Below are 576,716 nucleotides of genomic sequence, written 5' to 3'. Positions count from 1 at the left end.
CTTTATTTTAGTGCAAAAATTTTTAAACCCATGCGTAATTTTTCATAAAAGGTATTTTCCATGAACTTTTCAAGTATCCCTCTATATACATAATTCAACTTTTTTTTACCAAAATAAACTTACTAATATCATTGCCGTGAGTTTTTGAAGGCAATCTTATTTTCCCCCTACTTCTAAATTGTCTGTATGAAAATTTTGTATTGCACTGTACTTGACATTCTCCAAGGTCCATGATACTGACATTGTAAAAGCATTGCAACAGAGTGTTTAAGATTCATAATTTGGGCCTGGTGTGGTAGCTTAGTGGTTAAAGTCCTCACTTTGCACAATCTGGGATCCTGTATGGCTGCTGGTTCGTGTCCCGGTGACAGAAGATCTTCCTCTGTCTCTCCTCTTCTGTATGTCTGACTTTCCAATAAAAATAAATACATCTTTTTAAAAATGATTCACAATTTTCTTTCCAGGTGGTTACTGAGAAATTTTGTACCTGTGATGTGTTTTCACTAAGGATTTCTTTCAATCTGAGTTTTTAGGTTTTGCCCCTTGGTATCTTACATATTGAATATTTTTCAGTAGAAATTGAATTCATTCCTTTAAAGTGTTGCACTGTTTTCAGGAGAAATCAAAAATAACCTTTTAACTTCTTTATGAAAGCTCAGTAATTTTGCCACCTGTTCTCTCATTTAGGTAGCGTTTTCACAAATTTTTTCAAATATGGTTAGACACTAACATAGAGGCGCTAAATTCCTCCAGGAACTGCTTCCAAGAAGCCGCCTGTTATTTTCATGTACTTATTAAAATGAAAGAAAACAGCCAACATCTGATGCTGCTTTATCCATCACTAAAATTATGCAAGCATTCTACTTACCTGGAATACAGCACAAGCAATCAAAAGAAAAAGCCTCCAGTATCACACAATTGTCAGGTTGCATTCCCTAGAGTTGGCTGATGAACATTAGACAAGACTGGACACAGTAAGAATTCATCTGTGACTCAGAGGGAAGAGAAAATACAGCTAGAACTACCCACTCCTTACTCCATTACCAAGTGAGACAAAGGCCTTCCTCCTTGATTTCAGACTTGTTGAAAGGGGCAAAAAAGTAAAGACTGAAATATATATATCTTAAGTAGCCCCATTTCAATTTAGGAATAGAAAGCAAATCAGACGCTAAGACTTCCTCTCTGATCTTGAAGTTTCCAATTAATGATAAACTTGAATTAATTTATAGACATGTAAAGTAAAATAACGAAAAACCAACCTCTAACATAAATGTAACATGGAAAACATGTGAACTGTAATGGCTGAATCACAAGAATAAGCTTCAGTTCCTTCGAAGATTCTTTCATACAATGGAAGATCATTGAAAGAGTAGAACAAGCTGCATTTAGAAGGTAGTGAGTTCTCCATTATGAGAAGTGTGGCAACAGACTGATCAAGCCCAGCCAAGGACTGGTTGAGTACATTGTTACCAATCCCTCATCTCTCTCTCTCTCTGAATTGCTGTGAATATATCATACCATTTCCAGTAAGAATACATAAAGTATTAGAACATACAGGTACAAAATAACTGTACCTAGAGAATTGATCACTCATGACAAGGCATGCAGACTCAGCCTCCCAGGCCACTTCTTTTGCCCATTGGTCGGTGGGGCGTTTTCGGAATGAACCAGAAAATGGAAGTGCTTTTTATTTCTCTCTCTCTCTAGTAAATATACACTGTTAAAAAGACAAATAACAATAACTATGAATGTTTTGAAGATTTCTCCTGTGGTTGGGTTAGTACTGAAAACATTTCTTGAGAACACAAACTACGACTTCAACAGGAGAGGGAAAGCAAGATTAAGGATAAGACTTTCACTTCTTAATGTGGCCACTTCAGAATGTTTTAAATTATTCTTGAGAAACATAACTTTTGAGGCTTTTTTGGGAAAGTCTTCATGAGTTATCAACTTACCGCTTTTGCTTTCAGGGTTTTCTGATTGGCAGACACCAAGGGCACAACAAGTGATCAGATTAAGAAACTGCATGCATCGCTCAATAAAACTGTTATTGCCCGGGACTGAAAGTATCAATGCAGAAACAAAAATCACAGACACACAAAAACTTACTTTATCTTTTCTTTAAATTTAAAAAAAAATTTTTAAAGATTTCTTTATTTCTTTGTTTTTAGCTAGATAGATACACAAAGAGGAGGAGAGACAGAGAAGGAGATCTTCTCTCCCATAATTCACTCCCCAAGCGGCCACAACAGCTGGGACTGAGCTGATCCAAAGCCAGGAGCAGGTCTCCCACGTGGGTGCAGGGTCGCAAGGCTTTGGACCATCTTTGACTGCTTTCCCAGGCCACAATCAGGGAGCTGGATGGAAGCAGGGCAGCCGGATAGGAACCTGCACTCATATGGGATCCTAACACATTTAAGGTGAGGACTTAAGGCGCCAAGCTACTATTCCGGACCCAAAACTTATTTATCTGAAAAAACTGCCTTGTGGGCCCGGCGTAGTGGCCTAGCGGCTGAAGTCCTCACCTGGAACATTCCGGAATCCCATATTGGTGCCGGTTCTAATCTCGGCAGCCCCAGTTCCAATCCAGCTCCCTGCTTGTGGCCTGGGAAAACAGTCGAGGACGGCCCAACACCTTAGGACCCTGCACCTGCGTGAAAACCTTGGAGGAAGTTCTTGTGCCTGCTTGGAGAGTGAATCACCAGACGGAAGCTCTTTGTCTCTCCTCCTTTCTGTATATCTGACTTTGCAATAAAAATAAATAAATCTTTAAAAAAAAAGACTGCCTTGTTTATATTTTCAGTGAATAATTGTTTTATGGCTTTTATGAATGTATTCCTGAACATTAGAATACAAAAAAAGAGAGAGGAAAACTGAGATTCAAGGTTAATGTAAGTGAACAGTTAAGTCAGATGAACAGCGTGGCATCAAGTGGCACCATGTTGCAAACATCATAAAAAGAATCCATCTGTAATGGTTAACATCAGTGCAGGTTTCCAGTTTCTATTGCATTGCTTGCCTACTCTTGTTGTGTGTCAAAAACATTTATGGCAACTATGTCAGCCTCCCTTGGTGACTCACAAGACATTATATAATGTGCTGATCAAGCAATATGACACTACGTGTTTGCTTGAAATTAACACTTATCTTATAGTATTAAAAAACAGTCTTTTCCACTACAGTTTAAATTTGGCTTTAAAACTCGTTATGAAAAAAGGGAAGATTCAATACAGTTTAATTAAATATTTAGTATGGGCTCAGACTTTCTTCATTCTCTGTAGTGAGTCAAAACAATCTAGTATAGGGGTGGGTATTTGGTGCAAAGGTTAAGCTGACCGTTTGGACATCTTTATGTCATATCCAGGGGTCTGGTACAGCTTCTTAATGGTGTTCATCTTGGGAGGCAGCAGGCAATGGTTCAAGTCTTTGGGTCTCTGCAATCTATGCGGGAAACCTCGGGGAAGTTCTAGGCTCAAGTCTTAGGCCAGCCCAGCATGGACTATGGAGAAAATTTAGAGAGTGAATCAGCAGGTTGAAGATTACTCTGCTTTCAGAAATGCAAATAATTATAATTTTTTAAAAAGCATCAAATGTCATCATTTGAATGAGTACTTACTCTTTATAACAGTGAATGGTATGCTGCCATGATGTGGATTTCTCACTGCAGAATATTTTTCAATCTCTCATGGTTTTGCATTTGAAGGATTCACAGTCAACATGCCCCTTCTGACCAATTACAAGGTGTACTAGACATTATAAATGCTAGCAATTCGTGATTCCAGGAGCTAAACTTCTACAATATAAATTAAATTGCATGCTTTCCATTTTTAAATCTCACCCTGTCATGGGTCAGATTTCCCTAGCCCTTTGCAGGTTTTCAGGACCATACATAAAACTGCAGCATAAAAACTCCTGACTCTAGGCCATCCTCTTCTAATGAGGATTCTAACAGCAGGGTGCAGGTGCAGACAAGCTGCTCACCACAGGTTTCCCGTGTAGACAGTGGGGCCCTTTGCAGTCACTTCCATTTTGATGGTACCATCGGTACTGACACTCTTGCAGAAGGTTTTATTTTGTTTTATTCTTTTTTTTTCACTTTTGAGTTAAGGTTTGGGGGGTAAATTTTTTTTATTCTCATTTCCGTTCTTTGCTTTAATTGATTTCTTTTCTTTCTATGAAAAAGCACTCTGAATCCTCTGTGTAAATTTTCTGAATTTTTATTTTTCTTCTTTCTTCATTGGGGATTTGATGATCTCTCTCCTGTTCTATCCTTATGTCCTGGGATGCACTGTCTAGATAATTTGTTTTATACTAAGACAGGTTCTCAGTAAAGATCTTTTCCCCAGGCTCATGTTGTGGGACTTTGAGCTGACTATGAATTTGCTTAGATAAACATGTCAATCTTGTGTTAAAAATTAGAGACCTGCTTTATAACCATGTATGCATCTCAGTGACAGATGTAAAAATGAAGCCTATTTTGTCATTCCCCGGTTATAAAACTTTTCACTGGAAACCTACAATATTGATAGTGTCCACCTTCAGATGCCAGCTCTATTAGCATAGCCTATCTCACCTAATTTTCCTACCATCTCTCCAGAGTAATTATGTCATCTCCAGCAAACAGATAATAAAACCTGAGACAAGGGTACTCACATAACTTACCAGGTTCACACAGCTTATAACAGGCACAACTGGGATTTAATCTGAGAGCTCCTAAATCATAGCCTACTACTTATTTTTCTTACCATGTTTTTCATATTCTGCCACACATTTAAATGGAATAAGTAGATGGAAATTCAGTTTCTTCCTGGCTCTGTCAATCCGTGAAGTTTTATGCTGACCTTAACTCCTCTATGCCTCGGCTTTTCTATCAATAAATTTTTTGTCACTTATCGGAAATATGTTTAAAGAGTATGAAATCTGGCTTGGTGATAGCCATTGAAATGAACTGCCTGTGCCTCTAACGTAAAAAGAACCAGAATAAATCTAATGAGAATTAATCAATAAATTTTAGGAAGAACTTGACTGTGTTATTTTTTTTTTCCTAGGAGCCTATGTGGGGTATTGGAAATGCACTTACAGCAGGCAAGAAGTTACATGCAGCTCTAAAAGCAGGTGACATAATTAGCGCAGAAAGTGGATCTGATGGAGACAGGCCCATTTCAAGTGTTTCAAAGCAACTGTGTAATTAACACCGAATGGCTACCATAGATCAAGTTATCACTGACAAAAAAAAAAAAATTTCACAAAGAAGGCTATCTTCTCATCTATATTAAATCTTGATGAGAACAGTAGCAGGAAGAACCAGTATAACTGGTGAAATCTTTCTCCAGGATAGGAATATGTAATTCCATCATCTGCCACATTCCATCCATAGAGAGTCTGGACAAATTTTTTAACAGGCACTTGTTACACGAAAGAAATCTAGCAGTAGTAATTGATTTGGAAATCTACCAAATCTGAGTAGATCTTAAATATCTAGCCATATGACACAGATAAACTGTAGTAATATTGATACTGGTTCGGCTAATCATCCCTCCTCCCTCCCTGTCACCTGCTATCTTCTTTTCAAAGAGAGGCAGAAACAGCTAGAGACCAAATTTATTTTTAAAATATCTTATTACATAATAAATAATCCCCTTTATTCCTGAAAACTTTCCAATACTTATTCTAGAATTACATGGCAAAATATCCTTACGTTCTCTGGAATGTTGGTCAGCCCAACCCAATATATAACACAGATACATCACAAAATTATTCAGCAGATTGTATGAGCAACTTAATGAATAGTTTCCCTATCATTTGAAATGCAATATTCAGTGCCTTTCCTATGATGCAGCAAAATAGAATAATGAAAAATGAGAGATTTGATATGGATGACTTCATCAGAAACCAAAAAAAAAAATAAAAAGCCAGGTCTCAAAACAAACAAATCAAAGCTATTGTCTAATTGAATAATAATTAATGAAAATGCTTTAATTATTAATCCCACAAAAATCCTATCTAATACTCACCCACTTCTACGTTGTGATGGGTGACAGTCTGGTGTTCCCTGTCATACAGAGTAACATTAATTGGCAATTCACATCATTTTTTATCTGCCATATTATTTATTATCTCTCTCTATGTACTTTTGAGACCTAAAATAAACATGTCGAGCATCCAGTGCAATTACCTTGCAGAGGTTTGTTTTTTATTGGATTCTCTCTAGTAGGTTTTAGCATATAGCCATCACTTCTGTGATACAAATAACATGTAAAAATAAACATTTCAGAATCATGATTGTGCTTCACTGATTTCAGTGGCTTTCTCTATTTTAGACAGATTTGTGCCCCAAAACAAAGACACTCATAGTGGTAGGTTAGTTAAGACTTTGGAGAAAGTGTGATTTTTTTTTCTCACCCCATGAAATTTGTCTTACAAGAAACATTTCCTCTTGATTTTATTTTTCTGAGTGACAGAGCAGAAATCAACTTGAGAGAATAGAAAGGATTACTTACTTTATTTTCTCTTGAGTTCCAGAGCAATTTTGCCAACATGTGCAGCATCACGAAACAGATCAAAGAGCTCCTCATGGGTATAAAGATTGCAAAGTTCTAACTCTCTAAGTTCTTAGAGATTTGTAACCACTACTAGCAGTTTGGGGACTCTACAAAATCCTACAATAAAGGTAATTATGGTGCCCAACTTTTTCTGAATGCAGTTGATCACTGAATGCTTTCATGCTTAACATTGACTATGAACATAATTTGGAGATTTTATTGTTACTTAAAAATGATATGTGAAATATAAAGAAAAAGATTGATCTCCAAAGTAAGCCAAAATTTACTATGAAGAATTTGAGTGTCAAATTAGAGAAGGAAAAAACAATAAAGGAAAACAACTCAGATTTGATAAAACATTAGAAGTTACATAATTTTTCTCAGCAGCATAGCTTTCCCATATAAAAATAAAATTCCTGAAGGGGGAAAAAATACACTGTCAAGTTCACATGAACGCAAACAGCCTAGAGTAAAAGTCACTATGGAAGAGATCTCTGTCTGCCATACCTGTGGTTATTGGTAGAAAAAGATTTGACAATTATCTAAGGAATTCTTATTTAAAGACAACATACTTGGTATACTTGATGATCTATCATTTACTAAAGTTCCATCACCTTATATAGTTGAGATGTGGAATAGCTAATTTTTTTTTTTAGTATTTTTACCATTTTACAGCTCAACAAGGAATTGAAAGTCTGCTCTGTCTTAAGTACACCAGTACATGCTCCTGACCAGCTACTTCTCTCTCTTTGCTGCTGGGAGAGTTTGCTCTTCTCTTACCGCCCAGTTCAATGTTCCTCACACAGAATGGATTAAAGACCATCCTTGCTCATCCTCAGAGCCCTCAGCAGGGAGTAAACTATATTGGTGGTTCTGCTCAGGTAGACTTTATGTCCAGCTCTTCCAACTGGATTGTCATCGGATTCCTTAAAATCTTACAATGAATTCCCACCTTTGCCCATAATTATTATAGCTGATTCATGCCGTGAACCTGAATCTTTGCTACAAGCAGAGTGTATGCCATACAAATAAGTGCAGGATAGTAAAAGTTTAGGGTCTAGAATTATGGTTCATGTTAGAGCAGGTCCAGAGATAAGGCTTATATGATTCTTAGATGCTGAAGCCCTGAATGAGGGTTCCTTCAATAATAACCTGTAAGGAAATGGGTTCAGACTATTGATAATGGCAAAGCCTGGAGGTGGGAACACTGAGATATCTGTAAAGATGCATGGCCCAATGAAAAAGAGCCCACAGTTCTGTATACAGTACTAACCTAGAAACTTTTGGTGATGCCTGCCACTGTGAACCCAGACCTGAAAAAAAAGAGAGAGAAGTATGTAGATGAACCAGATCAGTACCAGATAACTGCAGATCCAGGATATAGGATTTGGTTTTTAAGTTATCTTGTTTTTCATTATTAGTTTTCACATTACTCTTGGGCATGTGGTCAGATGAGTTATCCCCGTGTACTGCCATTTACGTCATCAATAATCGGCAGTTGTTAGGAACACGTTGTGTTCATTCTGCATTAAAGCATTTCAAGGGTGCATTCCTCGTTAAAATTACTTTTTGTGAGGTCGAAATTTCCAAAAAGAATAGAAAAGGGAAGAGAAGAAGAAACGGAGGGAGAAAGTTGGAGAGTGATAGGAGAGAGAGGAAAGGAGAAGAAAAGCTATTGGGCTGTATGGCCTGCTGCTGCTCCGGTGAGGCCTGGGTTTATAGTCCTGGACTTGTTTGCGTGTCAGGACTAGTGAGTGTCCGCTATCCAATGTCTATTGTCTATATGCCACAGCAGCCTATTAATGACTTTAAATTAATCCATTCCTTCATGATGAAGTATATAAAAAAGTATATAAAAGTATAAAAAGAGTGTTCCAATTTAATCTTTTAAGCGTTTTGTGGAAATGCTAGTTATAAAATTCTTAGAAGTTTATGCATAAGAAAGAAGAAATTTCTGAGTTTTCACATTTCTTAGTATGAAACTTCTCTATAAATTAGAGGGATAAAAGGAAACTGGAAGCAGCAGTGCTGGCCATCAATCTGCCACATTTTTTTATTTGCTCCTACTGTCTGGTTATTATATTATGCTGGGGATAACACTTCAGCTTTTTCCTGTGAACATGTTCTGTTGAAAGTGTGACCAAAAAAGGGTACTGTTCTAAAAGAGCCCAAAGTTTATGTGAAAACTTTAACCTACTTATAATTTTGGTTGTTCACACTGAGTTCAAGAACAATAACTTCATTATTTTTTTCAGTAGTGCAGTCCATTTGGGCTCCTACTGTGCTTATCATTGGTTTGCTAAACTAGAATTTTAATTTCTTTTCCTCTCTGATCATCACAGGAACATCTATGATTCTTTTGAAAGAAGAATCCCAGACCATTGGCTAAGGAGCCAAATAGTTAGCTGATACCCTTATGCTACCATCTGCTTCCAAGCATTCTCAGTATTTTCTGCATATTGTCAAGCAAAATGCTTTCCAGCTTGGCTTTCTATAGGCGTCCCTTTCTCCTCATGGCTATTTGCTGCTGGCTGCTGGGTTCTCAGAGGCATATGGAATTGTTTCATTGTTCTCCAATGGTAAGAGATGACTTCTATCACCTGATTTAGCTCTCATGGTCTGAACAGAATGTGTTCTGGCCTCACTTTCTTTAGTTTATTATTTTGCTAAATGACAATACTTTAGTTATAATAACAAATAAATCAATTCAAATGCAAGGATTTGAAGTTGAGGAAAATTCATATATTTCCTAACTTTGGAAAAGCATGAAGAAGATTGAACTATACTACCGCCTTCTTTCATCCTATAGAGATGTAATAGCTATGTACCCTATGCCAGTCAGTGTGGCAGACACTCAAGATAGATGAGTGAGTAAAGCAGACATGCTGTCTGACCTCATGAAGCTCACAGCCTCATTATCCCCTCTTGAGTCATCGACCTCAATTTGGACACTGTACTTGATGGCTTAAGCTCTCATTTCTTTTTTCCTTGAAAATCTTGCAAAATAAACCACCTAAATTAGATGGATTTCTTTATCATATTGTCTTAAGAAAAATAACTATCATAATCATAATAGATTATGTAAACTGTGAATACTTCGACATGTGTCTCACTGATCAGCCCAAAGGAGCTTTGATTCTCACTAAACAATAAGTGTTTCTTACAATAAGGATTAAAAAAGAAAAGTGGGCTTTTCAATTCTAACAATAAATCATTGAGCTAGGAAAGCAAAGGAAATATTGCTCTTATTTTTACCTGTTAATGAGTCTATACATTTTCTTTCCACTTAAAAAAAAGTTTAATCATGAAGTTGGACATAAGAGGTGATTGATCCTAATTCTAGGCAAATTTTCTGTATTTTTTTCTAGCAGATAATCACATTCTAAAAGCAGTTCCATTCTTCCCATACTCTCACATATTGTCTTGATTTTCATCCCCATGGATAGGCCTGCATAACACTGGACCTTCAAAGTTACATTTTAAAGCCAATTTTACAGGGATGGTTTATGAATACCTGTCATAGACAGAGTCACTTCTTGGTACATAATAGCTAAAGATGCTTTTTTGTGCTTTGACCTACAGGGAATTACTGCTAAATATCATACAGTATTAGAAATAGAAACAGCTTGATAATCAACATACCTATTAACTTTACAGAAATAAGACTTTCAGTAAAGTTCTCTGGTTTTATAAAGACAAATTGAGATAACTACAAATGGTAAACCTTGGTTAAAGTGAAGAAGGAGAAATAAAAACGATGTTAAATGAAAGTACCAGGAGCTTTAGGGGAACCATTCTCTGGGAAAGGCACTGATATTCCCTCTTTTTAAAGGATATTTGCGTTCTCCTCACCTATATTAGAACTTGGAAAATCAATGCTTTTAATATTAGGAAACAAAAAAAAGAAGTTGACAAATAAAGGATCAGTTAAAATGTGATCTGATCAGAGCTTAATACACCCTGTTGACAGCAGTAGGTGGTCCCCAAATGCCCACTGAATGTACATGTGAATCCCAGGAGCAGCTGCAAGTGTGATGGATGTACCAACTTAGCCCCTAAAACAGTGAGCTTGAAGTATACATGTGGGAATGTGAACTAACCAATGGAGTTTATGGTGGAGCATACAAAGATCTCAGCTCTAGTTATATATTCACGATTATGACTCATGGTGTTGAACACACTACTAACATTTATGTCTTAGTAACTTTGGTGAAAGACTAGAGTTTTTTTAATCCTAATATGAATGGATGACTAAACAATAGGTGAACCTCTGTTTGTGTGTGTGTGGCATTAGTATAAAGAGAAACACAAATGTTCTTAGTGAACTTGTATCAAGCACTATAAAGGATGAAAAAACTAGGCAGAAGTGGTGATGGCATCCAAAAGTAGAATAGATGACAAACTTTCAAAATGTTTTCTGGGCCTGGCACAATAGCCCAGTGGCTAAATCCTCAGCTTACACATTCCAGGATCCCATACGGTCACTGGTTCACGTCCCAGCTACTCCACTTCCCATCCAACTCCCTGCTCATGGCCCGGGGAAGCAGTAGAAGATGGCCCAAGTCCATGGGACACACACACGGAGACCGAGAAGAAAATCCTGTTTCCAGGCTTCAGATCAGCTTATCTCCAGCTATTGGAGAGTGATCCAGCAGACAGAAGACTTTACTTTCTGTATTTCCTTCTCTCTCTAAATCTACTTTTCCAGTAAAATACATCTTCAAAAATTTTTCTTTAGCCATTCTACAGATTAACCCTGTCTTCACAAAGACAATGTCCTAAGATAATCAGAACCTGAGACAAGATTAAAAAATAAGTGAAAATATAAATTAATTCTTTGAGCTATTTTATAATTTCTTTTAAAACAAGACCTGACTCATTTCATCAGAAGTTTAATTTTTTGTGTTTCATCCGTATAATGGTTTGAATCCCAAAGAAATAAGCCTTAGTATCCCTCAGCAGTATATACCTAGGGCTAACCCAGTGCATTCCCTATAGTTAAAAAACACTCAAATATTTACTTCAACCAGTAAATAAATGGCATAATTTCTTATCAAGCTTTGAAATAAATATAAGTGATAGCATGATGAGGTAACGTACCATATGAACTCTAACAAAGCCTAGCTACTTGATGGCCTTGGGATTCTCCATAAGCATGAATTTGGAGAAGTCCTGCTGAAGATATTTTCAGAGATGACAAATGCTAACAAGTTTAAAAAAAAAAAAGAAATCATGTCCTCGCCTTGAATGCGCCAAGATCCATTATGGGCACCAGTTCTAATCATGGTGGCCCCATTTCACATCCAGCTCCCTGCTTGTGGCCTAGGAAAGCAGTCAAGGACAGCCCAAACCTTGAGACCCTGCACCCATGTGGGAGACCTGGAAGAAGCTCCTGGCTCCTGGCTCCTGGCTTCAGATCAGCTCAGCTCTGGCCATTGCGGCCACTTAGGAAGTGATTCATGGTTTGGAAGATATGCCTGTCTCTCCTCCTCTCTCTATATCTGATTTCCCAATAAAATAAATAAATCTGTTAAAAAAAAGTAATCATAATGTATCTGACTTCTAGTATTAGAACTATCTTTAATGGTAGAACACATAAGGTAAAATGTGACACAATATTTCATATTTCTATTGCCACATGGAAAGTTTTATTCATGGCTTAAATTCATATGAATGGTGTACTTTTGCTGTATCAATGCCTTGTTTTTGTTTTAAAAACATTAATCCACTATAAGAAAAAAATGCATGAAAGAATCCCATCAAATTCTCCTTCACTTTAAAAAAGAATATTTTGATATTTTGAGTCAGTTCAAAGCCCCAGTCTTACTGGGGCCAACTGTCATTTCGCTTCCTAAATTTTTGTTGCAAGGATTTGCTCCCTCTACTGGTACAGAAAATGCTGATTTTTGGGTTCCATTTATTCTGCTAAACATTAAGCTTTGGAAAGAGTAGTCCTGTTAGAGGAATCATTTGCTTTCCTAATAAAATTTTGCTTATACTTGGCATGACCTTCAGCAAAGGATTTTCCCATGAATTTCTGGATATTTCCAGGCATTCTTCAAGATCAACATACACAAAGAGTAAAATATTTACAGAATGAAAGTTTTCTTTCTTGACTTCCTTTAATGGTCTAATTGGTTGACTTGTTCTTGCTACATGTTTTGCTTCCTTGAATTCATTTCTATTCCTATCTGTGTATACTTTATGCAGTGGAAGATTTTACTTTTTCCCACTTAATAGTCTCACCATTGTCAGTATTCAGCTACAGCCCTCTGTAGGCTCTAGAACATGACCCTACTTCATAAGTGCTACAGTTGAAAGCCTCTGTTGAACACTGATCTAGGAGTCAACTTTAGCTTCCAGTCACATGAGTAAGAAATCTCAGGCACTGAATTGCACTAGCCTCCTCAGATGACTGTTCCATTAGCCAGTCTCAAGTGCAGTAAAACCATCTAGCTGGACCTAGGAAACACTCAGTCATGGAAAGAATATAATAGTTGTTGCATCAGATCATTACGCTTTCAGCTGATACTTATGCCCCCACAGGTCACTGAAGAGTGTCTCTAGTGGAAGATCTGAATCATCCCATCTTTTTCTCTTCCCCTTTTCTCATCATTGTTTTGTTAAATTTCTCTTCGCAATTCTTCTAGCCTATATTGTGACTCTGTTTCATTCCAAACAAGTTGAGACCCCTAGTGAAAAATGTATGTATGATTTTTGACATTTTTGTTCAAGATACTAGATTTATAAGTACATCTTTATCAAAGATAATATGCTTACTAAATAGCTCAAGTAATTCTGTTTGTATTTTTGGAAGTTCAAGAACAAAATCATGGTTATCACCTCGCTAGTTATGATTCTTAATAGATTGGTATTATTAGTTACCGTGTTCATGGATATATCAAGTTTTATGGATTCAATTTCAAAATTTAACTTTTTCCTTAAGTGAAGCTGATTTTTCAGAATTCATGCTCCTCCTGCGACATTAAAGCACTGCTTGATCCTTTTCTGACTTCTTTTGCTCCTCATAGCCTTTTTTCTACGCTGCTCTCTGAAAGGAGGCAGAGTTGCTTGGTTTCATTCCCACAATTTCAATGATCTAAGGTGCCTAATGAGTAGTCTGCATCCTAGCTGTTGGATAACTTACACAATGGGCTCGGCTCATTACCCTCAGCAGCTCAAGTGGTTCATTTCCCATTACTTCCTTGTCAATGATATTAAATATGCCTTTTCGGGAACACTTTTAGCTCTGCGTTTGCATGAGTTTAACACAATCAAAGATGATTTTCTTCAACTAAGGTATGAATCAGATCAACATTTTTTTCTTCACAAATAGATTTAGATAGTCTGATACTGCAATTTCAACTTCCATATCGTTCTGTCCCTTCTCACAACAAATTCATTTATAATCTGTTGATTTCTTTTGGGGGGGTATAAACTTTTCATAAAATACTAACATTTTCACTATTCTTCCACTGAAGATTCATTGCAAATTTGCTATTTTTTCATGCTTCAATTTTGGTAAAATTTAGATTACTCTGAAGGAACTCTAGAAATTTTTGTCTTGTCCTTCTTGTGCTTCAAACTAGACCCTATTCAAACACGTTAGCAAGATTTACTATGAGCTTATTGTGGTGTGTGGACATTGTTAAATCTATGCATAGTTTTTCTCATAACACTGATCCTCCATGCACTCTTTTGAGTGCCCCTCATATTCGGTTATTGTGAAAGATTGGGCAGAGGGAAAAATTAAGAAGATCCAATTTAAAGATGAATAGGAGAAGTTTGTGAAAGGCTCAAAAATGTTCACTGAGTAGTTGATTTAAAGTTTCAGTGATGAAAAAATATATTTGTCTGAATACACCAATGTGAGCCAGTGGATTGTGGAAAGATTTCACTGGACTTGGTGTGGCGAGATCGGCAGTAATTCAGAACTGTTGAACTATGGAAATCTCTTGAGTAGGACCCTCAGAGCATGTCCTACATTGGGGTCCCTGGTGTGGTGTCGAGTGGCTGTCTTCCACCCCAGAGTGCAGAAGCATTTGGAAGACTGGGTGTGGCGGTGTGGCTTCTCTCCTTCTCTCCCCACTTCCCCCAGATACAGGAAGGAAAAAAAGAGAATGTGGAAATAGTGATTTCACCCACCTTCCTGTAGCTCTTGACCCTTATTACCCTAATCAACTATGTAGAAATCATCAAAAATAAAAATAATTAATTAACAAAAATAGCTATATATAAAAATATTCAGTATGTAAATGACATTTTAAGAACAAACCTTTGTGATGGGCATAGTGGCACAGAAAGTTAAGCTACCACTTGGGAAAGACTGCATCTCATACTGGAGTACCTGCAAACCATATTGGAGTCCAAGAATCTTGGTTGCTCACTACAAATCCATCTTCCTGCTAATGTGTGTCTGAGGAGGTAGTGGATGGTGGCTCAGTGCTTGAGTTTCTAGCACTCATGTGGGAAATCCAGTCATATGTCTAGGTTCCTGGATTTAACGGGGCCAGGCCTGCAACCCTGGCTAGTGCAGGCATTTGAGGAGTAAATCAGTAAATGGAAGATGCCTCTTCTCTCTCTCTCCCAGTGTGTGTGTGTGTGTGTAACTCCGCCTTTCTAATAAGAACATTTTTAAAACTAGGCATAAGTGAATACAGTGAGGAAAAACCTGCCGCTGGAGTCAATAACTAGTAAAGAGTCAATAAAGAAAGGGCTCCTACGTGGTGCGTGCCTGAGTAGTACGGATAGGAAGTCATGATTAGTCTCAGTGAACATGATGAATTCAGGACCACAGGTAATGAATGCTATACAAAGAGAATAAGTAGAAGTGTTTAAACATCTTCTCAGCTTACCGCAGAAATAGGCTCTGCTTTATCTATATAAAGAGAGCTAAACGTAGGTAGAAGTGAGATAGTAAGACAATGATTTTGAGATTTTTGTTGAGTAAATGAATGCAAAAATTTTAAATGCTGTCTCTGATCTCCAAAGGCATTTACAATCAAGCTTGTTTGTAAAAATGAATCCTCTTCCTGGTGCCTCCCCCTGAGCTGCTGTACGGACAACTGAATTGGAGAATCAGTTCTTTTTGGCACTTTTCCATGCTATCCAGCTGCTCACCACAATGCCAAGACTCTAAAAGATAAAAGAAAATGAATATTCCATCCAAACTCATATGCCTCATTTCTTAGCACACTCTCTATCCTGAATCACAGTCATGCTGAGGGTGACTGTGTAATGATGAATGCCTCTCTCCATCTAAACTTCCATTTTTCTCTTATAAGCCTCACTGTGTTCCTAGTGACGCTATAGAATGAAAAGTATCTCCTAAACAGAAACATATCACTTCCCTAGTCTTATCCTTAGTTGTGCTGCTCTGATAAAAGTAAAAAGCATCTCATAATCCTTTCAATCCCTTCTTTCTCATAAATGGATTTTTCGGATGCTACAGTTTTAAGATATCTGAAGTGAGGGTTGTCTCAGTGCAAAGCATTGCCAGAAAAGGGATGTCAATGATTCTCTAATAAGAAACTTTGTCGTCTTTAAATGAATATCTGTTTTTAAAATACTTTTACTAGATCTATTAAAAAGAAAACTTATTTTTAGTTTTGAAAGGCAGAAGGAGGGAGATAGGGGAGAGATATCTTTAATTTGTTGGTTCACTTCCCGGAAAGCTAGAACAGAGAGATCTGGATTAGCTGTGGCCAAAAGACAGGATTTCCACCTCCCACTGCCTTCCCAGGTACATTAGCAAGAAACCAGATGAGAAGCAGAAGAGCGGGACTCCAACTGGCACTCTTATGAGGTGTTGCAAATATTGCAAGTATCAGCTTAATATTCTGTGCTGCAGCACCACAGCAAGAAATGTCATAATTTTGTAGTTGTTTCTTAGTCCCATTTATTCAGTGACTGAAAAGTCTTATGGCAAACAGTAAGAACACAAATTCCCTTCCTTAGGGCAGAACCTGGGTTTGGCCTCCCGATGGCTCTATGCTCAAAGAAAGGGGTCAGTATCAACAAGGTGGTCCTTGATTAGTCTGAGCCAACAGAATCATGGAAATTAGATTTTACTCCCCAGTAATTACCTTAGAAAGGGCCTCGGCATTGAATTCTGGAGAATGAGAGTCAAAATGTTGTGAACCATAACTTTTGAAAAATTTATTTTCTCTTAAAAAAATGAAATAACAAAAACATCCTCTTTCTTGTCTAGTGATGCTACTTGGTGACAATGTGGTTGTTGAAACTTTTCGGCCACCTTAAGACAAGATACTGAAGGAAAGCAAAACTTGCCTGGTAAGAATAAAATTGATTGAAGGTGTGTAAACAGTCTTACCTCAGGCCTGCTTGTTACATGAAATTAGACATTGTCTTTATTTTTATGACCTTGAGCTAAGATTTTCATTATTGTAGCCATAAGCTTACCAGCTGACCCAGGATATCTCCACATCCATTGAAGTCCAAAGGGTAAGTTAAAAATCAAATTTTGACTTCCCAACATTTTTCATGGACATGAAGTGTTGAAGTGCTGAAGAAACCTGAGAAAAACAGGTCAAAGGAGGCTCATTGGAAGTCCTAGCCAATGTCACATTGAAAGCTGGTTGAGGAAAAAAAATGCAAACCAAGTAATTCCAGAATATTCTTGGCTTCTCACAAAAAAAGAAGGTTCAGTTGATGTGAATATATTTCTAATTAACAGGAAAGTAACTTTTGGAAAAAACAAAGCCTCTTTCTATTTTTCCTGTTTCAATACCATCCAGAGAAACAGCAGCTTCACCTCCAACCCTCTCTCCAAGTCGACAATGTTTAGCTGCTTTCCACTACAGATTAGATTCCTTTTAATACATCTCTTTCTTTCCCCTATAAGTGCATCTTGTCAGCTTCAAGAATAATTCACTAATCCTTGCCTTTTCCAGGGCTGCGACTTTTGTTTATACTTGCTTTCAGAGTCTATGGCAAAAAACAAGAACTGCTTCGGCAAAATCAGATTTCTGTTAGGACCAGGAGCGCAAAGCCGTGAACGCTCACACCTCATGTTTGCTATTTTTTGTTCAAAACTTCACAGCTACCAACTGTGGGAAACGGCAGGACAAATGACCTGGTTTCTTCAATAAATAATTGCAAGAGGAGAGAGAGAATAAAAAGACAGAGATAAAGAGTAATTTACTGAGAAAGAAAGAACAAAGAAAACTATCAAGAAATAATCACGCACTGACCCTATCTGGGTGTTGACTTTGTCCCTTCCCTCAAAATACACTCATATTTATGGCACTTGAGATAACTGGAGATGAGATCACTGACTAGAAATTGAATGACATGGGGAAAACATTGTTAATTTTGTTTATGGCAGTAGAATTGTGGTTATATTTTTAGAGATTTATTAGCTTTTAGATATTAATTACTAAAGTATATACAAGCTTGTCTATATATATTTTCTTCACCCTAATATGGGGATATTAGGAATAGACACCAAGGCACCATTGCTGAAGCTGGGAAATGATAACATGATGTTTCATTCTACTGCTGCCTTTTCCTGTTAGGGGTTGATTTTCTCTAGAAGGGAAAAAAAAAGAAAAAACGATAGAAGGAGGGAGGGAGACTTGAAGGAAAAAAATGAAAGGAAAAAGAGGAAATATATTTGAGAAACTAAAAAAATCTGAACAGTACCATGCTTGATGAACCTGATAATATACTGCTATTGGGTGACTTGGCAAGGACTACTCCATTGAAAGAGTAATCCTGGAGGGCTTCAGAGAGTCTGAAATGAGCCATCCATAAAGGTGATTTGTAGTTCCTGTGCTGTACCTTGTAGGCATTAGAATCTGTGTTTAAAGACCACCGCACGATACCTGCAAAGATTCTAAAAAGCACTATGACGCTTGCCAACACCTGAACGCACTCAGCACATACACTCCTGTTCAGTGCGTTCCTTACTTGTGCCTCGCCGACATTACTGCTTGCAAGAAGATGGTGAAGGCAAGCAGAGCGTTTAGCTGCATCTGCAAGAATTTCATTGCAGTCAGTAAAAGTAGCTTCATAAACCTGAAACTGCCCATCACAATGTGTGTATTCAAGTTTTTAGCTCTCTTCATATTCAATATGACCCTTGTATAAGGAGCAGGCCACATGCCAAATTACATTTTGATATCTCATTTGAAATTGTCTCAGAAATTGTAAGATAATTTTTTGTTCATTACGACTCAGTCTTTTATGAAAGATCTTAAATTTAGCTTCTAATATCTTCAAAGCATGTAATCAGCTTTATTAATCTGAATGTTATAACTTCATTTCTAATAGTTCTGAAATAAATTCTTTTTATAATTCATTTTCATTTATACATCACATTACCATACTCCAGCCCTGCAAAACTGATGGTGGACTTTGTTGCTTAAACTTGAATAAGTCTGAGATTCAAAACAAATACATTTTTCTTTAATTTAAAATTCTTCTTGTACAAGTTCCTCTGTCAGTAAACAAACAAATGAAGTTTCTTACTTATTCTGCTTTGTTATTCTGAACATGTTAGAAGTTCAGCACAAACAATAACATATTCAATATCGGGAAATATGTTATTTAAAATCCTATAATACAAAAAGGTTGATGTATGCTACAATATCATGGGGAAAATCATCATGTACACAATGGAAAGCAGAATCTTATATGTAGGACACTTGTCTTTTTTCTTCTTCCTCTAATAAGTGCATCTCTTTTTATTTGGTGAACTCTCCAAATATAAATCTTGGTAGGAAAGAAGAGTCCAAGGTCCACTAAAAAATCCAGGTTCTATGCTTTCCTGAGACAGGGACTGTGTAAACATATGATTCAGGCCCAATCAAATGCACCTGCTAAAATGGACTCTGCAGCTAATGACATCAAAACTTAGGAACACTGGAAAATTATTCCTGTTGCAGCAGCAGCAACAAGAACAGCATCCTGTGTCCAGGCATAGGATAAGTACTGTTACCATGGTGACAACCAGTGCCAAGTGCCCTTCACAGTGTGGGTGTAATCATGTCTAGTGATGCTAATATATGGTAGTCTTCTCACTGGGCTGATTCTAAGAAGCCAGATTAAATTTTTAAATTCTGGTTATATAAATACTTTTTTGTACTTTGTCAATTTTCTGAAAGAATTCCTTTTTTCTACAATAGCTTTTTTTCAAGACATCCAGCATCTAAATAAATTATTTTTATAGCTTAATTCTGCCAAAACTGGCCTATACAGTTGGTAAGGAAGGACTGGGAACTTACTGAAAGTTTTTCTGGAAATGCTTGTATCACAGAATCTACAAAAAGTCTAGGAGGCAAAAGTCTTCAGTCACTTGTAAGGAACAAAAATTGGTAGCCAGTGCCCTGTTATGGAAGACTATTTACCAGAATTATCCCCAAGCCTGCTTTGAATGAAGTATCCCTAAGTATCATATTTCTGTGCTCTGTCACCAGTGGCCTATGATGAACATGAGGTATTGATGAATGTAAGGAAAGGTTCTTTCCATGTCTTTGCTATTTTAAATTGTGCTGCTGCAATTACAGAGATGCAGGTCACTTTCTCATATGCAGATGTTATTTTCTTTGGATATATCTCCAGTAGGTAGAGTCATATGGTAGATCAATTTTCACTTCTCTTAGGACTCTCCATGCTAACTTCCTTAGTGGCTGAACTAGCCTACACTCCCACCAACAGTGCAATAGGAAGTTTTTCTCCCTACATCCATGCCAGTAGGTGTTATTAGTAGATTTACAATTGCAATCCAATCTCCTTGGAATTTGGTGGAACCTCAGTGTGGTTTTTTAATTATTATTATTATTAATTACATTGCATTATGTGACAGTTTGGGTGACTTTTCTAAGAAATGTTTACCAATGTCCACAAATTGTATAGTATTCCCTATATTTTCCTCTAGTACTTTGATGGTTTTAGTTACAGATTTAGATCCTTGATCCACTTGGAGCTGATTTTTGCATAAGGTGAGGGATGACGGTCGTGCCGCTTACTTTTGTAGGCTTCCTATCCAGTTGTCTCAATAGCATTTGAATAAACCAGGGTTTTCCCTGGGTTATTGTCAGTTTTCTTGTCAAAGATTACCAGATGCACATGGGTGGGCTCACTTCTAGGGTTTCCGATCTGCTCCATTGATCTTCCTCTCTGCTTCTGTATCAGTGCTAGACTGCTCTGATTACCATTGCCCTGCAGTGTGACTTGAGATCTTGAATTGTGCTTCCTCCAGCTCTTTTTTCTCCAAGATAGCTTTGACTATTCGTCATCTCCTGTGTTTCCAGATGAATTTTTGTATCATCTTTTCACACTCTGAGATAAGTGTTGTTGGGATTTTGATTGGAATCACATTGAATCTGCATATTATTTTGATAACATGGATATTTTGATGCTGTTGATTCTACTAATCCAAACATAGTCTATTTCTCTATCTGTTTTAATGTACTCTTATTTTCTTTTTTTTTTTTAATGTTTTGTAGTTTTCATCATGGGGTCTTCTATGTCTTTGGTTGTTTATTCCAAGAAATTTAAGGTTCTTCTCCTCTAGTTAAAAGAAATTGTTCTTTCAAGTTCTTTCACAACCATGCAGTCATTTGTGTCTACTAGAATCATCTTTTATGGTCATTAATTTTGTAACCTGCTACTTTGCCAAGTTCTCTTTTGATTTCTAGCATTCTCTTCATGACTCTTTTGGTTCTCCTTTACATAGATTCATGGCATCTGCAAGCAAGAATAATTTGACTTCCTCCTTTCAGATTTGAATTCTTTTAATTTATTTTTTTTGCCCAATAGATCTATCAAGGACTTGGACCAAAGGAAACAGACTGGGCAGAGATTAAACAGAGCAAAACCGTAGCTTCAGGAAAAGTTTACCCAACTCTGTGGCAAGGCCTGAAGTTCACACAGAGCTTCAGGGCTATGTCCCAGTTGGGAGAGGGATTGTATCACTACTCAGTGTGATCAGGTGATCTTCTTCAACTGAGGCTATCCTTCCAAGGAACTGAGAGTTGAGGTCTGTACTGCAATAGTCCCATAATCTGGGTGAACAATTTCTTCATTGTATGTTCTGTGCAGTACATCAGAATATCTACTCATCATGGGAACAGGGAAAAATAAAATGCAGTCAGTTGTTCTTGTATGGGCATTTCCACTATGGACATTGTTGAAAAAAAAATGGAAGACCAAAGAAATCACATGTGGGAGAAGTATTGCAGAGTCAGTTGAGTAATTATCATGAGTTTTCAGGGGTTATTATTTGCACAGGATACTGACAAGTCTTTAAGCAACAGTATTTTCATCAGGGCAATAGCATAAGGGGAAATTACCCGAGTATTATTGAAGCCATGAAAGACTCCAGACTCTGAATCTAGATGAACATGAGAAGAGAACATGTAAAGCAGTGATACAGCAGTGGCCAAAGTCCAACACAAAGAAAAACAACATGCTCAGTGCACTGTAAATCATTTGATGTTGAATGTTTTTATGCATCAAAAATAAGGGCATAGAAGATAAAAAAAATTATAAATATATTCCCTGTGCACTGTAACAAATCAGGAAGTATTAAATACTGTGAAAGTCACATTCAGTCAGTGTATATCTTTTGGAAGATGTAGGTGATTGATGCAAAACAGCCTGACCTCAAAGAAAGAATTCTCAATAGATGTTGAATTTGTTTGTTGGCTTGTTTTCATCCATAATGTCAAGTTGCTTGAAATTGTCCTTTCTTTTTTGTCTTTATTTTATTATATTCAACATCTAATCCCCAAAGCGCTCAGTTAAGAAGGAAACAGTGCTACATAATTTCTAGGATGCTTACTCTTTTCTGAGGTTCAACTTATGATCTGTCCCTTCTTGACCTGTACTAGTGTCCCCAGGCCATCTTTTTAATACTGTTTTTGCAGTGGCAGGCAAGATGTTGAACTCCCCTTATTAATCATTCTGTTGCTAGCTAATGTGTCTGCTCAGATTCACAGGAGTGCACAAGCTGGTCACAGTGGTGATGCCATGACTTTCTGCAAATAATTTTGGGCTCCCTAGGAAGGCATTGCATGACTTTGCATACCATCTGCTGATCCATCTGTGTCTTATTCTGGATCCTAAATAAAACCAATAGTCCCTACTAACTTATAACTTGTGTCATTATTCAACAAATATTTAATGAGTGCATACTATGTGAAAGATAACCTGTAAGTAACACAGAAGAGAGAAATCTGCCAACCACTGACTAAAAAAATTCCACCAATGATAGAGATATACATGCAGGAAGAATGTACTCAAATGTTACGATGTTTACCTGTGCATAAACATTTCATTTAGCCTTTCAAATGGCTGGAAAAGTGGTAGGATTACAAGTGAATATAAGAAGCAATCAATGATAGTGATGTGGTGTTTTGTTTTTTCTCAGTTTATTATCCTGGTCATAAAATGACTAGAGGGGGCACTGCTTCAGCTTGTAGAGTGTTGCCTATTACTCATCTGTGAATGAGCAGACACCCAGGGTGAAAAAGATTAATGGGCTTGGTAGGGGGGGAGTGAGAATTGAGCAATTCTTCTCATTGATATTATTATACATTCTCTGAACCCCCATGTGTTAGGATGTGTTTAAGTCAAAGGAAAGGTTCTGCAATATGTAAAAATAGAGCAATGGAAAGAAAGCTGCTCTTAATGCATTCATTACCATAAAAAATTATATTTGCAATTTTCATGTTTATATCATTTTATATTCATAAAGCACTTATAAGGTGCCAAACACTGGCAGAGATTAAATCATTTAATCTGTCAAGAGAACTTTTTGATGTAACTATTTGTATCACCATGTGCATGAGATAACTGAGGCCCAGAGAGTGATTCAGCAACATAGTGACTGGGAAATCCAGCAGGAAACAGATTGACTATTCAACAATAATAATTTTCTCAAGTTGGAAATAAGAAAGACAAAAGGAACTTATAGGGGATTGTGAAGTGTATGAAAAGGACACACAAATGATGTTGATATGGATGTGCATATAGAAGGAGTCACACTATGACATGTAGATCGAAAGGCAAAGGGAAGGGTGCGTATTAGAAACAGTGAAGGCGTAAAGGATGAAAGCATGAATTGAAGAAATTGACCCCAAAGGAATGTAAATACCTGCACAACCACCTGGATTATGGAAGTATATACAAGAAACAAATACCCCAGCCTCTCCATCTCTCTTTCCATTTTCCAGTGTCCTGCAGATACTCCTATGAATCATTCTCACTCCATGCTAGATGCAAGGGAGCTGAGGTGATGCACCAGGAAAGTTCAGCAAAGAGAACAATAGGAGGTGGGGTGCAGGTGGAGATTTAACACCCTAATAACTTGCCCAACTTCACCCAGCTAGTAAGAGGCAATGCCGATGGATTCTGAAGCTACAAAGGTCACTTGGTTTCCAACGTGACAAATAATTTCCCACAAGTTATGGGAATAACTACTCCAGAAATTACACATTCTATAGAGCAGAATGCATTTTTAAATGATATCCTTTTAAAATCAAATACTTGTCTCATGAAAAAGAAATTTTATGAATCAGAGCTAGTCAAAGATTATCTGGATAGGCACTAAAATCCTTTCATGAAAGTACTCAAATCTGATAGACAATCCATGTGTATTAGATGAGTCACTGTATGATTTTATGACCGTTTCCTAGGGCCTGAATCTTTGTCCCCAAATTTCACATGTTGAAGTATGAACTCCATTTCAATAGGATCAGGAGATGAAGCCCTTGTGACGTGATTAGACCCTGACAGTGGGGCTCACTAACAGGATTTGCTCTTGTTGAGAAGAAACTCGAAAGGCCCCATGACACTTTTACTACATAAGGACAAAATCAGAAGATTATGAGCCAGAAAGTGAACCTTCACCAGATGCTGGACCTGCCAGCACCATGATTTTGGATGTCCCAGCATCTAGTATTGTGAAAAATTAATTTTTGTTGCATATAAACTTCCCAGTTGGTGACATTGTGCTACAGCAGCCAAAATGGACCAAGATGACCATTACCAGGGTTGTGAATGAGAAAAGTTCTTATAGTTATGAGATTTATTTAAAAATTAATGAACTGTGAAGATTTTCACAATATTCTGGATTCTGTAAGTATTCAATGAGTTCCTTAAACTTCTGAAGGAATTAGCTATTCAGGATGATAAACCCATTGTATGACAAGTGTTACGTTCCCAGGAGGAAGAATCTTGAAGGATCATGTCTCAGTCTGGAATGCTTTCAGCTACCGGAGACAGAACAGTCTGGGCAGAAATAATTTAACAAATAGGTGGTGTTTGCAAGGTGCTGCTATCTTTGCTCTTCCCCAGAGCTCTTGTTCATGGCTGTGTATCAGCTGCTGTAGCTCCATTGGCAGCCTTCATTACCACTCCTGCAAAAGGAGAATGTGTCAATGCCGGTTTCAGAAAAGCAAAGATTTTTCAGGAATGTCCTCACATGACTCTGGTTCCGTGTCTGGCACCAAGAAAGAGACCAGGAGAGGACTCAGTGGAGGTAGGGCAGCCAATCACAGATGTGTGTGCCACAGCTTCTCAAGCACTGTCAGTTAAGGATGAGCCTCCCTTGCAAAATGCTTGCATCTGCTGGTAGAGACAACCAGTTCCCTCCTGATAGGTTCAGTTTCAGGTTGAGTCCCTGTGGGTATGCTATGCTGTTTAACGCTCCTTCCAGAGATTAGGACCCAGGGAGAAATAGCTCAGAACCATCTCTGTGACAAGTGTATGTGGGACATTTCTTTGTATGAGTCTTGAAGGTGGTTGCAGCACTTTAAATTAAGCTTTTCAGATTAGTTTTAGAAGATGGAATTAATGAAGCTAAAACAATCCGAAAAATACTATTATCATTGGTTTGAAGGGACAATTATGAGTGCTTTTTTTAAACTGAAAACTGGTGACATTTAATAATATTGACTTATTCAAAAGGCATACTGAAGAAAACAAAAGAGGAAAAAGGGAAGAGGGAGAGAGAGACAGATACTCCAATTAGCTGTTACAATCTCAGAAAGATTGAGGCTATTTCACCCCACCAAACCAGGAACCTGTAACTCCAACTGGGTCCCCTATACGGGTGTCAGGAACCCAAGGACTTGGACCATTTTCCAGTGCTTTCTAGGGAGCTGGATCAGAAACCGAGCATTTGGAATTCAAACAGGCTCTCCCATATCATGTGCCAGTGTGGAAAGAAGCCATATAACCTGCTGGACCATAATGTAGCATTTGTAACATGGTAGCATTTGTAACAAGGCTTTCAATGTGGATTTTACCAGTTCTTGTGACAGGGAGGTTACTATCTCATAATTTTAGATCACTGGTTTTTTTTTTTTAACAACCTCTATTTTTTTTTAATATTGAGCTGAAGGCAGAAGTTTCTTAAATTATTGCTCTTAAAACATATATTTTTAAAAAGCTGAGTTGCAAATCAGGAGGGAAGGGAGAAGGAAACAAGAGAGGAGAGAGGAGAGGAGAGAGAGAGAGAGAGATCCTATTCACTGATTTGTTCCCCAAATGGCGGCAACTGTCAGAATCACTATTCAGGTCTCCTGCATGAGTGGCAGGGACACAAGTACTTGAAATATCTTCTGTTGCTACCTAGGGTGTGCATCTGCAGGAAGCTGGACTACAAGCAGAGCTGGGACTTGAGCCACTGCTGTCTGATACGGGATAAGTGTGGCCCAGCAGTCCCTTCACATGCTGCACCACAATATTTGCCTCGCCTTCCATTTGTATACTGCTGTTTTGTGGCACAAAATTACATTAATTTTTCATGTGAGTTGTTACTCAATTACTTTTAGGTCTATTGCAGAGCCCTGCGGCCTGACTCCAAAAATTTTCCTTAAGGTTGACTGAATCAATTAATTATTTGATGCCTTCAGTGTTCATAGTGTTGTGGTCTAGGTTTGGACTAAATATTTGTTTCCTAGGTTCTCATCTCTTACTTAAAAAGCATTTTAGGCACAGGCACCCATATGACTTAAATAAAGTTGTGAAGTTTATTCAGAGGGTAAGGAATGCAAACATGTGGCCATATTCAGGGTAAGGGAGTCAGAAAGGCAAAGTGTAACAATGATTGCTATCTCCTGCCCCTCAGAATCCTTGGGTGGAAGCCAGAGAGCAAATAGCTGTGTAAGAGACCAAGAGCCCCAGAGCCCAAGCAATTGAAGCCTGCTACAGGAGAGAGAGCCAGAAAGCGGGAGCCCCATTCCCAACACAAGTTTTAGGGGGGTTGGGATAGGAGTGATTGTATAGCAATGCAACACCCCACCTCCATCAGGTTCCAGATAATGATAGGGGTAGTTTGATTCACAGGTGGACAATAAGGAATACATAAGTGGGGGAGGTAAGACTTCCAAATTCATTATTCTGAACTAGCTACACCTCAGGACATATCAAAAGCACTTAGAGACAATTTCTGTAGGTGTTGTCAAACTCTTTACATAATCATTTTTCCCCCACATCCAGCTTGCTTATACTTAATGATCAAGGCATACAGAGCAGATTAAAACAAAAGAACAGATAGCTGAGAGAGTAAACAGGCTTTTTTTGTCAACATCTTTAGGGAGGAAGTTATTAAAAGTTTTCTCACTCCCAGATTGCTTTTTGAAGTGTTCAGGTTTGGAAGTGTATGAGTAAACATTGGAAAGTATCCAGTCTATTTTGGAAATTATAAACTAACTAAACGTAGTTAAATCTGTGAGACCAGATGGCAGCTACCTGAAAATTTTAAATTAATCCAAGGATAAAATTGTTGAACTGTGAGCCAGGAGGTAAAAACCTTTCTTTACAAGTACAATGATGTTAGAGGATGCGGGTTTGCCAATGAGATCTTAAACATGAGAAGAGTCTCGCAGGAGACTATGAAATTGCAACCATGGCCTTATTGTAAGAGGTTGGACTACTGCACCTGTTAAAATTTCTAATCTAACTTGATTTGTGAAAAAGATGTCATGCTGGTCTAAGGAATCCACGGGGATCAAAACAATTCCTTTTACTGACATTGAGATCCTGCTGTGTGTCAGGCATTAGATAGGTACCTGGAGAAACAATACATTTCAAAATATCCCTAAACTCATAGACCTCTTCCTAAAATCTGGGAGAAAAGGAGATGAAAGCAAATTGACACAGCTGTCCTCAGAAATGCACAAAATACCCGGATTTGCGTTTGTATTTCATGTCACAGTTACGCCTCAAAGTGGCAAGATCAGGATGCAATAGTGTGTACAGTTGCCTATCACGTAACCATGGACAATGTAAAGCCAGTCGAAATTGAAGAGGAAGGCAGACATACTTGGGAAATAAGAATAAGCATTCTGTTGAAAACAGAAGACTTTTGAGGGGAAAAAAATGGAGTAGTAACGGGTTATCATGCACTGGCAGTAGTGATCGGCTTCAAGGGACTGAGGTGGTAGGATAAGGAAAGAATAAAAGGCTAATATCTAGATTTCTGTCTTCAATCTGCCTACAAGGGCTGGAGATGTTTCCAAGGTCATTGGACTATTTACTTCAATCACAGTGTCAACTATACAGTCACAGGAAACATTTATAAAGAGAGCTCTCAAGAGTTAACAAGCCAATTATGTGAGAAGCCGTAACTCCATTAGCTGTGTCTAATGAAGGAAAAGTGTATATAACATCTTTTCAGAATGCAAGAACAAAGTGTATCTAAAAATTAAAATTAAAATTAAAAAAATAGGAGCAAACATTTGACAAAGGAGTGAGGAGCCCACTTGGGATAGCCGCCTGCTCTATCTGAGCGGGTTCAGTTGCCTGCTCCATCTGAGCGGGTTCAGTTGCCTGCTCCATTCTGTCCCATTTCCAGCATCCCACCAATGCTGCCTGGACTCCATCCTGAGACACAGCAGCACTTGGGTCCCTGCCACACCCACATGAGACTCAAATAATATTCCATGCTCCTGGTTTTGGCTTAGAACATCTCAAGCTGTTTTTAGCATTTGAAGTGAACCAAAAAAATGAAAGACCTCTCTCTCTCTCTCTTTTCCATTTCTGCCTTTCAAACACACAAAAAAGGTAAATACATGAAAAATTTTAAAAATGAAAAATTGGGAATACATCTGTCCAGGAGAGTGAGGGCTGGTTGCAAACATGAGCAGCACTGATATTCAAGCTGGTCTGTTTCACCTGCTCACTGAGCAGCTGAAAGATAGGTGGTGCTCAGGCACTCGAACAATACACAAGATGCTGATATGATTTTTTTTTCGTTTGTTGCGAAGTTGCTCCTGTTGATGGCTTGCAAATATTGTTGGCTAAAGGAGATCATTCACGCAGTAAGATGCTTTCCTCCTTTCAGTCCATTTTGCATAGATCGATGAGCATTTTAAGTGACAAGAATTTTAAAACCTTGCATATTTATTGCAATAATGAGGAAGATTATGGAAAGCTGAGAGCTGCTTTGAATTGTGATTTTAAAATCTTCTATGGAGAAAGAGAGAGAGGGGGTAAAGGGGAGGAACAGAGAGAGGGAGTGGGAGAGAGAATAAAAAGACATAAAGGTATAGACAATGAATTGAATATTGTGGAAATGAAGATGCTTTTGCTCTGATACTGCAATTTTTTTCATTAAAGATTTATTTACTTTTACAGGAAAGGCAGATTTGTGGAGAGAAGGAGAGAAGCAGAGAAAAATCTGTCTGCTGGTTCACTTCCCAAATAGCCGCAACAACCAGAGTCGAACCGATCCGAAGCCAGGAGACAGGAGCTCCTTCTGGGTCTCCTACATGGGTACAGGGCCCTGAGGCTTTGGGCCATCCTCTACTGCTTTCCCAGGCCACAAGCAGGAAGCTGGACTGAAGTAGAGCAGCTGGGACATAAACCAACACCCATATTGGCATCCCAGAGTGTGCAAGGCAAGGACTTGGCCAGTGAGTCATTAGCCGGGCCCCTGATGCTGCAATTTTAAAGATTAAAAAAAAGAATCCAAATATTTTAGCACTATGAAAAAGTCACAGTAGTTTACACCATGAAACTCTTTATACTTCTTTTAAAAAGTCTCATACTAGGGCCTAGCGGCATGGTCTAGTGGCTAAAGTCCTCGCCTTGAACGCACCTGGATCCCATATGGGCACCGGTTCTAAACCCGACAGCTCCACTTCCCATCCAACTCCCTGCTTGTGACCTGGGACAGCAGTCGAGGATGGCCCAAAGCTTTGGGATCCTGCACCCGCGTGGGAGACCTGGAAAGAAGTTCCTGGTACCCAGCTTCAGATCGGCGCAGCACCGGCCGTTGCGCTCACTTGGGGAGTGAATCATCGGATGGAAGATCTTCCTCTCTGTCTCCTCTCTCTGTATATCTGACTTTGTAATAAGAATAAAATAAATCTTTAAAAAAGTCTCATACTAATTCTAGATGCCATTTTTCATTTTTCATTCCACATTTGTTATAATAAAGGGATAGAATAAATAAATCCAAGAATTGGAATAAATGTCATGGCTATTCTATCTCATGGCTTGTTATGCTTTTCCTTTGCATTACTTGCCACAACTGAATGCAGTAGCTATTCATGAAACTTGAATCCATGTCTCATGTACTGACCCTGAAGCTCCAGGGTGCTATATACTTCTTCACTGCCATTCTTAGTACCCATCACACTGTCTTGACATATTGCAGGTCCTCAAATACTGGTGAATGAATGCATAGTAGTGAAAATGTTAGGAGCAGTAGTATCTTTGGTGAAGGGATGGAGAGTCAAGGGTGATATGCAGGAAAAATATGGGGCCCAGGTCTAAATTTAAGGATCAGTGAAGAATGGAATTCCGTGCAACATAAAGAGTACTTGTTATAGTTATGACTTTCAAGCATAAAGTAAAATTGACTACACACGTAGTTCTTTTTTAATCAAATATAAATCATATTAAGCCATGTTTTCACTTTTTAGCTGCCAAGTGTAGCGTGCATCTTTCGTATTCTTGGTGCTGTGATGTTTGTGTAGCATTTCCTGGTAGGATGACTCGAGAATGTTCATTTTGTGGTCCTTTATTGAGATGCTCATTTTGATATGTGCACTTCTCTGCGTCTGTTCTACTTCAATGCAAGTTGTAGTTTCAAAATGTTGATGAAATTTGATTAACATATACCTACTTACAGCTATTTCTTTGCAAAACTCTGGCTTTAGGAACAGGAAAGAAATTGAGTTCAACTTTGAATTGTACAAACTAGAAGTGATGATGATAATTTCTTTTTATATTTCAATATGTTTATTTTTCTCAGTACCTAAGAAAATGCTGAACTTACACTGTGAAGTTTCTTCCAGCTCCAACAGTGAATCATCTTTCCTTCCAGATGGTTCACTGGGAAGAACAGGGCTAACATAGCCAAGAGACACAGGAAGCACAATACCCAGGGCCCACGTTGCCTTTAGGGACTCACGTGGTATTTAAATCCCTTTAAATCAGATGAGGAAAATAAAGAGTGGGTAAAATAAAATGTTTTCATGCATATTTTCACATTTATATAACAAAATATTCACTTACTTGCTTTATGATAGTTGAAAATATGTATTTTTACTATTTCTTATGTATAAGCGAACTTATACAGGGAAAAGTTTTTGTTGCCCACAAACCTGTAATATGGTTCTTGGGAATCTAATCAAGCAAGTAGGTCAAGTCCATGGCATTTGAGAAAGTTTCAGTCTGGCAGAGGTGGACACTGCATCTCCCCCGTGTCAGGTCACGCATCAATTTAGGCTGTAGTACCAGCTGCTTTTCCTTTTGTGTAGCCATATGTCAGTCTTTTTAAGGGGTAAATTTCAGTAAAGACTATTCTTTCTACTTCACTAAAATCTTCAAAGTCTTCTCAGAGTTCTCAGGATGATACCATAGCAGACACTCAGAAAATATACTAGTCACAGTTCTCATTTTAATGTATTTCATGAATAATTTTTCCTGTTTCTGGGTCTCAAATTTTTCCTTGTTAGTTAAGTAGAATACATTGGGGATTATAGAAAAATTGACTTCAACGACATAGCATTCCTTGTACATTAATTGTTAAAGTTGTGACTGGACTTCCTCTTCTTTCTGTATTTCTCCCTCTCTCTTCTTCTTCATCCCTCTTTCCTCTCTTTCATCTTGTCCTGATTTCAACCAATGAGTGGTAGGTAGTTGGGACTGATGCAGTACGTAGTGCGCTAGGCCTCAGTGGTAGAAACCCACATGCGTGGCAGTTCAAGTCCAGTTGCTCTACCTCTGATCCAGCTCCCTGTTTATACCCTGGGAAAGCAGTGGAGTAAGGCTCAAGTCTTTGGGCCCTTACAGCCACATGAGAGACCTAAAGAAGATCCCGGTTCCTGACTCCTGACTTCAGATTGGCTCAGCTCTGTCCATTGCAAATATTTGAAGAGTGAACCAGTGGATGGAGGATCCCCTCTGTCTTTCTCTCTCTGTGTCTCTAATTCCTCCTATAACTCTGCATTTCAAATGATGATGATGATGATGATGATTATCATCATCATAGAAAGGCATTTGGGCCAAAACAAAAGTAACAAATGAAAGAAAAGGAAGCAAGTATAGTTTCCAGTTTGGAAATTATAAACCACAATAATCATTATTGACAGATATTCCTCATCCAATAGCCAGGTAACCTTCATTAATATTTATGATTCTTGGTGTATTACAGCAACAGTAATTAAGTCCAAAGGAATAGGACGTTGCCAACATTTTATTCATGTCTTTTTCTAATGATCTGCTAGAAGGAGAACCAATCAGAAATCCAGGGAGTTTGGGCTCAATCAAAGATAAGAGAGCTACTTTGGAAACGTGCAGTTACTCAATGGCTGATAAGTTAGCAATGCATGCCATGGCTGAGAGAGAGTCATTCGCTGTGAACCATCTTAAATATCCTAAAATAACTGTATGATATCTTAAGACTTGAAGACAATGCTAAGAACATAAGAGGTCTGTGTGTCTGGCTGATAAATATTGGCAAAAGGATTTGGAATAAATTGGTGAAAAAATTAAGACATAATGCATAACAAAATTAACTCCAATAAGTGTCATTACTGCTATTTAATAAGCAATTACTATAGAGATGGAGCTTTAAAGGTTGACTTAGATAATAGTTTCTTTTTCATATAACATAGATATGCCATTTTGCTGTAAAATGCAAGCTGTATATTTTTTACTTTAACCTGATTTTGGACCGTAAAATTTTCAAATGTGAACATACATTTAGATATTTATAGTATACCCATACTTGTGAATATCTCCAAACTTAGAATCACAGCTAAGCCTACAATCAGATCATACCACACATTGAAATATACATTAGTATTATTATCTATTTCATAACTATTATCTACTTCCCCCTCAGTTGTTTTAATTACCGTAAGCTTTTGTGGATACTAACAAGTACTGACCCTGGGGTGGGTGGGAGACTGGGTGGGGCTTCTCCCTTAAAATCCCCTTTTACATCAGATATATTAAGGAAACAATAAGGAACTAATTGTCTTGCCCATCTTCCTGTAGCGCTTGAACCTTTTTACCCTAATTATGTCAAGACTGTCAACAAATAAATAAAAAAAAAAAAAGTACTAACTTTCTCCCAAGTCCCAATGCATTTCCTGAATTTGGCTGCATATTTTTTGCCTATTGGGATCAGTTTTAATCCTGTGAATCAGATTTTAATTAAAATAAATTACTTTGACTGTAGGCTTTCTGATATTTTGGGTTGCATAATTTTAATTATTCATATTAAGTAAAGAGCTGAGTTGAGTGAAAACTGGAAGTGAAAATAGATACTTATCTTGAACAAAGTGGAAATATAAAGATCAGGGAGAAATCAGGGGTAACCAAAGCAAAAGAGAGTTGGTTAATTTTACTTTCAATAAAAAAGCATGTTTTTTTACTAGAATGAAAATTTGGACACATCTTTCTTTGAAAAAATTGACAGAAACAAAGTGAATATTTCTGCTCCCCTCCAATTTTAATATGTACTAAAAATATAATGCATAAGCAGCATTTAGTGATGTAATCTAATGTAAAGGGTGGAAAAGGAACAACTGAACTCAGATGTTCTGGAAGCCTGGTGATGGGTGTTTGACTGTATTAAGTAGATAGTCTTTTGGTAAGATGCAAGCTTCCTGGCCCAGTGCCGGCTTCTTTACCACTGGTGGAACTTAATGAAGTCAAATGACTGAGTTGCACTGGAGGTGTAAACAGAAAGCAGAAATCTGAAAGAGACAATAAACTATGAAAAATCCAAAGAGGTAGATTTGTTTACAGCAGTCACTACAGTGATGTCATTGTGAGGCATGTAGTACTTCATCCAAAATATCCATGTCTCCTGCTGAGCTTCCAATCATCTGAAAAAGGAAAAGAAAAAAAAAAAGATGAATTCCAGACGTCACAACTTTCTTTCCCTGCTTCATCAAAGTTACACAGTTCTCCGTGCAACTAGGATGAGTTAGCTATGGGCTCTTTTGACCCGAATGGAAGTATTGTGCAAATACAAACAGTAAATTTCACATATTTATAGACAGCAAAGAGAAAAGCGGTTGACTTATTAAATGTATTAGTCTTTCATTCCAATTTTAAAGGCTAATGCTAAAGAAAAATTATTATCATTTATCCTCTTAAGCCTAATCAGTATAGTGGGAAGAATAAGTAGCCCAATTTTCTTCTCTCCACATATGCACTATTAAGACTTTCTGGAAAGATGTTTGTTCTATTGTTAGAGTCCAGCTATTTTGGATTAAAATGTATAATAATCTCCAAGCCTTTGAGATACAAGTCCAGAGAAAACTCTAATTCCGTAGTAAAAGGGTTAACTTACACTAACAGAGAAGTTAAAGAAGTGTGGGTTCAGAGTTTATGGGTTGGGTATTTATTCCTCAATACAGAGCACTACAGATGTTCCCTTCAATGGGTTTACCTCTGACTTAGCATAGAGCTACAGGAAGCAGGAATTTGCTTCAATGTGTAATGCAGATGCAAAGTAAGGTGTTAACACAACATGAAACGGAAGCCTCCTGAGCTCCCCTACCCCACTTCCACTGTAAGTATAAAATGTACTGGGACCCAGAAAGGGTGACTGAAGTTGCAGCTGGGACCTGGGGGTTAAAGCAATGGGGTAATTCATCCAGATGACTTGCACTTTACATCACCAAATTGTTCAGTATGAAGATGGATAAGTCCATCAAGTGTCTTGCAGATACTGGAAGCGAAATGAGCTTGTGCCTAGTATACTTATCTAGGATCTGGTATTATTTATAATATTAATATAGCTTTTTAAGCCTTGATTAAATGAGGTCACTGATCATAATGCATTCTTCATTTTTCTGACTTTGGTTAATTTTTGAGTAGGTAATGCGTTCATACCTTTTCAAATTAAACTTAATAAAAAGATTGTACAGTAGAGCTCTCCCTTTGTCCCTGTGTTTCCCAGCCATCCAGCTGCTGTTTTGAACCACATTTCAAGGCTACTGGGCATTATCAGTTTTTCATATATCCCACCAAATATATGTAAGAGAAAATGAGATATAAATAAGAAAATGCTCATTTTTATCAACTCTTTTTGCATATATACTATTACTATATTCGCATGATTCAGAACTTTGTTTTAATAACACAGATACCTTTAAAATTACTCTGATTCAATTCATAAACATTGCTATTTTTAAATATCTGCATATTGTTGTTACACAAGTGTACTATCCTGTACTTAATTAATTTCACATATTGACTGACATTTGAGCTGCTTTCCGTCTTTTCTTATTAAGTGATAACAGTTCAAGTAAAATTCTTTACATTGTGTGTGAGGTGGTACAATTATAAAATAAATTTTTAGAAATAGAAGCGCCAAAACATTGTATAAATACACTGTGGTTTAAATTACTATTGTTATATCATATGCCATACAAGTTATAACAGTTTGCATTTCTTCCACCATTGAAACCATGTAATTAAATGTTTTGCTGCTCTTACTTATATAAAAAAGTAGAATGTTAGTTGGACTATGATTTACATTCCTCTTATTACAAATGAGGTTGAGTGTCTTTTTTGTATACATATGATATATATGTATTTCCATACTGTTGTGTTATTCCAGTAAAAAATAAATTTATGGTGGAGCATAAGAGGTGACTTGGGCCACCTGTTTTCTATTAAAGTGCCTGAATTCAGGTCCCAGCGTCCCTTCCCACCAGCTAACTCACACCCTGAGTGACAACAGTAATAGCTCAAATGTATGGGTCCTTGATACCAGATGGAATACATGTTCTGAATTACTGTATCCTTGCTTTCACTTATCCACAAAGTTATCCTGGGCACTCTAAGATTGAACCAGTAAAGAGATGTTCCCTCTCGTGTGTACTCTCTGTCTAACAAGTTGTTAATATCTTAGAAAGAACAAGCAGAAGAATAAAAGTTGGTTTCATGAACTTGAATTGCAAAGCAGTGTTTTGAAATAAATCATGATATGTAATTTACAAGTACAAATGTAAAGAATAATCAACAATAGCTACACAGCTAACAAGACATTCCCAGCAAGACTGTGCCATTAGTTGTAGAACATGATTTTTCATTTTTTAATACCTACAGAAGAGTGCACAAGTTATTATACATTTTGATGAATTATCATCAATGAAACACATCAGTGTAGCCACAATTTAGGTCAAGAAATACAATGACTACCATCCCTGAAAGCTTCCTCTGGATCCCTTTCAATTTCTAGCTTCTTCTATCTCTGCAAAGATAAGCTGACTTTTTCTTTCAAAAACAAATACATTGATTACTTTTACTTGGTTTTGAACTTTAGAAATCTACCATGATTCCTTTGTTCCTAGTTTCTTTGGCTCAATTTTACATTTGTTAGTTACCTTAATAGTGTCTCAAGTTTTCAAAGTTTGCTTATTTCACATTAAGATATAATTTTATCAACAGCATCTCAAATATTTATAAAGGTATGGTGAGAGTGGTGCAAAAGCCACTTGTGAGCTTAAGGATTTCCAGTTCATCTTTGCTCTTCCAAACAGTAACCATTCTACTTGACAGCATTAAGTTTATGTATGAGATTCTTTTTACAAGTGTTATTTTTATATTATTTGAAAGGCAGACACACACACACACACACACACAGTGAGAGAGTGAAAGAGAATTCTTCAAATGTCTGCACAGCCAACTAGACCAGGTGAAAGCTTTTATTCAACACATGAGTCAGCAACTTAATTAAGGCATGTAGTGTCACATCAGCCACTCTGAGAAGGCCACACGCTTAAGTTATAGTTGCCCCAATTAATAGTGTAACTTTTATAACTCAAGGAAAATGCTGCTGTTCAAAATGAAGTAATAGCATTTGAAACAAAGAGTTGGGAGCCAGAAATAGCACCATTTAGGTCAATGGATTGAGAAAACCTGAACCTACTTTAGTTTGTGAATCTTGCTTAATCTGTGTCATATGTTAATATTTAATGCAGAAGCCATTAAGGTGAATGTTAAATGAGAACAACAACAAAATAAATACATTAGACAAATTAATAGTCATTTAAAACATATGATTGAAAGATTCCAAACAGGGGAAAGCACTCTTGGCTAGTAACATGCATCCTTGCTTTGATTGGCCTGGGTGCCTGTTTTCAGCTATCTTCTGCTACTGAGCCAGACAAATGCCACCCCATCTCCAAAATATGTGGAATATACCATGATCTTTGGGTCATTTCTACTCAAATGAACTGTGAGAGGATTGAGCTTTTGTCGTGTGACTTAACTATTCTTTCTCTTTGAACATATGGGATTGGTAAACCGTCATTAAAAGGATTTGCCACATATAACCTTTCCCAAATTTTCCCTGGGAAGTAGTTTACATAATTCATAGCACAGGAAATACAACAAAGTAATAGCTTATCTTTTCCTCAATGTTCTGATCATTTTTGCTTGTATCTATTTTGTCTTCTATGTACTAAAGAATGAAAGACTACCTATCAGTGCCTCAATTGCAAGGGGAAAAAGAGTCAGTGACTGTTGTATGGTCAGCTTCCACTGTGTTATATAAGTGTTCTTAAACATTTAAGTGTGTTTCTTATTCACATTTTTGTTGCCTAGAAATCAGCTCGGTCTCTGCCTCCATATGTATGCCCCGTGGAATGGCCCACAATAAGAAAATTCCATATTGGCATCATGCCATTCTCAGAGTGAAAAGAAAACTGCCATTTCTGAACCTTGTAATGGCTCATGAATTTTCTACTCAAATGTGGCATATATCCCTATGCTCACAATTCATTGACTGACATGAATCGTGCCAAACTTGGCAGTCAGAGAGCAAGCAGAATAGCAAGAGTACCAAGAACAAGCTCATGAACAAAGTCTGGACAGACTCACCTGCATTAGATACAAAAAACACCTTATCTCAGGAGGAAGACACTGTGATAGGAACGCATCCAATATCCATGATCTGATGTGGGTATGTTTTGATGGGATTCTGATTTAAATTTTAAAATAGCTTAAGGAGAATGAGATCACAGGAAGAATCCTAAGAAAACAGGGGAAAAATTAATTTATTGCATTTTTATTTGAATAGAAAATAAACAGATTGTTGATTTCCTTTTTTTCCCTTAAGGTTTTCCTCGTTTCTTGTAAGAATAACTTGCCAATTTATTTGGACTCTCAACAAACCAAATACTTCTCAAGTGGGAAAAAAATTCTCTCATATATTATTCCCTTTAGGAATAGTTTCATATTTACAATTTTTGTGATTTACTCATAAAATTACAACTTCCAATGGGAGAAACTCTTTTCTTCTTGTATTTGGTTCCATCTCCCTTGGAAAGGACTCACTAACATGGCTCTTGTGGCCTGTCATGAATCACCTAATATCAGAGACAAAGGAAAGGTCATAGTCGTTCATAGCCTTTCCCATGGAACCATGTCAGTAGCAAGAAAGCGGAACCTTCATCAGGAGCCATGCGGACCAGTCTGTAGATGAATGACCCACCAGCTGCAGTCTTTGCCTTTGGAGCAGGGCACTGACCTTCATCTTGAATCTTGACTATTAGATTTTATTTGACACTGTACTTAACTGGGCTGCCTGGGGTAGTATAAACAATGTCAGAAGTAACTACTGGAGTTTTAGTTCCACTGTTGGGACTGTTGGAATAAGATGATCCATCCAAGTCAGTGATAAATAATTGCTGAAACTACCCCTGAGCAGTTAATGTATTGAGATAATGTAAGAAGTCATGCAAATGGTGCAACATAATCCTTTATGCCTTCAATCAGCAAGTATTTATTTTTTTTTAAGATTTATTTTATCTTGATTGGAAAGTCAGATATAGAGAGAGGAGAAGAGACAGAGAAAGATCATGATTCACTCCCAAGCAGCTGCAATGGCTGTAGCTGAGCGGTTCCAAAGCCAGCCCAGATCCTCTTCCGGGTCTCCCATGTGGATGTAGAATCCCCAGGCCTGGGCCATCCTCTACTGCTTTCCAGGCCACAAGCAGGGAGCTGGGTGGGAAGTGGGGCCACCAGGACACGAACTGGCTCCCATTTGGGGTCCCAGCGAGTTCAAGTCAAGGACTTTAGCAAATAGGCTACTGCGCCATGCTGTGTTTATTGGGAATTTTAACATGTCCAACAGTGAGCTAAATTAATTATGCCTGTGAATATACAGAGGTGATCTCATTTTAATGTTCATTACTCTAAGATCAATGCATTGTATTCATTTTGAAAATCTAAAACTAAATCTTGGAGAAGTGGGTGTGAACTCTTGTTTAGACATTGGAACAACTTTTAAATATTTCAAATTGAAAAAGACCAAGTGTCATAAAAATGTTTGTTACATAATTTCACTTAATGATTTGTACTTCAGATGTATTCTAAGGGAAAAACACACAAAAGATACTTATTGTACCATTATTTTTTTTAAAATGCAGGCAATGTGACTGCCCACAAATGAGAAAATGGTTAAGAAAAATGTATCAATTAAATAAGTATTGTGCATATATCAAAATTTTGTATATGTCAATATGGAAAAAATTTTATAACAGCTTGCAAAATCAGAGTATAGACAGTTCAAACCACTATGACTATTATTAAAATTTAAGCTATAAGACTTTTAAAATAATCATGTGTATCATACTGTTACTTATTATCCCCTTTTGGAGAACATCAAGCTGGATAATATGACCATCCTGCTATCTTAAAGTTTCAACATTGCTTTGATTACCATTTCAATGAACAATGAAGAGAAAGGGTTGTACACACAGAGGAAGATTCTATGCAGCAAGCCTCATGCATCTATTCTGATCCCATTCCAAATGATTGTTACTAGGGAATTTAACCAGGGACTAGTATTGTGGCATGGTGGATAAAGCTATCACCTGCGACACTGGCATCCCATAGAGACACCAGCCTTGGCTGCCCCATTTCTGATCTGCTTCCAGGCTAATGACCTGGGAAAAGCTGTAGAAGATGGCTCACATACTTGATCTCCTATACTCACACGGGAGATCTGGATTAAGCCCTTGGTGTTAGCCTGGTCTACTTCTGGTTGTTGCGGCCATTTGGGGAAGTGAATCAGCAGATGAAGATAGATCAGTCTCCCTCCCTAACCTTCTCTCTCCTTGTAACTCTGACTTGCAAATAAACAAAAAAAAAATCTTTCTTAAAAAGAGCTTGACCATATCATTTGTAAAGAGAGCCCTGAATTATGTGTTCAGTGTTTTACTAGGAAGAAGAGAAAATTATTTATAAGGTATAAGAAAAGGTTATGTTAATTTTAAAAGGCGTGGTAAACATGTCAATACTAGCAACAGTAACGCTAGTTCTTACAAACCCTCGTCCTGAAGACAGCAGACACAGAAAAGCAGCCGCAGCTGAAGGATCAGGCTGTGCGTGCAACACCTAGCCGTTGATGGCAGACACTATTAACAATCGATAGGATGGCAAGAGAAGTCAAAAGAATGAAATCCTAAATCCCAAGGCAGGCACTTGGCACAGTAGTTTAGACACTGTTTTGCAGCAGCATCACATTGTGGAGTGCCTCAGTGCGGGTCACAGCTCCTCCCCTGTCTGCACCTGCCTACTAAGGCAAACCCTGGAAAGCAGCAGTTCTGAATGAGTGGCTGAGTCCTTCCTCCCCCTGCAGGAAATCTGGATCGAGTTTCCCTTTACTGTCCTTTGACCTGTCCCACACCTGACTATTGTGGGTATTACGAAACGAACCAGTGAATGAAAGATCTCGCTGTGTGTCTCAGCCTTTCAAATATAATACTTTTCAGAAAGAGTTCTCTTTTAAAGAAAATCACGTTTTCTTTTTTTATTTTAAGATTTATTTATTTTTATTACAAAGTCAGATATACAGAAAGGAGGAGAGACAGAGAAGATCTTCCATCTGATGATTCACTCCCCAAGTGACCGCAACAGCTGGAGCTGAGCCAACCTAAAGCCAGGAGCCAGGAACCTCCTCCAGGTCTCCCACATGGGTGCAGGATCCCAAGGCTTTGGGCTGTCCACTGCTTTCCCAGGTCACAAGCAGGGAGCTAGATGGGAAGTGGAGCTGCTGGGATTAGAACTGGCACCCATACGGGATCCAGGCACATTCAAGGCGAAGACTTAAGTTGCTAGGCCACGCCACCGGGCCCGAAAATCACATTTTCCATCTGCCTTCTAATTCAATCCTAGTATTGTCCCAATAGCAAACAAACAAACAAACAAACAAACAAACAAAACCAGAGTAGCTCATTGGTAAAAGTAATCAAGTCCGTCTCTACACACAGAGAATGTTGAATAACAGCAATGAGAATCAGGAGGGGCAGAGATTGTAACATACTGAGGTTCTATAACTTTCTCCTTGACACCTAGCCTATATGTGGGAAGGTAGGGAATTAGACTTGGACAGGTTACCAACAGCCACCTCACATTTAGCCATAATGTTCTGCAGAATTGCCTTTCAAAATTTGACTTTATTAATAGAACTTTAAAATTTGCAAATGATTTATCTTCTTATCCTTAAAGTAGATCAAGATATCCTGATAGTAACAATTTCCTCCCTCTCTGTTAAAGCTTTCAGCTTTCTTATATGAAACAGAAGTTGAGCTAAAAGTGGGAACAGTAAAATTTGTATAGATTTTGGTGTACAAGCAAGTGAACTCTATTAATTGTTTTATATGACTAATTAAAATGGTAGCAAAATAGTAAAATGATTTTCACACTATGAAAGTTACTTGTTTCTGTGTGAATGTGTGCATGTGTGTTTGATAAGGGTATGGAATTAACTGCCAAACCAATGTATCTTTAAAATCAAATGAAACAGAGACCTCTTGAAATGCAACAATAAGAAAATAAGACAGATACGCAGAAGATGTGAGCAGGAAGCTCAGCAAAGAGAATATACAGACGGCAAAGATGAAAAGATGATCGACATCATATGTTTATCAGACAATCCAAGACATTTGAAAAGTTCAGCAGTAAAATGCTTCTGTACACCCGGTGTTAACTGCCAAAATGGTGACAGCACCAAATGCCGGTGAGAAGCTTTAACAATAGGAATTCTCATTCATTTCTGATGAGAATTCAAATTCAAACAAAAAGGCAATTTGGCAGTTTCTTACAAAATTAAATATATTCTTAACATATGATAAAGCAATTGTTCTACTTTGTATGTATCCTAAAGAGTTGAAACTGAGGATAAAATGCACACTAACACCCTGTTGGCAGGATGTAAACTAACCACCATGAAAGACAGTGTGGAATGTTCTCAGAGATTTGAAAATAGGTTCATACCAAATGTCCCAACCATTCAGCTGATCTGAAGCTGCGAGCCAGGAACTTCTTCCAAGTCTCCCATGCCTGCAAAGGGTCCCAAGGCTTTGGGACATTCTCGACTGCTTTCCCATGCCAAAAGCAGGGAGCTGGATGGGAAGCGGAGCAGCAGAGATATGAACTGGCACCCATATGTGATCCCAGCACATACAGGGCAAAAATTTGACCACTGAACATTGCACCAACACCCATCCCACCCCACTTCTTTCTGATACGCCTGTGGGTGAAAAAGGAAGAACCAAATTCCTGGATCCCTACCATATGTGTGAGATAACAGGATGCATTCCTACCTTCAGGCTTTTGGCGGATCCTACCCCAGCCATTGTAAGCATGTGGGGAATGAGTCAGCTAGTAGATGGATTTCTCTCTCTCTTTCTATTTCTTTCTTGCTCTCACGGTCTCTCTAAATGCAGGACCAAATTACCACCCATTCATATTAGCCCTGAATGTAAATGGTGTAAACTCATCAATCAAGCATCATAAATTAGTAGACTGGATTAAGAAACAAAACCCATCTATTTGATGCCCACAGGAGATATATTTCACCAACAAAGATCAGCAGAAACTATATCTCATGGATTTTTATTTTTTTTGATAGTTTCATCGCTTCAAAACACTTTCTTCTGATTAAATAATTAAATGACTCATAGATGATACAGTAGCATCATTTTCTTCAAGAAGGTTCTTGACTTTCTTTTTCATTTCTTCAGTGACACATTAGTCATTCAGGAGCATGTTATTTAACATCATGATGTTACTAACTTATTTTTTCTTCCTGTTGTTGGTTTTCTTTGTGGCTTTTCATTTAAGGAGGTGTATAATAACTGTAATGGAGACTATCATATCCAGATATGAGGATACAATGTAGTATGCATCTCTACTTCCAGACTAAAGATGGACTCCCAATGAAACTGTGTACTATATTTTGACAATATAATCCTGGACTCTCTGCCATTGTCCATGTCCACAATGATGGACATATGAATGTGTATGAAGAACCATACTATAGTAATAATACAGGGGAACCCAGTAAGGGGGGAGGTAATTCGGGAGGGGATAAGGGAAATCCCAGGGCCTATGGAACTATTCATAAACTGTATCATAAACATAGTAAAAAGAAGTAAAATTTAAAAAAATAATAGCAAATAAGTCAAGATAAAAAGTCAAACTCACTTTATAGAAACTGAGTAGAAGAGTAGCCTTGCATTTCCTAGAGAACACAGGAAACAGGAAGATATTAAACTGATAAGAACAGATACTACACTTGATCCTAGCCAAAAGGCTGAGAAGCGATTAAGGAAGATATTAATCAAATAGTATGAGACTTCCACTTTAAGATTAATGATTCCTGGGCCCGGTGCAGTAGCCTAGTGGCTAAAGTCCTTGCATTGCACGTGCCTGGATCCCATATAGATGGCAGTTCATATCATGGCAGCCCCGCTTCCCATCCAACTCCCTGCTTGTGGTCTGCCATGGAGGTCGACCCAAAGCCTTGGGACCCTGCGCCCGCGTGGGAGACTGGAGGAGGTTCCTGACTCCTGCTTTGGGTGGGTCAAGTTCCAGTGGTTGCAGCCCCTTGGGGAGCGAACCAGCAGATGGAGGATCTTTCTCTGTCTCTCCTCCTCCCTGTACATCTGACTTCCAATATAAAATAATTAAAATAATTTTTAAAAAAGAGTAATGATTTCTGGAGACATATGGCATGGTGATTATAGTTGATGATGTGGAGCATTTTGGGAATCTGCTAACAGTGTAAGATCACAAGTTTTTTCTCCAAAAAGAAAAAATAATCGCAACTCTGTAGTGATTGATTTATTAATTAGTTTAATTGTGGCAGAATTCCACAATGTGTATGCTCGACAAAATATAACGTTGTAGCCTTTAAATGTATACACTTTTTATTTGTAGTAAAACTAGAATGGGTGTCTGATACAGTAGCCTAGTGGCTGGAATCCTTATCTTGCATGTGCCGGCATCCCATATATGGTTGCCGTTCTTGTCCTGGCAGCTGTGCTTGCCTTCCAACTCCCTACCTGTGGCCTGGGAAAGCAGAATAGGATGACCCGAGGCCTTGAGACCCAACACCAACATGGGAGATCCAGAGGAGACTCCTGACTCCTGGCTTCAGATAAGCTCAGCTCTGGCAATTGCAGCTACTTGGGCGGTAAACCAGTGGATGGAAAATCTTTCTTTTTGTGTCTCCTTCTTTCTGTAAATGTGCCTTTCCAATAAAAAATAAATAAAAATCTTTTTAAAAAACTAGAATGGGGAAAAATGTGGAATTTCATCTTTATTGCCATAGGAATATTCCTGGTATAAAATATTCATCACAATGATAGCTGTTTGAATCTTGAATGTTTGTAGGTAGAAACCAAAATACTACTCCAACCTTCAGAAAGTCTTTTTTTATATAAATAAAATAAATAATTTTCTACTTATGAGAGAAGGAAGAAATTATGTTAAATTGACAAAATGACAATTTTTGAACTCACAAAAATATTCACTAATAAAATTGTCATTAAATTAAATATGTACATATGTATAAATATATGGATAAGTGAAGTGTTTGGTGGGTTACCCTGAAAGTACAATTATCTAGCAGCAGCAATGCATTTGTAAAAATACTGGAATTATTCAGAGTTTTTGTAACGAACCATATCCACTCATATTTTATTTGGTAAATATACTAAGTTCAGTGTAAAAGCTTAAAGTGTCACTTTACTCCATTATTGGAGATGGGAATTTAAATGTTTTTGCTTCTTAGATAGAACACTGTTAACTTCTGCTGAACTTCAGTGGTGGTGATGTTACTGCATTACCTTTGTGATTTAAAACATGTTGCATACAAAGTATGTTGTGAAGTGATATTTGTAGGTCATTTTGAAAATTTCACCTCACTCCAAAAATTTTTGTTACTTTGGATTCTAAAACTGGTAGAGTTTTACAAGACTCTTTTTAAATTAACTGGGGCTATTAGAATATGAAATTTTGATAATTTTTTTAATTGGAACTTCTCGGGGACAACAAATCAGAAAATACAACGGATGAATCTGGAGGCACAGATTGTACCTACTTACTGTTGGATCAATACATGCTAACAGAAATTAAATCAGCACATTGCCATTTACAGTTCATGCTACCCCCACTTCTGAGAGACCCTATCATGGTCCTTTCCCCATTGTGGTCTGAGGAGTAATATTCCTAAGATATTCATGATCAAAATGCTTGACAGGGAAGTTACACTAATGCTACACAGGAAATCCATTCTCCCTGGCATTTAACGCACACACACCCCTGGCTTAGTTGAGGCTCCAAAAGGTGCTGAAGACGATTTTTGGCTTTGTAAATGCCTGATATATTTTAAGCTGATACAACAGAAAGGGTTTTTTTTCCTGAGAGAGAATGTATTGATTTACTTCAGATTTCAAAATCCAGGGAATAAACTTTGCAGAAACTTTTTGTATAGGGTTTAACTTGAAAACTAGAACATGAACATTGTAAAAGGTAAGCAGTAATAAATGAGGGTTTTAATAATAATATTAACATTTTACTTAAAACCATTTACTTAGGCATTTGCATACATTGATATTTAAAAATGTAGTCTTTCGGAAATAAAATAAGTCTAAATATGTGAAATCATGCAAGTGATTCTAATAAGGAATATTTTGGGCCATTATTAAAAATTAATCACTATTATACTGTGTTATTCAGTTTGTGGAGGCCCCATGTGCAATTTATGGAAAATACAGATTTCACAATGTGTGTTTGTACACATGCGAAGCAGCAGCTGCAGTATGGAAGAGCATTTTCTCTGTGGTGTCAGTGTTGCTAGATCCTATTTATTCTCATCAAGCTTTGGATAGCTTTTCACACTACTGTCAAAACATATTGCGTAGGCAATAGTATCTGAGCGGAATGAGCAAACATTTTCCAACCTATCCTAATCTTTCATCATCCTAGGACCAAATGAATTTGACCTGAACTTTCACATTCTGTTCCAGTCTCCTTTTGTGTAACGTCCATCAGCTCTACACACACAAGCAGACTTAGAAATGACATTTTGCTGCCCACAGTGACTCAAGTGAAGGAGAAAGGTAAGATATTCTACATTTAAGAACCTGTCATAAAAATACTTTCATAAAGGTCAACAAATATTTTTATTTAACTGTGCATAATTGGGCAATTAATCTAGATGAAGGCAGAAAAAAGCCTGCAGAAGTCAATGGGACCAGGATTAAGGCTTTAGGCAATGGCATTTGAAGATCTTTGTGAATAAATAGCCCATATCCAGCCGATGAAACACTGGATCATATTAATTGAGTTGTAGACATGGGCCAAAGAAGTCAACAACAAGGGAAATGTCAGGATTATTGAGTTTGTGGTGAGATTGCTTTTTTGTGTGTTTTTTTCTTTGTAAAACACAACACAGAGACTGTGGAGATAGAGAGACAGGCAAGTGAGTGGCAGAGATGGTGATGGTTGCTTCCCCGGCTATCCGGAACAGCCAAACATGGAAGCCAGGAACTCAGTCTAGATTTGTCCTACTTGAACCTTTTCCTGCTGCTTCAAATAGCAAACGTAACAAGAAGTTAGGATTGAGAGCGGAACGAGGACTTGAACCCAGGCACTGTGACATCCCAGGCAGCACCTTAGACCCGTAGGACAAGCACCTTCCTGGGGTACACAGTCACATCCTGCTTCTTCCAAGTGAACAAGCAGATCTTTTCTCCAAAATTTAGTATTTCTTAGAAATTCCTTTCCAATTGGTTTGCTGTTCTTGTTCAAAAAGGAGGAAAAGGAGGAGAAAGAAAAGGGAGAACAGATGAAAGAAGATGAGAAAGAGGGAGAGGAAAAGGGAAGCAGAGGTTTTCCTTTTCATAATGAAGTAACAATAATAGATTCAAGTTTAGTGTCTATACAGTATGACCCACAAAGAAACAGTATTTCTTCTACAGAAGCCGTAAGGAAGTGGAAACTTACAAAACCCTAGGAAACCTTTCCTCAGATCTTAATTGTCTGAATGAAGTCCAGTGACCTACAAGGAGGACATTTATATCAGATCCCTTAGAGCTGAGGAAGCTCCCTGTGAAGTTCATGATAGCTATTGATGGGCTGTAGGAGGATCAAAATACAGCACTCTTAGGAAAGAACGCAGAAGGAAAAAGATCTGCAACCTGTATTTTCCTTACAATGTAATTTTTAAAGTTATCTTTGTTTTACAAATCAACATTTCATTTAATTTGAATTTATTTTTGTTCCTTTTTGATTTTTTAAAGAGATTAAATCTTTCAAGGCTATGCAAAGAGACCCCACTTGGGTTTATTTGCATTTTCTAAAACATACATGAGAGGAAGGCATGGGGCACAGTGGGTTCAGTTGCTACCGTCATCCTACTGTGCTAATTACTCTGGCTACTCAAGGAACACCTCTTTCTGTTCTGTTTCTGCTGGGACTGACGCTGTCCCTGGGCACTGAAGGTTGTCACAGGATGTCTACAACCTTGGTCAATCGAAGAAGCACGTTCATCAGGTTTTAGTAATTGACTTAAACTTAGGCAGGAAACATAGACAATCCCAAACAGAAAAGTCCCAGAACCTAAAGCAAGGCACACCCCGCAGCCAATGTGGTCACATCCTAAGGAGCTAGGTGGATCTACAGAAGACAGCACAGCGTGCAGCTTTCTGTGAGCCTCGTCATGTTATTGCAGCAATTGAATCTGCTGATTTCTGAGACAAACGTGTTTCTAGGCCTTGTGTATTACCATTCTTAGTGTAGATTTGAACTTCTGAATCTTGCCACAGTCTAACCAATTAACTTTTGCCCTGCTTAACTTTGAAAGTAAAAGTTGAATTCCATTGATCTCTTGGGATTTCTTTATTTCTCTAATTTTCCCCAACAACCCTCTGTGCTTTTTTGAACAAGAGTGAGCCATAAAGGTGGAAATAGAGTACTGTCTCCTACATGAAGATCTTCTAGATTTTCCTCTGCTAGAAATAATCTCCTTTTCCTTTAAGTTCCCATGACACTTCATTCCACCAACACGGAAGTTTTTATTTGCTTGCCAATATTTTTGCTTTTCTCTACACAGTAAATGGTGCCTTTAAAATCCCAAGAAACATTCTTTTTTAATTTATTTTGCATATTCAAGATATACAATGTGCTGTTATGAGACACATATGTAGTGAAAGTTACTATGGTGAAACAAATCAACATTCATCATGTCACATAGTTATCTTTTTGCTTATTACACATGCTTATTACACATGCATCACTAATTTCATTAACAACCCATCGACAACATGAAGCATGCTAATTATGAAAACTCTAATGCTTATCAGAAGTGAATTAGAACTAAAGTGGATATAGTAGTCATCTTTGGACTTGTTTTTCTCAGTGCAACAATAGTTATCCCTTAACTTGCCATCCAAATCTAAAGACACAGAAACTTACAAAGTTGAAGAACAGAATCCTGTGTTTTTTAAAATTCATATGTGATTGAGTTTTCATTGTGGGACTACAGCAATTTCAGTGGCTGGTTGCATTTGAACAAGAGAGGAATGAGCCCAATAAGTGCAGAAATTGAGTAGCACAATACTAACCTTAAATATTATTATCTCCTTATTTCTGACTTCAAAAGACCTTCCTCAGTTACTGTATCCCTTTGGGGAGCACAGTTTTGAATTCTCCCAGATGTCACTCCTAGGAAGTCAAGCATGGCCAGGGCAAGCACATGGCAATGTCAGGGTCAAGGCTCACAGGGAGTGGCAAAGAGCAGATGATAATTTGGAACTCAGATGGGAAATACTATCATGTATCATAGTTAGGTTATGAGCAAAAGTCAAATTCAATATATGTTGGAAATCTAGAGCTAACAATACTATATGCTAATAAATCAGTTAAGAGAATTAGATCTTATGTTAAGTACTCTTATCCTTAAAAACATAAATTAAAAATGAATAGCACAAGTAAATTACATGCCTATTATATAGTATATAACTATACTATCTTTAAAAAGGCTTTTTCAAAGCTGTTCAGTAATTGCCTTGTGATATCTCTTACATACAAGAATTCAAAAAACAGGAGCTAAATGTTAATGTACATTTTCTATGCACTTTCAATCTAGAGACATATCTATAGTTTGACACCTTTAAATATAACTCATCAACTACTTTTGTTTTATCTTCAAGGAAATACTGAAAAACTTCATAAAGATGCACTTTCCTGGTCATGGGTCCTGCTATGTTCTGGAAGGATCCCTTGTGTTCCCTACCACAGTCTGGAGGACTGGATTCCATGATTTTCCTCATTCTGTTAATGAGGAAACTGAAACACAGTAGTTGTCACACCTACAACATCACTAGTTGAGGCAGACAAGTGAAAATAAGAACTGGAATTTGAGTATTTTCATATAAAAACCCTGATGTCCAAGAAGGCAATTTCTACTTTTCGGTTTTAGCTCAAAATGGTAATGCATAATTCACTATGCCATTAGTGCATACTATTTTTGTCTTTCAAGATCCTGAAAACAGAAATTTTTAAGAATCAATGTCCATTTCTAACTGATAACCAGGAGTTGTAAGAAAGCAAACTGCGAGCAAATAAGTAGGAAGAAAACTTTGTGTTTCCTTCCAGTAAGAGAGGAGTGTGACTATTTGTATATTCCCACTTTTTCTTCCTCTACATTTTTTTCTCTGATATATTGAAAAGAGAGCCTGGGAATGATGTATGAAGTTGGACTGTATTAATCAAACTAACTGATAAGTAAATAAATCTGAAATTTATTAAATGAGGCATACTCAGAGAAGAAAAAAAATGAGCTAAGCATTTTAAAGAGACACCTGTGCTCCTTTATTCATTATACCATTACTCACAATAACCAGAATATGGAATCAACTTAACTATCTAGCAATGGATGAATGGGTACAGAAAGGTGATATATATTTGGAAATATGATATATAATACAATATGATTCAGCCATGGAAAAATTGAAATCCTGACATTTGCAACAAAATGGATGGAAATGGAGCTTATTGTGTTAAGTAAAATAGGCCAAGCACATGTTCTGTTTTATACAGGAAGTTTAGAAACTTCTATCAGAATGTAACTAGTGACTAGACTCAGAAAGGTAGGGGTGGGGGATGAAAGGACTTAGATAATAGAAACCAAAACCTGGGTAGGATTAAGACAATCTAGTGTTCTACATCACCATAGGACAGTACTTCCTCACGCTGTATGCTATCCAATATGAAGAACTAGACAAGAGGCACGTGTAGCCTCTGAACATAGAGATGAGGAAATGCAAATGCTAATGACCTGATTTGATCAGTTTACGCTGTATACATCTGTAGAAAGATTGCAGTGCATAAAATGTGTAAGTATTACATGAGAATCCAAAAATAAAGGAAAGAAAAAAGGAAGAAAGGAGGAAAGGAAGGGAAGGAAAGAAAGTTGAAGGAAGTGAGGGGGGCTCACAAAACCATTAAATGAGGATGAAACTTAATGAGACAACTACTCTTTTGATTTCTGATATGACTCTTGTTTTTGAACATGGTATCTCTTGAGAAACTTCTGAAAACGCAAAGATTTTGTTGCTATAATTCAAAACTGTAACTTAGGGTATTTATTCTCTCCCAAACACAATAGAAGTGGATGGTGTTCTGCTGCCTTTATGTAGAGATGTTGAGTCATCTCTTGTCGTCTATCCGACAAAAACCTTTCACACATCTGTCTACCTGACATTTCAAATTTCTAATTTGCTTTGTGAGAAAAACAAAAAACTCTTCTGACATACTGAGTAAACTGTGTGGGAAGGAAGAAATCTGTCTGCTCCCATTTGTAAGAAAGGACAGAAGAGGGTAATTAATTACATGGGAAAGGATTAAAAACACAGAGAAAAGGAAAATAAAACGATGGTGAAAGCATTTAAAGACAATGAAAGGAGATGACAACGAAACTCACACCACCAATTTACTTTTTTAAAGGTTTTTTTTTTGTTTTTGTTTTTGTTTTTTTACTGGAAAGTAAGATATACAGAGAAGAGACAGAGAGGAAGATCTTCTGTCCAATGATTCACTCCCCAAGTGGAAGCAACAGCCAGGACTATGCCAGGCCGAAGGTAGGAGCCTGTAGCATCCTTCGGGCATCCCACACGGGTGCAGCGTCCCAAGGCTTTGGGCTGTCCTCAACTGGTTTTTGAGGCCACAAGCAGTAAGCAGGATGGGAAGCGGGGCTGCTGGGATTAGAATCGGTGACCATATGGGATCCCGGCACATGCAAGGCGAGGACTTTAGCCACTAGGCTACTGCGCCAGGCCTGCATCACCAATTTATAGCTAAAATATACACATTGGTCCTGCGTGGCTTACTGTTATTTTGGATGGGTGGGCTAATTTCCCAACTGGATTGTGACTTCTTTTCAACTCCAGCACCTATTGCATAGCTTTACTCTGCACTGACTGCCGAAGATCCTTGGCTGTCTACACATCCTAAAGAACAAAATGAATATTTGAAAAAATTTCCAAGGACAAGGCCTCTTTCTGCATTTTGTGAAATTCTTTGCTAAAAAGGGAATCATCCCACAAGGAAATGGAAAAGCTGCAATTGCTAAGAGGGAGGTGAGGAAAGCAGAGAGACAGAATTGGCTATCGCCTAGGAAGCAGAGGAAATCTATACATCCTATAAATAGCAGAATCCCAGGAAAAGAGCAAAGTTTCCTGTGTGCTGGATAGCAAGATTTGAGTGATGCATTGGCCTTCCAGGACTGTGTCTTCCTGGACACCAGCCAGTTGAGCAGCGAGCAGAGAGGGTCAATGGCAGGTGCATCCTACATACTTGCTTTTATTCATTTAACAGTCTGGTTCTGTAGGACTCAGTTTGGGGGGAATGAGACATGATCGTCTATGAGTTTTCCACTCTTCCATGATCTGGGTAGAAACATATGCAGAGTCAAAGTCATCACTACTTCACATTTCAAGTTAGGCCTTTCGTGATATCAAAGGAACAATATTTCTATGATACAGTTTGTTTTCTATTCTCTGAAAGTATAAAAAGGGGGTGTGCAGAGCAGAGGCATAGCTGGCAGTCCTCTGCCTGTGGGGCCTGGCATCCCATATGACAGAGGTTAGGGTTTCAACTGCTCCACTTCGATCCCGCCCCCTACTTACAGCCTGGGAAAACAAATGCTTGGAAGACCTGGGAGAGGCTCCTGGCTCCTGACTTCTGACTGGCCCAGCTCTAGCTGTTGTGGATATTTGGGGAGTGAAATGGAGGACGAAAGATCTCTCTCCATCTCGTTCTTCCTCTCTCTCAAGTAAAAATAAATCTCTTTTTTAAAAAATATAAAACAAAATATAAAATAAACATGACATAATGTCACCATCTAAAAATCACCCCTTCTGACATTCTAGTTTTAACTCCTTCTGTTAGCCTTCTAGAAGCTCAAAAATTTTCAACAAATTCTCTTTTATGGAAAAATAGAACATTTACATAATCTTAATCACTACGGTCTTTTTTATCTTCCATGTAAGAAATTCTTGTTATATCTTTGTAACCATGTATAACATATTAGCTTTAATTTCTCAGAATGCAATTTCTGAGAAAATTTTTTTCCAGTAGCCATTCTTCTGTTCCAAGAGTTGGATTAAATAGTCTCTGTTAACCACTTAAACTGTTAGTTCATAAACTCTCAGTAAGTTGTAGCTGATATTAACATAATTCAATGATAAACTACTCTAACTTTAATTATGTGAAAGAATTACCTATGTGGTGACAAATCTTTGATTCTGTGTGATCCATTTGCAGACTTCATCTAATGATGACTAGAGGTCAAGTATGTATTCATAACCAAAAGGCAGCGAATTCATAAACCAATGTCAAATTGGAGAAATGATATCTAGAAGAGGAGCAAATCTTTTCATTTGACCGAGAACATTGAGATGAAATCTAGCTTACTTCCTACTTAGTGGTATGGTTAATGCTGTATCTAAGATGCATTGTTTCTAAGATCAATAAAAGACAAGGGTATCTATTATGTTACTTCTATTCATTACTGCATTGCAATTGCCAGTATAACATAGAAAAGAAAAATTTAAAAAAAAAATGAATACTGGAATGAAAAATGAAAGTAACTGTATAAAGTATTTCATAGATTGATATACATGCACACTATTCCATGTAGAAAACCCTTAGTAATCTATGAGAAAGGCACTAGAACGAATAAGTTCATTTCTGATAAATAAAACAGTATTCTTTGCATTAGCAAATAATTGAAAATGAAATTAAGATAACGGTACTGTTTAAAATAACACCAGAAAACATAAGATCTTGTGACATTGACATACACTGGATGTAAAAGATATAAATCATGAATAGAAAAATGAAAAAATACAACATTCTATTGGCAAGGAAGAAAGAATCTGATTATTTCTTGGTTGATTATTTCTGTGGTTCAAATAATTGTTCTCTGCTAGCCACGTGGGAGAGCCAGGATTGTGACTTTGGCCTGGCCAGTCGCACCTGGCTATTGTGAGCTGCTCATTCCCTCTCTCCCTCCCTCCCTCATGCACTCTCTTTCTCTCTAATTCCTTCTTTCAAATATAAATACATACATTTTAGTATCTATGCAGTGTTTGCCATTTTTTGGAGGAGAGTGTATAGACCTACCCACTGATTGAGTGTATAGACCTACCCACTGATTGAACGCTTGAAGGGTTTTGTTTTACTGTTGGCATTTTCCTTTTATGCCAGGGTACAATATTTGTAACAACCTCAGAGACTGAATATCAGTTGCTTAGTGACACCTATTGCCTTCACCAAGGGACCAGAGTATTAAGCACAGGTTGGGATTGCAGAACCATTGAGCCCCCATGTCCCTGACGCATCACAATTTCCACTGTACCACATTGGTGATTTTGGTTAGAATTTACAAAGCAGTAATCTCCAGGAAATACTTTCCTCTTGCCCAATAAATAGTAATCCCAGTAAATAACTGTTAGGTTCTTTGGAGGTAGATAACAGATCAAGGATCTTCTGTAATGCAGCATTTCTCTCTTAATGTAAGAGACTCCAGTAAACTATCCCAGGTCTGGGAAATTGAGAGGGGATCATGTATTTTAAGTAGATCTAAGGTTAACACAACTAAAGCTGCCTTGGTTGTTTAAACAAGACCCTAAAACTGTGTAGTTTCCCAGTACTAAGGGCCCTATGAGCCATCAGCTACAACCAAAGTTGTCTGCAGGTCAACTTTGTAATAAATTTATGTCAGCCACGTCACTTATTATGATGATAATTGTACACATCTTGATTCAAACAGTTAAGCCTCCTGCATTCTAGTAACCCTACATTCCAATTCAGTTCTAGAAGTCATATCAATAACTCAATCTTCCACCTTAATTTATGGGCAGAGGACAGTCATTGCAATAATTAGGATATGTATTATTATTTTATTTGAGGCACAGAGACAGAAAGAGGGAACTGCTACTGGCTGATTCATTCCCAAATTGTCCTCTGTGACTAAGGCTGGGTCAGGTTGACATCAGAAAGTAGGAACTTAACTCAGCTAAACTATGTTGGTGGCAGAGACCCAACAACTGGAGCCAACCGCTTCCCAAAGCATTCACATTATTGGGTAGCTAAAAGCAGAAGCCAGAGCTAGAGATTGTATTTAAGTATTCCAATACAGGACTCAGACATCTTAAATGGCTTCTGAACTGTTTTGACAACTGCTGGCACCTACAATTACTGTTTTGAGGGGGAAAAAAAGAAGAATTTTGGTTCTTTGCACAGACCAATAGTTACAGAGTGGGTGAGCCCATCATTTCAGATAATGCTATGCCAACATTCCTAACCCCATAATTCCTGATTTCTTTTATACCACACCAAGGAATTTCTAGCATCTTCATTCAGCAGCATAGTTCATCTCACATTTGACATTTACACTAAGACCGAGGGAACAAATTACCAGAACCTTTTCCAACTATTACAGTTAGTACATTGTAAAAGTAAGTAGGTTCCATATTGAGTAACACTATATAACATCATGTCCCTCTTTTCCTTGCTGATCTACCAACTTTGAATTTGTCCATTCATATGTATCCCCCTGCTTCTTACTGATAAAATTTATAAATAATCAAATATTGTTGGTCTTTAGGAATGTGTTAACTTAGGAATTGCTCCTCACCTCCTTGGCATATCGGAATTTCACTCACATTATAGGGTTTGAGGTCCAGTACTTGGTATGGATGAATTGAAGAATACTCGCAATCTATGAAGGCAACCTACCTCACAGAAGGTAATGAGTAGTCAGGCAAACAGAAAAGGGTATTTGCACAAACAAGGTTCAGGAGATTTCTAAGTTCAGGAACTATGGAAGAATGTAAATTAGTCCCCAAATCTCATATATGCTATCATTTCTACCCTCTGATTTTACATTTTCCCAATCTGGTCCTTTCCTTTTCAGGTTAAAAAATTCACATGACATTGTAACTCTGATTCTTAAGATTAGGTTCTACACAGAATGTTTCACTAAGTATATCCAAGTAGCTAGGCGCAAGATACAAACATTTTTACTATAACGATGATAGAGCCTCTGCTTTTCTCTGACCTTTTCAGAGGCTAAGAAACTCTACCTACAATACAGTATACACAGTTAGCACACTGTGTATTCTTACATTTTCCATTCCCATCAGACGGTGCCATGGCAACAGCTATCTGGACCACCAATGTATTTTCATCAGACGCTTCACTTCAGTTACTGACAAGTAATAATTCAAGCACCCCGCAGGTGACAATGTAGGTAACTCTTTCAAAATGACTATTGTGGACTTGTAGTATCTCATTCCCACTGGCCCAAGCACGTAAACTAACAGATTCCTTCCCTTCCTGGCATGCAGCACTCCTGGGCTCAAATAACTGATAAGCCATATCTGATAGAATAAACCACTCACCATTTTATGCAGAAATTATTCAGTGTTAATGCTTACAAAAATCATTAAGAAGACGTGTGACAGGAAGCTACACAATGGGCCTTTGGAAACAACTTTCCGAACTGCACAAAAATGGACCTTCTTGGGGAACCATTTTCTCTACCACAAGGATGTGAGGTTTTGCTTAGCTTGGTGCCACTGTGGCTATTACTGGGTATTGTCAGCACACAATCAGACCCCTGCTCTGGAAAGCAGGACATTATGAGACATTGCTGCACCTGCAATTAATGTTTCACTAAGTCTCATGTCAAATGCTTCCAGGTATGCCCAGTCCAAATTGATCACTACAAGAAATAGCAACTCCTTGAGGGGATATGTTGATCTTGATGAGACATTACATGCTATGTAAGTGCATGGAAACATTTCATGGACCCAAAATCTGTAAAGGGTTACACATCAAAAATATACATGCAAAATTTATAAAAGCTCAGAGAAGTGCTTCTGATGATCAAACTTTAGGTTGTACTTAGAACTCCAGCTGTAATGAAGCTTGGTAAAAGTAGTTTTTTAGCCTGTAACTTCTGTCTACCACAAAACCTCTTGTAAGATGTCTGGACACATGATGAGCTGACCATCCGGAGCAGTATCTATCAGGTTGCAAAAAGACATGCTATAGTGCCAGGCACACAGTAAGTGATCAACACAGGCTGTGCTTGTTTTTGCACCTCTGTTTAAGCACAAATCCCTTGGACTAGTTTTGTTCATCTAAACTGGATTAAACTCCATGGCTAAATACTCCCAAAACTGCAACAATTTTTAAATACCCACCTCAATTGTAATTATACTCTAAAATGCCCATCTTTCATAATGTACTTGCAAGACCCATGAAAGCATGAATAAAATATCACTAGGGTAGTTAGCTAATAACAGGTGCACAACAAATTATGATTAAAAATGGAACAGGTCTGCCTAAAAACATATTATTGTCTTTTGAACGAATGAAACAAAATTCCTATGCTTTCTGGTTTCCTAAGACGTTATTAAACTAATAATGTACATGGTTAAGAAAAGCTATTCTAAAAGCAATCGTGCTTCTTTGTATCTTCCTACTTCTATCTGAAAAATCAGAATATCTAAAAGAATGTTTATAATTTATTTTGTGCAGTACATGTAAAATATTCCAAATCTCAGTCCTTGACTACATTAAATTAACAGAATGCCATCTGATTTGGGATCTTTAGCTATTGCTTGAATATTGTATCAAGATAATAGACTATTAGGGCAGATTTTCCATGGTTTCAGTTTGACTTTTGAACTGCAGTTTGGGCTGATTTTATTAGCACTGTTTTGTAAGGCAGTATGGTCAATACAAAGGGAAACTTGAGAAACGTGACAGTCAAAAATGTGTATTTGGCCTTTAGAATCCAAATGATACTTTGGATAAGAGTCTTTGCTGGAATCCCAGCCTTCATCATTTATTGTCTTCAAAAAGAAATCATATTTCATAAATCTAAGGCAATATTAAGAAATCATAAATAATGACTATCAATTTTGTGAGTTTTAAAATGTGGACTACTTCATTTTAGATTTGATGAAAGACAGCACTCAGTCCAATGACCCATGGCTTTTTAATCTCTGATATTCACTAACTGAAGTTTTGCATAGCTCACAGGTATCTCCTCCCATCCTTTTCTACTGTTCTCATTCTCTGTAAATGATGAAATGTGTGAAGGGGCTAGGTTTCTGACAGATGATCCTGCTGCTGCTTATTAACTGATGCTAGATGGGCACATAATCTAAGCTGGTTGGTTCATGATTTTATTCCCTGGGATTTTATCCCCCACATTTTAAAGCATGTTTAAAAAAAGGACAAAACTTTGGAATAACTTCATATAAAATTTATCAACATAGTAGTTCTTGTGTATTCTTAGTTTTCCCCATAATTAATACCTTACATTTGTCACAACTAAGGAATTGTCAATGGTATATGATCATTCATTAAACTGCAGATTTCACCGCCCCAACATACTTTTTAAAATGCTTTTTGTTCCAAGATTCTATCCGGGGGTACTTGTTGGGCTTTTGGGGGTCTCATTTGTCTCCTTTAATCTACAAAATGTCTTGGTCATCACTTGCCTTTATAACTTTGTCATTAATGAAGAGTACTAGCCAGGTATTTTAGATCATTCTTCAATTTAGGTTTGCTGATATTTTTCTCAAGTTTGGGATAGGATTTTATGCTTTTAGATAAAAATTCCACATAGGGAAAGACCCTTCTCATCATATCATAAAACGGGTAAGCAATATCCGTAATCTGATCTTGCATCATTTCAATGAGTCTACTATTCCCCACTATTGAGTTGCTACTTTTTCCTTTTCATACCCTAATTCTTTGGAAGCAAGTCTCCATGTCTCTGGGAACTTTAAAACCAAAAGAAATGTAATAGATTCAGTCTTTAATTAATGTATGGCTCCCTAGATTATGCAGGCTCTTGAGAAAATCTGTCTAAAAGGTGGGAAACTACAGCTAATATAAACTTGCTGACGTGAAGAGAAGTTGTGACATCTTTTCTACTTTCCAAATCTCAGAGAAGCCCCTGAACTTTTTGTAGGTTATATGTTGCACTGCCCTGTACCAGAAAAATCTCCCTTTTCATCCAAGAATCTTCTGGTTGGATTTCTTTATGGACAACTAAAATTATGTTAAATAACATACTACTTCACCCAGGTACTATGAGAATTAGACAGAAGTATTCAAAAAGGAGTGCTTGCAAAGAGGTACTAGGAAACAGTCACTACTTTATCATGGATTTCTACAGATTATATGATATATTTGAATGCATTGTGAAAATAAATCAATGGCTGAGAATCAAATCACACAGTAAAAATATTTGTAATCATGGCACTGGACTCAAAGAAGAGAGAAATGTTCCAGCTTTGTCAAGACCTAGATGCTTGTTCAATAACTAAATCATGTCTGTGTTAGAGGCAAGAAAAGAGCAGCCTGATATTTAAAGTGCATAATTATTTACATTCTTCTTCTCTGGGGAAATGACCATCAGAGCTAAGTCTTTTAGTCAAGAAGCATCTTTGATTTACAAATACTGTGAGCATCCCTAATGTCCCATGACTATTACCTAGAGCAGTGTTAGCCTTAAAGTGCAGGCACAGGGAAAAATGAACATTTATACCTTTAGTCCATATTACGAGTTGATCTGTTATGACATTTATCTAAAGCCACGGAATGAAAGAAAACACTTGAGAATTAGTAAATTGGAATCACTCCCACTTAATTCTCTGTTTATTTTCCCCACAGGAAAGTATAAGCTATCAAGAAGATAAACTCTGGGTAGCTATTGAATAAAGCTGTCTTGATATTTTCTTTTCTCTTGAAGAACTCACTTATGAACTAATTCAGATTTCCAACTTAGTGAAAGTTTTATAAAAGATAGGGGCTCTCCATATGTAACAGAAACAGAATATGGTTAGAATGTTCCTACCATTATCTAAGCATAAGAGATGGTTGGTGGTATGGCACATATCATAGTGAAGGAATTAAAGTTGGGGAGTTTGATAGGATAAACTAAGAGAGGCAACAGGGAACTACATAGACACGGGGTTTGCATGTTCTGCTGCCTGCAGGATCAGTCCTCTTCATCTTTGGCTTCACTCTTTGAAGCCAAGTGACTTAGTGCTTACCCCATGAATTCTTTTGTACAGGGAATCATCCCCCTTCCTCTTCTAATCCCTTAGTGCTTTAGATACAGATACACACAAATACAAATTTACTATAGCCTCAATTCTTGTTTACGTGCTTTTCAGTGAGGGAGGAAGAGTAAATATGGAGATGAACTAAAACAAAAGAGAGGAATGTGAGAAAGGAACAGAGTTAACAATGGAAGTGAGATACAAGAAGCTATAAAAAAAATCTGATATAGATTAAGAAGGTGGAGTTTTGTTGAAGTAAGGGAAGAGTTCCTAGAAGATGCTATGCAAAGGAATCAATGAGGAAGAACATTAAGGAAAAGATTCTGGATTTGATGATTTTGACACAACTATAAATGCAGCTTAAGTGGAATGATTGATAGGTTTCATTTATTCATAAGCAAATGTTAAAGAAGACAGTAAATTAATTGCATGAGATCTAAGAGTAAAAAGAAAAATGAGCTAATTATTTAAATACTCTATCAGAGATGCTTATGAAAGAAATAGCACAGTAGCTATAAGGACCATCTGTTCTGCTTTAGAGGTAAAAGGTGAAAATCGTACTTTCATTATCTAATGACTTACATAATGAGAATAGGTCTTTTGAAATTATGATCATAGGAGATATCATTTTTGTGTAGAGAAAGGTTATGAACCAGACTTCACCTGGCTTGACAACTCATTAGGTACCTTTAATGAATAGTACCACCTTGGAAATAACTGAGGCCCAGAAATAAAGATAAAAATACAACAGAGACAGGACTGCTATACTTAGGCAGGAAAATCAAAGCATCTACACCTAAAAAGAGAAGAAATAATCTTTTCAAAGCATCATTATTCTTTTGCTCCTTTCTGAATACCTCGAACCAACAGCTGTCCCACCAGCCTTGCTCTCCTTTTTGTCTAGAAGGAAAACAGGACACTCTATGAATGTAGAGAATATATTTCTATCTTGTCAGATTCTCCTATTTCTTCTTCTGCTAACTGGATACTTTCTCTCCTTCTGAGACTCTTTTTCCCCAAGGAGGATAGGGCAAGGATTTTCCTCTGAGCCAGATCTGTCAGTCTGAGTGCTTCAAACACTGTTCTGTTCACTGGAGCAAGAGGCTTGATTTCTTTGTCAAAAGACATCAAGATTGCAAACTTTGTCATCTGTGTCGAGCTGGAACTGCACCATGGACAAAAAGCTAACAGGGAAAGCAAAGCTAAGAGTAAGAGAGAGACGGGGTAGGGGGAGTGGACCACATTGTTCCTGATGCTGCAAGCCTGAGAAGAGCCTAAAACTTCTCAGATGCTGCAAGCCTGAGAAGAGCCTAAAACTTCTCAGACTCCTGAATTCTGTGGACGGATGAATGCACTGTTGCTGAATTCTGTGGATGGATGAAAGTTAATTACAATTTCTGTCCACCTCGTCCTAAGAGCCTTGAATACAATATGCTTCTGAACTCCTTTATATACAAAACCAACATTTCCCTGAAATCAACATTTTTTCCTATTCCACAATTATGCATGGTATGCACGGAGTAGCATAAAGGTATTCAAAGGATCACATCACATTAGACGGTTACTGAGAAAGCAAGGACAAAAACAGGCTGCTGACAAGAAGGGCTATTCCTCCTTTCATTATGGACAGAAAGGAATAGGTCAGCAGGGTGGTGATGATACCCTAAAGAAACTTTATTTTGATCTTTCCAATGTGTCACATATGGAAATTTTGAAACTGGTGTTTTCCTGGTAATTGAGTCAGCTCTTAGGTCACATTTGAAGCCCCTCCCCCCTTTTAAAGTTCTGATGGTCTACTTGGTGACAGGTGAGATCAGAGGGAGGCAACACAGTAGGAAGAGTACTGAGTCAAATACCCACATACATTCTTACGCAATGCACTGCACACATTCTCAGTCATTTGTTTCTGAGTGAATACAACATACCTTCAACAGAACACCTAAGCTGTGAAGACTCAAAGCAATTTACAGGGGAAATACTGCAGAATGACATCATGACCAACTTTCCTCGATGACTGACGCTCCACTGAATACTTCCTAACCTTGAGCCTTTGCCGCAGGGATGGAGCTATCGATACAGAGGACTGGGCTATGGGTAACCTATGGAAATTTCTAGTCTGCAAGACCTGGAGTTGAAAGCAATATTATTGCAGGCAAGAGGGGAGCATCTCTGAACTTCAAACCCCCATTTTTCAGAAGAGAATAAATAATGATTCTTTCGCGGAATGATTGTAAGGAGTAAGACTGGAGTTAGGAAATGTCCATACTTCTCTCTCTCACTTTGCAGGGGACATAAAAAATAAGTAATCAGGAATCAAAGCAAAAGGTGGGAAAATTAACGATGGGAAACAGCTGACTTACCAGTGAGGCAAGAAGATCATTAAATACTTGGACTTAAAACAGGTGTAGGATGCCAGAGTGAGGGGTGCCGGCCAGGCCCGGAGAGCAACCAGAGACCAACCCCCGGGAGGACAAGCTTTAAGAACAGGTAAATTCCGCTTCTGGCCTCAGAATCTAAGGGTTTCTAGCTTTCATGCCTCTTTTTTTGGAGGGGGGAGGCGGTGGTAGGGAGAGAAGCAGGTGCAATCAGAAACCAAACTGGAGAGGTAAGGAATGCAGGTAGAACATCCGAGAAGTTAGAGTTCGGGTCATGGGAGCAAGAGACTCCTCAAGGTCAAGATGGGTGTCAAGAAAAACGTGAAATCCTGCGGAACAAGAAATCGAGGACTCCTTGAGAATTCTGAACCTTACACGCTCCTCGCGGAGCCCTGTACAGCCTGACCACAGCGGTGCCTGGCGCCCTCTCTAGATGGTGAGAGGGGCCCTCCATCCACCACCACCCACCAAAAAATCAAACAAACAAAACAAGGACCGTGGCCCCATCCTTCCCCCCCTTCAAATCTGTAGCGGAAAAGAGCTGTTTCTTTTTTCTTTCCATTTCCCAGCCCAACTTTCCACGGATTCCTTCTGCGAAAACCAGAAATGAGGGGGTTCTCCGGAAGGCAGCGCACCCGAAATCCGGGCGGCCCCGGCGACTTGGGCAGGTGAGTGTTTGGAGGGGACGGGGTAACGCTGTTTCCCGGAGAGGAGGCCCTGCTCCCCGGGTGCCCTGCTCCACAGCCCGAGCCCTTGCCAGTGGAGACGCCGGCGGGCTGGGGCCGCGCCTTAAGCCCCGGTGGCTTCCGCGGGAACTATTTTTAGAGGCGCGCGCGCCCTGAGCACCCACCCCCCTCGCCAAGCGGCCGGCGTGGTCGCCTCCAGCTCGCGGCTCCTGCCGGTCTCCCCCCCACGCCGTCGCCCGCCCTTGGTAGCGTCCACGCGGGCAGGTCTGGGCACTGAGCATGTCTGGAAGCGCTCGGCGGCCCCGGCGGCGGCGGCGGGGGCAGAGCCCGGCTGCGTCAGGCTGAGCCCAGTCAGCGCGCGGCCGCCGGAGCGCAGCGGCCGCCGGAGCGCAGCGCTCGCGCCGCCCAGCCCCGCCGAGAGGGGCGCACTCGCCGCCGCGGGCCCCGCCGCCGCCGCTCACCGCTCACCGCAGCCCCCTCCTGGCGACCCGCAAGTAAGTTTGTGAGGCTTGTTGGGCGGTGGGGCCAGCGCCGGGCGCCCGGGGCTGGCAGCTCCGAGAGCAGGCTGGAGTGTGTCCTCCGTGCCGGTGCCGGTGCCTCTGCGAGCCGCTCGGCCAGCGAAGAGAGCAGGTGGCTGCTGGGATGCTACCTCAGGGGCGACGGGCAAAGCAGAAGGGCAGAAGTGGCTCGGGCCGGGGCCGCCAGGGCGGACTTGTCGGGGAGAGGGGCGAGGAGCGTGGGACCGGCAGGTGTGGGATGGGGAGGCTGGTGTTGGGGCGCGCCAGCCTGACTGGGCACAGCCGCAGAGGAGAAGGAAGTGGGCTGTCCCGGGGGGGTGCTGGGGTCGGAGGGAAGCGGAGAGAGAGCGCGCGGCTTGGGGGAACGGAGCGGAGGGTGAGCGCGTCCGGGCTAGAGCGGCCGGATGGAAGATGGATGGAAAGTGGGGCGCGGGGGAAAGCGGATTTAACGAGAGCCTAGGGAGCCGGTGGGAGGAACCGTGGGCTCCGGCTGCGCGCCAGGATTCGGATAATTTTGGGGGGAACCACACAAGAGTAGGGAGCTGTCATGACGGAGACAGGCTGCCCTGGATCAGTTTTTGGAGGGAATACGTGAGGGCACATGTTGAGAGCCGGCTGCGGAGAGCAAGGATGTTTGGAAAGTGACCTGTAAGGGCCGCTGGAAAAATCGCTGAGGGATTTGGGTGCAGGGGGAAAGGGGAGGGAGAGATGGGCAGGGATCAGCCGAGGCTCGGGGCTGCTGCTTGCTGCCCAAAGGCTCAGGGAAGGCTGCCCGTGAATGCTCCTGAATGGTGATGGAGAAGCAACGCTCGCTGTCTGAAGGGGTTCCCTGTGGGTTTAGGCGCCTCGTCCTTCGCCTACCTGACTGGCACGCACCTCGACTCTCTGGGGGCTATACCCTAGGCGGTTGGGGGCACAGACCTGGCAGCGGGGAAGGTCATTGTTGACCTGGGGTCCGCCGCAGTCAGGCTCCTACTAAGTGGTTTTCCAGCACCCCGGGGTGCCCCGTGAGGTGTGAATGTGTGTACTGGCGCCGGGCCGGGGTCGGCGGAGGGCGCGTCCTAGGCCCGGGAGACCCGCAGGGTGTCCTCCGAGGTGCGGCGCTGGGGTGGGACGCTGGGCGAAGTGGGCTGCGCACAACTCACGGCGGGGTGAGTGCGCGTGGCCGGCCGGGGCGCGCGGCGCGCTGCGGTCTGGCTCCGTGACAGGCCCACGGGCGCCGTGGGAGGGGATTAAGGCAAACGTGCTCTCCTACGCGTCTTCTGCCTCCTTTCCCCAGAGTCACATTCTTGGCTCCTCCAATGACGCTCCTCGCCAGCCTGTCTCCCGAAGGGCCCCTTACACCCCAAACCTGGTGCCAGTTTTCCGGTTCCGCGCTCGGAGGACACGGCCTTTTGCGGCTGCTCCCACCACCGACTCGCTCCGAAGGCAGGGAATCCTCGGAGTCCCGCCGCTTAGAGGGGCTCGGGAATCCCCCGTCCTTCACAGAGGTGTAGCTCCGGGGGTCCGCGGCTCGTGCTGCTGCCCCTACAGGTGACGCGGGGATGTTGCTGCTAGCCCTGGGAAGCGCAATGGCTCCAAAATGCCTGTGAGGTCTACAGATGAGGCAGGGGGCAGCACTTCATGGTTCCCGGGAGGGGTCCTCCCCTGTAAATAGAACTTACGGTAACATAAATAAGTGAAAACATTTTTTCTCATGCAAAAACGCCTCGGCGACGGACCCAGATCTTGGCCACAGAGACAGGGAAGGCAGAAGCTTCTGCAAAGCACAGAGTCCTGAGTGGAGAGGAGGGGTTGTCACTGTGGCCTGTGGCAGACTCCGTCCTGTTTGCCGAGTTCTCCCACTGGTGCAACATTGTAAGAAAGGTATTACCAGGCGCGGGCGATGAGGATGAAGGCAATGATGGAAACATCAAACCATCTGTGGAAGGCCCCAAACACTGAGAGCTGTGATGGCCGTCTGCTGCCTGGGACGTGTTGTGCAGGGCCACAGGCAGTGGGGGGAGGGGGGGAGGACTCAGATAAAGGAATGCGAGACAGCTGTGAAGAAGTGTTGGAGAGCGTTACAGGCTGCTTTGTATGAGTAATTCACTGTCTAGGGACTCAGCAGAGAAGACAGCAAGCTTCTAGTGGCCAGGACATGTCCTTTTATTCCATGGACGGTACCTGGCCCAGGTTCACGGACACTGTTGAAGACACACCCTTTGGCATCAATCCCTTGTTAGAAGGACATCTGTGAGATCTGCACAAGAAAGCTTTTGCACTCATTATCTGCTTCCATGCTTATGATTGTATACATTTATTATAGTGCATGAACAGGTGAAATAAAGATCATTTTAGCCATGTAGCCTCTTGCCAGGAGACCACATTCAAGTAAAACTTAGCTAGATGTGTTTGCCTGCATTGTTTTATTTGAGGGCTAGGGTGGAGGAGGGGTGGGCAAAATGCTTGGCGTGTTGGAAAAGGCAGATTTTAGGAACCTGGAGATTTTACGTGTGTGTACGGATGAAGGCTTCATTTATGCTCTGCCACATCTAATGTGAAATGAGAAAATCCATCACTCCCTACCTTCTGTATTTGAAATGCAAAGGTTTGTGCACTTGGGCTGGTTTCTAGTGCCTCAGTAAAAGCTTATCTTGACAATAATGTTTCCGGGGAACTGTTCCCCAAGCCTAGGTAAGACTTAGAAAGTGTCAGGGAATCTTTGCTGCCCTAAGGTAAAGGTATTACAGAAAGGATGGTTTAGTGGCTTGATGTGGGGGATTGAGAGATGTCAGTGAACCTGGAAGAAGAAAAATCACTTCCTTTGACCAGGGAATGGGTAATCCATGGAGAGCCCTTGAGCAGCGGTTGTGAGGCATAGCTCATTTGGCTTCTCAGGGGGTACACAGGCAAAACCTGGCACCTGCTGGATTGTCACAACATTGGAAAGGGGTGCTGCCGGAAGTCCTGTGGGCGGCGGGGTCAGGGGTGCTGTCAGATACAAGGACATGGACATTCCACCCCCTGATTATCTGTCTCCAAATGTCAGTATGACTGATGTTGAAAGAAACTCACTTTCAGCAAAGTCTTGCTTAGAACTGACAGTGAACCCCTAGTAGAGTACTTTCAGATATCCTAATTGGCTCTCCTCCTTGGGCATCACAAGGAGCTAATATGAAGACTGTCTTTGCAAAATGGTCCCGCATTTAGAAGCACCTGTTTTAAGGAAAGTGAAACTCCTTACTTTTAGTAGCACTGTTTTTCATCCTTTAAAATTTTCTACAGTATACGAGGAATCTGTAAATATCAGGTTCTGTGCATGGACATATGCAAATTAAGTAAACATTTTTCTAAACACATGAATATTCTACAGTACTGTTTGCTGGATGTTTGGCAGTTGCATTTTTTAAATAGAAAATGTTGATGTTTTAAAATTACTAAGATTACAACTTAAAAGTTCTTCCTTGAGCAAAGAATTGAACAGAATCACAGAAAAATGTTGGACAAGCATGCATTAGAAGCCTACCCAAACATCATAAAATAAAATCTAACTATTTGTAGACATCTATGCAGAAAAGCAAGAACCCTGTATAATTTTCACATATTTGGTTTCCATGTTAAATCTGCAACAGGACATATATTGAGAAGCAACAAGCCTTTCAGCTAGTAGCACAATACCTTGCCTGGGAAGGATAAACAATAGCATGCACTCATTACTGTAAGAAGACCTGGGGAGTGTTCTAACGTTACCAGCATGCAGGAACTCGGAGCACTCACCAGCAAAAGCTTGGTCCTGGGACAGGAGGTCTGAAGGAACAAAGGGCATTTGGTGGATGATGCTGCCCAGTTCTCGCTGCCCCTCAGTTTTTAATCTGTTGGTTCATTTCAGAGTCGGTTCCAAAGGGCTCCTCGTGAGGGCTGCTTGCTTCCTCTCTTGGCATCCACACTCCTTCCACTGTCAGCCCTTTGTGTCCTCGGGGATCTCTGGGGTGCTCAGCCACCTCTCACGCCACCTCTCACACTCCTGTGTATGCAAACACAAAGAGCTCTTTCCTGCCTCCAGGTAGAATGGAGATCTGTGTCTGGTGGAAGAAAGCAGTGGGTAGGGCCCTGGTTTGAAACAAAATCCATCTTGTTTTTTTCCCTCTCTTGTATGTATACCGAATTGTTTCCTTCAATTGTAGGCTCAGCCATATACTTTTGTCTTAGAAAGGCTTCCTGTTTCCCCAGGGAAATGTGAAAGAAGTGAGGAAAATAGGAGTGGGGTGTGAGCGGCACTGCTTTTGATGGAGAGCAGCTATCACTGGTCTGGGGGAAAGCTCTAGGAGTATGATTTGTAGCATGATAATCAGATTTGTAAATTCAATAAGTGCTTTGTAAATTCATCAGGAAGAGGTTCTGTTCCAGGCCCTGGAACTCTTGCATTTGCAGTGCCCAGCTGCCTCATGCATTTGCAACCAATTTGCAAAACCAAGTTCCTGCAGAGTAACATATGAGATTTTCTGTATGTCTCTAAAATTCTAAATATTAAGTGGGTATGTATTTTCCTTGATTTTGAGCAGCTTCAGAGGTATGCCATGATTCCTGAAAAAACTGCAAAACCCATTTGGTGGAATGCAGAAGACAGAAGAAGCCATCCAATGGAGATGTTTATGTGGATTTCCTTTGTAGACTTCACAGGGAGGGAGGGAGAAATTTGAGGGGAAAAGCATGAGAGTCCCTGTCTACCTTTTCCTTTCTTTAGGAAGCAGTTTCGGATTTTGTTTGGTGTCTGCGCTGGGAGAGGTGATTTCCTTCTCTGCAGGCTTTTGCTGAATGGATTTGTGCCCTCTGTGTTTCTGATAGCCCCAGTGTTAGCAGACTGTGGCTGCAGCTGCACCGGTGAGTCCAGAAGAGCAGTCCTGTCTGAATGATGTATGCAGCAGAGGCTGTGAACACACATTTTCAGAAACGGCGTTCCATGTCACAGTGCTGATGAGACCGTCCTCACAGCTGTAGGCCTGACCATTTGTATGCTTTGGGTACTATCAGTGTATGAGTATGTAAGAGTATATTTATTGATGGTGTAAAGGAATAGTATCAGCATACACCGCATCACTTTTACATGTATAAGTGAATTTACAATTCTGATGTGTCAGTTATGGTCCTACCTAAAGGAAGAGTTATGTGAGGGGAGAACTTTATTATTGTGTGTTGCCTTTGGTACCTTCATTGAGAGCAGCAGCACATGCTCACACACACGCTCAGTCATACACAGAGGAGGAAAGAGCTCAAGATGTTTAAAGTTTTGCTTTAGCAAAGGTGAAAAACGTTTCACTTTTTAAATTTCACTTTAGCTTATCATTGTTAAGAGTGAGCAATGGCAATGAATAATAAAAGCAGCCTTGCCTGTGGAAGGTTTTGTTTATAAGTGCATATTCATTTTAAGAAACAGATAGCCTGGAACATTTCCTGAGGCTCTCAGCCTGCATTTTAAATAGTTTGTCTCTTCTGACTCTGAAATATTCATTCTGTCATGTTGTTTGGAATCTGAATCCTGGATTAAGATGGCTGATAAAGTCCCTTCTGATTTTTTTTTAAAGATTTATTTATTTTATTACAGTCAGATATACAGAGAGGAGGAGAGACAGAGAGGAAGATCTTCCGTCCGATGATTCACTCCCCAAGTGAGCCGCAGTGGCCGGTACTGCGCCGATCCGAAGCCAGGAACCAGGAACCTCTTCCGGGTCTCCCACATGGGTGCAGGGTCCCAATGCATTGGGCCATCCTCAACTGCTTTCCCAGGCCACAAGCAGGGAGCTGGATGGGAAGTGGAGCTGCCGGGATTAGAACCGGCACCCATATGGGATCCCGGGGCGTTCAAGGCGAGAACTTTAGCCGCTAGGCCACGGCGCCGGGCCCCAGTCCCTTCTGATTTGGTGATTTTCAATTGTGTCTCTTCTCCACAAAGTAAGAGATACATGGGAGGTGTAGTTGGAAGTGTTGGCAGTAGCTCATGTACACATAGGAACTTCTGTCTGACCTTGGTCTGGGACTTGATGAACTAAGCCCAGATCCCAGCCTTCCAGATGCTGAATTTCAACAGCAGTGTTGTGACCAGGTTTAATAACTGCGTCATGTATTTAGAAAGGACTTACTGAGGAGCCAGAGTGGTAGGCACTCATTAGCAAGGGAATGGCACAGTTTGGGTAGGATCAAGAGTTTGGCAGTCAGATCTGCCCCTCCTACTCAGCAGTTGTGACTTTTGACAAGTTTTCTAGCTTCAAGGGGCATGATTTCCCTTACACATAAAGTGGCGATGATGACTTTTGCTGTGCTGTTGGTGATAGGATTGCAGGACATTTTTGAGCAGTCGCACCTGCTGCCTGTGTATCCTTTTGCAGCTAGGATTTGAATGGTTGCTGCCAGGAGAAGGAAATCAGAAAGGGGACAGAGTCTAAAGGACCATTTCTGTGCAAAATAAAGTGGAAAAGATTCAAAGGTTGATCACAGGTTTGGATCACAGCCGTTAGGAAGTGAGGGAGAACGTTTTCCGCTTCTGACAGCAAGGATTTGTGACTTGGGATTGTGTGGTGATTTGCCTGAGCTTTATAGCAGTCACTACATCCTTGCAACCAAGTCTTCCCCTTTTCAGTCTCCATATATACGTTTTCCTTTTGGTGAGTGCACATTTTTTCTTTCTTTTGTGAAGTTGTATTTGTTTATTTGGAAGGCAGTGCCTCTGGGTGAGGGGAGAGAAAAGAGGGGACAATGTATTTTTTTCCCCCATTGGTTCAATTCTCTAATGCCCACAACCACCAGGGATGGGCTAAGTCAGAAACAGGAGCCAGGAAATCTGCACTGGTGGCCCGGGGCCCAAGCACTTAGTCACCCACTGAGCCTAAGTATGTTAGCAGGAAGCTCGATAGAAAATGAGGCAGCTGTAACTCGCAGCAGCACTCCATATAGAATGTCTGTTTTGTAATAGAAAGCTTAAACCACTGCACCACAATGCCAGGCTGGGGCACACATATCTTTTGATTTCTTGATCATGTCTGTATTTTTTTCTACTTACTTAAAAATACAATAAAATATTCAGTCCAACAAATTCTCTTTTCTGCTGTGTTCCAGGTCTTCTACACTCAAAAATGGTAACCCAGTGGGTTTCAATTTGCGTTTGTGTAGGAGTTCAACTCAGGTGCTTACCTTCAAGAACAAAATGGTTGAGGGTCTTTTTACTGTTTCCTGGGCAGGATGAACATTAACTAGGTTTTTCATAAAGATAAGTACAGTAAAGATGACTTAAAACAAGCCCAATGTTGATTATGATATCTAAAGAGGATATGTTATTATCAGAAAACTGAGGTTTTCTTTTGTTGATATTTCTGTTGTTAATAGTACTTTTTATCAGTTCAGTGTTGTTGCATTGTGGTTTCTTGGGGAGTTCCAGATTTAATAGAAAGTGTAAGACTCTATGCATTCTATGTTAGAAATACTTTGTTAGCTACAAAGCATATAATATATGTTGTCTTGTTTGTAATTTATGGTACCCAATACATAATCAATTAAAATAATGAAACACTTGCAATTAGAAATTAGAACAGATGGCCACTTTGAAAGAACATTCCCTCTAGCATTAGATAAATTTGAATTGAAGTCGCCATTCTCCACTTACTTACTGTGAAAACTTGGGCAAATTCCTTGATTTTCCACTTTGTCCTGCCACTTGAGAATCATAATGTCCAGATTACAAGATGATTTCTTTGATTATAAAGTAGGCTAAGCCCTTCCATTTTGTAACAAGGTGCCTGGTACCCTTCTTTGTCCTTCTCTGTGATTTCACTGTACATTAGTGTACACACTTGAAAGTAATCATTTATGCCTGAATAAGTTCAGATTCTATTGCTGTCATGAGTCAGACAACCAGGAGCCAGTGTTGTGGTGTATTGGGTTAAACCACTGCCTTCATTGCCAGCATACCATACGGGTACCAGTTAAAGTCCTGGCTGCTACACTACTCATCCAGCTCCTGGATGGAATGCTAATGCATCTTGGAAAGTAGTGTAAGATGGCCCAAGCCTTTAGGTCTCTATACCTACCTGTGATTCTCAATTGAAGCTCCTGCCTCCAGGCTTCAGCATGACCCAATCCCAGCTATAGCAACCAGGTGGGGGTGAACCACTCAGTGGAACACCTCTTACTCTATCTCTCCTCTCTTTAAAAGAAATAAACTATGCTAAAAAAAAAAAAAAGAATCAGAAAACCTGATCTCAAGTAGCTTGAGGGAAGATAGACTTAGAATCTTGCCATTGAATGGAGGGAGTGGAGCCCCTCTAGTTTCAGATAGGCCCTGAAGTCACAGATGAAGCTGGTTCTGACTGGTTTCTTGCCTTCCTGCTGTAGTGTTTTAGCTCTGCCTTCTAAGAGATGCCTCCATTTGTGATAGGCTCTCTTCTCAAGTTCTGAGATGCTTGCCTAAGGCTTGCAGAGATTCATACCCCTGGTTCAAATCTAGTGAAGAGGAAGTTCTCTTTCCAAACCCCTTAGAGAGGGAAAGGGAAGCTGTACTTTCTAGAAATCTGAACAAACATCACATATTTTACTGGCTTTCATCAGATGATCATCTCATTGCTCCTCCATTCACAATGTCCAGAAGACACTGATTGGGGAGGAGTATTTTGTCATGAAAAAGTGATACATTTTTAGAATATGAGGGGCAGCCAACTAATAAGGATTCCTATAGCACTTGCTTTCCTGTTTCGCTCCAAAGAAAAATCTTGAAAGTCACAGCTTTTTATTGTATCTGCATCATTGTTAAAATACAGAGGATCCTGGGTCCAGTGTGGTGTCCTAGCGGCTAAAGTCCTTGCCTTGAACTCGCTGGGATCCCATATGGGTGTGAGTTCTAATCCTGGTGGCCCCACTTCCCACCCAGCTCCCTGCTTGTGGCCTGGGAAAGCAGTCTAGGACGGCCCAAAGCCTTGGGACCCTGCACCTTCATGAGAGACCTGCAAGAAGTTCCTGGCTCCTGGCTTTGGACCAGCTCAGCTCCAGCCATTGCGGTCACTTGGGGCGTGAACCAACAGACAGAAGATCTTCCTCTCTGTCTCTCCTCCTTTCTGTATATATGCCTTTCCAATAAAAATAAATAAATCTTAAGAATAAAGAACAGAGAGTTCTTTTCTTTCTTCATTCCTTCTTTTCTTTCTGATTTCTTTATTTTTATTAGAATGGCAGATCAGATTTACTGAGAGAAGGAAAGGCAAAGAGAAAGGTCTTCCATCCTCTGGTTCACTTTCCAAAATGGCTGTAATGGTCAGCTGAAACAATCTGAAGCCAGGAGCCAGGAACTTCTTCTGGGTCTCCTGTGTGGGTGCAGGATCCCAGGGCTTTGGGCCACGCTCTTCTGCTTTCCCAGACTACATATAGAGAGCTGAAAGGGAAGTGGAGCAGCTAGGACACAAACTGGTGCCCGATTGGGCTTCTGGCACTTGCAAGGTGAAGATTTAGCCAGTGAGCCATCACAGAAGGTCCAGAGAATGCTGTTCATACCATTCATTATTAAATGTTTTCCTGGTGATTGGCCGAGATCACTGAAAGCCACCTGAGCAAGCTCTTTCTCCTCAGCACATATCAGAGGGCTAGCTGGTAGGACCTAGAATTCATGCCTAGCTGCAAATAAATGTTTGCCAAACAAACAATTTAATGCATTTTATTGCATTAGATACTTGGTTTTAGAGTTAATATTTTCTACAAAAAAAGGGAAAGGACCTCAAACTAGTCATGAAGTCATTCTCTCACGTGCAGTGATTTATCTCTTGAAGCACCACATGGATTCTAAGTCTACATACCAAACGGAAACGCACAGTGTGGCTACTAAGATGTATGTAACACCACTGCTTAGTGTCTACAAACATGGCTTCCTAAGAAAATATTCTGGAAGTTTTAGATGTTTTCAAAAGTCCAACACTTGTCCATCGGGGCTGTTACAGCAGAAGTCTCTTTAATGCACTCAGTTCCTAAGACAAAGTGTGGTCTCACGTTTCAAATTAATTATTAATATATTAAGAATTTTTTCTCATGTGTTTTTAACTCTTTGCATAGATCATCATGGTAAGATGTCACAAGCACGTATCCCACATTTAGCTAGATGTTGAGAGCTGTGGTCAATTGCTTTGAGCAGGAAAAAAAAATCTGCTTTTTTCATTCATCCAAATGATTTATTAACCTAAATAAATATCGGGTAATTATTAAAAAGTGAGAAATAAAGATAATTGTGCCTTTTAAAACTGTTGATGTGTTTATTTGAGATGGAGAGATTCCAACTGCTGTTCACTCCCCAAAAGCCCACGGCCTGGGAACCAAGAACCCGATCCTGGTGTCTCACACTTTGGCAGGGATGCAGTAACTTGTTCTTTAGAGTCACAGGAAATGAGTCAGCCATTGGATACACCGGTGTCCTTAGTGTCAGAACGTCATCTTAACCGCTAGGGTAGAAGCCCTTTCCTCTGTATTTCCTAAATTAGCTATTGGGTTACTATAAAATATAATCTACTTCTGATCTCTCATTCTAACAACAGTGCTTCACCTTGCTATGGCCAGATACTCCTCTCCAGCCACTGTCTCCTGGCCATTGTGACTGGTGGAGAAAGGGGGGTGGTCCCATAAGAATTGGAGTTCCTGTAGCCCTGCAAAGTTAAAAAAAAGAAAAACAGCATAGATCAGAAGGTCATTCATTGCTTGTTGCCTGTTTTCCAGTACTTATATTCTTAAGGACAAGAAAGTTGAAAGAAGCTCTTATAGTTCTTAATAACCTGAATTATGAAATGGTCCAACAACAGCAACAACAACAAAAATAACCCACAACTATTTGGACCTGATGAAAGTATTCAGTAAGTTTTAGAAGAAACTAGTGACAGATTATTCTAACATACCCTGTTTGGCATAGCTACTAAGGTCCCGAATCAGAATCTATCGTGGGACAGAAAGAAGCGTAGATGATACTGGAAGGCCCCTAAACCAATGTCCACTACACAGATGCAAGCTACAGAATTAGTTTCTATAGCTATAAATTACCAAGGAAAAGAGATAATAAAAGAAAACAAAACACTTTGTGTTTCTACTTTAAGCATTTGATGACTTCTGTAAGCAAATATATGACCTTTTCCCTACCTTGAACTTAAGTTGATCGGAGAATGAAGAATCTTTAAAATTCATTCAGTGCATGCCATCTAAAACTGTGATTCATAGACATGCATAAAATTCAGAGAACATAACTTACATATTGTTAGTAACCTTTAATGGAAATGTTTCATTAATTATGTGGCTGCAACACAAATCACAGGAGGAGTATTGGCAGTACCTGTGACTTTGTCACCAAAAAAAAAAATCGCAGATAATATTTTACAGTTTGTGGGTGTTTTAGAGGTGGGATGTCAGCACAAGCTCCCATCTCATGATTATTTCTCAAGTGCCTGTGATGACTGGGCTTCACTAAGTCCAATGGCACAAGGTAGGAGACTCGGAGCCCGTGTTTCATGATGGTGGCAGCAATCCGTTGACTTGAGCCAGTACCACTGGCTTCCATCGTTAGCATGAAGAGGAAATTAGAGTTAGCAGCTAGAACGGAATGTTGAATCTCGACATTCTGATATGGAGTGTAGACATGTTGACTGCTAGCTTCAGTTCTTGCTGTCTCCTTGTAAATCTGAAAAATCATATGTTCATCCTGACTTTGGAAGGATGGTAATTATTAAACCTGCTGTTAGATTTTTATTTCAAATTTTTAAAAAGAGATACATTTAGTGTTCTAAAAATTCATTCTTTTAAAATTTGGTAACTGAATTTCATTGCACTTAGTTGCCTTTGAAGTGTTGTGGATCTCACACATAGAAGGGGTCATAGCACTAAGAGAGATAAAGAAACTAAGATTTTCCTTTGGTTTCTCATTACAAATTCACATGGCTTGACCTAGAAAGACAGAACTATTCAATGTGTTGCAACTGACTGCATGTGCATTTGGTCCATGGCCAGATACCAGAGGTGCTGTTCCAGCAGAGACTTCGTATCCAGCAGTTTTGATGGTGCTTGCAACAGGAATGTTTCTCAGACTCTTTAGCTTTTGTCTGGACTCAACGCAGTCTTAGCCATGGCAACTTTCCTATCAGTGGACTTAGGTTTGAGCAGCACAGCAATTATGGCTCTGGATCTTTGGCATTGTAAGGAACGACTCGAACAGCAGTTCAAAGAGTGATCCCACCATCCTGGACCCAGTGTCACTTCACCTTGAATACCTGCTTATCCAGAACTACCTTAAATCCACTGGGTCTTGGTCCCCTTAAGGCCCCTTAAGCTTACTTAAGTAAGCTTCCTGACTTGTAGGTTTAAACCATGCTCTGCAACATTCCCTGTACTTTGAGGCCCCCCATACCTGATGGTCCCTGTTCCACCATTCCCCTGAGGCATTTATCCCTGGTGTCCACCCACAGCCACATGTACCAGTCCCTAACCCTGCACTGTCAGTACTCACCTCTAGGCAATAAAGGTGCCTTTCCCCTTTGTTCTCTTTCTGTTTGTCTCTGCAATCTCTGGTCTCTGCTTTCCCATCTCTTTTGTTCTCGTCTCTCCTCTCTCCCCTCTTCATTCATTCTCTGATCCTGCTTCCCCTGTGGCCCCAGCTGCCCTTCCCATCAAAATAAAGGCCTTTAATGTTGCTTGCTTATACTGTGTCAGGGGTCTTGGGTTTGTGGCGATAAAAGCCAACAGGCACCCTAGGTGGGCAGGCTCTTTAAAAGTCTCCTGAGTTGTCTGTGATTCCAAAGGAAATGAGTGTCAGTTTTCAGAGCCCATGGATCAGGGATTTTTCCATCCATTTTTTTTAACTTAGTTGCCTGGCAGTCTAAGTGTGATTTAAATGACTGCATCTCATGCCAGTTTATCTGTACTTTTTACTTATGATAAAGGCTGTCACACTAGAGTGAATCATTGAAGTGACTTAAGTGCCAGTCATGGTAGTCATCATATAGGGACTCACTTGGACCTTGGAGGAGTGAAGAGATTGTATGGGGGGAGAGGGAAGGAGTTGTGCTTTACAGCTAAAACCTATCCATTCTAATGGTAATCCTAAATGTCTCAAGAAGACTGCTGGTTACACAGCTGGGAAGGGGTTGCTAGGAAGCTCAGCAGCAGAGAGACCCTAGGGCTGCAGTCAAGATTAGAAATGGGAAGTTCCACCCTGATCAACTATGTAAACATCATCTAAAAAAAATAAATGTACATTGTTTGCGATGGTACATGAATAAATCCACTTCAATATAAAAAAGTGCGAAGTAGATTAACACATATGAAGAGATTAAGATGATCAGAGGCTGGCACAAGGGTGAGGGTGACACCAAGGACCTTCTTGGGGAGGTTAAAGAGTTTTGGTCTTTGAAACAGAAAGTGACTTGATCCATGGCTCTTAGTTGGGGGGTATAGGTAACCATATTTTCTTAGATAATAGAAAGCATTAAACAAAAATACCTTATAAAAATCCTTTACTTAAAGGAGGTAGACATAATACTTTACCACAACACATATGCTATTACAAATATGCCTTCTGCTTTGGATTGCAATATTTGGGTTTCAGGGCCAAGATCAAATGACTTGTCTTACCTCTCTCCCTCCCTCCCTTCCTTTCTTTTTGAGAATCTTAGTAGAGGAAATTCTAAACCACTTGCCATTGTCACTTACCTTTGAGGATTTCTTTGTAATGTTTCCAGTATAAAAAGCTACTTTCATTATCTTCAGTATTTATATAATGAAGGCCATTAAAATTCAAATATTTGCTTGATATTTTACTTGGCATCATTTTGTGTTCATTTGGATTTTGTTGTAAAAGGCTAGAGATGTTATTGCTGTAATTGAATCAACCGACTTGCACAGAATGTTTGGGGAGATGGTAATTTCAGATATTTCAATTTTATAGAAAACCTTTGAATTCTCATTTAATTAGCAAACAGAGGCCACAGTGATATAGGACACTGGAGTATGGATGGCCCACTCTGAACTTTTATTAAGTGTTGTGATTTTTGATCATTTGAGTAAAAACTTTGAGTAAAATACTTTTCATTTCCTTTTGTAGTTTTGGAGATAGCAAATTTTATTTATAAAATAATAGAGTAGACAAGACTCATTTTTTGTATTAGTTACCAGTGGATGCTAATTACTTACCAATTTTTTCTATTATTGTCAGGTAGAGTCAGTTTATGTGTAGATACTATGGGCACCTTAACAAATACATTTCATTTTAATGCTGCAAAGAAGTGCCTTTGTGTCCCCACATGTGCAATTTCTAAAGAGTTTGGCGTGAAGCTAAGGTAGTGTATGTGGAAACAGCTCATCTCTACCTTTTCTTAATGGAGCTTGATATTAATTCTTAGGTACTTAATATCTATGAAGCAAAAGACAGCAGGATACTTAGTGATTCTGCATTGTGAAGAGCTCAGAAAAGACCTTAAGATGGAGATTTGTAGGAGATGACAGAGTAGTTGTAGAGGATGGCTTTTCTGTGTGGAGTTCATCTTCATACAGAATGTGCACACACACTTCAGGGTCAAGCCATCATATTCAAGGCCTTCATCTCCAATGGACTCTAAGAAAATACTTATTTGAGTAAGCATCTTCAGTCTGTGCAACATTGAGTAGAATGCTTTTCTCCCTACCCCCTATCCATTTTTTCTGTCCCATAGATGGTGCAAGGCAGACCTCTCTGCTTTGCCGCTGTTCACCTAGTGGTGAGCTTGTGACCTAGCCAAAGTATTCTCACATTTAGCTGTAGTGATTTATCCAAGGCTAGATATGCGATCTAACATGGGAAAATTATGGGAATACTGCCTGTGATGTTGACAGCATACTGACAAGGTGCTTTTCCTTGTGGGGCTTCCAAAGCCATTAGGATTAATGTTTAGAGCCTCTGATGGCCTTCTTTGTTATTAAATGGAGGAAGCTTCCCCAATGTGCAGTTAGTTCAAGCAAAACCAAAACAAGAAGAGGAAAAGCACACTGAAGCTTACTGATCCAGTTCACCAGAACTAGTACAGTTTCTGAATATAACACTGCATGAATCCTTTGTTTCCTGCTTCTACACGAGCTAATTTCATTTAGGGTTTGTTTTCTGTCAGTGAAAGGGATTGAAGCATAAACACGACATCTAAACTGTCCTTCCACTGAGGTGGCATGGAGGTGAATGCACGATCTTATCTGGAATGCACATGATAGATGAGAAAGTTTCTGTTTCCCTGTGCCAGAGTTCGTCAGAGATGTCAAAGAATGTGGTGGCTGTCTCTTCTCTTTGCCATTTTCTTCAGGAAGTATTTAATGTTCTATAAACTATATTCTCAAGAAGGAAAATCCTAGTTTTCTCTGTATTCAACTGGCCAAATTCTGGTTGCAGCCATGCAGTTGTTTCTCATGTATTTACTTTAAGCATGTGGCTTTCTAGAATCTGTTGCTCACCAAGTAAGGTATTACAGTCCCAATGATGGCATCTAACATGAATGACAAGATTAGAAGGACAAGTGATAAAAATGATAAAAGACTAATTATCTTGTGGATCCTTTTTTTCTAGTAATTCAGCAATAAAAGCCGTTTAGGTTTTCATTCGGACATTGAATAGCTAGAAAATGTGAGTCAGTCATTTTGGATCCGGAATTCTGCACAACTTCATTCTATTTGGTCTCCTAGGTATCAGGTTCTTACAGACATTTCCTTTTAAAGACAGAAGAAAAGGTGCACCGTATAACAACGAAGATGAAGATTTCAAGTGCACTGTGCATCAAAGAAAAAGGGCACGAAAGCAGTGGAAATATACAGTAGTCTGTCTTAATCTCTGGAGATACATCCGTGATTCCCAGTGATGCCTGCATCACTAGATAGCACCAAGCCCTATGAATACTGTGTTATGTCCTACACATTTCTGCCCATTATAAAATTTAACTTAGAAATTAGCCACAGTAAAATATTAACAATCACTGACAGTGAAATAAAATACTTACAGCGATATAATCTAATTAGAACTGTGTGAACATGGTTTCTATATTTCTGAAGTAGTCATTTACTATTTACAGATCATGATTGACTTCAGATAATGGAAATCACAACTAATGAAACCATGATAGGAAGGCTGATGATAATGACATTCAGTACAGGTTTGTCTCAATGGCCTGTTTTTTGTGATATCTTATGCGTGGATACATGAAATAGTCCCAAATTATACTTAGTCATGGCTAAAAGGAGGTAGGGATGCTGATAACACTATAAAAACTAACTTTATTTTACATTGATGCTTATCTCATGGATAAAAATTTCTTCTAAGATGGGTTACCAGATTAGCCCTTTAGCAAAAAATAGAAACTGGCATCTAAGCTATAAGAGGTACTCTGACCTTTTGCAATTTCATCACCTGAGACATTGCCTTTCCTGGTACGTTCTGAGAGGTCTCTGTTACTTCACTTCTGTTTGAAGGGGAAAATGCAGTAACACCAAGTTTTTAGAAGATTTCACAGAATATATTTTTTATTATCCATTGTGCTGATATAATGGGAAATACAGGTCTCTGTTTCTTCGGAATTGTAACAGGGAATGTATCCCTTAAATAAATCCTGTGTAAGAGGAAATAGCACAAACACTGTTGTGTTGCATTTAGGAAATTGATAGCTTAATCAACTAAGGCCTTGGTGGTAAGACAAAGGACAATCCCTCCCCCCCAACAATAACAACAACAACAAATCAAACAGTTCTAATCCTGGCATTCATGAGGTATTGTTTAGTAAGCAGAATTAGTATGCACTTTTACAGGGGCAGTTTTCCTCTAAATTTTTTTTTTTTAAGACTTATTTATTATGTTATTGGAAAGGCAGATGTACAGAGAGGAGGAGAGACAGAGAGGAAGATCTTCCGTCCGATGATTCACTCCCCAAGTTGCTGCAATGGCCGGTGCAGCACCAATTCGAAGCCAGGAGCCAGGAACTTCTTTCTGGGTCTCCCATGTGGGTGCAGGGTCCCAAGGCTTTGGGCCGTCCTCAACTGCTTTCCCAGGCCACAAGCAGGGAGCTGGATGGGAAAGTGGAGCTGCTGGGATTAGAACCGGCGCCCATATGGGATCCTGGCACGTTCAAGGTGAGGACTTTAACCATTACACTATCGCGCTGGACCCAAGTGTTTGTATCTTTTAAAATTTCTGTTTCTACAACCCTGTGTATCTTACAGAACAGAGCCCCTCTTAGTTAGCCCAGTCAGGTGGAATCTTCCCAGTCCAATGTAAGAGGTGGTTGGGGTCCACGCTTAATGTTTAGTGGTGGAGCTTCTGGTGCTTTAGATCTGTTTCTTACTAAAATTTTTATGCCATCCTGTTGCTTTGGCCACAGCCATGTGGAATACAGAGACTGCTAGCTGACATCTGTAGCTTCAACCCAGTACCGTGGGCCATTCATACAGATGGAGTTCCTGGGCGATGGGCAGTTACATATGCGGGGTGACTTGGGTTAGAGGAGGTGAGTGCTTCCTTAGACTGTGAAATTCAGGAGAGAGTGAGGCCTGTAGCTCTAATATATGAACATGGCACTTAGCAGATTGCTCGTATTATGCCTGAGTGTTCATTGCTAGTTACAGTGCAGACTTGGATACAAAGAAGACAGTATTATGATGCAGAACAACATGAACTATGGGTAAGAAATATGTGGTGATAAAAAGTGAAAGTCCAGGCATTCCCTGAATACTAGCATGAATGAAGCTTTATTCAGAGTTGAGGTAATAGAGTGCTTAATCAATTTACATTTTTGCATAATATAGCTTAGATTACTGCATAATTACCTGGCTGTCATTTTCATTCTGTTTCAAAAATTTCCAATATGTATACTCGTTCTTTGCTATTGGTGAAAGTGAAGTGACTAAAGCATTGAACAAACAGGTAGTTTAAATTTGTTTTTCATATTTTTTGATTGAAATAAAAGTATAATAATCTGTACCAGAATTAGCTACGTGCTATTGTAAGTAATACATATTTTATAATGAAAAGAGTAAAACTAGATTAATATATATTTTGTACATTATTTTTCAAATGAAAAGTAGAGATTGCTAGTTGGTGTCAAGTAAAATGATTACATACAAAAATATTTATCCATTGTAGTAGTTGCAATACTTTCATATGCTTTCAGCCCCTTCAATTAAGTTAATAACTTTAATATGTATGTAAATCACTTTTGCCATAAATTTTGTTATCTTAATATTTCTTTATAGTCTTCAAAATGTATTTTATGAAAAGATAACCAAAATGTATTTTATGAGAAAATAACCAAAATGTTTATATGTATTATTATTATTTTTTTAAGATTTAATTTTTCATTGCAAAGTCAGATATACAGAGAGGAGGGGAGACAGAGAGGAAGATCTTCCGTCCGATGATTCACTCCCCAAGTGAGCCGCAACGGGCTGGTGCTATGCCGATCCGAAGCCGGGAACCAGGAACTTCTTTCCGGGTCTCCCATGTGGGTGCAGGAACCTCTTCCGGGTCTCCCACGCAGGTGCAAGGTCCCAAAGCTTTGGGCCGTCCTCGACTGCTTTCCCAGGCCACAAGCAGAGAGCTGGATGGGAAGTGGAGCTGCCGGGATTAGAACCGGCGCCCATATGGGATCCTGGCACGTTCAAGGTGAGGACTTTAGCTGCTAGGCCACGCCACTGGGCCCTATGTATTATAATTTTAGATCTAAGATGGGTTCAAGTACTCCTATTCTGAGAGTCACATTTAGCAAATAATGACTTCTAAGTGTTACCAGCTCTGTTTAAGGAAAAGTTTCAGTTAAATATGTTTATATTAAGTTAGGAAGTAGTTATAAAGATTTAAGGCTTTTCCCATAGTACTTTCATAATAGGAAATGTGAATTTTAAGTAACATGTTCATGAGAAACATTAGATTTAAGTTAAATTTAATTATTTGTTAGTTGTGCAAATGGATAATTTCCTATAAATAGCTATTTTTAAAAATATTCCCAAAAATATTGCAGTGTCTTATGCTGTGACTGGTCATCATATTTATTAAGCTACAGTGTACTGCTCAATTTCTATATTTTCACTTCATCACCACTTGTATAACTGTATGACTTGCTTCATATTGTAAAGTGTAATTGAGATAGAGGGCATTTTATTTATTTTTTAATTTTAAATTTATTTTTATTTTATTTGAAAGGCAGAGAGACAGTATGCAAAAGTTGGAAAGAGGAGAGAAATAATAATAATCTGAGCAGAAAGAAATGCAACTGAAAAAAATATAAAAAAATCAATGACAAAAACCTGAGATTTTAAGAGGATAAATAGATACTGCTTTAGCCAGACTAATAAGGGAAAAATATGATTCAGAAATACAAAGGATCAAAAAAAGTGCTGTGACCATGTAGATATTCACAGATTGGGAAAATGGAGACATTCCTGAATATATATAGCCACTAAGATTAAATCAAGAAAACATAGAAAATCTAAACACACATTCTGACTTTACTGAATTCTACTCAGCGTTTAAAGAGGGACTAACTCCAATTATTTCAAGCTATCTTAGAATATTGAAGAGGATGGAACTGTTCCCGACTCTGTTTGCTCTTTTGGAGAGTATCACTCTGATATCGAAGCTAAAGACTCGACACAAGTGGAAGACAGAGTTGATGTGCAGTATTACAGAAATCCCCAATAGAGTGTTAGCAAACCAAACCCAACATTCCATCTCTAGCCTGTGGGATTTATCCCAGAGATACAAATGTGATTCAACATGTGATAATCAGTAAATGTTTGGTAATCACACAAACAGAATTAAAAGCTAAAACCGTAGGATCACCTCTTTAAATGCAGAGCAATTATTTGATAAGCTTCAGTATCCCTTCTTTGTCCCACCCATGCCGCAATGTTGACAAATACTGACATGCTCTTCACTGTTTCTGCGTGCTTTACACCAAGTAACTATTTCTTTTCATTAGCTCTCATTCATATTGCCTATTCTTATTATTAAATTTTCCAAGTTTCTCTGCTCTGGTAAGTCAGTTCTCGCTTATAATTCTGCTTTACAAAAATCATAAAATTCAGCCTCCCATGCCTCTTATTCCTACTATTATATTCTGTTCTGTTCTCATTATTTTTCCGAGTTTATGTCATTTTAAAAAACCTTTTTTTTTATTGTGTGTGGGTGAAGCAGTGAGAAGAGTACTTGTTTATTTAGGAGTCATAAGATTTTAAAGACTGGATTTCATGTAATTTTTGTATATTTTCAAACTAAATCTGTTCTGTAAGTACATCTCCCATTCTACCAACCTTTTTTCCCCCTATAGTTAACAACAAAGCATTAGCAAGCTCTGTTCTGATAATATTAGAACAAATAGCTGAACTCAGTGTCAGCCCAGCCTAGGGCTAGATTCACTTTTAGTGTGAGATCAGGTTTAGTAAAAAATGGTGAGTAGGCGCCACAGAACAAACCAGACTAGCAGAGCAATTTTGTTCTCCTATTGGAAACTTCCCAAAAGAATATTTGTGTATTTGTGTTTGTGCACAATGCGAGTTACATGGGAAATTACATCTCAATGCTTGACATGTTCATTGATCTTAAAAAATGCACAGAGCAATGGACTTTCAGTGCAGCTCTGGGATGCCTGCATCCCACATCAGAGTGCCTGTGTTTGCATTAATAGAACAGATGATGACTCATGTTGAATCCGTCTCACCCATGTGGGAGACCTGTATTGAATTTCCAGTGCTGCCTTCAGTCTGGCTTAGCCACAGCCGATGCAGGCATTTGAAGAGTAAACCAGTGGATGGACTGACTATCTTTTTTCGTCTTTCTTTCCTTGCCTTTCAAATTAAGTAAAAAATAATTTTTTTAAATTGAAAAGCTCATTGAAAATGGAATTAGATGACTTTTTTGGTATAGGGCATTTCCAAATATATAGAGTCTTCAAAAAGTTAATGGAAAATGCATATTATGAAAAAAACTATACATGAATTTCAAAAATACTTTGCACCAAAATAGATTTGTTTTATTTATTTTTTCCATAAACTGATCAAAGTACACTGCTAATATTTACTAAACATCTAGTATGATTTAAGTACTGTTCTAGGCATTAGGGACACAGCAGAAATCAATGCTTGGAGGATTCCCGCTTGTGTTATAATTAACTGTAGACTGAACCCACGATGTTTGACAGAGATGCCTGAGGTTCTTTGCAATTGTATATTAACATGATGCCAACAATAGAACATACACTTGTTATGAAAAGTCAAGAGCTACAAACCATCACACATTGGAGATGCTGAGTGTATCAGCTGTGCTTTGCTGTGTAATAAATTATCCTGCAATTTTTATAGCCTAAAGTTTTTATAAACTTACCATCTACTGTCTTTTAAATATTCATGTAAGCCACACCTTTTTCCAAATTCATGTTTTGAAACCCCAACCCCTAAGCTAATGGTGTTTGGAGAAGGAGCCTTTGGGAAGTGACCAGAACATGAGAACGTCACTTTCAAGATTGTTTTAGTGATGTTATAAAAGAAGCTCAGCAGAGATCGACTATCCTGTTGGCTGTCTGAGCACACAAGAATGTGTTTTTCTATGCAGAAATAGGCTCTCATGAGACACTGACTGCTGGTGCCTTGAACTTCCCAAACCCAAGAACAATGAGAAAAACCTGTCTGTTTTACAAGCTCCCCATTTTAAGGAATTCTACTGTAACTGCCGAGATGGACCAAAGTCATTATCTCACACAAATTATCTTGATGCTTTTGACTTGAAGTCTTTACAGTGTTCTCTCTGCTTCCAAGGCAAGACTATAGTTATCTCAGTTCTTGGTTTGAGATGGCTTCCAGGACAGCAAGAAGCCTTGGTTTTTCTCCATTGGGGCCTCTCTGTGTCCCGAGTGTCCCCACGCCATGTTGGCTGGCTTCCACCAGTATGAGTAAGTCAAGAATATAAGACAGAAACCATGATTCCATCTCTGACCAAGCCGCAGATGACACATTCCTTTATTTCCTCAGCATCTTACTAGTTAGAGAGATCTACTAGCTCCATCATTATGGGAGAGGAGATACCGCAGCGTGGCATCTCAGAGACAAAAATGAATAAGGGTCATACTTGTAGTTGGCTACCATATTGGCTTTCTACTCAGGTTCAGGTTCCTTCACTTCTTAAGTTTTTCATCTCCAGATTTGAATGATTCAGATTGGTGCACTCAGATGCATTAAATGTTAAGGTGTCACTTGTGAGGAACCAAAATAACACCTGTTTTTTTAAAGCTGTTTATGAAGATCATATTGACCACCAGCTTACGTAGTTGGTTGGTGATTATGAGCTTTGTTGTAAGATAAATAGAACTGTATAAATGGGTCCAATTTAAATTTTCCCATCAAAGGCAAGTCTGGAGTAGTTTCTGCTGGGACATTGCGTCTCATATTAAAACACTGAGTTCGGTTCCTAGTTGCTGACTCCAAATTCCTGCTAATGCTGTCTCTGCAAGGCAGTGGTGAGAGCTCTGGAGCTGGATTCCTGCCACCCATGTGGGAGACTGGAACAAGTTCCCATCTCATAGCATCCATACTGGCCCAGCCCTGGCCCGTTGGAGATATCAGGAGAGTAAACCAGTAGGTGGGAGCTTTCTTTGTCTTGCTTCCTCTTGAAGTTTTAATAATGGAAGTAATAACCAATAATATGTAAATAAAGAATACCCTTAATGTGTTTTTGCTTGGTGCTCCATCTTAGTAGACCAATCAATCAGAGTGCAACAGAATAGCATATGGTGGAAGGGCCAGTCTTATGAACTTCAGAGGCTGTTTCATTCACAAAAGTGATCAATAAGCGCATTGGACCTTTATACAACAGTGTGATACTTAGAGGCATATAGAGGATGGTGATTTTTTTTTCTCCTTGCCTATTATACATTTTTTTTAAAAACTGTAGTAGTTCAGTAGAAACAGTGCCTTGTGAAATATCACTTCGTGAAAATGGAATACTAGCCTCTTCTGTCAGGAAATATTACTGTGAGAATTATTGTGACTCTTTCCAGGATTATGAAACATAAGGTTCAGTTTTGGACCTTTTCAAACTCCCTACCTGTGTACCTGATCTTTCTAGAGATGGTTGAAATTTTAATTATAAATCTTCTGAAAGCCAACATAATTAGAGTACAGTGTATTCTGTATTCCAGTAGGCTCTGGAAGCATGCAAATGAGGGAGGCTATTTTCTATGATCATTTGATTTTTCATTTTGGTATCTTGAATTTAATGAGATTTCTCTTATTTGGTGAACAGTAAGTGAACATTCTGTTCCACTGTGGAAGGATTTTTTCTTTTAATAAGCACAATTGTCAATTGCAAGAGGTATGTTATTATTTTGTAAGAGAAGAAACTCCCAATTTAACATAGACTTTCCCCCCTTACCTTTGGCTAGGGCCAATGTCAAAAATGTCAATACATTTTTTGTGCAGCAAAAATGTATTGCCAAAAGTAAACAAAAACATTTTTAAGGCACTAAAGCAGTTCATTCAGGTAAGAAGTACAAAACTCATTGTCATATGCTGTTCTCATTTAATAACCCTTAACATTAATTTTGCTGAAACTTTACCTTGTACTTTCATTTCTCTGTGAAGGAGTTTTTGGGAAACTGCAGAGTTCAATAATACCAGTGTTTTTACTAGAGATTGAAGAACAGTCTGTTTTTACTGTCCTTGCAGAGGAGATTCAAGAGAACTTTTGAATGAAACTGTGTTTCCATGGGAATCATTTTAACAGGCATCATGTAGCAAAAAATAATGAGTTGTTTTACAAATCTGTGAAAATGTCAATCTGCAGACAGAATTGGCCATGGCAGGGCATCACAGCAAGGATCACAGGATCAGCAAGTATCACTGAAAGAGAATAGTTATTATGAATTCCAAAGTGCAAGGAAACTTTTGTTTCCTCTGTAAGTGATGTGAGGTCGTTTTATGCAGACCAGATTCTGCAGTTTATCTTTGGTCTGTTTCTCATTCATTGCAACCTGAAGTTCACCTTTGTTTTTGATGTTGTCTTCAAGGAGCAATCTCTAAAAGGTGAATGTTATTGACCACTCTGTGATTTTCACTGGTGCTGCTCCAGTTCTTAAGAGAAGGCCATATCTGATTTGTTAATTGATGGTGAAGCTGAGTATAGTATGCCTATTTCTAAAATTGGGTTTAATTACTTCCATATATAAGACATTGAGTGCAGTTTGCTCACTGCCTATACTGATGTTAAATGTGTTGAGAATGAAAATTGCCTTTTATAGGCCATGTACCTTCATAGCATTTAAAACATTTATGGAATGAATCGTTTGGGCTTACTCTGTGCCATGCTGTGGGCTAAGAGCTTAGTGAACATGAATTCATAAATGAGGATGACATTGTGGCTTAAAGAGGCTTGGTAATTGGTCCAGAATTCCATGGCTAGGAACACAGGGAGGCAAGGACACAACTCATTTCATTCTGTATTCAAACAAGTACCTAACTTCTTCTTGGCAAGTTAGACTAAGATAAAATACTTACAATCTATTGCTGAGTCTCCTTGGAAAAAAATATTCTGATTTATATGAAAACATAAATGTGTCTTGCTTGAATTCCCGGAACAGTGGTATTAGTAGAACAGAATTTTATCTCTGAGGTGATAATGGTTTTAATAGTAAGTATTCCTGAAAAATTACATTGAGATGATACAAAAAAGCTCATGTCTAAGAAAACTGTTTTTGGACATATGAATATATATATTTGTCAGATTTTTTTGTTTTTCATAAACTTTTCAAGTTAGCATTTCTTAGAGAGGCATTATGGTGAAATTAGTCCTGTAACTTTTGACTTTAGTTCTGCCACCTATTAGATACCTTGTGATCAAGTTTTATTATTTAAAATAAAGATTCATTTAATTATTTGAATCACTTCTTGGCCTTTTGTATTTATTTATTTGAAAGGCAGAGTTACAGAAAAGTAGCAGCAGAAACAGGGAGACAAAGAAATCTATCCACTGGGTCATTGGCCATATGCCTCAAAGACCATGCCTGGGACAGGTTAGGCAGGAGCCAGTAGCCAAGAACTTCTTCTGGATTTTCTGAGTTCAGAGGCCCAAGTACTTGAGCCTTCTGTTGTTTTCCCAAGGTATGTTAGCAGGGAGCTAAATCAGAAGTGAAGCAGCTGGAACTTGAACTGGCACTCGTAAGAGATGCCAGTTTTTGCAAGTAATAGTTTTACCCGTTTGGTACCTTAGCTTCTTGAAAGTTGGATTTTCTTCTGTTTAAAATGGGTAAGGTAATTAAATGACGTTTTCCTAACCAATAAGTTTGTTGTTGGATATCTGTAAAAACTGTCTAAAAATACATGAAGTTTATCTTTATTGATTTTGGAACTCAGATTTTTACTCATTTAATTTTCAGAAATACTCAGAAAAATATTCAGAAAATATTGCTAATTCAGTATGAGTTGATGTCATCTTAGAATCAAAGAAGCATAGTACAAACATAATAGGTAATGTAGTGAAGAAAAGTGCTGACATCTAACAAATGTGAACTGTTTTTTTCTCCATTTCATACACTAATTTTTATTTTTGTCCATGTAGTAAAGAGTGGAGAGGACTCTGATTTCATATGCCAGAAAGGTCATGTCCACTTAGATTCATAACCAGCTCTTAATTTCAGAAAGAATAAATCAAAGTGAGCCAAATTGGAAACAAAAATCATGCACAGTATATAAGGAAAGAAAAACTGTGTTTGTATATTAAATTTATCCATGACACCATTTAAATAAGAATCAAGAAGTGTAATTCTTCCAAAGCCTCTAGAGAGGCAATTTGTCTTGAATGCTTTGTATAATCTTGTAATATTTTTTGTCAAAAACTGTAGTTAATAAAATAATACATTCATATCACTGATGTGAGTCAATGTTGATATCATAAATAAATAAAAAATATGAATGTTGGAGAAATGTAGACACCTGTATTATGGGATTCTATCCTAATGCAGACCTCTCAATTGCTTTGGTTATACCATCGTTGATTTATGAAATACAGAATTTGAACTCTCCCCCGCCCCCTTTTTTTTGCATTGTGAGAAGTACCCAATCTGGGGCATACAAATAGAGAATCAAGTGGCCCAGTATAAGATATCTGAAAAATAACAGCATAATCCTGCTTTAAGGATGCAATCAGTCTTTACTGAAAAGAATCTACAATGACATCTTGGACAATCTTGGCACATTGTATTTTGCTTCAGTCTGCCATCTTCTTACCTTCTAGAACATTTACCCACTTACAGTATTCTTAAAAGTTTCTTCAAAGGAAGATAAACGCCTTTATAATATTGTACCACAGCCTTGTTTCTTCTTTTTTTGCATTCCTGTAAAGATTCAGTTCTATCTTCAAAACTCAAGTAAAACGTTAGGCTGGGAAAGGCTCGTGGCTTTGTGTATTTGTCTTCTCTTTGAAAAGACACAGTAACATTTTTACCTGAAAATTTGCCACCAAGTTAGCATTGTGCCTTGGAATCTGTTAATATTAAAATTTGTGGTAAAAAACATGATCAAGAAAAAATTTTAATCCACACACACACACACACACACACACACGTGAGCATTGTGAATTTCAGATCTAGTTTTGACTCTTCATTATGCTTGTAATGCATGTTTGCTTACGGTGTGACCTTAATATGAATTTCCTCTGGCTTATGCCCCAGGTGACTTCTCTGTGAGTCACCATTGGAGCAATTCAGCCAAAAAAAGCCCCAGCCTTCCTCTCCCATCGCACAGCACAGTGCTTCCGGATGTTTCCTATTTTGAGCAGCTGTAGGATCGAACTGACACAGCAGGGTGCCTCAGAATAACTTTCTGTAGGAGAGTGCTCTCTCATTCTCTTTTTTCATCTTTTCTAACTACATTCCCAAAAAGTAGTTGATGATTTTGCACGGTTCTTCTAAAAATTAAAATTTAGAAAATATGCATTTTTTTGTTGTTTTGTCTTCAGCCACCAGAAAGTGCATGAAGATTTCAAAACTCCCTCTCCTCCATAATGGAAAAAGCATGAACTAAGAAAGCAAATAAATGTACTATGTGAAGAATAATGCTAAATGTAAAATAGAAAATTAATGTATCGCAAACCACCATGATTGGGTATTGTGAATACATAACTGAACTCTCGTCTCCTCTCTATTATGTTTAGTGATCATCTGTGATGCTTATCTTGTTCCAGAAATTCAGCCTGGCCAATGATGGTGATAAAACAGATATGTTTTAAAAAGACATAAGTGCCGTTGTTATTTTAGTATAAACACAGAAATGAAGTGCATGTTATAATTGATTACTGCTTTTTCTTTGCCGCTGGCACTCAGAACTGATGAACTAAAATCTGAGAGAGAATGTGCTTTAACAAACTAGAGTGTATATATTGTCAGTATCATTTGCTTTACCTTTGACTAAATGACTAAATCTTTAACAAGGTGCTTAATTTCTCTGTGCGTGTTGATGGCCATGCAGAATTCTGGCTGGCTGGCCAGTTCTGCTACCCTTTCACCCTGTTTGCTCCTGTGTGCTGAGCCTGAGTTCATAACTCCAGTAGCTTATATATACAGTAGAGTAATTTACAGAGTTCTGCTACAATGACTATAATCTCAACATGTGGGCTTCATAAAAAGCCCCTTCTAAATTAACTTAGCTGAAGTATATTGGACTGCTTTTCTGGCATTGCTTGCTTCACAGAGTTTTTTTTTTATTAATTATTTTGCATTATGTGACAGTTTCATAGGCTTTGGGAATCCCCCCACCCCTCCCCACGCCCCTCCCCCCTGGTGGATTCCTCCACCTTGATGCAGTATTACAGTTCAAATTCAATCAAGATTCTTTCCTTGCAAACATATACCAAACATAGAGTCCAATAAGTAGCTTCATAGAGTTTTATTTCTGGAAGACCTTCCAGCACAAGTAAATTGGGGTTGGTGTCTATTGCAAGAGCTTCCTCTTGAGAAAAGCACAGAGGAGTAAGCTGACTAGTTGTCCCTCGGGAGCCAGAGATCAAGCTGAAAACCGAGTTTCTGGTGACTGTAGAAAACCACATTCTGCTGTAGGCAGCCCATTTTAGCCCAGTTCTTGGCCAGAGTTAAACGGAAAAGGGAAGGCAGTTCAGAGAAGAGGAGTGGCCTTCCAGAGACAAAACTTCTGGTCTAGGTCTGGGTAAGGAAACAAAGCCCATTTCTCCCATCTTGAAGTGAAACAATTAAAGCTGTTTCCATCTGTAAAAGAAAATCCAACTCTAAGGGAATTTTCAAAAGCCCTTTTCTGTGAAATATGACAGTTTGCAGAAGCCATTTTTCCTTCATTTACCGTTTTAATGAGGAAACTTTTCTTCTCTGCAAAAATTGCATTGAAACGCAGCTGCCGTCATTTTCCCCCAGGCAGCAGCATTCTGAAGAAATACTGGAGTGAAAAAGTCCCTGAAGATAAATGGGTTTGTCACTAGCCTTGAGTAGGAATAATAAAGGTGATCCTCTATTTTTTGTATTGTTTCTGTGAGTTGGCTGGGTAGCCAACATTAAAAATCAGCAAACCTTGTTAAGAATAGTTGCAAATCAACAGTATGGGGGCTGCTGTAGAGGGGGGTGCTAGTTAAGAGTCTAGCAATGGGATCTTGTGGATGTTGATTATTACTATTTTTAAAATGTATTTCTAAGCTTGAGGCAATTTGAGAGGTAACTTTTTTGTGACCTGAAATGAAGCTGAGAAGTTCAGTCAGGTAAGCTATCAGACATGCCTGTGTGTATCTGTACCTCTTGGTCAGAAACTGCCATTCATGCTGGAGCAATAGTAACTGTTATTAACATGTAATGGTGCAATCACATCACACATCATGTAGGAAGACTTCCTACAATCCTCCCTCTGGAGTTGCACCGCTGTGCCCAATTGTCCCTTCAAAATATTCTCACCCACACCTCATGGAACTGACACCTTTGTTTCCTCTCTCTCGAGATTGTGCTTGTCTCAGCTGGTATCCACTCTGCTTGGAGACATTGTTGAGTTTCAGGTTTCTCTTGAGTGTTTCTTTTTATTTGTTATTACCTCTGGTCAGTCTGCAAAGATGAGATAGCAGAAATGTTTCTCATAATGGCAGGAGTGGGAATGGCTATGGAAACTTACACTTTCACATTTTGGTGTTGGTCCATAATTCCTTGTCTTTTCTACAAGAGAACTAATGGAATATGTCTTTGTATTTAGGATTCAGCAATTTTCTGTGTTTATACTGTCTCTCTTTTTTAAAAAATATTCTTCATTAATAGAATACATTCCATGTACTTCATAGACGCAAAACTAAGGCTACTCCTCATGCCATAAAATAATCTTGGAACAAGTGTGAATCTCTGTGCTTGTAATTTTAGTTCTCTTTCTTCTTGTTTCCCATTCCTCCCACCTTTTCTTTCTGTTTCCCCGTCTGTCTCATCATTCTGACTCCTAACAACAATTTTTATTTGCGTATAGCTCTTTAGTATGTGCTGCTGAACTGAGCATGCGCATAGCTTTTAACAGCTGGACATTGATTGACATAAATTAGGTGTCAGGAAGATGAATAGATAGTACTTTTGTGATGACAATATGTTTTGTGAGTTGGGGATTCAGTTACAATAAGTAATAGGTTAAAATAATAGTTTTTTTTAAGCTAAAATGGCCTTGAAAAGCATATCCTTCATATACAGCTTTGTGAAGAATTTTTATGTGTCAGTAAGACATTTGATATTAAATATTTGTATATTAAATATTATGAGTTTACCACGTTTCAAAAAATAATAGCTTTTATGTTCTAACTTTTGGACCAGTTGTATTTCTACTGTAATCGATGCTTTTTTTTCCAGTGAGAATGGATGTCTATGAATGCCAAGAACAAGTGTTCCAAATTGTGGGAGAAAGAAGTAAGGGGAAGAAGTTAGAGGAGATGTTGACTTTAGGATGAGACTTTAGTAGGATAGAGAAAAACTTGGAGTGGTCAGATATCCTTATATGTTCTTTAATACAAAGAGGAAGCTTTCTTCCAATTCATAAATATTTCTAAGACTGTTTTGGAGACATCTTGAGTGAGTAGTAAGAAGATATTAGAGATATTACAATGTAGACTCCCTTTCTGATTGAAGCTTTCCCTTAGATTCTATTCCAAAATGCCTTTTAATTGTTGTAAGAAAGCATTTTTACTTCCACTTATAATGAGGTATATTACAAAATGATGAGTGGTGAAGTTGGAAAACAATTGCCTCTTTTATGGGGAACAAACACACATCTATCTATTGTGTTTAATATTGGAAAATTTAATATCAGCCTTGAGAAAGCCCCTAGTGTATTCTTTGAAAAACCAATTTGTTGTAACATCTCTTCCTACAACTTGTCTCCATAACACAGTAATATGAAACCTCAGCAGTAACAGAATGTTTTTGTGAAAGAACAGTATATGATTCCAAGATGAAGTGTAAACTGAGACTGGTTATTCTTGAATTAGCTCTGCCGTTTCCTTTCCTCACCCTGAAAGCAGTGTTGTTTTATTTGTGTTGAATATTGAAATTCAGTGTATTTTTTTAATTGACAAGAAGATTCTGTACAAACGGGAAAGAGAGAGGTTTTAGAAGTCACTGCCAATCTGTTCAGTGCAACTTGGGTTTGTCCTTGGGTTCTAGGATGTTTCCTTCTTTTAAGAGCACCTAGTGCGCTGTGTGAACATCCACCACCCGCTTCCCTAGATGCTGAGCTTACACCTGTTGAATATTCACCACCTGCCAATTACTCAAAGTGTTTCACTGTGTATTTTCATATTTACTGCTCAGGTCTAGGTTGGATTTTAAATGTTTGCAGATGCAGAGGTCTGTGCTACAGCTATTCATCTCTGCAGATGTAGTGCAAAATAAGCCAGAGGACATTGTGTGTTATGGTGAAATGTAATCATGCACCCATAGGATAAAGAATTAGAAGCTGTATGTGGGTATGGACGAGCCATGGCTGGGCTGAAACATCCAACAACAAGAACCAGAATGGGGTGAAAGCCAGCCAGGAAAAGCCACTGTTCCTGCTAGGACAGGAGGTGAACTGGGTAGGGCTGGCTCAAGGACCCCCTGGCATGCGCAAAATCTGGCATTGGGAGGGGTTCTGATGGAGGAGCCTGGGCAACTCCTCTGGCAGGACACAGTCCCTGCAGGTAAGCGCAAGAAGCATGATAGGAAACAGCCCAGAATAGGCCATGGAAAGTTTCCCACTGGCACACATTCAGCATGGGTCAGGAGCAGACCAGGCTGAATCAGTTCATGTTACCCACTGGCAAATCCGATCACCAGAACAGAGTGTGGGTTGAGCTAGGTTTGGTCGCGACAAAACCAGTACACATTATGGAATGCCAGGGCGTGGTTGCCTGTACTGGATATGAATGCAGCATCCAACCAGCACATGTGAGATCCAGGAAGGGAGGGGCAGAACCGGCAGGGGGATTAAGGGGCTGGTCCCCTCGCTGGACAGCTACTCCCAATGGAGAGTGTGGGCTTGGATAGAGACAGACCAGATTAAGCAAGGCTACATCACCTGTGCACTGCATGTGGATTAGACCAGGGAAAAGCCAGGCTGGGCTGATTATTCCTGCTGGTGCAAGCATAAATTAGAGTGGGTGAGGGATGTTTGGGCATAGCCGCAGAAGCTGGCACTGGGGACTAATTCTGTCAAATCACAGAACCACATAAAGAGTGCATAAACCGGGACAGAGAGACCTGAGAGGAAAAAAGTGGGTTCCCCCTTCTTGGGTCACTATTCCCGTGGGAGGGCATGAAAACTAGGACTGGAGCTGGGATGGCTAGATAGAGAGGCACTCAACAACACCCGTGAGGGCTGGATGGTTGAGTTGGTTAGATAGAACTAAGCTTTAATACTCATTGACAAGTACAAGAGCCAAATGGGATGGGGGACAGACTGGTCTTCTGCTACACATACTGGCAAACCAGGGTGGGGGTGGGCCTGGTGGGGGTTATTGTGGGTCGCCCCAACTAGGCTGCAGCTCCCACTGGTTGATGTAAGGGCCGAACCAGACTGGACTGCAACACCCATTGGTTCCAGTGCAACTCGGGACCGAAAACAGAACCAACCCAGCAATTGCAACCACCAGCTGATCGGGGTGATGGACTGTGCCGGGCCCTGTGCTTGCTAGAACATACAAGAAACTAGTCTGGGAATACCTCAAAGTTTCTTTGGAGATCTCCCCAATCAAACTGCTGGACTCAGAACTCTAATCAAGAAAAGACAGAAGACAGAGCAGATCAATCATTCATCTCAGCTATATGTTGGCAGCGAAATATGGGGCAAACGGAGACTTTATAATGGACCATATCAATCAGTGGACGACCTCATCGAGCGAAACTGGCAGCGATTAACACCACTCGAGCACATATCTCAGAGCATGCCCCACATCCGGGACTCGGGTGGGCGGGAAACCGGGTGGGGCTTCTCCCTCAATATCCCCCTTTACCTCAGATACATGATGGAAACAATATGGACATAATAGTATTACCCACTTCCCTATCACCCTGAACCTTTTTTTTTTTCTTTTCTTTTTCTTTCTTTAACTGTAATTAACTATGTAAAGATTGTCAATAATAAAATAGATTAAAAAAAAAAAGAAGTATACGGCCTGGCACAATGGTTCAATGACAAAATCCTCACCTTGCATGTGCCGGAATTTCATATGGGTGCTAGTTTGTGTCCTGGCTGCTCCACTTCCCATCCGGCTCCCTGCTAGTGGCCTGGGAAAGCAGCAGATAATGGCTCCAAGTTTTGCGTCCCCTGGAAGAAGCTCCTGCCTCCTGGCTCCTGACTTTGGATTGGCTCAGCTGAGGCTGTTGCTGCCATTTGAGGGGTGAATCAACAGAGGGAAGATCTTTGTCTCTGTAACTGCTTCTCTCTGCAAATCTGCCTTTCCAAGACAAAGAAATAAATCTTTATAAAAAGTGTTAGAAATATGCTCCTTTTTAAAATTTGAGGTCTTATGTTCTTTCTGAAATTCTGCTAACAGTGTGCCCCCTTGAAGTGTAGGAAATTTGTGTCACTTAACAAAGAGATGCTTTTCTCATTTATTAAGTAGGTAGCAGACCCTTTCGGGAGAAGAGAACAGTAATGAAAGACAAATGAGGTAGAGCATCTTGGGAATACTTTTAAATGTGTATTATTTCACAGAGATCTCTTCTGCCAATAGTAAAGTACCCATATTGTTTGCTCAACTCTCATGAATGATCATGTAATATTGTCTGCCTACAGTGTAAAGAAAGATTGTTTGCTTTTGGTAATACTCCCCATGAATATCCAAAATTTCTCTTTGGAAATAATCTGTACATGTTTTCCTTTGTGTACTTTTCTTCCAGGGGATCTACTATTCCTTAGAGGCATGTGGTCAGGAGCCCCAGGGGTGGAATGAGATTTCCTGAATTTTGATTCTCAACTCTGCTATCCACCTTTTTCAAGTGACTTAACTCCTCTCTGCTTCATTTCTACAGTCGTTTGATGAGCACAATAATAGACACTATGACGTAGGGTGGCTGTGAAGATGATACGAGCTAGTTCATGAAAGCCCTCACTGTGTACTTTATCTAGTCCACTCAGACACACAGTATACTTCCATCTTCACTACTGTTACTAACACAAATCATTCCTCGAGCCAATCCCAAATTTTCTGATCACCTTTATTTATTTATTATTAATTACATTGTTTTATGTGACACAGTTTTATAGGTACTGGGATTCCCCCTACCTCTCCCCAAACCCTCCCCCACAAGGTGGATTCCTCCACCTTGTTGCATTACCACAGTTCAAGTTCAGTTGAGATTCTTTCATTGCAAGCATTTACCAAACATAGAGTCCAGCATCTTTTTGTCGAGATAAGTTCAACGGCTTGTTGGGGAGACCATCTCTGGTCTGAAGGTAGAGCTGGCAGAGTATCATCCCGATCAATTAAAAGCCCTAACATAACATCAGCCACAATTTATAACATTATGGAATTAATTGACATAGTATTGAGTAACCAATATGTTAAAAAAATGCAAGTTCTTAACCACACACTGTAACTTCTTCATTAACATTTCAGTTTTAGTTTATATACAACTGGGTTCTATACACCTTAAAATGGCTACAGATTTCTATTCAGCTGTCTCGTCGATCACTTTATCACCTTTATTTTTCTTGACTGGCATTTTCCAGTGTGGCCCGAATGCTTTAGGAAGATACCCACAAAAACAACACCTGAAAATATGTTTTCACATATATTTTGAGCAAATATACATAATTATTTTAATCTTAAATGTCCTTTATAAAAAGTGTAATACTTTTGAAACGATATTAGGTAAAATTCTGTTTAAAAGTGTATCCACAGAATAATATACTGAGATGATGTTATCTGTGCAGTTCATTTTTGTGGCTTATGAAATAACATTTGTGCATGTGTACAACCACCAGTCACCATCAGTGTTGCTGAGCTGTTAGATCCTGGCTTAGCAATTGCCTAATGTCAGTCACGTTCCTATCTTTGTAATAGGTTTGGATGTACATTTGACTACGATGACAGATACTTACATATTTAGTGGAGATGTATAATCTTGGAGCTTATCAAAAGTGCATTTTGCTGGCACATGTCTTCTTGTGTCTTTCATCTTCCAAGGAGCATTCTCCAGGCAAACCAGTCCTCCTAATAGAAACATGCTCCTGGAGTGTTAAAGTGAAAAATGACAATCAGGAGTGTTGTTTTACACTCGTTGGGCAATGTGATTGTGTTTAAATGGAGCTTAAATGTTAATATTGCCTGCAGTTCAATTTCAGTAACACATGGAAAAGGCTAAGATGGAACATATATTGAAAAAAAGTATTATTTTGTAGGCTACATTTTACCCCTGGTGATACAAGTTGATTCTTTCACCAGATGGTGAAAATAGAAAAGGAATAGGGTCATTGATCTTTATTTTTGATTGAAGAATTTTTTTAGCCTAAGTCATAGTTTCAGGTTTCTCCTTCATATTTATCACTTTGATCATTTTCATAGGGGTCATCAATATTTCTTGGATTTCTTCTGTGTAACGCATTTCCACTATTTGTGTGGCTATTTGTGTTGAGGGAAAAGGCTCAATTCAGAGAATATCAGAAATTTGTGTTGTGAAAAAGATACACAGGTGCAATATATAAAAGTTTCACCAGTTCGAATAATTAAGCATTCTGTATAGAGGTTTTCTCTTTTATCTGACCAGTTGATTATTTTAAAATATGCTATGTTCAGTCTGATTGCAAACCTCACCTGGATTATCCCATTTGCTCACTGTTTATACTCCGGCAGAGTTTTTCAACGGCAAACTAACTACTCTATGGAGAATAAAAATCTAGTGAGAAACTTTATGTCTTTTAAAAAAATTATATTTTGAACCAACCAAGAAGAGGTTAATTCTTGTACCTTCTCTTTGATTTCATTTTAATTTCAAAAGTAATTTCATGCTTTTAAAATTTTAAATTACTATAAGAGTTTTAAACTTTCTATCTTTAATTCTACCATTATCTATTATCTGCCATGCTAATTCCTTTTCTGATTAATTGGAAGTACAACAGGCACGACACAGAAATAGCAGAGGTCAGAATGCTTACCAGATGAGATTCTGATACAATGCATAATTCATGAAAGACATTCACACATGTGTTCCATCATCCTCTTTTGAATTGTGCCTTTCTAAATGCAGCTCCTCACATTGTTTTAAATGTTGTTGAAAATTTTCAGATTCCTGTCTTTTTACTTTGAAGAAAAAAATCTCTTTTCATCTGCTTGATCACTGGCTTCCTTTATAAAACATTCTTCTAAAATGGAAACTTCTAAGATGTCTACTTCAAGGTTATGTGATAGCTATTTATTCAGTGCTAAAGAAATTATGAACACCAGCTTGTCATTTGCACTGATTTAATAGTAAACAAAGTATAAATTTACTTTATGCAATATACCTATTTTCAAAGTGTGTTCTATGAATTTTCCGCTGCAAACACCAGAAAGCCAACTCTAATTAGCTTGTTCTAAAAATGAATGGGTAACCTGAAGTATCCCTGGTTGATTCAAACTTAGTGAATTCAGAGATTGAAGCAGTTGCCAACATGTTTCTCTTACATTTGCAAACTTGATTTCAGCATCATAGTGAGGTAACACAACAAAATTGGTCTACTGTGTTTCAAGCTGACATGATCTCATAGCTAACAATCCTGGAGAAGATACCATGACTCTCTTCCTAAGATTTAGTTTCCTTAGAATGACTGTAGCCATATGTAGCCATATACATAATTGTGGATATACATTGTTCCAAATGTGTGGAGCAAATATGTCATGAGTACCGGGTGGAGGCAGGAGAGGTAAATGGCATGTATAGGTGGTAGGAGCTTCTTAAACTGAAGATGCAAGATGAAAACAACAACAAAACCCCTCAGTAAATGTCTTTTTAAATGCCAGATGTTAGTGACAACTAACAGTTCCTCAAGTTAGTGGCTTTCAGTTTCAACACTTCTAGGTAGTATTCTAAATCTCTAATAACCATGAGCTAGAATGTAGCTCTTCTGGAGAGGTGGGAGAATGCTTTGCTCCCTTACAGTTCTGTCTCTTCAGTGATTCATGACTTGAGAAATCTGTATAAATTGCAATAAAGTATATATTGAGTGTGTGTTCTATTGCGTACCATTCTTTTAGATTTATTTGATGATTTTAAAATAGTTGATTAGGGTGAAAAGGGTCAAGGACTACAGGAGAGTAGGTGAGATCACCATTTCCACATTTTCTTTTTTTCCTTCCTGATTCTGCAGGAAGGGGTTGGGCAGATACAGGTGTATGTATAGTGTATACTGAGTGTGTATGTTCTAATGTGTACCATTCCCAGGGTATTGACGTTCCAGGAGTTGAAGTACAAATTGTATCGATACTGTTGACTGTTGATTGCTATCTGAATCACTGAATTGGGTGCTGATGTTAGTGTTAGGTACCTTTTGACTTACTGAGATGTGGGTGATATATCATTTGTTTGTTGGTTTCACAGTAAAGGGAAAGAATATGATGACATTTATTTTTTTTAAAGATTTACTTATTTTTATTGCAAAGGCAGATATACAGAGAGGAGGAGAGACGGGAAGATCTTCCACCCGATGATTCACTCCCCAAGTAACTCAACGACCGGTGCTGCGCTGATCCGAAGCCAGGAGCTAGAAACTTCCTCCAGGTCTCCCATGTGGGTGCAGGATCCTAAAGCTTTGGGCTTTCCTTAGCTGTTTCCCCAGGCCACAAGCAGGGAGCTGGATGGGAAGCATGGCTGGCAGGATTAGAACCAGCACCCATATGGGATCCTGGTGCGTTCAAGGCAAGGACTTTAGCCACTAGACCACCGCAGTGAGCCCAATATTTATTTATTTTTATTCTTGTTCAGTAAGATTTTGCTTTGGACTTAAAGAAAATTAATTTAAAAAATTAGAAATGGACAAAGCAGATACAGATTTTCTCTAGGAAATATTGGTAATCTGTGGAACATGGCACTTCTGGGTTTGGGTTCTTTTGAACAAGTTGTACTTCAATGTCAGCCTGCTTTGTAGGCTTTAAAATCCGAACAGCAAGACAGTTTTGTTTTGAAGAGAAGAATGAAAGACCAAAATAAATAAATAAGTAAAAGACTTGTTGATATGGAAGAGTGTCAGAACAAGATTCTTCATCACCTCCCATCATTTTAGATCAAGGCATTCAGTGGCTTACAGAGATTATCACAAGCACATTTTAAATTCACAGACATTATTTAGAATTTCTGTAATTGAGTTAATGCTCCAAGAGCTCCATAGTCATTAGAATAATTGTAATTGAATTAATGCTCCAATAGTTCCATTGCCCAAATTCACAGCTTCATCAGCTCTCGCCTGGATTGCAGCTTTTGTCCCATGGTTATCTTGCCTATTCACAGCATGTCCCTTCACTCTGGGTCCAAGCCCACCATTCTGAAACAACACTAATTTGCTTCTTAAATGTGTGATACCTTCCTAACTACAGGAAAAAAATTAGTACTTAAGACTTTGTGATAGGATTCGGCTCTGGAGGCTACAGACTTCTTACTTATTGTTGAATGGCATACAAATATGGTTGTTATTCTATATCTGGATACTTCTCTGTATTTTTTTCATCTTTACTGGAAAGATAAAATAATAATTGCCTTTTTATACTTTTTATAGGAACCCAATGAGGGAAAAATGCATGTGCCTTAATTATAGCATTGCACTCGATAAATCAACATCGGCCACATTGACTTCTTCTTTCCTAGCTGGGTCCCTGGACACTTCCTTAGATACACGTCTTGAAGCAAGGAAAGCTTCTTGCTGCCTGTGTTTCCATTTTCTGGCAGACATGCTTGCTTTTTTACATGCTGCTTCCTCTTCTTCCCACAACAGACTGAAGAATTCATAGGTTACTGATTTTATCTTACTTGAATTTCTTTGTAGTGGTAGACACCTAGTTGAAGATTTGCAACAAATACTGTTGAATGAGGATCAGTGTTTGTTTCTCGAATTGGTTTCTTAGTGTGTTTAGTTCAGCCTCGTAGTAGAGTAAAATAGAAATCATGTAGGAAGAAATTGTTTTACCCAAGGTTCATGAGCATCCCCTCATTTCATTTCCAGAACACATGTTTTAGACTGGGTAATGTGATTTATTGGCAGACTTTTAAAATTTTCTCTAGACAAACTTTTAACTAAAGGTTGTATTAGACACTACAGAGAAGAAAATATGATCCATAATGGGATTATTAGAGAAAAGTCTCATGTTAAAAGTTTCTCTGGACATTTTTTTTTCATTGTTTTTCACTAGTGTATAGGGTTAATAGCCTTTGGTGGTGTTAAGTCCTCCTTGGGGCATGGTGTGTTAGTCTAGTGGTTGAAGTCCTTGCCTTGCATGTTCTGGATCCCATATGGGTGCCGGTTCTAATACTGATAGCCCCACTTCCCATCCAGCTCCCTGCTTGTGGCCTGGGAAAGCGGTTGAGGACGGCCTAAAGTCTTGGGACCCTGCACCCGCGTGGGAGACTTGGAAGAGGCTCCTGGCTTTGGATCAGCTCAGCTACAGCCGTTGCGGCCACTTGACTAATGAATCATTGGAAGGAAGATCTTCCTCTCTGTCTCTCCTCTCTGTATATCTGCTTTCCAATAAAAATAATAAATAAAAAAAATCTAAAAAATATCCTCTTTGATTATGGTTTTTGTTTGTAAGAGGTCATATTTTCTTAATTGCTGAGGTTCAACCTGAACCACCGGAAGAGCAGGTGTGTAATGCCTGTCACTAACGTCTCTGTAAGTGCAAGTCCCTGTTAGGCTATCAGCCACACCATGGTAGGAAGAGCTTATACCACTCTCATACTGATGCATGTTTAAACAGTCAACCAGGGTGATTCTGACCATAAAAACTTACATTAGAAGCAACTCTTCTAAACTGTTGAATTTATCTGGACAGTAAGATGCTGGACTGTATGCATGGTACATGCTTGCAATGAAGGAATCATGACAGGATTTGAACTGTAATACTGCAATAAAGTGGAGTAATTCACCATTCAGGGAGGTACAGGGAGGGGTTGGGGGAGCCCCAGAGCCTATGAAACTGTCATAAAATGAAATGTGAAAAAAAAGCAGCAGCAGCAGCTCTTCTACAAGAATGTGACTGTTTCTTGGCAACTTCTAAAGGGCTCAAAACAAATGATTCCTCTCTGAGCTTTGCAAGTCAGTCTTGAAAAATGGCTACCAGATTGTTTTTTTAAAAGGCTAGTCAGTTGGATAGAATTATGATGTCCTTAGAACAACCAATGTTCATTATAAATATCTTGGATTTTGAAGTTACTCTATTTACATGTTATAGTCATTTTGTATTGGATTGGTGAAGAAATGACTGTCTTGTTCAATATCTATTTTTACTTTATTTGCATATCAATCCTTAAGTAAACAAATTTCTCATCCAGTGACAAAACAGTAATGTAGATATGTCTAATATCAGCAAAACATTTAAAATTAACTTCATGCAAAAATGATTGGATATTTTATGCAGTAATGTATAAATGTATAATCTCAACAGAACATTTAAAATTAACTTCTTGCAAAGTTGATTAAAATGAAATGTTTTAAAAATTGCTTTATATACTTTTAATTAAAATTGTTTGCCATTGGTAATTTGTTGTTGAAAACATGCAGATTCTTATAACTTCTTTGCACATTGTTGCAGTGCTTTAGAGATGACTTTGAAATAAATAATATTTTAAATAGATTTTATATTAACTTCATAATAAAAGTATGGTAAATATAGTTTTGAAATTATTGTGATGAACCCCACAAGGAAGTGCTCTAAATGTGGTTTTCTTTTTTTTTTTTAAAGATTTATTCATTTTATTACAGCCAGATATACACAGAGGAGGAGAGACAGAGAGGAAGATCTTCTGTCCGATGATTCACTCCCCAAGTGAGCCACAACGGGCGGATGCTGCGCTGATCCGAAGCCGGGAACCAGGAACCTCTTCCGGGTCTCCCACGCGGGTGCAGGGTCCCAAAGCATTGGGCGGTCCTCAACTGCTTTCCCAGGCCACAAGCAGGGAGCTGGATGGGAAGTGGAGCTGCCGGGATTAGAACCGGCGTCCATGTGGGATCCCGGGGCTTTCAAGGCGAGGACTTTAGCCACTAGGCCACGGCGCCGGGCCCTCTAAAGGTGGTTTTCACAGTTTTTGTTCATCCATTCTTGCTGGTAGCAGAAAGCACACATAGGTTAAGTGCTTGCTTTGCAAACCCTCTGCTGCGTTTCTCAGGAAGATCGTAATCTAAGTAGATCTATCTCTGTCTCCCCCAATATTCTCGCATGCACTAGTTTCTTATTTTCATAAGATAAGGAAATTTATGAACTCAAAGTACGCATTAAAATTAGACAAATGTTAGAACAGGTCAAGGAAAAATTAGGCTAACATAATAAATAGCTTCGGAATTATAGCTCTATACATACTGGTTTAAGAAGATCTGCCATATTCTTTTTAGCTTGAATTTTCTTCTAGTTGAGTCTACAGTCTGTTAATATTATAGAAGAAAAGCTGACATTTCAGATTTATTATTTGTAGTTAAGAAACTTACTGCAATTTAATATTTCAACTCATTAAGACTTACAAAATAGCTTTTTCCATTCCCTAAACAACTTGTTGGTAGGAAGCTGCATTGAATTATTAGCACAAAAACTGACTAAAGCAAAAAATTTGATGTGGGTCCTTATAACTGAGGCTGAAGCCAACCATGTGATTCTGCATTGTTTATATTCATTTTGATGACAGTTTCAATTTTTAATAAAATATAATGTACAGTGAAATATAGTATATTTTCAAAAACTATGCAACCTAAACTATTCCATTTAGACTTTTTCATCACTCCAAAAATGAAACATCATGGTCATTAGTAACCATTCTCTGTTTTTCCTGCTTCCAGCCCCTGATCACCTTAATTAACCTCAATTCTGTCTTCATGCATTTACCCATGATGGCCATTTCCTATAAATGTTACTGCATTGTAAAATCTGAAGATTTCTGTGGCTGACTTCTTTCTTTTCCTTGCATGGCTTCAAGGTTCATCCATGCTGTAACATGGATCACTTCCTCAATTCTTTCTGCACTGAATAATTTATTTTACTGCTTGAGTGTACTCCATGTTGGTTGAACATCAGCTGATAGACTGTGTATATCTTTTTTGTCTACTATAAAGACATTGTCATAAACATTCGTATATAGATTCTTTCTGTGAACATCTGCTTTGAGTACTTAATACCTGAGAGCAAAATTACTGGGTCCTAAGATAGCTCCTTTTTGAAATTTTTGAGGAATTGCCAAAATGGTTATAATAGTTATGCAATTCTGCATTTTTGTACTATAACTCACATTTCTTAACATTTTATCTAACATTTTTTGGTTCAAGTTTTACTTGTTATTCTTTTTAAAAATTATTGAGCTGCAAGGGTTCTTTATGAGCATGATGGATACTAGATTCAAGTATAAACTTATCTGTTAATTTACTTGAAAACCAGAGTTACAGAGAGTGGGAGGGAGACAGGGAGTCAGGGGGTTCATTCCCCAGATGCGTGCAAAGGCCAGAGCAGGTTCAGGTGCAGTTCAGAAGCAGGGGCCTCTTGGTCTCCCATGTGGCCGACAGGCGTCCAAGCATTCAGGCCATGTGTGTCTGCCTGTACCAAGCCGTGAACAAGAAGGAGGATCAGAAGTTGAGTAGCTGGGCCTATTGGCATGCTGTTGTTACAAATGGCAGCTTTATATGTTGCACTACAATACTGGCCCTATTTTCAGATTTTATTTTTTAATATGGAAGTAATTTTAGTTTTAGAATCAAATTTCTTTTTCTTTGTTTCTATTTTCCTCACTTTGACATTTTAAATACAGATTTGTGCCTAAGTTCTTATTGATGTATTGAAATAAAATTATGTCAGCTAGCCTTTGCTAAATTAAAGAAGTTTATTGTCTTCGCTCTAAAAAGGCTCATTACTTTCATAAACACTGGGCTCCTTGAAGAGTTGAAATGTTGACATAAACCAATGCCTTATGCCATTATTAAGTCATTTAGGCAGTGAGGCTAATTCAGACTTTGTTAGGCAAATGTCTGTTACACAGTAGAGACAGTGTGTTATAAACTCTTAATAAGCATAAGCTATTATATATTTTGCAAATATAACTTTAACATCAGGTAGTTATGCTTAGTTTTCTAATTAGGAAATATCTGAACTATAAAGCATGATGTGAAATATTTATTTGTATGACTAGCTCATGTGTGCAAATATAATTCATGAATATTCTTGTTTCCAAATGAGATTTTAATTGTGCTTTTTAAAGGCCAAACATTTCCATGTTACAGCATCTTTAATGAATCAAATTTGTTTGAAAGAAATTATTATGTGATTATAATTATATACTCTGCTGTGCACTGCATGCAATGTGGACTTACTAAGAAAATGAACTAAGAGCTTGTAGTTTTAATATAAATTATGAAGCCAACACTAACTGATAAATGCATAGTAAAGACAGAGAAGTCAGTAAGTATGCGAAATTTTATGAAATATTTTCTCTGATGTGCCATTATCAGATGCTATAGTTCATCTTTATAGTTGCACAAAATAGACTGAATTTGTGCTTCTTCGGTGGTTATTCCTAGGTCCACAAACACTGCAGTCACCACTCTGGGGTTTAATTCAAGCCTCTAAGCTATCAGTGTTGTCATGCCATACATGTAGAACACACTTACTGTGCAAGAACCTCTTAGATAGCTGTTGATCTCACTTTAAAAATGGTTTAAGCATTGTCATAATTTGCTATGTAATGATTCGCATTTCCCATAGTTCCAAACACAGATGTTTGTGAATGTGTATTGTTTCCTTCAGTGTCTGAAGAAAAAAATAAGATATCATCCTGAAAGAGTGACATTATCAAGTCTCACTTGGAGTTTCAATTTTGCATATGTTGAAATATAAACTGAATTCCATGTTACACTGACTTTAAGTTTTAGCTTACTCCTTAACATTGTGCATAGTAGAGGCATAAAATTATGTTTAAAAAGACAGAAGTAATTTGGCTTTTTATAAGCATTGAAGAGAATAAATTTTGAACTCTTCCAAGGGAAATCTCAGAGTATTCATTGTAAGTTTAATTATATCTAAAATGATTTGCAAGTATAATTCATGAACTGTCATATACTAAATAATCCATGAAAGTTGCAGTTCTCTAAAACACATCTTGTGGTTCTTGATATCTGTTCAAACGTTTACCATTTGATGAGATAATATGTATTTGGCTTTTATCACATCATTTCTATCAGTCTCTAATTTATCAGATCTTAATCTGATAAGCTAGTAAATATTCCCTATTAGTCACAAAAACTCTTGTTTTTCATCAAATGGAAGAATTTGTTCTCACCAGAAGAAAAAGTGTGCATATAGTACCTAAACAAGAAAGTTGTGCGTTTTTTTTTTCTGGTTTCCTCTTAAGTGTTCATCTCTTCTTAAAGAGGGGATTCACATTTCATTTTACTCATGATGAGAAGTTATATATTTTTGTTTTCTCACTAAAAATTCAGTTGGAATAGTGTCTTTTGATACTAGTTCCTCATTGTACGTGGGATTTTTTACCTGTTTGCCCTGATTCCTTTTAATGGTAGCTCTGATTTTTGTATTATAATTATTAGCAGCAGTCGACTGATGGGTTGTGATTGAAGCAGCTGTCAGCTGGGGGAAAAAAGGAAAACTTCCAATTTAAATAGATTGTAATAATGACTTGCCAACTAAAGTCACCAGGAAGCACTTAAATTGTCTTTCTTTCATTCGGTCTCAGAAAATAAAGGTATGAGTAACAATATAGTGTACCAAATTAAGATATTTGCTGAATATCCTACTTTTATTTTTGACATGACACTTCAAAATACACTAATATCTTAGGAAACAGTTGAAGTTATTCCCTTTTAATATTCTAACTAATATCTTCTATTTAGATAGGCCTTCCATGATCACTACATCTAAAACAATAGCCTTCATCCTGCTCTTGCTTATTTTTCATCCTGGAATTTATTGTTCCATGACTTCATGTGCCTCTTTATTTGTGTTGTTTTTGTCCCTCATTAGAATATAATTTATATGGTGACAATGCCTTTTTGTTTCATGATATATTCTTGACATGTACAAGGATGTCTTTCATATAACAGACACCTGAATATGAAAAATGCAGAACCGCCAAAGAACACAGTAGTGTCAATGGCTTAAGTTGATACTACCAACTGCAATTTTAGTAATCACAAACTTTCCTCTTTAAACCTCTGAATTATTCAACATTTACTGATATTTTCATAACATTTACAGCAAATCTTACGGCAGTCTCAAATATACACTAGGTAAAGTTGCATTATTCATAAAGCAAAGATAAGCAAATATGCAATGTATGAAGATATTAACTGATAAACAGTAGCTTAGATACCTGACACAAGAACATTAAAAATGCTGAAGAATGTTGCTACTTGGTTTTATCTTAACATTTCTTTTGTCCTTCCTTCTTTTTCTTCCTCCCTCTCTTCCCTCTTCCCTCCCTCCTTCCCTCCCTCGCTTCCCTCCCTCGCTTCCTCCCTTCTTCCCTCCCTCGCTTGCTTGTTTCCTTCCTTCCTTCAAGGAGAGTGAAACTGTTATTGTGGCACAGTGGACAAATCTGCCTGCTGCCTGTGATTTCAACATCCTACTTGGGTACTGGCTCAAGTCTTGGATGTTCTACTTCTGATCCAGCTCCCTGTAGCAGTAGGTGGCCCAAGCATTTGGACCGCTGCCACCAGCATAGGCCATACAGTCTCTAGCTTCTGAATGGCCCAGCTCTGGCCACTGTGACTACTCTAGAGAGTGAACCATAGAATGGAAGATCTGTCTCTCCACCTCTCTCTTCCTGTTTCTGTCTGTTCAACTCTGTTTTTTTTTTTTTTAAGATTTTATTATTATTGGAAAGCTGGATATACAGAGAGGAGGAGAGAGAGAGGAAGATCTTCCATCCGATGATTCACTCCCCAAATGAGCCACAACGGGCTGGTGCAGTGCCGATCCGAAGCCAGGAACCAGGAACCTCTTCCAGGTCTCCCACGCGAGTGCAGGTCCCAAAGCTTTGGGCCGTCCTCAACTGCTTTCCCAGGCCACAAGCAGGGAGCTGGATGGGAAGTGGAGCTGCCGGGATTAGAACCGGCATCCATATGGGATCCCGGGGCTTTCAAGGCGAGGACTTTAGCCGCTAGGCCACGGCGCTGGGCCCTCAACTCTGCTTTTGAAAGAGAAGCATGCCACCTTCCCCCCCCGCCCCATTCCTTTACTTAAATATATATCTCTTGGCTAAGTCGGCTCTTTTCCAGATAAATTATTCAGAATATCTCAAATGTGAAAAAAGGCCACAAATATGATATGTGAATGGACTTTAAGAATTACCTACATTTTTTGTTTCCTTTTTTATTCTGCTAGAATATCTGACTATCTACAACAAAAGTAAAAGGCACTGAAACAGGATAGAATATATGCTAGAGAAACAAATGTAAATCAATCAATAAATGAATAACACTTATAGACTGATTGCAAAGTTATCAGGGAAGATAGGAACATTAGATCTCTCTCTCTCTCTCTCTCTCACACACACACACACACACACACACATACACACACAAGAAATACCCTCCTATTTGTTTCTCATACTTGTTTCCCCCAAAACTGTGCTATCCTTTGAAAACACTGTTGATTTTTATCATTCAGCAAATGATCTCACTTCCTACCTCTCAAAGATATTGAGGGTTGTGATTTCCTGCTGTCTTAAGTACCACAGTGTCCCATTTCTGCACTATTTATCTCTCGGAAGAACTTTCCCTTTTTCTGTCCTATGCACATTCTTTCACCTACATGTTGAGGTGAACTGTTCACTGCAAGAACTTCCTCGCCTCCTTGTGCATTTTTGTTTGTCAGCTATTTCCCCCTTAGTTGTTCCTTTTCCCACCTTTTGTATCCCAGGTGTGGGTTATTTTCATAGTATATCTATTATGTCAAGCCCAGCTCACACCAGTTTGGCTCCAGGGAGCTTGCCTGGCACATCTCTTTGCATCTTTGCTTTTTGTGAAATCACATTGGTGAGTTGGAATTGCCTTCACAATGCTGGGTTATTTACATGAGAGAAATTGGAGATGGCTTTAAATTAGTTTCTCCTTTCCATGATACAATGCTGGCTGTTAACAGTGTACAAGCAAGCATTGCTATAGTCTTGAAAAGAGTGGTTCACTGTAAATTTTTTAGCTTCTTCACACCAGATCTGGAAAAGTAGACATCTGCTCTTGCCTTTACTGAAAAGTGTTGTGTTAACAGGGGAAAATGCTCCTTATTACCCAACCTCTTGACCACAGGTGATGCTGTGGATCTCTTGCTCTTTGAAAACCTCTGAATCATCAATCTGTATTGCATTGTCATCTCAATTTTCTCACTTCCTAGAAGAGAAAGAGTAGAAGAGTCAAAAAGAGAAGAGGCGAGATCTTTCATATACTGGCTCACTCCCAAATGGCTGCAAAAGCCAGGTCTGAAAAGCTAGGTCTACAAAGCCAAAAGCCAGAAACTCAATCATGGTCTTCCTAGGAGTGTCAGGGCTCCAAGTACTTGGGACATCTTTTGGAGAGTCCCCAGGTATGGTAGCAGCAACTATAATTGAAAGTAAAACACGTGATTTGAAATGATCCTCTGCTGTGGAATGCCCGTGATAGTTTAAATGTTATGTTCCAATATTGTCCTCATGACTATGGTTTGTGAATGTTACTTTGTGTTACTAAAGCATAATGTAGTATATTTGAAACATTAATGACATTACTGATACCGTGAATACATAATCAACAAAGCCATGCAGATATTACTAACAGCATTCTGTATCCTGAAAATCTGAAGATGAAATAGGTTGTTAAAGAAATTGGATTTAACCAGCAACTCCTTGATGCTGAAAATATGTAAAACCCATACAAAAGTTTAGGAAAAAATTGAAATGGAATTATTGCTCTCAAGGATATAAGATCCAGATAAAATAAGTGAATAGATGACTGGATTTCCTTTGTTTTTTAATTTAAAAAAAAAAGATTTACTTATGCTTATTGGAAAGGCAGATCTACAGAGAGAAGGAGAGATGGAGACAGTGGATCTTCCATCTGCTGATCCACAGCTCAAGTGGCCGCAATGCCCTGAGCAGAACTGGAGCCAGGAACCAGGCGCTTTCTCCAGGTCTCCCACACAGGTGCAGTGTCCCAAGGCTTTGGGCTGTCCTCAGCTGCTTTCCCAGGTGACAAGCAAGGAATTGGATGGGAAGTGGGACGGCCAGGACATGAACCAGCATCCACATGGGATCCCGGCATGTGCAAGGCGAGGACTTTAGCCACTAGGCTATCATGCCAAGTCCTGTTTTTAGTACTTTTTAAAAGATTAATTTGTTTGAAAGGTTGAGTTACAGAGACAGGTAGAATGAGAAAGAGAAGAGAGAGGGAGAGAGAAAGAGAGTGAAAATAGGAAACTCCTTCCATCTGTTGCTTCATTTTGTAAGTGGCTGCAGTGACCAAGGCTGGCCAGTCTGAAGCCAGGAGTCAGGAACTTCTGTGGGTCTCATACGGATGGCAGAGCACAAATACTTGGGCCATCTAGGGAGCGGAATCTAAAGTGAAACCAGTGTAACACTAAGATGCATGCATTGCAGGTGGCAGCTTAACTTGCTATGCCACAACGCCAGCCCGAGTTTCTGCTTTTATTTATTTATTTAATTTATTTTTAATAAAAGATCTACAAATAAATAGCTGGCAAAATAGATATTTCAGATAATGTTGTTATGGCCAAAAGAAGGAATGGAAATTCCTGGACATGAAAACTTAGAGATCAAACTGATAATTGTGAAACATACTTACAAGGATGTGTTCAGTTCATTCAGAGGAAAGTCAGAGATAAACTTTGTGGCAAGAGAGGTGCGATCCAGAGTTGGCCTGGGCTGTGCAGTGAGGGTTTGAAGCAATGATGAAAGGCCTTTTAAAAAGAGAGAAGACGACAAGCTCTTTTTAATCTCTGTGTTGTATTCCCGAATACTTTGTGTTCATAGGATAGTTTTCCTCACACAAGTTAGTTTTGCACATTGACATGCTCGTATTTTGGTATTACAGAAATATTCATTAAGCCTATTTTTTAAACACAATAATGCTTACTTTAAATCAATCTTCTCATTGTTTCTTTCATTTGTGGTTAGGAGAAAGGCTCCAAGTATTCTCCAAACATGGAAATGTTTATGATCGAACTCTAAGGATTTTAAACTACCCAAAGACTCTTTTCATTATTTTTTATAATTAGGCTATTGGTTTGTTTCAAAAATATTGAAAATGACCTTCAGATACTCTAAAAATGACTGAAAAATGCTCATAACAAAATATAGTACGAACTTTCATATGGGTGGTGGTAATAGGAATATAAAGAGGCAGTTACTTCAAGTTAGCTGAATGGACAATAAACATATCGTGAGAATACAAGATCTGGTCAGTGTTTCTAAATAATTGGGGAAATTTGGGGGAAATAGAGATACAAGATAAAGATAGAAATTTGAGGATTATATATTAAGAAAATCAAATTAGACCTTTGAAATATATCACAGTATGGGGTGTTGATGCTGGATGAGTGGGGAGTAATGATGGTTAGGAAGTTTGAGCAATTCAGCACTCTGGAAAGGCTGAAAGAAAAAAGAGGACACAGTGTGGTCGTGTAGAAGTTATTAATGTTACCAGTGATAAGTTGGCCAGTTGAGGTAGAAATCAGAAAATAGAAGTAAGAATTGAAGAGAAAGGTGATTGTGATACAATAAAATGTGTGGTGTTTGTCAGTGTGTGGAAATGGATGAAAGGAATAGTTTGAAGTCATAGTTGAGGTGAGGAAGTGTTCTACAGAATCAAAGCCACAAAGGGAGAAGGACCAGTAAACAGAAATGTGGGTTTGTATTAGGGGTCAGGTGAAACTTGGAGAGTTGTTATGGTGGTTCTCACATCAAGGAAGAAATTTCTATCAGATAATTAAAACACTATCTCACATGGCCTGGAGAAAATAACTCGAACTGATTTAGTGTGATCTTTGCTTGAAGTGATGATGAATTTAGAATTTACTGTAAGATCCATAGCAATTTATATTTCTGGCTGTGGTAAATACTTGCTGCAATTTTCACATAAGGGATATTCCTAAAGCAGATGCTTGGGATAATCACAAATATAACCCAGGCACTGTAAAAAATGTTTTTGACCAATTACTGTTATGCTCAATTGAATATTAATACCTCCCATGAAATGGTTTTAATACAAGGAAAATGACAGCTGCTCTGCAATGAAAGGACACTTAAAGCTTTGCATTAGCTTGTCTCCAGGGTTACCATCTGTGCCCATCTGAAGTTGCAATGTGTGGGATTTCTCCACCTGTGCAAAGTCTGTATTTTCAGGGTAGATATCAATAGGGTATAAAGTACTTGCGCAATTATTGTGATTGTACTCATGCTGACCTTAATCATTAGATTGTTCTAGAGAGATACATTTCTGGATATTATTAGAAATATTGTGTGATGATTGCAAAAATAGCTTCAGTGTTAGTATTGGTCGATCCTACTTTGCAGATACAAACTAAAACATTTTGAATTTACATATTGTAGTCATCATCCATATTTTTAATGAAATTGAAAAGCAAGACAATTGAAAAATGCAATTATTTCTAATTTGGAATTCCCATAATTAATATATTAGTTTCAAGTAAATATAAAATATTAGTTTAAAAATATAGATATTTTTGGGCCCAGCATGATGGCTCAATTGGGTTACATCCTCACCTTGCAAACTCCAGGATCCCATTTGGGATTTGTGTCAGTTGCTCCACTTGCCTTCCAGCTCCCTGTGTATGGCTTGGGAAAGTGATGGAAAATGGTCCAATGTTTTAGGGCTCTGAACCTGTGTGGGGATCTGGAGGAAGCTCCTGGCTCCTGGCTTTATATCTGCTCAGCTCCAGCTGTTGCAGTCATTTGGGGGAATGAACCACTAATTGTAAAATCTTTCTGTATCTCTCCTTCAATCTGATCTGCCTTTCCAATAAAAATAAATCTTAAAAATTATAGATATTTTAGAAGTTTAAAACCCATGAAATGGTAAAAAATCAAAGACATCAGAGTTTTATGTTTTAAAGGGAAAAGAGGCAGTTGTTTTAGCTCAAAATTTTATAATGGAACAAAGGACAATAGCAAAGGGATGGAAATAACCCATATGCCCATGGAAAGAGGAATGGATAAAGGAACTGTGGTACATCTACTCCAAGGATTACTTCTCAGCTGTTAAGAACAATGAAATTCTACCATATGCAACAAGATAGTCCCATAATAAAGACCATTATGCTCAGTGAAATAAGCCAATCCCCAAAGGACAAATATTATGTGCTCTCTCTGATATAAGACAAATTTGATGCAAAATACAAAACAAATACATATATAGGTAAAAATAAGTATATACATATATTCTTACAGATGAAGTGTATAATGGAAACTAACAGACTGGGAATAGTCAATATGTTGCAGTATGCATCTCTACTCCTAAATAAAAGAAGGACTCCCAATGAAACTGTGAAATATACCTTGAGAAAATGATACTAGATTTTTTTACCATTGCTGTATCTGCAATTCCATGATATACTTAAATAGCAGAATGTTGGGCTTGTGACTGTTGCTGTAGGACTATACTATTGTAATGGGATGGGGAGAAGTAATGGGACGGGGTAAGAAAGGTGAGAGAGCAAGAGGGAATGGAGGGTGGTATCCAAGTATCCCTCTACCTATGAAACAAGATCATGGAAAACAGTGAAAATATAGTTTATGAAAGGGTTTATGTTTCTTTATTTCAGAGTTTTTTTCTGATTTTTTCTAAAACACATTTTCTCTGTCCCAGTCTTGGTACTAGGTCTTAGGTTAACGAAGCTGGTTGTCTTGAAGAAACATAGACTGTAGAGAACACGAAACAGCATAGATGACTTAGACCACTCTGCCTTCACATTTTAGGACCATTTTACTATATGCTCGAGGAATTGGTTTGCTTGGCCTGTCTGCAGGGCAGCGGTAGACATGTGTTCCTTCTAGTTCATTGTCAAGCAGGACAATGTAAACTACCTCTGCATTTATCTATACCTGGAGAGTTCTTGGGAGTTTATATAGATGCTGTAGAGTTTAGGTAGAATATGCAGGATTTGTGACCTTGGCAAACTTAGTTTGTTTTGAAAAGCATCATATAGGAAGAATGTTTAGCATATATCTTAATATTCAATGTATTTTCATTGTTAAATTAGATATAGAAAGAAAATTCAAGATAAGATAAGTCAGAACCTAGCTTGCCTGGAATAGGAAGTCTAGGTTGAAAATGCATATGGGATTAGCTCTAGGGAAGCCAAAAAGCAAGGAAGAGACCTTTGATTTGATATGATAATATAAAGAAATCCACCCAATGCAAAACTCAAAGATGCAAACATCTCCTTGATTATCTGTTTTCTTATATATATTTTTTAATGCTTGTCATAAAATGTCCTTTTCTTGCCTAATGTTTTTGATCTGTCACTTTATGGTGATTATCTATTGTAGTAGTTCCCGCAGCAGGGTTCAAGTATGAGTGTTCCATCCAACACACCATTGGTCTAGCCTAGTTTGAAATTATGCTATAATGTTTAGTGTCCTCTTCAGATCAAGACTCTCTATTCTCCAGGAAGAAATTTAATTTCCTGTGTGCACTCAGTACTCAATGGAGCCTATGATCAAAACCTTTAATCTTAACTTCTTTTCTTTTTCTTTCCATTAACCCTTTATTACTCTCTTAAACACAAAATACTTAAAACCCATATTTATTATTAAGGTTACTTCATCAGTATTTGTGGAATTTTCAGATTTCAAATTTGTGGAATTTTGGGGCACAAAAGGAGCCTCTGTGAATTTGAAGTGTACTAGGTTATGAAAATACTTGTTTTGATTAAGTAAAATAGCCTTATAGAAGTTCTTCGATGCACTATGCTAATAATACTAAGTAGCAAAGTGACTGCAAAAAAATTACCTGGTGAGAGGGTAGCATTTCTTTCTTTTTTTAAAGATTTATTTATTTTTATTGGAAAGTCAGATATACATTGAGGAGGAAAGACAGAAAGGAAGATCTTCTGTCTGTGGATTCACTCCCCAAGTGGCCGCAACAGTGGGAGATGAGCTGATCTGAAGTCAGGAGCCTGGAGCTTCTTCCGGGTCTCCCCTGTGGGTTCAGGGTCCCAAGGCGTTGGACTATCCTTGGCTATTTTCCCAGGCTAGAGGCAGAGAGCTAGATGGAAGTGGAGCTGCTGGAATATGAACTGATGCCCATATGGGATCCCTGTATGTGCAAGGTGAGGACTTTAGCCACTAGGTCACCGCCCTGGACTTGAGAGTGTACCATTTCTTTCAACTATATTTGAACCCTAAAATCTTTATTGGTGAATAAAATGATTGAAATAATAATTTTGGTAAATTATCATTGAATAATCCATCACTTGGTTTAACAGTATTATCTTTTTAATTAAAAAGTTAAATGAATGGTCCTTTTTAAAGTTCATATGTGATTTTTAAATATTTTGCGAGAAGTGTGACCTAAAGAAAACATTTTTGTTGTGCTTATGACTTACAGTCTTGAGTGGGCACTCAGAGAAGTCGGATCACTGCAGATATTTTGGAAGTTGTCCTCTGCCGCTCTGGTGACAGAAGGGCAGATGGTGGCTCTTAGCAATGTTAAGACTTTGACTGAAGGCTGTGCATTCATACTCAAGCGTGGAGAGTAATGTCAAAATTTGTGTATAGAGTGTTAATCATCACACTGAACACACATTTAAAGTTGTCGGAAGATACTAAAGATGCTTTTTCTGGAGATTAGTGATAATCAGTTATTTAGATGCCATTTGAAAGACTAGCAAGCAAACTGCTGAGGGATCTGAAAAACTCATATTCCAAAAATGTCAATTATCAGACTTTTTGTGTTCAAATTAGTAAATTCTATTCAATTTCTGGTTGGTGCATGGTCTATTGTTTCAATTTTTTTTATTAAAGCAAATGGTTTTAAATTTGTCAATAAAAATAAAAGGTAATGAAGCAAGCATTTTGGTGCACTGAGTTAAGCTGTCACATGGGACACCTGTGTCGCATGTTGGAGAGTTTGAATGCTGACTATTTTGCTTCCGATCCGTCTCCCTGCTAAGGTACCTGAGAAACAACAAATGTTGGCTCCTTATTTGAGCTCCTGTCACCCATGTGGGAGAACCAGATGCAGTTTCTGGCTCCTAGCTTGCTGGTGGTTCTGCCTGTCACAGCCATCTGGGAAGTGAGCCAATTCTCTATGTTCTTCTGCCTTTAAAATATGTAAATGTTTTTGGTGAATGGAGCCAATGGACATTGGGAGGGCGGCATCATCCTTGGATCGGTGGAATCGGCAGCATTTCAGAACTATTCAAACCACTTGGAAAGAACCCTCGGAATATGTACACATTGGGACTCTGGGTTGATATGAGATGGTGGTTCCTCATCTCTGGGTACTAGGATGTGTGGAAAATCGCGCGTGATATTCCCCTTTGTTTCTCCCCTTACCCCAGTAACAACAAGAAGAAATAGCAAATTTGAAAGCAATGAATTCACTAAATTTTCCCTAAACCTTATCCTTCCCACCCTGATCAGCCATTTAATCATTATTTTTAAAATAATAAATTATTAAAAATGAATAAGTTAAGCCCTTTAAAAATTTAAAAAATAAAAAAAACAGAATAGATGGCAGAATAACTATTGTAATCAATATGGAAAGTCACTGTTGTTTGTGTTTGAATATTTGCTTGTAACAAACATCCAGGTATAAATTTGGAAAAATGTAAACCTCTAATATGTATCTTGATTTAAGCTTATATTAATATATGTGTATCAAGTTCCAAGTTGCTAGTTATTAGAGGCAAGGGACATAGAGGACAGATCATTGAAGCACTTTATGAAATTAAGGACTATAAACAATACTTTGTCAAAGAAAAATTGTACCACATGAAGTTAACAGACAAAAAATTAATACTACTGCAATAGAGGAGAGAAACCACTCTACTCCGCTAAAACAAAGTAGAAGGGTTTTTAAACACTGGGGTATGCCAAGTAGTAAATACTGAAGGACCTTGTGGAGTGATGTTGACCAGTGCGATTGGAATGACTATGCTTGGAAACTTGCATTTATTGGTCAAGCTCCTTTTCTCCAACAAGCTGGAGGATATGAGTTGTGTCTCCTTACTTAGTTACATCTCAAAGAAGTTGCTCCATTTCTAGTTTAAAAACTTGACTAGGGACTAAGGGAAGGTTTGCATTCAAAGGGGCAGAGGAAGAATTTACAATGGCAAGTTTCTTAAAGTAAATGGTCTTAATATAGGGAGTTCAGAGACCCATTGAGCTGAGGGGAACAGTAAAGCAATCTTGGTTTGCCTTTCACTCACAGTATTGACACAACAGGTGCAGGTGGTGTGATCAAAGTTCCTGGGATCAAATTTGCTGCTGTGCTAATTTTACACATTCAAGAAGTAAACATTTTGAGATTTAATTATTGTTTATGGTTTTAGTCTGTACTTGTGTGAAGAACAGTTTTTTTTTCCTAGTTACCACCTGCTAAAGTCTTTATGTAGTGGAGGATTAAGTTGCAGCAGCAGACATGGGCCAGCATTGTGACATAGAAAGCCTCTGCCTGCAATGCTGGCATCCCATATGGTAGCAGATTTGTTTTTCTGGTGCTAAACTTCTGGTGTGGCTCTCTGCTCATGTGTTTTGGAAAGCAGCAGAAGATGACCCATGCATTTGGGCCCCTGTGCACATGTGGGAGAATCAATGAAGTTCTTGAGTCCTGACCTCAGCCTGGTCCACCCTTGACTGAAGCCACCATTTGGAGAGTGAACCAGCAGATAAAAGAGCATACTCTGTATGCCGTTCCTGGTCTTTCTGTAACTGCTGTATAAATAGATGAAATTTATAAAACCTAAAAATATTCAATAAAAAGTAAGACGGCAAATCTGCAATTGTGGTCTTTAATTTTACATTTTTCTTACTCTAAAAAGAATGTGGGGAGAATTTTTAAGTGTCTACATAATTTTTAAATGTACACATAATAAATGTGTGTATGAGAACATGTATTTGTCCATGAGTATGTTTATCAGAAACAGCAAGCTAAAAGATAAAGTTGTCAAAAAGAGATGTCACAAATTTATTTCGGAGCTTTCCACTTAAGTCCCAGGAACAAAATACGTGTAATAAATTACAATAATACTCCTTGGATAAAATCAAATCAGAATTTTTTTTAATGATTTTTCTGGTGTTAAAACCTAGGCAGTTTTGTTCTTTGAGTGTTCATAAAAGACTATCTTTGTGTTGGTGAATATTCTGCTAAAGCTAATAGCTGATTTTTTATGTCTTTTTCCTTTTTGTTTGTTCATTGATTCTCTCCTTTAGTGACATCTTTCAGTGCAAATTCTTGGTGAAATTCCAAAGTGTCATTCAGTAAAAGCAGTTAGGTTAGGAATCAAAATAATGATATCTTGTTACAGAATGACCAGAGACAGAATTAAGTACATTTAGAATAATGAATTGCATCAGATAATATTTGTTGCTTTTTGTTGTTGTTCTAATAATTAAGTCACTGGTAAGAATTAGGCAATGCAGATTATAAAAGTTTGAAGTGAACTGGTTAGTATAAGTTGGCATGTCCATATCCTTGATAGATGTTAATCTATGTACTTTAGAAACTAGTCAAGGAAAGAAGAGAAGGCCTGTTTTAGCATGTAAGCACATGTAAGAGCATGGAATTTCATAGCTACTTACTTCACTGACAGTCTAAAATATTCTAGTGTAAGGGACTACCAAAATTAAAATAGAAACAGAAGGTTAGAGGAAAAGAGAGAGGAAGGGGACAGAATGAATAAAACTCTTATGTGCTGCTTCATTACCACCCAGATGCCTGCAACAAACAGTGCTGGGTTGGTTTGGGCTGGACTCAGACTGAATGTGGAAGCTGGGGGCACAATACATGTCTCCTACATGAGTAACAGGAACCCAATTACTGACATAGCTACTGTATCCCAAGATCTTCCTTATCAGGAAGTTGTAAGTCAGGAGCTGGCACCAAAAGTCAAATCCCAATCTCTGATGTGGAACATGGATGATTTTAACCCCATATGCCAAATGTTCTCCCAGGAATTTGTTTTTATAACTATATGGTATGGGTTAATCAGGATCTTTGCTGTAAACATCACAGGTACAAAAATTAAGTTAGGGAACCTATAAACTTATGAGGAAAAATGGTGGCTCTAATAACACATTTTGTTCTTTCCTTGTATTTTATGCTTTAGGAAATGAGCATTTTATTAATCTTTCAATTCATTTTAAAGATATTCACTCAATCATGTAATTGGTTTAATGTTGTCTTTTTGGGATATGTCCTATATTTAAGGAACATGATTTTTCATTTTATGTCTTTTAGCATGATAAAGCTATTGACCTGAATGAAGGGAATCCGTGATAAGGTGTATAGAACAGGTTTTAAGGATTAACTCATATTTCTTTTGCTTACAGGTCATCTTAAACCCTGAGTACCTGAGTGTTTAGTGAATCATTCCAGTTGCAAAGCTGAGATTGCCAGGGGTCCTTACTACTTGACCTACGGATTTCCTACTTTGAAATTAATAGAAGTCTTCTCTACACACTGCTGAGATGTCTGTATCTAATCTGTCTTGGTGAGTGAATGACTTCCTGAACTAAAATGCCAGTACATGCTTATCATGAGCAACATTCTGTGAAAGAGTTGTGTCGCCGAAACTTGGGCAAAGGGGGAACTTTAGAAATCTGGTTTACAGAGATTATTGCCTTGTGTTAGGATAAGGAAGGCAAACTGGAATTAAAAGCTGGGCACTGTCATGGCTATGGGATCCAGGGCCTCTGGAAAGGATTCACACTGTATCCCAGCAACATTCAATAACTGTCTATGCAACACATCAACAGAGGACTTGGTATGAAATGTCTTTTAATGATTCCTTTCTATTGGTGTCTTCCCAGGCACAGGAGTAACAAACTTTGAGTGTGGTTGTAAAGGTGGAGTAGAAATGTGCTTGTCAGTAGTTATTTCCTGCAGGGTTTGCATTTCAGCAAATCTACCTAAATTTAATAGAATGGAATTCAAATAAAGAAGTGAAAACTTTTTAATGGAACATATCTCTAGGTAGTTGGTGTATTCTGAATATGTGTTGATTTTCAGTTCATGTTTAAAAGCTGTTTGTAATTTTAAAATAAGCAGGGCATACAGTTGGTTTCTTTTTCTGGAAAATAGTAAACTTTCCTATGGCAATGAAAAATATTATTATAGGGTTGATTTTGAAGCCATCTCTTGAACTTTTAATTTTTTATGTAAGTGCTGTTGATTCAAATTTACAATATTCAGTGGGTGAATGTAAGGAAAATCTGATAGTTTAAGATTGTACTACATTTTGTGTCAAATATATAGATAACACCAGATTTAAGAGTTGCTTTCTGGTTTGTCTGGTGGTATAGAATCTGTGTGTCTGAAATCTGTAAGAATTCTGTCCACATCACAAGTTCAATTTTTACAGACATGATTCTTGAATGTTTTCACCCACCAATACTCTTGAATCTGGCTGAAACAATTGTTTCACATTAGATTTCCATGCAAGCACCTCATATTTCATTTTGCTTGTGTCATCCCACCTTTAGTTCTATGGTGTTTGATATATTCATTCTTCCTTGTGGCATTTGAGCTCCCTTGGTGCTTCTATAGAAATAGAAAAGAAAGTAAATCTAAGATATGCAAAGCAAGCCAAGTGATTTTTGTCGCTCATACTTCATAAATCATTAGCTGTCTTTTTTTCTTGCTTACCCTGGAATCATTCTGTGCTTGCTAACATGGTCTTAGCCATATGCCGAGGAGCAGTATCATGTACACATTTGAATAGGGCTGCATAATAACTCATCCGTCTCATTAGGAATTCCTGAGACACATTAACTCACTAATGTTTTTATTATGACCCATGATCTGGCTCTCTATTTTGAATTCAGAAACCAAGATGTGAAAATATTAACTGACACTGAGGGCCAACTTGACTGACAGCTCCATCATTCATCTAAGATAAAGCATGGAGGCTTTGTCCGTCCCGACCAGTGTGTTCTGTGATTGTAGTGGGAAACTGCATGGGAAACTAAGTAGGCAGTTTGGCTGATGAACACTTAACTCTAAGCAGGAGAGTTCCTTGCTTCCATTAATGCTCATTGGAATTAGGCGTGCCTTGCAGGACATAGCTGTCAGTAAGATATGCATCTGCCATCACCAACGTCTATCTCCCTGGGCAATTTCATCATTGGTAGGAGCAGGGTGACACTCTCTGGGTTTGTCTCTGTGACTCTTCTGAGTTCTTTTTCTGTCAGGCTGTTCTCTGCTTGGCTTTCTTGTTAATGTTAGTATTGAGTTGAGAGTCAGTACTTAACTTCAGTCTGTGGACAGTTTGGTCTGTTTACCATCTTGTTGACTCAGTGACCTCTTTGCCCGAGACCCACAGCTTCAAAGGACAATTTAATGAACATTTTACATATTAAAAAAACACAAAAGTTTAAAAATGTATAATTTTTGTAACATGCAAGTTAAATTATTATTGAAATAATGTTTATATTTAACTCATAACAATCACTTTTAATAACACTGCACTGATGTTAAGTGACATAACCCTCATGGTAACATGAACAGGAATGAAGGATTATTATTTACTTTTTCATAAATGATGAAAATGAGGCACAGAATATCAAATAACTTACCCAACATGACACAGCCGCTCCATAACAGATTTCACAGGTGAACACAGGCCGTCTGGCTCAATGAGAGCCTTGATTCCTAAACTATCTGTGTCAAACTTGACGCTTGCTCTGTGCCTGAAGCCTGGAGGAAGGTGTGGTGGCTCTCATTGCCCACTGCAGTGGTTCATTCCCTCCTATAGAGGGTAAGCGCCTAAGAAACACTGACTTGAGTTTAGCTCATGCAGTTTTCCCAAAAGTCAACAAAATATTTGACTTTGATTTTTGACAGATTGGAAGCATAATAAAGCCTGAATTTGAGTTATTGATATATTGACCAAGTTTGTAAATAGTAAAGTATCTTTATTGAATATACTCATAGTTTTATGTCTTCTTATGAGTATTGAGTCTTCTAATAACACAATATTGTAATAAAAGGTGCAAACTAATTGCTTTCATTATTCAAAAGCTTTGATCTTAGAATACATCTTAGAAAAGATGCAAAATTAGAAACCTAGAAATTGCATTGTCAAACTTTTTATAAAAATGAAAACAATTTATATCATTTTGACATTTTCTTAAGTTTATTTATTTAGTTAGAAAGTCAAAGCTGCAGAGAAGAGAGAGAGGGAGAGACATGCAGAGAGATAGATCTTTACTCATCTCCTGGCTTACTCTGTAGATGGCAGCAACAGTCAGTGTTGGGCCAGTCTGAAGTTAGGAGCCAGGAAATTCTTCCAAGTCCTATATGTGGATGGCAAGAGCTTAGGGCATTTTCTGATGCCTTCCTAGGTCATTAACAGGGAACTGGATTGGAGGTAGAACATCCAGAGCTTGAGCCAGTGCCCTCATGGGATGCCTGCTTCCATAGCAGTGCAACTTACTATGCCACAATGCCAGCTTCTGGCATCTGCATTTAACAGGAGGAAACTGTGGAGAGACAGATGCTATCAATTTATTTTGAATAAGGAAGAGTGAAATCAGGATCTTCTTTCAAAAGTTTTCTTCATCACTATTCTGCAAAACATTTGTTCTTTTTATACTGTGTTAAATTGCTGACTCTCAGGAACAAGGCTGATGTACTACTATTTTCAGCAGCAAAGGAAGTAAGAAACTTGAACTGTCTATTATTACAGCAATCAGAATGCAAAGGGAAGGATGTGGACCAGGAAAAAAATATAAAAGAATTATAAAGCAAGTTTTTATTTATAGTAGCAGCGAAAATTCAAAGTTGTCAACAGTCTTTTACTATAGAAGTAGAAAAAATAGAAAGGCTGAACACAATTAAAAACTGATATTCCCAACTGACAAAAAGATATCTCTTTATGATAACATCAGTTTATTTATCAAGATAGTGTTTACAGTGATGGAGTTATTTGTACATACAAGGGCCATTAATTTATGTTAATGAATTTTGTATCCATCTACACTGTCAAACTCTCTTATCAGTCCCTGTAGTCTATTGAGTCTTTCAGTTCTGCTATGTAGAGAATCATGTCATCCGCAGACAGAGATAACTTAAATTTCTCATTTCCTATTTGAACTCCTTTAATTTCTTTTTTCTTGCCTAATCGCTCTGGTAAGGATTTCCAATACTGTGTCGATAGCAGTGCTAACACTGGACGTCCTTATCTGGCCTTAGTGGAAAGGCTTCCAGTCATTTCCCATTTTGTACGATGCTGGCATTTGTTTTTTTCGTATATTCGTATATTCTTTGATTGTGTTGTGAAATCTTCCTTATATGCCTACCTTGCTTGGAGTTTTTAGCATAAAGTTTTGTTCAATTTTATCAGTGGCTTCTTTGCATTTATTGAGATGGTCATATGGTTTTTCTTTTTCAATTTGTTGATGTGGTATATCACATTTATCGATTTGTGTATGTTAAACCATCCTTGTGTGCCAGGGATAAATCCCACATGGTCTGGGTGAATGGTCTGTATAATGTACTGCTGAATCTGTTGCTCGTATTTTGTTGAAGATTTTTGTGTCTGTTCATCAGGGATATAGCTTTGTAGTTCTTATTCCGTGTTGTGTCTCTATCTGGCTTGGTATTAATGTGATGTTGGTTTCACAGAAAAAAGTTTATAAAGATAGCCTCCCATTCTGTTGTTTTGAATAGCTTGTGGAAGATTGAGGTACATTCTTGAAACATTTGGTAGAATTCAGCAGTGAAGCCACCTGGTACACGGCTGTATTTTAGAAGTAGCTTTTTTTATATATAATTCACACATTCAGGGAAAGCATCCTGGATGTTTTTTCTTTATGTCTGCCTTTTCCTTGAGGACTGGAATAATTAGCAAAGCAAATTCTTATTTTTATTCTTAATCACTGGTGCCAATAGACATAAACTACCTCTAAGAGGAGATTGTTTGCTGAGCTTTGCTTTGCTTCAAAGGTGGCTTTCAGTCTGAGGCTTTCAGGTTCTGTTCTCACAGGGACTAATTAGTCTCAAATCTGCACTTGTGACCTTTTTCTTCTGCCTTCCTAAACTCACCATTGTTCATAAGTCATTAGAAAGTTGATGAATCATTATCAACCAATAACCAGTTTGGAGAAAAAAGTGTGCTTAGTAAAATCAAGAGAATTGCGGAAATTGGAAATGGGTGACCCAAATCTTTGAATGTCATCCAGGTTAGAGAGCAGAAGTGCTTTTCTTTAGAGTGCATCCTTGTATCATTCTCCTGGGATTCATAATTTACTCTCTTGGGAAAGCAGTACAATGATTAATTACACTACAATTTCCTTAATGGTAGAAACTCTAACAGGCAGTATGTTCAAACTCTTACATCTAGTTTTATGAAACACCAGTTTCAGATTAAACAGTTATGATAAATACTAATAACCTGCCTGTAATTCAGTTGTTAAAATAGCTGCAAAAGCCAAAGTGTGGTGTTTTCAACATGATGAAATAAAATTGCCTTTAAAAAAATAAGTAAAGACATGTGTTTGAAAGGCAGAATTACTCAGAGATCAGTCATTTGCTGGTTCATTCCCCAAATGGCTGTAACATCCAGGACTGGCCCAGGTGGAAGTAAGGAATTGGGAATTCTACTTGAAAATGCCACATGTATGTAGGGGTACAAGTAATTGAAACATTTGCCATTTCTTTCCTAGGGTCATTGCAGGAAGCCAGATTAAAAATTAGAGCAACCAGGATTCACACTGACACTTGTGGGAGGTCAGAGTGACAAACACCAGTTTAACTCACTGTACTATAGCACCAACCATTAAGAGTGACTCTCTCAAGTCTTAAACACCATAATTTGCTGTTCATGTATAAAATTATCAGCTATTAAGCTATCCTGGTTTATAGCTATATCTCCTTTTTGTTTATAAGTTATTAGACTTTATTTTTACTCTTTTTTATTTTCTTTTTAAAATTTTTAATAGATTTCAACTTGGTTTAAAGACTTTCAGTTTACTTAAGAGGGGGGCAACCACTTTGCAATATGGTTGGATCATAACTGCAACAATTCAGTCCGTTTGTTTATTCTTGGTATTATTTTTCACTTTTGACAGTAGCTTCATTGTCAAGCATTTCGAGGATAATTTAGAGTTAGTTTTGGCATGAACAGTAATTTTAAAGTATACCTGTACAAAGGGAGAGATAAGCTAATATCATATAATTGTATCTAGCTTGACAATATATTGCATTTATTTAAATTATAAATATTTTAATATTTATACTCATCTGTAATTTTATTAAACAAATTATTTTAAGATCTATTTTTTCTGTTTGTACTACGAGAAACTGAGGTGGGTGCTTTGGAGGGAAGGAGGATGAGACAAAGAAAGAAAGATTTTCCATATGTTGGTTTACTCCCCAAGAGGCCAAAGCTGCCAGGGTTAGGCCTGGCAAAAGCCAAGATTCAGGAACTCTCCTGTGGGTGGCTGGGATCCAAGTACTTAGGCCATCTTATGCTGCCTTCCTAAGAAAATTAGTAGATAGTTGAATAAGAATTAGATCAACCAGGTCTTAAACTGGCACTGACAAGTGATATTGGGATTTAAGTGACTATAATGGGCTGTGTTCAATGCTGTAGCCAGAATGATGAATGAAGTTGAAGTCTCTCTTCTCCTGAAGCTCAAGTTGAATATAAACCAATGATCCAATGTTATCGTGTAGGTTGCATTTTTTTTTAATAATCAAGGTATGTAAGTATGATGGTAGAGGCTGGAGAATCCTTTGAAAAGACCTCCCACAACAGGCTGTTATATGGAGAGGGAATGAGCTACATAGTTCTTCAAGGAAACCATTTAAGATAAACAAACAGGAAGATGCAAAGGCCCTGCAATTATGATGTACCTGATAGTGTTGAAGAACCATCAAGGGAGTCAGGAAGTAGAAAACAGCCAATATAGAAGGAGAAACTAACAAAAAATGAGCTTTAGGCAGACACAAGGACCCATACTACTTAAAAGAACAGCTGAACTGTGTTCAAAATGTGATGGAAAACTTTGCCTTCAGTAGGTGCAATTTCATGTAAGTTTTTTTTTTATTAAAAATCAGTGAATGAAAGAATTGTTCAGTGTAGATCTCATTTCTAAATGCAAAAGAGCTTCTCTGTGATGATCTATGCTTATGAAAATAATTTATGTTTAAAATAAAAAAAATATTTGCTGGACATGGTCAGTAAGGTACCAAAATGAAAGATAAAAACATCGGTAAACTTGTGCACTGTAACTCGAGTTCAGGGCACTGATTAGTATGGCTGTTTTCCCCGGTACTAGTTTTCCACTTCTAGTTTCCTTCTAATGCAGATCCTTACAGCACTGATGGTTCAGGCAATTGAGGTTCTGCCAGATAAATGGGAGACTTGGATTAAGTCCTTAACTTGAGTCCATGTGGCATCTTGAGAATGAACAAGAGGATGGAGGAACATATGCTCTCTTGCTGCCTCCTTCGAGCCCACACAGAAAAAATTTTAGAAAATATAGTAAAATGATTTTGTTGCTAATACAGCCATTTTCTGTTACCAACTCTAAAAGCCATCAACTCTGAATAATTAAGTACATAATATAAAAGAGTTTTTAGAAACATTTTTCTTACATTAAACATTTTCACAGTAGATAAATTAGTGTTTTATAAACTGGAAATTGAGAATATGTTATCACTATCTAACTTGCATGTTATGTTTATTTTCAATTTTTCTTCCCACATTAAGCTTAAAACTAATTTTAATATGTAAACACAGTCACTAAACAAGCAACTGCCTACTATTTTTCAGTCATTTAGCATGTTTTGGTTTAAATGAGGAGTCAGGTGGAATGCATCATCTGTGTAAGTGATATCACATGTTGTGGAGAGAATGCTGTTATAAAATTACTAAGTGTCCGTTTTGGAAAAATTTACCCTTCTAAGATGATGACCTTTTAGGTTTTCTGTGAAGGTACTGGTTAATGGTACTGGCTATCAATGGAATTTAGAGTAGTTTCTTTTTATGTGTTAGCAAAACAGAAATTGGAAACAGCATTGATGCCCACCTCTTTCTCATCTTGGTATATATTTATATGTATGTGTTTCATTGGATCATAGGCGCTGCAATCCAAAGTATGAATTATTAATGCAATTTGATTCAGATAAATTCAAAAATCATCCATATAGATCTGCTACTTTTGTTTGGCAGTGAGTATTAGTTCAATATTTTGAGAGGACTTAAATATGACTGAATTGCCTAAAATCGGATAAAATTATCTTATAAGCATAGGAATGTGCAACCTGTTAAAGTCATTGTGAGTCAGTGACCATCTTGGGAGGCACAGCTAGTTTAGTCTTCCTGTGGATCTCTATTGTGATGACTCGAAAGTATCTCCATAGCTTACAACTAAATCTTTCCTTCTGCTGCTTTGCAGTCATTTAACATTTATGCAATTTGTTTTCTCTTTTTCAATAACTAAAATTAAAGTTCCTCTACTGAAGATTTCAGACAAAATCTCCTCATCCACTCTCCTCTTCTTTCTTGCCAGGTTACTGTTCAATACTGTTAAATTTGTTATGTCCAAATAATAAGAAACTTTTTTTCATTAGTAACTAGGCTTGAACCTATGAATGTGTTTTAATTCCCCCAAAATTTGGAAAGCTAAATTCTTTCATATTCATTCTTGAAAAGGTTATGTGGATAATAATATGATGAGTTGAAATGAGAAGTTGTAGATATGAAGTTGAATTTAGGTGAAAGTTTGCCTTTGACATACATCTTTTTAAGTAAAATGATGGGTGATTTTTAGTTACTGAGTACTCAGAAGACAGAGTGACTGCTACTGGGCAGATGAATTCCCGGAGAACTGGGCCCATCATCCTCTCTGTTCCCATTGTGAGCTCAGGCTACAAGCTGAGGTTCTGAGATATCCACCATGTTTCCTCACTGGTACATTTCACTGAGGAGGGATAAGTATCATTTCAAATTGGTTTTAGCTTTCTTTTTTTTTTTTTTTAAAGATTTATTCATTTTATTACAGCCAGATACACACAGAGGAGGAGAGACAGAGAGGAAGATCCTCTGTCCGATGTTTCACTCCCCAAGTGAGCTGCAACGGGCCAGTACGCGCCGATTCGAAGCTGGGAACCTGGAACCTCCTCCAGGTCTCCCACGCGGGCGCAGTGTCCCAATGCATTGGGCCTTCCTCATCTGCCCTCCCAGGCCACCAGCAGGGAGCCGGACGGGAAGTGGAGCTGCCGGGATTAGAACCGGCGCCCATATGGGATCCCGGGGCTTTCAAGGTGAGGACTTTAGCCGCTAGGCCATGCCGCCGGGCCCGGTTTTAGCTTTCTGAAAACTATCTTCATAGACTTTTGCTTTAAGAGACAATAAGTTTTACTTCAAGATTTGAGCTGCCTCTCTTAACCACTCTTTGGATTTGCAATACTGATACAAAGTGCTTTCCTAATTATGACAAAAGAAGTTGAAATTCGAGATAAGTAATGTCCCCGCATACATTTTCTTTTAGCTGTTTTCCATGATTGTTTTATAGAACTATGAAATTCTGTGACAGCACATAATTTGCACAGGATTAGGCTCATTGAAATTTTGATGATTTCTTTTCAAACCGTAATATTTCTTAACAATGTTTTTATGAAAACCTAACTAGAAATTTGAAGATTACAAAGGTGATAGTATGAAACAGTTTTAAAAGCATATGTTAATTTGCTTGTATTATAAAAATATTCACAATGCATGAATTCCAAATTTTCATTAGATCTGTAAGAGAAAACAGTTTTCTGAAAGTGATACTTGATATTTCCTGTATGTTTTCTAATTCAGATTTCAATAATTTGAATAATACATCAGATATATACATTGCTTTGTGTATCTGGAAATTTTTGAATGTGATCAGTTGAAAGTCAAAAATTGACCACAGCCTGTATGAGAAACTATAGGAAAGTTCAGCTTCCCAGGTTAAGGACTAGGTCATTCTACATAATCGTAGTTCCAGGTCCTGAGAACAGTTACTTTTCAGGTACAGATTATTTCACATTCACCAGTGATACTGGTCTTATTCTCAACCAAGCAGTAGAACAGGAAGTGCATATATAGAGAGAGTCAGTTGAGGATTTAAAAAAAAGTAGGGACAAGAAGGGAGGTGATTTGGTTGCTGATGGACTATTTCATGCCTTTTGTATTAGGACTGCTGTAACTGAGGAGCTTTGTGGTTCTATTTCCAGCTGCAGATTAGAGCAGTGGCTCATTTGGGTTGAAGTGGAAACTGTCCTGATATCCAAGGAAATAAGAACAATTCTGTTCGCATTCTGTCCTCTTTATTTTTCACCCCTACCCTTTGGGAAAATTTGCTCTGATCTTCATTTTATAAATATCTTTTGGCCTTTTCTCATCATCATAAATTGTTGCCTGACTTTGAAAGGCATTTACCTAAAACTGTGAAAATTTTCAAGATTGAAGCCATGAGATTGCATTGGTTCTTACAAAGTCTGCATTCTGCATTCATGGATCAGTCAGTGACAAATCATCTGTTATCAGCCATAAAAATGATATCAGGCTAATATTGCAAAATTAGAAAATAAAGATGTTTGTTAAAGATTGCCAATTTTCTTTCTGTAATTTGATATCTTTGTAACTTTTGGTGTTAAATTGGTTATTTTATGACACGATAGCATGATCATTATTGTGTCAGATGAAGAAGTGCATTTGCATTTGAGAATTAGATGTTTTATTCTAATTTCCAAATTGTGGTTTCATAAATCTTGAGATTGGGAACCATTGGTTTAATAATGAGACCATGGTCTCTCACCGTAAGTCTACCAAGTGGTAATTCAGTCTTATAATTAAAGGCTACCTATTATGCTTTTGAAACTTTTCTTAGTTTATGCATATGTCCTACACTAGAATTAAGTCTCCTATTCTCATTACTATTATAAAATTGTATCAAGAGATTTATATATGCTACATTAATGAAATATTGTTTCAAATGACTTTAAAAGTATTGATATATTTATCTGTATTAATAAATTTGCCAGGAATTTGATTTAAGGCAACCTTTATGCACAATACAAGATTTTTTCTCTATCTATACACATAAACATGTATATATGTATATGTGTATATGCATAGATATGAGTATGTATGTGTCTCTGTAGAGATATAAACATGCATATACATATATACACATGTGTATACATATATTCATCTAGAGGAAATGTATAAAAAGGTAGCATAAGTCAACATCCAGTGTTTGCTTAGTGTCCAGTGTAATATTGGGTTGTATGGAGCTTAGAATGTGTTGTAAGAACTGGAGTCCATTGGTATGCAGTGGTATTGCCCTTCTTTCCTTGCCCAGGAGCAAGATTTTGTTGATGTTTCTTCTAATTTTCTGGCATTGGTTCAAGCTCTGTTTGTGACCTTTGGATTCTTCTGCCACCACTGACAAAATCTAGCTGTGTATTTTAAACTAAAGAGTTGGTCTATATAGTGTACTGTTGATTCTGTCTTATATAATTCGATGCTTTTGATCCAATGTTCTTCTACAATAGCAATTCTGATGTACTATATGACTTATGTAACAGAATTTGGTTTTGATTATAATTAGGTCTGAGTCAATCCAAAGTTAACCATATGTGTTTTCACAAGAAAACTAAGTAGGTGGGTATAGAATCATGACCAGTTTTATGGCATAGTTTCTTTGATGGCAGAACCAGCAGAACTTGAAAACACAGAGACTCCTCCCTATCCTCACTGTATCACAAATTCTGGAGTCAATCTGTCTACTATTGAGTGTTTCTGACATACACTCAAGTTTGAGAATGTGTAAAATTATTATTCAGAATCTACATTTATAATGTTTGACTACCATTAATAATAACTTCAGACATCACTGATATGCAAAAAATCTTTCTGAAAATATGCTCATAGTTACAATTGTTTTTAGAAGTTGTTCCTTAAGAGGGAAAGAACACTCAGAATTTATGATCATGTTTTTGTTGTTTTTTTTCTGGTATTTTGAAATTAGTGTATAGACAGTGGGCCAAATTTTTGGTAAGCAAGTTAAAAAGCAAAATGTTTATTGTTACGATGATTACAGACCTCATAGAAATATGGGTAGTGGGATTTTAGCATAGCAGTTAAAATTCAAGCTTCTCACAGCAGAACACTTCAGTTTCATACCTGGTTCTGGCTTTTGACTTGTAAGCTTCCTGCCAATGTGAACTCTGGGTAACCCTGATGATGGCTCAGATAACTAGGCTCCTACCCCCTATGCGGGAGACTCAGACTGCGTTCCTAGGACCCAGACTTAACCTCAGCCCCACCTTAATCATTGTGGACATTCTGAGCATAAACATGTATATGGGAGTGAGTGCTCTCTCTCTCTTTACCTCCCTCCCTCTCTTCTTCTCCATCTCTTAACTATTCCTTAACTCTCAAATAAACAGCTAAATACATTTTAAGGGAAATGTGTGCTGCTAAAAGTCATGCTTACTCATCTAGCTCTTGTGTGTATTTCAGTGAAACCATTTTATTGAGATACAATGCATATTGTATACAGTTCACTAAGTTGAAACTTAGAGTTATTTAGCTTCTAGTATATTCACAGTGTTTTATATCTGTTACCACAATAAATTTAGGACACTTTCAGTCTCTAAAAACAAACCTACCCTTTGGCAGTTGATTTCATGCCAGTCATCTACCCATTCTTCGACCTAGGCAATTACTAATACACATTTTGGTTGTTTTGCACAAATTGCATCAGGAAGTAAATGGCCTTTTAACACAATATTTTTGAGGTGCACACATCTCTATGTTTGAATATAATTTGTCATCTTGGAAAATCAGGTTGGAATTTGCTTCTCAATGAAACAGTATTGCAATGTGGTGGAGCCTTTAACATGTAACTCATAGTATTAATGTCTTTCTCTTAGTCTGGGTTAATTCTCATGGTACTAAGTTTGGTTCCTACCCTGGTAGGACTGGTTTAGTTACCATGAGAGCATGTTATGTAAAAACAAGCTACCCTTGTGCTTTTTTTTTGTATTACCACTTGCTCTGATTTTCTTTTTTTTTTCTGAAAGATTGATTTATTTTCATTGGAAAGGCAATTTTTACAGAAGGAGAGATAGAGAGAAAGATCTTCCATCCACTGGTCCACTCCCCAAATGGCCGCAATGGCCAGAACTGAGCCAGTCCAAAGCCAGGAGCAAAGAGGCTCTTCCAAGTCTCCCACATCAGCAACGGGTCCCAAGGCTTTGGGCTATCCCCTACTATCCTTCCAGGCCTTGAACAGGGAACTGGATGGGAAGCAGAGTAGAAGGGACACAAACTGGCTCTCACATGGGATTCTGGCATGTGCAAGATGAGGATTTCGCCACTGAGCCATTTTGCTGGGCCCTTTTCTGCTTTTCTGCTATACCATAACACAATATGAAAGAAGTCTTCAGAAGCTTCTGGCTTGCTTCTGGATTTATAAACCAAATAAACCTCTTTTGTAGTAACTATTCAGTTTCAGTTATTATGCTATAGAAACATAAAATGGACTATGACATTAATGTTATAACTTTTTCAGTGCCTCATTTCTTTATTTCCAAGTCCTATCCCTTTGAGTAGAGAGCCCACATTCACTTTTCCCATTTATCAGTTGATAGACATTTGGGGTGTTTCTGCATTTGGACTGTATAATTACTGCATTTGCAGAAACTGGCATGCAAATTTTGTTGGATGTTTTCATTTCTTCAGTTCCACATGCTTAAGAATGAAATCATTGGTTATATGAGAACATTTTTGAGGAACTTTCGGGATGTTCTGCAAAGTACCTGAAGTATTTCACATTCTTGTTTGCTGTGTTGGAGTGTTCCGACTTCTCCATTTCTTCTGTGGTATTCTTTCTTGTCTGATTATACCCATCCTACTTTGAGCCAGCATCTCATTGTGACTTTAATTTGTACTGCCCTGACAATGAATGATGTTCAGCATTTTTTTCATCTACTCATTGACAATATTTTGAAGACATGCCATTTTCCATATTTTAATTAGAATATCATCTTTTTCATTACTGAATTATTGATGCTATTTGTATATTCTAGCTACAATCTTTACCAATAGAAACATAAAGGCTTGAGATTCCGTAAGGGTGGTCAGACTTCCTTCTGTTGAAGTTCCTCAGTGTTTTTTAGAGGTATTTATTAACCCTCACATGAACCTGTTGCCTCAAAGAGTTTTTTTAATGCTCTGTTATACTTCCACTCACAATATGTTTATCTGAAGTTTTGGTCAAATCATCAAGGTTAATTTGTTGATTAAGAAATGTTTTTTGTTGCAGAATACTTTGAATTTTTTGAACTTCTAACATTTTGAATTTTGGGTTAGGCTTTTTGTTTAAGAATGACTTGACTGTCCTTACAGTTCAGTATTTCTGTGACTTTATGCCTGCAGACTAAAAGAGGAATGATTACAAATTTTAATCTTAGCTAAATGTAACAACGTTAGTAAATAACAACCTAAACATTTCTTTCAAGACTATGAACTTCCCTCAGCTAATTTTTATTTTTTGCTTTTATGGTTGATTTATGAAGTTATGTTATTGATGTGAGCTCAAAACATGTATCTGGAGAATACATGCATGACAATCAGGAGCCTGAATTTTTAGTTCTGTCTCTGCAGTCCTATATTCTTAGTGAAGTCACGTCTCAACACTGTTTCAAATTCTTTGAAAAACCTAAGTAGTGAAATGAAGCATTATCAGTTTGTAAGTCTTCATGTTGTTTAGCAGAACATTGTTTATTACAAATCTAAATCCCTACTTAAGGAACATTCGCATAGTTTGCTTCCTATCCGTGTATTCCTTCAGCTCTTACTGTAACACTGATCCAGAGCTGCTTGCCAAGCAGCCCCAGTCACATCACTTGAGCAACATTTATACATTTGCTAGATCTGCAAATTACAATGAGGTTTTTTTTGTTGTTTAATTTAAATTTAAATTTTTTAATTTTTATTTTTAGGGAGGGGGCTGACTGTTGGGTTGCTTTTTATGTCATGCACTCAGCTGAATAGATTTCTGCTTGTGTCCTGGGAGGTGAGTATTCAGAACTTAAGGAAGAGGAAACTAAGATAGAGAAAAATAGTCTGGTATTTTGTTTTAAAGATTTATTTATTTTTATTACAAAGTCAGATATATAGAGAGGAGGAGAGACAGAGAGGAAGATCTTCCATCCAATGGTTCATTCCCCAAGTGACCACAACGGCCGGTGCTGTGCCAATCCGAAGCCAGGAACCAGGAACCTCTTCCAGGTTTCCCACGTGGGTGCAGGGTCCCAAGTCCTTGGGCCATCCTCGACTGCTTTCCCAGGCCACAAGCAGGGAGCTGGATGGGAAGTGGAGCTGCTGGGACTAGAACCAGCGCCCATATGGGATCCCCGGGTGTTCAAGGCGAGGACTTTAGCCACTAGGCCACGCTGCCAGGCCCTAGTCTGGTATTCTTGACAGCAGCATCCAAAGTTTATCTGTTAGGTATTCTATTTTTTTAACATCTACACCAACTCAAGAAGAATAGTAGTGGTCTCATGTGGAACAAAGAACTTTAATGCTCTTTAACAGTTTTTTCCCTGACTGCCTGGGTGTGTATTGTGAGGAGGCAGAGACTTGAAGAATATAGTGAAGCAAAGATTGGTAATTATGTCTCTGGAGAACATGTTCATTTTACTTCAAGATGTCTATTTTAATGGAAAACATGTTTCCCCATTGTTAATAATAAATGATCATAAACCAGTTGGCATCCCTCGAGTTGCTTGTGTAATGAGGCAAGAACACTGTTTAATTGGTTTATAGTGTAAAACATGTTCTTAAATTTCTCTTTGTAAAATCTCCATGCATTTTTACCTGGTTAACATCACTGGTTTCTGTACCTCTGAATTTATTTTTAGCATCTATAATGGGAGATCATGTGGTAGCTTAGAAAGCTATTAGCAGTGACACATAACATATCCTCTCGGCAGTTACAGACTGTACTACAGTGGAGCATTATTTATAAACCAGATATAAGCCCTTATCACTGCATCACGTGAAATACTGCAGTATGAAGTAACAAAGGCAATGTTCATACGTTTCATTTGTATGATATTATCTTGTACACATTTGATACAAACAGAAGTAGCATACTATTGTTTTCTTTATAAAGTTTAGAAGTTCACATATTTGGCTAAACAATATGAAGATGAACAGTACCAAAACTCAGGCTTCACACAGGTCTCTGATGGGAAAGACAAATATATAATTGGGTTTTCTTTTTTTTTTTGAGATTTATTTACTTTTTATTGGAAAGTCAGATATACAGAAAGGAGGAGAGACAGAGAGGAAGATCTTCCGTCCGATGATTCACTCCCCAAGAGGCTGCAATGGCTGGAGCTGAGCCAATCAGAAGCCAAGAGCCATGAGCTCTTCTGGGTCTCCCATGTGGGTGCAGGGTCCCAAGGCTTTGGGTTATCCTCGACTGCTTTCCCAGGCCACAAGCAGGGAGCTGGATGGAAAGCAGGGCTGCCGGGGTTACAACAGGCGCCCATATGGGAACCCGGCACGTTCAAGGTGAGGACTTTAACCATTACGTTATCGTGCCGGGCCCTATAATTGGGTTTTCAATACTGTGCCATGAGAATCACCCTTATTTTATTCATCCTATTTATCTGAAGTGTTTGAAACTATACATCACACAAGCTAAATCAGGGCTGCCTCTAAGCGCAGTTCTTTTATCATGCAGAACTTAGGACTTTAAAAAAAATCAACTATAAAGTTGTAGAATGGGAGGAATGTGGAATAGTATCTGCTCTTCATGAAAAGATTTGAGGAATTTATTATAATAATTTGAAAGGCAGATAGGCATGATACACATGCACACAGAGTGAGAGTGTGTGTGTGTATCAGAGAGAGAGAGAGAGAGGGAGAAATCTGTTAGTTAATCCCCCACATGTCTACAGCAGCGAGGGCTGGGCAAGGTTGAAACCCAAATCCTAATCTCAGTTTGAGTTTCCTGTATGGTTAACAGAAATTCAGCTGCTTGAACTATCACCTGCTGCCTCCAGAGATGCTCATTAGTAGGATACTTTAATCAGGAACAGAAATGAAACTCAAACCCAAGCATTCTAATTTGGGGTGCAAGTGTCCCAAGGAAGATCTTACCCGCTGCACAAGGTTCCAATTCCATTCACAAGGATTTATTTGTCCTTCAGTGAATCAAAGGCTAATTTTTGATGAGCCCCATGAATGTTGTGATCGGTACTTCCTGTGGAAGTGTGGAGCAAGAGCAAATGGGCAAGAATTCAGACTCATGTTCCTGCTGTTAGAGTACAGGCTGGTGCTCACTTATAATTTCCACACTGTGTTGTGGGCCTAGTACAATAGCCAAGAGGCTAAATCCTCACCTTGCATGCTCCAGGATCTCATATGGGTACCAGTTCATATCCCGGCTGCTCTACTTTCCATCAAGCTCCCTCCACAGGCTTGGATGTTTCCAATTGTTTATGTACTGAAAGTTGTCCAAAGCTTTTTTTATATCTTTAAATTCTTGATTCAAAACCATGTGAAAGATTGTTGTTTCTCATACTATTTCTAGCCTGGAGTCCCAAGTATGGGAAAAATTGAGGGTTTTAGTCAGAATTGAAACCAAACTTCCTAGAGCAGAGGTATGCACCTGCTTCAGAAAAGAAAGGTGACTTAAAGCTTTCAATTCTCTCCATGAGCTGGCAGTTACTGTCTGTGACAATTTTTACCCAGTTTCTGACAGATTAATGACAGGGTCCTTTCAAGTCCTTAAAAGAAATATTACAAATGAAAGTTTACATAAAGCCTAGAGGGAGAAATTCCCTTTGACGTTTTGAAAATATCGGATGTTCCATTTGTTGCAGTTCACTTAAGCGGTCTTTGGTAAGGAAGCATACAGATCTTAGCACAGTTTATATACTTTTATTAAAAACCACCTATTTGTCGCTCTATAATGCCGAATTATGTCAATGTAACATTTATTGAGCACTCACTATATAGTAAGTAATGGCCCATGCACTTTAGATTGTCATGCACTTAATCTTCACAGCAAATGAATTCTCAGAATGAGTGCCCATGTCCAAGAAATGACTGTACAGAAAGATTAGCTTGCTAAGCTCACACAGGTCGTGTCTAGACATGACCTCAACTCTGGTCATCTTTCCGCAGGACCTGAACAAGAAAGCTGTTCTCAGACAGCATCTCTTTCCCCAGGTTGCTGTCTAAAAGTGAAGCAAAGTTGTTAGCTGTGTGATGAGTGATGGGACTCTACTCGCATTGTAGACTTCATGCTAGAGGCTAGAAAACCAAAAGCACTTCTTCAAGACTCCTTTTCTGCTAGATCTTTCACTACACTCTGGGTTCTGCCTAACATAATTGGTCAGCTGGGATATGGAGCTATGGAACATGGGCTTTAGGGCTTCCCAGACTCTCATTTTATTTTGGAGCTGCTGGTAGAAAACAGTATTAGCAGCAGCAATATTTCCCCTAGAATATTCTTGTATTGTGGATGGGAGATTCTGTAGCTATTCTGCAAGAGCATTATTTCTATTCAAGGTAGCCAGATTATACTCCCTTCAAAGAAGATCTTTGGTTGATACAGAGAGATTTGTCTAAACATCATTAGTATCTGTTCTAGAATTTCAGAGTCAGACTAGAAAGCCCTTCAGAATTGCCTGTCTTATTTTCAGGTAGGAGACCAGAATGATGCAGAGACAAGATACTTCACACCTTTGGCTGTAGATGTTACTAACCCTCTCCTCCCTGGCTGAGTCATCGTATATAAGGCATTGCATTTTGGGGAGAAAATGTGTATTTTGCGAAATTTAGTAAACATTGTCTTGAAGAATACCAAAACTTGACCAATTAAAGAGGGCCCAAGTAGTCTATATGTTAATAACAGTAGTTCTAGAGAAACAGTATTGAAACAGGAGTCATCTCTTGCTTGTCTTTATTTTCCTATTCCTACCCTTTCCATTCCCTAGAAAAGGAGAAGGTGAAAATCATTCTGTGTCTTGTAGGGAGCTGAGGACACGGGGGGAGGTGTCTCTGGAGGGCCACCATTGCTGAGAAAAGCAGAATGTGTGATTGTGAATCTATGTTTGCCTGGGGAGACTGGAGAAGAGGTTGGAGGGAGGGAGGCAGAGAGCCTTCAGCAAGAGACTGATGATGTTGAGCAGATTTGAAAACATATTTAATGTTAATATGAAATTAATAAATTGGATGCCTGGGGATGCAGAGAGACAGAAAGAATAATCGTGAAACTCCTTCAGTAATCCAACAATAACCAATAAACATTGAAATATAATAAAATATAAAGCTGAAAATTGAAAAGGCAGGAATTTGTTAAAGGCACATATAGGTCAAGTTAAGGAACTGTTATAGAAGTAGACACAACTAAATGAGATGGGAATGTACATGTGCCATGCATCAGATATAAGAATGAAGACATTTAAGCTACCAAATTTGTATGTGATGTATAATTTCAAGGACAATGTTATGAATAGATGGCATTTAGAAAGAGAAACAGTTTGTTCTTTTATGGAGTTTTGTCATTGAAATAACCAGGACCAAACAGTTTAAAGCTACTGGGAATTCCATAGCAGCTATATCTCTCCTTCTAGACATCATTACATTTTTCAGTTTTCAAATGCAGGAGAGACCATGCTTTGCTTCTTGTAGGTTTAGGAAAGGAATTCATTCGTTTGGAAATATCGGTTTCTTCTCTGAGTTTATTAATCTGGCTTTTACTTCTGCCTTTATTTTACTCATAAATCTTTATAAATGTGACACTGTAAAGAAATTGAAATGCTTAAGTTGGTGATAGAACACCCTAAAGATCAAGAACAGAGCTCAAAATAACTTTCTTATCCCTGAAGGAAAATTTTAAGTATTAAAACAAAAGCACTTGAAATCTAGGGTTGCATCTCTCCCATAATTAATTTGAAGTAGACTAATGAAGGATACATGCTATAAGCCAGTCATGCAAGTGTACTCAATTTTCTAAGTAATAAAATTCCTCAGGTGCTTCTTTTGTTCCAACACTTGAGTGGCATGCATCACTTCAGGGCTGAGCTTATTCCTTACGGGGCCCTAAATCCATTCACAACAACACGTTATTTATCTCAAGGTAATGTATTTCCTAATCTTAGCCATCTAAGAGCACATTAACGAGCAGGAATCAAGATTAAAATTCTCTTACATCCCTAAAAATATATATAGCAGTGTCTCCTTCCTGCAGCCCATTTGCTTTCCATGGGCAACCCCCTCAGACAAATATTATCTTATTGTAGAGATAATATTAGAAATGTTAGACTTTCAGAGCACAATGATTAGAAGCAACAAATTACAAGGCGGGGAAAGATTTATAGCAGCCATTCAAATGAGTTAATTAAGGATAAAATCTAGGAGTTTTCTTCTTCCAATGGACGGACATAAATATAACCTTTATCTCCCCAGTCTTGGAAAATTCTTTGGAGTCCTAGATATAAATACAATATATTTTTTTAACCCTGCAGTAAGTACTGGATGATATCCCAACCCTATGCCAGTGTTCTGTAGTCATTGAAAGACCCACTCGCCTTGGCCTTGGCTGTTATACTGTATATTAGCCCATTTTTTTTTTCCCACAGGAATTTGAATCAGTTGAGTTTTACCACCACAGTGTCTAAGAAATTCTACCATTTTCCTTTGCTATACCTTTGAAGTTCATAGATTCTTTCGATGATTTAGGCCAGTGTGAGAACCTGGAAAGGTGGTATTGCAACATTCTTTCGTTTTCAGCTAGTTGTGCTCTGCCCAGTGAATGCTTTGTTCTCCTCCACCTCAGGAGAGCCTGTTTGTGAGATACCATCACAACTAAGAGGCCTCACAATTCGCTTTAAAGCCGTTCTGCCCATGCTAGGAATGGAAGTGATTATTTAACAGCCTCTAAAATCACAGCTCAGGGATGGACCTTTGGCACACAGATTAAGTTGTTGTTTGGATTGCCACGTCTTAGTGCCTGGTTTGAATCTCAACTGCTGTGCTTCAGGTCCTGCTTCCTGCTAGTGGACCTTGGGGGAAGCAGTGGTGATAGTTCAAGCTTCTGACTACTCCAGGGTTCCTGACACCTGCACTGGCATCTTGGCTGGAGTTCTAGATTCTTGGTTTGGTTCTGGCTCAGCGCTGACTGTTGTGGACATTTGGAGACTAAACTGGTGGTTGAAAGATTTTCTTTCCTTTAAAAAAAACAGGAAGAAAGAAAAACTATAGAGAAAATAAAATTGGATCCCATTGGCTTTGACCTTAGCATAGATTCTTTTCCACTCTCAAATTCTTAATAGAAAATTAAGAGGCGTAGCCATTCAAAATCTTTCATAAGCAGCTTTCCAAGCCTCCAAATCTCATTATATTCTTTATGTATAAAGTATGGTTCCCAACTTTATACACAGAGAAACTGATTAACAGAGGTTAAGCGTTTTCCTCAAGATTGCATGACTCATATTGATTGTACATATTGGGTATGTCTGTTTTATTGAGGTTTTTAATCATAATGACATGTGCAGAATAAGTAATTCAGCCAAATGCCCTTTGAAAAACAAGTAATTAGCTTACCAACAATACTAGTAATAAAATATTTATGATATCTATTCCAGATAACCTAATTTCCTCCATAAATTATTATATACAAAATCACTTACAAGAGTCTCAAATGCAGTTTAGTCTTAATAAATGATCCATAAGAATTTTCAGTGACTAGTCTGTTACAGGTCCGGATACATGCTTATTTTTCATGAATGTTGCCTTATATCAGAGAGAACATATATATGATATTTGTCCTGTTGGGTTTGGTTTATTTCACTGAGCATAACAATCTCCATTTGAGACCAGTTTGTTGCAAATGGTAGAATTTCATTCTTTGTTTGGGTGAGTAGTATTCTATGCAGTAGATGTACCAGGTTTTTTTTTTTTTTATCCATCCCTCTTTTGATGGGTATTTGGGTTGTTTCCATGTCTTTGCTGTTGTGGACTGTGTTGCTGTAAATATAGGGATGCAGGTCACTTTCTCATATCTAGGTTTCAGTTCCTTTGGATATGTGGGATAACTGGGTCATATGGTAGATCAACTTTCAGTTGTCTTAGCACTGTACATACTGACTTCCATAGTGACTGCACTAGCTTACACTACCACCAACAGTGGACTAGAGTACCTTTCACCTCATATCCATACCTGCTCATGTTGTTAATGGATTTCTATTATTGATATCTATTCTAGATTATGGATATCAGTTATAGATTTTTATTTTTTTATGTGTCTGTTAGCCATTTGAATTTGTTCTTTTAAAACATGTCTGTTAGTTTCCTTTGCCTATTTCTTCACGGGGTTGTTTGTTTTGCTGCCACTGAGTTCCTGAAGCTCTTTATAAATCTTGGATATCAGTTATGTAGTATGCAACTATTTTCTCCCATTCTGTTGGTTGCCTCTTCATTTTGTCAATTGATTACTTTGCTGTACAGAGGTTTCTTGGTTTGTTTATTTTGGCTTTGACTGTGCTTTTGGTGGCTTTTCTCTAAGCTTTTATCAATGTCTGTGTGTTATAGAGTGTTTCATATGTCTTCCTCTAATACTTAGATGGTTTCTGGGGACATATTTAGGAACTTGATCTGCTTAGAGCTGATTTATTTCTAAGGTGGCATGTTAGAGTCTTGTTATTACTTCTGCATGCTGATTTCAATTATCCCAACAGCATTTGTTGTAAAGAGACCAGTCTTTTTCCCAGTGTTATTTTCAGCTCTTTTGTCGAAGATTAGTTGGCTGTACATGGAGTCACTTCTGGAGTTTGTATTCTGTTTCGTTGATCTTTTCTGTTTCTGCACCATACGAAACTCTTTAATTACCAGTGCCCTGAGGTATTTCTTGAGGTCTGGAATTGTGATTCCTCCAGTTTATGTTAGCCATTCTTCTTTTGTGGACCTAGCTTTGGAAGTAATATAGGAATATGGATGATATAAATTCTAAGATTTGTTTTAAACTAAACATAACTAAAGAAAGTGAATTGAAGTATGAAAAATTGGCAAGTATTAAAATGTGTGGATTTGTATTATATTATGCTTCTATTCTTTTATATATGTATATAATGTGTCACTTTCAGTACTTAAAATTTTTCAGGAGGTGTAGGTATTATATTTGCAAAAATAGTTTACCATTTTAATCTATACTGATTCGGTCAGGGTTAATATATTGTATTGGTAGGAATCCTCATAGATGATGTTATATATGGTAACATATATAAATAATAAACTGTTAAAAAGACACCAGTGTTGAAGAGCAGGATAGTCTTTGATTGAGTTGAGGGAGCAATGTTCTCCTTCGTAAAATGTTATTTAAGTTATGAACATGTAACATTAGCATGATCTCTATTAATAATGATATTTTAAATCTGTTACCCTTTAGTTTTTCATGTAATACAATAAATGTTATTTTAATTCATACAGATTGATTTCCTACAAAGTAAGAATGTGTACATTCACTTGAGATTTCGAAGTATAATTTTAAATTTTTCATAAGTGTTTTATTACTCATCATAATTGCTTTCTTTTTAGTACTTTTGCAAACACTTTTTGTGGCCAAAGCAATATATTTACGAATAAAAATTTTAGATGTGGGAATATTTTAATTGTATGAGCTATCATGTAATTGTAATAGGGTGATATTTAATCATACAGTGGGTACTTAACAACATGCTAATCAATATTTCCATTTCATTGAAATGGCTTTGTTATAGGAGGCTGGGAGCTGCTTTCTGTGTCTGTTCATACAATATGTATTAGGTTATCACGAACTGTATTCCCCTCACTCTGCTGTGTAACAAGGGACACTTACTCCTTTGTTCAAACTCTGGTTTGGTACATGTTGTTCAGAGCCCTATATTCTACCCATCTTCCCAAACTGTAGTAATCACCATTCTGTGTTCAAGTTCAGATTGTTTAGGTTAAAATAGATATCTTAGTTATATCTTAGGTTAAAATTTCTTATTGTGCCTATTATTTAAAAACAAAGAAAATTTTAAATAAGACAAAAGGTAACTACAAATATATAATCCAGAAATATTAATTTAAAAATTCTCACATTTTTCCCTGGCACTAACTCTGGAAAACAGGGAGAGCCTTGGCAGGTCTCTCAGTCTCAATGAACAGTTCTTGCGCCAAGCATCGCCTACGCAAGGTAGAGCTTGCGCATAGTCAGCAAAACCTGGGAAATGAGCACGAATGTACTTGAATCTTGAATGATTGTTTTATAGAATGCTATGTTCCCAGTGATATCTTAGGAGTTTTAAGTAACAGATGTCAAACACCAGTGGTACATGTAAGTGACTTTGCTCCATTGGAGAGAGCTTGTGATATGGAGCAGAATTCTTGGCTTATGTAGATCTTTATGTGAGACTGGAAGATGATCCCATTCACTTTAATGGAAGGCAATGGAAGAAGATTGGGCGGGAGGATGGATTCAGGAGTGTAATTTCGAAACTGTTAAAATAGAAGTGCCTTTAATGCATGTACATATATAGATGTCAAGTTGGCAGTTGGTGTGTATATACATTGAGCTGAATTGACAAAGAGAGGAGGGTTTTGGTTTTTTTTTTTTCCTAGTGAAGTGCAAAGTAAGCTAGGCCAAAGAAGTAGATTTAAGTATAAATATTGCTAGAAAGTAAGATTATTTTGGAATTTCACTCTGAAGAATTAAATAAAGCTTTCATGTAGTACCAAATATGTAAAACATATAGCTTAGGGTCAGTGAGGATGTCACCGATTTATCACCATTTAAAATGATAACAGTGGGAACTCAAAGAGCCTACAGAATGAGATTGTCACATTTTTTCCTATAATGTAGCTCCAATTCTATACCAGATTGGTGTATTATAGGTGACTGTATTAGAAAAATAGACACAAATGGGAGAGTAATTTTCTAGGAAGCATAAATCTGTGAATATTATTGTTTAGACTTGGAGCAACCACATAATAGATATACCAACTCAAAAAAATTATTTTCAATAAAAACTGTGTTGTTACTGTGCAGAAGCCTCTGTAGATCCTACATGGGGAGTAAGGAGGACCTAACCATTTACCCCAAGCCTACATATTCACTAATCTTCCTTTCTGAGTCACAGTTTCCATATGGTTTCTGTTTCTATCTTAGTAAGTTAATTAACCATGATATTTTCATTGCTAAAGCCCATATCTTTAATTAATCTTGCAAAAATATGAGTAACAGAAATTTGTAGAAACCACATGGATGACTATTAACTTATCCTTATTAGTCAAGAAATAACTCAACACATATTTTCTAATGATGAATTAAGAATATCATCTTTGCATATCATAAACTACTTGAGATAGTTATTTGATAATTAGTTTATTGTAACATACCTGGAGCTGAGTAATACAAAACATAGTTAAGAATCATAATCTAATCATCTGATGATTAATATCTTTGTATTTTTAATTAATATGCATAATGAAAAATTACAATTCACATATCACATCTTATTTTTAAGAATCTTGTGTGGGGATCTGGTGCAGTGGCTCAAAGGCTAAATCCTCATCTCATAAGCCCGGGATCCCATATAGGTGCTGGTTGCTGTCCTGGCTGCTCCGCTTCCCATTGAGCTCCCAGCTTATGGACTCAAAACCCTGGTTTCTGCAACAGGGTGGGGGACCTGGAAGAAGCTCCTGGCATGTGGCTTTGGATTGGCTCAGTTCTGGCTGTTGTGGCCTTTGGTGAGTGAACTGGCAGATGGAAGATCTTTCTCTCTCCTCCTCCCAATAAATCTGATCTGCCTTTCCAATAAAAATAAAATCAGTCTGACATAAAGAGAGCCTATGTGAAAGTCATTCCATTGCTATGACAAACAGTAGATGGAAAAGCCGTATTGAATCTAAATCTTTTAAAATCTTCATTTAATAGTGCTTAATAATTATATGAATTCTCTAATAATCTCCTTTTCATGTTCCCGAGGGTATTCAACAGTAAAGAAATATGAACTATAGGATGAATTTGAAATAGCTATAATCAGATTTATTATAGTAAAGAATACCTTATAGATTAAAAATGCAAGTTTCCAGCAAACTAGTTAATTTTTTATGTATATGCATATATAATTCTATAATGAGTTTGATATATTGCTAGAATTAAATTTTAAGCATTTGTTATAACTTTAATATGCAATACTCAAGAAATAATATTCTTATATACTCATCTGCAATTAGAAACACATGAAATTATTAATCAAGAAAAGAGCAATACTTCTACATTCTTTATATAATTGTAACAATTTGAGTTAAATATATTTAAGACTGATTAACTTATTTGAAAGTGAGAGTTAGAGAGAGACATCTTGCATTTGCTGATTCACTCCTCAAATGATCACGTTGCAGAACTGTGCCAAGTCAGAGCCAGGAGCCAGGAGCTTCCTCTAAGTCTCCTATGTAATGTCGGGGCCCCAAGTTCTTCGGCCATTTTCTACAGCTTTTCTCAAGCCACTAGCAGGGAGTTGCACTGGAAGTGGAGCAGCCAGGACAAAAACTTGCAACCACTGAGGTGGCCTGTGAACAGCTTTACCAGGTACACCATAATGCCTGCCTCAAATGCTATGTGAATGATATTACAATACTGTGAATCTCAGTGGAAGCAATTGCCAGTGAGGTGTTGCACCTACTAAAAATATAGTCAGTTTTCCTGTCTCTTTGATGCATATAGTATTTGCATAAATGTCCCAGTGTTCCTTATTGTGTTCTGGCCAAAATTAAATAAACAAAGTTAGTAAAAAGAATATGGAAAATATAAAATAATCTATTTTAAAAATTGCATTTAGCGATATAACTATACCAAAAGCAATGCTAACATTTCTTTGTCATTATCACATGTAGTTGCCATAGGTTTACATGGCTAGGCATAACTGCAATAAAAGTGAAAAGTTGTAGCTCAGTTTAAACCTGATGCTCTCTGCCTCTTTCAATGTATAAATTTTAAGGATTTATTATTTATTGGAAAGGCAGATTTATTTTTATTTCTGTATTTTTATTGGAAAGCAGATTTACAGAGAGGAGAGTCAAAGAGGAAGATCTTTCATCTGATGATTGACTCCCTAAGTGGCCAGAGCTGAGCCCATCCTAAGCCAGGAGCCAGGAACCTCCTCTGGATTTCCCACATGGGTGCAGGGTCCTAAGGCTTTGGGCCATCCTTGACCACTTTCCCAGGATACAAGCAAGGAGCTGGATGGGAAGTGGGGCAGCCAGGACTAGAACCAGCACCCACATAGGATCCCAGTACATGCAAGATGAAGACTCCAGCTACCAGGCCACCTCACCTGGCCCTCAATGTATAGTTTTTAAACCCAGCACCAAAAAAAAAAAAAAAAAAAAAAAAAGATACTCTAGCAGTTGATGTGAAAAATTACTAAGTATTATTTGAAATAAAACTTCCCTACCTCAACAGAAGCTTTTCTGAAGTGTAAGACACCTAGACTTTTACTAGAAACCTTTTGACCAGAATAATTCAGAATCACATAGGCAAGGGGATTCTGGGAAATGTGATTCTCTCATAATCAAGTGAATATGATACAGTCTAATAGATATCTCTAGTATTTCCATGCTATAAATGAAGAACTGGATACAAAAATTCAAATAAATTACTCAGGGTCAGTACACAACCAATTAACCACAGCCAGGTTTGAATTTAGACAGACTAAATCCAGATTTTAGTTTTGAACTCCTGTGCTTTGGTGTAGGGCAAAATAGCATTCTGTAGCAAATCTTCCTGCAGTTTTCTTAGTTTCATGGCTTCTTGTTTCTGCTTCATCAAAGACAGTTCATCACCATGCAGCAGTAAAATGAAGTAAGAAAATGATTTGTGTCCCTTCCTTTTTATTTTTGCCAAACCCTTTATTTAGTTTAGCATATGGTATAAATAATCTTTCCCTTTAAAAACTCACTTTTTTCCCCTGAATCAGCTCTTATCATTCTTTCGATTATTTGCAGTGCTTTTATACTGTGTCTTTTCATGGTTGCCTGTATTGCAGTATTTTAATATCACTCCAATTTCTGTTCTTTGTATACTTGTTTATTCATACATCACCAAAGCATGTATATTCTACATTGCCCAACATAAGATAATACACTTAAATAAGGAAAATTATATATCATCACCAAACTGTACCCCATAGATATTCAAAAGTATTTTAATTAAATGTCAAATCTTCGTTTTACCAGTAAAAGAAATGAATTTGAATGACTGGAAAATTAGTTCATCTTGAATAATAATACTGTGTATATATGTATCACAGAGCTATCAATTTCAAATACACCTGTTTTTTATCATTTTGTTTTTGTGATTACGCTCTTAAAAATACCCACAAATGAAATAAAATAGAATGAACATTTTGGACTGGAAGACTCCCAATGTAAATCTAACACTGCCAAATAAAAATATGCGTTTTAATCCATTTCATCTCTTTCCAAGAGTTTTCAAGTATTTACAAAAACATTTTTAAATCTTTGTTTTTAGATTAACATAAGTGTGTCTTGTTATCTGATTTTATAGACAAATTTGGAAAATTACTTTAGTTACTGAAATTCTGGATTATAACATCCAACTTAAACTGCTAAATAAATAGTACTTATACTTGATGTGTTGCAAAATGAAAATTTTGTAACAAATTATCTCCAAAACAAGATTCTATTCTGAAGAAAGCATAGAGACAGAACATCTATTGTGAAGTGTAAATAAGGCATGCTCACTCAAAAATATCATAAATCCATTGAGTGGATTATAGCAAGTATAGCTAAGTGTGTATGTGTCTGTGGGAATTAGATACCTCTGAATTTAATTTACCTGGTTCAGTAACTGCCAATTGAAAATTTGAGTGTTTGGATGTGATGTAGATAGTAAATTAAACAAAATAGAAAATTAAAGGGAAACATTTTCAAAAGTTGTACTTGATGCTGTGTAGCAAATTTTCTCCAAAATTCCTTTGTCATCGATTTGCCAAAAATGATCCTTCCAAGCCCCTAGCTGTTCAGTCAAATCATTGATCACATAGCCTTTGAATGCTTACATAATTGTGTATCTGGATGCTTTCCTTGCAAGGAAAATGAACAACTGGATGGACTAGTCAAAGGCATGCTCATAGGAAGGATTTCCCTTTACAGTCTCCTGTGGGAATGTCCGAGAAAGGAATTGTGCTCCTTCCGTGTCTAACTACATCTGTATAAAATTGTGCATGACTCTTTCCTTCCTAGATCAACTGATGGGTCAAAACTCCTTATACTGTCGTAGGTGTTAAGAAAGAGGTACAGAGCAGAGAGGAAACAGGTTACAAACTCATAGCCAAAACTGAATTTATTATTAAAGAGAAATATATCCATCAGAGGTGGTCCATTACCAGCATGTAGATGGGTCAAACACATGGCAGCAACTCAGTCTTTCCAGGCATACCCTTATATAGCATAGGGAGCTTAGGTGGAGCTGGAGAAGTCAGAGCTGAGGTGTCTTCTGAGGTCATGTCAAACTGAGCATGTCTCTTTCTCCTGAGGGCTGAGTGGTTAGAAAGCAATGCAGAGGGTGGGATGAGGAACAGCACAGTGCAGAGGTTAGTGCTGGGCTAATAGTTGCAGTCTGGAACTACCGAGGAGCTGTGAGGGCTGCAGATGGCATCCTTGCTGCATCAGTAGGTGCTGTCCCAATTGCTTTCTACTATTGTATGACAATACAACAGGGAGTAATTTATCTTCAACAGATTTTATTTTCAGCCAACAGTTCTAGAGGCTGAGAAGTTCAAGAGCATAGAGCAGTGGTTTCTAGTGTTACTAGCAAGCTTATAGGTTCTTTCCTTAGCTTAGTATGTAAGTAAAAATCCAGGGTTGGGTTTCAGAGAAGTTCATTTGCAAAGTGAACAGGGTAACAAAGAAAAAGAAGGCACCTCCTGCAGAGATCCTAGAGATGAGGTGTCTCCTGAAAGGAGAGAGAGACACTGAGGTTTTATGAAGGGTCTTGGGATAGTAAGTGTTCCCTGACCCTTCCTTGTCTGGGCGGGTGCGTGTAGGGAAGACATTCCCCATTAGTTGTCTCTCAACCAATTAGGAAATGGATGGGCAATTACAGTTTCCATACCATCCAATTGAAGGTGTGGCCAAAGATTTTAGGGGGCTTGGACTGACTTAGTAGGTAGCTTCCTTACTGCATCACACAGGGTGGAACATATCTCCTAGGTAGAAAGCAGGAAGGGGCACATGGTCAGTCTGCCAGTTTATGATTCCTCCCTTCTTCCTCACTTGAAATAATTAAATTTTAAAAATATGCATATATATGTATATGATTTAAGGGGTAGAGTAACATAAAGGGTAGCGGGTGTGTACAGAGAAGGAGAGGGAGAAAGAGAGAGAGAGATTCCATCGGCTGGTTTACTCCGTGAGTGGCTGAAATGGCCAAGCTGACCCAGGTCAAAGCCAGTAACCTGAAACTCCATCTGAGTCTCCCATATAGGTGGTAGGAGACCAGGTGTTTGGACCACCATCTGCTGTTTCCCCAGGAATGTTAGCAGGAAACTGTATCAGAAGTACAGTATCTGTATCTAGCAGCCAGGACTCAAGCTAGACCTCTAATGTGGCAGCTTAATTTACTGAACACACCAGCCCCATCTCTCCCCCTGCTATAAGCAGGGCCCCATCCTCATAATGTCTTCTAACACTAACCATCTCCCAAAGGCTTTACCTTCAAAAACCATCAACATATAAATTTGGGGATTAAGTTTCTAACAAATGAACTTGGGTAAGAGGTGGACATTCAGCACCAATCACGTATAGTCCAGTTCTTTTGATAATAAAGCACTGCTGTGCGAGCCTTCATGGCTCTGTGAGTCAAACAGCAGTCGATTCATGATGTGCAGCTTGTGATCATGTGATAACTTAGTGACCCACGCTTAAGCAGCCAGTCTCTGCTAAGATCCAAAAGGAGGCCAAGAGCTGTTTCTCCAAAGAAAATTATTTACCAAGGATAATGGCTGGCTGAACTCTAAAATCCTAATGGATTAGGCTGTATTTCAACTAGAGGAGTCTGATAAAGGCCTAGCAGCTTTTTGGGCCATTGGGTAAATTGGTTTGAACAGTACATCCAAGTGAGGAATGTGTTACCTTAACAAATCCAAAGAGACCAGCCAAGCATGTGCCCTTTGGGTTGGTTGTAAGAGAATCCAGTGCCACACCACTGGGCCCCTAGAAATTTCACTAAAGAAGGACCCTGACTCTGTTAATCTTATTTTTTCATCCTCTAGCGTACACATAATAAGTCTAAAGTAGCTGATATATACATATATATATATATATTTTGCTCACTTAGTCCACCCAACCTTAACATCATCACTGTAATCAACTAATATAACCTCTTAGTAAAGAAAAAGTCAGTCAAGATTTCCGTGAACTAAATCATGACATTTGGAGAATGGATATACCTCAGAGGAAGGATAGCAAACAAATGTATATGTCATATCTTTACAAAATTAAAAACATATAAACCTTTCTAGTGAGCCTTACTGGCAGGGGTAGAAGAAGGAAATTTTTCTGGTCAGTGGCTCCATGTCAGGTACTAGGGTGTCAGGTGATTCCTCAGACAATGAAATCATATCTGGCATAATAGTTGCACGTGGAGCCGCCACCTGGTTGAGCTTACAATAATCCACTGTCATCCTCCAAGAACCATCTGTCTGTTACATAGGCCAAAACATGAGTCTGATGAGGGTCTGATAGAAATAATTACCTCTGAAACCTTCAACTTCTGATTGGCTGTATTCATTCTGCAGTGTCTCCAGGAAAGATATGCTGTTTTTAGCTTATAATTTTTCTAGTGGAGGTAGTTTTACTGGCTTCCACTTGGCCTGTTTACAATATTTGCCCTGATTCTACCAATCAAGCAACTGATATGAGAATTCTAACAGCCACAGTTTTGCATTCTGGAGCTGGGAAGATAACCGCTCAGTGTACTCAAAGACTGTGGCCACAGTGAGACAGAACTGAACTAAAACATCGCCAATCACCTAACCTCCAGCCCCCTCCCTCCAAAACGAATGTTAAATATTTGGGAATCTGTCACTTTAGAGCTAATCTCCAAGGAATCCCTGAAAGGTATCATTGTCTTCCTTGCAATGCACACCTATTGTGAGGAGTGATTCCGACATCCCCCTTTGGACCCAGCGCAGCTTCCTGCTTCCCCTTTCCACTGCTTGTGAAATCCGCACCGTTCCAGTTACCCACCAATGAGATGTAACCTCATGGCATCTTACCTGAGAACCCCGCCTCCCAGTCTCTCGCGGTCCTTCCATATAGTCCTCATCCATATACCTGTTTCAGATAATTTCAATCACCAGTCCCTTGGGGCTTGCCCGTAGCCCCTCCTCCCTACCAGTTCCTCGTCCCCCACCCCCCCACACACCATCCAGACTCACCTGAGTTAGATAAACGAGCCTCCACGTGTGCTGCCCTCTCTTCTCTTCCCCCTTCTCCTTTGCTCTTTTTCCTCTCCATCTGGTTTTCCCCTGTCCTCCTCCATCTTGACCCCATGGCAGGAGAAGTGTCCCTTCTAGTTTTCTCCCCCTCCACCCCTGCTCCGTTGCTACCCTGCTGGAATAAACGACCTTCTCATCGCATCTGGTATTTCGGTTCATGGTAACTAATTGTGAAAAGAGGACTTGGCTGAGGGAAATTAGGTGCACGTAAGAGCTGTATTAAAAACCCAACACCTCTCCTAGTGAAAAGCCAGAGGTCCCTCTGGAGAACTTTGGGGGAAGATGAACTTCTCAGTGGTGTGCTTGTTTCCTTCTTCAAGAGAACATGGAATTCCCTTTCATGTAGGGGATTCCAAAACTGTATACTGGCTCAGGTTGGTGAATTTATTATCTTTATGTCAGTTGTTTTTTCACCTGATGGAGACTTTCTGCTTATACAAACCAAGTAAGAACTTTGGCGTCTTTCTATCCATTTTTCTTCTTTCAACACCACAACCAGCTAGTGCCACAAGTTCTACCAGTTAGACCATTTGATGGTTTTGACTCTGATGTTAAAAAAACCCCATTAACCTTGGCTTTGGCTCCTGCAACCTTATCATACAAACAGTCCTGTGATTGGTCATTTGCAGGCCTCAGATCAGGGATAGCTGGGGGTAATATTCAAAGGTTTGAGAACCACAGAACTGAGATTGTAGATTTCATTCCAAGATTGAAGACCTGAAAACTAAAGGATTAGTATTCCAGCTCAAGTAGACAGTACTGATTCACTGTTTTTCCATCTCTGTGTTCCAATCAAACCCCTAAAGGTTGGATGATACCCAGCCAGAATGGCAGGCATATCAACTTTACTCAGTTCCTACATTCAAATGTTAATCCATTTTGGGCATGCTCTTATTATGTAACCAGAAAAAACATTTAGCCTGTTGGCTCTGTTTCCTCTGGCCAAAATCAAGTTGATACCACTATAAGAATGTTGATGTGTTGAAAACAAGAAAGAATTTCATTATTATAAAAACAAAAGTTAAACTAATTCCTGTACTTTTTTTGGATGAATTGAAGGAGAAGTTTGTCCTATTGTACCCCATGTGAAAACAAGATTTTGTTTCTTGAAAAATGTATTTATTTTACTTGAGTTACAGGGACAAATATAGAGAGAGATAGGTCTTTGATTCACTGGCTCATTCCCCAAATAGTCAGAACAGCCAGAGCTGGGCTGATTCAAAACCAGGAGCTAGGAATTTCTGGTTCTGAGACCCACGGCCTTAGGCCATCCTCCAGTGCCTTCCCAGGCTATTAACAGGGAGCTGGATGGAAGTGGAGCACCCAGAACTCACAGTGGCACAACTTTGGGATGCTGGCACTGCAGGTGGAAGACTAGCTTGCTATGCCACAGCATGGCCCCAAGGTTTTGTTTCTTAAAGTGAAGTTCTCGATTATGAGATAGTCATGATAATTGATAAAATAATGTCAATGAAAAAAATTATTGAGTGTTTTATATGTAGAGACAGTATGTCAAACATTCACAATAATAGTATGAAACATCTAATATTATCCCATTCTATACATGAGATAACTTAGGTTTAGGGAGGTTATTAGTGCTACTCAGTCGATGGCAAAGCAGAGATTTTAAATGTGGCTTATTTCCAGAACTTGAAGTTTAAACTACATGTTATCCTGCTAGTTCAAAAACACAGATAAAACAGGTGGAAAAAACATTAGACACGATTTTTCATATCCCCTCATCAACCAAGTTGAAAATGACTTTAATGCTTATCCCATGAAGAAATAAAATTTGATTTGTCTTGGATCTGGTAAAGTTGTGCTGCTTGCCTCAATCAATATAAACTAGCACAAATGATGTTGTATACGTTCAGAATCTAGATCACAAGAGTTTTTGCACGCTAACACTCATTTGGGACCCCATCCACTCACAGATACTTTGCTAAAGTATGAGAGAACATATGATCTAGTTCTGAATCACTCCAGTTGTCACAGCCATGTTTTTATCAATCTCTACTTTACTTATTTGTGTGTGTATATATAATTATATATATATAATTACATTTTTTTTAAAGATTTATTCATTTTATTACAGCCAGATATACACAGAGGAGGAGAGACAGAGAGGAAGATCCTTCGTCCGATGATTCACTCCCCAAGTGAGCCGCAACGGGCTGGTGCGCACCGATCCGAAGCTGGGAACCTGGAACCTCCTCTGGGTCTCCCACGCGGGTGCAGGATCCCAATGCATTGGGCTGTCCTCAACTGCCCTCCCAGGCCACAAGCAGGGAGCTGGATGGGAAGTGGAGCTGCCGGGATTAGAACCGGTGCCCATATGGGATCCCGGGGCTTTCAAGGCGAGGACTTTAGCCGCTAGGCCACGCCGCCGGGCCGTATAATTACATTTTAAACGGCATCTTTGTCTACACAAAAATATGAAAAATGACATTTATAGCTCCTTTTTTCATCATTGCCCAAACATTGACTCACTCAAGATGTTTTTTACTAAATAAATCGATTAAAAAATAGCAGTACGCCTAGATAATGGATTTTTACTCAATGGCAAAAATAAATAAGCTGATGCATTAAAAATCACTGACATTCTTCAAATACATATTGCTGAGTGAAAGAACCTGATTGAAAAGCAACATAATTGTATGATTCCAGCAACAGGACATCATGGAGGTGGAATAAAAGGAGAAAATAGAAGAGTCAGTGATGACCAAGGATTGGGAAGATAGAGAAATGAATAGGTGGGTCACTGAATATCTTTAGGACAGTGATACTACTCTCTATATTAAACTATTGGTGGATATATGTTATTGTTGAATTGTCCAGATGTGTTGAATGTATACACCAAAGTGAACCCAACTTTAAGTGTGAACTTTGGGTGATACTGATGTACTCATGTGGGTCCATTAATTTTAACAAGTGTGCCAGGGTCGTGGGAGGCGTTTGGTGGGGAGAGGGTGTGTATAGGAGCAGGAAGTGTACTAGAACTCTGTAGTTTTTGTTTAGCTGTCAATCAAACATTCTTTTAAAAATAGGATCTGCTTTTAAAAGTACTTGAAAAACATGATTTTAGGTATTCCAGTTGTCCCCCCATCTTTGCAGAGAGATTTTAGGATTTTTGAATTGCATTAATGTTACAAGTGTGCATCTATGATAGGCTAATACATGACAAGGTTATAACTCTTTGAAACTAACACCATCCTGAGAACTTTGAGTCACTGTCAGTGAAATAGTGTGAGATGTGTCTAAAGGGTGACTGATTTCGCCTTTGAGTCTGAATAATTTTGCCCAGAGGTCCATGAAAACTGAGGGTGAATTTCTAATAAGCTTGCAGTACCTAACTTATTAGAACTTCTGTTTGATTAGTCTTCACTGAAAATCAATATAACATGAAGGGTATCCATTTTAATGAGCAGAGAGACTACTTTGAGAAAGAAGAAAAAATTATCAAAGAGACTTCTTCGTTTGAAGGGGCATTGAAGGTCATGCATTAATTGAACACCTTCGTTTCACAGACACAGGCACCAAAATCCCTGAAAGTTAGATTTCTTATCCTGGATCATGTAACTAGTCAGTGATTGATCCAGCACTCATATCTATTACATTATAAAATCTGTCTACAGTACAAATTATGCAAAAGGTGCTATGGAAGAAGAGCAAGACAAAGCATCCTTGTGCAGTGTGGATGGTGGTTCCCAGGATTGCCAGTACTGACCTTGAATGTGCTTAATACGAGCTCCCAATCAAATGTATTGACGAGAAAAGGGGTCTGTTTTGCCAGAAAATTCTTTTTCACTCTTTGAAACTCAACTGAAGTATTAAGTTCTGTGAGAATCCCTCACCAGTGTCTCCAGGTAGTACTGAACAATGCGCTTGCCATCCTGTGTGCTGTCCATCAGTTACCACTGAGACTCTGAACCAAGGGCTTAGACTGCTGCTCAGCAGCCACACAGAAATGTCTGATTGGTGAGACTTGAGTTTGAGGTGATATCTAGTGAGTTGAGACCAGTGATGCTGGAGAATGTCTTGTAATACACAGGAAAGCTTACCTAAGCAGGAATCAGTAAATATCAAGAATGCTGCCCTTGAGAAATCTAAGTACAGTTTTGGCATTGTTTGAGATGCTTGCTGAGGACACAGATAACTCTTCCCTTTGGAATAGTTCTTTTTGGTTCTTTTATAATAATCAGCATTGTTTTTTAGGGTGTCAAGAATATGAATTCATTCAAAACTTGTTTTTCACTGCCTTTTTAATTTTTAAAATCTAAAATTGTATTCAAAACTATTCAGAGATGACTCAACGACATCAGTTCTTTATTTCTCTCTGCCCCCTCCTTCTTCGTGTTCTCGGCTCTGCTGGAGGCCAGCTCCAGCTGAGTTCAGAACTTGAGAAGGGGGGTGAGGAGTCGGCAAAAAGAGACACGAACACAGTCACTTGGTGCCTTCTTGTAACAACTCAAGAAGCTGTCCTTTTTTATTTACCCAGCCACATCACAAGCTTCTACACAAACATTTTATTGTTCTATTTTTTACCTCATGACTAAGGGAGCATGCATAGACATTTGGTCATTCTGTTTGTACTTTATGGCTAGCAGGTGCCCAATAAAGATAATTTTGCAAAATACTATATTCATATTCTTCAAAGCAAGCCATTGTTCATTCTTCAGTAGTAGCCACAGAGCGATAACCAGGACTCTAAGGCCAAGGCACATGCAATTACCTGCTAATCAGTAATACATTCTTACTACATTTCTAGTTCTACAATTTACCCATCACTTAAGGGGAAAAATATGTCACAGGGGAAAAAAAAGAAGATCCAAGACAAACGCTGCGATCATTACACCCCCTTACAACTACAAGTTCTACAACCCCATAAACAATCAAATAATTAAAAGCATATCTCCATAATATTAATAAAAGCATCCTTAATTCCTATATTCAAAAATTATAAAAGTGACCAAACCAGATACATTTTCTATGCTACAAAGAAATTGCAAAGACAGGCTAGCCTTTAAGATCATAGTGACTATATTTATCGCCATAGCAGTTTCAGCTCATACTCCTATCAGTTTCATTAATTTTTAAGATACTTATCAAGCCATTTCCCAGAAGGCATGCTACATGTCTGAGCCAGATGCCAGGGTACTGGGAAGGAACACAATAAGGTGTCCAGAAACAGCATGGGCTTAATTGTGCTCCTGTGCGCAAATTATTAAAGGCCCACTCATCAAGACATGATCAACAACATTAACTGCCACACTTACATTGGTTGCAAAAACCATCTCAAAAGGGCAAACAACGCTCAGTGATTACAGAATTCTTAGCAGGGTGGTTGAGTATACATGCAAAAGAGGATGAGACTGCATCAAGGTGGTTGCAAAGACTTCTGCCAGGCCCTGCCATACAGCTGGAAGCTCCTTGCAGCTGGCCAACAGGGGAGCTGTTCTGTTCACACCTTCACGTTATCTACACACACTGCATGGACCCCAGCAGGGCTCTTATTTTATGATTTTAGAGACATGGGTTTTCAGTCCAAGGGAGACTGTAGGTGATCTTTCTGTTCCTTTATCTCCCCTAACTATTGTCTCACCGTTGGCATGTTCCCTGAACATGTGGCCATGTTCTCTAATGCTAGCTATGTAATAGTAGAATGCTTTGCATGTTATTTCAGTGTTTCTAGTCCCAAAGCAAGATACACACAATTGTTAATATTACTTACCTGAGGAAAACAGTAGTCACAGTAGGATGATCTCATTTGCTTCTTGGAAGAGAAGCTAATTTTATGGTGGGATGTTTGTGGGAGTTTGAGGGTGGTGGGCCAGTTGTTCGCTGTCTAGCAGTGAGGGAATTGGTGCACAAAGCCAAGAATCGTGCACATGGACTACTGACTGGTCAACAGCGAAAGTTTATAAACAGCAAAAGACTTTTAAAGACTGAGGGCCATATAGGTATAAGGAAGAAGGGTCTGAAGTAGGATGTGGTTTATGTGCTAGTATGCAAAGGGGGGAGGGAGCCATCAATCAATAGGCAATGTGTTCATTTAGCAGGCTCCCAGTGACTGAACAGAATACATGAGAAGCGCCTCTCCTTGATCTGAGATCCTGTGCCCATGCTTTTCCATTTCAGCTGCCTCAGGACTTTTGCCCTGAGTTCCCAGAGCTTTCTCACAGGATTACAGTTGGTTGTGGTTTTACGCTGGTGAGGTTTCCCACCTCAGTTGACCCAAATCAGTTATCCTCATATGCAGAAAAATTAACTTTGTACTCAGTGGGCAAAACTAATGAAATTAGGGAAGTATGAACATAGAAATTGAAACATTTCTACTAACTTTACATAAGGTCCAAAGGATTGATATTCATTGGAATTAATTCAGTACTCCTGGAGAATTCTTAAAAATATCTGTGATTCACTAATTACCTTTATAGGATGTGATAATAAACTTTCACTATAATGGTTGGACTTACTGATATAAAACAAATTAAATTGGTTTTCTTTCCTTGGAATGGAAATGTTATCACATGGTCTTAGTTTATTGGATGAAAATTTATTTTTTAAATACATCATAAAGTTTGCATCTTAGAAAACCATCTTCTACTTTGACTTTTGTGAATTCCTTTTTTAATGTGTGAAAAATGCACACACACGCACACAGAAACACATACATTGACCACAGAGGTTTAATTTTTTTTAAAGATTTATCTATTTTTTGTTGGATTTATGGAAATAAGGAGAAACACACAAAAGACCTTCCATCTTGTTACTAACTCCCCAAACAGCTGCTGTGGCTGCAGCTGAGCTGATCTGAAGCCAGGAGCCAGGAGCTTCTTCTGGGTATCCCATGCAGGTGTAGGTTCCCAAGGACTTGGGCCATCCTCTTTTGCTTTCCCAGGCTATAAGCAGGGAGCACTATGGAAAGTAGAGCAGCCAGCACATTAACTGGTGCCCTATGGGATCCTGGTACTTTTAAGGGGAACCAGAATGTCAGGCCCAAGACAGAGGTTTTAAAGTTTGAGGTTTCCATTTTGTGGCAGGGGCCATGAGCCATCCACATGGGAACTTTAAAACTCTAATAGAAAATGGCAATCCAATAACTGACAGTTTCTAGGCAACTTCTCATTATTTCAACAACAATCTGAGGATAATAAAGATGGAAAAGTTTTGAGTCTGTCTTTGCATGGGCTTGATTCATTTCTGGGATGTAAAGTCTGTATACACACAAATGTTTCTGAAGATTGAATTAAAGCTTTCTTATCTCCCTAAGAATGGTTTGAACTTTTATATTCCTTATGTTAATGAAAAAATGTGAGGAAGAGACTTATCCACCGACTTGCAATTAGAATCAAATCGAATGATTGTGATTTATTTTGGTATGTGGAATACTGGTAGACATTTGCTATTCATGATTGATTAGTAGAAGATAGGATTCACAAGTCAATAAATCAACTCATTGATACAAAAACAATCTGAGACATTTTTTGAAACGATTCCTAACTCTTCAAGAAGGGAATACCTCTTTGAACATGAAGATAATTCCCTGGTAATATCTGTGAACAGGTACTGAGCCAAAAGGAAACCCAAGTGTTTGTAAATACAGTGAAGAGATTTTCAAAAGCCATAATGTGACTAAACTAGCATAGGATGTGTCTCAAAAAGTGGAAAAAAAATACCCTCTTTCTATGGATAACTCATTGAAATGGGCCAACAGGGAATTATGTGAGTATAGAATGTGACTAAAATCAGTATCTCAGGGGACCTGAGATTTTTATTTATTATTTTTGCTGAGATAAGTTATCTGTTTTTTTAAATTTCTGATGAGTAGATATTGTATTAAATTCTTCTCAGAATCCATCTGTTTCTGTTTGTGGTTTCATATGTATCTACTAGAAGTGATTAATTTGCCTAAAACATTTATTCATCCACCTGTGCATCTTTTTCTTGATGAAATAGATTATAACAAGTTTCCCCCCAGTACCTGTATGTTAGGTGCTAAGATTTGAACAACTACTCCCGACAGTATTATTCTCCTCCCTGCCTCCGATATAATTGATCATATAAATAAATGGCGAACTGTTTATGTGATAACCACTACAAAGGAAAAGAGTATTACTAGTTGAAAATGATTTATATGGGAGCTTCTCCCAGAGTAAGAGAAACAGACAGATTCTGTAGGGAACTGAACTTGAAACGTGCATGTGGACAAAGTCTCTGCTTTGGAAATTTTTGATACCTTCAAGGCATGAAGCTGATGTGAAAGAAATCTTGTTGGTAAACAGAAAAAAAGTCTTGTTGGGAAGAGGGTACTATGATCTGAGGCAGGTCCAGTTAATGTCCAGTATTTTAGGCCAAGTTAAACATTCTGGTCTTTATTTAAAGGACACTCATCATATACTTACAAATAGCCAAGTAATATTGTGACACTGGACTCTGAAAGGTGCAGAAGTGAGGGAGACGTAGGTGGTTCCTTCTAAAGGCCTCCAGAATCAGAAAGGAGGCAACCCCACTCCTGTGAGGCTTGAGGAAGGAAGGAATCTCTGCGTTCTCTCCAAGAAACCACAGAGAGCCTATAGCTGATGCTCAGTCGATTTATGTCATCTGCATATTTTTAAAAATTCTCATATTGTGATGCTAAGGCTTTTTTTGCATGATTTTTTTTTTCATCTCAGAACTTGTCCATTTATATAATTCAGGGAGTTTAAGCTTTAAGCTAATCTTGCTTTTAATCCTTATGGTTAAATCATACCTTTGTAGGATCAGGCTTTTGGTGCAATGGGAAAAATGTAACTTTTTTTTGTCCTGCAATTCACATTAATTCTCACAACCAGCTGCATTCTTCATTGACACACGAGCCAAGTGATCCACCGTTAAGCGTTGAAGATGTGACTTTAGATGCCTGCATCTCATATTGTGATTTGTATGATTCATAATGGCTCGAGTCTCAGCTCCTGTGTTTCCAGTCTGACTTCCTGCTAATTTGCATCTTGTGAGGCACAAGATGATGGTGCCTGCCAACACAGTTTGAATTCCACAGTCCTGGTTTCAACTTTGGCTGATGGAGGTACTTAGGGAATAAACCCTGTTGCTCTTACTTTTGTTCTCTTTCTCTCTCTCTCTAGCATAAGGAAAAATTTTAAAAAAATCAAAATAATACAAAAGTATACCCTCTTAGATACAGTCATGCAAGTAATCTCCGTGTTCCAGGCAGAGTACGGCTGTGCCACTAAGAAGTACTTTCCCCATGATATCACAGTGTAGCAGTGAAGGAATGGCACTCCTGTGAGTGAGATGGACAAGGGACCAGTCATGATTCTGCTACTCACTCGGATTATGATGCTTTAATTTGTTCTGTTTTACAGCAATAAAATGCAAAGTAAAGCAGAACCATTTTTGCAGATTTCAAAGTCTGACTGTGAAATTATTTATGTAGTCTTCAGTACTACTTTCCTGACACAGCATAATATTAAACACTCTAAGTATTACCTGTATTTTGTTGTTGCTTCTGTTGAGACAATTACTGTGAGCTACTAGTAATGTGAAATAAGAGTCTTATGTTCTGTTTTTCTGTCAGTTTTTCACTCTTGTCTGTATCAGACTACCCCAGACTTTTTATGTCTCAGGTAATTTTGGTGTTCATATCAGGTGGCACTAAATCAATCTCCAGCTTCCCGGCAGGCATGTCCTTCAGATACTGCTATGTGACACTGTGTCCTGGAAGGAAAGTGAACCACAATGTATCTCTCAAAATGAGCTGTACCCCAACCTTGGAAACAATTTCCAAATCTCTTTAAAATTGTCACCATATATAAGAGTGTGCAAACTTACATGTTAAAGCCAAATAGACGTTTGGGTGGCAAGTAATTCCTGCAAAAATGTTCTTATCACTTTATAACCTAACTCATGTTGGCATGAAGTTTCTGGTATAAGTGAGGTACATGGGAAGTCATGAAATAGAAATGCAGTTACTCATTATAACTTGTGCTATTCTCCAAGCGATTTTTGTGAATACTATGCACAGCTTCATTGCTTGCCAGTGAATAGATTTGGTGATTATGGCTGATATGAAACATTTTTGGGGTTAAAAAAATGAGGAAAAACTTGTTTGAGATAAGACTCAGTTTTGCTTTCATTTTTTCTTAGAGATCTTCTTGGCATGTTGTATTTCTCAGTTAGGCATTCTGATTTTAATAATATATTTTTTAAGTTTTTGCTTTGGCTTCAACCTTCACTGCTTTTGAAAATCTGGGAAGTCTCAGGCCAAGGTGTTTATTCATCGCACATATGTGTGTTCTGACACTGGAAATCATACTGTCTCATCTACTTACTCCTCTCACAATGAACTGTGTTTTCAGAGTCACTGCAGTTTCTAAAATATAGGTGCTAAAATACATTAAATTAAAAACAAAGTCTGCCTAACCTTTTTGAAGACTCTAAAATCTTAGGCCAGGAAAATCAGTTGCAGGGGTACAAATTAGAAATCAGGGAGTCAACTTATTCCTTTTTCAAGTGGCTTGATCATTCATAGAGAAGAACAGAGACTCAACTAGGAGAGTGTTAGTTCTCCTAAGAGAAGGCCAAACACTGTGGCATGCTGGCTAAGCTGTTGCGTGTTACACTGGCAACCCACATGGACACTGGTTTGTATCCCAGCTCTTCTACTTTTGATGTAGCTCCCTGCTTAGATGCCTGAGAAGGCAGTGGAGGATGACCCCTACGTTCTAGGGCACCATCCCTACATGAGTAACCTGAAGAATTTCCTGTCCTAACAGCTGGATTCAGCCAGGCCCAGTGCAGAGCACTGTTGCCATTTGAGGAATGAAGGAGCCAATGGAAGACTGTCTCTCTCTCCTTCTCCCTCAGCCTCCCTTTCCTTCTTTCTCTTTCTCTCCTTCTCCCTGTAACTCTGACTTTAAAACACATACATAAGTTATGTGACTTAAAAAATTAAAGGTACATAATTAGATTTTGTTTTCAGTTGAAAGGTAGAAAGAGGCACACATCTTCCATTCCCAAATAGCTGTAACAACTGGGGCCAGAGGGGCAGAGCAAATATCCTTCAATGCAATCCCAGTCTGCCAGGTGACGGCAGTGACCCAAGTACTTGGGCATCACCTGTTGCCTCCCTGAGTGCACATTAGCAGCAATCCAGAACTGGATGTGGAATGCCAGTACAGAATGTATGTATTGCTAGCAGCATCATAACTTCTGTGTTGATGTCCTGCCTGATAATTGGTTTTAATTTACCTCCATATAATCTGAAACATATTATTTGTATTGGAAAGGCAGATATACAGAGAGAAAGAGAAACAGAAAGAAAGATCTGTCTGCTGGTTCACTCCCAAAGTCGCCGCAATGGCTGGAGCCGAGGTGATCTGCAGCCAGGAGCCAGCAGCCAGAAGCTACTTCCAAGTTTTCCATGTGAGTCCCAAGGCTTTCGGCAGTGCTTGACTGCTTTCCCTGGCTACAAGCAGGGAGACGGAATGGAAGTGGAGACACCTGGACATGATCCCATATGGGATCTTGGCGAATGCAAGGCAAGGACTTGAGCCACTAGGCTACTGCACCAGGCCCAAACATGATTTAAGATTAATTTATTTGAACCAGAATTGCAGAGAGGGAGTGACTGAAACAGAAATGGAAAGATGGGGAGAGAGAGAAAGTTAGCACTCTTCCATATGCTTATTTACTCCCCAAATGGCTAAAATAGCCAGAGCTGTGCAAATCCAAAGCCAAAGCCCTAGACCAAAAGCCAAAAGGACTCTATCCACATCTTCCACTGCTTTCCCAGGTGCATTAGTGGACAACAATATCAGCAGGGGAGCTTCCTCTGACCGGCACTGATGGGATTCTGGTACAATATCCAGTTGCTTAATTCACTCTACTACAACACTGGCCCCTTGAATATAATTACATACATCCTGGTTTCAAGCAGATTTAATTCTCAGTGCACACATTGATTACCATTCTGTAAGTACCAAAATAGAATTAAAATATAGCTATGTTGTATACATCTTAAATTTGCTATCTAATTTGATGTCTTTACCGTTCAGTAGTGTTTTTCTTGATGTAGATTGTTTTGGAAGGCAGCTATGCTCACCACTATACCACCAACGCAACCAATGTAGATTGTTTTGGGTATAAATAAAGGGTTGTGTTAAATTCCTCTCCTTGGTATACTGATTGGTGATATTTGAGTCTTTGTTTTCTTGGTATTAATGATATCTTAGTGTTTGGTTTGTAAATGTCCTATCAAAGGCATGTTACTGGTGAACAGAGCTAGTATATCAGGGCCGATGCTGTGGTTCAACAGGCTAATCCTTTACCTTCGAGTGCTAGCATTACAGTGGGGAGCATGTTCATGTCCCGCTGCACTACCTCTGATCCAGCTCCCTGCTTGTGGCCTGGGAGAGCAGCAGAGCATGGCCCAAGTTTTTGGGTCCCTGTACCCACACGGGAGACCTGGAAGAGGCAACTGGATCTTAACTTGGATCAGCTCAGCATTGGCTGTGGTGGCCACTTGGGCAGTGAACCTGTAGATTGAAGATAGTTTACTGTCTGTCTCTCCTCTCTTTAAAAAAAAATCTGTTTAAAAAAATTTTTTAAGGAATTAGTGTTTTTATGTATGGGTAACAGAGCATGTGTAACTCCCAGGGATAGATTTAAAATGTTTTTCTCCACATGTCATTTAGAGAGGGGAAAAAATACCAAATTGGAGAGCTGCAGTAAAGGAAAGTCAGTTTTAGGTTGATTTTCTACTATGTAGCTGCCATTATGCCAGGATCATTATTGGGATCTCAGGTAACATGCTCAATGTCATGCAACAAATGCAAGATACATCTAGAATGCCAAACCGAATCTGTCTTGCCCAAAGTGATATTCTTAGTCTTGTATCACATTCATTAAGAGAAATTGTGCTTTGGGGATACATCTAGAAAGCTTTTAAGCTTTGCTCATATGAATGGAAGTATGGGAAAGAGATGTCAACAGTGAGGATCAGATGGAATCTTCTAATGAGAAGCATTTTAATAAAGAAGAGGTATCAGAAAGTGTATTTGTGAAACATCAAATAGTTTAGTTTGACCAGACTAGAACAATCTTTGGAAAAATGGTAAGAATACAAACTCAGAAGAAAGATTAGCAACATAGTGTAAAGGACTTTGAATGCCAAGGAGTGTGGACTTAATTAGGAAGGCAGCAGGCAGCCACTGAGGATTTTGTGTGGAGGAGCAATATGATTACAGCTGACAGCAGTCTTAATGAGACTTAATAAATAGTGTGGTTTATAACCTTAGGCCAACTGCTGAGTAGAAGCCAAAAGCTGTGCTGCCGAATTAGCAAACCAATTAGGGAGGGGGTGGTGATAGCCTGAATTTAATCTGAATGCTTTACATTGGAGTAGAAACTACTGAAAGTGCGAACAAATGTGAAATGGCAGGTGACTTCTCTGTTTGGAATCAGATTTGGTCATTGAAGTCTACAGTGAGACACTATAAAAATGCCTCAGTGGTGCCATAATTTCTTGTCAGCATTTAAAAAGCTCTCTTTCTTTTAAGTATTCAGTGCATTTTCATGACTTTTCTGCAAGCCTTAAATCTATTGCCATCTGTCTTATTACTTGTAGTAATGATTTGCCATCTTTTATTGGCATTAACATGCTTTGCCAAAAGGAAATACTTTATAAGGTTATCTGCAGTTTGGCTTAACAGCTGATGTTGACTAAAAGGCAATACTCAGATTTCAGTTCAAACTACCATGATGATTTGTTTTTAAAATTTAGAATAAGTTGCATAAGACTCTTTTAATTTATTTGATCATTTGTTTATTTGAAGATATTCATAATGTATGTATGAGGGTGGGGAGAGAGCAGATATCAATATGTGCATGTAGAGAAATAACCATGTTTTCATCCTGATTTCCCTTCTGGGGAACAACTCTTGGCAAACAAATAAGTTAGATAATGAATTTTCTTATCAAATACATTCTTTTTAATGCACGATGGTAATTAGTTCTGCTTTTACTCTTAACACTTCCATAGCCAGAAATTCTTTTCTGTATGTCTGTATTCCAATGTTGTTTTGAACATATGCATCTTTTTTCATTATGTTTTTGTAAACTGTATTCCTCTGTATGTCACTGGAAGACATGTTGATACGTTTCGTGCATAGCATAGCATTCTGGCTCATCGTGCACTCCAAGTTGTTATTCCATACAATTGAAGTTTTCTCTTTTGAACATTCTTGCTTGGCTTTCATCTACTCAACAGGCTCTGAAAATGTAATATTATTTTTGTGGTTCAATGCACTATATCCTTGTATCCTAAAAAGCGTATAGAAAAAAAAAAGAACAGATAATTGCAATATAAAATGTACAAGTGTGACTGGTGTAAGTACAGGGTAGTGGCTGACTCGGGTTTAGAGAATGGCTAATTAGAAGGGATGGCCTTTTCACTGAGCTGTAATATGGCAATAAGGGAGAATGTAAAGATAGTATAGCAAAAGAGAAAGTTAATAATAGCACAGATATGAGCCTGAGTGTTTGGAAGAATAGTGGGATTAGATTGGTACTAATTTAATACAATAGAGGACTGGTGGGTAATAAAACTGGGCCTAGATCTTAGCGTTATTTTTATATAAACCATGTGTAGCTAAGACTTCTATATTGTAGTTTACAGCATTTAAAGTGAATTATGTCATAAATTGTTGATAAAGGGGTTCATATTGTGTTCTACAAAGGCATTAGAACATTACAATTTAATTTGGATTTCCCTGTGCTTTTTCAGTCTTTCCTGGTATCTCATATTTAAGGTTTGAGTTGTCAGTTTTTACTCTGCCTTGTACAGAACAAATTAAGTCTCACTCAAGATCCTGTGGTAAAAGTTTCAGAAATAGTTGCAAAATCAAAGGAACTGGATAATTTATGTAATCCTATCATTTACAAGCCCAAACCGAAAGTAGAGGTTGCTGAGGACAAAGCGAAAGCTAATAGTGAACACAATGGACCAGTGGATGCACAGAGTGGAACTGATACTAAGCCAGAGGCAACTAAAGATAGCACACAGCATCCTAAGTCTTGTGGGGACATGGAAGTGGACTGAGTCTTCATTTTACCTTTACAAATAGTGCAAGTAACCCCAGGGTCCATTCTTTTACATCTGGTACACATAATAGTTGTTCAGTTGTTCTTAATCACTTTGTCATTTGGTTTTTTGGAGTAGTTTTGAAAAGTGTTTTGAGTGCACTTCTGTTCATTTCCATGGCTGTTTATGTGAAGCTTTAGCCACATTTAGATTTACAAATCCACTTAAGATTTCCTGGTATGTTTTACATCAAACATGCAAGTTTGAAATGTAATTGGCAACAATCTGATTTATTTAAAACCTCTACTTGGATAAAAACTTTGTTGCTTTATTTAGGAAAGACTACCCTATTGCACTATTGTTGCACAAATGTAGATTTAGTTGCATCGTTACTTTGAAAGAAATCCAAACTGATGTGGTTTCTGAAAAGCCACTGAGGCACTGATTTTTTTCTAGTTATTGTATTGTTATAATTTAAATATTAAATAAGAGGTTCCTCCACAAAAAAAGGCCTTTAGCCACTAGGCTACTGCATTGGGCACAAAATTTCCATAATTTAATAAGCCAGATAAACTTTACTTTCCCCAGAATTTCTTCCTGTGCACTTTTCCAGAATTTTTCTGTTAACCAAATGGGATCAAGCTGTCTTAGTTTGTCATCTGCTTTTGCTAAACTATATTGTAGGTATTTTCCATCTTACTGAATGTTCTTCAGAAACATTTTATTTTTATTTACATAAGGGGAACAGGTTTTATGCATGCCATAGGTATAGTTGCAAAAACATAACTGCATTCAAAATCATTACTTTATTAACTACATAGTAAGTAGAAATAAACCTTTGATTGTATGTTGCATTGTGTATTTGGCTAGTTCTCTTCATCACACTCAGATTGGTTCTAATTTGCCACTATTTGGAGAACATTGATATAGAAACCTTATAAGCTCCAACAATTGTTTCTTCAGTGTAAACCCATAACAGCAGAGATGAGGGACAAAGGAGTCTGCAAACATTGCAGTTTGCTGTTATTTTTATACACTTGTCCTCTTGCCAGGTCTTACTTCCAATAGCAACTTTATGATCCTTACTTTCTCAGACTCTTCTGTCGATTCCTATGGCTTAATATTCTTTTTTCTCAACTTGATGAATTGTTTTAAATTACAAATTATTTTAATTTGTATCTTATTGGAGAGAATGATAGTTTTTCTTATTTTATCCATTCCCTTTTTTCCTATTTAATCAACAGGTATTTCTTTAAAGTATTCTTAAGGTTGTTATTTTTAGGTTATTTGAACTATTTGTTTTATCTTAGACTAAAAGGTAATTAGAATTCCAGTTTGATATTAATCCCTAACCTGAATATAGCCAGGTCTTTGTGGATTACAGTTGTTCAGAACATTACATCTGTATTCTCCACGTAGAGACTTTCTTCATGTTGTTATTCCCAAGTATGGATAATGACTATTTATGTATTACTGATTTTGTATTTGCATGATGAGTAATCTGGAGATATATCAAAGGAAATGACAAGATGGTGTCTTGAGCATCCGCACCCATGGGTTGCTCTTTTAGGGGTTGGAGATCTGCACTGGGATAATGCCTTGGGACAACCCTTTGAGGAAATAGAGGGGAAGTTCTGCCTTTCATTCAGACCCTTAGCTACCTCACGTATTTTTAACGTTAGATGATTTGGTTTTGAACATTACTATTCACTTTGATCTAAACTTGTAAGAACCGTTACTGCTTTTTTGTTAGACTATGCTTTGTGTAAGTTTAAGAGTCACCACTTAATAAGGATAATATTAATAATAATAATCCTGATGGAATCAGTAAGTCCCCATCATTATTGGTTTTTTTTTTAATTTTATTATTTTTTCTCCATTAATTACAATGTATTATGTGACACAATTCATAGGTACTGGGATTCTCCCCCCTTCACCCCAAACCGCCCCCCCCCCCGCCGGTGGATTCTTCCATCCTGTTGCATAGCCACAGCTCAAGTTGTTCTGGGATTCCCTCATTGCAAGCATACACCATACATAGAGTCCAGCGTCCCATTGACCACATTCAACGACCTCTTAGGGAGGCCCTCTCAGGTCTGAGGGCAGAGCCAGCAGAGCATCACCTCGATCAACTAGAAGCTCCAACATATCATCAGCAACAATCCAGGTACGATGAGACTGGTGCAGAGTCCACTGATTGACATAGTCCATCTTAGAGTTTCCCCTTGTCCAGTTTTCCGCTGCAAACTTATAGCTGAGGTGGTTGATTGATCTACTCCATCTTCCATCTTTTCTTGGTTAATGTTTTGATTCCTCCATTTTGTTCAGGGGAATCCCCGAAGAAACTCTGGGTGTTCCCAGTCCAGGCTCCTACATGCACTACTAGTAAGCACAGTGCCCACCACAGTCCATCACCCCATCAGCTGGTGGTTGCAACTGCTGGGTTGGTTCTATTCTCAGCCCCGACCTCCACTGGAACCAATGAGTACTGCATCCCATCCTGGTTCTGGCCATCACACACTCATGCTTCACTTAAACCAATGGGAGGTGTGCTGGTTGGGTGCTGCATTCCTGACCAGCACAGGCAGCCTTGCCTTGGCATTTTGTATTGTATACCTTTTTTTTTTTTTTTTTAATCGCAACCGAACCTGGCCAGACCCCTGCACAGCTCCAGCGCACAGACTTGCCAATGAATAACGCAAGCTAACTCAGCCCGGTTCGCCCCCACCCTGAGCCAATATATGCAAGTGGGTTACTTTCCAACGCCTCTTCTGGGTTGTTAACCTCCTTGCTTCCTGCGTTTATTTGTAGGGTCAGTGTCCTGTCAGAGAAACTTTTCAGGTTCCTCCACCAGACCCGTTCCTGGTGTCAGGCTTCACGCATATCAGCAGTTCCTTGGGCCAGCTCCGCTCTTCAACCCATTCTGGTTCCTGCTGTTGGAAGTTGGAGCCCAGCCACAGCTCGTTCATACCCACATATAGCTCTTACGTGGCTCAGTTGAGGTTGAAACCTAGCCGAGTCCGTCCCACGTCTGCCTTGGTCCTCCAGAGCACCAAACTGTGCTGCGGTCTAAACTGGCACTGTGCGTCAAGTCCCAATCCATATTTATGCCAAAGGACTACAACTGTGACCCGATCAGAATTCAGCCCCCAACCAGTTCCTGCATTCCTTAGTGATAGACTCCACCCAGCCAAGGCTTCCCCCAAGCTCCACAACCAGGCGTGTTCCCAGCCAGTATTAAGTATACCAGTAGTTGGTTTTATCTCTTTCATTTTCTAGGATGACAAGAGGGATAGTACCCTAATCCACAATAACGTGTTTAGGTTAACTAGCTTCTTTCCATTGCATTTGTTTCCTATAATAAGTCCTTTTGCTCAGAACTGTTGTCCCCTGATTGTCTAAAAACAACTGAGCTGAACCAAGACTAATGAGGAAGGTGAAACAAACATAGAACACCTGTGTGTTCTTAGTATCATTGCTGTTGTGCCCAAAGAGGACAGTTGGCGTGGGCCTTTTATTCTAATTCATTCACTAATGTTGGGTGGGGTACTCTCTGATAAGAGATACAAGTGCAGCCTTCTCAGAAAGGAGCATGCAAGGAATAGCCAAGGATTTGGAACAGACCGAACAAACAGGAGTAGGAGCTGAAATCAGAGACAAGGGAAAGGACTGAAAGACAAACTGCTGAGAGGTACTTCCTTATGCTCGGTGTATGGGCTGTCAAGTCAGATGCCTGGGGTTGCGATTTGTCTGTGAAATCATCTCTGCCTCATTTCCTCTGTAATTATATGGGATGTTAGTGATCTCTCTCTAAGTTTTTATAATGTAAAATGTGTTGATGCATCTAAGGTACTTACATCTACTTACAATGCTTCTTCAAAGTGATCTTTTAAAATGCTTGAATTAAAGATCATGCCGGAATCTACAGTGACCTTGCGTTTTAGAAAATACTGCCATATGCATAATGACTTTTTTCTCTCCTTCAGGAAATAGGGCTGTAGAGATGTGTCACTGTGTTTGGTTTCTTCTGGAGCACCCGAGCAAATGGATAAAAGTCACATTCTTTCCATTACATTCCCAGAATAGTTCCTCAAATTATTTCTGCAAAGTTGCCTGGTTTCATAGAAGGAGTCCATAAATACACATACTATTACTATCAGTTTTGTGACTTACAAGTTGATAAGAAAACTGGATTTAGAATTAATATAGGAGGAAATTCGTTAGAAATACTTGGGAGCAGTGGAGAAGGCAATTTAACTGAGCAGAGGACTGTCCCACATGGGATAGTCACATCCCATCATGAGCTCCTGGGTTTGGGTCCTGGCTTCACTCTGGATTCCAGCTTCCTGTTGACACTCACCTTCGGAGGCGGCAGATGGTGAAGCAGCTAGTTTGATTCCTGTCACCCATGTGGGAAACTTGGATTGAATTCGCAGTTTCTGGCCTTTCGCCTGTCTCAGCCCCTGCTGTCATAGGCATTTGGGAAGTGCATCCGCAGATGGGCGATCCATGTCTTTCTATCTCACTGCCTTTCAAATAAACATTTGAGAAAAGAACTGTCTTAGAATTTTCCACCATTTCTCCCTCTAGTAGCAAATTGCCTCATTAGAGATTTCTTCCTTTTGATTTTAGTTCTGTGACATGGCTCCACCTTTTGTGGTCTGATTCGTGACTGTACCTCTTGAAGGCAAATAAGAAATTGCAGAACAGTTTCCCTGAGGACTTGGATAAGCAGGGTTGTGGCTTTGTGTGGCGTGGGTCCGGTTCAGCCGCTGTGCTGGGTTACTGGTTCAGAGCAGGGCAGAGAGCGCTGCGCTGTGGAAGGACCCAGCTCCACTGTGGGGAGCGCATCCATCCCAGTCCCTTGCTCTGGTTTGATCTGATTGTTGATTGTTGTTCCTTTCTTCCTGTAAATATTAACCAGTGAATCTGAATGTTCTTAATTCTCCTTTTATCGCTATGGACAGTACTTATTTATTGGGGTACTGTGAAGACAATGTTCTGAAAGACTATTCCTCTTACCAAGTTGGATAAATGTGTCAGATTGAAGGACAGTGATAAATCAGTGTACAGTGTCTCAGTATGGAATAAACAGTGAGGCACCTGGGAGCATATGATCTTTTTTTTTTTTTAAAGATTTATTTGTTTTATTGGAAAGGCGGATATACATAGAGGAGGAGAGACAGAGAGGAAGATCTTCCGTCCGATGATTCACTCCCCAAGTGCCCGCAACAGCCGATGCACGCCAATCTGAAGCCAGGAACCAGGAACCTCTTCCAGGTCTCCCACGCGGGTGCAGGGTCCCAATGCATTGGGCCATCCTCGACTGCTTTCCCAGGCCACAAGCAGGGAGCTGGATGGGAAGTGGAGCTGCTGGGATTAGAACCGGCGCCCATATGGGATCCCGGTGCGTTCAGGGCGAGGACTTTAGCCACTAGGCCACGCCGCCGGGCCCAAGCATATGATCTTAGTTTGTGGACAGCAGATGAAGTTTTCCTACTTGGTTTTAGTGATGAAAATTTTCACATCTGCAAAAGCCAAAGGGTTATTTGGCTGCAAATTTTCCTCAGCACTGTTCAAATAAAACTTCTGTAATGACAGAAACGTTCTACAAGTGCATCATCCCAGACTGAGGAACCAAATTTTTAGATTTTACTAGTTTTAATTAATCTAAAATATAATGACTGTGAATGACTAGTGGCTACCATATGGTACAGCGTATTGTAAACAAGTGCAAAGCATATTTTTCTCGTATGAGAGTAATCTAGGAGTAGGAAAAATGGAGATCCTATAGGTGCATAAAGATGCAGTAAAGAAATGAACTCCCGCTGTGGTCTCGCTCAGCATCCCTAGTGTTTACCTTTCATCCTCCTGGCTGGAAGTGACTGCGTTCTGAAGTATCCCTTTTGCATTCTCCATCGAAAGAAGGAGGTAGGGGAAAAGATAGGACTTCTTTTCAGAAAACTGCTTGTGTTACATGGCCACCCCATCTGCAAGAAAGACTGAGAGTTCAAGACTAGGTCATGTTAACTTCTGCAGAGAAGGCAAGAGGAAGAGGTAGCAATGGATGTGGAGTCTACTAGACTAGAGTTTTGTCAATGTTTAATTCTCCTATGAAATTCTAGGATCATGGACCTGGAATTGTCAGTATTTCTTTTCAGAGGTCTAGGTGAGAGACTGTATTAGACATTAGACTTGGTCTTCAGAATTGGATACAGTTAGATATAAGAAAAGAGTGTCATTAGTTTGGTGAATACAGAGCAGAGCAGTGCATTTTAAGGAAATTGACTAATGGCCTAATAACTGGATAATGTTAAGGGTTTTTTGTTAAGTATTTGAATAATTTAGCATACTATAGGAAATAAGGAGCTTAGAATTAGATATTCAAAATGCAAATATCAATTTGTGAAAGCATTTTATGATTATGGGATGTGTGGGAAATATGGCATAATATAACATGTGGCCACAGCTTGTCCTCAATCCTGAAAGCACATTCAAAACCTATTTTGAGGCTGTTGTTATGGTTTAATGCATTCAGCTGTCAGTTCTGTTGCCGGTATCCCATACATGCAATGGTCTGTGTCCTGGCTGCTCTAGTTATGATCCAACTGTCTGCTAAGGAGTCTGAGAAAGATGGCTCAAGTGTTTGGGCCTTTGCTACCCATATGGGGAACATACCCAAATGAGGCTGTTGGCTCGTGGCTTCACCATGATCCAGCCCTGGCCATTGCGGCTTTTGGGGGAATAAATCAATGAATCAAAGATTTCTCAGTATTTCCCCCTCTGTCTCAGTATCTCTACTTTTCAATAAGTAAATTTTTGAAAGCTAAACAAAATAAAACGCCAAGCCTGAATCGCAGAGTGTGAGAAGTTCTTTCCTAAAACTTCATAAGCAGCCTGATGCCAAGTCAAGTTTTAGATCCAGAATTGACCGAGATAAGAAGCCAAGACTTTGGAGTCACCCAGTTCCAGGGTTGCATTCTGCTACTTGTACTCACTCTGGTCTTTCTGTGACCTATACCCACCGTCTGTCCCCTTGCTTGCAATGCTTTAACAGCGGCTGCCCCATAACACTGTCCCCAGCCTCTCGTCTCCTTACTTGGCCCCGCCACAGCAGAGAGTACAGCTGCATGAGATGATGAACTCCTCAAGTTAGCAGCTTTTAATTGTCTTTAGTTCCCCTCAGACCATCTGCCACACTTCACACATGTTAACTGTATTAGTTACTCTGTGGCATAGCTTTATAAATCTCGTGTTTTGAAGGAATATTAGTAAAATAGACTTGTTTAGTTTTTCCCCTCTTCAAAGATGGTTGCCATTTTTCAGATTTCTTGGGGGTTTTTCAGTTTTGATAAGAAAATGCAATTATGAAATTTAGGTAGAGTCTATAAATATCTTCCAGTATTATTTAGAATACATAAAGCTTATGTGTATTCAGCATAAATATCTTTCCAGTAATCTTGTTTATTTTTCTCTTTGGATTAATGATTATGTTTCAAATGAATATAAATATAAGCTAAGAATAGAAAGATTTCACTATTTTTATTTGTGTATGTGTGCATCTAGAAATTTTTATTTATACAAATAACTTAATGTATTTCATTCTTTTTAAACAGTTTTTTTTTCCTGAAACTGTTATACCTTGGAAAATGAATGCATTTTCCACACTTCCAAATGCGTGTTACGAAAAGTTGAAAGGAATGTTACATGTTAAAGCAAAACTAGCTTAGTTTGCTTAGCCTTAAAAGGGATAAACTGAGATGATGTTAGCTGGCATTTTACAAATACAGTTGTGGATGGTACAGATGGAAATAAAGGTTATGTTTATTCTGTGCTTTCTTCACCTCTAGATTGAGTTCTTTACCTATCTGATTTCATTTCTGAGCTGAATGCAGGAATATTTATTACCATATTCCAAATGCTTTGATTTTAACATCTGCCTCAGGAAGAAAAGTTTTTTAATTTTATATTCCTAAGAATAAAGATTTTGGGCCCAGTGTGGTAGCCTAGCAGCTAATGTTCTCACCTTGCATGTGCCAGGATCCCATATAGGCACCGGTTCTAATACTGGCGTCCCCACTTCCCATCCAACTTCCTTGTTGTGGCCTGGGAAAGCAGTCAAGGATGGCCCAAAGCCTTGGGTCCGAGCACCCATGTGGAAAACCTGGAAGAAGTTGCTGGCTCCTGGGTTCGAATTGGCTCAGCTCTGGCCATTTTGGCCACTTGGGGAGAGAATCAGTGGATAAAGCATCTTCCTCTGTTTCTCCTCCTCTCTGTATATCTAATTTCCCAATAAATTTTTTTAATAAAAGAATATAGATTTAATTTACCTAACTTCCTCCTCTTCTGAATACCTGTGAGGTATAAAAACATTGGCATCCCTTTATTGAAACAAAGTTGCTACTTTATAGAAATCATAAAACTGTGAGAACTAATAGAGGGTCATAGTGCTTCCAATGTGGTGGGGCTGGTGTTTCAGCTTATCTTCCTGTTGTGGTCTTCCAATTGATGGAGCAAACAGTAAAACCTTGATAGGAATGCTATGCTCTGACTACTAGTGGATTTCAAAGATTTCCTGAAACTTCCTCACCTTAGAGGAAAATAATTTTGAAGTTTCCTCAGTAATTTCCTATAGATATAAAGGAATAATCTAGTTTAGAGATCTTGTCATGTACGAGACGTTTTCCATAATGGTAAGCTATGTTTCTAAATCAGAAAAAAAACCCAACATGACTATTGTATCTTTTTTTTTTTTTAAAGATTTATTTTTATTATTGGAAAGTCAGATATACAGAGAGGAGGAGAGACAGAGAGGAAGATCTTCCGTCCGATGATTCACTCCCCAAGTGAGCCGCAACGGGCTGGTGCTATGCCGATCCGAAGCCGGGAACCAGGAACCTCCTCCAGGTCTCCCACGCGGGTGCAGGGTCCCAAAGCCTTGGGCCGTCCTCGACTGCTTTCCCAGGCCACAAGCAGGGAGCTGGATGGGAAGTGGAGCTGCTGGGATTAGAACCGGCGCCCATATGGGATCCCAGGGCTTTCAAGGCGAGGACTTTAGCCACTAGGCCACGCCGCCGGGCCCGACTATTGTATCTTATAGACTGGATTAATGTGTCTCTGAATAGGTAAGTTAGATTGTATGGTAAATTAAATCCTTTGCTACTCCTCTCATGTCACAGTGTTTCCTCTTCCCTGTTTCAAGGCTGGTCTTTGCATCACCAAAGGTGTACAGCAGGAGTGATGTTCTGGGGCTTCAGAGGCTGGCTGACACAAGCTGTTGGATCCCATCTATTCCAAAGCCAATGTGCTGTCAGGAAGTCCAACTGTGCTAAGCCACCTTCAGAGTTCCTGGCACCAGACTTCTATGCCATTCCAGCTCAAACTCCAGATGAGATGTGTCAGAGATTGGCTCTCCCAACTCATGTAAATGTCAGTCCCTGTCCCCCAAAATCATGATATTGAAAGACGCAGATGTCTGCCCTGGCAGTGAAGCTGCCATTTGCAATGCCTATATTTCATGTTGGAGTGCCGGAGTTGAAACCTCAGCTCTATTCCTAAATCCAGCATCCTGCTAATGCACAAGAGACTGCAGATGGCACTTCAAGTAGTTAGATCTGTACTATTTGTGTGGAAGACTTGGATTAGGATGCTGGCTGCTAGCTTGGACATGGCCCAGTCCCAGTTGGTGTGAATATTTGGGAAGTGAACCAACAGATGGAAGATCTCTTTCTCTCTCCTTTCCTTCAAATAAATAAAACTGATTAAGAATAAGTTTTAATCATGAGATTTAGAGATAATGATGGTGATGATAAATTAGTGTTTCCATCTACTTGCTGTGTTCTAGCCCAGGGCTCTGTGTTCTAGTCTGTGTTCTTCACATCCCTGTACCTGTCCACTCCTCATGGACATGTGCTATTTGATTAAATTTATGGTTATAGCTATAGGAATAAAAGGAATGAGTTATATTACTCTTATAATACCGCAAAGCTAGGATTAATTACAAATAACTATGTCATCATACTTCATTTTCCATAATATTCCTGATACAAAATGACACACATAATACATAATACATGAAAAAAATATATATTTACACACACAAACACACACAGATGCTCCTCCAGAATATATTTTCTTGGGAATTTTGTTTTGATTTTCGTGGTTCCAACAGCACTGACATCAGCATCTGGCATGAGTAGGCATTCAAGAAATGTATTTTGCATAAATAAAAAAGAATAAATTATACACAGAAAAATCACAAATATTATTCATTACTTATAATTCTTTTCTGATCATGTGAAGACTAGAATATTACAAATACCATGAAATAAACAAACATTAAAATAAAATATGTTAAAATTATGTTCACATCAAAGATTTTGTTCTAAAGGAGATAAAATATTGGGAGAAAGTAGAATTTGTACATCTTTTTGCTGTTTCCCTTTCCTGTGTCCTAGAGGCAAAAACAGCTTATGTTTGATTTGTGTCTCCTTATTTGGGTATTTTCTGACTGTCCTTTCAAAATTCATAATTCCAGTCTTCTGTCACCATATTGTGTTATTTTCCTACTCCAGTCCATATCATATTTTACCAAGATTGCTACAATTTCTTTCAAACTCTTCTCTGTTTACTTTCCCACAGCATCAATTCAGCATAGTCCATCTCTTCTCTGCCAACAGCAAGGTTGATCCTTCAAAAACGCACATTAGATTAGCTAAGTTCTTTCCTTTTGCCCCTTCAGTGGCCTCTGTCACTCAGGTAAAATGAAAACAAAGTGTTTTCTGTGTTCAGCAAGGTTCTATAGGGTCCACCAAGCAGCCACCATTCTTGCTTATCCTCTCTTGCTCCAGACACTTCCGGTGTGCTGTTACAGCTTTCCAAGCGCATGTCCATCCCTCTGGATCTTCGCATTTGCACATCCTTCTCCTTGCTTTACCCTCCTACCTGTCTCTTTTGGCTTGCTCGCTTCATACTCTGGATCTTGTTCAAAAATCACCTACTGAAAGGCATACAGAAACTAACCAAACTATATCTGAACAGCCTCCAGCAATTACCATGCTTTATTTTTCTCCCAAAAAATCTTAACAGCATGCTATGTATATATGCATTTATATAACATATATTTGTTGTTTGTTGTTTGTTCGTTCACTATTTTATCAAGCATTTTGTAGTTCAGGGAACTGTAATTTTTTTGTCTAGACTTTGACAATGTCTGACATAAAGAAGGCACTCCCAAAATATATGTTGAGTGAAGAAATATAGTAATAAATGTTCTGGCTTTTTGAAATGGCATACTAATTACAACATAGTATTATGTTTTATGGCAGCATACTTTTATCAACAGTGCTTTCAAAATATATTCAAATTGAGATAAATCTGTACCTTAACAAGGAACCCTCAAAGTTTTCGTGAAAATGCTGTTCTTAAAACACTTTGTATACATTTCATATGAAGTTTTACATCACAATAATTGTCTTTTCATTTTATTTCCCCTTAACTTTTTGCAGTGCCTTTCAGCATCTCTTTCTTTGTTGATCTAACATTCTCCTATTTATATACTTTAGTTACTTGTAGCTTTTAACTTTACTAAGGAATGCTGGAAGGAACATTGTTTTAAATATGCTGTTTTGACTTGAAATCAGAGGAACACTGGCCATCCCTTCAGTTGGCTGCTCAGTCTTTCTTTTACTCTTTGACATGTGGTCTTATCCACTCTGTGGCTTTTAAACTCAGCAGTCCGGGTCTGATGACCATGCTTCAAGAGGCATGTTTCTTCATCTTCACTGTCAAAGGCATATGTTTTAGTGGTTCATGCAAATTTGAAGGATATGGATGACTCTAGTCATGCCTGCAGCAAAAGGATCATCTCCCTGTCTTCATCTTATTTGCTTATTACTTATTTAATTATTTTGAAAGCAGAGAGAGAGAGAGAACCCCCAAATGAGTGTTTCTATCTATTTACTCACTTCCAAATGCCAACAACAACCAAAGCAGGGAAATCAAGAGCTCCATGCAGGTCTCCTACATGGGCAGCAGGGACACAGCTACCTGGACCATACCTCTATTACCTACCAAGGTCTGTATTAGCAGGAACCTGGAGTAAGGAGTCACGATTAGGACTTGAATCCAGGGACTCCAGTTTAGTACAGGGGCATCTAAAGTCTCTGCCAAATGACTGACCCTCCCTCCATTTTATGTTTTCTTCTCTATGGACAGCCTTCACTGCTAGAGCAGGGTTATTTCTCTCCCTACATTTCCTACACGTTTTGAGAATTGAGTGTTATTTTGACAATGTAGGTTGGTCCTCAACCATATGACTGCTGTGGGTCAGAGAAATGGTAATCAGTGCATCTGCCAGGATGGAAGTGACTCATTGCATCTGCTCCCAAAACAAAGGGGGATGACCACTAGTTGAGATACCTGTTACACAGTAGAGAGTAAGTGGCAAAATTAGAAAGACTTACAAATCTCCAAAATGCCTTTTTATAATCTTTACACTATTTTCATCTTCATATAAAAGTCTTAAACTCCCATTGTAAATAATTTCTCAAGTTTCTGATCTTCTATGAAAACAGTCATTTTGTTAAGCAAATTGTATTTAAAAGCATTAGCATACTTGTGGTCTAGTAACAAAAATTGTAACTATTAACATACAGGGTCATGTGAATTCTAAACATGCAAAACTAAATACTAAAGTGTAATTATTTAATGTATCCTTCGTAGCATAGTTCTTGCGCTAGTCTTTATTCATATCTAAAATAAAGGGTAGGTGTCATAGAATGAAATTTCACCTTACATTTATATTGAGACTGTGCTAATATTTTCTGCCTTTCTCACCAGAATAGTTACTCTTTATTAGCACTTAATAAACTTGTTTTGTTATCTTTAATCCTTTGCTTAAAAAACAATATTTTGTCCTTGGGAGAAATGAAGACCAGTGAAAACAGAAAGAAACCGTAGACAACAGTGGAAATCAGGTATATTGGGAATTCAGAAACCAGGAATAAGATCTCATGTTAATAACTCCCTGAATGAGAGTTTTAATGAAGTTCTAAGTTTTTGAGGTTATCTCCAATACCCTCTTACACAACCACTTTGGTGGCTTTTTTCATACTAAGTGAAATAGAATTTTTAAGAATGACCAGTAAAACTATAAGATGCTGGACTCTATGCTTGGCATATGCTTGCTAAGAGGGAATCTCAACTGAACTTGAACTATGGTTATGCAACAGGGTGGTGGAACCCACCATGGGGGGAGGGTGTGGGGATGTGGGGGGAGAATCCCAGTTCCTATGAAATTACAACACAATGTAATTAATGAATAAATTTAATTAAAAAAAAAGAATTAATGAGATGAAAAAAAAAAGAATGACCAGTAAAACAAAACTAATTCACTCAGACAAATTGAATTTTGAATCTATGCCAAGATAACTAAGGTAGACACAATAAAGATTATATGATGGCTGCCAAGGAAATTTATTAATTCTCTAAATTGTATTGATTACCTAATATATGCATGGTATCGTATTGGGAACTAGAGTTATAAAGATGCAAAGTCCTCCAGGCTTTTACTCTAATTAGAGAGATGTGGGCATAGAGAAAAAGAAATAAATACAGGAGATAGCACTTATAATGTACCACATATTATGGCAGAAGTGTGATTTATGTACTCAAATTCCAGTGAGCTGCTCAGATTTCTAGGGACTGTTCACACATATATTGTGAGCTGTATCTGAATATCAACACAGAATTAAATGTAGAAGATTTGAACAACGAGCTAGGCTATTGACCGATGGTATCCAGAATAGTCTTGTAATAGCAAGAAATGGGAAATCCTCTAATAATCAGAGAAATGATTATATTTTATATATTATAAGATTATTCAAAATAAAATCCACTACTTTGTATTTACATGTGCTATTAATGAAAAACACACATTGAATTTTCCCAGATTTAATATGGAAAAATAGAACACATCTCATTAATAATTTTTATATTGAATAGTAGGCACTAATAGTTTTAGTATATTGGATTAAGTTAAACATGATGGAAGTCATTGCTTCTTTAAAGATTTACTTATTTCTGTTTGAAAGGCTGAGTTTTAGAGAGAGAAGGAGAGATGGAGAGAAGGTCTTCCATCTGTAGGTTCACTCCCCAAATGGCTGCAGTAACCATTGTTGAGCTGATCCTGGCTGGGAACCAGGAGCTGCTTCTGGGTCTCCCACTTGGGTGTGGGGGCACAAGGACTTAGGCCATACCCCACCCCATTCTTTATAAGACTGTAAGCAGAAAGCTGGATCAGAAGTGGAGCAGCCAGGATAAGAACCAGTACCCGTAAGGGATGATAGTGCCACAGGGAGTAGGATTAGTGTGCTTTGCCACTGCAAGGGCCCCAATAACAAAGTCTTCAGAATCAGTAACTTGAAAACCTAAAGCTCCAATTGCTGATTTTTCCAGTTGCTTCAGGATCTGATATTGCGACCTGTAAGATGTCAATAAAATAGTGCTGTTCTGCTGAATTCATTCTGTGTATTTAACTAAGTGCTGTGAAGTATTTAAACGTAGTTAGGTCACACTCAGTGTTCAATAAATGATAGCAGCATGTTTAATGTATGTTAAGCATGTTAAGGCAAAGATGCAACTTGGGCCACATGGCTTGTTTAGGGCACTACTCATGTGTCCTTAACTTACTATAGGACTTTTAGGACCAGTTATTTAACCTCTTTGTTCTTCAGTTCTCCTTTATATGTGAGTTAGGTTTAATAAGAATCACACCCCATTGTTGCTGAGATCATTAAATGATGTTTGAACGATGCTGAGATTACTGCCTGGAACAAAATAATGGAACATAATAGTTGTATTGCTTTTTTGTTATTGTTAGTATTCAGAAGATATTTGACATTTAGAAGTTGTGTGTATGTTTTTGTTTGTTAGTACTACAGTCAATATTTTCTCATCCTACAAAATTTCTTATATTGAAAACCTCAAATCCACAGATGATGTCATTAGAGGCAGCATTTTGGGGGATCATTACGTTTAGTTCAGCTTACAGTGGAGCACCTTGGGGCCGACATGGTAGTCTAGAGGCTAGATCCTTGCCTTACATGCACTGGGATACATGTGGGCACCAGTTCATGTCCTGGCTGCTCCACTTTCCTCCCAGCTTCCTGCTTATGGCCTGGGAAGGCAGTGCAGGATGGTCTAAAGCCTTGGGACCCTGCGCCCTGGGGGAAGCGCCTATCTCCTGGCATCAGATGGGCTCAGCTCTAGCTGTTGCAGCCGCTTGGGGAGTGAACCAGCGGATGGAATATCTTTCTGTTTGTCCTTCTCTCTGAAAAATTGACTTTCCAATAAACATCAATAAATATTAAAAAAAAAAAAAACTGGAGCCCATGATTGAATTTGTGTTCTTATTGGAGGTTCAATGGCAAATGGTCTTTTTTTTTTTTTAATTCAGACATCCTAAGTTGTTGTGCTTTCTGAATTCATTCCTTCTTGACATTTCCCATACAGTTAATCATATTTGTGTTGACCTTTAGAGTTCACTACCCACCTACACCCCGGGTGTCATTTTACATTTGTGGAGTGTTTTTCTTTTAAATATTCACTTATTTTTATTTGAAATACACATTTTACACAGAGAGAAGGAGAAACACACACAAAGAAAGATCTTCCGTGTGCTGGTACACTCCCCGAATGGCTGCAGTGATTGGGGATAGGTCAGGCTGAAGCTAGGTACCAGGAACTTCTTCCCCTTCTTTCATATGGGTGCAGAGCCCAGGGTCCTGGGTCATCTTTTGCTGTTTTCCCTGGTACATGAACAGGCCACTGGATCAAAAGTGGTACAGCTGGAACTTGAATGGATGCCATTATGGGATGCGAGCACCACAGGCACAGGCCTAACCAACTATGCCATGATGCCAGCCCCCCACTTTGTGTTTTTTATTTTAAGGTTCATTTGTTTATTTCAAAGGTAAAGTTACAGAGTGACAGAAAGGGAGAACTGAGAGAGAGGGAGAGAGAGAGAAAGAAAGATCAATTTTCATCTACTGGCTCATTTCCCAGATGGACACAAAAACTGGGCCAGGCTGAAGAAAAACCAGTGACTTTAACCAGGTTTCCCATGTGGGTTAAGGGTCCATTTTATGATGCTTTTTCAGACCTTAATAGGGAGCTGGATTGGAAGTGGAGTATCCAGGACACAAACACGTGTTCACATGGGATGCCAGTGTCGCAAACCATGGCATTACCTGTTTTACCATAATGCCATTCCTCCAATGTAGGAGTTTTATCTTACAGCACCCCCCTTGAAAGTGAACAAATCACCTGTTTCCTCTTGTCGAATTCAGTCAACAAAATCTCTAGTGAAACTAAGATTTCTTTTCCTGTTCACTGGAAACACTATTGATTTTAATAATGGAGAAATTTTATGATCTACTTCAACAGTTGGAATAGTTCAATCATAATAATAAAATTGCTTATTTATTATTTGATTAATCCAAATGATAATCTAATATGAATATGCAACCACTGTTTATTAATGAGCTTGGTTAATAAATTTCTTTTTGCAACTTTTGTTTGAATTTTTTAGAAAGAAACTATTATCTGAAAAATTCTGATTCAAAATGTGGATAAAAATATATGTGCTTGTATGCACTCACACATATTTATATACATACATACATATATATAAAGATAGATCGCCCATTTACTAGCATTAGTAAAGTTTGATATGTCACAGTGTTTTAAGAACAAATAAAAAGTCCTTTGGCTTTAGGAATTAGAGAAGAGTTCTTTTTCTAGTGTTTTTAAATCCTTTGTCTAATGAGTCTACCAGCAGATCTATTTATTCATAGGGAATTAAATGGAAACTACTGAAATAGTCCTGATAATTTCTACTTGTTTTCCTGTTATTAATTATCCTTGTAATGTAGTAGAGTACATGGCCACATTCATCTCATCTGTTTTATTTTCAGTGTTCACCCCATGCCTGGTGACCAGTTTTTAGTCATTGAGAATGCTTATTAGATACAAAATATCCAAGACAGATGAACTCTGAGTCATTCATTAAAATAAGCCAGTGTCAAGGTGAAAAATACCAGGAAGCTTAACTGCTGGTCTGTGCAAGTCTGCCTTGGCAGTAACAGTTCCCGCATAGCACCGAGGCAAGCTGTCTAGTACCCATAGTTTGGGAACTGCTTGTCATTTAGTGGGTCAAGTTTCAGGGCAGTTCCCCAGATGCTCCACCTTCAGGAAAAAGCAATCTGTCTTTTATGTTCATTGTGCAACTCTTTTTGTTTTGTTTTGTTTTTTAAGATTTATTTACATTACTTGAAAGTCAAGAGTTACAGAAAGAAACAAAGAGGATAGAGATTTTTCATCTGCTTGTTCAATCCCCAAATGCTTGCAGCGGTCAGAGGTGGCCTGATCCAAAGCTGGAAGCCAGAAGCTTCTTCAGGGTCCCCACCTGAGTGCAGGGCTCCAAGGATTTAGATCATCATCTGCTGCCTTGCCAGGCCCCCAGTAGGGAGTTTGATCGAAAGTGAAGCAGACAGGATACGAACTGGTGCTCGCATGGGTTGCGGCTACCACAAGTGGAGTGTTGCTGTGCTATGCATCACACTGGCCCCCATTCTGCAACTCTTACTCAGCATAGGGCAACATCCTTGATTTCTATCCATGTGCATCTTCTATTGCCTTTTTAAAATATTTAGTTTACTTTACTTAAGGTACACTTAATCAGATTCTGTGTGAATAAAAAAATGGTATGGAAGTAAAAAACATCCACAGCAGTTAGTTCACAGCTTGGCCGGATCCAGACTGTAAAGCTTTGAGAAGAATTTCTGAGGCTGGTTAGCCCTTTTTACTTCTCCTAAAGTGCAGGAAGAATGAAGAAGAAGAGTTTCAAGAGAGGAATTTAGATTGAGCTGGACGTTCTGCCCTAGAAGAAAACCTGTCTTAATTTCTTGAGGGGAAAAAGCACTGGTTTGCAGCGGCATTAACAAAATCTGGCTCCTAGCATCTTTTTCAAACCATATTTGTAGAAAGAAGCAAACAGAGATCTTTCCTTTACTGGCCTGTGAAATAGCCACTGGCTTCGTGACATTTGTTTCTCCTAGGCAGGCATATGAATGAGAGTGAGAAACGTGTGATGAGTGGTGGGTTGTGTTCTTGTCACTGTTATCCTCAATAAATGTGCCAAGACAAACACAGTTTGGCAAAACCCAGCAAGGCGCTCAAAGGTGACTGCCTTCCAAGTTTGCTTATAGTATAGGAAAATTGCTGTAACTCATTTCTACTTCTTTTCACAAGTTAATTTGTGAAAATACACTGAGGCATTTTTCTGACTTTTCTGAATCCATACAAGGAGCTTCCCAAGTTATGAAATTTGTGCAATGACTCTGGTGGAAGAAATCTAAATAATACTTTAACCTAGCCTCAGTATGTCCTATAAAAGACACATGTTTTGCTGGTACTGTTTCCATTTGGGACAGTTCACAGCTGAAGGACATGCTTTATGTATTTGGCATCATACTTTGGTTCATATTTCCTATTTTGAATGTACATTTAAATTGAATTTTTTTTCTTTGCAGACAATTTAAACTTTCCGAGGTTATTAATATGCTTTTAATACTGAGGCTCTTCTCCTGATTATGATTTCACAAGAATTCACTAAATCTACCTTATTTACACACTCTTCAGTGATAGTTAGAAGAGTGCTTGTTGATATGAAGGGCTGTAGTGAAATTAGCATAAGAAGTAAAGAGAAATATAATAAAGTGCTAAAAAAGTTTGGCTTTGGAATTTTAGAGGGCAAAATTTATGTGACATCTCTGCTTATACTAGTGTTTGAACTTAGGGAAGTCCCTTCAACCTTGGAGATTTTCTGTTCTTCTGATAGACAGAAATTTCAATAGAACTTGAACTATCTCTTAGGCCACTGGGAAATTGAGTAATACATATGCAGTACTCACCACAGTGCCCAGCACAGAATAAAAACAAAATGAATTACACTGTCACTGATGTCAATATCAATGTTTTTGTGTTCTATAGTGGTTAAAATCTGATAAGGATACTGTGTCTAAATTGCTTCTGTTTTCTTTACAACATATGAAGAAAAATGTATTTCAAAAAGCATCTTGCTTATATATCCATATGAGGAGCAGTTGCATTCAATCCTGCATTTGGTGGTGCTCAGTGAGCAGCATATTCTTCAGGAAGTATAACAGCTGTTTGTGTGAGGTTTGGCGTTTTGGATTTTTTTGAATGTTTGAACGCTTGCGTTGTGCTGGACAGCCTGGCTCCCGGTGGAGGTGGTGGGCGGAGCTGGGGAGACATCATGTTCAAGGTTCACAGGTAACAGAACACTCACCAGATGCTACCCGGCTCCCGCACAGCTATAAAGTTGCCTGCTTGCCTGTGCAGAAATGACGAGAGACGAAAACAGCTCAGGGTAGGTGAATCTACCAGCTTCCTCGAGTTCCTGCTTTCTCTGTTATGAAGTCGATGTTTCCTAGACCCATTAGGAAATCCAACAATGAATGCTGTGCAAGTGAGGAATAAAAGTGTTGTGTTTAATAGGCAAAATAGATGGCTTTCTACTGCTAGTTTCTTTCTGGTGAGATAAGGTAATGAACAAGACAGGCTGCCAAAGGCATATGTATTGAAGAAGGGGAAAACCCTGGTGATGTGTTTAATTTCCCTCATTTATTTGATCTGATTCCTTTCAAAACCACACTTCTGTGTAATTTTTAAATATTTTTCCTAATTTTGCCTCAGCACTGCCTGTCATTCATGAAAACCTTATTGTGTGGTTTAAATGGTTTTAGGTGGCATGGAGAGATTCATAATTTGTATTCTTGATTAAAAGTACAGTATGCACTTACATACTTCATTATGTTGTATACAGCTTCAATATGTTATTTAAAATAGTTTCAGAATGATTGCTTGAACTGTACTTGAGCCAAGCTGTGCATATTATTCTGATAAAAAGTTTTTCTAGCACTTAGTATATTAAAGTAGCAGTAGTATGCGTCTAACAACTGAGTATCCATTGGCTTTGCACAGTGACATGAATATGCTTCGCTGGCAGTTGTAGCTACTGTTTTATTTAGAACATTAGATACAGCAGAGGTGCAGAAAACCTCATCAACTCACTTCTGGAGGCAAGCTTCTCTTTCTTATTCATTCTTATTCTTTGTGATGATAATATTGCATTCTCTGTCTATTGTAAGATCCAGGCAATACCATTGATACTTTTCAATATCATTAAGTTTTCAAGGTATCTTACAACATTGTCTTTCATAAATACAGCGAATTTTCTTCCAGTGTGGAGTTTATAGGTGAAAAAGTAGGAAAGGGCATAAATTTTGAACTTTGAGTAGATTATTTAATTAGTACTCAGCCAACTGACTTGCATCTTGAAAGCCAAAAAAACACAATTATTTGAAAAACCCAGTTGAAAAAAAACATAGATTTTTTTTTACTGACAATAATACGTTGATATTTTAGGAATTGCAGATCTCTAGTTAAGAGAGCTAGCTTATGTTGCCCATCTCATTTTCCATGTTCCATCACTTTTTTTGTTTGTTTGATAATTAAACGAACAAACCCTTGAAGTTCTCTTCTTTCTTTCATCAATATTTAAATGAGGAATGTCATCCAAAGCTCTGAGCCAAGAGCAGGTGGCTATGCAGTGTGTTTCGGTCATCGAACCAGTAAATTTACCTGGGAACCATAACAAATAAAAGAACAACAACAACCCCTCTATGTTGGGAGCATTTCCACAAGCTTGTCAGTGGCAGATATTTGGCCTGACAGTTGGGAAATTGCTTGGGACACCAGTACCCCTGCTCTGAGTGCTTGGGTTCCAGTGAAGGGTGAGCCCAGATGGGTGCTCTGCCACCCATAGGGGAGGCCTGGAGACCTGAGCTCCCAGATCCTGAAATTGGCCTGCTTGATCCTGGCTACTGAAGGCATTTATGAACCAACAGATTTGAGATGACGCTGTCTCTGTCAAATGAAGACATATTTTATATGTGTTTTATGAAGTACATTCATATAGAATTAAAAGTAAGCTTTTGAAATCTTCATGCAAGAGTCATCCAAAATCAAGTTACGGACAAAGCTGTTCTATTCTGAATTTCTGAGTATTATACTAAAATAAGCTTCTTAACCTTTTTAGATTATTCATTTGAAAGAGTGACAGAGAGGGAGGAACAAAGAGAGATGCCATCAGCTAGTTCACTCCCCAAATGTCAGCAAAAACTGAGTGCTGGGCCAGGCCAAACTGAAGACACAGGAGCTCCAAACATGTCTCTAACATGGTGGCAGCAACCGAGTACGTGAGCCATCACCTGCGAGTACCTGCAAGTGTAGAAGCAGGAAGCTGGATTAGATGTGGGGTAGCTGGGACTTAGCAGGGACTTCAACATGGGCTACAAGCATTCCGAACAGCACCTCAGCACACTGCACCCAATGACTGCCCCAAGTTGACCTTTAATTTCAGTTTTCACATATGTTTTCAAATACCCTTGTTTAGCTCCACTAAAAACTGACATTATTTAGTATAGGCCACACACTATTCTGTATGCTTAATTTTATTTATTTTTTTTTAGAGATTTATTTATTTTTATGGGAAAGTCAGATAGGAGGAGAGACAGGGAGGAAGATCTTTCATCTGCTGATTCACTCCCCAAATGGACAAAATTGCTAGAGCTGAACTGAACTGAAGCCAGGAGCCAGGAGTTCTTCTGGGTCTCTCACATGGGTGCAGGGACCCAAGGCTTTGGGCCATCCTTGACTACTTACCCAGGCCACAAGCAGAGACCTGGATGCTAAGTGGGCTGCCGGAATATGAACTGGTGTCCATATGGGATCCTGGTGTGCGCAAGGCAAGGACTTTTGCTGCTGGACTACTGTGCCTGGCCCTGCTCTTAATTTTATTAACACAGTTACCACAACTGCTCCATTGTAACAGGCTAGAGAGGTATAAAAAGAATGAATGATGCTATCTGTTGTGGTACATCGGATTAAGCTGCTGCTTATGATGCCAGTAGCCATATTGGAGTATTGGATTGGTTTCCACCTGCTTCCAGTCCAGCTTCTGCTAATGCTCCTGTGAGGCAGGAGATGATGGCGCAAATACTAAGGGCCCTGCCACCCACCAATATGGATGACTCAGAAGGGGTTCCTGGCCTTGGGCCTGACCCAGCCCTGGTTGTTGCAGCCATCTGGGGAGTCAGTCAATGTAAGACCAATGTTCTTTCTCTCTGCCTACTTCTGCCATTAAGAAGAGCAAATGAATGTTCTAGCTTCACAGAGTTCCTAAGTGGTAGCAGTAGAGACCATTGTAAGTTAATTAGATATTTCAAATATTAAAATAAATGCAATGCAAGGTTAATTCTGAAATTCTCCTGACATTTTCTTCATTAGACTTCTGATTTATGAATTACGTGTCTGTTGATGGCAGTATAATGAAATAAAATGTACAAAGGAAAATTTCATGGTGCCATACCACTTTTCTAAAATTGCTCTTCTGTAAGTAGAGAGTATCTTTCCATCTCTCAATATTTTTCTTTATGTTTATCCAGTGAACGAATGTATATAGTCTCATACTGATGTGCATTTGTATGCATACATCTTTGTAAACTAAGGAAAATTAGGCTGGAGACTTTACTGTGAAACCTTGCATGTGAAACCAGATGACAGGTCAGAGCAGTTGCTCGAGACCAGCATTTGTAACTCAGTTTTGTATTGCTGTATGACATCTCATATGACAAATGAACCATATGTTTTTCATGTTATGGTGGATGCTAAGAAAAACAAATGGTCAATTGTTTATGTGAAATAGACATCTGGTAGAATAGAGTGAAATGAGCTAGGTGCTTCTTACCAAAGCTATGATTTGATAATGAAGATATTCATCATAACACTGCAATCTCTTATTGATTATTTGGTTAACATTATAGCTGCCTACATCTCGAGTACTTGCGCATTTCCAAAGTTGCTCCACTTCATCTCAGAGAGCATGGTTGATCCTTTTCATGCGTGTCTGTGTTCTCTCTGGGTTAGAGTCACATCAGAAGATCTTAGGAATTATGAAAGTGTTAAATGAATATAAAATGTTAATGTCATGCTGATGCGAGGAGAAATCCCATCGAATCATTGCAGTGGATTAGAAAGAAAAACAGGCCTTAATAAGAAGAGGCAATTTTTAAAAGGTGAGACAGCTCAGAAATAACACATTGCCTAGAATAATCTGTCTGCAAATGTGGTTTCCATGGCTGGTGCAGCTGAAGATCACTGTACTCAGAAGCAGCAAGTGCTACATTTCTTTGAGGGCCAGCCCAGCAGCCTGTAAAACCACTTAGGAGCTGCTTGAGAATAGAAGTATTGCTTAAATGCTTCCATGTCTCAGTGTTACTGAGTCCTGAAAGAGGTAGTTTGTTGTAGTTGTTTTAAATCAAAGCAAACCCTCAATAAGGTTAGGACTTCCCTCTGTGCTTCAGAAAAGTAATTCATTTCCTTATTTGTTAAGAGCAAATAGTTCATCAATTCCCTGATGTTCCCTGCTTCTCAAACTGAAGCACATTTGCTATTTTGACCACTGCTGTGAGCACTCAAGTGCAATCGACATTTAGGACTGTTTCCAGCATGAATCAGGAAACCAAAAAAAAGTATATCTTATTCTCTGTGTTCCTATGGAACTCATCAACCTTGGAGGTATGGAACCTAATTCTGTTCAGAATTCCCATGGCTGAAAGAAATACCGCATTTGCTCATTCATTCATGGTTTAATGCCAAGCAACAGGTCCAAAATGATTGCAACAATGCTATCATCTGAGAATATGATTGTTCAGGTTTAATGTATTTGTTTATTGTCTTCTTTAGAATGCATGCATATACACACACCTGCTGATTCTGATGTGCATCTATAGCTTATTCATGCCCATAAATTTTGCCTGCAAAAATTACTGTAGAATACACATTAGAGTATTCATATTTAATACATGGATTGAAAAAAAATAAATTTAAGGATTTGCTCTTATAGCTTTGGCAGTTTAAGAAATTTTGTATCATCATAAACACTCACCTCAAAGCCAGTTCTGTTTCAAATCACATAGTATAATGATTATTATTGATTCAAAACAGCAGGGCTTTTTAAACTTTTCTTTCAAGAAAAGATCTGAAGATGTTGAGTTATGTGGATGGGCAAAATTAATAAAGAGACTAAGAAGCATTGCATTATTTTGTACAGTATAAAGTGTTGATTGCCCTCTAGCTCTCATATTTGTTGAGATGACCAATAACATTTTAAATGTTGTACACATCTCTAGTTTAATTTAGATATATATATTTGTTTAGCTTTTGCTTTTTGCAAGCTCCTTAATGTCTAGTAATAATATTAAGAAAGAAAGTAAACATGACTCTTGCCCTCTGGAGTTTTTTTATAGGTTGGTGGGAGACTGAGAGTTATGGAAATGAATAGTAAGTATGGTAGAGAACTGAGTTGTTCAAACAAGGTGCTTTCTCAACCCTTCGGGTTTTTATTGTTTCCTTATGCAAAGACCTGTTGGCAACGCCCGCGTTGCCACGTACCCCGAGCCGAACGGAGGGACTAGGGTTACAACAAAGACAACGCAGAGAGACAACACAAGGCAACATGCAGTACACCGAATGCCGATCGATGACAGATTGATTTTTATTGCAACTCCAGGCTTTCTTTTATACTCTCCCTGGCTCCTCCCAGTGTTTATCCAGTCCTCAAGTGGCCACCCTAAATCCTCTAGTTCCTCCCAGTAGTGGCCACCCTAAATCCCTTGAGTTCCTCCCAGTAGTGGCCGCCCTAAATCCCTTGAGTTCCTCCCAGTGTTTATCCAATCCTCTAGTGGCCACCCTAAATCCCTTGAGTTCCTCTCAGGGTTTATCCAATCCCTTGGCAGATAACTTGACAAATAGGAAGCAGGAACTTGCGGTTAAGCCAGTGGCTAGATGTATCAGGCCAAAATTGCTCATCCTGTTTCCCTCTGAGAAACAAGCTAAGCTGTGGAGTTAATCCTTGGGAGACCGGGGCCTGCATGAGACCATACTGGCTTTCATCACAAACCACTATTGTGCATAAATAAAAAGGAAATTTTAAATGAGATGGCTACGGTTACACAATTATAGTATCCGTTATGTCACAAAGGAGCATTAGGGTTGAAGCATTTGATAGAATCATTTTATTCTAAGCTACTGACACCTATTTAACAAATGTTGATGTGCATGAGTAACCATATCAAAACTGCTACCTGCCCACCTATCCACCTGAGTTTAGAGGTGTTAAAATGTTTAAACAAGAGGTAAAGTGCATAACACAATTGGTTAAGTGGCTTAATATAGTCATAGAATGGATGCATGCTATTTTTAACCCAATTCCAAAATATCTGTCTATTCTCCCTTTTCATCCCTTAATTCTTTATATCCTTATTTCAAACTTTGAGCTTTTCTGAACTGGAGATTATTTTCCAATTATGTATTTCTGCTTTTTAAAAGGAAAGATTTATTTATTTAAAGTGTTATGGGAGGGAGGAGGGAACAGGATAGAGAGAATGAAGGAAAGAGAGAGAGGGAAAGAGAGATTTCTTTCATCCGCAGGCTTACTCCTCAAATGGCTACAATGCTCGGGTCTAGAATTAGTCAAAGCCAGGAGCCAGGTGCCTCATCCGGGCCACCAGTGAGGATGGCAAAGGCACAGGTACTCAGGGTGCTGTCTGACACATATTAGAGGGAACTGAACTGGATGTAGAGCAACTAGGACTCAAACTAATGTTCATACAGGAGGCTGGCATCAAAAGTGATGGCTTAACCTGTCCACTGGTGCACTCAGCTTTGTGCCCTCGCATTCATATATATTTACTGCAAGGAGTATTCTCTTTTTCTCTGTCCTCGAGTTAACATTAACTGAATTATATTTCATTATATATAAGTGATACATTTTTTAATCTATGATAGAATGTTATTAAGCCATAAAAGAATGAAATCATGGTGTTTACAGCCAAAAGGATGGAAATGGAGTTTCTGTGAAGACTAAAAAATTTGTTGATCTGAACACAGCATAGTGATCATTAGAATCTAGGAAGATGTGGGAAGAAAAAATGGGGCTAGGTTAGATGTAGGACACCACAGCACAGTTATTCAGCAGGACTATGTCCTGATGTTTCATAGGATACTAAAGTAATTGTAGTTCAAAATATTCTATTATAAAAATTGCGAGACACGGGTTCATATGCTCTGAACAGAAGAAAAGGTAAGGAAATGGAAGTACTCATTACCTCGTACATTTGTGTTGAAACATTGTGATGTACTATATTAGGATATATAATCTTTACATGTTGTAGGCTTTTATATGCTTTCAAATTTCATCTTCCAACATTCCTCACTTCACTTTGATGTTCTTGGCTTCTTCCTTTTGGGTACCCTGTGTGCTTTTACAGTAATTAGAAAAGTTTTCACATTTTTTCACAATTACATGGCCAAATATCCGTATGGTATACTTTTCTCTGTACCCTTGCTGTCTGCACAAGGCTATTATTTAATAAAGTTTAACTACAATACAGTTTAATATATGGCCTTTGTCTGTCTGGCTATGAAGTGATATGGAGTGAAATAGCATTATCCCAAAGTTGCCATTGGAAGGATTCACATTACTGCTTTGGTATAACTGATGTTCTTGGTCAAGCATCACACAAAAAAAGAATTTGCAATTTTGGTTTAATCAGAATTTTTAAGTTACGTATTGATTAAGACCAAAACATTACAAAGCAAACAAACCTCCAATAATGTAATTTCATTGTACTGTATGGCATTTTGAAAATATTTATTTGAAAGACAAAGTGAGAGAGGTGGACAGACAGATCTTCCATCTGCTGCATCTCTCCCCAAATGACTACAATGGCCTGTGCAATGGCCAGAGGCTTAGAATTCCACCTGGGCTCCCACAAGGGGGCAGGAGCCGTATTAGGCCATTATTTGTTGGCTTCCAAGACAGATTAGCAGGAGGCTGCATCAGTGGCTGGGAAACCAGTATTCAGTCCAGTGCTATGATATGGAATGCCACCGTTGATAGCCACAGCTTAATCCACTTCACCACGATGGCAGCCCATACAATATTTTGCTAAATAAAATGTTTAAGCTAAATCTACTCAAATTAGAGCCTGAAACAAAACTCAAACAAAATTTCATAGCAGGAATTTTAAAGTTTCATGTAAAATTTTGGGTTACTACCAAACTCAAATACCAATCCTTTCTAGATGTCTTCTCGTTTCATTTACAAGTGTCAGAATCAGGAATCTCTATCTGAATTCCTAATGGTGACATGATTCAGTCAGTTGATAGATGTCAGTATGAGTCTCCATGTTATTGATGAAGAAACAGGAAAAGGCCCTGTGGAACAGTGGGAATGGTGACACTACCTGGTTCTACCTGTCCCAAGTACTTTACTGCTGGATAGAAATACACTCTCCTGAGGCCACACCCACAGTTCCCATTGCTTGGATTCTGAATCATTTTTACAGACATAAGAAATTTGACAATGCGTTTTTAGACTAGAATCCACTGAATTTGGTACCACACAAGTTACACTGTTTTCCTGGTGAACCGAGACCTCAGTTCTTGTAGGGATGTTTGGCTTATGATAGTCAATGCTGTTTAATCCCGTAATTCAGAATACTGGAAGATATTTCCTGCAATGTTTTCATTTCTAATTTTTTAGTAGTTGCTGGAAGATATTTCCTGCAATATTTTCGTTTCTAAATTTTTTACTAGTAAATTCTGTAAACTTGATGACATTTCACTTCAATATGCACACACACACACAAGTGTACTTTATATACAGATAGAGTTAAACAGATAATCTTGAGCTCTATACTTTCCAGAGGAAATGATCTGTGATATAGAATTAAGCAGAAAAATTTTTAACTGCTTGTGACTCACTACAAGCACTTAGAAAAGAGAAATGTGCATCATCATGGGTCACCCAGAGGATGAAGACGGGGCTGGAAATAGAATTCATTCTTTCCTCCTTACTTCCTTTGACAATTCCAATCTATTCATTCATCCGTATGGCCAGACCACAGTATGGCTGTTTCCTGAACAAATTTTTGTTCAAGAATTCTGGGCTTGTTTTAGACTATTCAGCAGAAACAGACTAAACATTATTTATCAGATATTGGAGTTTAAAAATCAAATAATTGAGTTTGACTATATCTAGATCCATTGTCCAGTTTTCTCATTGATAGTTATATTGTAAATTATTTAATAACATGAATAAATTTAAAGGAAATAGAGAAAATGAATCTATCTTCAAGAGCTAATACGTTTTTTCTCCATCATGATTTTCTCCACATTATTTCTTGGCCATTTGTGCAGCCTCTACAACTTTCACTCATGGCAAACAACATAACATTAAGTCAGGAAGCTGTGTGTTTAGCTCTAGTTCATCTCTCTAACCAGCCTTTCTTTCATTTGGACCCTTACTTTAGTCCCAGTTCATCTAAGGCAACACAGATGAGTAGAGCTTAAGGAATCCAAAACTAAATAAATGAATATGTGTGTGTATGTGATATTTCTGTAAAATTCATTTATACTATTTGTTGTGGTTTGAATTAGAAAGGTAGCATCAAATTGCTTAGCTAAGTGACTGAGATATCTGCTGGCATCATGTATAGACCATTTTCATTGATTATTTTTTTTAGTCTTTTTAAACTAGAGTTTACTCATGTAATATCAAGTTGTCTATTAAAGACATGTACTAAATATCTCCTGTGGGCCAATCACTGCATTAGGCACTACTCCTCGCTATTGAACAAAATATTTCCTTCTTTGTGTCTTGCTCATGACACTGTTAAACTAAGCTTCTCCCTCACTCTCCCCATCTATGAAAGATCTCTATTTTCTGTCCTATACAGAAATATTTCACTAATGTGAAGATTCGCCCCAAACTTGAGAAACCCAGAATAGAATGTATGTTTCTGCTGTTAAGTTTATTCTGTCATCTCTTATTTGTACTGGCTAGTTGTTTGCTATTGCTCCCACTTGTAGTCATGCATTTCCTATTTCACTAATGTAATAGGAGGCACTCCTTGAGTGATTCTGAAGGCTGGTGGGAGATAATGTAATGGTTTGACCCTCATTGTTCATTCACCGTGTGTCACAAACCAGTGAATGCTGCAATCAAGCACAGGAGGTACCTTCATTGGCATCTCTTTTCCTCAGGGTGTGGAATTGACTATCGATATTAATTAGTTATATTTACTTGTTTATTTATTCATTCATGCCTTTTTAAGAAGGTAAAATTTTGAGTTTCTGCTGTATGTTTTACCAGGAATGATGAACTGAGACTCAGGAATCTAGAGCCTAAACAAATTGCTATATGAGCATTTTTGTGTTTATGTATATGCGTACTTTGTAAATTGTAACTATATTAAATGTTTTATGCATAAAAGGCATTATAAAACTGGCTTCTGATCAAGTGGAATAAGATGCAGTAGTAGGTAAAGCCGAGATGGTTCTAGCCTTATAGATTCCAGTCTGTCCCTTGCTAGTCAGCTTGAATTTTCTTTGACATCATTGTTCCAACTCAACGCCTTTATTACTTCTTTTAGAGTGACCCAAAAGTACAGATTGCCTGGAATCTCTTTATGTTTTACAATACTTTACAAAGACTTTCTTTACACTGAGACTGCCCAGTCTCTCAAAAATTGTCCTCTTCATCCAAAGCACAGTGTTAGATGACTTCATTATCTTTTTATGTGTGATTAGGGATCCACTTGACCCTATATTATGCTGCCAGCTGTCTGGATGCTGTAGAGAACACAATGCAGTAGATTCTGAAGAGAAACAAAAAGCCTGTGTTCTGTTTCCTACTGTGCCATTGCCTGGTATTTTGGAAATATCTCCACCAAGTAGAACAGTAGGGTTACCTGTAGCCTCAATTTCAGAAGCAGCTCTTATACTGACCAAAGCATAGGGATGACATTGTGGTACAGCAAATTAAGCAGCTGCTTGTGACACGAGTATTAAATATCAGATTGTTGTGTTCAAGGTCCAAGGCCTGGCTGCTTTGCCTTTCATCTGGCTCCTTGTTGGTACCTTGCACCCCTGTGAGAGACCTGGAAGAAGTTTCTGGATCCTGGCTTTGGATCAGCACAGTACAGGCCATTGTGGTCACTTGGGGAGTGAATCATCGGACGCAAGATCTTCCTCTCTGTCTCTCCTCTTCTCTGTAGATCTGACTTGGCAATAAAAAATAAAATAAATCTTAAAAAAAAAAAAGTAGTGTTCCAGAAGAGGCAACAAATGATAGCCAAAGTGCTTGGGCCTCTGCCAACCATGTGAAGGTTCCAGATGGAATTCCTGGCTCCTAGCCTTGGCCTGACCCATCCTAGGGCCCTGTGGTCCTTTGGGGTTTGAATACATGAATGAAAACTCTTACCTTGTCTTTTATTTGTCCTACCTTATTTTTAGCAGTTCTGAAAATTGCCACATTCCTGAGCCTCATTCCTGGGTAAACCAGATCCACTACTAATAAAACAATATGTATATTATTATGTTAAGAAACAGTTTAATTGCAAGTCAGAATTCTGGAAAATTTCAAAGTTCTGGGAATATTTTCATAATAGAGCTACTTAAGGAAAATACTGTGTGTAAAGTAGCCTTATCTATGCTCAGAACATGCCAACCATCTACACTGATCTATAGGTTACTGGCAAAGTCTTGCATATTAAGTCAAAATATGTTTCATAGATATTCAATGTTTATTATATCTGCATATCAGTTACACAGGAAGTTTTATAAAAAACTAATAAGTGCATATATTAATCCACATCCATATTAGTTATAGATTTTATATTTACATACACTAAAATCATTAGGAAGAGTTGAATGTAAAGAATGTTTATACTGAAGGCAAAAACAATATGGAACTTACAATCAAGACCCATGTATTTGTGAATTTATCTAAGAGAACGCAATTCATCCTGTGTAGCCTCCTGTGTAAATTGGAGCCAGAGGTTTGAGATTATGGGAATAAATTTGAGTTTACCATAAGAAAATTCAATCTAGCCTACATTAAGGAAATTCCTTTGAAGATGCTTACTTCCTATGCCTTAGAAGTATTTAAATATAAAATGGGATTTTTAGAAAGAAGTTAAGCCTTGGGTGCATGGTTTAAATACATGACATTGAAAGTTATTTTAAACCTGAAATCTTCTTCAGGTTGCTTGTTGACTCTGAATCTGTTCACTTGTAAAGAGACAATAGTAATAATACCTGTCTTTCCCCTTACAGGTTTTGCAGTTCAGAATAGAATTGTACAAGTAAAGTGTTACAAAAATATAAGGACTGATTATTTTGGTTGTGCCAGAGGAAGTTACTCATTAATGAGTATGAGTCAGATCTGACTAATAGCACAGTTATTCATTAGCATCTGTAAGATACATCTAAATTAAAATACCTAAAGATATATGAACATGCAAGAGGGTGTTTGAGAAAGCTCATGGGATACGAAATTAAAGATAAGTTTATTTTGGTGCAAAAAGAACTCATACACATGAGTTTTCCAAAATTAATAAAACATGTATATTTTATGCATTTTTAAAAACTGTATGAATTGTGATATTATTGACTTATTTTTATTGGGGGCTGTTCTTTGACCTATTTGATATGGTTCATATAAAAGTCATGAGGAAAAGAATAACCTATTCCAGAAAATTCTGCTTCTGTAAGTAATTTAGCAGATTTTTGGTTAAGCAATATGGAGTAATATTTCCCAGGTAAAGGGTCGCATTCCTAAGATTATCTTTATTAAACTTGAAAGGTGACAAGATTTTCCTGATCACTATGTTTTGGGCAACATATATAATTATGAAGGAGACACTGTGTTTTTGTCTTCATCACTGTGTCCACACTGAATGTATTGTATTTCACCCCTGTTTTCATTCATTATGTATTCATGTATTGTTCAATTCCTGCAGTGAATTCTGGAAAAGTACATTACTTCTCTGAATAAATGGCAAATGCAATACAAGACCTTGGATAAACTATTTAAAAGTCTAATAAGAGTCTCTGAAGAATGAGTCTCCGTCAGCACAAACGTTATCACAGTGGGAACATTTCCTGGTTTTCCTAGCATCATCATTTATTTTGTTGTACCCAAATTAATTAATAGATTTAAAAGTCAACAAACTCTGCCCTCTGGATACTGTGTCACAAACAGGAAGACCTGCCAAGGAGCACTGCTTCTGGATTTAGAAGACCTAGTGCTGATATTGCTAATTGTGTGACCTTGGGTGATGCGCCGACCTCTCTGTGCCGGAGGCTCAGTGGTGATCCAGTCTATGCCAGGATCAATGTGACAGTAGGGAAAAGCACATTTTAGCATTACTATATTTCAGCACTAAGTCCCACCACCTTCATTCCTTCCAAAAACAGAATTGGACATTTTTGTAATTTTTTTTGTTATTTATACGTTTCCTGTCATTGATTATTTCCCATTTGTAAATGAACGATTTCAAATTCAGAGAGTTTAAAATGATTTACCAATTTTAGTAAATGATGGAACCAGAAGTCATTTCCAGTCTTCTAAATGAGTACCTGTTTTCTTTAACTCATATTTCATTCAATTTAAGAAAACAAATTAGCAAGTCAAAAGAGTCTAACAGAAAAAACAAACAAACCTGGGAATAGAGGCTGGTGGTTAACCTTGGTAACACCTGATTCCTTACTTACATTACTCCTCCACAGTAACTTCAACTGTAGTAGTTTCTAAGTGGAAAGGGATTTAGTAAAGAAGAGGTTTGGTAAATGTATTTTGAATTTATTTCACAGAATCGACCTCCGTTTTTTCCCAGTCAAGTAGCAATTGAAAGCAATATACCTCAACACTTTAATAATCACTTCCTTTTCCCTGCCACCCAAATGCAGAGCGTTCTTAGACATGTTTTCCTAAACTCCCTCTCCCAATGAAACTTTAATGCCACAAATATATTGGATATGGGTTCATTTTCCAAGGTCCTTTAGAGGTCATAAGATATTGTGGTAATTTTTTTTCATCCTAGGAACTATTTTTGCATGACAAGAATGCCTGATGAAACCTTGACAGCCTACCTTTGCTTACAGAAGGGGTGTAAGGTTGAAAACAGCACAAGGCCAGTGGTCTGCCTTGGCTCAAATCATGGTTCATCCACTGCTGAGCTTTATGACTTTGCTGAGGACTCACCTTATCTTTGCAAGAACAGAAGCAGCTGTGTTTTGTTATTCCTATAAAGTACTGAGGGAAACACTGGCAAGTAGAAAAATCATAAATAGATGACTTCTACAATTATACAGGCCCAGTTTAACACTAGAAAAATCTGAGCTCTAAGTCTGATTCATCTGGGTAATACAGAAAGAGTTATTGCTTGGGGCTTAGTTTACTAATTGATACATAATTGATTTCTTTCAAAACCACAGGTCCTCCTATTTATTGATTATAATTACCAGGCCTGATCTGTTTATCTTCACACATAAGATAACTTACCTTTTGATTCTGTAACATATATGTTGATTTTACTTGAACATGCTTAATTCTCAAAATCCCTGATTAACCTATTTACTTGAGCCCAGAATCTTCCAAAATAAAGTGATATATCCCATAAATATTTCAAATATTTGAGATTGTAATAGCAATTTCTGATTTTAAAGCATTTTCTGTTCATCAGACAATTTTGTGATATAGATTTAGTTATTCCTGTGTTGTGATTTTAAAGCTAATGGTATAGAGATTATAGAAATAGAAAGGAAATATTAAGAATATTGTTTAACAGAAATTATACCATCTCTAGCCACATTTTATATGGAAGAAAGTAGCAAAGAAGATGGAATTCATTTTCAGTGGCAGCTTACATGCAACCATAATATAATTTGATCATGTTTTTGATTTTTCTTTTGTAGTTAAAATGTTAAGGCTCAAGTTACATAATTTAAATTTTTTGGACTTTGATTATTTATGTCTTATACATTTCTCTTACAAGAATGTAATTTAGTTTGTACTTATTGTTTGATTCCATACTCCCTACTTTTTATAGAGCTTTTATAAAAGCTTCAGAAGTAGTTTACTTTTAAAGGAAAGAGGTTTATTTTTGCTTACAGATTTAGAGATTGAAGCCCAAGATCAGGCAACCCTGTGGCCTGGCATCTGATACAAGTTTTATATGACTTAGTGCATAAGCAGAGAGGCTCACACGTCAAGCCAGGAAGCAGAGACAGACAGGGGCATACTTGTTTATATCTCTGTGGTCCCAGCTTAGGAGACCACCATGATCCAATCATGGAAACTGCACTCTTCACTTAGTCCAGTCTAATAACTCCCCAAAGACAGTACCTTCAGATAGCTAAAATAGATTATTCTCCACCTTCCCAATGCGATTAAACTAAGACTTTGTGGAGTGATCATCTGCACAAAATGAGGAACTAAATAATCTTCAAATAATAGAGGTATGTTCCAAGGCTAACTGTTTCTTACACTTGTTTATTGTAGAAATGCTAAAACAAGAGTGATATTCAAGACCACACCAAAAATATCATAAAGTTTGTTGATAATACTAAATTAGGTAAGATCAAGCTTAGTAATAAATGAAGTGGTATAATGAATTTGTACATCTCATGGTGGAAAGTAAGTTTACACAATGACATGAGTGAGGTGAGGAAATCAGTCAAATATTGAAGATAGTGGGAACAGGAAGAAAAATGCTTGATCTATTTCTGAGACACAAAAAGACCACAGTGTCTGCAGTGGAATAAATAGGTGTACGAGTGGTAGAAATGAAGGTCCGAGAAGTCATATGCTTGGGGAATCATCTGTGATTGACCTAGAGATCCTTACAGCTTTATCTATTCTATGGAGAGTAAATTGAAGAAGCTTTCAATAGAGAAGGACATGATCTGTAAGTTCAAATTTATTCCATATAAACCTATCAAAAATAGAAACATTTTATGGAGTATGTATCAAAGACCAGAAACCACTCAGAAAAAAAATTAATGAAGCATGTTTTGCAAGTTATTTCTGCAGTTTGGATATATAGCTCAGTGCTGGTGGCAGATTGGGTGTGGGTGTGAATAAAAGAGAGGACTCAAGGATAAGTCCAAGTATTTTGGCCAGAACTGAAAGAATAGAATTGTCATCAACTGAAACGAGAAAGACTTTGAATAGAATAGTGTGCTGAAAATATTTGGCCTGATTTAGATAAATATGTATCAGTCCTTATCTAACAGGAGAGGCCAAAAGGCTTCTGAGGTTTCAGAAGAAGTCTCATATATGAAGAATGTAATATTTTAGAAATTAAATGAATGGAGGCTATGGAAGAAGAGTAAGTGATAAACTGTGTTATCCACTGCACATGGGGTAAACAGAGTGGGAACCTTATCCACTGCACATGGGGTAAACAGAGTGGGAACCTTATCCACTGCACATGGGATAAACAGAGTGGGAACCTTATCCACTGCACATGGGATAAACAAAGTGGGAACCCAGAATGGAATGTTAGATTTAACAAGGCCACTCGTGACCCTGAAGTGAGCAGATCTGGTGGTACAATGGAAGTGAAATCTTGGTCAGAATGGATTTGAGAGAGAGAGTAGAAGAGAATTGAAGATAATGCATATGAGTAAGCTTTCAATGTGTGTTCTGCAGAGGAGGCTCAGAAATGGGGAAGGAGCTAGCTAGTACAGTACAAACAGAGTACTTAAGAAGCAAAGAACAGTAGGTTTGAATTTACTTATTTTTATTATTTGAGAGGGAGAAAGAAAGATAAGGGAGAGAGAAAGGGTAAGAGCGAATCCATTTTTTTTTCCATTCACTGGTTCACTACCCAAATTCCCACAGTAGGTGTTTCCAGGTTGAGCCAAAGCAAGGAACCAAGAAAGAACCAAGAACTCAATCTGTGTTTCCACATGGATGGATTTGGGACCCAAGACCCAAGTATCTGTGTCATTACGTGATGCCCTACTGGATGTTTGTTAGCAGGAAGCTGAATCAGAAGAGCTGGAACTCTAAGTCAGGTTGTCTGCTACGGAATGTTGGCTTTCCAGGCAGAGTCTTTAACTATTGCACCACATCCTGTTACCTCAAGACAACATGTTTACATGCTAATGATCATCAAGTAAAAAAAAAAAAAAAAGATTGATGGTGGTAAATTGAGAGGAGAAATTATTGGAGTAGTTGATTTGAGTGGATAAAAGGAAATAAGGTCAAACATAAAGGCAAATGATTAATAGTTTCAATATTAATAATCAGCAATAATGATTTGAAAAGCATATTTTATAATAAGTTGTTAGGAAAATTCTCATCAGTCTGCTCCAAGACTTGCTCTGAGAACAGCACACTGCTTGCAGACTTCAAGCTGGCCTTCTCAACCTGCCTCTGCCCGGCAAGTGCAATTGTTGCTCTCTGATCCTGGTGTCTCTTTCCGGCTCCATCTCCTTCAAATCTCCTTCCTGCACACACAGGTAATGGATTTTCCAATTAATCTTTCTTGCTTGATGTATTGGAGCAATAGATTAGTTTACTCCTTTACCATAGACCTGGTGCTAAAGCTACAACCAATTGACATTCTGGATTATTCCCGATGCTGAAGGTCTTCAGGGTCTCACACAGATAAGGACAACACCAAGCTAGTGCCTGTGACTTTAAATTAAAGGATCTGGGCCCGGCAGCGTGGCCTAGTAGCTAAAGTCCTCGCCTTGAAAGCCCTGGGATCCCATATGGGCACTGTTTCTAATCCCGGCAGCTCCACTTCCCATCCAGCTCCCTGCTTGTGGCCTGGGAAAGCAGTCGAGGACGGCCCAAAGCTTTGGGACCCTGCACCCGTGTGGGAGACCCGGAAGAGGTTCCAGGTTCCCGGCATTGGATTGGCGTGCATCGGCCCGTTGTGGTCACTTGGGGAGTGAATCATCAGATGGAAGATCTTCCTCTCTGTCTCTCCTCCTCTCTGTATATCCGGCTTTCCAATAATAATAAATCTTTAAAAAAAAATTAAAGGATCTTTTTGCTGTTTTTAAATTTTTTGTGAAGAAAATTCCAAAAGACAAATTCCAAAAATATTTGAAGGAGCAACAGCTTGACTGAGATAATATTTTAAACATTTTATTTATTTGAGAGAGAGAGGGAAGACACAGTTACACTCACATACTAGGCAGGAGCAGGGGGAATGAAGGCAGAGCTCATCCATCCACTGGTTTACTTACCAAATGGCTGCAACTGCCAAGGGTGGGACAGGCAGAAGCGAAGATCTAGGAGCCTCATCTAGACTCCCAAGTTGGTGAAAGGCCCAACTCTGTGAGCCATCCTATGATGCTTTTCCAAGGCCATTTTCGGGGAACTGGTTCAGAAGGAGAACTGCAAGGACTCAAATAGATGCCTACGTGGAATGACAGCTTTGTTTTCAGTATCTTAACTTATTACGCCACAGCATTGTCCCCAAGGAAATGTTCGTGGTTATGACAATTCAAGAAACTTTTAGAATTACAGAAAATAAAAAATATAGGTCATTACTATATGCCTTTCACTCAGCCTCACTTAATATCCTGCTTTGACATACTTCAGTTGCTGAAACAAAACTTGGCAGAGATGTAATTATCTTAGCCTTGCTACAGACCCCACTGATGTTTCATCAGTTGTTCTGGTACAGGTGCCAGTTTAGGATCCACACTACATTTTGTTGTTATGAATTGCTACTATCACCCTCTATATAAGTATCAGGTAACAGTATCGTTACTTTTTGTACAAAGGCATCCTGGTTTAGATATTCGAAGAAGTAGTCTCCTGTACACTCTGAGTCTATGCAGGAAGAAACAGCATTCAAATATACTCCAAAATAACTATATCATTACTTTTCAAAAGTAATCAAGTCAGTAACCATCTCTAGTATTTAGAGAGATGGTCATCAATTTAGGTTGACTCAGCTTACTTTTCAACTTTACAATAACATGAACAAGATATTCATGAAATGGACATATTCTTTAAGTGTTACCCTATACTTTGAGTTTTGAGTTTTATTCCCTTGCTAGCTGTTTTTGGTAAACTCTCTCGTGATGTGAGTATGAAAATGAACCTCAACTTCCAATCATAGCCTGAGCCGTACAGTGTGCTGTGTTGCTAAGTTGGATGCTCAGTGTATTGGGTGTTATCAAGTGTGGTTCCAATGCATGGCGTGTTTATAATGATGCCACGGCATGTAAACTAAAGAACATCATCTATAATCTTACACACCATGTTTTGAACAATATTGACTGGTACTTGTCCTTATTTTAAATCTTCTGATGATTTCATATTCACAAAATACAAAATAGTTAGTAGTGCAAATATTTAAGAAGTACACAATAAAAATATCCTGATAGTTACCCTGGGAAATATCAGAAAATTCATGGCATCTTGTACCTAAAGTACTATACAACTGGACTCAGGTGACAAAGTATAAATAGTTTGTTCACCATTGACTTAGTTAACCAAATGTACATGCATAAACTTCAAATGAAATGCATATGAAAGTAATGTATTAAAAGAAGTATGCTATCATTTAGGGTTTTTAAAAAATTCTTTATTTTTTCATGATTCAGTTCCTTAGGCTTAGAGATTTACCCTTCCACCCTTGTAAGCCCTATATTGTAACAATATAATTTTCACTTATATTGTAACAATAGTTTTGTCCCTTAACAGCAGCCGCAAGTCCATCATTCTGCTGTTGAAGTGTATCCTGACATTGTAGGTATAAAGAGTGGTAAAAAGTCTAGCATTTTATTACCAAGATGTATTTCACAGTTTCATTAGGAGTTCATCTTTTATTTAGCAGTAGAGACACATGTTGCAGAGTATCTTCATTTCATGGCACACTGGCCTCCGTTGTGCAGATTCTCTAGATAAATATATGTATATATATGCTTACCTATATATATATATATATATATATATATATATATATTAATCTTGTATTTTGCATGAAGCTTGACTTACATGAGAGAGAACATATGGTATTTGTCCTTTTGGAATTGGCTTATTTCATTGAGCATAATGGTCTCTAATTGGGACCATTTGGTTGCAAATAGGATTTCATTCTTTTTAGTGGTTGAGTAATATTCCATAGAGTAGATTTACCATGGTTTCTTTATCCACTACTCTTTTCATGGGCATCTAGGTTGTTTTAATGTCTTTGCTAATGTGGATTGTGATGCTGTGAATTAGGAATTACAGGTAACTTTCTCATATGCAAATTTCATTTCCTTTGGATGTATTCCCAGAAGTGGGATAACTGGGTCATACTTTAGATCAATTTCCAGGTCTCTTACCACTCTCCATACTGACTTCCATAGTGGTTGTACTAGCCTACAGTTCCACCAGCAATGAAGGAGTGTATCTTTCTCCCCACATCCGTGCCAGCAGGTGTTGTTAGTAGAGTTCTGAATCTCACTGGAGTTAGTAGAACCTCAGTGTCATTTTTATTTGCATTTCTCTGATAAATAAGGAGCTCGAACATTTTTTCATATGTCTATTAACCATTTAGATTTGAAAAATGTGTTTTGAGTTCCTTTGCCTATATCTTCACAGGGTTGTTTGTTTTGCTGCTGTTGAGTTCTGAAGTGCTTTGTAAATACTATCATTTAGTTTTAAACCACCATATCAGTTCAGATTCTTTATTACTTAATATCTGCTTTGTCAATGAGTATTACTTGTGAACTTTATATATGTTTATGGTTTAGTTCTTGAAATAACACTTCTTAAATTTGTTTTGTGATCAAAGACTTAAAGTCTCTACTAAATAAACAGTTCAACAAACATAAAACAGCTGTCATCTATAAACACTAATCAATTAAGAAAATATTCATTTCAGTCTTCATGAGAGCAAAGCAGGAACAGTCACACTTGTCTCTGTTTTGTTAGTTTTAGGAAAAATGGAAAATAAGAATCACTTTCCCAGAAGCAGTAGTACGTATCTTCCCACATCTTGTTTGGTCTGATTACATTGCATGACCATTTCTGAACCAATAGCCCTGGCCAAAGAAACCAATAGAAACATCGGCTGCTAAGTCTCAGACCTTGGATTTCACTCTTGAGTCAGTTTTCACTGGAGCCATGTGACTCAGAGTGGGGAGAAGTTGTGCGTCTGAAAGATGTAGGCCTGCAGGTAGGGAAAGGAGAGTCAGTGTGTTCTGCATTGTAAAACAACAGGTAATTTGCTATAATGCTCAAATATGGTTAATTCTTGGGTGATGGAAGGCTCTTTAGCATATTAGACGAATTTACAGCTATTGTAAACAACTTAGTATCCTGATATCCAAATTTTTCTTTTAATATCATTTTTTAGGAATCTGTCCTTATTAAAGCAGAGAAGACAGCATTCTCATTCCATATAATCTTTTTGGACCACTAAATTCTTTCAGCCGTTGTTCTTTAACCTATGTTCAGAAGATCTTGTGTGTTTTGTTCGTTTGCTTGTTTTTTTATTTCTAACAATAAACCATGTTGCTGCTAAACCAAGGCAAGCAATATATATATATATTTCAATGCAAGCCAAATTATACATCACTGGCATGTGCTATAAAATATGCTTTTCACTCTTTTTTGTTCAGTTTTTCATGAAGAGATTGACAAAGAAGGCTATGCAGATTTTATTTATACAATTTGAAAAATTAGAGGAAACTGTGCATGGGTTAAGTGGGTTTTTGGTTGGAAGCTCATGTTAATTGAAATGACCATTTGGGCTTTCTTCCAGCCTTAAGGAAAGATGGAATTTAATGCCACAGCACAAATAAGCTGCTGCCACTACTGGGCACCTGGTAAATGCCTTTTGATGATGGTGATTAAATAAAGGTCAGAGAATATCACTGCACCCTAATGGTAGTATTCACGCAACATCAGCCTTTCGCCTGGGGCTTTTGAAAATACTAGTTGAAAAGAGGTTTTTTTTAATGTGCTTTGTTTTGGCAGCAAATGCTCATTAAGCAGCTCAGAGTTGCTGCAGAAAAATAAAACATATGTTAAGATTCTGAGTACTAGATTGTAGGTTTAAAAGAAAACTAAATGTAACCTTTTGTTACGCAAAATAATAAATCCCTGAGATAACCATAATGCCTTTCTTTGTACACAAAGTGTGTGTCTTTTCTATTTTATAGACGGTTCTAAAAACAGTCATGTGACATGACCAAAAATATTGGGAAAAAGAAAACATTTTTAATAATACAAAATTTAAAAGTGTATACTTTCTTGTGGAAAGCATAGAGATTTCTTTTTTTTTTTTTAAAGATTTATTCATTTTATTACAGCCAGATATACACAGAGGAGGAGAGACAGAGAGGAAGATCTTCCGTCCGATGATTCACTCCCCAAGTGAGCTGCAACGGGCCAGTGCTGCGCTGATCCGATGCCGGGAACCTGGAACCTCTTCCAGGTCTCCCACGCGGGTGCAGGGTCCCAATGCATTGAGCCGTCCTCGACTGCTTTCCCAGGCCACAAGCAGGGAGCTGGATGGGAAGTGGAGCTGCCGGGATTAGAAACAGTGCCCATATGGGATCCCGGGGCTTTCAAGGCTAGGACTTTAGCCGCTAGGCCACGCCACCGGGCCCAAGCATAGAGATTTCTAAAGTAATTTTATTTTCCAGTTTTCACGTGGCAAACTTGGGTAGTATAAAGAAAAGTGTTATAGTATTTTTAAAGCAATAAGTTATTCAAATTCCTCCTTTACATTTTTTGTGTAAGGTCTCATCAGCGAAAAAGTTTCAGTTCTTCAATACTCTATTAAGAAAAAGAGAAAGAGAAGCTCCTGTTGCCTTACCTTTTTAGCCTATGTCTTTCTCTGCCCCATATGCCATTACCTACAACTGTCAGTGGAAGGCAGAAGTCTATCCAATTTAAAATAAAACATTTGATTATTTAGTGGTAGAAGTACTATATCATGACCTTAGTAAGACATCTGTTTCATGTGAATTTCAAGACAATACACACTTAAAATCAACAGCATGTGGATAGGAAAGATTTTTTTTTCTATTTACTAGATAAGTTTTTAATCCCATGTGCCAGAAAATAAATGTAATTCTAAATGTGTGCTGTGAAAGGCATGAGATTCTCAGCACCTGATTATACACAGCAGCATGTAATTCATTGTATAGGTTTCATTGACTTCGGAGGATTTAATGACAATTTAAATAAGTGCATTTTAATGAGATTCCCTCTATACATTCAAATTTTAGAAATGTTTCTTTAGATTAAAATGGTTTAGAAAAGAAATTCTGGAGGCGGATTACCCAGGCCTGATGTGTCAGTTTTCACACTCACAGCTGTGTCGGGGACAGATAAACCTTACTGACATTCCCCCTTGGACTTCTGGCTGTCTCTGCGCGACCTTTTAGCTCAGGGTGATTTACACAAAGCTGGCAGCTCCAAAAGAAAAAGAAGAGTATTCTATGATTGTGAAAATTGTGTTAATTCAAAAATATGTGTCCACAAGGGAGGCCAATTCATTCTATTTAGGTTTTGTCTATGGCTCATTTTGCACCGTATCACAGAAATAACTAGTTGAGATAGATACTCCATCATTTGCAAAGTTGAAAATAGTTCCTGTCTGATCCTTTATACAAAGTTATTCCCTACTCCTGACATAATTCTAAAGTACTAAAAATTTCTCTGTTTCCTCAATTATAAAATCAAGCAGCTAGACATGCATGCTGCATTGCATTTGCACATCTGGACATGATAGTCTCCATTAAAGTCATCGTACATCTCCTAAATGAAAAGCCGCGAAACAAACATGCTACTGAATGAGCAATCTGTTGTTGAAATAATGAAAAAGAAAATTAAAAACCTTCTTGAAGAAAACAGTGGTATCCTACTTCCAAATCAAAGATGGACTCCTAATGAAACTCTTAAATATAAATTGACAGTGGGATTCTGTGCCACAGCCCATACCTTCAATAACAGAATGATTGACTTATGACTGTTTATGAAGGACTATACTATTGTAATAATATAAGGGAAATCAGTTGGTAAGGAGATTTGGGGAGTGGAGGAAGGGAAATCACAAAACAATAAAATAAAATAAATTTTAAATTGTAAATAATAAATAAAGTACAACAAATAAATTAGAAGCTGTCCTACAGAACTGCAGGAAAGAAAATGTATAATGTAATGGTTTACAAATGTAGGTGCTGGAACTAAATTTGTGAGTTTAAGTCTTGTTCAGTTATTTAATAGATTTTGGCCTAAACAAATTGCAAAAACCTCTCTACACGTTAGTTTGTAAAATAATGGAAGTAAAGCTCTTGTGCCTACTTCTAAGGGTTTCTGTGATATTAGAAGCACAGATAAAAAAATATGAAATAGTGTCTGGCTTTACTGGATTGTTCTTAAAATAAATAGGAAAATTTAGGTGGCTCTTAAGACATCTCATCATTACCTGCTGTTAACATTGTTATTTTTGTACCAATGTAAATTAAATCTTTGCCAAGTAAGAATTGAGTGTGGTTAAATGACCCCTAGTAAATCATTAAAATATGTAAGTACTATGATATTGCTGCTTTAACGTTGGATGACAACCTACTGAAACACCACCGATTTACAGCTATTGTATAACTATTCAAGTTACACTGAGAACTTTTAACATTTACTTTAGTGTAACATTTCAATCCATATACACAACGTAGTCTAGCCATTGATTAGGTGCATTTCTAATAAGATTATGCTGCTATATTATTATTCTCATAGAAGGATGTCATGATACATAGTGAATAAAAGTGAAATAAATTCAAAAATTCTTTCATATAATTGATATAATAAAAGCATTGATGGCACTAGCTTCAACTCACAAAAAGTGGTTATTGACTGGCATGAACAATCTTAAATGACCAGTTATGGGAACAGGAGTATTACTGAGACAGTCAATTTGTATCATTATTTCACAAAATGCAGTATCCTTGACTTGTTTTTATTTTGATGCTCTTAAAATTTTTATTTTGTATTGCTTTATTGAAAGGTAAAGTTTCATCCCCACACGCAGAGGGAGAGGCAGAAATAGTCCATCAGCTGTTTTACTCCCCAAATTACCACAGTGGTCAGGATTGGGCTAGGCTGAACCCAGGAGCCTGAATTCCATCTGGGTTTCCCTCTGGATAACAGAGGATAGCAGGGACCCAAGTACCTGGGCCATTGTCTGTTGCCTTCTCAGGTGCATAAATTAGGAGCTGAGTGGGTAGCAGAGCAACCAGGGCTCAAACTAATGCTCCTGTGTGGGAAGCCAGGATTGCTGACATCAACACAACACATACACTTGTAAATAAAATGCAAGCTTCTGGCCAAACTGCTATGAATTCAGAGTTGTTGAAGTGCAGGTAGATACCTTTTTACTGTGTTGTATGTTTTAGACCGCCTCAAATCTCCGAAGTTGGCATTTAACAAAAAGAAAAATACATTTAATTTACTTTATGAAAAAAACAGTAAAAGGGCAATAAAAATACCTCGTGGTTGAATTTTTTTTGTGTCTGAACTCTAAGAAAATGCTTAGTGGAAAATACACATTTTTGGAAAAAAAGATACAATATGAGAATTGGTTCGAAGAAATGCTTATGTTAAATAGACACATCCAGAGAAAGAATTATGTTAGGATAAGGAATAGGTAGGAATGACAGAGGCAAGTATTATAGTCTAGAATGTTGAGCTGCTGTTCACAATGTTGGCATCCCATGTGAGCACTGATTTAGGATCTGGCTGCTCCGGTTCCTTTCTGGCTCTCTGATGATACACCTGGAAAAGCACCAATGTCCACTGTGCTTGTGCCTTGCATCCAGGTGGGAAACTCACAGAAAATTCCTGGTCCCTGGTGTTGGCATGGCCCAGTCTTGGCCATTGTGGCTATTTGCGGTTAGATGATCTCTCTCTCATTTGTGTGTGTGTGTGTGTGTGTGTGTGTGTGAGAGAGAGAGAGAGAGAGAGACACGGGGGGAGATAAAGAAGGAGGGGGAGAGAGAAACAGAGAGAGGGAGAAAGAAAGAAGAAAGTCTCTTCTCTCTGAAACCTTGCCTTCCCAATAAACAGAAAAAGTCTTTAAAAATAAACTAAATCCACTTATAGTGCTACAGCAGGGCATAAATCTGGAAGACATTATTGCATTATCTGCACTATTGTAATTCATCTGAAATGTGCCGCATATAACTTACGTGACCATTATTTTCTTTGCACAAACATAAAGGAATATAGTTTAAAATATTTGTGTTTATCATTTGAGAGACAGCCAATTAATTAACATAAAATTTACATAAAGCAGCCTTTGCATCCAAGTTGAAGATATCATTACATGACTCACCTGTCATAAACGTACTCAGTATTCACACTGTGATGCTTTAAAAATTCACAGCCATTCCTGAACTGAAAGCTGTATTTGGAATGCAATGATTTGGATTCCAGACTTTACTCACCTAAGGATTAGAGTTTTTAACTTTATTTGAAGAAAAGACTTGAGAAGTTTACTTCAGAATGTAATGGAATGGCATCATTATCAAAAATCAAAGAGTGATACTTGCTGGCAAGCATGTGGAGCGAAGGGCACCCCAATACATTGTTGGTTGGCATGTGAACTATTACAGTCGTGTGGAAGACAATATTGGGATTCCTTACACATCTAAAAATAGATCTACCAGGTGACCCAGCCATCCAAGTCCTAGGAATGTACCCAAATGAAATGAAATCAATGTATGAAAGAGTTATCTGTACCCACATGTTTATTACAGCTCAATTCCAATAGCTTAAGATGTAGAATCAACCCCGATGTCCATCAGCTGACAACTAGATATAGAAAACGTGATATATGGCATGGAATACTACTCAGCCATAAACAAGAATGAAATTATGCCTTCTGAGACCAACTGGATGCCGCTGGAAACTATTATAGTCAGAGATATCAGCCAGTCAAATATATGCTTTTCCTGATTAATAATAACCTATATAAAGAGTAAAAAAATGCAATGTGTATGAAAAAAATTGACATTTTACTTTAATTATTGTTTACAGCCCTTGTTTATATGGTCAAGGAATGAATTATTGAATTCATTGCTTAGGGCAGGGCTAAGCTAGTGATTATTAAATAGACAAAGTATGTCATTGCAAAAATTAAAAGTAAGAAAGAAATGAGGAGGGCAGGTGGGAGCAAGGGTGGATGGGGAAGTAGGTTGTAAAATATCATTATGCTCTTAAATCCATATATATGTGAAACTCATGAAGTTTGTTCACCTTGTGTAAAGTTTAAATTTAAAAAGAAAAATAGTTTGGGCGTATTTACAGAGCGGTGTTTTTGGTTGTGTATTGGACTAGTTTAGGTAGGTAAAAGCTGTAGGTTGATTTGCTTTGATTCTTTTAGATATAATAAACTATATGAACATTTCATTCACAGATCATTTGAATAATAACATTGCCTCATTTCTTTGTCTCCTCTTTTGTGTCATGAACTAAAAACTAAGTATTTGGAAGCTGTATGCTATTCAAAGAAAATTCCAAATACTCATTCAGGAAATAGATGTGGAAAAACAGGTCATGCATCTGGCATTTTGTGTTCCCTCTGCCAATTACTTTGTATACTTCCAGGTGGCTTAGGTTTTTCTGAACCTTAAATTATTCACTTAAATAATATTTTTTATAAAAATACCTGTCATGCCTTTCTCACAAGGGGTTGAGTGGATCAAACTATTTAATATATGTGAGAAACTGCTTAGACCAGTGAAGTGTTGTATGAATTCAATGAAAGGAATATATTGAACACATTTTGGATAAATTGAGGTGACAGTTATTGTTTAAAAACTGCTTGACTTTGGGTCTCCGAGTGAGATAAATTGCTATTTCTGAATTATGGATAATCCTCTAAAGCATTTTGGAGCAGTTTTCCAAGCAAGTGAAGATAACCAATTCTTGCCTAGAATTAAGTATAATTAGGTGTATGCCAATGGCCTTTCATCTTTGAAAGGCAAGGAGTTTGGCAAAATATGCTTAGTTTTCAAAGTCGTAAACAGCAGACATTTGTGATGTATTATACCTTTCCTGTTAAAAACTGGATAGTGAATGGATCTTGAAGGCCATATACTGAATCAATATGATGTGATTCTCTCTATCTCCTTAATTTTATATTTTAGAAAGCTTATAGAGCATTTTATTATAGACTTTCTAACAGGGAGACCCTGAATACCAGAAATAACACATAACCAGATACAGAAAGTTTTCAATACTGATGTTCTTTAAATACAAAGTTTCCTGAACTAAAATGGATTACTTTGGTAGCTATAGTAAGAATATAATAGTCACTGCATTGTAACACAAAAGTATTTAAAATTGAGAAAAAATATGAAATTTCCAGGGGGCTGGGAAACAAATGTAAATTCTTAAGATGACACAGTAGAAAAATTAATTAAACCCACTATAGCTATTGAGAAGAAAAAAATAAATCGTATTCAACATGAAGCAACTCAATTTTACCTCATCATTTTGAAACTTTATCAAAAATTTGGGAAAATAGGTCTAAAATGTGACTCACTGGGTTAGTGTTTTTGTTTTTATCAAGTCAGCACTTGTGGGTCAGAATTATGATTAACTATACATTTTATGCTTATTTTATTCTTCCTTATTAGAAACATGCATATGAATTAAGTGTAGTTTAAGTAAGTACTTTTAATTTTCCTGTATATTTGTGATATTGTTGGTATTTTGTTTGCAGACCATGTAAGAAAAGAAATTTGAGATACTTTGACCAGAAAAATGCAGATAGGAGAATGAAAACACAAAAACCACATAGAGTTTTATGGTTCCCTTCCTGCATTTATTAAGCATTTTCTGGAAACCATATCTGGAGCTGAAATTATGTTGACTTCATTTTCGTGTACCATAAATAATTAATAGGGAAAGGTCCAAGAATTCATAAAGGACTTGGAGTATGCAGCATTAGGCTGCACTCACGTTCTTGGTAGTACTGCATCTGGGTGAAAAAAGCCTTAGAGATGGGAGTGTGCTGTGTGCATTGTCTGTGCCCCAATACTGCCTGGATGACAAGAACAAGTATTAGGAATCAAAATTCTCGCGTGAGATACAGCAAAGCAAGGCTTTTAGCAGTAAGTGGATAGCATGTTGAGAAACCGTGGAGATATTGGGAAGAACAAGAATTAGGAATCACTGTTAGGAATTAGGGACATTATCTACAGACATACCACCCTGAATGCGCCTGATCTTGTCTGATCTCAGAAGCTAAGCAGGGTCGGGCCTGGTTAGTACTTGGATGGGAGATATTAGGGCCATTGAGGAGGTTACATAGGTTCCGTGAAGCACTGTTGCTCCAGGATGTATTGGGATGGAAATACTTCTCCAGTTTACACTATAGTATCCAACATACTTCATGGCACATCATGCACAATTAACACATATATTTTCATCTTTTCCTAGATTTATACAACTATATTGATGATATGGTTTCATGCATTTCAGATATATATGGGCTTAAAAATGGCAAAGAAAATATGAAGAGTATCTGTGGTCTTACTGTGAAGTTTGTCTTGTTCACTCATTTAGTTTCACTTCATTAAGTACCTGTGCTTGCTTCACTTTTCCCCAGCCTTTCTTGTATAAGTGGAGGCTTTACACTGTTATCGTGTGAGGTCATTTAAATCAGTTCTTTCCACAGTGAGTGGAAATTATCTTGGAAGATATCATTTACTTAACATGTAGTTGCTTGGACTTTATATTACTAGGAAGATAAAATAATCAAGTTTATGTAACTGAATACTCAAAAGTGCTTTAAAGTATATTGAATCATTTCAAGGTTACTTAGTCATCTGATCCATAAATGACAACGTGGCATCACTGGGTGAGGACAGTGCTGGAAACCTGGAACGCCATACCAATTTCTCACACAGGTGCCAGGGATTAAGCTACTTCAGCCATCACTTGCTATGTCCCTCAATCTACACAAACCTAGAATCAGGAGACAAAACCTGAACCAAAATCAAGATTCTCTCTTATGGGGGCAGGAATAGACAAAATCTGAGCTTTATGCCCGATTCTCCCCTAAGGGTTACCTGCAACCCAAGCACTTGAGCCATCATGTGCAGCCTCTCAGGATGTACATTAACAGGAAAATGAAATCAGAATCAGAGCCAGTCCTCAACTCAGTCCAGTTTGGGATAAGGACATGCAAAACAGCATCTTAATCCCGTTGCCAAGTGCCCTCTCCTTCCTGATAATTTTTGCAGTATTTCAGCAATGTCTGTAGTGAAATATATGTATGTGATTAAGCACCTGAAACTGCAGGAAATAGGCTCATTTTGTTTATATTAGGAGTTTTTTATATTTCTTATTGGTAAATTTTACATCCCTGTTTAACTTATCTAAATAAAATAATATTTTTTAAAAATTTATTTATTTTTATTGGTAGGATAAACTACAGAGAAAGAGAGGCAGGGAAAAAGATACTCTGTCTGTTGGTTCAATCCCTAATTTGCCTCAGTAACTGGAGCTGCGCGGATCCAAAGCCAGGATCCAGGAGCTAAGAGCTTCTTCCAGGTCTCCCACATACATACAGGATCGCAAGGCTTTGGGTCATCCTCAGGTAGTTTCCCAGGTCGTAAGCAGGGAGCTGGATGGGAAGTGGAGCAACTGGAACACGAACTAGTGCCCATAGGGGTGAATTAGCCGATTGAGTTACAGTGCTAGGCCCAGAATCAGAATTTTCTTCTTGTCTTTCTGTCATATAGGAAGAAATGAATTTGTTGATTTCCAGTAAGCTTTTAATTTCCAAATAATCAATGCAAATGCAAATTTTCCTATTGAAATGACCAGATGATTGTTATTATCCTATAATAAATTATGCAACTTACAAGAATAGTCTTCGATGTCAAATAATTTTAACTTTAAATTCTTTTTAAAAATATTTATTTCTTTAATTGGAAAGACAAATTTACAGAGAGAAAGAGCTTCCATATACAGGCTCACTCCTCAAATGGCTGCAATGGCTGGAGCTCAGCCAAAGCAAAACTGGGAGCCAGGAGTTCTGGGTCTCCCCTGTGGAGCATGGTCCCAAGTCGTTGGTTTATCTTCCTCATGAGCAGGAAGCTGGATTGAAAGTGGAGCAGCTGATTCACACACTGGTGCCCATATGGGTTGCCAGTGTTTACAGGTATAGATTTAGTCAGTTCGGTCATTGCGCTGGCCCCTTAACCAAAAATTCTTAAAGTTCAAATAATCATTTAACTTTGTATAAATTGTTAAATATCTCAAATGCTTATTGTGAATCCTTCCTTGGGTATCAACTTAGGGTACCTCTGTTGTGCTATGTGACTTGGCACAAGCAGGATGAGCCCTAGGAGACTCTCCCTTCCCCAACTGTAGCCCCTCTCTGAGTGCGAATTTGTGCAGTTTCCTAAAAAGCACATCGTGCGAGTTTTTGCCAAAGAGATATTTCCTCTAGTAATTGTAAATGCATGCCAAAATATGAACATTTTATGTTGTATTTCTGATGTAGTTTGTGTATGACAGGCAGTAGACACACTTATTGGCAGGTTGAATTTGACTTTTTGAAGACTGATATTGATATGTTTTGAGTATTAAGTTGTGAGATATAGACAAAACACATATTGTATAGACATGAAAAATATTATGACATGCTTTAAATAGCAGCAATTTTTAAATGTCTGGATTACTAATGATCATCAGATTGTCTTCTATATTTATGTTTAGTTAGACAAAAGATACTTGCCTTTTACTGACTTGAATTACTTGCTTTGTTTCTCTGAGTTATCAGTCTTACAGACTGAATATCCTTTGCAGCAACATACTTTCCTCAGCTTCTACATATTTTTTTCCTGTAAGTAAGGTGATCATAGGAAACAGTTGAAGGAAAGTAAGGGAACTGGTAATAATTATATCGCAGGCCCACTGGCTTAAAGTGGATTGTCGCAAACAAATTAGAATGCAAAATCATTCATCCGTAGCTCTGATTTCATTAAATACAACAAGTACTTACTGTGTATTGTTGCAAGCAACACATCAGGCTTCAAGCTGCAGAAATAGAAAAAGGGAATATAATTTCCTTTCACTAGCCTTCTCCCTCACTACCAATCAGTAGTGTTCTCCTTTGGTGGATTTGTTTGCATTGACACAGTGCACTAACTTTATAAAACTTGAAAAACGCAAGTGAAGGAGAACAGAAGAAATTACCAGTATCATGGGAGAGACTTAAAGTGCTGTGAAAGTACTGTGCATCTTCTGAAAGGAGAGGGCAGTATCTAAGCCAGGTGTTCATTAGAATGAGCCTTGGGAAGTTGTTGGGAGGACTGCGATGGGAATGCTGCAGAGAAGAATGCTGAAGCAGTATCCCTGGCTGAGAGCAGTGCTTATCATCTTTCACTTTGGCTAGAAGAGAAGAGTAAGTTGGAGTTGGTGTGGATTTGACTTGCCTGTTAAGGAGGCCGCATGTGGAGTCAATGTCGCATGGCATTATATAGGAGGGTTTGTTTTTTATGGTTAAACAAGTTCTAGTGACTGTCCGCTTTGCTTGTCCTGCGGGTTTCCCCTGCTTTTACAATGACAGGTGTTGTCTCAATCCAGAGTATTGCTTATTTCTCTCCAGTCATTTCCTTTCTGCTGCTCAGATGCTGTGCTCAGTGTGTGGGCACCCTGATTTTCCTGATTCCTCCCAGCTACTCTCTGGGAGGAGTTTGCCGCTAGCCTTCCTGTCTTGTCTTTCCATTTCCTTCCCACACTCAATTAACTTCCGTTTACCCATTTTTGTGAGTAATTTTTCCCCAGATTCTTAGTGGATGGTTTTTACCCATTTTCATGAGTACTTTTTCCTCCGTTTCTTAGTGGATGGTTTAATTTCAGCAGAGCTAAAAATATGTGTGTGTAGACAAGCATTCTGTTGCATACACACAAATGCTCACCAGTGGGAGTTGCAGGCCATCAGAGAGGTGCCCACAGTTTCCATCCGGGGCCCACTCCCAGGTGGTTCTGCTATGCAGCTTGGTAGGATTTGCCCCCAGTCCCAGCACTTGCAAGCCACCTGTGCTTGTAAGATTTATATACTTTTATTGGAAAATCAGATTTACAGAGAAAAGGAGAGATAAAGATCTTCCATCCACTGGTTCATTCCCCAAGTTGCCACATATACATACTCATACACGAAGTGTAAGTGTGCTGTTTTAACTAAACTCTCAAGCAACTTTATTCACCCACATTTCAACTTCTCTGGGATAGAATTCCTTAAGAAAAAGTGTGTTTATTTTCATCTGCTTGAAAGGCAGAAAGTGTGTGTGTGTGTGTGTGTGTGTGTATATGTGTGTGTGTGTGTGAGAGAGAGAGAGAGAGAGAGAGAGAGAGAAAGAGAGAGTGATTTCTTATACTCGTTCATTCCCCAAATGTCCACAACAATCATGTCTGGTTCAGGCCATATAAGGAGCACAGAACTCCACCCACACCCGCCACTGGAGGTTTCAAGCACTTCAGCTGTCATTTGTTGCTTCTCAGGATGCAATAGCAGAAATTTGGTTCAACGTTGGAGTAGCCAGGATTCCAATAGGTACTCTGATATGAAATGCGAGTATTGCAATTGTATACTTACTTAACCTACTGTGTTACCATCCCTGAGATAAAAACATTTTATATTAGTTTATTTTTATTTCAAAGGGAAGATTTACAGAGAAAAGTAGAGAAGAGAGAGTGAGAGAAAGAGAGCTTCCATCCACTGGTTCACTCCCCAAACAGTTGCAACAACCAGATCTGAAGCCAGGAGCCAGGATTTTATCCCAGGTCTCCCACATTGGTGCAGACACTCATGGCTTGAGCCATCCTCAACTGGTTTCTAAGCCAATAAACAGGGAGCTAGATCAGAAGTAGAGCAGCTAGGACACAAACTGGCACCTATATGGGATGCCAGTGCCACAGGTGGAGGATTAGCCTGCTAATGCACCACATAGGCCCAGTAAAGACATTTTGAACTAACATAGACAAGTAACATAATATGGTATATTTTCTTCTCATCCCCTGTCTAAAAGCTTGTAATGGAACTAATCACATTTTAGAAGCAGGAAGATATTGGTAGTATGAAAATGCCTGTTTTCAATCTGAAAGCCAGTCAAATTTAGCTGAATGAATGCGTTTTATTTATTTTTAAAAATTTAATTAATTAATTAATTCATAAAACACATTTATAGAGAGGAGTAACATACACAGAGAGAGAGATATCTCCCATCTGCTAATTCATTACCCAAATTGCCACAACACCTGAGCTGAGCTAACCGGGAGCCAGGAGCTTCTTGAGAGTCTTCCCTACCAATGGGTGCAGGGTCCCAAGGCTTGAGCCATCCTCCACTGCTTTCCCAGGCCATAAGCCAGGAGCTAGATGGGAAGTGGAGCAGCAAGGACAGGAACCATGCCAATATGGGATGCTGGTGCTTGCAGATAGAGAATTAGCCTGTTAAGCCACTGCATCAGCTATGTGTCATACTTTATATACTCTTACACTATGAGGAACAGCTGTATGGCAATTAAAAGTGCCAGCCCCAGCAGCACCCTGACTGCTCCAAACATTGTGATGTCAAGTAAGTGAGCCATCCTCAGTGCCCCATTCCTTGTCTACAAAATGTACCTTAAAATGATGTGTTTGCTGGGAAGGGATTTCTTTGCAAAGTTTACAGGTCAATGGATAGCACATACAAAGGTATACATATGTACTTATCATGTTACCTCCAGATTAAACAATGGGATAGCAAGTGAAAAAGAGGCAAAGTGTTATACAATTTTGACTATATTTTATGAGATCTAGCAGAAGTTGTCAAATATTTGAGGTTCACATATATCTTGGATCCTCTAGGCTAAAAATCAACATTTGTCATCTTGTTTAGTTAACTAGGTCTAAGTTCAGATAGTCAGTTATCTATATGATGCCCATCAGATGTCAGCATGTTTACCTTGAAAATTAAAACTTCTTCTGGCCGAAGTGCCTTGGAACATGATTTGTAATGATGGGGGCACTCACCTGTTCATATCTCAGTTTCTGACAATGTAATTAATTAAACATTTAGCAAATGTTATGTGCTAACTCATGATGTTCCCTTGTCTGCAACCATTTTTTTTTTTACCTTTTTATGCTAGAATTGGCTCAGAAAGTCCTCACAGGGAAATTTAAAACAGGAAAGCCAGGAGTTCAGGTAGCTATTATTTGTGTCTAACAGGCTCAAAGAATGTGAAGCAAAACAAGAGTAAGACTCGGTTCCCGTCTGCGTTTAGTGTGTCAATCACAGTTGCATTAAAGTGTGAGAATGGCTGTGCTTGTGACTCCCCAAGCTCCTTGGAAGGTATGCCTGGTAGAAGGTACCTGCAGAATCATGTGTATAAAATTACATGTGCCTTATGCTTACTGTTCAACTCGCTAGACTCCAGAAAGAACAATGGAGATTTACTCTTTTTCGGATTTTAAATCATCACCTATGGATATTTTGGTAAATGCAGAAAGCTGTTTTTTTTTTTTTGGTAAAAGAAATATTAACTCCTTTAGGATTATAATTTTTGCCTTACTTAGTAAGGCTTATCAAATTGTTTAGCTAATGTGCTAACAAACTTCATCAGCTCAGAATAATAAAAGATTCCTGCTTTCTGGGGAATCTCATCAATAGCTTTTAAGGTATACACTACGGTTGAAGAGAATTTTTTTACAAGACTTAATTTTTTTAAAAGAATTTATTTTTATTACAAAGTCAGATATACAGAGAGGAGAGACAGAGAGGAAGATCCTCCTTCCGATGATTCACTCCCCAAGTGAGTGCAACAGCCGGTGCTGCACCAATCCAAAGCCAGGAACCTGGAACCTCTTCTGGGCCTCCCATGCAGGTGCAGGGTCCCAATGCATTGGGCCGTCCTCAACTGCTTTCCCAGGCCACAAGCAGGGAGCTGGATGGAAAGTGGAGCCGCCGGGATTAGAACTGGTGCCCCTATGGGATCCTGGGGCTTTCAAGGCGAGGACTTTAGCCGCTAGGCCACGCCGCCAGGCCCAAGATTTAATTTTTTTTTAAGGCAGATATACAGAAAGGAGAGACAAAGGTCTTCTTTCTGCTGATTTATTGCCCAATTGGCCACAGTGGCCTGACCTAAACCATTCCAAAGCCAGGAGCTAGGAACTTCTTCCAGGTCTCCCATGTGGATGCAGGGTCACATGGCCTTGAGCCAGCCTCTGCTGCTTTCCAGGCCACAAGCAGGGAGCTGAATGGGAAGTGGAAAAGCCAAAATATGAACCTGTGTCCATACGGAATCCCAGTGCACAAAAGGCAAAAATTTAGCCACTGGGCTATTGTACTGGACCCGTTGAAGAGAATTTAAAAAAATGCATCAAAGTGAACCAGCATGATGGTTCAGCTGGTTAATCTTCCACATACAAGCACCAACATCACAAATGGATGTTAGTTCATGTCCCAGCTGCTCCACTTCTGATCCAGCTCCCGGTTTATGGTTGAGTAATGCAGCAGATGACCAAAAACCTTTAGGCAGTGCACCCATTTGAGAAATCTGGAAGAAGCTCCTGGTTCCTAGTTTCAGATCAGCTCAGCTTTGGCCTTTGCAACCATTTGAGAAGTGAACCAGCAAATGAAAGATCATTCTTTATCTCTATCTTTGTAAATCTGCATTTCTTATACAAATAAACACATTTTCAAAAATTGCTTTAAAGCCTTTTCACCTTCTGGAAGCTTTGGTTATATTGTCTGTTGCAAAAGGACGGGATACATGCTGAGAAGTGTGTCGTTCATTGGTTTCATTGGTTTCATTGTTCTGTGCAAGTATCATTGTGCCCTTATACAAGCCTAAATGATTAAAACTGTCTAGCATATGGAAGAATTTCAGAATCGTCATGGAAAATGGAATTTAAAAGATGATGCAAATTTTCCAAAAGCTTTCTGAAGCCCCCTCTTTTATGGTAATGCCTATCCCTTTTTTACTACAGTGAAACAAATGGATTGAAATTCATTAAAACATCTGATGAGATATTGCATTCAGCATGTACCGAACAAGGAATGCATGAACCTGCTATTGGCGTAACTTTGCATAACTATTTACAGTGAATCTGGTTACTGCAGGGACTTCAATTTTTATTTGTTTTCATAATTTTGTTTGAAAGAGAGACAGGCAAGGCAGAGATAAAGAAAGTGGAGAGAGATCTTCGATCAGCTGGCCCACTACCACAAGTGCATGGGACAGCAGAGGTAGGCTAGATCAAAGGTTTGAGTCAGGAACTTCACCTGGGTGTGCCTGTAGGCTGCACAGCCATCCTCTGCTGCCTCACGGGCTGCACATTACCAGCTGGAGCAGAAGCAGAAGACTGGGGACTCTCTGATATGAGATGTGGGCATCCCAAGGAGCAATTTAAACAGTGGACCATATGCTCACCCCAGTGAAATTGTTATGGGTAGAAATAAACCCTAAAATAAAGGGAAACCAATAACATAGTAACTTGTTATCAAGTATTACATCCTATATGCAATTTGGTGTGCTGTACTTTTATATGACTAAAGCCATATTAAGGATTTTTTATTTTTAAATGTTTTGTATCTTAAGTTTTATTAGATTTTAACAAATTTAGTGTAGTTTGTAGATGCGATTCTAATATGATAATATTCCCTCTTCTCCTCCCTCTACATTACACACTTGTTCTATAATGTTATAACAGCTAATATGTCATTAGACCATGGAATATTTCAGCTTCATTATAATCTTATGGGGGAAAATCCTCCATTATATATGCAATCAATCATTAACTAAATGGTTATTATGCTGCAAAGATCTTAGGTAGAATGAACCTTTGGGATGTGTGCCTTTTGAGCTAGTTTTAAAAATAAATCTAGAAGTAGGAAGAAAAAATCTTTCTAAATGCATAGTTAATTGCATTCTTACATGCTGTAGCTGCAGATACAGATGTGGTTGGTGGGGACCTTTGGGATAAGAGATGTTATTCCTACATGTACATTACTTTACAGGTTACATTCAGGAAAAAGAGCCACTCAAGCCTTCAGATCCGATTGCCTTGGCATGCAGAGCATAGCACGTCATCGCCATTGGGATCTGTGTGTGTTTTTCTCACATCCACGCACTCCTCTGCTCACTGCAGGTGTGTTTTTCATCCCCCTTCAGATTCCTTGAGTACCCTCCATTCTGCTTGTACCCTCCTCTTCTCATTTTGCACAGATATCCAAGAACAGAGTCTGTAGACATCCTGGAACAGATCTCCTTAGGGAGCCTGCTTAAAATTCACTCCCACAGAATCAGAACCTCTGGGATGGTAAGCCAAAAGTCAGCAGTGATGAACAGCCAGTGTGCTCGTTAGGTTAACGGAACTTGGGGAAATTCCGAGGCACATCCCACCTGTTTGGGACTCTGTACATGTGATTGCTCTGCTCCCCTCCTGAGATGTCACTATCTTTCTGACTCAGGCTCGGTTCCTCTGAGGCTTTCAGCAGGTCTGACTGTATGTCAACATCTTTTTTTTTCTTCTTCCATTCTATGTAGAAGTTTACAGTCCCTGTCAGAGAGGAGATGGAAATAAAAAATTAATAAGGCAGTTGAGAATAAAGAATAATTGTTACATTTCCAGACCAATTCTATAAAGCAGTATATGATTACCTAAAGAACACATTCTTTGTATACTGTTCTCTGCACCTGTTAACAAACTCCAACTTGCTTAGATCAAATGTTTGTGTGATTCTGAAAAAAGTACTCAACCATGGCAAACCTTGATTCTGTATAAAAAGAGAGACAGAAGTGTTGATGCCTACTTTAAATAGTGATTATGAGAGTAGTATCAGATAATGTTTGACGAAATATAGATATCTGAAAATTGTGAACACTGACTCATTTTTTATTATTAGTCCTATTTTACAGATGAGGCACCTAAAGGTAGAGAAATGAAGGGAGCAGGTTGTGGCTTGTAAATCACAGGACCAGGCGACCTTCCACTCCCGACTGCTCCATGCTGCAGCCTCCCTTCCCTACAAAACAGTTTTATGTTCTCTAGAAGACGAGGAATCTGAAGCACCAGTTCTTTGAACAGTAGGGTTCTTTCCGTTCCTCCCTCCCTCCTTTGGTCCTTTCCTCTCTCCTGCTCCCCCTTCCTTCCCTTCTGTCTCCCTCTGTCCCTCCCTCCTACCTTTTCTTTGCCCCTCCCTGTCTGTCTCTGTCTCTCAGTGCTCACTGAAAACTCATTTAACAATGGCTTGTCCCTGTTTAAAGCTTCTATGTGTTTGGTGCTGTTTCCCTTCGCTAGGTAAGTATGTACTGTGGATATGGCATGAGCCCTGAAAACAGTAGAGTGTCATTATAGCCCAGATTCAGATGTCTGTAATTCACAAGCCTCTGCAGCTTTCATCAATCTCCTGCTGTACAACCCTGCATTTATGGTATGCAACAACTTAAAGATGTTCAATGTAACGCAATCAATTTTGAAAATTTACCATTTTCTACTACATGGTTGCTTACAATACTGCATCTCAACATAAATATGCAAAAAATCACATGGGAACTTAATACAATGCAGAGTCTAGTCAATAGGTCTAGGAAAGAACTTGGACTACATTTCTTTTTTTAAGAAATTGAATTTTTCTTTAGTTTTGTTTATGCAAAGTTTCTTTATTTTATTATGAGTGATAAGCTCGTAAATACTTTTATCTTGATGTTCGCAAGGTCCAAATTAAGCATAGAAACATAAAAATCCTTTTTATGTACTATTGAAGAACTTATAGCTGTTATAATTGTTCTCCCAGAGTATACAGCCATTTGTCTTTTTATTCCAAATAGTAATTGCATCCTCACAAATTATTACATAGATATATTCCTAACATTGGGATACTAATATTATATTATAGTGCCTTTCTCAGCTTACACATATTCTACACTTAGAGCTCTGCTGAGTAGTTTGGGACTTGTGTTTAGTACTATAGGTTACTTACAACTCCATATCTGTCCAGAGAACTTTATACGGTGTACATGGAGTGACTACTTCATTATATTAGTTTCTCTACCAATAAAGACATTTCCCAGTTTGTTTAACCATACATCACTTATAAATTATTTTATTTATAATTGTATATGTCTCTAAAATGTCTGCAGCCCATTCATGAACATTTTATTTTATGAAATTAGATGTTCCTTTTTAAGCTTATTTGCATAAAGTGAACAAATTTCACAGCACATATTTAGAGACATAGTGATACATGCCAACCCACCATTCCTCTTGCTTGTATTCCCCACCCACTCTCCTCCTTTCTTATTTGTGTTTTCAATTTTTACAATGGTATGCTTTAATTTCACTTCAAAATCACAGGCTTAACACTCCATAGGGAAAATGGTTCAACACATAGCAAGTAGGAAAAAATTCTACCATCCAGGAGTATAGACATAGGATGTAAACAACAAACAAATCCCAAGATGTCATTCTCACTCATATAGATGACATTTTTTTGGTACTCTGTGCATTAGTTGCCACAGATAAGGGAAAGATATGATGTTTGTCTTTTTTGATCTAAGCATAATGATTTCCAGTAGCATCCATTTTGTTGCAAAAGACAGAATTTTATTCTTTTTACGGATGAGTTGTATTCCATAGTGTAAATATGCTGCATATTCTTTATCTGTTCATCCATTGATGGGCATCAGGATTGATTACCTATTATAACTTTTGTGAATTGAATTGCAGTAAATATGGATGTACAAATATCTCTTATATGCTGATTTCGTTTCGCTTGGGTAAATTCCCAGGAGAGAGAATTTAAATAAAAACCTAAATTGTAGTTTTTATCTGCCTTTCCCTGATGGCTAATGAACAATTTTTTCATGTGTCTGTTAGCCATTTGTATTTCAGCCTTTGAAAATTTTTCATGTTCTTTCACGATTTCTTAATGGGATTGTTTGTTCTTTTTGTGTTCAGTTTCTTGAGCTCTTTATAGATCCGGGACGTTAATCATCTGTCTTTTGTATAATTTGCAAGTATTATTCCCATCCATTGGCTGCCTCTACTTGTTGATATTTTCCTTGGCAGTGCAGAAATTTCCTCACTTGACGTAATTGCACGTACCTATCATGTCTGTGCCTCTTGGGACTTTCCAACAAGTCTCAGACTACACCTATGTCTTGCATGGTTTCCTCCATATTTTTCCTCTAGTAATTTGATGGTATCAGGTCATCCAATTTTTTTTATCTATGTAGGGTTGATTTTTGTATAAGGTGTATGATAGGAATCTTGTTGCATACATTTGCACATGTAAGTCCAATTTTCCCAGTACCATTTGTTGAAGAAACTTTCTTCCTGGATATTTTTCAAGGTTTATATTCAAAAATTAGCTGATTGTAGTTATGTGGGTTAATTTCTGGGGTTTTTATTCTGTTCCCTTGATCTTAATATTTGTTTTTGCACCAGTACCATGTTGCTTTGTTTACAGTTGCCCTGTGGTATGTCTTGAAATCTGATATTGTGATACATCCAGTTTTGTTTTTTGTTTGTTTACAATTGCTTTAGTTATCTGGGGCCTCTTGTGTTTATATATGAATTTTAGATTTTTTCTAAATCTGAGAAGAATGTCATAGGTATTTGATTGGGATTGCATTGAATCTTTTTTTCCTAACTTTACTTATTTATTTATTTATTTATTTATTTAGATTACATTTCATTTTGTGATACAGTTTCATAGGCTCTGGGATTCCCGAACCCCTCCCCGTGCCCTCCTCCCATGGTGGATTCCTCCACCTTGTTGCAGTATTACAGTTCAAATTCAGTCAAGATTCTTTCATTGCAAGCATATACCAAGCATAGAGTCCAGCATCTTATTGTCCAGATAAATTCAATGGTTTCTTGGGAAGACTACCTCTGGTCTGAAGGCAGAGCTGGCAGAATATCATCCCGATCAATTAAAAGCCCCAACATAACATCAACAATTTATGTTATAGAGTTCATTGACATGGTATTGAGTAACCAATATGTTAAAAAAAAATGCAGGTTCTTAACCACATCCTGTGACTACTTCATTGACATTTCAATTTTAGTTTATAAACAACCGGCTTCTATCCACCTTACAATGGATATAGGGAACTATTCAGCTGTCTCGTGTCTGTTTTCATTTTAGTATTTCGCAGTTTATAGTTTTGAAGCATAATTTTTACTGAACTTGGCAGATATTATGGTAGTCCAAGCTGGTTTATAACTCTAACAAGGCATATATCAACAGTTGAGATGTAGAACAGTTTTAGGAGGGGTGTGCAGAGAAATCTCCAATGCCTTAGTGGGGAGTAACTTATCTTTGTGTCCTACCTGGTAAGGTATATGTGAGTCCACGCCAACTGTTTCCTGTCTGGCCCCAAGCTTTCCTTATTGTTCTCTGTCTGTCTATTCTAATTTTTTAAAATTTTATTTATTTATGTATTTATTTATTTATTTATTTATTTATATGCATGTATGTATTTATTTTTTAGGAGGGTGGCTCTGGTGCAACCCTGATGGTTCCTGCAGGAGAGGGTGGGGTTCCAACGTTGGAGCTAAGTAAGGACCAGAGAAAGCTCCTCTCCTGAGTCCCGAAGGAGATTGCATTGAATCTTTAAATTGCTGATGGTAGTATAGACGTTTTGATGATATTAAGTCTACCAATCCATGAACACTGAGCATTTTTCCATTTTAGGGGTGTCTTCTTACACTTCTTTCTTTAATACTTCGTGATTTTCATCATAGAGATACCTCACATACTTGTAGAACAATTGTGAAGATATCCATCTTTTCTGCACATGGTTCCTTTGGATAGTTTGGTGAAAATTCCAAAGAAAGTCATTATTTTAAAATTAGTTTATCAGAATCTTTTAAATTAATATTCAATATCTTATACATTTTTGTTAATTCGTATAATAGCAAGGTATGGTGTAAGATCTTACAATTTTATTTGATGTGGTAAGGAACACACATTTTAACTTGAAAACAATCTAAAAATATCTCTTTTTTAATCCATTAAAGACACAGATATTACTAATACTACTGTAATCAAGTGATGGAGATAGAATTTCCATAGTGTTACTCTGACGTTAGACAGCCGGGATAGTTCACCCCAACATGTGCAGCCAGCGTATCCAGTGAAGCCATTACCTGTATAAAGTGCACTAATCAGCCCCTAATGCAGGGCATTTTAGAAGAAAGCTATCGTAAATGTTCTTGCTGATGATAAAATGAACCCTTCTATACTTTAACACTGACAGAGTTGGCATACTGACTTAGAAAAGCCAGAGTCGTGTCATCTTTCTCAATTTGCGTTAAGACTCAGTGAATGCAGAAATCTAAGTCATTGGCACTTATCTTGTCCTTTTTGGTTGTGACAGGCAATATTTTCCGTTTAGAAAATTTAGACACATTTAGCTGACTTCTTTTCTACAATTTTCTCTGGCTGTTTTGCTATTATCTAACACTTTTTTCGAAGGGTATTGATTTAATGATGAGAAAGTAGTGATAGTAAAAGTTGAATTAATATTTGATGTGTAACAAAGCCTTAACTTATCTAAAGTAAAGGTTTTATTGCTTGACACTATTGGAAGTATCTGCTGGGATATAGCCCTAAGCTACCATAAATGTGCATTTTATGAAGACTGAAATATACAATTTAGATATCATATTTGTATCTGGTAAGCCTGATGCTTTTTTCAGTTGCATTACATTGAGCCAGAAGGTGATTAAACTCTCTCCCTGGGGTAAAAGGTTTCTGTAGATTTTTGTTGGTGATATTTCCATTGCATGTTAGTGAGTGAAGACAGCCGTGAGTTAGCAGAGACTGCTTTACCACATTACACAATATGGATGTTGAATTTCTGCCTGCTTTGCAGCCCTATTTTCCTATTATTACTCTGTATATTCATTGCCTGGGAAACTCATTTGTAGGATTAATTAGTGTATTTTTAACAGAGCTGAAATGTCCTGGTTCACCTCTGACTTTTGTGTATTTTACTTTTGTTTTCTCATTGTAATTTCATACTGGAAATTTGCTGAGTGTTGTTCTTAAGCAATAACCATTCGAAGCGCTTATGGAGACTTTTAGATATGTGTGTGTATCATTTGCTGTGATTTCATTTTGTAATATTATAATAAATTATGCTTGTTAGAGGGGCTAGCCTCTAACTGTTAGATCTAATTGTTAGATGTGGCAAACTAATCCCTCACTGGTGGCACTAGCACCCATATAAATACCAGTTCTTGCCCTGGTCCCACTGTTCCAGCTCTCTGCCTGTGGCCTGGGAAAGCATGGAGGATGGATCAGGTGCTTGGGCGCCTGTTCCCACGTGGGGAGACCTGAAGGAAGTTCCTCACTCTGAGCTCTGGATCAGCTCAGCTTGACTCTGGCCATTGTGGTTATTTGGGGAGTGAATCCATCGGTGGGAAAATATCTGTCTCTGCTTTCCTCTGTAGAACTGTCTTTCAAATAAAAATAAATATATCTTTAAAAAATATAATTGTATAATTGTTAGAAAACAAAGCAATTCTTTGAACATCATGTATCAGCATTTATTTATAGCATGTTTTTCACAGGTCATTTTACATTTTCGTGCCTAGGTATAGTTTACCTGTAGTGTTACTTTAAACATAAATTCCCACATATTCTATCTTATAAAAATGAGAAAGTTAACTTACATTCGATGAAAACGTACAGAGGAACATTATTTATTTGTAGAATAGTAAAAATATTTTACTAATAAAATATTTTTCACAAAACAATTATAGCCCCTCTATATTTTAGTTTCATTCAAGCAACTTTTATGTGAAATCTCAAATTACTTAAAGCATAACATGAGCCATAAAATATAGTTTGTAATTTAATTTAAAATTTATATTGAAATTATAATTTATCTCATTTTCCACTCTACTAATATATTCAAACATTCATGTACCTGAGAGGAATTGTTCGTATATGTAAAACCTTTGCCTGCATTGCCAGCATCCCATGTGGATGCTGATCCATGTCCTGGCTGCTCTGCTTCCAGTCCAACTCTCTGCATTTGTCTGGTAAAGGCAGCAGATGACAACCCAATGCCTGAGCTCTTGTAACCCAGATGGGAAATCTAGAAGCAGCTCCGGGCTCCTGCGTTGACCCTGGCCAGCCCAGTCATTGCAGTCTTGTGGGAGAATGATATTTCTTTCTCTCTCTCTCTCTCTTTCTCTAACTCTGAATTTCAAATAAATAAATAAATAAATATAATTTTAATTGATATTTTATATATTAGAAGGTAATAGTAGAATGAGAAAAACAAAGATCTGTCCGCTGACTGGTTCAGTTTCCAAATGGCCACAGCAGCCTGATCTGGGTTAAAGCAATGTCAGGAACCAGAAACTCCATCCTTTGTCCCATGTGGGTTCAGTGTACAAGTAATTGAAAACCACCTTTTTACTCTCCCGAGTACGTTAAGAAGAGGATGAATAAAAAGTAAATCAGTCAAGGCTCCAACATGCACCCATGTGGTTGTTAGTATTGTGGGTGGCAGCTGACCTTGCTTCACTGCAATAACAGTGCCTCGATCAATACCTGAGTGTGTGTGTGTGTGTGTGTGTGTGTGTGTGTGTGTGTGAATTAAGTAATGTGTTTTGAAGTTGATTGCACTAAATCACTTGGAAAACTTTGAAAGTAATCATTGGGATTGACTTTTAGTCTGACATGATTTTATCTACAATTACTTTACTTCATCGTCTTATAAGAAACTATCTAATGCAGATTTCTACTTCTTTAGCTAAAGATTAAGGAGACATTTTTAAAGCACAGAATATTCTGTTTGCTCTTACAATTATAATTTTGCTAGGATGTGATTAACTGTTCACAATTTCCTTTGCTTTGAGTTGATATTTACTTTCATGGAAAATATTATTTTTCAAGGGTTTTCTGGAAGATGTGTCAAGCAAGGTCATTCTGTGGTGGGGAAGAAAAGAGTATATGTTTAATATAAAATAGGTTCATTTTTATCTCTTTTGACTCCCGTGTTTTATAGAGTATTTTTTATTATTTTATGTTGTCAGCAAAAAATATAATAAAACTGATCCTACTTCATATGTCTGCAGGTTTCTCCAGAAACTTAGGTGATGCTTGGGTTGTTCTGTGCTAGAAAGGTAGAAGCATGCAGGAGACCCACTACTCCTGTCTGCAGGGTTGCCACCACGCTTGATTCTTTGAATCCATGAAAAAGAATTATTCCAGCTTTTCTCTTCTTTCTTGATTTAGTATATGTGGTAGAAAATGGAATTGTACTTTCCCTAATCCTGACTTGTTTGTTGCTGCTTAAGCAGTGACTTGGCAATTGGAAGTTATTTTGTGAGTAATAAAGCAGGGATCTTTTTTGCCTGTGATGTTAAGCAATGAACACTAAATATTTAGTCACTGAGCTTCAATCTCCTTATTCTGACAAAAGCCAATGACCCAGGAATCATAAGTACCAACTGCTGCCTGAAATGCTGTATGAATTATTGTGTTACAAGTTGCACAGTACACAGACTACTGAAGTGATCTCTTGAGGAATCACCAAGGAGATAAAATAAGTCTAGTTATCAAGGTGAAATATAGAATGTGCTAATCAAAATGTTATTCAAAATATCGCGCTTTGGGTCCAGTGCTGTAGCCTAGTGGCTAAACTCCTCACCTTGCATGTGCCTGGATCCCACATGGGCACCGGTTCTAACCCCAGTAGCTCTGCTTCCCATCCAGCTCCCTGCTTGTGGCCTGGGAAAGCAGTGGAGGACAGCCCAAAGCCTTGGGACCCTGCACCACATGGAGAACACAGAGGAGGCTCCTGGCTCCTAAGTTTTTAGATTGGTGCAGTTCTGGTCATTGTAACCACTTGGGGAGTGAATCATCGGATGGAAGATCTTCCTCTCTGTATATATGACTTTGCAATAAAAATAAATAAATATTTAAAAATATCATGCCTCTCCCTGTGTGTTAAAATCCTCCACTGGGAAACTGTCATAGTAAAATAATAAAAAGTATTTTCTTCTTATTTTACATGGAAGAAAGTATCTTGATGTGAAAGAAATAGCTGTATTATCCAAAAGTTCTAATCTAGGCATTAAGGATACTCCTCTGAACAAAGCAGGCAGCAGGCAAGTTTCCAATATAGCCAGCATCGTTGGTGGAGGAGTTAGGGGTCACAGATGATTCGTAAGAGGATGTATTAAGAAATGTGATCTGAATCAAACACAATTGAAATATTTTAGATGGGGGTTGATTGCTTAAGTTGGGTGATTAGTGAAGGCTTTGGGAGACAGACTTGAGTTATAAGAACAAGGAGCCAAATACAAATGATTAACAACGGTGAATCTGTCCGGGAAGCTTTCTTTACAAAAGCCTGGAGGCCAGTACAATTTCCAGGAACAGAAAGGTAAATTGAACAGAACTAAGATGATGAGGAGACACAGTGAGATGAAGCCAGGGAAAGAAATCGCATTGAATCCCGCAGGTTCGAGGGAGAGGCGTGGAATCTACCCAGGAAGATAAGAATTCCAAAGGCACTAACATAATTTCAATGATAGATTTTTGAAAATGAATTAATGAGAAGGAAGAATAGAAGCGGTACGAAGAAGGCCACAGTGGCATCCCAAGAAGGCAATAATGTGAGTTTTTCCAGTGTGATTTCTTGGACATTCTTTTGAGGAGACTCCATTAGCCTTGCTCTGAAATGTCTCTTGCCTCTGTAGAATAAAACTCATTCTATCTCTGTTCTGCTTGTTTCAGTACAGGAAGTGGAGAAAGGAATACTTTATCTTTGAGACTTCCCTTAAAGCACGTAGTTCTTGGGGCTGTCAGTATCCCTTTGTCCACATAAAGATCATTTTGAAGCACCCAGGTTCCTGTGACCAAATTTTCTTTGCTTAGAGTATGATCGTTAAGCTATAGTAAGAACCGTACAGACACAAAGATGAACTTAAAATGATTAAGGAACTCTTAGTTGCCAGGTACGGTTCCATAGGCGTAGGAACTTCCCATTCCAATCCTCTTTCCCTCTCCCCACTATTTCCCCTCATTTTATTACAATAACATAGTCCTTCAGCAATCAGCACAAGTCCATCATTCTACTATTTAAGTACATCGTAACTTTGTCAGTATAGAATCATTGTTTTTTGAACATGCTTTGGGAAACCAACGTGGGGAATTGTATCTGGCAATACAGGCATGTCCAGTTTCCTAAGTGTGTAACCTGTCAGCCTCATGAGACCTCTGCCTAAAAAGGCTTTCACTTGATTTAATTTGTTTGCTGCACTTCATTAAATCCTTAATAATCTTGTAATAAGACATCTTGTAGTTTCATTTTGCACCAAGTACCACAAATTATATAGGCACTCCCCAACACAAGGTTCAAAAAGCTGTTGAAATTGACATCGATTAAAGCACATAGAGGTAGACACAAGAGAGGAATGGATTTGATTAAAATGTTTCTCTAAAGAGCATGTTCCTCCTGTGTATTTGAGATTATCTGGTCCAGGGGTTCTCAGTAACCTGTGTGCATGCCCACCTGATACTTCCTGTTAATGGCAAATTTAAAATGGTAATGATGATGTCCTTAGTTTCTTATAAAGCTAAATGTATTCCATTCATGAACTGGTATTTAACGTAGCCATTAAAATGTCTTCTCCCATGTCAACGTGCTGGATTTGATTCCTGCCTCAGGGTGCTGACTCTGGCAGCCTGCTGTTGCAGTCTCTGGAGGCAGTGGTAATGGCCCATGTAGCTCTATCCCTAAGACCCACATGGGAAAGCCAGACCGAGTTCCAGACTCCTGCCTCTGCCTGGCCCAGTCCTAGCCTTTTTCAGGCATTTGGGGAATGAACCAGAAGGTGGAAGCTCTATCTCCTCATCTCCCTACTTTCCAAAACAACACTAAATTTATTCTAATTTATTTTAAAATTTTGTTTGTTGGTTTTATTTAAAAGGCAGAGCATTAGAGAGAAGAGGATAGTTGCCTCCCTTGCCTTAGTTCACACCCCAAGTGCCCGCGATAAGCCAGGGCTGGAAAAGACTGATGCTACAATTCAGAAACTTCTGCTGGGTCTGCAACACGGATAAAAGGGACACTAGTACTTGAACCCCCCTCCCGCTCCCTGGGTATGCATCAACAGCAAGCTGGCATGGAGAGCCGACCTGGGATTTGAACACAGCATCCAGTTTGGGATGCAGGTACATCAGGTGCTGAGACAGATATATATTTATATTATCTATAAAATGTATTTTATATATGTTTATATTACGTATAATATATATTTTATATATAATATAGAATCCTTTTAAATTATATACAATAATATATATTATATAATACATTATTCTATTTTATATATTACATATACATTATATATTATTATATTATAAATTATTACAACATATGATTATAATACAACACATGTAATATCATATATGTTATAATTGTATATTCTATTATATATAATATATGATATAGTATAATAATATAGTATATAATATAAAAGGATATTATATATAATGGTATATATAATTTTAAAGTAGGATTATATATATATATGTAAACAAATAAATGAATGCTTTGTCCTCCCCTTGCCTCCTGCTTTACCCTCACCTGTGTTTTCTAATCTTGGTCTCCTTTTTCTCAATTTTATTATCCCTAATAGCAATGATTTACCATTCATGAACATCAGAGCCCAATTTCTTGCAATTGGGTCATCATAAATAACCTCATGACTATGAGGACTTCTAATATGCCAAATTAGAAGAGAGAGAGAGAGAGAGAAGGGTCCTAGCGTACCGCCTCAGTAGCTAAATCCTTGCCTTGAACGTGTCAGGATCCTGTGAACACCTATTCATGTCCCTTCTGCTCTGCTTCTCATATAGCTCCCTGCTCATCCAGCTCCCTGCTTGTGATCTAGGAAGGCAGTGGAGGATGACTCAAAGCACTAGGACCCTGTACCCATTTAGCAGACCCAGAGGAAACTCCTGGCTCCTGGTTTCAGAGTGGCTCAGAGTGGCTCAGCTCTGGCCGCTGCAGCTGTTTGAGGAGGGAACCAGCAGACGGAAGGTCTTCGGCTCTCCTTCTGTTTGTAAATCTGCCTTTGCAATAATCAAATAAATAAATAAATACATAAATAATTGAGAGAAAGAGAACTATGATCTTCCAATAGCCAGAGCACTCAGAATATTTTAATACTTTTTCTTACAAATCTATCCCCTTTCATGCCCTTGAAAGCAAACAATCATTTTCTTCTTTTTTTTTTTCCCAGCATGTAGCATAGGGCATTGGATTCAAACACTGTTAATGAATGTATAATAGGAAAACAAACAACTAAATAAAAGCTTTTTAACTTGAAGTAATCCTATAGTGAAGAGACATCTCCCATCTTTACTTTCCTTGAATGATAATATTAAGGTTAATAATTGTACATTGTATCTGGTACAGAAAGCCAAAATTAGATATTTCTCTCTGTTTCAACAGAAACTGAGAAGGCACCCCATGTATCAAAGGGAAGCATGGGTTTTGCCAAAGCAAAAGTTGAAAAGCTGATGGTCAGGAGCTGAATTTTTTGATCCATGATTGATTCTCCCATCCAAGTACTAACCAGGCCTGCCCTGCTTAGCTTCTGAGATCAGACGAGATAGGGCGTGTTTAGGGTTGGTATGGCCGTAGACCATAACTGATTCTCACTTTGAGTCAGCCTAACAGTTTGGAAATTAAAATGGGATTTTTTGGAGATAGCTGTTCTGTCCTAACATGGTTGGGGTTTGGGGTTTTCTTGACCTTGGATAGGTAAGCACTTTCTTGGGATAACATTGGGAGCTTGGGGAAAACCATGGGTTAGACTTTGAGTCAAACCTGAGAAGTAAAGGGTAGACACTACAGCTGCCTGGGAGATCCCAGGCAGTGTGCTGAGTGCTGAGGGACCAAGTAGACTTGTTTGCTGTTGGCAAGATGTGGACATAGGGGAAGGAAATAGTATCAAACCTCTCATTCATGAGGGAAGAACGTAACAGTCTATAGTCTACTGCAGCTCTTTGGAGGTTGGGTAAGGCTCTCTTAGTTACTAGTGTGAGGAGTTGCTTTCACCCAAAAAGAATTCACAGCTAAGATTTTTTCAAAGGAGGAGGCTACAAAAAAAGCTGGAAATGTCCACCTTGAGCCAGAATGAATAAACTAAAAACACATGCCATCAAGTAGTATCTAGGAAGTAAACCAGTATACCTTCAACATACTAGGGACCCAGAAATATTTGGTAAACCCAAACATATGCAATCTTGTTTAGCATGCATCTCAGAAAAACTATTAGCACCGTACACAATGGAGAATCTTGATATTCAGATAGTTTCCCTTGTAATTTTACTCACTTTTTAGAATGGTGATCTTTTCATTTTTCCACAGTTACAGTTAAGTGGAAGCTAGCACAGCATCCTTGAACCTGCCATCACTGTCAAGTTAGGCTATAAGGTAACTAAAGCCGACCTCCTGGGTTGTGGTTTACCAGGTTAGTCTCTATATTGGCTGAAAGCAGACTGTTTTCCATGCCACAACACCAGCCCCTACATCATTTTATTTTTATTATTATTTTTTTAATCTGAGAAACATAGATAGAAATAAAAAGAGGCCTCCCAAGTGCTTATTCTCTCTACAAATGCCTCCCAAAGCCAGGATTAGGTCTAGACTGAAGTCACAGCCAACATCTGCGAACAATCTGTTTCCAAGTGGATGTCAGGAACCCGAGCCATCACTGCTGTATACTAAAATTTCATCAGCAGGAAGCTAAAGTCAGGATCCTGAGCTGGACATTGTGGGAAATAAAGATACTAACTTCTATGGAAAATAAATATTTTTTCCCCAGAATTTCTTTTTTATTCTTTTCTGAATGAATATACTATCTGTACATATACATATGTGCATACACACAAAACACACACATACATATATTTCTATCAATCTTTCATGTAATTAAAAATTTATGTATATATTTTCCTTTAACCTATTTTTTCGGTGTTATTGATGTATAGTGTTTGCTTTTCTGTATTCACTCTTCATTGATTTTTTTTTCTCCTAGTGTAATTTACCACCTACAGAAGTATAAGATCTAGAAAATGCAGGAGTCAAATGCTCATTAGCACAATGCCAATAAATCAACACATATTTAATAAGCTGTTCCATCTCCAGTCTGTTTATTAGGCCATGCATTCAACAATGATTTTCAGATTTTGAAATTGATCTAGTTCACTGATCAAAAAGACAGCTCTATTTTCACATAATTATTATATCTTTTAGCATAGAAACATGCATAATTGCAAAAGATTTCAGACATTGTGGTTGAGTCAAACTACACATGAAAGAAGATGGAAAAGTAAACAGAATCTCACACTGTGTAAGTCTTCTGTATGAAGATAATACCAAGTTATGAGAAAAAAATGATCATTTGATCTTTCATGTAGTTATTATTCTTGTGTCCACATATTGTACAGATAGTATGTTAAATATATGAAGCAATGGTACTTCCAGCTCCGTTGAGTGTATCGGAAAATGACATAGGGGCAGGTGCTCAACCTGGAAGTTGAGATGCCACTTAGTATATCCCACTCCAGAGCGCCTGGGTTTGACATCTAGCCATTCTCATTCACTGCTAGTGCAGACTTTTAAAGGCAGCAGTGGGATTCAGTTAGTTAACTGCTGCCACTAGTGTGGGGCCTTGGATTGAGTACGCAGCTTCTGGCTGTGGCATCCAATTATTTTGGGAATCTGGTATATGAAAAGATAATCTCTCTCTCTCTCTCTCTCTCTTGCTCTTCCTCTCACTCTCTCCCTCTTTCCTTCTCCCTCTCCCTCAATTTTTCTCCATTTCTCTGTGTGCACACCTCTGAGATCAATGTTTTATGCGTGAGAAACAGCGCAGAGAAGAATGAAGATAAAGCAAATATACGGTTTCATTAGACTTTGTGGTAAGCAGCATCTAAGTCAGATACTGAAAAATAAGAGGGTGGAAGGGGGCTGGAGCAGAGATGAGAAACAACCCTCATTGACTTGGAAGAGATGGATTCTTTCAGCAGTTGTAGCAGATGAGATACAAACAATAACTTAAAAGACATTCTAGTAAGAGGGTGCAACACATGCACAAACTGTGAAAGGGAAAAAAAAATACTTGATGTTTGGTGGAACCTAGAAGGATATCAGGGACATTGGAGGTGGACATATGAAAGGAAGTAGGAGGGGCTTGCCGTATAACCTAATGGCTAAATTCTCACTTTGCATCTGCCGGATCCCATATTGGCACCGGTTCTAATCCCAGCTGCTCCATTTACCATCCAGTTTCCTGCTTGTAGCCTGGAAAAGTAGGAGAGGATGGCCCAAAGGTTTGGGACCGTGCACCTGCATGGGAGACCTGGAAGAAGCTCCTGGCTCCTGGCTTTGGATCAGCTCAGCTTTGACAAGACAGAAGGTCTTTCTCTCCGCATCTTCTTGTCTCTGTAAATCTGACTTTTCAAATATATATATAAAAGGAAGTGGGATATGGACAGAGGCAGGTTTTTATGGATTATAGAGAGAAGGTAAAATCATTCAAATGCATTTGGAAGACCTTCATTTCTGTGGAGAAGAATGACCCCTTTGCTTTATATTTAAGAATGCTTGTTAGGGCTGTTTCAAGAAAGCAGATAGGAAAGAGTCAAAATTCTGAGAGAACAAAAAGAAGGCCTTATTCCAGGGAAATAATGGTTAAGGAGATTGTGGTGGAGAGGGAGAGATTTAAGATATAATTTTGGGCAGAATATAACTCTTTGATAAATTACAAGAAGAGAATATTGTAAAGGAAAGGATCAAATATAACTTCCAGGCTCCTGGCTTGGGTAACTGTGTGGGTGTTGGTGGCATTTACAGAGACGGAGAAGATTGGAAATAGAATTAGAGCCAAGAATTGGAACTGAGAAGCTGCTTAGAGATATGTTGAGATTAAGCTGTGCCACATGTAATGCACAGTATCTTATAGCTAGTTGAATATTTAAGTTTTATTTCTGAGGGAATTTGAGTTTGGGGAGTTTTCAGCTTATAGATTTATTTCCCAAAGGAAGTGAATGAGACCATCCAGGGGAGACAGTGAACGTGGAACAGGAGGCCCAACTCCATTAGACCCTTACATTCTAAAAATGTTTTGAAAAGTTTAGAAGCTGAATAGAAAAAAGAGACACCTTTGAAAAACTAACAGAAAGGTAACACTAGATTTGTGTAGCAAATCTAAGAGTTTAGAATATTTCAAGATAGACTAGGCAGTTTACAAAGATGCTTGAGTACTGAAATATATCATACTGAATAATACATGCTGATGTGTTAGCACTTTCAAAAAGATTATTAGAGTACTATTTTAGAAGCACTTTAAAAATGTATGAAAAATAGAGAAATTAAATAATTTACAGATTTAAAGGAGCAAATGTTGGACCTAGTCATTCTTATGGTCAAAAACATCCTTTTCAATCGACAATGTAATCAAAAATGCAATGTAAGATCTAAAAATTGACAACAAAATCACACTTTCGTTTTAGGATATTTAGGATCATTTAAGGAGGGTTGTATATGTAATAATAGAATAGTTTAGTTTAAACGGTCAGGATATATGTGACTAAATCCAGTGATTTTTTTTTTCACCCAATTTCTGAATTAATATGTAAATGGGTCTAAGTTTTCTATACTAACACCACCACACCCCCCTTTTTCTCACCGCTTCATAGGGGAAATTAAGGTAGGAGATTGCTGTATGACATTATTTTAACTATAAATCACTTGGGTTTAGCCCAAACCATTGCCTGCAGAAACAATCTTTTTTTTTTTGAAGATTTATTTATTTTTATTACAAAGTCAGATATACAGAGAGGAGGAGAGACAGAGAGGAAGATCTTCCGCCCGACGATTCACTCCCCAAGTGCAACAGCTGGTGCTGTGCTAATCCGAAGCCAGGAGCCAGGAACTTCCAGGTCTCCCACATGGGTGCAGGGTCCCAAGGCTTTGGGCTGTACTCCACGAAGAGGCTCCTGACTTGTGGCTTTGGATTGGCTCAGCTCCGGCCGTTGCACTCACTTGGGGAGTGAATCATCGGACGCAAGATCTTCCTCTCTGTCTCTCCTCCTCTCTGTATATCTGACTTTCCAATAAAAATAAACCCTTAAACAATAAATAAATAAAAATAAAAATAGGTTCCTTTAATCAGCAATGTTGTATAGAAGCCTGAATCCTTAAAATAATATTACGTATTATGGTTTCTTCTTAAAACAGTTAAACAGAATGTGATCAATGTAGCAATAGCAGGTTACAAATTATCTTATCAAAGGTAATGAAATTAATTTTCAATTCTTTGAATTATTGCGGAATACTATTTAATATTTACAAGAATTTGACTTCCAAATCCTTCAAGTCCTAATCTTTGGGTTTACGTAATGCATTTCTACTTTCAGGCTTTTCCAACTGAGAAGCTTTGAAGTTCTAAGGCAAAAACTGAAATAAATTGGAAATTTGTGTGATTTCAAAGTGAATGCTTACAATATAATTGCATGATCAGAAAGCACATGGAAGGGGAAATCCATGAAGTTTTACTACTTTTAAATCAGTGCATTAGAACATTATGGTTAAAAGGTAGTATGTAAAACTCACAACAATTACTCCAGTAACGGTATGTATTTTCAGTCAATATAATTGAGTTGTCTTTTAATTTCATTGTTAAAAGCAGTAGATTATGAACTTGAACCTCGCAGTTTGATTGGAGTTCCTGTCATATCTGTTCTACTCTATCACTAAGGAAAAATTTTCAAAATGGTATCAAACCTGCACAATCTTCATTTTTAAATGATGAAACTTGACATCTGTATAAGGAATCAAGATATTGATTCAGTTTATTATGGGATTACCGATGTAGTGAAACAAGTAACTTGTCTCCATTAGGCTCCAGCACAAATTACTCTTAAGGGATAGGTCAAAGCTATATTATATGGATGCACTAAATTAATCATGACATTTGCTACCTGTGTATCCGAAGTCTAAATCTGATCATTGCTTTTGTATGTGGACTTCCTTACCATTTGTATCTCTTGAAATATCTTCCATGACGAAACTGTTTAAGCATTCCTTCCACAATTTGTTTACCAGTGGCTATTATATAGGGTTAAAACTGTGAAAATTAATGTAGTGATTAAGTTGATCCAGTGTTAAGAACTTTTATTAGAAAATGCTTCTTGAATTTTGGACTTGTGACTGTTGTTGAAGGGCTAAACTGTTGTAATAATATAAGGGAAAACAGGTTGAGGTGGTGGAGAAATGGGGAGAGAGGAGGGAGAGGTGGAGAAGAGAATTCCTATACTTATAAGACCATATCATAAAATATAATATAAATAACAACAGAGCTTCTCTCCGGGCAGGTGTTGTTGCATCTTGAGCAAGCTACTGCTTGCAAACACCTGCCTCCCATTTGGATCCTTGCAGAATGGAGTTCCAGGCTCCTGAGTTTCAAATGGCCCAGCATTTAAGTCTTTAAGAAAAAATAAATCCAGAAAACACTTCTTTGAAATACTCTCTTTCTGCAGTTAAGTGTTAGAAATACAAATTCCCTGTCAGAAAAAAAATATAAAACAGGTAAATTAAAATAATAATATATTTTTTGTTGCTTTATAAGTTGCTCACAACTAGGATTGGAAGGGTTAAATTTCAAGTTGGAAAAGAATAGCACTGGGTTGTGAATAAAGTAGCTGATGAATTTAAGAACTTGAACATCTTCTCTATGAAAGATCAGCTAAAAATGTTGACTTTTTTGTCAGGCTTCATTAAACTCTGGGTTTAGGATTTAACTTCTAATACTTCTGGCATAAAATTAGGTATAAGAGAATGAATCTTTGCTTGCTTCTGTGTGAGTCTTATTACTTGCACTGGCCTTAAATTTTATGAAGTTGTATTCAGTTATGTTTAACAAGAACTTGTTTTTATTTTTCTAGAATTTCTAGCCAAATATTTCCACATTATCATTATACCCCTGCCTTAATTCTTGAATTTTCTGTTATCTGAATTTCTAAGTTAGGAATATTTAAATTTCTTAGAATGAATGCAGGGTTTAAAATAGGCCTTCTTATAATAAGCTATCTAGTTTAGGTGTCCCATTAGGTATTCTAACACAAATTTGCTTTCCCAGAGTATACTTTGGTTGAGCATTTGGTATCCATTTGGAATTGTGAAAGAAAATTGTGTAATTCCTAATTCCATATTAATGAGACTCTCCTTAATTCTCCTGCTTGGGAGCATGAACAATAGCATGGCCACTGCAGTTACAGAGTGCTCTAGAGCTGGCATGTATTATAATCCAAGGGATTATTTTCCTGCTCTAATGTGTTAGTCTCTAATTTATCATTTCTTTTATGATGGAACCTCTGGATATGCTTGGTTTTCTCTGGTTTTGTGGTTTACTTTTAGCTGCTGTTATTTTTGGTCATGTCATGTATAAATTTTGCTAAGTGAAGTTTTTAAGGCATTTCCTCTGAAAAGCTTCCTTTTTTTATGACTCTAGACTTTTCAAACTTTGGCAGCAGCCACAGTATCCAACTTGGAAAAGCTGCATTCTCAGCAGCTTTACTGCTTTAAATAATATCCTTGCGCTAGCTCTTTCAGGAAGACAGCTTCTGTAACAGCGTTGAATGTGCTAACCACAGAGGGTCTTCTTGCTGGCAAGGACTGCTGTGCTGAGCCTTTATAGTGCAGCCAGTCACTTGCATCCATGCAGATAGATGAGTAGGTGATGGATGGTAATATGAGAGATGATAAATAGACATATTGAATATACCCACCTGCATATATTTGAAAATATACAACAAAAGAATAAGACAAAATTTATATAGCACTTATAGCACTCTAGATGTTTGGTTTTTTTATATATATATAATTCAGCAAACTTCTTTCATGGAAAAAAAGAAGTATTACACTAACAACACATTTTATTGGTACAGTAGTCAAATAGCAGGACCACCACTATTATGCGTAAGATCTAGATGGCCCAGATCCTGTCCCTCAAGCCACAATGCTAGTCAGTGTAAGAGATGAAATTTATTTCTTTCTCTAATTCTAAAAGGCAACCTCTACATAAAAATGTCCTGATTATTTTCCAGCTTCCATAGTTTTTAGGTATTTCTCATCACTTAACCTCAGTGGAATACTCTATAAGCAGAGGTAGTGACATGCACAAATCAAGCAGCAGTGTAGCAGGTGGCTCTGTATGTGATGCTTTATTTAAAAAAAAAAAGAAAAAGAAAGGCCTAATGTAGTAACTTAGTGGCTAAAGTCCTCACTTTGAATGTACTAGGATCCCATATAGCCACTGGTTTGTGTCCCAGCTGTTCCACTTCCCATCCAGCTCTGTGCCAGTGGCCTGGGAAGGCAGTAGAGGATGGCCTAAAGCTTTGGGGCCCTGTACCAACGTGGGAGACCCAGAAGACACTCCTGGATCTTAGCTTCAGCTCAGCTCAGCTCAGCTCCAGCAGTTACAGCTGCTTGGGGAGTGAACCAGCAGATGGTAGATCATTCTCTCTGTATTACCTACATTCTGTGTATCTGCCTTTCCATTAAAAATAAATACATCTTTGGGGACCTGGCACGATAGCCTAGCAGTTAAAGTCCTCACCTTGAATGCGCCGGGATCCCATATGGGCGCCAGTTCTAATCCTGGTGGCCCTGCTTCCCATCCAGCTCCCTGCCTGTGGCCCGGGAATGCAGTCCAAGATCACCCAAAGCCTTGGGACCCTGCACCCGTGTGGAAGAGCTGGAAGAGCTCCTGACTCCATTGTGGCCGCTTGGGGAGTGAACCATTGGACGGAAGATCTTCCACTCTGTCTCTCCTCCTCTCTGTGTATCTGACTTTGTAATAAACATAAATAAATCTTTAAAAAAAATACATCTTTTTTTAAAAAAAATAAAAAGCTCAGTGATTGTTCATGTTTGCTTTTGTTTAATGCAAAAAGATAAATGACAATCGGGCAGACATGTCATGCAGCAATTAAGATGGTATTTGTTATACCCATATCTCATTTCTAAATACCTTGGTTCACATTTTCTGTCTATTCCCAATTCCATGTGCAGCCTGGAAGGCTGTGGGTCATGGTTTACACGATTGGATTTTTGCCTCCCATAGGGGAGATCCAGGCTGTTTCCTGCTGCTGGCTTTAGCCTGTCTTAGTCCTAGCTGTTGCATTCATTTGGGGAGCATACCTGTGAGCGGAAAATGCTGTATCTGTCTCATTCTGCCCTTGAACTAGAGAAATTTCTTTTAGAGTGTTTGATAGAAAACTTACCTTATGTCAACTTGGCCCTGTATAGTTTTCAAATAATTATTCAGTCCTGTAAATTTCACTGAATAGATATTATTAATCAACATTTTACAGATGTAAAAATTGAGTCATGAGAGGTTACAGAGTTTTCTCAGGACTGGACAGTAAGTAAATGCCAGACTAAGAATTCAGTGCTGAGTTGTCTGACCCCCAGGGACGCCGTGTTAGGACCCATGCTATTTTACTCAAACTACAAGGCCAAATATATGGAAATATGGTTTCCACATCATGATTTCATGTTTTCTTAAAATCCTAAAGCCTAGAGAATATTCTCACTGTTCTATATTGGATTTGCTTAACTGTTGCTTCTATTGCCACCAGCATCCTAGGGTCATAGTGAGTAGTAGATGTTTCATTTTTTTCCAAAGAGCTACAGGACTCAAGAACATGTTCAGTTAGTTATACCGCAGGCATAGTTGGAATTCCATTTCATGGGAGAGGTCATTCAATTAAGAAAAACTTAATTTTTCTTATGCATTTGAATCATTGCAGAATATACTTTAGGCTCAAGATTGAGTTACACCATGCAATATTTAGACAAGATAAAAAAATCTGTTAAAGGTAAAGATCTTAATAGGCATGAAGAGATGTAAAAAATTACTTAGGTTACACTTGGAGGGAAGATGATAGAATGATAGAGAGAGGTAGAAAATATACACCTTACAATGTGAGAGAAGAAGACTAGTAACTACCAATGACAGCTATTAAACTGAAGCTAAGTATGAAGAATTTTAAAGTGTTCTCTGTAGTAAAAGCTACTGAAAAAAAAATAGACAGTTGTAGTAAGGATTGTGCCTGAATTCCAGGTAAGAATACAGGTTAGAATTGTGGCTGTTCTGCTTCCAACTCAGCTTACAGCCTATACGACCTATTTGGCAACAGAGAATGGCCCGAGTGCTTGAATCACCACCACCGTCATCCAGATGTGTCAGCTCCTGACTTGAGCCTGGCCCGGGCCGGGCTGTGGTTGCCATTTCTGAAGTGAACCGTTGAAAAGAGAGGCCTGTTGCTTGCTTGCTCTCAGTCTCTTACATCTCTTGCATGATGTCACTGGTTTTCTTCCTCTATCTCACTCTGCCTTTCAAGTGAGTGAAAATAATTAAATCATCACTTAGGAAACACACGTGGGCAATTGACCGCATGTTTAGGAGAGCTCCTCTGGGGTGGGCACCCACAGCCATTCACATCCTGCTGACCCAATTCGAGAGCTTTCAAATGTCAGGTTAACTCTCATTTGAGCTAAGATATGCATGAATTCTATTCAGTTATTCTGAAAGTGAGAACACGATTTCTTGTGGTTCTAGAAAAGTAGAAATGAATTATGTCATGGTTACCAAGTCATTCTGAGTTAATCAGTTGGCATCAGAAGATTTCTGCCAGTTCTGCTTTGTCCCAGTGCTTGTGACTGCTGAGCCTCCTGAGTTTTCTCACTTCTTGGAAAACTGTTCAGAATGGCCTCATATTTATAGAGTAGAAAGGTCAGAGAGCCTCCTCATACTTTCTTGACAATTCTTGTTCTGTGGCCTTGAGGTCTCTGGTCTCCCCCTGAAATTTGAGTTCCCCAGTAGAGAGAGAGAGAATGAGAGAGAGCGAGAGAGAGAGAGCGAGAGAGAGAGAGCGCATGTGTCTCTCTGATGAATATGTTTTTTTCTGGAAGATTTGGACATATGCCATATTACACACCACACAAAGGACTGCCATTCAACTGGTCCTTTTGAAGTCCTCTAGTTTCCCTGCCAAATCCCACATTTCAGAGTGAGTGACACCTCCTTTGAAACAGCAGTCTCTCTGACCTTAGTGTTTATCTAACAAAGGGAAAGCCGCAAAGTATCCTGAGTCTCTGATAGAATTTCTTCAATGTCTGGGAATTTTGAAAAAACAAAACTTTACTGTATCCTTACATACAAGTGTTGTAGTTTTCATATTTAAAAGTGTTCTTTATAGGTGCTGTGCTAGACATTTCCATTCAGAATGTTCACTTGACCCTCCGAATGCTTCTGTATAATAATTCCCATTTTTATGGGTAAGTATTGGAACAACATACAACCTGGTTATCATGCTGAAAGAAGCTGTTGCAATACAGGTAGAGAGGAACTGGAGAGTTGTTTCCTCAAAAGTGAAAGAACAAGAAAAAGCAAGAATTATGAACCTGACAGTGTGCTTCAGGAGCCATGTCAAGAGGCAGGCTGCATTTATTCACTTCTTATTCTCTACCCACGACATTAGCACGCATTTTCCTTTGCAAACTCAAGGCACGTTAAACAAAGACAATTTCAGTGCCTATTAAGGGATTACTTTTTGTCAGTGAGTGTAATGTTGCAATTATTATCACAGGATATTTTATCTTATACACACCTACATACTCCATTATGCTGTATTTACATTTGTTTAACACATTTGAGAACATTAAGAATTTAGGAAGGCTTCCTCATTTATAAAATTTGGAAATTAAAGGTAGCATTTAACAGATTTCCTTGACAACCACAATAGTCTTTTTAGAATTGTTACGAAGTAGTTCAATTTCCCACACAATTCTGCTATCTAAGAATGTGTAGTAAGAAATCGCGTCTTAAGCAAGGCAGAAAACCAGCCAGCAGGAGTGCTCAGGACTTCAGCAACAACAAGGACAGTTGGATAAACATCAGGTCTTGGTTGTGAAGTAGTCAGGTGGGGAAGGGATCAGCAGAAAGGAAAATACTCAAAGCAGTTTTCTGTTTGTCTTAAAACAGTGTTGTGTCCTTCACTCATGCCACGGAAGCCATAAGTGGCTGTAGCATACACATTCTAAAGGGATGCAAAACTCTGCCATCTATAAACTGTGTTGTGTGTCTGTACCTAGAATTTTACCAAGTATAAGCCACCCTATATGCCAAGAAGAGACCTCAGTAACTCATCCATTCTATAATAGGACAACAAAAAAATATAGTTTCTAGCAACAACAACAAAAAAATCCTCTGTGAATCTGAGGAAAAACTTCACATTTACAATGTTTATGATGATCTTAATTATGGCTGAAGAAAAGTTTGCCTTCTGCAAAATTTGATATCTTTCTGTTAAGTTTTTTGTCTTCTGAATCACACCTCTGAAAACAAATTGCTTTATATTGAAATTGAAGTTTAATTGAAATAAAGACTGTAAGACAGACTATAGAAGACACCTTTTTCTTGGCCAAAAGTGGTTGAATATTGGTGATTTCATAGGATTCAGGATAACAGCACAGTCCATGTCTATACACATCTCCATGCACTGTTCTCGAAAACTTTGTTAAAAATATATATATACACTTACATATATGTATATATATACACACACACACATATATATGAGTGTCTTTATATGTATTCTCTTACCTGAAACTTCTTTCCTTTTTTAAAGATTGAATTATGTGATTTGAAAGGTAGAATTACAGGCAAGGAAGGGGGTGGAATTGGGGAGGGAGATTGAAACTAAGAGAGAGAGACAGAAAAAGATCTACCATCTGCTAGTTCACTTACCACAGGATTGGTCCAGGTTGCAACTAGGAACCACAGATCCCATCTTAGCTACCCATGTGGGTGGTAAGAACTTGAGCCGTCTTCTGCTATTTGCCCAACATTGGGCTGGATAGGAAATGAAGCATCTGGAACTCAGGTTGGTGCTAATGTGGAATGTTCGAATCATAGGCGGCAATTTAACGTCCTATGCCACGATGCCACTCCCTGAAACTTATTTCTTGTTGTTTTTTAAACTGACAAGTAAAAATAATATTTATTTACTACATACAACCTGATGTTTGGAAATGTATGTGCATTCCTGAATTGCTCTATTTAGGTAATTAATGCATGTATTATAGTTTTATTTTCTACTGCAAAAACACTCCACTCAACAATGTTAAGTTTTTAAAATGTAGTATTTTGCTGTTTGCTGTTATATATTCTATATGTATGTAGATAAGTATATATGTGTGTATGTATATGTGTATATGTATAATATTGCATATTATGCAATCCATCTCTTGAGCTTACTGAGCTCCTTTACTCCTGTCTAACTGGAGTTTTGTTTCTTTTGACCATTATCTCCCCAGTACCTTCTTTCCCCTCCTCCCTGGGAACTGTCATTCTATCCTCTGGTGCTGTGAGTTGAGCTTTTTTAGTTTCCATATCTAAGTGAAGTACGGAGTGTTTGTCTTTCTATGCTAGATTATTTCAATTAACATAATGCTCATATTGTTGCAAATGACAGACTTTCCCTCTGTTTTACTGGCTGCACACTATCCTATTGCATATATATATATATAGAATTTTTTTCTTAATCCATTCTGATTTCCCTAATGTCTTCATTGCATATGGTACTCCTATCACTTTAAGCTCCTGTCCTTCAACACCTGAGAATGGTGTGATTGTGAAGACCATATTAAGAACAAGTAGTTATTACTGTAAAAGGCAAGCTTGTATTTCCTCAAGTTTGTGATATCCTTGGACAAATGTTCTTGAATTCTTGGAGGACATTTCAAGAAGCATGCTTAATTTGGAGATGTATTCTTCAACTTCATCTCAGCAAAGCCATTCATGTGGTGACTCCTTTACCTGAATCCTCTCTGATCCCAGTCTTTAATGACCTTGAAACTGTGTGATCAACCCTACCCCAACACCATTCTCCAAACATTGTCTCCTGCTTCTCTTCCCCTGCCTTTTTCTGCTGCAGCCATAGAGGCTGCCTTGCTCCTCTAATACGGTAAACAGACACTCGATTTGCTAAAAATATTAGTCCTTCAGATATGTTCCTGGCTGTCTCCTTCAGTTTCTTCTCAAAAGCAAGATGGTCCAAGAGCCATACTTGCTTTCCCTACATGACATTATACATATATGTGCACGTGCACACACACATATGTGTGTATGTGTATGTATGTGTTTATAAATATATTTATTTGCTTGAATTTCTGCATATATTCCTCCATGTTCTATCCACTATACTCCAATTTTGCCACTGGTTTGTTTGCTTGTTACGTGTCTCCCTTCACACAAGGATTGCTCCATAATGGCTAGGGTTTTGTGGGTTATGTTCACTGTGTATCAACTAGTAGCAGAACTAGTTAGTCAGAAAACATTTTCAAAATTTCAGAAATCTCCACATTGTGTCATCAGTGTAACACCTTTTCCATGGTTACCTTACCTACATTTTTAATATCATAAATAGTTTCATCAATATTTGAACTTTATATAATCAGGGCGTATTGCTCTTTGATGCTTGATTGTGTTTGATTAAAATGATATTGATGAAAGTCATTCATGCTGTTGCAAGTAATTTTATTTTTATTGCTGTATGAATATGACATTATATTCAACTGTTAATAGATACTTGGGTTGTTTTCCATTTTGTGTTACAAATATTCTGTGAACATGATTGAATGTGTCTAGTATTGCTAGACTCTTTTCCAATTGTTTCGCTGATGTACACTCCCACTAACAATGTAGGAGAAATCCAGTTGCCCTTTGTTATATTAATTGATGTCATGTTTTAGGTGTGCTGGTGAGTGTGCTATGAGTGCCATGTGCTTTAGTTTTGTATTTCTAATGACTAATGCTGTTGAGCATCGAAAGTTCATTTCAGTGTATCTTTTGGCAGTTTGAATAAAGTGTGTATATTTTATGAATAGTAAGTGTACAGCATAGGTGCTGTGTGGATAAGCTGAAAGCAGTTAGGTGATACAGTGCTAAGACTTAGCAGACTCAGCTTTCATAATGAATGTTTTTTTTTTTTAATTCATATGATAGTCCTCTTGTAACATTTGGCTCTGGAAACAGTTCAGTAGATGATTCCTGACGATTAAGCCAGAGGAAGCCCTTTTGCCAGGTCATGTGAGGCTGCCAAGATTCATGTAATGGGAAGCTTTTCAGAAGAGGCTACATTTATGCTGGTCCTATTGGCTGACCAGGACCTGAAACCGGGACAGAAAGTGGAAGCCAAAGTACTAGCAAACCATGAATAAAGTGTGGAAGTGTGAAGATGTTTGAAATTTTTAGGAAACTGGGCCTGGAGAGGAGATAAAGTCCTTGCCTTGAACACGCCGGGATCCCATATGGGCACCGGTTCTAATCCCGGCAGCCCCACTTCCCATCCAACTTCCTGCTTGTGGCCTGGGAAAGCAGTTGAGGACAGCCCAATGCTTTGGGATCCTGCACCCATGTGGGAGACCTGCAGGAAGTTCCTGGCTCCTGGTTTCTGATCGGCACAGCACCGGCCATTGCAGTCACTTGGAGAGTGAATCATCGGATGGAAGATCTTCCTCTCTGTCTCCCCTCTTCTCTGTATATTTGACTTTGCAATAAAAATAAGTTTTGTTTTAAAAATTTGCAGTTGTGAGTACTACACATAATCTAATTTTTTTAATCCACTTTGCTTTCTATGGGAATTTGAGGCTTGAAAACTGACATTTAATGTTCACTTCCAGAAATACCAAGAGCCAATAGAGGCTCATTTAGAGTTTAATTGCAATAGTTGTGTATCTTGAAATGTTGGAAGTTAGCTTGTATTGTGACCAATGTTGATTCTACCAAAAGCATACATGAGTGAGGAAAATATCAAATGACAGCTTTTTTACTTTCTGGGTTAGCTATGATGCCTGCTGTCTGTGACATACCAGTGAACAACATATTGTGTTGTCTTGGAGAAAGCAGAGAGAAATAACTTGAACTGTATAACTTTTACAGTTAATATTGTGATCCATTAAAAAGGAAAATAAGAGCAACTTCCATTTGAAATAGGATAATTTTGTTATCCTTTTTTGAGCTGTAATTATTTTTTTAAAATGGAATTTTTCAGAATGAAGAGTAGTCAAATTGATTTTCTTTGTCTGGCACCACATTTCAGTCTGCTATTAGATAAATTCCTTTATCACTTTACATTTTAATATGTGTCATGAGACGCTGCCAGAAGAATTTTTTCTAACTCACTTCAGAAATATTTCAAATATTTACTTGACAGTACGATGGGGAAAGCCTCTAATTTCTGGATACACTTGGTTCTGTTTCAATGCCAGATTGAACTTGGCTGTTGAAGGAACGATTCTGATGGAAATACTCAGAACTAATTTGCCTTTCGAGTCAGTGCTCACAGCATGCGGTATTCTTTACCTGTAGGTTGAAGAAAAAGTCCCAGTCTGTGGAAATCACTGCTCCTGGCTTCAATCCTTTGGCTGGCGCAGGAAAGCAGACACAAGCCAGTAAGCCCCCTGCACCCAAGACCCCCATCATTGAAGAAGAGCAGAACAACACAGCCAATCCCCAGAAGCACCCATCCCGGAGGAGCGAGCTGAAGAGGTTCTACACCATTGGTGAGCAACACTTGTTTCTTGATAGTGACTGGCTGAAATCTACCTTTACGCCATGATGAATCCGTGGTTGTGCTGGTTCAGGGCTCCCCGTGTCCTTTCATGTGTACGGTTTTCTGATAGTTTACTCGATGTTTTCTTACCCAATCTGAAAACAAAGATGGAAAAATACTGAGGCTCTTCAGCAAAGTTAAATAAGAAGGCTAAGGACCTTGTTTCTATATTCTAGACTAAATATATACATACACACACATACACACACACACACATATATGTATATATATAGGTTTTCCAGTCTTTGAGATTATGTGCAAGTATTTTTATTTTAACCATTCTTTAGCCGGTGCCATTTGCTTTATTACTTTTTATTCTTTCCATGTTTCCTCCAGGCTCCCAGGCCTCTGACCCTGTTCTGTCAGATTAAGACTGTGGTTGATGTCAGCTTGTAACAAACCCACAAAACAAGCAGAAAGTTATTACTTCCTGAGGGAAGACAAATGACACACTGTGGTCTGATTTGGTTTTTTTACATTGCATAACTTTGGAGAAGTTGAAACATCTCTAGAATCAAGAGTCCTTTTTGTTCCACATAGAATAAAATGGTATGATTTTAAACTCAAATTGGAGAGTTTTAAGCAGTCAGACTTTACAAATTGAATTACTAACTTTTGTGTAGTAATATTTGTCCAGCAGGTATGTCTTTGGGTGAATTCTTTTCAAATATTAGTGGCAATTTTCAATATCATTGGTCTATTTAAGACAGTTATTAAATATGTCGTGTATCACAGAAGATGATGAATAGAGAAGAAAAATATGTCCAAGTAGGGATGACTACTTTGATTATGCATTTTCTCTCATATTTGGAAGGATTTGGTCATGTTTAAAGTCATAACAACAGACCCTGTGACCTAGTGCGACATTTGCATTTGGATCAGAGGATCATGTGACGTCCTGGCTCCTAGATTCCAACATGGGTTGTTTGTTTTAAGATGATTGGAATCGTTATCAAATGTTTTTGTGTCCAAATCTAGAAATGATACTACAGGATCAATTGTACTTCTGGTTCCCATACAATTTTCTGTGAGACATTTTCCATTCATTTTCTAATGTTGGTTTGAAATATTTCCTTCAAACTTGGGCAGTTGCTTCTATGTAGATTTAATGCTATTTCAGAATTTAGATGTTAGACTGTTTTTCTTCTTTTCTTTTCTTTTCTTCCTTTTCCTTCCTTCCTTCATTCCTCCCTTCCTTTCTTCCTACTCCTCATCCTTTATCCATGCTGAGTTTTATTCCATCTGGATTAAGATGTTTAAGTTCTTTTTCTGCATAGTCCCGTTGAGTCTGTCTATAATCAGGCAATAGGAATCTGTATAAGATGGTGTAGTCAAGTGAATATTTCCATCTTAAAATAACTGTCACTCTAACTAGGAATGTTCTGTTCTCTTTCGTCTTTTCTAACTTTTTTTCTAAGTTTTATTGCTTTATTACTTTAGTAACTAGCTATGAAAACATAATATTTTGGCTTCAGAAAATAAAAACGATCCTTTGAACTCAATGCTCCTTAAAAAAGAGAGATTAAGAAAGAAAGACTGGCCAGTATAGCTACAGGTAATAGCACTAAGCCTAGAAGATAGAAATGTAAAGGGGGGAGTTTAGATGGCAGAAAGATAAAACTTGGATCATTTTAATTGCATCACTATTTGATCCATAACTAAGGCAAAGCACATGTTAATTTAAGCGAGATATCTGGATTACCTTATTTGCTATGCTTATTTACTATTACTTATTACTATACTATACTAATTTGGTCCTATAAATTTGTTTAACAATCAGAAATGTCGATGATAAATAAAATAATAGAATGTTCCACTTACTGCTGATTTCTCCCCATTTACTGGTAATTTCATGTGCAAATTATGCTACTGTCTTTTGTCTCAGTTCATCCTCACATGTTAGACTTTATGGGTGAGGAGTAGCAACCCAGATAGCAATGAACTATTGACAAGAAACTGCAAATGAAATGGAGTCTCAGTGTCGCTATAAGGATTTCATCTGCCTCTGTGCAAGGGTGAGCTGCAAGAATATCCGTGGACATAGAGCAAAGAACATTTACATGCAATTTCTAGACAATCCCATAGAGAAAAATTATGCCGATCAGACCATCCACCAGCTAAGTGCTTTAATGAAAGAACTTTCAATCTGTTAATTTAGCATTCACACTATAAAACCAGGACGCCCTCCCATGGCAAAGTAGAGTACTACATATACATGTAGCAATGGTGTTTAGTATTATAGGATTTTTTACTGTACTCAAAGGCAAGCAACCATTCTGGAGCTTAAAGATTTTTCAGGTAAAAATTACAGAAATCAAAAAACCTGTAAAACATTGAAATGTTCCTGAGATGCTCCAGTAGCTTCTCTAGTACTTTCTTTTTAATGTCACAACTATCCTGAATGAAATTACACGTAGCTCCAACTCATTCTTGAGAGAACTCTAGGAAGTAGAATTTACATCTTCCTGGTAGAGATATAAGGGCAAGTCATTAATTACTTCTCATAATAGCAAATTGCTAAACCTGTTATGGAACAAAAAATGGCACAGCATAAATTCATTATTTTTCATACATAAATAATAGATCTTAGAATTATAATAAAATTTCACTAATATGGAATAAATAGAGGAAAATCTAATCTCTATTGTGGAGAAATGTACAAACCTTCAGATGAACTGAGAATAATGACTGTATTAAGACTGTTGCTCAGGAAAGAGTTTGTCCTGCTCTGCTTCTGCCATTGACTTGCATAATTTCTCTGCTATCATTTGACCTTATTTTTTATATATATATATCTCTATAGTGAAAGACGTAGGCCAAATCAGTGTCTTTGAGTTTCTGATCACAAACTCGGCTGTTTCAAACAGCGCCCATCACTAGCTCCCAGTGCTGTGGGTCAGCTGCATTCCCTGCCCCGGTTATCACAAGGCTGAAACCAGCATGCTGGCTTTCATCTGCGTTTCCACCAGAGGGAGGTATGCTCCTGAACACGTTTTTTTGGCAGTTGTTGGTTGCTTGCAGTTGTAAGACTGAGCGCCACTTTGCCTTCCTGGCCATCAGCTGGGGACCACTCCGCTCCCAGAGGCCATGCTTTCCTGATCATTTGGTCTCCTCTTTCCTCAAACCAGGAGTTTCCACAGCAAACACTGATTTTTATTAGCATTTCTGACTTCCTTTTCTGCAACCAGCCAACTGCTATCTGCCCTGTAAGGGATGTATGCATTTAGCTCAAGCTCTCCCATGTCATTGTCCTGCATTGAGGCACACATAACCTAACTACAGGAATAAATCGCATTACGTTTGCAGTACAGGGGATTTTACAGGTATACTCTAGGGAGGTGAACAATCTAGAATCATGTTAAAATCCTGCCATATGCATTTCACCCCACCACTTGCTCTAGACACATTCCGCTACAATTGTATCACAAACAAAATACTCTAAAATATTTGACTTTTTTCTGTTTTTCTTCTAATGTATTTACTTTTTGAAACGTAATATGAAGTTAATTGATTTCGTACTCCATTACTGAGTTGCAACCAACAGTTGGAAAAATCACTGGACTAGTTACTTGAAGTCTTTCTGATAGGTAAACTTCTATTTTTCATTTAAAATACGATTAATCAGAACTAGAAGAGCAAAACATTAACTTAATAGGTAACACTAACAGATAAATAAGTGAAAATGGAGTAGAATTTTTCTTATTCCAATTTCTACTTGTGCTGGATAAAACTCCATGAGTTTGGTCATCTTCCTGTTCTCTGCAACACCATGGACAAGGCAGAAAGGCTTTCACTGTCACACGGGTAACCTTCTCAGAGGCTTAGGGACAAGGCCCATATACATGGGACTTGGCAGCTGGTTCATGTCTGAATGATCCTTCAGAGTCCTATCAAAAGCCAAGCTCTCTCCCCATCAGATGCTCAGCTTCTCAAGGGAAAAGCCGTCTGCTTGCCTGTTGTCATCTGCTGTGTGCTCCCCTAAATCAGTCTCAGCCTTGTATCTTATTACAGTTAATGTCGTGGTAGCACTTGCTATCGTACGACATCATCTTTGATTACTCATTTAATGTTATTTTACATAATATTTTCCAGTTACTTAGATGAATGAATTCTGGGCTCATTTACCAGGTATCTACCAGTATCCGTCAAAACTTTTCCATGTTCTAAAATAGTGTTGTTGAAAATCTATTCATTCATTTGCTAGGTATTTACAGAATGCCTTCTACATCTAGGCCTTGCTGAAAATGTTCTGTATGCTATGAATGCAGCAAGAATAATTCCAGACTCTGGGTGCATAAATTCTGATAGGGAGACAGACAACAAGTGATATAGTATTTCATGCACTATCAAAACTTTAAGGTTTTTTTTAAAAAATTAGGAGAGCAGTGATTGGGAACTTACTCATGTCACCTTAACACATATACAATTTTTATGAACGTTCAGGCAGATGAATTCTCTCAATTCTGAGAAATCAATTGTGCTGGTTTCAATTACAGGACATTAGTTGTATTAATAATAGATGTGTTGGAGTGTTGTTTTTCGCTTTCCTTGGAATGGAATTAACTTATTAAAAGACTAATAGAGTTTTTTTTTTAATCAAACCATTAACCAGTTTCTTTTGCAGGACTCGAAGTGTCCCTTCATCTCCCATTCCTCCCACCAGGCTGCAACCACTGCCAAGAGAAAACAGCTCCTAGAAGCCGTAGAGAGCAATGCCCCATTCCTTTATATATAACAAAAGGGAGGAATGTAAGGAGTTATTTGGATATCTCGCCCTGGACCCGGAGCCATTTCTTCTTCCTCACAGGTCATGAAGTTCCCGCCAGCCTAGCCATCCACCAATCAGATGTAACCTGGCATTCCACCTGAGAATCCCACCCCCAATCTTCCTGCCCCTTCCCCAACTCCGCCCACTCGCCAATCATCCCTAGGCATTCACCTGCAGGCACCAATCCCCTGCCCTCAATCCCTCACAATCCCCACCCCCCACACCTGGCAGACAAAAAGGGCCCCCAGGTGGGGCTCTGTCTCTGTCCTCTCCCCTTCTTTCCTGATCTTCACCACCTCTACCCTGTTCCTGCCCCGTTGGAATAAACCCCCTAAGATAAAAAAAAAAAAAGACTAATAGAATTGATATCTGCAACATGAAGAAGAAAATGATTGGGGGGAAATTTTAATGGCCCTCATGCTTTCTTTGTGTTTTAAGGGGAAATATCCAGCTGTTTTTCATTTTAAACAAAGCAACAGTGAGACATGAATTAAGCTAAAGCAAAGAATACTGAAATTAAATATCATGAATGATTTAACAGAATTTTGGAAATGTTACAGGGAAAGTAATTTTTGCAGTTTTGTTCATTTGTTTGCTTTTGAGTGGTTTTACTGTCAGTTTCCCTAGTAGGAAGATCAGCTGTCGAAGATCTTAAGCGGTTTTGTTTTGTTTTTTTTATCGATGCTGTGAAAGCTGGAGTAAAGGCATTCGGTGGGTATTTACTGAGCTCTGTCTCTTATTCACAAAGGCATAGCAAATCGAAAAGACTGGCCTCAGGAATCTGGTGTCCTAGTTGGACCTCCTAATTGCCCCTGCTAGTCAGGTGATCATAAACAAGATAGTAGAAATTGCAAAAATGAGTGTCTCTACTTACAAAAAGAGGTAAAACTGGTGCTTCCTGAAAGGGTTGTTGTGAAACAAGAGGTGATGTTTGTAAAGTGTCTAGAACTTGCAAGTTGTCCATAAACATGAGTGTGCATGTTTTCGTCAAAGATGCCATGTCATTGAGGTCCCGGGGAGTCTTTCTTCCTGCAGCTGATGTGAAGCAGTTCTGCTGTTTTCATCTCCATGGGTCTGGTCGCCTTTTCTCCTGTCACGAGCCCTGCATTGGCTGCTCTTCACCACGAGAGAAGGTCGCCATTCTCTAACCTCTCATGCCCTTTTCGTAGATCCTGTGCTGCCCATGCCCCAGCTCTGTCACAGAAGCGGGTTCTACAATCCAGCCATGCCAGCTTCCTGTGTTTTCCCATAGGTGCCATACCACATGCTGGATCATAGATTTCCTTTATGCTTTCCCTTGACCTAGGAAGGTACCACAACTACAGCACTGAGCTTTCTAAACAGCTATTCACTTGTCAGAGTTCAATCTAAACTTTTCTTGCCATACCTTCTTCAAATGTGACCAGCATGAGTAGATTTCAAATAATCTTAATGTATAAATTATCAGTGTTTAAGTGACCAACAAATATCCTTTGAATGGTATGAATGCTTATGATAATCCTATAATGAAAATCACGCTGCCATGCTATGTTCATTGTATAGCACTCTATGAAATTACATCTGTAAAGGTTGAATTTTTTATTCATAACCAGGGGTGTAAATAGTGGCAAAGCCAACTGAAATATCTAGATAGACCTCAAGAGTAAATGTTTGGTGTTACCAACCAAGACACTATGTTTTACCCTGAAATACCAGAGTCCAGCTCCATGTACCAGATCCTCACTTGAGCTTCCTAATGCAGACCTGTGAGACGGCGAGGATGGCTCCATTGGTTGGGTTTCTACCACCCAAATGGGAGAGTTGGACTGTGTTCAGGGCTCTGGACCTTGGTCCACGTCCATCCCAAACTATTACAACCATTTAGTGAGTGAACCAAAGGATGGGATCGTGTTTTCATTTTGTCTCAGTCAATGTCTACCTTGATTTTGCCCATTTTCCCTCTTTTGTTCCTTCCTCATTCCTCCTTTCCTTGCCTACTTCCCTTGCTCCTTAGGATAAAATGATGCCCTTTATTTGATATTAATTTGGTAATGTTTACATAAGATTTTTTAAAAAAAATACTGTCACTTGTCAAAATAGTGAGGTGAGAAAAGATCCTAAAATATCAGTTTGCAGTTTTGTTAGTCTATAAAGTTGAAATCCAATGATCTTGTTTTTCCCCTGCCTTCGGATAGAATATTTTCAACACTCCCAAATGGAATGCAGTTAATTACACATTTATGTCGTACTTCCCCAGGCTGCTTTGAAAGAGACAGCCTATAGAATTAGGTTTTCCCTGGGAATTCTTCTCAGTAGTTGGCCAAATCAAAACAGTAATAACTAGTTTGCAAACTCTAAAAAAAGAAATACAGGATGCGTATTTAACTGCCTTTTAATTGCAGTACACCAGGCATTTTAAAATATAATACCATAATTTATATGCCTCTCATTTTGGAACCAGGCTTTTTAATTATAAGAATAAGAAGATCAATGCTAAAAATGAAAATACTGTAAAAGGAGGTTAAAAGAGAAAGGGGAAAAAAAGACTTGCTGGAGTTGGCATAATCTGCAGCATGAAAGTAGGTCACCATGGCACTGGAACCTTCTCCAGAAACAGAAAGAATCTCTGTCTAAGCAAGGAGGAAGTCTTTGAGAGTTAATCAGTAGAGCTATCATATTAGTCACTATCTGTAAGAATAGTAGCTAAAAAGGATAAAAAGGATAATAGGTGCTATTCTAATTTATTTTTGTTTTGAATTAAGCTTTTTCTGACAGTTTGATGTCTTTTGATATTTTCTGGGTAAAAAAATGTGTAAGGAAAATTCTTTCATAGCTGAGATTCATTGTTATACATGGGAGCTAGATTTCTGTAAACAGATATGGGCTTTTCCACAGATTTTAAAGAGTGATAAAGATGTAAGAATGCACAATGCTTAATCTTTGTTAAATCTGAAGGTATTAAGAATCCAGGCTCACTTTTTGATTATTTGTAAGCTAGACAGATTTTAAGATCCATATACTTTTTTTAAAGATGTATTTTTTTCTTATTGCAAAGTCTGATATATATTGAGAGAGGAGGAGAGACAGAGAAAGATATTCCGTCCATTGATTCACTCCCCAAGTGACCGCAACAGCCGGTGCTGTGCTGATCCGAAGCCAGGAGCCAGGAGCTCTTGCAGGTCTCCCACACGGGTGCAGGGTCCCAAAGCTTTGGGCCATCCTCGATTGCTTTCCCAGGCCACAAGCCAGGGAGCTGGATGGGAAGTGGGGACACTGGGATTAGAACTGGCGCCCATAAGGGATCCTGGCATGTTCAAGCTGAGGACTTTAGCCACTAGGCCACCATGCCACCATGCTAGGGCCAACATCCATAAACTTTCATGGCAGCCTATGAGATTCCATGTTTTTATGTACAGATGTGGTGGAGGAATGTTTGAATATGTTTCAAAGTTGTGTCATTTTTTAGTTTTATCAGTTAAAACCTACTTTGAAATTTGGCATCAAGGAAAATCCACAACATAAACTCCTTTTTAACTTTAAAATAAATCTATAAGCTTTACTTATTTCAAGGGAATTGGATCTTTTAAATTCATCGTTTATATAATTTTTAGCTACATTTTACCAAACAGCAGGAAGTATGCTTGTATGATGTCCACATACAGTGAGAGTGCTTCTAACGTGCTAGAATAGCTTGCCCAATCTGATTTTACAGAATTAGTGCCATATTTTGCAGATTTGCTTCATTCTTTTTTTGCTGTAATTCTGTGATTGTTGTCTGTCAGAAGCAATCAACCCAGGATCAAGAAACAGAGCTTAATCGTAACTGTGAGAAATGGATTAAGAAGTGTGAATCCCCCTGAGGTTTCCCTGAGTAAATTGTGTTTGTATTGTGCTAGAGTTGCAGCATAATGGTCTTATACCTTATCAAAAACAAATTATACCTGTCAGTTTACGTAATGACTTCTTAACTGCCTAATTAAGCTTCTTCTAAATTAAATTACAGAATACTAAAAATGGACATTGTTCATGATTGAGAAACAATCACAATGTGATTTTAAATGTTCTCAATTCATATTTTTAAAAACTTCCTTCAGCACTAGTGATGTTAACACTTGTCGGCCAACACTTGTAGGAATGTTCCATTTCACTGAATGATGAATAAGGGGAAAAAATGACACTAATTCAAATTGTATCGTCGTCTAGACAGATCAGCAGGCAAGTTACATTAGAGTCATCTATGAAGGAAAGATCTTTGTGAAATTGAAATGAAAATGTGTTTTCAGTATGCAAAGGATATTAGGTTCAACAAGTTAGCTCAACAAACAACTCTGTAGTAGACAAAATACTGAGAGAAATTACTGTGCTATTTTTTTAAGATTTATTTATTTATATTAGAAAAGCAGATATACAAAGAGGAGGAGATACAGACGAAGATCTTCTGTTCACTGATTCACTCCCCAAGTGGCTGTAATGGCCATAGCTGAGCCGATCCAAAGCCAGGAGTCAGGAACTTCTTCTGGGTCTCCCATGCAGGTGCAGGGTCCCAAAGCTTTGGTCCATCCTCTACTGCTTTCCCAGTCCATGGGCAGGGAGCTGGATGAGAAGCAGGGCTGCCCACTGAGATCCCGGCATGTGCAAGGCAAGGACTTTAGCTGCTAGACTACCGTTCTGGGCCCTAATATGCTGTTTTTAAAGGAACAGTATCGGAGAATCAAGATGGCGGAATAGGGTAAGGACACATTTAAATGGATGGAAAAACATTTAATCAGGATGAAGCAGAGAGGACACATTCCAGGAAATAGGAGAGGACAGAGCAACAGCAGAGGGACACCCGGAGACTGACAGTCACAGGAAAGCAGTGGACACAACGGTGTGGTGTTGCAGTGACTGATACTCCAGCAGCATTCAGCTCATGGCAATCTGAACTCTGCCAGCAGCTGGAACTCCACCAGCAACCAGGTGGAAAGGGACTTTCACTGGGAGTTTGGGAGGTAAACCTGCCCGTAAATAGTGCTAGCCTCTAGATGGTTTCCATCAGTGTACAAGCTACAGTGACTTTTAGTAGTAAGGCTATGAATTTGCAGCCTCTCTAATATCAGGATCACTGACAACTCAGTCATTTCTAAATAGAAAAATTGTAAGTCATTGCTAAAGGACAGGTTGAGATGGGGCTGCAGAAGCATAGAGAGGATTGCATATGTGCTCATGGGCATTGTTAGGGATTATAACAAGCAAGTGAATACTAGAAAACAGAATAAATACAGCAATGTACCCACTGTCTAAAAAAAACAGGTGGTGTTGTGTCACTCAGAGAAAAGAATTTAGAAACTTGAAATGACAGAGCATCAGAGACAAAAACCTAGCAATGCTTAGAGACATTCTGTGCTACTCAGATTTACAGACCATCCATTTCAAACCAAATTCACAAAGGACCCTTTAGTAGCAGAAGCATCAGTGACCACAAAAATTCAAAGTAACAAAATTCCTGATCTCTGCAAAGCATTGTCACAGTCAATTCCACATGCTGTGGCACAATATAAACCAGTTGGCTTACACAGCAGATTTTTTTTTCTCATGCTTCCCAAGGCTGAGATGTCCAAGAACAAGGTGTACAAAGACCTGGGCTCTGGTGAGGCCTCGTCCTCTGGTGAGGGTTTGCACATGGCTGTATTCTCTCTGGGAGGGCATAAGCCACTCTCATATTTTTTATAAGGGTATAATTCCATACATGAGGGCTCCTCCTTTTACCTGTGATAACTCCCAAAGGGTCACACCTCCCTCGGTACATTAGTTTCAATCTGGAGGAGAAGCGGAAGGGCACATTTAGTTTGTAGCAGCCATTTGCTAGACAGTACAGGAACAAGTAACATAAAGCCACTTTTAATTAGGAGCTGGTTTCTAATACAACTGAGCAAAAACTGAGAAGGTACAGTGATTCCAATGCAATGTAAGGTGTGGGAAGGTTGCCATGTATCAGAGAGAAGATATGGTATTTGTCCTTTTGGAATTGGCTTATTTTCCTGAGCATACTGGTCTCTAGTTGAAACCATTTTGGCAGTATGAGATTCAAGTGACCACAGCAAGGTGTAAAATGCCATGGAAGTTTAAAAGAGTTCATCGGCAATTTAGGAAGAATAAAATAGCTTTGAAATAAAGAACTATTTATGGTAGGCCTTTAACTCTAGGAAGTGATTTGACAACAGTTAGGCATTTTGGTAATCATAATTGAATCCCAGGAGTAGATTTCCACAGGGATGGTAAAGTTTAAAATAGAGGTTTGACAAGCAATTCATTTCAGGGAGGAAAACACTTTTGTGTCTTAAAGTTTAGAGATCAGAAAAGAAACCTGATGAGTGAGAGGAGGGAGAGAAAGAGAAGCATGACTAGGGAAATTGATGGGTACTAGAAATTATAATACCACCTTCCTGCCCCTCCCATCCCTCACTCTGAATTTCAGCACTATTTTCACAAATCACGAATTTTTAGCTGTTTTTTGATTTCCTATTCAAACTGATTTTTAAAAACTAAATTCCATTTTGCTGACTCAAATGGGCAGAAATAAGATAGTGAGTTCCCCACTGACCTAAGGATCACGACAGAGAATCCTGCAAAGGGGGGAGAACACTCAGAAATCAGCTGACTGAAACCATTTCTACATTTACTGTTAACCATGTGCCCTTGGACCTGGGTCACAATGCCGTCAGTGGTTGAAAACTTCTTGGCTAATTTGACTTGGCTTGGGAATTTTTATGTGTGTATGTAAATGTGTGTACATACTCTAGTAAAAATAAAATAGAATTCTATAATGCATAGATTTTATGCTCTGATGAATTATGAACTTATAATGGTCTTTGGATAAAAACAAAAATAACCTCATTAAATTTATCATTATAGAATTTGTTAGGCCTGGCACCATAGTCTAGTGGCTTAAGTCCTAACCTTGCACACGCCAGGATCCCATACGGGCACCAGTTCGTATCCTGGCTGCTTCACTTACCACCCAGCTCCCTGTTTGTGGCCTGGGAAAGCAGTTGAGGATGACCCAAAGCCTTGGGACCCATTACCCACGTGGGAAACCCAGAAGAAGCTCCAGGCTCCTGGCTTCACATCAGCTCAGCTCCAGCTGTTACGGCCACTTGGGGAATAAATCGGTGGATAGAAGATCTTTCTCTCTGTCTCTCCTCCTCACTGTATATCTGATATTCCAATAGAAATAAATACATCTTTTAAAAGAAAAAAAGAAAAGAAACAGGTGGGCATTTGGCTTGGCAGTTGAAATTCTAGTATTCAGTATTCCATGCTGGACTACTTAGGTTCAACTGTGGACTCTGCTTCTGACTTCAGCATCCTCCAAACGCATACCCCTGGAGGCAGCAGCTGATGGTGCAAATCTTGTGTTCCAGTCCTCCATGGGATAGACTTGGACTGACTTCTCAACTTCTAGCTAAAGAAGGGTCCAGGCCCCAGCCACTGTGGGCATTAGAAGAGTGAACCAATGGATAGGAATCATCTCTTTCTGACTCTGTGAATCTTTCTGTCTCTGTTTCTGTCTCCCTCCCCCTGAAATCCACTTTGAAGACTAATTTGTTTATTTGAATGTTAGAACTATAGAGGGAAGGCATGAGATGGGAAGAGAGATTGAGAATGAGTAAATGAGTGAGAGTTAGCAGGGGGTCTTCCATCTGCTGGTTCACTCCTTAGATCACTGCAGTGTCAGGAATGAGCAAGGCTGAAGCCAGGAGCTTCGTCTGGGTCTCTAACATGGGTAGCAGGAACCCGGGCACTTGGGGCATTTTCAACTGCTTTTGCCAGGATTGTTACCAGGGAACTGGACTGCAAGAGCAGTAGGAAGGACTTGAACTGTACCCATAAGGAATGCTAGTATCGTAGGTGGTGATGTAAACCACTATATCGTAATACCAGCCCTTCCTCAAATAATTTTTTAAATAAACAAATATGAAAGAATATGGATAAGGGTGCTTTATAATAAATGCCTCCAGATTATGCTTATTCCAGGTTAGAAGTTGAACCTGCTGATCTTAATCCTAGCATCAGTCAACATTTTTGGTTTTGGTTGTTTTTTTTGTTTTTTGTTTATTCCTTCTATTTGATTTTTAATTTCATGGTATAGTTTCATAGGCTCTGGGATTTCTTCTGCCCCCTCCCCAAATTCCCTCCTCCTCAACTTACTTCCCCCATATTATTACAATAGTACAGTACTTCATAAGCAGTCATAAGTCCATCATTCTGCTTTAAGTTTGTCCTGACACTATTGGTACAGACAATGGCCGACAGTCCAGCACCCTATTATCAAGACATATACAAATCTAACAGCCAGCAGGTGCCAGCCAAATCAGTCAATGAGTTTTAAACACCAGGTGGTTTCACATTAGCAGGTTACGAAGCTAATGTTTCACATTTACAGGCTATTGGCTAGTATTTTTAAAACATAAGAAATAAAAAGAAATAGAAATGATTAAAATAAAATAGAAAATAGAGCACTTCAAAAGTTTTTGAGGGCCCAGCATGACAGCCTAGTGGCTAAAGTCCTTGCCTTGCACACATGAGGATTCTATATGGATGCCAGTTCATGTCCCGAAAGTCCCACTTGCAATCCAGCTCCCTGCCTGTAGCCTGGGAAAGTAGTTGAGGACGGCCCAAAGCCTTGGGACCCTGCACCTGAGTGGGAGACCCGGAAGAAGTTCCTGGTTCCTATCTTAGGGTCAGTACAGCTCTGTTCATTTGCAGGCACTTGGGGAGTGATTCACTGGATGGACGATCTTCCTCTCTGTCTCTCCTCAACTCTGTATATCTGACTCACTAATAAAAATAAATTTCCCAGAAATGCTTTTATAAAACTGAATTAAAGTGATATTCATTTTGGTATAAAACGTAAAATTTAAAAACCTTTCTTTTTTGATAGTACACACACATATACATTAACTTCAATTTTTTGTATCAACATTATCTTAATTCCAGTTCATGAAGCTTATAGGGTCTTAACTGCTCACTACCTCCTCACCTTCCCATTTTCCTACAAACCACAAAGAAGCATGCAAAGCTCCGTACTGTACCAAGGAAATGACTCTTGCTGGGGTGGCTTCATTCTGCATCCATAAAGAAGAAATTGTGTTGGGAAGATATATTCTTTTCTTATTAAAATGTGAGGAGGCTATGTGAGTTTTATGGTTATTTGAGTAACTAAGTAGTCTATTAATGACTTGTACTAAAATTCTATTACAAATTTTACAGCCAATAAGATGTAACCAAATAAACATCGTTTGTTCAGCAAAAAAATAAATAAATATTTCTTTAAAAATTATCAATTAATTTATAGAACTAAGCAGTCAGATCTGCTATGAGTTCTTTAAGAATTAGTCATGCCAAATAGCTGCACTCCTTAACAAATGACTTATTATCTGTTGAAAAGAGTTACAGAAAGAAGGAGAGAAAGAGATCTTATATTCACTGCAACACTCCCCAAATGGCCTTAACAGCCAGAGCTGAGCAGATATGAAGCCAGGTGCCAGGAGCTTTGTTGGGGTGTCCAGCATGGGTAGAGGGGTCTAACAACCTGAGCCGTTCTCCACTACTTTCCCAGGCTATGAGCTGATTCAGAAGTAGAGCAGCCAGCATACAAACTGGTGTCCAAATGGGATGTCAGTGTTGCTGACGGAGGTTTAGTCAACTATGGCACAGTGCCAGCCCTAAAATATTCTGTTAATTCCATTTTCCATGAATGTTGTAAGGTAGCAGTGTAAGTTAGCTACAGTTTATTCCCATTTTAGCTTTATTTATGCCTCCTTTGCTCTATTGTTAATGCCCCACTGATCATAAGTTGCCATTCCCTCCACCCTCGCAGGGGTAAGGATCAGGATAGGATTCAAAAACAACCTATGTATTTATGAAAAAAGAGAATAAACCACATATTGGTGAATTGCTTTATTTTACAAAGTGACTTTCCTGAGATAATGAAATTATCATGGTTGCATTGTTTTTTTCTACATGAAGCTGTTTGAAGAAAATGGTAAGAAATTCAGTTATCTAATCTTCCAGGAATATAAAAGAGTTAACAGGAAAAAATGCAGGTATGTAGAAAATAACCATAAACTATTATGATATATGGAAAAATTCAATGAGAAACATGAAGAAATATTGTTTTTTTGAAAGCCAGTAGAAAAATGTAAGTTTACGGGCCCGACACGGTGGCCTAGTGGCTAAAATCCTCACCTTGAACACATCAGGATCCCTCATGGGCGCCGGTTCTAATCCCGGCAGCTCCACTTCCCATCCAGCTCCCTGCTTGTGGCCTGGAAAAGCAGTTGAGGACAGCCCAAAGCTTTGGGACCCTGCACCCGTGTGGGAGACCTGGAAGAGGTTCCTGATTCCCAGCCTCGGATTGGCGCAGCACTGGCCGTTGTGGTCACTTGGGGAGTGAATCATTGGATGGAAGATCTTCCTCTCTATATATCTGACTTCGTAATAAAAATAAATAAATCTTTAAAAACAAAAGACAGAAAAATGTAAGTTTAAATGTAGTTTGCAATCTCACATTGAACAGTGAACTGAAAGACTGATATAGTTCTAATGTATTAGTGTACTGTATAGGGACTCAATAAAATGGAAAGAAATTGTTTTGTGTAAGAGTGTTGAGTCTGTGGTAAATGTATTAACTATTATTGCTTTCTCATTTTCTGTGAAGATGAAGATATTTGGATTTGATTTTTAACTTGGGAATATAGAGGGTAGGTTGTTTGTGTTATAAAATGTGCCCATTTCTAGCGGCTTAAAACCAGCTGAAGGCAAAGAATTGCTTGTCTAAACATCCAATCACAGAATCCTTCCCCCTTACTGGAGTACACCACAAATCAAAGATAACCCAGACAGCATTCATGAATATATTAAAACAACATAAAGCAACCATCCTAATGTCAGAATAGATTACAGCTGCCTCAAACTCACAAACATTAAAAACAACAATAGAGAAGCATTTTCTAAGCTTTGTGCTGTGATCTCCTGCTGAGAATTGGAACAGCATAAATCAAAACAGTGTTCCTTGAGGTAAATGAAATTCTGTTGTCACAACTGTGACTGCAAATCCTCTGGATCCACCTATGTTTGCACAACAACAGACGACAAAAGAAAAGAAAAAAAAATTTTCAAAGTGTTTTGGAAATCCCTTTGGAAATTCCTTTTGTTTCTGTAACATAATTTCCAGGAAGGTAGGAGTCATGTTTTTGTTTATTGTTGTCTCCAGCAAGTCACTTAGGGTTAGACACACAGGAATCACTCAATAAACATATGATCAGTTTGTGAATTAACATTGAGTGTTACCAAATATGGATGAACACAGTTGGGAAGGTGCTGAATTTTAAAATTGATGATGTTTTATTTCTGGACATGCTATCGGATTCTTTTATTCTAATGTCATAATGTCTGTTTTTTAAACAAATTGCTACAATAGAATACCATAGTTAGAAATTTATTTCTTACAGTTCTGGAGGCTGTAAGTCTGACTTTAAGGCACTAGGAGACGTGATGTTTTGTGAGGGCAGCTTTCTAATGCATGCCCAAGAGTCTTCCAACTCTAAACTTACGTGTGAAAAGGATAGAAGAGCCCTCAAGAATCCGTTTTCTAAAGATATTAATTCTGTTCCTATGAACTAATCATCTTCCAAGGGCCTCACCTAAAAAGCCATCACATCAGGAATTAGTTTTCAACTTTTGTGTTTGAGGGAATTAAAAATAATCCTCGTGGCTATTTTTGAAGAACATACCTGAGCAACTGTCAGCTAGAATAAAAATAACTCATGATTTAAATTCTCACTGTTTTTCTGAAACCATTCTAAGGAGCTTTTCATGTATATCAAATTTGGCTCTTACAATAATGTGCTGTGTTAGTTATCATTATCACTCCTGTATTGCATATTAGAAAACTATGCCTTAGCTAAGTTAAATATTTACCCAAAGCCCAAACACTGGAACTGGAACTCAGGAACCTGTACTGTTCTATCTGGCTTCATACTGAACAGGTCGTCACCAAGCATCCATTCCTGGATAATCCAATCTCTCTCTCTCTCTCTCTCTCTCTGTTTGTTCCCCAACAGAGGCTTAAAGGACAGGAAGTTGTTGCTAACAAGAAACTCAGTGTAAACCAGAAAAAAAACACCAACACTCAGAGTCATCATATGTTCATGCACCAACATTCCATCTGATTCCGTCTAAATGGATTTCTCCCATTTGGAGCGCACCTACAATGGAAGCAATACCGCTGTCTAGAACATTTGACAGTCCAAACCAGGTGTTGACCAGGAAGTGCAGAAAACAAACATTGTCACATTGAAGCATTCATTTGCTTCATTATCCTCTTCTCTTTTAATCCTCAACTAATTCATAACCTATCAAAGTTCTAAGAGTTAACTCAAATGCTTCCTGTTCTCTGAAACTTCCCAGTCCCCAAATCTTTGCTTGCTCTATGCTCCCATTCTTCATGTAGCTTTGTTTACTTGAGCATTTCATTGGAGTAATAGAATGCAAATGGTTCACCTTTAAGAGCAATCAGGTTTTAAAATAAGTAAGTTAATCTGGAAAATTCACTCATCCTAAACCATTACATTCATTTTAGGATATAGTCAATTAAAGCTAGTATTCCAAACAGCCAGCTCTATAGGGTTCAATCATTGCTTTGATTAGGAAATATTTCTTATGGAAATTAGCAAAATTAATTGAAGCGTAATGATTAACAAAAGAAGTGAGCCACAGAAACATCCCTCAAACATCCTATTTACTTTGAATTCAAGTAAAACTATGCAAGTGTTTAGTTTTAGTTGCTTTAACATTTGTTTTACATTTTTGCTTGTGTAGGCAGTATGAAGCAGATAATTGCCCTTGGTGGTAACAGCTCAGCTGATGGTGCTGAGATCCTCTGAGTTAGGAATCTTACAGAGAGAAGAATGAGAAGGACTTATTCTTGATTTTCTTTTCTCTTACACTAGCTAAGATTTTAAGCAAATTTTATTTACTTATTTATTTTTATTATTGATTACATTGCAATTATGTGACATAGTTTTATAGGCACTGGAATTCCCCCTCCCCCATCTCTCCCCCAACCCAAGCAGATTTTATTTTAAGAGTCGGGGAATCAGCATTTATTTGCACTAAGGGAGCTAAGGCAATCACTGATACTAGAGCAATACTTGTTTGAGAACAGGCAGGATTTACCTATATTGTCTGAAGCAGTGAAGCTTGACCTCTGGAGAAACTTGCTTTCTCCTTTTGTGTTTGTCCTGCCCAAGTGCATGACAGAAAGTCTTGATGAACCTGAGATGGGGGACTGAATGGCATTTTCTTTTATTAGTCTTCTAAACTCAGTTTTATGTATGCCAAAATTGTCTATTTGGGCAGCTAGATATGTTTTCTATTCTTAGGCAGAATTATGTGGCTCTCGGGCCTAAACTATTTATTGATATATTTTAAAATGAAGCAGATTTCATTGTCTCAAGCCTCTGGACATCAGGAAACTTGAGACGCTGAGGCATCCTGATGGTGTTTGGTAAATTCAGCTGTTGATTGGCCAGATAACTTTGTGAAAAAGTACAAATAAGTACAAATAAGAGCATTCTTGGTGTCTTCCTGAAAGAACTGTATTGGAATTTATAGACCATAAGGGCCTCAAACAGGGTCATCATCTGAACCTAGCTACGTATATAACATTGGTGTGTGAAAGGCACGAGTTGTTGGATCCAAGAGGAACAGAAGAAAAAGCAGTTAAGGTGCTATTTCTATGTAACTTGGAATGATGGTGACATAGGGAGCTGAAAGTGAATGGAGTAGGTGTAGAAATATGAGGTAGGGACAATAGAGGGACAGAGGAATTTATCTAGTTCATGATTTCCCAGTTCATAAAGGATCGAGGAGAGAGAATACTTGTGTTTAACATTTCTAAGCTTCTAGCGTACCTGGGTAGCCCTGCAGAGTTTTTAATCTTGTACTAAAGATCAGTGTCAGGATGTCATTAGAGTTCCTTTATAAAATACTAAAGATGAGTATCTGCCTCAGTAATCAATTTTGACTGATTTTATTCCAAAGGGTATCTCCTCAATCAGCATATTGTGTTTTGTGTTTTCTTCTTGGGCTTTACATCCTCATGCAAACATGAATGGAGTTAGAACAGAAGCCTAACATCACTACCTTGCTGCGGACATGACTGAGGCCAGGCTCACTGTGGGCCATCTCCTCACCCATTGCAGATCCTAAGAACCTCTCACTTGGGAATCCTGCCTTCTTCATTAAGAGCTCATTAGAAGACACCCCTGCAGAGGCAGCAATTATCCCCATCCTTCAATGGCAACCTCTCCCGTGATTGATGATCTGTAAATCTTTTGAAAGGAACATCTAGAAGCTCACCTTTGGTTGATTCACTTCCTTCCTTGATTGAGTAGGAAAGCACGATGGTCCCAACCTTGTTTTTCTCAACAGCAGTAGTTTTTATTGAGGAAGCAGTATTATATAGTTCCTCTTGTAGGGATGTTTCCTAGAAAATTTAATATTATTTTTTTAAGTTGACTTATTTTTCTTCTAAAAATGTTTAAGGTTTATTTATTTGTTTGGAAAGGCAGAGTTCAGAGAGAGAGAAAGACAGAGCAGAGATTGTCAATCTGTTGGTTCAGTCACCAGACAGTGTTGATGGCCATTGCTGGGCCAAGTCAAAACAGGAACCTGGAAGTGCATCCGGGTCTTCCACATTGGTGGAGAGTCCCAAGCACTTGGATCATTTTCTGCTGCTTTCCCAGACACAGTAGCAGAGAACTGTATCAGAAGCTCTGCGTTCAGGATTCAGACAAGTGCTACAATATCGGATGCTGGGATTGCAGACAGCAGCTTAACCAGTTGTACCACAAGGCTTATCCAGACTATTCTTTTTAAAAAACTGTTATTTATTTATTTGTGTGTTTGTTTGTTTTGTGAGACAAATAGCAAGAACTCCTATCCACTGCTTTGCTCCCGCACATTCCCTCATCAGGAGGGACTGAAGCAAGGAACTGAAAACTCAATCCAATTTGCCTATGCGTGCAGCAGGAGCTTAACTGCTAGAGCTGCTTCACTGCCTCCCAAGGTCTACATTAACAGGAAACTGGAGACCAGAGCTAGGAACTGAACATAGGTAATGTGCTGTGGGACACAGGAATCCAAACCAGTATTTTAAAGAGAGGGAGAGAGAGGTGGTAGGGGTGAGGAGAGGAGAGGAAGGGAGGGGATGTGAGGAAAGGGAAAAGAGTGGATAGGAGGAAAGAGAAAGGAAGAGAGGAAGAGATGTCTTATCATTTAACTCACTTTCTAAATGGCCACACCAGCCAGGAATTGAACTGGTACTCTGGTATGAGATGCTGGTGTTGTAAATGGTATCTTAACCCATTGCACCAGTTACTAACCATATTGTTAAAAACATTTACTATGAAACATAGCCATAACTACAGTGATCCTTTGATTGTGCCTGCCAGAGTTCTCTTGGTTAGTTGATACTGGAAAATAGAAATAACACTAAGAGAAGATGTGGAAAGGCATAAGAAGAGATTAAACATGTAAATTTTCAGGCCCCTTATGCTTGACTGTGGATAGAATCTGGAAAGTAATTCAGTGAGATGGCGTCACGAAGTTGTTATTTGCTTCCTGTGCTTTCATTGAAGTGTCTGGATGTTGGCAATTCCAGGAAGAAAAAGAAACTAAGACCTTCTAACTTTGAAGAGCACACATCCTTTATAGTTCAATCCATGCTACTTCTTCAATTTCAGAAGGCATAGGCCTCAATGATGACCGTGTGAGTTGGTATCATAGGACAGGATCTGTGTTTAGACTCTGCCTCGGCCTGTATTAACTCAGTCAGCTGAGTGGAAGTTGTTTTGTTTTGTTTTGTTTTGTTTTGTTTTGTTTTGTTTTGTTTTGTGTTATCTCTTGGCCTCATTTGCTTCATCTGTAAAAGAGAATAGAAAAATCTGTAACTCATAAAGTGTTGTAACTAAGTAATATCATGTATAAAAGGCTGAGCCTGGTTGGAAATTAGTGCCCTTAGAAATCGAAAAGTGAGTGGGTGTTTTGGTATAATTTTTAAGATATGCCACTTATGAGACCCACATCCATTATCAGAGTGCTTGGATTAAAATCCTAACTCAGCTCTCAATTTCAGCTGCTTGCCGATGTGCACCCTGAGAGTCATCACGGTAATGGATTAGGTAGCTGATTCCCTCCTGGCCTGGTGGGAGACTCACCTTGAGTTCAGTGCTTCCAGCCTCAGTCTGGTCCAGCCATGGCCATTGTCAGCAAATGGAGAATCAACCAGCAGATAGTAGACCTCTTCCTGTCAGCCTCTCTCTGTCAAATAAAATTAAGGGGGAAAAAAAGCACACACACAAAAAAAGGATTGAAAATTTTTCTTCAGCAAAAGCTTAAAAGAAACTCCTTTTCTTATGCAAGGTGACCATCTGATGCTAAACCTGTGCTTTACATAATCTCTGCTCCCTGATTATGTAATATCTGCTGACACTGCTTCACAGTCACTCTCCCTCATGTATGCCTCGCTGCTGAATGTTCCAACTCACAGTGTTTCCTAACAGCGACTCTGAGCCTTCATTCCATTGTTCCAGGCTGTTGCTTCTTGTTCACATCATCTGAGCCTGAACAATTCCCTTCCCTCTTAATGTTGCAACCTTGAAAATATTGCAGAAATCTGAGCAGATGCCCACCTGCAGTTTTTCTTGTTTCCTGAAACTCTTATATGAATAGAATGCTTTCCTTTTCCTGTAACGCACAGTGCACTAACTCTAATTCCTTTTCCTCTCTTACTATTTGCTCTAATTGTAGTCAATGAAACATTTTCTTTATTTAGCCTTCCAATTAATTAAGTTTTTTTCTAATAAGAGACATGACCCATTACCTGAAAAAAATGATCATTAAGATTTAATGAAATCTTTCCTAATAGTACTTAAAACCTTCCCTTTCTTAATTTTTTGCTCTCTTTAATAAGGTAGTTGAAGTGTGAAAAATAATTCTATACGGAGCAATAAGTTAATGCCATATTAAAATGAAGTTTTAGTGATATAAATCATGCAGCTTTTGGTTGGATTATCCAGAGAGACTGTGGCTCTAACCTCACGCTCTCGTAACTGGTGACAGTAATTGACAGTCAGCTCATTTGAGTGGCATTTCCTCTGCATGTTTATCTGAATCTCAGGATTTTATTTCCAAAAATTAGCAGAAGCACAATAAAACCACTGAGCTATGGAGGTCTGGTTTTGTTTTACTTTTTATTTTCGACTGGAAATAAGCTTATGGGAAGGCAGCTCCAGAGTGAAGCAAATCTTCCTGACTTCCACTTGTTGACTTCATTACATAGGATTCTTTAGCAGCAGAGAGAAATATTGTGACTCAGCATTCAGCCTGTCTCTGCAGGCAAGAGTGGATGAGCTTAGCTAAAATTTAGCAAGAAAAGGCTCTTACATAAGCCTTCACCAAGAGTTGCTGGCCTATGCAGTGATCAAATGGTACTTACATTTGTTATATAAATTTCTTTGAAGTGGGATCTTTATTCTAATTGACTTCTTGCTTTGCTTGTTTTGTTAAAAGAAGGTACTGCATGTATATAATGAAGGAAAAATCAATAAAGAATAATTTAAGCATAACTATCTCAAACTGAATTGAAAATTGAAGACATCAGCAGATTAAAGTATATTGCATGGTACTACAGTTGTTCACCTTGATGATGGGAATTCATATTCAACTGTCTTTAGATTTTGGCTTACCACTGGTAATCTCTTTGTTACTATTTTGGAGAAGTCATCTCACTTCTGTAAACTTTCATTTGCTAATTTGTGGAGTATGAATAGTATCCACTTGATAGAGTTACTGGGAGAATCACGAGAGAGATGAACGCCTGATGTTCATACATGCACTTTCGAAAAGTTTCTCCCTCAAGGATGGCATTGTGGTTCATCAAGCTAGACTGGTTTGAGTCCCTGATCATCTCCTTTCAACTGAATTCCCTGTTAATGTATCAGTAGATGGTGTGGGTACTGGGGCTCCTGCCTTTGGGTGAGAGACCTGTTTATAGCTCCTGGCTCCTGACTTTGTTGGCACAGTCCTGCCAATTGCAGCCAGATAGAGAACAAACATGGAGAACAAACCATGGAGAACAAACTTCCCTTACTCAGGTGCCACTGTAACTGCCTTTCAAATAAAGAAGTAAATCTCTTACAAGAAAAATTTACCTTATTGAGGAGGTTCCTGAGAAACAAAAACACATATACCCTTTATATCAGTGAGCTATGGCTGTAAAACTAGTTGAACCCACAACTAGTAACATTTAAAATATAGTAGCTTTTAAGTTTGTAATTTATTTTAGGTTTATCTGGGTAATCACTGAATTTCATCTCGGCTCCCTCATGTTTCTTATGCTTCTATTGTTGACTCAGTCAAGAAGTTTTAATTGATATTCATATATCTAACTCCTATTCAAAGGTGAGGTTCAAAATATTTACCATGCACTTTGGCAGAGGTATGGACCAATCAAGTGCAGCCTTCCTGAAATACTGAATTACCAGCCCGACTGCCCCAGTCAGGAGATTGTCAATGTTTAAAACACTACTGGATTATCTGAAGAGCAACATGAAAGATCCTGAAAACATGGGAGAAGGAGAAAGAGAGAGAAGCGATTAGGGCTGCTGCATAGGCTAGTTCAAAAGTATTTCTGATACACATAGGTGGGATGTTACCCCTGTCCCATCCATACTATATATGGGATATAATCATCTTCCAGTCCAAGTTGTCCCAGGTCTCATATATTTCACCCTTCAATTAGCATTGGTGTCCTGTACATATTCACACTAAGGACATTGCCTTCCACCCATGTGTCTTTCTATCCTACATGCCACATTTTTTCCTATAATATGTCAAAAGCAAACAGAAGTCGAATAAACACTTTCAGGGTGGATATCCTTAATTGGAGAAAAGATGACAGTGTGGTATCATAGGGTGAGAAATTTCTAAACCTTTATGTTTACTTCTATATTATAAATTTCATTTTGGGGCCCGGCGCAGTACCTAGTGTCTAAAGTCCTTGCCTTGAACATGCCGAGATCCCATATGGGCACTGGTTCTAATCCTGGCGGCCCCACTCCCATCCAGCTCCCTGCTTGTGGCCTGGGAAAGCAGTCAAGGATGGCCCAAAGCCTTGGGACCCTGCACCCATGTGGGAGACCTAAAGAAGCTCCTGTCTCCTGGCTTCAGATTGGCGTAACTCTGGCTGTTGCAGTCATTTGGGGAGTAAATTATTGGACAGAAGATCTTCCTCTCTGTCTCTCCTCTCTCTCTCTCTCTCTCTCTCTCTCTCTCTCTCTATATATATATATATATATATATATATATATGTCACTTTGTTATCTGCCTTTCCAATAAAAATAAGTAAGTCTTTAAAAAAAAGCTTGCAAATTCCATTTTGGATTTATTTTTCTGTACTTGCATTTCATTATAAACCATGCATACTCTGACTATTTGTTTAGGTGTTTCCTCAAGCAGCATCCTATTTAAGCTCAGGAGTTCTACCTCCAATGCAAACACTAGGGCATGAGTACAATTTGGCCCTACTCCTTGAAACTTGTCGATAAAGATGTTTCTTATATATTCAGAGACTTCATCATGGTGAATGTGACCCTGTACATGTTTTTTAGTCTTTCAGAATATTTATGTTTCTATCTTAAATGAGAAAATTGTACCACATGATATACAGAATCTTTTTTGAATCCAAAAATCTGAGTTTTTAGATCATGGGGCTTCTATCTTGTTTTATTTTACCCTGCCAAGTACATAATAGATAAAGAACTTGATTTGAAATTCAGGTATGATTCAGAATCTTGTTTCCTCACTAGCTAAACATGAACTTCATACGGTTTTCCAAGCTTCTCCAAGCATAAAAAAGGGAGAAAAACCTTCCTGGCATTATGCTAAGTAAATAAATAGGTATCGAAAGTGCCAAAATCAACTTAACTGCTGATCTTAGAACCCCAACCATGAAGAGACTATCAGCCAGTGGATTCTTAATAGGATTCATTGCGATTGGAACTGAGATTGGCAGCAATCCAGAACTGAAGAACTATCAAAACTGTATAGCAGGACCCTCAGAGCGCGCCTCCCATTGGGGATCTGGGATGGGTGGGAGGTTGGGTGGGGTTTTCCCTTTGTTTTTTTTCCCTGACCCCAGATACAGGGTAAAATGATATTGATGTGGAAACAATGGTATTACCCACTTTCAAAAAAAAAAAAAAAAAAAAAGATGTTAGTTAAAAAAAAAAAAGAAAGTGCCAAAATCTTTCACTTGTGAAGGATTCAATAAATTTTATTCTTTTTCTTATATTACATTATTTTTAACATTTACTGTACCTTTTCCAGGAAAGCTTCTGGTGTTTGGTCACCACAGAGAAGTTACAGTCTGAGACAAAGTACTGAGATGATAAAATAGAGGAGGTGGTGGAGCAGCTGAGCTGTGAGGGATCAGGTTTCCATCCTGACCTGTCTTAGTGAAAAAAGATCTGTGGCATCTCTTGAAACCGACCGTCTTCCCGGGCACTTTCATTATTGTCCCTGATGTCTAGCAGTAGCCTTACTTCTGTAAATGAAGTCTATATGAGTCAAGAAAATGTGACTTGATAAACAAGAAACCTTATTTCATAGCTCCTTTTCACCAACTTTTCCACTATTGCTACATGTTGTATATATCCCGATTTAAACATTAACAATGTAACCATTTTGTTTATTACATGAAAGAATGAAGAATATGATCAAAGAGAAGATATTGCACATAAACCTGTTATCCAGAGAAATATTTTTGCATGACTTGCCATATTTTATAACTATATGTAAACATTATACAACACATTTGCAAGTTTATACCGTATGTTCTAACATAAGCCCCAAAGGACACGCTCCACGCAGGCTGGCAGGTCCTTTGTACACTGCTGTTGTTTTAACATCTAAAGAGCTCATCCTAAAGACTTATTTTAACCTAAAATATCCTACAGACATATATTTCTGTGTGAATAAAGATGATTTTACAGCATTGTTTTTAGTGATTATTTGGGTATTATTAGCAGTGGATTGATCCTCTTTTATTGGACTCGTCAGGTTTTTTGTATGGCTTTTTTCCCCTAAAATAGGGCTAATATTTTTGCAAGTGAACTTATCCCCTTTTTCTGTCTGCTTTATTCTTAGTGGCTTTCTTCAAAGAATTTTTTTTTAAAGATTTGTTTATTTTTATTGAAAGGCAGATGTACAGAGAGAAGGCGTTATAGAGAGAAAGAGTTTCCCTCTGCTGGTTCACTCCCCAGGTGGCCACAAAAGCTGGAGCTGAGCCCTCCAAACCCAGGAACCAGGAGCTTCTTCCAGACCTCCCACATGGGAGGGTCCCAAGGTGTTGGGCTGTCCTCTGCTGCTTTCCCAGACCACAAGCAGGGAGCTGCAAGAGAAGTGGAACAGCCGGGACATGAACCCGTGGCCATGTGGAATCCTAGTGGATGCAAGCCAAGGATTTAGTAACTAAATCCTTAAAATTCTTAAAGTTCTTAAAAGTATAATTGGCAAAATCAGATGGTCTGTTCACAGCTTAAAGAATTGTGTTTTGCCAAAATTCTTTCCAGAAGATTATGTTAATTCAGTCTGACTGCATAGTTCCTTGAATTCTCAAAGATATTAAGACCTGGTAGGAATAACTACAGTGTTGTTAAAATAATATAAAATGAGTTCAGTTTTACTTTAAGAACAACACGAAAATTCCTATAAACATTCCATTGGCATTCATATCAATACTCTAACGTTCTACATTCTTCATTACAATAATTTACAGCACATCATTTTTACATTTGGACACTTTGACAATACCCATTTTAATTAATGCTAAAATGCTATGAAGTCTATAAATGCTGTAAACTTTTATGAGACACATAGCCATTTGGTGTTTTCTCCTTATGGAATTAAAATGTTAAATGTCTGTGCAGGAGCTGCTTTCCAAGGTAATTCAATTATTATTTATATCTCTAGGTGTGAATGCTTTGAAATAACCAGAGCACCTTCTCCCGAATGTGGCCTTACATAATCTGCACAGCCTCCGCATTTATGCCGGTGCACTACATCGTGTGGCTTTGGTGGTTTGTTCCGCGTTTGTCCCTTGGCTCTGACTCTTGCTCACATTGTTATTACTCATTCTTATGCGAGCAATAAGTCTGACATTGTCCGGTAGTGCTTCCTGTATTCTCTGACTTTGTCAGTCAGGAAAATCATTAACTCTGTTTCTACGGTGTCTCCATTTCCAGACTTCAGATTTTTTTTTTCACTAAAAATACTCTGGATTACATAGTTTTGAACATCCACAGAATACCTTCTGTATTGCATAGAGTTCAAATTGATATGATCAGTTTGTACTTAACAATAGCTTTAGGCATGATTTTGATGTTTTTTCAAAATAGCCAACCTGAGCAATTAACAAGGAGGTTAAATGATAGTGTGGACAGTGGAGACTGGCAAGAGAAGGGCTTATGTTTTAAAAAGTGAAAGCGTTAAACAGGATGTTTAAAGAAACAATGGGAAACTTGAACTTCCTTGTACACTAGGGAGAGCTGATATAAAAGTAAATAAAGGATCTGGTCTCTGCTGCAGTGGAAGGAGATTATTATGGAGAAGAAAGTTACCAAAAATCAAGTGAGAAGTTACAGCTGGAAAGCAGAAGAATGATGGAGAATCATGCTTTAACAATAAAGATGGATTGGAATCATGGGGCTTCTGACTAGCTTACAATCATGGGGATGAAGTCTGAAAATAACTCTTTGATAAAGGATCATTTGATGCATATGGTGCCTGCTAAGCATAAAGATCAAAGGAGGATAGTTACTATTTGTCAGATTGTTCAAAATACCAGACTCTCTTTTTTTTTTTTTACGAGTTAGTGATATCTGCCTTATTTTGAAGACATTGAAATTATCTCAAAGTGACCTGGAATATGGTCAGTGTTTTCACAACAAAACTTTAATTCTTGAGATATTATACAAATTTAGTAAGTCAGAGAGTAGTTGTGTTTTGAAATATACAATAAAATTCATCTCTCCACTAACCTGTTTTTATGTGTTTAGAACTTATTACCTAAGGCAATTTGTGTAACAGAAGGAGCCTCAGAAGGAGATTCATGTTCCAGCAGGTGGAGTAACTGCTGAGACACTGGGGAATCTTTCTCTGTGTGCCTTGTGCCCATATCTGTTATACTTTCTCAATTTTGTGGAAGTGAAACAAAGTATTAAGTGCTTGACTCAAGGAAGGTCAAGTATTAATGTAGATTTCTTACCCCATCATAGTTCAATGCAATCCAAAAAAGGTCTTCAGTGGATTACAAAATGAAATATATGGTAAGAATGGTGTATTAACTAAACAGACAAGGTTTAGGAGAGGGTAATAGTATTATCAGAAAAATGAGATTGAATTCATGTTAGATTTAAGCCCTGAATTTATCTCAAATTTTTTGCTGTCTCTGTCAGGATGCTTATTAAAAGCCTCAGGAAACCAATCTTAAACCGATATAAACAAAAAATTCACAAGCTTCCAAAAAGGAAACTTCCTTGAGATGTGGCCTGCTTTAGGTATCAAAATGATGTAAGAAGGCTCCATTTTCATGGTCTCTCCTTTTATCGGCTGTAATTTTTTTGGTGCTAATTCTTCTCTGCAGACTCCTTACTCTTGGTCTAAAGGTATTAAAGTAGCTAACAGTTGAGCAATGGGTGAAGCTCCTGTTTGAGACACTTGATTGGAGTCACTGCTACTCCACTTGCAATTCAGATTCCTGCCACCCATGTTGGAGATCCAGATGTAGTCCCTGGCATCTGGGCTCATTCATGACTGTTAGAGACATTTGAGGAGTGACCCAGGGAAGGATGGATGATATCTCTCTCTCTCACCCCTTCTCTCTCTCTCTCTCTTCTTCTTTATCTTTCTCTTCCCTCTTTCTCTTCATTCCTGTCTGCCTCTTCAATACGTAAGATCTTAATGATATATAAATGAAGTAACTGTCATAAAAAGTTAAGAAATTTAATTTCATACATGATAACATCATTGTTTATCAAAGAAGAGTGTAAGTTTTCCTTCTGCAAACAAAAATCATGATTTCAGGTCTATATGAATCCATTTTGAGCACTTGACCATTCTAACCCTATAATGCAAGTGATATGGAGTCATTCCAGTAAGCTTAACCCTGAATCATTGATTCCAATTTTAATTTGGAGGCCAACTCAGCTACTCTTGGAATACATGGGATTCATTGGAGAGTGGCGGAGCTGTCACATGAGTGAGAGTTACTGCCAAGAATAAGGGGAAATCTGTATTTTGGGTAGCCCAAAAGACAGATAGCCACCAGAGAAGCTGCAACTGATTAGGAAATTCCATCTCAGACAGCTATAACAAATACTTAGACTATATTATTAAACTACATAAATTTATTTTCCCACAGTCTGGAAACTGGAAATCAGAGATAAGCACAAGCAGGTTGTGCTGGAATTTCTCTTCCTGGCTTGACAGCCACATCCTCACCATCTCTTAACAGAGAGAGATCAGAGAGATCTGGTAGCTCTGGTACCGGTCATGAGGACCTACCTTACCCTCATGACTGCTTAAACCTCACTGTCTCCCTAAGGTTGCTTAACTAAATACTCTCAGACAGGGGCTTAGGGCTATAACATAGATCTACTTAGTACGATTCAGTAAATTGCATTTTATCCCTGATTCTCCCAAATTCATGTCCTTCCACATGGGAAATACATTTTATTTCACCCCTGACATACTGTTACATCTTACTCCAACATAAACTTGGAAGTCTAATGTCTCCTTTAAGACAAGGGTGAGATTCAAAGTACAACTCATTCAGTGGCAAAATTGCTCCCCAGTTGTTCAAGTGCAGGAATAGACAAGTTCTGTCCTTCCAAAATAAATGGTTGCAGGCATGGGATAGACATTCCCTCCATAAAAAGGGGAAATAAGAAAGAAGGAAGAAGAGATGGGTACCAAGCTGTTGAAAAACTCAGCGAGACAAATAGCATTAGGCTTTAAGCTTTGAGAAAATGCTCTGGTGTGATGCTTTTCCTTCCTTGTGCAGTGATATGGAGAGCTCATCTCCACAGCTCTACTTGGTTGCTCTGCCTGTTTGCTGAACTATTGTTTGTCCGGAGTCTCTCTGCTGGCCTCCACTGTCTGAAACTCAGAAGGAAGCAGCGTTGCTCACTGGGTCTAGGACAGGAGATGGCAGCCCTCAGGTGAAAACTCCTTCTTAAGAAAAAAACAAAATAGTTCTAAGTTCATGTCTTGTAGAATTCAAGAGGTCTGGACAATGTTTTTCAATTAGCTTATATCCATCTCTCCAATGCAATCCATTAGTCTGTGCTGATACAGTCCTGTTTCTATTCCTGGCCTCTGATAGGATGGCTAATTAAATCACACCCTTAATCAAGTGGTGCTGAGCCACCTCCTTATGATTTTTCAAATCTATAATGCCTCCTTCCTTTTTTGCTTAACAATTCCTTCTTCATTTTGTCTCTCTCTTCTCACATTGCACTATAGGCAGTATTAAAGAATCAGATCACACCAAGCCCCACAGTATTCTCTTGAGCAATGTCTGCTAAATACTCCATGCCATCTCTTTTAAGTTCTTTCTTTCACGGAAGTCTAGAAAACAATTTAGCCACGTTATCTGCTTCTGTATAGCAAGTGCTGCCGTTCTTGTAGCTTCAGTGCCTGTTCCTTATTTGTGTCTGAAAAATCATCAGAGATATACTTAACACCTTATTTCTACTATGCATATTAAAATTCGTCAAGCCTATGGCTGTTGCCCATTTTTAAAACCACTTCCACATGTTTAAGAATGTGCTTTACAGGAGGCCCTTTTTCTTACTAGCAAAATTTGGCAATAGATTGAGCTTCTCTAGAAAGAACAAAAGCAGTAAGGTATAGAGGTTGTGCAAATAGGTATATAGATTATGTATATATACATAAATACATGCATGTATTTATATATATATGTATATATTCGTATCTGTGCGTGTGTGTTGTGGGGGGAGGGAATGGGTAGATTTTTATAAGCAATTGACTTAGGCAATTGTGGAAGCTGAGATATCCCAAAATCTTTATTCTCAACAATTTGAACACCCAAGTTGCCTATCTGTCTTTCCATTCCAAGTCTGAAGATGTGGGAATTAGGGGTTAGATGATGTTAATTATATTCCTGAATTCAAATTTCCATACCCAAGAAATGTGGATGTTTCAGTCTAAATTTGTAGTCTAGTAAAGGTCACTCTCCTGCCCAAATCATAGGTTAAATTTATTCTGCTTGAGCCTTTTTGTTCTTTTCAAGGGTTCAGTTGAAGGGTTGAGGACTAATAGGTTAGGAGAGGCAACATGCCTTCTAAATCTTCCAATCAGAATATTAATTTTATCAAAACCTCACATTCTCTGCAAAAAGAAACTCCCGACACTGTCCCAGTAAAGAAATTCTTTGAATCTTCTGCATCCATTGAGTCTCAGCCATATGCAATATAATAAGCGATTCTGAGTTTGAGGGAAAAAAAAAAGGCATTCATTCTTAGAAAAACCTTGGATGGCTTTGGGGCCATCTGGTTTCAATGGCATCACACTTTGCACTCTTGAGTAACTATATTAATTGGCTTATATAATAATAGCTATTTAAGTGTTGAGAAATGGCTACTGAATATGGTGATTTTAGTTTGGTAATTAGTGATGAACTAATCTAAGAGTAATCAACTGAATCCAGCTGCATCAGACAGATAGAAGCAGTCATAGGATACTAATTTGGCTGCTAAAATAAGAGCCGAAAAGTTTATTTTTGTCCCCCATAACGGTCTGAGGGTGAGTTGCCTTTTGAGTACTTTTTGTAATGGAAATTTTTCTTTATTGAGAAGCATAAGACTTGTGCAGAACAAATAAAACCAATTTCCAAGAAAGGGAAAAAATCAAAATTCATAATAATAATAATAATGAAAGTTCATACTCTCTGAACCCAAAGTAGAAACCAGAGAATATATTTGGATAATAGAAAAATTCTGTATGATTCTTTAATTGACCTTTTGATACAACATGACCTATTAACTTTGCAGTTTGTGGTTCTTGTTATGAAGACCTATAGGACAGAGCGATGCCATCTTCAGACCTTGAGCTGTGCTCCAGCAGGGATTAATGGCTCGTGGATTTTTTTTCATGTCTACGTGGTAGCAGCTGCAACTGCACCCTCCCTCTGGGTAGCTTCTGTCCTGGTCCCCTGGGCTTGCAGAAGCTCCTGCATTCACCTTGGAGCAGCCAGACTCAGGGGGACTCCAGCTTGTGCCGCAGGTTGGATGCATGTCAGGTTTGAGAAGATCGTTCCTGGGGGATTACTGCAGCTAGCTTGGAGACAGTCAGGGCTGCTGCCCCTGTTCTTGGGTGGTAGGCGAGGATGCCTGCAGAGTCTAGGGCAGGTCAACAGCTATGGACACACCAGGCACACAGTGAACTTAGATATTTCAGTCAAAGAAACATTCAGTTTAAGGACACACACCAAGTGTGTATGTACACACTCCCTCTTCCATCTCTCCATTAGCCATGTTTCCCCTTAGTAACAGTTACACATTCAACTTTTTGCTATTTAAATGTACCATAGCATGGTACTTACAGGCGAAGGTAGAAGAGTCTAGTATCATGCTATAAAGGTATATTTAAATGTCTCGTTAGAAATCCTCCTTCTATTTGGGAGTAGAGATGCATCCTGTAACATATCTTTACTTCCCGTATACTAGTCTTATACTAGTCTCCATTTTACAGTTCATCTATGGAAATGTATGTATATACTTGATTGTCTGTATCTTTATTTTGTACTTTGCTAAAGGCTGTCTTAGAGAGAACATATGATATTTGCCCCTGCTGGACTGGCTTATTTGAGTAAGTATAATGGTCTCCAGTTAGGACTATTTTGTTGCAAATGTAGGGTTTTGTTCTTTTTTGTGGCTGAGTAGCATTCCATGGAGCAGAAGTACCATGGTTTCCTTATCCATCCATCTGTTAATGGGCGTCTGGGTTGTTTTCATGACTTCATCAATATGGATTATGCTGCTATAAGCATACATTTGCAGATTGCTTTCTTGTAGGTAGATTTCATTTCAATTGGATATATTCCAAGGGATAGGATAGCTGGTTCATATTGTAGATCAGTTCTCATTTTTTGTACTGACTTCCATAGTGGCTATATAGTCTACACTCCCAAGAGTGGCTTAGGGTACCTTTCCCCCACATCTTCACCAGCAGTTGTTCCTTGTTGATTTCCATATGTAAACCCTTTCCACTGGAGTTAGGTGGAACCTGAGTGTGTTTTCAGTTCGCGTTTCCCTAATAGTTCAGGAACCTGCACATTTTTTCATGTGTTTATTAACTATTTGCATTTGAAGCACTGGGTTTTTTTTCCTATTTTTAATGTATAAATTAGCAACCCTTTATTCTTATCACCAAGTTAAACTTATCTCTATTTGCTCCTAATTTATTTTTTGTTTTTACTTTAAATTGTAGTCAGCATAATAGATTAGACAAAATAATAGGAACACAATAAATCATCAGCTTCTCAGAATATGTATTTTTAAAACTAGAAGGCATTGAATTATTGAAAGAAATGGCATTTCATGTATGGTACCAAAACTGATGTAGTTTTCTCAAAGACTAAATTCTCATGTAAAAGCATATTAATGTTTAATCTAGACAAAATCTTAACGTATTTGATGATATTATTTCCAAGTCCATTAAAGATTTCAAAACAACAAATTGTAAAAGAGTAGCAGAGTAAAAACAAATAATCGTAATAGCAAGAAGTTATTTACAGCACAAACAAGATATTCTATATTTCAAAACTGTCATGTCTCCAAAACAATGTTAAACTATGACTCTTCTGTTCAATGACTATTAAGTGCCTCTATATTATTTTTAGTAGGATTTTTTAAAAGATTTATTTATTTTTTTACAGATTAATTTATTTTTATTGCAAAGTCAGGTATAAAGAGAGGAGGACAGACAGAGAGGAAGCTCTTCCGTCTGCAGATTCACTCCCCAAGTGGTTACAATAGCTGGAGCTGAGCCAATTGGAAGTCAGGAACCTGGAGCCTCTTCCAGGCCATCCTTGATTACTTTCCCGGGCCACAAGCAGGGAGCTGGATGGGAAGCAGGGCTGCCGGGATTAAAACTGGTGCCCATTAGGGATGCTGGCTCGTTCAAGGCAAGAATTTAGCTGCTAGGCTACCGTGCCGGGCCCTAGTAGGGGTTTTAATATAATAGAATTATAACTTTTTTATTGATATATTAGAAGGCTACAATTTTGCGAATAAAATTTGAACATAATTTTTAAAGATTGAAAAATAATTTTTCTGGAGGTTATTGTGCTAAAATATTATTTGTTTTCCTTGAGGCCAGGAAGACTTTTCTCTTTTTCTTCTACATTGTTTAATTCTCTTGAATGACTGTATCATACCTTAGTAAATACCTACATTTACGATTTTAGGGTAATAATCTAAAAATTTGAGACATCAGACTTGTAAATACTAGTAATGTAAAACAACACAATAATGTGTGCTTATAATAATTTTTTTAAGATTTATTTATTTATTACAAAGTGAGATATACAGAGAGGAGGAGAGACAAAGAGGAAGATCTTCCATCCGATGATTCACTCCCCAAGTGAGCCGCTACAGCCGGTGGTGTGCCGATCCGATGCCGGGAACCAGGAACCTCCTCCAGGTCTCCCACGTGGGTGCAGGGTCCCAAAGCTTTGGGCCAGCCTCAACTGCTTTCCCAGGCCACAAGCAGGGAGCTGGATGGGAAGTGGAGCTGCCGGGATTAGAACTGGTGCCCATATGGGATCCCGGGGTGCATCAAGGTGAGGACTTTAGCCACTAGGCCACGGCGCCAGGCCCGCTTATAATAGTAATTATCAAATTAATCAACTAAAAGTCCTATTTGTGTCCAAATGCTTTGCTGCAGGAGACCTAAGAAATTTATAATATGTTTGAAGATTTATTTTATCCAGACCAAAGATATGTATCTTTGTTCTGCATGTGTAACGTAAATGATGAAAATGATTGGTCAAAATGCATAATTCGGGCTGATTTCTTCAATCTTTGGGGAGTCAGTAATCCACTGAGGATATCTCTTAGATATTAATTAAGTTATTTGTTCTATAAATTAACACTCATTATGTTGTTCATTCCTAATGACCTTAAGCAGGAAATTATTAACTTCAGAAATTAAGCCTGATTGCATATTTAGAAAGAATGTCCGTGGTATTGAAATAGTATTTAAAATGAGAGTTCAGGCCTGTATAATCACATTTTAACTAAAATGGTACTTACAGGCGGTGTTGTGCCATAGAAACTTAATCTGCCTTTTGGGGTACCTGCATCTCATTTAGGTGTGCTAGTTCAGGTCCTAGCTAGTCCTCTTCGGAGCCAGTTTCCGCTGATGCGCCTGGAGGTAGCAGATGATGGCTCCGGGGCTTTGATTCCTGCCACCCACATGGAAACCGTGGTGAAGTTCAGAGCTCTTCGCTTCAGCTGGCCTAGCTCTGCCAGGGGCAGGCTTTGGGGAAATCTCATTCTCACCCTCTCTCCATCTTCTTCTCTCTCCCTTATACACATATCACGCTACCTTTTCAAGGGGGTGAGAACAAACATTCAAAAAAGCATTTTAAAATGTTCATGTATACTCATTTTTCAGGTAAGAATGGCATATTTATACAAATTGTTTTTGTAGCATTTTCTCATTGGGGATTTTTTTTCCTTACTATTTTGGGAAAATATCAATTTTTACTTTGAAAAATTCATAGTATTTTCAAGAGAGTTATGAAGCTTATGAAATATTCTGAATGAGGACACCAGAGAAAAGCTGTGGAATGGAAAAGCTGGACCAGCGCTTAACGTGTGCTTGTAGTTACTTCTGCACCCTTTGCAGCAACCTTCCTCTGCGCTGTGAACCAGGGTTCATCCCAGCAGCCAACACGGAGTTCATGCTGTGCTGTAACACGTGTGGAACCAGTCTCGCTGCTCCCTGCTCTTCAGAGGCAACAGCCCTGGCTGCTTCCTAGAGGTCTGAATTGTGACTTCACAGAGTCAGGGGTGTCACATTTTGCGAATCAAAATAGAGGACAACTAGCAACCCAATAAATTTTGAATTTCAGATAAACAGGGATAATCATTTTTGCAAGTATTTTCCAGACTTAACATATTTGGCTGTGCCCTATATTGTATCACAGCCCTCTGCAAGGGCCTTTCTTTAAGTGTCTGTGTTTAATTCCCTTTGCTCTACAGCCCCTCAGTTAGCAACTGCTTCCTGCAGCAATTACTGTCTTTATAAAAGCTTAGTTTTTTTAACTCAATATTTAAACCATTCTTTCTGTTCTGTTCTGTCTCGTGACTGAACTGACAGCATCATTTCCTGAAGCAGAAATATCAGGATTAATCATTTTCCTACCTGTTAATGTTCCCATGAATAAGTTAACATGGATACTTACTTGATACTCTGATAAAAGCTGTCTGAATTTTATTTTGAAAAGAAACTACTCACAGTTTATATGACTCAGTGACAGCAGTCACACTGCATTCTCCCCATGCATAGCATACCTTTATCATCATTTTTTTAAAGAGATTTTATTTATTTCTACTGGAAAGTCAGAAATAGAAGAAAAAGAGAGAGGAAGATCTATCTGCTGATTCATTCCCCAAGTGACCACAATGGCCAGAGCTGAGCAGATCCGATGCCAGGAGCCTGGGGCTTCCTCTGGTTTTCCCACACAGGGTCCCAAGGCTTTCCTCTACTGTTTTCCCAAGCCACAAGCAGGGAGCTGGATGGAAATTGGAGCCACCAGAACACGAATCAGCACCGTGGAATCCTGGCACATGCAAAGTGTGGATTAAGCCACTAGGTTGTCATGCTGGGCTCTTTTATCATCATTTTAAAGGGATTAATTTGCTACGGGTACTACATTTTCAGGCATGCGTCACTGTAACAATGCAACAAGAAGACAGTACAAAAAACAACTTAAGAACTAATAAAATAGATCAATTATTACTTTGTAAAAGATTCATTTCACTCTCTTATTTGTGTTATACCTGTACACTCTTCATACTAAATTGATTAATTAACAAAATACCTGATGCACTTGTTCTGTATCCATCATGTCTAGGGTTTTTTTTTTTTTAATTTTCCCAACTGCTCTCTAGCCTGTCCTTGCCGCATCTGAATTTAGCCACTTTGACCTTGATTAACACCTAGATAATCTCTCCCCCGCCATCTCTCTCCCTCACAATTGAAAACACTCCTGAAATAAATGTCACCTGCTTTATTGCTTACTTGGACTGACCTCTGTAGCTCCTGAAATTCTTGACTCCCTCCTCATTTGCCTGTCTGTAGCAATGACTATGTTGATTGCAGGATTTTTGGATTAGGTCCGAGTTCCTGGTTTGCCCCAGGCTAGATTTCTGGCTTTCTGCTTGCTTTTGTTGTAATGCCCTATTTATGGTTGTGGTTGGCTATAGAGTAACCATTCGAAACTTAACTCTTCCTGTCTGAAATCCTGTAATTGCTAGGCCTTGACACTTGAAAATGCTTACTCTTGATTTATGTCAAACTTCTGGTTCTCCTGTTTGTCCTTTCATCCTGCTTGAGGCCTTGGGCTAACCCTGGCCTGGCTGCCTCTCAATCCTGCCTGAATAAATGAGTTTGCTATTTCTAGCATTAAAAAAAAAAAAGCATAGGCCAAAGTGGAAGAAGTGGGTAACTTCTTCTGTGTTTCTGATTGTCTGTGAGTACTCATGAAAGCGTGTGATAAAGTTTTGCAACTAAGTTTGCTGCCTGTGGAGTCAGATGTACTCCACTCAAATCATGGCTCAATCATTGATTAGTTGTGTGACATTAGACAAGTTTCTTCATCTTCTCTGACCTCTTTTCTACATTATAATGTGAATAGAACATATCTGTCTTAAGATTATTGAAAGCACTAAGATAGATAAACCATGCATATATCTTGAAAGTATATAGCACACAAGATACTCAAATTTCTACCATTGTTTTTATTGTTTCTTAGGTGTGATATCTTATGATCTTGTTAACACATAAAATTGAATTTCCTGTCTAAATATCCGTTTTCCCCAATTTACCAGTCATTATTGGAGAATTATTGAGTAGGTCTAATTTCACTTACCCAACTATTACTGCTCAATCTTTATGCTATTCTTGTTTCCATAAATTCAAAAAGGAGAAGAATCATCAGCAATAATAACACAGTTTGGATTTTTGTTTAAGTCTCTGTTTTAAAGGGTCAAAGATTATGAGAACTGAGAAGAAATGGCAATTTGTATGGAGATCTTAAAACAGGCTACTCAAAGCCAGGCTGTTAGGTTAGACAGTTACCAGTGTAGCTGAGTATGTACTTTGGATCCTTTAATGAAGCATACAAACAGGGATGAATTAAAGAGACATTTCCAGTCACAGTAGGAAGCTTTCGTGTGATTACCTCATGTGCTTTGCCCTTGTACAGCTCTGCAAGGAATAGTTGCTAATAGTACATCCTGTAATTTATATTTTTTATTTTAAAAATGGTTTATTCAAAATGCAGAAAGGAAGATTCTGAAACAGACTGAGTGATCTGTCTGCTGGGTCACTCTACAAACATGTGCAACAATAAAAGCTAAGGCAGGCTGAAGCCAAGTGGTGTACACTCAGAACTTCTGCTGCAAAGTTGGTAGGGACCGGAGGAGTGGAGCCATCCTCTGCTGCCTCTCAGGGAGCACATTAACCAGAAGCTGCATTGAGAGCAGAGGAGCCGGCCTCAGCCCGGATGTGGCTGTCTCACACAGAAGCTTAACCACTCTGCCAAACACCAGCCTGTGAATACTCAGCTCTGAATCTGGCCATCCACGCTCAAGTGACTCTAAAGAATTGATTAGTTAAATGTGTATAGTTTTATGTGCCAAGCCTGTTTACTATTTATCACTCTGAACTTCCCTTTAAGGCTAGTATGGAAACTAATTTAACTTCCTATGTGAAGAAAGTGAGCCAAAAAGTAACATTTACACCTGTGCACAGGATAACAAAGCAAGGAATCAGCAGTAGATCTACCTCTAATATCACTATCTCAATTCCTTTAATGACCTGTCCAATTACTGCAGTATAATGTCAAGCCTCTCATGCTGCTTTACAAGGTGTCATAGTATTAAAAAAAACTTGTTAAAAAACAGAAAGGAAACAAGTAAACTACAAAAGCAAGATAATTATGAAATCTGATTTTACAGAAACACTAAAGCAGTTTGATTTTGTTTTCCTTACTCCAAATATTGAGAATAATAGCTCTCGCTTCAGCTGTATCTTCAAAACAAAACAAAAGGAAAGAGGATTTGTGTGCCTCTTCTGTCACAGTGTTGGGGGAACTCCGCAAGGTAAACTAACTCCTGTTTCACTAAAAGCATTTAGCAAGAGAAAGAAAGTTGAAAGGTTTAAGCATGTTTGGGAACTTGATCCAGTTCACACATATGCTAAGCAGGGGAGCCAGATGTAAACTCAGATAGGTTTTCTTCTGTTGCTGTGTTTTTTTTTAAAGACTTGTTCATTTATTTTGCAAGTCAGACTTAGAAAGATCTGTCTGCTTGTCTAATCCCTAGAGGGATGCAACAGTCATCAATAGGCCACGCTCAAGTCAGGAGCCCCAGGAGCTTTATCTGGCTATCCCACGTGGGTGGCAGGTGCCCACACACTTGGACCATCTTCTGTTGTTTTTCTCAGGCCATTAGCATGGATCTGGATTGGAACTGGAGCATCCAGGTTACAAACTGGTACCAACCTGGGATGCAGACATCTCAGACAAGGACATTACCCATTATGTTACATATTCTTTTATTATTCAAAGTTTTTTTTTTTTATTTGAAATGCTGACTTCACAGAGAGAAAAGCAAAGACAAAAAGAGGAAGATATTTCATCCACTAGTTCACTCCCCAAATGGCCACAATGGCCAGAGTTCAGCTGATGCAAACCAGAAGCCAGGATCTTCTTCTGGGTCTCCCGCATGGATGCAGGGCCCCAAGGCTTTGAGCCACCCTCTGCTGCTATTCCAGGCCACGAGCAGGGAGCTGGATGGGAAGTGGAGCAGCTGGGACAGGAACCAGCACCCATATGGGATATTGATGCCACAGGACAGAGGATTAGCTTGCGATAGCACCATGCTGACCCCTACGGTATATATTCTTGATTTAAAACTATTTAAAGTTCACAATTTGCTCAGTTCTTCAATTTCATGAAGTCTGGGTTGAAGTTCCAAAACAACTTTCCCTGGTCTCATAGCAACAACCCAAATGCTATTGTCAGCCTAGGCCCACAGCAGGCACATTTGCATTCAGATTGACCACACACTTCCAGCCAGCTGCATAGAATCAGTATTCAGGATGTAAGCTAGAACGGTTAGGCCGATGGCCAGCATTTTCTTCCTCTATGTGTGACTTGGACTGGCAGCTGTGACTAAATACCCAGAACTATAAGTTCAAAAGTAATTCAAATGAGTATCTGTTCAAGCGTTATACGTTTTTTAAAGCTTTTTAGTCAATTTTAAGTGCCAAAATTAGTATTGTTCACTCTGTTAAGTACATTTGTTGTAAAACGGGTATTCCAAATTTTGTCATTTTGTAAATCTGAAACTGTATCCATTAATCACAACTCCTTTTTCTGCCTCCCCACAAACCTTTCTTAACATCAGTATAGTTATTGTTTGTATTCATTTGGCTACTTCAGTTACTTCATGAAAGTGGCATCAGTGTTGTCCCAGTGACTAGCGTTTTTCGCTTAACATGGCCTCAAGGTTTACTCCTATTGTAGAGTATGAGAGGATTTCTTTTATGTTTCTTTTTAAACTATGTATTTGCTCTCATTTGGGTTTCAAAAGCAGAGAGATCCTCTCTCTGCTTATTCACTCCCCAGATGTCTGTAAGAGTCATTGTTGGGCTAGACTGAAGTCAGGGGCCAGGAACTCAGTCCCATCTGTGATGCAGGTGTCAGGGTCCCACATTCCTGAGCAGTTACCTGCTGCATTCCAGGGTACAATTGTCAAAGTAGAGTAGCCAGAACTTGATCTGGGCACTCCAATTTGGGATGGATACATCCAAAGTATCACCTTAACTGCTCTATCAAGTGCCCATCCCATTCATTCATTCACTTTTAGATTTAAATGACATCTTATATAAATATTGCATGTTCATCCAGTGGTGTCCATTTGGGTTGATTTTACCTGTTGGCTATTGTGATTTGTGCTATGTAAGTATGAATATACAAATATGTCCTTGAGACCCTGCTTGAAACTCATGCAGCTGATTACGTAGAAGTGGAATTATGGGAAACTATGACAATTGTTTTTCATTTCCTAAGGAATTGCCATGTTGTTTTCAAGAATGATGGCATGTCTTATAGTCTCTTAACAGTGTACAAGGGTTGCGATTTCCACACAGCCTCATCAATGTTATTATCTGCAAAACAGTGTATCTTTTTCATTTCTTCTGGATGAAGAGGCTTGTTTTTTATTTTAGAAAGCCTGGTATGACTTCAGCTTATATTTGGGGAGGAAAAATGCAAAGCTAACACATCTAAGTGTTCTCCAGCTCTTTAACTAGTTTTAATGTCAGAAGCTAAGTATTTGCCTGAACATTCCTTGCGTAAATGAATAACTTGCTCTTTCGAACCCAAAACACAAACTGTTTTCTTGATTCATTTGGTTACCACTGTTTCACCCAGAACTGAAAAGCTTGTTGAAGTGAGTTAGAGAGAGACGAACGGGAAGGTATACACTTCTCATTTTGACAGTTTGCTAAAGGTGGAGAAAGAAAATGATGTTGTCCAAAGATGCTCTATTGTAAGAGGTTTATAAATTAGGATGGAAGCAAACCCAGTGAAATAGCATGGATATTTGAAAAGGGACTTGACGGCTCACTGCTGTAGAAGGCTGAATTCCCAAGAAGTGTGTCCAGTATCCACAAAGCTGAGAAGTAAGTGTCTGAAATCGTGCGTTTCTACTTTTTTGTATTTCTCAGTTCTTGAAATGTCAATCATTTGTTGGGGGAAAGCAGAGTACTCCTTCTGAAATTTGAAAAAAATTAACAAACAGTGGAGTACTATGATAATAAAAGTATGTTGTATATTTGTTCAGTGACCATTCTATGGAGTATCAGAAATATCTACCCCTTAGCTTTGAGAAAATAGTGATATGTGTACTGCTCATAATATTTGAATCTGAGGTATGAGCTTAAAAATCTTAAGAACATTGATCTTATTTCTATTCATATCATTTGGTGTTTTTGCCTCTATTTCCCATTTCACTGGAAAGTTATAGAAGCCAATCTTTTAATTCTAAACATAAGAGCATATGAATGAAATAAAATTATGAGACATTTAATGTCACATTTATATATGAAAACAACATGGAAATTATCAAAGAATTGGTCATATGGCAAAAAATCAGAACATTTAGCATCTCTAGCAAGTTATAGATAAATTTTCTAAAGTCACCTGATGGTAAACATAATGGGCCAATAAAACAAGAATTTTTAAGGAGCATATCTGTGTATACTGATAAATATTATTCAAAAACTTAACGGTGACCACTTTGAGAGAAATAAATATAACAAAGACCTTTTAAGTCAAACAAGATTATATAGAAGTATGTAAGAGTTAAATAAACTAAAAACCAAGTACTTTTTCTATGTGGTAGCCAAAAAGAGCAATTCTAAAAACAACAAGCTTTTTATTCTCATACTCATTCTGTGTTTTAACTAGCTATCACAATAAATAAAGGAGGAATGTCCCTGTTGTTGTACAGCCTAATGTTACTTCATCTTGGTTGTAGATTTCAACAATGGAGAACAGAAAATAACAGCAGTGCTTTTATATATATCAGTGGAGGAGCTGTTTGACCTAATAGTCAGGTTGCCCGTTAGGAGCACTTCAGAGTGCCTGGGGTCCCTTCCCACCCCCAGTTCCCCGAGTCCAGCTTCCTGCTACCAGAAGGCACTGGGAGGCCACAGTGATGGTTCTAGTAGTTGGGTTCCTTCTCCTCAAGTGGGAAAGCTAGACTGAGTCCCTGGTCGAGGCATTCCGGAGGATATTTCTCTTTCTTACTATCTCCCCCTCTCTCTTTCTCTCTTCTTTTCAAATAATTATTTTAATTCTTTTACAAAAATAAATAAAGCATTTCAACTTATCTTTTGCTTATGTTAAATTGGCGAATTCCTTATTCAAATTGTGAATAGAGATTAGAAATTAGAAGAAAGACGCATTTTGTAAAATAGTAAATAGAAACATTAAGCAACTGAGGTATTATATTTCCTGTTTTTAGAAAATGGCCACTAAACTCAAGTCTATCCCTTGGCCAACATACTTACTTTATACAAGAATAGCTGATTCATAGTATGACAAGTTTTTGGATAAGTCTGTGAACTTACATTTCATTGAAGTAACTTTTTAAATAGAAAATTGGGAAGGACAAGAGAATAGACTATTAGCTTTTCTATGGCACTATTTCATAATAGCTAAGAGTGATAAAGTCTAGCCAAGTATGATAGACCTGCCCTCTTTTCTTGGCGAAGATTCATTTTCCAATGAAATGAAGTGGAAGCATTGTCTTCTGGAGATGGCCAACCGAGGGCCAGCAGGGCACTTCGCTCTCCGTGTCCTGATAATTGTTTCACATGTGGACACACTTGATCTATGGTTTTAGGTAGAATTATGTCAGAGGACCATCAGCTACAGATAGTCTCTTTTGATAGGGAAAACACCTTCTTCCGGCCATCTCTGACTCCGAACTAATGGCCTTCTTATCAATCCTGATGAGGGTCAAGTTGGAAACACATTAAATTGATCACTTTCTTCAAAAAATTCTGTTTCAGCCTCTTTCCTTTCAATTTGCTTATGGATTTTAGGAAACTAAGAGACTAGTTCAGTCACAACCAGTGTTACAGTCTTTTAGAAACAATGTAAAATGCAGAAATATTTGTCCCCACACTAGTTTTCTGTTTTGAGATCCCAAGCCAAAACTAAAAAAAAAAGTTCTTATATCCATAGATTTTTGGACTTCTCTGATATAATCGTGCCATTTTAAATGGTTTCTATGTATTAAGTTTTTATTTGGAAGAATGAATAATCTGTTTTAGAAATGACTGTAAAGGTATGTAAATATGTAACTTTCATAAGCTAGCTATTAATTATAAAGCACAGTGTTTTAAAATTTGAGAAATACCCATAAGTCTGTGTGTGCTTATTGAAAATATAATCACTCGAGTTCATTAACACACAAACTAAACATTTATTTCTTCTGGAAAATAATGCAGTATGTCTTCAAAATTCTATTTTTTAACAGAATTATTAACAATAAGATTATTTCCCATAAGAATTGCACTAAAATTATAAAACAATCATTAGATTAAAATAAAAGCACTTTCATAAAGGTGCATTTTAAAATTTTTTCTATAACATATAGTTTTTTGGTGCTCTACCAATATGTGAAATTAAACAAGAAAGAAAAAATATTGATTCCAGGAAATGGAGAATGACCACAAGAAGTAAGTGACAGTGAGACCACTGTGCCGGAGGATAGCTGAGGCTGGAGCCGATCAGAGCAGAGTCCAAAGTGCTTGTCACTGCGGAGTGGGGACTGCAAGAGGTACTTTCTCTTATCAACATTCCGGGGAGACTAGCTATTTGCTTTCCTTAGACCTTGTGAAACTTACAAAAACTTAAAAATGAACTTGTGAATAATGATAACCAAATAGTTACATTACCTAGAAAATCAGTGCGTCTGTGTAAATTCAACTTGAACAGCATTCACTTGTTCACATTCTCTGAACTCTTCCTTGGTCACTTGCTTGCTTGCTTACTTTGCTTGATTGTATTTTCTTGGGGTTAACAGTTACCCATTCCTCTTTCAGTATTATACACTATTTCACTAGCCACCTTTTGACTATGTTAATTCAACTGAATTCCTTGTGGACCTCAAATGTCAGCAGAAGGCAAAAAAAAAAAAAAAAAAGAAAGAATAAATGTGATATAGCAAATTAGTAAATTGTATAGCAAACTGGGAGTTAAGAGTTATGAAGAAAACCTGCCAGACAGGAGCTGTGTTGCAATTTCCTTTAATAATAGTAAAGGTTGGCCTCCTTGAGAAGATAGCAAAGGTAAACAGAGACTTGAAGGGAGTAAGCAGTTGGCCTTGCAAATAGCTGGGCAAATAAAACTCCAGGAAGAAGGGAGGGAAGATCTTGAGGCAAGACTTCAGTTTGCAGGTTTCAGAAATATTTAAATAACTGTGATGAGAAGCAAGTGTATAAGAGAACAAATGGGAGGTGATTTTCGAAAGGTAATGACAAATTTGATAAATAAACTAACTTTATGTAAAGTGGAGACTGAAAGGTGAAGAGAATTTGCAAATTTGCTGAGAATTCAGGAGTTTATTTCTGAGCACATTAAGTTTCAAATGTCTTTTAGCTTTTCCACCATGGAAATATGAAAGAATGACTGTATTAATCTGAAGTTTGGAAGAAAATCTGTTCTGGAAATATGAATTTTAAGAGTCTTCAGCATATAGGTGATTAGAACAATCATGGAAAAGCTTCCTGAAGGTTAAAACGTTGGCAGACAACTGAGCAAAGTGGTTCCAGTGTTGAGAACAAGAGATGGGGGAAAAAAAGAGACGTAACATGAGTAGAGTAAGAAAAAAAGCCACATCATTCTTCTGTCCTGAAAGCCAGTGAGGAGAGCAACAGTGTGTAGCAATAGTGTGTTCAATGAGACATGAGATGGCCATTGGATTTATCAAGAGCAAGTCAGTGTCCCAGGGGCCTTGAAACCAAATGGAATGAATGTGGGAGACAGAGCAGGAGGAAGGATTTGAAGTGTCAGAGAAAAAAAATTGCCAGGAGTTGCTTTCTGAAGAGAAAAGAATATTTATTCAGGGAGCCAGTTAAGAAGTCCTTAGGAAGAGCAAAAACAATAGTATATTTTATGTAATCCAGTAACGAGCTGGAAATTTGGTGATATGAAAGAGATTGGAGAGTTTTAGAAGGATTCTCTTTGAGTAGGTGAGAGAAAGTAGGCTTAATTAAGCCAAAAGGGAGTCAGTGGGTGCAGGGGCTGCTAGGTACTATGTCTGGAAGTCTGAACTCCTTTGAATGCTTCACTTTTTCCACTAAATTGTGAAGCAAGGTGATTAACAGTGAAGGGCGAGTTTATTAAGGCTTTTAGGAGAGAGGCTGGTGGTGTGAAATTGTTGTGCCAGATTTTGAAATCCCCAGATAATCAGCAAGTCTGAAGTCGGAGCTAGGGCATTAAGGTGGCTTATTCAGGTTAACCTAGGTCTCCCAGCCACGCTGGGCTGGGGGAGGGCAAAAAAAGGAGAGAGCGTGAGCCAGAGAGCCCGAGCCAGAGCCGGAGTGCAAGAGCCCCCCAGTTGTTATACATTTTAGGCTATTAATTAATTTTTATAAAAGATTTATTTTTATTACAAAGTCAGATATACACAGAGGAGGAGAGACAGAGAGGAAGATCTTCCGTCCGATGATTCACTCCCCAAGTGACCACAACGGCCATGTTGTGCCGATCCGATGCCGGGAACCAGGAACCTCTTCCAGGTCTCCCACCGGGTGCAGGGTCCCAATGCTTTGGGCCGTCCTCGACTGCTTTCCCAGGCCACAGCAGGGAGCTGGATGGGAAGTGGAGCTGCCGGGATTAGAACCAGCACCCAAATGGGATCCTGGGGCGTTCAAGGCGAGGACTTTAGCCACTAGGCCATGGCGCTGGGCCCTAGGCTATTAATTATATAGTCATGATTTAGTAGGCTTCTATTGGTGGATTTGAAGCAAGCAACTTTCAAAAGGTACAAATCGATGAGCTATAGGGTGGTGAATCTGATCAAACACCAGGTACCTCCTTCCTGAGTGGTCTGCCTACGTGACCTGCCAGGTGTCCTGCCAGGTGTCACGTAGACTATCAGGCCTGAGGTTCACACAACCCCCAGCCAAGCCATTAAGGCAGGAATTACAAAAGGCAGAAAACATCTAGGTTCTTCAAAATCATCATCTAGGAGAACAGAAGAGTGAAGGAAGTGGAAAAATACAGTACAAATGCCAGGCAACATGTCGCATGTAAGAGTCACTGGAAACTCCCACTCCCAGAGACCAGGTGGTTATTTTTGTAAATGCAGAGAAACATTACCTTTCATAGTTCTTTTATGATGGACTTTAAATAAAGAATACCTCAGGTAATATTCTGCTAGCTGCTACTGTGTCCAGATGAGAGTACCTGCTTCGCTTTTCCCTTCTTGAAACCTTTCTGCACGTGTGTGTTTGTGTGTGTGTGTGTGTGTGTGTGTGTGTGTGTGTTCCCTCTCCTTGGCATGTCAGATGATATTTGAATGCTGAGTCTATTCCTGTTGACCAGGGGGAAACTGGAACTAGAATTCTGAGAACAGAGAGGGAACGATTCAAATTTAGGTAAGAAATTTCTGACAATGAGAGGCCCGTGAATGGAAGACCAGTTGAATCATGTTCTAAACAGAAACAGAAAAGAATACACGACAGTGTGAAAACTCTCAAACTAGCTTGGGCTTTCTTGTAATGTAACTGCTCGTTAATGGCTTAACTGAATACTGAACCTCATTTTAAGTGAAATACTTTTTTTAAGCAAGGAGGAACATATTCCTGTTTTATTTTCCATTGATTTACAAGAAATTAATATTATCTCTCATTTCCTTTTAACTCAAGAAATGTCTTGTAACTTGACATATAATAAGTAGAATATTTATATCAGGGCTGCATATTCCTAAGATGATCATTCATTGTCTCACTGTTTGGTGTTTTAACGTGCAGCCCATAGTGTAGATATGAGAGTTGAATCGTGTAATTGTAGATAAGTTACTTGATAACACTTATTCTAAACACAGCTAGTGAATGAAGCAGAGCTAGGAGCTAAAACTGTTAGTACCAGCACCACAGTCCTTCCAGTTCTTGTGACTCCCGTGACACATATGCTCCAGTATGGATAAATTCAGAGTAACAATGAGCTTTCCTTGATCCTTGAATTTAAAATTCCAGTTTTTTTGCAGCAGGAAAAATCCTTTTGCAATTCACTTCCCTGAATACTCCAGTTCTCTCCTTATCTCAAAGAATGTGAGGACTCCTGGAGTGAAAGGCCATCTGGGCATTTTCTCGACACACTGCCGCCCCCTGCTGCCTGATGCTGTGCATAATTCTCCTTCACATTTTCTCTTAAAAAAAAAAAAAAAGATAAAATAAAATAGAATAACAAAATAGTAAATCTCATGCCACCAGGATAAGAATGAGACCCTGAAAATGAGCAAGAAGACTAACCTGTGGCAGATTTAAAATTAACATACTAAAAATTTCCTCCGGCTTGACCATGTTTCTTCTTCCCAATTAAAAGTTGACACATCTTATTGTGTGCCTCAGGATAGAGAAGTGAAAGTTTGATCTCTGCCTCTATATAACTCATGTGTTCTCATGTGAGTAAATGGCCAACAAATAAGAAAAATACCAACACATAAAATAATTCAAGATGTTCAAGATGATAATAGATACTTCCCATAGTAACAATGGTAACTAATATTTATAGTGCCCTGTTGGAGATAAAATTAAAGCAACTATTTAAGATGCGTCATTAAAGCAACTATTTAAGATGCGTCTGTGGCTGGTTTTATTTGATCTGCACAGTGACTTGCAGGAGACTACTTCACTGTGCAGATAGACAGCTTGGCTTGCAGCAATGGGACCAAGACGTGGAACAAATCCACTTCTAGCCCAGAAGAACTTTGGGCAGACTTCTCTCAGAATATGGGACTGAAGTGAAGAGAAGTCAAACTTTTGAAGATAAAAGGGAACAACACGCATGGAAGAGCCGACGTGGAGGCGAATTTGGAGTATGAAGGTGCAGGTGAAAGGGGGCTGCAGGGACCTGTGTGAGCAAGGCTCGCAGGGATGAGTTCAGTGTAGGAGCTTGGGCTTCATTCTACATTATGAGAGTTAGGCAAGGAAGCATTTTTCATCCGGGAAATGCCCTGATTTATAATACAAGCTCACTCTGGATATTGAAAGAAAAATGTATTGTTGGTAAGGACAGCTAGCTGGGAGAAGGATAACTTACGACCCACCTAAATCTCCTCCTGGGGAAACCTACCATTCCTGCTTCTGCAGCTGTTCCTCTGACCACCGCCCAGGCCTGGCTGCTGGCTGAGGCTTTCTTCCCCTTCCACGTCCTTCTCAGAGTGACTCACCTCAATGAGCACTCCGTACAAATCCCCTGCGCATGGTGAGTAACTCCCTTAATCACCTCCTGGGACATCAGATGCCATTTGAGACTTCCTTCACTTTTCTCCCTAATGTGACTAAAGATAAGACTGAATGTACAGCTAACTGAATCACCATGCCTTAAGCTTGATCCTTAGAGAACCTAGAATCTCGCATCATGTGGTTCACGATAGTTTTTTGATACCTTATTTTAGAAAAATGTGAAGACCAACTCTTGTGTTTCTGCGTGTAAGCCTGGCTTGGTTTCTAAGCTTTTTTTTTTTTTTTTTCTTTCAGCAAGAAAAGGTGCTTTTGAGTTTTCTCCGTTTTTTTTGATTGACTGTATCCTCTTAAAACTTTTGGGGAATTTTCCTAAATCCTCTTGTGTCCTTTATATTAGTTTTATCTGGCCCAGAACTTTGCAGGAAAATAAAACTTCTTCTTTGTCCCATGGAAGCAGTAACAAAGCTGTAATGGAATGATAAAATGACCCTCAGTATTGTCTCTATAAGCTTTGGAAGTCCATGAAAATAATGAGGATGATCACCAGCTTTTCATTTCGTAATTGAAAATGTGTATGATATAAAAGACATATGTTTAGCTAATGGTTACAGAGCCCCAGCTACAGTATTTGCACAAATTAAATCCACAAAGAAAGGTAAATTACACAAAAGAAACCCAGGGTCCACAAAGTCATTGCCCTCTCTCCGCACTTTGTTCTCATCCTAACATGATTCCATTATTTATCATTGTTATTTGAAAGTCAGAGAGTCCTAGAGAGACAGCGCTCTCCCATCCACTGGTTCACTCCTCATTTCCCCTTAGTAGCTGCAACGAGGACAGCCGAATCCAGGAGCTGGGAACCTAATGCGGATGTGCTGCGTGGACGGCAGGGTGCCATCTCCCGGAGCCAGCACCCACAGCCTCCTGAGGCACACTTTCCCAGAGAGCTGGATTGTAGAACAGAGTCAGAACTTCAGTCCAGGCCCTTACCTGGGATGCAGGTGTTGTAAGGGACTTCTTAACCTCTGCAGCAAACACTGCATCATAGCTTTCATCTTGAAGTGCTAGCTCTCTAGCCATCACATGTCCCGAATACGTTCACTCAACGTGTCTCTGCTCATCAACCTCAAATATATCTCTTCAAACAATCCCCTACTCATCATTAGTGATGTCTTTTGGCTGAGCTCTCTTCCCCCTGTGCCTGAAACAGATCTAGAAAGTTCTCCCTCTGAAATAGTTCCATTTGCTTTCTCCTTTCCTCTTTCTCTTCCACTTCATGATTTCATTGCCTCTCACCTGGACTTCCTGGTAATCCTTGACTCCTCTTTCCATTGCCCTTCATTTTTATCCACTGCTGGGACAGTGTAGCTCAGATTTATCAAAGGAGAGCACTGTGTTTAAGGCCTTTGTAGGCATAAAGGAAGTCTATGGTTGATCTCATTTAGTGGTCTACACAGCCATGAGAACACTAACCTTCTTCTTCATGGTATTCGAATTTGTCAAGTGGAAAAAATAAGAGTGCATATTTTCATATGAATATCATGAGAATACAATAGATTGTACTGACCAAGGATTTAGCAAAATGGTGAGTGTCCATATTTAACTGCTAACTATTGTCTCAGGCAGGGATGACCCATCCTGTTGACATGTTCCCACACTGTAGTGTCCTGTGTTCTACCATACCACAGGTTAGCACTTTGAGGACTTTTGTTGAGCTGGTTGATGATATTTTTGAAAGAGTCTCTAAATGCCCAGAGGAAGTAAACTGTATTGTTGATCCTTTAATTTTTTTCCTCTTACTGAATGCTTAAAGGTCACATGAGTCTGAGAAATGACTTTTTGTGTGTCCCCAGGAAAGTGTATCTCTAAAAGAGATACATCAGTACTTCTTGTCAACTTGTAGATTAATTCAAGGTTAAATTAGTTCATCATGCATTTCATTTGGCAGCGTGGAAAAAATGCTCTTCAAGCCAGAAAGCTGGGGTAGTCCGCCTTGTTGTATGCAGCAAGTACAGGGACACCAGTCCCCAGGGAAGCCTTGGGGAGCTTTCCACACCTCCACCTCCAGCGACTGCTTTTGTCTGCTCTTTTATTTTAAGAACTGTATTGTTTAGTACAGAACTAGGGATCCTGTTGGGAAACCTTCTAATGATCTCACCCGCTTTTCTGCTTTGGTGTGAATGAATTTAAGATCTCTTCTAGGAGCAAGTTTAGTTGAAAAGAGCAAAAACAAAATAATACCAGCCTAGAGTAAAGGGTGGAATTTGGAACCCAATGATACTAGCAACAATTCCCTGGTTAATATTGCTGCCAAAAGTCAGAACTGACCAGTGCAGTAGGCACGGATGAACCAAACCGACCTCTTCTGCACTGAAAAAAGCTCAGCCTTCATGCCATCCCCAGTTCCTGCATGGGGAAGCAAGTTGGCCACGGGGAGCTGCTGCCACTGAAATCCTGTTTAACTCCAGTGAGACACTGCTCTGCCAAAACACCTGTTTGTACTTGCTGCCTTTTACAGTGAAGTTAGGATTAAGGATTTTTATGAAAATCTCCCTTTGTTAAATATTAGTAATTAATTTTTACAAGTTTTAAACTTAGAGAAACAGTTAACCTGTCTATGTGGTCAGACATGACTCGTGGAACACCATTGTGCAAGCTTTGTATGAATATTAAAACAGGAGCATATGTTTGGCATGATGGTTCAGATGGCACTTGGGATGCCCCCATTCCATATCAGAGTGCCCAGTTTAAGTCTCACCTCCTTCATTCCCAGTTCAGCTTCCTGCTAATGCACCCCCTGCAAGGCAGCAGAGTGTAAATTACATGCTAGAATGCATGCTACTCAGGTGGGAGATCCAAATAAGCCTGGCAGATGTGGTTTTTGGGGAGTGCAGCACAAGATGGAGGAAAACTGTCCATCCTGCTGTACTCCACCCCTACTGCTTTCAAATACAATGAAAATAAACACATAAAAATTTTAAATATAATCATAACAGACCCTTTATCCCTATACTCCAAAAAAGGAACTTGCACAGAAATAGCTTTTTGGCTTGCTGGCAAACAAAGTTGCATAGTTACATTCTCTGTTTAAATAGAGACATCAGTTCTCCTTGAAAATATCACAACTATACCTCATGGGGAAAAAGTAGTAGCAGTAGCAACATTTATCTTGTTTTTATGTTCAGTTTTACTATCATACAATAAAGGTGAAAATGGCTTTTTTTTTTCTCCCTGTAAAACATCCCAAAGGCTTAATAGGAATGAGGCGTATCCAATAAAGGTAGCAAATAAAACTAGAGCAGTTATCAAGTTTTCAGTAATGTAGAAATCAAAATTCATTACATGCTTACACATTAGATTTTTTTTTGAAACAGAATCCATGACATCTCCCACAGTAGGCTGTTAAGAATCCAAGCCAGAGGAGGCTGGTTCATAAGCATTATAGAAAATAAAATGTGTTGAACAAGGATTCAAGCATTTTAAAACATGCATTCTAAGTTGTTTTTTCTCCTGATTTTTATTTAAGATTTCCAAAAATTTTTGCAAGCTTCCTACCACCTTCTCTTCCTTCTATTCATCTTATCCAGAAGCATTATTTATTGAACATCTATCTGCTAGCACCAAGCATCAGTCTTGGTAACCAGGATCCATTAGTTAATCTCACCTCCCAAAGGGCCTATATTCTAGAACCAAAAGTACAATACAGTTCTTGGTAACAGCGCAGAAATGGTTAGGTGATAAGAGATGTAATTATATATGTAAGTAAGAAGGTCTAATTGGATCTCAGTTCTTTAAGAAAAGGTATACAGAGAGGAGCTTCGTGGTTTCTAAGAGAATCCCACTCAGTAGAATAAATGTTCCTTCCCATTTATCAATGCAACATTATTAGCACATGGTGTTTAGTGTACTATATTATGTATCTTTAAAGCAAAAAGTCATTTGTTGCAATCCTGAGTCCCAGTGTGACTGTGATAGGAATTGCTTTTGAGAGACAATTAAGTCATGGGGCAGAGCCCTCATGAATGGTATTAATGCCCTTATAAAAGAGACCCAAAAGACCGCCTTCACCCATCGCCCTATATGAATTAAGAACAAGAATGGATCTGTGAGGATGCATGTCTTGGCGGGACACATCTCTTGGCACCTGGATCTTGGAAGTATCAGCTTCCAAAACTACTAGGAGTAAATTACTGTGCTTTGTAAGATATCAGGTCTGTGATATTTAGTTCTAGACTCTGGGTAGATAAAATCAGGAAAACAAATTTAATATCAAACATTCTACAAGGTGAATCTCTTTAAAATGTATGGTTTTAGTGTTTTTAATCCAACGAAAGAAAAATATTAAAGCATTTATATTTTATACTATGGTATACAAAGCTCTTCTAATAGAGATTTATGTAATATTCGTTATAACTCATTGAAAAAGAATTATTTCTATATTGCAGGTGATGAAATGAAGTCTATAAATTTGCTTACTTTGTTTTTAAGACTTATCCATTTATTTGAAAGAGTTACAGAGAGAGGAAAAGACAAAGCTCTTTCCCTGTATTGCTGCCACTGCAGGTGCTGGAAAGGCCAAAGTCAGCAGCTTCTTCAGGTCTCCCATGTGGGTGGCAGGGTCCCAAACTCTTGGGTCATCTTTTGTTGCTTCAGTCAGCCCACTAACAGGGAGCTGGACCAGAAGAGGAGCAGCTGGACATGAACCAGCAAGCACAGGAGCAGATAAGCCACAACACTGGCCGCAAAGTGTTCTCGATTGTAACAGTTAACTCAGAACATCATGACTCAAAGGGGAATGGTAAAGGTCATGGATACCATATGGTCCGGTTGGCCTATCACATATGTTTGGCACAGGCTATAACATCATTGCCCAGTTGTTTCAATTTTTATTCAGAGTCAAACTAGAACTTTGGAGACTCCTTATCAGGGATGATCTCTTGCTGGCATAACTGTGGCTGATTTCTGGCTTCGTGTAGAAGAAAAAAATAGAGCATTTGGTTTAGAAAACTTGACTATTGGGCGTGACACGATAGTCTAGTGGCTAAATCCTCACCTTGTATTTGTTGGGATCCTATATAGGCGAGAGTTTGTGTACTGGCAGCTCCACTTCCCATCCAGCTCCCTGCTTGTGGCCTGGGAAAGCAGTAGAGGATAGCTAAAAGCCTTGGGGCCCTGCACCTACATTGGGAGACCCAGAAGAAGATACTGGCTTCAGATTGGTTCAGCTCTGGGTATTACAGTCACCTGGGGAATGAACCAGTAGATGGAAGATCTTTCTCTCTGTCTCTCCTCTCTGTATATCTGCCTTTCCAATACAATAATAAATTAAATAAATACTTTTTAAAAACTAACACTTGACTATTAACACCAATATATAAGGTTTTGTTATGGTCTTCTTCCCCACATTTTTCTCTTGGTTTTCTTAATCCCACAAGGTCCATTTTACATGTGAGGCATGAGAACCTGAGAAAAATCAAATGTTCCTCCTAGCTCACTTACTTACCGTATATTACTGTTTTAAATTGCAAAGTGGGAAATTGCCATAGAGATTGTCTCTTGTTTTGGAGAAAATTACAAGCAGGTAAGAGGGGACTTCACAGTAACCTTCAGTGGCCTCGCTTCATAGGCCTTGTTTCATTGAAGGCGACTAGTTGAGAGATGGATTAGAGGACAGAGGGACCTTTCTCATCTACCATAGATGGTTTTCATCGATCCCAGTGTGTTTATCACTGGAAGAGGAAAAATCTAGCACCCTTTTTGTCAAATACCAATTCAACATATGAACTAGCAAATATTTGGGGGTAGGATACAAAGTGTCTCAACTGCATTAATTGTGCAGAGAAAAAATGGTAACTCAGTGATCCTAAGTCAAATCAAACACCTAGCCTGATTTCAATACTTACATGATTAAAAAGAGATTTCTTACTTCATAGCTTTTATTTTCAATGTCAGACTAAGTTAATTTATTTTTCAATCAGATTCTTTAAATTTCTTTTGTTGCTTGTATGTGTGTGTTGGATTGTTATCAATGTTCTTAGTGGGAAAGGTCAAGTTAATATTTTGTTAAGAGATTAAAATCTTCAAAGTGAGCCCAAGCTTAAGTAATGAGATTTTGATTTCACCGGCTACCAGATCAAGAAGGAAAGGTAGAGAAAGGATTTGTAAATTATACAGAGATTATTATTGTTAGTGTACCTATCACTCCAGTATAACTTTTAACATAACATCTTGTCTTCTGCATTGTGGTGTTGGAAAAGACCACTGAGTCCAAGAATAACCAATCCATACACTTGTTTGGGGTCAGCAGATACCATGAATGAGTCTGTCATTTTTAAATAAAGAGTAGTAGAAACCATGGATTTTTAGAAGCAAATTTATTATCTAAAGATATTCATATTAACTTGAAAACATATTTTTTGCCTTCTAAACCCATCTACAAATTATGGGTAGCCCTTGGCTCCCCAGATTTCTACTCACACAGGTCAACGCTGCCTCAACTGCAATTTCTTCCAACCTCTGATCCAGGGTTCTGATCCTTTGTCTAACAGTCATTCCAATAGTCCTTCAATTTCTGTTTCAATAATTTGAGTAACAGGAATTCAACTTTTGGAAATGCCAAGAGCTTTTGGTGATAGAAATCATTATCTCTTTTGTGCTTTAGGGAAAAAAGATAACAGATTAATAAATTTTAATGACAAGTTGCTTTCCATCAATAGGAGTCTGGTGGGTATCTTTTTCTTTTAAATCATTTTCATCAGAACGCAATAACAAAAGCAAGACAATTAAACATTCTCTGAAGGAAATAGAGGTTAGAGAGGCACGCAGGTAGGAGGCAGTTCATGCAAAGATTTCCAAGTACTAGGAGTTTGGAAATTTAAAAAAAAATATGAAAGAATTTTAAGCAGAAGAATGACAAGGTCTTAGAGGACTGCTTTCACAGGGAGAACACGAACATATATTCAGAGGAGAAGATCCAGAACGCATCAAAAAGGAAAATGCAGTATGCAAGGTGCCATCGCCAGAGACAAGTATGATATAGGATGAGAAGTCCAGCAGTCAGAATTCTAATTAAGACTGTCATAACAGAATACCATGAATTAGATGACTTAAGCCAACAAACATTCATCTCTCCTATTATTAGAACTTATAAGCTCAAGGTCAGAATAGAAATAGCTCCAATGCTGCTAAGGACACTTTTCCTTGTTTTCAGATGATTGTTTTTTCCTTCTATTCTTTCATAGAGAAAACTGGTCCCCTCACCTAATACACTATAAGGTCACTGAACTCATCATGAGGTACTTCTTGTGACGTAATATAAATTTAACTACCCTGCAAAGTCCCACTTACCCAATATCAGCCTGTTGAAGTTTTCGACTTAGGAATTTTGAGGAGACACAGACATGAAGTCCATAACAGCTTCCCAAGATAGCCATAATCCAGCATGTGAGTGTATAATTTCAAAAAGTTAACAGAAAAATGAACCTGAAAGATAAATTTATCTTGGTAGAAAAATGAAGTCTTTCTATGGCCTTCTTGAGGACCCCTGGTATATATATTTTTTCAAATATTTTTGGTCAAAATGCATTTCTTTTTTTTTTAAAGATTTATTTATTTTTTTTATTGCAAAGTCAGATATACAGAGAGGAGGAGAGAAAGAGAGGAAGATCTTCTGTCTGATGATTCACTCCCCAAGTGAGCCGCAACGGCCAGTGCTGCGCCGATCCAGAGCCAGGAACCAGGAACCTCTTCCAGGTCTCCCACGTGGGTGCAGAGTCCCAAAGCATTGGGCCGTCCTCGACTGCTCTCCCAGGCCACAAGCAGGGAGCTGGATGGGAAGTGGAGCTGCCGGGACTAGAACCGGTGCCCATATATTATCCCGGGGCATTGAAGGCGAGGACTTTAGCCGCTAGGCCATGGCGCCGGGCCCAAAATGCATTTCTTTTTAAAATCTATTTTCTGCTTTCTGTTGGAAGACCTCTTACATACTCCCTGTGTACTCCTCCTCTTGTACGTGGGATATAATATGAATCTGAATATGAAGGTAAAGATCCATCATTCTCCTGAGTAAGTCATCTGACGTGGGAGTGACAAAGGTGGAGGGGTTTGGAAATTAACCAGTTAAGACCCATAATTGAGTATATCTTAAGCTATTCGAAGGGGATTACAGTTCTACTTCATGGGCTGATTCAATCAAGGGAGCCCATTTTCAAGGGCCTGGTGGTCAGACATTTCAAAGCAGCAAATGTGCTCTCCTTTTGGCAGGAAGGAGGCGATTACAAGTGCAGAAAGGCCCGATTGGGTCAAGAAACAGTAAACAGATCCAGTACTGTGATTCCCCCTGTTAAGTGTCTGTTCTTCAGAGTGGTTCTGGCTATTCGTGGTTTTTTGTGTTTCCAGATGAATCTGTGTATCATTTTTTCCAGTTCGATGAAGAATGCTGTGGGTAATTTGATTGGGATTGCATTGAATGTATATATTGCTTTTGGTAGTATAGACATTTTGATGATATTAATTTTGCCTATCCAGGAGCATGGGATGTTGTTCCATCTTTCGAGGTCTTGTTCTATTTGTTTTTTGAGTGTTATGTAATTTTCTTCATAAAGGTCATCTACGCTTTTGGTTAAATTTATTCCCAGATATTTCATGCTTTTCTCTGTTATTTTGAATGGTAGCTTGTTGGTTAGATCTTCTTCCATCTTGCGGCCATTTGCATACACCATGGCTATTGATTTTTGTTCATTAATTTTGTATCCTGCCACTCTGCCAGATTCTCGTATGAGTTCTAGGAGTCTTTGTATTGAGTTTTTTGGTTCTTCTATGTAGAGAATCATACAAAATTATACTTCAACACAACAAATGGCTAAATACTAAAATGAAATAGACATGAGACAGCTGAATGGTACCCAGTGGCCTTTTCGGGGTATATAGCAGCCGGTCCGGTCCTATATATAAACTAAAATTGAGATGTCAATGAGCTAATCATAGGTTGTGGTTAGGACTTGTTTTTTTGTTATTTTGTTCTTTTTTTTTTTTCTTTAACATACTGGTTACTCAAAACTATGTCAATTCCATAATATTGCAAATTGCTGTTGATGTTATATTGGGACTCTTAATTGACTGTGATGATATTATACCAGCTCTGACTTCGGACCAGAAATGGTCTCCCCAAGAAACTGTTCAACCCATCTGGACAATAAGTAGCTGGACTCCATGCTTAATATATGTTTGCAAGGAAAGAATCTTGATTGAATTTGAACTGTAATGCTGCATCAAGGTGGAGGAATCCACCAGGGGGGAGGGGAGGGAGAGGGGGAGGGGGATTCCCAAAGCCTATGAAACTGTCATATAATACTAAATATTAATTAAAAATAAAATTAAAAAAAAAAAAGAAACAGTAAACAGCACAGAGTTGCTGAGAACCTCAGTCCTACAACCAAAACAAAAATGGCGAATCATGCCAGCCAGTGATTGCAGAAGAGATTCAAATGAGACTGTGGCCTGAGTCAACACATTTCAGCCGTGTGAGGCCCCAGAATCTAACACAACTCTAACTTCACGCCTGAACCACACACATGGGGCATAATAAACTGTGAGGTTGTAATTCTTGTTTCTAAGCCACTAAGTGTATGGGAATCTGTTACACAGCAATAGAAATCTCATGCAGGTGAAATGATGGGGACCTCTCTGTGAAACTGACTCAAAAGGACCACAGTGAGAGTCAATGTCATGGTCCAGGCAAAAGATCATAGTGACTTGGAGCAGGACCCTGACAGTAATGATGGAAAGGAATAGGCGGGTGGTAGATACATGTTGGTGTGATATAGCTGGCAAATTGAGTTTAAAAGATTAAAGAGAATATTAAAAGAATAGCAGAAAATTTTTGGCCTATGGGTTAAATGTCACAAGATGGTATAAAGATTTTAAATACTGTGTTTTATCAAAGCATTTCCACTCTACATATGTATGTATATCATATCATATATAATTTCTACTATTTAATAAGGCCCATTTCCCTATTACTGGATGGTTAAACATTCTTTTCAATTTTTAGCCTTATGAATATTGTCCTAGTCAGTATTCTTATTCTTGAGACATTTTATGAGACTGTATCATATTACCCTGCAGAAAGTTGATCTACATTAATATTGTTTCCATATTTGTGAAAATACTTTGTTTTCATCACTGGGTACTATTAATAGCATATTTTCAATTAAAGGTTTAAAAAACCCTTATCTATTTATTAATGAATGTATCATAATCCTTATATGAGGGTGTGCTTGGGATTCTTGTTTTTGCTTGCCAGGCCTGACCTTTCTCACTATATCTGAAAAATGTATGACCAAATCAGGATCTGTCATTAGCAAACACCATGCAGAGAGAACGATGGCATGGAATCAAGCTTTCTCTATACAACACGGGCATCCCTTTTGATACCTCCTGAAATTACACATGGAGACTTCTAAATGTTCATAGAAAGATTAAGTACGAAGCTATAAGGGTAGCACAATGACAGGCTAATCTCTGTGGCACCAATATTCTATACCCTGCTTCAAGTCCAGGCTGTTTCACTTCTGATCTAGCTCTCTGCTTAGGACCTGGGAAAGCAGTGGGAGATGGTCCGAGTACTTAGGACCCTGCACACACCTGCGAGACCTGGAAGACGCTCCTACCTCCCAGCTGTGAATCAGCTAAGCTCTGATGGTTACAGGAGTTGGAGAGTGAACAGTGAATGAAAGGCCTTCTATCTTTCCTTCTCTCATGTAAAATACGCTTTTCAAATAAAAATAAATAAATAAATTTTAAAACACATGTAAGTTTTCTTTGGTGTAAAAGTATTTTTGAAATCTATGCATAATTTTTATAACATTCATTTCCCATAAACTTTCTGAAGGCCTCTCATACTTCAGACTAGAAAGCTTTGATGCTTTTCCCTAATCTGAAAGCATCTTTCCTTCAATGAGGAAAGTGTTTACCCTTTTCCCTCTCTTTTTATGTACTTTCAAAGTGTTGTATTGTAGTTGATCCTATCACTCTTTTTGAGGTAAGCTTAGAAAGTAAAAAGCTTGATGACTAGACAACTGTAAGTGTGTTCATGGCCTGAGAGGTTGTATTATCAATAATTCCCTCTGACTGGTGGTGAGTGATTATTTTTTGTTCTTATAACTTTTCAGTATTTACGCAAAACATGTACTTTTAAATATATAATTCTCTCTAAAAAGAAATATTTAAAAAGAGCTCTCAATTTTATATTTAAAAAAACACTTTAATATATCTTAAAAAGCACTTCATTGAAATTGCTTTAAAAATCAAGAACAAACAGAAGTCACCTAAACATGAACAGAAATCAAATGGAAAAGATTTGAAAAGGCTGAGCGGGCAGCGTACTAACAGTATGCAGTACCAGTTGTCTTGCAGTCAGTTGTGCTTCTGTACAAACCCTAACCACCCTCCAAATGTGTTTTCAAATACACTCTAATGTTTCAGCAAAAACAAGGTCTAGAAGACAGTGACTCTTGTGGTTCAAAGGATAGGCCATGATGCTATGACGTCAGAACTTTGGCTTTCAGAGGAACAGAAAACTGTGTCAGCCCACCATGAAGCACATAGACCAGATGTTAATTGGCATTTGTAAACCACATTACAAGGCCCACAGGCTTTTCTCTATCAGGAATAATAATGTCTACTTTTTGAATGCTTCCTATATGCTGAGTCATTTGCCACATGTTTCCCATGGGCTGGCTATTTAAAGATGCATTTCTGTTTTCAAATCACTCAATTGTTAAGTAGGTATTTGAAGAGTTAGCTTCCCCAAAGTGATATTCAAAGAGTTAGCTTCCCAAAAGATACCCCTTAATAAACAGTAAGGTGTCTAACTCCTAATTCGTCCTCTTGACTACCACTCATAATCCTTGGTCTGTCTTTCTGGCTGTATTCCCTTTAATAGAGACAAATATAATCTTTCCCCTACCCCTAAGCCTAGCTGTTGTTGGCTCGGAATCGAATGTTCCTACCTCTCTGCTTTTAACATCTCTGTTGCTCTGCTTTAAACAGCCTGGTGAATGAAAGACCTTATTTGCTAGCTGTCTTGGCTTCAAGCTGAAAAAGTCCATTTCCTTCCTTTTGACTTATTTTTTTCTTTTTAAAACTATTTATTTATTTTATTTGAAAGTCAGAGTTACAGAGGGAGGGGGAGAAAAAGAGAAAGAGTGAGATAGATATCATCCATCTCTGCTGGTTCACTCCTCAAATAGTCACACTGGCTTGGGATGAGTCAGAAGGAAGCCAGGAGTCGGGAGCTTTGTTTAGGTCTCTCAGGAGGGTAGCAGGGCTCCAAACACTTGGACCATCATCTGCTGTTTTCCCCAGGTCATTAGTAAGGAACTAGGTGAAAAGTGGAGAAGCCACTTTCTTTTTAATACTATTAAAATTACTTTTATGGATTTAACTTTCTTTTCTCTTAATGGAACTACTAAGAAAACTAGACTTACACATGTGAGTTGCATTACATTTCTAATGTATGGTGATTATTTGACATCTTGTAAGAGGATCTAGTGCCTAAATAGGGACCTACTTACCTAGGCCAGTCATTATGTCCTCAGATGCCCTCCAGAAACTTACCATCAGAAGTTGGTAAAAGTTCTTAAAAAAAAAAAAAGGAAAAAGGAAAAAACTAAAAATTCATGAATTAGCAAACCTCTAGGTGCAAATCATTTGAACTCATTTTTTTGTATTTTTTTTCATTGTTAATATTTTGCATGATGCGGTATTACTGGTACTGGGATTTCCCCCTCCACCTCCTCTTTCTCCTTCCCCACCCCCACTTTGCCCAAATTATTACCATAGTTTCAGCAATAGTCACAAGTCAGACATTCTGTTTTGAAGTCTACCATGACAGTGTAACTATTGGCAATGGGGGAAAATCTAGTATCATATTGTCAAGCTATGTTTAACAATTGTATTGGGAATTTGCCTTTTATTCAGGAATAGAGATGCATACTGCAATGAACCTGCAATTCCCAATATGCTACTCTCCATTATACAGTTCATCTATGAGAATATGATGTTTATACACGTTAACCTATGTATCTGTTTTGCATTTTGCATGCATGTTGCCTTATATCCAAGAAAGCATCTGATGTTATTTTGGGATTGGCTTATTTCACTGAGCCTATTGGTCTCCAGTTGGGACCACTTTGTTGCAAGTGGTAGAATTTCATTATTTTTAAAGGCAGACTAATATTCCATGGAGTAGATGTACCATGATTTCTTTATCTATTCCCCTTTTGACAGGCATTAGCATTGTTCCATGTCTTCATTATTGTGAATTATGCTGCTGTTAATATAGGGTGGCAGGTCACTTTTCATAGCAGGTTTCACTTTCTTTGTATATATTCCCAGGAATGGAATGATGCCTGGGTTACACAATACATCAGTTTTCAGCTGCCTGAGCATTAACTGCCATAGTTGCTGCAGCAGCACAGCCCTACTAACAATGGAGTAGGGTAACTTTTTCCTCACATCCATGTATGACCTCAATATGGTTTTTTTTATTTTTAAAGATTTATTTTTTTATTACAAAGTCAGATATACAAAGACGAGGAGAGACAGAGAGGAAGATCTTTCATCTGATGATTCACTCCCCAAGTGAGTGCAACGGCTGGTGTGCGCCGATCCGATGCCAGGAGCCAGAAACCTGCTCCAGTTCTCCCACACAGGTGCAGGATCCCAAAGCATTGGGCCTTCCTCAACTGCTTTCCCAGGCCACAAGCAGGGAGCTGGATGGGAAGTGGAGCTGCCGGGATTAGAACCGGCGCCCATATGGGATCCCGGCGTGTTCAAGGTGAGGACTTTAGCTACTAGGCCACGGCGCCGGGCTCTCAATATGGTTTTTATTTACATTTCCCTAATAACTAAGAGGCCTAAGCATTTTTTTCATGTGTCTATTAGCCATTTGAATATATTCTTTTGGAAAATGTCAGTTCATTTCCTTCGCCCATTCTGTCACAGGTTTGTTTTGCTGTCATTATTTCTGAAGCTCTTTGTAAATCCTGTTAATTGCTGTCCTAACTGTAGTAGTATGCCAAGATTTTCTCTCATTCTATTGGTTGCTTCTTGGCTTTGTTGATCATTTCCTTTGGTATACAGAACTTTTTGTTAGCACATCTAAACACAATTTTTAGCACATCTAAAACAATGTTATAAATGTGACATGCTAAATAAGGTTAAAGATGGGTAGGGGAGAAGGTGACTGCAAACATGAAGAAGCCATTCCCAATATCAGACACCACTATAACCAGGAATTTACTGATCATTCCCAGCAGCAGGGGAGTTCTTTCTCAGACTCACACCTTTTGGCATGTTGCTGAACCTTTTGCAAATGGTGTTTTAGCTTCCATCCAGCTTGTAACTCACCCCAAAAGTCCTCAATCTGAGCAAGTTGTACAACTCTTTATCTCTGAATCACCCTCCGACCTCAATCCAGGATCTTATAATATCTTAAAATTTTAATAGCTTGGGTTTGGTGATGTCATACAGTGGGCTAACCCATTGCCTGTGATGTAACCATCCTTTATGGGCTCATGTTCAAGTTCAGGCTGTTCTACATCCAATCCAGCTTTCTGCTGATAATGTGCCTGGGACAGCAGATGACCCAAGTGCTTGGGCAACTTTACCCTCCTTGGAGACCCAGGTAGAGGCTTCCTGGCTTTTGCTGGGGTTGAGAAATGGCCATTTCAGGAATGAACCAGTGAATGGGAAGATTGCCTCCCCTCCCCCCCCCCGTAACCCTCCTTTACAAGTAAATAAATAAATAGATAGATTTTCTAAAATTTTTATTTTGAATGTTGAATTATGTGGTACAATTTTGTATAGGCTGGGATTCCCCTCCAAACTTCCACCCCCATCAGATTTTTCCCATTTTGTTACAATAGTGTAGTCCTTCATGAGGAATCATAATTCTGTCAGTCTCTCTTTTTCTCTGTGTCTCTCCTTCTTTCTGTAAATCTGCCTTTCCAATAAAAATAATAAATCTTTTTAAAAATATCAATAGCTAAAATACTCTGGAAAATGCCTTCCACTCAGTAGCTCCATTTTTCACAAGGACTGGGTAGAGATAGGAAATTATGAATTTATTTCTTTAGCGTCTCATGAATCAAAGAATCCTGTGCTAATATCCTCAACAACTATCCCATATTAGCATTCTCCAGAGGGATAGAATCAATAGGGTGAAAAGATAAAGATAAAAAGATAGAAAGAAATGTATTGTAGAAACTGTGTATATAATACATAGTATATATGTATAAAATATATAATTAGATTTCATGGTATTTGAGTAGGTTATAGAGGACTAGACAAAAACATAGAGTGCTACTTACAGATTTATTTCAGGAAAATCACTTACATGATTGTGGGAGTTTGCAAGTTCAAAATCCATAGGGCTGACATGCTGCTGGAAGCTCAGGTAAGAGCATTGCAGTCTTATGTTCAGATTCCACAAAGTAAGCAAGACAGACTAGAACCTCAAATCAGCATGTCTGTGTTTCAGTCGTGAGAATTCCTTCTTCAGGAAATCTCGGCCTTTCCCAGCCTTCTACTCATTGGGCACCAACTATTTACATTATGAAGAAGAATCAGCTCTACTCAAAATCCAGTAATTTAATGGCTATTCACACATCCTAAACGTTATCATGTCAGCTTCTATTTATTTTCATCTTATTTGAGAGGCAGAGAAACAGAGACAGAGTGACAGACTGAGTTCTTCAGTGTGCTGATTCACTCTAAATGCCTGCAACAGTCATGGCTGGGCCAGAGCAAAGCCGGAAGCCTGGACTCAAGCCAGGTCTCCTACACAAGTGGCAGGAGCCCGTATCTTTGAATCATTATGTGCTGCCTCCCAGAATGTGCATTATCAAGAGGATGGATTATAAATGGAGAAACCAGTACCTGAGCCCAGCACCCTGGTAAGGAGCGTGACTGACAGCCACCGTGCCAAATACCTGCGACCATAGAAACACCTAGTCTGGGGTTTGACCAACATCAAAAAAGCCTAGCCAAGTTGATCAAGTTAACTGTCACACCACAGCTGTTAGAGTTTATAAAATGGGCCAACCACAGCCACGATCCACCTTCCCAGTATGCTTAGAAATTACTGAAAAGCCTGTGTTTCGTGAAAATAGTCTTTACTCTCAGAAAAAAAAAATTACTTCCTATTTAGGCTTCTTTTCCTCTATTTGCAATACCATCATACTTAACAGATCTAAGGTGAGGCCTCCTCTAATGGCAACTTTGTAAGAACCTTCCACCACCCTAGAGAGATTCTGGCCTTACTGCCTTTAGTAGGAAAATAAGAAGCATTCATGTTGTTGTGGTGGCTCCTGAGAAGAAAGTCTCCTTGGATATAATGATGATGGCTGCTTAGTACAATAGAGGTGGACAATGCTTAGTTGAAAAATCCCAGTGCTGCTATCATTGGACAAAAACTGCATAGTGATGGACAAAATTTTCCTCTTTTCTTTGTCATTGTCTGTCAATTGTCAGCCAATTTTTCAGAACTTTAGCTGTCCAGCATGGTATTTTTTTTTAATGGTATTGTTAGTTTTTGTCAAAACAATTTGAATCACAAAAAATTAAACTTGATCTAATAAAACCTCAGAAAAGTACAGATGGAAACTCTTGGGCCAGAAGCCACATAGACATTCCTATCTAACTTCCTTACTATAGGACTAGGTACTAGAAAGTAGGAAGTCAAATTTTCCTCTACTTTCTGCTTCCCCAATGTCTTTGCCTTTCACAGTTCTCAATAGATCTTTTTATCCTCCAGTCTCCAGACAGGGTGGCTCCTCATCTGTTGGCTTATGTGTGGCTTTTACTTTTATACTTGAGCCAGCCTCCAATTTTACATGGCTTTAAGTTCCAGAATCTACTGCCTGATCTCAATTTTAGAGAGTATCTCGTTGACCCAAAATATCTTTCCATAGTATAGTAGTCATTGGGTAAGGGTCAGATGAGATCTCATCATGCAGTCAGCTCTGAGGACAAAGTCGTGGAGGACCAAGTGCCAGGATGGTTCTGATTATGGAGAAAAGGAGATACAGAAAGATCCTCTGTCTGCTGGTTCACATCCCAAATGGCCACAATGGTCAGCGCTGAGCCAATCCAAAGCCAGGAGCTTCTTCAGGCTCTCCTATGTGGGTGCAGGGTCCCAAGGGTTTGGGCCATCCTCTTTTGGTTTTCCAGGCCATAAGCAGGGAGCTAGATGGGAAGTGGAACAGAGAGGACATAAATTGGCATCCATATGGGATCCTGGCACTTGCAAGCTGAGAATTTTAGCCATTGTGCCCGGCCCCAAGTTATCTTATTAAGGTTAAGTTAATACTCTTACCTGAGTTTTAGACAACTAATACGGTTGTTTAAATGTTTATTCATTTATTTTCACCTGCTTGAAAGGAAGATTGACCAAATGAAAGGGGAGGTGAGTAGGGAGTCTGAGGTGGAGTATCTTACCTCCCAAAGGCTGCAACAGCTATGACTGAACGCAGCCAAAGCATGAATTCCAGAGCTCCATCTCAATAGTCTGCTATGAGTGGCAGAGTCCGTACATTCTGTCTCCCAGGAGATGTTAGTAGGAAGCTAAATGTAAAATGGAATGGTCTTAGGGCTTTTGCTAGGTACAGACTATTGACCTGCCCTTGCAATGCTGAAATCCACAACAGAGCTCCAGCTTAAATCCTGGATGCCTTGCTTTCAATCCAGCTTCTTGCTGCTACTGCTGGAAAGCTGCCTGGGAACCTGTGATGCATCTAGGAGACCAAGATGGAGTTTGTACTCGTGGATCCTACCTGACCCAACCCTGGCTGTTGTGGCCATTTGGGGAGCATACCAGTAGATGGAAGATCTCTCTCTCTCCCTCCCTCTCTCTCTCTCTCTCTCTCTCATACACACACACACACACACACACACACTGTGCCTTACAGATATATGTGTGTATCATATATAGATAGATAGATATGTATTTTATATAAACACAAAATATATATAAAGTTGAATGGCCATTCTGACAGGTGGTGCTGGCTTTCCAAACCATAGTTTAGCCCATTGTGCCACAACCACCACCCCGTCAAATTAGTTTCAAAAACCAACATGTTTGAACTCTGATTTTGTGAGTTTTTTGCTCCATAGTGTATCATCTGTCTATAAGATTTGGTGTGATTCATAGTCATGCACTGCTGAGTTATTTGAAAAGCAGAGGCTGTTAATAGCCAACAGCTAAAGAACAGGAAAATGTGTCTATATAAAGACAAGACTATTGCTATTAATGCATAGTATAAAACCTGTTTCCTATCTTAATGTCATCTTTTAGTAGAAAATAAAAAAATGACATGTATTGGATAAATCAATAATTTATGTGAATTTTATAAATATCACCACCACATATTCCCTTTCTATCATATATAGTCTCATTGATATTCTCCCAATTAGAAAAGATATTAGATATACCTTGAAAAATTTTTAACTCTTTCACTTGACTTCTGTGCATAAATGCAGACAATTTATACAGTAACAAAACCGTTGCTTTACTAAGCTTTTATGATTTTAGACATCAAGCAAAAAAGGAAAGAGGAACTGTTTTATTGATAAAATTTTCCAGTACATAACTGCTTAACAAATGGTTGTATAGCTGTTTGCAGTAACATGGAAGATATATCTAATTTCGACAGTTGTTATATAACCTTTCCTGTTCTCGTAAAGTTTGCAAGAAGTTTATATAACACGCCTGAAGATCCTTCTCGAGGAAGCATTTGAGAAATTATTTAGCTGGTTATCTACCAGGAAAGTTTGTGTGTTTGTGTGGGCCTTTGGTGCCTGTGCACGTGTGCAATTCACACATTTGTTTTTGCAGAGAGTTAGAAAGCCCAGATGTTATCTACTGCGAGGAAAATGTCCCATCAAATAATCAGAGGCCAGTTCAATTCTTACACAATACTCTCTTCAACTTAGCTCTCTTAACATCTCAGAAGTTGAAGGAGGTGATGTCCTCGGACTTCTAATTTGCACTGGGTAATATTATTCCTGTGGGCAGAAGAGCTGTGAGGAAAAGAATCTACTAGGAAAGACAAGTATTTTTTAGCAGAGTTTTTTGCTGTGTAAATTTACAAAAACCAACATTCTGTACTTATAGTTTTTTTAAGGGAATTATTTGTCAAATTGAAACTGTAAGACTTAAAACACAAGCATAGAATATGATTGGCCTCCTGAGTGGCAAATTTTTATAATGTTTATTTCTTTGAAAGTCAGAGATACAAGGAGGGAAAAGAGACAGAGAAGTAAGAGAAGGAATGAGAATTACCCATCCTCTGATCCATGCCCCTCTCCCTGTCAGATGACTTCAATGGCCAGGGCTGGACCAGGAAGAAACTAATCCTTGGAAGTTAGTCTGGGCCTCTCATTAGTAGCAGGATCCCAACACTTGGGCCGTCGTCTGCTGATTGCCCAGGTGCATTAGCAAAGGAGCTGAATTGCAATGAAGCAGCTAGAACTCAAACCAGTGCTTATGGGGCGGCGGGACGGAGGCGGGGAGGGTTCATACTGAGTGTCAATGTAGCAGATAGGGGCTGCACTATGTGACAGTGCTGGCCCCTGATTAGCTTTGTGACTAAGGCCTATTTGTACCTATTAGATTTCCTGTTTCCTCTGGAACGAGTCCCCATGCCCAGTGGTCTGCATAGATGATGTCAACCCATTTCGAAAGGGAAGGAACCTGGAGAGAAATAGCTTGAAGCTGAAGAAAGATATTGCTTTTTTAAAAACTGAAATTGGATAATTACTGATACTTTTTTAGTTTAAAACAACAAACACTAAGCTTCATGGAATGGAAGTTAATTATCTGTATACCAATTGAGAGAATCTGATACAAAGTCACTAGTCATACTAACAAGCGGACCATCATACTATTTTTATTAGGCTTGATTCTCGTCCCATTAAGTCATGATGCCAGTGTCTTCAGATGAGAAGTATGTTAAGGAATTTTCCAAGAAAGATGAGATAAAGCTCCCCTCATAGGAGGAAGCAGATTAAGCTGCTGTTTGAGCCACCCACATCCTAGGAACTATGCTTCCAATTCAGGAAGCCACTGCCATGGTCACTAGGGTCACTACCGTCCATCAAGGTGGGTGAGGTTGTTCACTTCTGACTTCAGCCTGCCCCCAACCATGGTCATTGTTGGCATTTGGAGAATGAATCAGCAGATGGAATATTTTTTCTGTCTCTACCTTTCAAATAAATAAACACATGCTGTTATTGAATTATTTTGTAAGAATTTGGAGTGAGAGACAATACGGGTTTTTTTTAAGATTTATTTATTTTTATTGGAAAGTTAGTTACACAGAGAGGAGGAGAGACAGAGAGGAAGATGTTCTGTCTGCTGAACCACACACAAAGTGACCGCAATGGCCAGAGCTGAGCTGATCCATAGCCAGGAGTCAGAATGGTGTGTGGTCTCCCATGAGGGTACCGGGTCCCAAGGCTTTGGGCCGTCTGCTACTGTTTTCCCAGGCCACAAGCAGGTTGCTGGATTGGAAAGTGGAGCCACCAGAACAAAAACCAGGACCAATAAGGGATCCTGGTACATGCAAGGCAAGAGTTTAGCTGCTGGTCTACTGTTTTGGGCCCAAGACAATAGTTTTTAAAAGCATGGTGTTTGATATGAGACCATATATATGACATCTAAGTTTTCATTTTTTTCCCTGAAGATTTATTTTTTTAATTTGGCATTTGGAGTTACAGAGAGAGGGAGAAACAGACAGAAAGATAGGGAGAGAAAAATAGAGACGCAGAAACTTTGCATCTGCTGATTCACTCCCCCAGATGGCCTCAGTGGTCAGCACTGGACTAAGCTTTTCTCAGGCCATTAGCAGGGAGCTGGGTCAGAAGTAAGCAAGCAGGCCATGAACTTGTGCATATATGGAATGCAAGCATTGAGAACAGCAGCTTTTACCCCCTATGCTACAGTGCTAACCCCTAAACCTCCATTTTCTTTCCAGAACATGGGGCTGATAATAGATCCTGCCTCCTATATGTTATGCAGTGTTCGCTATGTATTATAGTTTCCTATTGCAATTCTAACCAATTACCAAAATGTTAATGGCTTCAAACACCACAAATTTAATGTCTGGAAGTTCCAGCAATTCAAACACTAAATAAAAAGCATCTCACAAGGCTAAAGTCAAGGGGGCAGTAGAGCTGCATTCCCTCCCTGGGGTGCTAGGGAAGACTCCATTTTGTTGTTTTCTAACTTCTTGATTCCTAATCATAAACCAACTTCAAAGCCAACAATGGCCAGTCAAGTTTTTCTCCTAAGTCATGCCTGTCACTCTCACTCTCTGCCTCTTATAGGAACCTTTCAAATTATAACACACCCATTGATAACACAGGATAATTTCTTGTCTCAAGGTCAAATGATTAGCAAACTTGATTTTTCCTTGCCAAGTGAAACAGCATTGCCGAGGTCTAGGAATTAGGCTTAGGGTACTTGTAGAAGTCATTATTCTGCCAACTATGTCAGAGTACTTGCCATTAAGCAAACACTCAAGGAAGGATTTCTGTTCCTAACCAGAGGGTGAAAGAACCCTTTTCTAAATGCCTTGTGTTGTTAGGTAAGAAAATAGCAATGAACCAGTGTTCCAGAGACCAAACAAGCAAGAAGAGCCTGAGCACATTGCATTTCAACACCTTTTACAAACAGTGTTTTGGGCACTTTGCCTATAAAGCTGAACAGTAATCAGCAGGGTTTTTTCATCTGACCCAAATACACATGTTCTGAAACTTTCCTGTTCTCTTTTTATAAAAACCTTTGTGTGTGTGTGTGTTTTACAGCTATGGTTTATGTTAAACTAACACCTTAAACGTGGGACTTTATTGCTACCATTTCTATCAAGGTTTAAGCACCATGTGTCCAGCTTGGAGCTAGGCACCTTCCCTCTAATCTTCCCTGTGTCTCTGAAAACAGTTCCAGAATTCAGATGGCTGTTTTTGACTCAAAGCTATCCTTTTCTCTCTTCCGGTTGCCAGGACAGCAGCAACTTCTGCCATGCACATATGAACATTAGGAGTCACCTGTTTTTTGTATTCCGTGTTACTCTCATAGAGCCTCTCAAATAGTCTTCCTTATGGTGCTATTCAAGTTCAAGTTTTCTGTGCCCTTGGCTGGACCACAGACATAGCCTTCCAGCTGTCACCTGCTTTCCTTCCTTCTCTGAGCCTGGGAAAGCTCTGGGCTTGGCTTTCCATTTATTCTGCCTTACATCAGTCCTGTATTAAATCAGTCCTTGTCAGCCTGCTGAAGGATGCAGGGAACTATTTTTAAGTACCCACCATATGCCAGACATTGTGCTTAGACATTTGGCATATGGTATCCCATTTAATCCTAACCGAATGTCCTGGCAGGTAGATGTTATTTCTCCTTTTTCACTAGTGAGGCAACTGGGGCATACAGAGCTTTATGTAACTCAGCCAAAGCGGCATGGGAAATGGGAAACAGGGATTCAATTTCAGATGTATCTGATTTCAAAGACCCTAGTTTTACCACTCCATTAATCCTCCATTATCTGACCTTATTTTTAAGGTGCCCATTTTATAAAGGCTTGCTTAAGTTAATTTACTCATCTTCCAGAAACTTAATGACAAACATATCGTGCTTTAGCCATTGGTCATGTCTATGGGCAGCTGTAAACTGCAATAACTCCTATTTTGTATCACAAATTTAGTATTTGTTAAACCTCTCCCTTTGAGGTGGCTTGCAGATTAAAACAGGCATATCTCTCATACTGAAAAGAAAAGAAGGAACAGTTGAGGAAAGCAAGTAATTTTTGCAGATGTGAGTGATTTTGAGCCACAATAAATTACAGTCCTTGTGAAAGTAAATAATTCTGACAAATCAGTTCATTTTGCTATTAGAAATCAAGTCCCAGGACCCAGTGACAAGCCAAAACATGCTTTACTTCTTTGACCAAAACACCCACAGAGTAATAGAAACCAGTTTAGCAACTTTACAAGTGAGTGCAAAGGCATTCCTATAAAGCTTGTTATTGTGCTTCTTTGGTCTTGTTAGACTTGGAATGCTGATGGGTTTATATTGTCTTATTCTGAACTTTAAGTGGAAAAATCATGAATGTAGTTCTAGCTCATTTAGTTCATTCATTACATTTTCTCATTATTCCTATTTTTTTCATTATGTAAATTTATTTGAGAAGCAGAGAGAAAAAGAGATTATGAGAGAAAGGCAAACACAGCGAAGCCCTTCCCAAAGATTCATGGCCAAAATGCCCATAGTGACTCGGGAGGCCAGGGCTGGAACCAATACCTGGGAATATAATTTAGCTACTCCATTTGAGTGACAGGTATCCAAAAGAGGCATCATTCCTGCCTCCTGGGTCTGCAGTGATGGGAGCCTGTGGTCAGGAGCTAGGACAGAGTCAAGCTCAGCACTCCAGTGTCCCACATGGGCATTATAGTTGCTGAACTAAATGTCCACACCTAGTATTCTCATTTTGATGTTACTCAAAGGTGATATAAATTATAATGTTCACTTTATGTAACAGACTTTGTCCTGTCCCTGTAAACTTGATCTTTTCTAAAAAAACCTCTCAAGCAGAGTATTCAGAATACTGTCTGAAGTCCATAGTCAAAACTGGAAAGCAGTTAATATATTGCATTAAAGTATTATCCCAGGGTAGAATATAATGTAGTTGAAAGTTTACTGTAATTATCTAAGTGAATATTCACATTCATAGGAATTAGACATCTGTGTGTTTGTGGGAAAAGGGGCATCATGCTTGTAATTTACAATAAAATGGCTCAGCAAATGTATACAGTGTGTATGTAAACAGGTATGTGTATGTGAGAGCAAGAGAGAGATTAGATATAATGCAAATGTAAAGCAAATGGATTAAAATATTCACAGTTTAATACATGCAAAGTGTTAAGTGTGAAAGGGTCTTCAAGCAATTTGCAGAAAATTTGGACTGTGAAAAAATGACATGGGATTCAACTTTGCATTAAAATAGCTTTTAATTCCATTTTCCATGAATCCTCTAGAGTATACTCCTTCTAAGCAGGATCAGTTTTAATTTATGCATAGATACACTCAAATCTAAATTTCTATGGGATGATTAGCAGAAACTCCACAACTGTACATCTTGATGTTTCCCGGGTGTATTCCATAGGTATTCAATAATCAGCCTCTCTGAAATCGGTATTATAAATCTCCTCTTCAAAGATTTTATTTGTGAGAGAGAGGGAGAATTGAAGAATGGAGGGGGAAAGGGAGGGTTGGAAGGGAAGAAGGGAGGGAGGGAGAGAGGGATCACCAGCGAGTCTGCTTCTGATGGTTTATCCTCAGATTTCCTTATTGGCTACGGCTGGGGCTGGGCCAGGGTCAAGACCAGAGCCAGAACCAGTCTGTGCAGATCTCCCATGTGGTAGTAGGATCCCAGTAACTTAACACATCATCACTACCTCCCAAAGTCTACATCAGTGGGCAGATGTGGGACCTTTAACTGATGTATTACCTTGGGACCAAGTACTCATCCCACTGTCTCTTTAAATCAGAGTTTCCTCCATGTTCGCTAGGACCCAACAGGGTTGTTTTCCTTCCTGAGGTCCTGATAATATAACCATAATCAATCAAGAAATCCCAGCTCTTTTTACTTTGTACAATGTCATTGTTTCAGCTCTTTCAATCCATAATACAATTATTTATCCTCATATACTGAAGTGGTGCTCTGCATTCAGGGTATATCCCCCTCCATTTCCTCCTGCTTCCTATAGGGTAGTTAGATTCTATTGTTCAAGTCTCGTTATTTTAATACTCTATTAAAAGCTAAAGTATGTACCTGTTGCCCTCAGGTTAAAATCTAAATCATCAGTATAATTCACAAGGCACAGGAAGACCCAGGTTCTTGCCTGTTTTTCAGTTTTATCTCTCTTCTCTCTTTACTCTGTACATCTTATCCTTTCTTGTACCATATTACATTCAAGCTGGAAATCTTGAGTTGCCATTTCACTGAGCTCCACACCTTTACCCACACTAGTCTGTACACCTTGAGGTTTTCTTTCTCCTACCCCAAACTGCTTTTTCAGCATATAACCATGTTTATCTGATTTATTTTTCCTATTAAACTTAATTTAGATGATATGCTTTTAAGAAACATTCATGACATCCTAAATCCTAAGCAAATCAATAATTAAAAACAAATTTAAGATAAAACAGTACAAACTTAAGATAACATTCATGACATCCTAAATCATAAGCAAATCAATAATTAGAAACATTTAACATAAAACATTACAAACCTAACATAAAATAATACATCTGCAAACTAGCAAAACGCTTGTAATACTTTAATTCAGTCCATAAGGTGTTTACTGAACACGTTACATACCCATCAACTTCTAGTTAGCTCATTGAACAGATATATATTGATTTTCTTCAATGAATGCAAGAATTTCTGGATGCTGAGACTACTGCGATGAACATTCTTAGCGCTTAACTCTAGTGGGTATATGTAATCACCAACAAAATGTTTAGTATTCACTAGTGATAAATGGCATGAAGGGTGTACTCCCATAGATATGATAGTGAGAGAAAACTCTCCTAAGGAAGACGAATGTGACCAGGAACCTAAATAAAACAAGAGAAAAAAACCAGACCAGCATCTTAGAGTAGCTGATTGTGAGAAAGGGAGAATGTTTTCAGAGAATCACAAAAGCGTCACTGTGTGTGTTAAGTTTCATGAGCAGGAGAGTACTGAGACAAAGAAAACTGTTGGCCAGAATCTATAGAAAAGAGCGGTAAGTCTACTCTGTTAGGTCTAATCTAGTCAGTTGTGTTTGTTATTTTGTTTCTGAATTGAGAACACGAACTGCATTTTGTACAAAAGAATGATTATTGAGGACCAAGGCAACAGAAAAGAGAACATTCTTCGTTTAAAGTTGACATTCTCAAGATTCCTGAGTCAGAATTGGATGAACCTTGGACAACTGGGGTGTAACCTCAGAAACACAGAAGGGGCAGGCACAGTAGCATATCAGGCCAGTTCTCTGCACACAGTGCAGGCATCCCATAGGGGCACTGGTTCCTTTCCCAGCTGCTCCCTATTTGGTCCAACTCCCTGCTTGTGGCCTGGGGAAGCAGCAAAGGATGATTCAAGTCCCTAGGTCCCTGCACCCGTGTGGGAGACCCAGAAGAAGCTCCTGGCTCCTTGCTGCAGATTAGCTCAGTTCTGACTGTTGTCATTGGGGAATGAACCAACTGATGGAAAATCTCTCTCTCTCTCTCCTTCTTCCTATAAAATCTACCTTTCAAATGAAAATAGATAAATCTTTAAGAAAGGAAAGAAGGAAGGAAGGAAGGAAGGAAGGAAGGAAGGAAGGAAGGAAGGAAGGAAGGAAGGAAGAAAAAAGACAGCAACAAGTGAATCAGAACACTTGTTACATGTAATCCCCTGCTGTTTGCCAACCCCATTCATTCTTGACTGTTCCAGTATCTTTATTGTTTTTCAATTGTTACGTAATGATGGAGAGTATTTCTGCATTTCAAGTACATGAGAAACTTGCCACAAAATGAAATGTTATTTAAAAATAAATAATAAATCCAGGTTGTTTCACTTATTTGCAGCCAGACATATATACCTGCATAGAGTGAACACATGTAAAAGAAATAAAAGTCAGTCTACCTGTTAAGAGAACTCCTAGTTTTAAGGATGACCTTTATGACTGAAGGATCCCTACCTATATTCCACAATTGTGTCTATTCCATGGTCTTCTTTTATTAGAAATTATTCCATTGTTTTCACCTTCTTTATAATACATATATATATAGCTATATATGTGCATATATGTATACATATAATCTTTAATGCATTTATTTGTATGGGGAATAGTTCATATATTTCATACATACAGATTTAATTTCATATTAATACTTCCCACATTATGCTCCTTTTCCCTTCCCTCACTACACCTTCTTTCTTGTTTTTATTTTCATTTTTGCAGTGAAATATTTTCAATTTACTGTATAATCTGAATCCGTCATTAAATAAAAAATCAGAGGGGGGTGTGTGTGTATGTGTGTGTGTGTATTCTGCAGTTTCTTTTCCCAGTCATCAATTGGTGAATATTTGGATTGATTACATGTTTAGCTATTGAAAATTGAGCTACTATAAGCTTGGGAGTATTGGAATCTATCTCATTTATTGACTTCATTTCCTTTGGGTAAATTCATAGGGTAGATCTATGTTCAGATTTCTAAGGAAATTCCTTACTTTTTTCCATAATGGTTTTACTAGTTTACAACCCCACCAACAGTGTATTAGGGTACTCCTTTCTCTGCATCTTCATTGGCATTTGTTAGTTTTTTTTTAATGTTGGATGATAGGCATTCTAAGAAGTAAAACCCATGCAGTTTTAATCTGTACTTCTCAGAAAGTTAGTGGTCCTAAGAATCTTTTCATGTGTCTGTGATCATTTTTATCTAATCCTTGGAACAATGGCAGTTTATATCCTTGGCCCATTTCTTAACAACTTTGTGTTCTTCGTTTCATTGTTGAGTTTTTTGAGGTCAGTCATAATTCTGGGTATTAGTCCTTTGTCAGATGAATAGTTTGTGTACATTTTCTCTCACTGTCCATTGCCTCTTCCATTTGTTGATTGTTTTGGTTCTTTGTAGTAGCTGCTAGCTTGATGCTATCCAGGTTGTTTATTTCTGCATATATTGACCATGTTTCTGGGGCCTGGGGTCTTATTCAAAAAGTCCTTGCCTATACAGCTTTACAGTGTTTTCTTTATATTTTTCTCTAGCAGTTTCAGGTCTTGGGCTTAGATCCTGGTCCACTGTGAATTGGTTTTTTATTGAGTGTCAGGATATTTCAAACTTTTGCATGTGGACACCCAATTTTCCCAACACTATTTACTAAAAAGGTTGTCCTTTCTCTGAGGAGAGATTTTAGTTCATTCATCAAAGATGAGATGATTGTAGAAGTGCGGAGTAATTTCTGGAATCTCCAATATATTCCATTAGTTCACATGTCTATTTTTATGCCAGTATCAGTGGGTTTTGATAGTAACTGCTGTTTAATAGGTATGGAAATCTGGTTTTATGATGTCTCCAGCATTGTTTTTATTGTTTAGGATTATTTTTAGCTATTCTTGGTCTCTTGTTTACCTATATGAAATATAAAATCATTTTTCCCTAGGCTGAAGGAGAATATCTCTGGTGGTTTAATTAGGGTCACATTGAATCTGTAATTGTTTTGGGTAGAATCAATATTTTAACAAAATTAATTCCAATTTGTGGACATGAAAGATTATTCCATTTTATGTGTGTCAACATTTACGAGTACTTACACTATGTCATGTGCTATTGTAAGTATCTTAAATATGTTAAATGGTTTAATACAACAATTTTAGGAGGCAAGAAATCTTAAAGTTCTGATTTCATAGGCGACAAAAATGAAAACAGGTTGGTTAAGTAGTTTACTTTGATGACTCGAAAGTAGAGTGCCAGAGATTTTAACTCAGATGGGCCATCTCCAGAGTCCTGCTCACACTCTATAGTACTTGCTCTCAGAAAAGCAATAGCCAGGGAAAGCAGGCACGTGTACTACTTAGCACACATTGCTGAGACATGTAACAGAAGGGCAGAAGTTGATGGAAGACAGGCTCCCTCCCTAATGAGGCATTCTTTCAAAGGGGAAAAAATATTGACCTTTAAGAGACATTTTTCTCTAATTAGAAAGAATGTTCAGAAGGAGTAAAAGAGAAGTAAATAGGGAGTAAACTGGCCAGGTGACTGGCTCTCCATTCTAACTCCTGTGTTTATTCTAGGCTTATCACAAATACATAGTTTACTTAGCAGGCAACATGAATTTTTATTATGTGCTACTTGCTCTGACTTCATGAGAGCTTTTTTACGGAAGCTAAACTTATAGAAATTTTGTTAGGTACTTATTTTCCATAAAACCCAGTATACTTGGTATGTCCTAGAAATATCAGCCAATGACAATTACTATTGTAAGCAGCTCAAAATTTTAAGAATCACTCTTAAATACCTAATGCATTCCCACAAAACCTCCAAAAGGAGTTAAAATCTTGATAAGCGAGATCTCTTATGAAAAAAAAAAAAGTTAAATGTTTTGAGGGAAGGTTATTTTCCCCTTGAGTTTTGGGGAAGTTTGTTTGAGAACTGACACTGGGCACCACTCAGTGTCTTGGATGTGTTTGGCTCTACATTCGGCAGTTTACCCTACATAGAAGGTGTTCTTTTTGGACTTTTGTAAAGTATGCTTTGATGAAATATAATAGAAGTAAATTCCACATCTCAGGTGAAGACTGCACTCATAAAATTGTATGGTTATGTTCAGAAAGTACTTTTATAATCCTACCTGCCAAAAATTACTATGTATAATTAGGAGGGATTGGAATTCTGACATTGACTAAGTCTTAGGCTTTTCACTATACATACTTTTATTTTTTCTACAAAGTCTTTCCACCATCTTAGAAAAGAAAAATCAACCTTAATAAAGCTCTAATTATGGAACCAAGATTTATCAACTTGGTTGATAAATCAACTTTGTGATAAGTCAACAAACCTGGACGTTTAAATTCACATTAGGGGCATCATCTTGTGTAACAGCTGATCCTGCTTGGCATGTCTGCCTTCACCATCAGAGTGCTGGGATTCCATTCTGTGACTCTCCTACCAATTCCAGTTTCTTGCTAATGCACACCCTGGGAAGCAGCTGGTGATGGCTCCAGCCCTTTGGTCCCTGCCATGCGTGGATGAGACCCAGACTTATTTCCTGACGCCCTGCATTAACCTGACCCAGGCCAAGCTGTTTGCAGGTATGTGAGGAATTAACCAAAAGATGGAAGATCTCTATCATTTGTCTGCCTTTGTCCCTTAGCTTTTCAAATAAATAAGGTTAATAATTTAATAGTCACATTACTATAAATTCACCATTCTACATGGTGTGATATCTGATATGACAGAATGAAAATAAAAGACAAATTAAATGAGAATGAAGTAAGCAACTTAGCTGGGAAAAGAATCTAAAATAAAAATTTGAGGAGCTGTTAGAGGCAGTAGTGTTCGTGATCAAAGCATTAAAACTTAAAGACTCTTACCAGCCTGCATCTTAAAATGACAGACAACCAGTATTTAGCTGGAATACAGTGTTCATTAGAAACTAATGAACAATTCTGAGCTTAAAGGCTGGATATGGTCTTACAAAATCTTGAAAGAACTAAAATTAGTTGACTAGTACTCCAAAACCAGTGCCAGTCAGATTCCTAATGAGAACAAATAAGACAAATGACAAAGTGTTAGGAAATATGGAGATATGGCACACGTATCAATAAATTGATACAGATATTTACTTATTTTTAGATAACCATCACATGACCAGCTCATACATATGTTTAATATGTGTCCCATGAGGGGACAAATTGCAGCTCTTATATTCAGACACAGTGCAAATATAGATTGTATTGCCATCATGGAAGATATAAGTAAGCATAAGTCCCTCCTTTGCAATTTCTGTAAATGCTTGAAACTATATGTGTTTATATTTTGTTTGGAATATTATTTGATTGTGTGAGTTTTCTTCCGGCAACATGAAATGTTGCTTTAAAATTTTCAGTTCTTTCCTGCTTTCTCAGGTGTTGTATAGTTAATGCTGAATTATTTGAGGATGGGCATTATGATAGGAGTAGATTCCTCTTTGCCATAATAGGGGAAAAAAGAAAGAAAAAAACGTGAGTGAAATATAACTTGATAGTGCAGTTGGAGGTTCTGGAACAAAAGTTCTCTTTGGATTCTGAAAATGGTTAGCAATACTTAAATATCTGTAAAAGTACAAAACAATAATTTGATATGTCCCCAGCTATGAAATGCACTTCCTATTGATGGCACTAGGAGCAGATAATGGAGATTGGGTAAAATATTACTTTATAATGAGAAACCATACAGAAGTTAGACACTATGCATTCTGTCGTCTCATTCCATGAGTCTTTACAGTGCCGTCTTAGTAAGATAGCATGCAGAACCAGCTGGCACTGTTTCCAAAATGCTCCGTGAGCCAAGAACAACTTTACAGTCACAGAGCAGGGCACAGAAACCTCTGAATCTTGCAAGCCACCACCAGGGGTCAGGGACTGGGCGGGAGGCTAGGGCACTCTCCCAGAAAGGAAGTGTTGTGTTACCCTGTGGGGAGGGGAGGGGAGTGCATGCAAACCGAAATTCCTGTCGGTCTCCTCTGGAGAGCAGCGTATTGCAGCCTGAGCAGGGTTTGAAGGGAAGATCTCAGGAATGTTCTGCCCCCGGAAAGGTATGTGTGAGTGTGCTCAGCTTTAAACAAGTCATTTTGAAAAGCCAGATAAGCCAGACTTTACAGGGCTTGCTTTGTTTTATATTTTCAAAATCCAAATTAGCTGTGTGGAGCTATGACAATGCTGGTGGAAGTTCTGCAGTGACTGCCTCTAGAAAAAAGGAGGGTTTGGTGGCAGAGGGAGGTCAGTAGGACATCAACTCTCAATACTAAATCTCAGTAGAATTTTTTTTTACCTATGTTTTGCTGTGGATGTTGCTGCTGGTTTGATTGTATAAGAAGGTATTCCCCAAAATATATTGAGGCAGGGTAATTTTAAGTTTCTTTTCAAATGTCCAGTAGCCAATTGTAACAAGCCATTAGAGACTTTTCAGTCATTCATAGGTAAACAATTGTTAGTAAGGTTTCCATATCGCCTTACCTTGTCTTTATCTGCAAATGTGTGCCTAATAGGGGAATAACAGGTCAAGTCACATGGTCTCATTTTTATCACAACTGTAGTGTGGATTTCAAAGAGTGGTAGTACATGGCATTTAGGCACTTCTAGCCACCTCGCCATCCTCCTAAAAATTTACTTGAATGTATTTGCATTTCATATTGCATTTTTCTGCGTGCTCCAGAGAAATGAGAAGGAAGGTAGATGGGAGGATTTGTGTTTTTCTTTTTAAACTTTTGATCAAATAAGCCCAAATAGCATTATCATTGATGGATCCACTGATTCTTTTAAATGGAGGGGATAAAGATATAAAAGCAACTGAAGCATGTACGTAACCTCTTTGATTCTTAATGACATGCAGCAGATGGAATTCCTTATTGACTTTTAAAAATAAAATTGCTCTGTGTTATCATTTATTTATACTATTGCCTTTCAAAAGAAGTAATCACTATTATGAAGTTAGTTTTTCCCCAGTCACAAGAAACGAAGTGACAACATCAGAATGTGTAATATAGTTTACCACTTAGTCATGAAGTTTAATGATGTTGCAGAGTATTATCCCTTTCAACTTACTGATAAATTTATGAACATATCACACAGCTAAAAGGTTGAGTGTCATTTCATTTGGTTAATTTCAAAACAATTACTGCACATCGTAGGGCAATTATGAAATTTTCATTGCACCAACAGAAATGTTTTTGGTTTTAAATAAACAGTCTAATTTCATTTTTCCAGTTCAGCACACAAATACAGTAATATAATACATAGAAAATTCCCAAGAAAAAAATTTAGGTGGTTGATTTCATCCCAAACAGTTTCTTAATTTTAATCACAAATTCTAAAACTTTGAAGTCATTGACGATGTTGATATCCAGTGACAATAAATTTGATTTTTAATTGAAGTCAATTATTTAACCAATGTCATTTGCTTCATATTTCAAAGACATAAATTTGTCTTCAAAATTTAAGAATGTATATGATAGAAAAACCCTCACTATTAAACATGAAGCTACAAATGTTATTTAAAGCACATGAAGCCCTTATTAAAGGCTGATATTTTATGTACTGGATAGCGTTTATGTTATGATAAGTCAAGATAATATTTCTATTTTTTCATAGCAGATAATTCCATGCGGACAGGATTCAGACCTCATGAGTTTCAGTGAGGATCCTGTCCAGTTAGATTTCTTTCCCATGTCTCCCTTGCTCTTCGTTAAGCTGTCACCCCAGCCCTCCCCAGAGGCTCCCTCTTGCCTATCCTCTTCCCCTCCTCCCAAGTATCTCTCTATCCTTCTGGCCCTTGCACAGTGAGGTCTCTTTTTGCACAAGTGAGTCTATTTTTTCCCCAACAGTGGTCACTATTGTGAAACTGAAGGGCTGTGATAAATATTTCATATGTAGCACTTAAGCCTCTTCATCTGGATTATGCATTTTGCTTTTTCATACCCACAGGCACTTAATAAGTGCTTATTGATTGTTTGGAAAGGTTGTATTATGACTGATTTTGAGAACTTTTAAACCTTCTGCAATTTTTAGTAGTACTATACTTTTTTTAAGTTCTAGAAGTGTCTTGTAACAGTCATACATTCTGATTAAATTGACAGGATCTATCTTAAAGAAATTCTTAGTGGTGAGTTTCACAATTGAAGATATCTTAGATTTCATAAAATGCAGCATCAAGAAAAGATGTGTTTGTGATTTTTACAACACAAAATTCTGTGTATTTTACTTTAACGCTTTAAAGCTTTTTTTTTTTTCTTCTCTGCCTCTCAATGGCCATTTTGGATTTCTCTTTGGTTCTTTTCTCCACGTTGACTTCCTTGTATTGTTCTTAGACCATCTGTTTTTACTGAACACCATTAAAGCTACTCAAAGAATTTTACTAGTAATGTAATTACCAACATTCCATTGTACTGAAATGGAAACCATACAATTTGAAACTGAAGGATTTGATTGATCATATGGTCATATTTCTTTAAAAAAAACTTTTTAGTAATCTAATAGTTGGTCTTAGAATTTCAAATTAAACATCTAAATAGTGAAAATAAATTAATAATCTTTTTTTTAAAGATTTTATTATTATTGGAAAGCCAGATATACAGAGAGGAGGAGAGACAGAGAGGAAGATCTTCCGTCCGATGATTGACTCACCAAGTGAGCTGCAACGGGCCAGTGCGCGCCGATCCGATGCCAGGAACCTGGAACCTCTTCCAGGTCTCCCACGCGAGTGCAGGGTCCCAAATCTTTGGGCCGTCCTCGACTGCTTTCCCAGGCCACAGCAGGGAGCTGGATGGGAAGTGGAGCTGCTGGGATTAGAACCGGCGCCCATATGGGATCCCGGGGCGTTCAAGGCGAGGACTTTAGCCGCTAGGCCACGCCACCGGACCCAATTAATAATCTCTTCATCAGAGTACTCTTAGGACAACTTATAAACAATGTATTGGTAGAAATACTGAAATTAAGTACATATGAGAGCATTTCTTAATCCATTATGCAATTATAAATATATAAGATTCAACATTAAATAAAATATTACTAGGTATGTGTGCTGTGAGTAAAATGTTGAGAAGTAGAAATTACATATTCATCTGAATTATGGACTCAGTTCTGCATTTTCGATTATCATTGGAAATTCTGATATGACCCATTAACTATGTGAATTAAAAGGAAAATCATGAAACATATGCTGAGATACCGTCCTACATGCCAGGGTCCCTGTGTTGAATACATGCCAGTCTCTTTGAGAGCTTGTATTCTTTGTTGAATTCACCAAGCCAGAGCGCACATCACCTCTGTAGCATTAAAAATGCAAGAGGTTGCTTAGATTCTCCCGTTCCTTTCCTATCTTTGTTCTTTCCATTTAACAAATATATAAGCACATTTAACAGCAGATGTCACATCACCAAAATATCTCAGAACAAGGTGCAAGCTTATGGGTTACTGCATTAAGGTAAACTTTACGATGAGTCAACATCATTATATGACAGAAGTTTTGTTTAACTTAAAGCAAAAATGTTGGTTGGGTGGCGCAGTGGCAGTTGGAGTGGTGTACCAGCAATTGTTGTTTTTCATGTGCTTGTTTTAATTATCTGGTTAAAGCAGCTAAGCCTTATCTTATAAAATTTGCACATGAACAGACTTTTATAGAGCTTTATACCCTACCGCAAAAGTTATAGTTATAAGCTTATGCCTGCTGTAAGTCATGATAGTAATTGTAACAGGATCCTGTGTCCTGAGAAAATAATTATTTTCTTTGGGATAGATATTTTCCTGCCATAAGGTAGCTTGAACTCTTGTAATATGCCAAATTAAGTTTCATAGAATAAATAGGAACCATTGCATAGAGACCTCAGTGTTCTTTTGTTTGTTTGCTCACTGATACAGGCATTTGTATGTATTTAAGCAGCTTACAATACTTACCTTTTATTGTATTGACTTTCATAGTTTTCAGAACATACAATAAATTTTAAAAATAAATAAGCATGATTGTTCTATCTTTAAAACACAGGATGTCTCAATGGTAATTGAAGTAGTTTATACTGATTATAAATTCTATAATGTAGGGCGACATAAACCCATGATTCTCTTTATGAGACTGACGCGCTACCTACTGCGCTAACAAGGCACCTCCCATGATTATTTTTAAAAGGATTTATGTTTAGTGTGTATGCTGTTTTGAGGACAGGAATAATTTTAAGAGCCAAGAATCAAGAAAACAAGGAAGTGTTCTTATTAAAGGCATGTGAAGGTAAAAAGAGGAATTTAAGGAGAGGCAATTATTACTCATTTTTTAAAAATCTTATTTCAAACAGAAAAAAATGCTATTTCAAATATTGTGTTTATTGTTGGAAAAATTTCCAGTATAGGTCTGAAACCTATTTTCAAAGACCACAGGTTGTGGCTATAACATTTTCATATTTAAAAATATAATGGGGATTAAAAAATTTCCAATGTCAGTTTAGTATTCACAGTTGTAAATACTTTAAACTTATTTGATAATATACTAGTGAGTGCTTTGCATGAATTAAGTTCCTATCTTTACTAAACTGTGAGATACTTTATATGTGTAACTATAAACATATGAAGTGGTATGTTTAAATATTGCACTTAAACGTAAAATATACACAGGTACATTTACATGGTGAAGTATTAAAATACTAAGTGCTTTACTGTGTTAACTCATTAACCTGTTGGCACATTAGAAAAATAATATACTTTTCATACATTTAGTTGTATTGAATTTCAGTTAATGGCACCGCCAATTTTTAGTTGTTCAGGTCAAAACCATTGGTGTAATTCTAAAGTGTACTCTACTATCCTGTATCTAATCAGCCCAAAATAGAAATAGCCAATGCTAAAGCTATGAAATCCATTTTTTAGAGTCATGTCACATTATATACTAACTATATAATCTTCCAGTATAACAACTTTCTTTACTATCTCCACGTAGTAATTTAAAAAGTTCACATCTTTGTAGGTAATAAAATTAAAATGTTTTGGAATTTACAGTTTTTAAAAACTACCATTCCCTATTATTTAACTTTTATTATTGTTTTATAATACATTTCCATAGCCTCTGGGATAGCCCTCCTCTCTGCAAATTCCCTCCACATACACTGATTTCTCCACATTATTACAATAGTGTAGTCCTTCAAAAACAGTTGTAAATCCATCATTCAGCTATTTAATATTGTAGGTATGGACACTGGCAGACAGTTCAGCATCCATTGTCAAGATATATTTAACAGTGTCATTGGGAGTCCATCATTGATTTGGAAGTAGAGATGCATACTGCATTGCATCCTCACCTCTGGTTATGATAGTTTCTATTACACAGTTCTCACACATCCCCTTAAATTAAAAGCCATAAAACAAAATCAACAGGAAGAAAAATAGAAAAATTGCAATGAAAAATGAAGTTAAATAACATGCTACTGAGTGACAAATATGTCACTGAAGAAATGAAAAAGAAAATCAAAAACCCTCTTGAAGAAAATGGCGCCACTATATGAACTTTGTGTCACTGAGGAAATTAACAAGAAAAAAAAACTTTTTTGAAGAAATCAAAATAAAAACAAGATATCAGAAACCCATGAGATGTAACAAAAACATTATTAAAAGGGATATGTTATCTGTAAATATCTCTACCCCATTGTCCCCTGTATTTTGTAGTAAAATAGTCTTATCTGGTATAGTCTTGACTCCAACTTTCTGCTTTTTACGTTGGTCCTGACACTGTTGGCATAGGCAATGGTAGAAAGTTTAATATGCTGTTGTCTAGGTGTGTTTAGACGTTTCACTGGGGTTCTGATTTTATTGAGTTGTAGAGATGCATTCTAGCGATATTCTGTGATTCTTGGTACCCTTCTTTATGACTATATGTACATAAAATCTAATGGAGGTTAATATACTGGTCTCTGAAGCATTTAACATTTTTATGAAACATGCCAGCAGCAATAGTATGTATATTTCTCTGTACAATCAAGTATTCATTGAAATTTGGCATATTTTCCATTTAAACTCAATTCTTTTGATATTTTTACATAATTTGCTTATATATTTCTTGAAATTCTTATTTAACACACTTTCCGTCTGTACGATTAAATGAATTTTTCTTCCAAGTTCCAAAACTGGCTTTCACATTAACAGTGTATTTCTGCACATACATACATGCAAAAATCATACATTTTGTAAAGTCTAATTAGTGAAAAAAAATCCCTTGAGCATTTAGCCTTTCTTCTTTCTTTTTATTTTTTTTATTTTAATACAATTCCATAGGCTGTGGGGTTTCCCTTACTCTCTCCCCAAATTCACTTCCCCACTGATTTCCACTGTATTATTACAATAGTATAGTCCTTCATAAGCAGTCATAAGTCAATCAGTCTGCTATTTAAGTGTATCCTGACACTGCAGGTATGGACAATGGCAGGCAGTCAGCATCCTATTGTCAATGTATTTTACAGTTTCATTGGAAGTCCATTTTGATTTGGAAGTAGATATACTTATACTTTGCATTTGGATATGATAGTATCTATTATAGTTACTATACCTTCCCTTTAATGAAAAGTCATAAAACAAAATCAACAACAGGAATGAAGTTAAAAAATTTACAACACCATGGAGTAAAGCAGTATGCTGCTGAATAACCAATGTTTCAATGAAGAAATGAAAAAAGAAAATGAACAGTTCTTCTTGGAGAAAAATATGCTACTGTATGATTCATGAATCAATGAAGAATTTATTAAGAGAAAATTGGGCTTGGCGGCGTGGCCTAGTGGCTAAGGTCCTCGCCTTGATCCCATATGGCCGCTGGTTCTAATCCCGGCAGCTCCACTTCCTCTCTGTCTCTCCTCCTCTCAGTATATCTGACTTTGTAATAAAAATAAAATAAATCTTTAAAAAAAAAGAGAAAATAAAGTATTTTGAATGAATGAAAATGAAAATAAAAATATCAACCTTGAAGCTGTAGCAAAACAGTATTGAAAGGACTGTTGATTCTGTATTTTGCATGAAGTTTGCCTTATTTTCAGAGAGAACATACGGTATTTGTCCTTTTGAGATTGACTAATTTCACTGAACATGATGGTCTCTAGTTTGGACTATTTGGTTGCAAATGGTAGAATTCATTCTTCTAATAACAGTGTAGAATCCCAAGGAGTGGATGTACTGCAGTTCCTTTTTCCACTCCTCTTCAGTCAGGCATCTGGATTGTTTCTATGCCTTTGTTATTGTAGATTGTGCTGCTGTAAATATAGGATTAGAGATCCTTTTCTCATATTCAGATTTTATTTCCTTTGGATATATTCCAAGGAGCAGGCTAGGTGGGTGATAGGGCAGGTTTATTTTCCGTTCTCTAAGGATGCTCCATACTGATTTCCATAGTGGTTGTATAAGTCTACACTCCTACCAACAGTGAAGGAGGGTACCTTTCTCCTCACATCCCCACCAGTAGGTGTTGTTAGTAGAGTTCTGAATGTAGGCTAAGCTCACTGGAGTTAGGTAGAATCACAATGTGGTTTTCATTTGTATCTCGCTGATAGCTAGGGAGCCTGGGCATTTTTTCATATTTCTATTAGGTATTTGAATTTGTTCTTTTGAAAAATGTCTGTCCATTTCCTTCACCCATTACTTCACAGAGTTGTTTGTTTTGCTGTCACTGAGTTTCTGAAGCTCTTTCAAAATCCTGGATATTAGGCACGTATCAGTTGTGTAGAATGCAAAGATCTTCTATTCTGTTGGTTGCTTCTTTACTTTATAGATTGTTTCCTTTGCTGTACAAAAGCTTTTTAGTTTAATGTAGTCCCATTTATTTTGGCTTTAACTGTCTGTGCTTTTGGTGACTTTTCCAAGAAGTGTTTCCCCATCCCTATATCTTAGAGAGTGCTTCCTATGTTTTCCTCTAATAGCTTGATGGTTTCTGGGTGCAGATTTAGGTCCTTGATCCATTTAGGGGTGATTTTTGTGTAAGGTGACATGTGAGAGTCTGGCTTCTTACCCCTACAGGCTGCTATCCCGTTGTCCCAATAGCATTTGTTGGGAAAAAAAAAAAAAAAAAAAAAAACTGTTTTTTTCCATGGATTGCTTTTAGTTCTCTCTTTTTTTTTAATTTTATTGTATTGTTGTTGACAATCTTTACATAGTTAATTGCGGTTTAAAAAAAAGGTTCAGGGGGTATAGGGAAGTGGGTAATACTATTATGTCCATATTGTTTCCATCATGTATCTGAGGTAAAGGGGGATATTGAGGGAGAAGCCCCACCCGGTTTCCCGCCCACCCCAAGTCCCGGATGTGGAGCATGCTCTGAGATATTTGCTCAAGTGGTTTTAATAGTTCTCCAGTTATGAATCGCTGCCAGTTTCGCTCGATGAGGTGGTCCACTGATTGATATGGTCCATCATAAAGTCTCCATTTGCCCCATATTTCGCTGCCAACATATAGCTGAGATGAATGATTGACCTGTTCTGTCTTCTGTCCTTTCCTGGTTAGAGTTCTGAGTCCAGCAGTTCGATTGGGGAGATCTCCAAAGAAACCTTGAGGTATTCCCAGACCAGATTCTTGTATGTACTAGCAAGCACAGGGCCCGGCACAGTCCATCACCCCGATCAGCTGGTGGTTGCAATTGCTGGGTTGGTTCTGTTTTCGGTCCCGAGTTGCACTGGAACCAATGGGTGTTGCAGTCCAGTCTGGTTCTGCCCAGCACATACTCGGCCCTTACATCAACCAATGGGAGCTGCAGCCTAGTCGGGGCGACCCACAATAACCCCCATCAGGCCCACCCCTACCCTGGTTTGCCAGTATGTGTAGCAGTAGACCAGTCTGTCCCCCATCCCATTTGGCTCTTGTACTTGTCAGTGGGTATTAAAGCTTAGTTCCATCTAACCAACTCAACCATCCAGCCCTCACGGATGTTGTTGAGTGCCTCTCTGTATAGCCACCCCAGCCCCCGTCCTGGTTTTCATGCCCTCCCACAGGACTAGTGACCCAGGAAGGGGGAACCCACTTTTTCCCTCCCAGTTCTTTCTCAGTCCCGGTTTATGCACTCTTTAGGTAGTTCTGTGATTTGACTTGACAGAATTAGTCCCCAGTGCCAGCTTCTGCCAGCTGTCTGCGGCTAAACCCAAACATCCCTCACCCACTCCAATTTATGCTTGCACCCGCAGGAATAATCAGCCCAGCCTGGCTTTTCCCTGATCTAGTCCACATGCAGCACACAGGTGTTGCAGCCTTGCTTAGTCTGGTCTGTCCTCATCCCAGCCCACGCTCTCCAGTGGGAGTAGCTGTCCAACGAGGGAACCTACCCCTTAATCCCCCCGCCAGCTCTGTCCCTCCCTTCCTGGATCTCACGTGTGCTGGTTGGGTGCTGCAGTCAAATCCAGTACAGGCAACCTCACCCTGGCATTCCATAATGTGTACTGGTTTTGTCGCAACCAAACCTGGCTCAACCCAAACTCTGTTCTGGTGTTCGGATTTGCCAGTGGATGGATGACATGAACTGATTCAGCCTGGTCTGCCCCTGACCCATGCCGAATGTGTGCCAGTGGGAAAATGTCCATGGCCTATTCTGGGCTGTTTCCTATCATGCTTCTTGTGCTAACCTGCAGGGACTGTGTCCTGCCAGAGGAGTTGCCCAGGCTCCTCCATCAGAACCCCTCCCAATGCCAGATTTTGCGCATACCAGGGGGTCCTTGAGCCAACCCTACTCAGTTCACCTCCTGTCCTAGCAGGAACAGTGGCTTTTCCTGGCTGGCTTTCACCCCATTCTGGTTCTTGTTGTTGGATGTTTCAGCCCAGCCATGGCTCGTCCATACCCACATAGAGCTCACACATGGCTCAGTAGGGGGTTGAGACCCAACCTAGTCAGTCCCACATCTACCCTGTTTCTCCATAACACCAGATGGTGTTGGGGTCTGAACCGGCCTGGTACATCCAATCCCAGCCCACACTAGTACCTCGGGTAATTGCAACTGTTTCCTAGATAGAACGAAGCCCCCATTCCAGCACTCGCGCCCCTTGGTGGGAACCTCAACCCTGTTAGGGTGTCCAACTAGGGGAACTTGTATTTCCACAGGGTTGGGCCCACACAACCCCATAGAGTCTACCCCCAGACCAAGTTCTCTCGTGTGCTGGATACAGTCTTGACCCTGCCAAATGTGACCACTCCACCACTCCACCCAACAGTTGAGTAATGATACCCATCACTGCCAAAGAGGTCCCCATCCATAGTATTGGTGTGGGCTGGTGTGTGACGATCAGTGATGTTCTAGGCAAACAGGCCATTTCTGTATTCCGAACTGGGTTGGTGTATCTGACTAACCGTAATTGTCTCCTGGGTACTTCCCTCGAAACCACCAGGTCTCAGTCCCCATGCATGCCTAAAACTTCCATGACCCTGTCACTGGGAATCACCCAAGATTCACTACTCACCTATACTAAAATTGGACTTAGTCATGGGTGTCCCCAGGCAGCAAACATATCTTTAAAAACCCCAGAGCAGGCCGCCGGGCGGCCAGCAGGCAAAGCCTGGCACCACATGTTGCACTGGCAGCCCTGGGTGAGGCCGAGGACTCGTTCACTGCCTTGTGGCAGTGTCTTTGGCGTGAGCCCCCAGCATTGGGTCCGACCCGGCAGGGGCACCCCCCACAGCCGCCACACTGTGAGGAGCGGCAGTTGCCCCCGAATCCCAAGGCCCGAACCCCTCCCAAACTCACCTAGCTGCCAGATATTAGCAGCTGGGTGGAGCTAGGAATTTTAAGCCAGTTCCCAAGTTCCCTCATGGCGCACTTACCCTGAGGAAAGAGCTCTCTTGGGTCCTGGGTGAGGCCGAGGACTCGTTCACTGCCTTGTGGCAGTGTCTTTGGCGTGAGTCCCCAGCATTGGGTCCGACCCGGCAGGGGCACCCCCCACAGCCGCCACACTGTGAGGAGCAGCACTTGCCCCCAAACCCAAGGCCTGAACCCTTTCAGTTCTCTTGACAAAGATTAGTTGGCTATACATGTGTAGACTCTCTTCTGGGGTTTCTATTCTGTTCCATTGATCTTCTCAAGTTCTGTACCAGTGCCAGATTGTTTTGATTACCACCGCGCTATAGTATGTCTTAAGGCCAGTACATGATGTTAGTGATTTAATTGTCATATGAGGAAAAACAAAGAATGTACCCAAATATTTTCAGGGAATCTTCTTTCAATTTCTTCTTTACAGACAATGGTCAATTATATTGTCATTTAATTGTTTTATTTCCAGGAGGCTTAGTTACTGCCTTTTCAGAGAGGATTAAAAAAATCTCATGTCAATTAGCAATAAAGAAAACCAGCCAAAAAGACCACAGTTGTTAGTAGGAGTTTTCATTACAAAAACTAGCCATGTTGGGGACAAGTCTTATTGCCACGTGGGAATTGACAAAGGAATAAGTACAAGTTGGAGGCACAGGGGATCTGCTTGTCATCCCTTCTGAACATCTTACTTTAATTGCAAGATTTCCCATACCCACTTTTACAAAGTGATTTATTGCAAGTAGTTACTAATTGAACTCCTGCTCTTTCCGTCTGTCATTCAAACTGCCACCCTACTAACATTTCTGAAACTTTGAACTCACTGTTTCCCTCTTTTGAACATTTGTTACTGAGTGCTACACACTGCCCAACTTCTCATCACGGGCCCCAAAGACTTGCACGGTTTCTAATCATCTCTTCTTCCTAATGTCCTCTTTATACAGAGCTGCTGATGTTAGGAATGTCTGTATTCAATTACTACCATCATTCAGTAAGAAAAGTGATAGACAAAAAAATAGAATAAAAAGAAGAGAAGGTGTAGTCTACTTGATAATATTGTGTATGTATTGATCTCTTTCAATCTCACAGATCTCAAGGACCACTCTCGCTGTTGATATTTTTCTCATTTAATCTTCATACACCCCATGGGGTATAACTGCTTTTATAATATCTGTTATTTTCAGGATTTATTTATTTTTCTTGGTAAGACAGATCAGATTTATGGAGAGGAGAGATAGAGATAAATTTCTTCCATCCACTGGTTCCCTCCCCAAACCATTGTGAAACCAGGAGCTCCTTCTGGGTTTCTCATGTTAATGCAGGATCCTAAAACTTTGGATCATCCTCTATTGCTTTCCCAGGTCATAAGCAGAGTGTTGCATAGGAACTGGAACAGCCAGGACCAAACTGACACCCATATGGGATCCTGGAGCTTGCAAGGTGAAGATTTAGTTACTGAAACATTGTGCCTGGCCCTATAACCTCTGTTCTGAAAATAAACAGGGAAACTCCAGGTTTTGAAATATTGTATAACTTACCCAAGGTGACATATAAATAGAGTTTTTATTTTATTTATCGATGCTTTTATGGATGTTGCCTGTATCTGGTGCTTTGTCAACTGAATAGTTCTACTTGATTTGTTATCCATTCTTAAAAGCTCATGTCTGTTAAAGCATAGACACACACACACACACACACACACACACAAATTTACAGGAAATGACTTGGTTTGTCTTCCCTTGCCCACCAAAAGTGTGACTATTTCTAGATACCCCAGTCTTCTCTGCCAACCTCTTCCATCATCATACTTACTACATTGTGATACAATAAAAGATTTATTTATCTTGCACTTTTAATCTATTGGTAATCCTTTATTGTAGACACTATATTTTCATTGTCGTTTTATCCTGAGTTCAGTATGATGTGCAGCACTCAACATTTTTGGAACAATTGAAGTCCATAAGGCAGATTCTAAGGAGAATTTTAGAGTATGTGGAACTTTCCCTTTTCTCAAAATTTGACATTCCTACTCCTTTTTAATGTTGAACTGGACTAACCTGTCTGCCAACAGTCAACTAGATGATTATGTAAATCACAGATGAACTCCGAAAGGTAGCAGGGAGCAGAAAAGGCGAAAATCGCTCTCCTCTACATTATCGGTTCATGCACCTTTGCCCACCCTAAAAGTGAAGGATTTTCTTACCAAATCAGAGAACACATTTTAAGGAAGTAAGGGGCATTTAGAAATAGTAAAGTACAGCAAGCATTTAGAAATAGTGAAATAAAATTTAAATTTTCTTTAAAAATACTAATTACTACAAGTATGCTAAGACTCAAGTGTCTTTTGTATTTCTCCTGAGCCTTTTTCTGATATTTTGCAAATACAGTCAAACCTGATTTCACAGCATGTCTAAGAGGCTGGTTAATTAGAAAACAGTCACAAATTCTATAGCCTGAGAATTTAAGGAAGATCAGCTGATAAGCACATGATCACTTTAGGAACCAGTGAGAGCTCCAAGAATAGAACTTGGGTCTTCTGACTGCTACTCCTCCAGCTACCTCCTTCTTCCCTGCAAAATGTGGTGGAAATACAGGCTGGTGCAATGGATAACTACACTGCCACTGTCAGTGTGATTCTATTTTTTTTCCATTTTCAGTAATATAGTTTTAAAGCACAAATAGATATGGGCTAAAGACCATTTTATAATATTACATTTTAAAAAGTTCTTTTGTATTTTACATTATTCACTAAGATACAGAAATCACACATTTACCATCCTTAATGATTTCACACATTATAGAATAAGTCACTAAATATTCATTATTCTGCTAAGAAAAGGGAAAAATACTATTTTTAATCAACCACTTTTGTTGTTAGATTGTGGTGGCTGGATTTTTCTTCCCTGAGTCAAAGTTAACAACTATATAATATAAAATTGATTTGATACTGTGGTAGGAAAATATTAATTATGTGTGACAAATTATCATCAGTGTGATCTGAAATATAGTATATTTATAATTCTCAATGCCAATATTGAGCAAGAGAAACAACCCCCTGTCTGAATTTATAAATGAGCATTAAGAGCTTACCCATTGGGCCCGGTGCCGTTGCTAGCGGCTAAAGTCCTCGCATTGAAAGCCCCCGGATCCCATATGGGCGCCAGTTCTAGTCCCAGCAGCTCCACTTCCCACCCAGCTCCCTGCTTGTGACCTGGGAAAGCAGTTGAGGACGGCCCAATGCATTGGGACACTGCACCCGCGTGGGAGACCCGGAAGAGGTTCCTGGTTCCCGGCATCGGATCGGCACAGCACCGGCCGTTGCGGCTCACTTGGGGAGTGAAACATCGGATGGAAGATCTTCCTCTCTGTCTCTCCTCATCTCTGTATATCTGACTTTGTAATAAAATGAATAAATCTTTAAAAAAAAAACAGAGCTTACCCATTAACCTCCTGTTTTCCACTTTACACAGGAAGTTGGTGGCTTAGCAGATGTCAACAGTAAGCAACAATAGACAAGGCTTCACACCATCTTTAGCTTCCGTTTCTGCAACTGCAATATGGAACAATATTAGTCTACTTCCCTATAACGTTACTGCAACGAAAAAATAAATAAGATGTGTAGTAAACATGGAGCTAGCTCAGAGATTCTTAAAAAAGAAAAGGATCTTAATAATATCACCATCTTCAGCTAAATAACCTGAGGCACAAGAATGGTAAAGGCTGTGCCCAAGACCATTTGGCTAGTAACACCTAAGACTGAGAATCAAGGCTGTTTGGATGTGTGTGATGGCGTGATGATGTGGTGGTGTGATGCTGGTGGCTTTTTTTATTTTTTGGCTCTGTTTCTTCACTTGGTCGACAAGATAAAACTGATATTCACATTTAAGGAATAAGAAGATCACAGAATATTGATCTGGAAGAGGTAGTAGGCTGTTTATCTTATGTCAGATTAGAAAATAAAAGGAGAGGGTGCATGTTTATAGAATAGCAATAATGTAAAAAGTAAAAAAAAACATATTTACCTAAACTTGTAGTACACAGTTAAATATCTATTATGGCTATTATTTAAATGCATGTAATTCTCAAAAACACATCCCTGGAGTTTAAACTGCACTGACGATGCCCGCATCAGAGTCCCCTAAGTCCGCTGAGGATCCCATGTTCTGCTGATGTACTTGGGAATCAGTAGGTGACCTTGCCACCCACGTGGAAGACTCAGTGGAGTGTCTGGCTCCTTCCTCTTGCCTAGCATAGCCTTGGCTTTGTGACCATCTGGGAGTGAAGCAGCGGATAGAAGTGTTATCTTCATCTTTTTCGCTCTCTACTTCTCTCTCTTCTTGCTCCCTGTTTGTCATTTTGCCTTTCAGTTAAATTAATATGTATATATTTGAAATTTTTATTTTCCATACTTCTGAATCCCTCCTAATTCTAGAATTCAGCAGCTCTCAGTGGTCGGAACTGTGGAGTGATGGCCCACTCATTCTGTCTCAGGCTTTCAAAAACGTAAATAAGTAAATGGCAATTTTAAACCTTCAGAAACAGTTATCCTTACAACATTTGCTTTACATTTGTCTGTTTATCTGATAGTATTTTTATGTAAAACAATTAAAATAGTTCTGTCATTTTTATTTTTAAATAGTTGCAAGCTGAGTTGCAAAAGATAGATTAGTACATTATGAATGTGGGCCTAGATGGAGAACATTTAGTAAAAGTGTAATATAAGGATACTTTAAAGTGTTATGGGAAAGTGAAATTGACACAGATTTATTTTTATGGAAAACACTTTGATATCCATGAGTAGATTATTCAAGACCCTTTGTACGCATGAGTTTTAATAATTTTTGCACAAATAATTTCATACCAACAAATTTTCATGAAGCTTTAGAAATTTCAGGTATGTTTTTCTTTTTATAGGTTTATTAATTTTTATTGGAAAGCAGGTTTACTACAGAAAGAGAGATAAAGATCTTCCATCTGCTGATTCATTTCTCAAATAGCCTCAATTGCTGGAGTTCAGCCAATCTGAAACTAGGAGCCAGGGTCTTCGTCTGGTCTCCCACATGGATGTGGGAGCCCAAGGACTTGAGCCAGTCTCTGATCCTTTGCTAGGCAGTGAGCAGAGAGCTGGATAACAAGTAGAGCAGCTGAAACAGTAACTGGTGCACGAATGGAATGTTGGTGCTTGCAGGTTGATAATTATCCTGTTGAAACACGGTGTCAGCCCATATATATACTTCTAAGATTCATTTTTTTGAAAGGCAGATTTACTGAGTGAAACAGAGATAGAAAGAAGGATCTCCCATCTGCTGGTTTACTCCCCACATGGCCACAGTGGCCAGGGCTGAGCAGATCCCAAGCCGGGAGCTAGGACCCTAAATAACTGCCATGTTCTTATTGCACTAGTGGGATGTATTTACTCAATTAAAGAAATATTTGGTGAAAGAATGCTATGTGCCAGTCATGAGCTAGGTCATATCATGGTCAACTAACAAGATTTAATTGTAATAAAGTCATATAAATATTCAGTGATTTTTAAAGATTTTTTATTGGAAAGGCAGATTTCAGATTTCAGAGAGAAAGAGAGACAGAAGAAGGAGAGACAGATGGAAAGATCTTCTATCTGCTGGTTTTCTTCCTAAGTGTCTTCAACAGCCAGAGCTGAGCAGATCCAAAGCCAGAAGCCAGGAGCTGCTTCTCTGTCTCCCATACAGGTGTAGGGTAACAAGATTTTGGGCCATCCTCTTCTGCTTTCCCAGGCCACAATAGGGAACTGGATGGGAAATGGAGCATCTGGGCTATGAACTGTTGCCATATGGGATCCTGGCGGATGCAAGGCAAGGACTTTAGCTACTAGGCTACCATACCAGGCCAAATTATTCAGTGATTTCAAACATGATTTGCTTGGGGAACATGTTGCTAACATATTACTTTCATTATCAACTGGAAGATCTCATCATTAAAGCCTTATTTATGTGTTCTGAAAAAATTTGTATGTGCACTATTGAGTACAGCATCTTATCTACTATTCCCCATCAGAATGCAGTGAAAGAAAATAACAAATACCAGACTTTCAATTTGCAAACAAAAATACAATTAGTGGGTCTAGTAATATTTCAGTTCATATCCAAGACAGTAACACCAAAAGTAACCCCCATGTTCATTAAGAAAATATCGTTTATATATTCCCAACACTTGAAAACCAATTGGGGAAGGTAGAACATTTCCTAGAAGATTTACAATAAAAATGACCCAGCATGATACAATTAGACCTACGCTTCAAACTATAGATTGGGTAAGGAAAATAGTATTCTTCATGTTTTGTGTTATAACAGATAATACCTTCCAATGTGTTAGAAGTAAACACCAAGATTTTAATGTGACTGTATATTGGTTTGATCTACCACTGCATAAAATATTTTCTGTGCCTTTTCTTTATATGGATGACTTTTGTAAAGCTGCTACAGCTTGCAATCTGTAGTTATCTTAAAACACCACTTTTTCTAAGCCATCTTTATCCATCTAACTGTTCTTTTTTTAAAAAAAAAATATTTATTTAATTTTTTTGCGAAGTCAGATATACAGAGAGGAGGAGAGACAGACAGGAAGATCTTCCATCTGATGATTCACTCCCAAAGTGACCACAACGGCCAGTGCTGTGCCGATCCGAAGCCGGGAGCCAGGTACCTCCTCTGGGTTTCCCATGTGGGTTCAGTAACCCAAGGTTTTGGGCCATCCTCAACTGCTTTCCCATGCCACAAGCAGGGAGCTGGATGGGAAGTGGAACTGCCGGGATTAGAACCGGCGCCCATATGGGATCCCAGGGCGCGTTCAAGGCGAGGACTTTAGCCACTAAGCCACCGTGCCGGGCCCCATAATGTTTTATTTTCAAACATTTGATTGCATTTGTAGCCTGACATTACTAATTAAAAGTCAAATATAAAGAACAGTTGGATGGGCCCGGCACTGTGGCCTAGAGGCTAAAGTCCTCGCATTGAACGTACCAGGATCCCATATGGGCGCCAGTTCTAATCCCAGCAGCTCCACTTCCCATCCAGCTCCCTGCTTGTGGCCTGGGAAAGCAGTTGAGGACGGCCCAAAGCTTTGGGACCCTGCACCCATGTGAGAGACCCGGAAGAGGTTCCTGGTTCCTGGCTTAGGATCGGCGCAGCACCAGCCATTGTGGCTCACTTTGGGAGTGAATCATCGGACAGAAGATCTTCCTCTTTGTCTCTCCTCCTCTGTGTATATCTGACTGTAATAAAATAAATAAATCTTTAAAAAAAAAGAAGAAAAGAAAACATTATGAAATAAAAAATTTATCTAAGAATAGCTGGTTTATCCTTGTTGGTTAATGCTTATTCTGCATTGCTGTTGAATTTAATTTAGGTTATATAATAGAAATACATGTGAAAATGTATAATATGTGTATTTTTTAAAGCAAAGAGGATACTTTATGTACTACTTTTTTTCATTTAATTTTTTCTGTGTTTTTGAAGCTTGGTATAATTATGCAGTCCATCATAGTTTTTCTGAACTCATATCATATAAAATCCTGCTTCAAAAAAACAACATATTTGTAAACACTGCAGAATTACAATAACTTACTCTTTGTTCCTATTATCATATGAGTGTTTTACAAGTAAGTCTTCAAAAGTAATTGACTTTCAAAATATTTCCTTCAATTATTTTACTTTGGTCCTGGTGCTCTGCCAATTCTGTCTTCTTATCTTACTCTCCATATCATTAAGCTAAGATACACATCTTCGTAACAAATATATTCATAGTCGCATAGCAATGGCATCTGAGAAGAATCAGGCTCTGAAGGAATGGGGAAAAAATCGTAGTGTGGAACAATGTTGGGCTCATTGGGTAATTTATTTTTGGCCTCGGTCACTGGGCCAGCACTTGATTGTTTTGAAATCTAGCTCTGGATTACTCTGTGCCAATGAAATTTATTCTAAGGGAAGGAATAATTTACAAGTTATGGCTTCAGCTTATAATTGCAGACTTTGCGTCCGTATCTATCTGCTGCTGTGCCATGAATCAGTCATAAGAAGATTCAGAATGTACTGTGCTGTTTCACATTGTCACAGATTCCCCTTGTTAGTTTTTGTATTTCTCAAAGTATCAACTTCCGCTTGTGGATTCTTTCAAAACTATAGAAGCCTACTACAAAAAAATAAGAAGAAAAAGAAAATATATACCTAGTCCCATAAATTCAACCTCAGTAGTCTCTTAAAGGTTTACTAAGTACCAAAATTCGTATAATTCATATAGGATTAATATGAATAAACAAACTCCCTTAGTTTTTTATTTTTCTCTAAGATTATTTGGTTAGTTACTTTTTTGAAAAGTCAAAATATGGTCCATTAAAACATTAACACCACCTGGAAGTTTAGTGAAAATGTGGTGTCACAGATCTTCTCCAAACCCAAACGAATATTAAGATCCTTGAGCCTGTGAAACTGTATCATGAAAAATATATATATATTTTAAAAGTATAAAATAAAACCCAAGGTGACTCAGTTTCATTTTAAAGTTTGAGAAACCACTCGTCTGAATGACAAGAGAACTCACGAATTATGACTTACACACCTTGTGTGAATATTAATGAAACACCATAGTGTAAAATGACACTTCTGCCAGTGGTAGATTTAGTCAGAAGACTAGTTCATAGGTTCTACCAAGGAATGAGTATTGATTTGTTTAGGGATGATAAAAGTATCTAAAAGTTATGGGTAAATGTGCAAATCTTTTCAATTTTGACATACATATTAAGCCATTATATCTAGAAATCACTGCAAGACATTTTATCAAGGAAAATAGCAGCAAGTAATATAAATAGAGCACGATTTTAAGAATTGTTGAATATGTGTGATCAGCCATTCTAATCTACTATTTTTTTATGACACTCAAGTTTTTCACTAATTGTTTTAAAGAGTAAAATAAATGGGTTTTTGCTTTAGAAATTTTATAAATAACTGTCAGAAAAAATGACTTTGTAAAGTAAACAAGGTTAATCATTTGACAGGATATCAAGAAATCTTTTTCAAAGGATTTTAAAGATTTGGCATAAGTTTAGATTTGAAATTGTATGAGTCTTGTACTGATTTCACTGTGTTTAGTTTCTGTGCATACAAGTGCAGACCAGGGCTGTTTAATGTTCTGTAGGAAACCCTGTAAGTTCCTAGGTGTTTCCCATGTAGAAATGCATTACTCTCAGTACAAAATAAGACCCTTAATGTATTTACTCAATGTAAATCAGACCTTTTGTATTTGTTTCTTGGAAATGGAGAAAAAAGTCGTTGCACAGGCAGTCCTGTGATAAAGTTTTTTATATTCCCGGGATCATTCCCATAGAAACCTGAGAACAATTAACAAAGTCTAAAGCATAAACTCAGCCAGCATCCCCAGACAGGTGAGCCAGGGGTATGTGGTATTTTAGTCAGTACCTTCTGTGTATAGATTGAGTGTGCAAGCTACCAAGAATTTGCCTCAAGAAATCTAATTTCAAATAGTAGTAGTTTCCTCTAGCGAGTTCTACACTTGGTTACCGATTTGAACTTGATGGAACAATCTTAAAAATTTTTTAAACTTTTCTTTAGACAAACGTCTATTAGAAAAAAATAAGTATTTGGAAAATAGACTAGCAGAAGGAATTTTATTTCTGGCTCTGAGGCAGAGATTTGCTGACATTCACTGACTGCCCTTTGCATCCCTTTAATACAGGTATGCCTCTGCATAGGAGATTTCATGCTTAGATGTGCATGACTTTTTGTTTTGTACAGAATTATGGTCTGTACCATTTCCTTCCTTATACGTCCAGTCAATTCTCAATCTTCCTGTCCCTTGGATTCTCCCCAACAGCAACTTCTGGAAAAAATCGTCTCTATGGTCATTACAGTCAATACCTCATAATCAAACATCCATCATTCCTTTGAAATTCTGCAAATATGCTCCATCTACTCCCCTACTTAACTTGTCCTGCTACTGTACCATATTATAATTCTTGGCTACTGAATTATGAGTGGAATAATTTGTTGTTTTTCCTAGATGTATTGAAGAATTGTTTTATTATAAAACCTTAGCAATATTTCAGGAGACCTAGAATTATTTGAGAGAAAGCATAGCACCAAGTTTGATGGTACAAAAAATTAATAAATATATATAGGATTTTATTTATTTTCCCTATTTTAAAAGTATATAATCCTGTTGAAAGACCTTTAATGAGTGTGTATATATATGTATATATATACATGCATATTTGCATGTGTCTATATTTATGTCTTAAATGAGTTCTATATAGAAATGAGATGGTAAAACAGTAATGCCAAGGATCAATTTTACCCAAAAGGTAAAATCAAGGCAGACATAAAAATAATGTTACTTATCCACTAATAAAGGAACCAGTGAATGTTACAGATGGTTCAAAGATAATTCAGACAACACATGTGTTATGGACTGGATTGTTAAAATTTACTTGCAGATGGGGTACAGTCTTTCTCTCTTGGGGAGGAAAATCAATTCAAAATTTACTGTACAGAATTTGCATAGACAAGAATGTCTGTTTAAAAAGAATTGTTTTTGCACCTCTGGCTTTGGCAATCTAGAAGGAAGTTTCCACAGAATGAGAATCAGATAATCCAGCAGATAATAATCCAGGCATTGTACAGTTTTCCAATGAAGTACAGTTGTGTTTTTTTTTTGTTTGTTTGTTTGTTTTTTTGAGTGAAAGAGAAGTAACAAGATAATCTCCTCAGGAGAGCAATCCACATTCCTGGGAGGATGTGGAGTTAAGGGGACATAGCTGATGTTGTTGACATTTTCAAGTCTGATTTATGATAGGTCTTTCAATATGATGACTTGGCCAGACATGGGTAAGAATCATGCATCATACCATAGTTTAGGATTGATAAATTTGTTTTTGGAGGATGTTTGAATCAAGGTGGTCTGAGTTCTAGTGTGTACACTTGGTGGATGCTTTCTATGAAAAGTTGCTTTGTCATTCAGGATGCTTCTAGAATGAAGCAGAAGTCAGTAACTTAGTAGTTTATTTCAGATGGTCAGTAGGACCAGTGGTTTTTATTCTAAGGGACAAATTTTTAAAAATTAGTACTATAGGATAAGTATAATTATGGTATTTACAGACTACTTTGGGAGCATAAAATCTTATAACCTCTTTGCCATCTGCCAAGTCAGTGATTCCAAGAATGTGAATGCCTTAATTTGGTTTATCTCTAGTAAATTAAAGAACAGGCATTATATTTAACAAGACAGCATTCCTCCTTATTTATTTTTTCTTTCTTCACACTCTTATTACTGACCTGACACATATATTGCACATATGTATGTATCATATATGGAAGTAATTTGTGGTTATTGAGGGTCTGTTACGTAAACACATATAATGTGTACATACAATATAAATGCATGTATTCCTGTTAATTATAATCTAAAGTCATTATAATTATGATTAGCCCCTAGGTAATGCAGATAACCCTCATTAGAATCTGTAGGATAAGCAGATCTCTGGTTAGAACTTTGCTTTGCTTTATACAAAACTCATGATCTCATCTTTTTGGGAGAAAGTAGTTAAGTGTGATTTTTTAAAAAAAACATTTATTTTGTTTTTATTGCAAAATCAGATATACAGAGGAGGAGGAGTGACAGAGAGAAAGATCTTTGATCTGATGATTCACTCCCCAAGTGAGCACAATGGCCGATGCTGCACCAATCCGAATCCAAGAGCCAGGAACCTCTTCCAGGTCACCCACGCTGGTGCAGGGTCCCAAGGCTTTGGGCCATCCTGGACTGCTTTTCCAGGCCACAGGCAGGGAGCTGGATGGGAAGTGGAGCTGCCGGGATTAGAACTGATGCCCATATAGGATCCCGGTACAAGCAAAGTGAGGACTTTAACCACTAGGCCACGCCGCTGGGCCCAAGTGTGATGATTTTAAAGCAAAGTGATTCTCTATTTTAAAATGATAGAAATTAGTACAGACAGTCCCCTACTGGGGATGTTTTAACTTCAAAATTTTTGATTTTTCAATGCTGTAAAGCAATACATTTTAATAGAAACTGTACTATAACTTAGAATCTGTATCTTCCTTCTGCTGTTGCTGTGCAATTGTAGTGTGGATAGCTCCTACTTGGCCCTGTGACCAGAAGGAGAAACAAGCAACACTCTACAGAATACAGTAGTGAAAGCATTTATGTGGAGTTACTCAATGCTTCATTATGAAATTGGCATGGTATTAGCTAGTTTTGCTAAACATGGGCTGATATTGAGTGTTCTGAGCATGAGTACGGTGGGATAAGCTAAGCTACGATTAGGCGTATTAATTACATTTTTACTTTGATTTTTTAAAAATCTGTGCTGGTTTATTGGGACATATACTATTTTAAGTCAAGTAACATCGTGTGTGTGTGTGTGTGTATGTGTGTGTGTGTGCATATAAACATCTGAGAGTAAGAGAAAGTATTCTTATCCACTTGTTCACACCCTAAATGTCCACAGTGACTGAGGTTTATAAAATTACAGGGAACTCAATCTGGGTAACCTAGTCTCTCATGTGGTTGGCAAGAACCCAACTGCTTGAGTCATCCCTGTTGCCTGTCAGCGTCTGCAACATGAGAAAGCCAGAGTACAAGCAGAAGCTGTGTATCAAAGCCAGTCTCCAAGACATGGCGCAGGTTTTCCAACTTGCATCCTAATCACGAAACTCTGTTTCCACACCTGCATGTGTTTTTAGATGTCTGAATAGCAATAAATCAATAGGAAGTAAAGACCTATCCTTTGAATAAAAAAAAAATCTGTTACATTGCAAATCAATATTTAGTAATATGTAGAAGTAAGTTAGATGTTGAATTTATATCATAGAAAGTCAAACCCTGTTATCTGAAATTAAAATTCTGCAAATTATTCAATGTTTTAAGTTCAAATTCTTGAAGAAATAGACCAGGCTTTTCTTAGCAAATATACCCTATTTGATCACAATGTTTTTTTGCAGATTCCAAAATCAAATATACTTATATATGTGTATATAATAAATTTACTTAGACTTATTCATGTTAAACAAATGTTAGTGTTCTATGAAATCATTGAAAAGTTCACCTCAATATTTTATCAGAATTTTCAGAAAGTATCTTCATGATGGTGGTAGTTATGAAATACATGGCATGACATGAGGCTAATGGAACATATGACGCAACGTATTCATTGCTAGTAAGAGTTGTGTCATTCTATTAGCAGTAGATTATTTTGTCTCCCATCCAAGTACTAGCCAGGCCCGACCCTGCTTAGCTTCCGAGATCAGACTAGATAGGGCACGTTCAGCGTGGTATGTCCGTAGACAGCAGTAGATTATGTTGTGTCTTCTCCTTTTGCCATGTGGACTTCGATCACACCCTTCATTCATTAGCAGGTTTCTTGGTGATACTTGCTAAGTCAAATTGGATGCAAAGGGGACTTCAAATAACAGTATTTTTAGATAAGCTGCAAGCTTTTGGAAATACTAAGTAAAAATGTGAGGCTGAGACAGCAAGTACACGTGGCTATGTTGGGAAGTGACAAAAACCTGTTCTACTTCACTGTAAAAGACATGAAGAGGTATCAGGTTCCATGGTTGCAAGCTGTTTCTAAACACAGACTAAAGTTCAAACTCAAAAAACACTATTACAGGATGAAATAGAGTTTCTTAAACAGACTAAAAATGTTTCTAGAGGCATGATGTGGATATGAGGTGCTTAGTTGTTCCCCACATCTTCTAGGCCAGAGTTCCTTGACATGCACACTTGATGCTGCATAATATTTTACGGTGTGGGCCATCTTGAGCACTATGAAATCTGGGGTAATATTGATTGTCCTCAAGCCATTACATTCTGGTAGCATACCTTTAGTTTGACAAAAGAAATACCTCCAGACATTGCCAAAATCTCCGGGGGTAGTATTTCCATATGTGGCAAGTGAAAATGAAGGATGCTTTGCAAAATTTGAATATTTGTTATAGGTTTGTCCTGTGCAACATTTAATATAGACTTACCCTCAAAAAATCATTCATTTTTCCTTTGAAATTCAAGTCTGCTGGAAATTTGGTTTATCTGGCAAAACTACAAGGATAAGGATTGTAAAATTTTCTCTAATTGAAATGCTGTGTGCTATGTACATCAGTAAATTAGGGGCAGAATATCTGAGAGACTCATTTTAAAGATTTACTTATTTTTATTAGAAATAATGATTTACAGAAAGGAGAGATTGAGATAGAAAGATCTTTCATCCACTATTTCGTTCCCCAAATGGCTGTAACAGCTGGAGCTGAGCCTGGATCCAAAGCCAGGAGCTTCCTGTGAGTCTCCCACATGTGTACAGAGCCCTAAGAACTTGAATCATCATCCACTTCTTTACCAGTGCATAAGCAGGGAACTGGATCAGAAGTGAGATGGCTGGGATGCCAGCTGTGCCCACATAGGATGCTGGAGCTTACAGGCTAGCCTGTGGAGCCACTGTGCTAGCCATCTGAGAGAGTATAGCAGTGTGTTTAACAGTATTGCCTTCCTTAACGTCTCTGACATTAATCACCTTTTCTGCAAAAGAGGATTTCTTAATCTCCCTCAAAGTGTACATTTTAGATTTAAATGAGATAACAGTAAAAGAACCTTAGTATAGTACATACATTGTAAGCAATTCTGACATGTTCGTTGTTGTATAATGGCCCCTAACAAGACAATGTCGTAGTATTTACTGTTGTCAGAAGTTATGGGAATAACTGAGGCCTGCAATAATTCCCAGTCTTGCTGTACATAGAAATCATTCAGGAGTGTCCTACTTGTTATCTGTATCCTAACGCATAGAGATTACTATTAAGTTCCATAGATGCACTAAAATGTGCAGCCCAGAACCATTCTTGAAGAGAAAGGTATCAGATCATTGGTGATAATAATAATGGAGAGAGAGTAAGCTCTGCTGAAGTCCATCTGGTTCTTTGGTTGTGGGAATGTGAATATTTAGATTAAGAGAAAAGGAAGACATCCATTCATTCAGCAAATGTGGTATCTGCGTTCCAGGCCATGTTTTAAAGAGTGAAGGTAGTCCTTATCCTCACTGAATACTAGTAAGGAGAGACAGACCATGAAGGATTAGGGTTGATTCAAGAGGTGACACGTATCCCCACGACTCAAGCTCTGACAACAATGTCACAAGTGGTATTATTGAGAAAGCAAAATGGGGACAAACCAGAAGTATTTGGCAACAGATTCTCTGAATTTAGCTATTATGAGAAACAAAAGTGGAAGGACATGTTACCAGACACAAAAAGGAAAGTGACACATAAATGTTAGAAAGTGACTAAAGTACAAAGAAACATCTAGGTAGCAGCATTCCATGCTAAAGGAAGTTTTGCATTGAAGGAGAACAAAGATGGGTGAGGTTCTCTTTTGAGGAAGTTATGCATTGTCTAACAGATTACGAAAATGCAGAACAAATTTAAAGCCTATTTTACTTTATATTTCTTAATTATGAATAAAATACCAAATAGTAAAGAAAAAAGAAAAAAGAATACTATAAAATTGAAATTTGTAGGCTAAGGTTTATGTGAACATTGAAATGTCAATGCACATTTGTATGAGTAGAAAATTCTTTGTACAGAAAACTGAGTTAGGAGGTTTTCATATGTGGGCACAGAAGTTTTGGTAGGAATCTCACAGGACCCATAGTATATTTGTGGAAACTATATTCTGTCCTACAACTGTCCAAATACGTAAAATGACTTAAGGACAGTAGAACTTCATTTCTCTCTACAGTGCAAACTTGGAATTACTGTGTGATGGGTGGATGGCTGTTCTGCAAGAGAGGATTCAGGAACCCAGGTTCTTATATCTTGTGGCTCTGCCATGTTTAGTAAATGGTTTTTCAGGTCACTAAGCTCATATGCCAAAGGTACGAAAAGAACATGGATGATGGCAAATAGAAGCTGTTGTGGGCATTCTTGTGAAAAACACACATCATATGTATAGTCCTTCCATTGCATAGAAACAAGTCACTTGAACACCCATGACCATAAAGGAAGCTTAAACATGTAGCATTGCCATGTGCCCAGGACAAACCAGAATCAGGTGTGCTGACAGTGCACCATTCTCTACCAGAGAGATCTGTCAGAAAACTGCTCTTACATGAAATCCTAACCTCAAAAAAACAAAAAATGAGGTTTGAAATGGAGCTGTCATGTATAGAAACCTTGCAGATTTAAAACTGCTGAAGAGTAGAAACACAAAGAGAGGTGATCGTTGGAGTCAGGACCTCATCTTCTACACATTAGAAAGACTTTTAACAAGCATGTGGCATTATGACAAATGAGAGCTGGGTGATGGTCTTATTTAGTGGATTCATACTTCTTTAGATGAATGTATCCAATAAATGGTAGCCATTGTCAACCTTAAAGGGAATCTCTTACATTTGCCTTGTGAATCCCTTTGACTATATTTCATTGAATGTTCTTATGAACAACTTGAGTAGTAACAAATTTGCCTCTGAAATACAGCATTGTCTCAGCATTGTAGAATATAGGTCACCAGAATTTTCTCTGAAAATTACCAAGGAGTAAATATTTTAAGCTTTTTGGGCCATAAAGTCCTTGACACAGCTAGTTAACTGTGATATTATAGCCTCAAAGTAGCTGCAGACATGGCATAAATAAATGAGCCTGGCTCTTTTTCACTAAAACCAGATTTATAGGAACAGGTGGGAGGCCAGATTTTGTCTATGGGCCACAGTCTGTCATTACCTGGTCTAAAAGGACAGGCTGAAGTCTGAAGGTAATTAATCTACATTTTCTCATCCAAGATGAAAAACACAGTGAGCCTAGCATGATATATATGTTACGTCTTATCAAATCACAGAAGGGCTCAAAGAGGGGCACTGTTGACTCTGATTTTAAAGAAAACAAATTCTCAATAAATAAATGGTAGTACATGTTTATTTCTTGATATTTTTCTTGCTCATATTACTTACAGTATTCTGACTGAGATTAGAGACAAGAAGAACCGAGCCATATGGTGACTAAGCAATCCAGTCTCAAGAAGGCTGGATCCCTCCAGAGCATATCCTATTATGGGCTGATGAGGAAGGAGCAGGGCAACTGAAATGTAACAAACACCATTGTTGTTTTAGATGGTGTTCTTTACACATGCAGCTAAAGCACACACACCATTTCTGTTCAGTCATTGCCAGAACTACTTTAATGGCCCCAAATCAGAAATTGGTATGTAACTTAGTATGAACTACAAATGGGGAAAAACACTTGGAAAATGCATCAAATCGCAGCTCTCAAATGTGAGTCATAACTGGAAAATGCAGATATCTGAATTTCTATCATAGAACTCTGGAAGCAAGATCTCTAGATATAATCGGGGAATTTTGATTTTCAAAAAAGTTTCACAGATGATTCTAATTACCCACAGAAAGCTGCTTCTGTGATAAAGTGCTTTTAAAGCACAGGAAGGAAATTCTTAAATCTGTGAGTTGAAAATTACTCTGGGTACAGTGGAAGGACAAACTGGAGTGGAGAAACTAGAAATAGTACACTTAGTTACACTACACGATACGTAAGACTTAAACAAAAAAACATAAATGATTGGGCTTATTTATGAGGTGTCAGCAGGACCACCTCAATCTGAGGGTCTGTCACTGTTGTTCACTGCCTGTACATTTGAAGAGTGACATATTCACTCTTCCTTTCTCTCGCCCAGAAACCAATAGGGTAGGTACATAGTAGCTGCCACCAGTCCTTATTTAGCTCACTCTATAAATACTGTTGGCTGTGGAGCCACTGAGAACTCTTTAGAGTCCCAGGAAATGCACCCTTCTCTCTTGACAGGTGACTGGAAGTAGTGATGCATTCCATCAAACCTGCTGTTAGTGTTATTGAATGGCAAGAAAGAATTCAGGGATCACATGTAGGTAAAGATGAGCTGAGGAACAAGGTGTATTTGCGAGCTAAGCATAAGGACACTTCAAGAAGAAACATGGGCATACTCCAGAAAGAGCTGCACTTAAGGAGGTTTGGGTTCATCCCTTGATGTGATCTGTGAGCACTGAGGATGATGGCTGGGATGTGGAATTTAATTGAATATTCCTAAAGATTGGAGTTTTGGTGAACCTTGAATATAGCCCATTCTCTCCTTTTTGGGGAGTTTTGGAAATACCATGGCATTAGATACGTGATAGTCCTAGGAATGTCAGCCACATAATCTTATGTTAATGACCTTAAAAATAGAAAAAGATCACCTGTGGGACAGAGCTGCCAGCAGATCTGGTTATTTTGAGCTGTCACAGGTTCTAGGCAGCAGTTTCATAAAAACTGTGGTTTTCTGCCACACAGAATATAGGCTGGGATTTAGGTGCTGCAGGGAGAGGCAGAGCACCTCAACTCTCTAGGTCATTATACCCTTATCTGCATCATTAGGGCAGCAAAGATTGGTTTTTAATACGGCTGTATGGCTGAGTCTCCTGCTTTCTGGAAAGACTAAGAATTAAAATTGTATCAGGAGAAAGTGATAGTGCCTGATTCTACATTACAATTAATGTTAGCTGGTGAACACTGGATCATTCCAAAATTGATAATTCAGGTTTGGATTTCTCTCTGAAAGGCTGAGTACCTTTAGGCTGCTGATGCACCTGGCATAGTTATCATCTCTCCTAAATAGCGTTTGGATTGAGTGGTGGGGATTCAGGCAACCCCCATACACCTTGGGAAGAGGAGTAGGTTTTCTGCCCCTCAAACACTATGTTCCGCACTTACCAGTTTGCTCTTTATGACCATGGCTGAATTAAGTAACATATTAGTAACAACTTGATTCTTCTGCCCAACACTCTAAAAGAGATTATAGGACTTGGAGGCAGTTTTTCTTTTTATTGACATGCTTCATTCGTCTTCTGTTGAAACAACTCTAGATTAATACACTAGCACCCAGGAAGAAAAGAAAATCAACTACCTAATTACCAGTTGAAATCTGAATTTGGACATAAAAGTATATAATAAGTAATAATAGGTTCTTCTCAACATGTTTTGCCATTTGTTTTCCTTTCTTCTTTGTTTTTTAAAAGATTTATTTATTTTTATTGGAAAGGCAGATTTACAGAGAAAAGGAGAAATGGAAACAAAGAGGTTCCATCTGCTGGTTTACTTGCCAAGTGGCCACTATGGCTGCAGTCGATTTGATCTGGAGTCAGGAGCCAGGAACTTCTTCCGGGTCTCCCACATGGGTACAGGATTCCAAGGCTTTATGCCATCCTCTACTGCTTTCTGAGGCCATGAAAGGGAGATGGATAGGAAGTGGAGCAGCCAGGACACAAATCGTCACCCATATGGAATCCTGCTGCATGCACAGCGAAGATTTAGCCACTGAGCCGCTGCACTGGACTCTGTTTTACTTTTTTTTTTTCTAGTAATTCCAATATAAAACTTCTATAAAAATGTAAGTAAATGCTGTGTAACTTTAAATTATCTAATATTAATTTGTAAAATTAATATATCAAAATAGATCATTGAATAAATCCAAGTATGCACTTACCAACATTCCATGTTAAGTGTAAGCATCAACATTCTATTCCATTACTGCAAGAAGTTGCAGCAACCCTATTATAAAACATGAAACCCTATTATAGAATTAAGATGGGAAAAAAGTGGAACAAGGTTAGACAGGAAACATTCATCTGGATATAGAAACAGAAGGTAAGAGTAACTCCTCACTATCTGCACAATTCTATTTATAGATAAACAGTCTCCACCCCCAACCTCACAGAAGGATCAGGCACAAAAGAAACCTTCAGGAGAAAAAGAATTAAAGTGTTTGAGGGTTCTGATTGTTTCCTAATGACTTTAAAATTTTCTTGAGTTTTGACAACTTTAGTCCCAAAAGGCAGTATACTCCTTCGTGGCTGCTCAGAAATCTGAGTGGAAATACTCCAAAGGTCACAATTTAGGTATGGAGTATTGGGGTTATAATTGTAGAATTGCAATTATGACTTTCGAGATGATATAAAAATAGTACTGAAATAATTGTATAGTAAGTTAATATGAGTTACTATGACCTATCTTTTTTTTTTAAAGCATTTGACTTTTTTAAGATTTATTTTATTTTTATTACAAAGTCAGATATACAGAGAGGAGGAGAGACAGAGAAGGAGATCTTCCTTCCGATGGTTCACTCCCCAAGTGAGCCGCAACGGCTGGTGCTGTGCCAATCCGATGCTGAGAACCAGGAACCTCTTCCGGGTCTCCCACGCTGGTGCAGTAAGAGTGTAACCCAGGAAGATATTTTGTTAGACAGTATTGTAACTCATATTTACCAAGGATATAAGACATTTCAAAGTCTCTTAATGACATATTGCTTGTACTGGACTGTTAAATGTTTTCAATATGTATTCTCTGTATTCTACCAATAGGAATCTGAAGGACACAGTGGCCAAGGCAGGGGGTTACTATCACACTCCTACTCAGTGGTAAAGCTGGGATTTGAAGTTGGACTCAGGAACCAGGGTCTTTTTTTAAACTGTAAAATCAGATATATAGAGAGGAGGAGAGACAGAGAGGAAGATCTTCCGTTTGTTGATTCACTCCCTAAGCGGCCGCAATTGCTGGAGCTGCGCTTATCCAAAGCCAGGAACCCAGAGCCTCTTCCAGGTCTCCCATGCAGATGCAGGGTCCCAAGGCTTTGGGCCATCCTCAACTGCTTTCCCAGGCCACAAGCAGGGAGCTGGGTGGGAAGCCGGGAATAGAACTGGTGCCCATATGGGATCCAGGAAGTATGAGGTGATGACTTTAGCTGTTAGGCCACCATGCCAGGCTTGAAACCAGGGTCTTAATAATGAGCGAGTGCTGGCTTGGAAGCCAGTTGTACTGACTTTCAGGTGACATCAGTTGATATATGAATGATTCTCAGAGCACTTTTAGAAACAGTGGCTTACACATTTCTTAGGGGTGAATGAAAGGTACGGTCTCTGAAAGACGGTTGATAGGAGCTGAATGGTTGGAAGAAAGTCTTATATAAACTTCAAGAATAATTCTTGAATAGATGAATCAAGTACAGAAAACACACATTTAAAATTAAGGCTTCCTCTTATCCCTCAGTCATTCAGTTCTCACAAAGCAACCATTATACTAGTTTCTTATATCTTCCAATCAAAATATTACTAATATAAATATGTATGTGTATGTAGATAACTTCATTTTCTCAAAGTATTTACAAACATGGGAGGATACCACATGCCAAGTGCTGGTTTACTCCCCAAATGGCCACAATGGCCAGAGCTGGGTCAGTGTGAAGCCAGGAGCCAGGAGCCTTCTGTGGGTCTTCCACATAGATGCAGGGGTACAAAGACCTGGGCCAAACCTCTGCTGCTTTCCCAGGCCACACAGAACTAGATCTGAAGTGGAGCAGAACCAGACCCCATATGGAATGCCAACACTGGAGGTGGAGGCCCAGCCTACTGTTCCATGGCACTGGCCCCTAGATATATATATTTTAAATATTCTTCTATAATAAGGTGCAGCAAGAACTGTCTAATTGTTTTTAATGGCTGAAATATGTTCCATTTTATCTACATATAATGTTTTGCCATTTTCATTTGGACTTACAGGGTTTTCAATATGTGGCAGGTGTAGATAGAAAATTACATACTTGCCTATATATTTAAATAACAAGAAATGGAGCTCTAAAAATGTAGATTCTGCTAAATAGGCCTATAGAATTGCATTGCTCTTTCTCCTCTAATAATGGATGGAAAGGAGAGATTTTGCCCAGTGTCACCAAAGTATTAATACACTTTTGGCCATTGTTATTCTGAGGGTAAAGTAGTATTTATTAGCTGTTACTGCAGTTGGCATTTCTCATGTTAGGACTAAGAAATATTTCTTCTGCTGCTTGCATTTTCCCTGTCTTCACTCAGAATCCATTGCCACTTCTAACAGCAAGAAGACTAACCCTTTGCATTCCTTGGTTTTAGCTCTTATATTTATGCCTTTTATCTAGTTTGAATTGTTTGAATTTACTTTGCTATTTGGTGTCAAGTAAAGGGCTTTTTTTTTTTTTTTTTTTTTGCATCTGGATATCTGGTTATTTCTGTGACATCTATTGAGGACACCATTCTTTCCTCCATTAGACAAAGTTTGCATCTTTAAAAAAAGAAATTTACCAAATATAGTCATTGCTAAATCCTATGTCCCATTAGATCTGTGTGTTTTTCCTTCTGTCAGCACTATGGATTTAACTACTATAACATTACACTAGGTTTTGAAATAGAAATATGAGTCTTCTAACTTTGTTCTTTTAAAAAATATTGTAATAACACTTTGGGGCCCCTTAAAAATTCACACAAATTTGAGGATAGATTATTTCATATCTGTGAAGAACACAGTAGGAACTTGACATAGAATGTGTGACATTTGATCATTTAATAATATTGAGTTTTCTAATTCATGTACATGGGATAGCTTTCCATTTATTGAGGTCTTCTTTAACATTCTTGTTTCAGTGTGTGTGTCTTGAACTTCCTTGGTTTGCATTATTTCCAAGCTTTTTAATCCTTTTGACATTACTTTAAAAGAAATTATTTTCTTAAAATAATTTTGTAATATATTTGTAAAGGAATCTCTAATTATACAAAACCAGTGCATGCAGGTCCTTATGATCTCTAGAAATGTAGGGCTGCCCTTGAGCATACCATAGGCATGGGGACTGTACACCAGGGCCTATTGGGAACTTGCTGAATGAACGGGTGACAAACTGCTAAGGAATGAGCTTGAGTGGGATCTGAAGAGAGGCAGCAAATGTGGATTTGGTAATAGGGGAAAAGCTTAAAGTGAGGGAATATTCTCCATGATAGATCTGAAACTAGAGCATAACAAATACTCATTTTTAAAAGATTGAAATTATGCCAAACATCTTTTCTGATAAAAATGGAAACATTATAAATCATCAACAGAGAAATTTTGGAAATTCACAAATGCGGAGAATTTTAAAAATGTACTCCTAAACAACTGAATTGGAAAATGATTTATAAAAATATGAAAATATTGTGAAATAAGTGAAAGTAAAACTATTTTATACCAAAATATGATTTGTCAAAATATGTGAATGAAACTAGTGGATTGGTTAGCTGTAAAAATTGACTTGAACATTAGGGGAAATGATCTCAAACTAATAGCCTAATCTTTCACCTTACGAAACTAGCAGGTGGGGGGCAAGGGAACAAAAAAGAAAAGATGCGGCAAGCAAGTAGGAGGAAGGAAGTAGCAAAAAATAGCATGTGTGTTCAATAAACAGAAAGTAGGAAAAAAACTTAGAGAAAATTAATAAATCAAAAGTTTGCTCTTCACAAAAATCAATTAAGATTGACAAGCTTTAAGGAAGAGTAACCTGACCTACAAAAAAAAAAGGGAAATTACTCAAATAACGCACAAAAATATAAGACTGAAAGAGCTGATATCATCAAAGATATCAAGAAAAATAGAGAATACTATGAATGACCAATTAGATGAATTATATCAAATTGAAAAATTGCTAGAAAGGCAAAAATGACCAGAACTGAGTAAAAGAAAAATTGAAAATCTGTATGTATGTAGAAATTGGGTGGTACTAATAAAAAATTTTCCCTAAAAGAGAAACCAAGGCTCAGCCTTCTTCAACTGTGAATTCTACTACACATTTAAAGAAGTCTTGAAATCCAGAAATCCTCCCAAACTAGGAGAACATTCCTTTTTCTAAGAAACCAGTATTGCCCTAATACCAAAACCAGACCAGTACTTTACAAGAGAAGAAAACTGCAGAATACCTATGACATTGGCCCAGAACTCTCAACAAAATGCAAACCAGGTATATCTAGCAGAATATTTTGCCCATTCCTAAGTGTTATCTACAGGAAGGCAGTTTGTTTAACATGCATATGTTGATATAAACACAGAATATAGAACAAAAAAGGCACAAGATCATCTGAATTGAAGCAGAAAATCCAATATTCTTTCATCATATAATCACTCAAAACTTAGGAATAGATTGGTATATATTAAATTTCATAAAGGACATCAACAAAACATAACAAAAAAACCCTAGAGCTAATGACATACTTAATGGTAAAAGATTTTTCCAGAGTCAAAAGTGAAACAGTATTTGCTCTTGCGACTTCTGTTTGCTTTTATAATTGAGGTGCAGCTGGGGTTGATTGTGGATAGAGAAACAAAAGTCATCTGAATTGGGAAGGAAAAGAAAATTTTGATGTTTTTGTTTAGAGATGACACATTGATCTTGTTCATAGAAAATCTGAAGAAAGCCACTTCAATAGAATTTATGAATGAGTCCACCAAAGCTGTGAGACACTAAGACCACTGTTCATCTAATTGTTTCTATACAATAACAGTGACAACCTCTGTAGAAAAAAAGAATTAGGTTCATTATAATGAAAAGGCAAATAGATATGAATACTTAATGAAAGCGTAAGATTTATATACTGATAATTGTAAACACTGCTGAAAGAAAATGAAGGGTTATATAATTGGAATACTTAATACTGTGAATATCGCAACACCTTCCATACTGAGCCACAGATTTAATGAAATTCAAGTCCAAGTTACAGCTTTTCGTTTTCTTTAAGGAAATTGGTAAGCTAGTGCTAAAATGTGCATGGAATGCAAATAACTCATGATCTTCAACAAGCAAATAGAGTTCTCACTTCCCAATTTCAAAACTTACTTCAGTGCTACGGTAATCAAGAAAGCCTGGTTTGGCATGACTTCATGAAGAACGTTGACAGTCCATAAATAAAACCTCCTGTTTATGGTAGATTGATTTTTATAACTCAGTCTTAGTAAATGTGTTGCCAAGACAGGGAAAGGGTGTTTGAACTGCTAAGGTACCCATGTCCTATGTTTGAGTGCCTGAGTACAGTTCCTGACTCTATTTCCTGATGGCAGCTTTCTGCAAATGCAGACCTGGAGTAGCACTGGCATGGGTAAAGTACTTAGATCCCTGCCGTCACATGGGAGGTCCCTCCCAACTCCTAGCTCCAGCCTCCACTTTCGCAAGAGTTTTAGGGGAGAATCTGTGGGTCAGTGATCGAGCTACACTGTCTCCCTCTGTGTCTTGAGGTGTCTGTTAAAGAAAAACTTCACCAAAACTGCACCAATCTGAAGCCAGGAGCCTGGAGCCTCTTCTGGGTCTCCTATGCAGATGAAGGGTCCCAAGGCTTTGATCTGTCTTCAACTACTTTCCCAGGCCACAAGCAGGGAGTTGGATGGGAAGCAGGGCCTCCAAGATTAGAACCGGTGACCGTATGGGATCCCGGCTCATGAAGGCGAGGATTTTAGTGCTATGCTACCTCTCCAGCCCAAGAGTTGTGCCTTCCCCTCAAACCACAAATACCTGCAACTGGGGTGAGCCAAGCCTGAGCAGGTGTTCACAACATGGGTTCCTCCACATGGGCGGCAGGGCTCCAAGTACCCGAGCCGTCAGCTGCTGCTTTCCAGGCCTGCATTAGCAGGGTCTGGACTCCAAAATAGGATGCAGGTGTTCCAGGCAATGTCTCCACCATGTGCCAAAGGCCCGTCCCCAGATACTGTTCAGTAAGGATGGTAGGGATGTATGTGGCTGCTATAGGTGCGGTAAGAGCAAAGCGATTTTAGAAGGGGAAAGACATAGCCTATAACCAAGTCCAGCAAGGCACAGAAATTGTAAACCAGACCGAGATGTAAAAGTAAAATTTGAGGAAAAAACATGAACAGGAATGAGGATCTTTTTCCTGTGAAAGAAAGATCTGGAAAATTATATATACATACACACGTATAGGCTGAAGAGAAAATATGTAGAGAACAATAGAAAATTAGACGTAGAAAATATAGAATGTAAAATAAAATGTACCAAAATAGGTATAGAAAAAATATACAGCAAATATTTATAGAAAGAAGAAAAAAGTAGCAGATCACATTGGGTGGCCTCTGATTTTCTGGATGCTGGAAAAGGCAAACAGCATGTTCCAGTGATGAATTTGATTACTTCAGGATCATGATGACAGGTTCAGAGAAAAAAAAAATCAGGAGAATAAAAAAGCTGACAGCACAAATAAAAGGATTCTGTAAACACTTGGACTCAGCTGAGTTTAAATCAAAATTTAGAAAGCACTTAGTCGTCAGGGTTCTTTTTCTCCATTAGCATTATCCTTCCTTGAAACAACTACTAGTACTCATTTTCTTGCTACAGTTGAACACAGAAGTGCAGGTTTAACCACTTGTGAAAAAGACAAAACACTTTGGGTATGTCTGTGACAAACAGTAAATTTCAAGATGTAAACCTTGTTTTTGGAGTCCAAATCAGCCCATCAGAGTGACTACTTTTCAAAAGGATTTTAAGCAGTGCTAGGCTCCTCCTAGAACTCAGAAGAGGGGCTTAACCGTGCCAAGCTCCCTTACAAAACGGCATCCCTCTGATGCTATCAGAAAACGCCACTGACTCGGTGGTTTAGAAACAACACCAACGTATTTCCCACAGTTCTCAACTGTGGACTGAGGTCAGGATGCCCGCACTGTTGGGCTGTGGGGACAGATTCGGGTAGCTTTTCATTCCAGGAAGGAGGGCATAAAACGCCTGGGCAAACTCTATAAAGAGCCTGAAAGAGAACCCTCACATCTCACAGGAAGTCAACAGAGTAGTAGCTATCAGAAGTGATAGCTCTTTTCATTTGTGTCTGAATGGCAGACCTCCTGAGGAAACCTCGTGGCGACGGAGCCGGGCAGGACTGGAGTCCCGGATTGTCAGACTCTTAGCAGCTCCTCATCCCACGACCAACTTAAAATGTCACCACTTCCCTCCCTCAAGGCGCACGCAAACTTCAGGCCAGTGTTCGCAAGCTCATCTCGGGCTCCCCAGTGGCAAGCAGCTCGTCCCCCGGCCTCCCGGAGGGCCCACACTCCGCCCGGGGCCCCGGAGGGCCCACTCCCCGCCCTAGGGCCCTTCTCCCCCAGCAATCCTGAAAGTCCGGTCTGTCCCGGACGGGGCGGGCCGGGGCGGGGCGGAGCAGGGCGGGGCAGGCCTGCTCCACCAGAGCCCGGCGGGCGGGGGGAGTGAGCCTCCAGGACCCGCCCCACGGGCCCAAAAACCACCGACCTTCTGACCCTGAGTCTGTTCCGGGGAGCATGCACTTCCTTGGCAAGAAAAGTTGTTCCCGACTGCGGGTTTAGAATCGCCAGAATAAACTTTTCAAAAACTTCTGTCCCCGCTGCGTTCCCCCCACGGTGCGCCTTTCCTCGATGGTCCGCCCCGGGGCCCTGAGAGGGTCGCCCCCTTCTGCCACCCCCGCCCGCTGTGAGGCGCGCCGAGCCACCGCCCCCGGCGAGCGGGGGGCCGGCACGCTTTCTGTGGCGACGGCCGCGGAAACCGACGACCGCTGCGGCCCCCGGCCCGCGCGGCCTGCCCCGCGACAGCATGGACTACTTGACCACGTTCACGGGCAAGAGCGGGCGCCTTCTGCGGGGCACGGCTAACCGCCTGTGGGGGCTCGGGGGTGGCGGCGAAGCCCGGCAGGTGCGCTTCGAGGATTACCTGAGGGAGCCCGCCCAGGGGGACCCCGGGTGCCGGACCCCGCCGCACCACCCCCCAGCGCCATCCCGCCCGGAGGGTCCCGGCGAACCCACCCTTCGTAAGTGTCCCTGGAGGCTGACCCGGGCTGAGGGGGCGGGGGAGGCGGCGCTCAGCCGGAGAGCAGCTCAGGCAGGTGTGAGGGAGGAGGGAGACTGGTGAGGGAGGAGGGGGACAAGGGTGAGGGCGGAGGGGGACAGGGGTGAGGGAGGAGGGGGACAGGGTGAGGGAGGAGGGGGCAAGGGTGAGGGAGGAGGGGGCAAGGGTGAGGGAAGAGGGGGAGCCAGCAGGACAGGGGTGAGGGAGGAGGGGAGGCAGGAGGAGGACGGGGTGAGGGAGAGGGGTGAGGGAGAAGGGTGACGGGGTGAGGAAGGAGAGAAGGTAGGAGCAGGACAGGGGTGAGGGAGGAGGGAAGGCAGGAGGGGGACAGGGGTGAGGGAGGAGGGAAGGCAGGAGGGGGACAGGGGTGAGGGAGGAGGGAAGGCAGGACGAGTTTGGCTCTGGTGGCTCTTCCTGCCTGTCAGAGATTTTAAGGGAAGAATCGCTTCTTTTGCCCTCTTGTTCTGGGACGTGAATATTTTGAGTTAGTTATTACGTGTTTCAGTGTTTAGACACATGAAGAGCACCGTTGGGGTCACTTTTGCTGTTTGCCAAGTGTTCAGATTCACTTCCTAACTTAGAAACCCAACACTGCTTTGGGAGAGGAAATGGTTTGACTTTGCACTGGGACAGGTTGGGTTTTTCATCTGGAAAAGCCTGTGTGTTGTCTGTGAGACATCAGAATCTAGAAACTATTTCTGTTTATGCTGAGTGTTGTGTAGGTTTTCTTTCATCACAGTGGCTTGTGCAGTCTTTTTTAATCAGTCATAATGGCATGAAAATGGTAGTTTACAGATTTTTTTTTAAAGCACTGCATAATGTATGTTTTTTCGAATCTCTTTGGCTTCCTTTTACGTAAGTATGTAGCAAATCTAAGTGTAACTTTTATCTTACTTTTTCTTGTTGCCTGTTTCATGTGTTTTGGGGTTATGAGAGTGTGTGAGCTTTAGGGAGTTTAGAAAAGGGAGAAGAGGGCAAAACTAGCTCAAGGTCTGCCCATCATTTTAAGGCCGTGAGAACATCTGTGTGCAGGTATGTCACTGAATCCAGTGTTAACATGATTCGCTTTAGTAACATCTCCTCATTTTGTGTAAAATATCTTCTGTCTTGAGAATTTCTGCTAGGGAACTTCGCAGTCGTGAGTAAGGAGTAAGTGGTGACCCCTTTCCTGTCTGCTTATTCCGCTCCCCGCAGCGTGAACCAGGTGCAGAGCCCTTTTTCAAATGTGTGACCAAAGATGGGGAAGGAGTTTTTAAAGTGTTTGCATGAAGGACTTTTAAACACTAAGTTTTATGTTGCTGAACCGAAAATGTTTGATTTGTTCACAGCCTCTAGATAGATGAGAAATGTATGGGGAAACTTAACCAGAAGGAATAGCATGAACTGAATAGACTCCAACATTTACATTCCGGTCATTCATTCAAGAAACATTCATTGAACACACAGCTCTGACGCTTCAGAAGGCAGCTTCCAGCACTGCACACATTTCTGTGGAAGCTGCCCGTGAATTGCTTGCACATGCTTTAATATTTATGGTGCTTCTGGTTAGCAGAGAGGCCTTGTGATATAGTATGACCACAGTCAAATGACCAAGTGTATACTAGCTTTAACTTCCTGGAAGCATTTAGACAAGTTACTTACCTCTTTGCATAAGTGTCTTCTGGTTTGTGAATGAGGCTGATTGTTAGTATGTAAGGGCCTCGGTTCTACAGTTTTTTTTCTTTTGCCTCAGTTTTGACTGCAGGGTTGCTTTTTGCATTGGTGTCCTTCACAATGAGTGTCTGTAGCTGTGGAGGATTTCCTCTGTTTCTGCCTCTGACTGAAGGCTCTTCTCAGTTTCTTAGTGACAGCTGTGGCCGTGGCCATGGACAGATGTTTGCACACTTGCTGATTGGCTGCCCTCCAGGACACTGCTGGGTAGTGAGCTTGCCTCTCAGTGTTTCTGTTCAGTAATGGTGTTGATGAAACAGTTTGACCCTGAAAGACGAAGGGTAATCCACATACAACTTGGGCCAAGTGTTTCTGATTTTACTCTTTCTGGATAAACAAGCCCCGTGCTGAGCCGTTGGTAATACTGCTTCCATAGGTGGCCACTTTGACATCTTGCAGTGAATGCTGGTTCCACCGTTACACTCCTGAGGAAAAGCATAACGATTCAAACATATGAAAGAGATTGTCACCTCAAGATTTAGTTATTAGTAATTGAAAAGGAATTTTGAATTTTACAATGCAATCCATGTTTCTGCTTACGGAGAATATTTTTTTGCATATTATTTAAATGAAAGGCAGAAAGACAGGTCTTCAGTCTGCTGTTGGCTTCCCTGATGCCTACAGCAGCTAGGACTGGGCCAGGCTGAAGCCAGGAGCCTGGAACTCAGTTTCTGTTTCCTATCGGAGGGGCACGGATCCACCTGCTTAAGCCATCTCCTGTTGCTAGCAGGGTGCACATTAGCAAGAAGTTGGAGTTGGTAAAGGACCTGGACTCAGATCAGGACCTCCGATGGGATGCAGGCGGCTCGGGCAGTCCGAGCCAAGTGTCCATGCCAGTTAATGTTTCTCGAATTGGTGATTATCTCTGATGTATCTGTTTGGTAAGTTTCTTTTTTTTTTTTCTTAAAGATTTATTTATTTTATTACAAAGTCAGATATACAGAGAGAGGAGGAGAGACAGAGAGGAAGATCATCCGTCCTATGATTCGCTCCCCAAGTGAGCCACAACGGGCTGGTGCGCGCCGATCCAATGCCAGGAGCCAGGAACTTCCTTCCAGGTCTCCCACGTGGGTGCAGAGTCCCAAAGCTTTGGGCCGTCCTCGACTGCTTTCCCAGGCCACAAGCAGGGAGCTGGATGGGAAGTGGAGCTGCCGGGATTAGAACCGGCGCCCATATGGGATCCCGGGGCGTTCAAGGCGAGGACTTCAGCCACTAGGCCATGCCTCCAGGCCCGTAAGTTTCTTTTTATCTGGGTATTTTTATTTTTACCTCTCAGCTGGCTAAGATATTTATGAGATTGTTTAGTGATTGTGACTGTGGAAGTATACAGAGGTGAAATTTAAAAGTTTGTGTCGTTTTTCAAGGAATTTATAATCTGAGAACAAAGCCAGAAAGTGTATTGTATTGACTTGTGGCTTTGACTCACTCATTCCAACATTCTGGGGCACTGTTAATTTCCTTTTACATTGACAGCAAGAAAATCCTATGTTGCTGAATACAGGATTGCTGAAGGGGAGGCCTGCGATTAGCTCTCTGGTTACTGCTTCATTCTTGATAATTATAGAAAATGGGTAAAGTTCACTCTTGAACTTTAGGGCTTTTATTAAGTAAAGTAAGAGTGACTTTAACACTAGTGCCAACACAGTACTGATAGCAGAGGGCTTCAGAAGTTGGTAGAAAAAAATGTAATTTAGGGATATTTATTTTGGATTAAAAACTGTTTGAATTCATGTATCTTCATAACAGTCATTTTCTATGTGTATTTTGCATGTCACTTGTGCAGGAGATAAGCCAGACAAAGGGAGAACTTACATCCAGGGTGGGGCGGATCAAGCTAATGTGTACGCGGTGCTGTTGAGAGCATTGTGTAGTTTTATATTTATGATTTGTTTTTATTTTATTTTATTTTATTTTTTATTACAAAGTCAGATATACAGAGAGGAGGAGAGACAGAGAGGAAGATCTAGGCCACAGTGCCGGGCCCTACGATTTATTTGTTGCTGGACGTTTTTATTTCATATTTTTGGACCATGTCTGACCGTGGGTCACTGAATCCATGGAACCTGAAACTGCTGCTGTGTGAGGACTACGGAGTCAGAAGGCCCCTTCTGCGCATGCCTGCAGCCCTGCGTCAGGAGACTCTTACCTGGGCTTGTCCACTGAGCTTAGCAGAGCATCAGAACATGTTTGGAGGTTAAATTGCGTGTTGTAGAGAAAGGCCCCAAGTTTGTTTTTGTGTTCTAGCAGTCAATCCAATGAATGTGTGGCTGTGTGGTTAGTCTGCCCTGAGGCATGGGTTTTAGATGCTGGACTGTAGATTTTAGATTGTAGTCAAGACCTAGATTTTAGATTTCCTTACATTTTAGATTCTATTCGATAGAAATTTTTGTGGTGATGGGATTTTTTCTTTTTCAAGAGAATTTGTTTTCATTTCAAAGGCAGAATTACAGAGAGAGAAAGATCTTCCATCTACTGGTTCACTCTGCACACATGGTGGCAACAGCTGGAGCTGAACAGTCTGAAACCAGGAGCTTCTTCTGGGCCTCTCTCGCGGTGCGGAGTCCCAAGGATTTGGGCCATGCTCTGTTGCTTTCCCAGGTCGTAAGCAGACACAGGATCAAAAGTGGAGCAGCCAGCACGCGAACTGACCCAGCCCCCACAGGGGACAGCAATGCTGCAGGCAGAGGCTTAGCCTACTTTGCTATGGCATCAGCCCTGATGGGAATTTTTATTTTATATGTGATTGTTCAGTATGATAGCCACTAGGTAAATCTGAGCATTGAGTCTAGTGCAAATGAGGAAATGAGTGGAGGAATTTGAATTCTGGATTTTATACCTGTACTTCCCTATATGGTAGCAACTAGGGTGAAAGGATAAAGTTTATTAAGGTAATTATTTAGTGAAGTATAGTAAAGCACAGCAGGGACTGTGATGATGGGATCTTGCAGCGGAGGAGAGAGATGGGGTCCAGCTCCAAATATTGCATGTACAAGTGGAAATATTGCCACAGAAGGCAGTGGGAATAGGTGGGATGAGCATTTACTAAGAGGTGGCAATAGTAGTAAGGGGCTTTTGAGCTAAACCAGCCTGTCTGGCTTCTGGCTGAAACAGGCAAGGGAATTAGACTCCCTGAGGGCCAGTGTAAGATGAGAGAACTAATCAGATACCCAGGGAATGGAGAGTCAAGCTAAGTGACTTGTCAGGGTTCTTGCTCAAACTGAATTCTACAAGGAAGTGAATAGTTCCAGCAGGCTGGCCAAAGTTTGACTCAAAAAGTGTTTGGGGACTGACATGTGTACATCAGTTTAAGCTGCCACTTGTGACATGGCATCCTCCAGTCCAGCTTCTTGTTAATATACCTGGGAGGCAGTGGATGACTGCCCAAATATCTGGGCTCCTGGCATTCATGTGCAAGAACTGGGTTAAATTCTTCTTAGCTGTTGAATTTTATTTGGCTCATCTGTGGTTGGTGTTGCCATTTAGGGAGTGAACCAGCAAATGAAAGATATCTGTGGCCCAGCACCGGGATCCCTATAGCTCTGGTTCATATCCCAGCTGCTTCACTTCCCATCCAGCTCCCTGCTATGGCCTGGGAAAGCAGTAGAGGGTGGCCCAAAGCTTTGGGACCCTGCACCCACATGAGAGACCCAGAAGAAGCTCCTGACTTTAAAACCCCAGCCGTTGTAGCCATTTGGATGGTGAACCAGCAGATGGAAGATGTTTCTGTCTCTCCTCTTTGTATATCTGATCTGTCTTTTCAGTAAAATAAAATAAACTAAAAGAAAGCTTTCTTTCTGTTCTTCTGTCATTCTGCCTTCCAAATAAATGAATTAATTAAAACAATCATAAGCAGTCTGTTGTTAGATACAGACTTTCTAAAACAGCCCTACTTGTGTATTTGAAAGTCAGAATTACCGAGTGAGCAGAAACAGAGATCTTCCATCCACTGGTTTTCTTCGTAGATGCCTGTAGCAGCCAGTGCTAGGCCAGGCAGAAGCCAGGAGTCTGGAACTCCTTGCTGATCTCCTGTGTGCGTGTTGGGGCCAAGCATGTAGGGCACCTTCCACTGTATTTCCCCAAAGCATTAGTTTGGAGAGCTGGATTGGAAGTGGAGAGGCCATGATACTGGACTCCGGCACTCATATGTATACTGGTGTCACAGGCACCACCTTTACACACTGTGCTACAGTGACAGCCCCACATGGGCTCTGTTTTTAAAGATTATTTTTTTCATCTTCCGGAACAACTAACAGAGAAAGGAGAGGTACCGTTTTCTACTGATTCATTCCAGAAATGTTCCCAGGATTCCAGATATTACAGTTTCCTTAAGTGAATAGCAGGGACCTGAGCATTTAAGTCAAATTATGTGTGGAAATCCTGGATGCAGGTGTAGGAAATTGGATCAAAAGTGGAGTAAATGGTACTGTTATCTGGTCCAATATCCTGATGTGGGATGCAAATGTCCCAAACACAGATTTAAATTTAACTTTAAAGTTCTAATTTAAAATCTAAAGTTAAATTTAAAGTTCATTCCCCATCTCACTGCTTACATTACAGTTATGTCACCTAATGGCTACCGTGTTGTATAAAGCAGATGTAAAACATATTGCAAATTTTATTGGGCAACATTATTCTAGAACAGTGGGTCTCAGTGCTGGATGCTCATTAGGAATTTTAAAGTATACTAACGCCAAATGCCCACCCATAGCATTAAATCTAAAATGTGATTATAATTAAATATTTGGGCATTTAAATTTCTCAGGTGATTCTAATGTGTAACTAGGGCTTAAATGCTAATGATTTAGGAAGTGAAGGTCCACATCTTTCAGACTGTTTTAGTTAATAATGCTATCTCTGTCAGTGAAATGACAGTCTTGGATGAGTTTGGCAAGTTTATCTTTCTTCCTTTATAAGTACACGAGGTAGTCATTTGTTTTATGATGTGTGTTAAGAAACATGTGTGTTTTAGTTGTATGACAACCTCTGTGTACACTTGAGACCTTAAGAAAGTGGAGGTGACTAATGATGAAACATTCCTAAAGACTTGTGTGCTGAGTCTAAAGATCTTCATGTAACAAGATCCTAGTGAAATTTGTACTCTCAAAGTATTGAAAATTACGATGAACCATTTTAGTACCAGCCAGAGATGTTTGCACCTCTCTCCCATTTTCTAAGAATGAGTTAATTGGGAAAGGGGGTAAAAATAATACATCTTAAGTATTAAAAAAAGTTGTTCATTACAAAAATTAAATTTGGGCCTGGCACAATGGCTCAGTGGTTAAATCCTCACCTTGGAAGCACTAGGCTCCCATATGAGCGCTGGGTCATGTTCCAGCTACTCCATTTCTCTTCCAGCTAGCTGCCTGCTTGTGGCCTGAGAAAGCTGTAAAGGATGGCCCAAAACCTTGGGACCCTGTACTGTTGCGGGAGACCAAGAAAAGGCTCCTGGCTTTGGATGGGCTCAGTTCCAGCTTTTTCAGCCACTTAGGGAGTTAACCAGTGGTTGCAAGATTTTTCTCTTTCCCCAAGCAGCTGCAACAGCCGGAACTGTGCAGATCTGAACCCAGGAACCAGGAACCTCTTCTGGGTTTCACACATGGGTTCAAGGCCCCAAGGCTTTCTGCTGTCCTTGACTGCTTTCCCAGGCCACAAGCAGGGAGCTGGATGGGAATTGGCACTGCTGGGATTAGAACCGGCCCATATGGGATCCAGGCCGATGCAAGGCAAGGACTTCAGCCGCTAAGCGACCATGCCGGGCCCAACTGATGACAGTTTTTGTTTCTTTGGTTAAAGTAAGTCATAATTTCTGACGTCAGTTCAATGAAAAATGTATAGGTAACTTAATAAAGATGTTATAGTCTGTGACATAACTAACCTAGAAAAGAATTATATTAGTTTGACATAGATGTGAGAACTGTTAGTCTTAACTGTCAGCAGTAGGGAGTTATAGGAAACCCCATGTTTTCATCAGTTACTTAGTTTGAAAATTTGATCCCTTCAAAAGCTTGGTGACAGTGTCTCAAATTTTTTTTGAATGTGAATCTGTAAAAAAACCATTAGATCTTAAAGCCCTGCCTGGGGTCATGTGGTGCCAGCATGCTCCCAGGCGATCCTAATGCTGCCACTCCTTGGAACACGCTTTGAATAGCTGAGCTGTATCACTCTTTAATATCATGGGACTTTGGACCTAGAAGAGGGCCACCAGAAGTCCTTGAGTGTGTATTAACACTTAAAGGTGAGGTGGAGGAAGTTAAGGTTAAAGGGAAACATCAGTGGACAGGAAGCCAAGAAGAATTGGAGATGTTTCCGAAAGAAGTGAGAGAGTAGGTTCTCCAAGGAATTGGCTGCATACTCTGCAGAGGTTAAGCAAAATGCCATTGAAAGAAAAAACAAAAAGTCAAGTTTGTTGGTTTTTCATTCCAAGGCAAATGTAGTGAGCTGGAGAAGAGAGGTGATAGTGTAGTGCATTGTGAAATCTGTTGAAATTCAGCAGGTTAAACTACAAAAGAAGCAGAAAGACCTGGTAATACCTAGAGAATGGGTACAGAACTGAGGGGGGAATTGAAGTGTTTTATTTGTGGATAAGGAGTGAATTGTTGAGACATTTTTCAGTAACTCACTCTAGAGGAAATCACTTAACTAGAAAACCAATAATCAACTTATCTTGCTTAATTTATTTAGAAGATGCTTTTAAAGTATTTGAGATTTTTTTCCATCTCTGTTACTGTATTTGAAAATAGTGGCTACCAGTTCAATAATTTTAGGCGTCACTGTTTTATCAGTAGCTAATACCAAAATTATATTCAGTTATAAGTCTCTTGAAGTTATAATCCCCATTGATTTCTGTATTTGCTTTTTACCTCTGGTTTGCCTTTCCTGTTCTGCTACCAAAACATTTTTTTAGAAGTCTGCTATTGTTTTATGAGTTCTTTGCTGTAAAATCTTTCCGGAGCAGTGAGTTTGAGAAATTATCTTATGAATTATCCAAGATCCTGCTGAGAACACAACACAGATATTACTGGTATTACCAGTAAGTTAACTGGATGTGACTAGAAGATCTAAGTGAACGGGGAACAAAAGGGCAGGAACCCCAGTTTGAAATTCCACATTGACTGTAGAAATATGCACTGAGAGATTAAAGATAACTATGAAAGCCATGGACCTTTAGAAGGGAGTACATTGCAAAATGAAAGACAAATACTTCTTGACCACATATTATTTCTTCAAAAAGTATATCTAAAGTTAAGCTACTTCTAAAAGAACATTATAGGTGTTACTTTTACACTTTTGACTTAGCTTTAGCTGAGATGTATTTAAGCATGCCTTGATTATATGATACTAGCAGTTTATTTCCCATTTCTCTTCTATTTACCTCCTGATATTTTCTCAATATACTTGATGTTTTAGATTTTTCTGAGCTCTATAATTGATTGTTTTATGGCGCTAGAGAATTCCTCTTACTTTGGGCCTCAAAATGTTGTACTTTGTGGGAAAAATAAACTGGCATAACTGCTTTGTTAGGATGATAGTTCAGCTTTAGATCATCAGCATTCTTGTAGCATCATTAACATGACCTGTTACTGCTAGTGTTCTCAAATATTGGCCATCTCTGGAAAAATACTGCTTTCTATGTGTCAGTTTGTTTCTGTTCAACATTGCAAGCATAGTATTTGGCACATAAAGTATAATTAGGTACATGACACAATATGAGAAACGAAGAAATAGGGGCAGACCTGCAGGAACGCTAGATTTTGCAGAAAAATTTAAAATAGCTCTGAAGAATTTTGAACTGAGAACTTTGTAGGTACACAAACTACAGGGAAGTGAATATTCTAGAACTGAAAACTTTAACTTTCCAAACTAAGACCTTTAAGGATGGATTTAACAAGTTGGATAATAGAGAGGAAAAAATTAGTGATTTTTTTAAGTCATAAGAGTACATTTTAAATGTATAGAGGGCCAAAGACTGGGCAACTGTATTAGAAGATAAATAAGCTCAGTAAAAAGACCTCTAACTTACGTAAATGTGAGTCCTTGGTAGAGAGAGCATGGGCAATGTGGTGAAATGTTAAAACGAGAATGACTAGGATCCCAGAACTGAAGACACACTTTATTATGATCAGTTGTTTTAAAGATGTATCTGTTTGGCAGGGAGATGAGGGGTGCCAAGAGGGAGTGGGATAGAGAAGGGGCGGAAGTATTCCCTGGTTTGCTTTCCAAATGACTACAGCTGGGACTGGACAGGCTGCAGCCCCAGACTAGGCGTCTCCCAGGTAGATGGGCGACGACCAAGCCTGTGCCCAGTTACTCCTGCATTCACAGACACATTAGCAAGGAGCTTGGTGGAAATTGGGGCAGCCTGGACACAAACCAATACCCACTTGGCTGCCTGTGTTATATAGATGATAGCTCAACTACTATAATATGATACTGGTTCCAAAGAAAGATGTAAATTAGAAACTGAGACATCCTTACGAAGCCTTAGTGGAAATCACATCAAAGATAAATTTTTAAAAGCCATGCAAATATGTTTTAGACTTTTTTGTACTTAGGTGCATCTACTTTGTCTTTGCAGAGTATAGCTTATTTGGGGGGAAAAGGGTATCAGTTTCATTAAGAATTTTTCGAGCAACAAAGAGAACACAACACACAGGTGTTTCAGAAATTCCACCGTTCCCCCAAATTTCCACAGCGGCAAGGGAGGGAAACAGAAGGCTGGGAACTCAATGTGGATCTCCCCTGGTGGGCGGCAGGATCTGAATCACAGGAGGCTTACTGCTGCCCCACATGGCGTGCATTAGCAGGAAGCTGGCCGCTGGAGTGGGGCTGCGACATCACCACCACCAGCAGAAATCGCTAAGCTAAAGGCCCTCTTCCAGAAAACTATCAGTGCGCATACTGTTAGATTCACCGACCACCAGGAAAGAATAATTCAGCCATATATGTAAAAAGAATTGAGATGGCCTGTGTTTCAGGGAACAGGGTCACGGGCTTCCCTTCCCTGTGCAGCAGACAGACGTGAAGGAGTGGGCTGCAGAGGAAGAAGCGCGTGGAAGAGACGGGGAAGGGGCTTTTTAAACTCTCCTAGACACAGAAGCCAATACGGGGGTTGCCTCAGCCCTTATTTGGCGGGGGCATATGGGCTTGTGCCCCTCATTGGTGCAACCGTGGTTTCATAGCCTGAGGGGCCTGCCGGAATTCCACCATCCTTCCTGGTTGGAAGCAAACTCCTCTGGTTACCATGGTAGCCAGCAGATACATGTAACTTTTCACTGTGTTTGGATAAATACAGCTTTTCACTATGTTTAAATCTTGCTCAATGTTAGGTTTTTAGGTTGGTCTTTTAGAGATTTTTCCTTTTCTTTTAAAATGTTTAGTTAGAATGTCATTTTATCACTTCAGTACAGTTGTTACGTGAGTTATATAGATGAGGTTAATACTGCAAAATATAAAGTTAAAATGGGATTGTAATATTGGTGAGAAGTGTTCAAATGCAATGACTATTCTTGGCAATTAATCTATAATTGTAATCAAGTGTGTTCAAGTGTGAAAGCACATGTTCAATTCATTCTGTATAAACTAGCAGTGACTTATTATACTGAGAAGAGATGATTTATGGTAGCAGATCAAAATATTTGTGTGAAGACCAATGGTATGCTCTTTCAGACTTACTGTGGTTAATGTATCTTCAAATGTATTTTTGAAAATATTTGCAACTTTAAATATAGTTATTTATGATTAAATGGTTTAAAAGAATTGTCTCACCATTGAGTTCTTGTGTTGACAAATACTTATATTTTGAATTGCTTTGCATTTATTATATCAGGTCATGCAGATCAATTCCCAAAGCAAGTGCAAAAAGAGGACAGTTCCTTTTTTAACAAGTGTTTTTAGAGCCGAGAGTCCCAGGGCGAAAGCTATCTTAGTGGATGGGGATATGCCAAGGAAGCTCTTAGCAGCGGTCCTTAATAATAGTCTGAAAGAAAATGAATTTAATAGGAATTTTGCTTCATTTCTTTTTAGACACTGGCCAAAAGAAGACCCTAGACAAGAAAGATGGGAGACGAATGTCTTTTCAGAAGCCTAAAGGGACAGTTGAGTACACTGTAAGTTGCTTGTTTTTGGAAAACTAGCTCGTCTTTATAATAGTTTTGTTTGATTTTCTTCTTATTAATAAATCTTGAGTAGTTATTTTGAAAATCTATACTTTTTGTAACATTTATAGTAATAATAATTAAGTTCTTAGTTGTGTTTTTTTCTTAAAGAGATGATTTTTTTCCTTGAGGAGATACTTTGCTAAGTGACATACAAAGATTATTACTCCAATAAATCATAATTTAATGTAGATGATAATTTCTTGGAAATCATATTTCCTATGCTACAATTCTTTTTATTAGGAGAAACTGTAAGAAAAATATTTACTTCTTTAGAAATGTGATCCTCATTAAATTTGTAGCAATACTAATAGTGGCTGATGAAATACTTAAAGGGTAAGTTGATACTAATATTCCAGAAAAGCCTCTGGTATTGCATCATTTACATTCACTTATTGCTAAGTTTTTTAAACTCTAAAAGCAGAGTTGTCTTTTTCCCTGTGTTCTTGAAATGACCTTCAAATCTTCATTCAGTTGATTTTTCACATTACTGGCTGCTAAGGGATACTCAAGTATAAATTGTTTTGATGGGTGAGTTGCTTCATGTATTTTAGTTTATTTTATAGTATTAATATGTTGTAAAGCAGTTACTTGATCTGTGTGTTGTTATTTTGTGTTTCTCTAATGTAACTATTAAGGAGAAAACAGCAGCTTTAAACACTTAGCATTTGTGCATAACGTCTTATAGTCCCATTTGCATCATCAATATTTTTTGTGAATCCTTAACATTGAACAAATCATAAAAATTTCTTTATGCTGTTTTCATATACTATGTAACTGGCAGCTTGGATTGTTAAGTATTTTTTAAAAGGTTAAAAGCCAGATAATTTTGGATAGGATTAAATTTACTAGTATCTGGGGCCCGGCGGCGTGGCCTAGTGGCTGAAGTCCTCTCCTTGAACACCCCGGGATCCCATATGGGCGCCGGTTCTGATCCCGGCAGCTCCACTTCCCATCCAGCTCCCTGCTTGTGGCCTGGGGGGGCAGTCGAGGATGGCCCAATGCATTGGGACCCTGCACCCGTGTGGGGGACCTGGAAGAGGTTCCTGGTTCCCGGCTTCGGATCGGTGCGCGCCGGCCCGTTGCGGCTCACTTGGGGAGTGAATCATCAGACGGAAGATCTTCCTCTCTGTCTCCCCTCCTCTATGTATATCTGACTTTGTAATAAAATAGATAAATCTTTAAAAAAAATTTACTAGTATCAAAAGAATATTAAACATTAGTATAAACTTAAATTGAGCATATGTGTACCTTTGCTGCCTGGCTGAGAAATTGAGAAAATAATTCCAAACAATAAAAGATGCAATAGAACTTATGACTACAGCTAGAGCTTATGACTACAGCCACAGTACTGTGAAGAATTATAACATTTGATGACTTTTTACAAAAAGTATTTATGTGTTTGAAAGTCAGAGTTAGAAAGGAGGGAAGAGAAGAGAGAGAAACAGACAGACAGACCATCTTTACTTGCTGGTTGACTGAGCTGGAGGAGATTGAATGTACTAGCCAGGAGCTTCATCCAGATCTGCCCTACTAGGGCTGGGGCCCAAGCACATGGGTCAGCTTTCACTACTTTGCTGGATGCACAGCACTGGGTTGGATTGAAAGTGGAGCAGTGGGGACTACATAAGCTGTGACTATAAGGGATGCTGGAACTACCGTTGGTAGCTTAGCTTGCTGTGCTAAAGCACAGGCCTCAACATTTCTATTGCTTTTGAATTCAATTTATGGTTCATTTGATTCAGTTTATATTGTTTTATCCGTAGCCAAGGTGAATTTAAATTAAAAATTTTGACTTAGCATATTTCTAAAATATCTGAATGAAGCATAATTTAGTGTTTGGAAAAGCATTTGATTCTTTTCTCCTAAAATAAATCTCTTTATATTGCATTGTACTTTTGTTTGGTCCTTCTACGCCATTTAATATAGCTTATATACATTTCCAAACAACTTGTAGCTAAGATTCAGAAAATACTACACATAATTATTTCTTGTTAATTAGGTATTTCATACCTATCTACTGAAAGAGCCTTTATTAATTTTCCTTTTATCAAGCCCAGTAACTTCGTTATTTTGCTGTTTCTGCCTACTCAGCATTTGTTGCTTCTAATTTTATTATTTTTTAAAAGATTTATTTATGTTTATTGGAAAGACAGATGTACAGAGAGGAGGAGAGACAGAGAGAAAGATCTTCTGTCTGATGATTCACTCCCCAAGTGAGCTCAACGGCCGGTGCTGTGCCAATCCAAAGCCAGTAGCCAGGAACTTCCTTCCAGGTCTCCCACGTGGGTGCAGGGTCTCAAATGCATTGGGCCATCCTCGACTGCTTTCCCAGGCCACAAGCAGGGAGCTGGATGGGAAGTGGAGCTGCTGGGATCAGAACCGGCGTCCATATGGGATCCCGGGGTGTTTAAGGCGAGGACTTTAACCATCACACTATTGCCCTGGGCTCTAATTTTCTCTTCTTAAGGTTAGGGCTTATATAATAGTTTTTACAATATGATTCTGTGGCTCAAAAATCTAATTTTGTCTGAAAAATCTTCATTATACTCTCCTACCTAACAGTTTATCTGTTTAGGGATTTATAGATTGAGAGTTATTTTTCTATTATTACTCTGAAGACAGTGGAATTCATTGCCTCATGTTTTTTTGTTTGACTTATTTCTTTATTTTGCGAGAGATGGTAGGAAGAGAACTAGCAGAGAGGTTGCAGTGCAGGGAGACTGCGAGGCAGAGTGAGTGAGTGAGCTTGCATCCACTGGTTCACTCCCAAAACTCCCAAGATTGAGGAGGGCTGAGCTGGGGACTGGGAACTCAGTTCAGGTCTCCTAAACAAGTGAGGGATCCACAGATTTGAGCTATTACTGCTGCCTTTCCAGGGTAAACATTAACAGGAAGCTGGACTCAGGAGTGAGAGATGAACTTAATCCAGACTGTCTGTTATGGAATGTAGTCATCCTAACCAGCATCTTCGTCTCTAGGCCAAACACACACCCTTGTCCTGCGATTTTTGAAAACCTTTGTCCTCGTGCAGTAGCCTACTGGATAAAGTCCTTCCTTTGCATGTTCTGGGGTCCCGTATGGGTGCCACTTTGTGTCCCAGCTGCTCCACTTCCCATCCAGCTCCCTGCTGTGGCCTGGGAAAGCCTTGGGACCCTGCACCTGTGTGAGAGACCCAGAAGAAGCCCCTGACTCCTGGTTTTGGATCAGCTCAGCTCTGTCTGTTGAGGCCACTTGGGAAGTGAACCAGCAGATAGGTGGTGGATGTTTCTCTTGGTTTTTCCTTCTCTGTAAATCTGACTTTCCAATAACAATAAATAAATCTAAAAAAAAAAAATAAAATCTTTATCCATTTATAAACAACCACCTTTTTTTCCTCTTTGTATATATAGTCCTGAACTGCTGCTGTAAGTGTGGTTATAGATATATTTTATCTTTGCTATGTATTTTTCAGTTTAAGGAAATTGCATCCAAATGTAATGGAATAATTGGCAGCCATTTTTTTCTCTCCTCTTCTTTCTGAATTCTCTTCCAGAATCTGCTTTATTCCTGAAACTGATTATACTACTTTTTGCTGTCATGCTTTATTGACGAGCTGGTTTTTTTTTTAAAGAATTATTTATATTTGGTAGGCAGAGTTACAGAGGGAAGGCTAGAAAAATATTTATCGTACATCTGCTGGGTCACTCCCCTAATGGCCACAACAGCCAGAGCTGGCCAGAAGCCAGGAACCAGAAGTTTCCTTTGGTCTTCCATGTGGGTGCAGGAAACCAAGCCCTTGGACTGCCATCCACTGCTTTCCCAGGCCACCAGCAGTGAGTGAGATCAAATGTGGAGCAGCCCAGACCTGAACTGGTACTCTTAAGAATGCCAGCACAAGAGCTGTCCTAACCCACCAGGCCACAGAGGCAGCTGCTGGTCCGGTCTTTTGCTGTTGTTTTGATTCTAGTGTACATTTGCTTTCTTGTTTCTTTCTTTGTTTAGTCCAAATTCAAGTGGTCCTTTGTTTCTTTTTATGTTTCAATTGACAATGTGCTGCTTGGAGAGCTTTGTAACTTTCCTATATTAAATGAATAATTTTTTTGGTTATTACCTTTCTAGCTGCTTTTTCTTGCTTGCTTGCTTGTTTTTTGTTTTGTTTTTTACTACTGTCACCTCCTGTTTAACCAATGGTGATAAACCCTTTACCATCTCTCCTCCTGTACCTGCACAGTGACACATTGCATTTCCGTTTTCCTTTGGTCTGTTGTTTATCCAAGTTAGAATTTTTTGTCTGTATCAACTGCTGTTTCACCTTTATTCCTGTGTTATTGTCACCACATAATCCATGCATTTCTTCTCTTGCATATTACATGAAAATCTTATGCTTTAATCTCCTTCTTTTCATTTCTATTATTTTAAACCTAGTCTAATACATTACTGTCATTGCCTTTTATGCATTCATGCGTTTATTCCATTAATCCTGGTCCCATTGTCATAATATCGATGTCTCTTGGGCCGTGTAATTCCCTTGTTATAACGATTGGTACTTAATATTCCTTTTATTATAATCATTTCATAGGATCATTGTGAAGATAAATGTATAATTACTGCGTACTTTGTATAGTTACAGGCGGTAGCTTTTTTCTTATGTCACCTCATTATGGTTCATTGTGTATGGGAGAATTTTATGTAGATGGAAGGAGGCAGAACTAGGTTATTAACCCACTCTGTCATAAATTCAATTTTAGAAAAAAAATGAAGGAATTGTGTCTTTTGTGATTACACACACCACATCATATGCTTGCTTTTTACAACCTGATTCCAAATGGTTTTTCAATTCTAAATATATTTTTAGAACTCTATCTTCTAATCACATCCCAAAAAGATGTACTTGGTAAGATACACTGGATAGCTTTCTGTTTCCTAACTCTGTCTGTTCTCACTTTGAAGGTTCTTTTCCTTCTTTTTGCTTTTTAACTTTTACCGCCTATGAAGTCTTCTGTGAAACTAATGGTATTCTGTCCATATTCAAAATGTATTTGCACTAGTTTTCCATTTTAAACTACTCTGTTATGTATAACCTTTTCTGTTTACCCTCAACTAGATTTTAAATCCTTTGTATATTAAGACCTTCTAGTTGTGTTCTCTTCTGAGCTCTCAGTAATGCCTTTTGCAGAGAACACAGAGGGAATGTGATGACTGAGCAAATGACTTACTTTGAAAATGGTACCATCTCATTCTTGAGGTGTTTAGAAATAAGATCATGAAAGTATGCTCATGATTCAGAAACAGATTGTGTCCAACTTCGGTTCAGATGGCAGATTATATGTACACAAATATAATAAGAAGTTGCATTCCAAGTTTAATACAAGTATACATTCCTAAAATAAAGTTTTTAAATTTCTAGAATTACATTTATTTTTAGAAACTACTTAAAGAAATAATAACCTAACATATCTATAAAATGAAAATTATTTGTTTTATAAGTTACATTGCTTGAAATAGAGGCCCACATGTATTTTGGTGATGCATATACTGTGAAATGATAATTTGAGATCATTTGTAAACAAAAAATGATCTTTCTTAACAGTTAGCTCCAATGAGCATACTGCTTATTAATCAAATATAAGATTAATCCGTAAGTATATTAATGAACTTTAGCCCTGATGGTTTAGTTTTTTTCTTTGCTGTTTTAGTAGATTAATAGTTTTTTTTTTTCTTTTAAACAGGTTGAATCAAGGGATTCATTGAATAGCATAGCCCTGAAATTTGATACAACACCCAACGAACTTGTTCAATTAAATAAATTATTCTCCCGAGCAGTTGTTACAGGACAGGTATTATCTGTTTTTCTTACTGCGTTGATATTTAGAGATATCAAGTGGCAAGTCAAAAAGCATTCATTGCCTTAATAATGTGAAAAATTTGAGAATGTTATGCCTTTGCATAATGCAAATCACTCGTGAGGAGAAAATTAAATGGCGTAAATGTCTGAATAAATTTCCTAGTGAATACTGAAACTAAAAATTTTTTTTTCAGTGTAGTTTTCAAGAACTTTTAACAATATCTGAAGCAGAACATTTTTATGATTAGAATTTCTAGCACTTTTAATGGTAAGGCATCATTGCATATCAGGTTTTCAGCTTACTTTTCAGAAGCAACCAGTTACTACATTTATCTCTTTCCATAATTATTGCAGCCTTTCTATTTTTTGTGTATTTTGTTTCTTTATATTTAACTTCTGTTTTTGTAAAATGCTAGTTTTAAACAGTACTTTTTCATGTCTGTATCATTATGCATTGTATGGTATATCATTAGTTAATCACAATAATAGTCTTGCTGTTTTCTTCTAAAATGTAAACATTACTGTAATAAACACATATATATCTGTTTTTGTTCATATGTAACTCAATAAATTGCTAGAAGTAAAATTGATGACTTAAGGATTAGGTATAGTTTTAATCTTGTTACTTATCATGAAATTGTCCTGTAAGAGGAATCACTAATATGATAATTAATGTTTTCTTAGACTAACTCAACAATATCAATTATATCTAATTTTATTTTTATTATTTTTTTTACTTTGCTAGACTTTTTATTGTAATAAACATTTTTATAATCTGAAAATTTTTATTCTTTCTATTTCTTAAGGTCATTGCTCATGGTGAATCATAAGGTTAACGTTTCAATTTGCATGATTCTTTGTCTGAATGTTTTCTGACAGGTTTTATATGTTCCTGATCCTGAATATGTCTCCAGTGTTGAGAGCTCTCCATCTCTAAGCCCCATAAGTCCGCTGTCACCAACGTCATCTGAGGCTGAAATTGATAAGACCAGCGTAAGTATCCCTACTTTTCCAAGATGACTGTGAAAAAATCTTGTATACTCATTTTTCATGATATGTTTTCATGTGCATTGACTGTGGTAAAATAATATTTTTTTTTCCTTTTTATTTTGTTACTTAAAATTTTCAAGTCAGGTTTTGAAGTAAAATGTTGTTAAATCAGAAAGCTTAAACTGACTTATTTTCGATAGTAGTAGTGGTAATGATGATGGTGATCCAGAGATACTCATCAAATCTTAGAAATGCCATACATAATTTTCAGGATTTTAATTAATAAATACATTATCACAATAGAAAGTTCTTGTCCTATTTTGTTGTTGTTGTTGTTGTTTGTTTTTTGGGTTTTGGGGGTAAGAGATAGGGAGGGAGCACTCTTGATCTGCTGGCTCACTGTCCAGATTGAGAGAGTATGGGCAAAGAGTACTCTCGCATCTGCTGGCTCGCTCTCTCGCTGACTGCAATGGTCAGAGGGACTGAAGCTGGAAACCAGGAACTCAGTCCAGATCTCCCATGTGGGTGACAGGGACTCAGCTGCGTGAGATATCCCCTGCTGTCCCCTACAGTCTGCATGAATTAGCAAAAGTTGAAATCAGAACCAGGCACTCTGACATGAGATTCAGGCATCTTAGCTTCTAGGCCACTCAAATACTTCCCATTTGAATTTTCATTTTTAATTTTAATCATTCTTTCAAATGTTAACATTTGTTAGGAGCAGATGCTCTGTGTTACAATTTATAAATAAATTTCAAGGTACAAAACTGTATTTTGATAGAAATCTCTGGAGAAGAATTAAGTTTTTGTGTTTCTTTTCTATATATATCAATAACCAATTATAAAATAGTGACATTGTTTGTGTGCTAAGGGCTGTCAGTCCTTCATTAATGACAAGATTCCCATGGGAGATTTTTCTGAATGGCTCTTTTGACTTTTTTGAGATATCAGTATATGTTACTGATGTTAGCCCATAGTTATTTGTTTCTAACTCCTAGTTTTACACTTTTACTTTCTGAACACTAATATTGTCCCACTCTTTTTTATGGAGTATGTGATATATTACTGGTATGTATTTTCTTGTCCTTGGACTTTGCTCCCTTACTATCATCCGTTACTATCATGGGACAGAGAGAAAAACGGTATTTTTCAAATGTATATTTTTTTGATGCCTTCTTTTGTGTAAAAATTGTAGCACTATACTTTCGGGTGCATCCATATGAAAGGAATTTATTTGCATGTAGATGTCTGCATGTCTCTAGCATTGTGTTTCTGTGTTATAATTACTGGGTTTATGTGTCCAATACTCCATATATTAAAGTGTATACTCTTAGAAGCAAGGGTATTTTGTTTTATCAGATATAACTCCTATTTGCTTTGCATTGATTAAATAATGCAAATAAACATTTTATATGTTTTCCCCAGAAAATGCTTATATTTTTAGTAATGATTGATTGGAGTAATTTCAGGCGTACCTCTGAGTTTGTCCTCACTAGAACACAGCATATCTTCACAGAATGCTGTTATGGTTAGTAAACAGTCATATTGAAAATTATAATTGTCAGTGTCATCACTTGACCTTGTTATTAATGAAAAAGCACATATACACACATATTGTATTACTGTATTTCCAATTCGTTTCTTAAATATTTTGATGGTTTGTTTTAACATAAATATTTTGCTTCATCATCTATTTAATCCATCAAAATCCTGTGGGCAGGTAGTCTGTAAACTTCAGTTTGAGAATGGTCTGTGTTACTACAAAAGTTAAGAAGCAGTAAAATGTCTAATACTTTGTGATACAGTGTTGACGAACTCTTTGAAATTTAAAAGGACCTTTTCATGAACGGTTTCTGTTGTGTACCTAGTACTGAAAATAAGCTCATCTCCTTTTCTCTTAAGGATATTATGTGGTCTTACCAGGACTGGTGGTTTAATTCAAAAACAGCTACACCTGCATGTCTGCGGTGTCCTACTTGAGCTTTGTATTTACACCAGTCATGCGCCACTAAACGAAGCTTAGGTCAGAGATAGGCCCCGTTTGGGACTGTGGTCCTGATGACATCACCGGATAGTTGTTTCAGTTTCTGGAAGTGGACTCTGTGATGTCCAGTGACTGAGTCACCTCATGTGTTTCTTGGAACGTGTCACTGTCAGTGACACATAGCTTGTGCTTCTTATCCAAGATTTACTTAAAATTGGACAAATAACTTTGAGATATTTACTGAACAAGAAAGCAGTGCTGTTTTTTCATAGTAATTTGTTGATTCGAAAATATTTTGGAGGGACCTCTACAATGTGGTGAAAAGGATCAGCAAGTTATTAGGAAAGCTCTTTATTTGACTTTGGTAATGTACTTAATGTGCTTAGGATTTTGAATTGCTTTTGCTTTTCTGTTTCCCACCCTACACCCTCCGCCATTTTTGAAGAATCCTGACGTAGCCCACCCAAAAGAAGCAACTTCTGCATCTGCCTTTACTGGTATCCGACCAGCACGGGTTGTGTCTTCCACTTCTGAAGAAGAAGAAGCATTTACTGAGAAATTTCTGAAAATTAATTGCAAATATATAACAAGTGGCAAGGTAATGAATGACACTTTAGAGAAAAATCTAAAATCGTATTTCAGCCGATTATTACAGTAAGACACTTTGAAGTTTGTATTCCCAGTCACTCACATCAGCAACTATGTGGGCATTCGAAAGCTATTGACAATGGCTAACTCATGAGTATAATGGCCGCTTCTTACCATTTGGGGTCTGATGGTTTGTTGCACTTGTTAGAAGCTGTGGGGTATAAATAAATTGAAACAATAGACACAGTCACATCCTGTTCTTAAAAACTTCAAAAAGCACACATAAAAAGCCCGCTGCTGGGCGATGAGATGCTAAATTTTTTACACTTTTAATATAATACAAAAATAGAATGATAGCTTATTTAGTTAGTATCTATAACATAAGCTAGAAATTATTTGAGGTCTTTTAATGAATTATCAATTTGACATATTTGACATAAGCCTTCAAATTAGATTTTTCTATTTCTTTGCTAAAGGAACAAAAATCACAAAATGTTAAAAGTAAATGCGAGTTCCTAGCCAGCTTCTGTGACCACCTCACTTACATTTCAATTTTAGTTTATACACAACATATAACATTCATAACATAACATGTTATACATAACATCATATCATCTTAAATTAAGGCAAACATGTGGTATTTACTTTTAACATATTGGTTACTCATTACTATGTCAATTAATTCCATAATGATGTAAATTTTTGCTGATGGTATGTTGGAGCTTTCAATTGACTGGAATGATACTCTGCTGGCTCTGTCTTCACACCAGAAAGGGTATACCTAAGAAGCCGTTGAACTTGACTGGACAATAAGATGCTGGACTCTATGTTTGGTATACGCTTGAAATGGGGGAATCTCAACTGAACTTGAACTGTGGTTATGTAACAAGGTGGAGGAATCCACCGTGGTGGGAGGGTTTGGGGAGGGGTGGGGAGAACCCAAGTACCTATGAAACTGTGTCACATAATACAATGTAATTAATGAATTAAAAATAATAAATAATTAAAAAAAAATCACAAAATGTTAATATGTACAAGATTTCCCTAACATGCTCAGAATTTAAATCTGATTTATTATACATTGCTACTGTTCTAAGAATAAAAGTGTGATTTACAAAGAAAATATTACAAAGAAGCAGAAAATTGGGATGTTAAATCCAAGTTCTGCTTTGAAAGTGACAGTAACATGATACTGACTTTGGAAGTCACTCATGAGAGATATTACTTTATAAAGAAAATCCAAAAATTACAAACATTGAAATATATGCTATCAATTTCCCCTGTGTGTTGCTTTAGCTGTATCCATGAGTCTTGATGTATTGTAATTTTTATTCAGTTCAAAGTACTTTCTCTTTTTTTTTTTTTTTTTTTTTTAAAGATTTATTATTATTGGAAAGCCGGATATACAGAGAGGAGGAGAGACAGAGAGGAAGATCTTCCATCTGATGTTTCACTCCCCAAGTGAGCCGCAACGGGCCGGTGCTGTGCCAATCCGAAGCCAGGAACCAGGAACCTCTTCCAGGTCTCCCACGCGGGTGCAGTGTCCCAATGCATTGGGCCGTCCTCAACTGCTTTCCCAGGCCACAAGCAGGGAGCTGGATGGGAAGTGGAGCTGCCGGGATTAGAACCGGCGTCCATATGGGATCCGGGGGCTTTCAAGGCGAGGACTTTAGCCACTAGGCCACGCCGCCGGGCCCCAAAGTACTTTCTCTTGATCTTTTTCTGCAGCCTATAGATTATTTAAGAGTGCTAGTTCCTAACTACCAGATGATTTTCCAAATACCTTTCTGTTATTAACTTTTTTGTTGATTCCATATTGTCAGAGAAGATAGCTAACTGCTATTTGAAGGTGTTTTTTGTTGTTGTTCTTTTGTTTCTTTTTGTCCAAAATATGGTATTTCTGGGTAGTTACAGCTATGGTTAAAAACAATGTGTATTCTTCTGTTGGTGTATTTCACAAAATGTCCCTTTGTCACATTGTGTGATGGTATTGGGTCTTCTGTCTTCCTACTGATTTTTGTCTGTTTAAAAGTAGGGCTCGGCAGTGTGGCCTAGTGGCTAAGGTCCTTGCCTTGATCCCATATGGCCGCTGGTTCTAATCCCGGCAGCTCCACTTCCTCTCTGTCTCTCCTCCTCTCAGTATATCTGACTTTGTAATAAAAATAAAAAAATAATTCTTAAAAAAAAAATACATGTTTAAAAAAAAAAAAGTAGAGGTTGGAATATCCAAATATAATTGTGGATTTTTCAATGTTGTCCTTCCAGTTATATCAGTTTTTGTGTGTTTTGAACTCATATAAAGCTGGTTCAAGATTTTTTGATATATCTTAACGAATTGACCTGTCCTTACCAAAGACCTCTTCACTCTTGGTCATATCTTTGCTATGAAATCTGCTTTGATGGATACCAATATTCACCAAAGTATCCTTTGGTTAAGTGTTCACATGGTTTATCTTTAGCCATTCTGTTTTACTTTTAGTATGGGCTTCTTATAGGTAGCATGTGGTTCAGTCCCATTTCTTTGCAAGATCTCTGCTTTCTAACAGGGTAGTTATTGATTAGGTTAGGTTTGTATATACTGTCTGAATACTTGTTTCCTGTTTTTCCCAGCTGTCCCTCTTTTCTGTTGTTTTTTTTATTATTATTATTATTATTTTAAGGATTTATTTTATTTTCTAGGCAGAGTTACAGAGAGAGAATGAGATAGAGTCAGAGAGAGAAAGAGTCAGAGAGAGAGAGAGAGACACCCATCTACTGGTTCATTTCCTAAATGCTAGAACGGTCAGAGCTGGGTCAGGCTGAAGCCATGTCCAGGCAGCTCTTTATGGTCTCCAGTGTGGGTGCAAGGACCAAGCACGCAGGCCTTCCACTGCTGCTGTTCCAAGCGCTTTTGCAGAAGCTTTATTGGAAGTAGAGTTGCCAGGAACCTAACCAGGGCTGGTAATACAGGTGGTGCTCAAGCTGCTCTTCCACAATGCCAGCCCCTTCTGCTTTTCTTTACGTTGATATCTTTTAAGAGATAATTTCACTTTATTCATTTGTTGGCCTACCAGATACAACAGTTGTATATAAGGGTATTTGAAAAAGTTCGTGGAAAATGGACTAACAGATGTTAAATCTGATACAAAACTATTTTGAAATCCATGCAAGTTTTTCATAATATGATTTTTTTTATTAGTCTTTAAAATGTTTTGAATGTATACATGGATTTTTTGGGACACCAAAATTAACAAAGCTTTTTTTTTTTTTTTTTAAGATTTATTTATATGTGACACGAAAAGGGAGAGAGACAGTCCAGATTTGGCCAGGCCAAGATCGAGAGTCAGAACATCCATCTCGGTCTCTCACACAGATAACAGGAACTCAAATACTAGGGCCTGTCCATGCTGTCTTGCAGGTACATTAACAGCCAGCTGAACTAAAAGAGGAAATGAGACTCTATCCTAGGTGCCCATACATGGGGTAAGACATCCAAGCAGCTGCTTAACCCACTGTGCTATTATTTTTACTGCTAAACTTATCTCTTAATTCTATTTTCCATGAATGTTTTCAATTTCTAGTATTAGTGGCAGGTGTAGAATGTATAGACCATATCTTTAATACATGCATAACACATTCTCACTGTAACAACACACATGCATGTAGTATGAAGTCCTTAGAACAGTTTCCTCTCCTTCAGTGCCAGCCTTTTTTATTAATGTTACATTTTGATTTCTCTGTATGTTATAAATCCTTGAATACATTGTTAACCAGTTATACTTTAAAAAAGTAATAAAAAATTTAGAATTTTTTTATTATTGTTCTTCACAAGTTTGTACAAATTCAAGCTTCCATTTTGTTATCTATTTTCCTTTTACAAGATTCCATTTTAGATTTGTTACAGAGCAGATCAGCTACTGACACATTCTTTTCAATGTTTATATGCTTTTTTTTTATTTTTAAAGATTTATTCATTTTATTACAGCCAGATATACACAGAGGAGGAGAGACAGAGAGGAAGATCTTCCGTCCGATGATTCACTCCCCAAGTGAGCCGCAACAGGCCGGTGCGCGCCAATCCGATGCTGGGAACCAGGAACCTCTTCCGGGTCTCCCACGCGGGTGCAGGGTCCCAAAGCTTTGGGCCATCCTCGACTGCTTTCCCAGGCCACAAGCAGGGAGCTGGATGGGAAGTGGAGCTGCCGGGATCAGAACCGGCGCCCATATGGGATCCTGGGGCGTTCAAGGCGAGGACTTTAGCCGCTCGGCCACGCTGCCGGGCCCAATGTTTATATGCTTTAACAAAGACTTTCATTCTGCTTTAAAAATGATATTGTATTTAAGTATCATTTTTAAATTGTTTATGTGTATAAAAGCTTCTCGAAAAGTCTGCAACTTTTATTTTGTGTTAACCAATCCTCTTTGAATATTTCCCCTTACAGTTAGAACAGCTTTAAGTTAATAGAATAATTAAGTCAAGTTCCCCTGTATTTTCTACCCATAGTTTCCTTTATTATTAACATCTTGCATTTGTGTGCTGTATTGTTTGGAATTAAAGAGCCAACATTCAGACATTATGTCCATAGTTTACATATGCCTCACTCCTGTGTTACACAATTCTGTGGGCCTGAAAAATGTATGGTGACACGTATTCACATACAGAATAGTTTTCTTGTCCTAAAAATCCCATATGTGTTCCCCATCGACCCTTTGCTGCTTTTCTCACCCTGAGCTCCTGGGGCCTATTCATCTTTTTACTATCTCTATAGTTTTGTGACTCTATTGGGTTACATAGCATCATTTAGTACGGTTCTGTGAGAAACATGCTTTAAGATTCCCCTATGTCTTTGGTAATGTATCAGTTCATTGTTTTGTGCTGAAGCTTATTCTGTTGCTTGATTGTGCCGTATATATTTATCTGTTCTTCTTGAAGGATATCTTGGTTGCTTCCTGTTTTGGTGCTTTGTACCAAAGCTGCTCGAAACTTTCATGTAAAGCTTTTCTGTGTTTTCACCTTATGTGGGTAGTTTAGCTATTTCATGGAGTAGTAAGACTATGCTTAGCTTTGTAAGAAACTACAAGCTGTCTTCCAAAGTGCCTGAACTAGTTGTGTCATGTGTACAGTGGGAATTCCTGTTGTTGCACTCAAACCAGCATTGGGTATTTTCACTGTTTTACATTTTAACCATTTTAATAGGTCTGTGGTAGTATCTCTTGATTTTAATATGAAATTTCCTAATAAGATATTTATTGAACATCTTATCATTTGCTTAGTTCTTCTTAGATATTTTATCTTTAAGTTCAAGCTGGTTCTCATAGATTTTTCAGTATCTGTACTTGCCATACACAGGCTTCTATATTCTTGACTATAGTTATAGTTGTTTTAATGTATTTTTACCTACCAAATCTTTAATCTGTTAGTTGTGGGTCTGTTGCTAGTGATTTTTTTCTTTTTGTTGTCAGTGATAATTTGCTTGTTTCTTTTCATCCTTATTAATTATTAATTATATGTCTGATAGTTTTGCTGGAGGCTGAAGATTTTTATATTTGTGTGTGTGTGTGTGTCTTTGTGTATGTATTCTTACAATTTTGATCTGGGGCACAATTGTTTTCCTATACCCTTTGCTCTCCTGAGCCCCAACAGTCTAGTTAAATTTCCTATACACTATGATAACATGGTATATTTTTAAGCTTGGTTAGACAGGAGCAGAGAGGCCTTTGGTCCATAGCCAGTGTGTTCCTACTGAGATAACATCCTTTTCAATATTCAGAGGCCCTGTAAGTATGAGGATACTTTAAAAATATTTGTGAAAAAAATGGAATTTCAACTTCATTTTGCTGCACTGAATGTAAAATCCCATGTATATGAGGGATCTTCAAAAATTTTATGAAGAAAGCATATTACCATAAATCTTTACATGGATTGTTATAAAGTTGCGCCAAAGTGAAACTTGTTTTTGATTCAGTCCCCTATACAAGTTTTTGGTCTATTAGATAGAACACAAACTGCTATCTGGACTTGTGCTTTATTTCGTTTGTTCCTGTTGTGTGCCCTGTCTCATCCTGGGGTAGCAGCTGACCACATGGAGGTTAACCAGTACTTGGGCAAAAGCTTGATAGGAACTGTCTGTACATCAAAGCATTTTTTTACTGGTGAGCAGTCATTTTTTTATCCCTGCAGCTTAGAAACTCCACTCTGTATCTTGGGGGTAATTGTTAAAATTAACCTCAGATGTGTGCATTTATTCAGATATCAGTGAATTTCCTGGTGTTTCAGTATTGGTAAATGCTTATTCCATATATTCTAAGTGTGGATGTGAATGTGTTTCAGTAGGTTGTTTCTTTTAAGATTTATTTCTTTTAATTGGAGAGTCAGATTTATAGAGAAAGAGATAGAAAAGAGAGACAGAGAGAAACATATTCTATCCACTGGTTCACTCCGAAGTAGCCACAATGGCCCCAGCTGACCTGATCTGAAGCCAGGAGCCAAAAGCCTCTCACACTGGTACAGGGTCCCAAGGCTTTGGGCTTTCCTCTTCTACTTTCCCAGGCCACAAGCGGTGAGCTGGATGGGAAGTGGAACGGTCGGGACGTGAATCAACACCGTATGGGATCCCAGTGCGTGCAAGGCAAGGACTATAGCCGCCAGGCACATGTTCAGCAGTTTAAAACAGAATTAATTCTTGGCTAAGAGCAGTAATTCATTTGCAATATCTGAATAAAAATCTTTTGTAAAGATGAAAGTAAGGATAAGGTCATTGTCAGGATTGAAATATAATCTCTTAAGGAACTGGCTCTTTTATTCTACTGTGCAAAATATAGTGAGCATGTAGTAAAGACTATTTACATAACAATTATGGTATTCACAATAGTCAAATTATTATAGACTTAAAGACAAAGAATATAAACTTTTCTCCTTGATGATGTGGATACCCAACCGTAGTCTTCTTTAGTATTTACAGAAATAACTAAAAGTCTAAGCTAAGCCTCAACTTTTCTTTTGCTGATAGACTTTGTTTTCCATTAGAAATAGTTTCTGCTTAAGAGATTTGTCAGGTAATTGCACATGAGGAGATGGAAGTTGTTAATACTAAAGAATAATCTGTGCTACAGTATCCGGAGGTCATGTGGATTAAGAAAATACTTTAATTGCACATCACTTGCAATAGTCTTACTGTGATGATGTTACTATTCTGGAGTTATAAAACAGTATTTAATAGTAATGAAGTAGGAATGCTTTAGTGTGAGTTTATGGTCTTGGTAAAGTGAATCTTAAGAGTTATTTTCTCAAAAGATTTTTATGAATTTTATATTGTTTTTATGTTTCTATTTCCAACTTATTTAATGGAGAATAACATATTACCTTAACAGTTCCAGCTATATGGATACTTTTATTATACGGGAGAGTTAATAACCTTGAAGAATAGATAACACATTCTCTTAGTAGGAGTACATAGTGATAGTTTTTTGGAAATAACAGTGGCTTGGTCAGTGTAGAGAGTAGGTTCTTTAGGCCATCTTGTAGAACACTCCCAGACCTGGGTCCACTTGCTTTATGAAGAGCAGGCCCATCACTGATACTGGGATGCCAGCAGAAATTGGAAGTTTATTTTGTAACATGCAAAACAAAGAGTGAGTCTTCACTCAGTTCTCAAGCTTATGAGAGATTAAGGGTGGTGACTCTTACAGATTACAACAAAGGTTGGGTGGGCATGACTGCGTGTTCTCATCTGTTTGCAGAACTCATAATCTTCCTTTTGATGGGTCAGTAACAGAAGACTAATGTATTCCTTTTTGATGGTGGAGATTAGAGTCTACTGGTATATTGTTTGTTTTTAGATTGGTTTGTTTTTAGCAGGGCTTGCAGTTCCTGTAAAGCTCTTAGAGTCTAGCATTTAATATGGTTAAGTAACGATTGAATTCTGAACTTGGCAGGCTGACCTGACTTTGTGCCGCTTTTTTACTTTAGTGAGTTAATCTTTAGCAAGGAGTTGGCTTATTATCATCCGAGTAAAGACAGAGCTGCCAGACTGGGGAGAAACACTGGGGCCCACTGAAGTCTGTGTCAAAAGTGTTAGGAGGACCTGGCACGGTAGCCTAGTGGCTAAAATCCTTGCCTTGCATGTGCCAGAATCCCATGTGGGCATTGGTTCTAATCCCAGAAGCCCTGCTTCCCATCCAGTTCCCTGCGTGTGGCCCGGGAAAGCAGTGGAAGATAGCTCAAAGCCTTGGGACCCTGCACCCGTGTGGGAGACCTGAAGGAAGTTCCTGGCTTCGGGCTTCAGTTTGGCATAGCCCCAGCTGTTGCGACCGCTTGTGGAATGAATCATCGGATGGAAGGTCTTCCTCTCTGTATCTCCTCCTCTCTCTATATCTGAATTTATAATAACAAATAATAGATCTTAAAAAAATTTTTTTAAGTGTTAGGAGTAGGTGCTCAATTTCGCCTTCCAACTCAAAACGTAGAAGCACAGAGTTGAGAAGAGTCTCAGCAGTGCTGATGTGACTGGAGAATTAGAACATTACTGTTATGCTGGGTCTGTATATCATACATGGCTAGTTATAGTTGTCATAAAATGCTGTGAAGTAACAGCTAGAAATGTAATGTCATGCTAATAAACCCAGTAATCAATTCTAACTAATGCATCAGGGCAATTTATGAAATCGAGTGACGTAACATCTCTTAAAACCTGGAATTTACTTTTATTATTTCTAGCTGATTGCTTAGTTGCATTTCACAAATACACTTTTTTTTTTAAAGATTTATTATTATTAGAAAGCCGGATATACAGAGAAGAGGAGAGACAGAGAGGAAGATCTTCCGTCCGATGATTCACTCCCCAAGTGACCGCAACGGGCCGGTGCTGTGCCGACCCGAAGCCGGGAACCAGGAATCTCTTCCAGGTCTCCTACATGGGTGCAGGGTCCCAAGGCTTTGGGCCGTCCTCGACTGCTTTCCCAGGCCACAAGCAGGGAGCTGGATGGGAAGTGGAGCTGCGGGGATTAGAACCGGCACCCATATGGGATCCCGGCACGTTCAAGGCGAGGACTTTAGCCACTAGGCCACGCTGCCGGGCCCTTCACAAATACACTTTTTAAAGATTTACTTTATTTATTTGAAAGTTGACAGAGTTATTTGAAAGAGTTAACAAAGAAGGAGGGAGGAAGGGAGAGAAAGAGATCTTGCATTCGCTGGTTTGCTCCTCAAGTGGCCACGATGCCCATGGCTGAGCAGGGCTGGACTGCAGCAAGGAGCCTCTTGCATGTCTCTCATGTGCATGGAGGGGCCGTGTGGTTGGGCCAGCCTCCTCTGCTCTCTCTAGCACAGTAACAGGGAGAAGTATCAGATTGGTGACAGCGTATGCTGCTGATATGGCAAGTGTTAGCCTTACCCTCAATGCTAGAGTACCAGCCCCTATTTTTTCTCTCTTATGATTTATTTTGAAAGTAGCTGAGAGTACATGAAGGAGGGAGAGATCAGTCTTCTGTCTGTTTTTTTACTCCCCAGATGTCTGCAACAGCCAGCACTGGGACAGGCCGAAGTCAGGATGTTCGTTTGGGTCTCCCTTGAGAGTGATAGGGCTCCAAGCACTTGGAACATCTTGTGCTGCTTTTCCCTGGCCTTTCACATTGAAAGCAGAGCAGCAGCTGGAACATGAGCCACTGCCTGTATTGACTGCCAGCCTTGCATTTGGCAACTCTACCCATTATGCCACAACATAAGTCCCAACTTAAATTTACTGTAGGTGGGAGGGAGAGGTTGTATAAAATGGGTATCCTTTAAATGTTTTTACATTGCAGATAGCTTACTCTTGGGTATCTGCCTCTTCTGTTATTTCTGGCATGTGAATGTTCCCTTCAATATGTTACTATGTCTTATTCCCTTTTTGAACGTATGTTCCAGGAATACAAGCTGATACATAGAGATTTAAATTAAATAGTCAAAGATAAACAGGTTGTAATTTGTGCAAAGTCACTTCATGTTTATGTGGCCCGTGGTCTGAACTTCAGAAGATGTTCAGTTTTGGATCGCTTCCCTTTCCCCTACCAAAATGTCCTTCCAGTGTTGCACATATTTACTGTGGATGATAATGTCTCTTAGATGAACACAGTAGTAGCTTTTTCTTATTTGTAATTTGGGTAACATTTTCAGTGGGATTGGGGTTTTTTATTTGCTTGTTTTTTTAAAGTTAGAGTCTGCTTTAGCTTAAACTTTCTGTCCTTAAAGTGAAGCCAGGTGAACTAACAGAGTTGAATATAGGCTTGCATAGAGAAAAAAGACAGTTTTTTGATGTGTTTTTATGAGAATACCATAAATCTTAAATGTAATCTTTAGAGATAAATATATCATATGGCCTAACATTAGGATGAAATTAGAAAAATAGCTGTAATACCTTTTGAAATCTTAAACTTTGGGATTACATGTCACTTTCTTTTTTCATCATAGGGTACAGTCAGTGGTGTGCTGCTAGTTACACCCAATAATATAATGTTTGATCCACATAAAACTGACCCTTTGGTTCAAGAGAATGGCTGTGAGGAATATGGCATCATGTGTCCAATGGAAGAGGTGATGTCAGCCGCAATGTACAAAGAAATTTTGGATAGCAAATTAAAGGAATCCTTACCCATGTAAGAGTCATGTTTATACTCCTTTGCAATTTTATTACATCTAGATAGTTGGCCCTGATTTAATACTCTGAAATTCTTTTTAGTTTCATTATAGTTGCTTTTCATTTTGTCAGTAATGGAAAAAATGGGAATATTATTACCTGTTTTAGATTTGTGTATTTTATTAGAAAACTAAGTATTTGAAAAGTATCTTATATTACTCATTTAATGTAGTCTATACAATTTTATTTGAACAATATGTAGAATTCTAAATCACCTCTCTGAATCTCATTTTCAAGAGTAGGACCAGATTTCCTTAAAAGTGTCTGAAGAGTGTGAGATGTTAAATTTAGGAAGAGTCACGTGAGCAAAGACATGATGATAGCTAGAAAGGGTTTGTTTTTTCTTTATTAGCTTGTTTATACACTTCTCCAGAAAAATATGATTGATAGGAGAGGACACTTCAGGTTGTACAAATGTAGTTGGTTTGCCATGGAATATATTCTTTAGGTGATTTGTGTGATTCAGGCATGAGTCTACAGGTCTTGACCAAATTAATGACCAGTGAGAAAATGATAAGGAAAAATAAAAGGAGAAAATGATAAACTCTTAAGTATAGAAAAAAAACGAAGGAGAAATGGAACGGAAGAAACTTGCTAAGCAGTAGGAAAATACTTCTGGTCCCTCCATCCAAGACTGGGACAATGTGAAGTCTGGCTTTTCATTAACTGACACTGATATTTCAGTCCCTATATTTGATCACGTGTAGATGATGCCTATTTCAAAATTAAAACATGCAGAATAATTTTTAAACATAAAAGCAAGTTACTATTTCTGCGGATGACTGCGTGAGTCATTAGGATACCTGTGAAAGAATAAAATCTTTTATTCAAAAAGTCACTTTGTATCCAATACATAGTAGCTTGACTTGGTAAACTAATCTGTAGAGGCACAGATAATTCCTAGAAAGCATCATTATCCTCTACTATTGATCATACACATAAATTGACATCCAGATTTTATGGCAAACAATAAGGGTTGTGGGAGTGGGTTCAAGGATGAAACAAATGTGAGAAGTGAAGAATTGGGTTCAGTGAGAAAGAGGAAGATTATAGGAGCAGATCATGAGTCATTGCTAACATACTCTCTTTGTTTCCCTGATTTGCTCATGTGTTATAATGCTTTGGGTTTTCCTTATTCTGAACCATCCAGCTATTTCATAAGCCTGATCTAGGACCCTTCCGCCTTCAAATGACTGTTTCGTAATTCACAGTATCACCTGGAAGGTGATTTTCAAATTTAAAAATATTCCCCTGGAAGAAATATTAGTAAATCCTACCTTGATAGATAATTAGAAACAGCATTGAGCACCAAATTGAATCAATAAGTTAAGTGGTTTTACTTGATAATGTCATTTATAGTAAATTAGGTAAGAGATTTGATTGATTTTTCTTATGCTGCTTGGTAGTTAATTTCAGAAGTATTCTGCAGTTGTATTAAGCAGTAATGGCAATATTGGCAGAAACATTAACCTTTCAGCATATTGCATCTGAAATGAGTACTGCACTCATCTGGATTTGTTATGTTTATCTCTTACCCAAGGGTCTTGTAATAGCTAGGATATCACAAACTCCATATGTGCAGTTTGAGTTGATCACCAGTAGATGACACCATTGCACGCACGTTAACTAACACAAATCGCTTGTGTTAAGAGCAAATCAGTTGCCAAGGCAGCAAATAGCAATTGGATTTTTACACATTGATGCTTTAAAAATAAGTTTTGCATCTATTTATGAAAATTTTGCATGTTTAAAATTTGGAAAGGACTAAAAGGCACAAAAGGCTTACCCAATTCAAATTCAGAAATAATCAATTATTTTTATGTTGACTTGCTTTCCAGTCTTTTTTGTTCCAACTGTTTTCCTGTGCTCTTAAGCTGCATTTCCGTGTTACTAAATGTTTTTTTCTGACTTAAAAAAATGGAAATTTGGCTATGAACCCAATTATGAACCAGTGTTGTCTAGTATTTAAACTTTTTACCTAGTCAAATTCTCTTTGAATAGGTAGTTGTCATTGATAACTTGAAATTTCCTCTGAGTACCTTTGCCTCAGTACTACTCAGGGTTAGTTTTAAGTCTAGTGTTTGAGCCATATATTTTAATTTCATTTCTATTTGAATGTAAATAAGCACTGTGTGTGATTTGTGAATGTGTATGAAAAAACCAGTGTTTTTAAGTTTGTTAGAAGGTTTGAAATCTTAAAAGTGCCTTTTTACTTTATGTAATTTATTGATGATTAATTTTAAGTATAGAATAGCATCCTTATCCATAACCTATATCATGAAATTTTTTTCAAGTAGACAGTTTATAAGGAAATCTTGCGTTGATGCCTCTCAAATCTTAAACTGTTGATGCAAAAGCTTCCCTTAGTACTTTGGTCTATAAGAATATGTCCAGAGTTTTGTATTATGATGAGTCTTACAGTGTATCATTTTCCAAAAGCCTTCGAATGGTACTGATCTCATGTTCAGTCATAGAAAATGTGATATAACAACTTTGAAAGTCTGATAGTTTTTAATTTTGTTTTATGACAGAGAAATAGATCCACCATCAGGAAGGGACTTCTGCCATTCAAAGAAAGTGAAAGGGGGCGATACTGAGGAGGGAGAATCCCGACTCCGCGATGCCGGGAACGATAGTGCCAGCACGGCTCCTCGGAGCACTGAGGAGTCACTTTCTGAAGATGTGTTCACGGAATCGGAACTGTCTCCCATACGGGAGGAGCTCCTCTCTTCAGATGATCTGCGAAAAGATAAGTCCTCTGGTGCGTCCTCAGAATCCATGCAAACTGTCATTCAGGCTGAGGTGGGCTGTGCATCAGGCAAGTCAGAGTCCACTAGTGCTCCTGGTAACTTACCACCTCATCCTGCACGTTCCGCAAACGAAGCTGGCATTTCATCTCATGAAACTGATTCAACTAATCGTGCAGTGGCCACTAAAGATCTAGCTCCAGACAACTTTGAAAAAACATCAGGCTCACAAGAGCAAAGCACAGACAAGAAAGGCACCACAAATCAGGATTTTTCTCATGATGAGAATTCATTACACCAAGAAGATGAAAAAGAAAATACGCCTTGCCGGGAACCAGCAGAATTTAAGCAAAGACAGACTGTTAACAAAGGCAAACAGGGAAAGGAGCAAAGTCAGGACTCAGAGACAGAAGTAGAAGAGCTACGCAAACTCTGGAAAACTCATACTATGCAGCAAACTAAACAGCAAAGGGAAAACATTCAACATGTGTCACAAAAAGAAGCTACGCATAAAGTTGCATCTCCTGATGGACATGTGGAGGGTAAGTGTTAAGGAGTATGTTCATTGTGTATTGTCATCCTCTTTCTATGCTAACTCAAACAGCTGCTGTATCTTAGGCCAGTCTGATGGCTGGTCAAGCAGTTCTGATACACAATTTATGTACACATAATGAAAACATTTGGAATGTGTTTAAACTCTGTGTGTGTGTGTGTGTGTGTGTGTGTGTGTGTGTGTGTGTTTTAAGATTTATTTTACTTGTTGGAAAGAGAGATCTTTCACTTAGTAATTCACTCCCTAAATGGTCACATACCAAAGTACTTGGGCCATGTCTGGTTATTTTCCCAAATTCACTAGCAGGGATGCTACAGTTGCAAATGGTGGCTTAATTTGCTACACTGTGATGTTAGCCCCATGTGCAAACATTCCTAACAGATCTATCTTTAAATAATTTATTCATTTATATAAAGAGAGCAGATTTCATGTACTTCATGTGGTTTTAAGAACACACTGCCCGACTGCTTCCTTCCCTCATTCTCACCTTTCCTCCACCTTCCTTATTTTTCTTTTAATTTTTGCAATGACATGCTTTTAGTTTAATTTGTAATCACGTGTTTAATTATCTACCAAATAAATAATTCAACAAGCAGAAAATAGGAAGATGACTGTTCCTGAAGAGTATGTATACAAGGGCTAAAAACAGTAATCAAATTTTAAGATGTCAGTTTCACTCATACACATTGTTTTTTCTTCCACTGTATATATTAGGTACCACAAATCAGGAAACATGATATTTGTTTTTTGGGGACTGATTTCACTAAGTGTCATGAGCTCCACTTGTTTGTATCATCTTGTAAAAAAAGTGAGGGGGGGATTTCAGTCTTTTGTATGGCTGAATGGTATTTCATTGTCTATAATGCATTTTCTTTATTCAGTCATCAGTTGAAGGACATCTGGGTTGATTCTGTATCATGGCCATTATGAATTGGACTACCTTAAACTTGGGGAAATAGATAACTCTACTATGCTGATTTCTTTAGGGTAAATTCCCAGGAGTGTGATGCTGGTCTCACAGTAGATTTGTTTTCAGATCTCTGAGTACTTTCCATACATACTGCGTTTCATCATAGTTGAGGTAGTTTATGTTCCCAGGAGCAGTATCTTAGGGTATTTTTCTTCCATGTTCTCGCCAGCATTTGTTGTTTTTCAATTTTTGCATGAAAGCAATTCTCTGGGGTGAAGTGAACCTCATTGATTTTTATTTATATATATCTCTGATGGTTAGTGACCCTGAGCTTTGTGTGTGTGTGTGTGTGCAGTTTTCCTTAAAAAAGAAACAATAAAGTGTATTTATTTGAGAGGCAGAGATCTTCCATCTACTGATTCACTCCCAAATTGGAACACATGCTGGAGCTGGGCCTGTCCAAAGCCTGGAGCTCCTTTAGGTCCCCCACATGTGTACTGAGGCCTAGGGATTTGGGCTGCGCTCCACTGATTTCCCAGGTACATTAGCAGGGGTTTGGATTGGAAGTGGATCTGGGACTTGAACAAGCATTCATATGGGATGCCAGCACTACAGGCAGTAGCTTTACCCACTGTGCCATAGTGCTGGCTCCATTGTTGAGTTTCTTGAAATCCTTATAAATTCCATATGTTAATCCTTTATCAGCTATATAGTCTGTATTTTCTCCCATTTTGCTCATTGTCTTTGTTTATTGTTTCCTGTGCTATGCAGATGTTTCTGAACATAATCCCATTTATTTGTCTTTTATTGCTTGTATTAACTATTTTTCTGGGGTCATGTCCAGGAAATCCGTACCTATGCCAGTGTCTTCCAATGTTTCCCCTGTGTTTGCTCTAGTAGTCTGATGGTTTCAGGTATTCGGTTTAGATCGTCGATCCATAGTTGAATTTTAGGTAGGATTAAGATAGTGATCTTGTCTCATACTTCTGCATGTGGTGACCCAATTTTCCCAGTACCATTTGTTGAAATACTGCCTTTTCCCAGTTAATGATTTTAGATTATTTATCAATGATGTTTATTGTAGATGTGTGGATTAATTTCTGTTGTTTCTAAGCTGCTCAGTTGGTTCATGACTCAGTGTCTAAGATAGCACTAGTCTGTTTTGATTTAACTGACCTTTATTATATTTTGAAATCAGATATTATGCTCATGGTTCATTTTTTCAAATTACTTTAGATATTGGAGTGTTTTTGTTTAACTTTTTTTAAGACTTGAAAAGAATGTCCTTGGTAGTTTGATTTCAGTCATGTTGCATCTGTATATTAATTAGATGATATTAATTCTTCCAGGTGAACATGAATGCCCTAGCATTTGATGCATATGTGTTTCTGTGGTTACATCTCGCTGTTGAATTAATCCCCTAATCATTACATAGTACCCCTCTTAAGACAGCTCCGTTTACACTTTTTGTCTTTTTTTTTTTTTTATTTTTATTGCAAAGGGAGATTTACAGAGAGAAGGAGATACAGAGAGAAAGATCATCTATCTGCTGATTCACTTCCCAAGTGGCCACAAAGGCTGGAGCTGAGCCGATCCAAAGCCAGGAGCCAGGAACTTCCTCCATATCTCCCACATGCAGGCAGGGTCTGAAAGCTTTAGGGCATCGTCTTCTGCTTTCCCAGGCCACAGGCATGGAGCTGGATGGAAAGCACCTGGGGCATGAACTGGCAGCCATGGGGGATCCCAGTGTGTGCAAGGCTAGGATTTAGTCATTAAACCATTCTTTCATGTCTCAGTCTCGGTGTCTTTGTTGGTGAAAGCAGCATATAATTTCTTGTAGGCAGCATATAATTGGGTTTAATTTTTAATCTACTTAGCCATTCTGTATGTTTTACTATGAAAATTTAGGTCACTAATATTTGAGTTATTATTGGTAAGTAGTGACTTGGTCCCATTTTTGATAGATGCTTCTGTTAGTTGGTTTGGATTTCCTTTGCACTTTTTTTTTTTAAGATTTATTTATTTTTATTACAAAGTCAGATATACAGAGAGGAGGAGAGACAGAGAGGAAGATCCTCCATCCGATGATTCACTCCCCAAGTGAGCGCAACGGCCAGTGCTCCCACACAGTTGCTGGGCCATCCTCCAGTGCTTTCCCAGGCCACAAGCAGGGAGTTGGATGGGAAGCGGAGCTTCCAGGATTAGAACCAGCAACCACATGGAATCCTATCGCATTTAAGGCGAGGACTTAAACCACTAGGCTATGCCACTGGGCCCATTAAAAAACTTTTATTGAGAAATACAGATAGCAAAGATTGGTTTTGATCCATGGACAGCTGTAAATGGGCCCAGCATGCTTCCACTCATAGTGGTGATTTTGTATTTTTGCCTAGCAGGTTTATGCTTTCATATTCCTTCATGATACTGGTTATCTGCTTCTGTGTGGAGCATGTCCTGAAGTATACTATGTAAGGATGGCCAGTTTCTATTTGTATTGGAAGGTCATTATCTTTATTTTTCGTGTATACAAGAGAATTTGGCTGAATACCAAATTCTTTTTTTACCTTTTTTTCTTTTTCTTTCTTTCTTTCTTTCTGTCTGTCTGTCTGTCTGTCTGTCTTTTTTTTTTTCTTCTTCTATGGCTTGGACTGTATCTCTGTTCTCTTCTTATCTGTAGTGTTCCTGGTGCTCATGTGCCTGTCTTTTGCTCCTGGCTTTAGTACGGACTCTTACAGGCATTTGGGAGGGAACCAACGGATGGGAGCTCCTCCTCTCCATCTCTGCCTCTCAAAAAAAAAACAAAACCAAAGAGACAAAAGCAATGAGTACTCAGGATAAATAATGACATCATGTCCAGTTTTGTTTTATGGTACCATTTGCTTATGAAATTATAGAAATAGTCTTTAATTTCCAATATACTGTGTTTTTGCTGAATATGTTAAGACTTAAATGAGATTTAACATTTGTTACATTAATAATATTGGATATTGATCCTAGACTAAGTTGATTTACATATGCATTACTATTTTTAAAAATGTATTTTATTGAAAAGACATATTTGTAGAGAGGAGAGACAGAAAGAGAAAGATCTTCCATGTGCTAGTTCACTCCCAAAATAGCCTTCAGCCCAACTGAGCTGATCCAAAGCTGGGAGCCAGGAGTCCCGTCTTCGTCTCCTGCAGGGGTGCAGGTTCCAAGGACTTGGGCCCTTCTTCACTGCTTTCTTCAGGTCATAAGCAGAGAGCTGGATCAGAAGTGGAACAGCTGGGACAAGAACTAGCGCCAGTATGGGAAACTGTTGCCATAGGATGCAGGGTTAGCCTGTTGAGCCATGGTCCTGGCCCAATTTGCATTTCTAGTTTCAGATTTCAAACAAATTTCTATAATGGCTGAAGTAAGTTTACCATTGTAGCTATTTTAAAAATTGTGATTTTATATAAAATGTATCTTTAAATTTTCCATTTTTTAAAAGAATTTATGAATGCATTATGTTTTCAAAGCAGCAGTAAATGCATAACTAATATAACACAATTATCAGAAACAGATTGTATCAAAGAACTACCTGTATCACTGTATTGCTAGCATCACTGTTCTCATTATTCAAAAGATGGAATCAGCCAAGATGTCTATAGTCAGATGGACACATAGTGTGGAAAATATCTATCTTGCATATATATAACGCAGTGGAGCATTATTCAAGTGTAAAACATGAAATTCTACTATTTGCATTATGATAGATGCAATTGGAATGCATCATTGAGTGAAATAAGGCACACAAAGAAAAATACAGAAAAATACCACTTGTTCTCCCTTATATGTGAGCTAAAATCAAAAAAATCAAAATGCAAAAACAAGATAAATACATATCTGTATTGCTACAGATATGTTTATCAAACTTTGTTTTCTATCTTTGCCAAACCAGTGATTAAGTGTGACATAGTAAGTGTGATTATGCAAAAATTTATTATGTACGAGTAAAACAAATTTTTGTTCAGTCAGTATTTATAGCTCTTGAGTCTATTCCCTCCAAATTAGAATGTTTTTACTTGCTAAGCTCTTTATTTAGTGGAACATTAAGCCTTTAATTGTGATGTAAATTAAAAATACTCCTTTGCGTCCTATATTGAGGTGTAGTGAGTAAAGCTACTGCCTGCAGTGCCAGATCCCATGTGGCCACCTATTCAAGTCTCAGCTGCTTCACTTCTTACTAGGCTCTGCTAATGGCTCAGGAAAGCAGCAGAAAAAGCCAAAGATCTTGGGCCTCTGAACCCACGTTGGGAGACCCAGACGAAGCTCTGGGCTCCTGGCTTCAGTCTGAGTAGGCCCTCGCTGTTATGCTCATTTGGAGATTGAACCAGTGGATGGATGATCTCCGTCTTTCTGTCTGTCTCTTTGTCTTTGAAACTCTTCAAACAAATAAATTCTTTCAGAATTTACCTTTTAACTATCTTAAGACTCCATAATTTCAGTGTTATCCACTTCATTCATTCTGTCAGGCCAGCATCACCACCATTCATCTCCAGAACTTTTTCCCTATTTGCTAACTTGTAGCACTGAACCCATTAAACAAAAATTGCCATCTTTCCCATAGTGGCTGTCCCAGTCTTCTTTCAAAAAACAATATGTAAAGATTTAATTCAGTTTCTTTGCATCATCCAGCTGAGTCACTCTGAAGGTTTAAGGATTATATTCAATAAACTTTAGAAAATTCAGTTACCTAAAATAAATTCTAGAAAGGATTAACCAGCTTTTCATCTGTAATCTTCTTTGTTTATTCAGAACTAATGCCTTTTTTGAGATGTGTGTTATAGAAAATCTGTATGTTATTTGGAATTTTCACACAGAGGTGACCATTGAGACTATTTTTATTTCTTAAAAGTCTTGGTGGTAATGAGGGGAGGGGCAGGGAACCATGCTTGTATACATGCACAAAAATGTGAGAAGGCCTCAAAAAGTTCATGGATACTAAAGTTCATGGACATTGTACTAAATTCCATTTCTCAAGAACTTTCTTAATGTATGTGTATATGCAGTTCTATGTGTACAATTCTTACGTTATTTGTATGCATATGTACAGCTGGATTTTTTTAGTTTAAAACCTGGATTATGCTTCATATAGTTGCATCTTTCTTAACTAAATCTTTTGTCATGAACATTTTTATGTCATTGTAGTTCTTTTAAAATGAAGCTTATTGACTATTAGGTAGTTAACTTTTCCATAATAAGACCCTTAGTTACTATTAACAAAAGACATTTTTATGTTATTTTCCATCTTCAGTGCTTTAAAGAATGCTGATATGGATGTTTTTACTTGAATAATTTGCACTTGATAATTGCCCTATGTTTTTAACATTGAAAAAAATGGATTTTATAATCCTATAATGTGGATAAACTATTTGTAATAGATTTTTTTTTCGAGTACTGGAGATACCATTGTGAGGCAGGTTCTGTTATAAATAAAAAGGAGAAAAATCAACAGCTGTTTATATTGACATTTGATTCCTTCCTTTATTTTTTTTTTAGAATGAAAGTTATTTTTTAGACAACTAAAGTTACTCTAACTTCAGATTCAGTAGTAAGGAAATAATGTTTGACTTAAATTTATGACTTTTCTTGTAGTAAGCTGCAGAATAAAGAAACTTGTAACTACAGAATTCAGCTGTGAGAGAATATTGAAAACTACTCCTTTTAAATCTGTGGAAGCATTAGGGCTCATACAGATTGTGTCCCTTACTCATTGTTACACAGGACAAACAAACCGGGATGGGTCTCGCTCTCTTGACTTCCTAAGGGCTCTTTTCTTCTTAGTATGATCTAGTAAGTTAGTTAATGGACAGGTTCTAGAACTCAATCATATTATTAGACCCCTGTGTACATTACAAAGGCATTATTGGTTGTAAATTTAGAAATAATTCAGGCTTTTTTTAAATTTATGACACAGTTTCATAGGCAGTAGGATTCCCCCAACCCCTCTCAAACCCTCAAATGATTCAGGCTTAACTAACTATTCAGATAGGTAATTGAATCTAGCATATTGTTGATTGTTCCATCATGCATTTATATGTAAATTAAGACATCATTAACAGTAAATTTTGGGAGCCAGCATCCTGGGGTAGTAAGCTAAGCTTTCCCCTGTGGTACTGGCATAGCATATGGGCACCAGTTCTTGTCCTGGCTTCTCCATTTCCATTCCAGTTCCCTGGTTATGGCTGGGAGCGCAAAGGAGGATGGCTCAAGTTCTTGGGCCCTGCACCCACGGAAGAGATCAGGAAGAAGCTCCTGGCTCTTGGCTTCAGACCGGCTCAGCTCTGGCTGTTATGGCACTCTGAGGAGAAAAGTAACAAAGGGAAGACCTCTCACTCTCTGTCTCTTCTCTGTGTTACTCTGCTTTTCAAATAAAAATAAAAGAAATCTTTAACAAAAAAAATACATATTGTTTGTAATAACCATATTAAAGCAAGTTTTGAAAATTATGTAGACTTTTCTGATATTCTAAATACTGATACAAAATGTGAAAAATTTGCATATGTATGTGTTACTTATTAAGTACTGGCTTTACAAACAAAAGCAAAACAAAAAGGTCTTGATACTTTTATTCTTCTTCCCAATGCTGACATAACTTCAGTGTGTTAACTTGACTATTTAATATTTTAGTGTTGTTTATCTATTTTTACTTTTCTTGGAAAATAAATACATGTTCCACAAAATAATGCATTTGAGTACCAGTTAATTGAGATTTTCTTTTTTAGCTGTGTTTCATATTTTTTTTTCAAGATTTATTTTTATTAGAAAGACAGATTTACAGTGAGAAGGAGAGACAGAGAGAAAGGTCTTCCATCCACTGGTTCACTCCACAAGTGGCCAGAGCAGCCGGAGCTGGCCCATCCAAAGCCAGGAACTGGAGCTTCTTCTGGGTTTCCCATATGGGTGCAGGGTCCCAAGGCTTTGGGCCGTCCGCAACTGCTTTCCTAGGCCTCAAGCAAGGAGCTGGGTGGGAAGCAGAGCTGCTAGGACAAGAACCAGTGCCCATATGGGATCCCAGCATGTACAAGGAAAGAATTGTAACCACTAGGCTACCACTCTGGGCCCTGTTTCGTAAGTTTAAAAGTAAAATTATACAGTCAAAATTTCTTAAGCATGGTGTATGAGAATTAAATGCTGCTTACTTCTTATTTCTAGGTTCTGCACTTTTAAAAGAAAAGAGAAGGCATCGGTTATATAAATTCTTATGTCTCAGAGTTGGTAAACCGATGAGGAAGACATTTGTATCACAAGCCAGTGCTACAATGCAGCAGTATGCACAAAGAGATAAGAAACATGAGTATTGGTTTGCTGTGCCACAAGAAAGGTAAAAATAAAGACAAAATGACAAAAGCTTGACAGTGTGAGATTTCTTAAAATTATTTTTTGCATTACAGTACCACTTGCAGAGTACTTTTTAACAATATTTCTAAGCATTCTTGGAAAATTGAATTAGAAGAAAAGGTACTCTTGCATGAATTTCCTGAAGACATCTCAGACAATTTAGGGTTGATAGTTAATATTAATTATTTAAAATTATTTAACTCCTGCTTTATATTCTTGAAGTTTAGGAATCTGAGATTTTTATGAACAGTAAGCACGGTTACTTGCTCCTGCATAAGATGCTGTCTACTTTCTACAGTAATGTTATGGTTTGTTTCTTACGCCTCATGCTTGAAAAGGTATTGCTAAACCAAGTAATCAGTATTTCTTTATAGAAGACTTGCAGAAATCCTCGAGAAAATTACCTGTGAACAACTATTTGGTTCCAAATTTTAATAATATGCAGATTTTATTTTATTATCACAGTGATTATTGCACAGTGGATTAAAACAGTATAAATTATAAAGCATAATTATTGCACAAAAGTCAACTCTCACAGGAAATATGTATCATACTGAGATAGATGGTCCTTCCATTTAATTTATGTATTCATTAATGAGTGCTGTTCATTTCAAACTTTAGAGAACTTAGCATCAGTTCTGTTCATTCTTCTCTAATGATTACTAAGAGGCATTGTAAAAAAAAGTCAGTGAGACTGAAAGCTGTATTATAGTAATGTTACTCAGTCCTTAAGAAACGTTTGTATATATGAAGTTACTTTAAGAAATGTATTAGCAGTAAAATTAAAAATTAGTTTGTTTCCATGGAAAATTGAAATCCATGCTCTTTTTTTATAATACACATTTTACACTAACTTTGGAGGTAACTTCATGAAATTCCATAATTTTGTAACTGTATTCATCAAAAAATTATTTATAGTGGGCATTAGTGAACAGCACTAAAGCTCCTTCAGTTTTGTAGAAGTCAATTAGAAATCACCTGCTATGCTAAAGGACTCAGTCTTGACACTCCTTCACTGTGACAACATCAGAGGCAACCTAGTTATACTTTATTAAGTATGTAGTAGAGAACAGCGACTTGTAAGATAACTGTGTACATTCTTAGGCAGATCATTGTGAGCAAAGAGTCAGAAGATGCAAAAATTGAATCTTTAGAAACTGTATTAAGTGTCCAGGGGCTACTAGGAAACTCCTTATATTTTGTTTTGAAAAAATAAAGCTTTTGGAAACAATGATAAAACCCTTTCTCCTCCCTCTACCCTACTAAGTTTACAGTGCAGTGGCTATCTACCAAAACATGATCAGTTTGTAAAAACATGGTTTGCATACAAGAATATCTGAAAAGAATAGATCTACACTTGGTCCTAGCCAAAAGACCAAGAAGCAATAAGAATGGACCTAGATAGTCAAATTTGCCAGTGATGTTGAAATGATTAACAATGAAAACTAACTGGTTTAACCTAACACAGAAATTTAGTTTGTCTCATTACTCTAGTCTTTATTTTGATGTGAAAATTTTACTTATTCTCCCTGCACTTCAGCTCATATCCTTAAAAATTAGTATTATTAGGATCCTTTATTATAAGCAACTAAGTTGTGAAAATTGTATTTGATAGTAATACATTACTTGTAAGATAAAACTTAACCTTTTTTAAAATGTTGGCTAAATGTAAGGAATCACAACATCAAAAAATTTCATTAGATCATAAGTATTTCTAGAACCATTGTTCTTGTTATGTATTATTCAAGATTAGCACTTATTAGAATAGATCATTTTGTAAGCAATTTTCAGATTATTCTTGCTAGTTCTAATTTAAATCTAATAAAATAGAAGTTTGGAAAATATTTTATTCCCAAACATGTTTGTCCGAGGATGCAACAATAGTAAACAAAGCATTATAAAGGGAAACTAGAGATTTACAAGATGAGGTCATCTGTCTCTGAAACAGTACTTCACTGTGTTGTAAAGTTACGGGCATTAAATGTCAGCATGGAGAAGTTCTGCATGATGTCCAGTTTTCAAAATGAGCAATTAGTAAGTCGCTTCCTTGTGTTTTAGATTATTAGATCATTATATGAATAAGGTTAGTTGTAGATTCAGTATTCCCTTCCTGTTGCTACTGCCCTAAAAAGAAGAAATGCAAAATACGTCACCTGAACTGCTCAGAAACACGCCATGGAAAGTCTTAACACAGTTTTCTCACAAGTACTTTACAAAGCAGAGTTGCTTCTTTAGTTCAATGTCTTTTTTCTATGAAACAATTTATTTTATCTTTGTTTTAAGTCTTCAAGTTTCCTAAGGATACTGTATTTCACATGCACTAATACAATTTTATAATTCTTGCTCACGGAGTGGAATACTTGGTCTGTTAATAGTCACTTGTTCTAACAGGACAGACCACTTGTATGCCTTCTTCATTCAGTGGAGTCCAGAAATATATGCAGAAGACACCGGTGAATACACCCGGGAGCCTGGGTTCATAGTAGTGAAAAAGATTGAGGAGCCTGAGACAAACGAGGATCCCACCAGTGAGGCAGCAGCCAGAGAATGGGAGGTAAGGCAAACAGTGAGGTTGCACTAACCTGTTCGCTTTGTAAAAGTTTATATAAAGTTCAAGTTATCTTTGTGCAAAACACTACTTTTTAAAAGAGGATCAGGTTCATTGCTTATGTGTGCATGTGTTTACTGAATGAATCTCAGTAGTAATTTCGGTTTACTATTGCTTCTCATTTTGCTTTTGTTTTGACAAACTGGAAAAGCAGCCTATGAGAAGTAAAATGACTTAGTGAATTTTAGAGTATTTAATTTAGGAAGAGTTACATTATGACCCAGAAGCAACTAATTGCTGCTGTAGTAATTTTCATGAAACATTTATGTCAGATCTGATTTATATTCATTTAACTTCTGCATGGAGGTGATAAATGCAGTTGTTCAGAATATGTCTAAGTTAGAACTCATTTCTAAATTTTGGCTTTATGCATCAGCAATAATATTTTAAGAAAATAAGCTGGCGCTAATTTTATGAAATTGTAAGAATTTTATGTGCTCAGATTTACTAAACTTGATTAAATGGCTAAACTATTACTAGCAAATATTTTATAACCCCTGTTAGATCTGTCTTTCAAGTTTATGTTAAATTTTACATGCTCTATTTTATAGAATTGTTAGGTACCAGTTTGTGTTTTTGTTGTTTCCTGGGTTAATATTTTCTTGATGTATTATAAAATATAGAGCAGATGCTAAAATGATAAATGGAGTCCAGTTTTGTTACCCATTTGGTATTGTTTGTGATGTTTATGTAACATGAGTTTATTGTTTCTGCAGTTACATGTATAATGTTTGAAGGTATACATGGCATGTCTTGTGTAAAATGTGGATTTTGAATTTGGCTTTCTCTTTGTAATGTATACAGCATCATTTTCTATTGCACATGCAGCATAATAGATGGCAAAAAGCAATATACATAGAACATTTATTTTATTCTCTTAATACTTCAGCCAATTATTAATCTTTATGTCACCTTTATTCATGATAATCCTTAATGTTTATCAGCTTTAGGTTATGTAAATTTTAGAATATCCATAAAATTTCAAGTAATGTAGTATTTATAACACCTAACTGGCGTATGCAACAGATGTATTCATTTCACAGATAATTTGTGAATGACAAAAATCAGACACAAAAGAGTATATATAATAATATATAATCCCATTTACTTGAAGGTCAAAGGCAAATCTAGTCAAATCTGTTAAAGTAGTGATTATTGGAGAGGAGGGGGCTGCAAAGGGCAGGACAGACTCTGGAGTAGTAGAGATATGCCTGGTGTGTCTTCATCTGTGTCATTACATGGGTTTAAAAACACATGTCCTGAGTTTTGTTTTCGAGATTAGCTACAGGAGGCATTTAAAATAGCTTGGGCGAGCAAAAATGTGAGCCTGTATAAGGTAGCAACAGTTAAAGGGGAATCAAATATAGTTAGTAAAATATAATCTAGGTAATGCAGTAAGATTCAGTGTCGAGTAGTTATAGGGAGGCTTCTCATTTGGATAGCAAGATGTGTGACAGTAATTCAAATCAGGACAGGGAAGTGAGAACTCTTCCCTAATAGGATAGGATCACTTAATTTTGAAAATAATAGATTACTGACTACTTTGGAAACTGCTGACCCCCGTTATAATTTCTACAGAAAATTTTAAAAAAATGGATTTCACTCTACCTTTTTTTCCCCTTTTCTTGGTTAGATGGTTTAAATAAAAATAAAAATATTTAATTTTGGAAACATCTGATGGATTGTCCAATTTATTAGCTGCTGTTTAGCTACTCAAAATATGGTAAATCTAATTAAAGAAATGAATTCTTAATAATTTAAATTAATTTAAATATTTGACCCAGTAATTGAATACTTTTTAAATATATTCAGAACATTTGAAATGATCTACCTTTTCAGCTCTGAGTTTTATAAAATATAAATAGGATCCAGATAAATCTAAATAAAGTGCAGTTGTTTCCCATGAAAATTCAGTGTGTGAACTGAGATATGTTATAGAGTCAAATACTCTATTTCATACAGATACAGTTACTATTACTGTTACAATTGTAGCTAGAATCACTACTACTGTTGCCATTAAACATAAAAGATATGAATTAAGGAGGTTAAATGATTATAAGATAGTTTGAATAAAATATATCAAAGTTAGTTTTGCTATTTTTTTAAACGTGGCTATTAGAAAATTTCCAGTTGAATAGGTATGTTTTTATCTTTCATACAGTGTAAGTGCCTATTACTAATTGCCTAAAAAAGCATTAATTTAAATGTGGAAGTAATCTTAAGTGTTAAAATCACTTTTTAGTGACATGACTTTGGCTAGAACGTTTTGGAAGGTGTGAGTACCTCAAAGTGTGAAGAGGTGTGTAGTTATTTTCTGACTGGGGGTGACTAAGAAGTCCCGGGATTTGGCATGGAGTTACGGCTGTCAGCTTGGATGCCAGGCTGTTTAATTAAAGCTTGCTACTCACTGCCCTGCCTTCAGAGATGCTTGGGGGAGCTTTACTGTTCCTGGCTATCAGGTGGAGACACAAGATTTTTCACAGTTTTCGTGAATAATGATCACTTAAAAGATTTTGATGCAAAATTTTTTACAATTTTGCATTTAGCATCATGATTTATACGTTATAACATAAAATAAAAATCCAGAATTCTTCATTGTGAAGTAAAAATGATGCTGTCGGAAGATGAGTAAATCCGATGCCTTCGACAGGTCCCATGATGCATTGTTGAGTCTCCAGCCGATATCATACCTATCCCAGGCAGTCTCTTCGTGATCTCTACTAAAAGCTTATATTCCAGAGTGTCACGTATTTTGTCTATGTCACCAGTCTCAAGATGCTGACTGAAAAGGCCTCAAAAGGAGAGATTTTTAACCTAAAACAGTTTGCTCCTTACACTTTGGGTTGAGTTTTTACTGCTTTCAGAATAAGAACTAGGAGAAGTTTTCCAAAAATGTTTCATTTCTAAGACTTTTTGTATCAGATATAATTCTGTATGTTCCATATTTTAAACCTACTAAATTTTTTACATAAAAATTATTAAGTTATTAAATCAGTTTTAATTTATTTACTTAGTTTGCCCTCCCCTCCGCTCTAGGCCTATGATTTTGACTTAAAAATGAGTTAAGACTATGTGTCAGTAGGATAAGTAACATTTTAGTGTCTTACTTTTAAATGGTTGATGTTAAAAAAATTATGATTTACTCCCTACTTTTCAAATTTGTAAGGTAGTGCTAAAAAGATCATCTATTCAGTTTTTGTTTTCTGACAAAATCTTTTTCCTTTTTAAAAGCTTCATATCTTTTTCTCAGCCAATATTTGGGTTATTCATTGACATAGAAATGTAAATATGTTGACTGCTTATTACATAAACCCCTGTTTCATTATTCAGAATATTTTGGAATCTGACTTTCTCTTGGATAGCTTTAAAGATAATTTTTACACTTCCAGCTTTAATTTTTATCTAGTGTCCTCCATTTAGATTATATAAATGTAAAATATTTCTTCTTAGCATTTCAGGACATAAAATATATTATGACATTATTGGGTTTGGTTTCTTGCTCTTATGTGGCGATTGTTTTGTGGAGTGGATTCTGTTTTCATAGATGTCCATACTGCTACAGCTTCTAAGAACCACCAGATTAGAGATTTCATTGTGTAGCTGAATCTTATTTCTTAAGGTAGTGAGTCTTCTGATACTTGTTTTAACCTGTTTTTATTTTATTTGAAATGATTGCATTATTTAACTTGAAAGGCAGGGACTGACAAAGAACTCAGCCACTGGCTCACTCCCCAGATTTCTATAGCAGCCTGAGCTGGGCTCAAGATGGCAGTCAGGAATTTATGCTGGGTCTCCCACTGGGGAGCCATGGTATGTTGCCTTCAGGGTTATGTATTAGCAGGAAGTTGTAGTTTGGAGTAGTGTCATTACTCTGCTGCTGTCCCACTCAAGGGTGGGACACGGGCATCCTGTGTGGCATATATAACTGCTCATCCAAAAGCAAACCCTTCACATTTATTGTTATTATTGAAACACAAATAACGTACAGGGTAGCTCAGCATAGACAGCAAAATCTACATGGAACTGACTGCTTGAGAAGAAGGAACTCTGTCTATAGTAGTTAAACAGATATCGCATTTCTTGAAGAAAAATTTTTAAAAGGTTTATTTTATTTTTAATTTGAAAGGCAGATTATACAGAGAGAAAGGGAGATAGAGATCTTGCATACGATGGTTCACGCCCCAAATGGCCACACTGGCCAGAGCCTAGTTGATCCAAAGCTGAAAACCAGGAGCTTCTGAATATCCCACAAGGTTCTAGGGATCCTAGGCCTTGAGCCATCCTCTACTGCTTTCCCAGATCATAAGTAGAGAACTGCACTGGAAGTGAAGAGGCTGGAACACAAACTGGTGCCCGTGTGTGTGTGTGAATTATTTTTCATGATATAGTTCCTTAGGCTCCTGCTGTAACCATTTAGGAAATAAACCAATGGGTAGAAGATCTCTCTTTCTTTCTCTCTTATCTCTGTAAGTCTGCCTCTCAAGTAAAAACAAGTAAATCTTTGTTTTTTTAAAGATTTATTTATTTTTATTACAAAGTCAGATATACAGAGAGGAGAGACAGAGAGGAAGATCCTCCGTCTGATAATTCACTCCCCAAGTGACTGCAAGGCGGGGGCTGCGCCAATCCAAAGCCGGGAACCAAGAACCTACTCCAGGTCTCCCACATGGGTGCAGGGTCCCAACGCTTTGGGCCGTCCTCGACTGCTTTCCCAGGCCACAAGCAGGGAGCTGGATGGGAAGTGGAGCTGTGCCGGGATTAGAACTGGCGCCCATATGGGATCCCGGCACGTTCAAGGCGAGGACTTAAACCACTAGGCCACATTCTGGGCCCCAATATTGTGTGTTTTAATAAACACTCCAGTTGATTCTGATAAAACTAAAATTTGACTGCCACTGGTTTAGCTCTAAGGGCCCTTTCTTTCCAGGATTGGAGCTAACCAACTCAAAAACATGTGGTAGGAATGATAGCAGAGCAAAATTTAAACACATTCGAAAATTGAGACAAGGGACTGCGCGGAAGGAAGACAACACAATAAGCTATGCTATGCTTGATGTTTTTGTTTTGTTTAATATTGAATTCAGACCTTATTTTGGAACATAATTTTTTTTAAAGACGAAGTCTAACAGCAGGAACCCCATTTGGGTCTTCCACATGTGTGTGGAGACCTGGGCTCCTTGGCCATCGCTGGCTACTTTCCCAGGTCTAGAAACAGCACTGTGACAGTAGGTGCCAGTTTCGCAAGTGGTGTTTTCACCTAGTGTGCCATCATGACACTCTGGCTCTGCCACTCATTTTTTCCTTTTAGAAGATGTGACTGGAAATTGCAACACGTTTTCAAAGTGATAACTTTCTCTTACAAAACCCCCCAAATATTGTTGATGGTTACACAGGGTGACTCCCTGCTGAGGGCTAGAATGAGACCATAGTGCACTAGATGCGTAAGGAGACTGTAAGGTCTGTGATAGTGTACCTGATAGAAGCCGTGGGAGTAGACTGGGTACAACAAAGGGAAGGATAGCGGGTATATAGGAAAGGAAGATGGCTGGTGTGGCCTGTATTGTATACTATCCAGATGTGGATTCGAGAGTGTGTGTGTGTGTGTGTGTGTGTGTGTGAGAGAGAGAGAGAGAGAGAGAGAAAGATGGGGAAGGAAGGAGTTGGTTTACCCTAAAATGGAATCCTAAGATATTACTTATTATGACCTGGGTATTCTACATTAAAAAGAAGCTTCAGATAGTTGTAGCTTAAACATAGTTCTTTTTCATGTTTATAAACTTTAATTTCTGTGGTTATATTGTTGCTGAGCAATAAATACCCTAAAGTGATTGGAGCCATTGTCATAGAACCCCCAAACTGGATCCATTTGCCTGATGTACAGAAAGCTAATCACTGACATCAGGATGGTGGAAGAAGTAGGTGTTTTATTGCAAAGTACAGAACAGTGAGCTGGGCAGCTATTGTTAATTCCCTGGGATTCCTGCATAGTTAGAGGAGCAATTATCATAGCTTGAAATAGGGACTGCGAGGTGGGTGATCAGCTCATGTCCAGTTCCTGGTTGTTCATAGGTTCACTTTACCTTCTTTGATTGGCCAGTGATGCTTTGCTGTTTAGGGAATTTACGGTGGCCAGTGGGCTCCAGTTGGTCTGGGGGTTATGTGAATATGGCAACTGTATTCTGCTCATAGCTGGAATTCCCCTACACAGAAGACTCATGAACAATACTGGCCATTGCTGTTTTTATCTATTGAAGAAGCAAATGATTCCTTAATCTAGTTATTTGAACCTTGTAGGGTCAGCTAGATCACTGCCTTAAATCTGAATTTCTGTTGATAAAAGGCAGACACGGATACCTTGTGTCAAGAGAGACTGACAGGAAGCCGGGGCCTGCTTTTGGTTTAATGGAAGTTTGGTTTCAGTATTAATCATAGGTATAGCAATATAAGAATCTTCTTAAGAAATTCATTGTTAGAAAATAGTTTGAATTGAGTTATATAATTATAGGCAGAGAAATTTTCTGGTCACTTTGAATGTTTGTATAGGGGTTGTTTTTAGTAGATTAGCTTATAGTTTTTACATATTCTATGAAATTTGAGGACAGAAGGTCCTAAAAGAGCATCCTGCTTCTTGGAAAATGTTCACATAAAAGATGACATTTTAAAGGATTCTAAGCTGTATATAAAGAGCAGAATTCTACGATTATATGAGAAAACAAAAAATGTCATTTAAATCATTTGTGTACTTCTAAAGGGACTCTGGAGATTGTGCTTACAATGTTTTTGTGACTGATTTAGTTTTTTGTGTTTGAATGTACTGGTGTTTGAAAATGCATGCTCTGTGTCTTTAAACTTTTGAGCCTTTTCTTTGCACATTTGGGTACAGTGCAACCAAACTTAGCCTGGGAAACCTTCTTTTCCCTCCCCAGCTTTACAGTCTCCACTCAGGACTATCTTTGCAATGAATACTATTTAGTGATTAGCTCCCTGTCTTGTCAATCAAATCTTTGTCTCCAGCAAACTGTTTTGTCACTGTAGTAAGGCTTTGGTGCTGGAAATTTATCTTTGACAGAGAAAGAATGCTTTTGAAAACAGTTCTTACGTGATTTGATGTAACTTAATTTGCCGTGGGAAGGAAATGTCTCGTCTGTGGTATGGAAAAAAAGGCAGAAGACATCAGCCAGTTAATCACAAATATACTCTGGTAAATCTTAGTCAATTCTGTGTATACTGGTTATTTTATGGTGACATTATGTAAAACTATGCAATTTCAGAAAGTTTCAGCATTCAGAATATTTATTAGCTACATAATTGTACAATTGCAGAAAATACCTGTGAAGTTGTTTCTGTTAGTTCTAGGTATTTTTTAAAAAGGAAATTAATCAGCGATCATGATTTTTGTTTTATGAAAGTGTTTTTGGTTTTACTATTCTTCATCAAGAAGATGCCAAATCTTAATTGCTACCTTTGTTTTTACTTAAGCTTAACTTTATAAGAAAATATTCAGAATTGTTTTCAATGCTTAAAAATAAATTGAGAACAGAGTAAATTCATTTTTATTGACTAGATTCCAAACTAAATACTTTACGGCTTTATTTATAGGTTTAATTTTAGCCATTATTAAAAAAAGCTTTTCCAAAAGTTTCAAGTAATGCTACCTAATACAAAACTTATATTCAGGTAAAGGAAAATTTCAATCAGCTGTACTGTTTTAAGAATTTTAGTTATTTTTCAGAGTAAATATGTGGATTCTTTGTTTTAAGAATTTTAGTTATTTTTCAGAGTAAAATCTGTAGATTCTTCATTTAAAAACCCATTGGCCAGTGCTGTTTCTGAGATATTTTAAGATATTTTTAGTTATGAATGTCAGTTTCATTTTTGCTGTAATTATGAATGACTTCAATAAGCCAAATTATTAACTTATTACTGGGAATGGCTTTTGGGAATGTCCCAGACAGCTTGCTTCTCTTAACTGCTGAGTATGTTAAAATACCAGAATGATCTTGACTGGTGTTTTCAGTTGTAATCTCAGAATTTTTGCTTATATGCATCAGCATAGAGGAATTTAACTACCTGAAATGACTGATTTTTTTTACATTTGTGATCATTTATCAGATTAACCAGTGAGCATAGCTTTTTTTTCAAATCAAGACTAGTGATGCTATTCATCTATATGCATATTTTATATGTGTATATACATAATACACTTTCTGATTTGCAGTTTTAATAATTACTTCTTATTAGTTTGATGAGACTTTAGTATACTTTAATGTAAACCAGCATAATAACTTGTAGCTATTTTACATTTTGTGAGTCAGTATAATAGACATCTACAGTTATCATGTCCATCAGTTTCTGTCAGTTTACACAGGAGGCTGGTGTTTAGTTTTGTTAGCTACCTTACTTCCTGTTGGAGTGAACGTGCTCCTTACTGGACATCAGCTTTCCCCTGCATATGGTTTATGTGTATGTATGTATTGTTTCATGTAACATCACAGTGACTGAAATTTCATTGATATTCCCTGTTTCAAAGATGAGGAATTAGGAGCATTGAGTGGTTTTTGTCATTGTGTACAGATTGGCTCTCGCATGGTTTTTCACTTTTCAGAACGCTTCTGAAGGTTTTTCTAAAATGGTATATTAGGATTGATTCTGATGTATCAGTAAACTCAGGACTCAGCTGGCCAGCTGTTTTCCTTCCTGGGAGCTGTTGCGCAAGGAAGAGTCTTGAGAAAGTTGTGATTTACAGTGGGGATGGGAGAATGGGGTGGAAAGAAAGGGAGGGAAAGGGGGAAACCCTGTACCTACAAAACTGTAAAATGGAAAATAAGAATTAAAAAAGAAAATTGTGATTTAAAATAAAAAAAAACATTTCCTTCATTTGTTTCATAGATTTATGGTTTTGCTGAAATAGGTCTCTTTTGCTTTAAAACTGAAATTAGAAAGTGGTTTTACTAAGAGAACAGTCTGCTTTTTTTTGCACTTGGTATTTGAAATGTTTTAAATTCTTCATGTCAGTGTTCAACAGATTAGAAATTTATAAATCTCAGTGATAAACTGTCTTACAGAGTTAGTAGTAATAGTGCCATATGTTTAAACTTTGTTCGTATATATAGTGGGACATCTGAAGTTACAGTAATCTTGTGTATAAACCAGAAATATATTATTTTCATTTCATAAAAGAGTTAAGAAAAAAAGTTAGCGCTTAGCATCAATGGAAACCTACACGTTATTAACTGTCCTTTATTTATTTATTTTTAAAATACTATTTATTTTTATTGGAAAGGTAGATATACAGAGAGGAGAAGAGACAGAGAGGAAGATTTTCCATGAGATGATTCACTGCAGCTCTGCAGTGCAACAGCCAGAGCTGTGCTGATCTGAAGCCAGGAGCCCGGAGCCTCTTCCAGATCGCCCATGTAGGTGTGTGGTTCCAAGGCTTTGGGCCATTCTTGACTGCTTTCCCTGGCCACAGGCAGGAAAGTGGATGGGAAGCAGGGCTGCTGGGATCCAGACCGGTGCCCACATGGGATCCAGCACACTCAAGGTGGGGACTTTAGCCACTAGGCTACTGCACCGGGCCATCTTCATTAATTAAAGGCTGTTTTAAGTTTATTATGACAACTTCAGATTTAATCTGAAATCATAGGTTTACCAGAAGCTGTTCCTTTTTGTCATGCCCTTTTTGTTTTTCCATCAGTAAGTTGTAGTTTACATGAAAGTTCTTTTAGCATATTTTATAACAAAGATTTGTACTTAATCAAGTTAAAAAATCATTTAATTTTAATATTGTCATTTGTGTCTATTTTGTTATTTTTGTCATCTTTTTAATATAGGTCCTCATATTTGAAAAGGCGGATTTCTCAATTTTTATTTAGGCTCTAATGAAGGAGAAATAAGGAGAAAGAAGACTTAATTTGAATACAAAAATCCTTTTAGTGGTCTTAGCTGAAGATAACAAATAATGATATTACAAATATTTGTACTAACACTGCATAGTAAATATTGTTCTAAACTTGAGTAAACATACTGATTCTTTACAACGTTGTTAAGTATTTGTCATATTTTGCAGGTGAGAAATGAGAGGCAGTAATGTTCCAGCCAATAGGAGTCTGAGCTAGGGTTTGAATTTAGGTATTGTGGCTCAAGTCCATGCCCTTAGGCTCTTTGCCATACTTGTTCTTAAAATCTTCGAAATGAGGGCCCAGCGTGATGGCTCAGTTGGCTAAATCCTCAACTTGAAAGCACCAGCATCCTATATGTGAGCCAGTTCATGTCCCGGCTGTTACACTTCCCTTCCAGCTCCCTGCTTATGGCTTAAGAAAGCAGCAGGGGATGGCCCAAAGCTGTGGTACCCTGTCCGCACATGGGGGGACCCGGAAGAAGTTCCTGACTTTGATTGGCTTAGCTCCAACTGTTGCGGTCATTTGGAGAGTGAACCGTCAGATGGAAGATCTTTCTGTCTCTTCTTCTCTTCATAAATTTGATCTGCCTTTCCAATAAAAATAAATAAATAAAATATTCAAAATGAGAAGGAGTTATTTCATGCATTTAATATATCAGATTCCATTTTATGTGTATCTTATATATGCATGTATACAGTTTATGTCTCATAATTTATAAATATTACCATAATGCTAAGGGAAATGAGCCAATCCCAAAAGGTTAAATACCACATGTTTGCCTTAATTTAAGATGATATGATGTTATGTATAACATGTTATGTTTTGAATGTTATATGTTGTGTATAAACTAAAATTGAAGTATAGGTGAGGTGGTCACAGAAGGTGACTGGGAACTCGCATTTACTTTTAACATATTGGTTACTCATTACTATGTCAATTAATTCCATAATGATGTAAATTTTTGCTGATGGTATGTTGGAGCTTTCAATTGACTGGGATGATACTCTGCTGGCTCTGTCTTCAGACCAGAGAGGGTATACCTAAGAAGCCGTTGAACTTGACGGGACAATAAGATGCTGGACTCTATGTTTGGTGTACGCTTGCAATGGGGGAATCTCAACTGAACTTGAGCTGTGGTTATGCAACAAGGTGGAGGAATCCACCATGGTGGGAGGGTTTGGGGAGGGGTGGGGAGAACCCAAGTATCTATGTAACTGTGTCACATAATACAATGTAATTACTGAAGTTAAATAATAAATAATTAAAAAAAATATTATTTCCATTTGAAAATCCAAACATTGAGGGTTTTAAATGTGGTTGAATAAATTTGCGAAACTAATAAAAAGCAAAATTGAAATTAAGATAGAGTTCTACACCTAATTCCTCTGGATTATGCTGCCTACCTGTAGTGGATAGTTGCGAGGAATATATTAACTAGTGTTTATCTAAATAAAAAACTTTGTACTCTGGTTACAAAGAGCTGAGCTGAAAACAAGTTATAAACATAGCTGCAATATAGAAGCTCAGTGGTCAAAAAGTATATTATGTATGCAAGTTACAGGGCATAATAAAATGCATTTCCAAAGTCACTATCTGAATAAGAGCTACAACATCAGTAATACAATTTCATATGCCTGTGCTCTTTTTCTGTCGTATTTCTTCTCCAGCCGGGTAATTACCCCCTTGGAATTCAGCCTTATAATTTCCCTGACCTCTCTTTTTAAAAAGATTTATTCATTTGAAAGGGGGTTTCATAGAGTTTCAGAGAGAGGAAGAGAAAGGGGGAGAAAAAGAATTTTTCTGTCTGCTGCTTCTCTCCCCAAATGGCCTCAGTGACTGGGTCTGGGCCAGGCTGCAGCACTCAGCCTAGCACTTCATCCAGGTCTCCCACATGGGTAGTAGGCTCAAGCACTTCTGCTCTTTTCCAAGGAATCAAGGAATACTAGTGAGCTGGATTGAAAGTGCAACAGCCAGGACTCAAACCTGATTTCATATGGAACGCCAGCATTGCAGGCAACAGCTTAACTGTTGTACTACAACTCTGGTTAAATCAGGTTACAGAGAAGTTGAATGGAAGGTATAGGGAATTGCCCTGTACTCTGTTTTGCTTCAAACTCAGCTTCCCATATTCTTTTCATCCTGTGGTGATGTAATGTGGTGGTTGTACTTTATGAGGTATTACATTATCACTCCATTGTTTGTTAGGTTTTGTTCTTTGTGAGGTATATTCTATGGGTTTGGACAATGTATGATGACAAGTTCCACAAGTTACAAGATCACATAGTGTAATTTCACTGCCCTAAAAATTCCTTGTGCCATACTGACTTGCCCCTCATTACCTTCCCTTATACACTTGAAACCACTAATCTTTTACTATTTCTATGGTTTTTGTGTTTCCCAAAGTATGATATAGTTGGAATCATGTAATATGTTGCCTCTTCAGACATGTTTCTCTCCTGTAGGAAGACACATAAGATCCCTGTATGTCTCTTTTTTTCTGACAGTACATTTTTAAAATCACTATATGCTACTGTTTATAGATTATCAATTTGCTTATTCAAATTCATCTATTGAAGGATATGCTGATTGCTTCTGTGTTTAGGTACTTTTTTTTTTTTTTTTTTTTTTTAAAGATTTATTCATTTTATTACAGCCAGATATACACAGAGGAGAGACAGAGAGGAAGATCTTCCGTCCGATGATTCACTCCCCAAGTGAGCCGCAACGGGCCGGTACGCGCCGATCCGAAGCTGGGAACCTGGAACCTCCTCCAGGTCTCCCACGCGGGTGCAGGGTCCCAAAGCTTTGGGTCGTCCTCAACTGCTTTCCCAGGCCACAAGCAGGGAGCTGGATGGGAAGTGGAGCTGCCGGGATTAGAACCGGCGCCCATATGGGATCCCGGGGCTTTCAAGGCGAGGACTTTAGCCGCTAGGCCACGGCCGCCGGGCCCTAGGTACTTGTTTTTAAAAGCTAAATTTCATATGCTGATTTTGTGTGGTGTGAATTTTTAATATTTATATGCAAGATTATATTGTAAAGGTCAGGTTTAATGGTTTTATGAGAAACTGTCGATCTTTCCTAGTGGTTCTTCCAGCAATGAGTGATAGCTTCTGTTATCCACAGCTTTGTCAGCATTTCCTTTTGTCATTGCTTTTAATTTTAGCTATTCAAATAGATGGTTAGTGATCCATTCCTTGTTGTTTTAATTTGAATTTTTCTGGTGATTAGATGTTAAGTGTTCTTTCATATTATTATTTGCCACCTACATGTATTCTTTCCAAGATGTTTATTCAGCTCTTTGTCCATGCTTAAATTGGGTCGTTTGATTTCTTATTTTCTCATTTTAAGAATTCTTCATTTACTTCAGATAACAACCCTGTATCAGTTTGATGTCACGAAGATCGTCTCCTAGCTTGTCTTTCCATTTTCTTTGACGCTTTTCTTTCTCATGATTGTGCTTTTGTTATTTTATCTAAAAATACATGTTCAAACCCAAGGTCTCCTAAATTTCTTTCTTCCTTTATTTAATATTCATTTTTAAAATTATTTATTTGAAAAGTAGAATGACGCACAGAAGTCTTTGTTGATTCATTCGCCACGTTCGTATACCCTGGTCTGTACCAGGCTGAAGCCAACAGACAGGGACTCCATTTGCATCTCCCACGTGAGTGGCAGGAGTCCCAGCATTTGAACTGTCTTCACTGACTTCCAAGGTGCATTAGCAGGGAGCTGGGATTAGAAGCAGGACAGCTGTTATTGAAATGAACTGTGCTTGAAATGAACTGTGTATGGAGGATTGTTTATTATTGTGAAGGTCTCTGACTTGATACAGGGATTAACATGTAGTGTTCAGATCGCTGGTTAAGGACTTATTCTAGGAGCTGGTACTGTGACTCCGAAATTTAAGCCACCACCTACCCCTGCAGCACCAGCATCCTATATGGGCTCTGGTTTGAGTCCTGGCTGTTCCACTAATAACTCAACCCCCTGCTAATGCTCCTGGGAAGACAGTGGCAGATGGCCCAAGTGCTTAATTTTGGGTCCCAACCCCCCATGAAAGAGACCCAACTGAAGCTCTTGGATCCTTGCTTTGGTCTGGCTCCTCAGTTCTAGCGGTTATGGCCATTTCGGAAGTGAACCAGCAGGTGGAAAATTTCTCTCTCTTTATCTCCTCCTCACTCTGTAACTCTACCTTTCAAATAAAGATAAAATCTTTTAAACTGATTTAATCTAAGCGTTATGGCACTAGTTTATTGATATTGCCCCCCCAAAATAAACCAACGTTGGCATTCATAAGCACAGCTGAGGTTTGGCAATTGGACAAACGTGGATGCTTTTGGAAATGTTTGTTCAAGTCAAGAATAAAAGCAGTTGGTAGGAAAAACTATCAATGAAAAAGGTTAGTAGTTTACAATTCTATTGAATGTTCATTTAATAAAAGGACCTTGTATTATTATATTTTTTATCTCCAAGTTTTTTCAGTAAAAATGAATTTATTTTATTTGAAAGTTAGCTGCAGTGCGAAGATGTCTTCCATTGATGGCTCTTGCCTTAAATGCCCACAAGAGCCAGCTGAGGGCCAGGCATAAGCCAGGAGCTTCATAAGGGTCTCACATATGAATATCGGGGGCCCAAACATTGGGGTCATCTTCCACTGTTTTTCTTGGACCAATAGCAGGGAGCTAGATTGGAAGTAGAGCAGCTGGGACATCAGCCTGCACCTGTATGGGATGCTCCTCTAGCAGACAGTGGCTTTACCCACTATGCCAAAATGTTTGCTGCTTTTTCTAAATTTTAAGTGGTAAAAGTGTAAGTTTCACAAAATCCCATTAACTCAATCAGTAAACTTGGAAATGAAGGAAAAGTGAATCCAAAATAATTAAATATTAAGAGGTGATATTTCATTTCAGAACTATATTCTTGCTTTGCATATCATACAGACTATTACAGAATTGAAGATTATGTAAAAGGGTGCTCTTTTATTCTGATAAGGTATTCAGTATAATAAATATTGTACCCTTTTTAAGGGACTAATTTCTGTTTATTGCTCTAGGAGGAAGCTAATGCTATATTATGTGTTTTATAATTGGCTGCTTTTAAGTATGTACATGTTTCTTTTTGACTAGAAGAACAGTAAACATTTGCTTTGTCAATGGAAATTTTTGATTATCACCTGCAAATATACTTTATTAGGAAGAGATTTTCTGTGCAGAAGATTTGTTGAAACTGCAACTTCACTGATGTGTTCTGTTTGAATGCTGTTTGAATTTACATATTTTTCTAAGTGCTGTTTTTATTTGATTCATCTTATTTTATTTGAAAGAAGTAATTTTATAAGTCAAACAGCACAGCTTTAACAAGCTAATTCTTATTGTTATATAATGGCTGTTAGATATGATAAGATGTAGTGGAACACAGGGTGCTTTCTTATCCCTGGTTCCTTAGTTCAACAATTCAGACTTACATTTACTCCCTGTTTAACATCATTTTGACTACCAGAGTAAAAGTACATGGCATGTTAGAGGGTGTTCTTCTTTCTACCAAATCTTTTGCTAAGTAAATAGTAAAATGACATCACCCACGGTTACCGGCAGTTACCTAACACTTTTGTCAGCCTGTTGTGCCATTGTAACAAGGGAAGTTTTTGGTTTCTTCTGGAATGATTTCAGAGGAAAATGCTGAAACAAAATGGCTATTAAGCAGTGGTATTTTTCGGTAGGACCTGAACATGTTCTTATTCATGGGTTTAGCAGCAACTATGAATTTTTCTCTAGTCTCTAAATGTTTGTCCATTTGCATTGAGATAGGTGGACTTTGCCTTTCTGCTGGCAAGTCTGTAGAAGTACTTGCTCAGGAAAACACTCTTCTCTGTGTGGGGGTTCTTTGGTAAAGGATGAAAAGACCTAAAGAGTAGCATTCGGCAGAGGTCTCCCACAATACTGATTTAACAGTGTACCCAAACCACATTATCCATGAAGAAGTTACTTTTAGCCAACCAGTATAGGTTTAATTGAAGGGTGTTGGATTCCTCAAAGTGTTTCTCAAAAAATTCAGGAGTACAATGTGGTATGTTTTGTAGAAATGCATTCATTTTCTGTTTAGGTTTGATCTTTTGAGTAATACATTCTGTATGGAGGGTAAGATTTACCAAGGATATAAAAATTAAGAATAATTCTAGTCCTGCCTTATATACTGGGAATCCATCTATTTATTATTTTTTTGACAGCTAGCAGTATCTTTCTATATTCATTTTCAACTCTCTTCCTCTATTCACATTTTTCTATCATTCATCAGGAAATAAGTGTGTATAGTTTAATAAACAGTGAGCATATAAATGTTACAAAAGAACACAAGTTTTAACAGATATGAATGAGGAAAGATTTGTAACATTAAAGAAACCTTGATGAACAAATGTTACAAGCTTAGACTTTTTATGATGATTCTGTTAACTCTTACTCTTAGTGATATAATTACATTATAACTAATCCTTTTGTAAGCCTAATTCTGGTGTTCGTCTATCTAGGGAGTGTGTTTGATGTGTGTTTCATGGTAAAAGGAGTTTTAAAAATAGGTTCAAAATCACTAATAACCAAAAAAATAGAAGGAATGCATAGGAGTAGATAAATCATAATTTGAAATGTTTGTCTGCAAGACTGTTGATCAGATAGCTTACTATGGAAAAAAGAGTGAAATATTACAGCCACTAAAAAAATTGGTGATTTTTAGTTTTCAGTACCTGATTCATTTTTCTTTTCTTTCACCTTATGAAAAATGTTGTTGTTCTTAATTGGCCTTTATTCAACACTGAAATTGGAAATTAGCTTCAGAATAGTTATTCGAAATGTACAAAATAGTTGATCTCCAACCCCGATCTTTTTAATATTAAAAACAACAATTTCAGCCCATGTCAGTTTTTAGGTGAATTGATGAAAGTGAGAAACTGTGGGTGATATAAATAATCTTTTTTAAGCATTTTCTAATTTAATTTTTATGAAACTTATTTTAAGTAGTTTTATTAATATTTCCTTTGTTTCAAGAAGAAATAGATAAAAAGGTGGTAAAATCCAGGTCCATCTAACCCAAGAACTGGAGAGCACAACCTGTTTGGGTATCTTTAGAAGTACAAAGTAAGCCCCAATATTTAGCACATTGTTGTTTTATAAAAATCAGAATTATAATGCTGGAATAGAAGTTCGTCCAGTTTCATTTCCCCTTTTCTACCATTAGATCATTCATAGTGTCCAACAGGTGTCCAAAGCTCTTCACACCTTGGTGTTGTTGCCAGTTCATTTTTGTTGGCTAAGACACGATCATTTTGAAATCTAGGCTAGAACTCCAGACTTCACAGGTGCATTTATTTTACTACATATTGTGGCCAGAGCTTTTACACATAATTATTCTGATTGACAAAAAAAGAAGACAGCAATCGGACATCCAGGAGAGTCAGTGCGTACTTATGACAACAGTACAATTTGCTGTGTTGAGATTGTAGTCCGTGGTATTCTGTCATGGTCTGAAAAATGTCCTGACTCTTGTGAACCTTAGAAGATTTGTCCATTTTTGTGGGTTTTATGTAACAGTGTTTATCTGTTATATATGGCTTTCACATTCAGTATTATCTAACAGTCTGATCCAGGCACTTGCTGGAGAGTTGTTAAGTTGTAGTTGCAAGTAACTGCTGTAGTACAAACCACAAAGAAATAAGGTAGAGGCAGAAATTACAAATATCCATTTATACAGTTGAAAGTTGACATACATTAGAAGCTCCTGTTGTTAGACATGCTTTTGAAAATCCAGTTTTTCTCTTTTTAAAGCTTGTTTTTCTTACTAATTTGGTTTTGAAATGAACTTATACTTTCCTTACCTATCTTTCCTTTTTTTTTCTTAATACTTGCCTATGTTACCTTTTTGTAGAAGTTCTTTCAGCATGCTCATTGCGATATAACAGGTGTCTACTCAGCTGGTTTGGAGGAGATAGTTGTAACTTCCGCTGTTTGTCAACTGGAAGACCTTTTGCATTTTAGATATTACTTTGATGAGAGCAAAGCGTGTTATATTTTATGTAGTGTTCCTTACATGAACGCTAACATGAAACTTTATACTGTCAGCCAGTTGGAAGTAGTGGTGAAGCTCTGCAGTGTGTATTGATTTGATTTCTGTTTGGTATGTCTAGGATTTTTGTAGTGTAGTGGGGAAAGACTGACTGACTACAGCTTTCTTTCCCTAGTTGCAATTCTCTTTGTGTGTCTCTTTCTCTCTCTTTGGGTAGGGGCTGTTTTTTCAACTGTCAGTGGAATTATTGTCTTCCTGTCTCCACATTCAGGTAGTGTCAGTGGCTGAGTATCACCGCAGGATCGATGCTTTAAATACTGAAGAACTGCGCACACTCTGCAGACGCCTCCAGGTGCCCCCTTCAGTAGTTTAAACTACTCAGCAGATTGACTGCTCCCTGTTGTTAGTGTCCTTTCTTAGGGCAAATCTCACATTTCAAAGATTTGTCCTGACTGCAGCAACTAAACATTGCTGTTAGGAAATTCCTTGTTTTACTAAATAATGGATCATTGCCCTAAAGAGCTATAGTTACCTTCTCTGTCATCTCTTCATTTGAAAAATATTCACAATTTTCTGTCAATCTGGAACTTTTCTCAGTGCTGTGTGTTTCTTTGAGTGATGAGTTTTCATTTAATTTTAACATTGGAAAAGTGTCTTCAATTTTAAAATAAAGTCTTTACAAAAGAGATTCAGAGACATGGCACTATGAAAAATTTTCTTAGAATTAATGGCTAGCAGCTAGACTTAAGTATTTTCGTCTTTTGAAATCTATTTCAAATGGGTGAACCTGACATCAAAAATCTTAATGGAATAAACTGTTTTTGTTGTTTGAGGTACTTGCTTGTGATTAGGAATATTTGGGAATGGAATAGATTAGCCACCAGAAAGAAGTACATAAAAATTCTGTGAAATTTAAAAATAAAACTTAAAAATCTTTGCTTTTTTTTTTTTTTAGAAATAAGAAATCGATGCACGTGAAAACTCATTTTTCAGTTTTGTGTGATTATTAGTTGTGTGTTTTCTTCTTAATACGTTTTCATGGCTTTGCAATACCTACTGATTTCGTTTCTTTTCTTTTAATGCTTCTAATGCTGCTTGGATTTTCTTTTTTTTTTTTTAAACTTTTACATCATCAAACTAAGGTAAACCATCATGATGATGTGAAAGGATTGTAATTTAACTCCTCATCAAAAGCAGTACATTTTCAGAACGTTTGTTTGACTCAGGTTTGATAAGAAATCTGTTAAAGGAACAAAACAACATAGCAATATTTCATTATTTTGTGGAATTATATTTGCTGAGCATTGCTACATTTTAGGTATCTGCTCTGGAAAATTCTGTATGGTTTCCAGCTTAAAAGCCTTATCAATAGTATTTTTAGTTTATATATTAAAAATGAAATTATTATAAGTACATAATTATAACAAGTAAGCTCCAACAGATATATGCAAGAGGAAGCATTTTATCTATGTTGTTTTAATAATTTTAAGAATGTACTGGGAATAATTTTGTCACACAAAAACATGTATTCTTTACAGTGCGTCATTTAGAATAAATTATGAGCAAATTAGCTTTCAAATGTGTTATTTGGTACACAATTAGGTTACAAGATTTCTCTTTAGAGAGTAAATTAATGAAGACTTTTAAAACAATCCATTTTTAAATGAATCAAATGCTTACATACAAATAAAAGCAGAGTTAGCTTTTTGTTCTATTAATTTTTTGTACAAAGGATGTTTTCTTAATTATTTTTGAATGATTTTATGTTTAGTATGAAAAATATCTTATGTATTAAAAGTGCAAATGGAAAACATGCCAGTTGAGCTATTCTTTGCCCTTCACGAGCTAATTAAAGGTTGCATGCATGTCTCCTTTTATACAGAAATATGGAATCTGTCATTCATTACTGGTCTTTCCTCATGTAGTGAATAAAAAAAAAATCTGCTTATTGTTATGTTGTTTTTATTCTGCATTGGATTCTCTGTTAGTGCTCAGTGGGCCACTTTTACATTGTAAGGGCTTTTATCCCTCTTTTCAAACATACCCCTGAAACATCTCATAGGCTAAAGTTTTTGAAATCATACTTTCATTTTTGTATTAATATGCTGCTGCTCTTTACTTTTTTAGATTACTACAAGGGAAGACTCAAAGCAGGTTGCTCCAGTGAAAGCAGAACTGGAGTCTGAATCTTTCCGGCCAAACCTAAGTGATCCCAGTGAACTTCTACTGCCAGATCAAATTGAAAAGGTATGAAATACCCAAAAATATACTTTTATTAGAATGCACTCTTAAGAGTAATATGGCCTCATTTGTACCTGAAGTAACAGGTTCACTGTTACTTCTCACTCCCATGAGGAAAAGTGGGCAAAATGCAATGACATTTGTCAGTCCACAGTGTTAGAAAATGAAGATAAACAAATGCTATAATAAATAAAATAGCAATTATAGGGGAAGCACTGTAATAATAAAATTTGGTTTAGTGCTGTGTTCTAGTTACTTGCTTTATGTGGATTATCCCGTATTCTAACAGCCATACAAATGGGATGATCTTATTGTGCACTTTGTTTAATATGTGAAAAATTTTGGGTAAAGAGAAATGAATGTGTTCAAGGTCACAAAACTCAAGTATAAAAATTTAATTTCGGGCCCGGCATGGTGGCCTAGCGGCTAAGGTCCTCACCTTGAACGCCCCAGGATCCCATATGGGTGCCGGTTCTAATCCCAGCAGCTCCACTTCCCATCCAGCTTCCTGCTTGTGGCCTGGGAAGGCAGTCGCGACGGCCCAATGCATTGGGACACTGCGCCCGTGTGGGAGACCCAGAAGAGGTTCCAGGTTCCTGGCTTCGGATCGGCGCGCACTGGCCGTTGCAGTCACTTGGGGAGTGAATCATCAGACAGAGGATCTTCCTCTCTGTCTCTCCTCCTCTCTGTATATCTGACTTTGTAATAAAAATAAATAAATCTTTTAAAAAAATTTTAATTTCAAATGTTGATTGTGTGGCTTCAAAAACCTACATTTGGACATCAGAATTAGCAGTCCATGAGGAATTTTTGTTAAGACTTGTAGAGGACAGAAGCAGGAAGTAATCCATATTCTACTCTGTTATAATCTGTCTGCCTTAGCATGATTTTTTCTTTTCCTAATGGACAATTTAATGTTTTACACCGTAAAACATTACTCATTTGTTGAACATCTCAGTAACGATAATGATAATTTCTACTGTTACTTTTGTAGTCTGCGTTTTATAAGAACCATTGTGTTCAAATTGGCATTATCAACATCATAGATATTGACAGTTAGTTATCAAGTAAATGCCTATTTTTTCTTCTTTCAAAGCTTACCAAGCATCTTCCACCAAGAACCATTGGGTATCCATGGACTCTGGTTTATGGCACTGGGAAGCATGGTACCAGCCTGAAGACACTTTATCGAACAATGACAGGTTTAGACACCCCAGTGCTGATGGTGATTAAAGATAGTGATGGACAGGTATGAACGACCAACTGCATAGATGCCTTTGCTCTTAAGAAAATTATCTTAACAGGAACCTAAAGCATATTCTTTTGATAAAAATTATTTCATTAGTATATATTGCTATGTAACTGATACTTGTGTATTTTCAACAAAAGGAATGCTGAACAATAAAGAAGATAGAAAGGAGCATGAACAATTAGAAGTTCCTGCCCTCCAATTACAGAAAAGAACGTTTCATTTTACAGTACCTCTAATGTTGTATAAAATATGCTGAAAATAGCAAGGACTCAGAGAGGTGGCTTACAGTAACAGTTGATCATATCTGTTGGGGGAAGATAAGAATGAGGATCATGAAAAAGGTGAAAATTGAAAGCAGTTTGAAGTATGAATGAAGTTTTGATAGAGATGCTCGTAGGAGGGTAATAGCTAGAACAAAACCTCAAATAAAAGAGAGAAATGTTACTTTGTTCCTGAAATAGTTGCCAGCATTACGTAGTAATGACATGGCGAAAATACATGTTAACTATACAAAAACACTATTTTGTGTCACTATTATGTATAAGATATTAGATTAATCACATTATATTATTTAATAATCAAAACCCAGTGAGATTGGGCTTTCCAATTTTAGTATATGTGCTGCTGAAGCGAGCACAAGATTGGGCTTTAAGATACTGTCGTCATCTCTATTCTACACAAGGTTGCATACACAAGAGAAAGTGTTTTCACTAGGGAAGAGGAGTGAGCCGCTGCAACAAGCCAAATGATAGTAAATGTCACAACCATGAATTAAAAGTCATGGATGGATAGTAACTTTCTTACGGTTCTGTTTCACAAATGAGCAGAATGGTGTGATGGTGATATCAGGCTAGTTGCTGCCATCAGGGTGTTTGGTCTGTTAAAACAGAAGGATGACCAGAGCTTCTAGGGTACTTACAGTGTTGTTATATTGAGCTAATTGAAGTTTATCTGGTTTATTTGTTATAAATTTTAAACTCTATGTCTATATTTCATATGATTATTGCAGTGTTTCAAAAATAAGGAATTTTTTTTTAAAAATTGAGTATTTATAATAATGAAGTCTTTTAAAAACTTCAACTACGCAGCTAGAATGCCAACGCTGACAGTGATTATAGAGCGCATCTATCAAGCTCTTTTATTCCGTTTTTTATAAGGCACAGAACACTGAAATGACTTGTGTAGGTCTCCCATTCACTTAATAAAGCATTTTATGTGTGTCTTATAATTTACAAAAGACCCAAGACCTGCTCTGGTGCAGGTTTTTAAGTGATGCAGGAAAAAAAAAAAAAAAGCATACTTGCCTAGTTGTAGAATGTTTGCATGTACTGGCGGATTTTTGCTTCCCTAGTGCCGAGGCCCATACAGCATGTTGACCTAATGATATACATACCTTGTGCATGTTTACTCTCCAGAAATATGTTAGCCACTTTGTAGAATTGTCTATTTGATGGAAAAAAACTTATTTCCTCATATATTGTAGTAAATTAGATCCTATACTTGGACAGTAACAGGAATTATAAATCTGGTGATCATTGAACAACTATTCACACTATAGCGGGTGCCAGTTTATTCACACATAATTTACGTAAAATTTATGTAAGCATTTATGATGGGATAATGCTGAATGGAACAAATGAGTAGTTATAATATTGAGCAGGCCTCTCTGTCTCCTTAGGTTTTTGGCGCATTAGCATCTGAGCCTTTTAAAGTGAGTGATGGCTTTTATGGTACAGGAGAAACTTTTGTTTTTACATTCTGTCCAGAGTTTGAGGTAAGGACAATTATTCCATTATTCTCTTTTTAAAGACGAAACATGTTCTTAAAGTCACACGCATCTATTTCCTTTGTTCCATCTTCGATCCCTCTGAACTCAGCTTTCCTGCAAGTAGAAAGGGGACCATAAGAAACAAACAAGGACCTTTGAAAATTAAATGAGAATTGTGTAATATATATAGTGCCTAACATGGCACCAGTGTATGTCACAGATTCAGTAAAGGTTATGTATCTTTTTCACCCTTATGTTTAGGAATTATCATTGTGAGATGCCTAGAATCTTTTAATAAGTAAATTTAATGAAGTAAGTCTTAAAATTTTTTTTAAATATTTAGATTTGAAACAAAAATGAGTAACTTATGTTTCTTTATCTTGTTGGCTATCTTTATCATAGCTTTACTAACTTAATTGAATACACTCTAATACCCATGAGATCTAAAAACCTGAAGTTATAAACTGATTTAGTGAACATGCGCTTTTCATAAAACATTGAGTGCAGCCCCAGCATCTAACTTCACTGAAATTAAGCACGTAAAAATTCCCTAAAAGATGAAATTATATTTTGATATTGAGAAAAGGAATCAGTAGAGTTGGTTAAACAAAATAGAAACAAATGATTTGGGGGAGTACTATTAGGACTAGATTAGGAAGGATTTGATAAAGCAATAAAGGTTTTCTTAACAAACATAAGCTTAACTGGCCTGTGAATTCACTAGTGGTTTCCATTCTCCCCCTAAAATCTGTTGTCAGCTGACAGTATTTAGTCCTTACCGATTTTTTAAGCTCCAGTTTTGCTTGTTCTCAGTCACTTTATGCTCTTGTTACCTGACAGTTGTACTAATATAGTAAACTAGATGATGCTTGATATTTGTGCTATTATAACTAAATCATTAACTGAAGATATGAGTGTTAAAGTTTTATCAAAAATTGTAAAGAATACTTAAAAAATATCTTAATAAGGGTAAAGTGCTAGAAATTGCTATTAGGTTTATGGAGAAATCCATACAAAATTATAAAAATATTAAAAGATATTAAAAATCCAGATTTTCCTTGGATCTTGGATCTCTTGCTTACTTTTAAGCTCTCTGTTAGTTTGACAAAACTGAAAAATCGTAAATACACACATGAACATATTTGTGTGAGAATAGCGTTCAGCAAATGTACACAGAAAGAAAAAGCCTTGGCCCTACATCAAATAAGTGTATGTCAGAATGTTATGTAAAAATAGAAGTTGGGCGCAGCGTGGTAACCTAGCAGCTAAAGTCCTTGCCTTTCACGTGCCAGAATCCCATATGGGCTCCAGTTCCAATCTTGGAGGCCCCACTTCTCATCCAACTCCAGCTTGTGGCCTGGGAAAACAGTCAAAGTCAGCCCAAAGCCTGGGACCCTGCACCCACGTGGGAGACCCAAAAGAGGCTCCTGGCTCCTGGCTTTAGATTGGCTCAGCACAGCTCCAGTCGTTGCAACTGTTTGGGGAGTGAATCAGAGGATAGAAGATGTATGCATTTATTATTTTTATCTGAAAGGCAGAGAGCTCCCAATTGCTGGTTTACTCATCGATGGCCCAAAGTGGCAGACAACAGACTGCTGCCTCTCACAATTCTCAGGAGTGGAAAGCTGGAAGCCAGGCCAGCTTGAGGGCTCCCACGTACACATTCTGATGGGACGTACCAGCACCCTAACTGCTAGCCCAAACACCCTCCACCCTGTGAAGCTTGCTGTGTGAGAGTTGGCATCCCCACCAGTCTAGAGTTCCCTTATCTCTTTTGGGTTTTGGAGAACAGACTCTGTATAGTGGCCATAATCATTTGTATATTTAAAGCTTTTTTTTTTCCCATTCATATAGGTCTTTAAATGGACAGGAGATAATATGTTTTTTATCAAAGGAGACATGGATTCATTAGCTTTTGGTGGTGGAGGGTGAGTCTTCAGCATTCTCTCATGCCATCAGGTTTTTCTTTTAATAAACTTTGAAAATACATGTGCTATATTGACAAAAACCAATTATTTTTTGAAAATTTCTGCATAAGATTCCAAATGTGTTTATTGTTACATTATGAGCATAATATGTTCACAGGAAATGCATAAGTATGAGTTTAAAGCTGGTGATAAAGAATTGGCTTCTTCATTTTACACATCATTTGTATGCTTTTTATTATAATTCATCTTTTCCTTTGGAATGCAGTAACTTTGTGATACTTGAAAAGGAAATGTTTCAATAGATTTAAACTTAACAAATTTTCAAATAGCCATGGTGATGTGCTGTTTTTTCCAAGTTATAGAAACTGGTACAATTGTTGTCATGTTATTCTACTTGGGCTTTGTTTTTTTGGTTTTGTTTTTGTTTTGATTGATATTTTACAGAATTATCTTTTTTCCCTACTAATAATTTTAGTGAACTACTAAAGCTTCAGGGTATTTTGGTTTGTTTTGGTTTGGTTGTTACACAATACAATCAGTAATTTCATTCTTTCGGCATAGGATGCACTGAGAAACTTTGTCCTTTTCTAATTTATTTGGAAGGCAGAAAGAGAGCGCTTCCTCTGTTCCACCCCCTAATCCCTCCATTTCACTTGCCAGATGCCCACAGCAGCTGGGACTGGGCCAGACCGAAGTCAGGAGCCTAACACTCAGTGTGTGTCCTCCAGGTAGATGGCAAGGAAATAGTACTTGGCCTGTTACTTATTGCCTCACATTGTGCGTAATAGCAGAAAGCTGGAATTAGAAGCAGATCTGGAGCTCAAATGCAGGCACTACTACGTGGGATGTAAGCTTCCTGAATGATGATGTAAGCACTTACTCAAATGGCAGTCCGCCATCCATGTATTTTCAGATCTCCTAAACTCTGGCTCTGCTGCTTTGTTATCTCAAGTAAAATTGAGAAAGTCTCCAAGGGATATCTTAGAGACATTAATTATTCGTCTTTGCTTCCTCTCTCTTCAGTTACTTAAAAAAGTTCTGCCTAGGTAGAAATAAATCCCCAAAAACACATTTCATATCATAACATTCCCATGTTACATGTTCCTATTAGATAAGTTGAATTTTATTATCTACTAAGTTCATACTATACCTGGCTTTGCTCTTATTCTCTGCTTGATAAAGAATCTCCCAGATAAGGATTTTTGATAAATATTCTAGGTGAAGAGTCTCAACATCACCATTTTATTCATTTAAAGTCTTTAGGGATGGTTGTTGTGGCTCAGTGAGTCAAGCCTTTGCTTGTGATACCAGCATCTATGTTGTAATTCCTGGGACTGGGTCTTCCTACTGTTGTGCCTCGGGGCAGCAAGTGAAGACTCAGTTATTTGATTTTCTTCCGCCTGTTAGGAAGACCCAGATTGAATCCCTGGCTCTCAGGTTTGTCAGGGTCCTGTCCCTGACTGTCTGTGTCTCTCTCTCTCTGTCTCTGTCTCTGTCTCTGTCTCTCTCTCTCTCTCTCTCTCTTCCTATGTTGCTCTGCTTTTCAAGTAAATAGGTAAATTAAAAAAAAATTTTTTTTCCCTAAATGTCCATAGAAAATGCTGTAAAAATGACTTTAAAAAATGGTAAGTTTTTTCAGACTGAAGTTTTCTGGTAACCACTGTCCTACCCAAGAAGAATTACTATTACAAGCTTAGCATGTAAGAAAAAAAATAGTTGTTTGTATTGTGATCCTCTTGGCAGTAAAATTCTTCCTGGGACAGCCATTTGGTGTAGTGCTTCAGAAACGGCCTTGGATATGCACAACTCACGTTGGAGTAACCTGGCTTGATCCCCAGCTTTGCTTCCACTTTTAGCTTCCTATTTATGTGTGCCCTAGGAAATAGTGGGTAATGGCTCAAGTCACTGAATCCCAGCCACCCCCAGTGGGTAACCCACCTTGAGTTCTGGACTCTTGGCTTTGAGCATATCTTGAGCCCCAGCTCTTAGAATCATGTAAGGAGTGAATCAGCAGATGGAAGATTCTCTCTGGCTCTATATATGCCTCTTTCTGTCTGTCTGTCTGTCTGTCTCTCTCTCTCTCTCTCTCTCTCTGCCTTTCAAATAAATAAAACATTTTTAAAAATAAAAACTTGTAGAAAATTGAATTCAATGATTTAAATATATTGTTCTTACTAAATATCTTAAAGCAACAGGAATTTTAAGTGATTGGAAGTTTTGAGGTGTACCAGGTTAAGCTGCTACTTTTAAACCAACAGCACATCTCTGAATGTTGGTTCAATTCCTGGCCGCTCTGCTGCTTATCCAGGTCCCTGCTCTCTGTACCTGGGAAAGCAACAGCAGATGACCCTCCTGCTGGATCTGCCACCCATGTGGAAAACCCAGGAGATCTGGATCCTGCTTCCCAGCTCACCTGGCCCATCCCCAGGCATTGTAACAACTTGGGAATCAACCATTGAACAACACTTTTCTCCCTTTTCTCCGCTACCTCCTTTCTCCGTCACTCAGCCTTTCAAATAATTTTTTTTTTAATAAATTCTTTAGTGTCTTTATGTGTTTAAGAAAGCTACATTAAATATATTAAAATCATAAAACAAAGAGTAGTGTCTGTCTCAAAACTAATTGTATGTGAAGTCAAATTTTAAAAACTCATTTGGTACCTATTCTCTAATTTTATAAGGAATTTTGTAATGGAATATGAGTGATAAATGTTTGTTAGTATGGAAACGAGTAAAGAGGGGTTTGAAGAAACTGATGATTTGACGGTTGAGGGTGCAGTAGTAAGAGATTGTTGGTTTTTTGTACTACAGAGGAGAATTTGCTCTTTGGCTTGATGGAGATCTCTACCATGGAAGAAGCCATTCTTGTAAAACCTTTGGGAATCATACGCTTTCGAAGAAGGAAGATTTCTTTATCCAGGACATTGAGATCTGGGCTTTTGAATAAATGCAGTGTTGTCTGTCTTAGCAGGATAAAGGCCCAAACCTGACATGGACAAGCATTGTTTGGAAAGTTCAAGAAGCAATACAATGTAACATGTCACTTGTGCTTTAAAATTAATCTGCATCACCTTTTTTTTACTGCTCTCCTTTTGGTGTTATTTTCAAATCATGTTCTTGTTCCAGAATTCTTTAAGTTTAGGCCATGGCCTGGGTCTATGTAGTGTGCTAGCTTGGGCTTTCTAGGAAATTTGGTAGTATTTTGATCGTAGGTACCACCAACTCATTGCCAGTTCACATTATCTTGATCTCCTGATAGGATGGTGCTCTTTTGTTGAAGTTGTTTTGGTTTATTGTTTTTGTTTTTAAAATGTATTGGTTATTTTGCTAGAGCAGTCTGGTGGTTTGAGGACATGAAATGTAGAGACATATGTGTCTGTGCAGTTGGTAAAGGCAGCTTTTGGACGTGCTCATCTCCTGAAGGAAAAGTCACATGCCAAAATAATATTTACTGCATTAGAGTACAGAATACTAGCTTTGATTTGCACTACCACACTATCTTTATTAATTGTGCAGGTATTCTCAGTATCATTTTATTAAAAATGAGATTTGAGGAGAATAAATCACAGTGTGCAAGATCTGCAGGTTTGGGCAAGTGCTTTTGTCACTGAATTATCTGATAAGGAGCTATAAAATGCGAAGGAGAATGAGAACTTAATGATTCTATTGGTTTTAACATATTAAGAAAATATTCACATATTTGCAGCTTAGTATAGGGCATTATCATAAATGCAAAAACTATGAAATAGATGCATATTTCTTGAACATGCTGTATCAGGTATACTATTTTATAGTTTTGTTGTTTTAGCTTTGTTGCACATGAGATCCCCAAATTTAAGTCATTCCTGTTCAAAAGGGAAAAAAAAATCTTGTGATTTTTTTTTTGAGTGGTATGTTATTAATTACCATTAGCTTTTGCTCTTATTAAAAGGGCAGTGGACATAGCCGACGATATTATAACTTAGTAGACTTGTTGAATATGCAAACTTACTGTCAAGTGACCTCAAAAAAATGAAAAGGTAGAATACATTAGTAGTTCTTATCCTCTTTTGTCGGAAACCAGTAAATAAGCCGTTGTGGCAATAACTCTTCAGTCAAATTTCAAAGCTTCATGTTATGCAAAAAGGAAAAAAAAGCAAATCCTGCTGTTATCCATGTTGACAGTGACTCTGTGCTGAAGTTTCAGCTATTCAGATAAGCATTGTATATGTTGTAAATTAATGTGTAAAAGTAGTTTTGTTCTTATAGAAAGTGTTCATTGCCAGATTGCTTATAGCACTTTAAATTATTCTAAAAACAATATTAATAAGCCAAATATGTTGGCTTAGGTAGACTTAGTTGTATAGCATTCAGATACATTTAGGTCTTTTGAAAATTTAAATGTCTAAAAAACATAATACTAGTAGAAAAAGAACATGTAATATTCTGTTCTAATATGCTACTGCAGAACATGAATGGAAATAACAGGGCATCCTTTTCTTGTCTATGTAAAGCTCCCACGTTACAAGTTAGTAACAGTATATAGATTAAATGTTTACAACATAGGGAATTGTAAATAAATTTATCAGTTATTTTCTCCCCTTTGGTCTTCCACAGCAGTATTATTGTCCTTGTTGAGATGACTAATCAGTAAAGAAAAATAAAAATCCTGTAATGGATTTCAACTACAATAAGGTCATAGTGGTATATATTAAATAAAATTAAATATATAACTATAAACTTGATTTTGGATTTATTTTTTAATCCTGTTGGTATACTATTATGATTTTTTTAAATTATTTATTATTTTTACTTCATTAATTACATTGTATTATGTGACACAGTTACATAGGTACTTGGGTTCTTACTATTATGATTTTAAAGTTTTAGAAAATGCTCTTGTAACCTACATGTGGTGGTGGTGGTGATGATGAATGATGGGAGTAATAATGAATGTAGCTAACAGGAACACCAACATTGGAAAAAACGGTGATGGGAGTAGACTTGACAAATAAGGCAGGACAAGTTGTTTAATATGTTAAAAGTCTACTGTTTTTATTTTTTGGTCAAAAGAACAAGGCAAGGTAAGCCTTATATCACATCTCTTTTGTTTGCAGAATCAAGGAATTTGTATATTTTTAATCTCATTGAAGCAATTAAGAATATATAAGTGACAATTTGACATGATCAGGTCTGTGCTTCCGAAAAAAAATCTCTGAAAAATAGATTAGTAGAAGAAAAACTAAAGATGAGTAAAATGATAAAGAGAAATGACAAAGCTTGGATAAGAATAGTAGTAATGGTGATTAGGCATGAATTTGAAAGTGATTTGGGGATTACAATGAACAGAAATTGATTATCAACTGGGTGTCACTAAGGAAGAGCTAAGGAAACTAAGGAAAGCTCTCAAGTTCTTGGCTTAGGAACTTGATATACTATCCCTCAGATGGGCAATAAGCATCAGAAGATGGCAAGCTAAGATGGCCAAATAGAGTAGGTACAATCACTGCATATTCCATTTTCAAAGATAAAAAGCTTTTAGGAGGTGCTGGACTTCTGGTGCAGCATGCTACGTCACCTCCTGCAGCAACAACATCCCATGTGATTGCCAGTTCAAATCCTGGCAGCTCTGCTTCTGATCCTGCTCCCTGCTAATGTGCCTGGGAAAAACAGTAGAAGATGGCCCAAGTCCTTTGTACACTTGGCTCATGTGAGAGACCCAGAAAGTTCCTAGTCCTTTTCTTTGGCCTGCCTCAGCTGTGGCTGTTTTGGCCATTTGGGGGATGACCCAGCAGATGGAAAATATACTCTCTCTCTCTCTCTCCCTCCTTCCCTCCCTCCCTCCCTCCCTCCCTCTCTCTCTCTCTCTCTCTCTCTCTCTCTCTCTCTCTCTGTCTCGTGTGTGTGTATGTGTGTTCATCCCTCTCTGTGTATCTCTAATTTTCGAATACATCTAGGAGAAATGAAAAGAAAGAATGGACAGATGGAAAGACTAGAAAATCAGCAAATCTTAAAGTACTTATAGAAGGTGGAAATAGTGATATGTGCAGAATAAATTAAAAGTAGATACATAAAATGAGAATAATAAAATTACAAAGAATAAAATCCTAAAAATAAATTACAAATGACATTCAATGCCTAACAGTAGTGCTGTATAATCAAATTGAGATTATTATAGGAAAACTACAGTAGTTAGTTTCTTTAAATTGGTGCAGTTTATTCCATAAATGGAAAAAGAAAAGGGAACTTTTAATAATGATCTATAGAAGCAAAAGAAATATTAATTTCAGCACCTATTTATGATAAAAAATTTGGCACATTAGGAAAAAATTGTAACATGTTAAAAATATCCTTGAACTAATATTATATGTTCTCTCTGATATAAGGTAATCTTCATGCAGAATGCAAAATTTATTTATATATATATATATATATATATATATATATATATATATATATATATATACAGGTAAGCATGCATGTACTTGTAGTCATCTAGAGAACAGTTTAATAGAGACTGTCATTGAGATGTGAAGAAAACATAGTAGTGTGCATCTCTGCTTCCCAATCGAATGTGTACTCCCAGTGAAACTGTTTACTGTACCTTGACAATAGGATGCTGGGCTCTGCTATCGTCCATGCCTACAATGTCAGGATACACTTAAATAGTAGAATGATAGACTTATGACTGTTTTTGAAAGACTATACTATTATAATAATGTAGGGGAAATCATTGAGGGGAGGGGACTAGGGAGGGAGGGGAGGAGAAATCACAGAGCCTGAGAAACTGTCATAAAATTAATTAAAAAGACATACTTGAAAATCATTCAGAGAACATACTTAGTGGTGAATTACTGATGACTCCCAGAGGTCAGAAACCAGATGGTGTTAACTACAATCACTACTTCTATTTGGCATTTTTCTTTAGATTCTAACTAGTGCAAGAAAAAAGGCAAGAAAAAGAAAAATGCATAAGCACTGAAAGGAAGACATTTAAATGTTTTTCTTTTAAAATACAGCGTGATTGTGGACAACAAATTCTGAAAGTAAAATATTATCAGAATCACTAAATGATAGTTCAATATTCAGAAAACAGAAATAGAGCAAGCCTGCTTGCCTTTACAAGCAGCAAATAAGAAATGAAATTTTAAAAATTGCCATCTTAATGTCATTGAAAATATGATTTATAACAAAAAAGACAGTGTTAGGAAGGCTATCCCGTATTTAGGATTAACAAATGTTTAAAGATGTCAGTTCTTAAAATTCAAATTGGAAGTAAAAGCCTCTCCCAGCCACATTTGTGGAAAATAAGCTGATTCTGGAGTTTATTTGGAAATACAAAGGTGAAGAATAGCGAAGGCAACAGTGAAGAATGAGGACAACGTCTTCAATACCAGATACTATGAAGTATTAAAAAGCTGAGTCAAAAGAATGTGAGATTGATCCAAAGTCCAGAGACTAGCTGATTGTTTAAAAAATCTGTTTAAAGTTGACACCCCTACTCAGCAGAGAAGATGGTCCTTTAAATAAATGCTGCCAGAATAATTGTATATCTGTACGGAACACAAAATCTTGACTTATTTCCAGCAATGGAAATAAAGACTATGCATGTAATTTTGAAAGCTAAAATAATATAAAGATGACTTGAAAAGTAAAGAAGAGTACCTCTGTGATCTTAGGGCAAGTATGTATGTGGAAGAACTTAAAAATAAAGCAAGATGAAATTAAATGTAAGCTTTCTCAACATAAGTTCCATAAAGTTTATAAAGTGATGCCAGCCATTTTATTCATCCCCCAAAAACTAAGGATGCTAAGAATTTAGCCATGTCAGTGCAGCCTCATTTTTTTAAATTATTAGCTGAAGACACTTTAAAGAAAGCACCAAAGAAGGCTGATAAGATGCATTCCTAATAGTTTCCTGTCAAAACTCTCATCGTTTTGATGCGGGTAGTGAGTTGGAGCACTGTTGTGGAAGGACTCTCAGAGGAGGCTTCCTCTGATGTTTCTCTGATAACAGCTTTGTCTTTCTGCTATCCTACTTGCTTTTAGTGGGTGTTGCTATTCTTTGTTGTTCCAAACGAAACAAGCAAAAAATGCCTTGCCATCCCTCCAAATCGTTGCTATGACCTCTACTGCTCAATGGTCCTCTTTGTATTTTTTGCAAGATTTAGAGGAAGAGACAGAAATACAGGTTTTCCATTCACTGGTTCATTGTGCAAATTGTCAGAACAGCTGGGGCCAGAGGCTGGGCTAATGCAAGTAGTGAGAAACACCACTCCTGGATCTTCCACCTAGGTGGCAGGGGCCCAAATACTTGGGCCATGCTCTACTGCTTTTCTAGATGCACTAGCAGATGAATTGGAAGTTGGGCAATGGGCACTTGAACCAGCACCCATGATTGAGATCATGACTTCCCAGGCTGCAGCACAACTGCCACACCAAAAAGCTGACCTTAAGAATCAAGATGGCGGAATAGGGTAAGGACACGTTTAAATGGACGGAAAAACATTTAATCAGGATGAAGCAGAGAGGACATATTCCAGGAAATACGAGAGGACAGAACAACAGCAGAGGGGCACCTGGAGACTGACAGACACAGGAAAGCAGCAGACACAATGGTGTGGTGTTGCAGTAACTGATACTCCAGCAAATTCAGCTAACGGCAATCTGAACTCTACCAGCAGCCAGAAATCCACCAGCAATCAGGTGGGAAGGGACTTTCACTGGGAGCTTGGGAGGTGAACCCAGACAAAGAACTGTCCGTCCTGCTGGTCCGTTTGATTTGACCAGCAGCAGAGACAGAGCAGCAGATCACAGACAGGCAGTGCGAGAACAGGGCAGATTTCATAGCCCAGTCAGCCCCCTAGAACTGCATTAGACGCAATTTTGCATAACGAGGCAAGGGAAAGGAATGAGCATACACTGGGCTGGGAATGAACTCATTTCTGACTCAGTGAACTGCAACAACGTGGCATTCTACAGGTTCCACCCAAGACAGGTCTGGGTAGCCCTCAGATCTGACGGCCAACAGATCAAGAACTGAAGTAGTGGTATGTCAGGCGCCATTTTGTATACTGTGGCAAATGCATTAGGACTGCAGGGGACAACAGTGAACTGCGCATGTGCTGAGCTTGCGAGAACTCACTGAGTTCCATGGATTGCACTGGTCCCGCAGGAAAATAATACCTACGGCGGCATTGTACAGGTCAAAATAGGTCCGTGTGGCACCAAGACCTAATGTCCAGAAGGTTCCTGCAAGATCAACGCCACCAACAACCTAACTATATAGGACACCTGGTATCTCTAATCCCGGGACCTGCTTGAACAGGAAGTGGGAGAAAGGTTGCAGAGACAACGCTGCAGCCTCAGCATGATATCACAGGAGGAGGAGAGTGATGAGACAAGAGCTGGGGCTGTGGAGACCACAGTGGAAATCTGACATAAGAACCCAGATCTGGAACTCACTGGAGGTTGTGGCACAAGTGGCTGCAAGGAAAAAGTTGTGTACCAACTGCAATAAGTAAAATCGCATTGTAGACCTGTGGGTGACACAGCTTAGAAACCTGCCCCAAGGAGAAGACTGTGCTAACCAGAAGTACAATGATCAAGAGCAAAAGAAGAGACAAAGGCACAATGATTATTACCGAAAACTCCCCTGCAAAGGAGCAAACCCTATGCCAACCTCAGAGTTAACTGAGGAAGACATCGAGAAAATGGGGGACACAGAATCCATAAGACTCATTTAAAGCTTCTGGTCAAAAATGAGAAGCTCATGCAGGAGTTCAAAGAATTTAAGGAAGCAATAAAGCAAATCAAGACTGAAATTAAGAAGACAGTAGAGCAAATTAAAAGTACAGTGGAGAGTCTCCAAAATAGAATGAAGCAAGCAGAAGAAAGAATCTCAGAATTGGAAGATATTTCCTGTCATCCGGGGGAAGCAAAGAAAAATCTGGAAGCAGAGCTGGATCAGGCCAAAAAAAGTATTCAAGAATTGAAAAACACTAGTAAGAGGCCAAATCTAAGAGTTATGGGAGTCCCAGAAGGTGCAGAAAGAGAAGCTGAGTTTGCAAATGTATTTAATGAAATAATAAAGCAAAAAGCTGACCTCTGTGATCCTCTGACTTTGGTTGGACTCTTCCGCCTCTTGGTAGCCATTGATTTGATTGTATTTTGTCTTCAAGATCCTACTGGCGAAGTCATTTGCTTTCCTAATTCTTCAAAGATATGCTGTAAGTTCTTGATTGAGTCTACTTATCTGAAACTTGGATTGAAAACTCTCCTCCTGGGTGCCAACTATCCAGGCACAATAATCGAAAAAGCATCATTCATGTAAAAGGCAGCTAACCTTAAATTTTGTTTTAAATACATATCTGAGGAAGGGCTCATGCACAATAGAAAATATGAATACAGATTAGTAAAAGTTGCACAGGAGACACAAGATTGACTGGCAATCCCAAGAATATTAAAATAATGCTGTTTGTAGGAATATGTGAAGTGAAATAACTTAGAACTTTTTTTGGCAGCATCTACTGAAGCTAAGCATGTGAATACAGTTGATGAACAAATTTATTATTTGGTCTGTGCCCAACAGAAATATCTACATTTGTTTAGCGAAAGATATGTAGATTTGTTTTCACATTGCTAGAATTCTGTAGGTATACTCAGAAATACATCTCCCTCCTGTTTGTTTCAACTAATTTCTACCCATTCATACCCAAAGTTGATTTCATTGTCTGATTATCTTTTTCAAAATACACATCTAGCCATTTTGATGTATATAATTCTCTGTGTGTGTATGAAGAAACTCCAGTTAATCATTTTGTTTATGTACTTTATTTGATCTTTTTTTCTTCACATATTAGGTTGTTGCCAGGATTTTACATTGAAAAAGCATAGTATGGAATGCATACGTGTTTTCATATTTCTTGAGTGGTGTCCTCAAGGGAAATTTTAGCAAAGGTTTTATTGTTCAGAAAATAAAGGCCATAGTGACTTTGCTGAATACCAGCATGTCGTTGAAATGTAGCCACGGAATGTGGATACATCACCCTAATTGGGATAATAGGTTATACCTCTGGGCTAAGAAGTTGGGCTCTGTGGCACATTTGTAATTATATAACTATGTGCTTACTAATAAGAAGAAATGAGAATTAAATATGAATATTCTAGGTATCCCTTGGAGGCCTCTACAGGGCCAGTTGGTCTCTTGCATCTTTTCTAATCTCTGAACAGAATGATCTGGAGAGAGTACAGCATTTCTTACCGAAATGTGAACTCCCATGGAATCTGGGCAACATAGAAATATTCCTACATCCTATGAGAAACAGCTCTTGCACTTTCACAGTACACCTGTGAGCAGTAGAGAAAGAAGGAACTAGATTTGGGGAAGAGAAAAGGAAAAAGCAGAAGGCAAACCAAAAATAAATCTGTAAGACTGTAGGAAGGAAGTAAATTCTGAGCTCAGATTCTGGGTGGAGGTACAAACAGAAGGGACACAATGTATATTTGAATATCAGTCATGCAAAACCCTTTGAATACCTGATGGGAAAGCTTGGAAAGGAAACTCCCAAAGTCGGGAAAATCAATTGTTCATTATCTGCTTCAGGGCTGTGAATTCATCTAATAAAATTATTTCATGTATCTTGGGACAGCTATAAAATATGAAGACTTTCACTGGCTGTTGCCACCAGAGTTCTGGGGATATTTATTTATGTTCCAAGTGTTCAGTGTTTCCAACTACAGATTTTCCTGTGACAGAGCTTTTGAGATAATTATTTGAATAGAGAATAGTTTTAGATTGCGATTAGAAAACAATATGATGAGTGGTCTTAGAACTAAATGAAAGATATCACACAAGAATAATACTCAGTAAACAGTCTTCAAGCCATTAGTAATCTCTTCCACAAGATAGCTCCTATAATGTTTCTCACAAAATACTTGCCAGAGTGTGCTTGTTACAAAGCATCTGTTTTCTTAGAAGAGAACTAGCCATCTCTGGTAAGACCAGGCCTGTGGGAAAAGTTTAGTTCTGGTGTAAGCGCTCTGAGGGCACTTTTCATCCTTGAATCCCTGCAAACTGAATTTGGAATGAACCTGGGTCCATGCCTGCATACAGTTTATTATTTATGGTTGATTGTGATGGGACACTTGAATCCCTTTTCTAAATACTGTGATACAACAAGGTTAAGTTGTGTTTGTGTAAGAAAATGGTCTTGTGAAATATAATCTGAAAATAATATAAAAAACAAAAAATATATAAGAAAGTATGGTATTTTTAGGATAATTGTCTTTAAATTTCCACTTTATTTTCACTGTTAGGACCGAGAATTATGAAATTCTCCTTAGAGAAATTAATCATTAATTTGTAATCATTATATATAGGAATAATATATGTATTTTCTTCTTTGTGAAGCTATTAGAACTTTGAAAGGACATAATACATTAAAAAGGTAATTTGTATAATAGTTTAATTTTATTTCATTTTAAATCTATCACTCCAAAATGATAAATACCTATGCAAGATATGAAAGTACCAAAATATCAAAGTGTTTTGATAACTTTGCTTGAAAACAGTAAGACTTATATTTTGTTCACTTTGTTTTTAGGATTATATAAGGCACACTTAAGTGTAATTAAGGAGAAGGTTGACAGTTGGCACATAAATGCCAAAAATGTTTTTTCTTGCTATGCTATTACCCCTGCTTTTCCCTTATTTTTGAAGACTAATATTTGTGTTTATGACTTTTAGATATTTACTATATTTTTTTTCTGTTAAAATATGAAGAAAATTTTCTCAGATCTGTTTTTAATTTACCACTGGTTCTGTAAGTTCTTCCATAGTAAACATTCAAATTCACAAAATTTTCTATATTTCTCCTTCATTGTGTGTTGACATAAATGTAAGCCTCATGGGTTACTGAAGTTTTAAGGAAAAACTAAACTTCTGCAAGCAGTCCTTCAAAGGCAAGTAAGTCTAAACCCCTCACCTCTGCACCACTTAGAGGGAACGTGACTATGTATGTGCAATTTCTTTGTTGATACAAAGACCGCCAGTCATGTTTTTTTTTTTTTTTTTTACATGATTGGTTCATATCACAGTCAAGACTTAACCGCTGGACACTATTAGGATCCAGGTCCACAAAGAAATTTCACCAATTTTCTGAAAACTTCATACATGTACCTATTTTGTAAGTGATGCTATGATTAACAAACAATAGTACAAAGTGAAACTTCTTTAAAACTATAAGTTTATCATACTGGTTACTCAAAACCATGTCAATTCCATAATGTTGCAAATTGCTGTTGATGTTATATTGGGACTCTTAATTGACTGGGATGACATTCTACCAGCTCTAACTTCGGACCAGAAATGGTCTCCCCAAGAAACTGTTCAACCCATCTGGACAATAAGTAGCTGGACTCTATGCTTAGCATACGTTTGCAAGGAAAGAATCTTGATTGAATTTGAACTGTAATACTACATCAAGGTGGAGGAATCCACCAGGGGGGAGGGGTGGGGGGATTCCCAGAGCCTATGAAACTGTCACATAATGCAAAATAATATATATATATATAATATATATATATAATAATATATATATAAGTTTATTTTACCATAGGGAATTTTTTCTGGAAACTGACACTGGCATTATAATATATTCTGCTAAGCTTGTGTCTTAAGTCAACATGCATCTTAAAATAATTTTAAAATGTTATGATTTCTGCAATGGGTTTTCAAATATTTTTGCATAAGAATGTTAATTGAAAGTTGAAATGTGAGTACTGTTATTATATGTTAACATTTTTATGTGTTTTCTGAATGCTTGGGGTTTGCTTTATTACAGCCTTCCAGCTTCCTCATGGAAATAGATTTTCAAAAAGTCATGTATGTAAAAATTGTTTAATATCTTCTAATATGTCGCAAAGCAGTTTGCCTTTTAATTTTGAATATATTAGCATTGAGCATGAGACACCAGTGGGTCACTTTGGGCTTTTATTGTTGAAGATCTACTCAAGTAGCGTAATGACAACATGGTCATCTCGGCCTTGCCACAGCATCTCTCCCTCGAAGTCGACCAGTCCGTGTTTCCTGGCACGCATGAGGATGCCCACCACTTTATCTGAAATGCGAACGTATCTGTCAAAGAGCTCTCCAAAAGTCACCTGGATCTTGCCGTCCCGTCTGTGGCGAGCCATCGTGCGGATGATGAAACACATGTCCATGATCTCCCTGTAGATGTGCTCTTCAGCCCGCTTGGCCCGCTCTGCCGTCTTGGTTCCCTCCTTGGGACGGCCGTAGCCCTCGTCTCCTTTGTGCAGGCGGGTGGACATGGCCAGCTGATAATCAAATTCCTCACTGAATGGATTGAGCTTCTGGGACTGGATGTGTTCATCAGCCCACTGTTGCCATCTCCCTTTCAGGTCACCCACTTGGCTGTATTTGCGCTGGGCTTGGCAGTTGAGATTCTCTGCAAATCTGCTTGCCCTAAAGGAGAAAGGAGGTGAAGAATTAAGAGGTGCTATTTTAACACCCAGCTACTTTTGATGTACCCTGGTGCTTCCCACATCTATGAATCTTGATGTAAGTCTGTTTTTATCTTTAGGTTTCTTGTAAGAGATGTGTAAGCAAAGTTCAACATACTGTATCTGAAGTAAGAGCACATGCCATGTTCCCACCACTGATCTTATTTTGCTGTATGTCCTTCTAGATTATTTTTCTATGAATAACAGTTTTCAGTGTTCTAAATGAAAGCAAACTTTTTCCCATTGTAAAATGAATGCAAATTGATGTGTATACGGAAGTTGCATGTTAAGGTTTTAAAATCAGAATCTTCACTGTAGTAGAGAATTCACTGATAGGGCACCTAAAGCAAATTTTTTCTGAAGCTTAAGTGTCACCACACCACACACATGTCATAACATTGTCATATGTAACTTTTCATCTACATATTTTTAATGACAGTCAAGTACCACAAAATAGAATATCTGGTTATACAGATAGAAAATACTGTTAGCAATTGTAACATTTACTGGGCAGGAATTTTTTTAGTTTTCATTCCTATTCTAAGAAGTAGGTACCACCTGTTCCACTTCACCGCTGAGGAAAGTGAGGTCAGGTAGATTAAGTAATTTTTTTTAAAGTCAAAACTGTTAACTGGTAGAAGTGGAATTGGAACCAAAGTTACACTGGATCCAGATCCTGGCCACGGCTGCTCTAAACTTGCTTTAAATCAGTGGCAAGCATAGGATCCAAGGACAAACCTCTCTGACGCCAAAGTCAGTGTTCTGTTAGGGAACAGTGCCACTCAGCTTATAGGTACAGTACCAACTAGTCATAAATGAGTGAGTCGTGTTTCAAATATGTGTGTAATGTTGAAACTTGAGATAAAGATTCTTACTTAACAGCCAAAACTGTGACAACAAAAATGGCTTTGGAAACTGTAGACCAGTATTGTCAAGAGGCTGCAGGCCTAATTTTAAAATAGGCAAAATTTGTGTTTGGAAGAATCTCCTTCCATTACTCTCTCTGTGGTCTTGCAGTCATTCCCCAGGTCTCTTTGCCCTTGCAGGTAACCCCAGATTAGCCCTCATGCTCACGAGTGGCCCACTCTCACTTATCCCCAACACTAAGTTGTCCCTTGAATGGAAGCCTTGGAATTGAAGATGTTAGATGACCGACATGCCTGAGCTGTCACAATTTGTCATTCAGAATGGATAGAAATGGATCGTATTTGGGCACATCTCACTGCCCAATAACTCATTTCATGAAATTTGGTTATCCAAATGTAGGAATCAGGGAATTCATGTTTGCATTAACATTGTTTTCAATAGTGTAGTCCTTCGTACACTATTGTAACAATATGGGAAGAATCTGACAGGGGGTGGGAGTTTGGCACGGGGGGAATCCCAGCCTATACAAAATTGTAAAAATGATAATATTGATAATAAATTAAATAAGTAAATAAACGTTGTTTTCAGAACATTTCCACTAGATGGCAAACTTTCACTAATATCAGCATGAATGCCTGTGTTATGAAAGTGCTACCCTGTTAACATTGCTTAGCTGTTAGAATAGAATTAGGAAAATAGAGCTACACGTACTACTGATATTTTGCAGCACATGCATAAAGTATATGAGAAGTTCATCAGAAAAAAAGTTAAATGTAAAAAGTAAACAGTTTTGTATAGGAAAGGTTTTCAAAAAGTTCATAGAAAATGCAAATTATGAGACAGTGAACTTGCCTTTTAATTCCATGTCTCATTGAACTTGTTGAAATAGCCAGGTATGTATAGGAAAAAAAATGTTAAGGTTTAAACTAACTGGAGGTAGGATAGGTTTCTCAGCCGTTCTGGTCCTCACCATCAGCTGCCTTCCCCTTTAAATGTCACTGTGCAGCCTCCCATAACGTTAACTGCTCACTGAGTGTTCAAGGGAGAGCAGCCACCTTGCCCCTCAGAATCATGGGGATCAGGGACAGGGATAGCCTTTAGTAACGAGCCCCAGACCATCCTGGCAAAACCCACCCCTCATGCCCAATTCCATGCTGAGGCATAAATGAGGAATTTGAAATCCTTCAGAATGGAGTAAATGGTGAAATTCATGAAATCGTACCTGCCCCCGAGCATCGTCTGTGATTTTGTCCTATTTCTAGGATCTTGCTTTAGAGTACGCAGCTTTTAGGAACTTTTGGACACATTAAACAGTTTTGTGTGCCAGGCTCTGTTTTAGGTACTAAGTCAATAACTAATAATAAAAAAAAAAAAAAGCAAGAAAACATTCATGAAAAATAATGGAATATTATAAAGGTTTCTGGCACAGTTGCCAACTATTTAAAATGCATTGATGGGGCCAGCACGCTGTTGTGAGTTAAGCTGTGGCCTGTGGCACTGCCATCCCTCCTGAGCACTGGTTTGAGTCCTGGCAGCTCCGCTTCCCATCCCTCTGCCTGCTAATGAGCCTGGGAAGCAGAAGAGGGTGGCCCATATGCTTGGGCCCCTGCCAACATGTGGGAGACCAAGATGGAATTTCGGATTCCTGGCTTCAGACTGGCCCATCCCCAGCTATTGTGGCGAGTGGGGAATAAACCACTCGATAGAATCAATCAATCTCTCTCTCTCTCTCTCTCTTTCTTTCTCTAGCTTGGCCTTTCAAATTAATAAGTAAATATCTTGTTTTAAAATATGTATATGCACACAGAAGAATTATATAGCCTATTTACAATTGAAAATAATTACATAAGAATTCTGACATTTTTTTTTTTCAGTTTTTGGAGTTTCCATATGGGAATTGATTTTACAACTTAAATTAAAAACAGGAAAATGAATAAATAAGCACTCAGACGAAATTTTTGAGACTGATTCTTTCATGTAGTTTTCTCTCCTCCTAGTTTTAATTACAAACTTAGAGTTTGAGGTTTCAGTGCCATTTGAGGCAGGAATGAGAGTTTGGTAAGTTGTAGGAAAGAGAAACATTTATTTTCTGAAAGAATCCTTTTCTGAATTTTAGTGTTCATTTGTTACATTGCCAAATTATAACCTCTGAAAATAAGGTGATAGGAAAACAAAGGAATCCAATCCAGCAAGCAAGAATTAGAATATGGGCTATACCAAGGCAAAGCAAAGCAAAACAAACAAAAACCCGAAGAAGAAATAGACTTCAATGGGTATTTAATTTTCTATATCTTATAAACATACTTTTTAAAATTTTTTCCATTTTTTAAGAAGCTTGAAAGTATCAAGTTTAAGTCAGAGTGAGAGCATCTTTTGCCTTGAGTATCTTTTGGGGGATTTAGTACGTATGCTGCCGAAGCGAGCACATTTAGCAGGAGAACTCATGCCATATTATCCTGGATTGATTTTTTTTTTAAGTCCCAAGCCAAAAATGTGAATAATTCAAACTGAACTTCAGGAAGGCAATCTAGTATAAACTGAGAGAAAGCAAAGCAATGCTCAGTGTTTAACATTTTACCCTATTTTAGGAAAGCAATACTGAATTCCAACCCATCTCAATTCTCCATTACTCAGCAAACACATTTTTGTTTCATCAGTCAGACTGTTCTCCCTGTCCTGCTGTGTCACAGGTTGATAATTCCACTAGAGATGATGAGCAGTCTATCTTGGAAAGTCTAGCTCCATTTTCTGAAATAATTCTGCAGGTTTTTTTTGTTGTTGTTGTCAACTGTAAAAATGGTATCTTCTGGGAAAGCAGCACAGAATGACACAAAGCCTTGGGACCCTGCACTCCCATCGGAGAACTGGCAGAAGCTCCTGGCTCCTAGCTTCAGATTAGCTCAGCTCCAACCATTTTGGTCATTTCGGGAGTGAACCAGCAATGGAAGATCTTTCTCTCCTCTCCATAAACCTAATTATATTTTCAATAACAATAAATAAATCTTTAAAAGAAAAGTTCCACTTTCTGATGTAAATGGTGTGTGTGTGGTGTGATGAGAATGTGGGTACCGATTAAATCGTAACTGTCAAGTTAAATGAATAGTGACTGAGTATGTGATGAAATCCACAGGAATAAAAATCCTAAAAGATGAATTCAGTCACAAGTAAGTTCACTGGCACTAAAAATAGTCTCTGAAGTTCTTCACCTGAATCACTGGTTTCAAAATGCCATGAGAGCATGCCAGGTGAGCTTTGGAGCTGATGTGCATAAGCCTCCATGAAGAACATGCAGATTACTCTGGTTGTCCTTTCCATAGACCCTCCTGTAGAGGTAGCATGATTCCTTTCTCTGCCAGGAAAGCGAAGAAGAACGACCAACTTCTCAGAGAAATGTTGGGAAGAGTGTTCTTCATGCTTCTTACTGTGCCCCATAAGAACTACAGCCACTTTGATTAATGGTTTCATGGCATTTTTAAGGTCATGTTTAATCAGGAGTGGGGCAGGTGCATACAAAAGTGGTGTGAGCCTCTGCAGTCAGCAGTTGTTCTCTTTGTCATGAACTAGGTCGGATCCAGGCCTGTGGTTGTCCTTGCAGACTGAAACTCCTTAGAGCGCATGGTAAGCATGACCAGTTCCAAAGCTGGAGGGAGGTAGGTGGACGCCATACTTTTCCTTCCGTTTCTTGTGAAGCCTTCCAATACCTTTAGCTTTGTGGGTTTCTGGGATTTTATTAATTAAGCAGACTTTGATCTCTGCATGATTCCTTGAATCTGTGCTCCATGAGAGGAAGTCTGTTCTAATGGTTAGAAACATAAATTCTGCATCAGACGCCCCATGTTCATCACTTTCTAGCTCTTTCACTTACGTGTTTCTTAACATCTTCATGCCAGGTTCAGTACCTATAAAATGGCATGTCCAGCTACAACTATGGAATAGAACTTGAAGGATAGGATGGATGAGTGATCAGTATTCCCATCTGGGAAGAAGTATCAAATTGCCTTTGTCCAAAGGAATTGGACCCAGAAGTCACACACAGCCAAAAGACAGTGCTTTCAAAATAGATGAAATATAAACCCTTTTCATAGTACAGTATCAACTAACAAAATCACTATTGATAAAGAATTTGTTGACTTTTTATCAAACTTGATTTGGTTGTTTTTATTATGCATGGAATATCTCAACTACCAAGAAATTATTTTTCTACTAATTTTCTACATTTTTATTTATATGAAAGGAACAGAATTCATGTATTTTATATATACAATTTGAGAACACAATGGCACTTCTACCCTCCCAGCTCACTCTCTTCCTTTATCATTTTTCTTTTAATTTTTATGACATTTTCAATCCAGTTTATAATCATAATCATAACTATCCACAAAATAAGGAATTCCACAATTAGTAAATAGAGAAAAAAAACCACTGCTCCTCAAGAGTATAGACAGAGGGCATACGCAAACCTCAAACTAGCAATTTCACAAACTTGATTTAGTACCCTGTATATTAGTTACCACGAATTGGAGAAAACATTATTCTTGTCTTTTTTGGACTTAGTTTATGAATCTCATCAGTCATACATGATGGAATACTACTCAGCCATAAAAAAATAATGAAATGCAGTGTCTTTCCACAGAAACATTCCAGATTTGTAATTTTCTCCCTAGTGGCACATATAGGAAGAGAATGGTGCCTGCAATTAAGTAAGTAAGCGAAAAAGCAATTTCAACACATGTTACTTTCATTTCTCAAGCAATATTTGGGAGTACCGTCTGACAAAATGTCCCAATTGGTGTCTACTGAAATTTCATGGGCACAACTAGGATTACAGCTGACATTAAGAGCTGTAGTTGCTGCATGCAATATCCTGGCACTCTGTGTAATTTACGACTGAGAAAAAGGAATCAAAGAAGGAAAGGAGATTTAATCACCTCTCCCCAACCCAGAGAGACAGGATGTAGTCATTTTGAGGGGCTGGGGGCCACCTAGCCTGGCCCTCTGCCTTCTAGTGGGTATAGTTGCTAAGGAAATCTCCTTCATCTATTACTTTACATAACTAATGTAAAAATAATTCCATGAAATATGAATTTTCAAGTCTGCTTTTTTAGATGACACAAGTGATTCAATATTTTCAAAGTGAGCCATATCTCAAATCTAATTCCCTTATATAAAGCTTCTATATGTTTCCCTCACAATGCACATATACAAGCCTTCAAAGAGGCCTTGATGTCGGTCTTGTTTTAGGTAAACAGGCCAAAAAATAAGTTCTAGTGGCAAATCCCTGGTTCTTGGCCCATGGGCTATAGAACCCTACCCATGGTTCTTTCAGTAGTTCTCTATCTTCCGTTCCTATTTCTCAAATGGATACGATTATATTCACTCTGTGAAGAATATTGTAGAGATTAAATGAAAAAGTAGGTGAAAGTACTTAGACAAATGTCAAAGAAGATAATGGCTCTACTATGCATTTTAGAATTGGTCCCACTGTCATCTTCAGGCTCTGAACAATTTAAAATGTGTTGGCATGAAGATGATCATTGTGTTTCTGCCAGCTTGATTCTGTTGTGCTCTATGATTCTATGACTAGCCACACCACACAGACTTCAAAATCCACAAGATAATTTTGACTGTGATTCCTTATGGCCTGGTACAATGGTTGCATTGGTAACAGGTTAGTAATGCAAGGAGAGACCAAGTCCAAACATGAACGCATTCTTAAAGCACAGCGTTAGCATCATGTCCGCTTTCAAAACATTGCACACAGACTCACATCCCAATTTTGTCACTAACTTTCCAGGAAAACTTTCTCTCTGAAACCCAGTATTCTTGTTCATAAAAGGGGCCAATGCCTGCCTCAGTGGACTGGGAGGATTTAGAATGTAAAGCACCTAACATATTGATTGTATACATTTATCTGAGTTTGTTATTTTTTGAAAACTTGCCATATAGTAGTTCTGATTCTTTCAAGACACATTTAAGGTCACAAACTCTAAGTACTTTGTCAGAAAGAGTAACCAGTTTTAAAAGACTTTAAAAAGCATACCCTACAGAGAATTGGTTTGTAAGTGTTATGAGATATGTGACTTTTATCCTACTTTCATATCATGTTTTGAGGAGTGAGATTTCCTGACTTTATATTATGTGAAATTACAGCCTTGAAATAAATCATGTGTTTCTTGTGTAACAAAATGTTTCAATTGTGTGTGTGTTTTTCATACATAATGCTTTGGGTTGTGATGTGATCTGTCTCATTACAGAGAGGACACTTTTTGAAAGTTTGACAGGTTGCTAAGCGATAACATCTGTATGAATAAGTTTTCATATATTGAGCATATGTGGTAGTCATTGATACAGGTGCCTGGCAGCCCTCACATTGTACTGTCCCAGTCTAATAGAACTTATCCCCAAGTATTAACTGTTGCTGTCATTTTACAAATGAGGAAATTGGTGTAGAAAAAGGACTTGTTAGAGGCAGCTATGAGATTTGAATGTGGACCTGTCTTGACTCCAGAGCCTGCTGTCAAGTTAAATAGCAGCCTTCCACCTGTTTAGAGAATCAGAGATCTGGGCTGAATAGGCACTATTTGTGCAGGTTCATTTCTGGATAACATAAATAGATTTGGTACAAGTGAAATCTTTTCCTAATAGGCTGCAAGAAATCACTTTGCTCTACAGAAAAATAAGCCAATTCGTTACTATAGAATTAACTTAAAAACGTATCCAAGGCTTCATCTTTATGGGGGTTACAACTTCAGACAGCAAAGAGAAACAAAACAGTGGAGACTTTGACCCAAACGTGCGGGCAGAGCACTCGCCTCTGGCCCAGGAACACACCTTCCCTGTGGAACTCACTCCCATCTGTGCCACTCCTACCCTGGTAGTACTTGCTGTGTTCGCTGGGCTCTCTGGATTATGGGGCTCAGTATGATTCTGGTATAAGGAGTGCAAGGATGCGTTCACTTACTGACAGGGCAAGGGACGTTTGATCCTGGCAGCAGCAGCCACCTGCACTCCATCCTCAGGCCTCTCCTCTGTCTCCCCTCCGTAGCCACTGTCCTCCGTGTCTATGCTGTCGCTCTTCCACGTGGGCACCTCCTGTTCCATCTCTTTCCAGCCTTTGGTCAGCTCAGACACCAGGGTGCCACATTTTCTCCTCCGAGTTGGGGAGTCATGGCTGTGGAGAATTCTGTCAATATCGTTCTCTGGCTGGTCCGGTTCACGCATGTGGCTGTCTTTCTCATACTTTTGGCTGAGCTGGCTCATGTCACCTCCTCGCTCATATGCCTTGCTGACAACTGTTTTGGTCACCTCCTTTCTTTTGATGTGCGAGATCTCGGTGGCATCCTCCGACCTTTGTACATCTCCGTGTCTCACCGGCTCTAGGGCTGCAGACTCAGGGGAACTCTGAGCTGTTTGGTGAGAATTGGGGCTAGGTACTGGTTTGGGAGCCTGGGATGAGTCCTGCGTCCCTCCGGGCAGCCAGCCTGCCGGTTCCTGGGCTTGCCTTGTATTGTTCTCATTTGCCCACTGCTGCCAACCTCGGGCCAAGTTGATAACCAGGGTGGCTGTACGGACCTTCCGGAGGGCGCTCTTGGCTGGCCCCTCCTCTCTTTCCTTTTCTCCCGGAGCCATGCTATCCGTGTCTTCTCTGCTGATTGCCCCAGCTCTGGCTAAAATGAACGTGGCCCGACGGAGTGCCTGTGACTTAAATAGAAACGGAGTGGGCAATGCAAACGCAAGCTTGGTGATAGTGGAAACTATGGAAGGCATTTCTTGCCAAGATGTGGCGCCTGTGCCTGAAGCTGTTCTTTTTTTAAACCCTGACGGCTCCTGTTTCATCAGAACAGAGACATCTCTGCTGGTGAAGGACAGCAGTCTGCTCACTCCCTTTCTTCTCCAAGTGCCAGAGTAGAAGGTACTAGATGAAACCATGAGCTCAGCCCTAGGCTTTTCTTGATGTTAAGATAAAGCCCTGTAATTTATGGGAGGCTGCAGCATGTGCACAAATTGTGTTGAGCACACAAGAGACTTTGCATTTAATTTTAACAGCTCTTTATGAGTTCCTAAATACTGGTGCACACGTGCTACCCTGGCACATACAAGGCGAGAACTTTAGCCACGAGACTATCATGCCGGGCCCTAGAATCATTTCTTAAAACATTTTTGTTGTTTATAAGGATCGTTTAAAGCGAAAGTAAATATATATCATCAGAAGTTTATTACCTTCATTCTCTGTTTTTAAACAAAGCAAACCTCCATTGCAAAATTCAGATTTATTGAGCAAAGTCATTTTTCATACCTCAAAAAAAAAGACAAATATGATACTTTTTTAAAGAACTGGGATGAATAGTCACATAGATAGCAAGAGAACCATCTATGCAATATATTAAACCAGTGTCACGTTCTCAGGGCTTAGCACTGAAGTAAGACATAGAAGAAAATGTCTGGTAGGTGTTGGCAATTCAGTCTTGACATGCAGTTAACTGTATTGATTGAAAACCCCTGTCTATGGGTCCAGGGCGGTAGCTTAGCAGCTAAAGCCTTCATCTTGCATTCACTGGGATCCCACATGGGCCAGTTCGTGTCCTAGCAGCCCCGCTTTCTATCCAGCTCCCTGTTTGTGGCCTGGGAAATTAGTTGAGGGCGGCCCAAAGCCTTGGGACCCTGCACCCGTGGCCTGGAAGAGGCTATAGGCTCCTGGTTTCAGATCAGCTCAGCACTAGCTGTTGCGGCAACTTGGGGAATGGACGAAAGATCTTCCTCTCTGTCTCCTCCTCTCTGTATATCTGACTTTCGAAGAAAAGTAAATAAACCCGAGAGAGAGAGAGAGAGGAAGGGAGAAAGGAAGGGAGGGAGGGAGGGAGGGAGGAAGGAAGGAAAAGAAAGCCACTGTGTAGGAACATTAAAAGAAGGTATTAAAGTTAGCTACTTATACTTACGAGGCATGTTTATTTGGAAAAAAAAAAAGTGTTTTTGATTATGATGATTAGTTACCTCCTCGGATTAAAACATTTTGAAAAATAATTTGGTGTTCTAACTAGAAATCTGTCATTACGTCTGAAGAATTCATGACATGTGATGTTAATTGAGGACAAACAATATAGAGACAAAACCCCTTGTGGTTAAGAAGAACTTGGACCTCAAGGAGAGAGAGATATTACAAAGATTTAAGTCTGAGTCTGAGATTTCCAGTATTCCTTGTGGGGATACTGAGTACAGACTGTCTAGTTCCCAGATCTCCTTTCTTGAAAGGCCTAGGAAAGGGTGCTGAGGTTCCTCTGAGCTGCTTAGCACAGAATCTGGCTAATTCACAGCTCTGGGAAGCTGCTTTTCCTGCGTCTCCACACGCACCTGTTCTAGATTCAGCCCTGACGAAGGAGAAATGGAGACAGTGGAGCACAGATAGTCTTTCCTGTATTAACAACCATTGCAGTCAGCTGCCCGGGATGTGTGGCTGTCCGCAGACGAGCTTGGCGAAAAACAGCACCCCAAGAGCACGTCCTGAAAGGAGCTAATCTTGCTGCCTGAGCTTTAGCCTCCGTCGGAACTTCAGTCTTTGACTTGTACTTCAACAGAGGAGCGTACCCAAATCCTTCTTCTCCACAACTCCACTCTGAACAGTCCTTCCTTGAAACAAGGTTTGTATGTTTTACTTCTTTCACTGTGGTTGGAGAATCTTTCTCCAGGTAGGCCCAAATTCTTAGGAGCACTATATTCTTCTACTTTAATATGCACTATAAATGAAAAGGATACAAAACCTCAAAGACAAAACACACTTGAAAGTGGTTTCCAGTGGGAGTTTCACAAAATGTAGGCTTTGAAACTGTAGGTGAAGATGCAAACTTTGATTAATGAAGGAATTGTCACCCAAGAAATGTGTCATGAGTGCTTTTTGAAAAATATTTTAGCTACTGGATCAAATGTCAGTACCAGAAAACGGAGGGAGGTGTATTCACACACATCTACATGATCAGGTCATGCCAAGCCTCAGAACCAACCATATCATCTTACTAAAAAAACTCCAAGCCCATATTTGCCAAAAGCTGTTATAGTTTCTTTTCTAGAAATAAGCTTTCTGATGTGTGTTTAAGGTTTATAATAGGAAGTTTAGGGGATATACATAGTAAAATGGTTACAGCAGTGCTAAAAATCAATATATTTCATAGTTGCTTTTGTAGAATAACCACAAACTTACACTTATCTTTGTAGCAAAATCACCAACAAAATTTGTAAACAAATTCCTTACAAAATATGCATCTAGTTTATCTCTAGACTTGCTTACCCCACACATCTGCCCTTTGTGTTCTTTCACCAGCATCTCCGCATTTCATCCCTGTTCTCTTCGACTTTCTGTCCTTTCACAGAGGGATCCTCTGTAGGGTCCCTTCTCTGTGCATTTCACCCCAGTGTTTAAAAAACCACTTGGTATCACGTCCTTCCCGTTATGGCAAATAGTGGGATCTCATTCTTTTATAAAGCCTGCATAGTATTCACATAATAAGCAGTACATTTTCTGTATGCATTTATCTCTCAGTGGACTCTTGGATTGTTTCTGTATCTTGGTTATTGAGCTTAATGCTGTGATGAAAGTGCACGTGCATGTCATTGAGCTGTTTTGATCAGATGGTGGCGTCAGATGGATCTCTTTCAGCAGTGTTTATTATGTCTCATCTTTTTTGAAGGCTTCCACAAAGGCATGTGGTGGCATTTTATAGTGGTTTTAATGCACATTTTCTAAACTAGTGATGTGACACTTTTAATCAACATTTTTGAATTTTAATACCTTTTGGTCACATGTTTATTTCCTTTGGAGAAATGTCTTCAGATTTTATATCCATTTTTAAGCTGTGTTGTTATTCTGCTGTTGAGCTGTGTTTTTCACAGATTTTTGATACTAACATTATAATATATTTACAACTATTTTTCCTAGACCAAGTATTACCTTGCATTTTGGGTTTTGTTTTGTTTGTTTCTTATTGTTTGTTTCTTTGCTATGTGGGAGTCGTTTGGGTCAGTGTTACCCTCCTGTGTTATTTTTCCTTCTTGAGATTGAGCTTTGAGCATGATATAAAAAAGAAGTCTTGCCAAAATCCATGTCCAAAAGATTTTTATGGTTTTGTATCTTAAAACTAGATCTCCTGGCTATTTTGAGTTGATCTTTGTGTATAAGATCAGAGTCCAATTTCACTGTTTAGTTTTTAGAAATTGTTTTTCACAGAAACACTTATTAAGGAACTAACAGGTCTACATTGTGGCCTTTTACTACCTTTCTTGATAATTAGTTGACTGTATAAACTTTCTGAATTCTCTATTGTTTCCTTAGTGTTTTAGCTTTCACATTAGTGCTATACTGCTTTAATTAATACAACTTAGTAGTTTAATTTTTTTAAAAAGATTTACTTATTTGTATTGGAAAATCAGGTTTACAGAGAGGAGAGACAGATAGAAAGATCTTCTGTTCACTGGTTCACTCCCCAAGTGGCCTCAGTGGCCGGTGCTGTGCTGATTCAAAGCCAGGAGTCATGAGCCAGGCACTTTTCCTGGTCTCCCGCATGGGTGCAGGGCCCCCAAGGTTTTGGGCCATTCTCTACTATTTTTCCAGGCCACAAGCAGCCTGGGACAGCTGGGACATGAACCGGCACCCATAATGGATCCTGTCGCTTGCAAGGCGAGGGCTTTAGTCAGTAGGCTACGGCGCTAGGCCCAGTAATTTAATTTTAAATCAGACAATATGATGCTTTCAGTTTTGTTTTTCTTTCACAGTGTTAGTGTGGCTATTTGTTTTGTTGTGGTGATGGTGTTTTGTTTGTTTTAATGTATTTATTTAATTTGAAATAATTACAAAGAGAAGAAGAGTCAGAACTTCCATCTGTTGAGTCACTTCCCAAATGGTGGCAAGGGCTAGAGCTGAGTGGATGTGAAGCCAGGAACTTCTTCCAGGTTTCCCGCATAGGTGCAGGGGCCCCAGAACTTGGACCACCTTCTGCTGCTTTCCCAAGCCATCAGCAGGGAGCTGGCTCAGAAATGGAACAGCCAGAATGCGAACTGGTACCAGTATGGGATGCCTGTGCTACAAGTGGAGCATTAGCCAGTAGGATTATGCAACCAGGACTGAACCAGCACCTATGTGGGATGTTGCCATCACCTGTGGTGGCTTTATCCAATATGCTATAATGCATGCCCCATTTTTATGATTTAAGTATACAAATGGCTACATTTACACACATAACACACACATATATATATTATTTGATTTTTTTGAAGTTGTCACAAATGGGATTTCTTTTTCATCAAGGGTTTCATTTGTATGTAGAATAACTACCAGTTTTTGATGAGGGTTTTGAATTCTGCAATTTTACTGAATTTACTTATTCCAGTAGTGTGTGTGTGTGTGTGTGTGTGTGTATAATGTTTAGCATGCATTCTTATATAGGATCATGCTATCTTTATATATAGTTTTCATTTTTCCCTATGATTTGAGTGTCTTATTTTTCTTATCTGCTTTTTCTCACTATTACTAACAATTCTATTTTAATGAAATTCGGGAGGGAGCATCCCTGCCTTGTACTAGATCTTAGAGGAAAAGCTTTTGGTTATTCTTCATTGATCTGAGGTTGACTGTGAGTTTTCATAAATCACTTTATTATGTCAAGGAACTTCCCCCTCCATGCAATCTTGAAAGTTTTATTTTTTAACCAAGAAAAATGTTAAATACTTCAAATGCCTTTTCTGCGACAGTTGAGGTCATCATGTATTTTTTAATCTTTTACTAGTGTAATTGCAGTGAAATTTACTCCATGTTATTGGGTTGTGTACACTGGATGTGGCATGATTGTAGGCAAGGAGGAAAAGGGCATAATGCTGAACAAATCCAGTCTACTTTCAAGATTTTATCAGTGTATTTGAAAGAAAACTGTGTACCAACACTTATTTTAATCATTGACAAAACAGCATTAGGTATTTGAAAGAAGACTGCATAACAACGTATTTTAATAGTTTAGACAAAATAGCACTAGCAATGTAAATAAAACTTTATGGGATCATTGAACAAAGTGTAACTGATTTTATTGGATGGCTATCATGAGAAAGAGCTCACAAAAATTCTCCCTCTATGTAAATCTTAAAGGTAAGAATGATTTTACCAGGCCTATTGATAAAGGTACTCTAAGGTGAAGAAACGGCTTCTAAAATGTTACAAGGCATGAAAATAGGAAATATATACTTAGAGACCTTCTAATGGCTCAAAGGACATACCACAGACTCTAATAACTTCAGGGTCAGCAAGATAACTTACAGGTGTTAGGAGAGTTAGTTAAACCACAATATGGAATTGTGAGGACTGTGGAAAGCTAGCAAAAAAAGAAGTTTCAGAAGAGATCTTTGGGTCAGTATTGTGGCTTCATGGGTAAAACTGCTTCCTGCAATGTTGATATTCCAGAGGGAATGAAATAGAAATACAGGTTCTGCAGGTTAGTTTGACCAGAGGCATGTTACCAACTTCCTGAAGGTTCAGTTCATTCAAGTATAAAATAAGTATTATCAGGTTGTCTTCTGGAGTTCTGTGTGATGGTTAAATGAGTTAGCACATTTAAAGCATGTAGCACCATGCAGGGAATATAGAAATGTTCAATAAGTTGCTACCATTAATAATATCTTGATGTTTAGACCTAATATCCAGTGAATTAGAACTGCTTATATTCTGTTTAACCAAGGATAGGGTTGATACTAAACCTGGGGTTGGAGTGATCTTCAGGTAGGAGAGTCATGCAGGATTGGAAGCTCAAGGGAAAGCTTATTTATAGTGTTTTATTTTAAGCTAATTTATAGTGTGACTTTTAAGGTTGCGTCTAGAAGGCTTCTCTCAGCCCTGTGGATAAGGTCAGGAGAGGTCTCAACTGCTTGGTAGTGACAACCGAAGAGTGACACATACACTCCCATGAGCCTCCTGGAACACAGAATCCAGTGGATCCCAGGCACTAGAGATCAAACGCAGGTGGTAAATCATGCTGGGATAACCCATGGAGCTTTCAGAGGCACAGGTGGTGTAAGTGCTGCATCTGCAGCAGGGTCTGGGTAGGATCCTGGCTCCGAGCTGAGCTAACATAAAACAAAGCGGAGAGCCACAATTCCAAGCTAAGATCTAACAGACGTTCAGTGTGCAGGTTGTAAAGATGGGATGGCCAGTGGCCACTTAGTTTCTGCACAGATTGAGCTTGAATTCTGAGTATTTTAGTATCCTTGGGTCTTGGTGAAGTCCTTTTTCTTCTTGATCCTAATTGGCTTAGGGTTTATGTGACTTGATGTCTCTGGATTTTTCCAGCCGTATTAGGTTTCCATTACTTTCTCTGAAGTATGAGAGAAGGAATTCTTGGGAAGTATTTGTGCTTCCAGTTTAGAGGTTCATGGTTCAAGAGTGGACCCCAGTAGTTTGGTGTCTAAGAGGCCAGCAGTGCTGGGCTGTATGTGGACTAACAATCACATGATAAACCAGGAAGGAAGCAGAGAGAGAAGGCCACATTCAGCTCAAGGAACCAGCACACTCCTGAGAACGAACTTTGGAGGGCTAACTCCTTCATGACCTGAAGATCTCCCACTGGCCCATCTTTCTAGATGTCAGAGTTCCAGCAGGCCTCCAACATGGCCCATGAGCTGTTAGCATTAATCCATTAGCTGTTCACACACATCTTTGGGGTTTGAACAACTGTACAAGTGTAGGCAGCCAAGGCCTCTTCAACCCACAATACCAGAGCCCATGGTGCTTCCTGGGAGAAATATGTGGAAACTTATAAGATTGTACTTATGCTATTCTCTCACACAGTGATGACAGCTTGTAAGTAAATGACTTAGATTTATAGACTACATATTAAACCTCTGCTTGAAAATGCAATATAAACTTATATTTTAAAACCAAAACTATATATGTTGTGAGAACCTGAAGAAAACATCAGAGCACAAATGTCACAAAATAGTATGTAATGAGCTGTGGTCACACTGACTTAACTGAGCAAACAAGCATATGATTGTTATATCCGATTACATCTGAAAATTGTATCAGAAACTGGTTTACAATTCTAACTCAAGTGTAGTTTGAGCAAGTTGCTCAGTCGTCACTACATTTGTACCTTGAAATTGGCTTAGTTCACACCCATTTAACTCCATACTTCACTGATTTAGTTTAGCACTGACAATCAGCTCCACCAGCAATACCCAGTAGAGTATACTGTTCCTAGCTTCTTTGTATTTTTGATTGCTCAGAACAGCATACTGAGTATGGCACCAATTCCTCCATGTCCCACCCTGGCCCACACAGTTGAAGGTGAGTAGAAGATCATGTAGAAATTGGTGCATCCCACATTAAAGTGTTGACCACCGAATGCAGGTATTGCTCAGTTATCTACTTCATCTTCCCTTTGCATCAGCCCTGGCTGGCCATGTCCTACCGGGCGTTTCATTTGCTCTTCTCTAAACTTGCACTGCATCTCCTCTCACTCACTGTGATTGCCTTTCTACACCTGCCCCACTGTTGCCAGTCTCCAGAGAGTGCAGGCTCATGGGGCCCACACTGGGGCTGCGACCCTCCAACCTGGAAGCAAACAAACGCTTCCTTCCTGAGAAGCTGCTGTCAAGTATTATAAGAGACCTGAACTCCACTTCCTGCTTTTCAGCATGCCATCCATTTTACTTAGAAACAACGGTATTCCAGAAATTTTACTCTTGGGTCTCCTTGTCAGGCAGCATTTGTGATCACATGCCCGCCGCGACTGAGCCACCAGGGCACCAGTGAAACCCAATTCTTGCACTTAAACAACTCCTCCTCCTGCCAAGTGCACTCTAGTAGATCTATTTCTTCTCCTTTGTCACAGTTTCTACCTCCCCATGTCCTTGCCACTATGCACACCTAATAGTATTTCCTTTACTTTAACACCACTTTCTTAACTCCATATCCACCCCATTCTTCTCTTCCCCCACCATCACAGCAAAGTGTTTTCAAGGAATTTTGAGTACTGCTTGTCTACATTTGTTTCCACTTATTTTGTCCTGAACTCAGTCCAAACAGCTGTATCTTCACAATTCACTAAAACTTCTCTTATTCTATCACCAGTAACTACACATTGCTAAATCTGTTGATCAGATGTTGGGCCTATTGTCAGCACGTGGCACATCAGCACCACCACACCTCCTTCAAAGACTTCCTTTACTTGGATCCTGGGTTAAACGACACTCTGGTCTTCCTCCAGCATCAAAGGGAGCTCTTCTTCAGCTCCCTTGTTGTGTTACCTGCTAATCTTGGCTTCTCAACCATCTAGTGTACAGGACTCAGCCCATGCCCTTCTCATTGCTCATTCTACATTCACCAGCCTTGAGGTCTCAGGCTATATGCTTTTTTTTTTTTTTTAAGATTTTATTGTTATTGGAAAGCCGGATATACAGAGAGGAGGAGAGACAGAGAAGAAGATCTTCCATCCCAAGTGACCACAATGGGCCGATGCGCGCCAATCCGATGCCGGGACCAGGAACCTCTTCCGGGTCTCCCAAGCGGGTGCAGGATCCCAAAGCTTTGGGCCGTCCTCAACTGCTTTCCCAGGCCACAAGCAGGGAGCTGGATGGGAAGTGGAGCTGCCGGGATTAGAACCGGCGCCCATAAGGGATCCCGGGGCTTTCAGGGTGAGGACTTCAGCTGCTAGGCCACCGTGCCGGGCCCAGGCTATATGCTTTTTTAAAAAGGATCTATTTGTATTTGAGAGGCAGATTTACAAATAGGTAAGGAAGGACAGAAAGATCCTAAATCCACTGATTCACTCTCCACGTGGCCACAAGCCAGAGCTGGGCTGTCTGAAGCCTGGAGTTTCTTCCAGGTCTCCCATGTGAGTGCAGGGGCCCAAGGACTTGACCCAGCATGCACTGCCTTCCCAAACACATGAGCAAGGAGCTGGGTTAGAAGTGGAGCAGTGGGGACTTCAGTAAGTGGCCATATGTGATGTCAGCACTGCAGGTTGAGGCTTTACTGTCTTGCCACAGCACCAGTCAGTATTATGCATTCTTTGTGTTGATAGTCACATATCTGCAGTCTGATCTGTCTCTTAAGTTGCAAGAATATATATTCAATTTCTTGCTGCATATTTTTATTGGTGTCTAATGGTGAGCTCAAAGTTATTTTGCACAAAACTGAACTTGCAATTTTCTTTTCAACTTGACTTCTCATAAGTACTCTTTTTTTTTTTTTTAAGCTCAACGTCAACTTTGTTCCAGCAGTTTTTCAGACCAGAAACTTTGAAGTAACACTTAACTACTTCTCTGCTCCTGGTCTACATCCATTACATCCTGTTTGATCTGCTTTGAAATGTATTCAGAATTTCATATTCCTCACCATTTTTACCACGATGAATCACCTCACACCTGTGACACAGATTATTGTATGGTCTCTGGAACTAATGCATATGTTTCTGTTCTTACCCAAAGCATCAATTCTTAACATTAGCCAGATTCTCTCTAATGTGGCTGTGTTCAAAACCCTTCTGTGGGTCCCATCTAGTGCAAAATCCCCACAATCATCTGTGAAAGCCTACCGCTGTGCTCTCTGGTTGATTGCAATGCATTACTATCCATCCTCTTTCTCATTTTCGCTGCCTCGTGCTAACCTCATACCTGCTTTGGGACTGCTGCACCAGTTCCTTTGCATTGACCTCACGTTTCTCATCCATCTTGGCTGCAATGTCTCCACATATTCAAAAGGTTCATTCATTTTTTTTTCTAGATGACTTCACTCTCCCCTTTGGAGGAATGCTTCCTTCTTTATAACAGCACCCTTTTTTTGTCCTTCTGCAGCAGAAACTGTGAAAGGAGTTGCAGTGATGTTATAGAGCTAAATAGGAGCAGATTGTTGACTGATCTATCATCTTGAAAAGAAGTGGAGACTTTATCCTACATATTGCGATGTTTCAACCTGCAGAATAGCATGAACATCATTACATTGTAATGAATTCACTTTGTTGTTGGGGTAGAAGATACATCGATCACACAGAAGCAGAAATAGTAATTAGGGAATTGTGCAAATAAGCTAGGTAAGAGATAAAAGCCTACTTTAAGTTTGTAGCGGTAAAATTTGAACAGAGGATGTACAAACTGCAGGTAAAATTAAGAAGTGGGGTTGATGGAATTTGAACACAATTAGATGTCAGGGTGCAAGAAATACAGGCATTCAGGATACGTATTTCAAGGTATATGGTTTTTTTATTCACTAAAAAAAAAAGTACAGCAGATTGGGCAGCATAATAACTAAATTGGCTAATCCTCTGCCTTACAGTGCCAGCATCCCATATGGGGGCTGGTTAGTGTCCCAGCTGATCCGCTTCCCATCCAGCTCCCTGCTTATGATCTAGGGATGGCCTAGAGCGTTGGAACCCTGTTCCCACCAGGGAGACCCAGAAGAGGCTCCTGGTTTCTGGTTTTGGATCAGCTCAGCTCCAGCCATTGTGGCCATTTGGAGAGTAAGTGAGCAGATGGAAGATCTTTCTCTGTCACCTTCTCGTGTAAAATTTCCCTTTCCAATAAAAATATTTAAAAAATAGAAATGTGGAGGATAGGCTACAAGCTTAGAGACTTGGCAAAATGTTGTGCGTTGAACACATTGACTTGTCATCTGTAGGACCTACAGGGGAACTTATAGCCAGGAATCAGAACTCAGGAGAAAGGCCTGGACTGTTAGATTGAGTAGGGTCTCGTTTAAGATCAAATGAATTTCATTTCAAATCACAGATCAAGCAAGAGTTACAGCAGGAGCGATCCCTGGAACTTCATGGAGTCAAGGCTATTAATGCCTATGCTGTCACACACATTCCTTTCTCCTCGCTGTCCACCCCCACCCTGAAGCATGTGACACCACTAAAAACAAGCTTCTTACAGGGATCTAAATATAGAATTCCTCAGCCCTTTCAATCTGAACCCATCAAACTTTCCTTTCCATAATAGTCAAGTGTCTTAGAAAAGTCATCTAGACTCCTTAATTCATCACTTCTTGTTCACCTCTCAACTCCTGCATCTCTAGATTCTGGCTTCTGTGCTCTTCTCATCTCACTCTAGTCAAGGTCACAGATTTAAATTGGAGAGATTTATTCTTTCTATAATGTTTGGTTATCTTATATACAGTCTCTTACTCAAATGCACATATGCATGTATGTACACACATGTGAATATACTTTTCTGGGTATGTGGAGGAGGAGAGAGTCATGACAAATAATAAGTTTGGAAAACTAGAAGGAGATACCCAATCATAATAATGTCACATTCATCCAACTCATGAGTAAGTATGTGTATTTCATAGAGTTGCAATCTGCACCTAATCCTAAGATTTGGGGCTAGAAATATTTCTGTCAATTTAGGAGTGTCATTTTGAGGAATCATTGCTGAAATATCTCACTTTTCCTTTCTAAAAGTATCTGAAAGCATTAGTTAAGTCTAAACAAACAAACAAAAAAGCTGACTTGTAGCAGCAGAATAGGACAAATTTAATCTGTACCTTGAGTATTGACCAAAAAAAAATTATCTGGGCTATATTAGAATCCATCTAGCAAGAAGTGAAGGAGAACATTGGGAAAGCCTGGCAGAAATAGGTTACAGGAAGATGCTGAAAAAATACATATTTGAAAAGAAAATGTCCACTTCTGCTGAAAATATCTCCATGGCTTATTTGCTACTGTGAGTGAAGGAGTTGGATGGCAGCATTAACAATGAAAATCTTCTTGGTCTTCAGCTTCGAAAAACAGTGGAGTTGAGGATGTTGGAGACAGACCATGAAACTACACACAGACTACACGGATGTGCAATATTGGCAGGAGAAAAATCACTCTTTTTATTTTTTTGTTTTTTTTGGCAAGAGCATGTTATTTGGACTCAGACACCTGGATGCTACTGTGGTCCATTTTCCCTTGCTAGAGGAGTCCCCTTAAGTGATGACTGCAGAAAAATTCAACTTGCTCAATGGCATGATTTTTTTAAAGAGCACATTATCTACCCAGAGACACACAGAAAAGAATAGTAAGCCAATTAGCCAAGAGTGTGCAGTAGAAGGAAAAAGAAGTTGCTATAGAACGTATAAAAATGTGGACCTCTTGAAGGGATAAAGATAAAGATCACCTCTATTATATAAGGTACATACAAGAATCGTGGGGAGAGATGGCAAGACATCTTTGAAAAAACGAGGTGGCTGATGTGATCATTCTTGACCCCTGATTATGCCAGGCCCTTTGCTGTCAAAGCCGTGGTGCTGGGAAAGAAGGAGCCAAGTTGCTGGTGTCTAGCCAGGTTAGGTGTACCCAGCCCCAGTTCACACTTGTGCCAAGGGAGATTGCAGCCATATCCAGACCAGAACGCAGCCCCATTCTGGCCCCCACACACTACCAGTGGGAACCCCAACCCAGCAAGGGTGTACTCTCAGCACCCCAACCGATCCTATTCCCAGCCCTAGACTACCTGTGTGCCAGTGGTTGCTCTGACCCAGTTGGCCTAGTCCTTCACCTATCTCAGCCTTTGCCTTCGATGCTGTGGCCTAGTATCCCTGGCTCTTGCAGACCAGTCAATGTAAGAGCCTGGTACGGCATGGCCCATGCTCCATCCTGATTTCTGTTCTTCCTTGTGAGTTGAGGTTTGCTTGGCCCTGAGTGGTCTGCCCCCTTCCAGTTACAGCTCGGCCCACCCCACATCCTGTTTTAGGATGCACATTCGGGTGCTGCTACCTTGACCTGCCCAGACTGTTGTCGATTCCTGTACCCATAAGTGATGGCAGGTTCCATGGTCACACCTAGCTCAGCCCATCACTACCCCAGCTCATGAGCTAACCAGTGGGACTTGAATCTATTTCCATAGGATTGAGCCCACACTTCTGCTAGAGAATCTACCCCCAGACCTGGTTCTCTTGCGAGCTGGTTAGTGTCTTGACCCTGCCAACCATGACCTGTCCCCCGTTCTACCACTCTGTCAAGTCCTGGTACTTAGCCCTGCCAGAAGACCCCCATCCATAGCTTTCATGTGGACTGGTATGAACACTTATTTCTTACAGTGTTAAAAAAAACTAATATTGCATCAGCAATGGAAAAACAGCCGAATTTATCTAAAGACAAGGATATTGTAATAATATTAGGAAAGAGAGGAGAGTGAACATTTCAGCTACACCTATCCTTAAAATGCACTTGGAGAACATGAAACTCCAAAGAGAAAAACAGAAAACATGCAAAAGCAAACATGCAAAAGGAAATTCCTGATCCAGCAGAAGACATGGAGGATGTAGACAAAGTCAGGATGAGGGGAGGATAGTATTCTAGAGTCTCTGCCAGACCATGGCCTTCGAGCCATAACTAATAGGCTGTGAGCATAAAGTTTATATGAAACATAAATGAATTTAATATTTAGACATAGGTCCCATCCCTAAGATATCCCATTGTGTATATGAAAATATTTCAAAGTCAGATTTTTTCCCCTCATATTAAATTCTTCACTCACTCATAGGTTATACAGTGGCATCATTCAAGAAGGTTCTTGATTTTCTTTTTCATTTCTTCAGGAAGATACTAGTCATCCTGTAGCACGTTATTTAACTTCACAATGTAGTAAATTTCTGTTTTTCTTCCTGCTGTTGATTTTGTTTTGTGGCTTTTCATTTAAGGGGATGTATATTAATTAAAAATAAAAGAGTTAATGGTAATAAGTCTTCAGATATAGTTCCATTTTTTTTTTTTTACAGTTTTGCATTTCCCAATTTCCCAGTTTATAGGAACCAGTCTCCGTTTGTATGACAAGGTCTGAAAATGTATGTTACTCTGACATTTCCAGGCCTCCACAATCCCAACATAAATGCAGGCCTCTTACTCTTTTCCTCTGGTCCTGCGCAAGAGCCATGCAGCTGTTGGCCTGGCATGACCCCTTTGCACAAGTTTGACCTGCTACATTCACCCATCACAAACGTCTAGGGGTACCAGAAGGAATACAGAGCTGTTGATGTACTCTTAGGGAAAACTGTAGTCAAAAATATGGATACACATACATGCTTCCAGGGGGTGCTAGGAGTGTACCCTAAGGGCTTGTCTTATCCCTTCCCCCAGTCTCTGTTTGCTCAGGTAACTGTCATCAGTGACCACAAATGCCATGCCTTAGAGTACAAAGTTATTCTTTCACATGTCTTGGAGGCCAATGGTGAGAAATCAAGGGACCTTTTTGGTCACTCTCTACAGGCTCTGGTGGAGTAGCCTCCTGTGTCTCTTCCACCTTCCAGTGTTAATGAGCTTCCCTGCCTTGTGTCAACCTCCCTCCAGTCTCTGCTGCTACATTGTCTCCTTCCCTCCCCCACTGTGTCTGTGACTTCTCTCTGTTTTTCAAGATATATTTATTTTTCTTAATTGGAAGTCAGATATACAGAGAGGAGGAAAGACAGAGGAGAAGATCCTCAGTTCACTGAATCACCCCCAAGCTGCCGCAACGACAGGAGCTGAGTCAGTCCTAAGCCAGGAGCCAGGAGTTTCTCCTATGTCTCCCACGCAGATGCAGGGTCCCAAGGCTTTGGGACATCCTCTACTGCATTCCCAGGCCACAAGCAGGGAACTGGATGGGAAGTGGGTCCATCGGTATTAGAACCGGCACCCATATGGGATCGTGGCACATCCAAGGCAAGGACTTAAGCTGCTGGGCTACCATGCCTGGCCCTGTGGCTTCTCTTTTAAATGGATCAAACCACCTCCCCTTTTTCTTAATAGGGCACTTGTCTTTGGGTTTAGAAGGGACTAGGTAATCCAACATGGTCTCATCTTGAGATCCTTCTCTTCATTTACATCTGCCAACATTCTTCTTCCAAATGAATTTACTTTCACAGCATCTAGGAGTTAAGATCAGAGCATATCTTTTCTGGGTCACCATTCAACCTACTCATTACAAGTCACCATGTAATTTTTTTCAGCATCTTATTGTGCTTTATTCCCCTCTCTTTGTATTGTGTTGGTAAATTTTGGATCAAATTGGGTTAATTAATGTTATCAGGCTACTTGATGTTCATGGATTGGTTACTTCTCCCCACTTGAATTATTCACCCAAATGTGAGGTATAAATATTCATTTGAGGTAATGGTTCTACAGACCAGATGAAGCAGAGAATATGAAGCTATTAAAGCAACTGAATGATTGCATGAGATTGCATCATTGTGTTTAGCACCCATGACACTAGAGACCAGGAGGACCCCAGTTCTTGAGCGTACAGTTGTACAAGGGGAGTGTTCATCTTACTCCTCTGCCCTCCTGTTTCCAGTGCTGAGGTAGACATCCCAGGCTTGCTCCAGTCTCAGAATATTGGCTTTGCTTTGAAGGCCTGACAGACAATTGGAAGTTCAGCATTTTAAGATGTAGAATCCTGGCAGGGGTTCTGAGTTGTGTTCATTTGAGAGCCCTCTGACACATTGTTTCTTTGTTTAACTTCCATCTGTCATTTAATACCACTTGTGCCCACCAGGAGAAAGGAGAGGCTGAAGAAGTTTAAATGGTGAGGATCTAAACACCTTTTTTAAAAGAAGGCAGATAACAGCTTCCTGTGGGGGAGTGACTAATGAATGAGCAACTTTGGTTTGATAAATCTTCAGTCTTTAGCTAGACTGATGTTTGTTTTAGTTTGGTCCAGGGAGAAGTTTTTGTTGTTGTTGTTGTCAGGATAGTCATTCTCTTTGAACACACACACACACACACAAAGTGTATGCTTTGCCTTTTTTTTCTGCAGTAAGAAAGCATTCCTTTGGAACACTTGTGCTAGATGAAAGTTCCCATGGTAGTCCAATTTAAGAAACCAGTAAATTAGGATCTTATAGTGATGGACATACACCTTCGTCTAACTGCAGTAATCATTTTGCTATGCATGTGTGGAGCAAAGTATCCCTGTGGGCACATATGAGTACTTCAGAAATTCTGGAAAATGAAATTAAAAGACAAGTTTATTCTGGTACAAAAGAAAAATTGAAATTCACACAGATTTTTCCATAACATGCATACTTTTGAGGACCTCTCCTACATCTTAAATTTACCAGAATACAACAAAAAATACATTCAAAAATTAAAAATAAACTTCTCCAATTTAGTAATGGTTTAGATTATAAAGTGACACTTTTCCCACAACCTTGAACTTGTGGAGAAGGTGAAATTCTTCCCCTGAGGAGTGTTTCTTGCCTGGGTAAGGGAGGGAGGACATTGGAGTGAGTCGGAATGTGCCTGCAACTTGATTTGCAGGTCAAGTAACCCATGGGAAATAATATTCTGTGTTCTACAAATGTGGAAAAAGGCGATCATATGTTGAGCACACCGACTGACTTTAGAATTCCAAGGATTAATGTGAAACAGAAGTGAAACTGGACTCATGTTAACTCGAGAGTGCCGTAAGTGGTTGTAAGTACTCAGCCAGGAGCTTATGTCAGTTTTCTGGAGAGCTGGTCCCCAGACCTGCCTACACCATTAGCATCCTTAGGAGGTTGTTGACATGGGAGATTCCCAAGCCTTTTTCCAAACTGACTGATTAAGACTCTGCACTGAGCCAGCTTCTCAGATGGTTAGTATGTAAATGAATGTTTGAGAAGCCCTAGTCTAGGGCAACAGACAGATCCAGGGTAAGCCCCATGGATTCCCACATACAGCTGTGCATCAGGCATGCCATCTTCTCCCTTTGAGTAGTGTGGGTGAGACTGACTGACTTGCAGTCAATGGAGTGTTAAAAAGGTGAAGTGATTTTGTGCATACATCTAATGCCTTAAACTAGTTGTTGCTTTTCATTTTATTTGAAAGGCAGAGAACAGAGACGGAGAGACAGGGGAAAAGACATCTTCCATCTGCTGCTTCAAAGCCAAGATGCTGAATCCCAGCCTGGGTCTCCCATGTAAGCTGCAGGGACTGAGTACTTGGGCCATGTTTGCTGCTTTCCAGGGGGTGCCCTAGCAGGAAGCTGGGTTAAAAGCAGTGTATGTGGCTCCAATGACCAATAAAAGCAGTCACCAAAGCACTTACAGGAGCATCCCGAGCTATAATTTAACTGTTATGCCTAATACCAACCACTGTGGTTCTAAGTTAAAGGAATGGTACTATGGTTAGGAGTAACTTTATTGGATGAAGAGCTCTTAAAATGGGACTTTAGCCTGGCACAGTCACTGGCTGTTGTGGGCATTTGTAGAGTGGATTGGCATATGGAAGATCTTTCCGTTTCTACCTTTCAAATAAAATGAAGTAAATGAATAAATAAATACTATTTTCAAAATATTTTTAGCCATGATAATATGTGCAGAGTAGAGAGTAATATAACTTAACTTGGTAAGTGCTCACATTTTACTATTATTGCATTTACCAGATGCAGAGAATGACAATACCCTAATGTTTGAAAACTACCTTTTAACTAGGCTAAAATAGTATGGATGAACTTAAGTGAAGGCTGAGATGGATTTTATCAGTTCTGTTCACCTATTAGACCCCATGTACAAGTTGGTTAAATTACAAAATGGTAGAACATGTACTGTTATCTATTTTCTGGACTATAGCTGAAGCTATGGAGAAAATGGTTTGCCAATGAGGAACTACAGTCCTGACTGGGGTTGAAATCCAGCCCATACCCTCAGCTATTTGTTGTGCAGTCGAAGCGCATGTTCAAGCAGAGGACAAACCGGTCGAAACAGACATTTCTCAGCACAAATTTCACTTCTTGCCTGTATTTCTGTCTCTCTAACCTGCCAGCCAATAGATTGTCCATTTTTTATCCTTGGCAGAGAATTCATTCGGAGACATATAAAATGTGGGTTCTGATCACACATGATCGCTTGTGTTGTAACAGCAGCGCGGAAGTAATAGTCACTCTCAGAGTGGTTGAATGGCATCCTGGCTGCCACTGAGGCAAAGAGAAGAGGCGATGAATTGCCTTCTTTTTCTGCCGTGTAGTTTCTTAGCCTCTGCGGGAACCTTCATGTGCAGTGCAGTTCCACGCACTAGCTCTCACCCACCGCTGTATTTTTGTCAATGCCTGTGTTGCCTTCTGCTTGCAGTGACCTTGCATGTTGTATTTGGAATCGTGTTGAGATGTATTTAATTACAGTGCCCTTTCAGGATATGTGGATGTAGCAGCCCCCTGTTACTTTGCTCTGTGTTTTGAAGCTCAGTATGCATACAGATGTGCTTTTTGTTCTCCTCCACTGGGGATGAATTGGGTTCTCAGCCAATGAAGCACAAATGGGAGTTGCTCTATAACTGACCTTTCATAAATCATCCTCTGCTCCTTGCTACCAAATCGACACAGTCTTTTCTACCCCCAGAAATCTTTTCTGAGCCAATAGAGGATAAGCTAAAGAAGCAGGTTTGTTTCTTTTTAGTGCATGTTTTACTTTCCACTCCATTACCAACTAAGGGTTTACGTTTTGTTGCTAATAATGCAGACCTGTCATCCGCACCTTAACCTGCTGAGGAGGTGTCTGAGTTCTGCAAACGCTAAGTTTTCCTCAGATATTCATAATGATGTGATAAACTATGTATAGATTCTTTCATTCATTAATCAGTGTACCAGTCTGGATAAATACAGAGTAAAGTCTTGTCTCAGTAAACAAGTATCTGTTTGTATCTCACATAGATTGAACTTCCTGGCTTTGACTCTGGCCTAGCTCCAGCTCAGCCTAAACCCTTATATGCATTTGAGAAGTAAATCAGCAGATAGGAGCTCTCTACTGATTTGTCTTTCTGCCTCTCGAATAATTTAGAAAGCAAAAAAAAAGTATTGGATTTGCTTAGACTGATATGAAGGGGCTGAAGGGACTGAATCTATCTAAATTGTGTCAACACAATGCAATATCAACACTGGTGATGATGATAATGATAGAAATAGATATACGTTCTTATAATTTCTGCTAAGAATCTCAATTCAGCAGGGGGTGTTTAGTATAGTGGCTAGGATGCAGCTTGGGATATCCACATCAAAGTGCCTGGGTCGATTCTTGGCTCTGCTCCTAATTCTCATTCTCAGCTTCCCTGGGTGGCCATAGATAATGGCGGAAGTACTTAGATCCCCAGCACCCATGGGGGAGACCCAGAGAGTGTGTCTAGCTCATGGGTACAGCCTTGCCATGCCTGAGTTTTGCAGCATTTGAGGATGGGAGATCTCTGGTTATCTCAGCCTCTCTATGTCTCTCAGTAACTAAAAAGGCAATCATGATGTACCTTCTTTTATTTCAAACTCTGCAAGGACAAACTACCTCTGCTCCATTCAGTTCCTAAAGGTAAGTTTCTTCATGGGATGTAAAATTTGGGGTGTGTCAATACCTTTTCCAGGAACTGCTGAAAAACACTTGCTGAGAGAGGAAAGGGACATGAAAGAAGTAAGGTCTCCACATATATATTTACTTATTTGATGATTTATTTACCTACTTGAATGGTAGAGTGGCATGAAGGGAAGGAGAGGGAGAAGGGAGAAAGAGTAATGGGGCCATCATCCATTGCCTCCCCCAGTATATTATCTGGAAGCTGGTTCTGAAGTGTAGAGTGGCCAGGACTTGGACCAGGCACTCTGACGTGGAATGTGGATGTTCAAGGTGCACACTAAAATCCACAGCTTCTACATATGCTTTGAAGTAGTATTCAGAAAGGACTAGAAATAGCAGAATGGGTTCTTAACGTCAGAACTTAGCTAGCAGACTACAAATATTGGTGTGTATTACAAACTGACTTTAAACATGGAGGAATAAGGAATTTTTTTATCTTCTTCAGAAGATAAAAGCAGTCTGTGAATAAGGTTGAATTTACTGAACCGTATTTCTTTAAGCAAGGGAGAATTAGTAACTAAAAATAGAGATGACTGAATGCATTTTCGTTCCTGTCAATGATGGTATAACAAGGCTAAAGCAAGACTTCTTGTACTAAAGAGCCCCCTGAGATCTCCAACACATCCTGCTGACTCCACCGCCAAGGCTGGTGCTTAGAGGAGCAGACCAAAGTGTAGAGATTGAAATGTTGGTGTCTACTTCAGAAGTTATTCAGAAATGCCATTTTAGGACAGGGTAAACTCAAGGTGTTCACTACAGGGCAAGATTGATTATTTCTCCATTCTGTGCTGCCCGCTCTTACATTCCTAATCCACATGTTCCAAGTGGAACTTCCTGCTGGTTGGTAATGCCTAGCCTACATGGAGAAGATGCATATGCTGGTATTCTTAACGAATGGCCAGTTTTCACTTTTGTTCAGAGTGTGAAATGCACACCTAGGTTACCTTTATTTCTCAAGTATATGTTCTGATTATAATGCTGAATGCTATTGGTGACATTTTATTTGTTCTGTTGCAGTGGCAGACTGTATCAGAAGTCATAGGATCACACTTTTAGTCTTGTCATATTCACCCTCTGTACTTGGTTTGGAGAAACAACACAGATGCCGTTTTAGTCTGACATGCATTTGGTTGCCTGACTTTTCTGTTCTAAGTCCCTTGGGGGAAAACTGGGCTATCAACAACTTCTTTTAATGTTTCATAGCAACAGGCAGAACGTGTTCTTATTCACATGTTTTACCAGCCCTTCTCTGCCTTCTTACCCCCTGCCAACACTGCTTTGCTCAGCAAGCAGCTGTGTTGTGGTTAGAAAAGGTGGCCTCCTAGCAGACTCACTGACTCAAAGGCAACCTGGAGGCTAACCGGACATGATTGTGAGCCTCCATCAGGAATTTTTTGAACTTTAGTGTCTTAGTGTCTTTAATCTTGCAGAAAACTGGTGAGGAGAAACCACAGCAGAGAGGCATTTATACTTACCTGGGTTCTGAATACCTCTGGAGCTCCCAGCTTATACTGGGACATCCATTAAATATGGAAAGGAAGCAACATTGCCTTGAATGTTACAGCACCAGTCAAAATACAAGCCAGGGTGTATATCAGAGGCGAGTTCCTGTGGTTAGATTACCATTTTGTAATGCATTTAAGTGAAAGTAATCTTTTTACTTTAACCAGGCAAATGCTTAACGGGGGTGAATAAAAATGTAAATAAAAGCAAATAATACTTTGAAAGGTGTAACCATGAACTTCCTATATTTAAGTTGCTTACTGGAACTAAAGCATTAAAATGGACAGATTCAGATTTTTAAAATTGTTTCTCAGGCTCTCAGTGTTTCTTTCCTGGATGGCAACTAATATTTTAAAAATTAAACCTGATGTGTTTTAGTGCCGTGATTATCCAAGAAAATTCACATATTATTTCAATGTAATCCATAACAATTCTCCCACTTGTCCAATTAGCCGGGCATTACTAACAGTGGCTGTTCCATGGCCATTCCTTTATCACCTACTATCTTAGTGTGTTCAGGATGCTATCAAATATACAATCAACTGACGGCTCATAAACAGCTAATATTTCTCAAAATCATGTATCTGGCTAGAGGGTCATCTCCTGGCCTTATCCTCATGTGGTGGAATGGATAAGACCTTTCTGGGGTCCCTTTTATATCCATTAATTGCATTGGTGAGGCCTCCACACTCAGCACAAGACCACCTCCCAAAACTTAGTGTTGTTCTGCTTTAACCCACCACCTCAATAGGTAGTATTTCAACATACAAATTGGGGTTGACGCTACCATCCATGCTTGTTTAGTCCTCACTTCACACCTCAGTCTTTGATCTGTCCTCTACATCTTCTCATATATACTCACTGAAGTAAATGGAGACCAGTAACCCTGTGATAAGCCTCATAACGTTACCAGTCATCTGTAAGATGGAGGTGTTGATGCATCACGACTCCCTCACTTTCGTTAGTATGAAAGCAAAAGCAGAAGCAAAGGATTTAGCTTTTGGAGTGCCATTCTTGCTATGCTTCCTGTAGCAATGCAGGCACCATGGTGGAAGCGGTCCAAGCCACATTATTTGATCATAGGAAGGCATTTTGGACAAGGGTTGCAGCTGTGCTGTCAGTACTGTCAAGAGTGAACTGTGTTGAGTTTTCTTGGATGTACAGCTCAGATGAGCAATCAGAAAACTCCAGCCCCAGCTGAAGTCCTTGCACCCACATGCGCTCCCAAGAAAGGAACCTCCTGGACATTTCTGGACTAGGACAAAATCCCTCCCAGATGGTAAAATTATCTTGCTTTCAAATAGGATAAATGCTATCTGAAACCTAAAGACTTATTAAAACTTCTGAAAGATTTAAGGGCATCTTTTAGGTCTTTCTAATTCAACAAGAAGTCTTTAAAGAATATTGAAAGCTCTGTATCTTCCATAGTTACCAGGGTTAAAACATAGGCTACAGATTTTGGGAATACTTATACCAAAATTGTATCCATTGTTTATCTGAAATTCAAACTGCCCACTCTCTTATCTGCTAATTTTTGGCAGCCTAGAGCTATGAGATTGATCTTCATCCAAGAAAAAAAGGCTTCTCTCTACAGGACTACTTATCACTCCAACCACGTTATCCCTTAGCAACATGGAAGAGCAGTGTAGAAAGTAGATATGCTGGGAGCCATCAAACCCATCTGTTGAAATGCTGTTAACTCTCAAGGTCTTCTACACAAATATTCATGTAACTGAGTCTCATGTAAGAAATTTAAAAGCACTAGAACTTGATCTTTGGGAAAAAATACATCAAAAGCAATCAAAAATAAGCTCCCCCCCCCAAAAAAAAATACAGCATTGGTCTCTGAAGGCCATAAGGAGGGAAACAACTAAAAGAACTTGGATGACACAACCACCACAATGCAGCTTTGAAGTTCATGGTTAAATAACACCTGTTACGCTTCATTGCGGGAATTACTTTGTAGCCTACAATTGATTATCACACAGGGATACTTTAAAATGTTTGCTCAAAATGCTACTGGAAGATCGCTTTATTTTAGCAAAACAATTTTGAAATGCAATTTATGTGAGAACATCTTCACAGTGCCCATGGGAAAGGTGTATTATGAGAAAACTGCGTGGATTGAAAACATACTGAAGTAAACATCCTGCAAATCTCTTTTTCATTAACTTTAAAAAATACCCTTGCAATATCTAATTTAAATCTCACTGGTAACTGTGTGATACCCTGTTTTTGAATCCTATGAACCTTAATAGTAACTGTAGTTCAATAACATTAAGAAGTTGCATACCAATTTTCATTTTACATATGTAGACGCTGAGGACCAAGAATTTATGTTAATTCCTCACTGGCAGTTATATATATGAGCAAGCCACAAAATGGGCATGGAAAGCTGACTCCAAATTAAGTGGCTTCCCCAATTATCATGGAACTTCTCTGAGAATTCTGTAGGCAATGGAAATAAAATTTTAATCAAACATTTATTTATTTGAAAGAGCTACAGAGAGGAGGAGAGACAAAGATCTTCCATCTGAGGGTTCACACCCCAGATGCCTGCAATGGTCGGGGTTATGCCAGGCTGAAGGTAGAAGGGTGATGTTTCTCCCATGTTTGGTGGCAAGGGCCTAAGCACTTCCACCATCTTTCACTGCTTTACAAGGCCATTAGCAGTGGATTGGAAACGGAGCACACGTTTGTGATACCAGTGTAACTGGCTGTTAGGTTAACTGATTCCAAAAGCAATTTTTTAAGAAAATTCTCCTAAGGGAGGAAGATGTTGGTTCAGCTAGTATTGTTGAGCACTTACTATTTATACTTTGAGCACAAGAGGAGTTGTTTTGCATATATTTTCTTCACCTGAACTACCAGTAAGTTCAAATAGAATCAGGATACCTGCATCTCTACTGTCTGGAACAAAGCCAAAAATATGGGCATCAGCACAATGGCATCGCAAGCTAATTATCTACCCGTGCCACCAGCATCCCTTTTTGGCCTCGGTTTGAGACCCAATTTGCTCCACTTCAGTTCTATCTCCATATCTGCGACCTGTGAAAGCAACAGAGAATGGCTGAAGCCCTTGCGTCTCTGCACCTATGTGAGACACCTGGAAGAAGTTCCTGGCTCCTGGCTTCAGATCAGCTCTCCTCTGGCCTCTCTCTCCATGTAGCTTTCGCAAGTACAATAAATACATCTTTCTTTGCTTTTCTTTCTTATTTTCTTCTAAAGCCAAGGGAGGCCTACAAATGTGCTGGAGTGTTCAGAATTGAATCTGACCGCTGCTTCTGAGGCAGTTTCCTGCTGCTGTGTTTGAGAGACAGCAAATAATGGCCCAGATGCTTGGACCCGTGCCATCCATGTCGGCGATCCGGGTGGAGTCTGGCTGCATATTGAGCCAGGGCTGGCGGTGTGGCCCTTTGGGGAGGACTGACAGAGAGAAGATCTATCCCCTCTTCTTTGTCCTACTCTTTGTTGCTCTGTCTCTTCAAACAAATAAAAGTAAGCTTTGAAAAGTAATGTGTGGGGTCCAGTGTGATAGTGTAGCAGTTAAAGTCCTCGCCTTAAGTGTGCCCGGGATTCCATATGGGCACTGGTTCTAATCCTGGCGGCCCAGCTTCCCATCCAGCTCCCTGCCTGGGGCCTAGGAAAGCAGTCGAGGATGACCCAAAGCTTTGGGACCCTGCACCCATGTGGGAGACCCGGAAGAAGCTCCTGGCTCCTGGCTTCTAATAGGCTCAGCTCTACCCATTGCGGCTCACTTGGGGAGTGAATCATCAGACGGAAGATCTTCCCCTCTGTCTCTTCTCCTCTGTATTTCTGCCTTTCCAATAAAAATTAAATCTTTTTTTAAAAAAAGTGTGTGTGTGTGTGTGTATGGTATAAGGCAATTAAAAGTCAAGTACATGTATAAAACTGCAAAAATAATTTCTACCTTTTTTTAAGATTTTATTCATTTGAAAGACTGAGTAGATACATGATGGAAACAATATGGACATAACAGTATTACCCACTCCCCTATACCCCCTGAACCTTTTTTTTAACCGTAATTAACTATGTAAAGATTGTCAACAACAATACAATAAAAAAAAAAAAAAAAGGCCTAGTAATCCCCAGAGAGACAGACACACACACATAGAGAGACAGAAATCTTCCATCTGTTGTTACACTCCACAGATGACTGCAATGGTTGGGGTTGATCCAAGCTGAAGCCAGGAGCCAGGAGTTTTGTCCTGGTTCCCTGGGTGGGTATGGAGCCCTAAGCACATTGGGTTGTCCTTTGCTGCTTTCCCAGGCACATCAGAAGTGGAGCAGAAGGGCCTGAATGAACACCCATTTGGGATGCTAACATTACAGGCAGTGACCTAACCGGCTATGTCAGAGCTCCTGCCCATCCACCCCTTTTTTTTTAACCGTGTATAGTTTTAAAAATATATTCAGTTACTATCACTCACATCCATGCTATATATATATATACACATATATATGTGTATATATATATATATGTGTATGTGTGTGTGTGTGTTAAAGAAATACTAAAAGTTGAAAATCTAAGGAAGTTTATAAGATAATCCCAAACAGTATAAACCGAAATTCCAGAAAATTCTTCAGTGGACAAGTATCTTTAAGCAGAGGTCATGAGCATGTGTCAGTCCTTTTATCAGCCTTCATGCATATGGCACATGGCACTTGTAGAAAATCTTGGTTTTACTGAAACTAAATTAAGTACAGTTTGTCATAAATGCGCAGTCAATATGAATGTGAATATGCTACTTACTCTCTCTGCATTTTCCTTTCCTTTTGTCACTATTCAGAGCATATCTATTAAGAAAATGAGAAAAGAAGTTGAAAGGAAGTGTGAAATGACAGCTCACAAATATCACTGCAGTGTGTAAGGGCGGCATGTCTGCTGCTTCCCTGTTGAGGGCATTTCTCAAATGCTTTGGCTGAAATGCCACCCTGCCATTTGGAGCTGACAACTGTTGGTTGTCTGCTTGTCTCTTATTTTTCTCTTGTCTGGAAATAGCATCTCACTGTTTCTCTGGGAAATCATTTAACTCCCTGGCCTTGTAGCTGGGTGAGACAGAAAACCTCACCCTTGTTCTCATTCTCTGCCCCGCCCTGAGTGATTGGTCCAACAACGGAACATGTTTATGCTCCCTGCCAGCCTGCCCTGCCCAGCCCCACCAGGGGCAAATGGTTGAACCTCTTCGTACAGGGAGACACAATACTGGAGTTTTGCTTTGGATTACTGGAAAGGACAAGTTCGTTTGTTTGTTTCTTTCTTTCTTCCCTTCCTTCCCATCCTTCCCTCCCTCCCTCCCTCCCTCTTTCCTTCCTTCCCTCCCTCCCTCCCTCCCTTCTTCCCTCCTATCTTTCCTTCCTTCTTTCTTTTGATCTTTTTTTTGCCAAATATAAAGTAAGCTTTTTAAGTTTCATCATTTCACATGTAAATGTGACTGACATCTGCATAAAGGAAAGCAAAGCCAAATAATGGAGTCAGAGCCTTGACAGCACCTTGGTCAGAACCATATATCAAAATGTTACACCCTGCACCCTTATTTCAACTAATTCCCATTTTATGTAAGCCACCCTCCATAGACATTTTATAATCGAAAATCAAGTAACAGTCATACTCAAATGAAAAGTCACTCAAGAAGAACTTTATAGGAACAATCAGAATTCTGCCACAGAAAACTTGCATAAAAATTGATTCTTTTCACTGCAATTGGCCATTAATCCTTTTGTGCCGTTCATCTCTTGGTACTAGCTGGTGACTATGAAAGGGATCATTAGCCTATATAAAATGACTTGTACTTTTCATGTGCTCTGATTAAGGGGAGGGATTTTGCTACACCTAAAAATACCTTAGAGTCATACATCATACGACAAGAGTTAGTCCCCACCATTTCTGAGATCCAAGTGCAAAATATATGTAAGCAAATTGGAAACAACTCACAGAATTCCATAATACACAGTCCAGAGTCAGTTTTTGAATTAGAGTAAGTGCAGCCTATCTATGTGAATGTCAAATAGGAGGAAACAAGATGCCTCATCTTACCTTCAAATGCTGTTGCTCAGATGCTTCAAGTGTTATGTCATGGAGAAGCTGCCATTTAATTGCCAGTGATAATCAGTGGGATCCTATGCCAAGCCCTGGCATGGGAGGGTGTTACTAGCTGTTCTGCTGCTGTTGGGAAAATAAATATTGAGACTTCTCAAAATGGAGTTTGGGTTCGGTTTTTCTGCCAAATAACTTATCCTTCAGAATCAATAGTTAGCATATTGTTACAGAATCCAATTAAAAATTATACAGTAAATCTAATGATCATGTGTGACATAAAAAGATATAGAGCTAATGAACCTGAGCATGCAGAGAGAAAGTCAGCCTTTTGTCTTTAAAAAAAAAAAAGATTTCTTTATTCTTTGATTGGAAAACCAGATTTACAGAGAGAAGAGACAGATCTTCCATCTGCTGGTTCACTCCCCAAGTGGCGACAATGATAGGAGCCCAGCAGAACCGAAGCCAGGAGCCAGGAGCTTCTTCTGAGTCTCCCATGATGGCTCAGGATCCAAAGGATTTGGGCTGTCATCACAAGGCTTTGGGTCACAAGCAGGGAGCAGAAAGGAAAGTGGGACCGCTGGCACATAAACTGGTTTCCATATTGAATCCCAGCGCATGCAAGGCAAGGACTTTAGCCACTAGGCTACCGTGCTGGGACCCTCAGTCTTTCCTGTTATTCCTAAAGTAATTACTCCTTTCTCACATCTTTCTCAAATTCCATATAGACATTCTGTGTACTCATCTGCAGGTTTAGGTTTACTTACTCCTGGGTAGATAACAGATCATATCTTTGGCAAGTCTACCAATCAACCTTCCGTTAGACTGTGATTTCTTCTGTATTTTAATCAAATTATTCTCTAATATCTCAAGCATTCTTTTCAGATATTGTTTTGCCTTGTCTGTAACTACCAACTCAGCAAAACGTTTTGTGTGTGTTAAACAGGGAGAGAGGGAAAGGGAAAGAAGGGGAGGAAAAGAGTAGCTGAAAGCAGGGAGGGGAAGGACGAGATGGGAAGGGGAAGGGGGTGAGGGGCGGAGAGAGTGGAAAGGGAAGAAGACTAGACAAGGGAGAGTAGAGATGAGGGGATCGCTTATAAATACATGTGAGAGGCTCTCGGCCATATCCCAGACTGGAATCTTTTATCTGCAAAGAAAAGGGATAGCCAAGAACTAGATGTTAACTGCAGTGAGGGATGAAAGGCCATAGTCAGATGACTTGCTTGATGAGTCAACAAAGGAGTATGTGTTTACTTGGCCAATGCCAGGGGAAACACAAGCTCTAATGTACTTTGTGTTTGTTGTATTTCTTGAAATAGACTTATGACATACAAAAGAACTTGGACTCTGTGGTCAGGCATTTTTAGACTGACACTTTGCCACTTCACTATTTTTGACCTCACGTGACTTTCTGAATCTCATGAACCTCAGGGCTAAGAGTGCTGAAAGGTTTCGATGTGATGATGTCAGCAAAATGCTTAGCACCCAGAGAACACTCGATGATTCGTTGTTAGCAGAGGAGCCCACCTGAGAGTGCCCTGTGCACTTGTTCAAGCTGTCAGTAGCTGCTTGTGCATCAAGCATTTCTTGAGTAGTGGTTGAAATGTGAAGTGAAAATCTTGCTGTGATTTTTAAAGTGCTTAGTTGTTTGTTTGAAAGAAAGGGAGAGGTGGGGGCAGGAGAGGGAGGGAGAGAGGGAAAGAGAGAGAGAGACGTTTTGAAGCCAGGAATTCCATCTAGGTCTTGGTGACAGGGGCCCAATGACTCAAGTTATCACCTGCTGCCTCCCAGGGTGACCATGAGCAGGAAGCCCGGGTCAGGAGAGAGCCAGGGCCGTCACCCACGTCCTGGGGTACTCACCGATGTCTTCACAACTGTGTCAGATGCCCATCCCTTGACACAGTTTCTAATGGACACAGTACTAAGAATTGGAATTGTGACAGGCATCTAAATTCTAAGGCAGAATGACATGACCGGCTCAGCTCACTGCATTCTCTGCTTTTCTTTCATTTTTGAAGATCAAGCCCAACTAGAAGGGTTACAAGCCCAACTGGAAGGGTTACAAGCCCAACTAGAAGGGTTACTATTGGTTTAAAACTAAGTATCTCCAGTCCTTTGAAGAGGGGTAAATGTGTCCTTAATGGAACAGAAAAGAAGACTAAGGTTTCATAGTTTCTTTTGCTTTAACAGAAGCCATGTCGAGAGACCTGAAGGTTCGCTAGAAGCACCTCTGTGCTTACTTAACTTTTCTGAGATTAAATAAATGTTCCCCTATTTTGCTCAGTATTTATAATTTGCTGGTAAACTCAAAAGTATCATTGCCAAGAAAGAATATGTAACATCCCATTTTTCCTTTTCTTTCTATGTGATCTAATTTTAAAATTTCAAGGCAATGTTTTGATTTATTTGTAACCCACAATAGAATATATTCTAAAATCAGTCTTTGTATTACTGAATACAATGTGTAGCATAAAGACTTTGTTCTTTTTATATCCAGCTTTTGAAATATCTTTTACTATAATCTTCAAAGATCTCAGATGTTGTAAAGCTATCTGTTTACATTGTTATAATTAAATAATTCAAATCTTTTTAGGAAAATTCAAACATAGGTAGTAGTAAAGAGTGTACAATAATCTTGATTTATCACCTAGGTTCAAAAATTGCAAGTTCAAATGTCCAAACTTGTTTTATCTACATACATAACCACGCTCCCTCACCATTGTCAGATTATACTACAATGAAAATTATTTTTGTGATACATATTTCAGCCTCTCTTCCTAAAAGACAATTTTTCTCATTTATTTTTAATATCTCTGTAATACCATAATCACACTTTTAAAATGAACAGTATTCTTTAAGTTCATCAATCATCAATCAGGATTCAAATTTACCAAACTTACCATACTTTTCAGAAAACTGCAGCTTCATTTACCAGAGCTAAGCATCTACATCTGTGGCCATCTGCTGGAGGGCCTCTCTGTGCTCCCCAGAATATTTGGCAACCAAGTCAGTCCTCTGGAGTTTCTACATCGTCCATGAAATTACTGAATACCAAGGCTCAGGCCGGCCGCCAGCTCTGAGAAAAGGGCAAGAGTAGTCACTGAAAACCCACAGTCATTGGAGATAAGATTGATGGGTAGTGAAGGAATCTGAGAAAACATTTTTTTCTCCTAAGTAAGCTTAGTGATATAGATGTCATTAGGGAGGTAATGCCATTGGTTACAACTGTCTTCATAATCTGTGTTGTTTTCCATCATGTAACTTTGAAACTAGGTGGTGAATAGAGTCTAGAATCGCTGCCTTTCATTTCGAAGGATTCTCTATAATCAGCTGAAAGGAGAGGAGGAGAGGATATAACCTTCTAGTATAGAAGGGAAGTGCTAACTTGCTATTACTATCCTCACTAACCTCACTCTCCATGTAAGACTACACCCTGACGAAAGTGCTGATTGACAGTCCTGCCCAAGCCTGTCCATCATGCTGGAGTGAAGGAGCTTGTGGTGGACCCAGATATAGGACCATGCAAGATACATCATCAGGAGGGCCTCTGTGGGCAAAGATGGAGTCACACAGCGGCTGTTGACAAATGAGGCATGGGGAAACTCATTGACTCCATCATCAGTGTCAGCGACCTCTAGGATGTGTGGGGAAAAGTACCTAGGGGAGACTGCCACCTGGCGCTTCTAGAACAGGCACCAGTGGACTGTTGGATAGAGCTTGCTGCTGGCACTTGCTTGTCTCCCCTATGTGTGACTTGCTTCTACTACACTATGTAGACATGGAAGGGAAGAGGAACCTTCACCCGCCTCCTGGCCTTGTTGCTCAGGATTCCTTTCTGTTCTTCTGCAATGGACCACAGGCACCTTCTACCACTTCCTCAAATAACATTTTGAGGTTCCACTGTGACCAGTCCCTGTGTTGGTGAGTGTTGGTTTCATTCTAGGTACTTTCCCTAAAGGAAAGCTATTTACTCATTCACTCATACTCACGAATCGTTTTTCCTAGCGTGCTGAAATGGGGCAAACCGGAATATTTGATAACACTTTTGGAAGTTGGTTTTATGCTAGACCTCAAACAGTTTCTCAGGACACTTGCAAAAGTGCTGCTGAAACGGTAGAAGTTGGTTAGTTTCCATAGTTAAAGGCGAACACAAAGAAAATGATGTGAAGTCAGGAACTCTAAAACTAAAACCAAGTGAGGAAATTACGACAGAAACAGACAGGGACCTTCCAAGACTTCTTGGTTCAACCCCCTAACAATGTTGATATTGTCAATGATTTTGCTATTAAAGATGCTGTCATTGAAATAGAAAATGGGGAAGAAAACCTACTAAAAACTTTTATTACAGAGTGAAAGAGTGGGACTTTTGAATATGTCTAAGGAAAGGAAAAAGTGTTTGGTCCTAAATGTTCACATGATTGGACCATAGTTCTTGTGCTGAGACTGGGGTGCAATTAATGTGGCCATGTTTTCATGCATTCCTCACATATTCATATGAGGATTATGAAATTGTTTTTTGGTCTGCAACAAATATTAAATGGATTGAAGCTAAAATGAAAACAGCTAGGACTGTGCAAATAAACAAATGGTAAATATTTTATGTTAGATAGTGCTGTTATGAGAACAGTGCATACCCCCAAGGGCGGGCTACTGGATGTAAAGTTTCTGAGTGTCACATGGGGAATTATTTTATAGTTTTACAGCAAGAAAGACATCATTCTGTTTGATGACATAGATGGAATTTTCTGATGAACCCACAGAATGGACTAAAGATAAAGCTTTTTATAAAAGCACGTCTAAATCAAGATAAAAGCAAAGCACTCTTAAAATTAACTCAGTACCTCAAGGAAATAGAAAAATTAGGTGATCTTTTGGAGTTAAATTCAAAATATTGGGAAAAGTAGTTAGATGTTATGCTGGCAGTTATTGAAGATAGTTGGGATCCTTGAGGGTTTTTTTTTTTTTTTTTGCTTCTATGCTAAAAATTAATAGGATAGTGCTGGACATTGAAGCAAGGACTAACTTGCTTTTATGTGGCCTTTCAATATTAAAAAAATTATTTTTCTCTATGTGACTAAAGGGAGGGTCCTCTTGAATCTGTTCCTCTTGAAAAACGTGTTCTTGGGCCTGGCAGCGTGGCCTAGCAGCTAAAGTCCTCTCCTTGAAAGCCCCTGGATCCCTTATGGGTGCCGGTTCTAATCCCAGCAGCTCCACTTCCCATCCAGCTCCCTGCTTGTGGCCTGGGAAAGCAGTCGAGAATGGCCCAAAGCTTTGGGACTCTGCACCCGTGTGGGAGACCTGGAAGAAGCTCCTGGTTGCTGGCTTCTGATTGGCGCAGCACTGGCCGTTGCGGTCACTTGGGGAGTGAATCATCAGATGGAAGATCTTCCTCTCTGTCTCTCCTCCTCTCTGTATATCTGACTTTGTAATAAAAAATAAAATAAATCTTAAAAAAAAAAAAACATGTTCTCCATCATAGTTGCTAATTTTTTTTCTCAAAAACAGAGAAGAATGTGTGATTAATGATGTCATTTTGTGACTTTGGAAACAGTTTGGTGTTTTTGTCTCATATTAATAATATGTGAATAACTCTAAAATAAACCCATCTTGAAACTCATATCTTTCCCTTTAAAACCAGAAGAAAAAAGTTTTGTATAAACAACACAGTCTGTATGCTTAAACTTGTTGAGGAATAAAGGCAAGGTATGAAAGTTTGTGTCTCTTTGGTAACTAACTACAAACACTTCTGCCTAAAACCATTTCCATAAAAGGAGTTAAAGGCAATAAATTTTTTCAAGAATTACTTATTATTTGTATTACAAAGTCAGATATACAGAGAGGAGGAGAGACAGAGAGGAAGATCTTCCATCTGATGATTCACTCCCCAAGTGACCGCAACGGCCAGTGCTGCGCCAATCAGAAGCCAGCAACCAGGAGCTTCTTCCAGGTCTCCCACACGGGTGCAGGGTCCCAAAGCTTTGGGCCATTCTCGACTGCTTTCCCAGGCCACAAGCAGGGAGCTGGATGGGAAGTGGAGCTGCTGGGATTAGAACCGGCGCCCATAAGGGATCCAGGGGCTTTCAAGGCGAGGACTTTAGCTGCTAGGCCCCCGCCGGGCCCTAAAGGCAATAAATTTAAATATGGGACATATCACCACATCAGCCCTAGAAAGCACAAACAAAAAGGATTTGTTCCATGGCAGTTTTACCTTGTATCAGTGCTAATATTGTTTCTGTGAAGATATCTAGCCCTACTTCTACAAACATATATTATTTGCAGCATGTAAGCCTGAAGATATTTAATGTGATCACATTAAACATGGGGTCATGTGCGTTAATAGTATTGCTTTATACAGTTCCTCTCTTTGAAAGGAATTTATTAAATAAACATGGTGTATGTTGTTCTTTTAGGACTATTCAGTGGTGTAAAAAATTATCCTTTGTAAAAACAAAGCAAAACAAATAAGCATAGTCTCTATTGACTTTGGCTTTCACACTTCTTCTGAAGCATTCATTCTTTGTCCACTCTCCCATTCTTCCTTGGCTCCCAGCTTACAGGCCCATGCAAGTCCCACCTCACCCAGTGGGTGAGAGCTACTGCCATATCCCCTGTAGTGTTCTCTGCTTCCCCTGTTACACCTCACTCGGACAGTTGCCTTCTTTCTTGCATGTGCTCTCTGTTTGACTGGGAAGGTCTTAATAATCAGGGACCGTGTGTTCCTCACTGCTCTGTTCACATTACCTCTCATGGTCCCTGACACATGTGAGTTCTTAATACATATTTATTGAATAAAAGAATGATCTCAGCTTTATCCTAAGGCAAAGTGTTTAAGCCAAAATACTGATCTAGCTTAAAATATACATGAGGCATACATTATTAGGGTTGGGATGCTAACTGGGTCACAAAAACTTACCTAATGTTAGAGGAACAGGAGGCAAGCAGTAGGGGACGGTGGTTCCTTCCTTGTGCCCTACTCACCTTTGCTCTGACCAATGACTGACACAGATGCCTGTCCAGGTCCCAGTCATGGATGATCGGGCAGAGGTGGGAGGGGGAAGTGCGAGGTCACTCTGGGCTGGAGAGAGTTGGAAGTGGTCTCTGACTCCCAAGAACCCAGGTCTAGGAGATCCCAAGGGCAACCGCCCCTTGGAGTTGTTACACAGCATAGGCTGTTTGAAGGATGGCTAGTGCAGGTGATGAGTTAAATTAGGGCTGTCACAGACACCATTTTCAATAAATGATGCTGTAGCTGCTTCTGAAATAATCCAAAAGAGACCTCTCTGTCTTGAGCAGTTGGCATTTAACAAGGACATAAAGAAATTTTGTGCATGTTGCTATGACACCCCATTACCCCAAACTCCCATTTATGGCTTCTGGTTCTGGAGAAACACAACTCGGACTCAGGCCCGACTGAAGGAATAAACCCTGAAGGCATGTTAACAAAAAATTGCAATGGTGAAATTCTTTAGTCTTCCCAAAGAGATTGTGACAGCTTAATAATGTTATGAACTAATTGACACATTAACTATTTAACTATTAACCATTAACTATTTGCTAAAGATTTGAACTTTGCATCACCCATTTGAGTAATTTCTTTATTTGGGTCAATAGGATGATAACTTGTGTATTTTGCTAGGGTGGATTCTTTCATTCCTAGTTGCTGTCAGTTGAATCAGTTGAATTCATGAGCTGATTTAATCACAGGTTATAAAAACTGAATCAGTTGCTCTGTTTAGTTTCTAAATCACTTCCTAATTTTAGATCATTACCATATTAAAGAAGAATAGGTAACCTTTAATTACTTCTGCATTTGATAGCCCGAGGGGCAGCGCTTAGGGGTGTGTTAACCAAAGTCCACGCCTGGAAGTGAGGGACTGGCTGTATGTGAGCTGCCTAACTTGATGGAACTTTTTATTTTTCTCTCATCTGTTAACTTTAGCCCAAGCTAATTTGGAGAATCTTGAGGCACCCCCCCTTTGAGTTGGTAGCACTGTGATGACCTCCGCCCTTATTGGCCTGAGGTCTGTAATTTGAAGCCACCTGCAGTTGGTTGTGTTCCTGTGTGACATTCCAAGAAGCCGTGCCCTTAAAGTAAAGCCACAGTACCTTGCTCTTTTTAATGTCATTCCAAGTCACATTGCCAGCAGAAACATTTGACTCATGCAAAGGGAGCTTGCATTTAAAGTAGGAGAGATTACAGGGAATTTACCTAAAAGGGACCCTATACCTAACTCACTTGGAGGTGTTTCCCTGATCCAGTTTGTATTCTCCCCCACACCGGAAACACAAAGGCCTATGGGATTGACACATATTCTGCTAGCACATACTTTGAACATTTTTTGTATCCTGAAATATCAAAGTTACCCATATAAAACAGCTTCATCTTTTTCTGTAAGAGATCTTTGGGATAGAACAGTGGCTCTTAATCACAAGAGATTTCATCTCTCAGGCAACAGGTGGCAACATTTTTTTAAGCTTTATTTTATTTTTATTGGAAATTCTATATACAGAGAGGAGGAGAGACAGAGAGGAAGATCTTCCGTCTGATGATTCATTCCCCAGAGTGGCCACAACAGCTGGAGCTGAGCTGATTTGAAACCAGGAGTCTGGAGCCTCTTCCAGGTTTCTCATGCAGGTGCAGGGTCCCAAGGCTTTGGGCTGTCCTCGACTGCTTTCCCAGGCCACAAGCAGGGAGCTGGATGGGAAGAGGGGCCGCCGGAATTAGAAAGGGTGCCCATATGGGATCCTGGCACATGCAAAGTGAGGACTTGAGCTGCTAGGCTACTGTGTGCCTGGCCCCAGTTGGCAATATCTTAATAGTGTGTTGATGTCACAGCAAGAGGGCTGTGATTGGTATCCATGAAGAGGCCAAGGCTGCTGCTAAAAATCCTACAATGCATAAAATATCCCTTACCTCCCAACAAAGAAATTTCTGGCTCTAGTATTCATAGCACAGAGTTTGAAAAAGCACAAGTTACAGAATGTTTATTTTTAACTGACTCCGACTTCAGTTACTGTGTTAGGCAGTGTTCTGAAGTCTGATAATGTCTGGAGTTAGGAAAAAGCTGTTGCTTATTAAAGTCCTCTAAATCACATCCATGATGAATCCACGTGCATCTCATCCAAGATGGGACTATTTCTTCACATCTGTTTTTTCCACATTCCTAATGAAGAGAAACTAAAAAAGAAATAGGGATTTGTTTTCCATTGCTGCCATAATAACTTGCTATACATTAGTGGCTTCAATCAATACCAAATCTTGGTCTTAGAGTTCTGGAAGGCAGAAGTCTAACATGGGTCTCTGTCAGTAAATCAAGGAGTTAGCCAGGCTGCATTTCTGCTGGAGGCTCTAACATAACAGAATATCCTTTTTCCTTGTCCTTTTCTTCCCCTGTAAACTGCCTGTGTTCCTTTGCTTGTGGTCCCTTCTTCCATATCAAAACCAGCAATAGTGTAACTGGGGTCACTCTCAGATAATCCGGAATAAACTCCCCTCCTCATGATCTTTCACTTACATCTGCTTAGTACCTTGTGCTGTGTAAGGTAACATACATATTCATAGCTTCCAAAATTATGATGTAGATACTTTTAGGTACCAATATTATGATTGTTATTACAGAATAACTTTAGCATCATCTAATTTGAGCCATGAATATGACAAGCTAAATTGGGACAGACTTTGAGCACCATGTTGACGTCAGCCGGGGTGTGATTTCCTGTGAGGAGCTCAGTCCCAGCTTTGTAGAGATGACTGCATTTGCCTCTGAAGGAAATGGACCATTCATTTGTCAACCATTTTGGAAAGACATCAGCCCTAAGGGAATCTTACACCAAGAAGTGAAAAGCATTTTATTCTCTTTAAGTTCTGGGCTCCCCTGGCCTAGACCTGCAGGTATGCATGGTGAGGCATGGAACACTTACAGTGATTGGAAGTAGGATTAACCTCTGGGTCTGACATACAAACCTAGGATAGAGATATCATAGAAGCTTGCTGTGTAAGGTGTGTGGAAAGGAGTAGAGACTGTGAGATATCTGTGAGCTACTTTTAGAAGAGACTTCTGTTAAAAAGTAGCACATTTCGGAGCCCAGCGGCGTGGCCTAGCAGCAAAAGTCCTCGCCTTGAACGCTCCTGGATCCCATATGGGCGCCGGTTCTAATCCCAGCAGCTCCACTTCCCATCCAGCTCCCTGCTTGTGGCCTGGGAAAGCAGTCGAGGACTGCCCAAGGCTTTGGGACCCTGCACCCACGTGGGAGACCTGGAAGTGATTCCTGGTTCCCAGCTTCGGATCGGCGCAGCACTGACCATTGTGGCTCACTTGGGGAGTGAATCATCGGACGGAAGATCTTCCTCTCTGTCTCTCCTCCTCTCTGTATATCTGACTTTGTAATAAAAATAAATAAATCTTTTAAAAAAAAGTAGCATATTTCCACAATGCTGTGAGAAATGGAGGGAAACAGTGTCTGTACTACCTATTGCTTCGAAGATCAAGCATGGTTTCTGTATTACCTGGAGATGACTATTGTATCAGAACCAGCCGGTGGCTGGAAGGATTTGGGGAATGTTAATTTTCTGTGTCAACTTAGAGTGACAGTTGCTCAGATAGCTAGTTGGACATTATTTCTACATTGGGTGAATGTGCTTCTAGAAGAGATTATCCATCGAATCAATGGATTAGATAAAGAGTACTTTCATCAGTGTGGATGGTGCCAACCAATCCATGAAGAACATGAATAGAGCAAAAGTAAAGGTGAATTCTCTCTCTTCTCACACTAGGATATTAATTTTCTGCCCTCAGACATTGGTAATCTTGGTTCTTGACACTTTGGACCTCAACTGAATTATGGCTCTGGGTTTCAAATGGCACATTACTGTACTTCTCTGCTCCCATAATCGTATGAGTCATTTCCCATAGTGAATCTCCCCTTATATATCTCTCCATATCCTGTTGGTTCTGTTTCTCCAGAGAACCCATTTACAGGAAACACACAGGCTAATGAGATATACAGAAGCTGTGAGAAGAGAAAAATCTGGCAAAATAGTATATACTAGAACACTGATGGGTTCCAAATATTGTGATTTAGATGCTAATGGGGAATGCAAATTCAGAGGTTCTGCAGTTAGGATATTAATGTTTTATGCCCAAATCTGTTTAATAGTAATTGCTATATGAATTTGGAGCATTTGGGTAATAAGTGTCACTTTTGATTCATATAGGACTTTCTTAAATCACAAAAGTTTGAAATGTAGCACTGTGGAGATTATATTAAGTTTTTCATAGGGCAAAACTGACTGGGTGGGCCTTATGGGAAAAATCTTGTGCTACTCATACGTCTAGGCTTTCTCTCTGCATGTGGTACCTTAATGAACTCATGCACCAGCGGCCACTGATGGTTCTTAATGTAGTACTTTGGCTTACCGTCCAGTGGGAAACATTGGCCCCTGACCTCAAGGATCCCAGAAGGCAGTTTATGTCCACTGTGATTCTATAGCATTCAGACTGTGCCTGGAAAAATCACTCTACATTTTCCTTTCCTGAATAGCTGCATCAGTGCTACAACTGTCATTAACCATCTGGCTAAATTTTGGTGAATTCATTTTATTGATCCTCAATTTCTCTAAGTGAGGGGGGGCAGGAAACTTTAATGTAATTTCTGGTTCTAACATTCCACCTTATTTTTATTGTACAAAGTATTGCTTCACCGTGTGATGGTTTTACCAACTCTATTTAAAATTTGTTGAAGAAAAGTACAAAAGTCACTTGACTGATTCCCAGGAAAGTGTCTTTTAGATCCATTGACAGGTAACCAAACTAATGCTAGGATGGCTCTTGAGTAACTTTGCTCTACACAACATAAAATTCATTGCATATTAATTTCATTCCACTTTCTGGCCATACAGGAAAAGAGAAAGTAGTTCTAGGGTCCAGTATCGGATAAGAGTTTTGCAAAACATAGGAAGGACTGTGATCCCCTTCCTTTGCTCTTCCCTTCTGACTGGTCTTCTCTTTGAGCTTCTTGGTTAGACACATGTGTCCGGTCCCAGAGAATTCGTCTTCTAACTAACGTTGCTGTCTATATTCTCCAAAAGGTTTGTTAATTGCATTTTTCTCCAGGACAGCACACGCAGCTGCCTTTCCTCTTGTGCTTGTTTTTAGCTACAGCGTGTGGGTGATGACAGAACCATGCTGGTTCACCAATACCAATACCCAAAGACACCAAGCAGTGCAGAGTTCACCTGCCAGAGCATTTGACACTTGTGTCCAGAAAAAGGCACCAGTTGCGAAAGCCCTGTGAGACACACTTTCTCCTGCACACTGGGAAAACTGTCCTGAATTCTAAATTAGTTTGATATCTGTTCTCTCAAGAAAACAAAAAATCTGTGGTAATTTTGTGTGAAACAATAGCATAGTAATGCTGTAGGAATAATTCATCACAAGATAAGGGTTTTTGGTTTTTCCTCCTTAGAATTTTAGCTGAGATTGGGAGACCAATTACTTATAGATATATATTTTGATACAAAGACCCTGCCTCATATTTAATAGTAAAGATTGCAATTTTCAAACCCAAAGAGACCGGCTCTTTGACTAGACCAACCATGGCAATGGCTTTCAACTATCCTTCCTTTCGCTATGCCTCTTGGATCACCTTGGGGGAATATTTCTTTTCCGCTGATAAGCAGAAACCCTTTTGTAGTTTTAAGCTTACCCAAATACTATAAGTAAGAAGGCAGAACCATTCATTCGGGGTTTGATTACTGAGAGGAGCAAATTAATTAGTTTACCATTGCAAGAAAGTTCTCTTTCTAGGAAGCTAGTATAGTTAAATGTGGAGGCTTGCCAGAGTCGCCCCAAAGCAGACATGAAATCTGATGTGAGATCCTTTGAACCCAGAGACTTCTGCAGCCCCTTAGGGAAGTGCTGCAGATTTGAAAACTGCAACCCAGTCCCGCAGTGTGATCTAGGCTGGGGGGAACCCAAATGTTTCAGTTGACTAGTTTGAGAACATTAATAGGAAGAATCAAAATAGTATGTGATAATATTTATTAAAATATTTATTCTTATTTTCTTCATTAACTGCCTTAATTGATCTCCCCCAGCAGTCTAACTTCCCTAGACTTCTCCATCCTTGCTGTAAGCATCTTCCCCTAGTGCTAAAGGAGAGTGCTGCTTTCATGCCAGAGTAGAGTCCATGCTGAACGCACCATAAGACGTTGGACAAGAAATGTAAATGGGCAATAATGAATCTGATTTGATTCTGCCATTATTTCTTCATTCCAGAACCGCCTGGCAAATATTTCCCCTCTGATTGTTAGCAAATGTATATAAATGTCAACTTAGAATTTTTTTTGCCTACTTCAGGTCAATTAGTATGTTAGGTTGATGTTTCTCAACTTTGGTTAGGGCAGGGGGGGCCTAGATTTTATGGTTCTTTTTAGAACACCATGAAAAAAAGTGGATTAGTTAATTACATTGTGTCAAGTAAGAGCGAACTTTAAATTTGTAGCATAAAATCACAATCTTGAAAGTAGCTCTCCATGAAATAGTGACCAAACCAACATTTTTTCAAATTTTCCTCTTTATTTGTTACTTGTATAACCTTGGTTTTTATGCCTCTAGTCCTTGACAACACAAGTTCAGAAAGGATGCCAAGAATGTAATATAAATAGTGGTGAGACAAACTAGAAATTGAGGAGACAATGTCCTTTATATTTATATTCAGTATTTTCTGTAAATGTTGAATTGCTAGCAGTACCTTTTTCATCTTCAAAATTATTTTCTCCTTCTTCTTCTCCACTGCCTCCGCTTCCTGCTTTTTATTAGGAGAATGCAAGGGAGCTGCTGACTGCTGGTTAGTCCCCACACCCCAAATTCACACTGTGGTTGGAGCTAGGCCAGGCGTAAGTGGGATGTCGGGAACTTCAATCAGTCATGCACATCAGCAGCAGGAATTCTGCTGCCATCACTGCTGCTTCTCAGATCAGGGCTCCCGCATTAGCAGGAAGCTCAAGTTTAGGATCAAGAGAGTCACTGAACTCAAGGTGGGGTGTGTGTGTCTTCACTGCTAGGCAGGGTGCCTGCCCCCAGCCTTTTATTTTAAAGATAAAAAATCTTCAGCCCAACTTGGGATAAATCTGAATTGCAAGAGACAACACACTGATAATTTATATTTTGGGTCTTGTGGAGGGATGCAAAGGAAACATCTCTCAATAAAAATGGAGAAAGGGAACGCTTCCGGAAGCTTCCATTCTCCTTTTCTCTAGTCTGTTTCTCTACATTTACAATGTTGGAATTTTTTCTTTCTCTTGTTTATTCTGCAATGTTTTTTTTTTTTTAGCTCCCCCCATCTTGAATCTGTCCCACCCTTCTGTCTGCCTTCTGTGACATGATTGTTAAGTCAATTTTCATGTTGCTTCTCTGACTGTCTTAATGGCTCCTTATCCTTTATCTGTCTCTGGGATCAGCTGCTCCAAACTGGCCATATCTCACTCTCACCTGTTCTGACACTTTCTCTATAGCCACTTTAGGGTGGATTCACAATTTCCACACCTTCTAGCTGGAACTCAGTCATAGGAGCACATCTAGCTGCAAAGATGGCTGGGAACCATGGTCAAGTTCTTACGGTAGTGGAAACAGCTTTAGCAGGACAGTTAGCAACCTGATATGCTTTTCTTTAAATCTCCTAAGGTAACAATTATATTCCAATAAGTAAAACACTTGGTCATACAGAACCTTTTCTGTTATCAATGAAGAGAATGGCTAGCACTGCTTCTCTGGAAAGTTCTTGGTGCTAATAAGGAACTTCTCGTGCAGCAGGTAAGCCATGCTTTAACGGAGACAGGAACCAGTGGAATTCCCCAGCCACTATTTATGGAGTCCCGACAAGGGTTACATTTGCTTTCTTCAACTGGAAAGCAACCTAAGCCAACTGACCTGAATAATGGGGAGAGGATAGTATTCCAGCATGAGTGTGCAAGCATGTGGAAGTGATGCTGCCACTTGGAGACTAGAATTCACCCAGTGTACTGACAGAGATGGAGACAACAATAACCTTCGAAGCCATATGCTCCTGAGGTGGACCCTCCAGGGCCATGTCCAGGGCAGCCTTTGCACTAACCTGCTAACCTTCCTGTTGAGAGAGGAACTCAGTTCATCAACAGAGAAACTTTTGTGGTGGACCATTGCAGCTGAGGTCAGTCCGTTACTGTAGATTTGTTAATACTTGAAGAAAAAGTTTAAATACTAATTTTCTATTCATTTACAATGTTATAGACCAAGGTAAATTTGAATATCCTGTTTGCAATGTATTTGAATTACAGGCTCGAGGAACCATAAAATGGAGATATTGGATTATAGAACAAGTACTTAATAAAAAAGATAATTACAATGAAATCAATTGAAATGACATATACATATTTATATATTTGTCTTAAACTTGCTTGTTTAAAAGTTTGCATAAAATAAATGTTTGTTGTCTCAAGGAAAAAACAACCTTGAACCTTCCTGCTTTCTTTTACTCCTTACATCTGGTTTCTACTGTTTCCAGTTAATTTCTCATGTTAATATATTATGTTGTATTCATAAAGCACATTTAAAAAAATATTTACCACAGTGATAATGAATAGCATAGTTTCCATGCCCTAAAATTGTTCATGGTTTATGTGGCAATTTTGTAGAAAGTTTTCTCTCAAATGTGAAGTTTTTAGAAATAGAAAGTCTGTTGTGTGTGTGCCAAGATTTGACCAATGGTTGACATATTGAGATGTTCAAAAAAGGTTGTTGAACTAATTCATAGATCATAAACAATTGAGACTAAATGGTATCTTACTTTCAGCCCATTGCTTCAATTACATATTTGATTCTCCCCTAAAATATTCCAGTATTTGATTTTCCAGTGTCTGCTGGTACTGAAAGGCTTTTGTTTATGTTTTATTTAGTTTATGCAGGATATGACTTTCCCAGTTTTCTTCTTTCATCATGAAGAAGAAATAAGTGCATCTAACCAGGAAAAGCCAGGGTATGTGAGCAGAAGTAGAAAGAAGTGATCATCGGGGAAGGAGGCAGTCGTATCAACAGGTTACAGAAGGGGTCTAAACTGGTCACCTCACCTAGTAGTGCCCATTCAAAACAGAGGGTCAGTAACTACAGCTGTTTCAGGTTTGCCAATTTTGTCCTCCAATTTAGACACGTGCCTTCCATCGCCTTTAATAGGAGCCATGTGTGTATGGTTGGTGGCAGTACTTATCGCTCAGGAAGCAAAGTGCTGAGTTCCTGCCACCCACCCACATCTGTGGCTTTAATAAGCCACAAGCAAATGAAAAACAAATATGCTCCTGGCATATTTGGAAAGCAAGGAGTGTTAACCAAACCAACCAAAAGAAAAAAGAGGATTAGGGGGGTGGAGACCTTGCTGGTGGGCTGCTTAGGCAGAAGAAAAAACCTGGCCTGGTACACTTTGGCGTCTGTTCCTGAGGGGCTTGGTTGACACATTACAGATATTTATGAAACACAGTGTTAAGGAGATAATAGCAATCTTTAATTAATTTTCCAAACAAACACTTGCTTGAGTTCCCAGAAGTTGTCAGGTAGACTATGTTAACCTTTTTCATATTTTCAGCATTGCACCTTGAGGGGAAAAAAGGCTTTTTCATTATTTTAGTCAAGAATAATCATGGTCTCATTAAAAAATATCTGAACTGTATAGCAGTCAGTGGTTAGCAGCAATGCACTTCACGACAGGAAACTTTTTACAATGCAAAGCCATTTGTGGGTGCCAAGTGGAGTTTAGCCAGTAGTCATTGATGGGATTCCTTCCCAAGACATATTGTTCAATAAATAAAAGAAAATTGTAGAACAATGTATGTATAAACCTTTATTCAACAGACAGGATTATCTGCAAAACGTAATTCTCTCAAAAGCCTAGGTTTGTGATCTGTTTGCTGTGTGTCAGTTCTAGTCTTGATAAAACTAATTATCTTGTCTAGTTGGTGCCCTGGGATTTAGATGTTGGCCAGAGGATCCTTGAGGGAGCTATGCATAGCTGATTAGAGGTTAGATGAATATTCTGAAGTTTGATCTGTTTAAGGCAACTCAAAAGCCTCAGCTCGTTTTATTGTCCCAACCTGTCATCTAGGGACTGGCTCTTTTCCTTGCCAGCGATAATTGTTGTAGAGAGTTCACAGGTTGGGATATCTAGATTTGGGGAGGAAAGCTTTTGACTCCTCCCCCTGGTTCTCTATCTTATCTTCTGCTCTACTTTTAACCTCAAATTCCAACTGTAGCCTCAGGCAAAGGATTTAGCAACGCTGACTATGGGATGAAAGCGGTGGACTGACTTAAATACCCTCAATTACTTGGAGTCAGAGTTTTCCTTAGCTAAGTGTTATTTAGGTTTATCCCCAAGCTAGAAGGTACCTGCACAGTTACCTAATATGGTAGCCTTTTTGGTTAGGCACATTACTTGTATTTTCAGGTAAAATAGTGAGTCAGCCACCTTGTGTAGCAAACATTGCCAATTTCGTAGCTTGGTGAGGCGATAGATATCCTTACTACCAACTACACATCACAGCCCAGTCAATTCCATATTTATAAAACTCCCTTTTTAAGAACTGGCTTCTGTATTAGACGTAACTCTCAGCTGACACAAACCGAACTGTCCTCTCCGTGTGTAACATGGTATAATTTTCTTGAAACAGAGATAAATTCCATCAAAAGTTTCGTTTGAGGTAAACCTTAAGTAACCACATACCAGATGTACTTTATTTTCACCCGTAAATTTCATTTCCTTGTTGTTGGCTTCATTCTCAGATTTCTTATGATCCTTTTGGCAATTACACATGTTTTTGTTCATGAAAAAAAATACAATGCATAGATTTCAAATGTTTGTGTTCCAAAGTAATTTTTCTTTTAATTTCATGTCCCAGGAACTTTTTTGAAGTACCCTGAGATTCCTAATGTTGGCATCCTCAAATGAAAAAGAGATCTTCTTAATCAACAACACAGTCTTGAAATTGTTCCCTTTCCTCAGTTGGCTCAGCTGAGACGTGTGTTCATTCTAAACAGATCCTGTGGGTTGCAGCTGATCGGCCACGTCTCCCACTCAGCCCCGGAGAAAGGGCTCATCAGCTGCAACACGGCTTTGCAGGGTCGGGGGAGTTGGTTTGCCTAGGAAAATGTATTTTATTAATGGGAAAAGTGATAGGAGAAATTGATCAAAGGAAATAAAATTTTAGCTAGGAGGAATAAGTTCTGGAGATCTATTGTGTAGCATAGTGATTGTAGTTAGTAATAATGTATTTTATACCTGAAAATGGAGTTCAAGTGTTGTCACAACAAGTCACTAACGCACATATTAATTAGCTTGATTTAATGATTTTGACATGAGATACAAAGTCAGAGTTCTTTCATATGCTGATTCACTACCCAAATGCCCACCACAGCTGGGGCTGGGGAGGGGGTCTCTTGGGGTCTTGGTGTTTTAGCCAGATGCTCTATCACTTGTGGGGTCAAGGTGGCTGGTCATCTTTGATGATGACTGAGGTCCCCAAGTGTGTAGATTTCAAGAGAGAGCAGCAGGTGGTAGTCGTATGGCTTTGGTAGTGGTCAGATCGCTTACATGACTAAACTGTGAAGTCACATCTGCCACATTCTTTTTGTTAGGAGGGTTAGTATAGTTGGCACATGATGAAGAGAAAGGGGGCTAGATCCCACCTCTGATGATGGAAATGCCAAAGAATTTGCAGGCATGTTTTGTAACCACCACGTAGTCACACTTGCTTCACTTTTTAAAAACCTTGATCATAGCATGGAAAAAAAGAAACCCCCAAAACTCTGGTCATGGTAAAAACCAATAATTAAGTCCAGTGACCATAGAAATAAAATGTTCCTTTAGAGCAGTGTCAGGCATATGGAATCATTTGAATGCCTGAAGCCTAGAATTTTTCTTGGTGGCATGAACCAATATTCTGTTTGTGGTTTTGCTGTGGAGACTGGTAATCACCTCCAAAGATAAAATGTGTGTGTGTGTATGTATATATATGTGTGTATGTATGTATATATATGTGTGTGTATATATATATATGTGTGTGTGTATGTACATTTTTTTCTTGTTTGGAATCCCCTGGAAGGTCTGAATCTGATGGAATTTCATTTTGGGGTCCAGAGGACTTCATTAGTTGGGAAGCCAAGGGGCGGCAATGTTGAGATTCAGGGAGAGTAGAGGCTCCTGTTCATCTCTGAGCAGGATCTGATAGAAAATGTCCAAGATGGAGGCTCCCAGAACGTTGTCCACAGCGTGATGAACCCTGCACTGTGACTTCGCAGTTCCCTTTGTGTTGTCCTGCCTACTTGCAAGTTTGTTTTCTACAGATTCTCAGGCTCTTCCTTCCATTGTTTGGCTCTTGCACCAGGATTCTGCTCAGAAGGCTTGTCTGAGGATGTCCTCTGTTCTGCTGTAACGGAAGGGCCATGAGGCCGTAGGTCTGCCATACATTTGACTTTTTCCCCAGCCTTCGCCGGGCCCTCTGAGTGCCTGCCTCAGTGTCTTAGTATTTACGTAGCCTGATATCACCCTTCATTGCCCCAAGGTTGGTCTCTTTGGTCCCTAGCATGTGACCAAAGTGGTAGAATATCACCTTCAACACTGCACAGGATGCACTGATCTATGCTTCTAAGGAAATGAGCTCCCTAGGAGAGTCACTGAGGGCTGGAGCCCGTAGTTGCCTGGGTTATCATGGAAGTAGGTCCAGCTAAGATTTCTGATGCTGCACTTCAGCTGCAGCTGCTGCTGTAACAGCAGCCTCATGAGACACTCAAGTCAGTCTACCCAAGTGGTCCAGTCTCGCGTTCCTGACCTTCAGGAACTCTGCAAGATAATGTTTATTGTTTTTTGGTTTTTTGCTGTTTTAAGCTGATACATTGTAGATGAATTTGTTACATAGCATTTGGTGATCTCTTTTCTGTCCTTACCTAAACCTCTGTCTGCCAAATAGGTGTGCAGTGAATGCTAAATGAACGAATGAATGAATGAGTCGCCTCTGGTCCTCAAATGTCTCATTGTCTCTCATTGTGCATATTTGGCTGTTGTGAGAACTTTCTTTGCTTCTGTTGATTGTCTCTTCTTTGTATGGAATTAAAATTACCAAGAGCAATTATTTAATTTCAATATGATGTCAGAGGTATAACCTACATAAGTGCATTAATACATTTTCTGTATATGTATCTGTATGTTTATATATGCCCTAGATTTTTGAACTGTATTTCACATCAGAAAGGCTTCATTTTGCTAATAAGTTGGATGGCTTGTGTCAGTGTGCACATCCAGATGCTATTAGAAAAACTGATTTTCCTCCCCACTTATAAAAGAGGGTATTTGACAGCTCATGTTATTCATTAGTTTTTTTTTTCTGTGTAATTTTCACCTTTTAAAACCAGTCTATCTGATATCTGGCAGTTATAAAACATTTAGAAATAGGGTCATAGCTGTACCTTCTCCCTTAGAGGGCACATATCAAAGCCAGTTGCAGTTTGTGTGACATTTGACTCTGTATTAAATGAGGGTGTTTTGGATCTGCATGCCTGGGTTACACCTTCTGTTCTTTATGTATGTGCTCACAACTCAGTGAAGTTTAAGCTAAATAGAGAAAGTGGCTGCTTTGGAGTGTTTGTTTTGTTTTGATTATTAACAAGAGGTGAAAAGATGATGGTAATTCTCACCTAGAGCTACACTTGCGGCAGATTCCCTGCTTTCCTACCTCCATACTTGGGGCCCACATGGCCCTTCTTTTATGCAGCACAGCCCAGTCATAGTGTCCTTGTTTGCTGAGGGAAGCCCAGTGTCTGGCCTTTGTTTGACCATGTGGTAAGTGAAGAGCTAAGTCCCTTCCCTCCTGGGGCACCTGCCGTTGGCCACAACTACCTGTGACTTGACAGGCTGCCAAAGGCTGCTTGTCTCCACCCTTCTCCTGCCAGTATCACATCTGTGAATAGAATGCTGCTCAATGCTCGTGTTTCTCTAAAATTGCCATTTAAGAATCTGAAGCAAAATCATTTGCATAGTGCACGTAGAAAAGAATTCCTGGACATCAGCCCCAAAGTGGTAGCCTAGTGGCTAAATCGTTACCTTACACTCACTGAGATCCCATTTGGGTTCTGGTTCATGTCCTGGCTGCTGCACTTCCCATCCAGCTCCATGCTTTTGGCCTGAGGAAGCAGTCAAGGACAACCTAAAACCATGGGAACCTATGCCCCGTGTGGGAGACCCAAAGGAAGCTCCTGGCTCCTGGCTTCAGATCAGCTCAGCTCCAGCCTTTTCAGCCACCTAGGGAGTGAACCAGTGGATGGAAGATCTTTCTCTTTGTCTCTCCTTCTCTTTATAAATCTCCCTTTCCAATTAAAAAAAATTTTTCCTGGAATTCTTCTGTAGCTATGATTCTCACACAGATGTGAATTTCCCAGAATGCTGGCTCTGAGCCCAGGGAGCAATGTCTCTGATCACCATTTTATCAGAATAAATTTACCACTTGCTACTTCCATAAGCAACATGGTCTTTTGTTTTTGACTCCCGAATGTTTCATTGGGTAACTGAGGTAAATGTTCTCTGATAGAATGAAAAACATTGAGTCCATTTATCATGATGTTCACAGACATTTTGATATGAGTAAATTTCTGTATTTGAGATTTCATTTTTGAAAGATATCAAACATGTCCAGAATGTTGTTTCTTTATGAACTTTGAATGCAAGTGGTTTTAACACTACCCTGCAGACTGGTTTTGATTTCTGGCTTGCACTGACACCTGGTGGCCTCATGCTGCATTGCTGTGAGGGGGAAAGAGCCCTTCTGGGGCTTCTGTTTTGGTAGGATAGCAGTTGAGCGTTTTCTGACTGTGAAGTGATTTCTCACACCATCAGTGTATTTCTCTGAGAGCCTCTTGACCTAGATTCCGGTTTGCATTTCCAGTAATGAGGGCTTCGTGTGTTTTCTGAAGATTACCATTAAGACTTATGTTTCTATTAAAGTTGAATTATTTTTCTAATTTGTATGGCCCTTTGTCCCTCATTATGTATTCCTTTTGGGGGAGAAGCAAAGACGACATGACTCATCAGATCTGTCTTGTTTTCTAGACCCTGATCTACCTTCGTAACCAGATATTTTGTGTGTTTAGGGAGAGGATGAATGAGAGATAAGGGGTTGCTGTTTTCCTTTCATAAAGGAAGTTAGAACATTAAGGATGAGTCGTGGAATTGAAACAATGTAGAAATCGTCTCTAATTTTTTTTGGCTAACTTTTTGTGTGCCATTTAATACATCTTCTGCTTTGAGTGCCAAGAGGTGCAAAACAGATCCAGGAAAAACAAATAAACTTAAATTGTTTTATTAGCCCCAAACCCAAAGATTTCTGACTAGTAATTAGGGCAAAATTAGAGGCTTCCTACTTCCTTCATTGAAATCTAGTTGAGCTGGCCCTGGAGAAATTTGGGGCTATAGAACATGTAGTGACCTAATTCCACTAGCCACTTGGAGGATCACAGACTGCTTAGATAGCCAGATAGGTGGACAAGGAAAAGAACCATGCTTCTAAGAAAGTCTATTTGAGTGTTAACTCCATTATAGCCTTGGAACGGTGTCTGACACGGGTCAAATGAAATCTTATTCGTGGTACATGGAGAGCCTACAACACTTTTTGTCTTAACTCAGGGATGATGTAGGAGGTTCATGGCTGTTTCTTGTGTGTTTCTACTCCTTCCCTATGGAGTATCTAACCCAAGGGTGGAGCTCTCGGATAGGAAATCATATACCTTGACTTTTCAGATTGTCATAAATGTTCAAAGTGAGAGGAAGAGGGATGAAAATTTATGAACAAATTACATGAAATTTATATATGTTAACAGGGTTGACCTAATAGCAGTGAAAAAGTAAGTTCCATTAAAAAATTCTATGGGAATTTGAATAAACTGCAGAAAAAGTATGCATAACTTTCCCATAAAAACAAATTTAGGGCTAAAACTACTCTTTCCATAGTGATAAAAGATAAAATTGATTATATATGCTCCTCCAGATCATTAGTACTTATAATCTGGGGGTTGGACTAAAAAGACGGAAGAATCTTTGAGGAAGGCCTGAGAATGAGCTGGAAGCTACAGTTTAAGAGTACAAAATGGCAAAGTGTTTACAATTGGAAAGGATCTTGAAAAATTCATCTCAGTTTGTCATTTTTCAGGTGAGGAAGCCAAAGCCATAAAGGCAAATAGGATTTTTCTCACAGTTGATTGAGTTCATTAGTAGCAAAAGAGGATCAAAACCATGTCTATTTCCCATCAATGTGCCCCTGGGGGTCCCATATAACTTTTCTATTATTGTGTGCATCCATATATTAATTAATACAATTGACATGTATGACAAACTCTCTGCACACCTAGCACAATTTTAAATTTTTTTGAAAGTTGTGGCATCAAAATCCTTGCCTCTTAGCAAATAACAGTTGCTATTGTCTTTTCTTGGTAAACCAATAGGAGGTACAATCTTTTTCCATTGTTTTTTGTTCATTAAGCAAGTTACTGCAAGGTAGATTCTTATTTTATATCAGTGGATCATGTTTCCAGTGTCTGAGTAAAAACTCTACTGGTTCTAAAATTTTTCATGTGGTTTAATATTTGTAGAACAGATTGGAGATGCTCCTGCCCTGTCAGGACTCAAAATAAGTAAAAAGAAAAAATTGTGAGAAAATGGCAGAGTTTGAAGCACAGTAGGTTACAAAAGAGGGTTTAGCAACTCCTGCAGTCATGGCTTTCAGGTTTGGTTGTAGGTTGGATATAAAGTCTAGAGTATCTGATTTTTTTGTGTTCCTCAGGTGAGGGAGAAGGGTGGGAAGATGTACATGTTTATGTCTAGAACAGAACTGGTATAATCTGGGTATTGCTCGACGCAGTATTTTACACCCTTAAAGTTGTTTGGGTTGGTCTCTCTTGTTTTCCTAAACTTCAATCTCATTGTGATTTAAAAAAATGCAAGGTAATAATTACCCAGAATGGGGAGATGTCTGATTCTGTAGTGCTCTATGTTATTTGTCACGCAGTTTTGGCAGACATTGAACACAATGCTAGAACAATACATCCTACTTGAGTGAGATTGACATTGTTGGACTTGGTTCTTGTTTACAGCCTTTGTGTACATGACTTTTTAAAATTTTGTTCTATGATTTTCTAATTGGTATGTGTTGATATCTTAACCTAATATGGTGTTAAGCCTGTGATTGTGAAGTGAAATCGAAGAATATCCTTGGGAAAACTAGAAAAAGAAAAAGAAAGGAGGTGGGTGGGTGAGGAATGCAGGCAGGATGGAGGGGACTGTGGGGTGTATTCTCAGATTGAATCCTCAATTTGTGTTGTGAAATATGTGGAGTTTGTTCTCTTCATATAAATAGCCCAAAGGAAGACACCCTGTATTTCCAAGAGCCCAATGTTTTCCTCTTGCTCTGTAGTAATACCCTGAGAACTGAAGGTATATCTTATCCATCTTTGCATTTACATCACAAGGTACACAGTTAATTCTATAAATAAGTAAAAATTAAATCTGAGAAAACAGAAGGGACAGATGAGCCTAGAATGGGGAATGATTGTAGGTAACTTGTGAAGGGTCTTGACTAAATATAGGCAGACATATGGTTGATTTTCCAAAGAGAGAAAATAATACTTTGTTAAGTGTTTGAATCGGAACCTGTAATATGGACTAAGGCCCAGGAAAGCCTTGTGACCTGCAGTGCTGAGGCTTCAGTGTGGATTTCCTGAATCCATCCAGGATAGGTGGAGTAGTGCTAGGTGTATTTAAAGGAGTTGTGAATTGAGCGTGTGTTTTCCTAATTCCGCAGCATCAGGTGTTGTTGTCAGCTCTGCTGGGATTGGATCATGGAGCTTTCTGGCTTGCATTCCTGGAGTGCCCAGAGTACTAACTGCCTGGGATTTTTATTAAGGAGAGATCCAGTAGCCTTATATGCCAGACTTGCAGGCGGCAGAGTTGACTTGCTGCCATGAGATGGTAGCAGCCCTGGCTTTTGTGCTAACTCACACAGGATCATCCTGTATCTGTGAGGAAGCATTGGTGGTGTTTGGGAGCAAAGGAAATATTTTTGTTGAATATTTTCCTTATGAAAGGGCCTAGACCCTTAATCCACTAATAGTCTATGGAGACATTATGCTCTGTGACTGTTTTCTCAGTGTGTGAAAAGTATTCTTTGAGAGGTATTAAAACCTTATTAAGGATGACCACTACTCTTGCTATACTTTTGTTCACAGTTGATAGAATTTAGCAAAAGGTAAGTACTAATGGAGCACTTGTGAACCCTGGATTCCTCGGACAGGAGAGAACAAATACCTGTATTAATTAGACTTTCAACAAAAGAGAATGTTTAGTAGCTGCTTAGATGCTGTGCCTGGCCACCATTCAAAAATGGTAATGGAAGTATTAGAACCGTTAGATCAAAGTACCATGTACTTTCAAACTCTTGTCTTTAGCGTGATGCACAGTCCGTTCCATGTGGTGTTCAGGGCTCTGTATCATAAGACCCCAAGCTTCCTTTCTGGTGCCTTTATGCATGACAGGAATGCACAGCTCTCTGAATTCTTCCGTTATGCTTTCTGAAAGCACAGATTTTTAAAAGTTGGAATAAAATGCACACAAAATGTAACATTTAGTTTAACTGTTTTAAAGTGTGAATTTGAATACATTGAGTACATTTGTGCTGACAGCCACCACTGTGCTTAGTCCTGGATTTTTCCCATCAACACTAACATAGATCGGTACCAGTTAAGCATCACGTTCCGGTTATCCCTCCCTGTTATCACTCTCGGCAAATCTGCTTTCTGTTTATGAATTTGCTTATTCTGGGTATTTCAAATCAATGATGTCAGAATAAATGGCCCTATCTGAAATGTTTAGCTTCCTCCATCAAAAAAATAAATTTGAATGCATGTATCCAAAGTGTATATACAAAAGGGTGTTGTAAGGTATAAACGCATGGTAGAACAGATTTTCCCACTGTGGCAAGAACCACTCTAATCTCATTCAACAAAGATCTAGAACACAATACACTGTTACTAACTCCAGTTCTCAGTAGACCTTTTGACTCATCCATCCTAAATATTTCCTGCATTGGATCCTTTGATCTATACCTCCTCACTTGTTCAAATATAGTTTGATTCTGTTGAAGAAAAAGAGGCCTTTTTTCACTTACAAGGGGACTCTAAAACAAAGAGTTGAATATATAAAGATGGGAAACAGGTTTTTTTCCAGCTAATGGTTTTAAGATTCATCCATGTTATAGCATGTGTCAGTATTCAGTCCTTCTCGTCTCTGAATAGTGGAGTCTTTCATGTGTATACTGTATTTAGCCATCGATTCATTATGGACTTTTGGATTATTTCTGGATTTAGTCTACTGCAGAAAGAACTACTGTAGACATTTGCATATACATCTTTGCATGCTTGTTTTCATCCACGTGTAACAGTACTCGTTTCCTTTTCAGGGTTTGGTTGCGGGACCATTAGGTGATACCCAAATCTGCAGATGATCAGTTCCTTCCATAGCATGGCAGAGTATTTTCATATAGCCTAAGCGTACACTCCGTCGAATTTCATCTCTAGATACTTACGATATCTAGTACAGAGTAAATGTTTTATAGTCATTGGAATATGTTTCCTGGGGAATAATAGGAAAAAATCTGTACATGTTTGGTATGGAAACAATATTTATCTGAAGATTTGAAATTTGTAATTGATTGCATGCACAAAACATGGAAACTACAGATAAGAAAGGTCAAATACATCTGTGTTTTAGCAAGTGTATATGGTTCCCAAATAGCAAACATGCAGTGTACACCCATGTATTGTAACAGACAAATGTGTGAATGGACCACGTGTAAGAATGGGCATTTTCTGGGAATCTCACTATTCATTCGCTTGTTTTCCAGGGTCTGTTTTGTCTACTTATGTTAACTCCCAAGTAAAGAGTTTCTATTTTGCCCCACAATTGGGTATGCATATTATTAAAACTGTCAATTCATTTCCTCTAGTAGATGGACTCTGATTAGTGTTTAAATATCCCAATTCCTGTTGGTTTTGCTTCCTCAGCAACTGAACTGTAAGGACATGTCTGCCTGGCATGGTTCCCAGGTTAGACCTCAGCTCACAGAAATAATTTTGTTCATTTATTTGTCACTGAACCAGGTGCATTTGGCAATGGACCTGTGCTTTGCTGTGTCATGACCACTGTGAATCTAAGTTGGTGTTTTAATTTTGATTGACTATACTCTGATAGCAATCCATTTTGAGTTTTCCCTTGTAAACAAACTGTCACTGAGCCAAGTTGCTGAACTCTAACGAAGGGCCCAGTCCTTCATTCCAGTTGATTGGCAGACACATTGACAAATGTGTGCCATAGCAAATGACATTGTTTGGGTCTGTGCCTTTTCCCTCCAAGGCTTACATCAGGACACTAAGATAATAAATGAGGGCAATAAATTCCAATGACTTCAACCTGACATCTTAGGCATATCCTGCTGTGACTTCATCTGGGAGAACTAACTGTGCAAATGACATAGTGAAGTGGGAAGATGCCTTTCTTACCTTGCTGATTGCTTGACAACACATACGTATGTCCGGCCCCGATTCAAAGCATTCTTCAGAATATGTGAAAATTTGTTACAGGATTCAAGCTTTGCAGTTTGTTATCAATGCTCTGAACTTGGGTAGTTTTTCCTATCTGTCATCTCATAACCTTTCATAAATCCTTTTTTTTTTTGCTAATTTTTGCTTTTTTGTTTTTGCTTTTTTGTGTGTGTCTGGTTAATTTGGGAACTTTGCCTCACATGGCTTGTCATTTGATTCAGTGGTAAAATAATCTGACCCTCTTGGAAAAATTATAAACTTTGAAGATGAAATTGTCACCATATGCTGGGGAAACCAGGCCACTTTTTCCAGTCCAATGTGACAACCTTGAGCCTGAGATATAAAGCTAATGGATGATGACTGGTATCTTCAGGGAAGATGATAAAAAGTCCAAAGAAGGTAAAGTTGGTTGGTTTCTTTCTTTCTCTTCTCTTCTTTTCTTTTCTTTCTTTCTTTCTTTCTTTCTTTCTTTCTTTCTTTCTTTCTTTCTTTCTTTTTTACTTTTCATCTTCTGTTAAATATATTTATTTTAAGCTAACAGATAACATTTTCTGTATTTATCATACACATGTTGTTGTCATTATATATAAATATATAATGATACTGTTACTTTAATGAATGTATCATCTTGTAGTTATTTTTGTGATGAGAACACATAAGAAGCATTTCATGTCTTAATTTTTCAATTACATATGTTTGTCATTTACTGCACTTACCTTGCTCTAATTTAGTCCACTTACCTGTCATTGTATATAATCTCTCAGCACCATCTATCCCATTACCGCCTGAACAACCCTTTTCACCTTCACCACCATTTCCCTCCATACTCATTTGTTGCCAAATGCTTCATCCCTGTCAGTTTTGATTAAATAAAATAATGAAGACATAATTTGAAAATAAAGAGAAAGCTTAATCCACTAGTGGATAAAGAAGCTAGCAGAATGGGGATCTCAAGAGCTTCTGTCCCACTCAGGGAGGATGGCCTGAATCAGTTCTTAAGGAGTGCAAAAGACGAGTTCGCATGCTGAGGAAATGGCTAACACCAGCCACGTCTAGAGCATCAGGTGCTAAAGCCAGTCGCGGGTGCACTGATTAATTCTGTGGTCATGGAGACTAGGGAAGCCCAGATCACTTTCTTTTTTCTTTTTCCTGATTACTTTATAGCTTCAGGTCCCTTTCCCATGAGTAGTTGCTGAAATTGTCAAGAAAGTATTATTTGTCTGAGCAGATACTCAAGTTTATCACAGGCCCACTGGTTAGCTTTTGTTCCAGACTTTGAGAAAGAAAGAACATTGTATTCAATATGATTATACTATGAAAATATTTTTGCCTGATTCCATATTCCATAAATGAGTGACAACATATGGTCAGTGACTTTCTGTGTTTAGCCTACTTGGCATCATACCTTCCAAAGTCATCTATGTCACAGATGACAGGATCAAACCAATTTAATGTGGTATTTTCTTACTGTAGCTGAATCTGCTGCCAATCCAGCCACTAACTTTTTGCTAACGCTTTGTTTCATCTTAGCTTTATGTGTCAAAAACTTTTTTATACATTTGATTACAGGCTTCAATCTTATACTGCATCAAAGGCTTTGAGATTGTATCTCAAATTCTGAGGTATTTACCTGGATTTTATTGGTGCTTTCATGTCCTTGGTGAATTTCCAGTGTGTTTAAAGAAATATTATTATAGTAATAATTTATTTTTTGGGAGTAAATGTGCTGAGCAAACTTGGAGATGATTTTCCTAGGTTTATATAATTATTTGAGAATCAGAGGCAGAGAGAGATGAGAGAGAAGGATCTGTTATCCACTGGGTAACTACTCAAATGCCTGCAACAAGCAAGGCTGTTGACAGCGTTTAACAGGTTATAGTTAACAACCAGGGACTCTGTCCAGGTTTTCCCACATGGGTGTCAGGGACCTGTATGGTTAAGCCATCATATGCTGCCTCCCAGTGTGCACCTTGCTGGGAAGCTGGGTCTGAGGCAGGTGCAAGAGTTGGTCCCAGGCATCCTGATGTAGGATGTAGAAAGCCCCAAGTGGTGGTTTAGCCTGTTGCGTCATAGCACTTACCTACGATACATGTTTTATAACGGTGTTGTGTCTAAAAATGTGTGAATGATTGTTCTTGTCATGTAGATGGTCTGGAGAATGTTGTGTGACTAACAACTAAATGTCCATTACAAAATTCAGTGGAATCTTATGTCAAATCCATCGCATATTGGTTTTTTCTGTTGTACCAGCTAATTTGTTTGGAAAAGAACAACATAATATACTCCTTAGGCAACATTCAATTTTCAGTAAAATTTTACCGTTTGTGAATTCTTTTTGTTGTTTGGGCAATCAAGAATTTCACTGGATATGCACCATGAGCCAATGAAAGAATTAGGCATTAATAATCTAATAAGCTGTCTGAGGCTTCTGTTTATTGTATGTATTTAGCTATAAATTCATGTATTATTGAGAGTATAAATACTCAAAAATATACATATATACATATGCACACGCGCAAATTGGGTTTTGTTCTTTTTGTTGTTGACTTATGAGGTTTCTTTATATATTTTATAGACCCTCATCAGGTATAATATTCACAGATATTATTCCCCATGGTGTGGGTTAGCTTTTCACTCTCTTTTATGGTATTCTCTGATACTGAAATGCTTTTCATTTTGTTGAAGTACATTTTGTTGACTTTTATTGTTTGTTGGTGGTACAGATTTCCCGTTGTTGTTTTCCAAGCATTGTATAGCTTCAGCTCTTGTGCTTAGGTCTTTGACCAGTATTTTGATTTTGCCTGTGAATACCCAGCATTGTAATCACCATTTGGTAAACAGCTCAGTGGTTTGCACATTTTCCTATAACACTTTCTACTCACTCTTTAACCAAGATACAGTTCTCCCTGATGATCTTACTTTTTTTGTCTTGTCTTTTCTATTGATCACGGAAGGGTTAGTACACACAATGTTTTCTTCTCCCTCACTGCTGCCCACAGCTCTTCTTGGTGTCTTTCTTTGTATGAATATTACCCACCGTGGCACCTCTCTATCCTCATTACTACTGTTCATGAATTCTGCAGTAACCCTTTGTTTCTTTACTCTTACAATCCCAAGATTGCAATCCCTGCCTTTCAAAAACTATTATTGATGTATTCTCAGAAGTATCCAGAAAGATAGATGTAGACATACCTAAAGAGGGTCTCTGTGTGTGTGTGTGTGTGTGTGTGTGTACCAGGCTAATGTGATTGCGTGGCTAAGATATCCTATGATATGGCATCGGCAAGCTAGAGCCCCAGGGAGGCTGGTGGTGTAGGACCTAGGCAGGCTAGAAGGCCTGAGAACCAAGAGAACTAGTTATTCACCTCTCTAAATCTGAAAGGCCAAGGTCCAGCAGGGCCAAATCCCAGAACAGGAGGTGAATGGTCCAGTTGAGCAGGGGCAGTACATTCAGGCTTCCTCCTGTTGTGTGTAGTCCTTCAGTAGAGCAGGTGATGCCAACACTGGGGAAGCTGGGCCTCTTTTCTCAAGTCTACTGACTTCAGTACTAATCTCTTCCACAACATTCTTTTGGATACATTCAGAAATAATGTCTTATCAGCGAGCTGCGCAGCCCATCTGAGTTGACAGTTACAATTAGTAAGGGCATGAGATGGTATCACTTTCTGAAACAGCTTTCTTTATGCTTAATATGCTGCAGTCTCTTCCTTTATTGCATACCCTTCTATCCTTCTTTCTCAAGCTCTTCCTATTGTTGGACTTTATTTATGACTACTTTGCTATTTCTGATTCCTCCAAAAAACAACATACATCTGAAAATTATAATTTTAAATTTTAATTCAAAGACCATACTTAAAAACTTCTTGTTCAGATTCAATATGCATTAGTATTTTGCCCCCAGGAATGATCATTTTCTAACTTTTTCCAATATCATTTAAAAACTAATTTTTATTCTAATTTTAGTGTATGTGCTGCTGAAGCAAACACTAAAAATAATTTTCATAAGTCACTTTACCTCCTAAATATTGCTGTGGGTATTTCATAGGAAGAAAGATTTTCACTTATATAATTAAAATTTCAGGACATTTATTAAATATTCTTTCTTACTTAATTCAAATGCTTTGACCAAATTTCTCCTTGGGTTAATGCTATTTTTTTTTCTCCTATCCTGTAGCACTATTCCACCAGCAATCTTAAAAAAAGGCATCAGGTTCCATTAAGGTATCTGCTGAGCTCTGTTAATATACACGGAGTTGAATGAGTGAGTGAGAAGCTCTGAATGATCCCAGAGGATTCATTCTGGTGGGTCTTGATGGTCTCATAATAGTTTAAAATTGTATGCAGATCAAGTTTCTTTACTGTTCTTGCTGCTTCCTAATGATGTAAAATGAATTGAGTTCACCCGGCTTTGAAGTTGTACCTAATTCTTTTTCATTACTACTTACGAATCAAGTGGATGGAAAGACCTTGCATTTGCACGGCTGCAGTGCACACTGTCATTTCCCATATGTCCAGTCACCAAGGGTTGCCCTCAGCTCTGTTGTCTGTGACGGTGCCACATGGGGCCAGCCCAAGCCCCTAAGGAGAGAATCCTGTCTGTAATGTCTGTGAGTACAACTCTGAATGCAAAATGTGCGGATTCAAAATCTAGCGTTTAACTTCCCAGATGTGGGACCTTGGCAAGCAAGGTGGTTTTTCTGAGCTTCAGTGTGTTGATCTGTAAAAGGGTGTTGATAAGTGTGAACAGTACCTGACCCATAGGGTATGGTATCACATACACGTCATGCATTTGGCAAAGCACCTTGTAATAACTTCTCGAGAAATGTTGTGTTCTTGTTCCCACGTAACCTGCATGCTTTCTGATCTAAGCAAAGATTGATGTCTGACCGTAATAAAAGACTGCAGGTCAGCATTATGGGATTAAAAGAAGAAAAGTATGATCAACTACATATTCACACACTGGCACATAACAGAGAAATGCATTTTTGATTCCTTTCTTGAAGCATGTGATGTGTGATGAGACGACAGTGAGTCAATTGGTGTGTGCTTTCACCTTATAACTCACAGATCCCTTCCACAGAGGTATTTGGGCTTGGACATATTCTATAGTCTTCAGATATTGTAACAAGCTTTCTTTGTCATGAAGTAACTGATGTTTTATACTCACCGATTTCCTCTGTGTTGTCATCAGCCTCCCACTTCCTCCCCTGCCATTGCTAAGAGCTTTTTTAAATAGTGTCCACCTCAAAATACTTTGCGCTTAGGGGATTTGAAAAAGCACAGAACCATTTTGTGTGCAAGGAAAAAAAAATTTAAGATTTTGTAGTCCAGGCAGGCTCATGTGCCGGAACTTCTACTGCCTTCTAGAAGTGAGTGGTGTGATTCCGTTGTTCACTATCCAGGGAACTGGTGAGATGTCTCAGTAGGAACCCAAAACGATTTTTGGTCGTGATTTTTGTCTGGTGGGTGCACAGTGATGCCAGCTGAGTAGACTGTGTCCTTCTAAAACCCTTCTTCCTTGTAGGTGACCATGATCTGGTCCTCACACCACTTTCTCCTTTATAGAACAGGAAATGGCACACTAACCCCATGTTTCAGTTTGTCATTTTCAACAACACTTAAAACTAGCTATGTTTTTATTCCCATGTCTCATGCTGTATGCAAATATTGAATAAAAGGATTTTATTCTGATTTAATGTATATATCATATTCCTTATTTCCTGATAATATGGTGCCATTTGTATTGGGTATAGAGACTCCATTGTATTTGAATGAAAGGCAAATCCTTTCAGGCAAGATAATGCTTCACACTGAGACACCTCACTAAAAATCCTTGTTATTTGTATCACCAGGAAGCATTCTCTCTGCCCCATCTGAAACTCAAGTAGCTGTTGCTAGGGTTAAAACTTTCCACCTGCTGACCAGCAGGATGTTATGTTTTTATGTTTTTTAATTGCTGTATGTTTACATCACATACAGAGATATTAGACAGAAGTCATTGTCCATTTAGGGTACTGAATCAAAATGCCACAAGCCAAGTGTCCTAGAAAGAAGAGCAATTTACTTCTCACAGTTCTGGAGACTTAGAAGTTCAAGGCCAAAACCCAGGAAGGGATAATGTCCTGTGAGGACCCCCTCTCTTACTCACAGATCTCCAACTTTTCACTAAATCTCCACATGATTGATGAGGCAAGGAAGTCTGTGGGGTCACTTCAAAAAAGACACAGTTCATCATGTCCCATTGCTTCACACCATCATACTAGAGGTTAAGAATCAACAGGTGAATTTTGGAAAGACATTTACAAGTAGTATGTGTTCGGGGAAATGATTAAACAGAGAAGAGTGAATGGTTTATGACTTTTATTTTTGCTGAGATTATTTTGGTTGAAAAGAGAAAAAATATCAGATTAACTATAGTTAGAAATTTAATTAGAATGATTTGGGGTGTAGCACAGGACAAAGATAGGTATACTTCTTAGCTTTAGGATGTACCCTTTAGTGAGCCCTAAGAAGACTCATATTTGTAAAAAAAAAAAAAAAAAAAAGACTCATATTTGTCTGCTGACCCTTCAGTCTGGTTAGGGGAATGTTTTCCTTTTACCAGACACCATCTTCCTTTGCTTCCCTAACCACATGGTAGAGCAGGACCACAACCCCAGGCTGGTGTGTCCTACTAAAGATACACAAGAAAAACTGTGTCAACCTCTCTTGATTTAAGTCCAGATTCCCGAAAGGAAGGAATCCAATTGGCCAGCAGGCAGGTGGCACTGTTGTAAACTGGCGGCTCCTCAACAAACAGCTTGGTTGCCGATCAGGCTATTCATAGCAGAGGAACATGGGCCACAAAGTGATCCTTTAGGATGAGAGGGTCCAAGTTATCTTTCTCAAGCCAGGTTTGAATTTAGAATTATCCAGTTGTTATTATCTTCTGAATTCTGAAGGCTCCCCAGACTCTCCTTTCATATAACTCCACTTAGGTCCAGTTTCGAAGAGCATTTGATGAGTCTGTTAATCTATAACATTGGCCAGTTTTGTTCTCTCCTCTCCCCTGTCAAGTCTTGCCTTAATAAACCTACATGTTCCAAAAGTATTGGCATTCTCTGCAATCATTGTGGTTGCTTTTCTCTGAACATTTTTCACTTTATAAATTGGAAGTTTTGGAAATTATTTTTAGTACGAAGGTGGTGTTACTTATTAGGAAATTCTAGATGGCCAATCAATTGAAGTTTTCCAAAAAACAAATTTTACCATATTATAGTCCATGTCTGCTGGTAATCAAATATGTTTTATGCCAGATCATGATATATTCAAGAAAAAATATTTTTAATCAATGCTTGAAAAATAGCCAAAACAGACAGCTCATTCTTTTAATTTTATTTATTGATGTTCTTTTATTTGAAAGGCAGAGAGATTGGCAGACACAGAGAAGCCTTCCGTCTGCTGCTTTGTTCCCCAGGTGCCCTCACCAGCTGGCACTGAGCTTGTCCAGAGCTAGGAACCAGCAACTCAATCCAGGTATCCCATGTGGGCATCAGGGGCCTGCCTACTGCTGTTATTTATTGCCCCCTCCGCCCCATTGTGTGCGTTAGCAGGAAGGTGGGTCAGAGGTTGAGTAGCTGCAACTCAAACCAGATCTGGCTGCATGAGTGGTACTTCAGTCATTGCATCAAACACCCATCCTAGACAAGGGATTCTAAGCTAGTAGGCGTGGCCGGTGGGGAATAGGTGGGAAAGTTACATGAAATTCTGTTAGCTACCCGTCTTAGGGAGCTATTACGTCATTTCTGTAAGGAATTCATATCCAGACCACCTTGGGTGGAGCTTGCACAAAGTTGGCTCAGCTTCACCTGGAGACTCAACTTACTTTGGGGATTGATTTCTTTTGATTGAGAGGGAATGCTTTCTTTTTCCTATTTCTTGTTTCCAAATGTTTCTTCTCCAGTCTCATCCTTTTGCACAGATTTTATCACACATCTTTTCTTCACATCTAATTCTTCTCTCTCCCCTACCCCATGAAGTGTTTGTTAGGAAAGTGTGATAAAACACATCCATCCCATAAGCCATGTTGTAAGATGTGTGTGGAGCAACAGACTATATGATGCTGTGAGTCTTTGAGTCAGTAGGAAATCACATACTTGACATTAGGTACAAGTCCGAAAGCAAACAATTAGAGGGAGAACTTCTACCCTGTCCCAAAAGTGGACCTCATTTGTACACAGCCCTTTGTTTCTGCCATTAATCTTTTTTGGTAAGATTTGTTTATTTTTATTTCAGTCATATACATATGTCATATATGCAGTCATATATATATATATATATATATATATGGACATATATATATATGTATATATATATATATATGGAGAGAGAGAGAGAGAGAGAGAGAGAGAGAGAGAAGGAGAGACAGAGAGGGGAAGATCTTCCGTCCGATGATTCACTCCCCAAGTGACCGCAATGACGGAGCTGAGCTGATCCGAAGCCAGGAGCCAGGAGCCTCTTCTGGGTCTCCCAAATGGGTGCAGGGTCCCAAGGTGTTGGGCCGTTCTCGACTGCTTTCCCAGGCCACAAGCAGGGAGCTGGATGGGAAGCAGGGCTGCTGGGATTAGAACTGGTGCCCATATGGGATCCCGGCCAAGGCAAGGACTTTAATGGCTAGGCTACTGCACTGGGCCCGTTAATCTTTTTGTTTCTGGAATTGAAACAAAAAAATGTTTCTCTTTGCTTTTAACATTATTTCTCTTTCACATGTATCAATTTACTTAAAATTATTTTTATGTCTTTTACCACAAAAAACCCAAGTGGTGTGTCTTCAGAAATCTTACATACGAGAGAGAAGGAGAGACAGAAAGGGAAGATCTTCCATCTCATGATTCACTCCCCAAGTGACTACAACGGCCAGTGCTACGCCGATCCAAAGCCAAAGCCAGGAACCTCCTGCAGGTCTCCCATGCGGGAGCAGTGTCCCCCAAGGCTTTGGGCCATCCTGGACTGCTTTCCCAGGTCACCAGCAGGGAGCTGGATGGGAAGTGGAACTGCCGGGATTAGAACCGACACCCATAAGGGATCCTGGGCATGCAAGGCAAGAGCTTTAACCAGTACGCTATCGTGCCAGGCCCAATTCTTCTAGACTGTTTCCTTGTAAGAACTGTTCAAAAGTTCTTATCTTTTCTCCCACAGTCTGAGAAAAAAAATCTTTGATTCTATACCATATGGTAAGTGAAAGCACTTTTAAAAGCTGGGTGAAGATGCTGTTCAACAAAATATAGTAGAACATGTGACACGTAAACTTTTGCTAATCAATTCATAGACCCAAATCAAAAAGAGCTGTGAGAGGACTCCAAGAGGAATGCTAAACTCAGTCTAAGTACCTGCTGCCCCCTGGAGGACACAATAGGGAATGGACCAGAGGCTGTTAAGTCTGACTAGCTCATGCTAACAGCATGGCCAAAGACGAGTTACAACACTTGGTGGATTTTAAAAAGAACAAGAATTGAAGCCTTCTTTGCCTCCAGTCTAGCTTCCTGCTAATTAATACCAGGGTGGGAATGGCACCCGGGTTGGGGGTGGGTGTAGAATGGAGGTGTAGGTGCGGGAGGGGTTATTGTAGAGAGGGGATAAGGCAGCAGGTGGCGGCTGATACACGCTGGTCACCCACAGGCTAGACTTGGGCAGTGTTCCTGGTTTCTGACTGCAGCCTGGGCCAGCCCTAGCTGTTGCAGGCAGTTGGAGCAGAGTGGTGGTGGTTGAGGTAGGAGGGGAGTGTTGAGGCTTAACTAAAAGAGTATCTTCTCCCCACCCTCTGTCACTCTGCCTTTCAAGAAAGTTAAATCTAATAAAAACAAACTTTTTAAGAAAGTCTGTGTTGCTTTTTTGCAACAAAATTTTAGGACTGATTGTAGTGAAGCAACAGTGGTAAGAAAGCGTAGGCAAGGACTTGGAAGGCTGCTTACCTTGCATGATCAGTGTGCAGAATGGCATGTGCTCTGTGTGTGTGTGTGTGTGTGTGTGTTGCCAAAGGATTCTAAACACAGTCTTGTTTTCCTCTTTCCCCCTCTCCATTAGATGCTTTCAGCATCTCTGGTGTTCTCTAGAGCAGAGCCCATTTCTCTGTACTCACCGCCGATCCCACTGGGGATGCTTTGGGCATCTCTTGGTGTCTGGCACTCAGTGGCGCTTTCCGTGGGTGCCGGGTGAACAGGCTCATCCTGCACTGTGCTTTGTTGGGTGAAACCTCTTCCACGTTTTAATTTTCTTCCCTGTCTGTTGTGTCTTTTTTGGAAAGTCATGGATATTTTTCCCTGCCATGACCAATTCTCTTTGAGTCTGTTGTGTTGCTCGTTCTTTGACCCTGGAGTTCTCCACTGCCTGTCTCCGTTCCCTGCTTCATCCTTGGAGATGCCTCCAGTTCCCACACTCAGACATCTTGTCTTTTTCTTGTGCTCACTGCCGCCAGATAGGGGGAATACTTCCATAATTATGGACACATTTTCCATTTAAGGACCTAACAAGCATGCATATACATCCTGGGATTGACAAAGTCCTCAGGACATGATGTCAGAGAAGCATGTCCAGGGGGGCATTTGTTCTGTGTGGGCCCAGATTCCTCGGGATGGAGTGGATGATGAATAATGACAGAATTTTTCTTTTGCTTACTTGGAGAGTGTCACTGATTATATTTCTATTTCCCTTATTGTTTCAGTTTCATTTGAATAGTCCATAGATCTGGACAAATGCTGAGTTTGAAAATCTCTTCCTAATCCTTTTGAAAGCTCAAATTTCCTGCTAGTCACCATATAATAGTAACCGTGGGCCAGACATTATTTAAGGTGCTATAAACACAGTGATTCGTTTTATTCTCAGAGCTGCAAGAGGGGGAAAAACCCTACCATTACTGTGTTGCAGAGATGAGACAACACAGAACTATAGCGTGTATCTTCTGCACAGTGACAGAGAAGTTTCCATAAACCGTGTAGCTGAGTAAGAGAACTCCTAAAGTGGTTGAACTGGGGTTGGGACTTAGGCATGGTGCTTCAGAAACTGAGCTCAGAACCATGAGTTGGGACAAGATCCCAGTGAACAGCACGGGGGCCGTGGCTGAGAGGAACGTTTCATTGACTTCAGGAGGAATATCAGCTGGCAGGACTTGATTTGGGGCTGTGGCCATCATGTTGAATGTCAGATGCAGGCTTTAGGGACAATGTGCCTGCGCTGCTTTTGTACAAAATGCCCAAGCGGAAGAGAAAACACAGAGAGCAACAGTGGAGTTACTAGTTACAAGATTCTGGAATCAAGAGGAAACATTCTTGAATTGGAGGGACATCTACCAAGAACACAACAAATACACACAAATAAAATTTATGTTTAACAAAATCTGATAAACAAGACAAATTATTCTTTTTAAAAGACTTGTATATTTTAAAGGCAGAGTGTCTGATTTGGGGGTACAAAGGAGAGAGCGTGAGTGAGCTAGTGAGCTAGGTATGTTCACCTGTTGTTTGACTCCGCAGATGGATATGGTGGGTGGGCTGATTGAGACAGATGCTTGGAGCCCCACCAGGGTCTCCCACACAGGTGACAGGGCCTCAAGTACCTGGACTGTCACTTACTGTCCTCTGAAATACATCAGCTAGGAACTGGATTGGAAGCAGGGAAGCTGGGACTTGAACCAGTATTCTCATATGAAAAGCCAGTAATAAAGGCAGAGGCTTGTTACACTGAGCTACAATTCTGATCCCAAGAAAATATATTGTATAAAAATATGATGCACACACGCACATCCACGTATATGATAGTAACAGGAGAAAAGGACTAATTTTAGTGTGGGTGAAAATGGAAAAAAAAATTTACCAAAAACCTAAAAATGAAATAGCATTATTCAAAGTTCATTCAAAGAGTGAAGACTATATCAATAATCTACAAGTCCTGTCAGAATTGAATGCTGAGCTTTCATGATTAGAAAACTGAGTAGTAAGAGTAAGGTGTGAAAACATCAAGGTTTATTAACCAATAGATAAAATGGGCTCACCGAGTAGCAAGAGAAATCATTAAAAAGAAGAAGAAGTAAGAACGCTCTAAACAGCCCTGATGATTTGCTAAATTTTAAAGCCAGAGGGGAGTATTTAGAGTTCAACCAGAAAGAAAGTCAGAAACAAATTGGTGTAGTTATCAATGAATTGCAATGGATCTGGGTACTTCTCTGAAAGATTAGCCCCTGAAGGCACAAGATTTGCAAAAAATTGTGACCCAAATCATCTCATTAAACATGGATATGAAATGAAAATGTGAATGCGTGCAATATGGAATATGTGAAAATGACAGTTTCATCAAACTAGAGATTCAAACATTATACCACCCATCTACTGCTATAAAGCCAGATTAAATATCCATTGGAATAAAATATTAATTACAAACTCAAAAGAGGAAGGACAAATCATACCATAAAAATATTGATGTTAAATACTGAAATCAGAAATATATGGATAAAAGTGTAAATTATTGTTGTAAACGTAAATGATATAAATATAAAACTATGTCCAAAGAGAATATATAAAATAAAAATGATTTATGTCCAAAAAGTCATGTTATCTATTTGATAAATAGGAACTTGGTATGTGGGCGACAGTTGAAGGAAAGAAAAGCCAGATTCCTTAATGTTGAAAATTATGAAAACTGGTTTCAAAAACACTTTCAAGTTATTTTTGAGTAACTTTTAAAAAAAATTTATTTTTATTGGAAAGGCAAATATAGAGAGAGACAGAGAGGAAGATCTTCTGTCCACTGATTCACTCCCCAAGTGGCTGCAATGACTGGTGCTGCGCCAGACAGAAGCTAGGAGCCAGGAACTTCTTTCCGGGGCTCTTGTGCGGGTGCAGGGTCCCAAGACTTTAGGCCGTCCTCACTGCTTTCCCAGGTCACAAGCAGGGAGCTGGATGGGAAGTGGAGCCGCCGGGATTAGAACCGGCACTCATATGGGATCCTGGGGCGTTCAAGACAAGGACTTTAGATTCTAGGCTACTGCACTGGGCCCTATTTTTAAGTAACTTTTAATTGGTAAATTTAGAGTAAATGTAGCAACAGCTTTCAAAGTAAAATATGGAAACAAAATGAAAATTATATCCTGTGAGTATATTAAACTCATATAAATAAATAACAAATTTGGTTTGGAATTTAATAAATTCAAGTAGATTAAAGTTTTAAATGAGAAAATCTCAAGTTCAATAGGTGCTCTTCCAAGGGTGAAAATACTAAGCAAAAAAAGGTGTTTAAAGAATGGTAAAGATACATTAGGATATAGAATTTTAAAAAATATAAAGAATAAGCTTAGTTTACCCCTCCACCCTTACATATCAAAAACATGTAGCAGTGTCAGACTGTTCAAACATGTCATAAACGAAGAATGTAGATAACATTTCTATTCTCTGGGAATATATGTACTCCGATTCTCATAGAAAACATTCAGGTATTGTCACTCATAATTACCCCAGTGGTCTCAAGTTGATAAGTGGGATGTGTACTCCAAAGTAACTGAGTTCAGGAGGAATTTTAGAACTGATATTTCTAATGATTTTTTGGTCTTACCTTTTTCAAATTTATTCACATTGATACTACTCATACAGAGTAGGTTCTTACATATATTTATAAATGTATATATTTGTTGGGAGTACATGCTCAAAATGTTCACTAACAGGGCTGCATGATTCACAAATTTGAGGGTGGTGCTATGGACTGGTAGGTTGTCTCCACCTGTGGAATTCAATACATGAGAGCGGTGTGCCTTGACTGACTTTCCCTCTGTACTGGTCCCCCCTCTTCTTCTCTGACCTGGAATTGTTCCCTTGAATGCCCACTATACATTTATTTTCCTCACTTCTACATCTTAGCTTCTTTCATTATCTTACACTACTATTATTAATAATAATTATTAGTATAATTCTCTTAAGGATTGTTATATTTTAGTTGAAATCAGAGTTAGAAAGAGAAGGAAAAAACAAATCTTCCATTCATTGGTCCATTCTTCAAACGACCACTAAGTCCAGAGTTGGGATCCAGGAACTTTCTCCTGGTCTGCCATGAGGGTGCAAGGTTCTAAGGCCTGTGCTGCCTTCCCAGGCCATTGGCAGGGAACTGGGTCAGAACTGGAGTAACTAGGACTTGAACTGGCACCCATATGGCATGCCAGTACCACAGGCAGAGGCTTAGCTGGATACACGACTTTACCAGACTCCTCCGATGACTTCTTAATGTTTGCTTACATTCTAAACTCTTACTGTTGATCACGTGGTAATCCTTGCTTCCATTTTTCCTCTTAGTACCTTTTTTCTTTTTTCATTATGAGTTTTATGTATTTACAGTCTACAGTATGATAATTCAATACATATATTCAGTGTGAATATCATTTGGATTAGCATTGCCATTTCTTTAAATATTAGTTTTATGAAAGATGATAATGAATAATAGAGAACATGATGTCATTTCCTTAAATGAATATAATGTATGCTGATCAAATTAGAATAATTAATGGTTTTCTTTCTTCATCATTACCCTATGATTGGAGGCTTGCAGCATTCCTATTCTTTTTGTTCAGAAAATATATACTAGGTTATTAGGAACCACAGTTGCTCCCTAGAAATGTATTCCATCTCCCTGTGACTTTTACCTGTTACCCAATATTCCTCAACCCCCATTCCATGTACCTTTCTATTTTCCTTCTTTAACTAATCACTCCCTTATCATGTCTAAAAATTATGGAACATGCATATGATGAAAAAACTATGCATGAATTTCAAATTTTTTCTTTAAAAAGTTCATTTTGTAATTCTATCTTTTCATGAATGTTTTGGATTTCCCTTGTATAGGTTTTCCTTAAGACTTCAGGAAAGATTACATAGCTGAAACCCAAGACTTTGGGTTCTGTTGTTATACCTGCCAAATAGCTCTAACAAGAAAAGGTGATTCCTGAGGCAACTAGTGACATTAGTAACAGTACTGTCAGATAGAGTTTTGCCTAGACATGCTCTTCCGCACTCTTATTACATCCAGCCTACTCCTCCTGGGATCTGTCTTAGTGTTTTCAACTTCCACTGCAGTGCTGAGCAGAGACCTGTGTGAGATCCATCCCCCACCCTTCCGATTCTGACAGTGCACAGATGCCCCCACTCCTTTACCCATCAAAACTCTCAAAACTGACCGCTCCTCCCTATGCTTGCAGACCCTGCTTCTTCCCATTGACCTTCAGCACCCGCCTGCAGTAACGCTAGATCCACATACCTATCTGTCTGCCGCATCATTACCCTTCCCCAATCTCTTCTCCACAGGAGGCCAGAATGGTCCTTCTAACACTCGTCTCTCATAATGAGGCCTGAATGCTCCAACACTCATCTCTTATAATGAAGATTGTACAGTGGGATTCCTGATGACGAAGTCTGTTTTCTTTGGCATTGCATAGGCAGGCCCAAGATGAGCTGGCCTCCTTTAGCATATCCAGGATGATTAAACGTAAGTTTAGTCTTGTCCCTGGTAGAGATACGTTCCATGAATGAATATCTTCCTGGACTCATTGATGGTATTTACCACTAAAAGCGTTGAAATTGCCTTGAAATTTTTGGTCTTCCAATTGGCTTATATGTCCTCGTAGATGGAGAACGTGCACCCAACCTCATTCTGGGAACGGCAGCCCTTTGTATGGGGCACATCGCTCAAAGGTGCTGAATACTTGGTCCATGAATAGACTTCTCTGGAAATGACTCACAGCCTCTAGTGGTTCAACAGATGTATTTTTCATAAAAAAATACTTGTTGGGTTCATCTGTGTCTCTCTGTGCTTTCTAATGGGATTTGTTTGGAATAATAGGAAAGCAGGGAGAGAACAGAAGTAGTAAAGTTTGACAGGAATAAATAACTGGAGCAAAGTCACTTTCCATTTCAGAAAACAAAACTGGACACATGGTACAACTTCCTGCATGGAGAAGGAGCCAGAGAAGAGTAAAAGCTCCTAAGTGTCAGGGAGGTCATGTGTTGCTGAGCAGAGAAAAAGTGACAGGAGATTCTGGGAGAGCTGTTTTCAATGTCCATTCCAGACTGAAGCGTAGTCTTTCCTGTATGATGCATTTTGCCGAGGTTTTTTTTTTTTTATCTTTGTTCTTGGACTTTCCTCTCCTCTCACAGAGGGGACACTTTGTTCTGAGTACCATCCGGTCCTTTCCCTTACAGCAGTGCCAGCAGGGACTGTTCTGGCTGGGTGACATTTTGGGATCCCACAATCCAAGGGGCTGTTTTGTGGTTGCCCAATAACTAAAAGACCCTCCTTAGTGATCAATGAGTAAAAGTCTCCTGTCATTAAGAATTGTAGTATGTGCTGTTGACTTTCAAATACCTGCCAGACATGCATATGAATCAACCTGAAGTAGAATCAGAATATTAATATACTTTGAACCTGAAGTTTTCGAAGATCAGTGTCTGAGTTCATAGAAAATGTGAATTGTGCATACCATGCTTGAATTTAAAAAATGAACCAGGAGAAACATCATTTTTTCAAAACCTGGCTGCAGTAACACTAGATCAATGTACCTACACAGATAGAGGGGAAGGAGGGGGAAGAGAAAGAGAGAGAGAAAGAGAGAATAATATTCTCTGGTTCACTCCTGAGCCAGGAGTCTCTTCCAGGTCTCCTGTGTGGGTATCAGGTGCCCAAGGACTTGGGCCATCCTCTGATACATTCTTAAGGTCATTAGCAATGGGATTGGTGGCAAGTGGAGCAGTTGGGATTTGAACTTACATCTACATGGGTGTTGCAGGTGTCACAGGCGGCAGCTTAACTCTGCACCACAAAAATGGCTCTGTAGTCTTTTTTAAAACAAAGATTATTTTTAAGCATCAGAGAGGGAGGAAGGGAGGGAAGGAGGGAAGGGGGGGGAGAGAGAAAGAGATAGATATAGAGAGAATCCCTTCCATTTGCTCATTCATTCCCCAAATGCCCACAGCAGGTAGCAATGCTAACTCCAGGAACTTATAGATATAGATCATGCACGTCTCTCAAATAGGTGGCAGGATCCGAGAGCTTGAGCCAACATCTTTTGCCTTCCTAGGTGCCAAGTGCATTAACAGAAATCTGAACAGAAGTGGAAGAAGCAGGATTTGGACCTGGAATTCTGATAAGTGATGTGGGAGGCCCCAGCAGCAGCATAACCCACAGCACAACACTTACCTTATGAACTTTTTTTTTTTATTATTGTATGTTGCATTATGCAACACAGTTTCATAGGCTCTGGGTTCCCCCAACCCCTCTCATAAACTTTTAATTTCATTTGTCCACCAAATTTGTGAAGCAGTCTCCAATATGCACAAAACCTAATTATAATTATCTTCAAGAAATTTATTTTATGCAGTTCTAATGTCAAATTTTCTATAACCTTTGTATGCACAGCAAAATAGTTTTATTTCATTTTATTTGGAAATTTACCATGAGTTTTCCCTAATCATGATAAAGCTAACCACGGATTACAATGCAGTATTTAATAGTTGAATTTAAAAAAAATGTGACATTTCTGTCTCAGTTTGGATTTTTGTCTTCCTAGGTAATTTTTTCTAGTATATTATTTTTTATTGGGTATGCATTGTTTTACATTGCCTTCTTTTTGTTTCTTCTTTATATTAACAATTAGCTATTTCATTTAAAGTTAAATTTTTCAACATATTATATTTCTTTTTTTTATGGTGTTCTTTTTTTTTTAATTATTTATTATTTAACTTCAGTAATTACATCGTATTATGTGACACAGTTACATAGATACTTGGGTTCTCCCCACCCCTCCCCAAACCCTCCCACCATGGTGGATTCCTCCACCTTGTTGCTTAACCACAGCTCAAGTTCAGTTGAGATTTCCCCATTGCAAGCATATACCAAACATAGAGTCCAGTATCTTATTGTCCCGTCAAGTTCAACGGCTTCTTAGGTATACCCTCTCTGGTCTGAAGACAGAGCCAGCAGAGTATCATCCCAGTCAATTGAAAGCTCCAACATACCATCAGCAAAAATTTACATCATTATGGAATTAATTGACATAGTAATGAGTAACCAATATGTTAAAAGTAAATGTGAGTTCCCAGCCACCTTCTGTGACCACCTCACCTATACTTCAATTTTAGTTTATACACAACATATAACATTCAAAACATAACATGTTATACATAACATCATATCATCTTAAATTAAGGCAAACATGTGGTATTTAACCTTTTGTGATTGGCTCATTTCCCTTAGCATTATGGTTTCCAGTTTGGCCCATTTGGCCACAAAGAACTGCATTTTGTTTTTTTTAATAGCTGAGTAGTATTCCATGGAGTAGATGAACCATAGCTTTCTTATCCAATCCTCTGTTGATGGGCATTTTGGTTGCTTCCATGTTTTTGCAATTACTGATTGTGCTGCTATGAGCATAGGAGTGCATGTTGGTTTCTCATAGAACAAGTGTTCTGGATATATTCCTAGGAGTGCTATTGCTGGATCATACGGTATGTTGAATTTGAGTTGTTTGAATATTCTCCATACTGATTTCCATAGAGGCTGTACCAGCCTGCAGCCCCACCAGCAGTGGAGTAGGGTTCCCTTTTCCCCGCAACCTCGCCAACAAGTGTTGTTGGTGCTTTTATTCATGTGGGCCAGTCTTACTGGCGTTAGGTGGTACCTCATTGATGTTTTAATTTGGATTTCCCTTATTGCCAGGGAACTAGAGCATTTTTTCATATGCTTATTTGCCATTTGGGTTTGTTCCTTTGTGAAGTGTCTGCCCATTTCCCGTGCCCATTTCTTGAGTGGCTTGTTTGTTTTGACACTTTGGTTGTTTTGTAGCTCTTTGTATATTCTGGAGATCAGCCCTCTATCACCTATGTCGTGTGCGAAGATCTTCTCCCATTCTGTGGGTTGCCTTTTTACTTTGTTGATTGTTTCTCTAGCTGTACAGAAGCTTCTTAGTTTGATGAGGTCCCAATTGTTTATTTTGGTCTTGATTTCTACTGCATTTGGAGTCTTTTTTAGGAAGTGAGGGCCTACCCCTAAGTGTTCCAGTGTGTTTCCAACATTTTCTTCCAAAAGTTTGAAGGTTTCTGGATGTAGGTTTAGATCTGTTATCCATTTAGATCTGATCTTAGTGTATGGTGAGAGATGTGGATCTATTTTTTTGTTTCTGCAGGCTATCAACCAGTTGTCCCAACAGCATTTATTGAACAGACCTTCCCATTTGCCTGGATTGTCGTTTGTCTTTTTGTCAAAGATTATTTGGCTGTATCTGTGTGGGTTTCCTTCTGGCGTTTCTATTCTGCTCCATTGATCTTCCTCTCTATCTTTGTGCCAGTACCACGCTGTTTTGATAACCACTGCCCTATAGTATGTCCAGAGGTCCGGAACTGTGATTCCCCCTGCTAACTTCCTGTTCTTCAGGATAGTTCTAGCTATCCGTGGTTTTTTGTGCTTCCAGATGAACCTTTGGATCATTGTTTCCAGTTCCATGAAGAATGTTTTGGGCAATTTGATTGGGATTGGGTTGAATGTATATATTGCTTTTGGCAGTATAGACATTTTAATGATATTGATTTTACCTATCCAGGAGCATGGGATGTTACTCCATCTTTTGAGGTCTTGTTCAATTTCTTTTTTAAGTAGTTTGTAGTTTTCTTCGAATAAGTCTTCTACATTTTTGGTTAGATTTATTCCCAGATATTTCATACTTTTCTCTGTTATTTTGAATGGTATCTTGCTGGTTAAGTCTTTTTCCATCTTGGGGCTGTTCGCATACACTATGGCTGTTGATTTTTGTTCATTAATTTTGTACCCTGCCACTCTACCAAACTCTCATACAAGTTCTAGCAGTCTCTGTATTGAGTCTCTTGGCTCTTCTACATAAAGAATCATATCATCTGCGTATAGTGAGAGTTTAACTTCTTCGTTTCCCATTTGGATTCCTCTGATTTCTTTTTCTTGTCTTATGGCCTCAGCGAGTACCTCTAGGACTATGTTGAATAGTAGTGGAGAAAGTGGGCATCCCTGTCTTGTTCCAGATCTCAGTGGGAAGGGTTCCAGCTTTTCTCCATTCAGTATGATGCTGGAGTTGGGTTTTTCATATATGGCTTTAATTATGTTGTGGATTTTTCCATCTATGCCTACCTTGGTTAGGGTTTTTAGTAGGAAGTGATGTTGGATTTTGTCGAAAGCTTTTTCTGCATCTATTGATACTATCATGTGATTCTTGTTTTTCAGTTTTTGGATGTGGTGTATCACATTTATAGATTTTCGAATGTTGAACCATCCCTGCATTCCAGGGATGAATCCTACTTGATCTGGATGAATGATCTGTCTGATGTGTTTTTGAATTCTGTTGGCTAGGATTTTGTTGAGAATCTTAGCATCAATGTTCATCAAAGAGATAGGTCTGTAGTTTTCCTTCTCTGTTAGTTCTCTGTCTGGTTTTGGGATTAAGGTAATGTTGGCTTCATAGAATGAGTTTGGAAGGGTTGCCTCTTTTTCTATTGTTTTGAAGAGTTTGTAGAGGATTGGGTCAGTTCTGTTCGGAATGTTTTGTAGAATTCTGGAGTGAAGCCGTCTGGGCCTGGGCTTTTCTTTGTTGGGAGGTCTTTAATCACTGATTCAATCTCTACTTCAGTTATGGGTTTGTTCAGGTCGTTTGTTGCCTCTGGGCTAAGTTTTGGCAAGTGGTAGAAGTCTAAGAACTTTTCCATTTCTTGGTGATCTTCTGATTTGTTGGAGTACAGTGCTTTGTAGTAATTTCTAATTATGGCCTTAATGGATGCGGTGTCTATTGTTATGTTGCCTTTTTCATCTTTGATGCTGTTAATTCTTGCCTTCTCTTGTTTTTTCTTTGTCAGTCGGGCCAGTGGGGTGTCTATCTTGTTTATCTTCTCAAGAAACCAGCTTTTTGATTCATTGATTTTGTGTATGGTTTTTTTTATTTCTATCTGGTTGATTTCCTCCCTTGTTTTGATGATTTCTTGTTTCCTGTTGTGTGTGGGGCACTTCTGCTGTTGTTTTTCCAATTCCTGGAGGTGTGTGTTTAGTTCCTGTATTTGGCGTCTCTCTTGGGCCTTGACATGAGCTCCAATTGCGATGAGTTTACCCCGTAGCACTGCTTTGGCAGTGTCCCACAAATTTTGGAATGTTGTGTCAGAGTTTTCATTGGTTTCCATAAATTTTTTGATCTCATCTTTAATTTCTTCTCTGATCCATTGTTCGTTTAGTAGCATATTGTTCAGCCTCCAAGAGTTTCTGTATTTCCTGGGGCATTTTGAATTGCTGATTTCCAGCTTCATTCCGTGGTGGTCTGAGAGGGTACATGGTATGATTCCTATCTTTTTGAAGTTATTTAGGTTTGCTTTGTGTCCTATCATGTGGTCGATCCTGGAGAAGGTGCCATGCACTGCTGAAAAAAATGTATAATCTGTGGCCTTAGGGTAAAAAAATTCTATAAATGTCAACCAAGTCCAGTTGTTCTATTGTTTGTATGAGTTCTGTTGTTTCTTTGTTGAGTTTTTGTTTTGTTGATCTGTCTATAGTTGTTAGTGGGGTGTTAAGATCACCCACTATTATTGTGTGCATATCTATGTCTCCCCTTAAGTCCGTGAGTAATTGCTTCACGTAGCTAGGTGCGTTTGAATTTGGTGCATATATGTTCACAATGGTAATTACTTCCTGATGGATCAGTCCCTTCACCAATATATAATGTCCTTCCCTGTCCTTTTTGATGTGTGTCAGATTGAAGTCCACATCATCTGAAATTAAGACAGCTACCCCGGCCTTTTTTTCTCGTCCATTGGCATGAAATATCTGTTTCCAACCTTTCACTTTCAGCTTCTTCGAATCTCTTCTGGTTAGATGTGTCTCTTGTAGGCAACAGATAGTTGGGTGCTGTTTGATAATCCATTCTGTTAATCTATGCATTTTGATTGGTGAGTTCAGGCCATTTGTGTTAAGAGTTAAAATTGAGAGGTTGTGATTTTGCCCTGCCATACTTGTTTTTGTGGGTGTTGATATCTGTGTTATTGCCCTTCCTTGTGTGGACTTTAGTGGGGAGATCTTCCTGTTTGCCATCTTTGCTTATGATTCACCTCCTTTTTTTCTGGATTTAGTGCATTTCTAAGGAGATTTTGTAGAGTTGGTTTTGTGCTGGCATATTCTTCTAATTTCTCTTTGCTGTGAAAGTATTTGATTTCATTCTCAAATACGAATGAGATCTTTGCTGGGTACAATAGTCTTGGTTGACAGTTGTTCTGATTCAGGATTTGGAAGATCTTTGTCCATTCTCTTCTTGCTTGTAAGGTCTCTTCAGAAAAGTCAGCAGTGATCCTGATTGGTTTTCCCCTGTATGTGATCTTTTCTCTGCTTCGTACTTGTCTCAGGATTCTTTCTTTGTCTTCGTTGGAGTGGAACTTGAACACCATATGTCTGGGTGAAGATCGCTTTGGGTCATATCTGCTGGGAGTCCTCTGACCGTCCTGGATTTGAGCTGGATTCATGTTCCAAGTGTTTTGAAAGTTTTCCTGTATAATTTCGTCGAGCACCATTTGCATTCCTGACTCTTTTTCCGCTCCTTCAGGAAGGCCAATAATCCTAATATTTGATTTTCTGAGGTTGTCTTTCATTTCTTGTATGGTCTTATTGGCTTTGTTCAGACTTGTCTCCAGCTGTTTAATGAACTGGGTGTGTTCGTTTTGTGTGTCTTCCGTTTCAGAGATCCTCTCTTCTGCTGTATTTGTTCTGTTGGTTAGGCTCTCAATTTTGTGCTCTAAGTCAAGGATTTTACTTTTCATTTGTTGTATTTCTGAGGCTATGTGGTTCTTGAATTCCTTGAACTCCTCCCAATTCTTCTCATTGTCTCTGACATATTTTAACATTATTTTTTTGAATTCCTTGTCTGGTAGATCTTCTATGTCTTCATCTCGCATCTCCGAAATAGACATTGGCTTTTGATCCTTTATTGGTAGGGTGTTGGCACTCTCATCTGGATCATTACCTTTTCTGGTATTTCTTCACATTGTGTTAGTGTTTCTTTTTTGAGAGACCTAGGCACCAGTGTGCTGAGGGGTCTCCAAGCACTATCCTGTAGAGATCGGAGTCTGCAGGCGTGGAGTAGCAGGGTGTGGGAATTTTCAAGGCACTTTTGGTGCGTCTCCAGAACACTGGACCTCAGGGCGCCACTTCCAGGGCCCAGAGGATTCAAAGCGCACTCTCAGCTCATCCCCTACAGGTATGCTACCACAGGGCGTGGGGGAGTGAAGGCACTCTCTGTGCGCGCCCCCTGTGCGCTGGATCACAGGGCTCGGAGCAAGGGACTATAGGGCGTGGGGTGTTCCAGGTGCTCTCTGGGAGCGCCTCCTGCGCAGGCCCGCCCACCCCAGCACTTGCAGGGGACCGACTGCCCCAGCGCTAGCACGGGACTGCCCAGCCCAGAGGCGTGCTTGGGTTCCTGTGGGATAGCACCGCCCAGCTGAGTGCCAGACCGCAAAGGCACGGGGGAGTATTCAGTATGACTTTTGCCTTTCTCCCAGACACAGTTTTGGCAGTTTCAAGGCACTAGCCCTGTGTCTCTAGACGCTGGAGTCTGGGGGGGGGGGCGGGGAGACGAGCACCAATTGTGTTCAGGCTCTGTGCGTGCCCCTGGGGGGCCAACTCCCGAAGCCTCCAACCCACCACTGTCCCCACCCAACTCACTCAAACCTCAGGTTCTTGCAGTCTGCCTCTTCCTCTGGTGGGAATCCTGGCCGCCAATGCGTCTCCCGACTGCTGCGTCTGTTGCTGGTCGTGGCGGGTCGCGATGGAGCCTGGAGGCTGCGGCTGGTTCAGGTCCCGGGGCTTGGCGACCAGGGTGGGCAGATGCCGGCGGGTCCCGGTGATTCAGGGTCCTGGTGTCCGCAGCGGGGCAGGTCCTGGCGAGTCCTGGTGACCAGGGTGAGCAGATGCCAGCGGGTCCCAATCACCGCCAGTCCTCACGATCACTGCGTCTGCGGGTCGGTCTGCTGGTCGGTTTGCAGATCGGTCTGCGGCTTTCAGTGTCTGCACTCAGAGGTGACTCAGCAGGTCAGGAGCGGAAAGTCGTCTCCCCTGTCCTTTGCTTTGTTTTTCCCTGGTTGCTCTTCCGAGTTGTGTGGATTTTTTTGGCTCCACACTGTCCAGGGAACTTCACGTTCTTCTCCCTGTAGTTCTATGCTGCTCCACTTACGCTTTTGTCGCGTTCTAGCCCTCTCTGTCTGTGAGCTCTCTCACAGTCTTCCTCCTATGTCGGCCATCTTGCGAGTCCAACATATTATATTTCTTATATGTTTTTATTTCAGAATTGTGAAAAAGAGTGATGGAAACATTTACCTTAAAAGGTGAAAAATGTTGTGAGTCCAAAAAAAAAAAAAAAAAAAACAACTCGCTGATCTTTGTATAAGAAAGTAATAGTTCAAGAGTGAGGATGGGGAATCTATTGTATCTATCACATTTTTGTCACTTGTTTCGAAAACTCTAGAAGCCATTGTGTCTGTCTGAAGCAGTTTCTCACATGAGAAATAGTTATTTCACAAAACTGTGATGACCATATACACACACAACAGAGGTGCTTAGATCTCGGCTCTCATGCACAGAGCGGAGTTAAATATTAGGTACAATCATTCTAGGCATCACCAACTTTATCACTCATTTCCCATCTAAAAGCATCTGTTTTGCTTTTTTCTCTTCTGTTAATTATTAGACATTCCAAAGTACTTTCATCTCTGAGTAAGAAATGTATAACTCGAGGCTTAAAGTGCAGAATCAATCACATAAACTATTTTTAAAACACATATGTGGTGGAAAAACGTTCATCATCGTGACAGGACATTATCTTAATAAATAGTTGCAGATTGAAATTTGCAGACTTATGTGGATGATAAATGAAAATTTGTGTCTGTTATTTTGGAATGCTGCTAAATTTGTAGATTAATTGGTAGAGAAAAGACAAGTATGCAAAGTATGATGGTGAGAAGACTGATTAATCACGGAATTGATCTAAGTACCCTTTGTTGAAGTAGAAGACATCCTATTGTTGTCCCCAAACCCTTCTTAGGTTCATGTAGAACATTGAGCTTTGCTGAAAGCAGCCATCAAGTTTACAAATGGCCAGCAGCTCCAGTAAAGGGTTCAAGGCAGAGGGGGTCAGGCAGAGATGGCTGAGCAGGGGAGCGTGGAGGAGACCTGCATAGAGCAGGGACCAGCACAGCAGCCAGAGACAGAGAGAAAGCCTAGAGGAAGTCTGAATTTCCAAGGAGGATTACCAACTAGGAGTCTAAGAGCCAAGAACCGCATTTGTTTGGCTTAGGTTCTGTTAAAATTTCAGAAAGTTTAATTAGCATATTTGACAGATTCCAGACAAAAATTTTAAATCCTAGGATTTTGTTGGCACATTAAAACACACATAACTGACCATTATATTCATTAGTGGGAAAAAAGGTTAAAATTATTTAAAAATATTGACAGGTAAAGCATTTTACCTTCAAAATACAATGCCACCCACCCCCAGAAAATGACAAGGTGTGCATATATTTTCAATGACTTTGCACATCTGAAAATCTTAAACTGATAAAGTATGCAATTGCAAATAGGAAATGTGGCACAGCCCAGGAATGCAAATTGCCTCATTCTGATGTTTTAATCTGTGAAAGGCCACTGGTGTTCACTGACATATTTTACTGACAGTGAAACAAATCAGTAGCATTTATCTCATTGAAAAGTTCAAGTGAATTAAATTTTTTAAGATTTGATCCTGCAAGAGAAATGAGAGTTAGGCTTACAAAAAACTACAGTTGGAGCTTTTGCATTCACAGGAACAGAAGGGACAATTGCACCATCTATGAAAACAGGGGAAGACAGGCAGGCATGGGGCACAGTCGGATATCTGAGGTTGCCTGGGATGTCGGTATTCCTGTGTGAGTGCCTGATTCCTCCATGCCCCTGATGTAGCTTTCTGCTAATGTGCCTGGGAAGCAGCTGATGATGGCCCAAGGACTTGGGTTCCTTCTACCTATATGGGAAACCTGGATGGAGTTCCTGGCACCTAATTTTGCCTTGTTGTGAGCTTTGGGGGAGCCAACAGTGGATGGGGGATCTTTCTCTTAGTCTTTGCCTCTCTCTTAGACTCTGTCATACTGCCTTTCAAATAAGTAAATCTTGAAAACAAAAGACCAGGTGAGTGTTTGCTAGCCATTGTTTTTCTGAGTGGAAGGCTGATACACATGAATGTTTTCACTGTTGAGGATTAAATGAATAGAAGAGTTAATAGAATTTGAGAGCCCCCAAATTGAACCTGAAAGACCACATCACTTCAAACCAGGATTTGAGGATGAGAAGAGATGGTGTTGTAACTCCAGGGCAGTAGATGCAAAAGGGGATTGTTCTGTCTGGAACGTATGTTCACTCACCGAAACTTCACCTAGTCAACATTCTCATGATATGTTGGGAAATAAAACCACAGTTCCACATTGTAATTTTCTTTGTTTTTCTTTCACTTTTATTATTTTATTATTTATTTATTCACTTTATTACAGTCAGATATACAGAGAGGAGGAGAGACAGAGAGGAAGATCTTCCGTCCGATGGTACACACCCAAGTGAGCCGCAACGGCCGGTGCTACGCCAATCCGAAGCTGGGAACCTGGAACCTCCTCCAGGTCTCCCACACAGGTGCAGGGTCCCAAGTCCTTGGGCTGTCCTCAACTGCTTTCCCAGGCCACAAGCAGGGAGCTGGATGGGAAGTGGAGCTGCCGGGATTAGAACTGGCGCCCATATGGGATCCTGGGGCTTTCAAGGCGAGGACTTTAGCCGCTAGGTGACGGCCCCGGGCCCTCACATTGTAATTTTGTGAGTCACAGATTTCATTAGGGACAAAATTAGGACTGGAACTCAGTTCCTGATAAAATGTGTGCTTGTTTTTCCATGATATTTCTTGTAGTAAAATGAAATTTTTACCCTGCTTTGAATGTATGCAAAAGTAATAGAAAAAGAATGAAAGTACTTTAGCAGTATGGTACATTAATTAGTGACTTTTCTTTGGCTAAAACTCACTATTTCAAGTGCTGTTCCACTTTAATTTAGGTTTATTGTATTCTGAAATCTTTTTTCAGGACTTGAGTTCCTTTATAGTTCCTTTTTGCTGTTTTTCTCCTGTCAGAAACATGCAATTTCATAAATGTTGATTTAGTGTTTTTCAATGTTACATGTTTTGGGGCCTGTGCTGTGGTATTGTTGCTAAAGCCACTGCCTACGATGCTGGTATCCCATATGGGTTCTGGTTCATGTCCTGGTTGCTCTTTTTCTGATCCAGCACCCTGCTGTTGGCCTAGGAGAACAGTGGAAGATGGCCTGTGTTTGGGTCCCTGCCATCCATGGAGGACACCTGGAGGAAGCTCCTAGCTCCTGGCTTCGGTTGGGTCAGCTCTGGTCATTGCAGCCACCTGTGGTGTAAATCAGAAAAAGGAAGATGAATTTCTCTCTCTGTAACTTACTTTCACATAAATAAATAAATATTTTAAAAACATTACTGTATTAATATTTACTCTCACCTTAAAACAATTACTGTTTAAGCGCAAACACTTGGGTACCACTTAATGTAATATATATATATGTGTATGCGTGTGTATAATACACATATCATGTATGTGTATCTACATAGCTTATGTAAAGCACAGAAAGACAAGAGAGAGCTATCCTATTAGAAGTTCACTCCCCAAATACCTGAAGTTGGGTCAGGCTCAAGTCTGGAGCTTCAGACTTCATCCAGGTCTCTGGTGAGGGTAGCAGGGACTCAAGTACTTGAGCCATCACCCAGTGACAAGCATTTTCAAGGGCAGCATTAGCAAGAATTCGAAATCAGAAGAGCGTGGACTCAAAGCTAAGCCCTCTGATGGGATATAGATGTCATAAACAGCTGCTGCTGCTTTTTTTTTTTTTAAAAAAGATGTATTTATTTTTATTTGAGAGGAAGACAGATCAGACTTATGGGAGCTGGATGGGAAGTGGAGCATCCAGGACATGAACAGGGGCACATATGGGATCCTGGCATTTGCAAGGTGAGAATTTAGCCATAGAGTCATTAAGCGGGGTCCCATAAACAATTCTTAACCACTGCACCAAAGGCCTGTTCCTATACCTTTTTCTTTGTAACCTGTTTTATCATATGAACCATGAAACAAATCAGGTTCCTGTGGAATTTGTGGAAGACTTTGCCTGCATTTAATGTCTATAGCACTCACAGCACTGAATTTTAGTGGTCCTTTGTGGGGCATATCCAGTCTGAGGGCTCTGTGTTCATGGACAATTTTGATCCCAGCAGTCTGAGCTCAGGCTCCATGTGTTAGGTTTTCCATGCCCTTAAGCCCATAGGCATGACTGTGGATGTTAATGTACCATATGCCAAGAAAGCTGTAGTTCCCAGCTGATGGGAGAACATGCGGCAAACATTTGGTTTTACTTGTCAGCAGTTTATGAACTCCAAAAGAGATTGGTCCTTAATTGGGTTCATTTTTTTTTTATCACAAAATTGTTTGTTACAAGATGTGTTACATAAATTCCTCCATCAATAGATCTTTTTCTTCATTGAAGAAAAAAATCATCTTATTTTGAATTAAGGGACTTAAAAAAATAAGCCTTTCCTGAAAACTAATTGAGCACACAGAGAACTGAGAAAACAGGCTGAGAGGCTCTTAGGAACTGAGCTGTCCCTCATGCTAGGGGTGAGATCTGTGACTTACAGAAACACAATGCTTATCATTGCACAGTAGGTATCATTGCACAGTAGGTATTCTTGGGGAGGAGACTGAGGCTCAGTTTTACTGACCAAGACCACACACCCAACAGCTCATGGTGGAATCTGGAGTTAATTTGGGTTCAGATAAAACCAAAGCACATGCTGTGTTCCCTCACCTAAGCAGGAGGCGAAGGCACAAGAGGTCAAGCCATGTCAAGTGGCTGAAGCAGAGATTCCTGTTAGCTATAGACTGGACTTTTTCCAGGAGGCTGAAGACCAGGTGGTGTTTATAGCTATTCAGACAATCACAATCACTGTTAAAAAGGCATTGGTTCTCTGCGCCCTACTGGCCACACAACCAGGGAATCATCAAGGAACCCAGACTGAGAGTAGTAAAGATTGAGATATCTACACTTGAAACGTTGTTCCACAAGATTCAGCTAGAAGCCATTGTTTTCTCTGGCAAATATCTTCATAGATGAGGCGAATTTCTCTCGACTGTCAGTTGTTCTGGGCTCCCTGTTCAGCCTGATTCAGAACTCACATTAAAATTGTCATCCCAAGGACTTGCAAATTTGGTGCAAATTTATTTACTCTCATGCCTGTTTCAGTTTTCCATTGAGTAAGGATTAGTTGAATCCTTAATACATCTGTAATATGATGTAATAATTGATCATGTACAGCCAGGTAAGAACTGGTCTCCCCCTATGGTAGACACAGCTGCCCATTCCTTTACTTTCCTTCCTGGTCACTCAGGACACTTGGCCACCCGGCCAGTACAGGTATGTGTGGCCTGTGACAACTTTCTCCTGATGAAATGATAAAAAGTGACCTTAACGGCTTCCTTGCTGATGTGTCACTTCCCTTGACATCCTGTTACCTTCAGCTTTGTCATAATTTGTCTGCCATCACCTCTCCAATCTTTCTGTCATGATGAACGTCTTGCTCTGTCTCCATCATCCTGAAGCTTCCTGAAGGCATGGACTGTTTGTCTCTGCTGGATCTTCATTCACAGTGAGTAATTCAAGCATATCCCTGTGTGTTCCTACAGTACTCCACATACACCTCACTAGAGTACTGACTATGTTTTTCTGAGTTTTTTTTCCCCACCAAGGAGGTTAAAAATCAGGATAGAATATCTTTATAAAATTGTATTAGTAGTGAATATTTTGAAATACTCAAAATGCAACTACGAAAATATGTGTTAAAAATATCCTCTAGAAATAAATGTGGGAAATTAACAAAAGTATACCAGAAATTAAAAACATAAAAGAATAAGGAAATTGAAACAAGTAAATAAAAAGAACATAGGGTTACAAAAAAAAAACCCCAGAAAATATGCTAAATATGTTAGAAAGGCAAGGGCAAAGGAGATACCAAATACGCACTATTTATGTTTGTTAATACTGGAATGGCAAAAATAGAACAAAACATATTGAGACATATGAAACTATAGTTTGCTGTAGTGCCAGGGATAGACACTGTGAGATATTCTTCCCACTGAAAATAACTTAGAATGTGGGGTAAAATACAGCAAATCTTTTTAAAAAGTATAGAGTTATAGGTATATATTTTTAAGTAGGAAAGGAGAGAGAGAGAGACAGACAACGTGGGGCGGGGAAGAGCCAACAGCAAGGGTGGCAGGGTCCAACTACTAATGTAATCACCACTCTTTTTCATGAACAGGATGTTTGAGTCAAGTATCAGAGGTCAGTATTGATCCAAGGTACTTTGCTATGGGAAGTGGTCATCTTAAGTACTAGACTGCACTCCCACCCCACAAGTATCTCTTAATTGTTGAACTAACAAGAAAATCCATCCATACAGGCCCAAAGCATTGTGAAGGTCAGAATTCTGGGAAGTATGGAAATGCTGAAAATATCCTAAATGACTTCAGATTTCTTTTTTTAATTTTAGAATTTTATTTTGACATAGTTTACAACTACATAAAATAAGAATAACACAAAGAACACCTGTGTATCTTTCCAGAGCCCACACTTTTTTTCACTGAGTTGACAATATTTTTTCAGGTTTTTATTCACTTGTTTTCATTCTATTTGTTTAAGCTAGAGAAAGAGTGTGACAGTGCTTGTGTGTGTGTGTATGTCTGCATGTCTGTGTGTATGTCTGTGTGTGTATGTCTGTGTGTGTGTGTGTGTGTGTGTGGAGAGTGAACAAGCAAGTGCACTTTGCCTACTAAGTTATTCTTTAAATGCTTATAAGAGTCATTGCTGAGTAAAACCAAAACCAGAAGCCAGGGGCTTATTCCACATCTCCCACATGTGTGACAGGGACCAAAGCACTGCCTCTCAGCATTTGCGTTAGTGGGAAGCAGGTGTTAGGAGCTGGGGCTGGGAACAAATGTAGGTACTCTGATACGTGATGGCAGCATTGCAGTGGCAACTTAACTCCTACTTGACACTTCCCAGATACGATCATTATAGCAAAGCATCCAGTCCTAGATTGTGTATTCCAGTTGTATGTCTGTTGGTGCCTTTCAGGCTAGAACAGTACCTGAAACCTTGGCTTTATGACATTGATGGTTTGTCACACTAGGATAATCATTTTGTAGAAAGTTCTTCAATTTCAGCCTACTATCTGATTATTTTTAGGTTATGTATTTTTTAGTTGAGTATCATTTAACCCTGTTGGTTGGCACATGATGTCTATTTATCCAGTTATTGGTTTTACTAAATTATATTACTTTATTAATGTTATACCTGCAGTTTCCTATAGTGTAAAATCACTCCCAAATACTCTTCCATTTCCAATATCCATTTTGTAAGGAGATACTTAGAGACAATGTCCATTCAGATCCTTAGTTCGTTTCCTAACTGGATTGATTATTATTCTGTTACTGAGATTTCTAAATTTCTTAAATACTCTCAATATTACTCTCATTAGATGAGTAATTTGTAAATATTTTCTCCCATTCTGTTGGTTCTATCCTCTGTTGATTGTTTCATTTGCTATGCAGAGCATCTTAACTTGGTATAATCCCTTCTTCGTATTGGAGGGGAGGTAATCTGAGAAGCTTTTGCCTGCATCAATTTCTTGAAGTGTTTTCCCTAAGTTTTCTTCTAACAGTTTGATCACTATAGGTCTTGCATTCAGTTTGAGTTAAAGGTTTCTAATTTTAGTTTTTTTCTCTATCTATCTATCTATCTATCTATCTATCTATCTATCTATCTATCTAATATTTATTGCAAAGATGAGGGGATTACAGATCCATGAGGGCCTCCAATTGTGATTATGTGAGAAGAGTTGAAGGTGGGTGTGACAGATATTTTCTGTTTTCCTTCCTGTGACTAGAGAGCGGGGCAGAAAATGTCACACTCCTTGCTGACACACTGTCAGTACCTGGGAAGGAAAAGACCATTTCAGGCCCTGGTGGGGGGAGGTGGGAAGAAGGCTTTGTTATATATGTCAAACAAGTCCTTAGTAACCCCCATTTGAGCCTGTCCCCAGTCCCCCATCCCATAGCAATGCATGCCCCCTGCAGGGTGCTCTTTGCTGCAGCAAGGGCAGTGGGTGCTGTGGCTGGGGAGTGCTTATGGTGGCATGGTGATTAGTTTAGATAAAATCTGATGTTTCTTTGGTGAACTTTTGGATGATCTGTCCCATGTTGAAAGTGGAGTACTTAAGTCCCTCAATACTATTTATCCCTTAAAATATAAAAATGTTAATTTTATAAGGCTGAATGCTTTAGCATTTGGTGCATATAAGTACACTAGTCATATTCTCTTTTTCAGGTGCATATAACTTTACACTAGTCATATTTTTCAATTAATTCCTGTATTAATACATAGTTACTATTACTATTTTTGTCTCCCTTTCCCATTTTTTTGCTACTCCTGCTTTCTTTTTTTTTTTAAAGAGGTATAGTGTTTTTTTTTAAAGATTTATTCATTTTTATTACAGCCAGATATACAGAGAGGAGGAGAGACAGAGAGGAAGATCTTCCCTCCGATGATTCACTCCCCAAGTGAGCCACAACGGGCCGATGAGCGCTGATCCGAAGCCGGGAACCAGGAACCTTCTCCGGGTCTCCCACGCAGATGCAGTGTCCCAATGCCTTGGGCCGTCCTCTCCTGCTTTCCCAGGCCACAAGCAGGGAGCTGGATGGGAAGTGGAGCTGCTGGGATTAGAACCGGCGCCCATATGGGATCCCGGGGCGTTCAAGGTGAGGACTTTAGCCGCTAGGCCACGCCGCCAGGCCCTACTCCTGCTTTCTATTCTTTCAATCTGTGCATCTATACTAGGTAAATAAATTTCCTATAAGCTACATAACCTTGCATCTTTTTTATCCTTTCAACAATCTGTATCTTTTAAAAATCACTTATTTGTTTGAAAGGCAGAGACATGGAGAGAGGGGGAGAAATGAGGAGAGAGCTTGGAGAGGGAGGGAAAAAGAGAAACCTTTCATATTCTGGTTCAATCCCCAGATGGTTAGAATGATTGGAGCTGGGGATGTGCTAAATTTTAACACAAGGATACAAGAGTTTAATCTGGCTCCCAGGTGGGTGGTAGTTGACCAAGAACTTTGGCTTTCTTCTGTGGCTCTCCCAGTCTATTAGCAGGGAGGTGGACTGTAAATGGAGCAGCTGGGTCTTAAACTGGTTCTCATATGGTGTATCCATGTCACAGGTAGCAGCTTTGTCCACTTTGCTGCCAGGCTCTCCCAGTCTGCATTTTTTAATTTAAGGGAACTTGGGCCATTTATATTCAAGGTTGTAAGTGAGAAGTAAAGACTTAGTCATGTGATTTTTTTCTTTAACACTTTCCTTCCTATCTATCTATCTATCTATCTATCTATCTATCTATCTATCTATCTATTCATTGGCACAGTTTAATAGGCACTGGTGTCTCTCTCCCTCTCTTATGTTTCTCCCCTCCAGTCTTACAATAGGTGTCTTTTGTTTTCCCTCAGAAGTCCATCGTCCTGCCATTGAGGTGTATTCCAATTATGGAGGAGATTATCTGCCATTTTTCTGTGAGTCCATCCTTGTACAACATGCATGGGGACATACTTCTCTCTGTTTCTACCTATGAATATACTTATTTCTACTATGTTTCCATTATGTAGCCCCTTAGGTTCAGTCTTCCATGGGCTGAAAGAAAAAAGAAAAAAATATGTAATCTTCATCTCCATGTTGTTACTGAGCTTGTAACAAACGTATCAATATGACACTTGGGTGGTGCTAAAGATTGGTCTTTTTCACTGTATTTTGTACTTCCCTGTGTTTCATTGATGGTACTTGTCTTTTTTTGTTTCTGCAGGTAGGCTATACTGAAGTATGTCTTATAAAGCTAAGCCAATAGTGATAAATTCCTTTAGTTTTTATTTGTCTTGCAATGTCTTTATTTCTCCTTCATTGCTACAACATGACTTCATTAAGTGTTCTTTTCTCTGGAAGCTATATCATTTAATTTCCTTCTTGTCTGTAAGATTTCTGATTAAAAAAAATCTGTGAATTTAATGAGGGGTTGCTTAAAACAAACCACACACTGTTCTCTTGCAAATTTCAGCAAAATACAATTTGACTGTTTTGTGTCATGGTAATGATCATTTCTGGTTTGGAGTGCTGTAGACTTTCTATACTTTGATTTTCACATCTTTCTCCAGATTGTAGGAGCTTATAGTTTCTATAATTTCATAAAAAAAATTCTTTTTGGCTTTATTCTCTCACTTCCCAATATTGGGATGTCATACTGCCTTGCTTTTTCCTATTGATTCAATCTCTACATTGTTTTCTGAATAGTTAATAAATCATTTTTTTATCCAGTAGACTATAATGTGAGGAAGCAGAGGGGCTAATAGGAAGATAGGAAAGGGAAGTTCCTTCAGAGTGGACAAGATGCTTGTTGCTCTCCAGAAGCTGCCTTTAGCAAGACAAAATGCCAGTCCCACACCTGAGAGTTTCTATCTAGTTTTCTCCTGAAAATACAAATACCTAGGTGGTGTTCTGTTTTTTTGTTTTATCCTGAGCAGTTTAGACAGGATTATAATTCTGACCTTCTAATGGCTTTGTCCCTGTCCACTGGTTGATATTTAGCTGTTTTTCAGTTTCTCACCTAAATGGCACTTAAAAATGCTTTTCTTGGAATCCCCCTCTGTTGCCATGGTAGCAGGTTTCTTACATAAACAAATCCTGTCTTGTTCACTGTCCTCTTTGTGTGGCAATTCTTCCATATGAATCAGGAACTGATGTGGGCTTCATCATTGTTTCCCTGTAAAGATATCATTCTGTGTTTTGCTGCTTCAATTTTCCTAGATTCAGCCAAGCTTTTCCTGGATTTTCTTCAAGTCAGCCAATGGGAGCATCTTCAAGTTTTCTTTTGTGTTGTTTTTGCATGTACTTTTATCTGTGTACAAAGTTCCCTGTGATAAATCTTGTTTCTGAACACTAGTCCTTCATTCAACCGTTTATCTAGGGAAGATTCCATCTAGGGATCAATAGTATTCCAAAATCATGGTGATTTGGATGAGAGCTATGCCTGGTGTTATTGGGGAATCACTTCTCCCTAACTTTCATTGAAATGCCTGTAGCTGTTTGTACATACACACACACACACATTCACAAAAGCATACATTGATACTTCTCTAACTAGTTGAGTTTAAATCTGTCAGTTCACCCTGTTTTTCTCAGTTACACAACAGGCTTGGTAAAGCTCTCTTCTTTCAATAACCTCTTCTTTGAACGAGTGAGCAGAATTTCATTGTCTTTGTCTCCATCTCTGTAGTAGGCATCATCTCACTCTGTTGGCCCATGTTAGCAGCCTGCCTCTCTTAGGACTTGTGCACAGATGTTTGATGAAAGAAAAAAGTAAATATACATTTTTTAAATGAGAAACAGAATGGTAGGGGGATTTTCAAGGTTCTACAGAGCTTAATGTTTAGAGATAAAACCTAGGAGTCCTACAGTGTGAAAAATCTAATAGAAGTCTCCTGCCAAGGCAGAAAGCACAAAGACCTACACCTCATTGTAATGGGAAATGAGAAATTGCTGCCACACTGAAGAGAGAATAACTTTGGCACAGGTTGAAAAGGGGGGAATATTTCCCTGAATTTTTTGTCCTACAAGTTAATCCTCGTACAGGTTTTCAACCTGATCTGCTCCAAAACCATGCCAAGCGTCACCACTTTAATCCTGCGAGAGTCTGTAAGTGTATAATTGAATATTTTTTGGATTGCACAAAGAGACAGAAAATGTAAAAAGGGTTAAGAGAAAAGAGGGTAGTGAAAAGGAAGTAGCTAATAGATTTCTAATTAGAATTATAGAAAAACGAAATCAAAGAGGCAGGGGAAGAAGCAGCATTTAAAGGATAAATGCCACCAATTCTCTAGAATCTGGCAGAGATGCCAATTCTCTGAATAAAAACAAGCGTTAAGCACAAAATTAAGCAGGATAAACTAAAAAAAAAAAAATCCTAATTTAGAATAGTCAAAAGGAACTGTAGAATACTGAGGGCAAAAAGGACATGTTAAAAGCTAGTAGAGAAATAATGATAATTATAAATTTTAGAAGTAACACCTTGATGGATGATCGAGTTAATAGTGGTAATCAAAAGATATGAAAGTATCTGCAAAGTGTTGGTGAAATTAATTATCAATCTAGAATTATTTAACCAGTGAAAGTAGTTTTCAAGGATATTGGTAGAATAGTTATTTTCAGATAGTAAGAGCATTCATCATCAATAAATATACACTAGAGAATATTCTAAGAACACTTAAAGCAGAAAAAAATTATCTTATTTGTTAGCTCTAAGTGATAAGAAAATTCACATGAAAGAAGGTATTAGAAATTGTGTGACAAAAGACACAACAAAAATGTGTGCGAAAAAAATCCCTATGGGTAGAATTTGTAAAACATATAGAGGAAAAAGGTAGAATGGGTATAACTCTGAGAGGTTAAAAGAAAAATGGAATTTATGACATAGCACTTAACATACTGTATGGATTGTATTTGCTGAATGGAAGGAGATGGAGTTAAGATGATGGAAAAGAGGATATCAGAGTTGAATGATAAAATTCCTTTATTTTGTGGGACAGAAGTAAGGATCTTCATTAATATTAGAATTGTTCTATGCTTTTCAAAAATCTTTATTTTTATTTGAAAGGCGGATTTTACAGAGAGGAGAGACAGAGAAAAGTCTTCCATCCACTGGTTGACTCCTCAATTGGCTATAACATCCGGAATTGAATTGATCTGAAGCAAGGAGCCAAGATCTTCTTTCTGGATCTTCCATGTAGGTTCAGGGACTCAAGAACTTGGGCCAGCCTCTGCTGTTTTTCCAGTCCATTCCCAGGGAGCTAGATCAGAAGTGAACAGCCCAGACTCAAACTGGCACCCATGTGGGATACCAGCATGGCAGGCAGAGGATTAGCCTGATATGCCACTGTGTTAGCCTCTAGTTCTATACTTTTTAAAATGGTTTATTTATTTGAAAGGAAATGTGGCAAAAACATAAGGAGAGAGATAGATCTGCTATTCACTCATTCAGTTACATACTTCCCAGTGGCTGCAACAATTAGGACTATATGAGAAGGAAATCAAGAGCCAAAAACTTCATCCAGGTGTTCTACATGGGTGTCAAGAACCCAAGTACTTGAGCCATCAGCTACTGCATCGCAGGGCTCACATTGGCAGGAAGCTGGATCTAAAGTGGCAGCAGTATTTGATCTCTGGTACTCTAACATGTAATGTGGGCATGCCCCAAGTGGCAGTCTAACTCACTGTGCCACAACACTTACTTCAGCTAGCTCTACACTGGATTAGAAAAGGAACCACTTAAAGAAGAGCACAATGTGAAAACTACTAGAATAAATTAGTTCAGATGAAGCAAACAAGAAAATCATAAGAGAAGATAGCAGAAAAATAGGAAAATTTGAGACGAAAAGAAAGTGTGATGTGGTAAAGTTATATAAATTGTAAGTAATACAAATAATAAAATGGAATACACTTAGTTAAAATACAATAAATTTAAGATTATATTTATGATGTTTAAAGGCAATTGGACAGAATAATAGGATATTAAAAATTTTAAGGAAAATATTATATATTAAAAAAATATAAGTAATTTAATATCTGGCAGACTAGAATCTATGGTAAAAATAATTTTCTAGTTGAATTTAGTAAAGGTTAAATACTATTTTTAGGAGTAACCCCAAAAGGAGAAAATATCTGATTTGAGTAGAGAACAATTCTAAAGCAAATTCATGGCCTCAAAATTAAAAATGAAAAAACTGGCTTGACAACAAAGAGAAACTGAAAAGTGTCTCATCATCTAAGGAGAATTTGTCATTTTTGTTTCAGGATCTAGGATAAAAAACAACAAAAGGAAAATAGCCAACAACATGGCACAATAAAACAAGTAACATAGTAGATTTGGGTAGTTTAAGATAATAGACCTAATGACCAATATAATAACTATTATACTGAACAATTAGAGAATACACCTAGTGTCACCTCTAGGCAAAAGATTTGAATGCTAGCCTAGAGGGATATTGCTATTAGTTACTGAGGAGAAAGGGTTAAAACCCAAACATTCTTAAGAACCCAATTCAAACCCTACATGAAAGCTTATTTCTTGGTCTTCATTTTTTCAAATCCTTTTCTCCTAGCCTTTCAATCTTTATAGGAAATGAAGTTGGCTCTACCTGAATGGGAAACCTGCCGAGAGGGACAATTTCTGTTTTCATCAATGTGCGTCATAATAGGATTTCCATTCTTTATGGGCAACCAAGTTGAAAAAAGCTTGTCTACAAACAGTGAAAAACTTCCATCCAAAGTTTTAACCAAACAATTATTAGCAAGAGGGTCTATGGTTTTATCTGGGGACAGAGCAAATGTTGCTATTTAAATTGTATGTGTGTGTTATAATCTCCACTAACATGCAGTTATTTCTTAATGCAGGTATTTTTTATATCTGTAATATTTTGCCCTTTCCTGTTCTCTCACCAGGACCTGTGAGAGTGTTATATGGACATTTTCTGTAGATATTCTAGTACAAAATTGTAACTTCTTTACCATTTGATACATATTGCATTTCTCACTCACGAAAATCAACCAGGGTGGTATGTGTGTCCTCTTACTCAGAGAAATGATGAATGATAACAATGCAGCAAATTTTCATTTTGCATATTAAGTCTCAAGAAAAAAAGTTTCTGTTAGACCCAGACAACTTCTGTTCTACTGTCAAGAATTGTTTTGTATACTAGAATATAGTTGCACCACTGTGGTTCACTGCTGGAAGATGATGCTCAGAAAAGCTCCTGAGAACCAGAAGAAATGGGATACAACCAAGAGTTTCAAATCCTAGCTTCCTATTCTCTGTAACAATTCAGAGTCCTATCATTCCTTTTTTTCTGAAAGGGTTCTTGTTTTCTAAAGCTGATAAAATTCAGCTCTGCTTCCTGGTCTCATTCTCCAGTTCACATGGGAAAGGATTCCAAGCTCTTGCATATTTACAGGGAGTGCAAGGGCTGAGGTTTTCCTCCCAGATCTGAATGTACACTGCTCTCTCCAGTGAGGTGTCTTTGGCCTGAAAGCTTGTTCACACCATGAATTCCTTTTGATAGACTGACTAGTGAGGTAACCAAATTCCCACTCTCAGGTTGCCAGGTTGTAGCATGTATTGGCTGATAACAGCACTTCACAGTTGCTCAGGGCTTCTGTGTGCGTGTGAAGTTCTGGGTCAATTTAGCTGTTTTGTTTGACTATCAGAGGACTAGATGTTAAAAGCATTCTACACTGGCTTCTTTAGAAATCACATCAATGCTGATGTACAGAGGAGTTTCAAAACTTGAACTGTGTAGAGATTGCCTAGGGCTCGTTAGACACAGGTTGTGATTCAGTGCATTGGGGGAAGTCTGTTGCTGACTTTTAAACAAACTCCCACAGGATGCTGGTGCTTTGTGTCTCAGAGCCACATTTTAAGTACCAGGCATCTAGAGCTTTATTTACACGCAGTGTTCTGATAGCACATGGATTATGCACGAACCCTTTCATTACAGAAAAAGAAGCAGGGGCTAAGAAATTTACCTGCTAACATGATGAAGGTTTGAGTCTTGTGATTAAGCATTTGGCTGAGCTTCAAATATAGTCCTCTTATAAATAAGCACCTTACTTAACTCTTGAGTTATTATCATTTAAAAAATTTTAAAAATGTTTGGCTTTTGTCTTCTGTTATGAATGTTAAGCCTTTCTTATATATTCTTTTCAAAATGGAGCCATTCATGTAAACCACCCTAGGAATCTGTCCAGTTGTTTTTGGTTTGGGCTTAAGAGTCCATGGTTTAGAAGTGTGCCAGGTAAGTGCATGCATTTAGCTTGGTAAATAGGACACTGGTTGATACCTATGTTCTGCATTGGAGTACCTGCATTTGATATTCTACTCTGGCTCCTGACTCCAGATTTCTGCAAATGCAGAACCTGGGAAGCAACCATAACTAGGTTCCTACCATCCATAGATGCCCTAGACTGAGTTCCTGGCTCCAGCTTCAGATCCACCCATCACAGGTGTTTGAGGATTGAACAAGAACGTGAAGAACATCATTCCAACCCTATGTATTTTCTTTGTCTCTCACATAAATAAGTAAAAAGAAAAACAAATAAAGAAAAAGACTGTTGCAAGGTTAACAGATGATTCTAATATGAAATGGCAGTTGAGATTTACTGTTGTAAAGTAGTGATATCAACAGGCCTACCTACCGAAAAATGTGGTCATAGTTTCTGGATTGGTGCAAATATACATTTAAAAATTTTCATGGCTTATGATTAGAATATTGCTTAGATTTGTCTAGAGTGTTGCCCAAAACAAAACAAACAAAAACCAAAAATATGCCCCCCCCCAAAAAAACCAAAAATGAAAAAAATCTAGCAGGCTGTAATTTACAAAACAATCAAGAGTATCAACATTACTGTATGGAAAGTTACCTCAAACATTAAGTGCCTGTCCACTAGATTCATCAACAGAGGCACTGAGTTGAAATTTCTTTCTTCAGGTTATATTTATGGGGAAACTTAGTTCTTGCTCATGTTAAAATATATTCAACACTTGGGATGGGTTTTCTAAAAGTTTTTTTTTAGCTTATAAGTAGTTAATAGCCATTAATTTACATGACATTGGAATGAAACAGCAAGTATACTCTATGGTTACATTTTTTTTATTAAATTTATTCATTAATTACATTGTGTTGTAATTACATAGAATCTGGGATTCTCCCCCCTACCCTCCCCCATGGTGGGTTCCTCCACCTTGTTGCATAACCATAGTTCAAGTTCAGTTGAAATTCCCTCTTTGCAAGTATATGCCAAGCATAGAGTCCAACATCTTATAGTCCAGACAAGTCCAACTACTTATTGGGTAGACCCTCTCTGGTCTGAGGGCAGAGTCAGCAGAGTATCTTCCCGGTCAAATAAAAGCACTAATATACCATCTGCAACAATTAACATCGTTATGGAATTAATTGACATGGTATTGAGCAGTCAACATGTTAAAAATAAATGCGATTTCTTAACCACTTTCTGTGACCCCCCATTCACAGTTCAATTTTAGTTTATATACTACAAATGACATAATATCCATATATGGTTACATATTGTTATGATGGTTAGCTGATTGATTATCAATAGGCGTGCAGTAGATATTTGTAAGATAGAAATGTTCAATTTCTGGTCCTTTATCAAGAGCCTCTATTTTAGCAACAAATTCAAATTTTTATATGCTCTCAGAATTGAGGCAAAGAGAAGGAGGCAAAGTTCTTGCAGGTAATTTGTTTTGTCCAAATTTAGATCTCATGGTGACAATGACTCATAACAAACAGATATTAACAAAAATAAGTAACGAAGTATTTAAAAATATGGTGATTGGTTGGGTGTTTGGTTCAATGGTTAAGACACTACTTGGGATATGTGCACCCCTTATTGAAGTATTTGGGTCCAAGTCCTATTTCCTATTCTTTCTTACTGCTAAAGTGCATGTTAGAAGGATTAAGATACAGATAGAATTCCAGACTCCTGGCTTAGTCGTGGCCCAACCCCAGCTATTGTAGCCATTTGGACAGCTAACCAGTGAATAGGAGAGCTCTCTTTTCTGCCTGTTTCTAGTTCATTAATATTTTCTTCCATTCTATAAATAATTTTATTATTTTAATTTTGTTGTCCATCCCTCTAGAGACAAATCCAAGATATTGCTTAGACCTAAGTGATCAGATATTTTATATAAATTAGAAGACAGATTTAATTATCCTGTCTTCTAGTAGCTTCACAGCTTCAGGTGTTATATGTAAGCCTTTAATACATTTTGAGTTATGACTTAGCACCTAATTTCATTTTCTGCATGTGGCATGTAAATATCCTCTTTTCCCACCATTATTTATTGAAATAACTCTTCTGTAAACATTGTGTTCTTTGCTACTTTGGCAAAAATTAATTTTGTGGCCAATGCATGGATTTGTTTTTGAGCTATCCTGTTCTATTTTCCTAACCATATCAACTTTCTTACCTGGTTAAATTAATCTTGATGCTTGATGGAATTCTTCATATTCACTTGGTTAGATTAGACTTATCTCCTTACTGCTTGCTGGAGTTCTTCATCTTTTTTCATTTGCATATCTTCTTTATTGGATAAAGTTCTTCAATTCTATTCACATTCCTTCATTTCTTTGGTGTTTTATTTTCATATAATCCCAGACAAAGCAGAAGTGAAACAAATTATAACATTACAGTGTCTGAACATTGGCAATTTTGGACTACTGGTCCTCTTTTTAAAAACGTATTTATCTGAGAGAAGAGAGATATAGATAGATAATTCTTGTACTTCCTAATTTGCTCTCCAAATGCTCATGATGCCTGCTACCAAGCTAGGGCTGAGGCCAGGAGCTGCCACCTGGGTGAGTTAAGTCCTGTTGGTGGAGTCATTACTGTTGCCTCCCAGGATCTGCATTAGCAAGAACCTAGAGTCAGAAGTGAAAGGCAGCAGTTGAACCGGTGCAATCTGACCTGGGATGCAGGCATCTTACCTCATGTCATAACAGCTAGGCCTAATGCTTCTTCTATTGATTGTATCCTGGCCTTCCTTCTTCCTTCCTTTCTTCGTCTCTCCCTTTCTCTCACAATATCTCTCATAATATTTTATGAAATGTTAAAGAATGGGCTGTCATCATTTCATTATGCTATTTCCTATCCAGAAGCCTGAAACTCCTATCCTTGCTCATATGTTCTGGATCTCAAAACACAATAGGTGATATCTTAAACAAACAACTTCTGCATTTAGAATAGCAAGAATTGAAATGGTCTCAACTGTTAACAGAAGATTTAAACTTTTTCCATTTTTCTTCCATCCAGTTTTTATTTTACATGTTAGCATGTGACACTTGTTATACCTATCTTCCAAGTAAAGATTTCTCTGTTCGTTTACCTTCAATGGCAAACAACATTTAAGCTTATGACCTTGGTAAACATAAGCTTAAAAGAGGAGCCTGGGAATGGGGTGGCATGCTGGCATTTCAGGCCAGTCCTCTGCCTGTGGCTCCACCATCCCATATGGTTGCTGATTGGTGTTCTGGCTGCTCCACTTCCAATCCAGCTCTTAGACATAAGCCTGGGAAAGCAACAGAGGAAGGATCAAGCACCTTGGACCCTGAGCCCATAGGGAGATTAACTGAGCTCCAGCCCATGTAATCATTTATGCAATGAACCAGCAGATGGAAGATCTCTTTCTCTTTTTGTCTCTCCTTCAGTTTCTATAAACTCTGCTTTTAAATCATATTTTTTAAAGTGAGAGTGGGAAAATTTAACTTTGGAGAAGTGGAGGATCTGCTGAAACTTGGGAATCTCTTTAGTATTGACATTTTGATAACTTAAATTTAAAAAGTTAGTTACTTGTGCTAAACTATCCTTGTAAAAGATTAGAACTGTAGCGAGTTTCTTCCAAACTCACCAATTTTAGCTACTTTCAGTATGCCATTCATTTTATACATGAAATAACCCAGGAAGATTATATCACTTCATTATCACAAATATAATAAAGTTTATTTGACACTTAAGTAAATAAACCCCTTTAAATGATCCTAAGAGTAAATTAACTTTGAAAGCATTCCTAAGGGTAAATGTAATTAAAGTGACTGTTTGCTGGGACAACTTGTGTCAGTTCTTTTGTCACATCACTGAATATGCCACCCTGGTCTTTATATGATGTAAAAAATTGCACTTCTCAGTTCTCCTGTATCTACAGTAATGCCACTTATATGTGTGTCAACTGTTGCTTGTAGTTAAGCAGTAAGAAAAGGTTTGTGAAAAACTGCTTTGATATGACAATGAAGGAAAGCATGACTTTGCCAAAGATATCTGAGTGCACTTAATCTAGTGACTTGGTTATAATTAGATTACTGTGCAAACACTGGCTGTTTGAAATTTCTTTCATTTCTCCAATAAAGGCTTAATCGCTTATTTGCTGTGTTTAAAGCACATGAAAGTTGTAATGCAGTGAATAAAACATGAAAACAAAATATCCCTTCCTTTGGAAAAATTGCATTCTAGATTGAGAATCATGTAGCATACTTGCTAGTATTGAGTGCTAGGAAAAATAATCCAAATCAGGAGAGTAAGTAATTGAAAGAGGGCTGAAGTTTTAAATACAGCACTTGGGGCAGTCCTTATTGGGAGGAAAACATCTGAGAAATGGCTCACAGGAATACAAAATGTGTCAAGTGCTTATAAGGGGAAGCACGTTATACTGTTTTTATTTTCAGCTCTTTAACATCAATTTTATGGCATTATAACCTAATATAAAATGCAACCATTATAATAACAAAGTGATAAGTTTCGACAAAAGTATATTCATGTTACTATCATCATAACCAAACTGGAACGTGTCCAGAATCTCCAAGCTTTTGTTATGTCCCACACCAGTCAATCTCCATCCTTCACTGTCACTTCCAGATAACTATTAATCTGCTTTCTATACATGTTAGTTGGAATATTTTCTTTCTAGAATTGTATACCAATAAAATGACACAGGATTTAGTCTTTTGTGCTTTTGTACTTTTGTTTCTCAGCAAGCTCATTCTTTTTATACTGCTATGTTTTCCATTGTATGAGTATCATATTTTATATTTTATTCACTTATAAGGGATACTTGGGCGGTTTTGAATTGTTCACAATTATATCTAAAGTTACTATCCTCATTATAAGGTGAAATCTTCTGCTTATGTATATTTTCCTTTTACATAGAAATATGTGTTGTTCACTTTATAAACTCTCAAACTGTTTCCAAAGTGATAGCATCATTTACACCATCTTTGGGAGTTGCAGTAGTTCTATATTTTGCAACAGTTGATACTTTAAAAGTTTTAGCCATTCTTGTTACCCTTTTTAGTGGTGGCATCCCGTATGGGTGATGGTTCTATTCTACCTTACCTCCATCTCCCTGCTAATGGCCTGAGAAAGCAGTGGAGGATGACCCAAGGCCTTGGGCCCCTACACCCTTCACACTGGCTCATCTCTGGCCACTGACACCAGGTGGGGAATGAATCAGTAGATGGAAGATCTCTTTATCTTTTCCTCTGTTCTGTCTGTAACTGATTTTCAAGTAAAATAAATAAATCTTTAAAAAAATATGGAATTCTTTTAAAAAATAATTATTTTTAAACTTATTTGATGGGCAGAGTTCCATGGAGAGAAGAAGAGACAGAAAAGGGGGGAGAAAGAGAAGTGAGGCCAGGATATAGAGAGAGCTTCTATTCAGTGGCTCAGTCACTTAATGACTGTAGGGTCAGGCTGAATTCAGCCAGGAGCCTGGAACCTCTTCCAGATTTTCTTTGCGAGGTGTGGGGACTCAAGTACCTGGGACAGCTCTTGCTGTTTCTCTGCTGTACTAAGTAGGTGTGCGATTTGCAATGGTGCAGATGGGTCTTGACCTGGAATCAGCTTAATCTGCTAAGTCACATTGTCAGCCCCCAATTTTAGTCATTCTAGTAGATGTGTATTGGCATCTTAATGTAGTTTTAATTTGCATTTTCTTGATCACTCATAAAGCTGATCAATTTTGAATCTTCTTTATGAAGTAAAAGTGAATATTTTATTCAAATATTTTTTGTTATAAATTTTAATATCATTATGTCATAGGAAACCTTAATAAAATGTGTAAAGCAATTCCTTTGACAGATTTTTGATGTATTTTCTTCAGTCTGCGACTTAGTTTTTCTTTTATTTATCCTGTGAAAAGGTCCCCAAGTTCCAGGAAGGCATAAAATAAGTTGAATAAAGCAAGAAATGTGAAATATATATGTGAAATAACCCAATTTTGTATGCCAGTGATAATTGTTGTCAACACAAGGCTATTTGTAACATTTTAATAACTCTTGCCCTTACCATCTAGCACTCCACTGCATTTTAAAAACAGATTTTTTTTTTTAATTGGAAGGAAAGATACACAGAGAAGGAGAAACAGTGAGGAAGACCTTGCATCTGCTGGTTTGCTACCCAAGTGGCTGCAAAGGCCAGAGCTGAGCTGACCCAAAGCTGGGAGCCAGGAGCTTGTTATGGGTCTTCCACATGGGTTCAGGGTCCTCCACACTGGTTTGGGCTTCAAAGGCTTTGGGCCATACTCTACTGCTTTCCCAGGCCACAAGCAAGGAACTGGGTGGGAAGTGGAGCAACAGGGATATGAACTGGCGCCCATATGGGATCCTGACAGATGCAAGGCAAGGATTTCGCCACTACACTGTTGTGCCGGCCTTTCACGTGTGTACATTTTCTTGTCTCATATAGTTAACAAGTTCTTGTTCCTTAGACTGTTAGTCACTTTTCTTTACTAGATTGTAAATATTTTATTTTTCTTCTGTGTGCCTCAGAATAGTACTGGCTTTCTAGAAATTTAAGTAAGTGTATTTATTTAATTGGAGTTGAGATCCAAAATGTACCTTTTGTATCTTTTTATTGGTTTTAAAATCATTTTCTCTCAACTACATTAATTGCAATTCTCCAGAACAACTGAAACAACAGACAGGAAGTAAATGTGGTTGTCTTTCCATTTAATGAGTCCCAAGATCTATAGTCAGTAGTCTGGAGAGCCAGTGAACGCAGTCTGGCCATTACAGTGCAACAGCTAGTAAGCTTCAACATTTAGACCCTAAGCTTCAGGTTGAGTTCAAATGCAGGGAAAGCTGATGTCTCCTCTTAAAAGAGGTTTGTCAGGAGAAATCTCTCCTTATTTGCAGAAGGCCTAGCCTTTTTATATTAAAGACTTCTGCTGGGAAGGAGGCTACCTATTTTAGACACAACAACTGCTTTATTCAATCTACCACTGATTTAGATGTTACTATCATACAAAAACACCCCCATAGACTCAGGTACCTCTTTCTAAGTTGACAGATAAAATAGAAGGTAGAAGGAAGCCAATTAAAAATCCTTCTCAATTTGTACTGGATATGAACTGGCGCCCATATGGGATCCTGACAGATTTTAGGCAGGTTTCTATCTGAGAAGAAGAAATGCAGTTATATAAAAGTATGATCCTTGGTACCTGTTACATAGACATATTTTGACACTTGGTGTGAATATCTGCTTGTATTATACACATTCTCTGATCTCACCATTTCTTTAGGGTGTATTTTAGAACCGTATCTGAAAAAATGTTTTTTTAAATAGCTTGAAGTATTCAGATGTCTGTTCATATACATGTGAAACTCGGAGGAATGCATTTTTCATGAAGTCACTGTGTCCCTACTCTCCCTAGTTTTTCAAGATTTAAGAAGAGACAATAGTTTCCATAAGATAGCCCATGCTGAATTATAAAACCTTATTTTATATCAATGTACTAAAAAGCAAAAACATTATTCTAATTGAGGAAAACTTTAGTTGAGGATACAGAAAATAAAAACCCATCTTCTTGAACAAAAATCTTTGTGTGGACTTGCGATTGTGTCAAAGCATTCTTTACCATGCTTTACTTTCTAGGGACACAAAATACTAATCTAGGTTCAGACAGAAGGAAGGAGAGGAGAAGAGAGTGGTGGAGAGGAGAAGCGAGGCGAGCAGGGGCGAGGAAGGGGAGGGGAGGGCTCAGGCCCATGTCAGACCTACCTCTAGACTTACCATCCTTACCAATGGCATTGCTTTGGCACTGAAAATAGAATGAGAAGCAGAATTTCCCACTGGGAGAGAAGTATATGGAATATTCAGGAGCTAGTAAATTTGAAGGACATTTGCAAACAATCTTGCCTATTTTCCTGTTGACAGAATAGCATGCATTTTGGAATGTCTTCATCTGGCCAAATAAGGAATGGTTAGGTATAACCGAGGACTGGAAGTCTGGGCGGGATATGGGTTTGTCCTATAAAAATTCCATTTTCTTGGCACTGGTTTCAGTGCTGGGGAGGAATCCATTTAGTGCATCATGTCACAATTTTCTTTCAACTTGACAGAGCGTCTATTGTACTAGGAAAATAAAACCCAAGGGGGATTTATTTGGATTTACGTTTTGGGGTGGGAACTGGGCTAAATTGTATTCCCAGCTCATGTTCTGCATATCACATTCTTAAGTCAAATGAAAACCCCATCCCTTCAAGGTTAACACATAACTGGGTTTACTTCGCTTGGTGAGATTGGATTTTAGAATAAGGAACATGTCCCTGGGGGCCAATTATGCTTGAATATTGATTCACTTCAAGTTGAAGGAGAAACTTCTGTAGTGTGAGAATGTTCAATGAGACCATCAGCACTTTTATCAGAATGAAGTTCTTTTTTATTTTAAATTTTGTTTGTTTAGTAGGATGGGTTCCTCAGGAAATTTCTCCTTGGAGAGTATATGAGAGTTGAACGATTTTATTATCTCAATAAAATACTTTCAGCAAGAAGATTTTTATTACTGAAGCCAGGTAAATTCTAATGATATTTATCTGGCCCTCAGTGGCATCAGAGTTTCACATTAACTCAAATACTTTAAGCTCTGGCAACTTTCTAAATAAAAGAATTTATTGTGTAGTGATTTTTCTTTGTTAAGGAGCTCTTTCACTTAGCATACAGTTTTATTGATAAAATTTTTAATTTATAACATTCTAAATATTTTCTCTCATTCGTAATTGCTTTCAATGTATTATGCTAATCAATTATCTACATAGGAGTTTAAAATTTGGGATGGTTTCCTTTTTTTGAAAAGCTTCATATCACTAAGTTTCACATTGTTAACACAGGCTCTAATTCATTTTTATAGGTTCAGTTAATGTAATATTAAAACAATGCTTTCATGTGATTATAACATCGTTTTGATCATCATGAGAAGATACTTTGTACTGCCATTCTAATATCTGCACTTTACTGTAGCATGGATAGACATAGAAAATGTGGTAAACATTTTCCATTTAAAGTGTATATACTGGATAGCTGCTAATGGTACTTCAGGAATTTGCACAGCATGATTTCTTTCTGGGAATTATGAATTTACTGTTGAGATTTAGACAAATTACTAAGAATTCTGGGAATCTGGATTCTAAAAGTAGTTGTACCAGATCAGAGGTTGAGTCGTTTGGGTAGTGAGAGGGCCGTGTTGGGACAAACAGCCATTCGTCATGCTGCCATGGAAGCACTTCTTTCTCTCATAAGATGGTTACTTTCCCACAATGTGGTCTTGTTCTCCCCCCGCCCCCAGGAAACATGTGCTGTAGAGGCCTATTTGGCACAAAATTTGTAATTCTTGGTAACATGGGTTCATAGTCATCTCTCGATTGCCAGAAAGAATGGCCATATTTATTTGGAGCTCATTTCACTTTCTTCTCTCCTTCCCTGCCCTTTGAACCTAGTGGATGAGGCTGCCTTACTAGCTTTACCAGTTGCCCACCTTGTCTTCAGCCATTCTCGAGTTGAATATATGATCATCATAACATTTATCAAGGTGGGACACACTGAAGAATAAAGGAAGTTAAAGCAATAATTATTATGGGAGGTAGGTATAAACCAGAACAATCCAAGCCAAACTAAAATCCATGCTCATCCCAGCAATAATGATGTAGATGTGACTTCTTCAGGGGATCTCCAGAGAGTTTGACAAGGTTAGGGATTTGCCATGTCTGAATGAAAAGTGAATCAATGCTATGCACGACCCATATAAATCATAGATTACCAGGACCAACACCAGAGAAACATCAGGTGATGTCTGATCACTCATTTGTGCTGGTTTTACATATACTGCGATGTGCTCAATTTGATGTTATGAATCTTATTTTTTTTTAAGATTTACTTTTATTTGAAAAGCAGAGTTATGCAGGGGGAAGGAAACACAGAAAGAGAGGCCTCCGTCTGCTGGTTCACTCCCCAAATGGTTGCAACAGCTTGAGCTGACCTGATCTGAAGCCAGGAGTATCTTCTGGGTCTCCCACGTGGGTTCAGGGGCCCATGTACTTGAACAATTTTCTGCTGCTTTCCCAGGCCATGAGCAGGGACCTGAATTGGAAGTGGAGCAGCTGCGACTAGAACTGGCACCCATATAGGTTGAAGGAGCCACTGGTGGAGGCTTAGCCTACTACACCACAAGGCCAGACCCCCGCAACCCTGCCCCCAACTCATTCTTAATACATGGCAAAGCCAAAAGAAATGTGCTCCAGAAACATGACCATTCTGGGTGAATCAGCCTGATTATACAGCTGCCTATGAAAGCATGGATCCCAAACTTAAAAATACCGCCAGAAACTAGACAATGGGTTTTGTTTTTTTACTAGTTTTTTCTTTCAAGAGAGTTACAGTGTGCTTGACAAGATATAATTTGTAGAATGTACTTAAACAGACATAAAATGAGGTCATACATAGAACATGTTTGAGCCGGATTGGGAAGTGGTTACATTAAGCTGACTGAATGTGTAGCATTGGCTGTGGCCTGTCATGGGAACACACGGGAACTCATTCAGAGGTTGTCAATGCCCTGATTCTAAGAAATTCACTCCACCAAAACATTTGTCTATGGGAACCAACACTGGGTGATAGTCTATAGTGACAGTTATTGTGAGATTTAAATTTATAAAAATAATTATTTATTTAAAAACCAGAGAGAGAGAGAGAATAAATCTGCTGAGTTCTGAGTTAAATCTCCGAATAGCTGCAGTGGCTGGGCCTGGGATTCCTTCGGGTGTCGTGCACGGCGGCAGAGATCCGACGCTGGGCTCTCTGCTGCCGCCTCTCCGAGCATGTTAGCAAGTGTCTGGATCTGTAGTGGAGCAGCCAGGGCTTGAACTGGGACTCCGATTAGGAACGACTGTATTGCGTATGACAGGTTAACCTGCCCCAATGTAATGGTGACCCCCAAGTGAGATTTCACAAGGAACAAAAAGCAAATCGAAATTAATGCACAGGTGTACTTTAAAACGTAAAGAAATGGAATTAAATGTTTGTGCAAAAAGATAAAATTTTTTTTCGGGATATGCGTTTTTTGAAAGATTTATATTTATTTTTATTGGAGAGGCAGATATACAGAGAGGAGGAGAGACAGAGAGGAAGATCTTCCATCCGATGTTTCACTCCCCAAGCGGTCGCAACAACTGGAGCTGAGCCAATCCAAAGTTAGGAGCCAGGAGCTTCTTCCAGGTCTCCCATGTGGGCGCAGGGTCCCAAGGCTTTGGGCCGGCCTCGACTGTATTCCCAGGCCACAAGCAGGGAGCTGGATGGGAAGCAGGGCTGCCAGGGTTAGAACTGGCACCCATAGGGCATCCTGGCGTGTTCAAGGCGAGGACTTTAACTGCTATGCTATCGCGCCAGGCCCCAGGATGTGTGTTTTACATGAGCTTTTTGAAGAACCTTCATGGTGTCCAGCAGGCACAGGCACAATGACTTCATATCTTGATTTTCCTCGATGTGATTCTAAAAGAATTATGTTATTTCAAGTAATACTCCTTTTTGTTTTATGGATGAGGAAACAAACTCTGAGAGACAAAGTAATTCCCCTGGGCAGCATCATGTCACCCCGGTAGTCCAGGCCTGTGGTGCTGTGGTTATTCCCACTAATGACAGACCGCCGTGACGGGAACAAGCTGAGGATGGGAGCACAGAGCAGGAGGAAGAGCCTGCCTGTGGCAGGATAGTGCTTCTCTCAGATGCCCATGGAGCTTCCTGAGAAAGAGCTGAATGCTTTCACAGCACGGCGGCTTGGCTGAGATAAAGAAAAAACAAACAAATGCCATGGAAAAATTGACAGAAATGTTGGTGAGAGCGTGGTCTTTTGGCTGGGCCTGAGACTTGGGTATCAGCTTTGATTTTAGCTCCTCCTCCCAGCGTTTCTTACATTTTCAAACCTCTTGTCCTGCAGGGCAGCCTGTTGTTAGGATGCCCGATTCTCACAGTAGAGCTTCAATGTCGGACTTGGCCTTCATTTCCAGACAGTAGCTCAACTCACTGGCTTCCTGCCACCCAGGTGGCAGACCTGCCTTGGGCTCCCGACTCCCAGACCAGCCCTGGCTGCTGTAGGCATTTAGGGAGTGACCCAGCAGATGGGAACTCACACACCTATGCAGTAAAAAATTAAGAAACCCACATGAATAAAAACACCTCCTCTGGGGTCGTGATACTCTGGCATAGCAGAGGTGATGGCGGCGAGGTACTCTGCAGCCAAGGTTTTTGAAGGCAAGTCTCGGATAGGAGTGTCAGGGAACTCTCAGCAGCTGGGGGAACAGGTGCTGTCCTCACAGGGCGGGGATGTGCTTGAGCCTTCTACAATCCACTTGAATGCTGCTCCTCAGCTTGACTGCACATTGCAATCACCTGTGGACCTTTGCAAACTCCGAAAGCCTAGCGTGCGCAGCCGACCAATGAAATTACAGCATGGGGGGTGGGGCCCACAGGTCAGGCTTTAAAAACCCCCAAGTGCTTTCCACGAGCAGCAAGCGCCTTTGAGAAGACTTTGTCGAAGCCGCCGTCCGTTCTGGTTACGGAAGAAGAGACTGGATTTCTTACGGTATGATTTTATATTGTCTTCTGTGAAGTGCTGACAGTTTCATGCTGCCAATATTTGTTACTCTGTACACTCTTCCTGTTTGTTGCATATGTAGAAAGATGGCTTTTTTAACTCCACTTTTTCTTTTATTTCTGTTAAGACTTTTTGTTTTCTTTTTTGTTTTGCTTTGATATCTCAGACCTCAGTTAAAAGTGTTATGCCAACCTACAGTGTCGGGATAAACTTAAATGTTGGAATGATGGACTTCTGACTGTTTATGAAGGACTATGCGTTGACATAGTAGAGGGAAAGTCGGGCAGAAGGTGTGGGGTGGTGTGAAATTCATGTTTTATTGGAAAGGCATATTTACAGAGAAGGAGAGATGGAGAGAAAGCTTCTATCCACGGTTTAATTCCCAAAATGGCTGCCAAGGCCAGAGCTGAGTTGATCCTAAGCCAGAAGCTCCTTCCAGTTCTCCCATGCGGGTGCAGGGTGCCGAGGCCTTGGGCCGTCATCCAGTGCCGTCCCAGGCAGGGAGCTAGGTAGGAAGTGGAGCAGATGGGGCACAAATTGGTGCCCATATAAAATCCCAGTGGTTGCAAGGCAAGGATTTGGCCACTAGGCCACAGCGAGGGACCCTGCCATTTCTGAATTTAAAGGGAATGCTTTCAATGATTTACCTGTGAATATGGTACTTGTTGAAATATTTGTGTTGTTCATAAATATTTGTGTTCTCATCTGTTTATTTTTTATAAAAAGTGGTCAGTATCAATTGGTATGGAGTTCTACACAATGTATATTGTCCTCTGCAATTTTATGTGTTTTTAAGTCTGCTACTGCAGGTGAATAACATTTTCTATGGGCTGTTTCATAGAATGAACCCAACATATATAACTCGTTTGTTCAATTGTGTGTCTGAGTGGGTTTCGACTCACAGCATCTTCTCATTACGTAATCATGGTACTAAGGTTATGGTGTTGTGAAATATCTTTTCTGGAGAAGCTTGTGACCTCTGTTCCTTCGCAATTTATTTGGTGTAATTCATCGGCAACACATTCTGAGATGCTTTGAAATACTTGTAGCATTTCAGCCACTAATGATTCCTTGAGTGCTTAAATACTACTTATAATTCCTATTTCTTCCAGACGAACTTAAACCAAGTACATATTTGCAAGGAGCTATTTTACTCAGGACATTAAACATTGGCATAATATTAATAATAATACATGTTCGTACTATTGCATGTTTTGTTCTGAGCTTTAAAAACCTTTTCCAGGAAAATGCATTAGTCTAATAATCATGTTCTCATGCTTAATCTGAACGAGGTGTTTGAATTTAAGCAGTGTTCCTTTACAAACAAGCTCAAGTGATTCTAATGAAAGATGTATTAGGCATATTCGAGAGAGCTGTGCTTAGGAATAATCAGGACAGGCTAGAAGCTGCCCACTCTGTTTATGAAAAAGATGACTTTACTGTGCAGACTGGCCAAAGTTGTTTTGCTGTTAGCAAACAATGAAAAATGAAAAACTATGAGCAGAAAGAAGTTTAAAATTAACAACTGGAACACCAGTTTATGCATTCAATTTATCAAGCAAATATTTACTAAACACGTCACACGTGCTGGTGTGGTCTTAGGCAATATCTTATTACTGGACCAATGTGCAGACTTGCCTTATAAACTTAAGAAGCACTTTATAGACATCCTAAGGAAAATAACAGAATGTTTGGAAGGGCCGAGATCAGCGTTGAACTGTTGATAGAAACTAAAACATTGGGCTTCCTGTCTTCTCTTCAAGCTAAGTCCTTGTGACAGGAATGTATTTAGGTATAATTCTCTCCTGGTGCTATTGCGGATGTCAGATTGATGTCACCCAGTGAGGGCATCTTTGTCTCATGCCATTTAAATTGCTAGTAGAGTGTGAGTGGCATGCATGTTTCTTTAACCATGTTATTTTTTTATTTGATCACTGTCATTTTCAATATATCCTGAGACATTTGGTTCCATAGCCATGCCTGCTCCTATAAGGCAAAACATGACTTCTAATTTTTGAGAATTGATAGCCTACAGTGTATTGCCAAAACCTGAATCAACACAACTGATTGAGAACTATACTGCCTTTTTCAATT

The 576,716-nt window shown here is 38.6% G+C and overlaps 2 protein-coding genes and 2 pseudogenes across 10 annotated transcripts; 2 read left to right on the top strand and 2 right to left on the bottom strand.

Moving 5' to 3' along the window:
- Positions 1-43,507: 43,507 nt before the first annotated feature.
- LOC118757570 (U2 spliceosomal RNA) lies at positions 43,508-43,611 on the bottom strand (annotated as a pseudogene).
- Positions 43,612-120,778: 77,167 nt separating this feature from the next.
- Positions 120,779-448,593, top strand: OXR1 (oxidation resistance 1). 6 transcript variants are annotated; one of them, XM_058668552.1, is made up of 16 exons: positions 120,779-120,908; positions 253,577-253,770; positions 384,519-384,601; positions 390,361-390,468; positions 391,356-391,469; positions 393,896-394,048; positions 404,465-404,649; positions 407,222-407,979; positions 416,080-416,248; positions 418,657-418,819; positions 437,099-437,179; positions 438,955-439,074; positions 440,165-440,317; positions 441,999-442,094; positions 443,943-444,016; positions 446,827-448,593. In XM_058668552.1, the coding sequence occupies exons 1-16, from the start codon at positions 120,886-120,888 to the stop codon at positions 446,960-446,962; spliced, it is 2,610 nt and encodes an 869-aa protein (XP_058524535.1). In that variant the 5' UTR covers positions 120,779-120,885; the 3' UTR covers positions 446,963-448,593. The 6 variants fall into 6 exon arrangements, with proteins under 6 accessions (XP_058524535.1, XP_058524537.1, XP_058524536.1 ...); XM_058668554.1 differs by lacking the exon at positions 437,099-437,179 and having other exon boundaries at positions 120,783-120,908; XM_058668553.1 differs by lacking the exons at positions 120,779-120,908; positions 253,577-253,770 and adding an exon at positions 372,452-372,747.
- Positions 448,594-457,970: 9,377 nt separating this feature from the next.
- Positions 457,971-496,200, bottom strand: ABRA (actin binding Rho activating protein). 4 transcript variants are annotated; one of them, XR_009246057.1, is made up of 5 exons: positions 496,107-496,200; positions 494,247-494,375; positions 492,963-493,006; positions 490,998-491,098; positions 458,353-458,479 (listed from the first exon to the last, which is right to left on the bottom strand). XR_009246057.1 is itself a non-coding variant. In XM_004580677.4 (2 exons), exons 1-2 carry the CDS (start codon positions 467,011-467,013, stop codon positions 458,002-458,004), a joined length of 1,146 nt encoding a protein of 381 aa, XP_004580734.3. In that variant the 3' UTR covers positions 457,971-458,001. The 4 variants fall into 4 exon arrangements, 1 of the variants encoding a protein (XP_004580734.3); XR_009246056.1 differs by lacking the exon at positions 490,998-491,098 and having other exon boundaries at positions 458,340-458,479; XR_009246058.1 differs by lacking the exons at positions 490,998-491,098; positions 492,963-493,006 and having other exon boundaries at positions 458,340-458,479.
- Positions 496,201-496,441: 241 nt separating this feature from the next.
- Positions 496,442-499,150, top strand: LOC101524857 (ubiquitin-like domain-containing CTD phosphatase 1; annotated as a pseudogene).
- Positions 499,151-576,716: the final 77,566 nt, after the last annotated feature.

This window comes from Ochotona princeps, chromosome 9, assembly GCF_030435755.1.
Source record: "Ochotona princeps isolate mOchPri1 chromosome 9, mOchPri1.hap1, whole genome shotgun sequence".
NCBI lineage: Eukaryota > Metazoa > Chordata > Mammalia > Lagomorpha > Ochotonidae > Ochotona > Ochotona princeps.
Note: the sequence above shows the minus strand (reverse complement) of the source record. Positions and strands in the feature narration are given on the sequence as shown.

Excerpts from the sequence above, each read along its gene's own strand:
- ABRA (XM_004580677.4), bottom strand. The coding sequence starts at position 467,013 with ATGGCTCCGGGAGAAAAGGAAAGAGAGGAGGGGCCAGCCAAGAGCGCC. Across the intron at positions 458,480-466,345 it reads AAACGTCCCTTGCCCTGTCA|GGCAAGCAGATTTGCAGAGA; the intron begins GTAAGTGAACGC and ends TTTCTCCTTTAG.
- OXR1 (XM_058668552.1), top strand. The coding sequence starts at position 120,886 with ATGTCTGTATCTAATCTGTCTTG. Across the intron at positions 418,820-437,098 it reads CAGCAGCCAGAGAATGGGAG|GTAGTGTCAGTGGCTGAGTA; the intron begins GTAAGGCAAACA and ends CTCCACATTCAG. Across the intron at positions 440,318-441,998 it reads TTAAAGATAGTGATGGACAG|GTTTTTGGCGCATTAGCATC; the intron begins GTATGAACGACC and ends CTGTCTCCTTAG.